The following is a 547,085-nucleotide window of genomic DNA, read 5'->3' as shown; positions in this document are numbered from 1 at the left end:
AGGAATTTGAGGTGAGGGACATTCTATGGCAGCCAGTCAAAGCCCAGGACCCCCGTGGGAGGAACAGTGGCTTCTTCATGTGGCTCATGTGGTTCCTCTTGGTTTAGAGACCTACGGCCTAAAGATGAATTGTCTGGGCCCCCGCTGCTCGTATGCACACCCAATGCTGAAAGTGCAAAGAGACAGAATAACACAACTAACAGCCTAATTCAGAAAAGGGAGGAGGGGGAGACACACAGTAGACAGTATCCATAGCAATCCTGAAACCCTGCTGGGCAGATACTGCCCCCTGCCCTAAAGTGAGACTAGTCCTTGAATAGCCTCAAATCTGCTCACTGTGGAGTTTGAGGATGGGGCAGTCAGGGCTTTACTCCACCCTCGGGAAGTTTTTCCTTTTGCAATTTATATCTCACAGTTCTGGAGGCCGGAAATTGTATTCCAGCCACAGATTGTATTAATCCTAGTTTTGGGCACTGCTAGTTTCTCAAAAATGTAGTTAACATCTTACCTAGTCTCTTTGCTTTCACTTGGTTTCATTGTATCTACTCACAGTACTTTTCAAGACATGCCTGTCTCTCAACTTAATTGCAGATCCTCTGAGCCTCTCAGTCTTTGATGGTAGAGTAACACCCTTAGTCTCTTTTCCCTGAACCTTTTAAGTTATCCAAGGTGACAATTTACTAAATATTATGCCATTCAATACATGGATGGCCATGCTTCGAGCCTTCAGAATCCATTTTCCCACTGCCTGCTTGATCAGCCACATATCTTGTTTTCTGTTGCAGCAGTGCCCCATTCCTGGTTACTATTCTCTGGACCAGTCAGGATCAGCTAAGTTATGCTACAGTAACAAATAGTTCCTGAAGCTCAATGGCTTAAAATAACAAAAGCCTAATTCTCAGTACATTGAGGGTTGGATGGAGACGTTGCTGTCTGTCATTATCATCCTCACCCCAGCACTCAGATCAACAAAGCAGCCACTCTCTGACAGTCACCATGGCAGAGGAAAAAGGGACTTTCTGTAAGGTCTTGCATTGGCACAGAAGTGACACACATCATTTCTGCTCATAACTGGTCATATGGACCGTCTGCTAAAGACTGCATGTTTGTGTTTCTCCAGGATTCGTATGTTGAAATCCTAATCCCAATATAATGATATTTGGAGGAGAGATCTTTGAGAGGTAATTAGGTAATGAGAGTGGAGCCCTCATAGTGGAATTAGTGTCCTTAGAAAAGAGACCCCAGGCAGGGCGCAGTGGCTCTTGCCTGTAATCCCAGCACTTTGGGATGCTGAGGCAGGTGGATCACTTGAGGTCAGCAGTTCAAGACCAGCCTGGCCAACACGGTGAAACCCCATCTCTACTAAAAAAAATACAAAAATTAGCCAGACATGGTGGTGCACACCTGTAATCCCAGCTACTTGGGAGGCTGAGGCAGGAGAATCACTTGAACCCAGGAGGCAGAGGTTGCAGTTAGCTGAGATCGTTCCACTGCACTCCAGCCTAGGTGAGCAAGACTGTCTCAAAAAAGAAAAAAAAAGAAAGAACAGAGACCCCAGAGTACTCCCAGAGTACTCCCTGGCCCCTTCCACCATGTGAGGTTATAGTAAGGAGATGGCCTTCTATGAACCAGAAAGTAGGGCTTTGCCTGACACCGGATCTGCCAGCTCCTTGATCTTGGACTTTCCGGCCTCCAGAACTGTGAGATACAAATTTTTGTTGTTCATAAGCCTCCCAGTTTCTGGTGATTATGTAATAGCAGCCTGAACAGACTAAGACACCATCCTGTCCACAGGGAGCCAGGAGTAGACCCATGATGTCCCCAAAAGGCAAGGAACTGAACTATTCAGGGACACATTAAGAGTTTCTCCAATACCCAATCTGACTTGAGAAGATTGAGAAAACTGGTGAAGGGTTTGGGATTGAAATAATAAGTAGACAGAAAACTAAATGAAGAGAAAAGACCATAAAAAGCTCCAAAGAAAACAAAAGGAAAGTCCGTTACAGTTGACTACTTGGCACAGTTGCAAATAGTGTTTTCATAATGGTAATAATGAATACTAAACACTGATCTTATAAGCTTTTCTGTATGGATCTGGTAGGGGAATTGGGCACTCATGTGTACACATGGCACAGGGGTGGGAGGGAAGTCCCTGTCTACATAATGGGAAGTCAATAGACACGGCTCCAAACTGAAAAACCGAGAAGCAGCGATGCAATCGTGCTGTGGTTGGTAGAATTCTAAGATGGCACCAGCATCCTGCCTGTGGTCTGTACTCACCTTTCTCCCAGTTAGTCAAACACTGAAGGGGTTTTGCAGATGTGATCAAGGTCCCAAATCAGTTGACTGGAAGATAGGGAGACGGTATCTGGGTGGGCCTGTACTAATCCTGTAAACCCTTTCAATCTGGGTCAAAGGTCAGAGACAGGGAGCTCAGAGAGAGTAGAAGCAAGACAGGGATTTGAAGTGAGGAAGAGTCCGTATTGCTGGCTTTAAAGACAAAGGGGCCACATGGCAAGGAACTCCAGCAGCCTCTGGTAGTTGACAGTGGCCCCCGGATGGCAGTCAACTGAAATGGAGACCTCAGCCCTGTAACCACAAAGAAGACTCTTACCACGTGGAGCTTGCACAAGGACCCAAGCTGCAGTGGACACAGCCTGGGCAATACCTTGATTTTAGCTTCTTGAGACCCTGAGCAGAAACCCAGCTGCACTTTGCCCAGGCTTCTGATCACAGAACCTCGAGATGCTAAACCGGTGCTGTCTCCAGCCACTAAGCTTGTGCTGTTTTGTTATGCAGCAGTGGAAAACGAATACCCATGCTGTTTGAGTCGTGGAAATAATTAGGTAAAAGAGGAAAAAGAGATAATTTCTAGGGATGGAAAGGGGAGGAAAGGAGGGAAGGACTGCTGTGTTTCCTAACAAACCTTATAGAATGACTTGACTCTTCAAGTGATATGCATGGTTAACTTAGATGTAAGGAAAAACAAAAATCAAAAGATGGGGTCAGAGACTACTAGCTGCCCAGTGAAATCTCTCCTCTCCACAGTTGCGACTCAGTTCACTTCCCGGACACCTTTTTGTTTGTTTGTTTGTTTTTTGACAGAGCCTCGCTCTGTTGCTCAGGCTGGAGTATAGTGGCACAATCTGCTCACTGCAGCCTCTGCCTCCTGGGTTCAAGCGATTCTCCTGCCTCAGTTTTCTGAGTAGCTAGGATTACAGGTGCATGCCACCATGCCCGGCTAATTTTTGTATTTTTAGTAGAGACGGGGTTTCACCGTGTTAGCCAGGTAATCCGCCTGCCTCAGCCTCCCAAAGTGCTGGGATTACAGGCGTGAGCCACAGCACCCGGCCTTCCCAGACACCTTGGTAGTTAGTTGTGAGCAGGTGACTAATTCTCAACATGGGAGTATGAGTGGAGGGGCTGCCTGTCACCTCTGCACTGGGGCTTTTAAGAGAGCAGGTCTCCATGCTGTAGCTTCCCTTCCCTGCCTGCCATTTGCATGCTTATGGCGACAGAGCTCTAGGGGATGATGGAGCCACCAAATAGAACGAGCCTGGGACGCAAAAGTCTTTTGGCCAAGAACATGCTCCCGAACCATCACTGTGTTTGAACCACAATATACGCTGGGGTCCACCTGTTACTGGGACTTAGCCTACCGTAATCAATGTGGAAAATGGGACAGGGAAGAAAAACAACAGGTGCCAGGTAGAGTGGGGCTGGACTTTTTTCTGGAGTGTGGCTCTCTAGGCTTCCTGGTGACAGCCAGGCTGTGAGATGCCCACTCTGGGCACCGTCCTCCCTTTCTCCCAGGGTAGCCATTGCCTGCAAGCCCTGCTTCTGCTCACAGAGCCCAGCCTGGAGCTGAGGGTGGTTTGGTTTATCCAGGATGTCTCATAGTGTCAGCGCTCAGTGCCCCCCAATTCAGAGGGCAGGCAATGTCCTCCTCAGCCCAGGAGTCATGTGTAAGTGCTCAAGCCCCCCACACACTCTCCTATCTGCTTTTGACCTGTCTCCTAATGTACTCATAATGTCACCAAGGAATCCTTCCATCCAAGGAGGGCTTTGACCCCAAAGCTTTTGCAGCCCTCAAGCCTGACCATTTCAGAATAGGGTTGTTGGATGAGGAACTTCTGAGAAAAACCTCATCTCAGTCACTGATGGTTTGGCGTTGTACAAAGAATGAGCCATTTTCTGTCGTATGACATGGGATCGGGGTAGAAAACTCTGTTTTCATGCCCTGTCTCCCATTAGTCCAGAGTGCAAAATAATTGATCAAGTTCTAAAGGACGAAAGCCAACTTCACATCTGGTGCACATTTACACGGGGAAAGATTAAAACCAGCAATGCTTCTGAATCCGAGCCATCGAAACACTGGAGAGGTATTTACAGTGTCTGCAACAAATGTACAAGGGAAGCATGTTAAAATGACGGACGATCCCTTCTAGGCTTGCCAGAGCAGATGGCTCCCACTCCTAAACATGAAAACTGACATGGGATCCCTGCCCTCCGTCGTGATCTGGGACGATCTCCAGCCTTGACGACAATTATCCATTCTACGTGTCCCCTTCCACTCTCACTCCTTGGTTGTCTGCCATTCGTAACTGGTGATCCTCTCCCCAGTTAGGTCTCAGGGTCAAATGCTGCGTTTTATCCCATTGACTCTGAGATTCCTGCCAAGCCTCTGATCAATGGCAATAAACCCCCACCCATCAGCGCTCACCAGGCACATTGACACACACAGGAACTCTACACAGAAGGTGCCGTTCATTCACATGTCCAGGTGAGAAAACTCAGCCTCCATCAGGCCAAGAGACTCCGAGAGCCACACGTAGCAAGATGCAGAGCCCAGGCTCTTGGCCTAGAGTCCTTTCACCTCACACTGGTGCCCCCACTGCCAGCCTACAGGAAGCTAGCCAGTTAACGCAGGGACTTACCAAATCAATTCAGGGAGAGCCAGGCTGGTTCATTCTGGGCTGTCATGGGAATCCATTCTAATGAGTGTTCTTATTAATGGGATTGGGAGGATTTATCATGAACAATGTAGGCTATGATTGCCTTGAATTCTGGGCTGTTTGCATCTAGAGCTGAAAGATGGCAAGGATTAGCCGTTCCGATACACATGAAGTTTTTCTTTTTGTTACTGCTAAAGTGAGTACCAGTCAGTAGCATCTAGGCACCATCAAATCACAGGAAGTGGAGCTGGAAATGAACTGCTAGGTCACTCATGGTCAGGTTGAGCTCAGCAATCAGCACACATGGTCTGTTGTTAACCTGGGGGCGGCAGGCAGTGAATCCTCAATCTATCATGTTCTTCATGTATTCAGTTAGTTTTATGGGCCCTGGGCTGTCTTTGTAGGACAGTATATTGAAGAGTCAGGAGCTCTTGCCCTGATTTTATAGTTCAACAAATTGATTTAAAATATTTTCAGAATATAGGTCTCAGTAGTTCTTTCTATCTGAGCCTCTTTGAACTGGAGCTTTCTGATTTGGTATGGGGTGTGAACTTGTTTCCTGTGTAGAGCAGAGAACTGCACCAAGAGGGATGTTAATATTCCAGGAATAAAAAAAAGACTGTTTTCCCCTCAATGAAAGAGAAAGGAGAAGAAGTTAAAAATCAGATTTAATCATATTACAGGAAACTTGAGAGCAGCCACAAGGCTGCCATTTCCAACCTGAAGTCACTTCCTGAAAGTCCAGAAATCATTCCCACTGGAAACCACTGACTGGGACCCTTTGAGGGGTCTGCATTGGGTCTGGTGGGTGGATACAAGGTAGATCCTTAAACAACTCCTCTCCAATGGGGTAAGAATGCCCATGGCTCTCAGCCAGCTCTGGGGTCAGTCACCAGCCATCTCCCCTTGGCGCCCGGTGCCTTGGATGAGCAGCCATTCAGGAAATAGGTGCCCAGTCAATGGGGGAATTCTCCAGCCACATCTGTGGTCTCCTTGAAGTCTCTCCTCAAAGACCTTTATCTGCCCAGGTGTCATTATGACGCGGTAATCCTGGACTGAGACAGCTCAGCTCAGGAACTGCAGCCTGGATTCCTGGGCCTGCTGACAGTGAGACATCCAGGGGAGCTGCCCATGAATGTAACCACCCCAGCGGTGTGCACACATCTCTACTACAGTGGCTCCACCGCGTGCCTGCAACACAGAGAGGACCGGCTGGCATGGGGGCTGCCCCTGATCTCAGGGAGACCTTCAGTGCAAGCAAGGAGGGACCAGGGATCCCCTGAGCTCATGGCCCTGCTGAGCTGAAGGAACCCCCTGCTTCAAGGCAGAGATTGTTCATACAGTGTTGTTGCAGTTTCTTAAAAAATGGCCAGTCCGGGCACGGTGCCTCACATCTGTAATCCCAGCACTATGGGAGGCTGAGGCAGGCAAAATCATTTGAGGTCAGGAGTTCGAGACCAGCCTGGCCAACATGGTGAAACCCCATCTCTACTAAAAGTACCAAAAAAAAAAAAAATTAGCTGAGCATAGTGGTGCACGCCTGTAATCCCAGCTACTCAGGAGGCTGAGGCAGGAGAATTGCTTGAACCCGGGAGATGGAGGTTGCAGTGAGCCAATGTTGCACCACTGCACTCCAGCCTGAGCCACAGAGTGAGACTCGGTCTAAAAAAAAAAACAAAATGGCCACACACTTATTTGATGCTCCTGCCATCGAGTCTGGGCCACTGGTGACTGCTTTGGCCTAGAAGGGCAGCCTTGTGACTTCCAAGGCTGGGTCATAAAAGGTGGGGCAGCTTCCTCCTGGCTCCCTGGGCACGGGCACTCACACATACCTCTGCTTGGGGCACTGAGCTTCATGTAAGAAGTCCAACTACTCAATCTGGTGGGTGTTTGGGGACGGGCCAGCTGAGCCCAGCTTTCCCTCCATCCCTGACACAGTGCCAGGCATGTGCATGGGGCAGCAGGTCCTTAGCTTTCCAGCCCTGGGTGTTCCAGCCCTGATCTGTTGGAATCATCCAGCCTTACAGACCTCCCAGCTGAGGCCTCAAATGGGAGGAGCAGAAACAGATCATCCCTGCTGGGCACTGTCCAAATTCTTGACCCACAGAAGCAATGGTTATTGCTTTAGGCCATTACGTTTGGGCTTGTTTGTTACACAGCAACAGTAACTGGAACAAACAACTTGGTTTATAGTTTCTTTTTTCTTTTTCTTTTTTTTTTTCTTGAGATGGAGTCTCCCTCTGTCACCCAGGCTGGAGTGCAGTGGCACGATCTTGGCTCACTGCAACCTCTGTCTCCTGGGTTCAAGCGATTCTCCTGCCTCAGCCTCCCGAGTAGCTGGGACTACAGGCACACGTCACCACACCCACCTACTTTTTTTTTGTATTTTTAGTAGAGACGAGATTTCACCATGTTGGCCAGGCTGGTCTCGATCCCCTGACCTCGTGATCCACCTGCCTCAGCCTCCCAAAGTGCTGGGATTACAGGCGTGAGCCACCGCGCCCAGCCTATAGTTTCTATAAACCAAGAAACTACTGGTCAAGTGCTCAAACACAAGAAAAGGATCCCTTTCAACCCTGGGGGGAGCAAATGTAGTCAACAGACAGGCTCCAAACTGAAAAACTGAGAAGCAGTGATGCAATCGTGCTGTGGCTGGCAGAATTCTAAGATGGCCCCAGGATCCTGCCTGTGGTCTGTACTCACCTTCTTTCTCCCAGTTAGTCAAATACTCGGTGTTTCTGTGAAGGGGTTTTGCAGATGTGATCAAGGTCCCAAATCAGTTGTGGGGGAACAACCGGTGCTGCTGGCCTTGGGTCTGACGTCTGCACTTGACGGGTGGGCTAAGGCATTTTCACGGGGATTTGACCTATACCACGTTTGACTTGGGGACCGACTTGAGACTTCCCAGTACTTGCGGCTGCCGGGTGGGTCCCCGCTGGTGAGCTATCTGCCTCCTCACAGCCAGCTTCCTCTGAAGGGAGGAGGGGTGCCCATCCCACACCACTCTTCCACCTGGCCACTGTCCACGTGGGGTCCTTGCGGCCCAGTCACCTCCTCAGGGAGATGACAGGGATGATGGCTGTCTCAGACCTGGCCCCTCTGACACAGTCTCCATAGACCCATGCTTCAGTACCTGCCTTATTGTATCATTATTTAAATGGAAAAGTACTTAAAAGCATAATAAGTTAAAAATTGCTGATAACCTTCATTTTCTTCAGGAAAGAACCATTTCTTCACTCTTTTCTGCCATCAACAGACTAGTTTTCTCTTTTTACACATTATGACGGCCACTGCTAATTGTTTACTGTTAGGCAGCTATTGCTGCATAACCAAATACCCCAAAACGTAGTGGCTTAAAGTAACAATAAACATTTACTACCATGTTTGCAGTTTCTGTGGATTTGGGAGTGGCTACAGTGGGGGATGCTGGCTTGGGGTCTCTCATGAGATTATAGTCATGACATTGACTGGGGCTGCTGTTGCCCCAGATTGGGGTTGGAGAATCTGCTTCCATGACAGTAACTCACACAGCTGGAAAGTTAGCACTGGCTGTTAGTGGGAAACCTCAGTTCCTTCCCACTTGGACTTTTCCACAGAGCTGCTTGAGCATCCTCATAACATGGCAGCTGGCTTTCCTGACCTAGAGCAAGTGATCAAGAGGGAACAGCTGTTCTTTTTATGGCCTAGCTTCAGACATCACAGAGCATCACTTTTACCCTATTTATTAGTTGGCTCTTCTGAGTTACTAAGTCTGGCCCAGATTCAAAGGGAGGGAAATTTGGCTCTGCCTTTTGAAGGGAGAAACTTCCAAACATTTGGAGACATCTTTCAAAACCACCACACCTGTCCAGTATCTGTTATTCCCTTCCTTCTGTAACTGTATTCTAAGCAGCAAGGTACCTGGCTAAAAAACATTTCCCAGCCTCCCTTGAAAGAATTGGAGGTTACTGAGATATAAACAGAAGTTGTTAGGTAAGGCTTGCCAAAAGCTTTTTAAGAATGGGAACAAGTAGCTAAAATGTACCCTTTGCCTCTTCCTGTTACTGGCTGTTTGGAATGCAAATGTGATAGCTGGTACTCCAGCAGCCATTTTGTGAATATGAGGCAACTCTGAGACTGGAAATCATATGCTAAAAATCAAAGGGAAAGTGGAATGAAGCCTGGGTCCCTGGTGACATCATGGAGCCTCCCATAACTTACTTGGACTGCCTAACACTGAACTTCTTTTATTGAGGGGGGTGGAGGACTGACATTTCTTGATATTTCTTGATATTTAAGCCAAGGTTACTACCAGATAAACACAGATCCTGGCCGAGCACGGTGGCTCACTCCTGTAATCTCAGCGCTTTGGGAGGCTGAGGTGGGTGGATCACCTGAGGTCAGGAGTTCGAGACCAGCCTGGCCAATATGGTGAAACCCCGTCTCTACTTAAAATACAAAAAATTAGCTGGGCGTGGTGGTGGGCACCTGTAATCTCAGCTACTTAGGAGGCTGAGGCAGGAGAATTGCTTGAACCTGGGAGGCGGAGGTTGCAGTGAGCTATCACACCATTGCACTCCAGCCTGGGCAACAAGAGCCAAACTCCGTCTCAAAAAAAAAAAAAAAAAAAAAAAAAGCAAAAAACCCACAGATCCTAAAAGATAAGCTCACCATAGTTCTTTTTTCACAACTGGCTTATATAGACTCCATCATGGTATTTCTAGGCCCTCTTCCTTCACCGTGGGTATATCTTCCCAAGGGCCTCTGAGCAGAGATAAGGGGGAAAAAAATACAAATCCCTGACTCGCCAACCTCCCTGGCAGCTGGGCGTGCCAGGAGACCACACTTGGGTCCGTGGGATCTAAGGGCCCAGCACGATATCTGTGATTTCCAAGAGACCCCGAACTGGGAGAGAGGAACCCTTGCTGCCTTCTGCTCTCCCTCCACCCACTGCCCGGGACCCAGAGCCTTGCCGGTGGCCCAGGAGCCCCCCACGGGCAGAGGAGCTTCTGCACCCACCCTGCTGCGTCCTCCGGCTACATAATAAGAGAGAATAAGGAGGTCCTCTCTTCCCGCAGCAGGGCTGCCCCTCGCACATACGGCCCTCTCCAGTGCCAAGTCTGGACCCAACGCAGCCCCTTGCGAGGATGCAGTGAGCAGAGCTCACCAGGGGGCCTTGGGAGCTCTGCTGGAGGGACCTGCAGAAACAAGGCTTGGGGAAGGACAACTGGATGCTCAGACAGGAGGACCACCTGGCAGTGACTGCTGTGGGCAGCCCCCTCTCCTGGCTCTCATCCTTTCTCTTGCAGATGCTGCAGCTGCCCCTCTCTGCTGGCTTTGCCCCTTTGGCTCTTAGCATCCCAGGGCTTCCTCTCCTAGCAGCCTCATGGCTCAGCTTCAGCACCCTCTGCTGACTCTCTGAATCTGCAGGGACAGACCCATTGGGGGAGATCTGGTGGGCAGCTGGTGGCTCTGCCATTGGTTCTCCCAGCAGGCCACCTTGCAACCCTGGTCAGCAGAGTGGGCTGCCCCGGGGAAGATCTCAGATCCAGTCTGTCAGGGGAGCACGGTGAGAAGCACGCAGCTGCAGCCAAGAAGCTTCTGGGGCCCCCAGGGGCTGCCCAAGGTGCGCTGTGCAGGGCAGAGGCTGGGCTGGAGTCCTGGCTGGACTGCCCCAAATGCCTGGCGCCCTCATCCTAAAGTGGGGAGCATCGTCCTGCCTCTCATGGGGCTGCCACATAAATATCTCCTCGGTGCTGAAGAGGGCTCTGCAAGGCACTTGATCCACAGGAGACGACCACCCGGGGCTGCAGCAGGGTGAGAGGGCAGTGCCCAGAATGCCAGGACTGTCCAGGACACATGCCTTCAAAGTCAGGGGATACAGCAGAGAGCCTAGCAGCTCCTGTTTTTCTCCTCAACATTCTGTTTCAAAAATTTTCAGCTGGTCGCAGTGGCTCACGCCTGTAATCCCAGCACTTTGGGAGGCCGAGGCAGGTGGATCACGAGGCCAGGAGTTCAAGACCAGCCTGGCCAACATGGTGAAACCCGGTCTCTACTAAAAATACCAAAATTAGCCGGGAGTGGTGGCACACGCCTGTAATCCCAGCTACTTAGGAGGCTGAGGCAGGAGAATCGCTTAAACCTGGGAGGTGGGGGTTGCAGTGAGCCAAGATCACACCACTGCACTCCAACCTGGGCAGCAGTGGGAGACTTTGTCTCAAAATAATAATAATAATAATAAATCAACCAGAAGCCAAAAGAGTAGTGCAAAGAACACGCTTTACTCTGATTCGCCGGCTCTTCAGTGATTGCCATGTTCACTGTATTTCTCTTTCCATCTCTCTGTCTATATCTCTATATTTTTTGAAATGATTTGAAAGTCAGCTGCTGACATCACAACACTTTGCCCTACACATTTGCAAAAAAGGAGGACTTGCTCTTGGATAGCCGCAGAGCCTGTATTGGACTGAAGAACTTTATTGTTAATCTATGAATATTGTATAATATGCAGACCATATTTACATTTTTGCAATGGACTCTTAATCTCTTTTCTATCCAAATAGCTCCTTTTTTTTTTTTTTTTTTTTTTTGAGATGGAGTCTTACTCTGTCACCCAGGCTGGAGTGCAGTGGCGTGATCTTGGCTCACTGCAACCTCCGCCTCCCAGGTTCAAGCAATTCTCCCACCTCAGTCTTCTGAGGAGCTGGGATTACAGGCGCCTGCCACCACGCCTGGCTGATTTTTGTACTTTTAGTAGAGACGGGGTTTCACCATGTTGACCAGGCTGCTCTCAAACTCCTGACCTCCAGTGATCTGCCTGCCTTGGCCTCCCAGAGTGTTGGGATTATAGGCGTGAGCCACTGAGCCTGGCTTAAATATTGCTTCTTTATCAACCAAACTGAGATCTCTGTCTTCAGAATGCTGCACTCTCACCCTGGTCATACCCCATGTTAGGGCTTTTCTGGAGCCTACCCACCTCTTCGGGGTGTGTTGGGAGAGTGCCGGTGAGGGTGGAGAAGGGAGCTGCAGGGACCAGAACATTTCATCCTCTCACTGCCACCGTTGTCTGTAAAGATACAGCTAAGCTCTGACAAAGGCACCGTTGGTTTTCCTGCCCTTTAAGAAGTTTGCTTCCAGGACCACAGACCTCCAGCCCCACTCTCAGCGACCCTAGGCCATGGGGCTGTTCTCAGGCTCACAGCCATCTGTAGCCCTGCCCCCACCCAGTCACCCTCCCATCCTTTCTTAGAGATAAGACAAAAAAAGAGTACCCCTCGTCTTCCCCCAGTGTGCTCTCCAGAAGGCAGGGGGTTATGTCTGGAAGAAATTGGTGATTACTAGGAAATCGTCTACATTTGTCCACCCATCATGACACCAAGCACTCAGGCTTCTCAGGCTCCTGTCTCATCCCCACAGATTGAATTTGGTCCCCACATCCCCAAATTTATGTGTTGAGGCCCCAACCCCCAGTGTGACGGTGGCCTTTGGGAGGTGATTAGGTCATGAGTGCGGAGTCTTCAGGATAGCATTAGTGACCTTTTTTTTTTTTGAGATGGAGTCTTGCTCTATCACCCAGGCTGGAGTGCAGTGGCACAATCATAGCTCAATGAAACCTCTACTTCCTGTGTTCAAGCAATTCTCCTGCCTCAGCCTCCCGAGTAGCTGGAATTGCAGACGCCCACCACCAGACCCGGCTAATTTTTGTGATTTTAGTAGAGTTGGGGTTTCGCCATGTTGGCCAGGCTGGTCTCGAACTCCTGACCTCAGGTGATCCACCTGCCTCAGCCTCCCAAAGTGCTGGGATTACAGGCATGAGTCACCGTGCCCAGCTGGATTCGTGACTTTTTAAGAAGAGAGGGAGGAGAGAGAAGAGAGAGAGAGAACATCTCCACCATGTGCGGTAACAGGAGGAAGACGGCCATCTCCATGCCAGGGAGAAAGCCCGCTGCTGGCGCCTGGATCTTGGACTTCCCAGCCCCAGAACAGTGAGAAATAAGCCACCCAGTCTGTGCTATTTTGTAATAGCCTCCTGAGCTGATAAGACACTCCATGATGCAGGAATTAGGCCCCCTGCACAGGAGGGAAACCTGCTGCAAGAGACACAGTGGGCCACACAAAGCCACGCCCGGGACCTATGTTGGAGCCTGTTGATCTGTTAGATCAGTTGACAGCCAGTTAAACAAACAGGGGTCTCCCATCATAAGAGGTTGGCAGGTGGGCCTTCCCAGGGCCAGGGAAGTGGCTCAGGGGTGCCCACAGGGACCCGGCTCCTCTACCATCCTTAAAGTGTTGGCTTTCTGCTCTAGAGACACTTGTCACTGCTCCAGGTCTGCAGCTGGAGTCAGAAGCCCGGGGAGGCTGGTAGAAGCCAGCAACCTGTGCCCTCCGTAAGAAGAAGCTGCTTTTCCAGAAGACTTCTGCTTCACTTTACTGGCCACAGGGTGCTTGTCCCCGCCAGCACTGGGGGAGATGGGGGAAGCAAGTTTCTGACCTGGCAGCTCTTGTAGGGGAGGTGGCACCGGAGAGTGGCTGGGCACATCCATTGGATCAGCCCATCCAGTGTGGGCCACCCCCGGGGTCTTATTACAGACCCTGAATTCTGACTCAGTTGCATAACTTGGGACAATTTGGGGAACTCATTCAAATTCCAAGTGCCCTTTAAGGTTTAATTGGATACGTAGCAAATGAGCATGCTCTGAGGTGTGGGTTTTTGCTTTCCCAGTAGTGGGGGAGCAGAGGATGAAATGTTTCTAATTCCACAACTCCCTTCTGCCTCTCTGAGATGTCCCAGGGTTTTCCTGGTGAGAATTGTTAGCCTGTGTGTCCGAGGGTTTTCAAGCTCACTGTAAGCTTGATCAAGGCAGCTCTGACCCCCAAAAGCTTCCTCGCAGGTGCGATGGGGGAGTCCCTGGGACCTAAAAGGAGGGCAAGCACCGGTCCTTCTCCCCACAGCCTGCAGCTGGCTCTGTCTTCCCCCACAAGCTGAATGGTTGTGCAGCAGGGGTGCAGGCAGGGGAGGGTGGGGCCCAGGCAAGGGCTCAGCTCCTCCTGGGCTGTGACACTGAGGTCCCGCCCACAGCTCTCCTGCTGGCCCGGCCCACCTGCAGCCTCTCCTTGGGGTCTTCCCCACACCTCCCTTTCTTGTTGAGGCTGCTGGGCCTTTCTCCTCCTGAGCTCTGGCTTCTGCACCTGCTGCATGTTGATCCTTCCCACAGCCCTGTTTCCTAGTCATAGTGTCACCTCCAGCTGGGCCAACCTTTCCCCTGGGGGCTGTGCTCCTGGCTCCTCAGAGGACACACCTCTACCCCAGTCCACTGGGTGCATCATGGACTCCTTTGACCTCCCTCTGGTTGGTTTTGGACTTCAGGGAGTCCCAGCAGGAGATCCCCGGGAGAAAGAAGGAGGGAGCCTCCCCCAGAGTCTCTGCAGGTGGGCTGTGTCCCTCAGGAGCAGGCGGTGGCTTTCAGGGCTCCTCTCCTCATGCTGTTTGCAGGTTTGCTGCACAGCCTTCCCACCCCAGGGTGACTCAGTGGTAATGGCCCCCTTCCCTGCTCTGATCTCTGGAGGGGATGGCCTTCAACACAGCTTTTCCTACACAGTTCCTGTCTCTGTCAAGGCCTCAGGAAAGGCCGCTGCCTGCGGGTGTGCGGAGGCCTTCGCATCTGTGACTGGCACGGCCCTAGCCCCTTCAGGTGAGCCAGAGGCAAGCACTAGTTAAGACTTTCTCCTGTAAGTCAGAGTAGCGACAACATTTGCATTTGGAATACAGTCGTGAAGTTAATTTAGTTTCATGAGCGCTGGCTGAATGCAGGCACTGAGGTGGAGCTTCTGGGCTAGGTACCAGGTGCCAAAATGCAGGTGCTCACAGCCGGGACACAGGACCATGCATGGAGAGAAGGCAGCAGGGCTCAGGAGGAGCTTCTGGGGAAGAGGAGGGGTGCACAGGGCTCGGTGGGCTAACAGGAGTTTGTGGATCCATAAAAGACACAAGGGAGTGGTATGTAATGGACACAGCCCCAGGACCAGTGAGGAAGGGGGAAGTGCTCCACAAGGAAGGGGAGGCCACTGACGGCAGGCACCCCAGGGACGCAGCGAGGGCGGAGGGCACTGTGCTTGCCGCCAAGGCAGCTGGATGCTGTGGCAAGGCCATTGAGGAGAGAGAGAAAGGACTGAGAAGCTCAGAAGGGAAAGGGGAAAGGGCCAGGGGAAACTCTGGGACCGCTGTGAGAAGCATGCCCCGAGGGGCCGGGACCTTCAAACCTCGGCTCTGCTGTGTGATACTGGGCTGGCTAGTGAACCTCTCTGAGCCTGTTTCCCCATTTGAAGAGTAAGAAAAACACCTGTTGTGAGCGAAGCATCAAATAATGCAATGCTGCAGCGTGGGCGCCGCACGCTTGGGGTTTGTGGTTTTCTTCCCTCTTCCAGCCTACACTGGTGACCTTGGAGTCCTCACCTCGCCATGGCCAGCCCCAGGCCATCCCCCCAGGCCCTTTGGGAACCAGGCAAGTTTCCCCCACCACCCACCCCACCCCTCACAATGTGTTCTGGATGATGCCCAGGGCCTCGGGGTCTGCCCCTGGCTGTGTCCTAGCAAAGGCATCAGGCGCGGCGCAGAGCCTCGAGGCAGCCGCGGTGCAGGGAGCAGGTGCTGGCAGCTGCCGTCAGCCCCACAATGTGGCTTTTGTCGGCCGGGGTAGCTGTGGAGCCCAGGAACAACCAATGTCGGGGAACAATTCCCAAGGCTCAGCCTGAGCGAGGCTGCAGCTCTCAACAAAGCCACCGAGAGCCGTTGGGCAGGCGCTTTTGTCATGCAAATACAGGCGGGGGACCGGCGCACTCCCCTGCATGCTAACCACTTTGTGATTCAGAGGAAGCCAGGGCCCTCCCGGGAAAGGCGGTGGCTCCTAGCTTCCCTGGGCCTGCCCTGCCTCTCCCATTGTCCTCTCCTGCACCCGGCTTGGTGAGCATCATGCTGGGCCTGGGACGCAGGCCCGGAGGCTCAGAACTCACAGTCTGACCAGGAAAGATGCAGAGGCTGGAGGACATCACCCCAAAGTGTGCAGCTGGCCTGGAAGAAGGAGACTGGGGAGCTGGGAGAGGGCTGAGCGAGGAGACCCCTCCGAGCAAGCCAAGCTCCCAAGTTCGGACCAGCCAGCCCGGCTGAGGACAGCATCTCATGGGGGAGAGCCTCAGGGGCAGAAGGACTGTGCATCCCAAGGCCCCAATGGGGTGGCCGGTGACTGGTTCCAGGAGAGCCTGGCTGGTGTGAGGAGGGCCAGTCTGCGGGCTCCTGGTGCACAAGGCTTGCATGCTTGAATGGGGCTTGGAGAACAGGTCAAGGGTCCAGGCCCTCTGGGCGGGGCAGGTGCCCCAGGGCTGGGCCTGTGTGCCCTTAGGAAAGGGCCTGACAGGGGCCTGGAGACTCAGGGTCCATCCCGACCCCACCCCACCAGCCCAGATGGCTATTTGGCATGTTGCTGAGTTTTTCTGAGCATCTGTGTGCTTATCTGTAAAACCAGCATCGGAATAAGCTCCATTTTAGGGCCACGGTGAGACGAAATAAAATAATCCAGATAAAATGTTGAGTTCAGTGTTCAGCATGTACTAGGCTCACAATGGATGATATCAACGGACAGCAATTTGCAAAAATTTCCAAACTTAGAAATGCAGATACTAATTTCCCAATAATGCTACTTCTAGGAGTTTATTCTACACATATTCCCACATGTGCAAAATGACATATGTTCAAGGTTATTTTTCACAGATTTGTGATGACCAGAGATTGGAAACAGCCCAACTGTCCATCTAGAGAGCCTGGTTAAATAGATGATGGTCTGTCCATCCATGTCACAGAGTAGTCTGCAAATGAAACAAGAACGGGGTGCCCTTTGTGCACTGACACAGGGATCTGACCTCACAAGGAGACACAAAGGAAGGACCCCTGCACAGCCAGTGCCTGTGGCCCAGAGTCGGTGTCCTATGAAAGGAATGGGGCCAGTATCTTGGGGACCCAGGCAGCCTGCTGGGCAGGGACAGAAGGTCCACTGGGCCCAGGGAAAAGGTTGGGGCAGCAGGAAGGGCAGTGTGCCCATTTCTCTCTCTCTCCTTTCTTCTCTCTCTCTCTCTCTCTCTCTCTCACACACACACACACACACACACACACACACACACACACACACAGAGAGAGACTTGGAGATAGAGACTTTCTCCTGCAAAAACAGACCATCTTGGGCAAGGTGGAGCACACAGCTCTGTAGGCTAGAATAACACAACCAGTCACCATAGCAACAACAGGGAGTTGTAATTTTCAGACTGTGAGCTGCGCCAGAACCCAGGGAGAGGATGCAGGCCACCAGCAGGGCTCCCTCCGGGCAGGTGTCTCTGTAACCCGGGGAATGGAGGCCTCAGCCACCTAACCTGTAAAAGTAGGATCTGATCCGCACACCGCTGCCCTGTGATGCCTTGGAGGAGAAATTGAGAAAGGCTAGGAGCTTTGAAGCAGGCTGAGGGCTCTCCAAAGCGTGAAGGCTGTTAGCCTCTCCCAGCACGCCCAGCGGGGATGCCTGGTCCCCTTCTCTGCTCCCGAATGCCCTCATTAGAGACGCCTGTGTGCAGCCCTGAATTTCTATCATAAAAGCATCTTTCAAATGAATAAATAATGACTAGAGAAAAGGAAGAAAGCAGATTGCATTTCATTGGGCAGGAAAGTTGCTTGGTCTCTCGGGGCTATTTGGCCAAGCTGCCCACAGGTGCCCACTGCGTGAACACAGGTGTGAGTCCCCACCAGATGCTGTTCATTGCTTTCTAAGTACCCTCGCCCCCACCTCCACCCCAACCCCAGCCCCATCCCAGCCCTTCCAGCTTGCAAAGTCATTCTATCATGGCTGTCTCTCCAAAAAAGAGCCATTTCCCAGGAAGGCACCACCCTGACCACTGGCCTTGTCCCGTGGCATGAAGCCAGCGTCACTCTGGACATTGCTGGCTGAGCTGGTTGGACTATGACTGTGGTGGCCAGCACCTCCCAGGCCTGACCCTGCAGAGAAAGGCCGAAGATGAACTCTGACCCCTGGGTGCAGCCACCCCAGCCAGCCCAGCCAGGCCCAGCGGGCAGCACCCCTCTGTCCCCATGGGCCTGGGATGCAGTGTCCCATTTTCCCTGGTGAGACTGGCCTTGTGGGCTATACAGGGGGCAGGAACTAGCAAGGCTATTCAGGGCCTCACCGAGGGGAAGGGCCACTGTCTCCATGGCTGCCAATTTCTGGCGACGTCCCCAGTGGTCTTCCTCCTGCAGGTTCTCAGGCGGTGCCCTCCCACTCCAGGCTGTGCCTGGCTGGGGGGTGGGGGTGCAGGCCAGGCTGGCTCCGGCTCCCACTCACACTAGTGCTACAGGGCTATGGTCCCATCCCTTAGCTGGGCTAGAAACGGAGAGGCGCTAGGCTTGGGGCTTGGGGAAGGGTCCATCTTCAATAGCTTAGTTCTCAAACTGTGTTCTGGGGTGGGCAGGGAGGGTGAGCCACACTCCACAGGCAATGGTGAGTGCTTGAAAACGCCTTTTACAAACTAGTGAAAACAAACACAGGAGTATGCTGAATAGCACACATCATCCCATGACGTTTGAAGGCAGAGCAACATCTCTTGCAGGCAGCTCTGCAGGGGGCCCTCTTGGGCCTTATCACTCTCAGTTGGTGGTAGACAAAAGTCTGAGACCCCCATCGCATGAATTTGTGTTCCTGTCACTTTTCACATGCATTCATGCTGGTGCATGATCTCTAATCTTTATAGGAGTCATTTTATCTCCTTTGGAGGGATTTGGGAGTGAGGAGTTGAGAGGCAAGGCTTTAAAGGAGCTTGAGGTCACCTCCCCTCACCCACTCCCAGGTGGAGTCAGCCCCTGAAGCCCCTCTTCCAGCCAGGTAGGCCTGGTTGTGGCTCGTGGCTCCGGGAAGGGAAGGCTGTGTGGGCGGGGTGGTTGTGTGGGCGGGGTGATTCCTCTTGGCTTGGCTCAGGGGCCCAGCGCTGTCCCAATCTTGTTTGGGGTGTGGTCTCTTTTATGCTGTATAATGACTCAAAAAAAAAAAAAAAAAAAAAGACCTTGTTCTTGAACAAACCAAGAATATCTGTCCCAGCATAATGACAGAAATATTGTGACAAATTAAGCATCTGTCATTGAGCTATCAGGCTCTATTTTAGGTTAAACCTGCTTAGAGATTACGCTCCTTTCAGCTCAGTGCTGCCTCCCACTGTGCCCTGTAGGCACTCTGAGGCTCTGGGGACAATTGTTGGGCCTCACCGGGCCCCAGTGGCTCCGTCTGAGATTCAAGGGGGTGGGCTTAGCCCCTGCTCAGACACTTGCGGCACATCCAGCCAGCCTAGGGAAATTTCATCTACTTCTCCACAGTCCCCATCCCCTCTTCGGCACCCCCATCTCCCACCTAGGTCCTAACGGCATGTGGCACTCAGCGAGCTCCAACTCTCGCTGGACAGTGGGAGTTGTAAAGGGAGCAAGGTGCCCCTGCTTGTCCCTGGCAGAGAGAGCCCAGGGACCCCACGAGGGGTCTAGAGGTCTAGAAACAGGCATGCACCATCTCCTTTCTGGGCCAGGGCCGGAGGGACACACACAAGGCAGCTGAGGGGGTCGAGGTCACCTTCAGGCCACTTGGGGATGGTCTGGAGCCTGTCCTGCTGTGTCCCTCAGCCCCCTCCGTGCCTGGAACTGGCCCTACCCCAGCAGCCCCCCATTCCTAGAGGAGACTCCAGTGACTCGATTTCTCCAAGGATCTCTGTATTTGCAGTGCTTAGTACTTTATCTCCCCCACCGGTCTCAACTTCACAGAAGAGACAACTGCCACAGAGAGGCGACCTGCGTGTGCTTCCCCAGCCACTTCTAACCTGCCGACCTCATGCCCTCTTCCCTAGCCTGCAGGTCCTCTGCCAGCCACACCTGGGGCCATGACGTCCCCTCTCAGGGAAGAGCCAGGGACTCCTGCTCTACAGAAGCTCACCCCTGGGTGGCTTGGACTCATAGCCAGGCCAGGGAGTGCGGAGTGGCCCCCCAGCCAGACGCCACATTGCATTTTGCAGAATGCGCCATTCCGCACGGCCCCCGCACACGCTGCTCCCTGGCCTGGAATACATCCTTGAGCATCCTTTTTCTGCTCTGGGAGCCTTCTCTGCCCACACACTCTCCTGGCAGCCTGGGCACTGTGCAGTTATTTAGGGCTGTTCCTGTTCGTTTGCCTCCTCGGCTTCCTACCAGACTGTGAGCTTCTTGGGGGCTGGTCTGGACTCAGGGGACCCAAGATGGGCCTCATGGTGTCCAGGGAGGGTGTGCAGACCTCCCTCTGTCCCACAGTTCCCACTGGTCCCCTCTATGCATACAGAAAGGTCCAGATGGCGGAGAATGTTCCAGGCCCAGAAGCATCTCTTCAATGATCCCTTCCTGAGTAGGGGTGTCCATAAGGTGCTGTCCCCTAAGTTCCCAGAGCCCCTCACGGCTGGGGCCTTTCTCCACGGGTCTGGGAAAATCAGTCTCAGCAACCAATTGCACCTAATTATTTACAGGACTGAAATGGGTTAGAAATCTTGCAAGATTCAGGCCCAGTAGAAAGGCCCTTTTGCATTTTTAAAAAATCTCAATGCAAATCCAATGCAAAAAAAAAATAAAAATATCTGAGGGTGTTTCTTAAATTAAGTTTGACACGTTACTGTGTCATTCAAAAAAAAAAATAACCAAAACAGGCCTTTCCTGGATTTGTTTCTTAAACATTTCTGTGAACGAGAAGCAATTTCCCTGCCAGCCCCTCACTCCAGATGGCCTAATCCCCTCGGGACCTGCTTCAGGCCCGATAACATCTCTTGGTGAGCTGGTCACAGTAAGGCCCTGCACTCACTTCTCGGCAGGGTCCCCAAGGGACCTCGCCACTGGGCAGCCGTGGCAGATGGGCTGTCCCTGCCTGCCCACACACAGCAGCCATCCCCACGAAGCAGGGGATGGTCCCTGCTGGCTGAAGGATGGCTGTTTTTCTCAGATCCAGGCCAAGTCACTCGGGCAAAAGGTCTGTTCCTTCCTACTGAATGCTCTGTTTGTAGCAATGCTAGGGCAACCCAAAGAGGACGGACTCTGTAGAGAGCCCATTGACACCACCCTTATCTGCCAAGGGAGGAGCTGAGGAGGGGCTTCCTGCCCAGCATCGCCAAGGGTGTTCCTGAGAGCCGGGCTGGACACCAGGGCCCTGCCCTTGCCCCACACAGGCTGCAGGGGAGCTGTGCAGGGCTGCACAAGTGTGCGTTCTCAAGGTGAACAAAGGCAGTGGGGGTGGGGAGGGGCAGGGAAGGGAGAGTCAATGCCATCCCTGGTCCAGATGGGAGAAGGTCCCAGCTCAGGAGAGCCCCCACCCCCACCCAGCTCTGGGAAACTCTGAGGCATCCCACACAGGGCCCTCCAGACGTGACTTCCCGGCTGCTGCCCACCAACTGTTCCCCACGGCTGCCCAGCTGCGCCTGCACGAGGCGCCCAGCCAGCCCAGCCAGCACCGAGGGGTCGATGTTTGGGGGCTTCAGGAGCCACATTTTTATACAGGCTGAAAATAGAGTTGGAGACTTTTAATTTTGCCGATTAAGGATGTTGTCATAAAAACAATCTCTAGGCACTATAATAATTTCATTTAAAAAGGATGTTTTAACATTTCAAAAAACTCATATTAAAAATAATAGAAACATTCAGCATTACAGACATGGGCAAAGCTGTCCTCTTTTTTCTCATTTCACCCAGGACCAGGGAGCTCTGTTAGGAATCCCAAGGCAGGCTGAGTTGGTCCAACCGGTGGCCTGGCGGTCCCAGGGTACCCCACAGGCCCTACTAGTTGGGGACTGACAGCCAGGCCTCCGCTGAAAGTTTCCTGTTCCCCAGACACAGCCTCCAGGGGTCCTGGGTGACCCCTGAAGAAGCCTGGCCAGCCCAGGTGTTTCCTGGAGAGCGCCTGGCCCCAGGCCCTGGAGGGGTTGGGCGGGGTGGATCCTCCCTCCGCGACCTGGCATCTCTGGCTTCCAGGGCTGGCACTGCTGGCCAGGACTGCCCCAGACACTCTGCGTGTGCTCAGAGCCAGCTGCCACACAAAGCCGCATTGTGGGCCTCCTCTTGGCTGGCAGACACGTGACAGCAGAGGGTGGGTGGTGGGCTGGGTGGGTGTGCCCCACTGCCTTCTTCCTGGTCAGGGCTCAGCATCCTCGCATCTGACCCCACATAGCAGGAGCCAGGCCAGGCAGGCTCTGGGGCCTGGGTGGGGGCATGAACAAACACCGAGTTGTAATCATAGTGCCCTGGAGGAGGGCTATCATCCAGGGGCCCCCAGCTGCACTCCTTCCAGGGGCGGCCAGCACCCAGGCCACAACTTCTCCCAGAGCTTGGTCCTTCTGTCTCTGCTCCAGCCCAGGGCCCCCACACTCTCCCTTTCTCTTGCAGTTGATGCATGGACGGCTCTGACTTAGAGCCTCAGCCCGGGCCAACTCGGCTGCAAGGAGAAAAGGGAGCTCCAGACCTCAGGGCCTCCAGCCACCTGGGGGTCTGCCTCCAGGAGCGCAGCTTTCACACAAACAAAACGAGCAAGACTGCTCTGCCCATGCCGCCCATGCCTTCCTGCAAGCCCCCAGTCCTGCTCAAGGCTCCCACAAACAAGGAAACAAATCAACAAGAAACACCCCAAATGGAGAAGAGAGAGCCCTCCCTGGCCCGAGTGTTGTTTGGAGCCTACCCTTGGGTTCCTCTCCTTTCCAAACCTCCCAACAGCACAGCCTGCACCCTGGGGTGACGGGGATGCCCGGGTGTGATGAGGCACCATCTGCACGGTGGAATATTATGCCATTCAAAAATACCAAGACTCCACACTAACATGAAAAGAATGCGGCTGGGTGCGGTGGCTCACGCCTGTAATCCCAGCACTTTGGGAGGCCGAGGCGGGTGGATCATGAGGTCAGGAGTTCAAGACCAGCCTGGCCAAGATGGTGAAACCCTGTCTTTACTAAAAATACAAAAAAAAAAAAAAATAGCTGGGAGCAGTGGCAGGCACCTGTAATCCCAGCTACTCGGGAGGTTGAGGCAGGAGAATCGCTTGAACTCAGAGGGCGGAAGTTGCAGTGAGCTGAGATCACGCCACTGTACTCCAGCCTGGGTGACAGAGTGAGACTTTGTCTCAAAAAAAAAAAAAAAAAGAAAAGAATGCATGCCCAGCCATTTCCCTGGGAGGCCCCATCTTGGTGAAGGGGGCACCACGCTCCTCCTGGCCCAGGCCAGGTGATGCGGTATTCCTTTAGAGTCCTCCCCCCCCTCCTTCCCTGCATTCCCCTGTCACCCCCTGCATGGAGGCCAGTGCCACCATCAGAGCTCCTATTCCGGGCCCTCCTCCAGTGGTGCCCTCCCCACAGACAAGGAGTCTGTGGGCCCAGGAGATCTGCCCACCCAGACCTGTGCCCCTTCTAGACCATGCAGCTGGCCCTGGGGCCTAGAATTCCCCCCAGACACCTCCACCTGGGCCTCATGGGTCTCCCCGGGTCTCTTCCTGATAGGGGTGCACAGCTGTGGGCCTTGCGCCAGAAGGGGCAGCTGTTTCCAGTGATAATCCCCATGTGGGCTGGGCTGGGCTCGGCTGGGCTGGGCTAGCGGGACTGTGGGATGGGCAAGGAGTGGGAGACGAGGGGAACCGGCGGGGCCTAGGCCACACTTCTGTGCAGAACGGATTCCAGGATCCTACACTTGAGGCTGGCCTTGCGGTCATTGTGAAGACTTAGCTGTCAAGGTAAACGGATAGAAGGTATCCCATCAGCAGTGCGGTAGCTGAACCCATCACTTTCCTACACCAGGACATTGTGACATTGCGCTATAATGAGGAATATGCATTTGGCCTTTGTGGTCTCCCCACCCTCTTTCCTGCCACATGGCTTCTAAAACTCTTGAATCTCCAAAGCCATAAGTGTCTTTTTGTGTGCTCATGGGAGGGACTGGTGGCTAGGGACTCCTGGGTAGAATCAGGAGCGGGGTTGGTTGCCAGGGGAACCAACCAATAATCAGAGGGTTGGGATTTCAGCTCCACTACCCGCCTTCAGAGAGGGGAGAAGAGCTGAAGGTCAACTTGATCACCAATGGCCAGTGATGTAATCAATCAGTCTATGTAATGGAGCTTCCATAAAAACCTGAAATGACAGGTTGGGAGAACCCTATGCTGAACACACAGAGGGGCTGGGAGGGTGGCACGTAGAGAGGCCCGGAAGCTCCCACCCCTTTCCACGCTGACCACCTGTGCATGTCTTCCATCTGGCAGTTTATCTGTATCTTTTACAAGATCCTTTAAAATAAACCGGTAAACGTAAGTAAAGTGTTTCCCTGAGTTCTGTGAGCCATTCTAGTAAATGACTGAACCCAGGGAGGGAGTCCCGGGAACCCCTGATTTACAGCCTGTTTGTCAGAAACACAAGTGACAACCTGGACCTGCAATCAGCATGTGACGGGGCGGGGCAGCTCTCTGGGACTGAGCCCAGCCCTTAACCTGTGGGGTCTGATGCTATCAAAGTAGATTGAGTCAGAATTGAGTTACACTGTAGGACACCTGTTTGGCATTTGTAGAGAACTGCATTGCTTGGTGTGGGAGAAGCAACCCACACTTCCAGAGACTGGAGTGGTGCACACAGGTACAGAAGACACATGGCTTGCCCTTCCTGCACAGGTGTGGAGCAGGTGGGCTTTGGGGTGCGCTCAGCCCTGCAGCCCTGAAAGGTGCCTTGATCTGGCCCCCGTATCACTGCCCGAGCTGGGGCTCAGCCCCTCACTTCCGCTAGTCCCAAACCCACTGCTTTCCCAAGCCTCTCCATGCTGAAGGAGCAGCTCTGACCAGACTCACCCAGGCCCTTTTGGCCCCTTTCCCCACGAGCTCAAGGCCTAGGACTTCCCTTGGTTGTCATCACCCATGTCCTTGCAACCCACCCCAGGGTTTTAAGGCTGACTTCCCACTAGCTCTGTCTTATCCCCGCATACCCTTCTCCCCACCCCTGGTGAGCTCAATGGGTGGCCGGCCCATTGGCTGTGACCCCCGTTTCCCCACTATTTGAGGCTCACCTTGATGTGCCCCCTCCTCCCTGCCAGTGATGTGGGGACCGTCCTGGCTGGCCACTACCAGCTGTTTGACTCTCTCCCCACTTGCTGAGAGGGGCTGAGGACCCTGTCCTGCTGATGAGACATAAACAAAAGTCGGCTGGGAATTCCTGGCTAAGGTTTCCTCTCTGATAAAAGAGACCCACAGGAAGAAATAGTCTAGCATGTTCCACTGGACTTTTGCCATTGTCAGGATATCACATCTTTTACCAGCCAAGGGTGAGGCCACACCCGGAGGAGGGCCACACTCAGGGAGACACCCTGGAGCCTGGCATAGGGTGCCCACTGCCACCCTGCCTCTGCACTTTCTGCTACAAGATCCTCAGTCCCTGTTGCTCCTCCAGCTTGAGCCTGGGTCTTTGTCACTTGCAGCCAAACAAACACCCTACACCTGGCACTGCCCTGCAGAGCCTCGTCTGATTCAGTCCCTGGCCTCCTCCCAGGACTCAATCCCTGCTGCCTTTGTGCTCTGGCCCCCTGAGGCAGAACACCACCCGCCAATGTGTACCTGAAAGGCAAAGGTCATCCCGCATCCAGGGCTGCGTCCTGCCCTCTCCTGCCCCTCCCGGCGTCCTGGTGGCAGGCCAGATGCCCGTCCAATAGAGTTCAGTTGAGTTTGTTGACACAATGCATTTTTTTTGTAAAACATCCACTGTGAACCTGCTCCTTTTGTTGTGCAATATCTTTAAAGTCCACATGGTATTAGATTTGTGAAGTAGGAAAACATTTCTCCCTCCCTAGAGATTAATTAACAGCTTCTATTACAGGTCTGCAGTCTCTAACTCACAGTTCCAAAATCTAAATATTCCTGAAAACCAAGACTTTTTCCATAAGTTTGTGGCAAACTCATTTGGTGGCAAAACCTGACCTGGTCAGATATAAGGATAGTTAAAGTCTTAGTGTGAATATTTGCATGTTTCACAGCAAAAATGTATGAATGTGCTTGGTCATGAGTTGCCACCCCGATCCTGTTAGCATGTTACTTAACATACATATGCAGTTTATTACTGGTCTAAAATCCAAATGTTCTGAATCAGAAAAGCATCCACCCCCAAGGGTTTCTAATAAAGAATCACGGAACTGTGTTAGATAGCAAGCGCTTTATAAATGTTCTTTATTTTCCTTTTTTTTTGCCTTGACTGCCAAGAAGGTCAAATTTAAATAATTAAGCTTATTCACAGCAACAAGGCTTTGTCTCAAGTTTCTTAATACAATTATCCTGTCTTTTTATAACTTGCCTTTAAAAAAATTATTTCCACAATATAGCTTTCTTGAATTGGTGTCTTTTATTTAATTCTGGTTTACAACATAATTTTTTTAAATGAAGATAAACTTACAGCAAATTTGTGACTCCAGAAGGCTTCTATGGACTATTGGGACAGATGGTCTGTAAGTGTCTCTGTCTGCCATCCCACCTCCTAGGGGGAAGGAGGGGTGGGGCTGGTCCTATCGTGGATCGATTCTCCCCGTGCATCGATTCTCCCTGTGCCTCACTGCATGTCCAGGGGAAACAAGGGACACTCCCCTGCCATCCCAGCAGCCACAGCCCTCGGAGGCTTCTCAGTGAACTCGTCCATCCCACATCCATCCTGCCACCATCCACATGCAACAACCCGCCTACTTCGGGTCAGTGCAGCAAATAACTGGCTTGTAAATTTGCATCATCAACAACCTCCCTAATTCTTCCATCAGATCCACCCTGCTAGGGAGACCCAAACATAGCATTTATAGAAGTCATACATTATGAGCTAATTTTTTCATACAAGACTATTTGTGTGGATATATTGACAACAGAGTATACATGTTTAGTGCTACAATAAAAAGAGTGACAAGTGCTAACTGATGGGGACTATGGGTGATTCTTTTGGGGGACTTGCCATTACATTCTAAATTTTCAATGATGGATAGGTATTACTTTTGCAGTAACAATCAGGAGTACAAGTTTGTGTTTAATTGCTTTGCAAATATTATCATAGAGCTGCTTCTTAGAGTATGGCAGCCTTTTTCTAAGAAACAGGCTTCCCTGGATCTCCCTAAGACAGTTTCACGGGACTGTGTCAGAAGTCTGAAAATGCAATCAGGCTGTACAATATTTATTTCAATTAAATTTCTTAGGCTATCTCTTTTATCAGGTAACATTTTAATTTTATGTATTTTTTTTTATAGACAGGGTCTCACTCTGCCACCCAGACTGGAGTACAGTGGTACAATCATAGCTCACTCTAACCTTGAACTCCTGGGCTCAAGTGATCCTCCCAAGTGATCCTCCCTGCTCAGCCTCCCAAAGTGCTGGGATTACAGGTATGAGTCATCATGCTCCACCAGGTAACATATTTAAAAAGCAACTTAGAGCTTTGTCTACATGCTGTCAAAGCAGTCCAATAATTCAATAATTCTGATTAAAATAAGCAGACTTTCACTTCCAGTTAAGACAGAGCACTGGCATCACACTAGCCTTCCTGCTGCAAACAAGTTGGAAACCAGACAAAATATATGAAAAAACTATTTGCAAATAACAGGCAGTGCAGGCACATGATCCCTCAGAGCAGCTAGGCAGAGAGCATGAGCCCTACAATCGACCTGGCTTCTTGCCTGCAGGCATTTCCCAGCCCTGGGACAGAGAGGGGATCCAGCAGAGAACAGTGGTCTTGCCGAGCTGAGGAAACTGCAACTGGAGTTTGAGGAGGCAGAAAAAGGGGCTCATAGGCCAGGCATGGTGGCTTCTGCCTGTAATCCCAGCACTCTGGGAGGCCAAGGTGGGTGAATCACTTGAGGTCAGCAGTTCAAGACCAGCCTGGCCAACATGGCGAAACCCCATCTCTACTAAAATTACAAAAATTAGCCAGGCATGGTGGTGAGTGCCTGTAGTCCCAGCTACTCGGGAGGCTGAGGCAGGAGAATTACTTGAACCCAGGAGGCAGAGGTTGCAGTGAGCTGAGATCATGCCAATTACACTCCAGCCTTGGCAACAGAGCTAGACTCCATCTCAAAAAAAAAAAAAAAGAAACAAAAAAGAAAAAGGGGTTCATGAATCTGCATGGGGTCACCCTGAGTCTCAGATGAACACAGATGTGTACCTATATAGGGCAAGAATCCATGGGGCTGGGCATACAACCACAATGCACAGGTATAGGCAGCTGTAGACATTGCAGTAACCAGAGCTCACACAGGTTGGGAGGCCCTCAAGTTCTGGCCAGCCAGAGGAGAGAGTCCTCACTGAACACCAAATTACAGTCATGCACTACATAACGATATTTTTGGCCAACGATGGATCACATATATGACAGGAGTCCCATAAGATTATAATGGGGCTAAAAAATTCCTCTCACCTAGTGACATCGTAGCCATGTGACATTATAATACAACACATTACCTTTCCTATGTTTAGATATGTCTAGATACACAAATATTTACCATTGTGTCACAGTTGCCTACAGTATTCAGCAGCACGTTGCACAGGTTTGTAGCCTAGGAGCAATAGGCTGTACCACATAACTTAGGTGTGTAGCAAGCTATACCATCTAGGTTTGCGTAAGCACACTCAACACTCTATGTTGTTTGCACAACACAATTGCCCAATAATGCATTTCTCAGAATGTATCCCCCTTCTATAGTGGCATGTGCCTGTAGTTCAATAGAGAACACAGAAAGAAATGACCCTAGATAAAGCCCTAACAAAGTTTTAAAACAAATCTTGAAAGTTTCAAGTTGATGCACAAAGGAATTAAGTGCCTATCGGAACAAAGTGCAACACTCTCTAAAGGAAGACAACAAAATCCAGATATTCAATAACGCAATTTTCTCAAGTCCAGCATTCCATAAAAATTATTAGACATGCAAAAGGCAGGAAAATGTAACCCAAAACAAACAAACAAAAAAAAGAATCAATAATAACAGACCAAGAAAAAGCAGAGGTGATAGAATTAGTAATCATGGACTTTAAAACAACTATTATAGATATATTCAAGGATTTTTTTAAAAAATGCAAACATAACAAGGGGAGACATTGAAATCACAAAAAGAAAAAAAAAGGAAACTCTAGAGCTGGAAAAATACCCTATCTGAAATGAAAAATTGACTAGATGGAGGTAGGCTCCTGATCTGGGCGAGAAGAAATAAGCACCTTTCATCTGCCTTTCCACTGAGTGAAATGATGCTTCCTGGACAGAAGGCAAGGGGCAGCCGCCTGAGAACTCTGAAAAAGCAATGGTAAGCTGACAGGGGAATGAGGCCAGAAGCCGGGGGGCCACCAAATTAGTGATGTATTTCCCATGTACTTTTCCTCCAGTATTACCCAGCCTGGACTCAAAGCCCCTTCCCCCAAAACCTGGGAGGGCACAATGGGTGTGGACAAAGAGCACTCCAAGAGAAGCCTTCTCTTTCTGCTAAAAGAGCAGGAAAGGGGAATCCTGAGAGTCAGAGAGTGAGAGGAATACCCTGGTTATTTTTCTGTCCTCTCCCTCCCAGCCTCAAGCAATCCCACAGCAGCAGGGGTGACAAGGGCAGTGGCTGTTGGAAGGGTGCCTAAAACTCTAATGGACAGGAATCCTTCTCTCTGACCAGAAGAGCCATGGTACCAGGAGTGTAAGACAAAGTGTCATTGTTTTTTCTCTCCCTGGATCCTCCCACAGATTGGCTCTGGATGCAGTCACAGTTGTGGGAAGCGTGTAGCAGAGTGAGAAACTAAAGCCTGGCCTTTCTGGCCACAGGTTGAGAAAGGGAGGCTCCAGAGGAGATAATGGAAAGAAAAGGTCTCAAGAGAGAAAGCCCATAGAATTGTGTATGAATTTCTAGGCTCACTTCTGAGCTGCGTCGGCATGGATCTGTTCCTCATAGCACACCACAGGCTTTGAGAATTGAGCTTACAGGTAGACCACAACCCCAGGTCCCAGACAAGCCCATGGAGAATGCACAGGCAGAGCAGAGTCACATAGTATTATTGCAAAGCCTTTGAAAACTGAATTGACATTGGAACCACAGCCCACAGGTGGTGGGTCAGAACCTGTAGCCCAAACCTAATCAGGTCAATTGTGTATTAAAACAAAAATGTCAACATTCTCTTTGGGATTTAAATAAGACACAGAGCCTTATAACATAATATCCAAAATGTCCAGGATACAACCCAAAATGCCTTGTATTTAAAGAACCAGAAAAATCTCAAACTAAAAGGAAAAAGACAATCAAAAGGCATCAACCCTAAAATGACACATGTTGGAATTTTTAAAGACTTAAAGCAGCTATTGTAGCCATGCTGCAATACCTAAAGGGAAACTTTTGAGATGAAAGGATTGAAAATCTTAGCAAAGAAATAGAAAATACAAACAAGAAACAAATGAAAATTTTAGAACGTAAAGCTGCAACAAGTGAAATTAAAAATTCCCTGGATGGACTCAATAACAGAATGGAGAGCAGAGGAAAAAGTCAGTAAAGTTGAAGCTAGAGCAATAGAAATTGAATAGCAGAAAGAAAGAAAATCAATGTACAGAGCATCAGGAACCTATGGAATAACATGAAATGATCTAATGTTTGTATTATTGAAACACAGAAGGAGAAGAGAAAGACTGTGGTACTGATATAATATGTGAAGAAATACCAGCTGAGGCCAGGTGTGGTGTCTCACGCCTGTAATCCCAGTACTTTAGGAGATCAATGCAGGTGGATCACGTGAAGTCAGGAGTTCAAAAGCAGCCTAGACAACATGGTGAAACCCCGTTTCTACTAAAAACACAAAAATTAGCCGAGTATGGTGGCTCATGCCTGTAATCCCAGCTACTCAGGAGGCTGATGCATGAGAATTGCTTGAACCAGGGAGGCAGAGGTTGCAGTGAGCTGAGATCACACCACTGCACTCCAGCCTGGGCAACAGAGAAAGACCCTGTCTCAAGAAAGAAAAGGAAAAGAAAAGAAAGGGAAAAAGAAAAAAGAAAGAGAGAGAGAGAGAGAAAGAGAGAGAAAGGAAGGAAGGAAGGAAGGAAGGAAAGAAGGAAAGAAGGAAGGGAAGGGAAAGGAAAGAAAGAAGGAAGGAAGAAAGAAAGGAAGGAAGGAAGGAAAGGAAGGAGGGAAGGGGAGGGGAGGGGAGGAAGGAAAGAAAGAAAAGAAAGACGGATGGAAGGAAGGAAGGAAGAAAGGAAGGAAAGACTACTGGCTGAGAATTTCCCGATTTGGTGAAAGACATGAACTTACACATTCAAGAAGCTCAGTGCATCCCAAACAAGATAAACTTAAACAAATTAATGAACAGACACAGGATAATCAACTGCTAAATACAACGACAAAGAAAAGAATCTTGAAAGCAGCCAAACAGAAATGAAACATTAAACAGGGGATCAAGTATTTGTATGATGATGGATTTCTCATCAGAAATTACAGAGGATAGAAGAAAGTGGCACAGCATTTAAAAAATACTGAAAAAAAAACCCAAAACTGTCTGCCCAGAGTTTTCTGTCCAGTGAAAATATTCCTTAGAAATGAAAATGGTATAAATATATTGTAAGATGAAGGAAAATTAAGAAAATTCATTGCCAGTAGATCTCCTTTAAGAAAAAAAAAATCTAAAGGAAGTTTTTTTTAGATAGGAGGAAAATGACACCAGAGGCAAACTTGAAACATTGGGAATTTAAGAAGAAAAACAGAAATGGCAAATATATGGGTAAATATAACACACTATCTTTATCCTCTTAAATTCATTAAAATATGTATGACCATTTAATGTCAAAGTATAACACTGATGTGATTTTCACTGGGGGTAGTATCACACATGTATCATATATGGCAACTATATGATAAAGGGAAAAGGGTAAAGTATGACAGTAAAATTTTTAAATTTCAGCCAGGTGTAGGGGCTCATGCCTGTAATCCCAGCACTTTGGGAGGCTGAGGCGGGTAGATCACTTGAGGTCAGGAGTTCGAGACCAGTCTGGCCAACATGGTGAAACTTTGTCTCTACTAAAAATACAAAAATTAGCCAGGAATGGTGGCACGCGCCTGTAGTCCCAGCTACTTGAAATGCAAATGCAGCAGAATCACTTGAACCCAGGAGGTGGAGGTTGCAGAGAGCTGCGATTGTGCCACTGCACTCCCGCCTGGGCCACAGAGTGAGACTCTGTCTCAAAAAAAAAAAAAGTTTTTAAAATTCCACCTAAAGTGGTAAAATACTAATTCTATGTAGATTACAAAAAAGATATATATATATATATATATATATATATATATATATAACAATGAATATTGTAATCCACAGTGCAATCACTTAAGAAAGTACAGAGATATCATTTAAAAATCTGAAGAATTAAATATAAATTAAATACTAAACATATTTAAATAATCCAAATAAAGGAAGGGAGGGGAAAATACCAGAATAAAAAAATCAAGGAACAAATAGAAAACCAACAAAGAAATTGTAGATCTAAACCCAAACTTCAAAAATTACATTAAATATAAGTGTTTAAACATACAAATTAAAGGAGAGAGATTATAAGAATGGAATTAGAAAACAAGAACCAATTGTATGCTGTCTATAAGAAACCCATTTAGAATATTATTATATGGATAAGATAAAGGTAAAAGGATGCAAAATGATATACCATACAAATAGGTTGGAGTGGGTATATAAATATTAGAAAAAGTAGACATCAGAGCAATGATATAAAGGTCTATTCACTAAGAACACATAAAAGTCCTAAATATGTATACAGCTAACAATGGAGCTTCAAAATAAATGAAGCAAAAGCTGACAAAACTGTAAGAAGAAATAGAAACACTCACAATTATAGTTTGAAACTTTAATACCTTTCTCTCAATTACCAATAGAAGAAGTAAACTGAAAATCAGTAAGGATTTGGAAGACCTGAACAACACCATCTACCAAAAGAATCCAGTTGACACTTTTAGAATACTCCATCTGACAATAGCAGAGCACAAATTTTTTCTTTTCAAGTACATGTGGAATATCTAACAAGATGGATTATATCTTGCATCATAAAATAACCTTAACTAATTTTTAAAAATTTAAATAATTCAAAGTATGTTCTCTGACAATAATGAAGTTAAACTAGAAATCAGTAACAGAAAAATAAGTGGGAAGTCAGCAAACACTTGTAAATTAACACATCGAAATAACTCGTTGGACAAGAAGTCTCAAGAGGAATTAGAAAATATTTTTGACTAAATGTAATTGAAAATATATCCAAATTTGAGGGTATAGCTAAAGCATTGGCTAGAAAATTTTTTTATCACTTAATGTTTTTATTAGAAAAAAAGAAATAATTCAAAATTATTAAATCTAAACTTCTACCTTAATCAAGTAAACAAAGGAAAGCATAATACACCCAAAACAAGAAGAAGGAAGGAAACAATAAAAATGAGAGAAGAAATCAGCGGAGGCAGAAAAATAATAGAGAAAATAAATGAAACAGAATAATTGTTCTTTGAAAAGATCAGTACAATTAGCTAACTTCTAGTCAGGCTGATGAAGAAAAAAGAAAAAAGATAAAAACTACCTATATCAGCAAAGAAGGGATATCACTACACACCATAAACATTAAACAGATAATAAGGGAGTTCCATGTACAAATTTATGTATGTACCTATATTTTAAATTTTAGATGAACCAACTCTTTTTTTTTTTTGAGATGGAGTCTCATTCTGTTGCCCAGCCTGGAGTGCAGTGGCATGCTCTCAGCTCACTGCAACCTCCACCTCCTGGGTTCAAGTGATTCTCCTGCCCCAGCCTCCTGAGTAGCTGGGACTACAGATGCCCGCCACCACGCCCGGCTAATTTTTGTATTTTTAGTAGAGACAGGTTTCACCACATTGGCCAGGCAGGTCTCGAACTCCTGACCTCATGATCTGCCCGCCTTAGCCTCCGAAAGTGCTGGGATTACAGGCATGAGCCACCACGCCTGGCTGAACCAACTCTTTAAAAGCTACAAACTACCAAAACCCACCCAGGGAGAAACAGACAACCTGAATGGTCCTATGTCATTTGAAGAAATTAAATTTGCAATTAAAATTGTTTTGGAACAGAAATTTCTAGGCTCATTGGTGAATTCCACCAAACACTTACAGAAGAAATAACACCAATTTGACACAATCTCTTCCAGAAAAATAAAATAGGAGGAAACACTTCTCTACTCAACTTATGAAGCCAACACTACTCTGATACTAAAACCAGGGAACAGTGCAGGAAAAGAAAACTACAAACCAATATCCTGCATGAACAGAGACACAAACAACCTCAACAAAATGTTCTCAAATAGAATCCAGAAATATATTTTTTAAAATACCTTATACCTAAATGGGGTTTATCCCATGAATGCAAGGCTGGTTCAATATTTGAAAATTAGTCAATATAATTCACAATGTTAGCATACTAAAGAAGAAAAGCCATATGATAATGTCAATTCATGCAGAAAGTATTGAAAAATTTCAACATCCATTCATGATTTAAAAAAAACTTTGCACAAACTAGGAATAGTGGGGAAAATCCTTAATATAATCAAGGACATCTATGATGGTAAATTACTGAATGCATCTCCCTAAAATCAGGAACAAGGCAAAGATGTCTGGTCTCATCACCCCTATTTAATATTGTATTGGAAGTATTGGCAAGTGCAATTAGGTGAGAAAAAGAAATAAAAGCACACCAATTTTATAAGAAAAATGAGCTGTTCCTATTCACTGGTAGCTGCCTATGAGGAAAATTCTAATGAATCTACACAAAAGATTTTGGAATTAATTGATGAGCCTTGCAGGGTTTCAGGATAAAAGGTCAACATGTAAAAGTCAATTGTATTTCTATTTACTAGCAATGTACATTTAGAAACCAAAATGTAATACAAATATCTCTTAAAGCTTCAGAAAGTATAATCAACCTCATTTACAATAAGAGAGATGAAATTTTAACTACACTGAGGTATCACAGTGAATATAGTGAACTATTAGAGAAATAAGATAGAGGGAAGAGCATGAGATATGCATAAAATATAACTATGGGTTTGTCCAAGAAAATGCTAACACTGCGGCTTGTGGGGAAACTGGATGATTGAGAGACTGGGAAGAAAGAAAGAATTCAGTGTACAAATTTCTTTTGTACATTTAGGATTTTGGATCACGTGAATGACTTTGAAACACATGAAAAAATAAATAAAATTGAACTCTTAAAAAATTGTTTAACCACAAATTTTTTAAAAATCACATATAGTTTCAAAAAATGAAACATTTATGATAAATATAACAAAACGTGGTTGAGATCTATATGCAGAAAACTACAAAATATTGACGAAAGAAATAAAAGAAGCCCTGAATAAATAAAGAAACATGCTTTGTTCATGGATTGGAAGACAATATATTTTATATGTCAGTTTTCTCCCAGATTGATCTCTAGACTCAACACAATTTCAATCAAAATCCCAACAATGGGGATGGTTAATGGGTACAAAAATAAAGTTAGAATGAATAAGATCTAGTATTTGATAGCACAACAGGGTGACTACAGTCAACAATAATTTATTGTACATTTAAAAATCAAAGTATAATTGGATTATTTACAGAACAAAGACATGATAAATACTTTAGATGATGGATACCTCATTTACTCTGTAATTATTATGCATTGTATGCCAGTATCAAAATATCTCATGTACCCCATACATATCTACACCTACCATGTACCCATAAAAATTAAACATTAAAAATTTTTAAAAATCAGCAATACTTATATACATAGACAATATAACTCTAAAATTTATATTGAAAGCAAAAGATGTTTGAATAGTTAAACAATTTTAGAAAAGAAGAATAAAGATCAAGGATTCACACTACCCAGTTTTAAGACTTACTATGTATTATAGCTACAACAATGAAGACAGTATGATATTGGTGAAGGGACAGAAACATAGGCCAATAAAATAGATTAGAGTCAGAAATAGACTCACATGAAAATGGCCAAATGATTTTTTCAAACATTTAAAAAATTTAGATATAATTCACACACCATAAAACTATTCTGAAGTGCACAGTTCAGTTGTTTTTAGTATATTCAGAAGTTACGCAAACATTCTCACTGCCCAGTTCCAGACCATTTCCATCATTCCTAAGATTAAAAAGTAACAACAACCTGTATTCATTACCAGTGACTCTCATTGTCCCTTCCTCTAGCCCTTGGAAACCACCAATTTGCTTTCTGTCTGTGGGGATTCACCTATTCTGAACATTTTGTATAAGTGGAATCATATAATATGTGGCTTTTTGTGTCTGGTTTCTTTCACTTAGCTAAATATTTTCAAGGCTCAGCCATGTTGTCATGTTTCAGTACTTCCTTTTATGGCTGCAGAATTTTTTGTTGTATGGGTATACCACATTGTGTTTATCCATTCATGAGTTGTTTCCACTTTTGGCTATTTGAATAATGCTACTAGGAACATTTGTGTACAAGTTTTTGTGTGGCCATACGTTTTTATTTCTCTTGGGACTATACCTAGGAGTGGAATTACTGGGTCATGTGGTAACTCTATATTTAACTGTTTAAAGAACTGCTAGCCTGTTTTCTAAAGCAGCTGTACCATTTTACATCCCCACTAGCAGTGTATGAAGGTGCTAATACCTCCACATCCTTGCTACCACTTGCTGTTATCTGTCTGAGATATTTGATTATAGCAACCCTGGTGGGTGTGAACTGTTATCTTATCATTTTGATTTGCATTTATCCTGATGGGTAATGACGTTGAGAATCTTTTCATGTTCTTATTGATCATTTGTATCTTTTCTTTGGAGAGATGTCTATTTGAATCCTTTGCTCATAATTTAGTTTTTTAAATTATTGTGCTGTAAGAGTTGTATATATATATATTATTTTCCTGGATATTTGACACTTGTCAAATATATTATTTACAAGTATTTTCTCCCATTCCATTGGGCTGTTTATTCTCTGTAATAGTGTCCTTTAAAACACATAGGTTTTAGGGCCAGGCATGGTGGCTCATGCCTGTAAACCCAGCACTTTGGGAGGCCGAGGTGGGCAGATCACCTGAGATTGGGAGTTCGAGACCAGCCTGACCAACATGAAGAAACCACATCTCTACTAAAAATACAAAATTAGCCAGGCATGATGGCACACGCCTATAGTCCCAGCTACCAGGGAGGCTGAGGCAGGAGAATTGCTTGAACCCGGGAGGCAGAGGTTGCAGTGAGCCAAGATCGTGCCATTGCACTCCAGCCTGGGCAACAGAGTGAAACTCTGTCTCAAAAATAAAATAAAATAAAATTAAAATAAAAAATAAAACACATAGGTTTTAAATTTTGATGCCAATTTATCTATTTTTCTTTTATGCTTTAGCTGTCATATCTAAGAAACCACTGCCTAATCCAAAATGATGGAGATTTATGCCTATGTTTTTTCTAAAATATTATAGTTTTAGCTCTTATGTTTAGGTTTTTGAAACATTTTTAGTTAATTTTTGTAAATAGTATGAGCTAAGGGTCCATCTTCATTCTTATGCTGTGTGGGTATCCAGTTGTCCCAGTACCACTTATTATAGAAACTATTACTTCTTCCATTGAATTGTCTTTGTCATGCTTGTTGAAAATCAATTGCCCATAAATATATGGGTTTACTTGTGGGCTCTCAATTCTATTACATTGATCTATATGTCTATTGCTATTTTACATCCACATAGTGTTGATTACCATGACTTTATAGTAAGTTTTGAAACTGGGAATTGCGAACCCCCAAATTTGTTCTTTATCAAGAATGCTTTGGCTATTTTGGGTTTCTTATGTTTTCCTACGAATTTTAGGATCAGCTTGTCAGTTTTGATGGTACACCAAAAAAAAAAGTTTATTGTACTGTACGTTAATTTTAAAAAATAATGTAAGTCTGAAAAAACACCAGATAGGCTTAACAGAAAATGTGATGTGACAAAAGGAAAGGCAGTAAAATGGAAGACAAGGTACTCGAACTATCCAAGCTAAAGCACAGAGAGGGAAATGACTGGAAAAAAATGAACTTGTTAAGGAGTGTAACATCTCTAAAGATGAACAATGTCAAGGGGTGTAACTTATCTCTAATTGCAGTCCTAGAAGGGGTCAAGGGCAGAGAAAATGTATGGAGAAACGATAACTGAAAATGTTCTGCATTTGATGAAAAATATAAACACACTATTCTAAAGAATGCATTGAAACCTAAGAAGAATTAATGCAAAAAGCATCATGGGCAATGTCATTATATTCAAATTGCTAAAAACCTGTGATAAAGAGAACATCTCAAAATCAGCCAGCAATAAAAGACACACTATGTCCCTCACCAAGGAAGAGGTACAGGTGGCAAATAGGCACATGAAAAAATACTCAACATCACATGTCGTCAGGGAAATGCAAATTACAACAACAGTGAGCTACCACTGCACACCTATCAGAATGGCCAAAATCCAGAACACTGACACCACCAATTGCTGATGAAGAGGGGGAGCAACAGGAACTCTCATTTATTGTTGGCGGGGAACTCTAAATGCTACAGCCATTTTGGAAGACAGTTTGTGGTTTCTCACAAAACTAAACATATTCTTAGCGTACAATACAGCAATGTGCTCCTTGGTATTTACCCAAAGGAATTGAAAACTTTAGTCCACTGGATGTTCATTTGTGTCTGAAATACCTGCATATGGATGTTTATAACAGCTTTATTCTTAGCAGCAATCATGATGCTCTTCAGTAGGTGAATGAATAAGTAAAACGTGGTACATCCCGACAATGAAATACTATTCAGTGATGAAAAGAAATGAGATATCAAGCCATGAAAAGACATGGAAGAAACTTAAATGCATATTACCAAGTGAAAGAAGCTGATGTGAAAGGCTACAGACTGTGACTCCAACTATATGATACTCTGGAAAAGCAAAACTATGGAAACAGTAAAAAGGTCAGCGGTTGTCAAGGGTTTCAGGGAGGGAGGGATAGGCAGGGCACAGAAGATTTTTTTAGGGCAGTGAAACTACTCTCTATGATACTATCATGGTGGATAAATACCATTATACATTTGTCTAAACCCAGAGAATTAATGACACCAAGAATAAAAACTAATGTAAACTGTGGACTCTGGGTGATAGTGATGTGTCAGTGTAGGTTATCAGTTGTAACATATGCACCGCTCTGGCAGGGGATGCGTATGCGGGGGGAGGTGATGTGTGTGTAAAGGCAGGCAGCATTTGTGAAATCTCTGTGCCTTTCACTCCATTTTGCTGTGACCCCAAAAAATAAAGTCTCTTTTTAAAAAAGGTACCTTACGTATAGGGAACAAAAATAATAATGACCATCAGAAACAATGCAGGGCAGGAGACAGTCAAATGGATATTTTTTAAGTGCTGTGGAAGACAACTTGTTAACTTTTCTCGTTCAAAAAAAAAAAAGTCTTCAGAAGCAATGGACTGTTTACAACAATAATAATATTAATATGCTGTGGAATTTATTAAATATGTGGACATAATATATCCGATAACAGTGGGATGGAAGGCTAACAATGGGAAGACAAAGGATGAAAGAAATGAAAGTATATCACTTTAAGGTTTTCCACCTTATGTAAGCAAGTATACTATTATTCGATTAGTTAATGACAGATCTTGTAAACTCTAAATCAACTAGTAAAAGAATAAAGATAATACATATAGCTAATTGGCCAATGGAGGAAATAAAAATGGAATATTGAAAAATACACAATTCAAAAAAACAGAAAGAGAAAAAGGAACAGATAGACAAAAAGTAGACAAGTAGCAAGATGGCAAATTTAAAGCCAACTATTTCAATATCTAAAAAAAGAAGAACTAAACTAAAAGCAGCAACGGCCATATTGAATTAAAAAAAAAAACTCCCAAATACATGTTATCTATAAGAAATATATTTTTAATCTAAATCCCAGGGAGATAAACAGTAAAAGGATAGAAAAAATATGTATAATGTAAACACTAATCATAGATAGTAAGAATTGCTTCATTTATATCAAATAAAATAGACTTCAGTAAAAGGAATACTGCTAGAAATAAGGAGGAGTATTCATATTAGTAAAAGTGTCCATTCATCCAAAGGTATAACCTTCTGCTATAGATTGAACTGTGTCCCCTACAAATTTATATGTTGAAGCCCTAACCCCTGTGGTGACTGTATTTGAAGGGCCTTTAGGAATTGATTAAAGTTAAATGAGGTTGTAAAAATGGGGCCCTGATCTGAAAGGATTAGCGTATTTGTAAGAAGAGGAAGAGAGAGGCTGGGCGCAGTGGCTCACACCTGTAATCCCAGCACTTTGGGAGGTGAGGGGGGGCGGATCACCTGAGATCAGGAGTTCAAAATCAGCCTGGCCAACATGGTGAAACCTTGTCTCTACTAAAAATAAAAAACTTAGCTGGGCATGGTGGTGCACACCTGCAGTCCCAACTACTCGGGAGGCTGAGGCACGAGAATTGCTTGATCCTGGGAGATGGAGGTTGCTGTGAGCTGAGATCACGCCATTGCATTCCAGCCTGGGCGATGGAGTGAGACATCATCTCAAAAAAAAAAAAAAAAGAAGAGGAAGAGAGAGGGACTCTTCTTGGTCTGTGTATGCATGCACTGAGGAGAGGCCACATGAGCACACAGTGAGAAGGCAGCTGTCTGCAAGCCAGGAAGAGAGCCCTCACCAGGACCCAACCATGCTGCCACCCTGATCTTGGACTTCCAGACTCCAGAACTGTGAGAATACATTTCTGTTATTTAAGCCACGCGGCCTATGGGATTTTGTTATGGCGGTTATGTTTAACCATGTTAAATGTGCATGCACATAATAAGAGAGCTTCAAAATATATAAGGCAAAAACAGCTAGAACTGAAAGGAGAAACAGACAAATCCACGATTACAGTGGAAGATTTCAACACCCAACAGACAGAAAATCAGCAAGGATTGAGAAGACTTGAACAACACCATCAACCAGCTTGACCGAATTGACATTTACACAATATTTCATCTCCCACTGCAGACGACACATTATTTCCATGCTGGATCATAAAACAAGTCTCAATACATTTTAAATGGCTGGAAATTATACCAAGAATATCCTCTGACCGCCGTGGAATCAAAGTAGAAATAAATCACATAAAGTTGTCTGGATATCCCCCAAATAGTTGGAAGTCAAACAGAATACTTCTAAAAATTCCACGGGTCAAAGCAGAAATAACAAGAAAAATTACAGTCTTTCGAATTGAATGGTAGTGAAAATACAACCTGTCGAAATCTCCAGATACAGCTAAACAGTGCTTGGAGGGAAACGTGTGGCTCGAAACACTTACATTAGGAGAAGGGTGGGTGGCAGCCAGGACCACAGCCGTGTGTGAATGATGCTTTGGAAGGGGCTCCAGGACAGCACATGAGGGGCAGCTGGCCAGGCAAGGGATCAGGCTCAGGGTCCTAAGCAAACAGAGCCAGAGAAATGTCTGTGCCTTTTGCACATGCACACACACACATGTGTGTGTGTGCATGCATGTGTGTGTGTGTGTTTGTGTGTGTGTTTTGGGTTTGGATAGAAGGTCACTGAGCACCAGAGAATTCCTTCAATTGCACTTTCTGCCTGAAAATGGAGAAATGCCTCCTAGTGTTCAGTGCCACCCAAATACCTGGAAAGCAGTTTGGTCAGTGGGGGTCGAGGAGGGTTAGACCTGGTGGGGGTTGGGCAGCTGAGACCTGAGGGTGCAAGTGTGGGGGCAGGGGGCTCAGGCACCCCACCCAGGAGTTTGTCTAAATTCCCACAGCCTGGAACTGACTCCCCCGGCATTCTCATTCTCTCTGGGTGGGGACAGGACGGAGCTGCTGTGTTCTGACCTCACAGTGAAATCTGAATAATTGATGCCCAGTCTAATGTTTCGCCCAATTGTCATAAAGCAAGAAACACAAGCCCAGTGTGTGGCAGATGAGGCCCTGGACAAAGGGCTGTTTTCATTGCCCCCTTTCCCGGCCTCAGGTCTGCGAGGCTCTCCTCCCCAGCACATGATCTGTGACAATCATCCTGTGTTCTCCTGCCCCTCCCCGGGGAGCCATGGGAGGGATTATCGGGAGGTGGCTCCCCCAGGGTAGGAGAGGGCTGCGCCCCCACCCCCGCATGTGTCATCTGGAGCGTGTGCCCGACCGTTGCTTGATACCCACTTGGCACAGCCTTCTCTCTGCCGAGGGCTGCCAGGAGAGCTGCTGTCAATACAGAGCTCTCACCCAAACAAACAGCGCAGATGGGTCCCCAGGGGCCTGCGAGTTCCCAGCTCCAGCTCCATGTGCTGGGGGGTGGGATATGAGGAGTGGGTGTTGGGGACAGCAGAGGGACTCCCTGAGCCCCAGGCAGATGGGATAGAGCCCAACCCTGTTTGGATTTCTGGCACTGTTGTCTGGGGGTAGGGCTCATTTGTCACACCCCGAGGGGAAAATACACAGTAAATGAACTTCAAACATACTCAGCTCCATGAGCAGGGGACAGGTGACAGACCTCATTTAACTTGGCACCCAAGGCCATGACAGCATGTCTGGGCCAGGACAGAGCAGCGGCACAGCGGTGTCAGTGCCAACCTGGTCACCATAGGCGCTACAGAAGCCGGGCCTACGGGCAGGATGTGGCTTGTGTTCCCTGCAAGTTTTCCCAAATCAGTCATATATGCAATCTCGGAAAATCACAGAAATCTTTGGTGAGCTCAAGTTTAACACTCCCACCCTCCCCAAGTTAATAGGACTCGGCCTTGGAGTGTGTTTCTAGGTTTGGGCAGGGAGAAAGGGGCTGAGCCTCTTCCTCATGAAGAGAAGATGGGGAAGAAGGTGAGATTTGGGGACCAGTGTGTGGGCTGTGTGGGCCACAGTCAGCAGCTTGCAGGCCCTTCTGGTTTGTCCATTGAGAAGACACTCTGAGAGCAGGGCAGGCAGCAAATGAAAGTGTGGGCCGTTGTTCAGAAAGCAGGAAGGGTGTTTTTCTCTGCTATTTAAAATCAGCCCTGGGCTCAGGGATCCCTGTGGGGCATGTGCAGACCTCCCAGGTGCCCAGGGCTCTGTCTCATCCGTGGAGTGTCTGTGCAGGACAGCCGGGGCCTGTGGCAGGGCAGGTGGCAGCCCAGAACACCTAACAGGGGGTGTGAAGGAAGCAGGGAAAGGAGCCTTGGTGGATGCTCCATTGCCCCATTGACTTCACTTACAAAACACACATTCAAGGATAAACTCATTAAGAATCCCAAGAGCGGAACCCCAGGGCACGGCCGAAGGGGTGGCATGCGTGGGAGCCTCCCCTGCCCGTGAGGCCTTCTTCCCATCCAGGACAAACTGGCCTCCTGCTGGGGCAGGGTGGAGTGGGGACCATGCCAGGGATGGGGCACCGTTGCAGGACTGGAGGTTTGGGACAAACCTTAGCCCCAGGCGGCCCAAGGCAGCCACAGTGCAGAGCAGAGGGGAGACAGCGAGGGCTGCTGAATGCAGGGTGGGAGTGGACACCAGGCGCTCCGCCCCACACCTTCCTCACAGCCCTCATGCCCACCCCACCCACTGGACAGAGACTGGTTCACAGCCTGTTCCTCCCCAGTAATTGTCCTCTGCCTCAGGGAAGGTCCCTCCTGAGACAATGCTGCCACCAGTGGGACAATGACCCGCCAATGTTGCTGGTGCAGAGGCCCAGCCCCTTCAGGGTGCGAGGGCATCGTGAGCCTGTCTCTCTCTGTACCCCGTCCTGCCCTCCTCACTGTATGGAGCATGGGTGGTGAACCAGGGGGACTCTAGCCAGGGGAAGGGGTCCGACCAGCTGACGCAACATCCTAGTGGGTAAGGGACCTGGAGCCGGAGGACGGGGCTGCTCTGAGCACCACTCAGAAGATGATGGAGAATGACAACCAATGAAATCAAAATGGGAAAGTCAGAAGTCCTCCCTGATCTCCGGCATTTGGGGAATTTGGGGGATGGAAGTGAGAGGTGGATCACACCAAGGACATGGCGCAAAGTTACTGCTAGGTGTAGTGGAGCTCTCAGCCTCCAGGGGTGTCCCAAGCTAGGTCAGGACCTCGGTAGGGAAGGGAAGGGACCCTGAGATCTGGGACGGGGAGTCTGGGGAGGTGCAAGTGAGGACCTAGAGCTTCGGATTCCTATGTACATGCAAGGCCTGTGGAAGTGACCACTCCCCCTTAGGCAATAGTGTCCCTTCCCCCAGCCAGCTTGAAGACTGCATAATGGCCTCAAGCTGGTGGTGTCTGACAAGACAGTGCTTCCTTCAGACGCACCTCCACCATCCCTCCAGGCAGCCAGACTGATGGGAAGGGTCAAACCCCAATGCAGCCCGACTGGAGAGGACTGGACCTGCTAAGGGAGTAGAAGCCTGGTTTTGATTTTTAAAAGAATTGGAGTGAAATACATGTAACATAAAAGTTGTTATTTCTGGGTGTAGAGCTCCCTGGCAGTAAGTACACTGGCAACCGTCACCACATCCATCTCCAGAACATTTTCATCTTCCCAAACTGAAACTCTTCCCCATTCATCACTAAGTCCTCACTGCCCCCTCCCCCCTAGTCCTGGCAGCCACCATTCTATTCTCTGTCTCTGTGGATTTGGCTACTCTGGGTTCCTTATGTAAGTGGATTCATACAAGATTTGTCCTTTTGCTACTGGCTTATCTCACTCAAAGTAATGTCCTCAAGGTTCATCCAAGTTGGGTCATGGACAGGGAAGGCTTTGATGCCAAAGAAGCTGCAGGCCCAGGCTGGACCAGGAAGACCAGTAGAGTGTGCCTGGGCCTGGGCCTGAGGATGCCGGAGCACAGGATGAGGGAGAGCCTGTCAGTGTGGGCACACCCACCCTGAGGCAGAATTTCACAGCCAGCCAGGACCCCAGGAGATCTCTGATGCGGAACTTCACGGCCTGGCCTGCACCCCAGGAGACCCCTGATGTGCAATGTCACAACCCAGCCAGGACCCCAGGAGATGGTGTTACCATGTGCTAGAGTGATTCTTGGAATGCCTGGGAGGGGACAGCTCAGGACCAAAGGCTCTGAGTAAGGCTGGAAAACCCAGGAGGTCTGATGGACCCCCATACACCAAAGTGACAAAGAGCACTGGTGAGGGGGTGGCACGTGGTTGAGAAGTCAGTGGTGCTGTCCTCTGAGGGTCAGGGCTGACAGTAGAGGTTTCTAGAGGACCTTAATAGCAACAGGGATGATGACAAAGTCTCGATGGCATAGAGAACAGATGGTGCTGCTTAACCTTCAGAAGCGAGGTGGATGCAATTATCTCAGCAGATGGCCACTCCAAGTAGCATCTGGGGCCCATTGTGCAGAGAGCCGCAGAGGTGGTTCCTCAAACCCAGAGTCCACAGAGGCAAGCTGGGTAGGCAGTTAACAAGGGCATGGCTTAATTGTGCGATAAACAGTACCCAGGATGGACGACCAGGAGGCTGAGGGCAGCCACCTCCCACCCCCAAATCACAATCCTTTGGCTGGTTTCTGGCCCCAAGCCAGTCCTCAGACCCAGAACCCAGACTGAAGGAGATACCAGATCTGTGAAGACTGACCTGCAAACCCTGGCAAGTGTGGGCAGTAATGACTCCTCCAGGCCTTCCCCAAGGGGCTCCTCAGCCATGGACTTGCATTTCCATGCACAGGGGAAAGGGAGACATCCAGAAATGTGTGGGACTCTGCTGGACGCAGGATCTGAGTTGACATTGATGAGTGGAGGTCCCAGTATCTCCATGGGCCCATGGTGGGGAGGAGCATGAGGGACCAGATCCCGAGTCTGGCTCACTGTGGTCAGGGGTCACCTCTCCACCACCTGCACATATGCTTAGGATGGAGATTCCCAGCAGTCAGCAGAACCCACATGGATTCCTTCACCTGTGGGGGAAGAGCCATCAGAGCAGGAGGGCCAAGTGGAAGCCTCTGGGTCTCCCCTCCCCTGGCCAGGATAGCAAATCAAAAATGGTATCACATGGCAGGGGGGAAGTGGCAGAGATTAATGCCACCCTCAAAAAGTTCAGTAGTTCAGGGGTGGTGGTCCCTGTCATATCCCCATTTAATTTACAAGCCTAGTTTCTACAAAAACCAGATACGTGGTATCAGTGGCAGTGGACCATCCAAACTGAAGCAAGTACTGCCCATTGCAGCTGAGGCATCAGAAGCAGTGTCTAGGGTAGAGCAGAAGAATGAAGCTCAGGGGCGTGGCATGAACCCATCCATCTGGGACTGTCGTCCTTTCCATTCCCATAAGAAGGGGACCAGGAGCAATTTGTATTCCTGTTGGGTGGACAACAACACACCGTTATCCAGGGGAGCCCAGACCATCTGGTCATTCTATGAATGGATGATTCATGTCTATTGGGTTCTACCCGCAGATGGCTTGTCCTCCAGGCTCACCACACAATGATGTGGTGGTTCTTTGGCAAGTCCAAAAAATAAAATAAAAATCACTCATGCCATGGTCACGGTGGGAGCCAGCTGAGGGGTGACGCGTCCAGCTGGCCTGCTCCCTAGAGTCAGGGGCAGGAGGCCAGCCCCAGGTTGGGGGAACCTGGCAAAGGAAGGGGTGCTGGAGAGTGTCACCATGCATGTCAGAGGACAGGGAACCCGGAGCGGGGTGGGGTTCGTGTCTGACATGGGAGCAGGGCAGGCACTGTTCCAGGCCTAGGAGATGGGATCACTTTAGGGAACAACTGGGCAGATGCTGGAGGGTCTCCAAGACAGGCTGGGGTAATGGAGCATTGTGCACAATAGCCTGGCAGAGCTCCCACAGCCCGTGTGGCCACTCTGCGATCCAATCAGAAATGGCCCCTCTCCTGTAGAATGAAGGGCAGGACTCTGGGTGGGACTCAACCTGCACAGCAGCACCCAGAGCCCGTGCCAAGTACCCAAGAGCTGACAGGCAACCGGGGCATGGCCTGGAGACTGCAGCTGACCGTGAGGCTTGCATTCCTCCAGCCCCTCTGCTGCCAGCCCAGCTTTGCGTCTTCTGCCTTATAAGTGTCCAGGCATGAGCCACTGTCCCTCTCCTCTACAGTTCCTCATGTGCTAACCGCAAGTGGAGCAAATGCTATGGATGGGCTGGCCGCACACCCTCAGACACACAGGTGGGCTCTCCTGCCCCGTACTCAATCCTCTCCTTCATTCTACTCTGTGAGCAGCTCAGGGCAGCAGAGCAGTCGGTTCCAACCAGGCCTCTGGGATCCTCCTTCTACCGTGGGGACTTATCCCGCCATTGCTCCTTCCAAAGGGGAATTCCAGAGCCAGATAGCAGGATAATAAAAATGCTTCCACTTTTTCCTTTGGGAACCAACCGAGAGCAGGGAAGGAGCCTGTGGCGCTGTGAACTGGCCAGTGGGCAGAAGCACAAGTCCATTCTCCCTGCATCTACATCCAGCCAATCACCACCCCTAGGCCTCATGGTCTCTGAGAAGTGACAGTAATGAGGCCGACAGGCTCCTCCACCTTCCCCAACAGATGCATCATCCCCTTCTCCAGCTGTTCTGGGAGCTCAGGAAATGCCCCTTCCTGTGGGGCCCCTGGCTGGAGCCCTGCCTGAAGAAAGGAGCAGTGCTTTTGCCTCTGGCCCACGAGGGTGCTCAGAAAGGGCCTCACATGCTCAAGGCTGGGTTAGGATCTGCTGGAGCCTCACAGACACCAGGAACCAAGGGACACCCAGCAGGGGTGAATGAGGGCAGCTCCCAAGCCCTTAACAGCTGCCCTGCAAGTAGAGGACTGCAGGCTCTCGCAACCCTTGACTGTGCCGCGCACCCAGGACACTATTCTGTTGTTTGTTTTCAAAGGAGATCTTACTGAGATTGTGAATAAAGATTATGAGAACAAATAGAGCCATGTTTCCTCAACATCAGCTGTTGCCCTTTCACGTGTTGGTGCGAAGTTTATTTGTCCAAAAGGTTTAGGAGGCTAAGCCATGCTTCTTTTTTCTTTTCTTTTCTTTTTTTTTTTTGAGAGAGTCTTGCTCTGTTGCCCAGGCTGGAGTGCAGTGGCACGATCTCGGCTCACTGCAAGCTCCGCCTCCTGGGTTCACGCCATTCTCCTGCCTCAGCCTCCTGAGTAGCTGGGACTACAGGCGCCTGCCACCACGCCCGGCTAATTTTTTGTATTTTTTTTTTTTTAGTAGAGATGGAGTTTCACCATGTTGGCCAGGATGGTCTCGATCTCCTGACCTTGTGATCCGCCCGCCTCGGCCTCCCAAAGTGCTGGGATTACGCGTGAGCCACCGCGCCCGGCCCATGCTGTTTTCTTGACTGTGCCCCAGAAACTTAAGACACACAGTAGGTCGCATCCAAGAGAGAACATCCGGGTCACCTGTGTGCCTAAGCAGCCCTAAGAACAGGGCTCTGTGCAGAAGGAGGAAGATGCCTGGGTGAGAGACACCGCATACATGCAAGGTTTCTGTCAAGAGGCTCCCCTGGCCTGGATGGCCCTGGGGGTGAAATTAGTGTCTTTAGGGAGAGTTGCAGAGCCTTTGAGGCTGCCCAAAGGACGGAAGTGCAGCCCATGGCTGTGGCGGGGGAGGGCAACACTTGTAACAGAGAACAGTGCCTCACTCAGGCCTGCCAATCCACACGTGGGTGGAGGGTCCTCTTTCCCTTTGAGACTGTAGGCTTCAGGGTCATGGGGTCCCCCTTCGCTCACCTCTCCTCTGAGGAGTGCATTGGTGCATATTTGAATCCCGTCAGGCCTGAGAGGCAGTTCCTGGCCCCACGGAAGCTCCGGATGGCAGCCTGGTCAACCGCATGGCATCTGGGGGATACGACTCATGTCCAAATCCCTGTTCCACTGCCTGCTGGCCTCATCCTCTGAGAGGATCGGGTCACTTCTGTAAATGGAAGTTTCCAGATTTATAAGATGGGAGTAAAATCACACCTACTGCCCCCAGGGTTTTGTGAAGATGAAGCCGGGTAACAAAGGTGAAGCTCTTGGCCTGGTATTGGCCACTGTGCAGGAGGCAGGAGACGCTGTTTGCGTGTCGTGGCCCAGGTCGGAGAGGGGCTGCAGTCTCCAATTCCAGCTAGAGTGTAGCAGGATGAGCCGTAGACAAAAGCCCTCAGACACCCGGTTAAGGAAGGATTTGGCTTTATTTGGCCGGGAACTTCGGCAGACTCACGTCTCAAGAAGGGCTTACAAATCTAAGGGGTTCCACGTGAAAGGGTCATGATAGATTGAGAGCACATCTGGTTAGAGTGGGGGCGGCGTTAATCTTTTAACCTCAGGCCTGGTCACCAGTGGCACCGGCTGGTCTTGCCACTGACTTCATTCCTGTTGTTTTTCAACTTTTACTTCCTCCTTCCCTTCAGAGACCGGAGACAGTAAAATAAATGGCCTCTCTCCTCAGGAGGACGTGGTCAGAAGTGGCTCAGGCCCAGGCAGGCCTCCGCAGAGGGCCTGGATTTTAAGGACCATCTGATGAAGCTCTCAACCTGTTCCCTGGAGCAGATGGAGCTCCCAGGGCTGCCGGCAGAAGGACACAATTCATCCAGCCTGGTTCTGAACCCAAAATAGCCATCCTGCTTAGGGCAGAGCAGCTTGCCCACTATCCTCCACGGGTGCAGGTTCCTTGGCCCAAGCTAAGCTCCATCTCCCACAGGAGGCTTGGAGCTCCTCCACCTGTGGGGGCAGGGCCACGGCGGGGGCCTTGGGGCTTCTTTGGAAACTACCAGGGTGAGGCAGGTGTCAAGGGCAAGGAGGTGGGAGGCCCCAGGAGCAGGATGCACAGGATCTGGGCCCGCCCACACCTGAGCCCGGCCACACCCACCTGGATCCTGTCCGGCTTCTACCAAAGGCCACTCCTTGCCTTGCATTGTGGTCTATTTTTTTCTTTTAATTGTCAATGACAGACCAGTCTTCTGCAGAGGCTTCCTGAAGGGCCTTTAAATTTCCAAGTCCAAACTCCTCAGCCTGGCAGCCAGACCTGCCTGGCCTCTGCCAAACTGTCACCTGCAGCCCCTGGAATGAAAAGCGTGAGTCTCCCTTTCCCCCTGCTCCATGCTGGCCAGGCTCTGTGTGGAAAGCCCACCTGCTCCTCCACCGCACAGCCCAGTGGGTTCAGAACTTCTGCTCATGCCAGGCTCCTGCAAACAGAATGGGAATCATTGACGCAACCCAAGCCTTTTGGGCCATGCCTCCCCCCCGGTGGAGTCCCCACCAGGGCCATATGCCATTTCGTCCTCCAATCTGGGCTTGGTGTTTTTATTAGCTCCATTTTACGATTGAGGTTTTCGAAGCCAAAGACAAAAAGGCTGGCTCTGGGACTGAAACCTTGGGCCACGCAGAGCCTTTCCGGTGGCCTAGGATCCCCTGAGGTGTCCATCATGTCCTTTTGTACCAGGCTGGCCCAGATTCCACTTGGGCCTCCTGACCAAGCTTTGCAAACAGGGATCAGCATGCCTGCATTCATCACTCACTGCCAGACACTGGGCTGGGGCTGGGGAGGCAGAGATGGGCAGCTGAGGTCCTCCACCCCTGTTGGGAGCTGAAGGCCTCCACGTGGCAGAGGCAGAACCACTGGGCAGAGAGCCAGGGCAAGGGGCTCCAGAGAAGACACCGTCACCTCCCGGCATGACAGAGACCACAGCCAGCACACAGTAGGCACCTTAATATCCACAGAGCAGATCAGCACCAGGGATGCATGCCCAGGCCTCAGCCCATGTGGCCCCAGAGAGTGAAGTGTCAAGCCCTGGTCTAGAACCTTCTTTCCTGCATCCCTTCCACGACCCCACAGCCTGAGCCTCAGCACCAGCTCTGCCCACGGGGATGTCTCAAACTCCGCCTGCTGGGTGCTTTCTGAGGTCACGTTTGGCCTCTACATCACTACAGTAAACATCAGCCTGAACCATGCTCCAGCCGTGGCTAAGTTGTAAGTCGATTTTATCTGCAGCCTGCTATCCCAAGGGCCTCTGGGTTCTTAAATCTGGCTGCATCAACTCCCAAGACTTAACTGGTCTTAGTGTCTTCTGAGGAGAAAGAAACTGCTTCCTGCCTCCCCACATTGGAACCCGGCCCCAAGAGGAGTCACTCAGTCAATATCCACCTTGGAGCTTCACACCACCATCATGTGGGGGCCCAGATATGGGAGAAGTCCCTGCGAGGTCGCAGCGCTTAGACTCATACTTGTGCTTTCCAGAGTCCCCCTGGCCGGTTCTGACTATGTGAATTCTGCTGTGCACAGGGGGATGCAACCACAAATGGCTTGTACTGCTGGAAGGATGGGAGCATTTCAAAGTAAAAATAAGAGCCATTGAGTTAAGTTGGCAGCTTCTGTGCCAGAGTACTCTGTTGGCCCTCAGCTCCATGCCTGCCCACCCTGCTCTCCTTAGTAGTCAAGGGGCTAGAAGCCTGAAAACTACATTTCCCAGGCTCCCTTGCAACTGGTTTCTGGTTAAGTGCTGCCAATGGGAAGTGGACGGGTGGGAGATAGGAGGAAGCCACTTTGCTCCTGGCTGTAGCTCCAATGGTGGCAGTGGGGTGATTGCTCCTGCAGTGACAATGGGAGTGGCCCCAGCAGCATTAGTAACAGAGGCAATGGGGATAAGAGGCTGGGCATCAGGGTGGCCCCTTCTCTGGGACACAGTTGGTGTCTGCAGAAGCTCAATACAGGCGCAGAGCAGGAGCAGCCTCAGATCTCTGTGTAACACCCTCTTGGCCCATTTGCTCCTCCAGCTTTTACAACATCTTTGTCATCGATTCCAGCACTAAATACCCTCTGCTTAAAATGCCTGGGATAGTTTCTGTTTTCCTGGCTAGAAGTTAACTGATTATAGAGTTGTTTGCCAATTAGATGTTTCCAGGTCTGGGCATTAAACCCCCTAGGCATTAAACTCCCCTGATTCTTCCAGAGGCCACCGTATCCTGGGCCCTTCCTCTTTCCTATCCCTCCTGGACTTGCACCCAAAGCCCTCCCCTCTCACCCCAGTTGGAATCACTTTCCCTTAGCCCACGCTTTACCCTTCTTGAAGCACAGACTCCTGCCATCCTGGGGGCCCTGGTCAGTGGGGAGGAACACACAATGCTTCAGGACCTTCTAGGACAGTTTCCCTGAGCCATTCTGGGCCTGAGGCCTCCATGTTTACACCTTTTCAGCTTCCTGTGGACCCCAGGGATCTCTTGGCTTCTACATGGAGGGAGCTGCTGTCATTCCAATCCTTTTCCCTAGGAGCTCGGGGCCCTAGCTTCTAGGGAACACTACTTCCATTCCCCTGCTCACTCTCTTTCTCTTTCCCCAGCTCACTCTTCTCCCTCACAGCTTATTTCTGATGATAATATCCAAAAAACAAGATCACGATGTGGTCCCGAAAGCTGCCACATCATCCTTACTAATGATAGCATTCTCTGGAAGATGACATTCACTGGGGTTCAGAGGACATATTGCTGAACCACCCCAAACAGTGATCTATTATTTCTCATGATTCTCTTGGCTACTATCATCCCATGGCATTGACTAGAGTCACATTTTTGGCTGTGCTCACTTGGCTACCAGTCTGTGTTGGAAGGTCCCCAAAGCCTTCCCTCACCTGCTTAGTGCCTTAGTGGTCCTCCACATCACCTTTCTATGTGGTTAGCTTGGGATTCCTCACAGCCTGGTGGCCCCAAGGCAATATGACTTCTTACATGGTGTAGAAACATGGGTTTGTGTGCCCTGCAGAGCTGAAGGAGAGGGCAGGACTTCAGGAAAATGGTGAAAAGGTTCAGGACTTCTCGAGAAACCATGACCCAGCATCAGGGCCCAGACTGCATTCTTTGGGGGCCCATCCAATGCATGTGCCCAGGACACTCTCTCTTAGCCCTCCCTTGACCACCATGGGCTCCTGTGCATGTTAACAATGCCTGATTGGGAACAGCAGTGCCTAGAAGGTGACCAGCAGTGCCAGGGTGATGTCCCCTGGAGGGGAGGAGTCTACAGATACAGCAGCAGCAGGAGCTGGCAAAGAATCTCTCCTTGACCAAACCAGTCAGCCTCTACTGAGCCCTCTTCTCCACTCAGCGTCACCTTTGGTCTATAAAAACTGCAGACTCTCAGCGCAAATGACTTTGTCCCTCTGCACCCCCCACCCATCACTAAGAGACTTATAAAAATACCAGCATAGCTGTTAACAGGCGTGTCCCTAGGATGATGCCCCAAGTCACCCTCAGGGGCCTGCCCGAGAGAGCGCAGTGCTGCCAGGAGAATTTACTGTTTGTCACAGCCACAACCTGGTGACAGGTGGATAGGCCCCTGAACCCTCTCGTTGAGCAGCCACTTCAGAAAGCTTGCAACTGTGAAGGCTTTCGCTGCCCCTTGAGAATGTAAATCTGCCACCACCCAGAACTGTCTCCACAAGGTCCTGGGAGCTGCCTCTGCAATGCGAACTTCCAGAGGCTCTCACTCTGGCTTTGCTCCCAGTCCCTGTGGGAGGCAACGGGGCTGACTTGGGTGGGCTTCTTGCTCTAACCTGCACCATTGTCATAAAGACACTAAAGGCTGGGCGTGGTGGCTCATGCCTGTAATCCCAGCACTTTGGGAGGCTGAGGCGGGCAGATCACGAGGTCAAGAGAAGAGATTTTTTTAGTATACAGGACACGCCTGTATACTAAAAAAAAAAAAAAAATTAGCTGGGCATGGTGGCAGGCGCCTGTAATCTCAGCTACCTGGGAGGCTGAGGCAGGAGAATTGCTTGAACCCGGGAGGTGGACGTTGCAATGAGCCAAGATCACGCCACTGCACTCCAGCCTGGGCCACAAAGTGAGACTCCATCTCAAAAAAAAAAAAAAGACACTAAAGACACAAGGAATTTGCTTCTCCTCCAGATGAGCACCAGTTATCATATCCAGGTGGCCTAGTCACTATCACACCCAGGTGGCCTAGTCTCATGGACCAAAGCTCCTTAACATCCCCAGTGTCTTCTTAGTACATGCACCTTTACCCCCTGCCTTCTGTTTCAGGGAAGTTGAGCTCAGTTCACCCTGGCCCCTCTTCTGGATTGCAGTCATTCTTACTCAATAAAGTCTGTCCTCACCCCTTTAATGAGTGCCCAGCTTCGCTGATCTTGGAGAGAGGCAAGAGGCCAGCACTGGCATCTCACCCTCATTCCTACCAGGGTGTGTCCCAGTGAGGCCTGGGCAACCCAGGCTGTGTTTAGATCCCCTAGTCTCTTCCATCTTTAAGGAGCCTCTCCAAGGATTAGTGACACATAAAGCAATGCCATTTTGTCCCCGGTGGTGGGACAAAACTTTTTCAAGACCTAACTCAGCTCCTCAGGACCTCCTCTGTCATGAAGCAGGCATTTGGTGACATTCTCCTGCTGCACTGGCATTGTTCCCCAGGTCTGCAACTGGCGGCATGTGTTGAGATTAGGGCCACAGGTGCAGCAGCTGGACTCAAACGCTACCCTTATCTGGGTGGACGGACTGCCGCTGTCTCCACAGGGGCCTTCAGCCTTAAGGTGCCAAGTGTTGAAGAGAGCAGAGGGCAGGGGGGTCAGTCAGACCAGACTGGAGCCAGGAACCACAGGGCCACCACCCTCAGGGACACAGAACATATCACTAAGGTATGGCCTTAAAGGACTTTGCCGGCACAAGCAGGATGAGACCATGTGAAGGGGAGGCTCCAGGGAGGGAGCTCCCGGTGTGGGTGTGTGCGTGTGTGCATGTGTGTGTGCCTGCATGTGTGTGTGTGCGTGTGCGCATGTGTGTATTTGTGCGTGTGTGTGTATTTGTATGTGCGTGTGTATTCGTGCATGTGTATTTGTGTATTTGTGCATGTGTGTATTTGTGTGTGTGTGTATTTGTGTTTGCAGTGCAGCTTCTGCATGGCAGGTGGGCTCCAAGACTCAGGGTTTGGGCGGGGCCTAGAAAAGAGATGTTCAGGCAGGCGGCAGCATGGGAGTGGGGCAGCTGGTCTGGCAGCCCCTGAGAGGGCAGCAGCGGACAGGAGGAGCCCTTGGGGCTGGGGCTTTGCTGGGAGGCACCTGGCTCCTGCCCCACTGATGGCTGGGGTTCACTTCCTGGCCCTGCCATGGAGGCTGGGCCCTAAGCATGCCTCTAGCCCCCAACTCAGTCTCCAACCCATGAGTGGCCCCAAGTCCCCAGAACTTTGCCTTCTGAGGAGAACTGGCAGATCTGAGACTGGGCTGCGGGTGGGAGCGGGCAGGCCTGATCAGAGCACCTTCTGGAAGGTGGGGAGTCAGAGCAGGGCTTCCGGTCAGTAGCCCCGGCCCTAGACGCCCTTGGGGGACCTGTGCATAAAGGATAAAGAATGGTGGACTCCAGCCTGAGCTGCAAACTCGTGACATGCACCTCTTCGGGCTGAGAGCAGCTCCTTTTCAGCCCTCCTGATTTCTGGAGCCACCTTTGCAGCGGCCTCTGCCCTGCCATCTGCCTTGGCACATCACTGTATTCACCTCACTGCCCAGTTCTGCTCTGACGCCTGAGGGAGCTGCTCGGAGCAGGTCCCAGTGTACCCTGAGATCCCTTCGGCAATATAGCAGTGTCCCACGACTGGAGGGGGAGGGGGCAGGGCGTGAGGGAGCATGCAAGGTCCCGGACAGGGACTCGCTGCTTCTCCAGCCCCAGCTCTGAACAAGTGGGGACCCCAGCGCAGGTGTGAGACTCAGTCAGGGCTGCTCAGAGAGTGGAACTAACCCACTCAATGACAAAGAAACGAGGCCCCACTGTCCCTAAACAAACGCCACTCGTCCTCTGGCAGAGGGGTATCTTTTGGGGATTTGAACATGATCCCACCCTTCTTTTTCTTGCCTTTAACACAAACCACACAACAGCTGCACCCGCCTTGCAGACAGCAGGATCTGGGTTGAGCCCTCAGGCCCAGCTGCAGCGACATTGCGTGTTTTTGTCTTTTTGTGGTTTCTCCCTGGGGTTAGGCAATGTTTCGTTTCTCAGCACAACGACCCACTGAGCAGGCCTCTCTCCGCGGTGTCAACAGTGTCATCAGTGGAGGGGGCTGGGGCGGGGCGGGGGGGGGGTTCTGCGCTGTGCCTGCCTCTGGACTCCTTCCCAGCAGATTAACTCATTAGGAAGCCCCAGTGTTCCCCAGAGGTGCTGGGTGGAGGGGGACGCTGGCCGAGGGGTGTTCTAGTGAGATTAGGATATAGCCAATGCCTAAGGCGGTGTGCACTGCTCTGGGATAGGGGCCACGTTTATCACCAGTCGCCCGGCACTGGCATCTCAACTAAGAAGGCCCCAGGCTCTGAACCAGCAGCCCCTCTGACAGCTGGGCCAGACTAAGCTGGGGCCCCATGATGTCCCGGCTTCCTGGAAGTCAGCCCCATCCCAGTTTCTCTTCTGTCTCACCCTCTGCGTCCCCAGCTGACCCCGTGGCCTCCTCTGAGGGCTACCCAGGGAGTCCCTGCAGGTGCCAGGTGTTTACCACATGTCGCCTCACTTCCAAGATGCAAGGGGTCACTAGAGGGCAACAGCAAGGCTGTAACGTGGGGCTGGAGCCCCAGCCTGGTGACTGCAAGACCACCCGGCTCTCTCCTTGCACCATCAAGGCACATCAAAGGGCTGCCTTCACACCTGTGTGCTCGGCCAACCCATGCAGACTCCTGCACCCGGGTGTCGATGCCCCCTCAGCCTAAAAAGAGACTCCTGACCCTGGGGCTTGGGGCCTTCCCAGGGACTCCCCAGAGCTTCTGCCTAGACAGGCCACCCCATGCCAGACTCCAGGTCCCTGATCCTCCTGCCCCCCCACCAGACCCTGCCCTGTTTGGTGGCAGCCACAAGAGCTCTCACTGTGGAGAACCCTCCAATATCCTAATATCCCGCCCACTCCTGAGTGCTGTTCGGCGGCTGCGGTCAAAGTCCATTTCGACAGCCCCGTTCACTCTCCTAGCCTAGCTCACAGCTTGGGTGGCCTGAGACCCTAAACAAGGTCGGCTGGGAAAATCTATTGCTTCCCTGATATCAGCAATGCCGCAGCAGGCAAGGCCTTTGCCTTCCTCACCCCTTGCTGGCGGCCCAGTGTCTAGAGCACCACACCAGGAGGGAGGCCCCCCGGAAGGCCCTCGAATAGCAGAGCTGAACGTGCACAGCTGCCTGCCCCAGACCTCTCTCTGTGGCAGAAAACGAGCTGCTGCCCTAAGCCTCTGGGGTGGGCCCCTGTCCCTTGTAGCCAGACATTTTTCTAGCTGCTGCCCCAATGGACCCTGCAGACCGGGGGCCCTAGGACCACCGAGTGCAGAGGTGGGGGCGGGTGCCCTCTGCCCCCTCCACTCCCTGGAGCCCAGCAGTCTGGGCAGTGGGGTTACCCCCTAAGGGATGCCACAGCCCACCAGCTCCCCACAGAGGCGGCGTCCTGAAGCCCCTCTGTCACCGTCTCTTAGTTGTCCTTTCTGGCTCAGAGCATGCACAGGGAAAGGCAGGAGGCAGGGACAGGTCTGCAGGTGAGAACCACTGGAATGGACTCTGCCTGGGGATTATTTGTGGCCAGTCCTGGTGAAGGTGCTTCCTGAAATGCCTTCTCTCTGTGCCCCTTTGATACTCCCTACTCCCCTATCTCCCACAGTGGGGCCTTTCCTCCCGGCAGCCCCCTCCCAGTGCTTAGTCCAGGGTGGGGAGATGGGGATCATGGGAGGTGCTGGGGAGGTACGGTTCATGTGAGGCCTGGGGACCTTTGTATGGGGTCCCTAAAGCTGCTCCACTCCTTCCCTAGGGTCCCCAAGCCCAGGACCTCACAGTCGCCCCTGCCCCCTGCCCCTCATCCCCCTCCTTCTCAAAGCCAAAAGGTTCTGCGTGCTGCTCTCCAGGGCTCCTCCTCTGGATCCTAAGCCCATAGCTGAGTTTAGGCCTCAGCCTGCTAAGTGCACGTTTCCTGAAGCCCACCCATAGCAGGAGACACAAGAAGGGGTGAGGGAGGGCTGCCGGGCAGCCTAGGTGCCACTCGGATGGCAGGGGTGTTGGGGCCGGTCCCCTGCCGCCCCCTGGAGCTGGCAGTCCATTTCAGAAGCAGAAACAGGAAGTCCTTCCTGACTGCCAAGCAGGGCAGGGCAGGTGCTCAGTGTGGCCCAGCTGCTCAGAGCAGGCTGGTGAGGCCCTGGCAGCAGGCACAGCAGGGCCCCGACAGCAGGATCCCCAGCCGAAGACACTCTCTGGGCCACAGGACAGGGAGCCGGCCACAGGATCAGCCCACAGTTCGTGGCTGGGAGCTGGGCATGGGAACGAGAAGAAAGACCAGCTCAGGAACCGGCAACCACAGTGGGTTTCGGTTCAACCAGCGTTTGCGGAACCCTGGCTTTGTGCCAGGCAGAACACTCAGCACTGGAAAGGCGCCAAGGGGAAGGTGGCGCAGGCCTGCCCATCTCAGTTTCTGCTCTGAGCAGACGGGTCACCCAGGAAAGGGCCACTGCAGAAACACGTGGAGATCAGACAAGACACAGTGGGGCTGGTCCCCGAAGAAGCAGTCCCCAGATGTTGGCTGGGTGGGGAGGGGAGTGTGGGGTTCGAATCAGCCAGGGAGGGAACAGGGCGAGAGCAGGACAGGCCGGGCCTGGCTAGCATGTGGCTGGCACACAGCTGAGGGCAAGACAGATGGCTGGGAGCAGGCACTGTGCTCAGTGGAACCTTTTCAGGACCCAGGCTGGGGAGAGACAAGCTGAGAGCAGAGGTTCGGGAAGATGGCAGGGTGGCGGCGGCAGCATTGCAGAGGTGGGATTGCCCTGGCTTTCAGGGGGGCATCACATCAGGGCCTTTGAGCTGAGCTGCAGAGTCTAAGTGGCATAGGGAATTTCCCAGCTCAAGTCAAGAGAGCTAGGACATAGTTAAAACCTGGAAAGGACGGGCAGGTAGAAGTCCAATTCCAGGTTCAGCCTCATTGGGTAAATGACGCATCGAAAACTATGCACGTGCTGTGGGATAAATTTCCAGAGTCTGCATGCTTAGGCCAGATTCTCTAGAGCAAGAGAGGGCCTGCCAAAAGGTCAGTGCATGATTCAGGTCTTTTGCAAGTCACCAATTCTAGCTGACTTTACACTGAAAGAGGAACTTGAGACAAGGAAGCCACGCTGGAGCTCCAGAGAGCCCTGGGGAGGGTGCAGCAGAATCACCTCAAACTCTCTCTGCGTTGGCTTGGAGCTCCTTCCTCTGCAGACAGATGCCCTGTGCTCCCAGACCCTGCCATGGGAAATGACTGTCCCAAATCCCCCCAAGTTTATGTCTCGGTAAAGTGAGCTAGGATCTCCTGGGGCCAGTTCTGCACTCCTGAGGAGGGGGCTTTGGTTGGTCAAGTGCACATCCCTGCGCTAATCCAGCGTAGCTGGGGCAAAGTCACCTCATCCGGATCAGAAAGATCAGACCCCAGGAAAGTGCTGAGAGGCGCTGAAGGTGTGGGGCTCATATACATGCACCCCAGAACCTGATTTACTATGCCCAGAGAAGATGGCATATGGCCGTGTGTTTGCCTTCCAGAATCTCAATGCAGCCTTGTTTGCATGTGATATGTGTGACATGGATGAACAGCAACAGATTTAGGGCCAGATAGGCTTCTTGATTTTTGTCGGATGTCTACAAGCCTGGCCTGTAGTGTGACCCCTTCAGGTGTTCAGCTTGGACAGTAAACAGTCATCAAGGGCTTGCCTGCCACACCAGGCTGTACCCTGAGGGTACAATGTAAAATAAGGTCCCTGTCCATAAAGGATTACCCAGGATCCAGGAGGAACTGGTGATAGGTCACTGTTATGTGCACTAGAAAGAGAGCTTAGATATTAACTTGCCCCTGGTTGTTTTTGCGTGTGTGTATGTGTGTGTGTGTGTGTGTCTGTGTGTGTGTGTATATTGAAGAACTTTTTTCCCCAAGCAAAATCCTACCTGAAACTCTTAACACGCCAGAGACATCCCCAAAGACAGGGGTGACTCCTCCCCTGGAGTAATTCCTGAACAAATCTTTGGAACCAGTTTGAAAGCTAAACGGGTCTTCACACCCCCAATGCTGGGTTTTTCCTCCTCCCCCAGGCTGCCTCGGCCTCCTTCCTCTCCACAGCACACCTCTTCTGAGTCCCAGGGTGAGCCTCTCTGGGATCCACAAAGACCGTGGGTGCCAGGAGGCAGAGTCTGGAAATCAGAAATGCCAGCTTTGGGCCATACATGGAGAGGCTGGGGATGAGCTGGTGAAGATGCCCCGTGGTGCTGACTCAGGGCTCCTGCAGCTCCCACCTCCAGACCCTCCTCTGCCTGGACTCCTGTGGGCTGCCCCTCAGACCACAGCCAGCCCATGATTCCCCACTGGACTGACCCACCTAAGTCCTCTTGCACCCCGTAGAGCATCGATGTGCCTACCTCATTTTACAGAGGAAATAACTTCCAGATAAGCCAAAGGAAGCCAAGGCAAACCGTGTCTACTCTGCCATATGTCACTTACATTACCTTATTAATCCCCACAATCACCTTTGTCTTTACACCTGAATAATCTGGAGTCTGAGCTCACTCATGTCCTCAAGCTCACACAACTGGTGTGGCCGAGCAGGAGTTTAGACCAGATCTCTGAGATTTCAAAGCCCTCACTCTGCAACAAAGGAGCATGGATTGCCAGTGGCAAGCGGAGGACACGGATCCCAGGCCCCATCTCCCATCCATGCATCTTTGACAAAACATGGTGAGTTCTCACCTTGTCCCTCCTGACTTAGAATCCTGAAAGGGACCCAGTGCCCATCAAACAACAGCTGGGAGGTTGGATCCCTGCCAGCCACAGGCGCTGCTGCTTGCAAAGCTCCATCTTTCAGCTCCACTGACTTACCCCAAAGGTGCATGCCTTTTACTGCTCCATACCCTGAAACGTGCTGTTCCTGCTGCCTTGAGTGCCCTCTCATCCGGGGTGGTCCACCCTGATTACCAAGGGGAAGCTGGGTGCTGCTATACACCAAGGCAGAAGGAAGGTCCAGAAGCCAGGGGGAGTCTCTGGGGTTCCTACAAGTACCTGCTGTCCGGTCATAAAGGTCAGTGAGGAAGTGCAGCAACAACCAAAGGCACAAATAAAGCCTCAATGATCCCATCATGTAAAGAGCCCCGACTAGCTGAGCTGCAGGCAGAAGGCGAAGGAGAGCTGCATTGGCTGGAGAGCACACAAAGTTGTAGATGCCAACAGGCCTCAGGACTACTTATAGGGGCTGGGCTTCATGGCTTATACCTATAATTCCAGTGCTTTGGGAGGCTGAGCTGGGAAGATCCCTTGAGGCCAGCAGTTCAAGACCAGCCTGGACAATCTAGTAAGACTCCGTCTACTAAAAATACAAAAAAATTAGCCAGGCATGGTGGTGCATGCCTGTAATCCCACCGACTCAGGAGGCTGAGGCATGAGAATCGCTTGAGGCCGGGAGGCGGAGCCCACAGTGAACCGATGCAGGTGCCACTGCACTCCAACCTGGGCAACAGAGTGGGACTCTGCCTAAAAAAAAGAAAAAGTACACAAATTGTAAGTGTACAACCCGACATAAAGCACACATCTGTGTAACAGCATCCAGGCCAAAAGCACATGGCCAGCACCCTAGAGCTCCCTCTGGGCCCCTCCAAGGCCTACCCTCCACCCCCTAGAGTGACCATCACCCTGACCCTAACCCCAGGTGGCAGTTCTGCCTATTTGAACTTTGTACGAATGGACGCATATTGTCTGTACTTTAGGGCCTGGCTTCTTTCTCTCAACTCTCTGTGTCTAAGAGTCATCTCTGTGGTTCTGTGTGATTGTGCATGGTTGATACTCGTAGTTATGAAGATTTCATGTACGAGGATAAAAGCAATTATTTGTCTATTCTACTGTTGATGAATATTTGGGTAGTTTTCAGTGTTTGTCTACTACAAAGTGCTGCTTTCATCTTTTTTTTTTCTTCTTTTTTTTTGAGACAGAGTCTCACTCTGTCACCCAGGCTAGAGTGCAGTGGCGCAATCTCGGCTCATCGCAATCTCGCTTATCACAACCTCTGCCTCCCAGGTTCAAGTGATTCTCCTGCCTCAGCCTCCTGAGTAGCTGGAACTGCAGGTACGCGCCACTAGCCCAGCTGATTTTTGTATTTTTTTTTAGTAGAGACGGGGTTTCACCGTATTGGCCAGGCTGGTCTCGAACTCCTGACCTCATGATCCACCCACCTCGGCCTCCCAAAGTGCTGGGATTACAGCCATGAGCCACTATGCCCGGCCTGCTTTGATCATTCTTAGGACCTATCTTTTGGTGAACACACACACACACACACACACACACACACACATATGTATTTCTGTTGGTTATATTCCTAGGGGTGGAATTGCTGGGTCATAGGCAAGCACATGTTCAGCTTTGGTCATGCACCTGTCTTCCAAAGTGATAACGCCAAGCCACTCTCCCCACTGCAGTCTGGTTTCTCTCCATCCTCAACTATGTTTGGGATTCAGTCTTTTACATTTTAGCCTTTCTAGTGGGTAGGTGGTGGCATTGCATTTTCTCCCTTCCCTCCCCTCCCCTCCCCTCTCTTTTCTCTTCTGTCTTCTCTTCCTCTTTCTTTCTTTCTCTTTCTTTCCTCTCTTTCTCTCTCTCTCTATCCCTCCCCTCCTCCTTCTTTCCCTCCCTCCCTTCTTTCTTCTTTTTTCTTTCCTTTCTTCTCTTTTCCTCTTTCTTTCCTTTCTCTTTTTCTTTCTTTTCATTATTTCTTCCATCCTTTCTTTTTCTTTCTTTTCTTCTTTATTTTCTTCTTTCTTTCTTCCTTGTTTCCCTCCTTCCCTTTCTTTCTTTCTTCTTTCTTTTTCTCTTTCTCCCTTCCTTCCTTTCTTTCTTTTTTCTTTCTTTCTCTCTCTCTTTCTCTCTTTCCCTCCCTCCCTCCCTTCTTCCTTCCTCCCTCCCTCCCTTCCTTCTTTTTCTTTCTTCTTTTCTTTCCCTTTCCTTTTCTCTTTATTTTTCTTTATTACAGCTGAGCTCTAACACCCATCTGAAGTGTACAATTCAATGAATTTTAGTATATGCAGAGTCATACAGCTATCACCACAATCAATTTTAGAGCATTTTCATCACCCCCAAAAGTAACCTTATAACCTTTAGCAATCACCTCCAACACCCCCTTCTCCCTATCCCTGGCAACCACTAATCTATTTTCTGTCTCCATAGATTTGCCTATTCTGGACTCTTCTTTTCTTTTCTTTTCATACAGGGTCTCACTCTGTCGCCTAGGTTGGAGTGCAGTGGCATGATCCCGACTCACTGCAACCTCTGCCTCCTAGGCTCAAGCAATCCTCCCACCTCCTGAGTAGCTGGGACAACAGGTGCACCCCACCACACCTGGCTTTTTTTTTTTTTTTTTGTATTTTTGGTAGAGATGAGGTTTTGCCATGTTGCCCAGGCAGGTCTCAAGCTCCTGAGCTCAAGCCATCCGCCTACCTCCGTCTCCCAAAGTGCTTGGATTACAGGTGTGAGACACAGCACCTGGCCTATTCTGGACATTTCATATATATGGAATTAGGTCATGTGTGGTCTTTGTGACTGGCTTCTTTTAACTAGCATGATGTTTTCAAGGTTCATTCATGTGGTGGCATGTCTGTCAGTACTTCATTCCTTTTAATGGTCAAATACCATTTTGTTGTACAGAAACATCACTTTTTGTTAATCCATTCATCAGTGGGTAGATATTTGGATTGTTTTCACTTTTTGGCTCCTGTGAACATTGCAGCCAATGAACATAGCAGCACATGACTAATGGTGCTATGAACATTCACGTCCAGGTTCTTGTGTGAACACACATTTTCATTCCTCTTGGAAACTCTACTTAGGAGTGGAATTGCTGAGTCAAATGGTAACTCTAGGTTAAACTTTTGAGAAACTACCAGATTGCTTTCCAAAGTGTCTGCGTCATTTAATATTCTCACTAGCAATGTATAAAGGTTCTGATTCCTCCACATTTCACCAACACTTATTTCCTTTTTTAAAAATTATAACCACTCTTTTGTGTGTGAGGTGATATCTCATTGTGGTTTTGACACACTGTAGTTTTGATAGGTGTTTCCTTGATGACCAATGAGGTTGAGCACCTTCTCATATGTTTGTTGGCCACTAGGACACGCTCTTTTGTGAAGGGCCCACTCAAGCTCTTTAACCAGTTTTTCTGTTGGATTATCTTCTCTCTTCTTGTTGATTTCTAGAAGCTCTTTATATATTCTGGACATAAGTCTTTTATCAAATATGTGTGTCACATATACATTCTCCCAGTTTGGTTTTTCTTTTTATTCTCTTAATAAATCTCTTGAAATTAGTTATTCATTTTAATATGGTCCACTTTATCCATTTTCTTCCTCTCCTCTTTCTCATTCTATTCTTCTTCCTCGTCTTTATCTTTATTGTCCTATTTGGAATCCCTTCAGTGACCTCAGAAGCCATCCACCCATAGTCCCTGTGGACATCAATTTTGCCATAAGGGTCAAGTATGGTGGCAACTTGCTGTCCCCAAGTCTTCTTTTTTTTTTTTTTTTTTTTTTTGACATGGAGTCTCACTCTGTTGCCTAGGCTGGAGTGCAGTGGTGCAATCTCGGCTCACTGCAATCTCTGCCTCCTGGGTTGACACCATTCTCCTGTCTCAGCCTCCCGAGTAGCTGGGACTATAGGCGCCCGCCACCACACCCGGCTAATTTTTGGATTTTTAATAGAGACGGGGTTTCACCATGTTAGCCAGGATGGTCTCGATCTCCTGACCTCATGATCCACCTGCCTTGGCCTCCCAAAGTGCTAGGATTACAGGCGTGAGCCACCATGCCCGGCCGCTGTCCCCAAGTCTTATCTTCAGTAGATGCTCCCTTCCAAGCAACCACAGGTGACAACTAAGTAATTGCAGTGCCACAGGTCACCAATGTCCTATTTTCCATGGGTAATGAGTTTATCTCTGCTTTCATATTCTCATACTCACACAGGTCAACAACCCAACCACAAAGACCCAGCTTGGAGGGTCTGTTTCCTGAAGCAGTACTGACTCAGCCTGGGAGACAGAAACCATGCTAGGTATTTCACATATTATGCAGAGAACCGATTACAAAGGTGTTGGAAGGATAAAGGAGTAGAAGGGAGGAGCAGGCCAGGGAACAAGAGGAAGAAGGGGAGGTACCCACAGATAAGAATCACTAGTACCCTTTGTCTTGGTCCATTCTGGCTGCTATAACAAAATATCATAAACTGAGTGGTCTATGAACAATAGGAATTTATTTCTCATAGTTTTAGAGGCTAGGAAGCCCAAAATCAAGGTACCAGCAGAATCAGTGTCTGGTGAGGGCTTCCTGGTTCACAGTCGGTGACTTCTTGCTGCGTGCTTACATAGTAGAAGGGACAAGGGGTCTCTCTTGGGCCTCTTGCATAAGGGCACTCATCCCCTTCATGAGGGCTTCACTCTCAGGGCCTAATCACCCCCAGCAAAGGCTTCACCTCCCAACACCATCACCACAGGAGTTAGGATTTCAATATATGAAACTGGGAGGGACACAAACACTCAACCCATTGCACCACTGGGCTAGAGCCCAGAGTCAGCACCTGCTGCTGCCCTGGTAGAGAAGCAGGGGCTGTGGGAGGAGCTGGCACTGCTGTTCTGTATCGAGGAGGATGCATCTTCTTTGCCAGAGCTGTGACTGCTGATAAAGGTGCCGCCTGTGCTCAGGCTTCTGGGGTCCCTAATCATCCAGCTCCTGCTGCTACAACTGCCATGCTGTGATACGGACATTCCTCTCTTCCTCCTGCCTTTGGAGCTCCTGCCACACCTCCTATGTTAGGTGCTACCACAGGGCCTAACCAGAAGCCAGTGGGTGAGGTGCCTGGCACATGCAGAAACCCCGGAGCCCCAGAGCAGAGCACAGACGGCGGGTGTGGGCAGCGACCCTGGCAGCCACCAGCACAGCCCCAACCAGGCTCCAGCCCCACTTGCCTGCTCTTGGCTCCTTGAAGCCCCGGGCTCCCCAGGGCAGCTGGCACGCCCTCCACACTTCTCCCCTGGGCTGAGTGCAGCTCACACTCTGGGTGTGGCACATAGGCCATTTCTGGAAGAGGCTTTCCTAAGCCCACAGGGGCTGCACTGTCTCCTGCTGCTGTTTTCTGCACATCTTCCTCACTAGAGGTGAGTTTCCTGAGGGCAGACAACAAACCTCACTTAGGCCCAGGCCATAAACACGGTGTATGTTTAGTGAATTTGTGAATTAAGAATGAAGGAATGTGGCTCACGCCTGTAATTCCAGCACTTTGGGAGGCTGAGGCGGGCAGATCACTTGAGGTCAGGAGTTCAAGACCAGCTTGGTCAACATGGTGAAACCCTGTCTGTATTTACAACACAAAAAATTAGCTGGGCTTGGTGGCAGGTGCCTGTAATCCCAGTTACTCAGGAGGCTGAGTGGGGAGAATCACTTGAACCCAGGAGGTGGAGGTTGCAGAGAGCATAGATTGCGCCACTGCACTCCAGCCTGGGTGGCAGCGTGAAAACTCACAGGCCTGCCGTTGGGAAAATTATAGAGTAGGTTGGGGGATTTTCTCTCTGGAGATCCCCTTTCCACACTCTCAATTTCTCTATTGCTTCAAGTTCCCGTCCTGACATCTGGCCACACCACACCGCCCTCCCTCAGGTCCTTCCTTCTGGCCCTGCACCTGGTGTCCAAGGGTGTGTAACTGGAACTATGTTGTCAATGGCCCAGACCCGAGCTTTGTGGCATAAAACACACAACTAGCTATTTATAGTCAGGGCTATTTATACAGAGTTTATGAAAAAATAGTTATGTGGTAGAACAAACTTGGAAAATTCAGGTTTAAGCAGATTAAACATGATCCTCTACTACAGAATTTCTCAGCTCCTGAAGACATTAAGGTGTCACTCCATAAAGGGGGCTCATTAGCTCAGTTCCCCAAACTTATGGAACCACAAACTCCTTCTTTTTAGGAACACCTAAGCAGAGTGTAGTAATTGATTAGTTATAACTTTAAATATATGTAATTGATCTATCTTTAAAGAGGTAACACATGCCCATAGAACAACACTCAATAGACAAAGTCAGGTACACAGAATAAAAAATGTGTCTTCCTTCCCGGCCAGCCACCCAGTCCCCCGCCCCAGAGGCAACCGCTGTCAGTAGCAGCATGCGTTTCTTCTCAGAAATGAGGCACAGCTTGTCACCCAAGATGGAGGCTTCCAGGAGGGCTGTGGATGCTTCTGGCTGCCCCTGCTCCTGGCTGCCCCTGCTCCTGGCTGCCCCTGCTCCTCCCATAGATGAGCCTGCTATGGTGGCCGCCACTGTTCTGCTCTGTCTAGCCTTGGGCCCACATTTATCCCTTTTTGTCCACTTTTTCAGAACCTGGAGGTGCTGCTGTTGCTCCTCACAGGTGGCTCCTGTGCCCCAGGCAACAAGCCAGAGGCACCAGTACCCTGGGCATGGCTCCCTTTCATTTACGACTCACTGTAGTTACTTTAGAGCCTTGGAGTGTTCTCTGGGATGAAAAAGATCAGGAATAGCTCTAGGCTGTGGCCTGGAGGAGCCTTGGGATCTCTTCATCCTTTGGAAGAAGGTGAGTTTCTTGGAAAATATTCCAGAAACGGCTCGAGCAGTTGTACCATGCTATTGTGCAAAAGAACGTCCAAAAACATCCTCACTTCTTCATGGCATGGACTTTCTCTGGAGTGGAGTGGGAGTGGTGCCAAGCACATGATGACAGAAGATCATAAAAACGGGAAATGGAATGGGTTTATTAGCTATTTGCTGCCGTGTAACCAGTTACTCCCAAGCCTTGCAGCTGAAATAACAAACTTTTATTATCTCATGAAGTTTCTGAGGGTCAGGAATTTGGGAGTTACTCAGCTCTGCAGTTCAGTCTCAGCATTGCATCGAGTTGCAGTCCAGACACACTGGCCAGGGCTGCAGGCATCTGAAGGCTTGACTGGGGCTGGAGGTCTGCTTCCAGCATTACCCAGGTGGCTGTTGACTAGAGGTCTCCATGGGCCATTGAGCATGCTCAAGACATGGTAGCTGGCTTCCTCCAGAGCAAGAGAGACAAGAGAGGGCAAGCAAGGAGGAAGCCACAGTGCCTTTCAGGACCTGGTCTCCAGAGTCACACTCAGTCACTTCTACCATGTTCTTTTTTTTTAAGTTGTTTTATTGAACTTTATTGTTTATAAATAAAATATCATAACACAGTTTGTGTAGTGTCACTGACACCAACTTCATAGTGAATTTTCTGCCTGAGATAATTCAATTTCAATGAAGGATCAGTGACACAGACATATTATGTATATATGATGTACATATGCATATATTCTCCACAAAATGTAATTTTCTGCATATAGTATGAAAGTGCTATAATGATTCATTTTGTTTAATGAACTCAAAATATAGCTAAATATATTATTGTGCATTAATTATAAGAATTAGTTTTCATGCTTTGCATAAGAAGTTTTTGGATTAGCATAATTTTATTATATATATTTTATTATACAATTTTAAAGTTAGTATGTTTGCTTAAAATATTTAATATATAACACTCATTGGCAAATGACAAAAGAAATCCCCCTGCAAAATAGCATTTTATTAAATGCTTTATTTATTTATTTATTTATTTTTTGAGACAGAGTCTTGCTGTGTCGCCCAGGCTGGAGTGCAGTGCCGTGATCTTGGCTCACTGCAACCTCTGTCTCCCAGGTTCAAGTGATTCTCCTGCCTCAGCCTCCTGAGTAGCTGGGACTATAGAAGCGAGCCACCATGACTGGCTAATTTTTGTATTTTTAGTAGAGACAAGGTTTCACCATGCTGGCCAGGCTGGTTTTGAACTCCTGACCTCATGATCTGCTCACCTTGGCCTCCCAAAGTGCTGGGATTACAGGCATGAGACACTGCATCCGGCCTAAATGCTTTATTATTTATTAAAACATTGGAGGATAAGTGCAGTGGCTCATGCCTGTAATCCCAGCACTTTGGAAGGCTGAGGTGGATAGCTTAAAGCCAGAAGTTTAAGACCATCCTGGGCAACATAGTGAGACCCCCCATCACCCCCCGCAAAAAAAAAGCCTGGGTGTTGTGGCTCACACCTGTAATTCCAGCACTTTGGGAGGTTGAGGCAGGCAGATCACCTGTCAGGAATTCGAGGCCAGCCTGGCTAACATGGCAAAACCCTGTCTCTACTAAAAATACAAAAATTAACCAGGTGTGGTGGTACATGCCTATAATCCCAGCTACTTGGGAGACTGAGGCACGAGAATCGCTTGAACCTGGGAGGTGGAGGTTTCAGTGAGCCGACATTGCACCATTGCACTCCAGCCTGGGCAACAAGAGTAAAACTCAGTGTAAAAAAAAAAAAAAGGAAAAAAAGAAAAATAAAAATTTTGGAATAGCTCTTCATAGGAAAGTTATCTCTTACTCTGAGTTCATAGTACTTGTGAGTCTAAAAATTTTTTGATTTTCCTGAAAAAGAAGAAAATAATTCTGGCTTAAGTTAGCATCTGGACTCTTCACAGATTTAGGTGGAAAAGCTAGAGGATTCACATTGAACATTGTATTTTGTAAGCCCCCAGCTTTGACCCTACCATGGTAGAGAGTTGCTAATGATTTCTCTTGGTGAAATCTAAGCTTTAACAACATTTCTAAGTCGCTGATGTATCTGAACCCATAAATATCTTTGGAGAAATGACAATGACAACATTTTGCATGATTTCTTTCATTCATTTGTGTATTAAAATAATTATCAAGCAGCTATTATATGCTAGGCAGAGCGCAAGGTACTGGGAATAAAAGAAATGACTATGACAAGATTACTGTCCTCCAGGAGCTGTGAGTTATTTGCAGATAGACACACGCTGTGCGAGAGAACAACCCCTAAACGTAAGTAACTATTTTTTCCACACTATCATTTCTCTACATACTATTCATTAGAAGTGAGTCACTAAGTACAGCCCACACTCATGGAGAGGAGATTTGATGGGAAGAATAGCAAAGCATTTGTGGACTATTTTAAAACCATCACAATGGGGATGGGGGACCAAACACGGGGCCAGCTAACAGCTGGTGGGTCCTGATCCATCACTAATAAGCTCTGTGATCCTAATTGATTAGCTAACTCCCCGGGCTCAGTCTCTCTCGTGCAGTCTGGAGATGATGCTACTATATCTGTCACAGGGCCAGTTGTTCAACACAGCAGGGAGGCAGATAGCAATTGAGTCAAGGGCGTGAGCTTTGGAATCAAATCCCTGCCCCCACCACTTCAAGTCTCTGAGCCTCAGTTTCCTCATCTGTATCATTACCTACATGCCAGGTTTGTGGAGAAATAACTTGAGGCAAGTATGTGTAGAGAATTGGTCTTGAGTGAGTCTAAACTGAGCCAGCCCAGAGACATCTATTTGCTGGAGAAGACAAGGGGTGTTGAGAAGGCATTTTGCATGTAACGCGACCAGTGGAAGAACATGCTGGAGGAGACCTTCGCCCCATCACCTGCAGGTTCTTGTGACCCCACAGGAAGCCAGCCTCCGCCTTCATCATTTTCCCCAGCTGGGCTGCCTTCTGGGAACATGACCAAAATTTTGGATCTGGGGGAAGAATTCAGCTGCTCCTAGGACTAAAAGCATTATCCCCAGACTGAAGCCAAAGGCACCCTTCACTATGATCTCTCACTGTTTGGAGATACATGCAAACAAATGTGGTCATATGGCCCTGCTCAAACCCTGGTGGCTTGGAACACTCTGGAAGCCACCTTTCGGAGTGCACATGGGGCACATGGAGACTGGAGTCCCAGCTTTGAGGAGAATGCTCAGCTCAGGACTGGGTGCTCCAGGCTCAGAATCAAACTTTTGTGAAGTCCAAAATCAGTTTTAACCCATGATTTCTGGGCACCTATCTCTGAGGATCTTCAAGTTTTTCTGGAAGGCGAGTAGCATGTCAGTGGCAGGATGTTCTATTAGGGGCTCTAATAAGTTCTAGCGATCCTGTTCCTCTGGGAGCCAGCTCTGGGTCTAGGGGCTTACTCTGAAGCAGGCTCTGTAATGCAGGGTGCTGCTGGAAACTGGAAATATGCAAGAAACTGCCTGCAAGGATGTGCAGTTGCACGCACAGCGACTTGGGCAAGTCCCCACTGGAGAGGCTCGACCCTCTGGTAACCCACGGGACCTGATTTTACCTTCCTATGGGGAGTGTTTGACAGAAGGGCTGCTTGTCCATTGCGCTGAGCAAGTCCTCCAAGGTCTGCAGGCCCCTTCCCAGGCAAGGCTGCATGCCTGAGACAAGGGAAAAGAACATGGAACAGCCAAAGACTTCCTCTCCGCCTTGAAATCATGCATTTTTGCTTTTTTTGTTTCTAAAACAGAATGGAGAGAAGCCCACGTCTCAAGACCCGAAGTGAGCCTAGGATTTGAGGTTGTCTGTCACCTCAGGGCCCAACCTCTGCCCCAAGGGGGCAATAAGAGGTTGGGACACTCCTCTCTCTCAGGACCCCAGAAGTCAAGTGTGGGTACAGGCAGCCCTTCTGCCATTGGCCCCAGGCTGGGTCAGTGACTCCAGTCTTGGGCATGGAGTAGTGCTAAGGGTTAGAGAGTCTCACCTTCATGCTGGACAGCACAGCTCACATCTAGGCGGCACTTGGCACACTAGTCTTTACATGAAAATTGGAGTGAGTCGTGGATGGTGCTGGCCTCTTGGCATCCCCTAAACTCTGTCTTGCCACTGGAATGTGCAGAGAAGAAGACCACTCTGGTTTTTTTTGTTTGTTTGTTTTTAATTATACTTTAAGTTCTAGGGTACATGTGCACAACATACAGGTTTGTTACGTATGCATACATGTGCCATGTTGGTGTGTTGCACCCATTAACTCGTCATTTACATTAGGTATATCTCCTAATGCTATCCCTCCCCCCCTCTCCTCACCCCACGACAGGCCCTGGTGTGTGATGTTCCCCTTCCTGTGTCCAAGTGTGGAGACCACTCTGTTATGTTAGATCCAAGAGTCGTCCTGAAGTAATCAGGGCTGGAAAGGAGGCAGCCTAAACAAAGATAGCTGTGTGTTCTGTGTGTCTTTTCTGCCTCTCTGTCTGTGACTGTCACACTGTGCCGTGACTGGACCATGAGGCTGCTGGCTTTCACGCAGGCTGCACATGGAGACAGCAGAAAGCACAGGCTGCCTCCCTCCCTGCCCCTCAACAGGGGGACCACCTTTGCCCTGGCAGGGACTGGAATCAGGCAGAAACCCGGACATGCAGAGGTGACTGGCCTCAGATCAGAGGGGGACCACAGCCCAAAGGCTACACAGAGGGGCAGGCTGTGAGCTGTGGGAACCGTCAGGCACCCGGGGTTCCCAGGCGGAGGACCATGTCCTTATGCTCATGAAGTGACCGACTGGAGGAGAATGCTTGGAAAAATATCCGCCCGACCATGGAGGGTTCAGGCTCTGGTGTTCCTCTGCATGGGTGTGAGTCCCAGCTCCACCACTCACCAGCTGCAGGGCTCAGGTGAGGGATCTCAAGTTCGCTGAGCCTCAGTTTCCTGAGACAGAGTAATGCCCAGCAGAGGGTAAGTGCTACCTAGGGTCTCATGTTGTCACTATTAGATGAGTCCTAGCGTCACCATTGTGATGCAGCCCATGGAATGAACATGAGGGATGAAAAAGGAGCATAGCGTCCCTTCAACTCCTTTATTTAAAAAATACACTTCTCGGATCACTTGAGGTCAGGAGTTCGAGACCAGCCTGGCCAACATGACAAAACCCCATCTCTACTAAAAATACAAAAATTAACCAGGTGTGGTGGCGGGCGCCTGTAATCCCAGCTACTCTGGAGGCTGAGGGAGGAGAATTGCTTGAACCCGGGAGGTGGAGCTTGCAGTGAGCCGAGAGGTGCAACTGCACTCCAGCCTGGGCAACAGAGCGAGACTCCATCTCAAAAAAATAAAAATAAAAATACATAAAAAATACACTTCTCTGCACGGAGCCGCAGTGGAGGGCACTTACTCAGAGGCCTGCAGGGGTGTGGTGGGTGAGTGAGGCCAGCTGTAGGGGCTAAACCTGGACCTGAGCCCACCCCTCCCACCAATGGCAGCCTGTGGGAATGCCAAATCATCAAGTTTTTCCTGGCAGGATAAAAAACTGGTTTTCTGCTATGTGAAATCCTCAAATGTTTAATTCAAAATCTGCAGGGGCTACCTGAGAGTGGCCCAGGGGAAGCCTGTGCCTGCCTGGCCTCTGAAGGTCAACCTGGAATGGCCTGGGGCAGGTAAAGTGTTCTTGAAGCTTTCTGCTGGGCACACCCTCTGAGTGTGCCCAGGCGCAGGCATGGTGAACAGTGCAGTGTTAGAGGCACAGGCAGGAGGCCCTCCAGAGAGGCACAGGCCAGGCTCTGGCGGCAGACAGCCTCCCATCCGCCCTCGCTGGCTGCAGGGAGGGGTGGAGGCTGTTGGGGCACAGAACGCTTTCTGCAGCCCCTCTCTCCTTATTTTACCCCAGGGACCTGCTCTTTGCCATCTTCCCCAGCAAAGCACACCTCCAGGAAACTCCCTGAGCCCAGCCCAATGAGATAAGTCCCCATCCCAGGGAGAGTTGTCCCTTAGCGGGAGCAAAAGGCTGTGGAGCCCAAGCACGAAGATTTTGTCATCATATCTCAAGCGTGGGCTGGCAGTTGGGTGTCAGGGGGTATGTGAGGTGACAGTCTCCCCCTAGTCCATGGATTTGAGTGTTATCATCGTCACCATCACCACCACCCTACCACAATAACGGCCCTCTGGCCCTGCAAAGCGCTGAGCTTCTGGTGGAAGGAGGGCATTCCTCCTTCTGCTGTCTCTATGGTCTTCTCTGGCCCTGGAGAATGTTCATGGACTCCAATGGCCTCTGAGGGCCTCTGCAGGGCCCACCTGCTCAGAGGCTCAGAGAGAGACCCCAGAGAGAGGCTGAGCCTATCCACACCAGCCCTGAGTTGACAGCATGGCATCTGCTGTGTGCCAGGCCTGGGCCAGGCTCTGCCCTTCCTCCCCCAGCCCCCAATTCCCATGCTGGGCTGGCCCTGCCTCCTGGAGGACTCGGTCCCCCGACTCTGCCTTGCTCTGCTTCTCCTCCCGCCTCTCAGGTTCCCTCTCCGCTGCTGATTTAGTCAGCCCAAAGCATTGTCATTAGACAAGTGGGTGTCCGTGGGACATGTGCAGCCACTGGGCTCCCAGTCTTCCTCTGTCAGCCCATTGGTGCCACCATTGGTCCCCTTGGCTATGGAAAGGCCCAAGGGGACATCTGACACAGACAAGGCAACTCCATGAAGGCTGCTATTCAGAGCAGACCCCGGCACAAGGCCCCATCCAGTTCAACTGGACCTGGGAAGGCTGTGTTCTCAAACTCAGAATGGCTTGTTTCAACTGTTAAATGCAGCTATGTGTTTAAAATTTGTATTTATCATTCACAAAGATCTAGATGAGCCGACCTCTTTTTTTAGTAGAGACAAGGTTTCGCCATGTTGGCCAGGCTGGTCTCAAACTCCTGACCTCAGGTGATCTGACCACTTCAGCCTCCCAAACTGCTGGAATTACAGGCATGAGCCACCGCACCCAGCCAACCTCATAGTTTCTTTCTCAGTGAAGTGGGGAGGGAAACCGAGGCTCTGGAGGGAGTCCAGGGGCCTGTGTTCACATTCTTATTTTCTCCATGCTTCACAGAAAGCAGCTCTGGGGTTCTCCAAAGTGCAGGGTTCTCAGCTGTAAAATGAGGGGATTTCACGGAAAGCATCTAACATTCCTCCAAGATCCAGGACTGCGCCACCATCCTGCCGACACTTTCCCTACAAAGCCTGGTTCATGACCTCTTGAGCGCTCAGCAGCACAGAGGTGCCTTCGCTGAACTGCAGGGGACGCAGCCCCCAACATGAGCAGGTGCCTTCAGAGGCCATCCCGAGATGAGGGAGCAAAAGGCAAGTGGTCGTGGAAGCCCTCATCAGTGATCCCTGGCCAGTCAGGGTATTGCGGCATCTGTGTGACAAGCACTGATCTGTCACGTGAAACATCACACACATCGATGAGAACACAGAGGGTAGATACGAAGGCAGCATTTGCTTCACTGGTGAAGGAAACGATGTTCAGAACAATTAAAGGACCACAGGCAGTCGGCGCTGTAGTGGGACCCTGACTCAGTTTCCAGGTTTCGGTGATACAAGCAGTCCCCCAAGGGCTTGGAGGGAACCGGCGACTGGAAGACAGTCTTTCCCTCCTTAGTCTGACCTAGCTCTTGTCCAAAAACCATGTTCTCTACCTTGCTCCCTCACTCTTCCCAAAGCGTATCATTCAGGAAGGGAGAGCACGTCAGGAACTATAAGCCCCTCACACTCTACTGAGAATAAACTCTCCACGCTGCGTTCAGCTGTGACTAGGCAGTGAGGTTGTACGGAAAGGAGAAGGATGCTGCTGAAGCAGGAATCGTCATCCAACAAGGGCCCGTGAGCAGTGCGCTGCAGTCCACAGATGGGCAGAGCCAGGAGGAGACACAGGACCAACTGCCCATCAATGTTCCTTGTCAGGGTGCAAGTAAATTTCATGCTGTTAGGGGCCAAACTGCATTCCCTCCAAATTCATATGCTGAAGTCATAACCCCTAGTATCTCAGAATTTGAATGTATTTGGAGATGGGGCCTTTGAAGAGGTAGTTAAGTTAAAATGAGATTATTAGAGTGGGGTCTTAATTCCATCTGAGTGGTATCTGTAGAAGAAAAAGAGGTTAGGACGCACAGAGAAACACCATGTGCAGACACAGGCAGAAGATGACCATCTGCAAGCCAAGGAGAGAGACCTCACTAGAAACCACTAGAAACCTGCCAGCATCTTGTTCACAGACTCCAGCCTCCAGAACTGTGAGAAAATACCTTTCTGTTGTTTAAGCTCCCCCTAGTCTGTGGTTTTTTTTATGGAAGCTCTAGTAAACTAATACATGCACCAGCAAAGTTTGTCACCTGATTATGCCAGCTACATAAGTCACTGGGTTTCCATTGTTGCCAGGGATGCCAGAGAGCTCAGAGCAAAATGATCAGTTAGGGTGACCCTATTGTCTGGAGCAAGTCCGTATGTTTTGGGGACATGATCCCTCCCCAGCACAACCAGCTGAGCAGCACCCAGCAATGAGGGGGCATGAAGAGGCTGCTGTGGGCTGGGCTCCTCTTCTCAATTGAGCACGGACTGTACAGTAACTCAGCACCCTTTTGGGTTATTTTATTGAGGCTGTGCTTCATTTTACTGACCTGAAGAGACATGTCTATCGACCCAGTACAGAGCTCTGGTCCCAGGCCACTTCCCACATGCCAATGCCTGGCTGACTTCATCTGTTACCCAAAGCAAAGAGGTTGAATCTGGAAGCCCCACATGGCACATTCTTGTACCCCCTGCTGCAGGAAGTCCCTGGGGATGGCCTGTATCTGCTCCACATTCCAAGCCAACACCATGGCCATCGGGCAGGACCAACCTCAAGCTCAAACATGGTGAGAAGCCACTGCCCCCAACCCATGTGGTGATTCCAAGGAGGCTGAGAAGGTTTTGGCATCTTTCCTCATCCTTCTGTACCCCATGGCACCATTCCCACATTCCAGCAGGTCTTCAGTCCTGTAGATGAAGTCTGGAATGCTCTCACTGAATAGAAAAGTCCTCAGGAAAATCCCACATTGCAGAGACGCATGTGGTCTGATGGCAAAGCTGAAGGAATAGCCTAGCACCCCCACCCATGTGCCTCTCACCGAGTGACAGGTAAAAGATACAAAGAAAACTTTTCAACTTGACCAAGACTCTCATCTCTTTCTGCATTGGAAGGGAACTTGCCATGGTGGGAATTGGGTGGGAGGTGACTTCTGAAGCCCAAGTACCAAAAGCATCGTCTTCACCTGCCCACCCACCCCAGCAGGGCATGGGCCAGTGACCTGGGCTTAGGCTCAGGCTCCAGGATGCTCCTGCATGGGGCTTAGACTCATTATGAGAGATGCGGTCAGGAAGAGATGGTTAGAATCTGTACACAGAAAGGGGAGTGTGTTGCCTCAGAAATTAACAGCAACAGCATCCTACCTGGCCCCTTCCAGTGACGTGGCCTCGAACATGGTGTCTGCTCCAAAGTTCCCTGGGTTCCTGGTCCTGATCCCAGCTTGGTTCTGCAGGCTGGCTGCCCAATACCCTCCTAAGAAAGGTCCTTTCTGCTGAGCCAGCCCAGTTGGTTTGTGATGCCTGCCTCCAGCTCTAGCTATTGGTCTGGTGCTCAGGAGGGGAGCTGGGGCTAGTCCCAGAGGGAGCCAGCATGGTCTTAAAAGGCTACCTTTGAGGCCTTTGCATTGTCTTCAAATGGTGAATAAGACTTGATCTTCCAGCAAGTGAGACAAAACCCTAGGGAGCCCCAGAGAGTTGCAAGGGAACCTGGGGGCTCAAGGTTCTCAAATCCACAGATCACCATCCCAAGTGTCAGGGTCCTAGCTGGCCCCTGGCTTGTGCTGGGCCTGCCCAGGAAGGAGAGGGATACGCACAGAAAGAGCTACAGGATCTGGCTAATGCTCACCAGCACAGACTTGGTGCTGAAGGGGCTGGGTCAAGGGCAACAGAAGAGTGAGCCAGAGAAGAGAGCTTTGTTGATAGGAGGGCATTCGACCATAGCACAAAATTTAACATCTAGGGAAGGGCCCTAGAATGATTCCAGTATGCTTTTGGAATGACTCTGGAAGCTTGGGCAAAAGCAATGGCCCACTTTCTAAAGAGAAAAGCAACAGAGAAGTCACGCTTGAACTTTCAAGGCTGACTGTGGAGGAAGGGATCAGGGACCAAAAGGCTCAGAGATGCAGCTGGAAGAATCGGTCTGCTCTAGGAGACTGGAAACCCCACCATCTGCCAGTGTTCCTTGGAAGGGCTGGAGGACACTTACCATGGTGACAAGGAGCTTGCTGGTGAGGGTAGCACCAGTATTGCTAAAAAGCTCAGTGGTAGCCATCCTCAACAAGCCAGGTCTGGTGGTCGGAGATGCTACCACGGAGCAGGGCTCTCCAGGAGCAGGAGGGATGCTAGAATCTTGACTAGCAAGGACCAGGCAGCAGCACTTCACTGCAGCACTTGCTTCTTCAAGGTGGGTATAATTACTGTAATAGAATGAGCCACAAGGTCAGAACAAAGAGAAAGGGGGTAAGTGTTCTAATTTTCAGAGATACATGGACTGAAGATGGCCAATAGGACAGGATGTCCCTAGAGGCAGAGTAGATGGGCAACTATCCAGAGTACTGCTCAATATACATAAATAAAAGGGTTAAGAATGGATTCACACTCAAATGTCCAACCGTGGATGAATGGGCAAACAAAATGTCCCATATTCATACCATGGAATATCAATCAGCCATAAATGGGAAGTTGCCTGACACATGCTACAACCCAGATGAAGCTGTTCTCAACATCATGCCAAGTGAAAGAAGCCAGGCACAGAAGGACACACATCGTAGGATTCCATTTGTATGAAATGTCCAGTATCTGGCAAATCCATACAAAGAGAAGTAGACTAAACACCACTGAATTACACACTCTAAAATGATGAATTTTATGTTATAAAAAGAAAAAACCAAGAGGAGTTCACAGAAAGTCGTGGTCCTTTGCCCATTTTCCAGTCTTGAACCTGTTTTTGGACCAAGAACCCATTGACATTGACTAAAGCAGGGCCTGGTTTCTGTTAGAAAGAACCCCGTAACACTATGGTGAGTATATACAGTAGCGAGGCCTCCAGTCTTTCTCCATAAAGACCCATGGCATTCTACTTGAGTAACCACCACACTCTGGAAAAAGTAACCAGGTTTTTGAGGGCAGTTGGCTATGGTCTGAGCCAATACTCATATCTGAAGTGCCATCATGCCTCTCCTGTTAGGACGGGGACTGTGGGAATCAGGTAACAAATGACCCAATCCGTCTCACAGTGTGTCCACTGGGCCCATGAAACCACCAGTGGTTATGTCCTGAATTAGTTTAATTAGTATGGACTTACTTGGCAGTTGGCAGAACCCACAAATTGCTTCTTTGACCTGTGGAGCCTATTGGAGAAGGCCAAGTGGAAGCCCCTGAATTTCCCCCGTCAGCCAAGACAGAGAGTAAATCAAAAATGATGGGGCCAGGCGCAGTGGCTCCCACCTGTAATCCCAGCACTTTGGGAGGTGGAAGCAGGAGGATTGCTTGAGGCCAGCAGTTCAAGACCAGCCTGGGCAACACAGACTCTATCTTTCAGGCCAGGCATGGTAGCTCACACCTGTAATCCCAGAACTTTGGGAGGCCAAGGTGGGCAGATCACTTGAGCTCAGGAGTTCGAGACCAGCCTAGGCAACATGGTAAGACCCTGTCTCTCCAAAAAGTACAAAAATTGCTGGGCACAGTGGCTCATGCCTATAATCCCAGCACTTTGGGAGGCCGAGACGGGCAGATCACCTTAGGTCGGGAATTCGACACCAGCCTGACCAAAATGGAGAAACCCCATCTCTACTAAAAATACAAAATTAGTCAGGCGTGGTGGCACATGCCCATAATCTCAGCTACTTGGGAGGCTGAGGCAGGAGAATCGCTTGAACCTGGGAGGCAGAGGTTGCAGTGAGCCAAGATCACACCATTGTATTCCAGCCTGGGCAACAAGAGCAAAACTCCGTCTCAAAAAAAGAAAGGAAAAAAAGTACAAAAATTATCTAGGTGTGATAGCACATACCTATAGTCCCAGCTAATTGGGAGTGCTGAGGCAGGAGAATCCCTTGAGCCTGGGAGGCCGAGGCTGCAGTGAGCCAAGATTGCACCACTGCACTCTGGCCTGGGTGACAAAGTAAGACCCTATCTCAAAAAAAAAAAAAAAAAATCAACAAAAAACAAAACAACAAAAAAAGAAAGACTCCATCTCTACAAAAATAAAGTAAAAAACTTTAAAAATTATATTATGCCCAGGGAAGGTGTAATGGAGGACTATCAGCTAGTTGGACCACCATCAAAGATTTTAAGAGTGCCAAGGTGGTGGTCCCCATCCTATCCCCATTTAATTCACTAGAATTTGAATCATTAGTATCTTCCCTGCAGAGACCGCATGGATTATGGTGGATGAGAGTGGACTACCATAAACTTTCCCATGCAGTAGCTCAGTTGCAGCTGCTGCGCCACATGGAGCTTCTTCATCGGAGCAGATGAACACAGACTTTGGTATGGGTATGTAGCTGTTGATCTGGTGAACGCCATCTGTTCCATACCCATCAGAAGGAGGGTCAGAAGCAGCTTGTATTCACGTGTGGTAGACAAAGCAAACATTCAGAGTTTTGCCCATGGGGTAGGTTGATTCTCCTGTCCTCTGATATAATATGGTCTTCAGGAAGGGAATGGGGCTCTATGAACTTTCCGCAGAGCAGCTCACTGGTCCATTGTGTTGGTGATACCATGGTAACTAGACCTGAAGGGCAGGAAGTGACAAGTTCTCTTGATACCACGGAAGATACGATCTCTTGAGGGTAGGAGATAAACCTAGAAGGATTCAGGGGCCTGTCCCATTTGTAGTGTTTCTAGGAGCCCAGGAGTCTAGGGAATGATGTATTACACTTGCAAATAAAGGGTGAGTTGTTCCACCTTGGACTTCTAGGTCTGAGAGGAAAAAAAGCAATGAGTAGTGGGGTTTTTCGGTTTTGGAGGCATAATACTCTGCATGTGGCAACTGGTCTACCCATTTTCCAGTTGACACAGAATGTTGCTAGTTTGGGCTAGTTTTGAGTGGCTCCCAGATCCAGAAGGGGTTCTGCAGGAGCCAGACTACAGAACAGGCAGCTTTGATTCTTGGGCTAGATGAACCACAGGCAGACTCCAGATCTCATCATCCAACTCTGGGCATTGCCATCTCTTCCTTCACCTCTAACTTCATGCCTCACACCTCATGGGCCTTTCCATGATCAGGTAACAGTGGAGGAAAAAGCCCGAGCTCAGTTCATGGATGGATCAACCCAGTATGTCAGGGCAAGACAAAGACAGACAGTACCTGCACCACAGCACCACGCAGGGTTGCTGCAGTAGTCACCATCTGCCGACGATGAACATCTTCCTAATGGGCAGAGCATTCTGTGGCGCACCTGGTCATTCACTTCATGTTTCCAAGGCCCAAGGTAAAAACATCCGTGGATTTATGGGCAGTGGGGAGTGGCTGGGCTTATGGTCAGGAGCCTGGGAGGAGACCAGAAGTTCAGGGACAGAAAGGCCCCAGGGAAGAGGTAGTGGATAGACGTATGAGGGTGCGCACGGGGTGTAAGGATGTTTGAATCCACCCGGGAGAGGCACTAAGTAATCAAATGGACAAGGTTACTTGGCCAGTAGATGCCAGTCCTCCTCTGCGTTTGCCACCCAAGTGTTAGTGCGATGGAGGACAGAGCCATGGCGGGCTGTGCATGTCTGAGCCTCGTTTTTTTTTTTTTTTTTTTTTAGACGGAGTCTCGCTGTGTCGCCCAGGCTGGAGTGCAGTGGTGTGATCTCGGCTCACTGCAAACTCCGCCTCTCAGGTTCACGCCATTCTCCTGCCTCAGCCTCCTGAGTGGCTGGGACTACAGATGCCCACCACCATGCCCGGCTAATTTTTTGCATTTTTAGTAGAGACGGGGTTTCACCCTGTTAGCCAGGATGGTCTCAATCTCCTGACCTTGTGATCCGCTCACCTCAGCCTCCCAAAGTACTGGGATTACAGGTGTGAGCCACCGCGCCTGGCTAAGCCTCGATTTTAACAGGGTCTTTTATTGTTATTACTTGATGCTCTTTGCCTCTAATAAAATGCTTATGCCAAAATAGTCTTTTGTCTGATATTAATGTAATGACATCCCCTTTCTTTGAACCCCTATGTTTTTTCCAACCTTTCACTTTCAACAGTCCTGTAACCTTGTGTTTTACAAGTCTCTCATAGCTGGCCAGGCGAGGTGGCTCATGCCTGTAATCCCAGCACTTTGGGAGGCCAAGGCAGGAGGATCATTTGAGGTCAAGAGTTCGAGACCAGCCTGGCCAACATGGTGAAACCCCATCTCTACTAAAAATACAAAAATTAGCCAGACGTGATTGGGAGCGCCTGTAATCCCAGCTGTGTGGGAGGCTGAGGTGGGAGAATCACTTGAACCCAGTAGGTAGAGGTTGCAGTGAGCCGAGATCACACCACTGCATTCCGGCCTGGGCTACAGAGTGACTCTGTCTAAAAAAAAAAAAAAGAAAAAAAAACTGTATAGCTGTAATTTTTAAAATCTAGTTTGAGCAACTTAGTCTTTTAGCTGGAATATTCAGTCCATATATATAAAGTAATTGTTTATATATTTGGATTTTAATCTAACCTGTAATTGTATACTTGCTTTGTTTCCTTATCTTTTCTCCCTTCTTTAAGTATACTTATTTTTTTCTTCTCCATACCCTTGCTCCAATCTTTTAATGAATACCCTAGAATTCCAAATATAAAATTAAGAATTAGAATAATGTATTAACATATACTATGAATTCTTAATATATAAGACTCTGAACTCAATACCTTTTTGCCCTCCACTCAGATAATAGAAGGGCCTTGGAACCCATGAGCTCCATGTAACTTGTGCTTGGAATATAAGTTTTCTTATCTAGATCTTTAATTCTGTTTTGGTTTTCTTAATTCCACTAGACATTATTAATACTGCTTGCTATAGTTTGAATACTTGTCCCCTCCAAAATTCATGTTAGAATTTAACCCCCAGTGTGGCAATATTGAGAGGTAGGGCCTTTAAGAGGTGCCTGGGTCATGCAGGTTCTGCTCTGATAAAAGAATTAGTCTATTCATGAATTAATGGGTTATCATGGGAGTGGGACTGGTGGCTTTATAAGAGGAAGAGAGACCTGAGCTAGTGCGCTTAGTCCCCTCCCCTTGTGATGCCCTGAGCTGCTTTGGGACTCTGCCACGGGTCCCCACCAGCAAGAAGGTCCTCGCCAGATGCGGCCCCCAACCTTGGACTTTTCAGCCTCCATAGCTGAAAAAAATAAATTACTTTTCTATATAAATTACCTAGTTTCAAGTATTCTGTTCTAAGCAATAGAAAACAGATTAAGACATTGCTTTATGAAATCAATGGTTGTTTTTATTCACCCTCTCAGTACTTCCTGTTCTTCACTCCTTCTTCCTCCTCAAACCTTCCTCTGAGACCACTTTCCTTCTCACTGAAATGCATCTTTCAGAAATCCCTTCAGGAAGAGTCAGCTGGTGATGAACTCCCTCAGTCTTTATACTGCCCCTATTCTTGAAAAAACTTTTCCCTGGGTAGAAAATTCAGCCCTATGAAACCTGCCTCCCACTTCCCTGTCTTCAGTCACCTTTGATTGAAGTACCTGGTGCAGGTGCCCCGACTGCTGCCTGAGGTGGCTGCCTGCTGCTTCACCCTTACCCCAAAGGTGTTGGCCTTCAGTGTGGGAAGGGCCTCCACCCTGACTCCCCACCTTGGGTGGCCCCTGAGCCTCAACTCTGTCCCTTAAGGCCAAAGAGCCTTCAAAGGCCCCAGTATTCTTATCCCTCTTAATGCATGCTTTCCCCAGAAGCTGGCCTGGCAGTTCTTCATTATCTTGCTGGTTCTTTGGCACTTTTAAGATAGTATATTTATAGCAAACGCTGGTGAGGCTATGGAGAAAAGGAAACTCTTATACACTATTCGTGGGAATGTAAACTAGTACAGCCACTATAGAGAACAGTACAGAGGTTCCTCAGAAACTACAAACAGCATTACCATATATCCAGCAATTCCACTACTGAGCATTTACCCAAAGGAAAGGAAATCAGAATATTGAAGGTACATCTGCACCCCCATATTTATTGCGGCACTATTCACGACAGCCAAGGTATCAAATCAACCTATCTGTCCAACAACAGATGAATGGATGAGGAAAATGTGATATATACACACAATGGAATACTATTCAGCCATAAAAAAGAAGCAAATCCTGTCATTCATGGCAACATGGATGGAACTGGAGGACATGATGTTAAGTAAAATAAGCCAGGCACAGGAAGTTAAACACCACATGCTCTCACTCATATGTGGAAGCTTAAAAAAGTTGATCTCATAGAAGTAAAAAGTGGAACAGAGCACACTGGAGGCTGGGAAGGGTAGGGGAAGGAGGGGCTAGGAAGAGATTTGTTAAAGGATTAAAAACTACATCTGGGCTGGGCTCAGTGGCTCACGCCTGTAATCCCAGCACTTTGGGAGGCCAAGGTGGGCAGATCACTCGAGGTCAGGAGTTTGAGACCAGCCTGGCCAATATGGTAAAACCTCCTCTCTACTTAAAATACAAAAATTAGCCAGCATGGTGGCATGCACCTGTAGTCCCAGCTACATGGGAGGCTGAGACAGGAGAATTGCTTGAACCTGGGCGGCAGAGATTGCTGTGAGCTGAGATTATGCCACTGCACACCAGCTTGGGCGGCGACAGAGTGAGACTCAGTCTCAAAAAAAAAAAAAAAAAAAAAAGCTACATCTGGATAGGAGGAATAAATTATAAATTCTAATGGCCTCTAGCACTGTAAGATGACCATCGTTAACAATAATATAATATATAGTTTCAAGTAGTTAGAAGGAAGATATTGAATGTTCCCAAGACAAAGAAATGATAAATGTTTGAGATGATGGGTATGCTAATTACCCTGATTTGATCACCATACATGTATTAAAACATCACTATGTATCCCCAAAATATTTAAAATTATTATACATCAATTAAAAGATAAATAAAATACAAAATTTTTAAAGAATATTTTAAATATGTTCTAACATTTCCAGTTGTTTCCAGCAGGCAGGTTTGTCTGAATTACCCAGCTCCTTTTCCCAGACTGGGGTCCAGATGATGTCACCTTGTATTTCCTGTTACTTTTCTCTGGACACATCTGGACACATGATTTAGTCCCTATCTCATGATGAACATTTTTGGATGCGGCCCTTTAAGGGCAGTTTTTCTGTTGCATCTTTTCTTCCAAAGTAACTCTTACTTAGCAGTCCAACAAGTAAGGCAGAAAGAAAAAATGAGCTCTCCCGGGTGAAGCAGGGGTGAGGGTCCAGAACTCTCTTTGCTCAGCCTACCTCTCCTACCCCTATCAGCCTTGAGCTCCTCCTGGAAACATTCCTGGGACTCGAAAATCATTACCCTAAGAACTTAGTAATTAGTTGATTAGTTGATTAGTAAATCAACATGAATTCACTATTGCCCATACCCTGAGGAAATCCGAAGGGCAGTGTTGAATGCGTCCATCCTGCTCTGCTCAGGGAAAAGAGTTGCTGAGTCTGAGGCAGGGGCTCTTCTTGCTTGGGGAAGAGGCCCTTGGTGCTGTGGGGCATACAGGAGTTCTCATGACTATGGCAACCACAGGGCGCCATGAACAGCTGTACAGGTTGCACACTACTCAAAGACTCCTTTGAGTCAGGGGGCAAGCAGGTTCTGAAATCTAGTGCATGCCCTGCACTAGATTAGGTTAGGTCTCTTTTTTTTTTTTTATCGCATGAATATTCCATAGAGGCAACAGTGGCCCTATGACCAGGATGAAATGTCATCATCACTCCACCCGCCTTTTTGAGCTCAGTCCCTATGCTTACTGCGCCTCTTTGTGACCCTGCAGACTCCACGGCAATTCTGACTTCAGGAAGGGGGGCTCTGGATTGGGGACCTAAGTATTCTAATCTGGAAGGAAACCTCTGCATGGAGCACAAGGGAACTCGTATCTGGCTTCTGTATTTTCATCCCTTATGCTGGGGGTTGGGGGTATGACTCATTCCCTCTGGACCAAGCGGGATTCCAGGAACTGATGATCTGGCCATGGGCCCTGAAACCACCAGGAGGCTCTTGGGAAATGCACCCAGCCTTCTTCAATCAAGCTGGTGTCTGCGTGGCCCTCCCGAGCTGGCTGGAATCCAGCCTTAACTTTCCCTCCACCCATCTCCCACTGCTCCAGTGACAATGCTCACAATGAAAGCCAGCCAACAGGGGACAAGGTTGCCAGCGGGGCTGAACAGCCCCCTCGGCCCCCTGGCCCGGCCCGTGGGGAGCTGGCAGCCGCGGTGACGGGAAAACACACATTGTTTGGGGGCGTTGCGGATACAGTACAGATTATTTTTAGCAAATTGTTCTGACTTAGTGAAAAACCTGAAAGATAGTGTTGATAATCATTCTTATTTTAGTGCCGCAGATGGCACTGCTATAATTACACCCTTGTTTCTGGGTGACTCTGCTGTTCCCATAAGAAGACACCTTGCCTGATGCAGAAATACATCATTGAAGGTTGTCTTCATTTTTTAATTTCGGGCTCAATCTTTTCCTTTTTACCCTTAAGTATTAACCACATTTGTTGAGAAAGAGTAAATTATTCACATGTCTCTCATGCTAATATTAGCCTGAAGATAACTGAAAGGTTTGGGGCCTCTTTGTTCTCTGATCCGAGTGTCAGGCGGGAATGACCCGCGGCTCTAGGCCTCCTCCTCAGAGGTGCTTCCCGGGCCCTGAGCCAAGTCAGGCTCTGTGCAATCTCATTTCATCCTGCACTTGCTTTCAAATCGGTGTTTTCCATTTGTAATTATGTACTTATCTGTGAAATACTTGGACCAACGCCTGTCCCGCTCCTGGGCCATAAGCTCCACAGAGAAGGGGCTGGAGTTTTTTTTGTTCATGACATGTCCCCAGTGCCTAGAACAGAGACATCTGTGAAACGTAAGAAGGAATGGGAAAGCCACCACTGCAGGTGGGCGTCTAAGGAACCTGCAGCCTCTAGCTCTCTTCCCGGTCCTCCCATCCTTGGGCTCATCACCACTGAAAGCCTTTGGCCGATACTTGGCCTATCTCTGTAACTTCAGTTTTCCCATCTGACGAACAGAATTAATAAAATATGCCCAACTTACAGCAAAGAGATAGCACGAGACTAATAAGGAACATGTAAGTGTGATAAGACTGAAAAGGGGAAACAGATAGGAGCCAACTATTCTATTCTTAAAATTAGAATTGAAGGCCATGTGCGGTGGCTCACACATATAATCTCATCCCACTTAGAGAGGCCGAAGTGGGCCGATTGCTTGATCTTGGGAGTTCGAGACCGGCCTGGGCAACATGGTGAAACCCCATCTTTACCAAAAATACAAAAATTAGCCATAAGTGATGGCACGTGCCTGTAGTCCCAGCTATTTAGGAGGCTAAGGTGGGAGGATCACTTGAGCCCAGGAGGTCAAGGGTGCAATGAGCTGTGATGGCACCACCGCACTCCAGCCCGGGTGACAGAGTGAGACCCTGTCTCAAAAATAAAATAAATAGATAACAATTTTAAAAAGTAATATATAGATATAGATATAGATAGATATAGATTGATTGGAGTGAGGGATACAGACAGAAGAACTGGAATTCCACTGAGAGCCTAAGTCCCTTGGGAGCAGGTGTTTCTTCAAGACCTTATCACAGCCGCAGCCTGAAGCTCAGAGTCTCTCACACAGTAGGTGCCCAGTTGATGAGCTGCGCTCAGTCAGCCTTCAAGATGACCCCCAGCATGACCCCCAGTGATCTCGCTTCCCAGCCTTCACAGCCTCACGTGGAATCCTCCCACACTGCATCTAGGACCCAGAGAATACAGCAGAAGTGATGACATGCCGCTTTCAAGGCTGGGTTCTGAAAGGCACCATGGCTTCTCTCTTGGTTATGTTCTCTGTCTGTGTTTCTCTGTCTCTCTGTTTCTATCTCTGTATGATCACTTGCTCCAGGAAAAGCCACCTCCTGAGCAGCCATTTGGAGATGCCCATGTGGAGAGGAACAGAGGCCTCCAGCCCACAGTCACATAAGTATGCATAAAAGCAGTTCCTCCACCCCAGTCCAGTCTTCAGAGACCACTGCCCCAGTCAACAGCTCAACTATAATCTCACACGTGTCCTCGACACTCAGAATAATGAGCTAAGCCGCTCCCAAATCTCTGACCTTCAGAAACTATGTGATATATACATGTGTGTTGTTTTAAGCTGTTAAGTTCTGGGGCCATTTGTTATGCAGCAATAGAAAACTAATACACCACCCACCCACATCTCTGCCTCCTGGCTCTGCTGAATTGGGGCTGGGGCTCAGCCTCCCCCTAAGCTGCCTCCAGCAGTCAAGCCCCTTCTCTGCCTCCCACCTCTCTGGTTCCCACTTCCTCCCTCCCTTGCAGACCACCCTTCTGCCCCTTCCTCAGCAAGGGCCACTGACAGGGGCCAGCACAGACCCCAGCGGAGGAAAGGGAAGGGCCACGAGAACCAGGATCTCACCTGGTCCTTGAACTCGGGGGACTCATGGCTCTGTCTCCTGGCATGAGATGGAACCTCGACCTTGCTCCCACCACATTGACTCAGCCTTGTTTCCTGAGAGGCAGAGGCCCTCACCCAGCCTCCTTTCCCCTCCATCCTTCCAATCCCACCACAAAGGAGCCATGCTATCCCTTGCTTTCTCCAAGCTGCCTAGAGACCATCACTCTCCTAGTCCCACCACAGTCTCTCCCATGCACCTCAGCACTGGGGGCTGGATTCTTCTGCGGGCCATTTCCCACCAACAAATGCAACTGCCACAGCTTGGCAGGAGTTCCTGCAGAAGAGAGAAAAGCCCCGCTGGCTTCTCACACCCAGGATGTCTGCCTCTAGTTGCCCACTGGATGGAAACGTCTTCCATTTCTTAAAGACTCAAACTCCCCAGAGTCTCCTGGTCCCCCTGATGCTGACTGCCCTCAGTCCTGCACCCGCATCCCATTCTCCAAAGAGCTCACAATGGCAGCCAGCAACTGGCAGGGCTGCCTCTTCCTTTCCTCATTAATTTTGTATTTTTAGAAAAGTGATGCACACATGTAGTATACAGTCCAAACAATTATGCAGCATTCTCTCCCTGGCGCTCTCATTCCAGAGTCCAGAGGCCACCACTTTTCTTCTTTAAATCTGCTTCTGAAAACATAAGGAAATATGGCTATTTTTATTTATTATATCTTGACATTATTTGCTGACTTTCTACCACAATAGTGGTGATTCGACACTTGCTTTCCACTGTATTCCCACTTTCCTCCCCCACCCATCATCCCAATATATCTTTAGATCATAATTTTGGGTTAATAATCAGTGTTTACATTACTAGGACTATCAAATTGTGTTAATTGCAGAGCCCAATAGTGTGCAATGAACTTGTTCCTTTCTCATTATCCACTCCTGCCGCCTGCCCCAGAGGAAAATGCTTCCTTCTATCATTCACTTAGTTGTCAATGTCCTTAAGGCTAACTCTCCCCCAAATACTTCCATATTTCTGCCAAACACCTATCAACAACTGCTTCAAACTCTAACACATCCCATAGGCTGGCAGTTCCGCCTTCCCTGGAGGCCTTCTTCCCAGGGCCCTCTGACTTCCTGTTCTGTTGCTACAAACTGCCACCTTGGGGTCTCTCTTGGTCTCCCCGTTGGGCTAGGTCCTGCTTCCTGCACCCCAGGTCCTCCTGTCTCTTGGTTTACTTGATTGTTTGGGTGGGACGCATCCTCCACTATCTCCTGAGGAAGGATACACAGAAGGCAAAGGTTTTAAAGATGTTGTATGCCTAGAAATGCAGTTATACTATTTTATACTTGAAAAATAATTTGGAAAGATATAGAAATTTAGGTGGAAAATGATTTTCCATCAAAGTTTCAAAGGCATTATTCTATTGTCACCTGTCTTCCAGTGCTGCCATCGTGAAGTCTAATGACATTTCATCCTTAAATCTTTGTGTGTATTGTTCTTCTCCCCTGCAACCTCCAGCTTGCGAGGCTTTCTCTTCATCCTGAATGCTTTCAGATTGTATGGTGACATGCCTTGGTGTAGAATTCTAAAATGGTGGTCCTTAACAGGCTCTTTCCGTTCAGAGGCTCCCATCCTTCACTTGGTAATTTTCTTGTATTATTTATTTGAAAATGTCTCCCCCTTGTATCTGGTCTCACCTTTTGTAACTCTAATTAGTGGAACCCCAAATCATCTGATTGACATGCTAGTTGTCTTTGGTGTCTTATTGTCAATCTTTTTGTCTTTTTTCTAGCAATTTTCTTGACTCCACCTTCTATCTTATTTATTAAATGTCCTCTTTCTTGTGCTTTGATGATCCCTTTCTCCTAGAATGCCAATCTTTTTTTTGTGTGTGTGTGTCTGTGGTCTTGCTCTGTTGCCCAGTTTGGAGTGCAGTGGCGTGATCTCAGCTCACTGCAACCTCCACCTCCTGGGTTCAAGTGATTCTCCTGTCTCAGCCTCCCGAGTAGCTGGACTACAGGCATGCGCCACCATGCCCAGCTAATTTTTGTATTTTAAGTAGAGACAGGGTTTCACCATGTTGGCCAGGCTGGTCTCGAACTCCTGACCTCTGGTGATCTGCCCGCCTCAGCCTCCCAAAGTGTTGGGATTACAGGTGTGAGCCACCACACCCAGCCTAGAATGCCATTCTTGTTTCCTGGATGCAATCTCCTCTATCAGCTCCCAAGAATGTGACTGACAGGGGCTTCATGTTGAGCTTTGCTCTGCCCCTTCCCTCTGCTTCCTCTGAGTGCCTCTTCCCTATGTGTTGCTGGTTGTGCTCCATGTTGGCTGCTTCACTCCTGTGTTCAGTGACCGTGGGCAGTTGGTTCATCTCCAAGGGCACAGCCCTGAAGAGCTCACTGAAGACTTCTTGCTGGCAGGGGATGGTTATAGACTGGTGGCTATAGCAGATTCTTTGTTGGGCAACCCTTACCTGCAAACATGTTTAGGTCTCCTCTCTAGGAACATATGTCCTGCCTGGTACTTGTAGGTCATGCTGCCAACTTCCTGGGAGTAGAGTCGGGAGGGGGTCTTGGGGATCTCCTCAGTGTAGGTGAAGTCTTTCTTCTTATACCTCGACCCCTTTTTAGTCCAGAACCCCACCCCTGCCTTCTGCTGTCCTTCAGCCCCTGAGCCTAGAGCCTCCTTTCTACAATTTCCCCAAAGAACAAACTTCCAGGCTTGTCTGAGGCATGCTGTGGAAGGAACCTGGGATCTCAATGGCTTCCCAGACAGAGTGCTGATCAAGCCCCCTGGTTTGGCCTCCACTGCCCCTGCCCCATGGCCTCTGTAGTGCCAGCTGTCTCCACTTGCCCAGGCTTCTGGGTGGGACCAAATGAATGGCCTTGATTATTAGCAGCATCGTCCCTCCTTGCCTTCACCTGTCCTTGGGTCCTAGCTTTGTCCCATCTGTTCCCCTCACTCACATCTCAGTCTACCTATCAAGAAAATGGGGATAACAGTGGTTCCCATCTCCTGGGATTGCTGTGAAGAAGAAATGAGCTCAGGGTGGTGTCATCATCACCAAGATGGAAATAACCTGGGCAGCCCCTCGGGCAAGCTCTGTCCCCAGTGTGTGTTCTGTTCTGCTCACACAGACCCAGAAAGAGGAGCCAGCCAGGTGACAGTATGAAACACACATGTTGAGTGTGCAGAGCCGGGAACTCTGTTCCTTGCACGTGCTCCAGGCCCTGCCAATGGTGCATGACCAGTCACCAGCCAAGCATGGCGCTGAGAACGTATGTGGCCTCCCTGAGGCTTTGCTCAGTCCCCTCCCTCCACACCCACAGAAAGAGGTGTGCACACATGCAAAATAGCAATAATAATAGTATGAGATGGCAGCTGAGACCTGTGCAGCTGATGACAGTTTGAAAGAAGGATGAGCAGGCTCTCTGCCATCTGCCCACCAACTTTTCAAGTTACTTTTACCCACCTTCAAAATTACATCTGCTTTTAGCAAGAATTACTGATGTGATAAAGATGGGAGTGTTCACCATGCAAGGGCAGGTAAGTTGCTCTGTGCCACTGGGGGTTTAACCCTTAAAAGGAGAGGGGTCTCCCTTCAGCTGCTGCAGGATCCTGGTAGAAGGGGGCACAGATGACATGAAAACCCAGGGAGCCATGCCTGCTGCTGGGATCCGGGCTCACCCACCTCGTGCCCCTACCCAAAACTGTCGGGACACGAAGCCTTGCCGGGAGCCTCGAATGCCCAGGGGCTTGGCCAGGCCACAGACTGTGCGGGGAATGTGTGCACACTGCCCACTTTATCCCATGGCTGTGCCCGCCATAGGTTATGCAGCAGCAGTGGGCACGCGCAATTCAGTTGAATTCAGGGAAGCCAGCAAGTGCTAGGGAATTTCGATGGATGACCTAAGCATGGTCAGGTGTCTATTTAGAAAAATATACACGGCCAGGCGCGGTGGCTCATGCCTGTAATCCCAGCACTTTGGGAGGCCGAGGTGGGTGGATCACAAGGTCAAGAGATCTAGACCATCCTGGGCAACATGGTGAAACCCCGTCTCTACTAAAAATACAAAAATTAGCTGGGTTTGGTGGCGCACGTGTGTAATCCCAGCTACTCATGAGGCTGAGAAAGGAGAATCGCTTGAACCCGGGAGGCAGAGGTTGCAGTGAGCTGAGATGGCACCACTGCACTCCAGCCTAGTGACAGAGCGAGACTCCGTCTCAAAAAAAAAAAAAAGAAAAGAAAAATATACACTTAGGAGGGCGAGGCAGGCAGATCACTTGAGGTCAGGAGTTCGAGACCAGCCTGGCCAACATGGTGAAACCCTGCCTGTCTCTACTAAATATACAAAAATTAGCTGGGTGTGGTGGCGCACACCTGTAGTTCCAGCTACTCAGGAGGCTGAGGCAGGAGAATCGCTTGAACCCGGGAGACGGAGGGTCCAGTGAGCAAAGATTGCACCGCTGCACTCCAGCCTGGGCAACAGAGCAAGACTCTGTATCCAAAAAAACAAAAACAAAAACAAAACAAAAAAACAAAAAAGCAAAACAAAAAAAAAAAACCACTTAATGTACATGATGTGGTAGAAGAAAAGCACTTATTAGTGAGAATTGCCGCCTCCTCCTAAGAAGAGTGTCCCCTACTGCAGGGTGCTTTGCTTCTTAATCAGGCTCAGGAGGGAGGGTCTGAGGCCATTGAGACCATGCCTGGAACAAGGAGGCAGACAGCCAGGCTGGTGACTACAGAGTGCCACGCACACACAGGGGGTGGAGCCAGCACCTCTGTGCTCCACCTATGAAGTGGCCGGCAGTCCTTCCCAGGAGGGTGTGAGCTGAGGTCTCCTGGGTACACCAGCCAGCCCACGGCACAGAGCCTGCCTGTTGGTCTCTACCCACAGGGGATCCCCTGCTGCTCCACCATCAGATTTGGGACACCACCCCCCCCCCGGCCCCACCAGAGGGCATCAGCTATGCCTAGGTAAGTGCTCATCTTAGGGACAAGTAAGAACATAATCAACTGCAGAAATGTCTGCAGGTCTGGCAGGCTCTGCCTCTGCTGCCCCATGCAGACTTCAGCCCAGGGCACCCTTCCTGGTGCTGCACTGGCTGTGTTGTGGATCTGCCTTTCCAGGGCTGGCCTTGTAGACCCTGACCCAAGGAGCAGCTGGGCTGGTCCCACTTCCAACCAGCAGCAGGCAAGGGTGGGACAGAGCCAGACTGCAGCCTCCCCAAGGCATGGCTTTGAGTGTTTTAAAAAACTTAAAATGGCCGGGCATGGTGGCTCACGCCTGTAATCCCAGCACTTTGTGACGCCAAGGTGGGTGGATCACCTGAGGTCAGGAGTTCAAAACCAGCCTGGCCAACTTGGTGAAACCCCATCTCTACAAAAAATTCAAAAATTAGCTGAGCATGGTGGCAGGCGCCTGTAATCCTGGCTACTCGGGAGGCTGAGGCAGGAAAATTGCTTGAACCCAGGAGGCAGAGGTTGCAGTGGAGATTGTACCATTGCACCCTAGCGTGGGTGACAGAGTGAGACTCCCTCTCAAAAAAAAACCCAAAAAAACAAAAGAACTAAAAATGTCCTTTATGCTTGGAGTCAAACATTCCAACAGAATAAAGGAGACAATAGGAATGCTACCACCCCAGACCCCAGGCCACTTACCTGACGGTCTCAGTCAGCTCAGGCTGCTATGACAAAGGACTATAGACTGGGTGGCTTATAAATAGCAGGCATTTATTTCTCATAGTTCAGGAGGCTGGAAGTCCCATATCAAGGTGCCAGTATGGTCAGGTCATGGGGAGGGCTCTCTTCAGGTTGCAGATGGCCACGTGGCAGGGAAAGAGGAAGAGAGCTTGGGGTCTCCATCCTCTTGACCTAAACTCCCAAGGGTTCCACCTCCTAATGCCATCGCACTGGGGCCGAAAATTTCTACATATGAATTTGGGGGGAGGAGTACACAAACATTCAGTTCATAGCACCAGAGAAAACACACTAACGTCCATATTTTATGCATCCTACCAGGAGTTTCTGTGTGCACACACACATACACTCATTCGAACAAATGAGATAAATCTATACACATACCCTCTAGCTTCCTCTTTTTCATGAAACAATATACTCTGAAGATTGCTGTGTTTCATAGACCTAAATATACCTCCTTCTTTTTTTTTTTTTTTTTTTTTAGACGGAGTTTCACTCTGAAGTTTCACTCGGAGTTATCCAGGCTGGAGTGCAGGGGCGTGATGTTGGCTCACTATAAACTCCGCCTTCCGGGTTCAAGTGATTCTCCTGCCTCAGCCTCCCAAGTAGCCAGGATTACAGGTGCCCGCCACCACACCTGGCTAGTTTTTGTATTTTTAGCACAGATGGGGTTTCACCATGTTGGTCAGGCTGGTCTCGAACTCCTGACTTCAAGTGATCCATCTGCCTCAGCCTCCCAAAGTGCTGGGATTACACCTTGAGAGCCACCACACATGGCCACCTCCCTCTTTTTTAATGACTGCATGGTAATGCAGACCTAGGGATGTGATGTAATTAATCTTGATAGTGCTTAAGTTGTTCCTATCCTTTTCCAATCACTACAATGCTTTGATGAGCCTCTGTATTACATGTCTTGACAAGACTCTGAAGTGGGCTTGCTGGGCCAGAGCACATATGTGTGTAGTTCTGGTAAATGTGACTACATTCCCCCATGGAGCATGTTCCTTCAGCTCACTTGAAAGGCGATTGTCAAAGTTTGGAACTTGCTGATCTGATAGCAGAAAGTAGGATTTCATTGATATTTCAGTTTGCGTTTCTGTTATTGTGATGACAGTCAGCATATTTTTGAATGTTTAGAGGCATTTTTCTTTTCTGGGAAGGATTTCTTCCCATTGCCCATTTTCCAATTCAGTTGTTGGATTTCTTTCTCTTTGATTTTTAGTGGCCCTTTGCCTGTGACATAAGTTGCATATATTATTATGCATATGATTCTGTTTTCACATAGACATAAGTATACCTTATTCTTTTTCATGACTGCAGGGTAAATTCCATCTTACAAATGTGCCATAATTTTTTTCTGTTTATCTTTTTTTTTTTTAACTTTAAGCAGGATGTTTTCTGCCATGCAGATATATTTTTTTTCTTATCGGGTAGAATAAATCAATTATGTTGTTTATGGCCACAGGGTTTTGCAAGATCATTAAAGAGTTCACCCCTTTGCAAGATTACAGGGGTGTGTGTGTGTGTGTGTGTGTGTGTGTGTGTGTGTGTGTGTGTGTTTGAGACAGAGTCTTGTTCTGTCACCCAGGCTGGACTGCAGTGGCACAATCTTGGCTCACTGCAGCCTCCACCTTCTGGGTTCAAGTGATCCTCCTGCCTCAGCCTCCTGAGTAGCTGGGACTACAAGCACGCCACCATGCCCAGCTGACTTTTGTGTTTTTAGTAGAGTCAGAATTTCATCATGTTTGTTGGGGTGATCTCAAACTTCTGACCTCAAATGATCTGACTGCCTTGGCCTCCCAAAGTGCTGGGATTACAGGCTTAAGCCACCGCAACTGGCCAACAGTTTTGTTTTGTTCGTTTTTTGTTTTTAATCATTTTCTTCCGGTATTTTTTTGGTTTCCATCTTTGATCCATCAGGCTCCTTCTGGAGGGAGTGGGCCAGCATAGCTCCATAAAGCCACATCCCCAGTATAGTAAAAGTCACCACCTGGAAGGCTGTCTGGCCGCCAGCTTTGCACCCCATGATCAGGCCACTATGCCTGAGTGGAATTGTCTCCTAAACACAGCCCCACTGAAAGGTGAAGCCAGCGGGACTTCCTGGGTCCACTGGGAAGTTGGAGAACTTTTCTGTCTTACAAGAGGATTGTAAAACGAACCAATCAGCACTCCGTAGCTAGGATTGTAAAACGCACCAATCAGTGCTCTGTAGCTAGCAAGGGATTGTAAAATGCACCAATCAGTGCTGTGTAAAAACTCACCGATCAGTGCTCTGTAGCTAGCAAGAGATTTGTAAAACACACCAATCAGCGCTCTGTGAAATGGACCAATCAGCAGGATTCTAAAAGTAACCAATCGCAGGGAGGATTGAGAAAAGGGCATTCTGATAGGACAGGAACAGGACATGGGCGGGGACAAATAAGAGAATAAAAGCTGCCTCCCCCCCAACCCTTCTCCACACGGAGCCAGCAGAGGCAACCTGCTGGGGTCCTCTTCCGTGGTGGGGAAGCTTTGTTCTTTTGCTCTTCACAATAGCTCTTACTGCTGCTCACCCTTTGGGTCCTTGTCTTCTTTGAGAGCTGTAACACCAGGAAGGTCTGGGGCTCCATTCTCAAAATCAGCAAGACCACAATCCCACTGGAAGGAACCAACTCCGGACCCACCACTCCCTCCTATTACAGGCCCACTGCAGGTGCTTTGCTGAGTCTAGTAGAGAATCCTGCCTGAGCCCCGGCCAAGAGTGGGAGCCAGCCAGGAGCGGGGGAGGGAAGGCAAGTGCGAGGGGGAATGGCCCGTGCAAAAAGATCCCCAGCAGGGCACAGCAGGCAACTGAGGACCAAGTCCAGCTGTGCCTACCGAGATCCACTGTGGAGACCATGATGCAGTACACAGAGCACATGGTCCCAGGCAAAACCGAGCAAAATAGAGGACTCCCTGTGCATACCCACCGGCGAGCTGCACCTCACACCGGAAGAGGGAGAGCTTGGCGACCTTTTGCGGCGTGCCAGCCCCTCAGGGAAGGCCGGGTTGTGTCACCTGTCGGGCTCAGGCTCCAGTTCTGACTTAAAAACTCTGATGCTCATGCCTGTAATCCCAGCAGTTTGGGAGGCAGAGGCCCACGGATCACGAGGTCAGGAGTTTGAGAGGCACCTAGCCAACAGGGTAAAACCCCGTCTCTACCAAAAATACAAAAATTAGCCGGGCGTGGCGGGCACCTGTAATCCCAGCTACTCCGGGAGGCTGAGGCAGGAGAATCGCTTGAAACCAGAAAGCGGAGGTTACAGTGAACCAAGATCACGCCACTGCACTCCAGCCTGGGGGAAAGAGTGAGACTCCATCTCAAACAACAACAACAAAAAACTCTGAGGCTGTTTTCTCATCTGTAGAATGGGGTGACACTACGGCAGCCCCTGACACTGTGAACCCTAACATCAGCAAGCACTTCTCAGTGGGTGTGTTAGAGGAAAGTGGTCCCGATCCAGACCCCAAGAGATGGTTCTTGGATTTTAGGCAAGAAAGAATTCAGGGCGAGTCCACAGAATAAAGTGAAAGTAAGTTTATTAGGAAAGTAAAGGGGTAAAAGAACGGCTACTCCATAGACAGAGCAGCCCCAAGGGCTGTGGGTTGCCCATTTTTATGGTTATTTCTTGATGATATGCTAAACAGGAGGTGGATTATTCATGCTTCCTCTTTTCAGACCATATAGGGTAACTTCCTGATGTTGCCATGGCATTTGTAAACTGTCATGGTGCTGGTGGGAGTGTAGCAGTGAGGACCACCAGAGGACACATCTTGTTGCCATTTTGGGTTTTAGCCAGCTTATTTACTGCAGCCTGTTTCATCAGCAAGGTCTTTATGACCTGTATCTTGTGCCGACCTCGTATCTCATCCTGTGACTTAGAATGCCTTAACCATCTGGGAATGCAGCCCAGTAGGTCTTAGCCTTATTTTACCGGCCCCTATTCGAAATGGAGTTGCTCTGGTTCAAATGCCTCGGACAGGTGCGGAGGGAGGGTGGTGAGTGGAGCCCACCCACCACCAAGTCACACGCACCCACATTCCTTCTGAATCGTATTTTCTAGGCATCTTACTAATATAATCCCCACAACAACGAGCTGCAGAAGGTTGTTTCTCTCACAGATTTCTGCATATTCTCTGTACTTGTAGAATTTGGGGGAACAAGTCAAGTTACACAAGCTAATCCCTGAAACGTGAGCCCCACGGCTCCTCAGCCCTCTCCCAGAGCCGGTGGCCTGCGTGCCAGGTCCCCGACAAATGCTGGCTCCATGGCAGCTGCGATGACTTCCCTCGAGAAGTGCCAGTCCGCAGGGCAATCTCGAGGTCCTCGTGCGGGTGACCAGCTGCGGCACGGCCAGCACGGCACAGGGAGGGAGGGGCTGTGCTGACCCTCAGGTGTCTCGCGGGGGCCCTTGGCGGTCCCAGCAGAGGGTTTGCCCGTGAGAAGGTCTGGAAGTGCTGCTTCTTACAGGGCTGCCTTCAATTATTTCAGCTGCTCCGAGGTATTTCAAAGTCAGACCAAATAAACATTTGTATCTAAAAAAGGCGAAACAGGGTCATTTGAAATGGAGAAGAAAGCCTTTCCCGTATCCGGAGGGTGTGGCCCGACATTCCGGAGCAGCGGCAAGGGTTCTCTCTGGTTCTGTGCCTGTGCCAGGGCACCTACCCCAGCCCCTGCTTCAGGAGGGAAGTTATTTTCTTTTAAATCAAATGTGTGGCGACCTAAGTTTCCTTTCCCTGATTTGCTCCGTGGTCACCCTGGGCCCCCTGCTGCTGTCAGGTCAACATCTTTAAAGGGCTCTCTGTGCTTTTCCTAAGAAGGGGACCACAACAGACTCGACAGGATCCACCGGTTGGGCCCAAGGCAGGAGGAAGGGCGGCGCCCCCAAACTCCCAGGACGCCTGCAGCACCCCCCACGCGCCGCTCTCCGCCTCTGGGGAGCATCCTGCCACCCCCCGACACACACACCCCGGCTACATCCCGCCTTCTCACGCTTGGTCAGGCGCTCTGGAGATGTCGGAGATCCAGGCTTTTCCTAAAGAGTCAGGATTGGAAGGCGGTGAGGGCATCAGGTTTTTTTTCTTCTCTTTTCTTCTAGCAATTACGCCCCCGTGGCTAAATTAAACTCCCATTGGCTAAATTAGGCTCGAAGAGAGGGGCACCTGCTGCTAAGCTGTGTATGTTGTCCCCTAGGACTCCCACCGTTTGCTGAGCTCCACATGACAACAGCAGACGACAGGCCGCACTGATCCCACCTGGCTTACAGGTGCTGTCACACAGGTACGCCTTCTTGTGAATCATCAGTCACCATTTGCCCCTCGCAGCAACCCTGTCTTGGAGGAAGGTCCTTGCCGACACCCGCCTCTCCCCACCCTTAGGCTCCCTTGCTCCTTCATTCAACCATTGTTTACATGTCGTTCAGGACTGCTGACTAAACACTTTCAAGCACAGTGGACCCTTGAACAACGCAGGTTCAAACTGTGCAGGTCCACCCACAGGGATGTTTTTCAATCAGAGTTATACCAAGTGTCCCTGCCTCTCCTGCCTCCCTTCCCACTTCCTCCATGTCTTCCTCTCTGCCACCCTGAGGCAGCAAGACCAGCCCCTCCTCCTCAGCCACTCAACATGAAGACAACGAGGATGAAGACTTCTATGATAATCCACTTCCACTTAGTAAATGCTTTCTCTTATGATATTCTTAATGACATTTTATTTTCCCAAGCTTAGTTTATTGTAAGAATACAGTATAAATACACATACAAAGTACGTGTTAACTGATTTTTTAATGTTACCAGTAAGGCTTCCAGTTAACAGTAGGCTATTTATTAGTTAAGTTTGGAGGGAGCCTGAAGTTATACAAGCTCTGACTGCGTGAGGGGTTGGCTCTCCAACCCTCACATTGTTCAAGGCTCAACTGCACCTCTCCTACCTATCTCCCCCACCCTCTGATGTAGTAGGATAAATATAAAAACACTTAGAAATCCTTGAAAACCAGGAAAAATGCCACCAACAGACTAGAACATTGGAGAATTTCTGGAAGATATAAAGCGGAGGAGATCAGATTCGTGGTGAAACGCAATAGAGCCAATGGCCTGCAGGTGGGAGACCATTTCAAGTCTGGAAATGGGGTAGGGTGGGGGCAGTGGAGAAGGAATGAGTCATGGAGCTTGGATACGGTAATCACACAAACGGCTACCCAGGTGGCTGAGGCAGTGTCCTGCCTGTCCCCAGGGTAAAGTCTGAGTGCAGCATTCAGACTGAAGACAAAGATGCACCGGGAGCCTCCAGAGCCAACACTGGCCCAAAGAGAGAAGCAGGGGCCCGCCCAGGTGACTGCCAGGCACTGTCAGCCACACTGACAGGGAGAGCGGCCCAGATGAGAGGCCCAGGAAGGCACTCTGCCTTTGCAACGTCCTGGCCTGTCTCCATGACCACAGGTGCCCAGTGGTGCCAGGGTTGCCAGACAGTGGTGGTTTAGTTGTGTGCAAGAACTACTCTGCACAGCAAGAATGATTGGTTGAGACTGACAGATCGCAAACACACTGCATTCAGGAACCCTTCACCCTCTCTTAGAAATGGCTGAGGGTCTCAGCGGGCTTTCATTCATATGAGTTTATCTATCAATATTTACGGTAGTAGAAGTTCAAGTGAAAAATAAATAAATATTCATTTATCTTAAAATAATAATGGCATGTTAACATAAATAACACTTATACATGCTGGGTGTGGTGGCTCACGCCTGTAATCCCAGCACTTTGGGAGGCCGAGGCGGGCGAGTCACCTGAGGTCGGGAGTTTGAGACCAGCCTGACCAACATGGTGAAACCCCATCTTTACCAAAAATACAAAAAATTAGCCAGGTGTGGTGGTGCGTGGCTGTAATCCCAGCTACTCAGGAGGCTGAGACAGGAGAACCGCTTGAACCCGGGAGGCAGAGGTTGCAGTGAGTTGAGATGGTGCCACTGCATTGCAGCCCGGGCAACAAGAGTGAAACTCTGTCTCAAAACAAAACAAACAAAACAAAAAAACTCCCCAATGTCTGGCTTAATAGCTGGATTTTCTTTTTTGTTGTTGTATTTTTTTATTTTTATGTATTTATGCATTTAATTTTTATGTATTCATATGTATTTAATTTTTTAAATTTATTTATTGAGACAGAGTCTCACTCTGACACCCAGGCTGCAATGCAGTGGCACAATCTTGGCTCACTGCAACCTCTGCCTCCCAGTTCAAGCAATCCTCCTGCCTCGGCCTCCCAAGTAGCTGGGATTACAGGAATGCACCACCACGCCTAGCTTTTTTTTTTTTTTTTTTTGTATTTTTAGTAGAGATGGCGTTTCACCATGTTGGCCAGGCTGGTCTCAAACTCCTGACCTCAAGTGGTCTGTCTGCCTCAGCCTCCCAAAGTGTTGAGATTACAGGCAGGAGCCGCCATGCCCAGCCAACAGCTGGATTTTCATACCTCCTTCTTTCAAGCTATAGTGATAACACACATCATGTAGACTCTGGAAAACTCCACTGAACACCCATTTGTATATGTGCTGCTGAAGTGAGCACCTGAACACCCATTAGGAAAAACAAGTCTTTTTTATTCCTATTAAATAGTTTTGGCTTTGCAGACACCCAGAAAGAGTCTTAAGAACCCTTAGGGGTCCATGGATCTCACTTTGAAAACCACTCTCTGGACGTTCATTTACAAATGGGATCAGACAATCAAAAATCCCCAGACATTTGAAGGAAACCAACAGCCTGCAGAAGAAGTAGACAGAACGCTGGAGAAAACAGGATAATAATGCAGGAATCAGAAGAAGACATTAAAATCAGCATAATTCATATCCTTTGAAAGGTTCAATAAAATATAACAACCAGTTAGATGGCAAGTGGGCACAGAGCAAATACACAAAAATCAATACTTTCCATAGATACCATTAAATAATCAATAGGAGAGGACATTTGCAATACCAACAACAATCATAAATAATCTAGGCATAGGCATAACCAAAATTCTGGAGAACCTACATGAAGAAAAATGTTTAATCGTATTAAAGGACATAAATTGAGAGATGTATTATGTTTCCCGTAGGAAGCTTCAATATTGTAAAAGTGGCAATTATTTGAGTTGCTCCGTGAACTGTCCTCTGCATTATACTAGGTTGAGTGGGATTTCTGTCAAGAGTATGCACCAAGAGTCATAACTAATATATCTTGTAGGTCAGCAGTCCCCAGCCTTTTTGGCACCAGGGACCAGTTTCATGGAAGACAATTTTTCCACAGACACAGGCTGAGCGGGGGATGGTTTCAGGGTGAACCTGTTCCACCTCAGATCATCAGGCATTAAGAGTCTTTTAAGGAATGTGCAACCTAGATCCCTCATACGCACAGTTCACAGTAGGGTTTGTGCTCCTATGAGAATCTAATGTCGCTGCTGGTCTGACAGGAGGCGGAGCTCAGGTGGTCATGCTCCCGCGCCTGCTACTCATCTTCTGCTATGTAGCCTGGTTCTTAACAAACCACAGACAGGGAATAGTCTGCAGCCCCGGGTTTGGGGACCACTGCTCTAGGTTGAAAGCCGCTCCAAATAAAATAAAGAGACAAGTGACTGATTACAAGATGTTTGCAAGATATATAATAGTCAAAAGGTTAATATACTTAATATATAACATTCCTGGAGTCATAACATTTTAAGACAAAGAACCTTAAAATACAGGCAGATAATAGAAGCTAAATGACAAGTATCTACATGCATGAAAACGAATCAACCTCTGAATTAGTTAGGGTAAAGCTCACCTGCTCTAACAAAGAGGCCTGATGATACAGAGGCTAGAAGAATAAACAGATTTGTTTCTGTATTAGGTTCTCCAGAGAACAGAACCAATAGGAGAAACACACACACACACACACATATATATATGATAAGTATGTGTATATTTATCTAATATATATTATAGATCTATATTAGACATTACATAGGCTATATATATACACAGACACACATGCACACACATTTATTTTAAGGAATTTTGAAGAATTTATTTTAGGGAACTGTTGTAAGGGATTCATTTTAAGGAATTGGCTTCTGCGGTTGTGGAGGCTTGGCAAATCCAAAATCTGCAGAGTAAGCCGGTAGGCTGGAGACCGATATTACAAGTTGGAGTTCACAAGCAGTTGGCCAGCAGAATTCCTCCTTGCTCAGAGCAGGTCAGTCTCTTTTCTCTTAAGGTCTTCAACTGATGGGATGAGATCTGCCCACATTGTGGAGAATAATCTGCTTTACTCAAAATCTTCTGATTTAAATGCTAATCTTATCTTAAAAAGTACTTTCACCGGTTGTGGTAGCTCAGGCCTGTAATCCCAGCACTTTGGGAAGCCAAGGTGGGCAGATCACTTCAGGTCAGGAGACCAGCCTGGCCAACATGGTGAAACCCCATCTCTACTAAAAATACAAAAATTAGCCAGGCATGGTGGCACATGCCTGTAATCCCAGCTACTTGGGAGGCTGAGGCACGAGAATCACTTGAACCTGGGAGGTGGAGGTTGCAGTGAGCCAAGATTGTGCCACCGCACTCCAGCCTGGGCAACAGAGTGAGACTGTCTCAATCAATCAATCAATTAATCAATACCTTCATAAAAACATCTAGAATAGTGTCTAATCAAATATCTGAGCGATGTAGCCAGATATTTAAGTTAACACATAAAATGTGCCATCCCTCTTTCTTTCTCAGGTTATGGATCTGAGCTGAGCAGCAGCTCTGCTCCTCCTGGTCCCCCCAAACCCCAGGACCCTTCTCTCCTGCTGCTCGCCTCCCCTTGGGCACTGCCACAGCCAGATTCTAGGCAGCTTGGAGGCCGAGGTACAGAAGAGGCTCCTATCACAGGCCTGCTCTTACTCTGTCACTGAGAACTTGGTCCTGTGGACAAGCCTAACTGTAAAGCAGGCTGGAATTGTAGTTGAGCTCAGCAGCTGCTGCCCAGCCACAGATCTGTTGGGTTGGAAGAAAAGGAACATGGATTGTTTTTTCCCTTTAGTGGAGGTGAGGTCTTGCTATGTTGCCCAGGTTGGCTTGAATTCCTGAGTTCAAGCGATCTTCCTACCTTAGCCTCCCAAAGTGCTAGGATTACAGGCATGAGCAAACCAAGAAGTCTCTACCCAACCTCCCTGTTAAAAAGGAAATGTAAACTAAATCCATGAACTACTTTCTTTTTTTTTGCTTATCAGATTGGCAAAAATTAAAAGTTTGTAATCAGTTGTATGTATCAGACAGGAGGGTTCTTAACCCATAGTAACAACTACAGAAAAAGATCTTATTTTGGAGGGCACTCCGAATCTTGAGGATGCAGGAGGAACAGGCTTGGAAAATGAGCAGGTGTCAAGAGGCCTCCCTAGGTCAATGGCAGAAGCAGGCTTGCTTGGACACTTTGGCCATGGGACATGATGCCACAGCTGGACAGAGTCATGGCCAGGCAATGCCACTAGCACCCCCATTGGACATTCTCTGCCTGTCCCAGGTCTGCAGATGCAGGGCCCTGGGGTTCTCTGCCCAAATGTCACCGTGCCCATTACCAGGGCCATCTGGGCCTGTTGAAGCTTCCCTCTTCCTCACTCTATGACCTGAAGGGGATGGAGGGTCCTTTTCTGGTGGGGTGGGGGTGGGGGTTGGGGAGGTGGAGGTCCAGTATGGAGCTTGAACCGGCAGGCTGGTGTAAGGTCCCCACTCTTTTGGAGGGTTTTACTAATGTCTCTAGGAATCTCAAACACACGGCCAGGCGCGGTGGCTCACGCTTGTAATCCCAGAACTTTGGGAGGCCGAGGCGGGTGGATCACAATGTGAGGAGTTCAAGACCAGCCTGGCCAACACAGTGAAACCCTATCTCTACTTAAAATACAAAAATCAGCTGGGCATAGTGGCAGGCCTGTAATCCCAGATATTTGGGAGGCTGAGGCAGGAGAACCGCTTGAACCCAGGAGGCGGAGGTTGCAGTGAGCTGAGATCGTGCCACTGCACTCCAGCCTGGGCGACAGAGCTAGACTCCATCTCAGAAAAAAAAAGAAAAAAGAAAAATCTCAATGCCACATAGCCAGTAGTTCCTCTTCTAGGAATCTTCCATTGGTTGCAGAAAAGAACATATTCTTAGTGTAAACAGTAATTCATGGAATAATACGCATATAAAAGTGGGAGGCCTCGTTGTTAACCTTATGAGCTCTGGAGTCAGGCTCAAATTCTGACTTCTGTACTTAGTAGCTGTGTGATCCTGGGCAGGCTACTTAACCTCTCTGTGCCTTAGGCGCCTCATCTGAAAAATGCGAGTAATAGTAATAAACTTTACTGAGGTTCGTGGTGATTAAATTAATATTTGCAAAGTGCTCAGAACTAGATCTTGGCATTTGATGAATACTGATTACCCATTAATTCTTTTTATGATATCCTGACCCCGTTTCTTCCATACAAAGCAGGTTAACATGCATCCGTGCATGTTGGTATGTGCCCAGAACTGTACACACGCACCCATTAACAATGGCTGCCTGGAAGTAGGGGTAAGAAGGAAGTGTGAGTATCCATGTCCCTTTGTGATAGATTTATTTGTGAATTACTGTAACTTCCTACATCAGGCACTGACACTTGTGGACAGGTGGGTAGGTAATAGGTAGTAGCTATACACAGGGGTGAACAAGGACCAAGCAGGCAAAGCCCCTGCCCTGGCACAGGGGACTCTTCCAGGTCTAACTCAGGCAGTGTAAGAACGCCCCAAGGGGCCTGGGATGCCCAGGAGCAGGGAAAGGGACTGAGGACCGGCGCTTCCCAGTGCCAGGCCACGGCACTCAGCATTAGCCACCCTGCTCCTGGAGGTTCTGGGGCCAGATGTCCCCCCAAGTACGCACGGTCATTCAGTGAACAAGTGCTCTCATCTGGAAGCGCACACGCCTCCGGCGGGCTGAACTGTGGAGAGGGTCCAGGCTCCACAGCGAACCGCCTCCCAGCAACCGGGCTCGCCCATCGGAGGCAGAGGTCTGGCAGGAAGGGCTGGGAAGGGCGGGGTCGGTGCGGCCTGACCCCTACACCCCTTAGGCCTGGAGGCGGATGTGCACTTCGCCCATTTCAACATTTCCTCCCCGGCTGGCCTCGGCCCAGGAAAGAGGCAGGGGTGCGGTTTCCCTCCGCCTCTCCCTCAGCCCTTCTCTCCCGCACCCCTCCTCCTCCTCCCACCGCTCCTTCCTCTCCTCCTTTCCCGCACCCCTCCTTTCTTTCTCGCTCATCTCTCTGCCCTCCTTGCCCCCTTCTTCTGCCCCTCCCCCTCCGCCTCCCCCTTCCCCTCCGCCTCCCCCTCCCCCTCCCCGGGTCCTCTCCCTCCCGTTCCCCCGCCTTGCCCTCCTCCTCCTCCTCGCGGCCCCCGCCCCGGAAACCTGGCTCGCCCCGGGAGGCTGAGGTGGGGCGCGCGGGGTGGTTCAGGGGCCCATCCTCTCCGCCTCCCGCGCGCCCCGCCCGACGGCTCGCACCTGCTTGGCGGCGGCCGCTGGATTCTCGGCCTCGGGCTGAGGAGGCAGGAGGGAAAGTGGGTCAGCGCGGGGCCGCGGCAGGGCTGCTGTTGTGCTTGGAAAGGGGCCCGGGGTGCCGGAGGCCTCTCCCAGGCGCGGCGGCAGGAGCGCCCGCGCGTGACACTCCAGGCACAAAGGGGCCGGGCCGCCGCCTGCACTGGGGCTCGGGCGTGCGGGGAGAGGCTGTCGGGCGCCGCACGCATGGACTGTGTTCCCCTTCCCGGCCACGGCTCGGGGCGGCGGGGGCCCGGGGCTCTCCTGTCCCCGAGCGATGTCCCCAAGGCCTAACACCGCGAGCCGGAGCTAGCAGGCGCCCACCACGCCCGCTCTTCGTTCGCCCCACCCGGGCTAGGTCTGGGCGGCTCCCTCCTCCGGACGCTGTCCCCGCCGCCCCGCCCTGCCCCCTGGTGTCAGCCACAGGCCTCAGCAGCCTGGCGTCCTCCTCCTGGGAGCATTTTTCTGACACCTCTGGGGGACCCGGTCCCCTGACCCCTACGCTCATGCGGTCTGCCCAGGTCTTGGGGGGGCGTTGGCTCTGTTTCCGGGAAACCTCCGAGGCTGATACCTGGCAGCAGCCCTGCGGAGGACTGCCCAGCCACTCACCTCCCGACCACCGTGCACCCCAGCAGCTCTGGGACGCCGGGCTCTGTGGGTGGGCTGGGTCGGGCTGCAGACATGGGTCACTGTCCTAGAGCAAGGACTGGCTGCGAGAGCAAGGAGGGGACCAGGCCTTTGAGATGTCAGTCCCCAAGCTCCCCTCTGCTGTCCCCTGCACAGGAGCAGAAGGGCATGGCCTGAGGGTCAGGGTGCCTCAGCTGGCTTCCTGCACTGCCGCACACCTTGTCCTGTGCCCCCCGCCCCCCGCGTGCTAGGACCTCACCGTCCTAACATGCCCAGAACTCTGGCTACTGCTGGAGCTGGGCCTCCTTCCTGGAGAGCCTATCCCCTGGGTCACCTGATGAATGTTTCACCCTGTTCCAGAAGCTTTCCAAATCTCTCGCCAGAATGCCTCTCCAGCCCTTGGCTCCTGTTGCACAATCTGCATCCTTCTGTGCCCACGCCTGGTGCAGGCCTCTTCTCAGGCTCTGGGAGGCTGGCCTCTGTGAACGCTGGGCTGAGCCAGCTTCTGACCCAGGAGGGGCCCAGGGCTGCAACATTCTCACCCTGCTCCAGGTTTGAGAAGGTATTTCCATGGGAAGCTTGTGTCAAATGCGTACCCTTCCTGTGTGTCCTCACGTGTGTGCAGCAGTAACTGCACAAGGCTATAGTCGGCACTGCTGAGCCTGGGGTAGCCCCTGAGCTTGTCTGAACCCAGCTGAGTGGAGCTCGATTGACAGGCAAGTGTTTGGTGTCCCCCTGGCTTGTAGAAGGGCCGATGTTAGCTCCTGAGACCACCATGTGTCTACTGCGAAAGGACAGCTGGACACCTGCAAGCCTCCTACAGATAGGGGAAGGAGGGAATGGGGAGAAGGGGAAAATCAGTAAAATACGACCTTTTCCAGCACCTGGGAGAGAAGGTGCTCTTGCACCAAGAGCCAGACACTGCTCTCCTGGGGGAGGGGGCCATCTTTCCCGGCTTCATCCCTCTCCCTGGCCTGGGAGGGAGGAGGAGACCCCCACTGGGCCATTCCAGGCAGGTGCTCAGCCAGTGGGCACCCTGGTCAAGCAAGCCTGGGTGCTCCAAGGTGAAAGGAACCTTAAACCCATTGGACTAGGACCCCAACCTTCTTACCACCCTCATCCAGGGACCCTTGTTTTGAAAACTTCTATATATTAAATAAATGGCAATTAAAACAGAAAAATCTGTGACTTTTTTTTTTTTTTTTTTTTTGAGACTGAGTCTCTCTTTGTTGCCCAGGCTGGAGTGCAGTGGCTCGATCTAGGCTCACTGCAAGCCCTGCCCCCCGGGTTCATGCCATTCTCCTGCCTCAGCCTCTGGAGTAGCTGGGACTACAGGTGCCCGCCACCACGCCCAGCTAATTTTTTGTATTTTTAGTAGAGACGGGGTTTCACCATGTTAGCCAGGATGGTCTCCATCTTCTGACCTCATGATCCATCTGCCTCGGCCTCCCAAAATGCTGAGATTACAGGCGTGAGCCACCGCGCTCGGCCCAGAAAAATCTCTTTTGAGTGTGACCCTCAGAAACTCAGCACCCTCAGGGAATTGGGCAGGGGTCGTGGAGGCCCCTCAGAGAAAGGGAGAACTGCTGGGGGTCCCCATCATACACATCCACGTTACACTTTCCTGCAGGACTGGAATTTTTTTTTTTTTTTAGACAGAGTTTCTCTCTCGTTGCCGAGGCTGGAGTGCAATGGCACGATTTTGGCTCATGGCAACCTCCACCTCCCAGGTTCAAGTGATTCTCCTGCCTCAGCCTCCCGAGTAGCTGGGTTTTCAGGCATTCGCCACCACACCGGCTAATTTTGTATTTTTAGTAGAGACAGGGTTTCTCCATGTTGGTCAGGCTGGTCTTGAACTCCTGACCTCAGGTGATCTGCCCGCTTTGGCCTCCCAAAATGCTGGGATTACAGGCGTGAGCCACCGCGCCTGGCCTAGGACTGGATTTGAGCTAAAGCAAGGAGTGCCAATTCCTGCCCTTGATGACACATGGGCCTCACCAAGCTCTGCCCACTAGCTCTAAGCCTCTAGGATTTCAGACAAATCCTCAAATATAAACACAGAGCCCTATGGATCCTCTCAAAAAAAGCAAGGCGGGGGCCCTGCCAGTTTGGTTATGAGAAAGATTTCATTAGCTTTGTTGTATTTGGCTTTTGTGTCAGGGGCCCAGTTATCACCTTCTGGAATCTCCCTTCCTCCTTGTAAACTCCAGCTGAGTTTTAAGGCTCAGAAGTTTTCAGGCAAAGCAACATTGGATATTAAGACCTGGAAGTTGGTTTTGTTCTTTTTTTGATCAACTAGCCCTTCTTTTATGTCTGTTCGTGGCCAGACGTAGTCTGCGGCTTCACGTAGTAACATCTGATTAAATGATGCACAGCCTATCCTGGGGCCATAGACAGATAATTGCAGGGCTTAATTTTTTCATTTGATGAATAATGAAAGCTTTGCTCATTTTGTATGTGTGGGAAAGAGACAACTTTAATATATTTGAACTTGCAAATGGCTTTTTAGTATTGCTGTCCTGACACACTATAACACAGCCCTGATTGGTTATCTACGAACCTTTCAAAACAGAACAGGCGTTTGGTGCCAAACAGGGCAGGGTGTGGAAAGGAGGGATTCCCTGCCTGTCCTTTTATGTAATGTAATGCACATACATGGCAGAACAAATATTTCTTCCCTAAACACTACATAAACAGTATATCCCACAAATGATCATCATTTGTCATGAACGGTCTCATCATATTCTAATGTCTTAGGGCTGCTACCAGGCTTTTCTCAAGCAACAGAAGAAATTATTCCTACTCGTATTGCTTCTTTTTTCCAACTTCCCTGCCTATGAGCATGGGGGGGAATAGAAAGGGCTTGGCCCAGGAGCCAGCGGGGAAGCTCTAGTTCAGCAATGAACTCTGCTGTGACTTGGCTGTGTTACATCACAGGACTCACTTTCCTTCTTTGGGTTTCGATTGCTTTATCTGTCAGTGGGCAGAAGAGTAATTCCTCTTCCCTTCCTCTCTCCCCTTCTCTCCCTCCCTTCCTTCCTTTCTTTCTCTTTATTTCTTCCTTTCTTTCTCTTCTTTCTTTTTCTCTCTTTCTTTCTTTTCTTTCTTTCCTTCTCCTTCCTTCCTTCCTCCCTCCCTCCCTGTCTTCCCTCCCTCCCTCCCTTTCTCTCTCTTTTTCTCTCTCCTTCTCTCCTTTCTCTCTCTCTTTCTCTCTTTCTTTCTTTCTACAAGATCTTGCTCTGTCACCCAGGCTGGAGTACAGCAGCGTGATCACGGCTCACTGCAGCCTCAACCTCCAGGGCTCAAGCGATCCTCCCACCTCAGCCACTCAAGTAGCTGGTACTACAGGCGTGAACCACCATGCCTGGCTAATTTTTTGTATTTTTAGTAGACACAGGGATTTGCCATGTTGGCCAGGCTGGTGTCGAATTCCTGGCCTCAAGTGATCTGCCTGCCTTGGCCTCCTGAAGTGTTGGGATTACAGGCATGAGCTACCACACCCAGCCTGTTTTATCTTTTCATTATGGAAATTTTCCCTCTCAAACAAAACCAAAGGCAGAGAGAGTTGTAAAATTAGCCCTCCCATACTCCTCACCAGCTTCAACAATTATCAGCAAATAATCAATCTTGTTTCGTGTGTGTGTATTTCCACTCACTTTACCCCTGGCTTTATTTTAAGCAAATCCCCAGACATCTGTAGTTTCATTTGTACATATTACAGAATTACATTTCTTATCTAGTGGCTTTGTCTAGTGGCTTGAAATAGCAATCATTTATTGGATCGTAATTCTGTGGGTCAACAATTTGGGCTGGGATCAGCAGGATGGTTCTTCTGTTGGTTTTGTCTGGGCTCTGCCATTTGGATGCAGTCAGCTGGTGACTTGGTTGGAGCTGGACAGTCTTTGATGGCCTCACTCACATGTTTGGGTAGTTAGCTAAGGTGCCTCAGTTCTCCAAGTGGCCTCTCCAGCAGGCTAGCTTCGGCAAGCTTTCATGGTGGCAGCTTTCCGAGAGAGGGCAAGCCCAAATGTGCAAGCACTTTTCAAGTCTCTGCCTGCATCATGTTTGCTAATATCCTATTAGCCAAAACAAGTCACATAACCAAGCCCAGCATTAATGTGGGAAGGAGAATCATAAGGGCATAGAAATGAGGAGTAATCCACTGGGGGCCATTACTGTAGCAATGTATCAAGAGAATATGCTTCTAAAATATAAAAACTCCCTCCCATACACCCTTTTTAAAAACATAACCACAATTCCATTATCACAGCATACTAAATTAACCATAAATCTTTAAATATTGACAATATCCACTTGGTGTTTACATTTCCCTAATTGACACATAAATGTTTCTGTTTTGTTATTTTTTATAGTTGTTTGAATCAGGGTTCAAATAAACCTACACACTGCATTTGGATATGTCCCTTAAGTCTCTTTAAATCTACAGATCCTCTGTTCTCTCTCTCTATTATTTTATTTTATTGTTTTTGAGACAGGGTCTCACTCTGTTGCCCAGGCTGGAGTGCAGTGGTGAGATTTAAGCTCATTGCAACCTCCACCTCCTGGATTCAAGCAGTGCTCTAGCCTCAGCCTCCTGAGTAGCTGGAACTACAGGCATGCACCACTATGTCAGGCTAATTTTTATTTTTTTTATTAGAGACAGGGTTTTGTCATGTTGGCTAGGCTGGTCTTGAACTCCTGACCTCAGGTGATCTGCCTACCTCAGCCTCCCAAAGTGCTGGGATTACAGGCGTGAACCACCTCACCCGGGCCTCTCTCTCTTTTGAATGTTATGGTACTTTATTGAAGAACCTAGGTTGTTTTTCCTGAAGAATGTCTCACATTCTGGATTATGTTGTTTGCACCCCCGTTTCTGTTTAACATGTTCTTCCATCTCTGCATTTCCTGATATATTTAGGGGATTAGATGTGGAGGACCCATCAGATTTCAGTGTAGGTTTTTGGAAATGTTTCATAGATGATGTTAGGCATTTCCACCAGCACACACATAATGTCTGGTTGTATCTCTTTTAGTGATGGTAGGATATACTATAGGGTTCGGGTGTTTTCAGCCTGACCCATCAGCTTTTTTTTTTTTTTTTTTTTTTTTTTTTTGAGATGGAATCTCACTGTGTCACCCAGGCTGGAATGCAATCGCATGATTTTGGCTCACTGCAACCTCCGCCTCCAGATTCATGTGATTCTCCTGCCTCAGCCTCCCAAGTAGCTGGGATTACAGGCACCTGCCACCATACCCAGCTAATTTTTGTATTTTTAGTAGAGATGGGGTTTCATCATGTTGGTCAGGCTGGTCTTGAACTCCTGACCTCAGGTGATCCACCCGCCTCAGCCTCCCAAAGTGCTGGGATTACAGGCTTGAGCCACCGCGCCCGGCCGACCCATCAGCTTTTTGTTGAGGGGTTTTAGCCCTTGATAATCATGACCTTCATCCGATATTCCAGTGGGGAATTCAATGTGGAATTTTCTAATTCTATCATTCCTCTGCATGGATTAGCTCATCCACAGTTTGGCTCTCCTGGGGTACTGTTTATATACAAAAGGCAAGAAAAGTCCCCATTCTTCCCCGTTATATACCAGTTTTCAGAAAATATTTTGACTTTCCAGCATTCTCCAAAAGTGATCAATTAAGATTGCTTCCTTTTGTTTCGTTTGAGCATTATGATGAAGCCATATTTGGTTTTGGTTTTCTTTTGTTTTCACATTTGAAATGTTTCTGAATACTTCAGGTTTTATTCTTTTTAATGTTCAAACTCTCCCATCTTTGGCCAATGAGGCTCTTCAAGCTGGCTCTTGAGTCCTTTTTACTCACTCTAAGGAGTCTTTCCAAGGCTCACGTTGTCCATTTCTTGCCCTGCACTGGGAGTTAGTTAGGCATTTCTCTGAGAGCATGGCTTCTTTCAGTGGAAAATGCAATTTAGAGACCACAGTCTGGGCACTGGGTGGGGTTGGAGGGTTGAGGAGAGTTATTTGTGACTAAATTAGTCATTGTTTCTATGTCTTGGAGAATTACAGCTTCAGAACTAACAGAATAATAATTTCAGGACAATAATATGAAAATTAGTACCAACAATGTGATTACTAAAGACAGTTTAAGATTTTTTGGTCTTTGCAGTTCTTTTTGCCCTTAGGATACATCTCACTAGGGATGAAGCACCCAATTACACAAAGCCTTGTGTTAAAGGGCCCTGGAAACCATTTTTCTCCGTGGGTTAAGCTACCAAGTAGATTCATACCTTTATGTCTGTCATGTTACTTTTGACCTTGAAATTGCTTTCTTTTTCCTTTTGGCTTAATTTTGTTTTATAGTTATGTAAAACATTTACATGATTTCAAAGTCCAATCTATAAGACAAAGTGTGATCAGAGGAACCTGGCTTCTATCCCAGGCCCCCACGCTTCCCTACTCCCCTTTTCTGTACCCTCCTTTTCTCACTTGAAACTGCATTGCAAGAGCACTTCCTTAGGCATCAGGAGCACTTCTTTCTTACGGACATCCAGTGGTCTGTTGTGGGGATCACCAGGGTGGGAAGAGGAGTGTCCACATTGTGCGTTGCTACCCACCATGGGTTTGAAATTGTTTTAATGGTGCTTAAAGTGTAAATGAAATAGAATAAAAGAGTAAGTATTGTTTGTGTGTAACCATTGTTTAGTTTTATATACCTGTGTATGTACTTTTTTTTTTTTTTTAACAGAGTTTTGCTCTGTCGCCCAGGCTGGAGTGCAGTGGCGTGATCTTGGCTCACTGCAACCTCTGCCTCCTGGGTTCAAGCGATTCTCCTGCCTCAGCCTCCTGAGTAGCTGGGATTACAGGCATGAGCCACCAGGCCCAGCTAATTTTGTATTTTTAGTAGAGATGGGGTTTCACCATGTTGGTCAGGCTGGTCTCAAACTCCTGACCTTAGATGATCCACCTGCCTCGGCCTCCCAAAGTGCTGGGATTATAGGCGTGAGCCACCATGCCCGGTGTATGTACTCTTTTACAGTGCATCTTGATGTGTTTTGTGCTGCTATAACATAATAATATCACAGGTGGGGTTACTTATTTATTTATTCATTGAGACAGAGTCTCGCTCTGTTGCCCAGGTTGGAATGCAATGGTGCAATCTCAGTTAACTGCAACCTCCGCCTCCTGGAGGTTCAAGCACTTCTCCTGCCTCAGCCTCCTGAGTAGCTGGGACAACAGGCATCTGCCACCAGGCCCAGCTAATTTTGTATTTTTAGTAGAGACAGGGTTTCACCATGTTGGTCAGGCTGGTCTCAAACTCCTGACCTCAGGTAATCTGCCTGCCTCAGCCTCCAGAAGTGCTGGGATTACAGGCATGAGCCACTGCACCCAGCCTGGTGGGGTAATTTGTAATGAACAAAAATTTATTGGCTCATGATTCTGGAGGCTGGGAAGTCCAAGATCAAAGGACTGACATCTGGTGAGGGCCTTCTTGCTGCATCACCCCCTAGAGGAAGGGCAAAGAAAGAGCCAGAATGAGAGCAAGGACTGAACTCCTCCTTTCTGTGGCATTTAATCCATTTATAAGAGCAAAGTCCTCATGACCTAATCACCCCTCAATGGTCCCACTTCTTAATACTGTTACAATGGCAATGAAATTTCAACATGAGTTTTGGAGGAGACATTCGAACCATAGCATAGTGCAATCTATTTGTTCGTCATCAAAAAAACTTGACAAACCCTGGATTAGTTAATTCTGAAGGTTCCTTTGGCACCAAGATTCTGTAATTCTGCCTGCTGTTTAGAGAATCATGCCCTAGGCTTCCTGGGACAAGCCCACCTTTTCCTTTGATAGATTTCTCAGGCATCAGCAGCTAACCTCTCCTGGCATTCACCTGTCTCTAAGGCAGGTGACAGTGGAAGTCAGAAGATCTAAACAGTGCCACTCTCTGCTGTGGTAGGTTCTCTGTGGTCTGGGGTTTGATCTTAGCATCTAGGTCTATATGCTTCCGGAAGCTCCCTCATCTTCTGCTGACTTGCAGGTGCTGCTGGAGATACTATCTGAGCATCCCCAAAGAGCCTTGGGAGCCATCCAGGTCCACACTCAGAAACCCACCCAGAGCTGGGGCAGTGACCTCCGTGTCCTATGGACCAGCTTGAGATATTTTCAAGATTCCCCAGGGTTACGCTGACTGGGCCAAATCCTTTGTAGAGGCTTAGTCTTTCCATGGGAATGGTTTGTACCTGGAGCCTACGAAACATGACACTGAGGGTTACCTGTTTCCACACCATTGCCTTTTTCTTTAATGATGTGTGCCCAGGACGCCCGGGGAATCGGGATTGGCTTGGTGTTGGGCTTTCCTGTGACTGGCTCAGGGTGGGCATGTGATGCAGTGAGCAGGAAGGGGAGTGTTACAGTGAGAGCTTTTCCAGGTGGTGAGGAAAAAGCACACTTTCCCTCCTGCTGGGGCCCTGTGCGGTGTGAAGTGCTGGGGGTGGGAGCAGCCCTCCGTGATTTATGAGGGAGAAACCCCAAACCCCAGACATGCTGAATAGGCCCGGCAGCCCGTGGGAGCATTCCTGAGCCTTGGCAAAGGGGCGTCCCTCAGAGTCATTATCACAGATACCACTGATGACCAGACATTCTGTGGCTTGCAGTCAGTGGCATCCTGTCAGAGAGGATCACGCTCTTCCTTTGAGGTCCACGGGAAGGGACCATGCTGGGGGTACCTTATAGGCCCCTCACTGTTTGGAGTTCTGGAGCTCCAAGAATCAAGGAATTTGGTTCTTGCCCTGCACAAATGTGAAGCGAGGATGCCCCCTTGGCATTGCCATGCCCATTGCAACGGGAATGAGAGAGGGCAGGGCAGGCTGCTCATTTTGTAATTGGCAAAGGGAGGGGGCTTTTTATAATAGAAACTAGGGCAGTTTTGACAGTCCCACGGACCCCCTTGCTTTGGTGTGAGCAGCCACACCCTGTTGTGATTTTATTGTCATCATACTGTCACTTGATCAGCTCCTTTAAGGCTTCGCTGACTTTTATTCTCTTAGATACTGTTGTTTGTGCAATAAGACTCTGAAGTCTTTGCAAGCAAGTTAAATTGAGATACACCAATTTCTTGCATGCAGTATAGGAATTATTCTCTAAAATGCAAATGTAGTATATTAGTTCTTAATGGCTAGGTGTGGATCCAAGTTTTGTGAGGTCTGGAGATTATACAGTCATAAGACTCCTTTAAGAATTAAAAATTTGGAAAATAAAAAATTAGGTATAAAAGCAAATATTTAGAATGAGAAAATAATAAACCTTACAAATTTTAAAGAGCTGAAAACCATCACAAACATCATAAAGTACAGAAATATAACATAACATCTTTTTATAGCTAACTGCCTGACATAATTATATAATACGTGTTTTCCTACATTTTTGGCTACAAATTCTTTAGTCATCCTTTATATGGCAGGTTTTTTTGGTCATATTTCCTATACAACACATAAAAGGGTAATTTAATCTTTTATCTGGCACAGGGGGCCAGAAGCTTCTTCTGTAAAGGACCAAAGCAAATATTTCAGGCTTTGGGGACCAAGCCTATGTATTAAGTACCCATATCCGCCATTGTAGCAGGAAAGTGGCCATAGACAATTTGTAAATGAATGAGCATGGCTGTGTTCCAACAAAACTGTATTTACAAAAACAAGTGACAGCCTCCAGGACGTAGTTCAATTGATAGTCTAGCATCAAAATAATAAATTTAATTAAAAGTTTAGAAAACTTTCAGCTTCACAATCCATTATTAGTAATATCATGTACATTTTTAAGACTCAAATTTGGGACCTTTTCTTTTCTTTTTTGAGACAGAGTCTCACTCTGTCACCCAGGCTGGAGTGCAGTGGCACTATCTCAGCTCACTGCAAGCTCCACCTTCTGGGTTTACGCCATTCTCCTGCCTCAGCCTCCCAAGTAGCTGGGACTACAGGTGCCTGCCACCACGCCCAGCTAATTTTTTGTATTTTTAGTAGAGACGGGGTTTCACCGTGTTAGCCCGGATGGTCTCAATCTCCTGACCTTGTGATCCGCCCTCCTCGGCCTCCCTAAGTGCTGGGATTACAGGTGTGAGCCACTGCACCTGGCTGGGACCTTTTCTAATATGTTTTTTTCTCTATATGAGCTGTAAGGTTTCCAGGCATTTTCAGGTTTTCTTGTACAGAGATTCATCTTAATTAAACACACTTTGAAGTGATAATGCCTCTTAATCCGTTTGTCACTGTTATCTGCATTTCACTGCTTTGGTGGCAGTTTTGCATGCTTTTAACTGGAGCCATCAGACATCAGGACCAGATGTATCTGAGACACTAAAACATAATGTGATAAGATGAAATGTATGAAGAACACAACTGCACACACAAATGCTTTTGCTGTGGTAGTGCTACAAGTTTATGCCCCACAAACAGAAATTCTGACAAACCCTACTTCTTTTGATTACCAGCAGCAGACCTGGCTTGGAGGGAGGGTGGCTGACAGGAGGCAGAAGTCATGGTGGACACTACCTTGTGTGACTGAGATCCTTGCTTACCTACTCCATCTGGCCCAAGGGCTCATGCAGGAAGGCTCAAGGCATCTGCTCTGAGCCTCACAGCCTTGGCCATCAACCCAGCCCTGAGCTCCCACTTGCCCTGACTGGCTGGGCAGCCCTTCCCCGCTGCCCACCTGGAAGGAGCCACCAGGGACACAATGCCAGCTCCCTGTCCTGCTCCTTCTCGTCCACTCAGAGGGGTGGAAAGAGGATCCTACAGCGGCAAGCCCCCCACAAATCACCAGTCAGGGGTTCAAGTCCCCACTTGTGAATATCACAGGGAGAGTGGCCCAGCAGACCCCTGAGTGGCATCGTCATCAAGGGTTGGAGGATCCCAGGTTAGCAGCAGTGGGAGGGAGACCAGCGAGTGCCAACAACCCAGCGTGAAGAGCACAACTCACTTGCTACACTGGCAAACCCTTGGATGAGCCCACAGTTCCTTCCAACAAGTCCGGTTTTCCCCAAACACCTTTCTGATGCATACTGTAGGATGATTTATCCTCCTTAGTGAACTTGACATAGACGACACCGTGTGATGGTTAACGTCAGGTGTCCATTTGGCTGGATTAAAGAATACCTAGAGAACTGGTTAAGCATTATTTTGGGGCATGCCTGTGAGGGTGTTTGCAGAGGAGATTGGCATGAGTTTGAGTGGACGAGGGGGGGAAGATCTGCCCTCGATGTGTGTGGGTGCCATCCAATTGGATGAAGGCCCGAATAGAACAAACAGAAAAGATAAATTGGTTGCTGTCTCTCCTAGAGCTGGAATACACTGTTCTCCTGCCCTTGGACATAAAAACTCAAGGCTTTCCTGACGTAGGACTCCAGGACTTACACCAGCAGCCCACCAAGGTTCTTAGGTCTTCAGATTTGCACTGAGCCACGCCACTAGCGTCCCAGGGTCTCCAGCATGTCGATGGTCTGTCATGGGACTTCTTAGCCTCCATAATTGTGTGAGCCAATTCCCCTAATACATTCTGTCTCTTTTTTCTACAGATCTACGTCTATATATCTATATTCCATTAGCCCTGTCTCTCTGGAGAACCCTGACTAGTACAGAGAGGATCACGAGTAAGCAAGCAGGGCACTGACCTTGGATGGGCCACTTGACCTCACAGGGGTCTGGTTTTCTGGAGACAAACAGTGAGTGCCCTCTCCGCTGTGTTAGGGTGACGCTGAGACAATAGGCAGGGAAGCCTACATCCCCCTTGGCCTTTGCCTCGGTTTGAATGGCACCATAGGGCCATTTCCATGTCCCTGCTTCCTGAATCTGAGTCCTCTCCATCCCTGCAAGGGATGCTCCATTCCCCAGACTCCAGCGAAAACCCACTGAGGCAGAAAAGCTCATTGCCCAGCAGATCCCTCGAGTCTGCTGATCTTCCATCTGTTTCGTGGGGAACAGGGGTGGAGGTGGGCAATGAAAGAGTATCCTTTCTCTCACCCATGCCCAGCCCATATTTTGGGGTCCCGAGCCAGAGGAAGGTGGGGTTGCATCCCCCTAAGGCCTGCGCCAGCATTCAGAACACAGGGTTCTCAGTGTGCAGCCTCAGTCTATGGCAGCCCCTGACAAATAGCAGGGCTTTCTGTCTGTGCAGCTGTCTGCCTTACAGAGAGCTGTTTTCTGCCACATCAAAGGCTGGGGAGAACCCGGGCATGTCAAAGGTTTGGGAGAACCCAGGCATGGCTGCTTTCTCTCCCTCCTTCTGTCCTGCCTAGCCACACAGTGATGGAGAGAACCTCGTGACAGAGCCTTGCCCAGGTGCACGTGGGGCGGAGTTCATCACAGCGCTGGCTGGTTTGTTGAAAAGGAGGCCCGGCGGCTGTTCACTGTCTTGACAAACAGCCAGAGAGGCAGGGGAACCCTACACTGTATACTTTTCTCAGTAATAAACCAAGCTATTCATGAATAATGTCCAGAGTGTGTCCTCAAAACAGCGTGGCCCTCATGGTGCTCAATGCCCTGTTAGACTCCAAGCAACCCGAGGACAGGGTTTTGTGTCTCTCTTGCTCACCTTTGCTTCTCCAATGCCCAGTGGGCCTTCAGGGCGCATTTGCTGAGTGACTCCACATTATTCCATATTCACGGTAGAATCTGTTGCATAAGGTCAGGATAAGTCCGCACAGTTACTTGCAACGTGGCTCTTTCAACTGTTAGCAGGTTCTGGACTCCAAAGCCTACATAATGTTATGTGAGGTTGAGAGGAAAATCATAAGCATACTTGCAACCTATAGGACTCAGGTAGTAAGCTTATCCTGGGGGTGGAAACCCCCACTGCCAAGAGTCCAGGTGACATCTCCACCCCAGGCCAGGACGTAGACCCTCCAGGCTACTTCCCCTCACCCATCCTAAGGAGAAGTCAGGCAAGGACCTTGCCAGGGGCCCAAGAATAAGGTTTTCCCCAAGCACTTTACAGTATATGGTATATGGGCATATCGTGGGCACTGGATGTGTGGAAGGCTGGAGAACCAAGCAGTCCCCACAGGTGGGCTGCTTATGCCCACATGAACAGGCAGATAGTGCCTGTTCCACCTGGAACAGGTGTCTTTTTCCAGGTTCTTTGAAAGCCACATGGTCATGTGGATGGATGGCCATCCTGAGAGGCAGATAGAAGACAAGACTCAGGCCAGCCAGTTGGGTGGCCCAGTTCTGCTGATCTCTGGATGGATGGGTAACCCTGGCAAGTTAGACAGTTGCACTGAGCCTATGTTTTCTCATCTGTAGAATGGGAATGATAGTGGCATCCATTTTGTAGCATGATTGCATGGATTAATATATGTAAAGTGCTTAAGTAGAGGCCAGCATGCGTTAAGCACATTTCAGTTATTATAATTAATACCTGGAAGGGAAGAGGCAACCCCCAGCCAGAAGTTCTGTGCTTCTCATGGACAGCAGCGGCCCCTGTCATGGCTCTGCTCATGGCTGTGGACCTGGAGCAACTGGGACAGACAGATGCGTGGGAAGAAAACACCTGCTCCCAGAATGACAGGGCCAATACCTGAACCTCAGGGCATCAGCTCTGACCCAAGGGTGAGCCCCAGAGGCAGTCAGCTCTTGGGGGCAGCAGGAGGAACCAAGAAAAGAGGCAGGCGTAGCTCATATCCAGCCTTCCAGAAGGTTCCACCGTGTAGGAGGAGTGGCTGAGGGGCCGTACTGTGGTGTCAGCCGCCGTTATTTCTAACAAATTCATGCTTCAGCAACCAAACAGAAAGTGCTCACAGCTCACTGCTGGGTGGATTTTGTTCTTGGTCGGATATGATAACCTGGCACCTAGGGGTTCCAAGAGCATGGGGGAGACAACCAAACCAGCCGCCAGCCTAGAACCTGTGTGTGTGAGGGAGGATCTGGGGCAGGGTGGAGAGGGTGAGAGGACAGCTAAAAGTAGGGGATAGCAGGGGGTGGAGGCGCGCAAGCTGGAGCAGGGACAGAGCAGGCAGGCAGGGGAAGGGGATTGGGCCCAGGAATGCTGTCCTGCCGCCATCCAGAGTCAGACCCATAGTCAGGACCCCTGCACCTCACCACACCCGGTTCCTGGACCCTCGGAGGCTCAACAGCACTGGTCCCAAAAGAGAAGGGGCCTGGGGCAGTCAGAACGTGAGAGAAGTGGCAGTGCTTGGTGCCCAGAAGAGCAGCCAGGTCTGAGGCCCGGGGTCCCGCTGGGTTCTGAAAAGTCCCAGTAATAGGACCCGGGGCAAGTCATCTAATCCCCGCGGCTCAGGGGTCAGGCGGCACAGCCAGCACCTCCTGTATGTGGAAGCCGAGGCCCAGGACAAGCACCCCGTGGAGCCCGACTCGCCAGGGCTGAGCCAGGGCTTCAGGGCCTTCTCCCGCCCTGCAAGCCTACTACTTCGCTGCCTGAAGTCAGCTCCCAGGCTCCTTCTTCCCCAGCAGGCCCTGGAGGGAAGGCTGTCCTGGAGAGGTACTGGCTCCTTCTTTCAACTTGCCGTGCTGACTTGCTGAGATTTGCCAGAAAGTGGCTGACGGTCCCCACCTGCTGGTGACGGCGTGGGTGGATGGGAGGCCCTCCGTGATTCAGGAGCACCAGCCGGCTCCTTGACAAGCTGGGCCATGGCCACCGCTACCTCCTCCTCTTCCTCCTCCTCTTTCTGAGCTCTGGTGGAGTCACTACTCTCTCCTCTTTGAATCTTTTTGATTCACTGATTACAACACACACACACACACACACACACACACATACACACACACTTGCTCTCTCTATCCCTAAAAAAGAAACCAATGGCAATTTCTGCTCAGTGTGCACTGCTGGTCAGTGACCAGCTCCTTACTGGAAAGAAAACTCCAAGAAGCCTGATCCTGTTTTGCTTCTGGGTGTTCCAGGATGAGCTGACACGTGGGAAGAGGTCTCAAGGGCAGGGTGCCCTGGCCCTGAGGACCAGCCACAGCGTGGAGGGGATGAGACTTGCTGCTGCACCCCGTCCTTGGAGTCTCTGCCAGGAAAGTGAGGGGCCATGGGGAGCTAATGATATTCCCTCCACATCGTTTCCCCCCCCAGGACACCCTCCCCACCAGAGGCTCCTTGCAGCCAGTTAGGAAAGTCCATCACAAGTTCAGTAACGTCTCCAGTTCGGGGACTCCTGGGTCCCTGACACAAGGACAAGAAGTTGAAACAAGGGTGTCACAGACACGGGTTTGGAGTCAATGGGTGGGGGATGAGGCTGTGAGAGGTCAAGAAAGGAGGAAGACCAGTGGGAAGACCAAGGTCTCCTGGAAGGCCCTGGCTAGAATTTGAGCTCAGTCCACACTCACAAGGCCACTCCCTCTCCCTCTTCCCTGAGCTCTGCCTCCCTTGCCTGTCTCCATTTTCCACCCCTTGATTTGGCCCCAGGGCTTATTCATGACCTTGACAAAGGGCAGTTTCTAGGGACAGGAGACTTCAGAAGCTCACACAAAGCAGTGGAGAAAAGAAGGACGGGAAGGCAGCAGGGCAGGGCAAGCGAGCAGGAAGGGGTGGAGGAGTGGGCCAACTTGGGAGGATGGCCTGGCTTCCAGAGAGCCTGGGCACCACTGCTGTTTTGTTTGAAACGTTGAAGACTTGGAGCAAGTTTGGAAGTGAGCGGAGGCCAGGCACAGTGGCTCATGCCTGTAATCCCAGCACTCTGGGAGGCCAAGGCAGGTGGATCACCAGAGGTCAGGAGTTCAAGACCAGCCTGTCCAACATAGTGAAACTCCATCTGTACTAAAAATACAAAAAAAAAAAAAAAAAAAAAAAAATTAGCCAGGCATGGAGGCACATGCCTGTAATCCCAGCTACTCGGGAGTCTGAGGCAGGATAATCGCTTGAACCAGGGAAGCAGAAACTTCAGTGAGCCGAGATCGTGCCACTGCACTTCAGCCTGGGTGACAGAGTGAGACTGTCAAAAAAAGAAAGAAAAAAGAAAGAAAGAAAGAAGAAAGAAAGAGGAAGGAAGGAGAGAAAGAAAGAAAGAAAGAAAGAGGAAGGAAGGAGAGAGAGAAAGAAAGAAAGAAAGAAAGGAAAAGAAAAGAAAAGAAAAGAAAAGAAAAGAAAAGAAAAGAAGGAGTCTCATGTGTCCATGTGAAGAGACCAGCAAACAGGCTTTGCGTGAGCAACAAGGCTGTTTATTTCACCTGGGTGCAGGGAGGCTGAGTCCGAAAAGAGAGTCAGCAAAGGGTGATGGGATTGTCACTAGTTCTTATAGGTTTTGGGATAGGCGGTGGAGTTAGGAGCAATGTTTTGTGAGCAAGGGGTGGATCTCACAAAGTAAATTCTCAAGGGTGGGGAGAATTACAAAGAAACTTCTTAAGGGTGGGGGAAATTACAAAGTACATTGATCAGTTAGGGTGCGCAGAAACAAATCACAATGGTGGAATGTCATCAGTTAAGGCTATTTCACTTCTTTTGTGGCTCTTCAGTTGCTTCAGGCCATCTGGATATGTATGTGCAGGTCACAAGGGATATGATGGCTTAGCTTGGGCTCAGAGGCCTGACAGAAATAAAGAAGGAAGGAAGGAAGGAAGGAAAGGAAGGAAGGAAGAAAGAAAGAAAGAAAGAAAGAAAGAAAGAAAGAAAGAAAGAAAGAAAGAAAGAAAGAAAGGAAGGAAGGAGAGAGGGAAGGAGAGAGGAAAAAGAAAGAAAGGAGAGAGGGAGGGAGAGAGGAAAAAGGAAGAAAGAAAAAGAAAGAAAGAAAGAGAAGGAAAGAGAGAAAGAAAGAAGAAAAGAAAGAGAAAAGAAAGAGAGAAAGAAAAAGAAAGAAAGAAAGAGAAAGAAAAGAAAAGAAAGAGTGGAGATATGTAACATGACTTGGTAACCCAACTGTGAGAGGAGGGTAATTGCAGGAGTGAAGTTCTTAGACATGGTGAGCTGAAGGGACAAGGCAGGGCTGGCCCCATGGAAGCAGAGGAGAAGGGATGCTGGCTGACAGCAAGATGGGGGAAGGAAGGCAAGTGCCCGATTCCTCTGTTTTCTCTGTAAACTGAGACAGGAGGCCCTCAGCTGGGGAACAGTGTGCTGGGTACTCAAAGACAGAAAAGTCCAACACACTTGACTAAGGAGGGGAAGGCGGAGTGTGGTAGGAATCCAGGCAATTCGAGGATGATTGGAGAAACCGATCAAGTCCATCGCCCTTGGTGGCTTGCATCCAAATTCATTAACTCACCCAACAAGCACTCAAGGATTGCCATCTACGAGGGAGGAGGAGGAGGGGGAGGTTAGGGATAGAAGAAGGAGAAGGGAAAGAGAGCTACATTGGTAGAGCCCGTACTGAGTGCAGGAGCCAAGCAAAGTTTGTCTCAATCAATCACAGCATCTCTGGGGCTTTGAGGCTGCCCACGACTCCCATTGACTTGGGGGAAGACAGACTTGGAGAGACCACAGAACTTGCCTGGCATCACACGACTAACCAGTAATGGAGCCAGCACATAAGCACAGGTCTGGTCCAGGTTCCCTGGTTTAACCTCTATGCCACCTGCTCCCAGCTGCTGTGCACAAAACAATCTACTTCTTGGTGTGTCGCTCCACAAACTCAGAATGCAAATTATCTTTGAAATTAATCATTCTGGTATTCACTGGCCTTAAAAATAGAAAGCCCCATATCTTCCCCTGGCAGTCCCCTCTTGCCTTGAATTCTCAAGAAATCAATCAATCAATCCAAAAAAATCCCTGGGGACTTGGTGCAAAGTTTTCTTGGTGTGGGAAGAGCAGGTTCCTGACATTGCTCCACGCTGCCACGTGGCGGCGCCATTGAGGCCTGGTCCAACAGAACCTGGAGATGTGTGTCTTTGCTGCTGGCCTGGCCCTCCCTGCAAGGGCACCGTGACCTCAGAGGGGAGCCCAGTCCCTCAGACCCAGCTGCTCCAGGTGTGTCCTCTGCTGTGATCCCCAGGCTTGGCCTTTTTCCCAGCGACCCTCTTAGAGTGACAGTGTCCAGGGCCCTCTGACCACATGTCTAAACATGTAAAAATCATAGTCAGGTGTGGTGGCTCACACCTGCAGTAATACCACCACTCGGCCAGGCGCAGAGGCTGACGCCAGTAATCCCAGCACTTTGGGAGGCCGAGGCGGGCGGATCACGAGGTCAGGAAATCGAGACCATCTTGGCTAACACGGTGAAACCCTGCCTCTACTAAAAATACAAAAAATTAGCCGGGCGTGGTGGCGGGCACCTGTAGTCCCAGCTACTCGGGAGGCTGAGGCAGGAGAATGGTGTGAACCCGGGAAGCAGAGCTTGCAGTGAGCCAAGATTGCGCCACTGCACTCCAGCCTGGGGGACAGAGGGAGACTCTGTCTCAAAAAAAAAAAAAAAAAAAAAAGAAAAAAAGAAAGGTAATCCCACCACTCTGGGAGGCTGAAGAGGGCGGATCACTTGAAGTCAGGAGTTCTAGACCAGTCTGGCCAACATGAGGAGACCCCATCTCTACCAAAAAAAAAAAAAAAAAAAGTAAAGGTCATAAATCAAACTAATATGTATAAAGTTACAGTTTTTATATGATTGAAACGTGGCAAAATATCATAGATGGCTGAATTTAATTATTGTTCATGTCTGGGTGTGATGTTGATGGGTTGGTGTTGTTTGCATGAATAATAAAGTCATACTTCATAAACTGTTATTTATTCTGTAAAATTTATTTTTCCTGCCTTTGCTTTAGCAAAATCACTGATTATGTTGAGATAATGAGATTTTCATAGATTTATGTTCAAATGATAGGAAAGCCAAGTTACACCTTTCCTGAATCAACAAAATAGTTGTTATATATATATTTAAATATATTTAAATTCAATTTAGAGAAACTTTGCTCTGATGAGGTGGTAGCAACTGGAATCATTACTCGAATTCTTTTCTTTTCTTTTCTTTTTTTTCCAGAAAAAAAAAAAAATGCCCAGCCCAGCCTGGAGTGCAGTGGCATGACCCTGGTTCACTGCAACCTCTGCCTACCAAGTTCAAATGATTCTCCCAGCCTCCTGAGTAGCTGGGATTACAGGTGTGTGCCACCACACCTGGCTGGCTAATTTTTGTATTTTTAGTAGGAACAGGGTTTCACCATATTGGCCAGGCTGCTCTCGAACTCCTGGCCTCAAGTGTGATCCTCCCGCCTCAGCCTCCCAAAGTGCTGGGATTACAGATGTGAGCCACTGTGCCCGGCCTCATTACTCAAATTCTTAAAGCAATACTTAGGTTTGAAAATTAATCCCAAATTGTACATAATATGATCAAATAGTGCAATGGGTCACATATGATAAAGTTTCATTCATGTGGAAAACATTACAAAATATCTTAAAACTTAATGAAATACAAAATTTCATAATGAAAATTTTCATCATCTTTGTAGGTGGTGGTTTTCATGCAATCTCACTGTCCTTTTAAGCAATATCTAGATCAACAGCCAAGTACACGGTAGGAAACCTATATTACACACACCTGTTGAGGAGGAGAGGTCTGCAGGTCCTGGGATGGATCCCAATGCTCCTATTCATTTTGCCTGCTGACTTGCTTATGCAGGGAATGGAGTTTCCGTGTGTCTGTTCAATTTTTTTATTGTGATGTTATCTTCAGTGATTATATATATAATTTATATATATAATATATATATTATATATAATTTATATATTATATATATAATTTATATATATAATATATATAATATATATTATATATATAATTTATATATATAATATATATAATATATATAATATATATAATTTTTATATATATAATATATATAATATATATAATTTATATATATATAATATATATATATATATAATTTTTTTTTCCTGTGAGAATTTTTCTTTCTTTTTTTTTTTGAGCTGGAGTCTTCGCTCTGTCGCCCAGGCTGGAGTGCAGTGGCACAATCTCGGCTCACTGCAAGCTCCACCTCCCAGGTTCACACCATTCTCCTGCCTCAGCCTCCTGAGTAGCTGGGACTACAGGCGCCTGCCACCACGCCCGGCTAATTTTTTTGTATTTTTTAGTTGAGACAGGGTTTCACCGTGTTAGCCAGGATGGTCTCGATCTCCTGACGTCGTGATCCACCCGCCTCATCCTCCCAAAGTGCTGGGATTACAGGCGTGAGACACCACGACCAGCCTTCTGTGAGAATTTTTCTATTTGCCTCTGTCATGCACTGCAAAGATATCTCCTGCCTGGGACCTAATGGATGTTAATCATGGAGATTTCCACAATTCGACAGGTGTAAATTCAGACTCCAAACCCATATGTGGCAAGCGGGATTCTAGCATGGCCCCAAGAGTCCTGCCCCTGGTATGAACTCCCTATAGAATTCCTTCCTCTTTAGTGTGTGCAGAATCAGTGACTATGATAGGATGTCACTCCTGTGATTGTCACAAGTCAGTTGACATTGAATTAATCAAGAGGGAGACTATCCAGGTTATCCTGGGTGGGCCTGGCCCAACCAGAGGAGCCTTTGAAAGAAGGTGAAGCTTCATGGAGACGTGGCCCAGAAGACAGCAGACTGTCGTGTTGCAGACTGCTTGTGGGTCTGATATGGTTTGGATCTGTGTTCCCACCCAAATCTCATGTGGAATTGTAATCCCCAGTGTTGGAGGTGGGGCCTGGTGGGAAGTGATTGGATCATGGGGGCAGTTTCTCATGGTTTGACACCATCCCTTTGTTGCTGTCTTCATGATAGTGGGTCCTCACCAGATCTAGTTGTTTAAAAGTGGATAGCACCTCCCCTCTCACCTCTTTTGCTCCTGCTCCAGCCATGTAAGACGACGTATCTGCTTCCCCTTCACCTTCTGCCCTGATTGTAAGTTTCCTGAGGCCTCCCCAAAGCCGAGCAGATGCCAGCATCATGCTTCCTGTACAGCCTGCAGTACCATGAGCCAATTAAACCCCTTTTCTTTATAAATGACCCAGCCTCCGGTATTTCTTTATAGCAGTCCCAGAGTAGATGCACACAGAGTCCATGTCGCGAGGACCAAGCATGGTCTCCAGAAGCTGAGACAAGTCCCAGGGTGGCCTACAGCCAGCAACAAAGTGGGGACCCGAGTCTTGGAACTGCAAGATAGAACTGAATCTTGCAACTTACAAACTGGGCAACCTGAATGAGCTTAGAGAGAACATGGAGCTCCAAATAAATGAACGGAAACTTGATTACAGCCTGGTGAGACCCTAAGCAGAGAGTTTTTTTTTTTTTTTTTTTACTGTGGAGTTTCGCTCTTATTGCCCAGGCTGGAGTACAATGGTGTGATCTTGGCTCACCACAACCTCCACCTCCTGGGTTCAAGCGATTCTCCTGCCTCAGCCTCCCAAGTAGCTGGAATTACAGGTGCATGCCACCACACCCTGCTAATTTTGTATTTTTAGTAGAGATGGGGTTTCTTCATGTTGTTCAGGCTGGTCTCGAACTCCCGACCTCAGGTGATCCACCCACCTCAGCCTCCCAAAGTGCTGGGATTACAGGCGTGAGCCACCGTGCCCAGCTGAGAGTCTTTTTAAGCTGTGCTTGGACTCCTGACCCACAGAAACTCTGAGATAATAAATTCGTCTGGCCTATGTCACCAAATTGTGGTGATTCACTGTGCTGCAATAGAAAACTGTACAGTGTGGGGCATAGGCTGGGCTTTGTTGCTTTCCCCTAGTCCTCAGGTGGAGACTTACTTCCTGGCCATCTCTCTGTGACAGTGGAGGGAGTTTCCACCACCCCGTTCCCTGAGGCTGCAGCCTCCAACCAGGGACTTCAGCGAGGACCCGCAGCCTTGTGAGGGCCTCAGCCACATCCCCTCGTCCAAGCCCCACTCTCAGTTGCAGTGCCTTTCCCTCACCACAGTCTTGGAGCTCCAGCACCCACCTTTCCAGCCTTGGAGGGTCTCCCTCCTGCCTCTGCCCTTCCAGCCCCGACACAGATCAGCTCAGTCCTGAGTACAGGCACTTAGAGTGTGGTGGCCACAATGGGGGCTTCCAAGTGTCCGCTTGGCCTTGCGCTGATCTGTGCTGGTCTCCCGCTCCCATCATCCCGGATCCTGGCGAGCAGGTCCCAGAGTGTTGGATGGGTGGATGGAGGGATGGATCCCATCTGTCAACCGCTGAAAAATCTTCCCTAGGCCATTTTTCCTGAGGGAAAGCAGATGGAAGAGGGAAGTCCTCTGATCTGAAGAAGTCCTGGTCTACCCCACTCCCAAATGGCCTGGGATGGGGCCTCATACCTGCCCGACGCCCTTCCTCTGAGTTCCCTGTGCTGAGGCCCCTTGGTTCCAGGGCCACAGTCTGGAGGTGTCTGCAATGGCAGCATCTGGGGCTCCAGCTTAGTCTGTACCGGCCCTCACCTGAGCCTCCTCCTGACCACGTGCTGGTAACGGTGGCTCCACTGGGTCATGTTGGGCCCAACGAATCATCCAGCCATGCAGAAAAGGAAGGGAAGCGGAGGAAGGGGACTGCCTCCAGACACTGCCCCAGCTTTTTGGGGCTCCTAGGCCAAGGGACCCAGGTTCAAATCACAGCTCATTAGTCTCTCAGAGTGCATTTCAAGGAGGATCTGAGTGTTGAGGCCTGGACTTTCTACACTTTGGAAGACCTTCTTTGAGGAAGCTGACTCTTTACAAAAGTGGCCATGACAATATTTATCCTTCTAGAACCTTGCCTAATCCCGTGAAGAAGTAAGAATTCCCTCCCCCTGTGTCTGGGGGAGACTTTGTGACTGCGGATTTGCCGGGTGACTCCTGAGGCTCAGTCAAAAATGATGACACTGCTTCCCATTGGCTTGGTTTTTTTAACTGGGACACTTGAACTTGAAGCCAGCCACCATGCTGTGAGGAAGCCCAGGCAACACAGAGAAGCCATGTGTGGGTGTCCTGGTTGACAGTCAAGTTCGGGTCCCAGCCAGCAGCCAGCAGCCAGCACCAACTTACTGATAGATAGGTCGGGAAGAGGCCTCCAGTTGGTCCCACCCCTGCCTTAGCATTTTTCACTTAAGACCCCAGACACACAGGAGCAAAGACAACCTGTAGCTGCCATGCTCACAGAAAACAGGGAGAGATAATAATCTATTATTATTGCTTTTTTAAAATTAAACTTTTTTATTTTGAGATAATTGTAGATTCAAATGCAGATATTAGTAGTAATACAGAGATTTTCATGTACCCTTCACCAGTTTCCCCCAATAATCACATCTTGCAAAACTGTAGTACAACATCACAATCAAGATATTGACATAGATTCATCAAGGCACAGCTATTTCCATCCCCATAAGGATCCCTTTTAATAGCCGCTCCATCTCCCTTTCCTCCCACCCTTTCCCTAACCCTGGCAACCACTAATCTGCTCTCCATTTTTATAATTTTATCATTTCAAAGATGTTACATAAATGGATTTAGACAGTATGTACCCGTTTGGAATTGACTTTTTTCACTCAGCATAATTCTCTTGAAATTTCATCCAAGTTGTTGTGTGTGTGTGAATGGTTTGTTCTTTTCATGACTGAGTATCCATAACATGGATGCTCCATAGTTTGTTTAGGCTTTCACTTATTGAAGAATATCTGGGCTGTTTCTACTTTGGGTCTATTACAAATAAAGCTGTTATGAACACTCATGCACAGGGCTGTGTGTAAAAATAAATTTTCATTTCTCCGAGATAAATGCCCAAGAGTGCAATTGCTGGGTCATATGGTAGCTGCATGTTTGGTTTTATAGGTAACTGCCAAACCGCATCCCAGAATGGCTGTGCCACTTTATATTCCCGCAGCAATAGATGAGTGATCCATTTTTCTATACATCTTCACCAGCATTTTTAAAATGTTGAATTGTGGTAAAATATATATAACATAAAATTTACCATCTTAGCCATTTATAAATGTACAGCTCAGTCATGTTAAGTACATTCACATTATTGTGCAGCCAGTTTCCAGAACTCTTTCCAAGTTGCATATCTGAAATTCTGTATCCATTAAACAACAACTCCTCATTCCCTCCTGCCCCCAGCCCCTGGCAACCGTCATTCTACTTCCTGTTGCTATGGATTTGACTACTCGAGGTACCTCATATAATTGGAATCTTACAGTGTTGTCCTGTTGTGACTGGCTAATTTCACTTATAGCATAATGTCTTCAAGATTCATTCCTCTTGTAGCATGTGTCAGAATTTTCTTCCTTTATTCCATCATATGGACATAGCACATTTTGTTTGTCCATTCATCTTGGACACTTGAGTTTCTTCCTCATTTTGGCTATTGTGAATAATACTGCTATGAGCATTGGTATACAAATAGTTCTTCAAAAAAAAAAAAATATATATATATATATATATATTTTAGACTGAGTTTCACTCTTGTCGCCCAGGCTGGAGTGCAACGGCACCATCTCAGCTCACTGCAACCTCCGCCTCCCGGGTTCAAGCAATTCTTCTGCCTTAGCCTCCCAAGTAGCTGGGATTACAGGTGCCCACCAGCATGCGCAGCTAATCATTGTAGTTTTAGTAGAGATGGGGTTTCACCATGTTGGCCAGGCTGGTCTTGAGCCCCTGACCTCAGGTGATCCACCCACCTTGGGGCCTCCCAAAGTGCTGGGATTACAGGTGTGAGCCACTGCGCCCAGCCCAAACAGGTATATTTTTACTTCTTCTTTTCCAATTTGGACATCTTTTCTTTTTCTTGTCTAATTTATCTGGCTAAGATTTCTAGTATTATGTTCAATAGAAATCCTGTTCCTGATCTTAGTGCAAAAGCTTTTAGTCTTTCACCATTGAGTATTATGTTTGCCTATGAGTATTTCATATATGCTTTTTTAAAAAATTTAATCTAATTTTATTTTTTTTGAGAGAGTCTTACTGTATCACCCAGGCTGGAGTGCAGTGGCATGATCTTGACTCACTGCAACCTCCACCTCCTGGGTTCAGGTGAGTCTCGTGTTTTATCCTACCAAGTAGCTGGGATTACAGGCGTGTGCTACCACGCCTGGCTAATTTTTGTATTTTTAGTAGAGACAGGGTTTTGCCATATTGGCCAGGCTGGTCTCGAACTCCTGGCCTCAAGTGATCCACCTGCCTCAGCCTCCCAGAGTGCTGGGATTACAGGCATGATATATATATATATGGCTTTTATTATGTTGAGGTAGTTCCCTTATATTCCTACTTTGTTGAGTGTTTTTCTCATGAAAGGGTGCTGACTTTTGTCAAATTCAACAAAAATTGAGATGTTTTCTGGATCAATTGCAATAATCCTGTGGTTATTTCCTTCATTCTATTGATGTGATGTAAAATGAAAAAACATTGATTGATTTTTATATATTGAACTATCTTTGCATTCCAGGAATAAATCCCACTTGAACAAGATGTATAATTCTTTTAATATGCTGTTGAATTCTGTTGACTAGTATTTTGTTAAGGATTTTAGCATTAGTATTCATTGGAGATATTGATCTGTTGTTTTCTTTCCTTTTAGTGTCTCTGTCTGGTTTTGGTATCAAAGTAATACCACTTAGAATGAGTTAAAGTGTGTTTCTTCCTTTTTAATTTATTGGGGAGTATGTGCGGAGGATTGGTGTTAATTCATTACTTAAATTCTTGGTAGAATACATCTGGTCCAGGGCTCTTTTTTTGTTAGAAGCTTTTTTGTTATTAATTCATTCTCCTTGATGGATATAGGTTTGTTCAGCTTTTCTATTTCTTCATGAATCAGTCTTGCAGATCATGTGTTTCTAGGAATTTACCCATTTCATCTAGGTTATCCAATTTGTTGAGAGTCGTTCATAGTATTCTCTTACAATCCTTTTTTATTTCTGCAAAATCAGTTTTAATGTACCCTCTGTCATTTCTGATTTTAGTTATTTAAGTCTTCTCTTTTTTTCTTATGCAATCCAGCTAAATATTTGCTGATTTTGTTGATCTTTTCCAATAACCAACTTTAGTTTCATTGATTTTCTCTATTGTTTTTCTATTCTCTATTTATCTCTTCACTAATCTTTATTATTTCCTTCCTTCTACTACCTTTGAGTTTAGTTTGTTTTTCCTCTCCTAGTTCCTTAAGGTATAAGTTAGATTGTTGATTTGAGATCTTTCTTCTTTTCTACTCTAAGCATTTACAGCTATAATTTTTCCTCTTACCACTGCTTTTGCTGCACCCACAGTTTTGACATGTCATGTTTTGTTTTTATTTTTCTCAAGATATTTTCTAATTTCAGTTGTGGTTTCTTCTTTGACCCATTGGTTATTTAAAGTGTGTTATTTATTTCTCACATACAAATTTCCACATTTGTGTTTTTTTCAGTTTTCCTTCTGCTATTGATCTCTAGTTTCATTCAATTGTGATCAGAAAAGTTAAGTTGTATGATTTCAAACTTTTAAAATTTATTAAGACTTGTTTTGTGTCCTAATATATGATCTACCCTAGAGAATGTTCCATGTGCACTAGAGAAAAATGTGTATTCTGCTCTTGTTAGGTGTAGTGTTCTATATATATCTGTCAGATCAATTGGTCTATACTGTTGTTCAAGTCCTCTGTTTTCTCAATGATTTTATATGCAGTTGTTCTATTCATGTATTAGTCTGTTCTTGCATTGCTATAAAGAAATACCTGGAATTGGATAATTTATATATGAAAGAGGTTTAATTGGCTCATGGTTCTGCAGGCTGTACAGGAAGTATGACAGCTTCTGGGGAGGCCTCAGGAAACTTTCACTCATGGTGGAAGATGAAGAAGAAGCAGGCACATCTTACATGGCTGGAACAGGGGAAAGAAAAGAGTGGGGAGGTGCTACACACTTTTAAACAACCAGATCTCATGAGAACTCTATCATGAGATAGCACTAGGGTGATGATGTTAAACCATGAGAAGTCACCTTCATGATCCAATCACTTCCCACCAGGCCCCACCCACAACACTGAGAATTGCAATTCAACATGAAATTTGGGTGGGGACACAGATCCAAACCATACCAATCCATAAGTGAAAAATAGTACTAAAATATCCAACTATTATTGTAGAGCTGTCTATTTCTCCCTTCAATTCATCAATATTTCCTTCATAGATTTAGGAGATCTGATATTTGGTGCATATATGTTCATAATTGTTACATCTTCTTGAAGAATTGATCTTTTTATCATTATACAATGTCCTTAGACCTTAAACTATAAATATCCCATAAGAGACTCTAGAAAATATCCTTCTAGACATTGGCCTAGGCAAAGACTTTATTACTAAGTCCTCAAAAGCAAATACAACAAAAACAAAAATTGACAATTGGGACCTAGTTAAACTAAAAATCTTCTGCACATCAAAATAAACTGTCAACAGAGTAAATAGACAACCTACAGAATGAGAGAAAGTATTTACAAACTATGTACCCAACAAAGGACTGATATCCAGAATCTGCAAGAGAGTTAAACAAATTAACAAAAATAAATAAATAGCACCATTTAAAAGTGGGCAAAAAACATGAAAGACAGTTTCAAAAAAAGACAGAGAAGCATCTGAGAAACATATGGAAAAAATGCTCAACATCACTAATTATGAGAGAGATGCAAGTCAAAACCACAGTGAGATATCATCCCATACCAGTCAGAATGGCTATTATTAAAAAGTCAAAAAATAACAGATGTTGGTGAGATACTGGAGAAAAGTGTATGCTTATACACTGTTGATGGAAATGCAAATTAGTTCAGCACCTGTGGAAAGCAGTTTGTAGATTTCCTAAAGAACTAAAAGTAGAATTACCATTCAACCCAGCAATCCCATTACCCAGGTATATATCCAAAGGAAAATAAATCATTCTACCAAAAAGACACCCGCACTCATATGTTTATCACAGTACTATTTATTCACAATAGCAAAGACATGGAATTAATCCAGGTGCCCATCAATAGTGGATTGAATAAAGAAAATGTGGTACATATACATCACGGAATACTATGCAGCCATAAAAAATAACAAAATTATGCCCTTTGCAGCAACATGGATGCAGCTGGAGGCCATTAATCTAAGCAAATTAACGTAGAAGCAGAAAACCAAATACCTCATGTTCTCACTTGTAAGTGGGAACTAAACATTGGGTACACATGGACACAAAGATAGGAACGATAAACACTGGGGATTCCAAAACGGGGAGAGAGAGGGAAGGAGACGGGAAAGGGTTGAAAAACTACCTGTTGAGTACTATGTTCACCACTTAAGTGATGAAATCATTAGAAGCCCAAACCTAGATTAGAGCATCACGCAATATACTGATGTAACAAACCTGTACATGTTCCTCAACCCCAAAATTTTAAAAAAAATGTAAAAATCTGTCCTTGTGTACAATATGATCAGTGATGTGTGCAGGTGCAGGTAAACGTACATCTTTCATGCCTATAGTATTCGCATATGACTTTATACAAATGTTTGGATCTGCGTTGCAAGTGGAATAAACCCCTTCAAAAATTTTTTTTAGTTGGTTGCTGCAGTTTCTTAACTGGTTTCTAGAGTTCTCACAAAGCTATTTTTGTGCAGTGTTGTTATTTATTCAGTGTTTCCTTGGGGGATCCTGGAGCTTCCTAAACTGCCATCCCGCTTGTCATTAGTTTTTATTTTAAATATTCTGATAGCTGTATAGTGCTATCTCAAAGTGGATTTAATTTGCATTTCTCAAATGGTTACTGATGTTGAATGATGTTTTTATATGCTTATCTGCCATCCCTTTGCTCTCTTTCAGTGAATTGTCTGTTCATGTCTTTTGCCCATTATCTAATTGGATTTTTGCTTGGTTTTGCTTTATACTGTCAAATATAATATTTCTTTATGTATTCTAAATACAATTTTTTGGGTCAAATACATATTAGCAAAGATTTACTCCAAGTCTATAAATTGCCTTTTTATCTGAACTGTGTATTTTGTCAAACAAAAGTTTTTTCTTTTCATGAGGTCTAATTTTTCAGTTTTTCCTTTTGTCAATTGTGTTTTTGGTTTAAAATCTGTAACTCTATCCATAGCCCTAGCCCATAATCCATTTTGAGATAATTTTTTAACGAATTGTGAGGTTTAGGTTAAGGTGTTTCTTTGTTTTATCTTTGTTTGATTTTGACAGACATGGTCTCACTCTGTTACCCTGGCTGGAGTTCAGTGGTGCAATCATAGCTCACTGCAACCTCAACCTCCTGGGCTCAAGGGATCCTCCTGCCTCAGCCTCCCAAGTAGCTAGGACTACAGGTATGCACCAACATGCCTGGCTAACTTTTATTTTTATTTTTTGTAGAGATGAAGTCTTGCTATATTGCCTAGGCTGGTCTGGAACTCCTGGCCTCAAGTGAGCCTCCTGCCCTGGCCTCTCAGAGGACTGGGATTATAGGCATAAGCCACCATGCCCAGGCAACACTATTTGTTGAAAAGGCTTTCCTTCCATTGAGTTACTTTTGCACCTTTAAAAATATCAGCTAGGCATATTTGTGTAGGTCTACTTCCGGGTTCTCTAGTATTTTCCACTTATCTATGTGTCTATTCCTCCAACAATACCACACTCTCTTGATTGCCTTAGCTATGTGATATTCATTGTTTTATACGTGTGTGTGATTGTATGTGTGTGTGTATTAAGAGGCAGGGTCTTGCTCTGTTTTCCAGGCTGTAGTGCAGTGATGGGATCATAGCTCACTGCAGCCTCAAACTTCTGGGCTCAAGAAAACCTCCCACCTCAGCCTTTCGGGTAGCTAGGACTACAGGCATGTACCACCAGTAATTTTATATATATAAAATTTTGTAGAGACAAGGTCTCACTATATTGCCCAGGCTGGTCTTATACTCCTGGCCTCAAGCGATCCTCCCATCTCGGCCTCCCAAAGCACTAGGATTACTGGCATGATCCACAACATTTGGCAGGCCTGTGTTTTTTCATATAACTTTTCGAATAAATTTGTCTATGTCTACAAAAAAAAATTTTTTGGAATTTTTGTAGAAATTGCATTAAACTTGGTTGGTGCAAATGTAATTGCAGTTTTGCCATTACTTTTATTTTTTATTTTTTTTTAATTTTTTAGTATTTATTGATCATTCTTGGGTGTTTCTCGGAGAGGGGGATTTGGCAGGGTCATAGGACAATAGCGGAGGGAAGGTCAGCAGATAAACATGTGAACAAGGGTCTCTGGTTTTCCTAGGCAGAGGACCCTGTCGCCTTCCGCAGTGTTTGTGTCCCTGGGAACTTGCGATTAGGGAGTGGTGATGACTCTTAACCAGCATGCTACCTTCAAGCATCTGTTTAACAAAGCGCATCTTGCACCGGCCTTAATCCATTTAACCCTTCGTGGACACAGCACATGTTTCAGAGAGCACGAGGTTGGGGGTAAGGTTATAGATTAACAGCATCCCAAGGCAGTAGAATTTTTCTTAGTACAGAACAAAATGGAGTCTCCTATGTCTACTTCTTTCTACACAGACACAGTAACAATCTGATCTCTCTTTCTTTTCCCCACATTTCCCCCTTTTCTATTCGACAAAACCGCCATCGTCATCATGGCCCGTTCTCAATGAGCTGTTGGGTACACCTCCCAGACGGGGTGGCGGCTGGGCAGAGGGGCTCCTCACTTCCCAGAAGGGGCGGCCAGGCAGAGGCGCCCCCCATCTCCCGGATGGGGCGGCTGGCCGGGCGGGGGCTGCCCCCCACCTCCCGGACAGGTGGCTGCCGGGCGGAGACGCTCCTCACTTCCCAGACAGGGCGGCTGCCGGGCAGAGGGGCTCCTCACTTCTCAGACGGGGCGGCCGGTCAGAGACGCTCCTCACCTCCCAGACGGGGTGGCGGCGGGGCAGAGACACTCCTCAGTTCCCAGACGGGGTCGCGGCGGGGCAGAGGCGCTCTTCACATCTCAGACAGGGCGGCGGGGCAGAGGCGCTCCCCACATCCCAGACGATGGGCGGCCAGGCAGAGACGCTCCTCACTTCCTAGACGGGATGACGGCCGGGAAGAGGTGCTCCTCACTTCCCAGACTGGGCGGCCGGGCAGAGGGGCTCCTCACATCCCAGACTATGGGCGGCCAGGCAGAGACGCTCCTCACTTCCTAGAGGGGGTGGTTGCTGGGCAGAGGCTGCAATCTCGGCACTTTGGGAGGCCAAGGCAGGCGGCTGGGAGGTGGAGGTTGTAGCGAGCCGAGATCACGCCACTGCACTCCAGCCTGGGCAACACTGAGCACTGAGTGAGCGAGACTCCGTCTGCAATCCCGGCACCTCGGGAGGCCGAGGCTGGCAGATCACTCACGTCAGGAGCTGGAGACAAGCCCGGCCAACACAGCGAAACCCCGTCTCCACCAAAAAATACGAAAACCAGTCAGGAATGGCGGCGCGCGCCTGCAATCCCAGGCACTCGGCAGGCTGAGGTAGGAGAATCAGGCAGGGAGGTTGCAGTGAGTCGAGATGGCGGCAGTACAGTCCAGCCTCGGCTCGGCATCAGAGGGAGACCGTGCAGAGGGAGACGGAGACAAGAGGGAGGGGGAGGGGGAGGGAGAGGAGGAGGGAGAGCTTGCCATTACTTTTAATGGTAAAAATCGCAATTATGTTTGCACCAACCTAATAGATCAACCTAATAGATCAATAGTTCATCTTTACTATGTTGAGTCCTCCAATCCATAAACATGATGTCTCTTTACTGACTTAGGGCTCCTTTGATTTATTTCATCAGCATTTTATAAATTTCAGCCTAGAGATTCTGCATGTATTTTGTTAAATTCATACACATGTATTTCACTTTTGTTGTAAATGGTATTGTGCTTCTCATTTCGGTTTCTACATGTTAGCATATAGAAATGGGATTGGTTTTTGTGTTTTGATCTTGTATCCTGAAAACCAGCTGAACTCACTTCTTAGTTCTGGGAGTTTTTTTTTAATTACCTGAGATTTTACGTAGACAATCACGTCATTTGCAAATAGGAGTGGTTTTTATTTCTTTCCTTTCCCTATGAATGCATTGTACTGCATTTTCTTGCCTATTGCCTTACTGAAGCAGCTAGAGCTTCCAGTACCATACTGAATAAGAGTGGTGAGAACAGCTTACATGCCTTCTTCCCAATCTTGGGGGGAAAGCATTCAGTTTATCACCATTAAGTATGATGTTAGCTGTAGGGTTTTTGTAGATTATATTGATTGATTTCAAATGTCGAATCAGGCTTGCAACTCTGGATTAAATCCCACTTGGTGATGGTATATAATTCTTTTTATACTTTGTTGGAGTTAATTTTCTAAGATTTTTGCATCTAAGCTCATGAGAGATATTGGTCTATGGTCTTTGATATTGTTTGGCTCTGTGTCCCTACCCAAATCTCATGTTGAATTGTAATCCCCAGTGTTAAAAGAAGGGCCTGGTGGGAGGTGATTAAATCATAAGGGTGGTTTCTAATGGTTTAACACCATATCCCTAGTGCTGTCTCATGATAGAGTTCTCATGAGATCTGATTGTTTGAAAGTGTATAGCATTTCCCCCTTCACTTGCTCTCTCTTCTGCTGGCCATGTGAAGATAAGCCTTTTTCCACTTCACCTTCCACCATGATTATAAGTTTTCTAAGGCTTCCCCAGAAGTAGAAGCCTGTACAGCCCACAGAACTGTGAGCCAATTAAACATCTTTTCTTTATAATTTACAAAGTCTCAGGTTTGTCTTTATATCATGTGAAAGCGGATTAATACAATCTTCTTTCTTTGTATTGTCTTTGTCTAGCTTTGCCATCAGGTAATTCTGGCATGGTGGCTCATTTCTGTAATCCCAGAACTTTGGGAGGCCAAGGCTAAGGAATGCTTGAGGGCAGGAGTTTGAGATCAGCCTGGGCAACACAGTGAGGCTCCATCTCTACCAAATATATATATTCTCACTCTCTAACATATATATATATACACATGTATGTGTGTGTGTGTGTGTGTATATGTATATGTGTATGCATGTATATATATATAGAGAGAGAGAGAGAGTAAAATTTCTGTATTTGTGTTAATTATTTTTAAATGTTTGGTAAGATACTCCAATAAGACTGTTGGACCTAGAGATTTCTTTTCTGAGTGTTTTTGAATTACAAATTCAATTTATTTAATGGTTATAGTTCTATTCAGATTATCTATTCCATCATAGTGAGTGTGGTGTTTGTGAATTTCAAGGAATTAGTCTATCTTTTCTAAGTTGTTGAATTTGTGAACACGAAGTTGTTTATAATATTTCCTTATTACCATTTTAATGGGCCAAGTATGTGTAGCAATATTTTCTTATTTATTTATTTAGCTGAAAAAAGTGTGCATGATATAGTGATATTTTCTATTTCATTCCTGTTATTGGTGATTTGTGTCTTCATTCTTTTTATATTTATTGGTTTTGCTAGAGGTTTATCAATTCTATGGATTTTTTAAGAACAGGTTTTTTGTTTTATTGATTTCATTTTTTGTTTTCAATTAATGGATTTCTGCACTTGTTAGTTTCTTTCTTCGGCTTGCTTTGGTTTTATCTTGCTATTTTCTCTGTACATTTTTGAAACAAGATCTCAGAGTATTATATTGAAAGTTTTTCTATTTTCTACTGTAAGCATTTAGTGGTTTAAATTTCCTTCTCAACATTGCTTTATCTGCAGTCCATAAATCTTATATGTTGTGTTTTTATTTTTATTAAGTTCCATGTATTTCTTCCTTTGAGACTTCCTTTGATTCATAGATTACTTAAATGTTTGTTGTTTAATTCCCAAGTGTTTAGAAATTTTCTTGTTATGTTACTGTAATTTTTAGTCTATTTCAATTATAGTCAGAGAACACACTTTGCATTATTTCAATTTTTAAAAATTTGTTGTTCTGATGCAGTGGTTCATGCCTGTCATTGCAGCACTTTGGGAGGCAGAGGTAGGAGGATTGCTCAAGGCCAGGAGTTCGAGATCAGTCTGGACGGTATAGCAAGACCTGTCTCTATATAACAATTTTAAAAATTAGCCAGACATGGTAGTACACACCTAAAGTCCTAACTATTCGGGAGGCTGAGGTGGGAAGAATGCTTGGGTCTGGGAGTTTGAGGTTACAGTTCAGCCTGGACAACAGAGGGACTCTGTCTCAAAAAAATTTTTTTTGTTGATATCTGTTTTGTGGCCCAGGATACAGTCACTCCTGTTGAATGTTTCATAGGTGCTTGAGAAAAAATTATATTGTACTGTTTTGGGGTAGAGTGTTCTATATTTGTTCATTAGATCCTGTTGGCAAATCATTTTGTTCAGATCTTCTGTATTCTTGCTTAGTTTCTGTACAGTAGTTCTTTTGGTTGCTGACAGGGAGGTGTTAAAGTCTCTAGCTACAACTATAGACTTGCCTATTTCTTTCTTTCTTTTTTTTTTTTTTTCAAGATGGAGTCTTGCTCTGTCACCCAGGCTGGAGTGCAGTGGCGTGATCTCAGCTCACTGCAACCTCTGCTTCCCAGGTTCAAGGAATTCTTCTGTCTCAGCCTCCCAAGTAGCTGGAATTACAGGTGCCAGCCACCACACCCAACTAAGTTTTGTATTTTTAGTAGAGACAGGGTTTCACCATGTTGGCCAGGCTAGTCTCTAACTCCTGACCTTGTGATTTGCCCACCTCAGCCTCCCAAAGTGCTGGGATTACAGGTGTGAGCCACCACTCTCAGCCTACTTGCCTATTTCTTTATTTTCTCTCTGTTAATCAGATTGGGTAAATTCTATTGATCTGTCCTAAAGTTCTGATTCTATCCTCTGTTGTGTCCACTTCACTATTTAGTCCATCCAGTGAATTTTTATTTCTTTTGTTGTATTTTTCAGTTCTATAATTAGTTCTTTTTTAATAACTTCTATTACTTTGCTTAGATTTTCCTTTTTTCATTTATTTCAAGAGAATTTGTAGTTAATCATTGAATCACTTTTATGATTGTTTTTAAAGTTTTGTCAAATTGACCAGGCGTGGTGGCTCATACCTGTAATCCCAGCACTTTGGGAGGCAGAGGCAGGCAGATCACTAGAAGTCAGGAGTTTGAGATCAGTCTGGCCAACATGGCGAAACCCCATCTCTACTAAAAATATGAAAAAATTTAGCCAGGCATGGTGGTTCATGCCTGTAATCCCAGCTACTGGGGAGGCTGAGGCAGAAGAATCATTTGAATCCAGGAAGTGGAGGTTGCAGTGAGCCAAGATTGTGCCACCGCACTCCAGCCTGGGTGACAGAGTGAGACTCTGTCTCAAAAGAACTAAAACAAAATAAGATAAAATAATTGTTTTATTAAATAATTCCAACATCTGATTCATCTCACTGTGGGTATCAGTTTGTCGCTTTTCTCATTTAAGTTGCAATTTTTCTGGTTGTTGATATGACAGATGACTTTCTATTGTGGCCTGGAATTTTGAGTCTTAGATTAGGAAATTCCAGGTCTTATTTAAACTTTTTATTTTAGTAGGCAACTACCCTGTTTAGGTTTAGCAATGCAGGTGTGACCTACTTTTGTGGGCTGTGGTTGCAATAACATCTAATTTTCAGAGACTTTGCTGTGCTTTTTTAGACTGCTTGATTTTTCTCATGAGCCTGGGGCTCCTACTGGTCCCTGCAGGTACTGATTGAGGGAGCAGAAGGAATTTCCTCAGACATGCTCCCTGGTGCTTCCTAGGTGAAGGAAGTGTGTCTCCAGCCACAGAGGGGAAGAGTGCTTCCTAGGCTAGGTACTTGTTGCAGTGAGGGCACTTCCTCCTTGATAATGCCACCCATTGCCTGGTATATTTATCTCAGCATCAGTCTCAAGGGAGGGAAGAGAGTCACAGTCTTGCAGAGACAAAGAAGTTTCCCAGGCTGGGTGCTTGTTACGGTGGGATCCTCTTTGCTGACCCCCGTGACCCACAGGCTGCATGGTTTCTGCGCTGAGGAATGGAATCTCAGACCTGACAGGGCAGGAGAGCGCGTCCTCTGGCAGCAGAGGGTCTGCTGGGCTTGTGATGGATCTCCCCGGCCAGTTCTGCTGGGCTCGCCTGGTGTTGTCAGTGGGACTCCAGCTCCCACTATGGGAGAAATGAGCCAACCCTGGCCACCTAATCCTGGTGGCAGGAAACACTAGGCCTGGGTCATTGTTTTATACCTGGGAAGGAGTTGTAAGGTGCCCACCTCTATGCTGTTTATCCAGTCCTGTGGCCCAACCAGTTTGCCTTCATCTTACAGCCTTTCCAAGTGCTCGTTTGGTTGTCTCTTGTGTTATTTCCAGGGTGTATCTAGTTGGGAGAAGCAAGAGGAAACAAGTTTAAACTATCTTATCTAGACAGGAAATCCAGCTCTGATTATTATTGTTTGAAGCCACTAAATTAGGGGGCAATTCGTTACACAGCCAGAGTAACTGGAACACTCTTTAATAAAAAATATCAAAATATCCTACTTTTGTAAATACATGAAACAAAACCGTGCAAGAATGTTGCTAGAGCCATTTCCAGGGTGGAAAGTTCCTGGGCAGGTGAAGGTCCCTGAGAGGAAACTCCGTCGGCTTCTTGATGGACCTGCACTGTCTGCGGCTTGTGTTTGAACAGCAGCAGTGAGCCATTCTGCCTGGGCCTTTGTGGGGACTCAGAGGTAAAATATAGAAAGCCCAGCACGTGGGTGGTGCTTGGCAAATTACTTCCTTCTCTTTTGCTCTATGCAGTTTTTAAGTTTCTCAGTTACATCTGTAATTAAGTATTTTTTATCCACAGAGTACATTTTTACTACTCTCAAGTAATTCCCTATTTTCATTAAGTCCCAAATTAAGCTGAGATCAATATCCCTGAGTGTGAAGGATCAGGGTCATTTGCAGTCCATGTGGCATGTTCCTAGTGCACATTATATCCTATGGGGGTGGCCTCTTGTGAAGTTTTTCTCATATTTGGTCAAGCAAACCCCCATGAGGATCATTTTTTGGAGCCTCGATTGACAGTATATAAGAAAAAAATTGCAGAATGGTGAGATAACAAGTGAGGTGCTTTTCTCAGTGCCTGGAAGCCTGGCGGTGAGCAGTCCAGGACACAGACAGGGGCTCTGTAACACCTCCAGGGCCAGGCTCCACAGCTCTGCACCTCACCCTGTCTGGAAAATGGTTTTCATTCTCCTGCTTGAAAATAGGCTCCTCCTGTGGCACTGGATTGAGTCTGAGCTCCAGGCAGGAAAGGAAGACGGAGAGGGAAGTAACAAGGAGGATGAAGGCCACCTCACCAGGAGTGTAGGAGAGTCCCCCAGCGGGACACATCCTCCCACACCTCCCTGAAAGGGAAATGGGCACATGTTTCTCCAAACAGAAGCTCCCAGGGCGGGGAGTGGGGGAGGAAGGCTGGGAAGGTCACTGTGCTTGTGCTACTGACTCTGACAGTATCCTGTAGGGCGTAACGACTCAGCCAGTCCTGAATCCTCCTGGCCAAGGTATCATCCAGCTTCTTGCTACTCAAAAGTGTGGTTTGAGGACCACAGCATAACATCCCCTAGGAGTTCACTAGAAACTGGGTGTTAACAAGATCCCCAGGAGACTCACATGCACATTACAGATAGGAGTGCACTGGCCTGCTGCGCCACTTTGTCTTCTAAAAGACGTGATGAGGTCATGCAGTGCCAGGCTCCACACAGATTGCAGATTGGAAGCACTCTGTTCTGGCTGCCTCAGTCTCCTGGAGTCTACACTGGTTCTGATTATGGCCACCTGAATCTGCCTTGTTGGAGCAGTAGGAGGCAGACGTTAGTTAGAGGATATTGATACAGACAGTAGGGTATAGATGGTGCAGTATAGGCAGTGGGATATAGATATGCAGGTAGTAGATGCAGACATTAGGATGCAGGTAGTAGCTGTGGACAGTAGAGTGTAGGTACTTGGATATAGGGGCCAGGCAACATGGCTCACGCCTGTAATCCCTGCACTTTGGGAAGCCTAGGCAGGCGGATCATGAGGTCAGGAGTTCAAGACCAGTGAACTCCGTGAAACCCCGTCTGTACTAAAAATACAAAAATTATCTGGGCATGGTTGTGCACGCCTGTAGTCCCAGCTACTCAGGAGGCTGAGGCAGGAGAATTGCTTGAACCCGGGAGGTGGGGGTTGCAATGAGCTGAGATCATGCCACTGCACTCCAGCCTGGGCAACAGAGCAAGACTCTGTCTCAAAAAAAAAAAAAAAAAGATGTTAGATATAGGTAGCAACCTAATAACACCATATCTACTATCCCTACTGTAGACAATAGGGTATAGACATTAGGACACAGGGAGTAGGTACAGGCAGTAGATTGTAGATATTAAGATACAGGTAGTAGATACAGATGGTAGAGTATAGACATTAGGATACAGGTATCCTAATTAGTATTAGTATACAGGTAGTATACTAACACTGTATCTACTAACACTATCCCTGCTATAGACAATAGGGTATAGACATTAGCACACAGGTAGTAGGTATAGACAGTAGAGTGTAGACATTAGCACACAGGTAGTAGGTATAGACAGTAGAGTGTAGACATTAGCACACAGGTAGTAGGTGTAGACGGTAGGGTGTAGACATTAGGATGCAAGCAGTTAGTATAGACGTAGAGCATAGACATTAGGACACAGGTAGTAGGCATAGAAAGTATACACATTAACGCAGGTCATAGGTGTAGACAGTAAGGTGTTTGTTGATGGTGGGCCATGGGCAGACAAAGTGTAGACAGTATAGTACAGAGAGTAGCTGTAGACAGTAGGGTGTCACTGTGGGGTGGTTATGAAGGCCCACAGGGATGGGGTGAATACGGAGAACACAGCATGCCAAATCTCTGCTATTTTACCCTCGTCACATTTTAAATTCAGGATTATAAATTAAATTATTAATAATTCAGTAACAAAACAAATGGTGCTTCTCTGCACACTGTTGTATGTATTTGCCTTCTTTCCCTTTTATGTAACCTGCTGAATAAGCTGGGTGTGTTGTATAGTGCGTTGCATAGCTGGTTCATTGTCCAGAGCTATATTGGCCAAGACCATAACCAAAGCCTGCTTTCTGGATTAGTATCAATGCCGGAGTGGAAGATCTGTGGGCCTTACTGATTAATATAAAGATTTCAGTGGCCGGGTGTGGTGGCTCACACCTGTAATCCTAGCACTTTGGGAGGTCAAGGCGGGTGGAACACCTGAGGTCAGGAGTTCGAGACCAGCCTGGCCAACACGGCGAAACCCGGTTTCTAGTAAAAATACAAAAATTAGCCAGGCGTGGTGTCACACGCCTGTAATCCCAGCTACTAGGGAGGCTGAGGCAGGAGAATCACTTGAGCCTGGGGGACGGAGATTGCAGTGCGCTGAGATCACACCACTGCACTCCAGCCTGGGCGAAAGGGCGAAATTCTGTCTCAAAAAAAAAGAAAAAGAGATTTTCAGAACCCAGATCTTCTTCCTCTTGCTCCTCAAAGTCACCCCCACTTAGGCCCTGATGCTTTGAGTGAGGGGCCCATTTCAGGAACTGGAACTCACAATCCTTGTGCTGGCTGCAACCCAGGGTCCTGTTGGAGCAAGAAGAGCCCAGGACAGGTGGGAGCCAACCCTGTCCAGTGTTGACATCATCCAGAGATGACATCATATGATACGGTATGGTATGGCATGGCATGATATGGCATGATACGGTATGATATGATATGACACAGTATGATGATATGACACAATACGACGATATGACAATGATTAAACCTTGGTGCCAAGACCTACAGCCTCCTCAGTGAGCTTTTCCAAGCCTCTCAGCAGAGAGGGCGGTACCCCACCAGCTCCTCCAGGCCTGGTGGTGCCAGTCAGGCATGGGAGGCAGGGCTCGCTGGCTGGGGGCCAGGATGGACCTTGCCTCCAATCCCAGGGTGACTCCCGGTTGCTGTGGAGGGGAGATTAAGAGGTCACTTTGGTGGCCCACCAGAAAATGACCACACTTCGGTCACTCCTTGGGACACCCAAGTGGCAGCTCTGCTCTTAGCCACCTACGGTGGGGTTTCTTTTCACTCTTCCTCTCTCGGTTTTATGCTTTCAAAAATTTGATGACATTTCTGGAGTTCTGAGTTTTGGAGTTTCATGGGATTTACAGCCATGCATGAGTTCTTGGATGCATTAAACAAAATGAGTCTGTTGGGGTCGTTTCTTCTCTAAAATGCTCATCTCAAGAAATCTTCCAGGATTTTATTTTCACATCTAATGAAGAACAATGGGCAATGTTTCAACAATCAGATTTTCAAAAGAGTTCACTCAAATTATGCTGCGTCTTTCAAATGAGCTCTTCCACTCTCTTCTTTTGGGGAGAACACAATTACTAGATTCTGTCAGAGTTAAAAGTGGGTATTTTGTGGTTTCCATACAACGAGTGTGGTTTTATTATTATTTTTAACTATGCAAGCCTCAAGAAAAATCAGAAGCAGGGAGAGATGACTGAGCCACGACTGGTCACTGCAAGCGTCACGAGGCAGCAAGAAGACCCTATGCTTCCTGACTCCGTGGGGCCTTTAGCTTCCACTTCCTTCACTGGCTCTAGAGAGACCCCTCAGAGACAAGGACCACCTTTCAGACCCCTCTGTCCATTTTACAGCACTAACGGTGTGCAGGCCTATGACAGGGGCCCATGGTGGTGGAGTATGAGGCTTGGTTACCATTTGTCAAAACAATATCGAGTGCATGTATGCACGGCATCAAATTCACCCTGTCCTGGCGACCACCACAGCCCCCAGCCCCTATGAGTACACACAGGTAGCTTCTCCCTGAAGCAAGTGAAGCTCAAACTTGATGTGCAACCCCAGCCCTGCCAAGGCTTTGCACCTAATTACGCATTTGTAAGTTTGTGTTCATTTTCTTCAAGAGGGTCACCCAATTGCACAGGATTCATGCCTGGCTAAACCTGGATCTGCTTTTAGTGTGCACCCAGAAGGCCCAGAAGCACAGGGAAAGAGGTGGCGATAAGCAGCAGTCCCTGCCAGGAGCCAATCAGTTACAGACCTGGATGGCACTGAAACTGACCCTGGGACCCCATGTGCCCTGGCTCTCAGCCTCAGTGTGGGCAGGAGAAAGGGGATGAGCCCACTGATCAAGCACTGTGACAAATGATCCTTGCAGCACTCCCAGACATGGGTGAGAAAGTGAGAGAAGAGTGGGAGGGGGTGGCCTAGAATGGCTCAGCAACAGCAAACCAGACCCTAAAATCCTGCCCGGGACTTTCCCACTGCACCAGGTGTCCACCTAAGTGGCAGCCCAGGGTCCTGGCAGGAGGCCTGGGAGGAAGACCTGGCATGGCAGCTGTCCTTATTTCCTTGTTCCCTGCAAGAGAAGGAGGAGTGCACTGCATTCACAGTCCTTCCCACACACCATGGTGTTGGAGAGCAAAGGACACAGCAGCCTCAGATGAGGGCCACTATTAGCATGAAAATTTATATGACATGGTATGACATGACGTGATGAGATGAGAGATGAGATCATATGATACAGTATGGTATGACATGGTATGGCATGGCATGATGTGGCATGATATGGTCTGATATGATATGACAGTATGATGATATGATACAATATGATGATATGACATGATATATGACATAATATGATGTGACATGATGTGATATGACATGATATGATATGACATGGTGATATGACATGATATATAATATGGTATGATATGTTCTGACATGATATGATATGACACAATATGATATGATGTGATATGACATGATATGATGATATGATACTCTTGAACATAGAGTGTTTGGATGATCGCAAAGTCAGGCCCACGAGGCCCCTTCTCGAGGGATTCACCTCAGGTGTTAATTGGCCCCACAAACAGATCTGGAATTGAGTGGGAGAAGAGGGGTGTGCTTGCCCTCCCGCCTAGCACTGGCTCTTCTGTTGGATGTTGTTATGGGCTGAATGGCATCCCCTCCTGAAGTTCTTTGTTGAAATCCTAACTCCCATACCTCAGAACGTGACCTTATTTGGACATTGGGTCTTCACAGAGGCCCTCAAATTAAGACGAGGTCACTGGGGTAGGCCCTCATCCAGCATGACAGATGTCCACTTAAGAAGAGGAAATTTGGACGAAACACACTGGGAGAACACCTCGTGCAGATGAAGCCAAGGAATACCAAAGATCGCCAGCGAAACACCAGCAGCGGGGGAGAGGCCTGGGGCAGATTCTCCCTCACGGCCCAAGAGGCACCAACCCTGCTGACACTGCCTCATACCTCCCACCTCTGGAACTGAGACAGAGGAAATGTCTGTCCTTTAAGTCCCCCAGTCTGTGGTCCTTTGTTAAGGCATTCCCAGGAGACCACCTCAAATGGGACTAAAGTGTGCCTGGGCAGGGACTCACCACTGGGGCTAGGCCTGCATGGCCTCAGGCTTGCTGAATCCAGCCTCACCTGCCCACACCAGCATCTTCCCAGGGGCGGGCTCTAGGGTACCGGACCAGATCACCTTAGGGTGCCTCCTTTCTTCATAGGGTGCCTCCTTTCTCCTGATATGTGTTGAACACCTCCACTGGTCCCAGCCCTGTGCTGGGAATTGCAGGTGCGAGGCCCATCCCTTCTCGGGGTCAGGGAGAGAGGGCTTTGTTTGGGCATGGGTGCTGGGCATGGCCTGGAGGAGAAGGGAGGACAGGCGCAGCTGTGACCAGAGGCTGACTGGAACCCCAGCAGCCCTAAGGGGGCCCAAGGCCGCTGAGCCCTGGCTTTCCCACCCACAGGGTGGAGGCAAGCCCTAGCGGGCACAGATTTTGTGCTTGGTGTCAGGAACAGGCCTGCAGGGGTGGACAAGAGACAAGTCCCTGAAAACACTTGGCCTGCTAGAGACCCCCAGGCGCAGTGCCCCCCATCCAGGGCATGTTCTTTCATCCTTTTGCTCTCCTTTTCAGAAGAAGTACTTACCATCAGTGCTAAGCTAAGCGTCTGCTGCTTTCAGAGCCCAGTGGGGTGGCTTGGTTCCCAGGCATGTTTTCCATATAAAACTGAAATTTCTTATCCATTTTCCCCCGAGCCTTTTAAAAGCTCAGCTACAACATCAAATGGCACACGTATAATTATTTCGTACACAAAAGAGGTCCTACCAAAGCTGGGGTGACCCGCAGCCCGGCCTCCACTCCCTGGGCCAGTGCTTAACCAGCACTTGAGGTGATCCCTGGGTAGGGGCCGGGCCAGTCCAGGTGCAGAGCCAGAGGAGGGTGGTGAGGCCTGCAGGGGACATGCTTCCCTCAGCTCCCCTCTCTTCTGAGAGATGGGAAAGTGGGTTGGGGGAGGCTGGGGTCCAGGGAGGCAAGGCCCACACCATGGAGGGGCCATTGGAGGCAGCTAGGCCAGGCCAGGGTGCCCCTCACCCACCCACCCAGCTTGCGCTTCCAGGAAAACGTGGTTCAGAGCACCATCTTTCCACCCTTGGGTTCACTTGCCTGCTTACTGTTGGGCCAGCAACAGGTTCTGAGCACCTCTTGTGCCATGGGCTGGGCCAAAGTCACCCAGAGCTGATACCTCCCGCATGGCGCCACTGTGAGTGCCTCCAAGAACTCAGGCTGGCAGAGTGGGAAGCAGGCAGCTTGAGGAGCCGGAGGTGTAGGGGAAATGACTCTCGGGAGACTGCAGAGCTAGAGGGACACACGCCATACAGCTAAGGGGCCAGGGAACCTCCTCCAGGGTGTATGGGATGAATCATGTACCCCAGCATTTATATGCCGAAACCCTAACCCTGAGGGCGTCAGAAGGAAACTGTATTTGACAACAGTCTTTAAAGAAATAACTAAGTTTATGAGGTCTTTGGCATGGACCCTAATCTAATCTGACTGGTGTCTTTATAAGAAGAGGAAATTTAGTTTAGCCGGGCATGATGGCTCACACCTGTGGTCCCAGTGTCTCAGGAGGCTGAGGCAGGAGGATCACTTGAGCCCAGAAGCTGGAGTCTGCAGTGAGCCATGATTGGGCCACTGCACTCCAGCCTGGGTGACGAGACCCTGTCTCTAAAAGAAAAAAGAAAAAAAGAGGAAATTTGGACACAGATGTGCACAGAGAGACAGCCATGTGAGGACATAGGGAGAGGATGGCCAATTCTAAGCCAAGGAGAGAGGCCTCAGGAGAAACCAGCCCTGCCCACACCTCAGTCTCAGACCTCCAGTCTCCAGGACTGTGAGGCAATGACTTCCAATGTTGAAGACCCCCAGCCTGTGGTCCTTAGTCACAGCAGCCCAAGCTGATGACACGGACATCGGGAAGGTTGTCATATGCCTGGCGGAGGCCAGGGAAGGGACTGGCAGAAGCAGAGGAGTGAGTGTTAGCCTTACCCCCTCCCACCTCTGCAGGTACCCTTCATCTGCTGGGCAGACACAGGCAGGTTGCGGGAGGCTGGGGTCCATGGAGCCAAAGTCCACACCATGGAGGTGTGGCACCTCTTGATGCCAAATGAACCAATAATCCCCTAAGTAGTGATACCCTCTCCTCACTCTGGGCATGGTAACTATGCCTTTGAGCCCTTAGGAGCCAGCGACATGAATCAGGACCACCCTGGTCACTCTACCCTTGACAATTCATGGAGATCTCTAGGGAAAATGCATTTTTAATATTTGCAGATGTTTGTTTGTAGTATGTGGTTACAATTACCAAGTTGGATGCCTTCATCTAAACATGAGCCCCCAGAACCTCACACTGAAACGCAGTTTGCCTCCAATTTTTGCTCTGGGAGAGACATGCTCCTCTCGGGACAGGTCTGCATGCTCTTGAGAATGAACCCTGGCAGCTTCATGGTACACTAAGCTGCACTCCGGGGCTTGGGCAGAGCTTGGTGGTCCTCAGGCAGCCCCCTGGGAGGTGTGTTGGTGGGAGCCCCTCCCATGCACACACCTTCTTTGGTTCTGGGGTGCAGTAGCAAGATCAGGGGTCTAGTCTCACAGAAGAGAAATAATATGCACGTGACACACTGTCCACTGAGGCTTGGCAAGAGTGGTCCCTAGTCTCTGGGCCTACCCTGGCCCTGGAAGTAGGGAGGGTAGAAAGCAGTGACCCAGGGTGAGAGACACCAGATGTGACCTAGAGTAGCCGGGGTCTGGAGGAAGATAGAGGGCAAAGGGAAGGGACTGTGAGCTGTATTGCAGGAGGACAGGTCTCTGGCTGGCCTTGGCCAACCTAGCTCTTCCCCATCTGCTCATGGATCTTAAAATCACTGTGGAGTGTACTGAGGTTGCAACTGCCTGAGATAAGGAGGAGCTGCCCAGAACCGCCTGGGCAATGTTCTCGTCCCTCCTAGAACAGGATGTCCCAAATTGCTTGTGCTTAGTGATCCTAGTCACCCGTAGGGCATAAAACCCATTTGGGGTCTCTCAACTGTGGTGCGACTTGGGGCACACAATGATGAGACTCCATCTGCCCTGTGCAGCCTTCCTGAGCCTTAGAGGACTGGCTCACCATGAATTCTAGCAATAAATTCCATCTTTTCCAAATATCAGACACTCAACTAATAAATGTGAAAAATGTTAGAATGAAGCAGACTGTGTCTGTGGATGACTGTGCCCAAATTTGTCAAAATCAAGGCAGCCAGTCTGCTAGCCTCAAACCTTGATCATTGCAGCAATACCCTAAGCCTTAAATTAGGAAGCATTCTGCGGTTTACAAGGGACTCCCCCACATATTAGGACCTCTGACCAAAACAGTGGGCCATGTGGGGCTTTTGCAGCTATGGGGAAGGGAAGTCAACATGCCCAAAGCCCCACAGCTCTGCATAGCTGAGCCCAGGTCCCCTCCCAGCACAGAGCAGACTCTCAGAGAAGGTCCACCTGTCTCACGTCCTGTGACACAGTGGCAGGTGGGCAGCCAGATGGGCCACAGAGATGAGAAGTCATCCCCAACTCCGACACCGCAGGGCAGCCTCGGCCGCTCTCCCCGTACAGGTGCTCCCCCACTCTGTTCAGGGGCTCAGCTCTGGCCTGGCCCTGCATGCTCACTTTTTTTTTTTTTTTTTTTTTTGAGACGGAGTCTCGCTCTGTCGCCCAGGCCGGACTGTGGACTGCAGTGGCGCAATCTCGGCTCACTGCAAGCTCCGCCTCCCGGGTTCACGCCATTCTCCTGCCTCAGCCTCCCGAGTAGCTGGGACTACAGGCGCCCGCCACCGCGCCCGGCTAATTTTTTGTATTTTTAGTAGAGACGGGGTTTCACCTTGTTAGCCAGAATGGTCTCGATCTCCTGACCTCATGATCCACCCGCCTCGGCCTCCCAAAGTGCTGGGATTACAGGCGTGAGCCACCGCGCCCGGCCGCATGCTCACTTTTAATCCTGATTTGGGATGCTCCAAAATGCAGACCGCTAAGCCTGGGGGATGGAGCGAGAATAATCACGTTTGGGCTTAATGTGAAGTGAATTCTTTCCACTCTTTGGGGTCTGGAGATTTCTAATGGCACATTTAATGACATGAGCTCCCTCAGTCTGTTTTTGCAGAAAGTTTCGAGGCCATCCACTTTTAGAAGCATCCTGACCCCGACCCAGAGAAGAGCCCTCCTGCCGAGCTCTCCAGCCTGGGCTTTCTCTGGGTGCTGCTACCATGAGACTCTTCTCTTCCTTGGCCTCAAACCATCGAAGACATTTTGTTCCCTGACAAACCAATTTACACGTTTTTAAGGGGAAAACTACAGGGCAACATGAAGAGGGAGATGGCAGGAGAGACAGACACAGACAGGCAGAGAAAGAAAACAATAGATAGAGAAATATAGATAAATAGATATAGATAAATAAAAATAAATAAAAAACAATAGATAAAGAAAACAAGATAGAGAGAAAGATACAGATGGGAAGAGATTGAAGCACAGGTATCTGTTGGCAAAAATGATGCCCTTAGTGAAAATCAGTGGCTCCTGCTACTAGCCAGACATGCTGAATATGACCACTACACAGCCCGAGCCACCTCATCTGACCCATGGCAGTCGGAGCTGGTCCATTAGAGTTCTTTATCTGCGGTCCCCAGGTGGCCTCAATGTCTTTCCAACACAGAGCGGCAGGCAACCACGACTGTGTATTTGACAGGTAGCTCTCTCAGAGCAGTCATTTTATTCTTCCTGGTAAGTGTTCACATGCATGTCCTCCTGGCAGAAGGTGAGCTCCTTGCTGGCCGGAATTGTGTCTTTCTTTTCTTTCTTTCTTTCTTTCTCTCTTTTTCTTTTCTTTCTTTCTTTTTCTTTCTCTCTCTCTCTTTCTTCTTTGTTTGTTTCTTTCTTTCTCTCTCTCTCTCTTTCTCTCTCTCTCTGTCTCTCTCCTTCCTTCCTTCCTTCTTTCTTTCTTTCTTTCACGGAGTCTCGCTCTGTCACCCAGGCTGGAGTGCAGTGGCATGATCTCGACTCACTGCAAGCTCCACCTCCCGGGTTCATGCCATTCTCCTGCCTCAGCCTCCCGCGTAGCTGGGACTACAGGCGCCCGCCACCACGCCCGGCTAATTTTTTGTATTTTTAGTAGAGACGGGGTTTCACCTTGTTAGCCAGGACGGTCTCGATCTCCTGACCTCATGATCCACCCGCCTCGGCCTCCCAAAGTGCTGGGATTACAGGCGTGAGCCACCGCGCCTGGCCCGGAATCAGGTCTTTCAAACTGAAACTGAGCTGGTAATTTCTGGAGCAGATGACATCGGTCATTAGGGCTTATTGTTTCTGAATCAACCCCTCCTGCCTCCACCCCAAGTTCAGCGCCTCTACCCACAGTTTCCTGGGGCTGAGAGGTGAAAAGTTCCCCAGGAAACCCTGCCTTTCTTTGTCAGTAATTCAGGGAAACAGAGGGCAGGGAGAAAGCTTCCAGGTGAGTTGGTGAAAAGGCCCCAGTGACCCCAGGGAGACTGGGATGGGGTTGGGGGAAGAGTCAGGTCGGGGAAGGGAGGGAAACTCCCAGCTCCATCCCAAGCTAGAGTGATATGGTTGGAGCCAACCTAGAGAGCAGCCAGATAGAAGCAGGTTGGTTCCAAGAAGAAAATGGAATGCATGTGTCACCAATTTGACAATATTCAGAGTTATGTTACAGGTCTGGAATAGAGTTTAGAGATAAGTTAATAATAAAAACAAAACTAATTAAATGAAGGAAAACTCAGCAAGTATCAACTTCAGGCAAAATTAAAAGGTGAAGGGAAACTATACAAACGCTATATGAACTATAAGTAAATTATTCCATAGTAAAGAGAACACCAAATATTAATTTACTCCAGAACTATGACATCACCCCATGAAGACTGCAGGAAAGGAAGTGTGGTTGGTGGGAGTGGTGAGGGCTACAATATCTATATATTTACCTTCCTTAATAAAAAGTCAATTATAAAGTCTACAATTGAAAAACTAAGAAATAATATTAAATGTATGTTATTTAGAATCTGGAGGTAAATACCAAAAAAACAGATAAGTGAATTGAAAATGATTATCTCAATGAACAGGAGATGAAGGGGGAAAAGGTAAGGCAGAGGTTAAGTTTTATTGTGGGTCGTATAACTGTTCAGCACATGTGTATCATTTTGCTAAACGTTAAAACTAGAATTGGCCGAGTGAGGTGGCTCGTACTGCAATCCCAGCACTTTGGGCAGCCAAGGCAGGAGGATCACTTGAGCCCAGGAGTTCGAGACTGGGCTGGGCAAAATAGAGAGAGCATGTCTTTAATTTTTAATTTGTATTTTTTCTAAAAATAAAATATACATAAAATAAACATTTTTAAAACTGGAATTAAAACATAGATTTACTATATATCCATCTATACTTTTCTCAACGTTCAAATAAACACACCATAGGTTAGAAGATAAATTGATTGACTGATAGATGTAATCTTTTTGTAAACATGTGTAATACGTTTTTATTATACATGTTCATGGGTGCAGTGGTTCACGCCTGTAATCCCAGCACTTTGGGAGGCTGAGGCGGGTGGATCACCTGAGGTCAGGAGTTCGAGACCAGCATGGTGAAACCCCGTCTCTACTAAAAATAGAAAAACCAGCCAGGTGTGGTGGCACACACCTGTAGTCCCATCTAGTCGGGAGGCTGAGGCAGGAGAATCACTTGAACCGGGAGGCGGAGGCTGTAGCGAGCTGAGATTGAGCCACTGCACTCCACCCTGGGCAACAGAGCGAGACTCCATCTCAAAAAAGAAAAAAGATATCAATACAGATAGATGTAACATCTATATATATATATATATGTTTTGTTTTACAAAAATATTACATCATACTATATACACTTTCTATACCTATCTGCATCTTGCTTCTCGGTTTCCATAAAAATATATTATGGAAATCCTTCCACGTCAACTGGCATAGAACCAACTGTTTTAAATGGTTATATATTATTCCATGGTGTGCATGCACCACAATTTATTCTACTATTTTTCCTTTGAAGGGCACTGACTTTGTTTCCAGTTTTGTGGGGATTTTTTTGCCACTATAAACAATCATTGAAAATACTGAGAGTAATGTTGTCAGTATGGCATACAGTTTACAGATAAGTTAACATCCTTGAAAGTATATTTTTACATATCACAGTTTTAATTTTTAAGGAATGAATTCCCAGGATAGGAATTGCTAGTAAGAGTATGTATACTTTAATAGCTCTTGTGAGATTGATTTCTTAAAAATATTCCAGCAATGAATGAAAATATATATTTTGTCGGCCAGGCGTGGTGGCTTACGCCTGTAACCCCAGCATTTTGGGAGGCCGAGGCGGGCGGATCACAAGGCCAAGAGATCGAGACCATCCTGCCAACATGGTGAAACCCCGTCTCTACTAAAAATACAAAAATTAGCTGGGGTGGTGGTGCGTGGCTGTAGTCCCAGCTACTCGGGAGGCTGAGGCAGGAGAATCACTTGAACCTGGGAGGCAGAGGTTGCAGTGAGCCGAGATCGTGCCACTGTAACTCCAGCCTGGGCAACAGAGTGAGACTCCATCTCAAAAAAAAAAAAAAAAAAAGAAGAAGAAAAGAAAGAAAAGAAAAGAAAATATATTTTTTGTCAAGATCTCCTTTTATGTTCTTCAGTAAAATTTTATTGTTTTCTTCCTATAGACTTTACACACTTCTTTCTAGGCTTGTTACTAAGTGTTTTACTGTTTCTTTTGCAATATGATGGGAACTATTTTCTAATTGACTATGCTTGAGGACAGAAAACCTGTTATTTTATTCCTGTCGACCTAGTATCTGGCAATCTTACTGAATCCTCTTCTTAATTTGAATAGTTTGCTTGCTAGTTTTCCTGGCTTTTTATGGGCAGATATATATTTTTTTCTATTCCTTCTCAATGTTCATACTACTTCTCTCTTTTTCTTTCTTTCTTTCTTTCTTTTTTTTTTTTTTTTTTTTTTTTTTGAGATGGAGTTTCACTCTTGTTGCCGCCCAGGCTGGAGTGCAATGGCACAATCTTGACTCACCACAACCTCCGCCTCCCAGGTTCAAGCAATTCTCCTGCCTCAGCCTCCCGAGTAGCTGGGATTACAGGTATGTGCCACCACGCCCGGCTAATTTTGTATTTTTTAGTAGAGACGGGGTTTCTCCATGTTGGTTAGGCTGGTCTCAAACTCCTGACCTCAGGTGATCCGCCCACCTCAGCCTCCCAAAGTGCTGGGATTACAGGCGTAAGCCACTGCGCCTGGCCTCTTTTTCTTGTCTTACTATATTTCTGCATTGGTTAGAACCTCCAGGAAAATGTTGAATAAAACTATGGAGACAGCAGGCTTTATTCTGTCCTTGATCTTTATGAAACTGTTTCTAATATTTCACCAATTATCATGGATGCCTGCAGGATGCCTCTAGGAGGTATCTGCCATCAAGTTACAGAAGTTTCCTTGTATTCTTAGGTTGCTGAGAGTTTTTGTTTGTTTCTATTTTAATAAGGAATTGTTTCTAAATGTCAAATATTTTGGGGTTTTGTTTGTTTTTGGTTTAGACTTCTTTTTCTTGTGTGGTTTTTTTTTTTTTTTTTTTTTTTTTGGCTCTACTGAGATGGACCATATGGTTTTGGCAGCTATTGAGATGATCACAGGGCATTTCTTCATTAATCTGTTAATATGCTTAATTACATGAATGGATTTTCCAGTGTTGAGTCATCCTTGCGTTCCTGAGAATAAGGTATGCCTGTTGCCTGTGCTGGTCATGTGGTCTTGTTCTTTTAGAACTGCACTAGATTCAACTTGTTCCCATATTCTTTTTTTTTTTTTCTTTTTCAGATGGAGTCTCACTTTGTCACCCAGGTTGGAGGGCAGTTGCATGATCTCTGCTCACTGCAACCTCTGCCTCCCAAGTTTAAGCAATTCTCCTGCCTCAGCCTCTGGAGCAGCTGGGATTACAGGCTGGTCTCGAGCTCCTGACCTCAAGTGATCCCCCTGCCTTGGCCTCCCAAAGTGCTGGGATTTCAGGGGTGAGCCACTGTGCCCAGCCGTTACTGTATTCTTTCTAAGTTTTGTGTCTGTTTTCACCAGTGAACTGGTCTAAGGTGACCTCTCCTGATCTGGCTTTGGTGTTAGGATTGTACTAGCTTCATAAGACAAGTTTGGAGCATTTCCATACTTTTGCAATGCTCTGAAACTCAAAGAAATGATAGAACTGGTGAGCCCAACAGATCCAGGACAGGTGCCAGGAGGCCCAGAGATAGGAGGCACAGGTTAGCCAAGTAACGTTACACACACATGCCATGGCCAGCATCTCAGTACTGCTGAGGACAAGAGAACGCTGTGCTGCCCAAGGAGCATGGCAGGGGAGAAGGGCAAAGGATGCCACGGCAGGGAGGCGGGCAAAGGCAGCATCTTAGAGGCAGGTGAGGATCTGAGTCAGTCCTGAGCTCTGAGGGGCTTTGAGCAGGAACATTACCTGACCAGATCTGCATTTTTTAAAGTTACCCTTTTTTGCATAGGTGTAGACAGCTGTCTGGGAGACCACAGTACAGAGGTGGCTAGGACATGGAGTCCCAGAGCATGAAGGCTTCCTGTCTTGCTGATGGGGTAGCCATCACTGAGACAGGAAACCTAGAGGAAGACCAGGGCAAGAAGTGGACCAGAGAGTGGTGGGGAAGTGCTGCATTTGAGGCGGGTTCTTCGATGGGGAGCCAGCTTGGAAGCCCAGTACGAGGTGCAGAGAGCCCCGGATGGGTGGTCAGGGCAGGAGGGTGCCCATGGTAACGGAGCTGACAGGGAGGGGGAGGTCACCCAGGGTCCAGTGAGAGGAAAGGAGGGCTTGCACAGAGCCTCAAGGAATGTAACAATTCCAGTTAGACGCAAGATGTCAGACCACGCAGGGTGCTGAGGATTTGCCTGAGGACAAGGAGGCAAACTGGGACGGCCTGAGGATGAGGCATCGGCTGCATCCAATCCTCTGCGAGGCCTCAGAAAATTAGGACTGGAAAAAGCCATTATGTTTAGCAACACAGAAGGCGTGGCCCCTCCCCCAAGCCCACCCCATCCACAGCCTTCTCCATGTCACCTCAGGTGACCCCATCTTTCGGGCAGTCCCGGCCCAAAGCCTTGCAGCTTCCTGATGTCTGTCCTCCTCACACATCCCACATCTGACCCTCCTGCACATCCTCTTGACTCCACCCTCCAACACTCTCAAGAGTCAGACCTCCACCCATCACTCCTCTGGCCCCACCCTGTTCCAGGTTGTCAAGGTTCCCACTGCAGCCCTGGACCCGCTGGCTAGTGCACCTTAAGAACCACGGTGGTCCCTTCAAACTGCACATCAGATCATAATCAGAAACGAACCCCAAGGTGCTTAGAATGGCTCCCAGGTCCTGCACTATTGCCTCTGCAGCTGCCCTCATCCCTGCATCCCCTCTCCCAGCCGCCTGTGCCTTCTTGGTCTTCCTTGAATATGTCAGCCAGGCTCCAGAGTCAAGGCCTTTGGCTGCTGCCTCTGCCTGGAAATCCTCCTCCCACATCCCTGCCCAGTGGGCTCCTTCACCAGCCACCTGCTCCCAGTCTCTGTTCAAAAGCCATCTTCTCAGAGACCTTTCCTTTTTCTTTTTTTTTTTTTTTGAGACGGAGTCTCACTCTGTCACCCAGGCTGGAGTGCAGTGGCACGATCTCGGCTCACTGCAAGCTCCGCCTCCCGGGTTTACGCCATTCTCCTGCCTCAGCTTCCCGAGTAGCTGGGACTACAGGTGCCCGCCACCACGCCTGGCTAATTTTTTGTTTTTTAGTACAGACGGGGTTTCACCGTGTTAGCCAGGATGGTCCTCAGAGACCTTTCCTATTTAAAATTGCCACCGCCCCCAGCCCGGCCTTTCTCTCTGCTTTCTTTCCCTGCCTGGCTCTTACACCCTCTGGCATGCTATATAGTTTATTGCTCGAGGCATCTGCCTCCCCATGATAAGGTCAGTTCCAGGAAGGCAGGGACTCTCCCCTGCTGTTCCCAGATGTATCCCTAGCACTTGATGTATACAATATGTGGCCCATAGTACCAGCTCAAAATATATCAGTTGAATTCACTTCAGGGGTGTGAGAGATAGAGGGGAACAGAGGGCCGGCCCCGCACCATAAGAGATGTGTTGGTTGTAAGCCAGACCCCAAGAGGTGGAGGTCATGCCTCCACCCTCCAAACTTCCACAGCCGACAGGCCTCCCAGAGGAGGTGGTGGGTCCTGGCCTCACAGCTATGAGGGCTCCACAGCCTTCTATTATTTTATTTTCAGCTTGCTGGTCCTTAGATAAAAATCTATCTAAGACGATGGGAATACATGGCCTGTTCTCTCTGAGCTCCAGTCTGTTCCCTTGCATGTGGGAGGTGACATGCATGTGCCTGTAAGAGACAGAGGAGGGTCGGCAGCAAGGGTGGTACACTTCAGGCCAGGCTTGTGCTGCAAAGACCCATGACCCCATCTGCCTTTAAGAGGGGCAAGACAGGCACCCCTGAAATCAGAAATGACACAGAGAGCCCCACACACAGAGCAGCACAGAACAGACGGGCCACCGGCCACAGGATCTTCAGAAGAAGGCTTGCTGTGTCGCTGCCAGATTAACGGGGCGAAAATGCGCACTGGCAGCTCCAAGGAGAGAGCTGAGACCCACAGCCTGGGCCTGGATGCAAATTCTTCTCTGAGACTCAGGCGGTTGGCCAGGTGGGCACCGGGCCTCTGGGATCTGGATGCCACCCTCCAAGGGGCCTCAGATGCCAGCAGCAAGGGGCTGTCTGCCCTCGCAATGCGCCTTTCCAGACGCCCAAATCCTTCCCATTTGACCACCCTTTGCAGCCACCACTTTCTCAAAGTAGATTTACTTTCAATCTCCATTTGCTAAATCTCTTCCCTCTAAACCTTTTGGGGATGGAGGGATTAAGCCTGATTACAGATGTTGGGGGTGGTAGCAGGAGTCGGGCAGGAGGGGCCACCAAAAGCCAGCACATGCTCCTCCTAGGCTGAACCAGCCTCCGGCCGGCCTCGCCCCAGGATCTCGGCCCCCTCGCCCAGTGCGTGGGGCTGCCGCCGAGTGTGGGGCTGCCGCCGAGTGTGTGGCTCCGCTCCTGCCCACCCAGGGAGGGCAGCCCCTGTGCCACTGGCCTGGCCACCCGAGGGAGTCAGCAGGGTGGCTCACAGGCTCACTGAGAGAGATGAGCTCCTTCAAGCGGGGCTCGCTCAAGAGCTCCACATCAGGGTCGCAGAAGGTGAGTGAGCTTTGCCAGTGGCCTGCGGGCAGCTGGGCGGAAGGGCAGAGGGACACTGGTCTCCAGCTCTGTCATCTCAGAGTGCTGGCCCAGCGGGTCCTGTCCTCCCAAACTGTGCTGGGTGGGCATGGGGCATGGGGTGTTCAGAGCTCTCACGTCAGGGTCCCTTCTCAGAAGGTGCCCTATGTTTCCTGCCACGGTGTCCAACGCCTGTGGTCTCAGTTGCTCCCACCTTCGAGTGGCTGTGGCAAACCCGGGAGGCGTCTGAGTGGCACAAATCCTTTCACCATTCCAGAGTCAGCAGTTGCGGAGTTTTGCATCTCTTGCTTTCCCCACGAGGGTGGTGCCCCTTAGTTCTCTCTGCTGGACTCAAGCTCACCCTCTGTTCTGCATCAGATGTTTGTGTGGGCCATGGGGACCCAGGGATGACTCAGGCTTGGGCCTCGCCCTTAGGGGATGGGGTCTGGCAGAGGAAAGCAGGCAGCAGCATCTAACAGGAGGGAGGGCCAGAGGGGCCCTAAGTGAGAACCTGGGAGGGCAAGAGGCTCCCAGGACTAGGCACCAGCTGTGGGGAACGGCCTCTCCCAGGAACCCCAGACAGGACCTCCCACAGCACATGCTGATTTGAATCTTAGGTGTGCTTTTCCTAGGTGACTCTGAGCCAGCCTGGGAACTGAGCACCCAGGGCTGCCTTAAAGGACCACTTGAGCCCAAGGAGACTGGGCAGGCCACCACCTCACCCTAACTCCCTGACTGCCCCTCGCATGCAGTGGGAGGCAAGCCCAGACCACACCGGAAGCCTCTGGACACCACTTGCATGCCCTGAGGGCTCAGTGGGGATCTCTGCTTCTTCCAGGGGGCTGCCCATTGTGCACAGAAGGGTGGGGGGAGGCAGCAAGGGAGCTGGCAGAGCGGCAGTAGGTGCAGCCCTTGTGTGGGCTGGGGAGGATACAGCCCCCCAGCTGGCACTTACTGAGCACCCACGACATGCCCACCAGTACCCCAGAGCTGGGAACGGAGCCGCTGAAGCAGTGTGAGCCAGGTGACCACACTCAGAGAGGTTATTTATCTGGGCTAAAAACAGAGCCCTAGGCGGGAACTGCTTCCCATCCATACCCAGCTCACCAGGCTGCAGTCTCCCCGTCCATAAAATGGGGCAGAAGCAGATGTTGAACCAGGTGTTTGCAAGTCTCTGACATCTCATGAACCTGAAAATGCAAATAGAAAAAATAAAAGGCTCTTTAAAAAATAATAACAATAAAGAGTTAAAGCTCGCCTCCATTCCAAAATGGGAAAGATCCATCCTTGGGGCTCAGTGGGGGACAGGCGCATATATCTGCTTTTGTGCGCATGTGTGAGAGTCAGCATTATTTTTAGAGACAGCACATACCCATGTTCTTGTGTAAGTTCACATTCGCAAATGCACTGCTGCATTTGGCAGAAACAAGAGACATGCCACTGGCCGTGCAGCCCGGGCCAGGTGGCTCCACGTGACCTCCTCCTCCCCAGCACAAAGCTGGCCCACACTGTTCTTGCTGATAAGCTCTGAAAAGGAACAGGCTTTTGTTGTTCTTGAATTTGATGTCACCTGTTCACCTGTGCCCAGTGTACTGCTGTATGTTTGGTGCCTTGAAATTGCAATGGGTAGGGTCTGGGAGCAGGGAATTCAGCAAAAGGGGAGGAGGGGAGAATCACTTCGATTTTGGTCCAGACTGAAAAACAGCACCTCCTTTATACCCGCACACGCACAGCCATTCCTACAGGACCTCACACTGCATTACTTCAAGCCCAAGGACGAAGGTGACCTCCTCCCCCTATCTGAGGTGATCCCATGCTGTGGTGGGGTCAAAGGTGTTTGAACCAGAGCGACTCCATTTGAGTGAGGGCTGGGGAAATGGGGCTGGGACTTGCTGGGCTGCATTCTCAGAAAGTTAGGCATTCCTCGTCTCTAGATGTTTACAGTTATGGCAACAAATTAATAATGTTTACTAAACAGACCCAGACTTGGGAGTGTCCAGATATCTGGATATCTGGAGAACAAAGGGATTCCTAATTTTGCTTTAAAGATGATAATATTGATTCCTGCAAAATATAATAATTAAGAAAATAAATCCTTTATCACAAACCCTTGTAGCAGAACACATCTCTCCGTATATATGAGTATCACACCTAGGGTGGACGTGTTCCTCCTTTTACTTTTGGGAACGTCCTACTCTGTCTATGGAGTAGCTGTTCTGCTGTTCTTTCACTACTTTACTCTTTTTTTTTTTTTTTTTTTTGAGATGGAGTCTCACTCTGTCGCCCAGGCTGGAGTGCAGTGGCGCGATCTCAGTTCACTGCAACCTCCACCTCCCGGGTTCAAGCGATTCTCCTGCCTCAGCCTCCCAAGTAGTTGGGACTACAGGCACCTGCCACCACACCCGGATAATTTTTTGTATTTTTAGTAGAGACAGCATTTCACTGTGTTAGCCAGGATGGTCTCAATCTCCTGACCTCGTGATCTGCCCGCTCCGGCCTCCTAAAGTGCTGGGATTACAGGCGTGAGCCACCGAGCCCAGCCTACTTTACTCTCTTAATAAACTTGCTTTTACTTTGCACTGTGGACTCACCCTGAAATCTTTCTTGCACGAGATCCAAGCACCCTTTCTTGGGGTCTGGATCTGGACCCCTGTCCTGTAACAGTGGTGCATGCCAAACTCCTACAAAAACTTGTAGGAGTTAAGAACCTTGATGGCACAGTTTGCCCTAAGGCCTATTTATAAAAGCCCTCACTTAAGAAGTAAAATTATTGGTGGAAGAATGAAAGACAATACCTCTGGCTTTAAGGAAGCCATTCTTAAAGAAGTACTAGGAAACAGCCGTGAAATCACATGAGCATACAGTGGGCTGTTTTCATTCTATCTCGTTGCACACTAGGCCCTTCATTGACGCAGCAGCTCAGTGTCGGTTCCCGGTTTCCTAATCGAAAGCAGCACCCCTCTGCACCGTGTTTGTTGAAACACACCAGCTGCCCTGTGGGAAAAACAAACACAAACTGCACTATGTACGAGTCTTCCAGGGTCATCTCGCCTGGCCCTCTATTTGTACAAGGCAGATCTGACCCTTTGTCCTTGGCTGGCCAGCTCTTCCCAGCTCTGAAGCTCTTCCCTTGGTCTTAGACCAACTGGGGTGCACAGCGTGGAATCCTGAGGCAGTGAGCAAATCCCTGGGGACACTGGGGACCCTTGAGCTCCATCCCTCAGCAGCCTGCTGCTTGGAGGCCCCACTGGCCAAAACAGTCCCTCTTCCAGGAAAGACCTCCAAGTACTCATGCAGGAGAAGAAAAATGAGATTCTGCCTTGCACTTTTATCCCTGTCTACATTTTTTTTGTTGTTGCTAAAAGACACATAAAGTCAAGAGTCAAAGTTCAAGATCCTAAATACGATTAATAATAGGATAGCCCAGCAATTGTACCCATCTGCCTTAGACAAATTCTAGCACATGTGTACAAGGAAATGTGCAAAAATGCTCACATTCACATTCATGCTGTAGAAGACCAGAAACAACAAACAGTTCATTCAAAACAGTATAGGTAAGCTTTTGTTTATTCACATAATGAAATACTACACAGCACTTAAAACAAATGAACCAAGCCACCTGTATCAACATGGATAAACCTCAGAACATACTGCTGGATTAAAAAATAAGCCACTAGCCAGGCGTGGTGGCTCACACTTGTAATCCCAGCACTTTGGGAGGCCAAAGCGGGCAGATTGCTTGAGTCCAGGAGTTTGAGACGAGTCTGGGCAACATGGTGAAGCCCCATCTCTATGAAAAATACAAAAAATTAACCAGGTGTGGTGGAGTGCACCTGTAGTCCCAGGTATTAGGAGGCTGAGGTGGGAGGACTACTTGAGCCCAAGGAGGTCAAGGATGCAGCGAGCTGCACTCTAGCCTGGGCAACAGAGTGAGACCCTATCTCAAAAAAAAAAAAATAAATGTAAGTACACTATTTATAGAAAAATCTAAAACAAGGGAAATCCAAAATAAATACATACATCTCTTCAAAGTGGAGATGGTTAGCTGTATCTATAATGTTGACAAAAATAGTCAAACTCTGTGAAACATTTAAAGACATTTATTCTGAGCCAAATATGAATGATCATGGCCCAAGGCACAGTCTCAAGAGGTCCCGAGAACATGCGCCCAGGCACTGGGTTAGAGCTTGGCTTTATACATTATAGGGAGACGTAAAAGATCAGTCAATACATGTGAGGTATACACTGGTTCGGCCTGGAAATGGGGACATATTGTGGGGAGGGTGGCCCACAGGTCACATAGGTGGATACAAAGGTTTTCTGGTTGGCAATTGGTTGAAAGAGTTATTATCAAAAACCTGGAATCAATAGAAAGAAGTGTCTGGGTTAAGATAAGGAGTTGTGAAGTTCAAAGTTCTTATTATGTAGATGATGTCTCTTAGGTGGCCACCCTTAGAGACAATAGATGGCAAATGTTTCCTGTTCAGGTCTTTAAAAGGTGCTAGACTCTCAGCTAATCTCTTCAGCAGTGGGAGGGCCTAGAAGGGGAAAGCTCTATTATGTTAATAGAACTCTTTACAGCTGCAAATTTTCCCCCACAAAAGATGGCGGGCCATTTCAAAATATGGCAAAGAAACATATTCTGGGGTAAAATATTTTGATTTCCTTTTTTTTTTTTTTTTTTTTTTTTTTGACAGAGGTCTCGCTCTGTCACCCAGCCTGGAGTGCAGTGGTACAATCTCGACTCACTACAACCTCCGCCTCCCAGGTTCAACTGATTCTTGTGCCTCAGCCTCCAGAGTAGCTGGGATTACAGGTGCCCACCACCATGCCTGGCTAATTTTTGTATTTTTAGTAGAGACGGGGTTTCACCATGTTGGCCAGGCTGGTCTTCAACTCCTGATCTCAAGTGATCCACCTGCCTTGGCCTCCCAAAGCGCTGGGATTACAGGTGTGAGCCACTGCACCTGGCCGATTTCCTTCTTTATCTGTCATGTGATGTTATGCCATAGTCAGGTTGGAAAGTAAGTCACATTATATACAGTTAAATGAAACCCAACTGATGAGATTTTATGGTCTGTAAGGCATGACTCCCCAGTCCCTTAGATAGGAATTTGGGCAAGAGAGAAAAAAGGTCAGAGTTTAGTCCTCAGTAATGTTCATTCTCTCTCTCTCTCCCCCTCCCTTTCTCCCTTCTTCCTTCCCTCCTTTTAAGAGAGAAAAATATATATAAGTACACATGTAAAGTCACAACATCTGTAAAACAGAATTGTGGGTCTTCACTTGTCTGTTATATCAGTCTTGTCTATGATTTTGAAATTTAATTTTGAATTAAATGTTTTCACAATTTAAACATGTTTTGATACTTCGCAAGCGAGCCACAGGAAGAGTGAGGGTGAAGCTGAGGAGCACAGCCTCAACGGTTTGTGCCTGCCTAAGGCACAAACAGGTGATAGAGTGGAGCTAAGAAGAACTTCTGCAAACTCCCCTTGGTTATCTGAGCTTCCTTGTCTAACCATGTGTGGTTGGAGCTGCAGGCAGGAGCCTCCTTCACCAAGCTCCCCCACTGCAGTCTCCCACTCTTCAGAGCAACTGAGTAGCAGGCACGCCCCCGGCTCAGGGGACAGCAGCTCTCACCTCTCCCTGGGCCCGAAGCACTAGGACCACGCTTGGCTCCCTTTGAGGCTACAGCACCTCCATTTCCCAGAGAGTGTTGCTGGAACCCAGGGAAGTTTCATGTACGCTCACATAGGCTGTGTTTGGAATCTGCTTGGATGCAGAATTCCACATGGAAATTTGTAACCACCCAAGGGGTTCACCTTGCCTGCTGCTTAAACAGAGCCAATTCATGGAGACAGGGGAATTGCAAAGAGAAAGAATAATTCACACGGATTATTACTCAAATCAATCTCCCTGAGCATTCGGGGAGCAGAGCTTTTATGGATAACTTGGTGGGTGGGGGGAAGCCAGTGAGCCAGGAGTACTGATTGGTCAAGGATGAAATCACAGGGAGTCAGACCTGTCATCCTGTTTTCAGTCAGTTCCTGGGTGGGGGTCACAAGATCAGATGAGCCAGTGTATTGATCTGGGTGGTACCAGCAGATCCATCAAGTGCAGGTTCTGCAAAATATCTCAAGCACTGCTCTTAGGAGCAGTTTAGGGAGGGTCAGAATCTTGTAGCCTCCAGCTGCCTGACTCCTAAACCGTAATTTCTAATCTTGTGGCTAATGTTAGTCCTACAAAGGCAGTCTAGTCCCCCGGCAAGAAGGAGGTCGGCTTTGGGAAAGGGCTGTTATAGTCTTTGTTTAAACTATAAATTATAAACTAAGTTTATCCGAAAGTTAGTTCAGCCTGCGCCCAGGAATGATCAAGGACAGCTTAGAGGTTAGAAGCAAGATGGAGTTGATTAAGTTAGATCTCTTTCACTGTCTTAGTCATAATTTTGCAAAGGCAGTTTCAGATTCAAAACAATTCCTGTCTCACAGAAGGAGGAGACCCAGAAAACCTCCTCTGTTCCCCAGTCCTCATCAGAGGCCTTGAATGTAACACACCCCATGCCACCCTCACCCATCTCTCTATGGCTTCACATCATACAAAGAATAAAACCCAAAATCTGTCTGTGACAAAGGGCTCATTGCTGTCTTGCTAAATTTTTCAATCCATTGAAGACCTGTACTTTCATACAAGGCAATAAAAATGAATTGCCAAAAAATGAAATTTTAAAATGACATGCAAAATCCAAGCCCTAAGTTTTCTTTAATTGTTAAATTCCGTAGACAGACATTGATTCTTTCAAACTGCTAAAATTAGGTCTAAATGTAGGCTGTCGTTTCTGAACCCTCTGGGTATGGCCAGTAGCCAACAGTTTGCAGCCCATGCTTGGAACACACTTTGAGTACTGGGGTCCAAGAGACTCCACACATCCCATTCAATCCTCTCCCCAGTCCTGGGAAGCAGGACTCTGGTCCTCTCTCCAGCTGAGAAAGAATCTCAACGGTGGAAGCCTTGTCCAAGGGACCTTGTGAACCAAAAAGTATCTGAGACAAGTCTCAATCAGTTTGAGACTTGTCGATGTTTTCAATAACATGCCCGTGACACAGGCTCAGGAGCTCCTGACAACATGTGGCTCACACTGTTGTTGGCTCAGCCTGGAAAAGCAGAAAATCTTGAAGGGCGGGGAGGGGAGGCTTCCAGATGATAAGTGGATTCACAGATTTTCTGACTGGCGATTGGTTGAAAGAGTTCATCTAAAGACCTGGAATCTGGCCAGACACGGTGGCTCACACCTGTAGTCCCAGAACTTTGGGAGGCTGAGGTGGGTGGATTGCCTGAGGTTAGGATTTCGAGACAGCCTGGCCAACATGGTGAAACCCTGTCTCTACTAAAAATGCAAAAATTAGCTAGGCATGGTGGCAGGTTCCTGTAATCCCCACTACTCAAGAGGGTGAGACAAGAGAATTGCTTGAACCTGGGAGGCGGAGGTTGCAGTGAGCCAAGATCACACCACTGTACTACAGCCTAGGCGGCAAAGTGAGACTCCATCTAAAAAATAAAGACCTGAAATCCATAGAAAGGAGTGTCTGGGTTAAAATAAGAGTTGGGAGACCAAGGTTCTTATTATGCAGATGAAGCCTCCAGGTGGACAGCTTCAGAGAGAATAGATTGTAAATGTTTCTTATCAGACATAAAAAGGTGCCAGACTCTTAGTTAATTCTTTCCTGTATCAGGGAAAAGACCTGGAAAGGGAAAGGGATTCTCTACAGAATGTAGATTTTCCCCACAACAGACAGCTGTAAAGGACCATTCCAAAATATGTCAAAGAAATATATTTTAGGGTAAAATACTTTGAGTTCTTTCAGGGCCTGCTATCTGTCATGATGCTATACTAGAGTCAGCCTGGAATTTAGTGTCTTATTGCTACAAAGGCCTTGAGATCTCTGTTTTAGGCTGGGTGCAGTGGCTCATGCCTGTAATCCCAACACTTTAGGAGGCTGAGGCAAGAGGATCACTTGAGCCTAGGAGTTCAAGACCAGCCTGGGCAACATAGTGAGACCCTGTCTCTACAAGAAAATTTTAAAATTACCAGATGTGGTGGTGTGTGCCTGTGGTCCCAGCTACTTGGGAGGCTGAGGTGGGAGGATCACTTAATCTTGGTAGGTCAAGGCTGCAGCGAGCCATGATCGCACCACAACACTGTAGTCTGGGTAACAGAGCCAGACCCTGTCTCACACACACGTAGTCTCTGTTTTAATGTCAATGCTGGTCAGTTGTGCCTAAATTCCAAAAGAAGGAGGGTATGCTGAGGCATGTCCAAATCCCCTGCTTCCCGTCATGGCCTGAACTAGTTTTTCAGGTTAACTTTGGAATGTCCTTGGCTGAAAGGAGGGGTCCATTCAGATGGTTGGGGGTGCTTAGAATTTTGTTTTTAGTTCACAGCCTCAGTCAGGGGTCCACTTTGTCCAAGGCCCTGCAGTGGGCCACTTCCACAGGAGCATCTTCCAGGGCAGCAGTGCCCAGGGCTGCTGAAGACACCTTTTGAACCCAGTCCTGGGAGAACTCCTGAAGCGGAGACATGCCTGATTCACCAGCCTCCAAGCTGGGCAGGTGGTCCCACATCTGTGCCCATAGAGGGTTGGGGGGCACTTCAGACCCAGGCACTAATCCATGCCCATGCCTGAGCAGAGTTCTGCAGGCAACTGCCCTTGAGGGATGGGGCCCAGGGCCTGAGTGATGGGTTCAAGGACCCTTGAGTTGGGGTAGGGTGTGCTATAGAGGACCCCAAGCTTGAGAGCAGGCCAGCTGGCCAGTAAGTACTCCATTCAGCCATGTGACAGCAGGTCTTCCTAGGGACAACATGTCCAGCCCCCTCTCTAGAGCTTGCTGGAGTCACCGCCACCTACCAGGGAGGTCCAAGTCCAGTACCTCGTTCTCTTGGATTCCTTGTTCTTCTGTATCCTCTACTTTTAGCGGGATGGCAAAAAGGGCACTTGCCTGGTTCCTGCACACTGAGGGGCAAAGGCCTCAGCCAAGGCCAGGAGGTGGGAGGACAGGGAATGGGCCAGGACCAGGGTCATTTGCCAAATGGACATTGATCCCTGGAGAGCCAGAGAAGACAGTGTGAGGGAGATGTGAGGTCAGAGGTGAGGGAGACAGTCCCAGCAGGGCTGGAGGAGGATGTGGGACAGGGAGGGAACCAGTGATGTCTAAGAAGGTGTACGGAGTTTATGGTACACTGGGTCCAGCCAGGGCCAAGAAGCACCACTGGGCTGGATGGGGCTGGCAGCTGCCCCACACCAAACCCTGGCCAGAGCACCCCATGCCCACTGAATTGCCAGCACAGCCTGGAGACCTTCTGTAGGGTAGCTGCTCAGCAAGGGGGCCTGTGCCAAGGAGCTGTGTGGCCCTGGGCAGGCCACCCTCCAGGCTATGAGAGACAAGGGGATACCCTTGGCAGGAGTGGGTGCTGGGCAGAAGGCAGCCCTGTGAACTCCAGGGAGGACTCTGGCCAGGAGGGTATAAAACACTTGGCCGCTTTGTTTAGTTGGCCTGAGAGTGAGGGAGAGGGGTCTTAGACTTGAGTAAAAATCTCCGACCAGTTGGGAGTGACGGTAAACAACTGAGGTATTACCCTGCTTCAACCCTCACCAGAGTGTTAGAGTCTTGCCAATGCACCACAATGTCGCAGTCTCTCATTGTGAGGTATCGCCTGGAGTTTTTTGTCTCAGGATCAACAGGATTAAGGAGCCTGACATAAAGGGTGAGGTTGGAGGGAAAGTTTAACAAGCAAAAGAAGAAAGCTCTCAGCCACAGAGAGGGGGCCGAATGGGTTGCTGTTTTTGCAGTTGAATGCAAACGCTTTTACAAGAAACCAATGTGGGCTGGGCATCTTATTTGCATAGGGTGTGAATTTCGGGTAGCTTCACCCTGTCCTCCTAATGCGCATGTGGACTCTTGGCTTGAGATACTCCATATTGCTTTGTTCCCCTTACTGCGCATGTGTCAGGGGATGAAATTTTCCATGGCAGGCATGTCTGGGCAAGTCACCTGTGTAGACTTTCTTACCTGTGTAGCTGTGGGCATGTCTTAGGCAACTCCCCTGTGCAAGTTCCCATATCTGTGCCTGCTGGCTGTTCTTTTGTTCGAAAGTATTCAACCGCCAAGTGCAGTGGCTCATGCCTATAATCCCAGCACTTTGGGAGGCTGAGGCGGGTGGATCACGAGGTCAGGAGTTTGAGACCAGCCCGGCCAACATGGTGAAACCCCATCTCTGCTAAAAATACAAAAATTTTCTGGGCGTGGTGCGCATGCCTATAATCCCACCTACTTGGGAGGCTGAAGCCGAAGAATCACTTGAATCCGGGAGGCAGAGATTGCAGTGAGCTGAGATCGCACTACTGCACGCCAGCCTGGGTGACAGAGCAAGACTCCATCTCAAAAAAAAAAAAAAAAAAAAAGGAAAAGAAAAAATTCAACTGAGGAGCCACCCTAACTGCCTGCCTGACCAGTTTCTTCTTTTCTCCTCTTAAGGGGTCCCTCTATAGCCTAACACCAAATGCACCTGGGAACGCCAGCCTGAGGGCATGCCCAGCTCCAAACCAAAGGGATCACAGAGTCCTCCGTTAGAGATCCACAATGCACATCAGCAAACTAAAGGCTCTGATAAGTCCTGCAGGAAAGAAACCTCCTTTTAACCCAGAGTCACCTATAGAAGAAACCCTTTCCATGCAAAATACATCACCATTTCAGGAGCCCAGGCTAGGCTGAGGACACTTAAGAACACTTAGGGCTGCGGGCAACACAAGATTAGGAGTTAGCTCCTAAGGATGAAATGGAGAATGGGCTTTACCCCTTACTTCCTGCACAGCTAGAGGATGGGCTCCTCCTTCTGCCGCCCAGGCCTGGGGATGCAGCAAGCACAGGATATTTAAGAAAGAAAGACAGAAAAGAAAAGAATTTGCTGCCCAAAGTCACTACCAAATCGTCAATGCTCGCCAACAGAATATCTTCAAGTTTCAGAATTGAAGAAATTGGCAGAATGTCAAGATGGAAGAGGGATTTTAAAGATGCACGGCCTGGCGCCGTGGCTCACGCCTGTAATCCCAGCACTTTGGGAGGCCAAGGCGGGCGGATCACAAGGTCAGGAGATCGAGACCATCCTGGCTAACACGGTGAAACCCCGTCTCTACTAAAAATACAAAAAATTAGCCAGGCGCGGTGGCGGGTGCTTGTAGTCCCAGCTACTCGGGAGGCTGAGGCAGGAGAATGGCGTGAACCCGGGAGGCGGAGCTTGCAGTGAGCCAAGATCGCGCCACTGCAGTCCAGCCTGGGCGAAAGACTCCGTCTCAAAAAAAAAAAAAAAAAGAGAGAGAGAGATGCACATGACGAGCTATAGCAGCCATGCACCCCAAGGACCCAGGCAGCTCCCAGTTTATCCTCAAAGGCTCAGGGGGCCAGCCTTTGGTTCCTATGCATGCTGCATTAAACAGAGCCCTTTGTAGTTGCTGAAATACTTGAAAAACTTGGTTTCTTAAGCACGGCCAGAGAACACACACACCCGCCCCCCTCAGCTAAGCCAGGATGTTGTTTTCTTGCAGCAGTAGCTACCGGTGGCTCCTCAGAGACCAGGGTAAACTCTCAGGGGTCCTGAAAGCCACCTTCTCCTGCCTGCCCCCACCCTAAAGCCAATAGAGTCTCCCTCTGGCCATTCACGGATTTTGCTTCTTGCCTGGCCTCCCCAGCCCTCAGTTCCCTTCCACGTAGATCTGGGACATTGGCTATTAGGCTACTTGAGTGTTTTCCACTTTAGAAAGGTTGGTCACGGCATCTCACATGAACCAGCCACTCTCAGACCTGCGAGGTCACTCTTCCACTCTTCCACTGCAGCTTGGAGGGACACGGGTGGGTTGCACTCTTGCCGTGTGTGCTGTGCAGGGCATCTGCAGGTTGCCCAGGACTGCGGGGAGGGGAGGAGGAGACCTGGTGCCCACCCTGGCTGCCTGGCTCCCAGCATGCCTAGGGAACCATCAGACCACCCAGCTGTCTAACAGACGGCAGAACTGAGGCTACCCTGGGGTGGTGTCTGTGTGCTGGCAAAAATCAGCCAGCCACCTCCTTCTCCCCACAGGTTTCTGTGCAGATTACACACATTTGCTAGGGGGTAAGGTGACTAGCATCCCTTACAGCACCAAGGCCAGGAGAGTTCTTATCTGCACAGATGACAGGCTGCTGAAATAGACAGGTGCATGCCACTCACTAGCTGCTTTTCTGTCTCTTCATTCTTCGTGGTGAGGCATGGGAGTTTTTGATGAAGAGTTTACCTTTCCTCCTTTCACGGAACAAAGCCACTCCTCCACTGAGGGAGGCCTTGAAGCTCCATTGAAATTCACATCATCATAGAGGAGAATTCTTTGCTAGTGCATAATGTTGACAGTTGGACTTTGATTTACATAATCAGGATGGAGCGTTCTCTCCTACACAACGCAGGGTGCAGCTGCGCCCGAGCCAGGCCACCAGAAGGCTCCCAGCCCCCAACCCCCTTTGGAGCTGGAGGGTGTGAGCGCAACCTCATTGCACACCCCCAGCTCATTAACACATTTCCCAAGATCAAGGAGCCGGGTCCTGCTGTCCTCGCACCTACCATTCAGATCCATTTCATTTGAGAATCTTTGACTCAGAAAAGTTGTCTCTTGGTTTTGTCCCTTTGTTAGACCCTTGGGGTCAGCCTGGACTGCCCCATTCCCCACAAGGACACATTGTTATGGAAATCTTGGGGAAGGCTGAGAACACAGTAGACAAACTGCACAATCTCTGTGCCTCCCTGTTGTCCCTCCTTGACCTCTCTCTTCGCAGCCTCTGCTGACATTTTTTGTTTTGTTTTTTTGTTTGTTTTGTTTTGTATTTTAATTGGTCCCAGCAATGCCACAGGCACACCAGCCCCAGGCGAGATTTCAGTACTCAGCAGATCAGAAGCCGTAAACCGAAGCCACCATGATTGGCAGGCTGTTCAGCAGCCGCCCACCTCCCTGGGGACCTGGACCCCTGGCCCCCTTTAAAGCAGCTCCATCCCCAGGGTTATCTCAGCTACTAAGAAAAGTTATAGGTTTTTTTCCACATCAGTCTATTTGTGTCCTTGGAAATGCTCCCCCAAATGAACACAGGTAAATGTCTAGAGAAGACGCAAGTTACCCCGAGTGGTACCATCCAGCTGCACTTTGCCATACACAGGCCTCGCTCGCACCTCGATTCCCCGCCTGGGGACTGCAGGAGCAGCTAATCTGAGAGCAATCGGGAGTGATGAACAAGAGCCACTGGGAATCCTTAGTCCAAACCCCAGTTCAGATGTGTAGCCACAGGACAGCTGCTCCACCTCTCTGGGCCTGAGTTTCCATATCTGTGAAGTGTGATGACGTTGCACTTGCCTCTTCACTAGAAAATTCTTTGCTTTCTACATATTTCATGCCATTAAAGAAATACCCTTGTAAAAAGTCACAGATTTAATTTAATTTTAGAACCCCGACTGAAAAGTGAGCACAATCTTATTATCAGCTAGTAAAATGTTTATGGAAATTCAGAACGGTTCTTTGTTATTTTTCTCTGCAAGCCCACTGAGGTGCTTTAATAAAGATAAACGTGTGCGCATAGCACAGTTGTGTGCCAGGCAGTGTTCTTGGAGCTGGGGATCCAGTGATGACTGTGAAAAGACCAAATGACAACGAATCTAGTTTAAAGGCCTCAACTGGCTTTATTTGCAATTCTAGAATCAGGCAATACTTTATTCCATAAAAAAAGATAAGTTAATTCCAATGAGCTGAGCAAAGGAGATTGGCTTCATAGGCAGAAAAAGGGCTGAAGAAAACAGAAACAAGGAACAAACATTGAATTGGTCATTTTTTTTTTTTTTGAGACAGAATTTCGCTTTTGTTACCCAGCTGGAGTGCAATAACATGATCTCAGCTCACTGCAACCTCTGCCTCCTGGGTTCAAGCGATTCTCCTGCCTCAGTCTCCCAAGTAGCTGGGATTACAGGCATGTGCTACCACGCCCAGCTAATTTTTTGTATTTTTAGTAGAGATGGGGTTTCTGCATGTTGGTCAGGCTGGTCTCGAACTCCTGACCTCAGGTGATTAGCCTGCCTCTGCCTCCCAAAGTGCTGGGAATACAGGCGTGAGCCACCGCACCCGGCCTTGAATTGGTCATTTCAAAGTTACTTTCCTTGTAATGCAGGGACCGGGAGACTAAAAAATAGAAAACTCATGGATTGGTTAATATCAGGTTATTTCAAGTTAAGGATTAAAGCAAGGGGAACTTCATTATCATGCTGACTGAAGACTGAAATTGGCGTGTTTGGTAAATTAGGCTGTTATCTCTCTTTCCTGATTTCCCAGAAGGCCAGGTAACAACTTAGTTTCCATTTGGTGATGTGGAACTTTAACATGGGTGACTCCATTTTGATTTCTAGTCTGGTCTGTTGGGGCCTAGAGCAGGAACTTAGTCCAAGAGCAATGGCCTCTTTTAATTTTTATTTAATAATTCCCCCCTTTTGTCAGGCTGTCACCTAGGTGAGAGAGTGACCAGAACTATTAGCACTCCTCTCAGTTTCTGTGTTTCCAGTCTCAGCGTGTCACTCACAGGTTATGGTATCCTCATGATAATGCATTTCTTTGAGTTTTTGTCATTCCAGCTGAAAAGGGATCATTTGACATTTGGTGGATGGCTGCGTGCAAACATTTAAAACTTTTTTGAGAGGATACAGTGCACCAAGGAGACTACTATTGTGACGATAAGGAGTTTAATACTGAGTATGGAGTATGCTCCTTAGCCAGGGTCCTCATAAACCAAGTGTGTCCTACCTGTGGCCCAGGACAGCTTTGAATGAGGCCCACATTCAAAGCCTGGGCCAAATCAAAATCGTAAACTTTCTTAAAACATTATGAGATGTTTTTTGCGTTTTTGTTTTTGTTTTTTTTTTGTATCTGCTATCGTTAGCATTAGTGTATTTTACATGTGGTGCAAGACAATTCTTCTTCTTCCAATGTGGCCCAGGTAAGCCAAAAGACTAGACAACCCTATAACCAAACCAACTAAAATCAAATAGATCAAAAAATGAGCCTGTGAGTCCTCTACACATTTTGAGTGGCTGTGTATTGATTTTTTGCAGCCGTGTCTCTACGCTACCTGATGTATTCATCTATGTACAACGAGAAATGTCAGCAACTGCACAGCTTCCTCCCTGTTCCGTTGTTACATAGCAATTCTAACATCTAGCTTCCCAGGAGTAGGTTAAATTAAAAAAGAGAGTGCTACCTCTGGAAAAGAGACCACAAATACAATTTGAAAAAACAGTTGTGTTACGGATGTTGCTGAAGTTACCCACTAGGTGGACTAGAGGATTTGTTAGGTCCTGTAACTATTTAGGTTTGATATGACAGGTTCAACATTCCATCCAGTTACCCACAGAAGATACGGATTGTGAAATTCTAACTGCAGCATTATCCTGCCAAGTGAAAGAGGCAGGCATAAGTAAAAAAAAATTAAAAGGGGTAAGAGTCATTATGACATGGAGTCTTCTTCTGCCATCTTGGAGAAGGCTGTCCACAGCTTTAAGTCAGCATCTTGTTGTCCTGGCTTCCAGTTTGAACGTCTCTGACTGTGGCATTGCACGTTCTAGGGAACTCTGTGTGGCTCACACATCAAGGGCATGAGACGTTCCCTTGAGATTTATATCAAGTTGTCCAGCTTCACCTTATAGGACTTCAGAAACAGAGCAGTTTTTGGTTTTAGTCGGAGAGTTGTAAGATATTGGAGAAAATTAGAAGAAGTTAGAATCTAGTCCAGTCTACAGACAGATAATAAAAACTCAAAAACAAGGCCGGGGCTGGGTGCGGTGGCTCACGCCTGTAATCTCAGCACTTTGGGAGGCTGAGGCAGGCAGATTACCTGAGGTCGGGAGCTCGAGATCAGCCTGACCAACATGAAGAAACCCCATCTCTCCTAAAAATACAAAAATTAGCCCGGTGTGGTGGAAGTCACCTGTAATCCCAGCTCCTCGGGAGGCTGAGGCAGGAGAATTGCTTGAACCCAGGAGGCGGAGGTTGCAGTGAGCCGAGATCATGCCACTGCACTCCAGCCTGGGCAACAAGAGCGAAACTATGTCTCAAAAAAAAAAAAAAAAAAAATCTCAAAAACAATGAAAAGGGCCACAGTTTTATAATAGGTGTATTATAGCTTTCTTCTAAAATGTGATTTTTGTCTTATAGTCACCCCCATTTATACCAAAGATCAACAGAGTAAAACTAATTTGTTTGCAAAATAAATTTAGTCTCATTGACCTTATTTACATAATTAATTATATAATTGCAGCAAGAGTAACCACATAGGCTCCTTTTAAATTTGCATTGTTGCATATTTTGACAAAGAATCTCAGATTGGACTTTTATTTGTTCATTTATTTTGAGACAGAGTCTTGCTGTCTCACCCATGCTGAAGTACAATGGTGCGGTCATGGCTCATTGCAGCCTTGACCTCCCCAGCTCAAGTGATCCTCCCACCTTAGCCTCCCAAATAACTGGGACTACAGGCATGTGCCACCACACTGGCTAATTTTTGTATTTTTTTTGTAGAGACGGGTTTTGCCATGTTGCCCAGGCTGGTCTTGAACTGGGTTCAAGTGATTGGCTCATCTCGGCCTCCCAGAGTGCTGGGATTACAGGTGTGAACCACTGTACCTGGCCTCAGATGGGACTTTGAAAAACCTGGATACTAGGAAGCAGAACCAAGGCAGACATCAGACTTTGCCTGCAGTGTCCAATATATTGAGATTCCTGCACCTGCGATGACTTTTTACTCACTGTAAGGCTCGGAACTCTTGAAGCCTAACATTCCATACGTATTCTCAAATATGACATTCCAGTCAAAGCCTTGGTAGTATAACCAATGTTTCTAATTGTATCCTGTTATAAAGAGAGCAAATTATTATTGAAGTTATGCAAATAACCATATTACCATAAAAATAAGAATACTCACAAATAGCTTCTGAATTTAGGAAGTATCAGGTAAGAAGGAAAAGCAAACGTTCTAATTTTTGTTTACAAAAGTATGCTTCACAAAATTGCTGTAAGCTATAGATAGCTTAAAAGGGAAAAAAAAAAAACTTACTTTCCTTAAAACTGGAAGACAGGCTGGGCACAATGACTCATGCCTGTAATCCCAGCATTTTGGGAGGCCGAGGTGGGTGGATCACTTGAGGTCAGGAGTACAAGACCAGCCTGGCCAAGATGGTGAAACCCCATCTCTACTAAAAATACAAAAATTAGCCAGGTTTGGTGACACGTCTGCAGTCCTAGCTACTCAGGAGGCGGAGGTAGGAGAATCGCTTGGAGGCAGAGGTTACAGTGAGCCAAGATAGCACCACTGCACTCCAGCACCACTCTACTCCAGCGTGGGCAGCAGAGGGAGACTTTGTCTCAAAAAAACAAAACAAAACAAAACACAACAAAACAAAACTGGAAAACAAAACATTAAATGAACCAACAATGCTTCAAATTAAAAAGCTGTAAAAACTCGTAATTCTTCTTCATCAGTTCATTCAGCTTCATGTAATTAATTCTTGCTCTGTTTGATCTCAGCAGTTTCACAAACCCATCAGTTTCTTCAGTTGAACTTTAGACTTTCTTACTCAGTCCAATAGTATCTCAAAGTTATCGGAAGCCTATACTTGTTAGACTTCTTTCCATTCTTTCTATAAACCTCCTTGAAGACACAATACTTTAGAATTATAGTTGCCTGCAAAAAGCTTTCAGAAAGGCATCAGAATAAAGCAATTAACTGCAGACAACCAGACTTAAGGTGGCAATGGTTAAAAGCCTTTGAGAGTCCATTATAGAAAGGATGCAATTGACAGGAAAATTTGGTTATTTCTGCAAAGTACAACATTTTAACATAATAACTGACATTATGACTTGATAACACATCAGATTTCTAGAAATCTCATACAATTGTGGCACACCTTAGTAATGTATACAAATATAACTCAAAGAAAATTTAACACCATTTCTTATTTGACAATGTTTTCCACATAATTTAACATATCAAATAAGTCTAATTGGTTTAATATTTCTCTTTTGAACTTCCAGGGGCCCTTCTGGAGTGTCCAAAAGTTAGTTTGAGGTCAAAAATTAATTTTGAATTTGATTTTGGGAAGTTTGTCAAAAATAAAAGTTCAAAAGACTTGATCAAAAATAAGATTACAAGTCACTGTGAAATAATAGTCATTCATTTAGCCAGAGTGATAATTAAAAGACTTCAAAAGAAAATACAGGAAGTAACATAATTGTCAAAAACCTCAACTCTTTAATAGAGATGAGTGTCTGTTTTCCTAAGTAATCAATGACCTAATAAAGAAAACATGAAACATAGGAAATTATTTTGATTAAACAGAATCATTGTTTTCTAGGCCAATTACCTACAAGATCTCACAATAATTTACTAAGAGCAGATGAATACTTTAAAACAAAAACCTTGTTGTTTTAACACAATAAATCAAATTTCAGTTTTGCATCAGTGTACTTTTTTGATATTAAACATTAATTTTTAGAAAAACCTATACAAAGGTAAGGTTTGTTATGTAAACTTCAAGCCAATGTCTTCCCCATTGTAAAAGTTCCTAATGATTTAGATGCAGAGAGGGAGACACCCTTAAAAATAGAATTTCTTTTACAAAGAATTTCAAAAAAAGACAGCTAAGTGCCAAGAAATTGTGTTTTGGAAATCATTTAGTTGATACATACTCTTTTCTACTTTTTAAAAATTTTCATTTATTTATTGATTTGTAGATCAAGATGAAGTCCCACTAAATTGCCTGGGCTGGTCTTGAACCCCTGGGCTCAAGAGATCCTCCTGCCTCAGACTCCCAGAGTGCTGGGATTACAAGTGTGAGCCACTCTACCCAGTCTGGTCTTTTCAACTTAACCTGTTTCTTAATTAGACAACTGGCTTCAGGGCACTGGCCTTGAATAAATAGGGCAAAGAAGGTATTTTCTATTCCTGGATTCATTAATAGAACTCAATTTGATATCCCTCACAACCAATTTTAACCAACTTGATCACACACAAAATTTCTTTCATAAGATTTTACTTCCACAAATCTTCTACAACTTGCTTAAACCTTGTTGTCCTAAATTTCTTTCTTCATATTACAATAACCAATCATTCTACCTAAAGACAAAAATATACTTTTTTCCCCTGTCATTATGACCACACAAAATTCTCTCTCATACAAAAAAAATTACTTTCTCTTTTCAACATTTTTCTATCAAAAATACACACTTATATTTATAGATTTTTTTGCACCACTTTCTCCTACTTACTGGTTTCTGTCTGCCTTGCTTCTATTTTCTTCCTTAGTCCATATTTTGAGACATCTTCTAAATAACCTCCAAGTTAGATGAAATTAGTCTTTTCTTTAACAAAGGTATATCCTCATGTCCTTCTACAATTTTCTCACCAAAAACACATCTTACTTTTTTAATACACTTTGTGTACAGAATTACCTATATTAATTAAAAATTTTAATATGTAATAATCTTAATTTCTAGTGAAAGCCTAGGAAATAAATTTTGAACTGTCACATACTAACATTTTATAAACATGCATGTTATAATTTATAAAAATATGTGATTCCTCATAGAACAATTTTTTATGTTTACTAACAGACCCAAACATATTTAGCTTCACCATACCATATAAAAACAAGATTAGAGGCCAGGTATGGTGGCTCATGCCTGTAATCCCAGCACTTTGGGAGGCTGAGGGGGGCGGATCGCTTGAGGCTAGGAGTTCCAGGCTAGCCCGGCCAACATGGTGAAACCCCGTCTCTACTAAAAATACAAAAAAAAAAAAAAATTAGCTGGATGCAGTGGTACGCACCTGTTATCCAAGCTACTTGGCAAGCTGAGGCAGGAGAATCACTTGAACCCAGGAGTTGGAGGTTGCAGTGAGCTGAGATGGCACCACCACACTCCAGCCTGGGCAACAGAGCAAGACTCTGTCTCAAAAAACAAACAAACAAACAAACAAAGATTATAAAATGTCTTATTCTGTTTAGTGTTGCTATAAAGGAATATATGAGGCTGAGTAATTTATAAAGAAAAGAGGTTTGTTTGGTGCACAGTTCTGCAGACTGTATGAAAAGCATAATGCCAGCATCTGCTTCTGGTGAGGGCTTCAGCCTGCTTCCATTCATGGAGGAAGGTAAAGGTTATCCAGTATGTGCAGATCACATGGAAGAGAAGAAGCAAGAAGGATGGAGAAGGTACCAGACTCTTTCTAACAACCAACTCGTGAGGGAACTCTCACAGGAGCTAATTAAGCAAGAACTCACTCATTACCACTGGGGCGGGGGAAAGGCATTCATGAGGGGTCCCACCCCAGACCCAAACACCTCCCATTAGGCCCCACTTCCAACACTGATAATCACATTTCTTTTCTTTTCTATTATTTAATTTTTTTTTTTTAGACGGATTCTCTCTCTGTCGCCCAGGCTGCAGTGCAGTGGCACGATCTCGGCTCACTGCAAGCTCCGCCTCCTGGGTTCAAGTGATTCTCATGCCTCAGCCTCCCAAGTAGCTGGGTCTACAGGCTCCTGCCACCATGCCCGGCTAATTTTTTTTTTTTTTTTTGTATTTTTAGTAGAGACAGAGTTTCACCATATTGGTCAGGCTGGTCTCAAACTCCTGTCCTCAGGTGATCCACCCACCACGGCCTCCCAGAGTGCTAGGATTACAGGCATGAGCCACCGTGCCCAGCCAAGAATCAAATTTCAACATGAGGTTTAGAGGGCCAAATATCCAAACTGTAGCACAAAGCATATATACTTTAAACTTATGTTCAGCAATTAATGTTTCAGTGTTTTAACTTAGAAATGCCTTAAACGTTTCGTGAATATCTATTAATCATAACATGACTTTAAGATTAAGTTACTGAAAAAGATTTTAAAATTATGAGAATGCTATTTATATATTTGTATCCCATTTACATCCACATAATTTACTCATTCTTAACAATTATGCTTACATTGCTGGTTACACAAAGTTAGCCATCATCTCAATGATTTTCCTGCTAACCATTTTACAGCACGCAAGTGATAGACAGTTGCCACCTAAGCAAGAATGCTAAAGTTCAATACATTAGTATTTTGCTGATCAGAAGACACAGCTGTTTTTATTAAACCAACAATATTAAACTAGTCTTACTTACCAAAGATTTACCCAAGTCACACGAACAAAAAGGCATTGAGGTTAGTTTCTTTTTTCTGATAAAATATTTAAGTGCTAACTTTTTCTTTAAGCCAATTCATTATGACTCTTTCTTATATTTTGGTAGAGACACATCACATATACATAACACATATAGACATACAGACACACAGACAGAGGCAGATCTTATAGTTTTAATAAGATTATTCATTTGTAGGTTTTCAAATAGTTTCTCTCCCCTGTTTAGACTATTAATGTCCTGATTACCTGTTCTATTGGCCTAAACAGTTGTTATCTAGGCAACACCAAATTTGTACATCCAAAGGCAGGACTCTTAAAAAGGTAGAAAAGAGTGGAAAGAGGTAGAAAATTTACATGTCAAAGGCACAGAACCTACATCTCTAATTTCTAAAAATCTGAGTACTGTGCCTTCTGATATGCCTGCCTTTTTCATGGGACAAGAGTTATGGCCCCAGAAGCTGCAAATATTCTCAAAAGTGGCAAAGTCTTACTAAAGATAATTCAGAATGACAATGGCTGTTATATGGAATGTTCCAGGTGAACACAAAACTGGTTATGTAAGAAGTGCACTTGAGTCTCAAGTGCCATTTGCCATTATTTGCCAAGACAAAAAAGGTCATAGGTAAAGGCCTAGTTCAGGCAAAATGGCCAGCCAAAGCACCTTATACAAAGGTAAGTCATTTTTTTTTTAAATGTAAACTTCAAGCCAATTTATTCCCCATTGTAAAAGTTCCTAATTATTTACATATAGAAAGGGAAGCGCCCTTAAAAATAGATTTTCTTCATAGATATAAATTTCTTTTACAAAGAATTTTTTTTAAAAGTCAGCTAAGTGCCAAGAAGTTGTGTTTTGGAAATCATTTAGTTGATACATAGTCTTTTCTTTTTTAAATTTTCATTTATTTATTTATTTAGTTGTAAATAGAGATGAGGTCCCACTATGTCACCCAGGCTGCTCTTGAACTTCTGGGCTCAAGTGATCCTCCTGCCTCGGACTCCCAAAGTGCTGGGATTACAGGTGTGAGCCACTACACTCAGCCTGGTCTTTTCAACTCAAAAAACCTGTTTGTTAATTAGACAACTGACTTCGCGACACAGCCCTTGAATAAATAGGGCAAAGAAGGCATTTTCTATTCCTGGGCTCATTCCTAGAACTCAATTTGATATCCCTCACAATTGAATTTTTCTTTTTTATTCCAAGAGAGAGGTTGTCCCGTAAGAGTGGGGTTTAAAGTAGAAATAGGGGCTCTGGTGTCTACTCAGACTGGATAACTGGAGGAAGCTTATCAGAGCTTCCCTTGGAGGCCCATCAGTCTTGGTGGTTAATACGAAGATTGTCAGAGGGCTGGCAGGCTCTTTTTATGAGCTTCCCTCAAAATCTTTGTGAGGGCGGCCCCCTTTCCAGTGCCCTGGTTGTTTGCACCAATGACAACAATTTTCTGGAAACCATTGTTTCAGGGACCCAAAGGCCACCCTAGGTTGTTGGTTGCCATGGAGCTGAGGCTCTTCAAGAATGGCTTTCAATGGTCATTTTTCAGGCTTTGCTTGGCCCATAAGTTAGGGCTTGTGAGGTAATATCATTCTGCCTCTTTCTTCCATGTTTGGGCTTCCCCAGTTCCCACACACATGCGGGTTAGTTGGTAGAGATCAGATAACCCAGGGTCACAAGTTCTAGTTGAGATCCCAAATTCTTCAGAAAACTTCCGTAGGTTTTTTCTAGGTTTAGGAAAATTTTAAACTATGGCTCTGAGCTCTATTTTTATCCAGGGAATATAAGTCACTTGAGTATTATTTCCTGGAGTTTGGGGTGGTTTTCTCTTATAAGAAAACTGCTTAACTGTTTTCTTCTGAGAATATAGGCAATTCCGACAGAAAGTTAATAGATTGTGAATATTTAGGCAAAATAGGATAGAGAGGAGCAGTAGGGGTCATGTCAGTTTTACTGTCCTTGGTATGGGTGATGCCTTGCACTTTTAGCTTTTTATTAGCTCTTCACAGTGAATTTTTTAAAAAGCAATTTTAGAATCTTGTTGTCTCTTTGAGACTTCTGAATGCCTGTTAGAATAATAATCCCATTCTCCCTGCCTAATTCAAGGGGCTTGAGACTCAAGTGCACTTCTTAGATAACCAGTTTTGTGTTCACCTGGAACATTCCATATAACAGCCATTGTCATTCTGAATTATCTTTAGTAAGACTTTGCCACTTTTAAGAATATCTGCAGCTTCTGGGGCCATAATTCTTGTCCATGAAAAAGGCAGGCATATCAGAAGGCAGAGTACTAAGATCTTTAGAAATTAGAGATCCCATGTTTATGTTGGCTCTTGGGTATCTCAGAGCCACGATGACTTTTGCTCTGAGACCTCACCATTGAGAAGAGAAGAAATAAAGAGGATCCCTCCAGTAATAACCACTTACTGCCACTGTTATCAGTTACCTTAGAAATGACAGTTTTGTTGCCACAGTGACTCCTCAGTCACTGCAAACCGAAAGGTGGTGTGCCCTGCCACAGCACAAATTAACCTTGGTACTCCAAATGCCAAAAATATCAGAGAGCACTAATGCAAAAGAGAGCAGAACTTCTCAGGACTCCATGAGGAAGACAGGGACCTCCCCAAAAGGTAGAGCGAGCAGGGCCTTCCCTGTGCTCCTGCAGGGGTCTCAGGGTTGTCAGATCTCTCTCTTTCAGGTTCCTTCCTTGGTTGCCAGATCTGTCAAAAGAAGAAATTACAGCAAACTTAGTTTAAATACCTCAGTTGGCTTTATTTGCAATTCTAGAATTGGGCAATACTTTATTCCATAAAAAAGAATTAGTGTTCCAATGAGCTGAGCAGAGGAGGTTGGCTTTATAGGCAAAAAAAAAAAAAAGGGTGGGGGCGGCTGAGGAAAGCAGAAACAAACAGCAAAAAGCAGATTGGTCTTTTCAAAGTGACTTTCCTTATGAGACAAGGACAGGGAGATGGAACTTCGTTCGGGTTAAGGATTAAAACAGAGGGAACTTTATTATCATGCTGATTGAAGACTGAAGGTGGCCCATTTGGTGAATTAGGGCCTTGGCCCCCACAATGGCAACATTGTCTGTTTCAGTAGCAGCCTAACCCAATCTGTGATGATGGCAGATCAGTTACCTCGTAGAGGGTGGGAACTGGATTTACCACACATGGCATTCCATGTGCTTGAAAGAGATGCTTGTTTGAACAATAAAGTGCTACAAATGCCTTCCGATTATAAATGGTGCTGTGACATCCACCTTGTGGTGGAAGACAAGAGTCCCCATGCTCAAACAGCAAGCACGGCAGGGGCTGGTGTGGGAGAGACAGGCACATGGAAACACAGAGCTAATGTCTCCGCCTCCAGACACCTCCTGCTGCCTTGGTGACCCCATGGAGCCTGGATCCGATGCTCTCCCCATTCCTACCACCCATCCAGAGGAGGCGCTGCAACCTCCTCCCACCCCCTCCTCCCACTCTCCCAGAGATAAGAAGGAGATGGCCAACATGACCATGGCCACGCCTTCCTCGGAGTTCTACACACACAGACCAAAACGCCTATACACGTTCAGGGATTTGTTGACAGATTTGTTTTTACTGAACTAAAATTACACAATTCTCATCACTATGCAACTTTATTACTGCTCCACTTACTTTTTCAAGGGTGTCTTTGTCCATTTTGTATTACTGTAAAGGAATACCTGAGGCTGGGTAATTTATAAAGAAATCTCACAGTTCTGCAGGCTGTATAGGAAGCATGGAGCCAGCGTCTGCTTCCTGTGAGGGCTTCAGGCTGCCTCCACTCATGGTGGAAGAGGAAGAGGAGCCGGTGTGTGCAGAGATCATGTGGCGAGAGAGGAAGTAAAGGAGAGAGGTGCCAGGCTCTTCTTCACAATACGCTGTTGTAGAAACCAACAGAGTGAGAGTTCACTCATTACTGCAAGGATGACGGCACCAAGATACTCCTGAGGGACCTGCCCCCATGACGCAAACACCTCCCACTAGGCCCCACCTCCAACACTGGAGATAAAATTACAGCATGAGATTTGGAGGGGAAAATAGCCACACTATAGCAATGGGTATCCCTACAAACTTAGTAGATTTAGATCTAATTCTATCTTGCATTTCTAATTATTTCATCCATATGCATGTACTTGGGTAGGATGGATCATTCTCTTTTTTTAATTTAAAAATTTTATTTATTTTTAATTTTTTTAATTGACAAGTAAAAATTGTATGCATTTATCATGTTCAACATGATGATGTTTAGAAATATTTTAATAAGGTGTTTATTTTATTTGGCCTTCTCCTTTCTTCCTAGGAAGCCCATATTGGCTATGGTGGTGTGTAACCTTCCATAATTCTCTGCTTGAGTGCACATGTAGTAATGTGTATGGATACAGAATGTGTGCACATATCTAGGGTTTTCGTCAGTGTTTACTTCTAAAGATGGCATCATAGGGAAGGAAAAATAATTTTCTCCTTCACCCTTCATGAGTTCTTACCGGGACTTCTTGTAACAAAAGACAGATAACAAGAGAAACAAACAAAAGTTTAATCATATGTATCCTTCCTGTATATATGGGGGATAACCAGGGAGTTGAGCCAATCTCTTTTTTTTTTCCTTTTGAGATGGAGTTTCACTCTTGTTGCCCAGGCTGGAGTACGATCTTGGCTCACTGCAACCTCCGCTGCCTCCCAGATTCAAGTGATTCTCCTGCCTCAGCCTCCCAAGTAGCTGGGATTACAGGCATGGGCCACCACACCCAGCTAATTTTTTGTATTTTTAGTAGAGATGGGGTTTCTCCATGTTGGTCAGGCTGGTCTCAAACTCCCGACCACAGGTGATCTGCCCACCTTGGCCTCCCAAAGTGCTGGGATTACAGGTATGAGCCACCTTGCCCAGCCGAGTCAGTCTCTTTAGTAGATCTCAAAGAGTGGTCTTAGACTTCAGGTTTAAATACCAACTTTTTCTGAAACCAAGAAGGATGGGTGTGGGGAAAGACTTGGTTAAAATGAGATGGCCCAGGAAAATCACTGGAAAACCAGAGGTTAGGTTTGTTACACAGATTGAAGTTGGTGCCTTCTGCCTTGACTGAGTCTCTGGTGATTTAGTCACTCTTCTTTTCCTGGTGCAGAGAGGCAGACACCTTTACAAATGGAGATTTCCTTTATAGATTTAAATTTCCCTTGCAAAAGGGTAACTTCTATGGTGTTTTTCAAAGCTTTCCCTGTGCCTGCAGTTTCTTGAAATAGCCAGCTCAAAATAAACCTTATGCCAAAGAGGCATATGTGGGATGGCATGTTCTGGTCTCCTATAGTCATATTTTGGGTTGGCATGTCCTGAACCCCATTAGCATCATAACTAATATGCTTCTCTGCATTTTAGAACATAGATGATTAAGATTCTTAGAAGCAGTCCAATCCCTTCATTTGAGGAAACTGAAATCCAGAAAGGGGTGACCTGCTGAACTTGGCTAAGCCCAGCCCAACCTGAGCCTGTCCCATTCCCCTTCCTTCTCAACACTCCAGCCACACGGGCCTCCGGCGGCTTCCATCCACCCGTCCAGAGAGGGGGCCTTTGCATGGACTGCCAGGGCATCCTCTTCCCAGAGGGCCGCTTACTTGCTCAATTACTTGGGTCACCTCTGTCTTAAAGAGCTACTCCCATGGACTTCCCTTCCCTTTTTCTCCCCTCCCAGCCCTTATCACTGCCCTATATGATTATCTACTTGTTTATGCATCCCCAGGCCCACTTGAGGAAAAGCTCCAGAGGGCAGGCTCTGTCTCTATGTCCTAGCCCCACAAATACTTTCCATCTGCCATCTCGAGAGCCAAGGGGATCTTGTCTGGAGAAGCTCTAGGCTGGATGGGGCCTCTCCATTGTCTATTGTGTCCTTTTCCTTCAGTTTCCCACCCCCTCCCAATTTTTTTTTTGTTTTGTTTTTGAGACAGTCTCGCTCTGTCACCTAGGCTGGAGTGTCGTGGTACAATCTTGGCTCACTGTAACCTCCGCCTCCCAGGTTCAAGCACTTCTCCTGCCTCAGCCTTCTGACTAGCTGGGACTACAGCCATGTGCCATGGGCTAATTTTTTGTAGAGACGGGGTTTCACCATGTTGGCCAAGCTGGTCTTGAACTCCTGACCTCAAGTGATCTGCCTGCCTTACCCTCCCAAAGTGTTGACTACAGGTGTGCACCATTGGCTAATTTTTTTTACTTTTGGTAGAGACGGAGTTTCACCATGTGGATCATGCTGTTCTCCAACTCCTGACCTCAAGTGATCCACCTACCTCAGCCTCCCAAAGTACTGGGACTACAGGAACACACCACTGGCTAATTTTTTGTATTTTTAGTAGAGACAGGTTTTTGCCACTTTGGCCAGGCTGGGTCTTGAACTCCTGACCTCAAGTGATCCGCCCACCTCAGCCTCCCAAAGTGCTAGGATTACAGGTGTGAGCCACCACGCTCGGCCACTGCAGTTTCCTTATTGCAGCCTGACTCCCAGGGTCAGTGTCTCTAAATTCCTCAGGGGTCACAGAGACTGTCTGAAGAGGATTCATGACAAAATGAGTGAAATGCATCTGCAATCCAGTTTTACTGTATTAGTCTGTTCTCACGCTGCTAATAAAGACATCCCTGAGACTAGGTAATTTTAAAAAGAAAGACATTTAATGGACTTACATTTCCACATGGCTGGGGAGGCCTCATAATCATGGCAGAAGGCGAAGGAGAAGCAAAGCTGTCTTACATAGCAGCAGGCAAGAGAGAGTGCAGGGGAACTGCCCTTTATAAAACCATCAGGTCTCGTGAGATGTATTCACTACCACGGGAACAGCGCAGGAAAAACCCGCCCACATGATTCAATTACCTCCCACTGGGTTCCTCCCATGACACATGGGGATTATGGGAGCTACAATTTAAGATGAGATTTGGGTGGGGACACAGCTGAACCATATCACTGGCGCCCTGTCGGGAACTAGTGATGCTCAAAGTAAAGATGCCAGAGGTCTTCACCCAGAAGGAGAGTCCAGAACCCACCACAGTGTGGCTTCCTTTCCTTGTGTCTTACATGCCCTCACGTCCTCTGAAGCAAATATACTTTTTCATATGCGTTATCACAGCGACAAACAAAAGAGACATCAGGCAGTGGTAATCGGAGCCCTGATTTCACTGGGTAGCCAGTGGCTACTCTGTTGCAGGACTAGGGCTCCTTGGGTAGTAACTGAAAGAAATAGATTATGTCCAGCCATGTGTGGACTGCAGCTGGGGCTGGAGCCCTGAATCAGGAGCCGAGCACTTGAGCTTTCAGGGTGCAGGGCCTGTGGGAAACGGGCCATGGACCTCCTCGGGGGGATGGAGGCCCCTCAGTCGGGAGGTGCAAGAAAGAGGAGCTGCTTTTGGGGTCACAGAGGGGCCAGGGGAGGCAGAGCTTGTGCCCAACCTTGGGGTCAACCCGGCTGCCAATAGGCCCATGCAAACCCAAGACAGTGGGCCATCAGGAAGGCACTGTGGAGGGGTAATCCGCGTAATGGCCCAGAACACGGCGTAACAGCTGGCTGTGGCTAATGCTCCTCAATATCTGCTTTTATGTGATTAATGGCTGTGGATAAAACCTTGATCCCAGGAAAGCAGGCCCAGCGGCTAAGCCTAGCCAAGAGCACCACTTTGGTTATGCTGGGAGCCCGAGTCATTTTGGCGATTTTCATTTTAACCAAGCTGTCATTTTAGTATGTGAGGAAAAAAAATAAAAGTGGTAGGAACTACACTCACAGAGAGCCCAGAGAGGGGGCAGCAGGGGGGTGGGGGCGAGCCTGGTGCTGGAAGTGTGAAAACAGCTGGGGGCCCAAGTGCCCTGACTCCCCTGGCCACCCACTCACTGCTTCCACCCACTCTCACTTCCCTTGGGTTCACACTATCTCCCCGGACCCCTCTCTGACCCCTCCAGTCTAACCAGTGATCAGAGAATGTTTCTGCCACTACAGCAGTCCCCCCTTCATCCACAGGGGATGCCTGAAAGGGTAGCTGGTACTGAACCTGATGGCTGTCAATCAGAACACATCGCTGTCCATGTCTTCCACCCACAAATGTAATGCCTTTTCCATCTTAACTAAGCTCTTATCGCACATGGTGGCCGAAACTTTGGCAGTTTGAAGTGCGACAGCAAAACTTGCACACATTTTTTTTTCCTTCTTCATAATTTCACACATAGAAGATTCGTTCTTACTGTAGATCTTAGCAAACTAAGCATATGCTTTTTTCCCTTCAGTTGAGGACTTTCACCTTTTCACTGAAAGGAAGCACTGCGCTCGTCTCTTTGGCATATCTGAATTGCCAGCATCACTACTTTTGCGCGTTGGGGCTGTGATTAAGTAGCACAAGGCTGACCTGAACACAAGCACTGTGCTGCCGCAACAGTCGCTCTAAGTGGCTGATGGTTGGTGTAAACAACACAGATAGGCTGGATGAAGGGAGGATTCATGCCCAAGACAGGGCAGAGTAGCATGCAATTTAAAACCTATGAATTGTCCGTTTCTGGAGTTTTCTATTTGACCCTGGATAACACCCCAGAAAGTGAAACTGCAGATAAGAAGGACTACTGATTTGCACATCTTTTTTCTGTGCCTGTTTGTAACCGTTGCCCAACGGATTCTCCTTGCCCTCTGCCTAGACAGAGCCAATTTATCAAGACAGGGGAATTGCAATGGAGAGAGTTTAATTCACGCAGAGCTGGCCGTACGGGAGATGGGAGTTTTATTATTACTCAAATCAGTCTCCCTGAACATTCGGAGACTAGGGTCTTTTAAGGATAATTTGGCAGGTAGCGGGCCCGGGAGTGCGGAGCATTGATTGGTTGGACTGGAGATGAAATCATAGAGGGGCAAAGCTGTCCTCCCACACTGCAGTTCCTGGGTGGGGGCCACAAGACCAGATGAACCTGATTACCACCAGTCTGGGTGGCATCAGCTGGTGCATCAGAATGCAGGGTCTACAAAATATCTCAAGCACTCATCTTAGGTTTTACAACAGTGGTGTTATTTCCAGAAGCAATTTGAGGAGGTTTGGAATCTTGCAGCCTCTGGCTTCATGACTCCTGAACCTTATTTCTAATCTTGTAGCTAATTTGTTAGTCCTACGAAGGCAGATTGGTCCCTAGGGAAGAAGAGGATTTGTTTTCGAAAAGGGCTGTTATCATCTTTGTTTCAAAGTTAAACTATAAACTAAGTTCCTCCCAAAGTTAGTTCAGCCTACACCCAGGAATGAACAAGGACAGTTTGGAGGTTAGAAGCAAGATGGAGTCGGTTAGGTCAGGTCTCTTTCACTGTCATCACTTCCTCAGTTACAAATTTTGCAAAGGTGGTTTTATGATCTCTTTTGCTTCTCATTTTGACCCTGTAAATAGCAGGGTGGGGTGCACAAAGGTCAGATGCCAGGTAAGACACTGGGCAGGTCCTGGAGGTCCCAATGCACCCGGCATTAACCCTTCAGTTGCTGGGCCATGAAGATGTGTCCAGGAGTTTCAGGGGAGCCACACCACCCAGGCAGCTCTGAGCAGTGGCTACTTCCCGATCTGTATGGAACACCCTGATGTCTTTGTCCTGGAAGAGCATCCCTGCTGAAGACCAGCCCTGCCCAGGACATGGAGGAAGTGGATGCTTTGGTTCCAAATCACAGATGGGAAAACTAAGGCTCAGAGAGCATGTGGAGTCTGCAGAATGTCCCTGACAGAGTCAGCCACTGGTTGAATTTCACATATTCTCTCTTCTCTGCCAAGGTGGCCTACCGGAACCCATGGCCATTGGTCCACAGTGGGCTTTCACTCACTGTCCAGTGTTCTGTAATACCTGGGCAAGGAGGGAACCACACACGGGTGTCAGATGCCCCCAAAGTGACCACAGACAGCTGACACGAACATCTGGGCTATGTTTAGCATATACTACGGTTGTATGCCAGGATTCTCCGTAATACACACAGCCTTTACTCCTTTCTATCCCTCTGCTCCCATTTATAAGACCATTCTAAGCAATGGTATTATGTTGAACCACTTAAAATGGCCATCTTTGTAGGTCAAAATAGTCAGATAGCAGCAATTTCATGTATTTTTCAGAAAGTTGACAAACTACAGCTGAGTATCAGGTCGGCACTGGAGGCGGCCAGGTGGGGGCAGCAGAGAGCTGAGTGGGCAGAAACCGGGGCTCATAGGCGGTGAGGTTCTGTCAACGGAGCTGCAAGAGAAGTAACCCTGCAGGGTCCCACCAAATGACCCAAAGTGGAAAGGGCCAGGCGGCCCGGGTCCCTTACTGGACAGATCTGCGCAGTAAGCACAAGTCAGCACTGTTGCTGTGGCACTGGCACCATCAGTACTTGACCTAGGATCACCTGCCATGTCTAGTCCTGCCAACCTTCAAGACCGAGCTTCCAGGACAAGGGACCTGCCCAGCTCCAGCTCCTCCTGACCACAGTCCACAGTGGAGAAATGACACAGCACTTGTCCAAAAACAGCGCTACACGAAGCTCCAAAGGCTGATCCACATGCCATTCTCTGTGACTGAGCCTTTGACTCGTGAGCCTCCAGCAGGCTTCCTTTCCCCTCCTGCAAGCTCCCGAGGAGGCTGCCACCGGAATGGCATGTGGCCATCAGCACTGGCTGGAAGCGCAGATGATGCACTCTCAACCAGTGCAGTGATGCAGCCACCTCTGACTGGAAGCCGGAGCGGGGGGGCTTTCATCTGAATTAGCTACAAAATTTGCTGAGTTCTATGCAAAATAAAAATGCTGGCCCTCTGTTCAAAAATTGTAAAGAATTTCAAGATGGCAACAGCAAAGTATAAAACCAAATGCAGGTTTCTGATGGCAGGGCCCCATGAGCCTGCACAGGTCGCCCACCCAAGGGGCCAGCCCTGGCATTTGTCTTGAGTGGAGAGCCTGTCTGGAGTGGTATGGGGTGTGTTGGGGCTGCCTCTGCATGTCTGCCTATGCCCGTCAGTGATGCGGTGGCTTCATGGCTCTGGAAGCAGAGAATCCCTGGCACATCCCCATCCAGCACCGTCTCCCCCAGTTGTGAGCAGGAAGGGGGTTGTGGCACCTGAAATAAGAATGCAAAGAGCTCCCGAGGCTTGGGGGTGGTGTTGGGCACCCTCCTGGCGATATGGGGTGTGCACCTGTGCAGCCGGCCAGGTGACCAGCATCCCTTATGGTTCATGAGTCAGGAGCAGGGCTCAGAGAGAAGAATTCAGAACAAAGACAGACGATGCAGCCCACAAGCGAAAGAGACGGGCAGGCTAGAAAATGTGGGAGGGGTCAGAGCTCCACGGCAGCCGGTGGGCACAGCCCAGGACAGGGGGATGGCGTTCTCACCCCACAGTCATTAACTATTGAACATTGATTGATAGTGATTGTTGAATACTGTAAATATTGCTCCTGGGTGCCAGTGGGTTGGTTGCCCCCAGAGACAGTCACCAATCCTGAGCTCATGGGAATAGGGGAGCCCTTACCCTGTGTGCTGTGGTTAACGCACTGGTCAGCAGAGCGGGGAGGGGAGGCACAGGTCAAAGTCTGCAGATAATAAAGATCCAGTCCAGATAATAAAGATCTGGTTTCAGCCCTGGCTCTGCCTTGGACCAGCTCTGCTATGTCAGCCAAGTTACCACCTCTCTGAGTCGAGGGAAAGAATGCCAGCGCTTTCTCCTGGACTCCAGGCACAGACCCCACGAGCTACAGGGACCTCCACTTCCAGGCCCCTTGGCATCGCTTTAACACTTAAACCCCACTGGTTCGCGTCCTTGTTTCTCATCCTCTGGGAGCCGAGCGCCTGCCTCATTTCTGGGGCTCCCTGGCTGCCCTCGTTTCACAGTCACTGCTGGTTCCTGTGAGATCTAGATGCTCACCCTCCACCCCTTCCACCCAGCGCCTCTTGAAGCTCTGGTAGCTCTGCCTTCTCGCCACCCTGTCCCACCCAAGTATGGAACTGAGCTCTTTGTGACTCCACAAAACAAGACTTAGCTGAGGAAGCTGTGTGAGGTCAAGTTGTAGTGAAGGTTTGAGAACGACAGTGGAACCCAAACGGAATGTTAGCCTCACCACCTCCCTGTCCTGGGCTGCCCTCAGCTGCCACAGGGCCACCTTCCCACTTTCACCACATTTTTCTCTTGTGGAATTTTGAATTCTCTTGTGTTATTTGGCTTTGTTTTGAATTCCCCTGTCTGAGCCTTTCTCCTCAGAATTCTGCCTTCTGCGGAAACTCAGCGGTTAAGATGCTTTTCTGGTAAACTAAAGGCCACCTGCCCCTGGGGACTGGTAGGCCTTTGGCCACTCTGAATTGCACCCAGATGGCAGCTACCCACAAGAGGCCCCAAGTAGCAGAGAATGAGAAACATACACAAACTGACTGGGCATCCTTGGAGATGCCACGAGATAAGCTTTGCAATGGCCTCTTCTCCACAGTCAAGGTCAGGAATCACCTAGAAACCCAGAAGGAATGAGAAATCTCAAGACTTCAGCCTGGGGCCTTCACAAACCAGCTTCATGGGGTAAATTGCTTAACACCTTGATTTCTCCAGCTGAGAAATGGGGATACTAGCACCCTTTCCATTAACTTCTACAGTTATGAATATCATAAGGCAAATGCATTTCTGTTTGTTTGTTTGTTTGTTTGTTTGTTTTGAGACAGGATCTCACTCTGTCGTCTAGGCCGGAATGCAGTGGCACGATCTCAGCTCACTGCAACCTCCACCTCCCGGGTTCAAGCGATTCTTGTGCCTCAGCCTCCTGAGTAGCTAGAATTGCAGGCGTTCGCCACCACACCTGGCTAACTCTTGTATTTCCTTTAGTAGAGACGGGGTTTCACCATGTTGGCCAGGCTGGTCTCGAACTCCTAACTTCAAGTGATCTGTCTGCCTTGGCCTCCCAAAGTGCTGGGATTACAGGCTTGAGCCACTGCGCCTGGCCGGCAAATGCATTTCTAAAGTGCTTTGAAAAGCAAGCCATTTCTCAAATGCCTAATAAAAAAAATCTTCTGGCAACTCACCCAGCCTACACTGCCAGCATCAGCTCCATCCTCCCAGCTTCTGGCCACCACCTCCTAGGACACTGGACCCACTCTAAGAGACCATAGGTACTTCTAACCCTGCCAAGGATGGGAGAGTTGTGAAAGGAAGAGGAGTGGGGAGGAGAAGGGAACATCTACCAAACTGGGTTCTGTGTGCACATGCATTGATCACAGGAGGTATCCATAAGAGAGAGCCACACATCCCCACGGGAGTTTCGCAGTGGCTTCCTGCAGTTGTTGGATGCAGTCTTCTATGAATGCTCTTTGGTCAGTTTTGTTAACTGCATTCTTCAAATCTGTATCCTTCTTGAATTTGTTATCTGTTTTATTATCAATTACTGTGAAAGATGTGTTTAAATTTCTTATTATGATTTCTTATTGTGATTATGCCAATTTTTACTCTGTTTATTTTGTTTTGTTTGTTTGTTTCTTTCTTTTTGTTTGTTTTTTGAGACGAAGTTCCACTCTGTCCCCCAGGCTGGAGTGCAGCGGTGTGATCTTGGCTCACTGCAATCTCTGCCTCCCGGGTTCAAGTGATTCTCCTGCCTCAGCCTCCCGAGTAGCTGGGATTACGGGTGCCCGCCACCATGCCCGGCTATTTTTTTGTATTTTTAGTAGAGATAGGGTTTCACCATGTTGGCCAGGCTACTCTCGAACTCCTCACCTCAAGTGATCCACCTGCATCAGCCTGCCAAAGTGCTGGGATTACAAGCGTCAGCCACTGCACCCAGCCATACTCTGTGTGATTTTAATTTGTATTATTAGGTGCTGTTTTTTAGTTATATTATTAGGTGCATACACATTTTAATTTTAATTTTTTAATAATTTTTTTTTTTTTTTTTTTTTTTTTTTGAGACGGAGTCTCGCTCTGTCGCCCAGGCTGGAGTGCAGTGGCGGGATCTCGGCTCACTGCAAGCTCCGCCTCCCGGGTTCACGCCATTCTCCTGCCTCAGCCTCCCAAGTAGCTGGGACTACAGGCGCCCGCCACTACGCCCGGCTAATTTTTTGTATTTTTAGTAGAGACGAGGTTTCACCGTTTTAGCCGGGATGGTCTCGATCTCCTGACCTCGTGATCCGCCCGCCTCGGCCTCCCAAAGTGCTGGGATTACAGGCGTAAGCCACTGCGCCCGGCCGCATGTATTCTTTTAATGGCTAGAATTTCTTTTTCAGAGTAGTTTTAGGTTTGCAGAAAATTGAGCATGTAGTACAGAGAGCTCCCATGTACTTCCTGTCTCCCCCTCACAGCTGTCCCAGTTAGCAACATCTTGCACGGTGTATATTTGTTCTAACTGATGCGCCAATATTGACACATTACTATTAACTGAAGCCCAGAGTTTACATTGTAATTTACTCTTTGTGTTGTACATTCTGAGTTTTTTTGTTTTTTGTTTTGTTTTGTTTTTTGAGACACAGTCTCGCTCTGTCACCCAGGCTGGAGTACAGTGACACGTTCTTGGTTCACTGCAACCTCCTCCGCCTCCCAGGTTCAAGCAATTCTCCTACCTCAGTCTCCCAAGTAGCTGGGATTACAGGCATGCGCCACCACACCCAGCAAATTTTTTGTATTTTTGAAAGAGACGGGGTTTCACCATGTTGGCCAGGCTGGTCTCGAACTCCTAACCTCAGGTGATCCGCCCACCTCGGCCTCCCAAAGTGTTGGGATTACAGGCATAAGCCACTGCGCCCAGCCCATTCTTAGTTTTGACAAAACTTAATGTCAGGTATCCACCCACCATTACCATATCATACAGAATAGTTTCACTGCCCTAAAAATCCCCTGTACTCCAACTGTTCATCCCGCCCTGTCTTCCCCCAAAACCCTGACATTCACTGATCTTTTTAATGTCTCTATAATTTCGCCCTTTCCAGAATTGGAATCATACAGTATGTAGCCTTCTCAGATTGACTTTTTTTTTTTTTTTTTTTTGAGACAGAGTCTTAACTCTGTCATCCAGGCTGGAGTACGATGGTGCGATCTTGGGTCACTGCAACCTCCGCCTCCCGGGTTCCATCTATTATCCTGCCTCAGCCTCCCAAGTAGCTGGGATTACAGGTGTGCACCACCACGCCTGACTAATTTTTGAATTTTTAGTAGAGAGAAGATTTCACCATGTCAGCCAATCTGGTCTTGAACTCCTGGCCTCATGCGATCTGCCTGACTTCGCCTCCCAAAGTGGTGGGATTATAGGCATGAGCCACTGTGCCTGGCCTCAGATTGATTTCTTTGACTAAGCAATATCATTTAAGGTCCTGCAAATCTTGGGGCCTGATGGCTTATTTATTTATTTATTTATTTATAGACGGAGTCTCACTCTGTCATCCCTGCTAGAGCACGATGGCGCGATCTCGGCTCACTGCAACCTCTGCCTTCCAGGTTCAAGTGATTCTCCTGCTTCAGCCTCCCAAGTAGCTGGGATTGCAGGTGTGCACCACCACGCCCAGCTAACTTTTGTATTTTTTAGTAGAGATGAGGTTTTACCATGTGGGCCAGGCTAGTCTCAAACTCCTAACCTCAGACGACATGCCCACTTTGGCCTCCCAAAGTACTGGGTACCACACCCAGCCCCGATGGCTTATTTCTTTTTAGCACTGAATAATGCTCCATTGTCTGGAGGTACTGCATGTACCCATTGAAGGACATCTTGCTTGCTTCACATTTTTAGCAATTATGATGAATAAAGCTGTCATAGACATTTGTGTGCAGGTTTTGGTGTGGACATACATTTTGAATTTGTTTGAGTAAATGCCTAGGAGCCCATTTTCTGGATCATAAGATAAGACTATGTTTAGTTTTATAAGAAACTGCCAGACTGTCTTACAAAGTGGCACTCCAACCAGCAATGAATCAGTTTCTGCTGCTCTGCATTCTCCTAGCATTTGAAATTGTCAGTTTTTTGGGTTTTAGCCATTCAAATAGATGCGTAGTAGTATCCCATGGTTCCTTATATTCCCAATAACAAATGATGTTACAATTCCCACTATTCCTGATAAAAAATGATATTGAGCATATTTTGATATGCTTATTTACCATCTGTATATCTTCTTCGGTGAGGTGTCCAAATCTTTTGCCCATATTTTTAATTGGGCTATTTGTTTTCTTATTGTTGAGCTTTAGGAGTTCAACATATATTTTGGATACAAGTCCTTTATCAAATGTGTGTTTTGCAAATATTTTCTCCTAGTCTCTGTTTTTTAAATGTACATAGCCATGTCTTTTACAGAGCAGAAGTTTTTCATTTTAGTAAAGTTTATCAATTTTTTTCTTCCCTAAGCCATTCTTTTGACATTGCATCTGAAAAGTCATCGCCAAACTCTAGGTCTCCTGGATTTTCTCCTATGATATCTTCTAGATGTTTTATAATTTTATGTTTTACATTTAGGCCTGTGAGCCACTTTAATTTTTGTGAACGGTGTAAGGTCAGTGTCTAGATTCATTTATTTCCATGTGGATCTCAGTTGTCCCAGCATCATTTGTTGAAAAGACCGTCCTTTCTCCATTGGATTGCCTTTGCTCCTTTGTCAAAGATCACTTTATTGCATTAGTGCAGGCCTATTTCTGGGCTGTCTGCTCTGTTGCATTAAATTTTTGTGAGTGTGTATTATTTCACCAATACCACACTGTCTTAATTATTATAGCTTTATAGTAAATCTTGAGGTTGGGTAAGGTCAGTCCTCTGAGTTTGTTCTTCTTCAGTATTATGTTGCTTATTTGGGGTCTTTTACCTTTCTGTATAAACCTTTGAATGAGTTTGTCAGTATCCCCCCTGACCCAAATAACTTACTTGCTGGGGTTTTGACTGGGGTTCATTGCATCTATAGATCAAGTTGGGAAGAGCTGACATCTTAACAATATTGAGTTTTCCTATCTATGAACATGAAATATCTCTTCATTTATTTATAACTTATTTGATTTATTTCATCACAGTTTTATAGTTTTCCTCATGTTTATCTTGGACATATTTTGTTAAATTTATTACTAAGTACTCTATTGTTTGGTACTAGTGTAAAAGATATGTTTTTATTTGAAATTCCAGTTGTTCATATCTGATATATAGGAAAACAACTGACTTAAATCTATTAACCTTGTATCCAACAAACTTGCTGTTATCACTTATTAGTTCCAAGAGTTTTTTGGTTGATTCTTTGGAATTTTCTAGATAAACCATCAAGTCATCTGTGAGCAAAGACAGTTTTATTCCTTCCTTTCCAATTTTGCATAACTTTTATTTCTTTTTCTTATCTTATTGCATTAGCTGTAATTTTCAGTATGATGTTGAAAAGGAGTAGTAGGAGGGGACATTCTTACCTTATTCCTTATTTTAGTGGGAAAGCTTCTAGTTTCTCACCATTAAGTATGGTGTTAGCTGTAGGTTTTGTTGTAGTTGTTCTTTATCAAGTTGTGGAAGTAACCGTCTATTCTTAGTTTGCTGAGAGTTTTTATTATATACAGGTATTGGATTTTCTCAAATGCTCTTCTACATCTATTGATATGATCATGTGATTTTTCTTCATCCTGTGGATGTGATGAATTACAATGATCGATTTTTAGACATTGAATCAGCCTTGCATATCTGGGATAAATCTAATTTGGTCATGGTGTATAACTATATGTATTGTTCTTTATACATTTCATACACTAGTTTGATTTACTAATATTTTGTTGAGGAATTTTTGCATTTATGTTCATGAGAAATATTGGCTATAGTTTCTTTTTTTTCTTATAATGTCTTGGTTTGGTTTTGATATTAGGGAAATGCTGGCCTCATATAATGTTAGGAACTATTCCTTCTGCTTCCATTTTGTGGAAAAGATGGTGGAGAATTGGTATATTTTCTTCCTCAGACGTATGGTATAATTCACCAGTGAAACATCTAGGCCTGGTGCTTTCTGTAGGGGCAGCTTATTAGTTATTGACTTAATTTTTAATAGATATTGCCTATTCAGGCGACCTATTTCTCATTGTATGAGTTTTGAAAGATTGTGTGTTTCAAGGAATTTGTTCATTTCATCTAAGCTATTAAATTTGTGGACACAAATTTGTTCATGTTATTCCTTTATTATCCTTTTAATGTCCATTGGATCAGCAGTGATGGCCTTTCTTTGATTTCTCATATCAGTGACTGCATCTGATCTCTTTGGTTAACTTGACTAGAGATTCACCAATTTTATTGATCTTTTCAAAGAATCAGCTTTAGTTTTCTCTACTGATTTCCTGTTTTTAATTTCATTGATTTCTGCATTGATTTTTATTTCTTTTTCCTGCTTATATTAGTTTTAATTTGTTCTTCTTTCTACTTTTCTAAGGTGAAAACTTAGATTACCGGTTTTAGAGCTTTCTTTTTTTTTTTTTTTTTTTTTGAGATGGAGTCTTGCTCTGCGCCCAGGTCAGAGTGTAGTGGCACATCTTGGTTCACTGCAACATCTGCCTCCTGGGTCAAAGCAATTCTCTGCCTTGGCCTCCCAAGTAGCTGGGATTACAGGCACCCACCACCATGCCTGGCTAAATTTTGTGTTTTTAGTAGAGATGGGGTTTCACCATCTTGGCCAGGCTGGTCTTGAACTTCTGACCTCGTGATCTGCCCACCTTGACCTCCCAAAGTGCTGGGATTACAGGCGTGAGCCCCTGCACCAAGGAGATCTTTCTTTTTTTCTAATACATACATTCAATACTACAAATTTCTCTCTAAGCACTGCTTTCACTGCATTCCCACACATTTTGGTAAATTGTGTTTTCATTTTCATTTAGTTCAAAATGTTTTAAAATTTTTCTTTGACTCCTGTTATTTAGAAGGGTATTGTTTACTCTCCAACTATTTAAGGATTTCCCAGATATCTTTCAGTAATTTTTTTTTTTTTGGTCTAATTCCATTGTGGTCTGAGAGCATACTTCACGTGATTTTTATTCTTTAATTTTGCTGGGGTGTGTTTTGTCTCAGAATGTTGTCTTTCTTGGTGAATGTTTCATGTGGGTTTGAGAAGAATGTGTATTCTGCTGTAGTTGGATGAATTATACTGTAAATGTCAATTAGATTAAGTTAATAGATAGTACTGTTAAATGCAACTATATCCTTACTAATTTTCCCTGTGTTGGATCCATAAATTACTGATAGATGTGTTTTGGAGTCTCCTACTACAACAGTGGATTTTTATATTTCTCCTTGCAGTTCTGTAAGTTTTTGCCTTTTGCAAACTGACATCATTGTTAGACACATACACATCAAAAATTCTTACATCTTCTTGGAGAACTGACCCCTTTATTATTATTATGTAATGTCCTATTTATCCCAATAAGTTCCATTTTTCTGCTTTACCTGGAATTAATATAGCTACTCCAGCTTTCTTTTGACTAATTATAGCATGGTATATCTTTCCCTATATTTTAACTTTTAATTTGCTATATCTTTATATTTAAAGTGGACATTATAAATGGGAGCTAAACAATGGGTAAAAAAAAGAAAAAAGAAAAAAATGTAAAATAAAGTGAACAACATAGTTGGGTCTTATTTTTATTATCCACTCTTGACAGACTCTGTTTTTTAGTTGGTGTATTTAGGCCATTTACATTTATAGTAATTATTAATATAGTCAGATTAATATCTATCATATTTGTAACCATTTTCTATGTATTACATTTGTCTTTTCTTCCCTTCTTTTTCTGCCTTCTCTAGTTTCAATTGAGCATTTTATAAAATTCCACGTTCTCTCTTCTCTTACCATATTAATTATCTTTTTAGTGGTTGCTCTAGAGTTTGCAGTATACATTTAAAACTAACCTAAACCCACTTTCAATTAACACTATATCACTTCATGAGTAGTGCAAGTAGTTTATGGCAGAGTATTTCCAATTTTACACTCCTGTTCCTTATAACATCATTGTCATTTATTTTCCTTATATATGTTATAATCGCCAAATACATTGTTGTTATTATTTTTGTACAAACAGTTATCTGTTAGATAAATTAAGAAAAAATAAAAGGTTTTACTTTACCTTTATTTATTTCTTCTCTAACACTCTTCATTTATGTAGATTTGAGTTTCTGACCCATATCTTTTCCTTCTCTTGAATAACTTCTTTTAGCATTTTTCACAAAGTAGATGTACTGGTGACAAATTTCCTCAATTCTGTTTGTCTGAAAATATCTTTATCTCTTTTTCACATCTGAAGGATAATTTCTCTGGATACAGAATCTAGGTTGTTGGTTTGTTTCTTTTAACACTTGAAATATTTCTTCTCATTTTCTTCTTGCCTTAATGGTTTCTGACAAGAATGCTGATATAGGTTTTACCCTTGTTCCTCTATAGATAAGTTTATTTATTTATTTATTTATTTATTTATTTTTGAGATGGAGTTTCACTCTTGTTGCCCAGGCTGGAGTGCGATGGTGCGATTTTGGCTCACCACAACCTCTGCCTCCTGGGTTCAAGCAATTCTCCTGCCTCAGCCTCCCGAGTAGCTGGGATTACAGGCATGCACCACCATGCCCAGCTAATTTTTTGTATTTTTAGTAGAGACGGGTTTTCTCCATGTTGGTCAGGCTGGTCTCGAACTCCTGACCTCAGGTGATCTGCCCACCTCGGCCTCCCAAAGTGCTGGGATTACAGGCATGAACCACTGCGCCTGGCCAGTAAGTTATTTTTTAATCTGTCATGCAACGGACTGAATGCTTGTGTCCCTTCCCCATCAAATTCATGTGTTGAAACCCTAATCCCAATGTGATGGTAATTATAGGTGAGATCTTTGGGGAGTGATTGGGTCATGAAGACAGAACCTTCATGAATGGGATTCATGCCCTTATCAGAAAAGACCGGAGATCCAGCTAGCTTGCTTTCCACTATGTGAGGATACAATGAGAAGCTGGCAATCAGTCTTCTCAGCTTCTTGGCCTTTTGGGTAAGATCAAGTGAGAAGTTGGCAATCTTCAACCCAGAAGAGAGTTCTAACCCAACCATGGGGCACCCTGATCTTGGACCTTCAGCCTGAGAACTGTGAGAAATAAATTTCTGTTGCCACTCGTTCTACAATATTCTCTTATAGCAGCCCAAACTGACTAAGCCATCTTGTTTTTTTTTTCCGAAATTTTCTCTTTGTCTTTGGTTTTCTATAGTTTGAACACGATAGGTCCACATATTTTGGTATTTATCATGCTTAATGTTTTTCAACATTTCTGGTTCAGTGGTTTGGTGTCTGCCCTTAATTTTGGAAAATTCTCAGACAGTTACTACAAATATGTCTCCTGCTCCTTTCCCTCTTTCTTCTCCCTCTGGTATTTATATTACATGTACGATACAGCTTTTTATTTATTTATTTTTATTATATAGTTTTTGAGACAGGGTCTGGCTCTGTCACCCAGGCTGGAGTGCAGTGGTGCAATCTCAGCTCATTGCAACCTCTGCCTCCTGGGTTCAAGGGATTCTCATGCCTCAGCTGCCCGAGTAGTGAGATTACAGGCATGCACCACACCTAGCTAATTTTTTGTATTTTTAGTAGAGATGGGGTTTCACCACGTTGGCCAGGCTGGTCTTGAACTCCTGACCTCAAGTGATCCTCCCACCTCGGCCTCCCAAAGTGCTGGGATTACAGGCGTGAGCCACTGCGCCCAGCCTGATACAGCTTTTTTAACTGTTCCACAATCTTTGGATACTATGTTCCTTCTCTTAATTCTTATTTTAATTTGCATTCCAGTTTTGGAAGTTTCTATTTGCATCTTCAAACTCATTAATTATTTTCTTGGTAATGTCTAGCCTCTTGATCAATGGCATTTTTATTGCTGTAGGTGTTTTTGATCTTTAGTTTTTCCTTTTGATTATGTCTTAGAGTTTCTCTTTGATAATATTACACAGCTGCTCTTGCATGCTGTCCACTTTGTTCATTAGAGCCCTTAGTGTGTGTGTGTGTGTGTGTGTGTGTGTGTGTGTATTTTTTTTTTTTTCTTTGAGACAGAATCTCACTCTGTTGTCCAGGCTGGAGTGCAGTGAAGTGATCTCGGCTCACTGCAACCTCCACCTACCGGGTTCAAGCAAGTCTCCTGCCTCAGCCTCCCAGATAGCTGGGACTACAGGCTTGCACCTCCATGCTCAGCTATTTTTTTTTTCCTGAGACAGAGTTTCGATCTTGTTGCCCAGGCTGGAGTGCAGTGGCACGATCTCGGGTCTCTGCAACCTCTGCCTCCTGGGTTCAAGCAATTCTCCTGCCTCAGCATCCTGAGTAGCTGGGATTACAGGCTCGTGCCACCATGCCCAGCTAATTTTTGTATTTTTAGTAGAGATGTGGTTTCGCCATGTTGGCCAGGCTGGTCTCGAACTCCTGACCTTAGGTGATCCACCCACCTTGGCCTCCCAAAGTGCTGGTATTACAGGCATGAGCCACCATGCCCGGCCTAATTTTTGTATTTTTAGTAGAGATGGGGTTTTGCCATGTTGGCCAGGCTGCTCTTGAACTCCTGACCTCAGATGATCCACCCACCTCGGCCTCCCAAAGTGTTGGGATTACAGGCGTAAACCACCGCACCCAGCCAGAACCCTTAGTATATTAATTGTAGTTATTTAAAATTCCCAGCCTGGTGATTCCAAACTCTCTGCTGTATCTGAGTCTAGTTCCCTTGCTTGCTTTCTCTCTTCACACTGCCTTTTCTTGCGTTTTGGCATACCTTGTAATTATTTTATTGAAAGCCAGACATGATGCATTGCATAAGAAGAAGTGAGGTAAATAGGCCTTTAATGTGAGGGTTTATGTTTATCTGGCCAGGGATTACACTGTTTACCGTAGGTGTGGGTGTTTCTGGCTTCACTTTCCTCCAGCATCTTTTTTTTCTCTCTCTCTGTTATCTTTGGGTTCCCTAGGAAATTCTTAAATAGTCTAAGCCTTGCAGTTTTTCAGCTGTGACCCTCTGGAATTATACAGAAGCCTCTGGTGATGCCGGTAAGGTGTGGGAGTAGGGAAGCACTTTATTTATTTATTTATTTATTTATTTATTTATTTCAGATGGAGTTTTGCTCTCGTTGGCCAGGCTGGAGTGCAGTGGCATGATCTTGGTTCACTGCAGCCTCTGCCTCCTGGGTTCAAGTGATTCTCCTGCCTCCCAAATAGCTGGGATCACAGGCTCATGCCACCACACCCAGCTAATTCTTGTATTTTTAGTAGAGATGGGGTTTCGCCGTGTTGGCCAGACGGCTCTCAAACTCCTAGCCTCAGGTGATCCACCTGCCTCAGCCTCCCAAAGTGCTGGGACTGCAGGCATGAGCCACGGCGCCGGGCACTTTAGAATGCTGTAATTAGACTTCAGCCTGTGTTCTTGGGCTGTGACTTCTACAAGTGCTTCTCAGCAGCTTTTCCCCAACTTATGTGAGACAGGAGGGCTGGAGAGAGCTGGAGTGTGGTATTTCCCTTCCAACACTGGGAAGACTAGAGGGGGCTGCAGTTTGGTATTTTTCCTCCCCCACATTGGTTAGGCTCTGCTATGGCTTCAATGTTTGTGTCCCTGCCAAAATTATTGAAATGCAACCCCAAATGTGACAGTATTAAGAACTGGGGCATTAGGGAGATGATTAGATCAAGAGGCAGAGTCCTCAGGGATGAGATTAGTGCCCTCATAAAAGAGGCCCCGGAGAGCTATCTCGCTCCTTCCACCATGTGAGGACATAGCTGAAAGGTGTGTCTATGAAGACACAAGCTCTTACCAGGCCCCAAATCTGCCTACACTTTGATTTTGGACTTCCCAGCCTCCAGAACTGTGAGAAATAAATGTTTGTTGTTTATAAGCCAGGCAGCTTATGACATTTTTTGTTTTAGCCGCTTGAATGGACTAAGACAGGCTCTGATAATGTAGTTTCCCTTGATGGCAAGCAGAAGAGGGCTCTGGGTGTGTCTCAACAGGGTTACTTTTCTCCATCCCCTGCTGGAAACAGGAAGGGATTTTTCTGTGGTATTCACTGTGAGAATCTGCTGGAGTGCTTGGAGGTAAAACTCACAAAAGTGTGAGGGGTACCCTAAGATTGGCCATCTCTGGAACCTTTACCATCTAAGCTAGTCCACAGTCAGCCTCCAGAAATTCATCAATTACAGCTTCAGTCCTACCCATTTCTGGCTCTAGCATTTTCTCCGATTCTAGAAGCTATAATTCTATTTCCCTTTCTCTTCATTTTTCAGGGTGTCAGTTTGCCCCTGTGACCTCAACTGTCTGATTGATCTAAACAGCTTTTTCGTGCTGTGAGAATGAAAGTGATGGCTTTTTACACATACAAGCCGAAACCAGAAGTTTTTTTTCATTTATTTAATTCCAAATCTGTTTTATTTTACTTTTTACTTATCTATTATTATTATTTTTTAGACAGAGTCTTGCTCTGTTGCCCAGGCTGGAATGCAGTGGCGCGATCTTGGCTCACTGACATGGTCGCCTCCTGGGTTCAGACGATTCTTCTGCCTCAGCCTCCTGAGTAGCTGGGATGACAGGCACCCGCCACCATGCTCGACTAATGTTTTTTGTATTTTTAGTAGAGACAGGATGTCACCATTTTGGCCAGGCTGGTCTTGAACTCCTAACCTCAGGTGATCCGCCTGCCTTGGCCTCCCAAAGTGCTGGGATTACAGGCATGAGCCACAATGCCCAGCCTCAGATCTATTTTAACTCCTGCAAGATATTATTGCTATTCTGTTATACAATTGGTATCCATTTAGATGTACACACATATTTACTATTTTCTTTGTTCTTTACTCTTTTTTGTGCTATGCTTTTATTTGTGATATTTTTACTTCTGTCTGAAGAAAGCTCTTTGTTAAGTCTATTACAAATTAACTCTGTTAGTTTGTCTAAAAATGTCTCCATTTTTCTTTTGTTGTGGAAGAATATTTTTTCTGGACATAAAATTCTAGGTTGGCAATTATTTCCTTTTAGCACTCTGAATATATAATTTTGTTACCTTCTGCCCTTCTTTGCTTCTGTTGAGAGGTCAGCTGCCTTTTTAGTAGCAGTCTGCTGTATAGAAGATAATCTTTTTCTTTTGCAATGTCTTAAAATTGTACCTTTGTCTTTGGTTTTCAACAATTTCACTATCGTTTGACTAGATGTGTATTTCTTTGTGTTTATTATGCTTGGAGTTCATTGGGATTCCTAAATTGTGGATTAACATCTTTCAGCAAGATATGGAATCAACCTAAATGCCCATCAATAATAGACTGGATAAAACATGTGGTACATATACACCATGGAATACTAGGCAGCCATAAAAAAGAACAAGATCATGTCCTTTGCAGGGACATGGATGAAGCTGGAGGGCATTATACTTAGCAAATTAACACAGGAACAGAAAACCAAATACCACATGTCCTCACTTATAAATGGGAGCTAAATGATGAGAACACTTGGACACATAGAGGGGAACAACACACACTGGGGCCTTTTGGAGGATGGACAGTGGGAGGAGAGAAAAGATCAGAAAAAAATAAGGGTACTAGTGAGAGGTGAAGCCAGCTGGGCTTCTGTGTCCAGTGGGGACTTGGAGAACTTTTCTGTCTAGCTAGAGGATTGTAAATGCACCAATCAGCATTCTGTAAAAATGGACCAATCAGCACTCTGTAAAATGGACCAATCAGCACTCTGTAAAATGGACCAATCAGCACTCTGTAAAATGGACCAATCTGCAGGACATGGGCAGGGCCAAATAAGGGAATAAAAGCTGCCCACCCGTTAGCCAGCAAAGTCAATTTGCTCGGTACCCTTCCAGCGTGTGGGAGCGTCGTTGTTTTGCTGTTCACATCTTCACAATAAATCTTGCTGTTGCTAACTGTGGGTCCTTGCCACCTTTAAGAGCTGTAACACTCACCGGGAAGGTCCGCATGCTTCATTCTTAAAGGCGGTGGGACCAGAAATCCACCGGAATGAACTAACTATGGGCACAGTAGTCTTAAAACGTGGGTGATGGAGGGCAAAAAACTAGTTGATAAAATAATTTGTACAGTAAAGTGCTATGACACAAGTTTACTTGTGTAACAAACCTGCAGTTGTATGGGGGAACCTAAAGTTAAAAAAAAACATTTTAGGAGTACAAAGAAAAATGTTTTTTGACAGTTTGGAAAATTCTCAGTCACTGTCTTTAAGATATTGTTTGACCCATTTTTATCTCTATACCTTAGAGATTTTGAAAAAAAAAAAACTGTCAGAGCTGGGTATTGAATTCTGTATGCATAGGTGACCCTTTGGAGAACCCCGTTGGTTGTGACAGTCCATGGTGGCCCTGGCTCTTTCCAAGTCTTTCCCAGTCAGGGGCTCAGAGGCAGCACTCTTCCTGGAGAGTTAGGGAGGAGCAGGCAGAATCAGGGGTCCTGTCCTGTGGAGCCCTCCCTTTCTTGTTGATTTGGCTGGGAGATTCACTCCTGTGAGTTACCATTCACCAGCTGGAGAAGGTGGGCCGTGGTGAGTTTTGAAGGGGGTGATTCAGGCAGAAGACACAGTGAGAGGTGATCTTAGCTACCTAAAGCCAAGACAGCAGCCCTGGACAGGGGTTCTACTGTCAGGAACCTGCTCCAGCCTTCTGAATGGGACTTCAGGAAGCAGATTGCTCCAACACGGAACACTTACCGGCACCTCAGATGGTTAAGCTTGTGTTAATCGAGTTTTTCCCAAGTCCTCTGTTGTGATACTTTCGTTATGTGAAATATTAAGAGGTATTTCAGAAGAAAAAAGATCCTATGGGCAAATGAGTTTGAGGAATGCTGGGTTACAAGAAAGAAAAGGGGGTTCTTTGTGGCAGGACTTCTCAGAATTTTAATATCCTAATATGCATTGTGAATCTCCAAGAGGAAAATACAGGAAGCAGAGTTGCCCAAATTTAGTTCACGTGGAATCTTTTTTGTTGAGAATGCCTGAGCTCTAAGAGGCCGAGTTTAGAGAATATCACCTTTGGGCAGACGCAGTACTCTAAGAGCTATCTCTGAATCAGGAACCCCTCAAAGTGGACACCACGCCTTTTCATCTCAGCCAATTAAAAAAAAAGTTTAATTGGCCCCTTGGGAGGAAGGAGCTGGGCACCATGAGATGGAGAAACCTCTGCTAAGCAAAGTTTCCCAGGACTGGGGAGCATTTGGGACTAATTGTTAGCAATCCTTAACTAGGGTGTTATTTGCTCAAGAACCCAGACTGGAGTGCAGTGGCACGATCTCGGCTCACCACAACCTCCACCTCCCAGGTTCAAGCAAGTCTCCTGCTTCAGCCTCCTGAGTAGCTGGGATTACAGGCATGCACCACCATGCACGGCTAATTTTGTATTTTTAGTAGTGATGGGGTTTCTCTATGTTGGTCAGGCTGATCTCAAACTCCCAACCTCAGGTGATCCACCCACCTCGGCCTCCTAAAGGGATTACAGGCATGAGCCACAGCTCCCAGCCACTCAATTTCTGAATCAACTCGGGAAGAAGGAATGAGCTTTAAAAAGTAGAATGCCACATCCCTTCTTCTATTGCCACACTTTCCAGCACTTGTCCTACCCAAGCTCTGTATGCTCACACTCTCTACCTTTCTGTTAGCAGCCTTGCCTTGGCCTGTGTTTCAGACTTTTCCAAAGATTTTTTCAAAAGATAAAAATGCGAAGTCTTTGTGCTTATTTAAACAAAAGTTTCGGGTAACAATACTCTATTCCCAGAACAAAAGTTTCACTGCGATTTACTAGGTACAGCCAAATTTTTTTGGGGGGGTGGGTGCTTTGTTTTGCTTTATGGGTTATTGTAACCAATGGGGTAAAATTCAGATTTTAGAAGCGATAAAGCATTACTTAAGGACATGACACTAACAGGAGATCAACTTGAAGACTGTTACGAGCTCTCCCGTTCTAAGAGGGCATGAGGACACAGGAGATAGAAATAACGCCCTGGGCGCCAGGTGTTGAAGAGGGGTGCCATGCGTTGAGCTCTTCTAAACACTGAGACGTCTTCCCGTGTGGACTGTGAGGAGCCACAGCTGCCTACATGGGGCTCAGGAGCATCATTTTGTCCCCAAAGATCCTGTTTTCATGCAGTCTGCTGCTATCAACAAAAGAAGCTTGAAGTCAGATTGAGGCAAAATCATCTCTTGCCATTATTCCTGCCCACATTTCTTCTCAGGAACACAGACATCTTGAAGGAAGAAAAGGTCGAATCAACTTCCATATAATTGGACCCACATTTTGGGAATTTTGCCATCACTCCAGAGTGAAGACTTCAGAAGTGTTAGCCATGGTGTTGGGATTTGAAAGTCCTCCATTAGGTCCCAGCAAAGGGCAGAACGTTACACTCAGACTCTCAGGGATGCCAGCACAGTGACACACTGGGGCTTCTTACGTGCAGTTAGTGGAGTTGCGGATTAATGAGATGTTAGGAGTTTGATGAGAAGGAAAGCCAGCTCAGATAATGCTCTCTGCTAGGAATTTCCGGAAGCTCCAGCTGCAACCTTTACTCATGGCAGGATCCAGGACCAACCAGGTTTACAGCTACAAAGCTGTAACACAATGGATTATCTCCACTACAGAGTCACTGGTTTTATTTTCATTGTAGAGAGTATTCTGAAGATTAAAACAAAGAAACAAAAAACCATTAAATGCTTGGCAGGTTTTTAACCGTGTGTTTGTTATTCTAGCACATATCATCTGCCAGCACTGCAACACAACCCACTGAGGAGCAGAAAAAGCAGAAGGGAGGGAGGGAAGGGGGGGGAGAGAGAGAGAGAGAAAGAGAAAGAAAGAAGAAAGAAAAGAAAAAGTGAGAGAGAGAGAAAGAAAACAGAAAGGAGAAAAAAATGAAAAGAAGGTTCTTAGAATCAGACAGGAAGTAACTGTCCAATTTCGATCCTCCCACTGATAACTCCATGGCCGGTCCTCACAGGCCTGTGCCCTCCAATGGAGGATGGGGAGCAATAGAGGGGCCTCAGGAGGTCTCACTTCCTGAATCCTGAGCCGTAGGGTGCAGAAGAGTGGTGCAAAAAGACTGCTGCCAACGTTCACCTGTTGACGAGGCTGGGCGGCCTACGGAGAACGGCCAGCATATTTTGGCCAACTTGGATCTTAAGGCTCACCAGGAAGACCCTCTGCCTTCCAGACAAAGAGAGGAGTTTCCAAGACCCACGTTCCAAATATCCGACGACCTTATTTTCCTCCAAGTGGGGAAACCTACTTTATTTTTTTCGTCAGTCAGTGGAGAAATGGAAGCAGAGTTTACGGTAATCAAAAGTATTGATAGACCTCTATGTCTTTGCCTAATCTAGTTATCCATTTGTTTATTTTTGTAATTATCTTTTACAACGACACCAAAGATTTTAAATTATTCTCTAGCCTTCTTAATTCATAGAGACATTGTTCAATGAAATATAAATTTAATTTACAAATGAAGATTTTTTTAACCTACCACTTTTATTTCTTTATTTCAGAGATTCTGCCAACTGAGAATCAGTAGTACTAAGCTAGTAGTAGTAGTGCTAACTTATTTTAAATATATGTAAAGAATTCAACAGTATGCAAAGTGGAAGCCCACCTCTGCAGCCAATGCCAGGAGCAATATAATTTTTTGAACCAATATAAGCCTTACTTCAAATAAGACTTTGAAAAGGAAGGTTTTTGGATCAGAGCTTTCAGATCAGGATTCACAAAACTTTTGCTTGGCCAGTGCTGGCCTGAGCCCTTGGACTCCCATCCTGCCCCACACCTGCCCTCTGTCCCCAGCATTATTGTCCTCTTTCTTTGCCCATCGCCCGTCTCCAGCCTGGGAACCAAGCTCCAGCTCACAGGATGTTTCCCTGATGCCCTACTGTCTGTCATCTCCAACTCTAAAGTGCCCCCTTTCCTCAAGTCTGCTGCCAGGACTCCCATCCAAACTATATGCTCAGTTTGAAGCCCCATTACTCCTGGTTTTTTTTTTTTTTTTTAGACAGAGTCTCACTCTGTTGCCCAGGCTGGAGTGCAGTGGCATGATCTTGGGTCACTGCAACCTTTGCCTCCCAGGTTCAAGAGATTCTCCTGCCTCAGCCTCCATAATAGCTGGGATTACAGGCACCCACCACCACGCCCAGCTAATTTTTTGTATTTTTAGTAGAAATGGGGTTTCATCGTGTTGTGGCCAGGTTGATCTCGAACTCCAGACCTCAGGTGATCCACCTGCCTCGGCCTCCCAAAGTACTGGGATTACAGGCGTGAGCCACTGCACCTGGCCTCTTCTTTCTATTTTTTCTTTTTTCTTTTCTCTTCTTTTCTTTTTCTTTTATCTTTTTTTTTTTTTTTTTTTTTTTTTTTTGAGGCAGAGTCTCACTCTGTTGCCCAGGCTGGAGTGCAGTGGCGTGATCTCGGGTCACTGCAACCTCTGCTTCCCAGGTTCAAGTGATTCTCCAGCTTCGGCCTCCATAATAGCTGGGATTACAGGCGTGAGCCACCTCACGTGGCCCATTACTCCCCTTTCTTTTGAAAGCTCCCTCTCCCTTTATGCTTTCCTCTTGCGTGTCAAAGCTGATTGCAGTGCTTCCTATAGTCTGCCTTGTATTTCAAATGTGTTTATATGAGCACTGGCTCCCCTACTAGCATGCAAATCCTCAAAAGTCATTTCTGAGTCATTCCCATATCTCCACACAGCACCAGCAGTGTCTGGAGCATGGGAGAGGTGATCTCAATGATAAATTCAATTAAATAGACTGTGGATATCAAGGAAGCAAGAAGCCAGGGCAAGTAGGTAAAGTCAAAAGACAAGTGACAAGCTGGAAAAAAATACTTTCCACTTCATTACAGTCAAAATTTCACCATATTTGGTATGTAGGAACAAGCTTTAAAAATAAAGAAAAAAGGCTGGGCACGGTGGCTCATGCCTATAATCCCAGTACTTTGGGAGGCCAAGGCAGATGGATCACCTGAGGTCGGGAGTTCGAGACCAGCCAGACTAACACAGAGAAACGCTGTCTCCACTAAAATATACAAAATTAGCTGAGCATGGTGGCACATGCCTGTAATCCCAGCTACTTGGCAGGCTGAGGCCGGAGAATCACTTGAACCCGGGATGCAGAGGTTGCAGTGAGCTGAGATCGTGCCGTTGCACTCCAGCCTGGGCAACAAGAGCAAAACTCCATCTCAAATAAAATAAAATAAAGAAAAAGAGTCTCTAGAAAAATGAGCAAGAGATGTGGAAAGTTCACAGACACAGAAATACAGATGGCCCTTACACATGAAAAGATGCCAACCTTACTCATAGTAAGATAAATGCAAATTAAAACTACATTGACCTAACAGACGTCTAAGAGTATACTACACCCAACAACAAAATACACATTCTTATCATGTGCACATGGACCATTCTCTAGGACAGACCATATGCTAGGCCATAAAACAAGCCTTCATAAGTGTAAAAGGATTTTTAAAGCCATGCAAAGTATGTTCTCCAACCACAGTGGAATTAAATTAGAAATCAATAATAGAAAAAAAAATTGGACAGGCGTGGTGGCTCACGCCTGTAAACCCAACAATTTGGGAGGCCGAGGTTGGTGGATCACCTGAGGTCAGGAGTTCGAGACCAGCCTGGCCAATATGGTGAAACCCCATCTCTACTAAAAATACAAAAATTAGCTAGGCATGGGGTCACACACCTATAATCCCAGCTACTTGAGAGGCTGAGGCAGGAGAATCACTTGAACCCTGGAGGCAGAGGTTGCAGTGAGCTGAGATCATGCCACTGCACTCCAGCCTGGGCAACAGAGCAAGACTCAGTCTCAAAAAAAAAAAAGAAAAGAAAAGAAATTTACAAATTCAAAAGTAAGTGGACATTAAATTACATACTTCTAAGTAACCAGTGGGCTAAAAAAGTCACAAGAAAAGTTATAAAATATCTTAAGATGAACAAATATGAAAAACTATATTGGATGCAGCTAAAATAGTGCTCAGAGGGAAATTTATAGCTGTAAACACCCGTATTAAGAATGAAAGATCTCAAATAAATAACCTAACCTTCAACTTTAGAAAATAGAAAAAGACAAGCAAACTAAATCCAAATCAAGCAGAAGGAAGAAAATAAGACTAGCGTGGAAATAATAAAATAAAGCGTAGAAAAACAATAGAAGAAATTAATGAAACCAAAAGTTGATTCCCTGGAAAGGTCAACAAAATTGAAAAACCTTTAGCTAGACTGGCCATCTAAACAACAGAGAAGACTCAAATTGCTAAAATCAGGAATGAAAAAGGGGCATCACTAATGATTTTCTAGACATATTAATACAAAGGATCATAAGGGAATACCATGAATAACTGGATGCCAACAGATTTTAAAACCTGGATGAAATGGACAAATTCCTGCAAAGACAAATTACTGAAACTGACTCAAGGAGAAACAGAAAAATCTGAACAGACCTATAAAAAGTAAAGACATTGGAGTAGTAATATTTAAACTTCCCATAAAGAAAACCACAGGCCCAGATGGCTTCACTGGTAAATTCTACCAAACTTGTAAAGAAGAATGAAGACCAATCTTTCACAAACTCTTACAGAAAATATAAGTGGCGGGGAGTCATTGCCCAACTCATTTTATGAGGCCAGTTTTACCCAGATATCAAAACCAGACAACAATATCCAAAAAAATGAAGACAACTATATTGCAAAACTATATTGAGAAACCGTTTCTTAATAAGATTGGCAAAATTCTAAAAGTGTAACAACGTATTTTGTTGGTGAGGCTGTGGGAAAACAAGGACTCATAAAATCCCACTGGAAATGCAAAATGCTACAATCTCTATGAAGGGAAGTTTTGCAATATAAGCAAATTTCATATTTATACCCTTAATCCCAGCAATCTCACTTCTCGGAATCTAGCCTAAAGATTACAGACAAATGCAAAAGGACATGTGGCAAGACTTTTTGTTGCTGTGCTATTTGTAGAGACCAAGAGCCACTCAAGTGCCCATTGACACGGGTCTGGTGAAATCAACTCTCATGCATCCACTCAGGGATTCGGGCCACACAGCTGTCAAAAGAAATGAGAGGCAGCCATGTCACCTCCAAGAAAAGTGGAGAAGAGAAGTGCCAAAGGCAAAGCAGAGAAAAGTGTGTAAAGTCCTCTACCATCTTTGTGAGAAAGAGGCGGAGAGAAACAATACATATATATTTATACTTAAAAAGTGAAAGGATAAAACAATAATTTTTTTTTAAGTTTACTTGTGGCGGCCAGGCGTGGTGGCTCACACCTGTAATCCCAGCACCTTGGGCAGCCGAGGCGGGTGGATCACCTGAGGTCAGGAGTTTGAGACCAGCCTGACCAACATGGTGAAACTGTCTCTACTAAAAATACAAAATTAGCCAGGCATGGTGGCACGTACCTGTAGTCCCAGCTATTTGCAAGGCTAAGGCAGGAGAATCCCTTGAACCCAGGAGACAGAGGTTGCAGTGAGCTGAGATTGCACCACTGCACTCCAGCCTGGGCAACAAGAGCAAAACTCCATCTCAAAAAAAAAAAAAAGAAAAGAAAAAGGTTTACTTGTGGGGAAAGAAGAATGAGGGAGAAAGACAGATGCCACAGCCAGACTACTCTGAAAGAATCTTGTTTGCAGATTGGACTTTGCCAAAATGCAAACGTTTCACTTAATTATAAAACAGACTTATATTTAAAAACTAATTCCTAAAACAATGCATGGAAATCCAATGGAAAATTCAATGAGTGAATCTTACTGGAAATCTGCCTTTAGTGTTAGTGCTATTGTTATTTGCTCAGACAGCTCACTAGACACATAATAATTCTCAGACATTGCCAGCGTCTCCCCACAGTCCTCGGATACTGTGTTCCCCGAACTCGCTGTGTATCAAGTGTGTAGAATAACCACACAGAGAATAATAACTTTAAGTTCTTGAAAAAACCTAATAGGACATATGCAAGGTGAAAAAGAACAACAAAACAGTCTTTTAAACTGCTTCCAGTACTGTTAGCAATATGGGTGTGTTACTTGAAACTATATTCAGGATAAAGCAAAAGAGAAAGCTTTTAATGTCATTAGGAATAGGGCTTTTAGCATAAGCAAAAAGAGACACAAACATGAAATCAAGGAAGTTAAGTAAAATCCCTCTGTTTCTAAATTTGAATTGAAAATTATCATGATGCATTTTCTTTACAGATGCACGCGCGCGCGCGCGCACACACACACACACACACACACACACACACACACACAGAGACACACAGCTTCATAGTTCCGCCTGCTGAAAAGGCTCAGAAACAATTCAGTTCAGAAGCAGATCCTAGTTTCTGAATACTGTTTCTCACTCAAAGGAACCAGGGCTCCTTGGAGAAGTGCCTGAGCCTAGATCTGCGGCAAGAAATGTACAAGATGATCCCAAACATCTTTGCATTCCAGATAGCAAAGAGGCTCTCAGAGATTCCTGGGGTGGCGTCAGAAGGATTCAGGAGGCTTTGTGAAACTGGGACCATGTGAACAATAGTAAGAAAAATAACTGCTGTGGATTTAAATGCATCAAATATGTTCAAATCCATGAATTTATACTGACACTCTGAAGAAAAGGAATGCATTAGTCACATTGGAATGAGGCCAAGGAAGCAACCAATTCCACTGGAGATGGAAACCTTTTTCTTGCCTTTCCTCTGCAAGCTGTGCCTCAGAGTGACCAAATCTGCCCAGGGAAAGTTTCTATTTATGGATGAATTCCAGCTAACAAATAAAGAAGAGTCGACCTAATTAGAAGATCACCATTTTGCAGCTGGGCATGGTGGCTCACACCTGTAATCCCAGCACTTTGGGAGGCCAGGGTGGGCGGATCACAAGGTCAGGAGATTGAGACCATCCTGGCCAACACGGTGAAACCCAGTCTCTATTAAAAATACAAAAAAATTGGCCGGGCGTGGTGGCAGGCACCTGTAGTCCCAGCTACTCGGGAGGCTGAGGCAGGAGAATGGTGTGAACCTGGGAGGCGGAGCTTGCAGTGAGCCGAGATGGCGCCACTGCACTCCAGCCTGGGCAACAGAGCAAGACTCCGTCTCAAAAAAAAAAAAAAAAAAAAAAAAAGGAAGATCACCATTTTGCAAGTCCTAGGGATATCATGGCCCTAGACAGTCATCACCAAAGTCCGCCGGCATTGCAAAAGAGATGTCTCCTAACAGAAGGACACACTACCACCAAAAAGTCTTATTGCAAAAGTCCACCTTGAATCTGAACAGGTTTCGAGACTAACTATTGGTCAGGAAGTGCAGGGAACAAAGGAGCATGAGAAACAATATTGCTGGCTCATCTCAGAGTCCAACCAGGACCCTTGGGCCTCCACCTGGGGTGTCCCCTGCTAGCCTGGGGATCTCCCATGACCTCATCAGGGCCCCACACAGGTGAGCATACAGGTCACTGTCCCCACACTCTCACCAACTGTGACCGCCAGCCGGCCTCTTATTCCCTCTGAGGAATGTGTCCTCATGGCTCCCCCATGAGGAGAAGGACTGCACCCCCGCAGCTGGGTGAGGAGTGAGTGGTCAGTATCCACCCTTCACGGTGGTGTTCTTGTGTCCTCAGACGGCTCCACAGACACATAATGATTCTCAGACCTTACAGCGTCTCTCCACAGTCCTCACACACTGTGTCCATGCACCAGGTCATCCAAGTGACTTCATGGGGGAGGATGCCTCTGGAGAGTGGACAGTCTGGTGAGAACCCCTTTTCCCCACAGCTGCAGCTCAACACCGCCCAACAGAAATACAAGGTGAGCCATAGCTGTGAGCCACAGAGCAGAGGCAATTTTAAATTTTCTTTTTTTTTTCTTTTTCTTTCTTTCTCTCTTTTTTTTTTTTTTTGGATACAGAGTCTCACTCTGTCACCCAGGCTGGAGTGCAGTGGTGTGATCTCAGCTCACTGCAACTTCCGCCTCCAGGGTTCAAGTGATTCTCCTGCCTCAGCCTCCCGAGTAGCTGGGATTACAGGCACCCACCACCATGGCCGGTTATTTTTTATATTTTTAGTAGAGATGAGGTTTCACCATGTTGGCCAGGCTGGTCTCGAACTCCTGACCTCAGGTGATCCACCTGCCTCAGCCTCCCAAAGTGCTGGAATTGCAGGCGTGAGCTGGGCCAATTTAAAATTTTCTAGTAGTCAGTTTTGAAAAGTAAATAGAAGCAGGTGAAAAAAATTAATAACATTCTATTCAACCCAACATGTTCTAAATATTTCAATGTGCAATCGATTATTATCACAAGTCTTGGCAATCCCGTGTATATTTTACATTCGGAGCATATCTCAATTCTGACTGGCTCTGTTTCCAGCACTCCATAGCCACGCGTGGCCTGTGGCCACTGTGTGAGACATCTCAGCTCCCAGTTGCAGGCCACACTGCATGGACCCTGGGGAGGAGGGGTGTTCTCTTGGGGAAGGATGGGGCTCCCATTGTTTCCATCTTATCTGAACCTGAAAAAGAGCTTATTTGTCTAGTGAAGGGCCCACTGCCTGGAGAGCCACTGACTGGCAGCCGGTCGGGCTGGCCATTGGTGCTGACCACAGAGCCTCCACACCTCCCAGCCATGGCAGTGCCGGCCATCAGCTCACTTCCCCATGTGGTCTTTCCCCACTGCTCCCAGACTGATTTCAGATGCCCCGGATTGCCCTGACTGTGCCTTCAGAATTCCGGCCACGTAGCACCCTCCCTCAGCCCCCGGAAGGGTTCCCGCTGAAGCCGTGACTCTCTCAGGCCTCAGGAGCCAACACCAGTTCAAGAAAGAAGACTCGGGAGCCAGGCCAGGGAGGCTGCTGCGGTCATTGTGCGCCCAGGGGCTGTGCGCGCTCCAGCAAAGCACGTGGGAGCCACTCACCAGACCCTTTGCACGCCCACTCTGCGGTGACAGACCCTGAGAGAAACGAATGAAAGCAAAGACAGACCCAGAAAATGGCCTGGCACATGTGCTTCCGTCAGAAGTTCAGAGATTCCCTGAGCCCCAGGCTGTCTGCCAGGCATTGGGTGGGGGAGTGAGCCCAGCCTCCAGCTTCAGGACTCTACATATGGGCAGAACTTGACAACCTGGGCACTCCCACTCCACCCCACCTGCTCTCTGGGCAAGCCACCCTCTCACATGACTCAGAGTCCTCATCTGTAAAATGGGAACACCCCTAATTGCCCTTACGTCCAATCTGTCTGCTCCTCTGTGAGAAGCGGGAGGCGGACAATGCCCAAGAGCCTCAGATGCTGGGGAAGACCCAGCCCCTCTGCAGAGAGGGATAGTTCAGGGTTTGGGTTTTTTCTTTCCTCCTGGGCTGAGAAAGCTCATGGAAAGCTGGAATAACCACGCATACTGTTACAGCAAATCCAACAGAGCTCCCACCGTGGTGGTTTTCAGGTGACTGTGGATGCCAAGCAGGCAAGCTCCTGGTGAAGGGGGGAGAGCAGGGATTAGAAGCACTCAGAAGGGGCTGAGAGTCATGTGGGGCTCACACTGCATTTGCAGCTGGGTTCACCCTGACCTCAGGCCCAACTTAGATGAGGAAGGATTAGCAGTAATTAGTGCCATGTGCCGCCTTCTCCCAGCTCCCCGGGGCACGAACACTGCCCAGCTGATGAGGGGATTCTGAAAGAACCATTATGTCCAATTGTCTCAATTATGCAAACCCTGCTGACATTTCCAGCCAGGGAAGGGCGGCTGGGTGGGAGGGGGCCATGGCGGGGCCACTTCAAAGGAAAAGCTCTAGCTCCCCTACCTCTCTCACATCCTAAGGCTGCCTTTGTGGGATTCCACACAGAACAGCCTGGAAGCTTGGGGCCCTGGCTTCCTTTTCTGGCCTGGGAGTCAGGTCATGGGGCCATCGCTTCACAGCAATCATGAGGGCCCAGGCCCAAGTGCTCACATGCTCCTCATGGGGACTGCTCCTCTTAAAGGGTGGGCCCTCCTCACCCAGCTCCCTGCCCTGGCCAAGGAGGAGGCTGAAAGAGCCTGAGCTGTGCCCTCTCCATTCCACTGCTGTGGCAGGTAAGCTCAGATGCGGGTAAGCACAGGTGAAGGGAGGTCAGGTGCAGGTATCCTCAGGTGTGGGTAAACTCAAGCGTGGACAAACTCAGGTGCAGATAACCACAGATGCAGTTAAGCTCAGGTGTTGGTAACCTCAGGTGCAGGTAGGCTCAGGTGCAAGTAAGAGCAGGTGCAGGCAAGCTCAGGTGTGCTTTCTGGGGCCTGTTACTCATCTCCTCTTGAGGCTGGCTGGACAGGACCCTATGGAGCAGCTGGTGAACCTGTGTTCAGCCTGGGTTCCAAGAGGCTGTCTCAGCAGAAGGGACCCACCAGGTTGATTCACAGAGGGGATAAGTACTCTGTCAGCTGGTCTCAAAGAGGCTGAAACCCTCTGAGCTTCCCTCAGGGCCAGCTTCTAAATCCAGGTGCCAGGGATCTGCTCAGGAGCCCCGGCTCCAGGCCTCAACCTCTTGCCTGTCATTCCTTAGCATCTTACTTTGCTTCAGGGAAAAGGTGCACCTTCCTTAGAACCCCAGAAAATGCTGAAGTTCTAGGAGAGACAGGGTTTATACTTGTAAGCCTTTATCAGCTGATATTTCACCTGTGAAAGCCTTGGGGAAGAGATTGGTTACACGGAACAGGATCAGGAGGGGAGATTACTGCTCCCTCTCACTGCTGGGAGCAGTGCAAACTGGTTTCTGGAAGGCAGTTCAACAACATGCAGCAAAGCCCTGCAAGTCCACACCTAGGAACCCATCCTGAGGAGCGAATCCTGAAGGGATGCCAACATTGACACAGCTTTGTGTGCTACCGGGAAGCACAGCAAACAACCCAAACGCCCAGAAGCAGAGGGCTGGACACATCAATCATGGTCTGTCCATAGGATGAAACATCACGCAGTCACTTTTAAAATGACAGAGAAAAAGGCATAATAACCGTACAGAATTATTGTGTTTTTCATTACACACACATGCACCTGTCTAATCTATTCACGGAAAAAGCCTAGAAATACAAGGAAATATCAGTTGTTTTAGGATGGAGGCCTTATGGGTGGTGTTTATTTATTCTTTTGTACATTTCTACATTTTTTGTCTTCTTTAATCATTTTCTATCACAAATTAATTTTCCTTTTTTTCCCAGAAAATATATCTTTTGTACTTTTTATTAGTACATCATAGTTGTGCATATTGTGGGGGTACATGTGATTTTTTGGTGCATGTATACAATGTGTATGTTTTTTTAAACCTTAGCAAAAATTAGCAAAAGTAGTGGGGGAGGTAGGGAGGAATGAAAATATTTGCAGGGCCAGGCGCGATGGCTCATGGCTGTAATCCCAGCACTTCGGGAGGCTGAGGCAGGCAGATCACGAGGTCAAGAGATAGAGACCATCCTAGCCAACATGGTGAAACCCTGTCTCTACTAAAAATACAAAAATTAGCTGGGCATGGTAGTGCGCGCCTGTAGTCCCAGCTACTCGAGAGGCTGAGGCAGGAGAGGTTGAACCCAGGAGGTGGAGGTTGCAGTGAGCCGAGACTGCGCCACTGCACTCCAGCCTGGGCGACAGAGTGAGACTCCATCAAAAAAAAAAAAAGAAGGAAAGAAAGAAAGAAGAAAGAAACAAAGAAAGAATATTTGCATAAATTGTGTTTGCGTTGACAAGGGATAGGAACTGAGAATGGGGAAGGAAGATGAGACACATTTTCTCTGTCTGAATCAGATATTTAGGGAGGAATTAAGAACGGAGCCCTGCCTCTCTATGAGTGCACTTGATGAATACGGGACTGATTCTGGGAAAGACTGCCTTTGGTCAGGTTCTCAAAACACCATTGTTTTGAACTATCCAGCAGCAGTTTTAATTCATGGCATTTGCAATTATATTTATAGCATAAATTGTCTATTCTCTGCAGTGTATTTTTTAGCCCTCCTCCCCCAGAAAATGTAATTGGAAATATCAACTCATGTTGAATGTGTTTGCTGTACCTGTTTATGTTTTATTGATTATTTTCTGGGAGAAGTTTGGAGTTGTGTTTGGTTTGGCTCTGTGCAACCTCATTTATTTGCTCTGTAAAGCTGATAAGCACAAGAAGTGAAATGACACTCAGGCATTTTAAGATGCGAGTCATCTTCATTCTGAACTAAGTGAAAACAAAACAGATTTTCTATCAACCTAAAATCCTCCTACTGGGGGCAGTAGATGTTTTTAGAAAATTGGCTTTGGCTTTGATTGACAATGTTTGGAAGATGTCCTATAATTTGAGAGTGTATGTGTGTGTGTCTGGGTGTGTGTGTGTAAATGCTGGACCTGGGAAGATGGAAGCCCTCAGCCAGGAGAATAAGAGGACACAATACCCCCAAGCCTTCCATGACCTAGAGATTAAGGGGATTTAACGTCTTAAAACCTCCATTAAGTAGACAGTAGCAAGAGACATGTTGCCCTCAGTGATATGCAAAGGCATATCTGATGGGTCAGTATCTGCCATCCTCCTCTTTTGCAAGCTCTGAGGTTAGACTCAGCCATGGGTGAAGGAATTACAGCATCCATTGGGAGCAGGCAGAGTCCAGGAAAGAGATTTTTCTGTTACCTCAGATGCCCATCGCGCCAGGAGCAATTTTCCCAGCCTCTTGTAGAAAGCACATATTAGTATCTATCTCACTGCTTTTCAGAAACTGTATCTTCAATTGCTAAGTGGGGAAAAATGCATTTACAATGCTAGAGCTGACTTTAAGAAAACAAGTTAACATCAGGCCACAGCACTCCCCTCCCCCGCTGCTGAGACCTTGTCGCTGTGCACCTTGTCCCCTCCCTCACGGCTTCTGGCTCCCGCTCCCCCAATCCCTGGCCCCCTGTCTGCCCCTGCCATTAAAGTGGCAAGCACAGGTATCCTCCTCCCTCATCACAACTTATCCATCCTGTGTCTGCTCCCCCAGGGTGGGTAATGCCTGAAATGCCTTAAGGTAGGGGTAACGCTCATGGCAGGTGGCCCTGGCTCTCCTGGAGACAGGGCACAGGAATGGGCAAATTCTTCAGGCTTGGTGAGGTGGAAAGCTTGCTCCTCGGGAATCATGGCCACAGTGCCCTTTTTTGTTTGTTAATCATTAAAAAGCATACTACATGAATATATAAAGTTGGAAAACCCCACAGAAGAGCCAAGTGAAGTCCTGCTTACACACTCCTCCTGATCCCTACTCTCCCGTGCTGTGGACCATGCTTAGTGTTTGACGTGTATTATTATTATTTTTGTGTGTGTGTGACAGAGTCTTGCTCTGTTGCTCAGGCTGGAGTGCAATGGCATGATCTCGGCTCACCGCAACCTCCGCCTCCCAGATTCAAGCGATTCTCCTGCCAACTAGCTGGGATTACAGGTGCCCGCCACCACGCCCAGCTAATTTTGTATTTTTAGTAGAGACAAGGCTTCACCATGTTGATCAAGCTGGTCTCAAACTCCTGACCTCAGGTGATCCGCCCACCTCAGCCTCCCAAAATGCTGGGCTGGGATTACAGGCGTGAGCCACCACGCCCGGCCTGATGTGTATTATTCTAGACCTCTGCTGCCTAATAGAAATAGCACACGCGCCACAGACATAATTTCAAACTGTGTAGTAGCCACTTAAAAAGGAAAAGTAAAAACAAATAAGTGAAATTAACTTTAATTCTATAATTCATTTAACACAATATATCTAAAATATGATTGTTTCAACATGTAGTCAATACCAAACACATACTAATGAGGTATTTTATGTCTTTCTTTATTGTTCTAAGTCTTTGAAATCCTGCCACACACCTCGTTTTCAGCTCTCATGTCACAGTGAACATTAGCGTGCCATCTCACACTCACAGCATGTCTCCATTCACCCTGGCCACATCTCAGGTGCGCAACAGCCCCAGGTAGCCAGGGTCTACCATGCGGGACAGCTCTGCTCTTGAATATCGGGAAGTTTGTTCCTGTAGAGCTGGATCACATCGGAAATATTTTACTACGCTTTTTTTTTCAATTCATAATGGAGACGTTTACACTTTAGAGTTCTGTGTTAGTCTTGTTCATGGTTGCATAGTCCATGATTTGGTACGTCGTTAATTGGTTTAATCAGTCCCCCAGGTAGACTAACAAAAAAGTGGAGGTTTCCAATTTTTCACTTAGCTTAAAATACACTGCAACAAGCATCCATACATTGCCTATTTACATGCAAAAGTATTTCCAGGTGATCGATCCATGGAAGTGAAAGTGCTGGGTCAAAGACAGGCATGCACCCTTTGCTCTGAGAGGCAAGCCAGTACTCAGCCAAGCCGGCCACCAATTTGCCTTGGGGTTTGGACGTTGTTCCCTTAGAGGTAAAAGCAAAGAGTTGGGCTGGATACCCTCCATAGTTCCTAAATGCTCAGTTCCATGGCCCAAAGGGTGGTGATTCCTGCCAATGCCTTTGGTGGACGTAGTCTTGGGTGGGTGGGTGGGTGACAGCTACCTGCTCCCACTGGAGGGCAGGCCTGGATTGGGCAGATAAGCAAATCAACCACACACACCTTGTCTAGATAAGCAGAAAACACTCAGAAAAGACCCCAATTGTTTTATTTGTAAAATTGCTCTTTGGCTAATTTTCATGAATGTGGATCATTCATTAAACGTTATCATAGAAAAAGAGCAGAGCAACAAAGGGGCCCGGCAGTCTGATTCCCGTGCTGGCAGCCTCCACCGTCACGCTGAGCTGTGGTGAATGCCTAGGGTTTCACCCGCCTACCCCTCACTCCTGCTGGCGTGCACCCTTTCCCCACCCTGGTGGCCCCAGCAAACATCACAGTCCCTGAGGGCCAGGAGGCTTGGGTCCCCAGATGCCCACACCTGACAGGCCTAGTGCCTGAGCACTCTGGTGAGGGACTTCCCTGGACCATGGGAGCACTGCCAGAGGAGGCTCGAGGGCAGGGACCTGGATGGGTAGCAAAGGACAGAGAACATCGGGAAAGGAGAGGGTACTACCTGTGGGAACCAGGCAGGCACAAGAGGCTGGCCCTGAGCCTCTGCGCATCTCTCCTGCAGACACTGGCTGCACCTGCCTAGCCTCTGAAACCCAGACCAGGCACTCAGGCAATGAGGGGAGCTCCTTAACACAACACCTTCCCAACTGCTGTGCTTTTCGGAGTGAGCTGGCCAGGTGATGTTGGCCAAAGCAGGAAGGGGAGCTGTTGAGGTGCCCCAAGATCCTTGCTGGAATCCTCAGGTTCCCAGACAATCAGGGTAGACCCGGTGATGGGAGAAGGAGATGGGGACACACATGGATCCGAAGCTACAAGATTCTGCTTCTCTCTCCTGTTTTTGTTTATTCTTTTAAGATGTTTTATTGCTAAATAAAGCATTTTAAAAAGTGTATAAGATGTCTGCACATAGTTTAGAGAATGATAAAGCAGATCCTTGTGTTTTACCATGGGGCCCTTTCCCACTGCACTCCTTCCCTCCCAGAGGCAGCACTGCCTGACTTCTGCCTGGCTCGTTCCTGCCTTTGCTCTTTCTTTCTCTCTTTTTCCCTCCCTTCCTCCCTCCCTTCCTTCCTTCTTCCCTTCCCTTCGTTTCTTCTTTTTCTTTCCTTCCTTCCTTCTTTCTTTTCTTTTCTTTTCTTTTCTATTTTTATTTTTATTTTTTTGAGACAGAGTTTTGCTCTTGTCACCTAGGCTGAAGTGCAGTGGTGCTATCTCGGCTCACTGCAACCTTCACCTCCCATGTTCAAGCGATTCTCCTACCTCAGCCTCCCAAATAGTTGGGATTACAGGCAACTGCCACCACGCCTGGCTAATTTTTTTGTATTTTTAGTAGCGATGGGGTTTCACCACGTTGGCCAGGCTGGTCTCGAACTCCTGACCTCCAGAGATCCACCCACCTTGGCCTCCCAAAGTGCTGGGATTACAGGTGTGAGCCACTGCGCCTGGCCCCTGGCTTTTCTTTATGTTTCATTTAGTTTAGTTTTGAGGTTTACATATTTTTTATATTTATTTATTTATTTATTTTCAAATGGAGTCTCACTCTGTCGCCCAGGCTGGAGTGCAGTGGTGTGATCTCAGCTCACCGCAACCTCTGCCTCCTGGGTTCAAGCTATTCTCCTGCCTCAGCCTCCCGAGTAGCTGGGATTACAGGCGCCTGTCACCATGCCTGGCTAATTTTTGTATTTTTAGTAGAGACGAGGTTTCACCATGTTGGCCAGGCTGGTCTCGAACTCCTGACCTCAGGTGATCCACCCGCCTCGGCCTCCCAAAGTGCTGGGATTACAGACATGAGCCACCATGCCCAGCCATATTTTTAAATAATTTATTGAGATGAAATTTGTATCACATAAAATGGACCATTTTCAAGTGACCAATTCAGTGGTATTTAGTACAGTCATGAGGTCATGCAACTACCTTGTCTCTCTGTCCTTACTTCCAACACTACAAAGTAAAACCCCCTACCCATTAAGCAGTTCCTCCCCATTTCCTCTCCCTGTGGCCTTGCCCCTGGAAACCACTAGTTTGTGCTTTGTCTGTATGGATTTATCTATTCTGGATGTTTCATCTAAATGGAATCATACATATGTCACCTTTTATGCCTGGCTTCTATCAGTTAGCATCACGTTTCCAAGGTTCACCCATGTGGCATGCTTCAGAACTTCGTTCATTTATGTGGCTAAATAATATTCTTTTGTTTGTATAACATATACCACAATTTGTTTATCCATCTATCCACTGATGGACATGTGAGCTATGGCCACCATTTGGCTGTTATGAATAGTGCTGCAATGCTACATGTTTATTTGAGTCTCTGTTTTCATTTCTCTTGGGTATATACCTAGCAGTAAAATTGCTGGGTCATATGGTAATTCTACATTTAACTGAGGAACTGCCAAATCATTTTCCAAAGTGACTGTACCATTTTACACTTTCACCAGCAATGTCTGAAGGTTCCAATTCCTCCACATCCTTGCAAACACTGGTTACTATTTTTTTATTTTGGGATGTTTTTAATTATAATCATCCTAGTAGGAATGAAGTGGCACCTCATCATGGTTTTGATTTGCTTTTCCCTAATGTCTAAAGATGTTGGGTATCTTTTCATGTGTTTGTTGGCCATTTGTATATCTTCATTGGAGAATTGTCTATTCAAGTCCTTTGCCCAGTTTTTAATCGGGTTGTCTTTTTGTTGTTGAGTTGGAAGAGTTCTTTTATATATTCTGGATATTAGACCCTTGTCATATTTTGATTTGCAAATATCGTATTCCATTCTATAGGTTGTGGGTTTTTTTCCTTTCTTAATAATGTCCTTTGATGAATTTGATGAACAGTTTTTCATTTTAATGAAGTTCAACTTACCTGCTTTTTCTTTTCTTGTTCATGCTTATGGTATCATATCTATAAATCCATCGATCATGAAGATAATGAAAATTCACACATATATTTTCTTTTAAGAGTTTTATGGTTTTAGGTCTTACAATTTAGTCTGATCCATTTTGAGTTAATATTTATAGCTAGTGTGAAGTAGGGGTCCAAATTCATTCTTTTGCATGTGGATATCCAATTTTCCAAGCACTATTAGTTGACAAGACTGTCTTTTCCCCCATTGAATGGTCTTAGCACCTTTGCTAAAAATCACTTGGACATAGATATATGGACTTATTTCTGAAATCTCAATCTTACTCCACTGGCCTGCATGTCTGTCCTTATGCTAGTACCATACTTCTTTGATTACTGACGCTTTGAAATTCTGAAATCAGAAAATATGAGTCCTCTAACTTTGTTCTTTTTTTCAAGATTGCTTTGTCGGCCATGTGCGGGGATCATGTTTGTAATCCCAGCACTTTGGGAGGCTGAGGCGGGCAGATCACTTGAGGTCAGGAGTCGGAGGCCAGCCTGGCCAACATGGTGAAACCCTATCTCTACTAAAAATAAAAAAAATTAGCCAGGCATAGTGGCACATGTCTGTAGTCCCAGCTACTCCAGAGGCTGAGGCACAAGAATCACTTGAACCTGGGAGGCAGAGGCTGCAGTGAGCCGAGATCATGCCACTGCACTCCAGCCTGGGCAACAGAGCAAGACTCCATCTCAAAATAAAAAAACAAAAAAAAAAACCAGATTGCTCTGTCCATTTAGCCCATTGCAATTCATGAATACAGGATGTCTTTCCATTTATTTATTTATGCCTTCTTTAATTTCTTTCAGCGAGGTCTTGTCACTTTCAGTGTACAAGGCCTTCACCTCTTTGGTTAAATTTATTTCTAGATACTTTCTGATTTTTGATGTTATTATAAATTGAATTGTTTTTGCTGTACAGAAATACATCCAATTTTTGTATGGTGATCTTTCACCCTCCACTTCTGCTATATTAGTTTATTAGCTCTAGTAGCTTTTTTGTGGATTCTTTGGGAGCTTTTTTAATCTTTTTTTTTTTTTTTTTTTTTTTTTTGAGACAAAGTCTCACTCTGTCGCCCAGGCTGGAGTGCAGTGTCATAATCTCAGCTTAGTGCAACCTCTGCCTCCCAGGTTAAAGCAATTCTCCTGCCTCAGCCTCCTGAGTAGCTGGGACTACAGGTGTGTGTCACCACACCCAGCTAATTTTTTTATTTTTAGTAAAGACAGGGTTTCACCATGTTGGCCAGGCTGGTCTCGAACTCCTGACCTCAGGTGATCCACCCGCCTCAGCCTCCCAAAGTGCTGGGATTACAGGCATGAACCACTGTGCCCGGCCCCTTATTGTTTTATTTTGAACTTCATCTGTATTTCTAAATAATGCATTGTTGAGCTTCACCTGCTTTTGAACTTTATACAAATGGAATCACACTGTGTGTATCTTTGATGACTCATTTCTTTTCTTCTGTGCTGTGTTTGGAGAGTCACCCATATGGTAGCTGCAGTTTGTCTGTTCTCGCTGCTGTGTGATATTCCTGCGGGACTATACGGCAATGTACTTGTACATGCTACCGCGGCTGGGCATCTAGACGGCTCTGTGTTGAGTGCTTATGAACAGTGCGGTCTCCTGGAAGATACATACATGCACAAGTATATTTCCAGTAAACCTCAGTGTGGAAGTGCTGGGCTGTGGAGGATATGCCTGCTCCACTTCCTGAGACAACGAGAAATCGTTTTCTGTCCTCCTGAAAGGGGAAGGCTCAAAAGCAAATGCCCATTTTGGAGAAAACATTTTGAATCTGCCAAAGGAGACCCTGAGTAATGAGGGACAGGGCTGGGGGTCCAGGTCCGGCTGCCTGGCCGCGTGGTCGGCCTGGGCTGGTGGCTCCACTGTGACCCTCCATCTCCTCTTTTGGTGCCACTCGCCTCCCAGAGCCCCTACCAAAACCCTAACTCATCCACAGCCCCAGTTTCTTCGTTCGTAAAACCAGGAGAGCTGGTGGTCTCTGCAGACTTACAACGCACCGACACCACACCTTTATTCTGTGGGACCGTCACGGTGGTCACCACAGTTAAGAAATGAGACCCTGCACTCTGCCTTGCCCCTGCTGTTCCCACTCCCAAGAGCATTTTCCCCAGAGCTCCTGCCTGGACCAATCCTCTCATCCTTCAGGGCTAAGCCAGTGTCCCACCCCACCCCACCCCACCCCTCAAGAGCCTCCTCAGTCCAGAGAGAAAAACTTTCTCCCTCATCCCGGCCCCTCCTAGACCACTTTATGGGGGCTTGGGCCCACCTGGGAGCTCCGAAGGGCTGAGTCCCCTTGACATATCTGGAGCCAGCAGAGCCCACCTCGTAAGAGGGCTTTGCAAGCTAACAGTTGAGCCACATGCATGCTGGGCTTTTTGTGTGACATTCAAAGTGGTCCAGGTTACAAAGGCCCCACTGAACTTTTGAAGAAGGTGTTTTTTGTTTTGTTTTGTTTTGTTTTCCCATAATCCTCCCAAGTTTTACAAGCTGAGTTGTGAGATGTGTGGGAACGTTCATCTATAAATATATGAGCAGCCCAGACACTGACCATGAGTCACTGGTCACCACAGACCACACTGGGTCAGGACAGCCCCAGAGGAACACAGCGCACATGTGAACCTCTTTGGGGGGTTCTCCCGCCCTCACCACCAAGTGCCACTCCTTATTCTTCTCTGTAGGACCACTCCCACCCGGTCAGCCTCCCAGGAACAACCCCTGCTGCTCCCAAGCCCAGCCCTTCAGGAGTGCCCCTCCGTGCCCTTCCCTGCCCTTCGGATCTGCCCCATCCTGGGTCTCCATCCCTCAGAGCCGACTGCAGCTAACTGGCCAACCTGCTAAACAGGTGGTGCTGAGATCTGAGAGGCGCTTACTGACTTAACATGTGCACGCTGGTCCCCAGCAGCCCCAGAAGTCCATTTAACATGGATAGTGACATCGTCCACAAAGGGCAGAGTGGGCAAATACTTGCAAAAGCCTTGGAAAAACACAAACCAAGATTTACGTCCAGCACTGTTAGGGCTGTGAGTTCTGGAGTGAAGCATCTCTGTCTCATTGTGTCCGATCTCCAGCACAGCAGGCGAGGCCCGGGTTTCACTCTCAGCTCTGCCATCCCACTGGCCTGCTGCTTCCTCGGCCATGGATGAGGGAATTGCAGACAATGTCATCAGTCCACCCAACCTACCCAACAGATCCCAGGCATTGAAACAGAAGCAGAACTATTACCCTCGTTGCACTTTTTTTTATCAGCTAATGCTTAAGAAACTTCAAAACTGTTTACTGAATACAATCGCTGCTAGACATTGGGCTTGAAGTTTTACACACTTAATCACACTTAATCCTTACAGAAACCATGAGAAATCAGCCTCATTACTCCATGTCATAGACAAGCTAATCAAGACTCAGGAAAGTTAAGTAAGTTGGCCAAGGTCATAAAGATAAGAAATGGTGGATCTGGGAGCTGACTCAGGTACGTCTAAAGCCCAAGTTCTCCTTCCACCACACTGTTTACTGTATTTTTTTTAAAAAAAGAGCCACTTTCAAAGCTTAAACTCGAAGAAATGGCCTTAATAGTAAAGCTTTCCAGCACCATTCAGACTTGTTGGGAAGATTTTTTCCAGGGTGCAGTTTCTTTTTTTTTTTTCTTTTTTGTTTTTGAGATGGAGTCTCACTCTGTTGCCCAGGCTAGAGTGCAGTGGCACAATCTGAGGTCACCGTAACCTCTGCCTCCCAGGTTCAGGTGATTCTCCTGCCTCAGCCTCCCGAGTAGCTGGGATTACAGGTGCCCACCACCACACCTGGCTAATTTTTGTATTTTTAGTAAAGATGGCATTTCACCATGTTGGCCAGGCTGGTCTTGAATCCCTGACCTCGTGACCGGCCTGCCTCGGCTTCCCAAAGTGCTAGGAGTACAGGCATGAGCCACCACGCCCAGCCCCAGGATGCAGTTTCATATGGAAAATACCACATGGAATCATTTCTAGAAAGCAAGAATCCCGGGGACAGCCACACCGGAGAACACCATGCAGCTGGTTGAAGGGTGAGGAAGCTGTCTGTGTAATGGCTCAAAAAGACTCCCATAAATGTTGCTAAAGTTTCCTTTTAAAAAGTCCTTTACGAGAGCATGTGTGCTGAGAACCAGGAAGAAATAGCTGAAGGGAACGCACCAGTGTTCATGGGGGTTACTGCTAGGGGCTAGGGTTGCAGAGGAAAAAAAGATAATCACTTTTTTGTTTCAATATTTCCGTATACTTTTAATTTGTTCCATTGAGCACATACTAGTTTAGGGTTTTTTCATTTGTTTTAAATTTTAAGCAAAGAAAAACCAAACACACACACACCGTAGTCACTTCCCACCCCCACACGGTGCTCCCGGCCAACCCAGGATCCTCTGCCCCAGGTGACATCAGTTCCCTGTGCGCCACATGGCACAGTTATCCCCTTACTCACAAGGGCAGGCAGAAGTGCCTTCCGCGGTGTTCTGGGGCCCAAAAGCTTATGCACTTTGGGGACACCATGTTGAGGAAAATGATACTAACCTATTACAAGTCTAAAGCAAGCTCCAGGCCTTGGAGAGGTCATCCAAGTGTCGGCCCTGGAGCTGACGCTTCCTCAATCATAGGGTGAACCGTCCCAGGGTAGCTGGGCCTGGACCCGTCTCATCAATTACAAACTCTCCCGAGCCAGTGACCCTGGGCCTCCTCGAGTTACAGAGCAAACGGTGCCGCTCAGGCCTGTCTCGGCCCCCCATCCACCGCTGCCCGGGAATGTGCTATTGCACACAGGCCTCCCCAGTGTTCTCCAGCAGTGTTGTGGGCCAGCACTAAGGTCAGCAGGCCATGGTCACCAATGACCTGTCATAGGCATCAAGCCAAATCCTACTGGACTCTGTAGGGAAGAAACAACGTATACTTCATAGATACTTACCAAGATAGCCTCCCGGATTTTGAACCAAGTGGGAAAAGTTAACAACCAAAAAAACATAACTATATATAAACCCTCCCGGGCAATGTTGGCCCACCATTGCCAACCCTCAGAAACCCACCCAGTGGGGGACACGCTGGCCACATGGTCAGAGAATTACGAACTACCTAGAAATGACCACTCCTGTTGCACAATAATGCAACACCAGAAGGCAAACAGCAGCAGCCTGTCTTCAGTTTCCACACTGTATTCATCACGAATTTTCTGTATTGATTTTTGTTTTTTAAAAATATGGCATTAAATGTTACTTATCCTAATTACTGGATTTCTGATACCCCCATTTGAGTGCCTCACTTGCCTCACCCTAAATCTAGAACTGCCCATCAGCCAAGAAAGTGCTGGGAGCCCCACTGCCTCACAGAGGCGCCAGCAGCTTCCACGCAATTCTGCCACCAGACTTCTGGTAGGCAAACACTGATCTCCCGCTCGGGGGGGCCAAATGTCAATACCCGCAGCAGGGCTTATCGCATCGCCCCGGTACAAAGGCCTCCTCTGACGCATCCCCCCAGCAGAAAGAACGTTCAGGTGTTTGATACCATGGTTGGGAACGTTCCCACAGGTAGCAGGAAGACGAATACCGCCGCTTCAGTCAATCTCATACGACGGCCCCCAAATCCCAAAAAGGCTTAGTATGAAATGCCCATCCTAGTCCGTGAGTGTGGCATGTCCGCAGTTTGTTCCTTCAGATGTTTCCTACGTTTCTTCCTTCCGGTGGGTTCTTGGCCTTGCTCACTTCAGCAGTGAAGCCGCAGACTTTTGCAGCAAGTGTTACAGCTCTTAAAGGTGGCGCATCCAGAGTTGCTCGTCTTTCCAGGTGTGTTCGTGGGCTTGCTGACTTCAGGAGTGAAGCCACATACCGTACAGTCAGTGTTACAGCTCTTAAAGGTGGTGCCAACCCAGACACTTTCTGCTTGCAGCAATAACATTTATTGCCAAGGGAGAAAGAACAAAAAGAAGAAAGCTTCCACAACCAATAAGGAGACCCGAGCGGATTGCCAGGGCTGGCGCTGGTGACCAGCTTTTATTCCCTTATTTGGCCCCACCCACATCCTGCTGATTGGTCCATTTTACAGAGAGCAGATTAGTCCATTTTAAAGAGTGCTGATTGGTCCGTTTTTACAGCGTGCTGATTGGTGCGTTACAAACCTTTAGCTAGACACAGAGTGCTGATTGGTGCATTTACAATCCTTTAGCTAGACAGAAAAGTTCCCCAAGTCCCCACCCGACCCAGAAGCCCAGTCGGCTGCACCTCTCACAAGGACTAGAGTGAAGCGCAGATAGCTGCATTTCTTAAAAAGTTGTTTTAATTGTGGTAAAATACACATAACATAAAATTTACCATCTTACCAGTTTTTAAATGTACAGATTGTGTTAAGTACATTCACATTGTTGTGCGACCAATCCCCAGAACTCTTTTCATCTTAGAAAATGGAAAAACTACCCATTCCTCCCTCCCACCAGCTCCTGGCGGCCACCATTCCATTTCCTGTCTCTATCAGTTTGACTGCTCTTGGTACCGCACATCACACAGCAATTGTCCTTTTGTGACTGACTTATTTCACTTATCGCCATGTCCTCAAAGTCCATCCCTGTTGTGGTATGTTCTGAATGCCCTTCCTGCTGAATCATATTTCATTGTGTGGATAGATCACATTTTGTTTATCCACTCATCTGTCGATGAAAACCTGGCTTACTCCTACCTCTTGGCTATTGTGAATAATGCTGCTATGAACACAAGTGTAAAAGTCCCTATTGAGGCCGGGCATGGTGGCTCACTCCTGCAATCCCAGCACTTTGGGAGGCTGAGGCAGGCAGATCATGAGGTCAGGAGATTGAGACCATCCTGGCTAACATGGTGAAACCCCGTCTCTACTAAAAATACACAAAAAAATTAGCGGGGCGTGGTGATGGGGGCCTGTAGTCCTAGCTACAGGACTACATGGAGGCTGAGGCAGGAGAATGGCGTGAACCCGGGAGGCGGAGCTTGCTGTGAGCCAAGATTGCACCACTGCACTCCAGCCTGGGGCACAGAGCAAGACTCCGTCTCAAAAAAAAAAAAAAAAAAAAAAAAAAAAAAATCCCTATTGAGACCTGCTTAACTGCTGGATCATAGGATAATCCTGTGTTTCATTTTCGAGGAACTGCCATACTGGTTTCCACAGTGGCTGTACTCTTTTACATTCCTGCCAGCAATGAACAAGTTTTCCGATTTCTCCACATCCTCACCAGCACTTGTTATTTCCTGTTTTTTCAGAGTATCCATCCTAATGGGCATGAGATAGTATCTCATTGTGGTTTTAATTTTTAGTTCCCTAGTTAAGATGAGTGATGTTGAGTATCTTTTCATGTTTGTTGGCCATTCATACATCTTCCTTGGAGAAATGTGTAAAGTCCTTTTTTAAATCAGTTTGTTCATTTGTTTGCTGTTATTGGGTTGTAAGGTATTGTAAATATTAATATATTTTAAATATTAATTGCTTATCAGATATATGATTTGCAAATATTTCTCCACATTGCATAGGTTGTCAGATATATACACTTTTAACAACCTCCCTTAGACCAGGGGAGAAATGCTTTGAAGAACCTGGCACAGGATCTGTGGGCCCCTTTCTAGAAGCAAGTTTCTGGGCCAGGTTCCACCTAGGAGCAGGGCCCAAGGGGAGGAGACAGGGAGGAGTGCTGGCTCCACTCAGACCCTGGAGCCCCTGCTGGGAGAGGTGGGGATGCTGACCTAGGCACCCACAGGCACCCAGAAGCCAGGGCCTCCCCCATTTACAGGGCACATCATGTCCCTGGTCACCACCCCTCGAAAGAGCATGATGCCAAAAAGCCCGGGCTGTGCCTGGGTCCCCTCTGCGATGGGGCAGGGGGCTGCACACATCTGCAAGGCGCAGCTTGTGTTAGAAGCACCTGCCTGGCTTATCTCCATGTGACTCTGTAAATGGGGAGCAGTGGAGTCTGATACCAGCAGGTGCTCCAGGCATCCAGTCTGATGCCTCGCAGGAGCTCCCTGCTCTGCTAGCTCCACCTGAGGGGCTAGAGGCCAACCTTGCCGCTCCCCCTCTCCTCCCGTCCCTTCCTCCCAGCCTGGTCTGATGCCCCATGGTTCTCCCCACAGCCCCCAGGTGTTCCCCAGTGGTCCCACCCTTTTCTTCAGGTCCAGCAGATGCCTTAGCTGGAGTTATCTGCTTATGACAGCCCTTGTTTATGACCACTGTGAAGGTAGTTCTCTGAAGGGTGAGAGAATTAGATAATCCAACACCCAGCCCAGTTTTCCTTTGCTTTTCTCCTCGGAACGGTCAGAGATCAGTGATCGTACAAGTTAGTCCCACAGGTCTTCCTTCCAGGACATCCTACACCCATCAGTCTGGGCCTGGGGTCTTTCTCTAAGCGTGAGGCCTGTGGCTGCGGGTCCAGGGTATCTTTTCTGCCAGTGGTAAAAAATGAGAAGCAAATATCAAAAGATTCAAAAGCCTGACCCTGGCTGCTGTCTGTGTCCAGCCAGGATAATTCGGGGTCTGCATTGCAGCTCTTCTGTTTTTGTTTGGTTTTGTTCTCCTAATTGACTATTTGCACTAACCAGGTCAGGGCTAACTAGTAACACCCTACATTCTGCACAAAAAATCAGCAACCCCATGACCTGTGATGAGGGTGGCCTGGCAGGAGGCAAAAGCGACAAGCGTTCCTGGTATCTGACCAGCACCACCTTGAATTAGGACATCAACACATGCGATTGGACTATAAATCATGTAATGACAACTGCAATGACAACTCTAAAAACAATTGGGCGTGTGCTCACATTTTCACAGTAAAGCCCCGACAATGTTGACAAAATCCACTGTTTGAATTCTGATACGACTTTCTTCCATTTTGTGATCTTTTTATTGCTCTTAATTACAACGGTTAGCATTAGAGACATACCCTATGATTCCATTATTTGCAATTGCAGCTTAAATATGCATATGTCCTAAATGATGGAATGATAACCAGCAGTGCCATTGGAAAATGAAAATATTAGTGATGCTGCAGAAATGCCAAGGATGTAACCATGAGGCTGGACTCTTGGAACTGGCCATAGCTGGGGAGACCTTGGACTGAGGCACCCTGGTATTGGCTGGGTGACCCTGGGCACATTCTCCTTTTTCTCTTTTTTAAAATAAGCTATGTTGGTCTTTAGAAAATTAAAAACACAACACGGACAATGAAGAAATTAAAGAAAAAGTCTGTATCCCCTCCCACAAACACAAAATGAACAAGTTAATGAATTTGCTTCCTTTTTTCCTAGCCATATTTTGTATTCACTTTAAAAAGAAAAAATGTTGGCTGGGCACGGCAGCTCATACCTGTAATCCCAGCACTTTGGGAGGCTGAGGCAGGTGGATCACCTGAGGTCAGGAGTTCGAGACCAGCCTGGTCAACATGGTGAAACACCCATCTCTACTAAAAAATACCAAAAAAAAAAAAAAAAAATTAGCCAGGCGTGGTGGCGGGCGCCTGTAGTTCCAGCTATGCAGGAGGCTGAGGCGGGGAATCACTTGAACCCAGGAGGTGGAGTTTGCAGTGAGCCAAGATCGCGCCACTGCACTCCAGCCTAGGCGACAGAGTGAGACTCTGTCTCAAAAAAAAAAAAAAAGAAAAGAAAAAAGAAAGAAAGAGAGAAAAAATGTCTTACTGATAGCACTATTCACAATAGCCAAAAGTGGAAACAACCCAAATTCATCAACTGATGAATTCATGTAATGGAATATTACAGAGGCATAGAAAAGAGTAAAGTCCTGATCTGCGCTACCTGGATGACCCTTGAAAACATGACGCCGAGCAAAAGGAGCCAGACACAAAAGGCCACACGTTGAATGATTCCATTCATATAGAGTGCCCAGAATAGGCAAATCCATAGAGACAGAAAGTGGATTTGTGGTTGCCAGGAGCTGGGCAGGGTCAGGGAGGAATGAGGAGTGACTGCTAATGGGTACCGGCTTTTTTTAGGAGTGATCAAAGTGCTCTGGAATTAGGTAGTGGTGATGGTTTCACAGTCTTGGAACTATATGTAAAACACTGAACTGCAGACTTTAATAGGTGAATTTTAGGGTATGTGGATTATATCTCGATTTTTAAAAAAGAAAGTACAAAGAAAAATATCACTGTCTTTAAAGATCCAGCTCTGTTTCCTGGACTCTAGTCTAGAGGAGGATCTCTCAGTGTCCCCAGAGGAGAGCCCCTGGGAGAGAAGAAGGCTAGAAACCCGGAGGAAAGGGAACCCTGGCCCAGGAGAGGGGTCGGCTGTGACGACCTCCAGCATTTCCTGCAAGCCAGCCCTGTCACCTTCCTGCGGATAGTGATGATGAAGCAGAGGACAATAGGTTTCAAAGGTCTTCCAAGCATGGTGTCACTAGGCTCTCACACCAGCCTGTGGGGCAGATGTGAGGGGTATCATTGTCCTCATTTTGCAGGTGACGTTCCACAAGATGGGACTGAGGTGACCCTCAGCTGGGCCCTCCTACCTGTGCTCTCTGCAGCTAGGGGCAGGAGGCTGCATCTGACCTGAGAGTATCCCTGAGAAGCCAGAGCAGGACTCTCAGCTGAACCACCCAGAAATGGCCAGTTGGACCCAGGCCAGGACCTCCAGTGGCAGTGGAGCGAGGGGGTGGGAGGGTGGAGCAGGAAGGAGTGGTTGTGGCTTTTAATCCTTTCTGCATATAAGGCTGGGCGGCTTGTGCTTTGGCTGGCAGGCTTGTTTGATTCTCCTGCATGGAGAGTTTCAGGCATGCAGGTGCCACCCCAGGTGGGGCCCACAGGTGCCCCTAGGAGCCGGGCAAAGGCAGGTCCCAGGGAGCTGTCAGGGCACATGTGGGAACCCGCCGCCACCTGCAGCTGTGCCAGGACACCAGCCAGCGTTCCCACATCCTGAGGGCTTTCAAGAGAAGCCATAAGTATAATCTCCCTCTTGGTTAATAATGGCAGCTAAATGTAGTTTTCACAAAAGGTTCCAACCAAGCCCATATGTGGGCCACATGTAGCTGTGGGAATGAGAGTTTGAGTCGTCTGCTCTAAATATATACACAAAACAAGCAGTTTCTTCTGGATAAACTGGTCCACACATCATTCATTTCATTGCGGGGTTTGCTTGTTAATTTTGGCCCAAGACATAGGGCTTTGAGTAAACAGAGCCTCGCCCGGCAGTACACCAGCTCTTACATTCAGAAGCCACTTCCCCGAGCCATGTCCTCCCAGACCAAAGTCACACTGTGTCTTTGCAGCCTTCCTCCTTGTCTCCGTCCAGCCTTCTCAAGGTATCCCCCTGCACCTTCCTGTACCCCTCCTTGTGGGTCGCCCCCACCTGTGTGTGTAAACACCTTCTAGAAGGTCACATTGTTAAAGCCCCCCATGACCCTTCATTCCACTCCAGCTCCCACCATTTCTGGGCTCCCCTTCAGGGGAAGACTTCTCCTCGGGGTTGACACTTGCTGTCTACACTTCCTCGGCCCCCTCACTCTAAAACTACGTAAATGCCCAGAGAATAACATGACAACGTGCACCTGAGCAACCCCCACCCAGATGGTACAAAGGTTTCCTTGGCCATGTTTGTAGCAGATATTTCTTTCTTTAAAAAATAAATAAGTACAGAGCTGGCAGAACATTTCCCATTGCCCTTCAGCCCACTCCTCTTGGACTTTCTTCCCGCAGCCTCCCCGTGGCCCTTCATGGACACATGGTCCTGGCTACAGATGAAAAATCGCTGGGTCCTCAGCAGGGCAGTCATATTTGATAATGACCAGGATTGCATTTAAATCTAGTACCTCCCAGATACTGTACAGATAAGATCCCAGCTAAGGCTCAAAACCACTCAAAGCCATTTCCATTTCAGAGATGAGAAAATCACAGCTCAGAGGGGTTGGGGGCGTGGTGGCAGTGCCAGCAGTCCGCCTCCAGTATGACCTCCACTGTCCCTTCACTCAGCCGGGGTAGACAGACTTCCCAGCTGGGACAAGCACTCTTAAAATCTCAGTGGGATTTCCATCTCCAGTGCCAGTGCTCCTATCATCCGGCACAGAGGCATTCAAAATAACCATTTCTGATGGACTGGAATATTTTGCACAAGTGGGCAGTATCTCACCTAATGGGGGTGGGGAGGTTATGAAGGGTTTGTGAACAAACCACAGGAAGCCCTGCTTTCTCCTTTCACAAGGACAGGTGGCACCTGCAGGGTCTCCCCTGCAGTGGCGTTATCGTTGCACTGAAACTTGCATGACCAATCTGTAAGGAGTCAGGGTGGGTTCAGCCATTTGTTATGACCTTGGCATTGTTCAGCCCCAGAGCCTGGCAGGAGGGGAAGGAGGAAAGTTTGACTGAGGGGCCTCCACCCATTGCCTTTCACCTGCACACTGCCTCTGAGCAGATTCAGGAGACCAAGCTCCTCCCCAGGTGAGCCATGCCTCTCCTGGGGTGACCTGGCTTACTTCATGTGTGCCCTGCTGGCAAATGCTCTGCTGCTGTAGGTGGCATTAGCAAGGGCTGAGCAGGTGGCACTGCTCCACCGGGAGGTTGAGTAAATCACTGAGTCATTAGGAGATGTTGAGCTCTCGCCAGGCCCTCCTGGAGGCACAGGGGATACAGCAGAGAACTGAAGGGGGCTGCTGCCTCTGTGGCTTTGGTGCGAGGTTGGGGAGGAGGGGACAGGCAGGAGGTGGGGGAGAAGGTTTATGGAGAACAGAGCGCAGGGGTTGGGGTAGATGGGGAGTCAGGGAGCCCTGGTGAAGAGGCCACATTAGAGCAGAGACTGGAACAAAGGGAGGGCAGGATTTGTTCATCTTGCTTCCCAAGAAAGAGGCTGCAGGCAAAGTGACTCTTACTCCTCTTGTTTATCCTCGTAGGTTCTAGAAGATTTCTGAGGACTCAGCAGTAACTTGCAGTGCTGGACTGAGGCTATTTCCTTATATCAACTTTTTGAAAACTCATGGTTAATACCTAAGTAAAGCACTTCCACCTTCCCCCCCTCCCCCCCTGAGAAAGTACGTTAGTCACATGCTAGCGTTTTTATTAGGAAAAGACGGATTTCCAGTGAAGCAGAGGGAAGTGGATTGAGCCTGGCTCGGGCCATGGCGCCAGTTGCACTTGCCCTGGTGCCGAGCCACAGCAAGGGCTGGCACTCGGCACCATGAAAAGCCCTCCTTTTCGGAATCTGGGGGACAAAATGCAAGACCGATGCCCCAGAGTCATCACAGATGACCTTCATTGGCACGATAAGGGGGGGGACAGGGGGCCCTGCCTTGAAGGAGGCATCTAAACACCCCTTGTGATGGAACAGACTTAGCCACAAAAGCCAGCGAGGGGCACGTTGTTGCTCCCTCATCCGCCGGTGGCATTAAGTCCTGTAGGGCAGGCTGCGTTTCCCCCTTTCACGATGAGGGGCCTGAGCCTAAGCGCTCGGAGCCTGGGCTTTAGTTTCTGATTCCCCACGCTGTGCTGGCACAGGTTTCCTGGACAGCGCCCCAGCGCGGGTTTCTTATCCTAGGGCGGTGAGAGGGGCTGCCAGGGAAAGTGTGGGAAAGGACGAGGGGCGGGACTATGAGAGGGAGCGGGGCTGGGGGCGGGGCCTGGAGGACCGGGCTGAGAGGGCGGGACCGTGAGAGGTAACAGGGGGCGGGGTGAGGGGGCGGGGTCGAGGACGATGGGGGCGGACTTGGGGGCGGGGCCTGGGGGCTAGGGAAGGACAGTGCCAGATCTTGTGTCCAGCCTCTGGAATCTTCCCTCAGTTCTTCCTTGTCTTTTCGTGGCCTTGACGTTTTTGAGGAACGCAGGTGGGTTATTTCGTAGGATGGCCCTCAGTTCGGGCTGTCTGATGATCCTTCCTCCAGATCAGGTTCAGATGATGTACTTTGGGCACTTTTGTTCCTCTTGGTGCGTTTTATCCAGAGCCTCATAATAAATATTTGTTCCATGACAGGCGATGTGCACTTTGTTTTAGGTGGTTCTCCCCAGAATTCTCCACTGTCAAGTTACTAATTTCTCCTTTGTAATTAATAAGTATCCATGGGAAATACTTTGAGATTATGTAAATACGTTGTTACTCTTCAGACTTTTACCCACTACTTTTAGCATTCATCAGAGATTCTTGATGGTTGCCAAATGGTGATTGTCGGATTCCATCATTCCTTCCACATTTAATAGGGACTTTCCACTGGAAGAAAGAGCTTTCTCCCTCCCCTGTGCGTTTATTTACATATGTATTTATATCAGTGTGGACCCATGGGTCTTTATTTAAGTCTAAAGGTTATAATTCTTCATTGTAGTCATTTATTTTCATGCTGAAGGGACCCCAGAGAAAGCCACTGGGAGCCCCTTCAAGCAGCCACTGTGTTCTTTTGGCATGTTCCCATGTCAAAAGTAAAGTTTCTCACTTGCTGGTACAGTAAGGTGTTCCAGGCTCTTCTTATACTTCCCCGCCCCAGCCCTGGATTCCTTTTAGTGGAGAATGGTATTTGGAAACCAGTATTGGAGCATGAGTATGCTCATTGCTATTGAAGTGTTATTGTGAAGCCCATTAAGGGAGCCAGGGAATGTATGAGTGTGTAAGCATACAGGCATGCATGCATATGTGCATATGTATGTAGGCATATGGCCCCAAGGTCCCTGCCTGCTGATATGCATGCTTTGTGTAACCCCCTCCCTTGAGTGTGGGATGGACTGAGTGACTCAATGCTAATGAATGGGCTACGGCAAAAGCCATGGGCTGTCACTTTGGACACCAGGTTATAAAGAGACCTGGCTTCTGTTTTGCATGCACTCTTTTGCTTGCGCACTCAGAGGGTGGTCAGCTGCCCCTTCGTGAGCTGCCCTGGAGAGCGGTTTCCCTGGCAAGGAGTTAAGGGAGGCCTGGGCCAACAACCACATGAGTGAGCCTGGAAACGGATCCTTCCAGGTTTCCTTCCTTCCCTTAAGACCACAGCCCCCACCCATAGCTCAGTCAAATCCTTGTGAGAAACCAGAGTCAGAAGCACCCAGCTAAGCCACATTCAACTCCTGGTCCATAGAAACTGGGAGATAATAATTGTTTGTTATTCTAAGCCACTAAGTTTTGGGGCAATTTGTTTTGTTACTCCATAGTTAATTAATGCAATATGTTATATCTCTATATATGTGTATATGTATAGACAGGGACCACACATACATTTATATCTGTTTTTATACCTGTCTCTATATATTACAAACCATGAGTTCACACTGATAACTTTAATTTTAGCTCAGTGCTACAAGGTTCATTGTGACCTTCCCCACTTTCCATATTTGTAACTCCTTTCTCCAGCAGTGAGAAACCCAGCTCCAATCATCTGCAATGTATTAATTTATTTGTTCAGTCCTAGAGGACACAAAAACAGCTTCAGAATTGCTATCCTATGTTCCAGAAAAAGTAACCTACTCATGGGAGTTCAATCTTTGTTTAGAGTTCTTGTCTTTAGTTGTCATATAGTCCAAATACTGCAACCCCTATGTTATAAAAAACAAGGGCTTCCCAGCTTCTCTGGGAAGTAAGGCATGAGATGCAAAGGGGAAAAGCACAGTTTCTTTCCAGGCAGCAGGTGCTGGGCTTCGCTGTCTTGCGCTGGAGAAGTGCGAAACAGACGGGAAAAGTGCAAAACAGAAGGGCAGGGCGGGGCTTCAGAGGCTCCCGCTCCATGCTTTCTTTCTCCCCTGAGCCCACACTGCCTGCCTCCCTTGCATTAGCACAAAAGCACCAACCTCTGAGGCCAGCGATGTTGTTTTTAAACAGTCATTAAATTATTTACAGAGAAAAGTGTACGGTGTTGCTTTTTGAAGGCTACTGAGGAAGGTTTGAATTTTCATCATTTCTATTATTCAAAAAGCCAAGTAACAAGCCGACTTGGATCTTCCCAGAAAGGCTGAGTTTGGGGGGTACTTGCACGCCCTAGTCCGCACAGCTGGGACTAGGGCTGGGGCTCTCCTAGAGTAACAAATGGGGCATCGGCATGACCTCTCTGCGGAGGGCCTCTCTGACATGCAGTTGTCACTGCAGACCTCTGCAGAGGTGACCTCCCCAGAGACAAGGGACCTCCCAGAGCAGCACTGCTGCTTAGGTAAATGGGGACAGCCAGGAGGCCAGCTCCAAGCCTCACCCCGCAGATACCTCAGTCCCATCCTGGTCACAGGCACATGGGGCACTCCTCATGGCAGTTGTGGGAAAGTGGCCAAGGACACAAGGCTCCCGCCGGCCATGGTTTCTCTAAGATCTGACTCAGGATTGTCACATGCTAAGCGTTCTACTTCCCCATGCCTGCAAGCACCCCACAAGCTCCCCACAGACATACACACTACACAGGTCATAGTCATGCACACGCCACACTACACAGGTCATAGTCATGCACACAACACACTACACTGCACACATACCACACACATAACACCACACACACATCACAAACACACACCACACATGCGTGCGCACACACCCACTCACATACAGACTCATCACACACACACACATGCATCACGACACACTCTGCACTCGTACAACACACATCCATCAGACACATACACAAACATAGCACACACACACACACATCATACATCCACAAATAGCACAAATACGCACTGAGCCAGGCCTCATGGAGATCCAGCGAAGGGTGCTGGCTCTCTCCCTGCCTCCCACGAGCCCTTCCAGGGATCCCCGAGGCCCCTGCCCCACAGCCTGCCTGCACCTCCCTCCCACCTGCAGGAAGGGCTCTCCCCAGCTCTCTCTGCCAACTGACTCCACAAACCCTGGGAAGCAGACCCAATGGGGCCCTTCAGATGCAGGCCGGTTCACTTCCCAGTGCCCAGCCTCTGTGTGAGATGTCCCTGGTGACAGAACAAGAGGCCATGTGGGATAAAGCCAGCAGAAATCGCTGAGCATCCAGCACCAGCAGGGCCTCCACAGGGGATTTCCCTCCCACCTCCTTCTGCTCCAGGTGGCCTCCCTGAGCCACACCCCTAACGTGCCATTTCCAGATGGTAAACAACACTTGCACTGCAGTTTATCTCCTTGGAAATCCCCACAGCTCCCACCCCAGAACCGTGCACAAAAAATATCTTCAACAGGTGGATATGGATGAATTAAGGTGCAAAATGAGAACCATTAAATACATACTTGCAAGCCATTTCTCTTAAAAGGTACTAGAGCTAAGATCCTTAAAGACTTGCATCCACCATTATTGCAGATGACTATTCAGATGTTGTGGGCAGACATATTGTTTTATAAAGGTATAAGAATGGACTCTGATGATGGCTTGGGAATGTATTGGTCCAATATCCACTTCTCTCTCTCTTCCAGGGTCAGAAATCTTGGATAGAGAAAACCTTTTGCAAACGGGAATGTATCTTTGTAATTCCTAGCATGAAAGACTCTAACAGGTAAATTGAAATCCACGATTAAGACATTATCCAAACCAGTGCTTGTCTGCCACTATTCTCATGTTTGTAAGAGGCAGAAAGAGGAGTCCAGAAGGGTGGCCAGAATCCATTCCCCATGGGAGTCACTAACAAGGGAGTCACTGGGGCTCCTTGTTACTCCATTAACATGCAAATGGCTTCAGAAAAGAGTTTGTGTCCACCACCCACCCTAATGCGAACTCTCATAGCCAACTGGGCCCACATCATTCCTCTTAGTCTCAGCAAGATCAAGGAGTTGAGGGCTTTCAACAGGTTTCCAGGATATTTTCCAGGCCTCTTCAATAGAGTTTCATAATGTATTTAGATGAAAAGGAATTTCCATCACAGGAAAGATCTGAGCGGTTGAATGAACTAGCTATAACTTTATTAAAGGATTTGGCTTGTACACAAAACATCCAACAATTTTATTCACCTACATTAAAATGCATCTGTTATAAGCTGAACAGAGGCCTTGTAAAGTCATGTAAGTAGAGATTAATTTAACTAAAATGTCTCATCTCTAAGGGCAAAAGCTATGAGGCTGAGTCTGGGGGAAGGGGAACAATTTATCCATACATTCGTCCAATATGAAATTCATGCAGGTAGAATAATGACACAGAAGTACACACTCTTCAAGATCACCTGCTTCAAATTTGTTTCACACATGCAATCACAGTCCCTCCACATCCCCAAGCTGCCCCTTGCCCCACACCACCCTGCAGATTCTCCTCCCTGCTTAAACCCCAGTGATTGCCCCCCGAGGTAAGAAATGCCATTATGAAACAATGCCAACGGTCACAAAAGTCTCCCCTTTGTTGCATCTACATGTCCCTTCTTATTTCAATGGCACATAGGCCATCCTGGGAACTCTCTGTGCCAGCACTGCAGTCCTCCATGAAGCCAGATGCCCAGGCAATAGAGGGCAAAAAGTGCTTCTGGGCTCACATACAAGCCTCCTTGATGCACTCCATGCAGTCCCCAGCATGGATTAAAAAAAAAAAAAAACTAGAATGAAAAAACCAACCGTTTAAACCCTTGGAAATGATCCCAAAGACAAACAGCAAGTAAAGGAATATCTTTAGAGAAAGCCAGCAAAAATTCAGTAAGAAAGGCTAGAGTCTGTGGGATTTGAACCAAGAGTTTCCTCCCTCCCTCTGCCCAGCTCAGCAAGATAGAGACTCTACTCCAGAGTGCTGCAGCCAAGAACACAGAGCTCCCTCTCCACCAGCTCCCAGTCAGGGGGCTTTCTTCCTGGGAGGAGCAGGATTTCAGCATTTCTCATCCTGTCCCTTACCACCTGTTGCTGAGGCTAAGTCCTGAATGAATGCAGTTGAGAGATAGAGGCTCCCTTCTTCCACCCGTGCCCCACTCATGTAAGCAGCAACCACAGAAAGTGAGAGTGGTTATAATGGATTCAGACAAAACATACTTTAAAGCAAGAAAATGTAACTAGAGATATTAAGAACATTTTATAATGATAAATGGGACAATCGATCAGGAAGTTACAACAAATATAAACATATATGTACCTAAAACAGCACCAAAATGCATGAAGCAAAACTGACATAAACAAAGGGAGAAGTAGACAATTCAACATGACAGTTGGAGACTTCAATACCCCACTTTCAATAATGCATAGATCACCTAAACAGAAGACCAACAAGGGAATAGAAAGCTTGAACAACATCATAAACCAATTAGGCTTAACAGATAACTATAGAGCACACCACCCAGTAACAATAGAAAACACATTCTTCTCAAGTGCATATGGAACATTCTCCAGCATAGACCATGTGTTAGTCCATTAAAAAGCCTCAAAATATCTAAAAGGATAGAAATAATACAAACTGTCCTCCAACCACAATGTAATAAAATTAGAAATAAGAAACCAATAGGAGGAAAAAAATTGGAAACTCATAAATATGTGAAAATTAATACACTACCAGATAACCACTAGGTTAAAGAAAATGTCAGAAGGTTAATTAGAAAATACTTTTAGGTAAATGGAAATGAAGACATAACAAACCAAAACTTAGGGGATGCAGGTAAAGTAGTACGGACAGGGAAATTTATACCTGTAAATACCTATATTAAGAAAGATATTTAATAAGTAACATAACTTTCTACCTTAAGACACTGGAAAAAGAAGAGTAAACTAAACCTAAAGCAAGTAGAGGGAAGGAGATAATGATTAAAGTGGAATTAATGGAAAAGAGAATAGAAAAGTAGAGAAATTCAATGAAATTAAAAGCTCTTCTTTAAAAACCTCAACAAAATTCACATATCTTTAGCTAGAGTCATAAAAGAAGAGAAAGATAAGACTCAAATGACTAGACTCAGAAATGAAAGAGGGGACATTACTACCAACCTTATAGAAATGAGTATGAAAGAATACTATGACTTATATGCAAACAAATTAGATAACTTAGATGAAATGGGAAAATTCTGAGAAATATACAATCTGCCAAAACTGACTCAAGAAAAAATGTACAATCTGAACAGATCTATAAGGAGTAAAGAGATAGGATTAGTAATAAAAAAACTGTCCAAAGAAAAGCCCAGGCCCACATGGCTTTTTCGATGAATTCTAAAAAACATTTAAGGAAGAGTTAATACCAATTCTTCACAAACTCTTCAAGAAAATAGCAGAGAAGGGAACATTTCCCAACTCATTTAATGAGGCCAGTACTACCCAGATACCAAACTAGACAAAGATATCACAAGATAGAAAACTATAGATCAATATCTATTATGAACATGGGTGCAGAAATTCTGAACAAAATACTATCAAACCAAATCCAGCAACATATAAAAATAATGATACACCATGACCAAGCAGGGTTTATCCCAGGAATGTAAAGTTGGTTTACATTAGAAAAATAAATAATGTAATATAGCATATCAATATAGTAGAAACAAAAATCACATGATCTTTTCAATAGGCACAGCAAAAGACTTGGATAAAACTCAACACTCTTTATAAAAAATCACTCGGAAAACCAGGAATAGAAGGGAACTTCCTCAACCCGATAAAGAACAGCTATAAAGAATCCACAGTTAACATCAGACTTAATGGTGAAAGATTGCTTTCCTCCTAAGATTAGGAACAAGATAAGGATGTCCTCTCTCGCTACTTCTATTCAACATTTTAATGGAAGTACAGGCCAAAGCAATTAGGTAAGAGAAATAAAGAAAGAAAAAATATTGAGATTGGAAAGAGAGAAGTAAAACTCTCTATTTGCAGATGACATAATCTTATACATAGAAAAATCCTAAGGAATCCACCAAAAAATATTAGAACTAATAAATGAGTTCAGCAAGATTGTGGCATATAAGATCAATACACAAAAATCAAATGTATTTCTATACACTTGCAATGAACTATATGGAAATGAAACTGGCAACATAATTTATCTATAATTGCATCAAAAAGAATAATAGGAGGACTCACATTTTCTGATTTCAAAACTTAATACAAAGCTACAGTAATAAAAGGACAACGATACTGGCATAGGATAGACATATAGACAAATGGAACAGAATTGACAGTCCAGAAATAAACCCATACACCTATGGCAAATTGATTTTTGGCAAGGGTGAAAAGTACTTTCAATGGCGAAATAGTAGTCGTCTCTTCAGCAAATGGTACTGGAATAACTGGATAGCCACATGCAAAAGAATAGTCTTGGACCCTTACCTCATGCTATCTATAAAAGTTAAAATGGACCAAACACCTAAATGTCAAAGCTAAAACTATAAAACTCTTAGAAGAAAATGTAAGGGTAAATCATGACCTGGGATTTGGCAAATGATTCTGAGATATTACACCAAAAACATGGACAACAAAAACAACAAAAAAATTGTCTTTACCAAAATTAAACACTGTGCTTCAAGGGACGCTATCAAGAAAGTGGAAAGACAACCCACAGAATGGGAGAAAATATTTGTGAATTATGTCTCTGATAAGGGACTTGTATCCAGAATACGGAAAGAGATCCAATAATTAAAAAAAAATAAATAACCCAAGTTTTTTAAATGGGCAAAGGAAATGAATAGACATCTTTCCAAAGAAGATACACAAATAGTCAATAAGCACATGAAAAATGCTCAATGTCCTTATTCTTCAGGGAAATGCAAATCAAAACCATGATGATAAACTGCTTCACACTCAGAAGGAAGACTAGAATGAAAATGTAAGATAGTGTGTGGGAGAGGATATGGAGAAATCAGAACCCTCAGACACTGCTGGTGGAAATGTACCATGATACAGCCACCTTGGAGAACAGTTTGGTGGTTCTTCAGAAGATTAAACATAGAGTAACCGTATGACCCAGCAATCCCATGCCTAGTGTATACCCAAGAAAAATGAAAACATTCATCCACTCAAAAACTTGTTACATAAATATTCATAGCAGCATTATTCATAACAGCTGAAGAGTGCGAATAGCCCAAATGTCCATTAAATGATAAATAGATAAACAAAATGTTCATCCATTCATACGAGAATATTATTAAGCCATAAAAGGGAGTGAAGTACCAACACATGCTACAATATGGATGAACCTTGAAAACATGCTAAGAAGCTGATCTCCAAAGACCAGATATTACAGGACTGCATTCATATGAAGTGTCTAGAACATGGAAATCCACAGAGATAAAAAGTAGACTTGAGGTTGCTTATGGCTTGGGGAGTGGTGCACAGGTAGATAGATGGTGGTGAGAAGGAAGATAACTTAAAATATGCCATGCCAAGTTTCTTTTTGAGGTGATGAAAATGTTCGAAAATTAACTGTGATGATGGTTGCACATATCTGTCAATACTAAAAACCATTTAATCTCTCTCTCTCTCTCTCTCTCTCTCTCTCTCTATATATATATATATATATATATATATATATATATATATGTTTTTTTTTTTTTTTTGAGACGGAGTCTCACTCTGTCAACCACGCTGGAGTGCAGTGCCACGATCCCGGCTCATTGCAACCTCTGCCTCCGGGGTTCAAACGATTCTCCTGCCTCAGCCTCCCAAGTAGCTGGAATTACAGACGTGTGCCACCACACTCAGCTAATTTTTGTGTTTATGGTGGAGACGGGGTTTCACAATATTGACCAGGCTGGTCTCGGACTCCTGACCTCAAGTGATCCACATGCCACGGCCTCTCAAAGTGTTGGGATTACAGGCGTGAGCCACTGCTCCTGGCCTGAATCACATACTTGAAATGGGTTGATTATGTATTACATGAATTATATCTCAATAAAAGGAAAAAAGAGAGAGAGAAAGAGGGAGGGAGTGAGGGAGGGAAGATGGAAGGCCATCAGAAGGAGGGTGGGAGGGAGAGAATGGGGAAGCGAGGAGGGAAAAGAAAAAGGAAAACAAAAGGAAAGACAAGGCAGGGAGGAAGCCCCAAGGCTGGCCCCATGGGAGCACAGAAAGCCTTCTGGCAAGGGCCCTGCACATGTGCATTACACACGTGCACGCATTCGCACATCTAGCCCAGTAAAGACATCCTCTCTAGTCCTCAAGCCAACTCCATCCCCAGCTCTCCCACCCCATTTGCTAGGGTGCACGGCTGCCCACACAGGCTCCTGCTGGGTCCAGGAACAGACCTCCCTCCATGCCTTCCCTGGATTCCATCTCCACCAAGGCATCACTCCAGGCTACTGCAGTTCTTCCTAACAAACTTTTCAAGTTTTTGGTGGGTCCAGTCCACTCAAAACAGTGGCAGCCAAAAATGATGGAGTAACAGATGAAATCCTAGGCACACTAGGAAAAGAAGCTGGCACAAAGCCAGGGAACATGTTCAGAGAAGACTAGAAAGCCAGAGTTCAGGGAGGGCGTGAGAGGTTGGCTGGGTTTTGGGAGAGATGCTGTAGAGCTAGAAGATCCCTGATGCTGGGGCGGGTTATGGCCCAATGGGCCATCTGTCCAAGGCAGAAAAAGACATATTGGTCACTTTTGAAATAGCCTTTTAGCATTACTTGAGTGGAGAAATGTTTTACTAAGGAACAGAACAATTCAACAATATGGAAAAATTTGGCTGACACCTAAGTAAGTAATTTTAGAACTTTGGGAGGCCAAGGCAGGCGGATTGCTTGAGCCCAGGAGTTCGAGACCAGCCTGGGTAACATGGCAAAATGCTGTCTCTACTAAAAATATAAAAACTAGCTGAGCATGGTAGTGTGTGCCTGTGGTCCCAGTTACTAGGGAGGCTGAGGTGAGAGGATCACCTGAGCTTGGGGGAGGTCTGGGCTGCAGTGAGCTATGATAGCGCCACTACACTCCAACCTGAATGACAAGAGAAAGAAAAATCTGGAAGGTCAACTCTATGTTCGGAGGGCATGTCTATACTTTGTCACAGAATGTTTAGTACTTGATGTTTATACTGATGTTATCAAGACATCAAAAAGTTGAAATATTTTCCGAAAGAGCAACCATCCAATGTGTCTAAAATCGACTGGCATATAAAGAGATGTGCACTGATTATCTGGAAAAGGCCATCAGATGGGGCATTTCTGTCCCTAATAACGCTGGCTTACTGAAGTGTTAGTAGGCTCCTGTTTGGGCCCAACTCACCTGTTGAGGTTAATTCATTTTTGCTAATGAAGGGGAAAGGGGGAGATTGTTGTAGAAAGACCCTGCTTTGCCTTTGTTTTCAGGTGTTGCTGTGGCCAGTTCACCAACCAGCATATCCCCCCTCTGCCAAGTGCAACACCCAGCAAAAATGAAGAGGAAAGCAAACAGGTGGAGACTCAGCCTGAGAAATGGTCTGTTGCCAAGCACACCCAGAGCTACCCAACAGATTCCTATGGAGTTCTTGAATTCCAGGGTGGCGGATATTCCAATAAAGCCATGGTGAGAAAGGCATTCAGACATGGTGCCACTAGGATCACAGCTTTCATTGGCGGCCAGTCTCCCAGCCCCAAACTGCAGATACCTGGTCTTCTTCATGGCTGTGGCTCAATCTTCCTAGATATTTCATTGAAAAACCAAGAGATATATCTGTGCACATGGCTTTTAGCCATGAGGCTTGGAAACTGGACACCACTGTAAAGAACATCTAGTGTCCCGTAAATCCATACCAAAGCTCTGAATCCACAAACCAGGCTCTGGCCCAACCCTGCAAACACACTCCATTGCTCCATCTTCAGTAAAGGAAGACAAATTCATTTTTCTAATAACTGTGGACCTGCAGCCCCCTTAGATGTGTTGAGAGTCTTTGGAAATATTTTCCTCTGAGGTCTGTCCACAGCTTCCCTGGGCCTGCGCTCAGCTGGCCCGAGAAGGACCAAGGTCCCTCACATTTGCATGTAAACAGGGAGTGCCCTCTGCCCTTCCAGTGAGCCCTGCCAGCGTGGGGGAGGCTTCAGCTCTGTGATCCGTTCCAGCTCACTCTGAATTACACTCCTACATGCCCAGTCACAGACTTTTTGCAATTTCATTTTATTTCACTGGCCCAACATCATTGTTAAAATAAAATTTAGCTGTGTTCCAAATGCTGCAATATACAGTCTTCTGAAATGGCACCCTACATATTAGCCCAGACACAAAGAAGCAGTTTATAGGAGACAAGGCATCTGAGCATTATTAGCCTCCTCCTCACTTTGAAGAGGTCAAGTTCATGGGTGGGCCCATGATCGCCTGACCCATTTACTCAACAACATCCTCATCCAACTTCTTGGGCCACTGTTCTAGCTAAGCCAGCTTTGGAACCTATTCCTCCAACATTAGGATTGCCAGATAAAATACAGGACACCCAGTTATATTTGAACTTCAGACATACATTGGATAAATTTTCAGTACAAGTATGTCCCAAATATTGCATGATTTATTGCATTTAATAAAAATGTTGTACTGAAACATTTTTCATTGTTCCTCTAAAATTCAAATTTAACTGGGTGTCTTGGTCTGTTTGGCTGCTATAACAAATTGCCTTAGGCTGGGGAATTTATAAACAACAGAAATTTATTGCTCACATTTCTAGAGTCTGGGAGGCCCAAGATCAAGGTGCCAGCAGATTTGGTGCCTGGCGAGGGCCCATCCTCTGCTTCATAGATAGCACCTTCTTGCTGTGTCCTCACATGGCAGAAGCAGAGAACAAGCTCTCTGAGTCCTCTTTTTTTTTTTTTTTTTTTTTTTTTGAGTTGGAGTTTCGATCTTGTTGCCCAGGCTGGAATGCAATGGCTCAATCTTGGCTCACTGCAACCTCCGCCTCCCAGGTTCAAGTGATCCTCCTGCCTCAGCTTCTGAAGTAGCTGAGATTACAGGTATGCGCTACCACACCTGGCTAATTTTGTATTTTTTTTAGTAGAGACGGGGTTTCAACATGTTGGTCAGGCTGGTCTCGAACTCCTGACCTCAAGTGATCCACCTGCCTCGGCTTCCCAAAGTGCTGGGATTACAGGCATGAGCCACCACGCCCAGCCCTGAGTCCTCTTTTATAAGGACACTAGTCCCACTCACGAGGGATCCATGCTCATGACGTAATCACCTTCTAACATCCCACCTCTTAACACTATTGCATTGGGAATCAGGTTTCCACGTGAATTTTAGGGGAATACAAACATTCAGACCATGGTACCAGGCATCTTTTATTTGTATTTGCTAAACCTGACAATCCTCTCCAAAGTTCCCTTCAGTCACTTGGCCACAGACTCACACAGAGGGCTCCAGGGCCCTGAGGAAGAGACAAGCCAGGCAGTTCTTGCTTGGACATGAGCAATAGCCTCACTCCCCTTTGACACGAGAAGCAAAACCAAGAACAGAGGCTGAGTGCCACACACTCTTTCACAGTATATCCGTGTATCCTATGACACCAAGCCAGACTCACTGCTCCATCTCATGGTGAAAGATTGGCAGCTGGAACTCCCCAAGCTCTTAATATCTGTGCATGGAGGCCTCCAGAACTTTGAGATGCAGCCCAAGCTGAAACAAGTCTTTGGGAAAGGCCTGATCAAGGCTGCTATGACCACCGGGGCCTGGATCTTCACCGGGGGTGTCAGCACAGGTAAGAGCAGGCCCTTTCCCTCCCGATAATCAATGTACCACCCAGAACTCACTGTGGTCCCCAAAGAGCTTCCTAATAACTAAGGACAACAAAACATATTGCATCCTGATCCTATTTATGACTAAAGTGAAGTCTTTATTCCCTAGCTTGTGTTTTTTACTTTGATATGACTCTTAAAAAAAAACAGCAAATATAGTAATGATTGTCATAATGGTCAACATCTCTGGGTCACCCATGACATGCAATATTCCTTGAACTGAGCCCTGTACAAGCATCATCTTCATTAGACCTCTCGACAATCCTTTTCCTGTTATAGGACAGGAAACTGAGGCACAAAGACATTAAGGAACATACCAGGCAGTATGGCTCTCAATTTTCACTGAAGGCAGCCAAGGAATGCCAAAAAGACTCCAGTTATTTCCAGCTTTAGGCCTTAGACATCTGTAAAGGAAATCCCTACACAGTTGCTTTGGTTTCTGTTTTTGTTTTCCCGTTTCTAGAGTTAATGCAAGATTGCTCGTTATCATGAGCTCAGACTTTCAGTGTACTTTGTTTTAATGATAAAGATGAGTGTGTCTCACCCCTGATCTGTAGGGAATGTAGGGACTCAGGGCAAGTGTCCCTAAATTTCATGAATGATGGTGTGCTGGGAAGTAAAAGAGCCTAAAATATGACCAATGGCTGCTCACAGGTGTTATCAGCCACGTAGGGGATGCCTTGAAAGACCACTCCTCCAAGTCCAGAGGCCGGGTTTGTGCTATAGGAATTGCTCCATGGGGCATCGTGGAGAATAAGGAAGACCTGGTTGGAAAGGATGTAAGTGTTTTCTCTGCAAATGTTGGCAGTTTTTTAAAATTAATGATTGATTTTGAGGTAACCGTTGATTCAGATGCAGTTGTAAGAATAATAAGAGAGCTCCCTTGCAGCCTTTCCCATTCCTCCAATGGTAACATCTTGCAAAACCATAATGCAAGATCACAACCCGGATACTGTCATTGATAAGGTCAAGGTGCAGAATGTTTCCATCAACACGAGGATCCCTCCTGTTGCCCTTTCATATACATATACCTCACTCCTTCCTACCCCCACCTCTTCCTTAACCCCTGGAAACAACTAATCTGCACCACCCCGCATTTCAAGAAGGTTCTGTAAATGGAATCATACAGTAATGTAACCTTTGGGGATTGGCTTTTTTTTCACTCCACATAGTTCTCTGAACACGCGTCCAGGTTGCCATATGTATTGGTCTTCATTCCTTTTTACTGCTGGCTGACATCCCATGATATGGAGGCACCAGTTTCTTTAACCATTTGTCTGTTGAGGAACAGTTTGGCTGTTACAAGTAAAGTAGCCATAAACATTCCAGTGCAGGATTTGAGGTTAACATAGGTTTTCATTTCTCTGTGATAAATGCCAGGGGTGCAATTGCTAGGTTGTCATTATCTAAAACAATTAACTTTCTTTCTATTTTAATGTAACAATTGGCAAAAATAAAACCTTCAAAAGGCAGGGTAGAGATGTGAGAATAAGTTTTAGTGCAGTCACTCCACACATATGTATTGTGCTTGCTTCCCTTGTTGGTCTTAACATCCAAGTCCTGCAGGTCTGATTTGCGCTGTGCACTTTGTCAGGTAACAAGAGTGTACCAGACCATGTCCAACCCTCTAAGTAAGCTCTCTGTGCTCAACAACTCCCACACCCACTTCATCCTGGCTGACAATGGCACCCTGGGCAAGTATGGCGCCGAGGTGAAGCTGCGAAGGCTGCTGGAAAAGCACATCTCCCTGCAGAAGATCAACACAAGTAAGTGCTGGCAAAGGCACGCAGTCCTCCTGGGCTGATGCCATCACAGTGGAAACAAGGCTGAGAAGGAGATTGATTGCCCAAGGGGATTAGAAGATTAACCTTGCTTCTTGTTAGGTCAACAGAAAATGACTCACCTAGATGTCTTACCTTAGCCACCTACCAAATCACATTCACTGGGCTACATGGGGATGCTTTGCCCCAGGTTCACAAGTTAGCACGAAATAACCCTCAGTGCTCGCCATGGTGATGGCCTTGCCCACCCTGTTGCCCAGTGGTTCTTGTTCCCTGTAATTAGTTGTTATTTTTTAAGTGTTTTAACAGGAAAACAATTTCTCAAAGATTTAGTAGGATTCTTTCTATTTGCTGATAAGTATTATGTGATTATTAAATATCTCTGTAATGCTGGGCCTTTCATGTAGACTAAGATGGCCAGGTGGGGACATATCTGGAGAGGGCTGCAGGAGCCATCTGCTCCTGAAGGGGCATCATCCTTGCTGGTCCTGAGGGGGAGCTGTCACTGTCAGACGAAAGCTGAGGTCGAACTAGAGAGAAAGACGCAAACCTCAACCAGAAGAAACAATGATAACAACTGGTTAGAATTACAATAACTGGTATAATCTCTTGGAGCATGTTTATACTCCAGTAATTCTTAACGTCAAACAATTGTTAAATGATCTGAAAGAGCAGTTTGTTTTTCCCATTACTGGCAAGATTTTTGTGGGAGACCATCTAGTCCTGGCGAATGGTCATTGGGAATCATCATGTATGGGACTGTGATGCTGCAGAGTGGGTAGAATGGGGATGGCCTACTAGGAAAAGTTGTAGATTTCCGAGAATCAGATCTCGAAGAATACATTGGTCGATGACTGAATGTTTTTTGTTCTCACATCTCTAATTTTTCTGGACTTGTAAGTTTTTACAACACCCCATTTCACCTGGCCATGTGACTTGTGGGCTTCCCTTTGTCATCCTTCGCCTAGGGCTCTGAGCAGGGCAGGGACAGCAAAGGGGTGCTCAGTTGTCACTTCCCACAGCACGGAGCTTCGAGGACTCCAGCCTAAGCCAAGAAGAACCTGTTCTACTCTGTTGCTCGAAAAGAAGGTGATTTGGCCACCATATTCCTAAAGATTGAAAATATCAATCCTTGCTTGGGTTGGAAATCTCAAAGGCGGAGTCCAGGATATCTTAGTTCATTTTTCCAATATCTCCTGGTCAGGGCTTTGCACAAAGCAGACCCTCAATGCATGTCTGCTGAAATGAACTTAGCTGTAATTACTCTGGTGGACACAGCAGAGTTATTCAACATATGTAAGAGTCCCTGACTGTAGAAACACCTCATGGAAGCAAATTAGAAACTCTGAAATGGCTCATTTGAAATTCTCCAATCTTCTCTTAACCAATGCTGGCAGATTTTTATCTGAAGCCCTTCAGAGCTGAGACCAACGATACTTCCACTTGCCTTTAGTTAATATCGATCAACTAATTCCCATCACAACTAATGGACAGCTGGTGAAATAGGCTCAGAGTGTGATCTGTCATGGCCAGTGTGGCATAAAATTAGGAAGTAGGCAAATGTGCCTCCACTCCCATTTCCTTCCCATTCCAGAATCCCAACTTCCTGGAATCTTCCTGCCACCTCTTGCTTCCCAGAGCCATGCCTGCAGGTTCTGCCACCAAAAGTTAGTTGGTACCCACTGTGTTCTTGAAGAGTCCTATTAACTGATAGAGACAGAGGGAGGACTCTGGGAACAGGTCATTAACTGATGGGCCACTAGTGGTCCAAGTGGCTGCGTCCAAGATCTGCACTTTATTCCAGCCACTGAAGACAGAAACGTCAACAAGAACAGTGTACCTCATTTGTATGCTACTTAACGTTTACAAAATTATTTGCTAGCCAAACACATATTCTGATATTTTTACAACTGCAGGAGTTAAAGGAAGCACTGTGATTGTTCACCTTTTACAAATGGCTGTCTAAGGCTCTTGGTGATTTGGTGATTGGCCCAGTGTCATAAGGGAGAAGCCAGGAATTGAACTGCAATTTCCCTGGCTGGTCCAGATCCCCTTTCATCATCTTATTCTTCAGGGACAGCCATCAGGGTGGGAATTTCAGACCATAGGCTAGGACAGCCAGGGGGATATTTTTCCAGCCAGGAATACCTTCCAATATTTCTCAGTGGTCACCTTGAAGTAGCCCCAACATCAGGTGGGTGGGTTATTCAGGAGTTTAACCATATGTGAGTCAGAAAGTTTCAGACTTTGAGGTCCTGGTTTTCCCAATGAGGCCATAATATGTGACAGAATGCAAGAATGATAACTGGGCTGGGCACAGTGGCTTACACCTGTAATCCTAGCACTTTGGGAGGCCAAGGCAGGTGGATCACTTGAGCCCAGGTGTTTGAGACCAGCCTGGGCAACATGGCAAGACTTCATCTCTACCAAAAATTAGCCAGGTGTGGTGGCATGTGCCCATAGTCCCAGCTACTCAGGAGGCTGAGGTGGGAGGATTGCCTGAGCTGAGAGGGAGGTTGAGGCTGCAGTGAGCCATGATCATGCCACTGCACTCCAGCTTGGGGGACAGAGTGTGATTCTGTCTCAAAAAAGAAAAAAGAAAAGAAAAGAAAAAGAAAATTGTTATCACATGCCTGAATTCCTTCCAGCCAGATAGAACATCCCCCAAGTCGTAATGTTTTTACTCTTCCCCATACTTCAGGAGTTAAAACGACTGGGTGGACAGTGCAGGGCACAGGTGGTATGGGCGAATGTGGTTTGTGTTGCAGGACTGGGGCAGGGCGTGCCCCTCGTGGGTCTCGTGGTGGAGGGGGGCCCTAACGTGGTGTCCATCGTCTTGGAATACCTGCAAGAAGAGCCTCCCATCCCTGTGGTGATTTGTGATGGCAGCGGACGTGCCTCGGACATCCTGTCCTTTGCGCACAAGTACTGTGAAGAAGGCGGGTAGGATTTCTGACGCGCGAGGAAGGGCGGGTTCGTAACTCCCTCTTTGTCGGGCCAAGGAGAAAATCTAAAGTGGTCTGCTTAGACATTCCAAACGTGTTTAAATCAGGAAGATTTGCTAGATCTCCTCTCCCATTTCCTCAGGTCAGCATCCAGGGGAACCATCAGAGGCAGGGTGTTCCTGATGGAATTCTCTCTCCCTCATTTCCAACTTCATTTGCCCTTAGAAAGTTTGCAACAAAGCTGGAATTTAGGACAAGTGAGAATACGATGTTTGACTATGGTTACTTTTTGTCTCCTGTGTCAGGATATCCTCCCACAGCAAAGTCTCAAATCAAAGACAGAGATATGTCTGACTCATTCATATATAGATTTAACTTGCCTTGTTTTGTTCTCTTGCATTTTCTTTGAACAGAATAATAAATGAGTCCCTCAGGGAGCAGCTTCTAGTTACCATTCAGAAAACATTTAATTATAATAAGGCACAATCACATCAGCTGTTTGCAATTATAATGGAGTGCATGAAGAAGAAAGAACTCGTAAGTGTCTTGAATTTATTTCCAAACAAGCTCTGTGGAGAGAATTATGTTTCCTTTTCTAATTCCGCCCATGTGTGCATGACAGGGTTATTCATATTTTAGTCCGGCCTTTTCTGAGAGACAGTACAAATGCATACCAAATTGGTGGCTGTGTCCACATGACAGAAGCTGAACGAGCCCACACAGGGGAGGGCCCCTGGTGCTTTCAAACTTTAGCAAGTGGGGCATGACACCACACAACACCCTCTGAGGCTCATAATATTACTCAGATTGATAGTCTTGGGGAAAAGGGCCACATACCACCCTGTCAGGCATGTTTACAAAGTTCTGTTATTTTATTTCCCACTCCTTCCCTCTTCCGTTCCATTTACAAGGAATAGGTACTCTTGTCGTGCACATAAGATGGCCTCTTCAAAATTCTAATTCCTACAAATATCTCCTGTCTGATTAGATACGACTTTGCATCTCCGATGGCGACTGAGATTTCGGAGTGTAGCTCCCTCCTCTCGAGGGTGCCAGAAGGGATGGGGAAAATAATAAAGTCAGTATGCAGGCAGGCACCCCACGGCAATGCCATAACTTCTGGAAATCAGCCGGGCACAGTGGCTCACACCTGTAATCCCAGCACTTTGGGGGGCTGAGACAGGCAGATCACCTGAGGTCAGGAGTTTGAGACCGGCCTGGCCAACATGGTGAAACCCCATCTCTACTAAAAATACCAAAACAATTAGCCAGGCATGGTGGCGTGCACCTGTAATCCCAGCCACTTGGGAGGCTGAGATAGGAGAATCGCTTGAACCTGGGAGGTGGAGTTTGCAGTGACCCAAGATAGCGCCATTGCACTCCAGCCTGGGCGACAAGAGCGAAACTCCATCTCAAAAAAAAAACAAAAAGAAAAAAGAAAAAGAAAAGAAAAAAAAGAAATCAACAGCACTTGCTTTGAAACTGTTTAGTGCTCAGGATCATTTTATTACGTGTCAGTCTCTGTGGTCATTTTGTAACAACACCCCATATCTCCTTCTTGTTTTCAACTTGGCTTTAATTCAGTCTTTTCACATTTTCAGGTCACTGTGTTCAGAATGGGTTCTGAGGGCCAGCAGGACATCGAGATGGCAATTTTAACTGCCCTGCTGAAAGGTGAGCTCTCAGGAAATGGTGACTCCTGTCCCTCTGATGTTGGCCTAGCCGGCAATCCTTCCCTCCCGGCCTCCCATGGACTATGTCTGCTGGTGCTAGACCCTGAGCCAGCCAGGCCACTTGAGCAGTCTCAGCATGAAGCCACGGCAGAATGACAAGGCTCGCTGTTTCTGTGGGGCAGAGGTCTGTGGGTGCTCCTGGACCATCATGGGCTGAGGTCAGAACCGTTTCTATTTGTAACTGGTTCATTGAGGGCTTCAGCTCCTAGAGTGTAAACATCAGATGGGTTCCTTTGCAATCACTGCATTCCGCAGTGTTCTGTCCAATTTCCCCGTCTTGGTTCTAATGACAGGCTTCAGGCCAGCGTTCATGGCCGGGCGGGGAGGGTCTGCTCTGGGATGCACACTTCCTCCCTGCCTCTCAGTTAGCCTGGTGCCATGAGGGGGCAGGGAGGACAGAGAGAGGGGAAGGGTCACTGTCAGGCTGGCTGCCTGGCAGTCCCAGGGTTCCAGCCTTCCTGGAGATCATCTCCAGGGTCCCTGAGTCACTGGGTTCCTGTTCTGTCCCTCCCAAGGAGACCATGCACAGCTGGCATGGGAAGAGGCTGCCTCCACCTTCCTCCAGGGAAGCTCTTTCAGCTCGGAGCCTTTGTGGTCATTCAGGGCAAGAGCAAAGCCAGCAATGCTTAGTTCTAGGCCAGCAGCCCAAGGGAAGCCTGTGCTCACCACCCAGCACCTGCCAAACCCTGGCGGTCCAGGCGTGGAGTGAAAAATCATTCCGGTTTCTTGCCTTTCCAGGAACAAACGTATCTGCTCCAGATCAGCTGAGCTTGGCACTGGCTTGGAACCGCGTGGACATAGCACGAAGCCAGATCTTTGTCTTTGGGCCCCACTGGCCGGTGAAACTGTTTTTTTTCGATTCATATCATTGATCTTGACTTTGTACAAGTGACCTATTAGTATGTTCTCCCTTGTGACATGGAATTCAGGAAATTATGTGGGGTTTCTGATGATATGATATGTAATCTATTAGGCTCATTAGAAGATGTCACTGTTTAACTTCAAAGAACCAACAAGAAGTAATTCCACATTCAAACCAGTACTCCTGAAGAAATTAATCACCAAATATTTTATCGTTGCTGATGAAAGTGGGTTTTTACCTTTTTAAAGAAAAAGAAGAAGAAATAAAATAGCTTATTAAAATTTAATGCAATGCTTCCATCCAGGGCAATGATTTTTCAAACTATGTTCCATGAAACCCTGGAGGCCTAGAGAACTCTGTGTGTGTGTGTGTTTATGTGTGTGTGTCTATGTGTGTGTCTGTATGTGTGTATAGGGTGTCTGTGTGCATGTGATATGTGGTGTGCCTGTATGTGGTATGATTTTGTGTAGGTGAGTAATGTGTGTGGCCATGGGTGGTATAGTGTGTATGTGGGTGTCATTGGGAGGGTATTGTGTGTGTGTGATATGGGATGAGCAGTGTGTGTGGAGTGTTGAGGAGTACTAATGTGTGTGTGTGACATGGGGATGAGCGTGTGTGTGTGTGAACACACATAAGTCTGCATGATAAAGGACTCCAAGCCTCCTACTTCTTCTTCAGTCAAAGCAGCTTCTTTGATCCATTTTATAGATTAGGAGTCAGGATAAATTTGTGTTTGCAAAAAGGGCTCTGCTGCTTATGAAAGGTAGTAGGAATATCTAGAGAGTTTATGTTGGTTTTAAAAACCACATTTCTTGGCCAGATGTGGTGGCTCACACCTGTAATTCCAGCACTTTGGGAGGCCGATTTGGGAGGATTGCTTGAGGCCAGGAGTTCAAGACCAACCTGGTCAACATAGTGAGACACCATCTCTACAAAAAATAAAAAAAATTAGCCAGGCATGGGAGTGCATGCCTATAGTCCCAGCTACTTTGGAGGCTGAGGCAGGAGGATTGCTTGAGCCTAGGAATCTGAGGTTACAGTTAGCTGTGACTGCACCACTACACTACAGCCTGGGTGAGAGAATGAGATCCCATCTCTAAAACATAAAACAAAAAACAATGCAAAACCATTTCTCAAAACATCCCTGGCATATTGCTGCACAAATGCATTTTACTTAACTGCCTCTGTGTTTAGGTCTCCCAAAGCATTTAATTGCCTCCCAAAGCATTTAACTGCCTCTGTGTTTAGGTCTCCTGGAAGTTGCTTCCACACATTGCCATAACACGTTTTATCACTCTTTATTGATTGATCATGTGTAGACGGATCCATCAATTCTCCACTTGGTAATAGAAGGAGGTGGATTGCTCACTCTGCTTCCACTGCCCCTGTTCCTCCTGGATTTGATAGTTGCCTGTTTAATTCTATTTTTTCTTTTTTTGAAATGGAGTCTCACTCTGTTGCCCAGGCTAGAGTGCAGTGGTGTTATCTCAGCTCACTACAGCCTCTGCATCCCGGATTCAAGCGATTCTCCTGCCTCAGCCTCCCAAGTAGCTGGGACTACAGGCACCCACCACACCCAGCTAAATTTTTTTTGCATTTTTAGTGGACACAGGGTTTCACCATGTCGGCCAGGCTGGTCTCAAACTCCTGACCTCAAGTGACCCACCCGCCTTGGCCTCCCAAAGTGCTGGGATTACAGGCATGAGTCACTGCACCCAGCCCTGCTTAATTCTTATATTGGTCACCTTTATGACGGTAAAGAGTACGTGGAACCACCTACTTGTTCTGTCCGCTTCAGACTCCCATTTTGTTAAATGAGGAAATTCACTCCATACTCCTCCTTCCTCTCCTGACAAGTTTCATCTTCCTAATTCAATCAGCCCCACTTTTACAAGGTGCTTGACATGATGAACATGTACATATCCTTCTTTAATCATTGAGGTCCTGCTTACATCTTACTCTTTAATCATCATTCAGTTTTTGTACTTAGTCTCTATGTTGATTCTAAAAAAATGGAGAAACCAGCAGCTTTGACATTGTTGTGATTACATGGAGATTGTTCACTGCTGAACCGCAAAGTAGGATTGAAGTCAAGGAGAAGGGAAGGTAGTCCTGGGTCATTTATCTGGCTCACACAAAGGAAAATATGACAGGCATCAAGGTTTCCATCATTCACCAACTATTTAAAATTAGGTGACACTTTAATTTCCTTCATATTTGGACCATGACTTATTTGAATAGATATTTGCTTTTCTCCACATTTCTAATTGATTCTCTTTTTTTCTTCCAAACATTTGCCTTGATGTCATTGCTGTATCTATTCTTTTTTTTTTTTAAGTATTTTTATTGTATCTTTAGTTTGGTTCCAAACAAATAGATGTAAAGTTTGGTACCTGCCTATGTACACTTGCCACTGCTAATGTTGAGGCTTATACTAGTCCGTTTTCACACTGCTATAAAGAATAGCAGTCTTCTGAGACTGTGTAATTTGTAAAGGAGGTTTAATTGACTCACATCTCCAAATGGCTGGGGAGACCCCAGGACACTTACAATCATGGCGGAGGACAAAGGAGAAGCAAAGGCACATCTTACACGGCAGCCCATGAGAGAGAGAAAAGAGCACAAGGGGCTGCCAAACATTTTTAAAACCATCAATTCTCATAAGAACTCTTTCACTATCATGAGAACAGCGTGGGGGAAACTGCCCTCATGATCCAATCACTTCACATCAGGCCCCACTCTTGACACCTGGGGATTACAACTGGAGATGAGATTTGGGTGGGACACAGAGCCAAACCATATCAAGGCTCTTGTCAGCAACGTGGATATATCAAGCATGGCTGCAGCAAAGGCTACCCTGTGGGGAGCTAGGGCAAAATTATTGCACTCTTTCCAAGATGAAGCCATACAGATATTACCTTAAAAATGCCATTTTGTACTTTTATTTGCATATACATAGTTTATATTTAATATATACTTTGTACTTTAAGTTCAGGGGTACAAGTGCAGGTTTGTTATGTAGGTAAACTTGTGTCATGGGGGTTTGTTGTACAGATTATTTCACCACCCAGTTATTAAGCCTAGTACCTGCTAGTTGTTTTTCCTGACCCTCTCCCTCCTCCCACTCTCCTCCCTCCAAAAGGCCCCAGTGTCTGTTATTCCCCTCTATGTGTCCATGTGTTCTCATCATTTAGCTCCCACTTATGAGAATATGCAGCATTTGGTTTTCTGTTTCTGCCTTAGTTTGCTAAGGATAATGGCCTCCATCTCCATCCATGTCCCTGCGAAGGACATAATCTTGTTCTTTTTTATGGCTGCAGCCATATCTATTCTCTTAATTGTTACTGTCCCATTTCTTCTTGAAGAATCTTTCAAAGCCCCATGAGTTCCTACCCCCATCTTCCCTGGATGCTCTCAATGCCTACTGTACAGTTGTCTACATCAGACATCCCTTCGTTGCACTCTGAGACTGGCCATTGCCTCCTAGACCCCATGTCTTCCTCCCTTTCAGATTCCTTTTTCATTTTGCTGGAGTACATCTTCAAGTAACTTTTACATAAAAGCATGTGGGAGAATTACTGTCTGAGTCTGTGTTGTGTTTCTGTAACAGAATACCACAGATGGGGTAACTGATAAAGAAAGGAGATTTATTTCTTACAGTTCTAGAAACTGGAAAGTCCAAGATCAAGGGGCTGGTATCTTGTCAGGGCCTTCTTGCTACATCATCCCATGGTGGGAGGTGAAAGGGTAAGAGAGCGAGAGACAGCGAGAGAGGGCTGAACTCTTAAAACAAATCTCTCAAGATCATGAACCCTCTCCCTCTATAAAAGCATTAATCCATTCATGAGAGCAGAATTTCATAACCTAAACAATTTTAAAGGTCCCATCTCTCAGCACTGTTGCACTGGGGATTCAGTTTCCAACACAAGAACTTTGGGGGACACTTTCAAACCACAGCAATTATCATTCTGTGTCTTTACATGTCTGAAAAAAGTCTGCCTCACATGAGGCTCAAGATTGTCCTATGATTTTCATTCAATTATAGATGAACCATTGTTTTCTCTCTGCTCTTTGCTTTTTCAGTGCTTGAAAATTTCACAAGGATGTATCTTCTATTTCAAGCAAATGAAAATAGAAGTGTATAGAGAATACAAACTCAAGCAGCCATATCTTCACACATGTAGACATTTAATTCTTCTGGCTTTCAAAGGTCCCTTTATGCTGAAGACCTGAATCAGCTCTGTGAAATTTTCTTCTATCTCTTCTTTGAGTATTTCTTTCTTTATTATCTCTTTCCCTTCATCTGGATTTTCTATTAGTCAAGCAACTGCTGGTCCCCTTCTCCCAGACTGACCGTCCATTTTCGGTTTTTTATTTCTCTATCATTTTGCTGTATGTTTTTGGAAATCTCAACTTTTTCTTTAGCTTTTATACAATTTTTAAAGGTTTAGGCACTCATGCTTTTTATATTTAAGAAAGTGTTTTTGTTCCTTAACAATTTTATTTTCTTATTAGCCTATTTTCATCTCACAGATGCAATATCTAAGGATATGAATTAGATTTTTTGAAGTTATCTTCTGTTCCCTAGATTATCTCTATTTTCTCCCTGGTCAGCTGTTCTTTTTGTTCATTTTGGGTTTTTCTGTTATGCTGTTGATTTTCTCAAATGCTCTAGATCCTTGGCTGTCCATCACACTACAGAATGAGGGATAGAACTGCTTAATTGGTATGGAAACCCATTTTGCCAACAGGTTTTTCTCCTCCCTGGGAGGACTGCCCAGGAATTCCCTGCTTAGGAAGGAGAGTATCGCCTGAACCTCCTGCTTTGCTGAGTGCCGACTGGAGAGGGCTGATGGGCTCTGGGCCTCCCTATTCTTTAGCAGACATCCTCCCAGTTTTTACTGGGAGTGAAGCCCAGGAATGCAGTTGCTTGCTCTGCACCCACCACAGTGGCAGCCTGGAGACCGGGAGGGGATGTGTGGCCTCCTGCTCTGTAGACCATCTTCCGGTCACCATGCCTTCTGCCCACCACATGCCCTCTTCTTTGTATCTTGGAAAATCTGGTCTCACCTCAAGAGCAACCTCCACATTACACATTTTGGGCTTTGGCTTCCTCTCCATAGTTTTAACTGGTCCTTCAATGCTTCCAGAAATTTGTTAAAAACTCTCTGGCCCGCCTCTTCTCCCTGAAATAGATTTTTCTTTTTCATACTCCTCTGCTGTCATTTAAATAGTATCTGGGGAGGGAGGGAAGACAGGAAACACATGCTCAGGCTGTAACCTGGAGCCAAAAGTCCTTCTCTGTCTCCCTACAGTGGGATATAAGGTCTCCAAAATCTTCTTTTAATAGTTGAAGCACTCAAGAAAGGATGTGCCTGTGAATCTATAGTCTATCTAGAATTCTTCATATAGTAGAAAACTTGTGGTAGGGAGGACATAAGAATTCCAACACAGTAAATCAATCTTAGGTCTGATTTGCTATATATTACTAGACAAAATTCTTCTATCTATATTTTCTGTTATTGAATGCAAAAAATAAAAGCTGCATGAGAGTATGATGTGGTTATCAGAAGCTAGGATGTGAGGGATTGGGAGATTTTGGTTTAAAAGTACAAAGTCTCAGTTAAGAAGAATAAATTCTGGAGACCTATTGTACAACATAGTGACTATAATTAATAATAATGTATAGTGCACTTGAAAATTGCTAAAAGAGTAGATTTTAAATGTTCTCATCACAAAAATGATAAGTATGTGAGGTGATGGATATGTTAATTAGCTTCATCGTTCCACAATGTATACATATATTTAAGCATCATGTATACCATAAATATATACAATTTGTCATTTGCTAATTAAAATAATTAATTAAAGTAAAAGCTTTGCAAAAAAAATTCTTCTTAAAACATGCTTTTAAACATAACGAAGAGGCCAGGCACAGTGGCTCACTCCTGTAATTCCAGCACTTTGGAAGGCTGAGGCGGGTGGATCACCTGAGGTCAGGAGTTTGAGACAAGCCTGGCCAACATGGTGAAACCCCGTCTCTACTAAAAATACAAAAATTACCCGGGTGTGATGTTGCATGCCTGTAATCCCAGCTACTTAGGAGGCTGAGGCAGGAGAATTGCTTGAACCTGGGAGCCGGAGGTTGCAGTGAGCTGAGATCATGCCACTGCACTCCAGCCTGGGTGACAGAACAAAACTCCGTCTCAAAAAACAAACAAATAAACAAACAAACAAAAAACATAATGAAGAGAGAGAAAAAGAGAGACGTTTGATATATACAGGTAACAAAAGGCAATTTATTTATTTATATTGAATCATAAAAACTTTGGACTAACAATTTTTGAAGGAAAATCATCACCAACATTCATCTCAAGAGCTTTTTTATCTTGCAAAATGGACACTCTATGCCCATCAAACAATAATTCCCCATCCTGCCCTCTCCTGTGACTGGCAACCACCATTCTACTTTCTGTTGCCATGAATATGACTACTGTTAGTACCTCCTATAAGTGGAGTCATGTAATATTTGTCCTTTTGTGACTGGCTTATTTCACTCAGAACAATGTCTCAAGGTTCATCCGTGTTGTAGCATTTGTCAGAATTTCCTTCCTTTTAAGGCTGAATAATATTCCATTATATGGATAGACCACATTTTGCTTATCCAAGCATCCATCAGTGGACACTTGGGTTGCTCCCATGTTTTAGAATAATGCTGCTATGAATGTAGGTGTACAAATACTTCTTTGAGACTTGCTTTCAGTTCTTTTGGGTATGCCAAGAAGTGAAACCATTGATCACACGGTAATCCTATTTTTAATTTTTTGAAGAATCACCAAACTCCTCCCACAGCAGTTGCACCATTTTACATTTCCACCCACAGTGCACAGGGTTCCAGTTTGTCCTCATTTTCACAAACATTTGTCATTTTCTGTTGTTTAGATAATAGCCATCTTGGCTGGGCACAGTGGCTTACATGCCTGTAATCCCAGCACTTTGGGAGGCCAAGGCAGGTGGATCACCTGAGGTCAGGAATTGGAGACCAGCCTGGCCAACATGGCGAAACCCCGTCTCTACTAAAAATACAGAAAAAAAAAAAAAAATGAGCCGGGAGTGGTGGCACACATCTGTAGTCCCAGCTACTGAGGAGGCTGAGGTAGGAGAATCACTTGAACCTGGGAGGCGGAGGTTGCAGTGAGCCAACATCGTGCCACTGCACTCCAGCCTGGGCAACAAGAGCAAAACTCCATCTCAAATAAAAGGAAAAAAAAAGATAATAGCCATCTTAATGGGTGTGAGATAATATCTCAGATGGTTTTGATTTGTATTTCCCTAATGATTAGTGATATTGAGCGTTTTTGTGTGTGTTTATTGGCCATTTGTGTATCTGCTTTGTAGAAATGTCTATTCAAGTCTCTTGCCTATTTTTGAATCAGGTTGGGTTTTCTTGTTGTTGAATTTTAGGAGTTCTCTATATATTCTGGCTATGAACCCCTTATCATATACATGATGTACAAATATATTCTCCTATTCTGTGGCTACCTTTACTCTGTTAATGGTATTTTTTGCTGCACAAAACTTTTAAATTTTCATAAAGTCCATCGGATTTGTTATTAATAATTTTTCCGTTTGTGCCTGTGCCTTTGGTGTCATATTCAAGAATTGAATTCCCAAATCCAATATAGTGATATTTTTGCCCTATGTTTTCTTCTAAGCATTTTAGTTTAATTAATTAATTAGTTTTTGAGATTGAGTTTCACTCTTGTCACCCAGGCTGGAGTGCAACGGCACGATCTCAGCTCACTGCAACCTCTTCCTCCTGGGTTCAAGGAATTCTCCTGCCTCAGCCTCCTAAGTAGCTGGGATTACAGGCACCCACCACCATGTCCAGCTAATTATTGTATTTTTAGTAGAGATGGGATTTTACCATGTTGGCCAGGCTGGTCTCAAATTCCTGGCCTCAGGTGATCCATCTGCCTCGGCCTCCCAACGTGCTGGGATTACAGACGTGAACTACCGTGCCCAGCAGCATTTTATATTAGTAGTTTTCGATTTTATGTTCAGGTATTTGATTCATTTTGAGTTAATATTTGTATATGGTGTAAGGTAAGGGTCCAACTCCAGTCTTTTGCATGTGGATATCCAGTTTTCCCAGCACCATTTGTTGGATGCGGTGTCACTCTGTCACTCAGGACCATAACGGTTTTATCTGCATGAGGAGTCAGCCAAGACACTTTTTCATCCATATTTGTATGTTGACCAGGAACTATATAAATGCACACCTCCCCTGACATAAGCTCTGCCTCAGCCCTACTTAAGGGTTTTAAGCAGGAGAGTTACTTGCTTCCATTTTTATATTTAAAGGTCACTCTGGAGTTACTGTGGAAAATGCACTGGGTGGGTGCCATGGCAGGTGTGCAGAGTCCTATTAATAGGCCTTTGAAATAATTCAGGCCTTGGACTAGAGCAGAGGCAAAGAAGAAGGCAAGAATCAGAATTAAGCAAAATTTAGCATTAAACATGGCTGCACATAGGGGTAGATGAATCATTGAGGGCACTGGAGGGACTGAGATGTCACAATGCTCCCCAGTTCTCTGGTTTGCACAACTTGCAAGCTGTGGTAACATTTCCCTGAGATAAGGGACCCTGGAAGAGGACTGGGTCGGAGGGTAGGTCCTGAGAGTGGTTTGGGACATAAGGAGCTGCATGTCTTTGAGACATGCAAGCAGGATGCTGAGCAGGCAACAGGAGCTCTGGGGAGAGAGGTGGGCCGCAGCCAGAAAGGAGAAGTTGTATGCCAATCAGTGGTGACTGGTGGTGTGGGGGTCAATGAGGTCGTCAAGGAAGAGAGTAGAGTGGAAAGGTAGAAGGCTGAGGACAGAGCCCAGAGGAACCTTGACATTTAAAGCTGCACTGAGAAGTAGTGGCCAGACAGGGAAGAGGAAAGCTGGGAGCTTGTGATGCCCAAGAAGCCAAGGGAAGAGACTCTAGGAGGAAGCAGGCAGTGGAGTCAGATGTGCTGAGAACCCAGCATGAAATGCCCATGAGGCAGGCACCAGCACAGTTCTCAGCAACTAAACCCACAGCCCAGGACAGATGGAAGAAGCAGCAGGGTGCGTGCAGGAGAGATAGGAAGAGAGGAAATGGAGGCTCCTCAGGTAGGCAATCCACCAGGAGCGTTTGGTAAGAGGAGCGGGTGGGTCTGGCAAGAGAGGACGCCAGCTGGAGGGTCCGGTTGTTTAGGTGCTGGCTCTGTGTCTGCACCAGGACACACTCCCACATTCTCCACCAGACCAGGAGACAAGGCCACGGGGCCAGGCCTACTTCTGCTGTCCCTCCTGTTCTCTGGAGTAGAGCACACACTCCCCTTGATGAATGAGTCTGTCACCGCATTGCATGCATTTCAGTGACATGCGGAGAGCTTCTTTACCCGCCGATAAGCTCCAGTTTACGTTTACATCCAGGCAGGCATCCTCAGTTCTATCCATTGTCTTGTACCCCCTTCACAATCACTTTTTCCCATCATTAAACAACTATGGACACATGTCTTTGGTGCCTTTGAACTCTCCTTTCAGCATCCTTTCCTCCATGCAAAAGCACACATGGATCAAAATGTCAGCCACTTTAAGTATGCAAAGTCGCTGCATCAAGTCAAGTGTGTGTTTGTGCACACGAGTAACAGTGGTTCCCAGTATCAGAGCCTTCTTCAGACAGCCAGGCCTGCGACGACTGAGTATGTAGGTGTATGGGATGGAGTCCGTGTGCACCTGTACATATGTGTGGGCATATGTGTGCACTGTGTGGGTGTGCACATGTACATTGTGTGCATGTGTGGTGTGCATGTGTGCACATACAGAGGTGGGAGGGTCAATGAGCTGGTCTGGGGACAAGAAAGAGCCTTAGTACCATTTCCCAACTCTGATTGCTGTGGACTGCAGCCCCTGGGAAGCCTGGCACCCCCGACGGACAGCAAAGCCACGGAGAAGGAGAAGAAGCCACCCATGGCCACCACCAAGGGAGGAAGAGGAAAAGGGAAAGGCAAGAAGAAAGGGAAAGTGAAAGAGGAAGTGGAGGAAGAAACTGACCCCCGGAAGATAGAGCTGCTGAACTGGGTATGTGGAAGGTCACAGAGATCACGAGCTTGGCATCACCCTTCCCCAGGGGAAGGGATGGTTCTTGTCCTTGCTTCAGTCCCACCCAGGGCCCTGATCCCAGGAGGGACGGGTAAAGGCTTGACTGGGTAGTGTCAGCATTTCAAACTACAACAGCACATTCGCTGCAATGAGCCTGTCGGTTGTCCAAAACACCAAACGTTCCTGCTTTGGGGGGAATGATGCCACCCACAGAGGGGCCCTGAGTCATCCTGTTCAGCAATGGTTCTGTACCTGGCAGACATGCCAATGCTTGATGCATGAATATACAGCAGACAAATCAGTTGTCACCAAATAAATGCAATTCATGAAAAAGCCCTTTTTTGACAGACAGAGCCCATGATTGGGTGTGTGGGGTAACAGCAGTTTAGGTGGGGAGGCTGGAGCCACACATCGCATGGCAGTTCTTGGTCTTGCTGCCACCAGGACACAGGCAAGACAGGGGACCAGGCCTCTGTGGTGACGTGTGCCTGCCCTTATCACAGTCACTCACCCACACGGCACCCTGGTCATGCTGCCTGCCCATGCAGCTCCTCCTGGCACAACTTCTCAGTCAAGGAAACAAATGGTGGAGACTGGGCAGGCCAATGCCAGGAGGGCTGAGATTTTGAATCCTCTTCAATCTATTTTTAAAAGGAAACAATAATTTACAGACATGGATGGAACATGTAGAGGCCAAACTGAGAAGAAAGGAGAGGGGAGATGGGGAGTGTTTACCCAAGATAAAGAGCAAAGAGTACCATGCTGGAGTGCTCTGGAATCTGGCGTTCGGAATACCCTTTCCTCTGTGTTTCCAGTCGCCCCCCTCCCCTGTGTCTCTGAGAGGCCACTCACAGGCTCCCGGCCCTTGGTCCCTGCAGGTGAATGCTTTGGAGCAAGCGATGCTAGATGCTTTAGTCTTAGATCGTGTCGACTTTGTGAAGCTCCTGATTGAAAACGGAGTGAACATGCAACACTTTCTGACCATTCCGAGGCTGGAGGAGCTTTATAACACAGTGAGTGCTCTAGAAAAAGGGAAGGAAGCGGGAGGCAGCCACCTAAATGTGTTTGTCACTGGTGCATATTGTGCATAAATGTGCTCATCTGACCTCCTTCAGCTGGGAGGTCCGTACTTAATGGCAGGCGGCTACTTCTCACCTGCTGCTGGCCACAGCCTGTGTTCATATTCTCACCACCTCCTGCCATGCCTCGCCAGTCACTCCTTTCTCAGGCAGTATTAACTCTTGTCCCGCATTTAAGGGTGGTGTGTGAGTACTTGTTGCTACAAAGAGGGAATCTAGCTCCCCAAGCCATTAGCAGAGTGAAATGTCACCAAGGGTGAGAAGTCAATTGTTCCTTGGGACCCTCACATTTGATGAGGCTTTGGGGTAAAACATAGAGCTAAGTTTCACACCCAGGAGCTCTGCTGGAAGGGTTTGAATGAAATTCCCTTGGCTTATATTATTACAATATAAGTTTTGAGAATTTACATTTCCTTCCCTATTGTAAGATTTTAAGTAGCAGAAATGATCCTCAGCAGCTGCTTGCTAAAACTTGGTGAATTTTTTTTTGTTTGTTCTGAGACAGAGTCTCTCTTGTTGCCCAGGCTGGGGTGCAGTGACATGATCTCAGCTCACTGCAGCCTCAACCTCCTAGGCTCAAGCCATCCTCCGATCCCAGCCTCCTGAGTATCTGGGACTACAGGTGCACACCACCACACCCAGCTAATTTTTAAAAATTTTGTAGAGACAGGGTTTCGACATGTTGCCCAGGTTGGTCTCAAACTCCTAGCCTCAAGTGATCCACCTCCCTTGGCCTCCCAAAGTGCTGGGATAATAGGCTCAAATATACTAATTTGAGCCACTGATTCTGGCCAACTTGATGAATTATTAACACTATATTGTGCACCTTAAGATACTCTTTTAAAAAAATGCAACAGAAAGTATTTCACAACTTTTGAAATGTGTTGGATACTTTCTAACCATGACCAGCTCTGTTTTGTAAAAGAAAAAGGCTGGTGTGGGTTACACTCCAGCTCTCACAATTCATTAATTATATAGAGTAGGGCAGGATTTTGCTCGAAGAGTTCAAGAAAAAAACTTATTTATTTATTTATTTATTTATTCATTCTTAGACGAGGTCTCACTTTATCACCTAGGCTGGAGTATAGTGGTGCAATCTTAGCTCACTGCAGCTGCCTCCCCGGTTCAAGTGATCCTCCAACCTCAGCCTCCCTAGTAGCTAGGATTACAGGTGCCCACCACCACGCCCAGCTAATTTTTGTATTTTTAGTAGAGATGGGGTTTCACCATGTTGGCCAGGCTGGCCTCAAACTACTGACCTCAAGTGATCTGCCTGCCTTGGCCTCCCAAAGTGCTGGGACTACAGGCGTGAGCCACCGCGCCTGGCCAAGAAAAACATATTTAACACACATGAATGCTTCTCTTTCAGAGACTGGGTCCACCAAACACACTTCATCTGCTGGTGAGGGATGTGAAAAAGGTCAGTCTACTGTTTTACAATTCTTACCTGTTGGCATCTTTCACAAAATCATTTCTTAAGAGCAAGTTTTAAATTTTCAAAATGTATTATTATTCCAGGCACAGGAGATAATGAATTCCTTCTTTCGTAAAGAGTCTATTTAAAACTAAGAAAGCAAAGGATAATCTTTTTTAAGTTGCATGTTCATCCAAATCCATGATAGGGACACTGTCAGTGACAGCCGGATTATAGGTTGACGCCAGCGCCAGGCCAGGGCGGCCACTGGGTGGGGTTGGGGAAGGGGGTGGCCTGGCTGCTGACCTGAGCCCCGCTGTCTGTCCATGCAGCCTCTCGTTCTGTCCCTCCTTTGAGATCTCTCACCCACTGCCTGTGGCTCTTTCCAGAAGCACCGGCAGGAGGTTCCTCAAGTCATTCTGTGTCCTGTTGATTGCAGCTGCTGTTCTTGGCCCTTTCTGCCACCTTGTTATCAAGGGATAGATGCTTTCCCCAGCCTGAATATTGTTTAATCCCCCACCCACCCACCTGTTACATGAACTCCCAAGTGGGGGCCAGGACAGCCACTTACCCCCTAGACGTGTGATGAAGTCCACACTGCGAACGCATTCTCACAGGGCCTGAGACCAGACTTCTTTTACAGAGCAACCTTCCGCCTGATTACCACATCAGCCTCATAGACATCGGGCTCGTGCTGGAGTACCTCATGGGAGGAGCCTACCGCTGCAACTACACTCGGAAAAACTTTCGGACCCTTTACAACAACTTGTTTGGACCAAAGAGGGTAGAACTCAGTGCCTGTGTAGTGTTCTGTGGTTCGCGAGTACCATGTGGTTCCTCGCTTGCTTTTCAACAACTTGGCCGGTTCAGAGCCAAGCCCTTCGCCCTGTCCCCAGCACAGCTGTCCTGCCTCCTACAGTGCTCTCAGGCCAGAGCCACGGCATTCTCCAGCTCCCCTGAGCACGGGCCGCCCCGCCCATCCATTGCATTTGCCCTCCTTTTCTATCCACAGCAGACTTCCTCCTGGGCTCCGGGGCTACTGTCTGCCTGCTCCAGCCTATTCTACTATCCCACCACTGTACCTGCCATAATCTTCCAAAGCAAGGGACATGCCTGCATTCCCTGCTTCAAGCCTCCCAGAGCTCCTCACTGCCTGGAGAATCGTATCCAAACTCATTATCACAGCAGCCAAGGCCCTCCACCAGCTGGCCCTCACCCACATGGGAGACCACATACCTGCACCAAAATCAAATCCTGTGATCAAATCAAAGACGTGTACCTGCCACGTCTTTCCCCACTATCAGTGCCTTTCCCACCCTTATCAAAAGTCCAACTCAAATGTCTGATCTTTCATGATGCCCTCCTCTCACACCCACCTTACAGCCCCACAGCTCTCTACATGTCTATTAGGGAACTTCTCGGTTTCTACCTGGAATAAGGGCCACGCGTCTGCTGAGCTTTCTTCTCAATTAACTTCTGCTGACAGAAGAAGAGTTTCTATATTAAAGCACTTCTTTTCCTTGGATATTATCATTAATTGTTAATGATACAAAGTGCTTTTTAATCCATTCGTATGTCCACTATCAACAATACTGCTAATGTACTACTAACATTAGTTATCTAAGTAAATTGATTTTTTTTCTTCCTCTTTCACCATGCAGCCTAAAGCTCTTAAACTTCTGGGAATGGAAGTAAGTAGAACTTGTTTTCAACAGTTTTATAATATCCTGGTCAAATATACATAGCCCTTTTAAGTTCTGTATTTGCGAATATACGATACTACTCACCAAAATTTACCTAGATGTCTTAGTCAAATTATATAAAAGGACCATATATACATTTTCTTTAATGGGGATAAAAGCTGCACAATCCATTTCTAGAACTAACAAAACCACAGTTTCAAAAGCAAAGATTAAGCAAACAAAAAAACTAGAGAGGAACACCACTTACGTATGCAAAAACCATAAGTAAAAAACCAAAAATAACACCAAAAAGAATTCAATAGACTATTTTCATAGTCCTAAATCAAAGTAGAGTCCTCCAAGAATGCAAATACAATGCAGTGTTAGTCTTTAATATATTGCATCATATCTATGACCATCTCTCAGCAGGTGCTAATGAAGAATTTGAAACACATGTAAAACATATGCCTTACTTTGTTAAAAAATATATAGTTTTCTCAAAATAGAATGATAAAATACTTTCTTGGAATGATTAAAATACACGTATATCTTAGAGCAAGGGAAACGTATGATGAGCAGTGCATCCCTGAAGTCATGTCCATGAGAATCAAGAACAAGACAAGCATGCCCAATATCATTGGCGTCATCTACTGTTTTATAATTCTTACCTATTGGCATCTTTCACTAGTCCCCAAAAGTGTTCTGGAAATTGAACCACAAGGAAAAATAAATGCTAAAAAAAGAATACCCAAGAAAGGGAGAAATTATTATCAGCAAAAAAATTTGGGGGGAGTTAGAAAATCCAGGAAAATCAACTAAAGTTCCCTCACAATAGGACAAAAGTACCAGAAATTACCTTTACTAGCAACCGTAAGAACAATGTCCCAGACCTAAAAATATTTAAATGAATGGAAGAAATGCCATATTGTGGAATATTAGGATTGACTCTTGGAAACATTCTTTTTAAATAAATTTATGAGCTAAACAGCATCCCGATTCTTCATGGATTCAGTGTAGACGGCTTTCATTCTGTGTTGACAATTAAGACTGTCCTTTAACACGGTGCTCCTGGAAGGGTTATGAGCTTTCTGTGATCTCCTGTTCTCTCAAACTCTCCAGGTCAGGGTTTATTTATTCCATGAAGGTTTGGTGGACTCACCTGTAAAATTTCCGGGTCCAGTCCTATTTCTTAGAAGTGTGCATTTCATAATACTACTTCATAATAGCCATTATAAATATAAGTACATTTCAGGCTTTTTATTTTCTAGAGTCAACTTTGGTCATTTATAGTTTCCTAAAATGACTTATTTCATCTAGACTTTCAAGTTCCCTGGAATAAACTTTTACATAGTATTCTAGTTTTTTTCAGTCTCCTCAGTATCTTCAGTTGTGTCTCATTTCTTGTGCCAATTTTTTTTTTTTTTTTTTTTTTGAGTAGGAGTCTCACTCTGTCACCCAGGCTGGAGTGCAATGGTGCAATCTCGGCTCACTGCAACCTTAGCCTCCCAGGTTCAAGCAATTCTCCTGTCTCAGCCTCCCAAGTAGCTGGGACTGCAGGTGCATGCCACCATACCAGGCTAATTTTTGCATTTTTAGTAGAGATGGGGCTTCACCATATTGGTCAGGCTGGTCTCAAACTTCTGATCTCAGATTCTCAGGTGATCCACCCATCTTGGCCTCCCAAAGTGCTGGAATTACAGGCACGAGCCACCACGCCCAGCCTCTTGTGCCATTTTTAAACAAAATTTATATCTCCTATTTTCTTAAACTTTCTTTCCTACATATTTTACTGGTATTTTTGCTTTATCAAGCAACTTCCTTTTTCTGTTTCTATTTTATTAATGTCTGCTTTTATTTGTATTTGTTTCTTCCATATACTTTCCCTACTGTTATTGCATTGTTCGTGCTAACTCAGTTTGAAAGGAAAATTCACTCATTTTCCATCTTCACTGTATTCCTATAAATGCATTAAAGGTATAAATTGTTCTGAGCATTGTTTCATGGTATTCCACAGGTTTGGATAAGTAGAACCTTCATTGTCGTTTTTTCTAAGGCATTTATTATTTCCTTTTCAATCCAAGAGTTATTTAGAAGTGTATTTCAAATTTCCCAGATACAGACTTTTGTTGTTGTCATACTACTGTTATTGATTTCAAAGTTTATTCCTTGTATAGAAATATCCTGTAATTTTTTTTCAAATTCATTGCTAAGTAAGGTGTGTTACTTACTCAACTATGGTAATATGTCAATTTTTCCTTACACTCCCAGTTCAGATCCTTTGTTATTTTATTGGTTTTTTTCCCTTTTCCTCATTGATTTGTGACAGGCCTTTGCATTTTAGGAAAATTAACTCTTTGTTTCTCATATTCTCTCTCTGGCAGTTTTTAAAGAGAATTTACATGCAATTAATATTTTAATAATATTAGATGTTATTGAAAGGTAGGCTTAAAAGGACTTCTGTTTTATAACATTTCATTAGTCATTAGTTAATTTTTATTTTATCTTATATATTCTTGAAAATCTATGTTTATCTAAACATTTCTACGATGTTCATTTTTAACCTGTGTAGATGAACCTTTCCCATATCACTGCGACTGTAGCTTCACTGTGACAAAATTAGAAAATTAGAACAAAGATATTTAAATTGGAGTCAAGATACTATATTTTCCATTAAAATGTTATCACAGCTCATTATGATATTATAAAAATTGGGTCAGTCGTGGCCGGGCGTGGTGGCTCATGGCTACAATCCCAGCACTTTGGGAGGCCGAGGCGGGAGGACCACGAGGTCAGGAGATCGAGACCATCCTGGCTAACACGGTGAAACCCCGTCTCTACTAAACATACAAAAAATTAGCCGGGCGTGGTGGCGGGCACCTGTAGTCCCAGCTACTCCAGAGGTGAGGCAGGAGAATGGCATGAACCCGGGAGGCAGAGCTTGCAGTGAGCCGAGATGGTGCCACTGCACTCCAGCCTGGGCGACACAGTGAGACTCCGTCTCAAAAACAAAACAAAACAAAACAAATTGGGTCAGTAGTGAACAACCTGAGATAGGAATTGGAGAGCCAGGATACCTCCTATAACTCCCCATGCTCCAGACCACTCCAACTCTGTGAATGTGGCTGAGTTATTCAGACTGAGCCACAGCTTCCTAATCTGAGGGAATGGAAGGAATTCACAACCTCTCAGAGTCCTTGTAAGAATAAAAGAAGATAACTGATGGGAACGCTGTTTGCAAAAGAACAAACATCTGTTTCTGTTATTCCATTGAATACTAAAGTATTAGCCTGGAGTAGTCTGAGACCCACATATTTCATGCCAATTTTCCCAATCACGATCTGCCTTTCTTATGAATCCTGATCCATTCACAGAACAGTTCTCATAACCCCTTTAGGAAATGGGAAAGATTGGCCTTCCTTTTTGCACCATATGGGGAAAAGGACAGTGCTCACTAAAAGAGGAATGTTTGCTTTCTTAAAACACTGGAGGGAAACCTAAAACATTTTCTCTAGCCCCTTTTGCATGTTTCCTGTTAATTTCTGGTTCAGCTACGTCTGGCAAACGAGTGTTATTTTTGCTACATTTGAAGACCTCCCTGAGGAAATAAACTGTAGACCTTCCCTCTTCCATGATGTTATTTGTGTTTAGTTTTGGGGGAGGTTTTGCTTGTTTGTTTTAGTTTTGCAGCGTCGCCTCAGTTAAAGGCTTCTAAGTAAAACTGCTGACCCAGGGGTGCAAGTTATCCAAACAGTATGCCTTCTCAGTTCATTTGGTTTTAGATAGTTTACTTATCATAATAAACGTGTGCATCTTTTCAAAAGAATTCATATGCGGAGTGGAAATGTAAGATGTACTTCAGAAGTCTCTTTATTACCTCTGACAGAAAGGGTTCCCTTTCTCCAGGAGTTCTGGAACTCTTTGTTGCATACTTTTATGGCAAAACCATGAAATCCATGTTTCTCCCCTCAGGATGATGAGCCTCCAGCTAAAGGGAAGAAAAAGAAAAAGAAGAAAAAGGAGGAAGAGATCGACATTGATGTGGACGACCCTGCCGTGAGTCGGTTCCAGTATCCCTTCCACGAGCTGATGGTGTGGGCAGTGCTGATGAAACGCCAGAAAATGGCAGTGTTCCTCTGGCAGCGAGGGGAAGAGAGCATGGCCAAGGCCCTGGTGGCCTGCAAGCTCTACAAGGCCATGGCCCACGAGTCCTCCGAGAGTGATCTGGTGGATGACATCTCCCAGGACTTGGATAACAATTCCAAGTTAGTGTCTAGCGGGGATTTAAAGGCCAGGAGAGATGACCATCCTGAGTACTTGTCTCTGCAGGGAGGGGTGGCCAATGTACTTCTCACTTAAGGACAATGGTGGTTAAAGCTTGTTCACAAATCACTTCGTCTGTCATGTCAGCATTTTTCTTTCTGTCTCTCAGAGGTGTTTTTGGACTGTCGTTGTTTTTGTGTACTGCCTTCTCTTTGCATCAAAATTGAAACACAATTTTTTTCCTTTCCTTGAAACACAATTTTAATGCAAAGATGGTGAAATTAATTTCCATAGGGAAACACACACTAACAAGGAATACAACATTAATGAGCCTGTGCCCTGGACTGTGACCTGGACTGTGACCTTCACAGGTGTTTCTGATTTTGCTCCATGCTTAGGTGGGACAGGATGGCTAGAGGGGGCTGGAGTTGGGCGTGCTTCCCCTGGGTCAGTCAGGCTCTGATCAAACCAGCAGGTGAGGCTCTGGTAAAATTGGTTCTCCTGGCCGGGCACGGTGGCTCATGCCTGTAATCCCAGCACTTTGGGAGGCCGAGGTGGGCGGATCACAAGGTCAGGAGATCGAGACCATCCTGGCTAACATGGTGAAACCCCGTCTCTACTAAAATATATTTTAGCCCGGCGTAGTGGCGGGCGCCTGTAGTCCCAGCTACTCGGGAGGCTGAGGCAGGAGAAAGGCGTGGACCCAGGAAGTGGAGCTTGCAGTGAGCCGAGATTGCCCCACTGCACTCCAGCCTGGGTGATAGAGTGAGACTCCATCTCAAAAAAAAAAAAAGTTGAAGGAACTTGGAACGTTTATGGTTATTGCCAAATATTTGAATCTGGATCATGTGGGGAAGGCAGTAAACTTTATGCTCAAAATTCAGCTTGTGCCACCTTCTCCATGCCCCCCAACTTCTATCACTGTCCCCATCAGTCATTAGACGCCCTCTGGCCTGGGCCCTATGACAACTATGCCTCATCCCTGTCATAGCACTGAGAATGTTGGCTTCTCTGTAATCACTGTGATGGTGAAGTGTTACACGGGCAGAGAAAGGCATACATCCGAAATGTCCAGCTGGTGACAGTCCACAGGTGGGACATGCCGGCACCACCAGCACCCAGATCAACTAAGAACCTAGCCGGCACCCACCAGCCCTCCTGTGACTCCTTTCAGTGTCCACCTCCCGCCACCACCACCACCAGCAGCCCCGCTACTGTGGCCTCCAACTCCACAGGTGCTGCATTTGAAGTCACTTTTGCTGTCTTTTCTATCTGCCTCCCTGATCTGTGCACAACTTGAGGGAAGGGACTTTGTCTTCTCGTCTCTATGTCCCTGGGGTCTGAGGGGCAGATGTGGTCTCAACCTACAGCTCCATTTGCAGCAGTAGCAGTCAGCCCACCTCCTGACTGAGCTCCCAGCCACTGTCCCTGGCCTTCCCCCTTTGGGGACACATCCCTGGAGCTTCTTGCTTGCAGAGAACCTCAGAGCCCCTCCAGTGAAGGATACTGTGTCCCGTGGCTCCATAAGTCCTTGGTGGATATGCCTGTCTAAGAAACAGCTTGCGGCCACTGTGGCTTCACCCTGGTCCCTTCTCTTTCCCCCCAGAGACTTCGGCCAGCTTGCTTTGGAGTTATTAGACCAGTCCTATAAGCATGACGAGCAGATCGCTATGAAACTCCTGACCTACGAGCTGAAAAACTGGAGCAACTCGACCTGCCTCAAACTGGCCGTGGCAGCCAAACACCGGGACTTCATTGCTCACACCTGCAGCCAGATGCTGCTGACCGATATGTGGATGGGAAGACTGCGGATGCGGAAGAACCCCGGCCTGAAGGTGCGTGCAACGTGCTGCGAGGCGGGCCAGGGTGACAGTGACAAGTGACTCTCTGCCAGGCTGAACTGAGCACTTTCTGTGGCTTATTTCATTTATTCCTTCTAGCAACCCCCTGAGGGAGACGCCATGACAATCATTGTCTTATAGATGAGGAATCTGAAGCTTTGAGATGAAGTGACATGCCTAGGATCTTAGCTGGTCAGCATGGGATCAGAACCTACACTCAGGTGCTCTAACTCCAGAGCCCCACCTGACCAGCCCACCAGGCTGCACAAACCCCTGCCACAGTCAGAGTCTCCTAATGGAGCCCCCCATAACTCAGTATGCACACGCACCCTGGTTGGGTCGTCTACCCACCATTAAAGGAGGGACTGGAACTCTGTTTCTAGATTCCCTTATAACTCTGAAATTGTGTATTATTTTAACTAGTGATGTTTTCATGACATGGGAGAAAATTACAAGAAAATAGGAAGCTACGAAAGGGTTTGAAAAAGATATAGTGGGGGAAAAATTATATTGCAATCAAACCCTAGCTCTTGGGTTTACTGCTGTTAACTACTAGGTTATCTTGAGAAGAGATTCTAATCTGCAGATAACCTAGCAATCTAATGGCAGTATTATATCTATTTTAGAGCTCTCCATGAGGATAAAGAAAAGACTATACGAGTTACACTGTGTAGTATGGTTCTGGCAAATAGAGGGCACTTTGTTTCTTAGAAATGTGAATGTTATGCTTAACTGTCTAATTCTATATAATATGCTAAGCTGATGTTATACATAACTTAGGATATTAATAAACAGTTTTCAGAATTCCAAGAATAAAGAGCTCTTTAAGGTTTTCAGGAAACTAAAGTAGATCGCCTACATGGGGATGAACATCAAATTGGCATCAGACTTTTCATCAACAACACTGAAACCCAGAAGGCAGCACTGGAGTAAGGCCTTCACGGTTCTGAAGGGAAGGCATTTGGAGCCTGGAATATTTTCTACCCAGGCCAACTATTCAAAAAGCATGAGAAAAGAATATCTGTTTAAGACAGGCAAAGACTCAAACTATACACCTTCAACCTCCCATGCAGAAGAATTAGTTTAGCAGGTAGTCCAAGCAAAAAAAAAAAAAAAAAAAGGGGAAGCATGTTTTCTATCTATGAGCCTGGGCATCCGGGCATCCTTTTGTTGTCTAGGCCGAGCCCATGTTAGTCCTTCTTTTCTGAGTCACATTAGCCTTGCAACTCTTAGTTCACATAATCTCATTTATATCAAAGTTATTTCTATATAAAATACTTTTGGCCTACTTCACTAGAGGTATTATATTTTATTTATATTATTCTATTTTAATTTAAAGATTTGCCTTCCTCGAAATTTCATGTAAGGACTTTTATTTTATTTTATTTTATTTTATTTTTGAGACAGGGTCTTGCTCTGTCACCCAGGCTGGAGTGCAGTGGCGCGATCTCGCCTCACTGCAAGCTCCGCCTCCTGGGTTCAAGTGATTCTTGTGCCTCAGCCTCCCAAGTAGCTGGTATTACAGACGTGCACCACCATGCCCAGTTAATTTTTGTATTTTAGTAGAGATGGGGTTTCACCATGTTGGCCAGGCTGGTCTCAAACTCCTGGCCTCATATGAGCCACCAACCTTGGCCTCCCAAAAGTGCTGGGATTACAGGTGTGAGCTACCATGCCAGCCAAGACTTTTCTTTTTAAAGTTAGGATCACCAACAGTGCTGTTTGCCATTCATCTAAAAAATTTAGTGTATGTTCTTAAATTGTTTTACTGCCTGCAATTCTACTAATTTACCAAGCACATGTCACAGAACGTCAGACCAGGGATAACATTCCAGGGCTCCTAGGTTATTGAATAATGTTGAAGGTCATAATTTAAAAATTTTAACTATGCTGGGACATTTTTCTAGAATTGCCACAGCTTAAAAAATCAATTTATGTTCCGTAGGTTATCATGGGGATTCTTCTACCCCCCACCATCTTGTTTTTGGAATTTCGCACATATGATGATTTCTCGTATCAAACATCCAAGGAAAATGAGGATGGCAAAGAAAAAGAAGAGGAAAATACGGTCAGTGACACACTTGACCCTAAGCATATCAGTGTAATCTTGTTTTCAAAATTGTTGAGATTTCTTGTACCACAGATTGAGAAATCTCACTGGTTAAAGGTATTTTTGGAATTGTGTTTTTCTAATGGTGCCTGTGTGCCGGAGTGCCTTGCATTTCCCATTTAGCCACCTGCCTGTCATGTGCTGTGCTCTGTTTTCCAGGATGCAAATGCAGATGCTGGCTCAAGAAAGGGGGATGAGGAGAACGAGCACAAAAAACAGAGAAGTATTCCCATCGGAACAAAGATCTGTGAATTCTATAACGCGCCCATTGTCAAGTTCTGGTTTTACACAGTGAGGCCTCCTCCTGAACATTTGACATTCAGTATATTTTGAATGCTTTGATATGTTGGAATCAAGAAAAACTTCAAGGGCTTAAAAAAGTATCTAAAAATTCACTGAATTAAAATGAATTATGAGAACAAAACTGGGACTAATTGAGATCTCTGGCTAACATTGGATCTCGATATCCTGTCACATATTGATATATGGCCATCCTAGTCCCAAATACACCATCTCATAAGGCAAAATAGTCACATGCTATTTGCTTAAGATGAATTCTTCTGATGCCTTTAGCAATACAAACTTAAGGAACTATAATTTTATTTTTAAATGAACAGAGATGACTAGTGATTTAAAGAGCAAATTCACAGATTCCATTTTTCATGAAATTGGTGGGGTCATTACAAGGGCATGGCTAAATCCAGATGGTAAACTCTTGGAATAGGGAAACAAATCAAGGCGTCTCATTCTGAAGTGCTCACCAAACTGACCCGCTTGGCTGGCAAGCCATCCTCCAGCCCTCTCTGAGGCCCTGGGTCTACACAGCTCCCAGAGTGTGGCTCTCTACTAACAAGAACAGGAGAGGAGGCAGGAGGGCAGATCAGAGCGCCTCTGGGGGAAATGGCCGAGCTGCAGGCGGTCCCAGTGGGGGTGGCCAGGCACACTGTGGCTTGTGCAACCACGTCAGTCGGGAGGAGAGAGACTTCTCATGAAATCCCAAGCATCAAGCCACAGCCCCCGCCAGGCAGGCCTCGGTGCTGTGGTTGCACTGGTGATGAGGTGAGAGCAGGGTATGGGACATGAGGAGCTGGGTCCCTGGCCGTGGTCTGGGCGATGAATGAGGGTGGGCTGGGGGCAGAGCAAAGCTCTGTGTGGGGGCCCACCTCAAGGGTCAGCTGAGGGCCTGGACACCCAACCTTGTGGCAGCCAAGATTGATGATACAGTCGAAGTCACTGCTGCCCATCGATTCTGGTTAGAACCATCTGAGGGCCTGGGGTGCACCCAGCCTGCAGGAGAGCCCAGCCATAGAGGCTGCTGCCGGAGATGGGGCCAGGAAGCCATCGAGGCCTCTCAGCCTTGGGTCTCACCCCAGACCCTCTGGATCGGGTGGAGGGTGGAGTCATCACACATTGTGCAGCTTCGCAGGGATTAGGATGCAGCCCAAAGTCTGAGAACATGGCTCTAATCTTTCTTCAAAGAGTGGATAGTGGATCTTGGGGTGGGGCCTGCCTCTCTCCTGGTAAAGCTTATAGGCTTGGGAGGCAGGATCTTGAAAAAAAAGAAAAAAAAACCAAACTGCCCAGTTACAAATACTCAGTTTTTAGCACCCCTCCCCCAAGCCTTCCACAGGGGCCTGTGCCAGTGAGGGACCCAGAAGCTTAAGTTTCCTTGGCATCATGGTGAATCACTGGGGACAGGTGATCTACTTCAGACGTCCTCCCCCAACCCCTTAACTCCCCGCTTTTGCCTCACCCACTGCCACCTCCAGCTCTGCCTCTTTCCCTGCCACAGAGATAGGGGCCCTGCTGTGGCCACAGCAAATCCTGGACATGCCACCAGTAACTGAGGGGACTCTAGGGTCAGCTCGCATATCTGGGTGGGCAACTCATCCACATGTCCTCTCATCTAACTTCCCAGTTGTGGAAAGAATCAGGAAGGAAATTTCTGAGGCAGGGAGGAGTAAGTAACATTTTCCAGTTTCCAGGAATGTAGAAGACACTCCAGCAAACTATTAAAAGTTTCCCGTTATCATAATGTTTGCAACTTCATAGTTTCCCCATGAGGATGACAGCACCAACCAATATGTCTCCATGTAGAAAATGAAAAGTCAGGGCCCATATCGTGCTGAAGTATAAAATGCCTCCCGTCCTGCCTCCAGGTCTTCTGTCTGCACTGGTGAGGTGCAGTGAAGGTTTCCTCTCAATGAGTCAGTCCAGTTGGAAACAAAGATTCTTTTAGATGTGTCAACCTGAAAGAAAACAGCGTTTCAAAATTTGATTGCTATGTGATTCCCCCAAACACGGCTAACAGCTTGTCTTTCTTTCAGATATCATACTTGGGCTACCTGCTGCTGTTTAACTACGTCATCCTGGTGCGGATGGATGGCTGGCCGTCCCTCCAGGAGTGGATCGTCATCTCCTACATCGTGAGCCTGGCGTTAGAGAAGATACGAGAGGTGGCTACTCCAAAGGCCTCCCCCAGCCCACTAACCGCTGACTGCAAATGCAGATATGGCTCCTTACTGAAAAAACGTTTCATGCAAATTATGCATGTTGGGCCAGGCGTGGTGGCTCATGCCTGTAATCCCAGCACTCTGGGAGGCTGAGGCGGATGGATCACTTGAGGTCAGGAATTTGAAACCAGCCTGGCCAACAGGGTGAATGAAACACTGCCTCTACTAAAAATAAAAAAAATTAGCCAGTCGTGGTGGTGCACGCCTGTAATGCCAGCTACTAGGGAGGCTGAGGTGTGAGGATCACTTGAGATAGCAGTAATTCGAAACCAGCCTGGCCAACATGGTGAAACCCCGTCTCAACTAAAAATACAAAAATTAGCCGGTCGTGTGGCAGTTGCCTGTAATTTCGGCTACTCAGGAGGCTGAGGTGGAAGGATCACTTGAACCCTGGAGGCAGAGGTTGCAATGAGCCGAGATCGCGCCACTGCACTCCAGCCTGAGTGACAGAGTGAGAGTCCATCTCGAAAACAAAAACAAAAAAACAAATTACACATGCTGTGGGACTTTTTTTGGAGGTATCACAATCCCAAGTTTATTCCATTTCTTTATTTAAGATGTATACATCTTGAATGAACTTGAACTTGCAAATCAAAACACAAGGCAAAATAAAGATATTTAATAATGAAAACAGGTTTGAATGCATAGGAAAGCATCAGCAAATGCTGCCAGCGACCTGAGATAAACCAATTACCGCAACTGGGCACAAATTTTGGCTTAGTTATTTGGGATCAGAGGGAGAAAGAGAGATACAAGAGACACTTGCACAGTGTGGTCCAAAGCCCAAAGTTACAGGAAAAATGCCATCTCTTTTATCTCTGGACTCTTGTGCAGGAGATTTATGAAGGGAGGGCTCCCAGTCAGGAGGAAAAGGAGCTAAGTGAGGTGTGGCTTCAGGTGGACCCTGTCCTTGGCCTAATCCTGTAGGGGGCTCTGAGTGGACTGGACACTGTGGAGTCTGTCTCACCTTTGGGCCCCACCTCAATTTGTCATTGGTACCCACCAGAGACATGGCTCCAAGCATCTAAGAGCAAGCCTCCCAGAAGGGGGCAGGTGTGGGCCTAACAGCAGCACCTGCAGCAGATGGGGTGGGCAAGCCCACCTGGGGAAAAGCTCCAGGGGATATGGGAGGGGCCTAGAGCGTTTGCTGCAAACAGAGGGAACAGGATTTTCAACTCAGTATTGCAAAAGAACAGATACCATCTCACATATGACTCGTTATCCCAGAGAGCTCGAGTGAAAATGTAACTCCCAGTAAGCAATCTCTGCAGACAGCAGAGGAAAGATAGGCCGGATACTTCCCTTTCCAATATCATTCAGAAGTTTTAATTCACTAAATTTGCTTATAAAGAGAAAGCATGTATCCAAGCAAAAAAGCAACTTGAGCTGAAAAAGCCCACAGCATCATTTCATATCCTTTCTCCAACTGATATACAACCAATACTATTATTTTGCAGTAATTGTTGACCCTTTCACTGAACTGAAAAACATTATTAACCTAGTCCAGATAGAGGGAATCTGATGGCATCGGTCTAATTAGAGCCTGAAAAACCAAAAGAGCACTGAATCCAAAATTATACTTGCCACCTTCTACTACTGTTCCTTTTCTAGCTGGGCCTCATTCAAATTCTGCAGGTGCTGCAACTGGTATTTCCTGAGCGGCCTGCTTTACCATCGCTGTGCCGTCCTGGCCTTGCTGAGGGTCCACCATACACCGAGACACTGTTCTTTATTCCAGAAACCTGCCCCCAGTTATAGGAGAGAGAGGGTGGCCATCGGCTAGTGTGCATGGGTTGTTAAACTAGTGAATCCCTTCTGTGTGGGCTGACAGATAGCCACTGCCCCATCCTACCACAGAGATCCCCAAGACCTCTGCAACTGAAGGGGTACCACCTGGCATGGCAACCCTCCATCCCAGTGTGGTACCACAGACAGCTGTGCCATTGGGAAGGCTCTGCGCACGCCTGTGCATGCTGCTTGCTAAATATCTTCCATTTTACTCTGTGGAAGTCTCCCCTTAAGCAGCAGTGATTTTGAAAGGATAATATCTCAAGTAGGGGAAAACCTGGTCTAACTTTCCCCTAATTTCTCATGTCTAAGTTGCAAAGGAATTTTGCCAAATCAAAACATTTCCTAGTGGTATTCTGCCATCTCCACTGGGTGGACTGCCCCTCTGTGGGGCCACGTGGGGCTCATCTATGCTCTAGAGTTTTCATCCTGTGTGACTCTGGAATGTGGAGTAACAGGCACGTGTCCAGATAATTAAAAAAGAAATCAAAATGCAGCTGCTTTAATTACAGCCAGAAGGACATAATTTAGAAGGCATTTCCTGAGTTTGTAAAACCCTGAATCTAAGAATAGGGAGGATTCCGTGGAATTTCCCTTTCTAGATATCTCTCCCTGCCTGAGAAGAAGAGTGTTTAAACGTTTTGAGTAGGAAAGGGGCCAGATGACCTGGAATGTTCCATCAGTCTTATTGTTCCAAGATTCTAAGACAAGACTTCTAATACGGCATCTCAGTTTATTGTTCTTTGGGGTTTGTTTTCAGATCCTCATGTCAGAACCAGGCAAACTCAGCCAGAAAATCAAAGTTTGGCTTCAGGAGTACTGGAACATCACAGATCTCGTGGCCATTTCCACATTCATGATTGGAGCAATTCTTCGCCTACAGAACCAGCCCTACATGGGCTATGGCCGGGTGATCTACTGTGTGGATATCATCTTCTGGTACATCCGTGTCCTGGACATCTTTGGTGTCAACAAGTATCTGGGGCCATACGTGATGATGATTGGAAAGATGGTTAGTAGTGGCATCCTGTGGGTATCCAGAGAGACTTTGGCTGTAGTTAGGACATAAGAACAGGCCTTGGGCATGGCTTCCTTCAATTTCATTTGGTTTTTCTTTTGCAGTTGGCTTTTTAAAGGAAATATTCTTTGCTTTAAGATACACAGTTCTCCTACATGTTGATAACTTAATAAAATCCAATAGAAAAACATGAGTTGAGGGCCTACTGTGTATATATACATAACATATATACATATATAGTGTATATACATTCACTGTATATATGTGTGTATACATACACACGTACACATGTATATCTCTCTCAATATATATCAGGTACTCAATATATACTGTCTCCCTTCTTCCATACCATATCTCAACTGTAGGGTGACTAATTACGTTTGTTTTTTATTCCTTCTGATTTATTATTAATGAGTCTATTTTGACAGCAATATAAAAGAAAATAGCCTCGTTTTTTTGTAAGAGCTTACTTCACTTTCCCAGGACATAAGAGAACATCAATTTTTGATGCAATAGGAATTCAGTAGCAAAATAGATGTCTCAAAATATTTACTTCTTGATGGCTGGAAACATATTTTCAGCATTCTTTAGTACAGGGACATGGATTTGATGTTCTATGAGACTACATCCACTTCAGAATGTATATATATATGGCCAAAAAAAAAAAAAAAAAAAACCCCGCCTGATTTATAACCTCCTAACATGTGGTAGAAGCCGGAGACAAAGGGAGCCCAGGGCCAATCCCCAACCTGTACTCCAGATGATCTTCAGCTCATTTACTCTGGCCTGGAGTGAACACAGGAAGTCCATGTGATTAGACCATGATGACTTATACTCCAGAACAGGCCAGAGAATATGAAACTGAAAATGAACCAGCAGGTCATCCTTACATTACCTAAAAGAGCTTCAGTGTTAGGACTGGTACAAGAAGAAAGCAAGCCTCCTACATTTAGGAAGGACTCTTTATAGGGCAAGTGGTTTTGAGCTAAGGGAAGTATGCTTTAGTAAATTCCAGCAAGGGCCTCCATCTTCAGGGATGTTCAAAATTAGGAATTATACCAGTTTAGTATCCACAGTAACCAGGGCATTGCTCAGCACTTGTGTAGTGAATGAATAAATGTTGGTCTATACTCTCAATTCATTATCGTTTTATTTCCTTAGGTATCTGCTCCTCTTCCTCCTTAGCATCCCTTACAAACTCCCATCTTTTCTTCTAATTCTTCCCTTTCTCCATTTGCAGTTGTAGTTACTAAGGGACATGTGTTTATGGGCAACAACAGAGAAGAAGCAAGAAGGATGAAGAGCAGATGAAGATAGCAATGTTCTAGAAGACATTCTAGGCATAAAGCATTGCATGGAGTAGGAAAAAGCCTTCCCAGGGATGGGAAGAAAGGAAGGGAAAGAGGCTTTCTTCGTCCTAATTAAGCACTCGTGAAGTGCTTAATTGGAGACAGCAATATAATGAGCCAGGGTGAACTTGGCCCACAAGCCAAGACAGTGAGAGACAAATGTTCTCCTTACTCAGATGATCGACATGCTGTACTTTGTGGTCATCATGCTGGTCGTGCTCATGAGTTTCGGAGTAGCCCGTCAAGCCATTCTGCATCCAGAGGAGAAGCCCTCTTGGAAACTGGCCCGAAACATCTTCTACATGCCCTACTGGATGATCTATGGAGAGGTGTTTGCAGACCAGATAGACCGTAAGAGTAGAATTCATAGTAAGATTCTCTTCCCTGCTTCTGAGGCAGATGATCAGTTCCAAATTAATGGAAGAACATGTATTAATTTGGAAATAAAAAATATTTGTCACTCCACCATAGGCATCAAATTATTTTACAAAGAAATAAGAACAAATTATGGAACATGGATTTTCAGACATCAGTCATTTCTTTTATTCTAAAAATAATTCACTAGAATTCCCTTGAGCTGGACCTGATGGACATCGTGTCACATGAATGCAGTTCTAATGCCAATAGCCTAGTTTTTCTTCAACCCAGTATCTCCCCACCCCAGGATAAGGCTGATAGTGTTTTCCAGTAGAATGAACTAGTGAACAGAGCAGAGTAACTGATACTTCCCACCATCCTCTTCTTAAAGCCATCAGAGCCCATTTTCCACATAGCTACCCATTTCATACCCATTTCATCTTCACTACTAGAGTGCTATTTTGTATTATCAAAAATAATCTGGATGTTAGTAGAGGAAATGGGCTATGATCCTGCACAGATTTCTGGGGAATGTAGGCCCAGCTCCTCTGCAGGCTGAGCTGGTGTCTTCTGGATTGAAGGAATGTAAAGCTCAAATGTTCTTGTACACTATTTACCAGGACAGTTGAATAAATGTTCCACCAGTGAAGGAGGCACTTTTAGTCCCATTTCCATTTCAGGACCAACATTTTCATTTGCATGTTGTGATTTATCATAAAGCATCAGCTATAATAGCATGTCTGCTGCTTCCAGAGCTCTGCTATTTGGGAATAGAAAGTTTTTATCATCTTCCTCTCATATGGAATGTAGGGCTGTCAGTGTATATCTACTGCCTCTAGGTTAGACAATAACCAGCTCATGCAGTAGCTTCTTTCTAACTTTTATAATGTCATTCTGACCATATCATTATTGCAAGTATCACAAAGTCAACTATTGAAGTGTGTTAGTAGCTTGGTAAGCCAGAACATAAAAATCTAATTTGATTTCAAAAGAATATTAGTTTAGGTAGATATACATACACGTTAAAAGTTCCTGAATTCCAGGCATAAACTGTAGTATTTTTATTGTTGAGCTCTTTTTTTTTTAAATTAAATTGGGTTATGAGAGAAGGTAAAGAGGTAAACTTTAGGCTGTGCTATTCTCAGTAACATAATTAAATGTAGGTTTTTGATTCTTGATCTATTAACTAATAATTTTGTAGTTATTTGTGCTTATGAGGTGTTTGTGTTGGAATATAGGGAGCGCGTGATTGGTTAACCTGATCATCTGCCAGTAACATCATGTCTTTTTCACAGTATTTTTAACTAGTGAGCTTTTGCTCTCGCTTATGACACAGGGTAAAATAAATATCCATGATATATATTTTCTAGAATGATTAATGTATGTAATTCTTCTAAACAGATCACTGTTTCTAAGTGTGAATCAATATTTCCCAAGCTTAAAATATTTGCATTTCTTCACAGCAAAACAGTTATGTTGTTAAACCACTTGTTTTACTTTTCTCTCAACCATCATCTTATTTTCTTTCCTCCCCTCCTGTCAAAACAAAACAAAACAAAAATCCTGCTTTCCAATCGTCATGTAGTCTACGCCATGGAAATTAATCGTAAGTTTACATGGAATTGATTATTCTAGTCTATGGAATGTGTTTTTCAATTACCTTTTCCTTAGCTGATTACTAGTAGTCTTAAACTGTTTTCAAATACTTCTCTTGTTTTTTGGTGCCAGTACTTTTTAAGCTGTCAGTAAAAAGTAAAGAGAACCACAAATTCACTGTTGGGATCACCCTATTTTTTTAGGGGAGAAATAGACCCCCTATGATAAAAAGTTGCATTTCAAATGAGCAGAGGGAGAAAAGATTATTTTTCAAACATGGCACCAAAACAGTTGATTAAACAATTTGGGAAGTAGAGGAAATCCCTAACCCATACAACATAACAAAAATATTTTCAAATTTAATGTATCAGTGAAACCAAGAAAACAACCAGAAGACAACATAAGCTGATGTTAAATAATTAGAAGCCACAATGACTTTCAAATGGATAACGATAAAGGGAAAAAACATAAAGATACATTTGTCTGCTTAAAAATGAAGACTTTTATATTTGAAAGCCACAATAAAGAAATGGGAAAATGTTTAGAAATATGACAAATAATGACTATCTCTGAGCGCAGATATGAGTTTCTGACTTTTTTCTTTGTGTGAGTTGTTTTTTTTTTGAGACAACTGGGAGTCTCGCTCAGTCACCCAGGCTGGAGTACAGTGGCTCGATCTCGGCTCACTGCAAGCTCTGCCTCCCGGGTTCACGCCATTCTCCTGCCTCAGACTCCCGAGTAGCTGGGGCTACAGAGTTTATTTTTTCCCATGGAAAAAATATTGCTTATGAAATAAGAAAGAATCATATTAAAAAAGAAATAGGTATTGAAAAACATATGTAAGAGATATTTATCCTTTTCATTATATGTAAAAAGCAAAGACAAAACTATTTTTTTCTTTCAGCTCCTTGTGGTGAGAACCTATATGATGAGGAGGGCAAGCGGCTTCCTCCCTGTATCCCCGGCGCCTGGCTCACTCCAGCACTCATGGCGTGCTATCTACTGGTCGCCAACATCCTGCTGGTGAACCTGCTGATTGCTGTGTTCAAGTACGTGTCACAGCCGATGACCACATGCTTATTATTTATTACTGTACAGATTTTCCATTTAATCTCAGAACGCTCCCAAGATACCAATATATTTGCAGATAATTTCATTAGGGTTTTTAAGTAGATCCAATTTTTGCAGTCTCTTTGTTCAAACTTAATCAGTCTTAATGTATTCATAAATCAAGAGTTGACACTTAAATACATTTAAATTTAATCTTGGTTAGTATTTTAACACTTTAGCATGTATTTTAATCTAATGAAAATATTTTCTTAGATGAAAGTCTCCTGGGGTACAGAATATTTGATTAAGTCATGCTTTTTATTCATCAGCAGAGGTGGAAAAGGCAATATGAGTTTCATAAGCTGTTACAATTACTGTAATACTAGTAAAGCATTTTTTTCTGATCATTTATAGAATACAAGATAAAATGGCCTAAGAAAAAAATGGCTTAAAGGGTTAAATCGAGTTTCTTATAAAACCTGCCTATTTGGCATGTTGTGTTGAGTATGTTGACCATGCTCAATAAATATTGAAAAAAATGATTTTAGCTTCTAAGATGAAAAATATAGAGGGAAAAATCCTTCACAGAAATATGCAATCTTAGAATTGAACAGGGCATTGGAGAAAACCTGGTCCAAACTTCTGGCTTGAGAGATGAGAAAACTAAGGTCAGGGAAGGTAACTGGTTTTCCTAAGGTCCCAGTATTGGTAGACAATGAAATCATGCACTTACTGCTTCCTGTTGGAAGCTAAAATAAGACAAAGATTGTACCTACCCCATGTCCAAAATAACGAACCTTCAATCAAATAAGTTCAATAACTAATTAATTCAGTTGAAAAAAAAGTAGTCATCTACTTGTTAGACAGAATTGAAAGTTTAAACATGTGAAAGCATTTAGTTAAATGGCTTATACCGCTACACATAGGAAATTAAATTTCCTGAGTATATGAGTAGATTGTGGTGTGGTTTTTCAAGAAAGCAGTACATAGCAATTTATTACACTTAGCTATTTATGAATACAATGTCCTTAAGCACAGATAATCCACATTGATGGATAAACCAAAAGATTGGATAATCAAGGAATCAGTACTAAAGGGCACTAAAAGGCCATCTCATTGAGTATTTTCACTTAAATGTGAGTAACTTTGACTGCTCTGGGAAATCACTATAAAAAGTAATATAACTAACTGTAAAAATGTCTTCTTTTTAAAGCAATACCTTCTTTGAAGTAAAATCAATATCCAACCAGGTGTGGAAGTTCCAGCGATATCAGCTGATTATGACATTTCATGACAGGCCAGTCCTGCCCCCACCGATGATCATTTTAAGCCACATCTACATCATCATTATGCGTCTCAGCGGCCGCTGCAGGAAAAAGAGAGAAGGGGACCAAGAGGAACGGGATCGTGGATTGAGTATGTGCAGGGCTCTTCATTTCTAAGTTGGGCTGATTTCAAAATAGTGTTCAAATTGGACATCCTCACAGAAATCTCACTCAACTACTTGCTCGTGTGAAAAGCACCACACTCAGTCCAACTGCTGTTCTTTTCAAAAGGCTTCTCATTTTGTACCCATTTTATTCTAGTTTCGTTAATTTGTTAGTAATTAATATTAGGAAAGCCAGCTCATAGAGACCAGAAGTTGAGCTAATTCTCTAAAATAACTCTACTCTGTAAATTTCTATATAAATTCAATGCTCCTTTCAAAACGTCTTAATTTGTTGCATCTAAAGAAAATGAGAAAATAATGCTATACGTTTGACTCTATTCATAAAAATAAGTGCAAAAAGTTTTCCAGGAAATATTACTTGGCTTTACTTTCCCAGTAAATGTAATTTTGTTTTTTATGTTTAAAAGCGGGCCGTTTGGCTCCAACTGATAGAGGGTTGGGGCGTATGACAACCCCTTTTTAGATAAAAATCAATTGGAGTAGTGGCGAACTGCCTTAGGAGTGGCGGAGAAGAGAGCTTAATTAAAGTGGGGCTGTGAAATTCTCATTGACGCCACGAAACTGATTCTTCTTGTTTTTCACGTGGCCGACACTTCTCCCTTCACACAGAGCTCTTCCTTAGCGACGAGGAGCTAAAGAGGCTGCATGAGTTCGAGGAGCAGTGCGTGCAGGAGCACTTCCGGGAGAAGGAGGATGAGCAGCAGTCGTCCAGCGACGAGCGCATCCGGGTCACTTCTGAAAGGTACGTGTAGCGTCCCCACCGCGGGCCCGTGAGCCAAGGGTTTGCTGACTCGGGCGCCCCACTCTATGGGGGATGCCAGAGTTCATTTAAACATGCACTCCGAGTTCTCCTGTTTTATTTAAACTTTAGGTTTTAACGTGGTTCCCACGAAATAGTGAGAAAGTTACTAGGTAATAACTGTGCATTGGATATAGAAGGGAATGACATTTATTTATCCTGGGCCGAAAGAAAACCTAACAGTTGACTACCTTCACCCCCTACCCCAAAGTGGGGGTGTTTCCGCAAGGTTAATGGAAGCTACAGAAAGCCATCCTTCTCCCAGCTCTTGTTCCTAACTTCCCTTTGCGAGCATGGTCCTCCCCAGGGGACTGCCCTCCTCATCCGGCCTAGCTGCTTGCTGCACCTTGGCAACACCTTTCCCAGCCTCACAGGGCAGAGGAAAAGGCTCCCTCCTGGGGCTCCCCTGAGAGTGGGAACTGGGAGGGGTGGGGTGCAGGGTGGGGGGTGAGGTGTCTGGCCCCATGAGGGTGGGATCCGCTAAACTAGGGCAGGGTGTGTCTTTCAGACACCTTCACATCCGCAGTACCCAGCAAGGTCAGCCTAATCTCCGCGGTGATGCTTAATAAATGCAGAGTGAATGAATGCAGGATGTGTGAACCAGTGAATGAGTAAATGAAGTCAGGTCGCGAGGTACAGAAATGGTGACATTTTCCAAACTTCGTAGTATTGCTCTACCCTAAGCTAGGAAAGAGCAACTGGCAAAGGGTAGACAGGAGCAATGGACCTTCACTGTCTGCACTTTTTATCACGTAAGTTTTGAGAGCCTTTATCATTTACTAAAAGCATTTTCAGCCTGCTAAAGATCTTGGTGACTGATAACACGCTGTTCCAAAGGGTTTCACTAACAACGTGGCCAGAAGGATGAGCTCAGAGGAGCCATGCCTAGCTCTGCTTTCTATCCTTGAGTACACAGAATTAAAGTTTCCTAACAGACACATTGAGAGCCATAAAAACAGGGTGGGACTTCAAAAAGATATTGCAGCTGACAGTTCCCAAACAATTACAACAGAATTCACAGATGCACCTTAGGTCTCCCTGGTGCATGTTGAGGCCAGTGAACTCTGCCCCAGCCCACAGGAGGGGAGATGGCAACTGTGGGTCCCTGGCCTCGGTTCCCTCCTAGACCCAGTCACCTTGTGACCCAACCAAATCCAACCAGCTAAACTCTAGGGTTACCTGCACCACCTTTCTTCCTTACCAAGGTGAATTTTTAATAAAACTTTGAAATGTTTCTTTGATGCTTTAACAGTAATTGCTAAACTTTCAAGGTATAAAAATTATTTCTTCATGAGAAAGTTAAGGTACCCCATGTAATCCAATTTCCACTTTTTAGTTAGACATTAACTTGAACGTAATTTTAACCAGTCATTTACAATGGAGATTGTGTTTTGTTTTGCTCTGCCTCCCCCTCTCCCTTCCCCGGCATTCCTTGGATTTTTACCATTCTTGGACCAAAGCTGCAAGAGTGTGGTTATCAGGTCACTACCAAATTGCATTTTTCTCTGGGGGCTCTGTGCACACGTAATAGGGATGAAAGTGTGTAGGGCAGAGAAAACATGCTGCTTCCTGTTTCCCTCGGCTGAGATCCCAGGAGCGATGGGAGCACATTCTTGCCCCTCCATTTCCCTTGGCCTTGTCAGGCTGACTCACAGGTGAATGCCCAAGACAGAAAGAGGAGAAGGCTTGAGGAGAAGGGAGTTTTCCTTCCCTCTTAGCCAAGCCAGCTGAGAAGCAAGGGATAAGGTGGGAGGATGGAAATAAAAGTAGCTATTTGGGCACCTGTGACTACTTTAAAAATCACACTTGAAGTACTCAAGCATTTCTGCCATTTCTTTAATATTCTTTCTATATAAAATTAGTTTTATTTTCTGCATCACCATTTCCCATTTGATGATTTTCCTGCTCTTCTCTCGGTCGTGTCTTCGCCAGCACTATTCAGTCTGTAGGGTCTGGTTAGGAGCATGTCAGCCCCTGCCTTGTCTCCCTGTTGTCTTGGTAGCTTTCAGAGCTGAGCTACCAATTCTCATGACTCAGTTTTACAGGCGTGTTCACACAGGATGGGTACCCATTAATCATTCTCCTCCACGCAGGGTGCTTTTAGTGCTTCTGTGCAGAAACCAAATTCATGGTTCTCTCCTAATGTTTGGAAATTTACCTATAAAATGCTAACAATTTAACCATTTATTTTTTCTCAAAAAGTTCCAACATTTTGTAAGATCCAACATTCAGTCCTGCAATGAGATTTGCAATACGATTCAGCATTGATTGACACAACACTGGGTCAGTCCTACCAACCACGCCCACTTAGATGTCATAGGGGCCCTGCTCTCAGGGTTCTCCTCCCAAACTTGCACTCCAGTCTCTGTGAATGGCATCGCCATTAAGCTCAGTTAGCAAACTGGCAAATCATTGTGGCACCTCCCTCTTCTTCACTAACAATCATCAAGTTCTGTTTACTTCCCCTCGTGAATACATCCTGATCCACTTATTTTTTTCATCCCTACCCCAACGCACCTAGTACAGGCTTCCATCATTTTCCACTTCCATTCCTGTAGCTGCCCCTACCTGAGCTCTCCATATTTGTTTCTGCTGTTTCAATCCATGTTGCACTGTCAGCTCTCATGGGGTCCTGTTCCCTCCTGCACTGGCTTTCCTGAAAAACCCTCTGTGGCCCCCACTGTCCTCAGGCCTGCAAGGCCCTGCCCTCTCTCTGGCTTTGCCATGCACTATCTTCTCCTTCATGCTCTGTATTCCATTTCTCTTTCATTTCCTCAAAGCACTGCTTCCTTCCTGCCACAGGGGCTCTGCATGGGCTGTGCCCTCTGTCTGATGCACCTCACCCTCCTTCCCTGCTCCTCTTCCTTGGATCTCTGCCCAAATGCCAATTCCTTATGGAAAACTTCACCACCTCACACCTTAGACTAGGTCAGGACCCTCAGGCCTTAAGCTGCATGAAGGCAGGGCCATGTCTGGGTTTGGTCCACCATGATATACCTAGAGCCTGCACATATCCACATAGTAGGAGCCAGACTTTTGTTTCTGTTTTTGTTTTTGTTTTTGTTTTTGAGACAAGGTCTCGCTCTGTGCCCAGTGCAGTGGCACAATCAGGTCTCACCACAGCCTCAACCTCCTGGACTCAAGCGAGCCTTCTGCATCAGCCTCTGAAGTAGCTGGGAATACATGTATGTGCCACCACGCCCAGCTAATTTTTTTTATTTTTTATTTTAGTAGAGAGGAAGTCTCACTGTGTTGCCCAGGCAGGTCTCAAACTCCTGGCCTCAGCAATCCTGCCTCAGCCTCGAGATTTTTTTGAACGAATGGATGACTTAAAAGCTTTTCTCCTGATTCGAATATAAATTTCTATCCCATCCTTAATGAGTTCCCTCATGGAATATCAAAAAGGAAACCAGCTATGCTCCCTCCAGGTTCAAGACACTGGTTTTACTATAAGGAAGTAGGAGCAGACTCAAGAGCCAAAGGATTGTGCCACAGGAAGGATAACAAGTGTTGGTGTTGGCACCATCTTTTTGCTCAAAGGGATAACATCAAAGAGCCATGAGGGCTGGTGGGATAAGAACATTTTATAAACAACTCCTTTTTTATTATTATTTGTAGAAACAGGGTCTCACTATGTTGCCCAGGCTGATCTCAAACTCCTGGGCTCAAGCTATCCTCCTGCCTCAGCCTTCCAAAATGCTGGGATTACAGGCATGGGCCACCATGTCTGGTCAACTTCTGGCAGCATGGCCAAAGTAGACCTCGTCAACCCATGTGTTCTGTCCTCATTGCTCCAGGAGAATATTTGGCAACATGAGTCCTTATCATTGGGAGATTTGAGGCTATCTGTGTCTTCTGCACATCCACTACGGAGCACACTGTTCTCTTTGTGGTTCAGCATCCCTTATCACAGGTTCACAGGTTCAAGAGCAATTGGGCTAGAAAGAATCTTTCCTGACAAAATTTTGTCAGAGACCCAACTTCCTTTTCTCAATGAGAATTATGTTATCCAGTGTGTTTTCCTTTTTTCCATGGCTTCAAGGAAGCTTAACACCAAACTTAATATTAAATTATCAAATATATTACTATAGGATTTTGAAATATGTGGGGTACGTTGCCTCTTCTCTGCTTTTTTTATATCGTCTACCTCCATTTACATACATTTTATTAATGTCTGACATTTCACAATATGCAGGATATAACTCATAAATTATACATTTTAAGTGTAGTTGGCCTTGTGCTTAAGAAGCTATGGGTCTTAGATGAGCTAAACCTATAATAGCATTTTCTGATTCCCCCAAAACTTTCTGGATTAAGTGGTTTCTTGTCAGATTTGTGGATATGGATTAAAGTGTTTTGTCTTTTTTTTTTTTTTTTTTAATTCTAGAGACAGGGTACTGCTTTGTTGCCCAGGCTGGAGTACAGTGGGATGATCATAGCTCACTACAGCCTCCAGTTCCTGGGCTCAAGTGAGTCTACTGCCTCAGCTTCCTGAGTAGCTGAGGCTACAGGCGTGCACCACCACACCCAGCTAATTTTTGCATATTTTGTAGATACAGGATCTCACTATGTTGCCCAGGCTGGTCTGGAACTCCTGGCCTCAAGCGGTCCTCCCGCCTTAGCCTCCCAAAGTGCTGGGATTACAGGCATGAGACATCATGCCCCATCCTGGATTGCCTGCAGGCTTGATGGGAAATCAGCAATTTGTGGCTTTGAAATCTTTTTATTTGGCATCCTCTTCCCATGTGACCAGAAAGAGAAATGGCTGGTAATGGAGACCTACCTAGAAGAAACAAGATAGTAACTAGAGGAACTGAAAGAGAGATCAGTCTTAGGAAGGAGGTGGGGGATTCTTTGCATGTAGAGAAGGTTGTAGAACGGCAAATGCGCAGTGATGGGGAAGACATTTGGGGATGATCCTGTCTGAATACCTTAATCTTCTAAATTCATAGGGTTCAAGGTTGCTTGGATAATAGGAAGGAGATGGCTTAAATGTTGAAATTTTGATGTGCCAGTGGATGACACCCTTGTTCCTGATCTGACTTTGAAAGCCAATTCAGAGACAGATGCAGACTTCAGGAGGATAGAGAAAAAAAAATCAGTTTTATTAGTAATAAAAGTTGTACTGGAGGGTGTGGCTTCGTTCTTGCCTACTACTCACCCAGAATTAGGAATACCCACTTAGCCACAGGCAGCACCAGCCACCACAGGCCTCGCTTCCCACAGGCAGAGTTTAGCCTGCGCGCTAAGCCTACCAGAAGACCAAGACAGAGAGACAAGCATGCAGTATCCTGGTCCCCAATCTCCAACCAAATGAGCCGTCCTCCTCCAAAATAAATAAAGGCCTGGAATGAGGTCAGAGCATTACTAATGAAAAGTCCACATACATAGAAAGAAAAACTAGGCATGGGCAAAGTGTACCTCTCCAACAATCAACATCACTGACTTAAAGCCAGTAGGAAGGATTCAAGTCAAGTGAGTTCACTTTTAGGGGGAATATGGCAGGAAAGGAGATAACCAGGATTGCTTGGCAGGAATAACAAAGATGCAAGTTAAATTAGATAACATGGCTTTGTACTGGGCCAGGTCAGTGTGGTTCCCATGACCTTCATCGGTGACACCGTACAGCCGAAAGGCAGGGATACAGAAAGACAACTGTACATACGGCATGGATGCTGAAGGAGGCCATGCGCCCAAAAACCAGTCTGTGGAGAGACCTCAAAGATGCTAGTGTTTGCAAATGGCAGCATAAACATACGACATTGCCTCCAGGCACCAAATATCCTTGCTTAGTCCTGGAGTCCTGGTAGCAATAGGTTGGGGGTTAGGGATTGGCACTAACGTGTTGCAAGTAAGGGAGAAAGAACATAGGTTATTAATGAGGGCTTCACTTCGTGGCCAACCACAGAATCTGGCCTGAATAGAAAACAGAACATAACCAGAAAAGGCTAATGATTAGATGACTTGAATTCTATAAACCCAGGAAGTCTGGGGTATGTTTAAATGAGGCAGCATACAGCTAGAATCCCAGAAAGCTTAATGTTCTTTTAGTAACTATTCAGTATACTGTTTATTACAGAGAATGAAAAAGCCAGAAGAAAGACATGAGTCTTGGCCGGGAGCAGTGGCTCACACCTGTAATCCTAGCACTTTGGGAGGCCGAGGTGGGCGGATCACTTGAGGTCAGGAGTTCAAGACCAACCTGGTCAACATGGTGCAACCCCTTTTCTACTAAAAATGCAAAAATTAGCCAGGTGTGGCAGCGAAAGGCCTGTAATCCCAGCACTTTGGGAGGCCAAGGTGGATCACTTGAGGTCAGGCGTTCAAGACCAACCTGGTCAACATGGTGAAACCCCGTTTCTACTAAAAATACAAAAATTAGCCAGGCATGGTGGCGAAAGCCTGTAATCCCAGCACTTTGGGAGGCCGAGGTGGGCAGATCACTTGAGGTCAGGAGTTCAAGACCAACCTGACCAATATGGTGAAATCCTGTCTCTACTAAAAATACAAAAATTAGCTGGGAGTGGTGGTAAGCATCTGTAATCCCAGCCACTCGGGAGGCTGAGGCAGGAGAATCTCTTGAACCCGAGAGGCGAAGGTTGCACTGAGCCGAGATAGTGCCACTGATTGCACTCCAGCCTGCGTGACAGAGACTCCCTCTCAAAAACAAACAAAAAAAAGAAAGACGTGAGTCTTGTTCTTTTATGATTAGTCTTCATTTAGTCTTTCACACATAAAAACTCTGTAAGTAAGCACAACAAGGTTCTATCCTGGTGTTCTTCCTATAACTACTAAATGTAAAAGGCAGCCCTGTATGAAGAAGTGGATGGAAATTAAAATAGCTGGATGTAAAATTTAGAGTGGATAAGACAACTTTATGATCAGTAGTTCTGGAATTAAATTATAGGGTAGGAATAGTTTTAGAACTCAAGTATAGAATACCATGGGATCTTGAAACAGGGGTTTCTTCAAGTATGAACTGGACCTAGCTCCACTAACATCATGTCTTTATGTTAACATTTAACTCTATCATTAAGGAAATGTTCCCATATAATTTATGAGATTCCTTGCAGGTGAAGGGCAACTGTTTCCCATGAAAAGATAACTGCATATAAAACAAGTTTTAGGCTGGGCACAGTGGCTCACGCCTGTAATCTCAGCACTTTGGGAGGCCAAGGTGGGCTGATTGCTTGGGGCCAGGAGTTCGAGATCAGCTTGGCCAACATGGCAAAACTCCATCTCTACTAAAATTACAAAATTAGCCGGGTGTAGTGGCACATGCCAGTAATCCCAGCTACTGAGGCACGAGAATCACTTGAACCGGAGAGGCGGAGTTTGCAGTGAGCCAAGATTGCACCCCTGCACTCCAGCCTGGGCAACAGAGTGAGACTCTGTCTCAAAAATTTAAAAAGGCCAGGTGTGGTGGTTCATCCCTGTAATCCAGCACTTTGGGTGCTGAGGCAGGTGGATCACCTGAGGTCAGGAGTTAGAGAGCAGCCTGACCAACATGGTGAAACCCCGTCTCTACTAAATACAAAAAATTAGCTGGGCATGGTGGCGCATGCCTGTAATCCCAGCTACTTGGGAGGCTGAGGCAGGAGAATTGTTTGAACCCAGGAGGCATAGGTTGCAGTGAACCGAGACTGCACCATTGCACTCCAGCCTGGGCAACAAAAGTGAAAGTCTGTCTCAAAAATAAAATGAAAAATAAAATAAATTTAAAATTTAAAAGGCCAAGTGTGGTGGCTCACGCCTGTAATCCCAGCACTTTGGGAGGCCGAGGCGGGCAGATCACCTGAGGTCAGGGGTTCGAGACCAGCCTGACCAACATGGTGAAACCCCATCTGTACTAAAAATTCAAAAATTGCCAGGCGTGGTGGCACATGCCTGAAATCCCAGCTGTTTGGGAGGCTGAGGCAGGAGAGTTGCTTGAACTCGAGAGGCAGAGGTTGCAGTGAGCCGAGGTCGCACCACTGCACTCCAGCCTGGGCGATAGAGCGAAACTCCATCTCAAAAATAAAATAAAATAATAAATAAATAAACAAATAAATAAAATTAAATAAAACAGGTTTTAACAACTGGCTTACTACAGAACTCCAGATGTTTCAGTCCTTCCTAGGAAAGACACACAGGGACTCTTACCACAAGGACATGAGTTTGGACCTTATGTTTAATAGACAAGAGTCTATGCAAAGTCCAATAAAGTTATGCCATACATAGGTATTCTCTTGGAAGTTAATGCAAAAGTTCCACAAATTCAGGTATTGCCATACCTATTATTTGAATGAAACAGAACACATTATGTACAACCCCTTAACAAAAAGTATGTTTTCATTTAACCACCTTCAGGCTTAGTGGCATCATGTTCAAAATCAAATATCCTTAATAATAGATATACCCCAATATAGAGAAGATTTGCAATGATATTCACACAGCCATGTCCTTTGACACTTGTGTAGCATTTACAGTTCACAGAGCACACAGTTTCATTTAATTCATTTAATTTAGTTGCTGTCATGCTGCAACTGTTGTTAATGTTTGATAAATCACTCCCCAGGGACAGAAGTACAATAAAGAGGGGCTGGTGGAGTAGCTTCATCCCGAATGCCAATGTGGATGGGCACATCTCAAAGGGAACACTGACACTGGCCATATGTTAATCAGAAACAGCTTTTGTTTTTTCTCAAAACCAAATTAAACAAAAAGAGTCATGACATGTAATATCAGTTGTTAATCTGGTACAATCTTTTACTCTATTTTATTTATGTATTTTGAGACAGAGTCTTGCTCTGTCGCTCAGGCTGGAGTGCAGTGGCGTGATCTCGGCTCACTGCAACCTCCGCCTCCCGGGTTCAAGCAACCTTTGTCCTGCCTCAGCCTCCCGAGTAGCTGGGACTACAGACGCACGCCACCATGTCCGGCTAATTTTTGTAGTTTTAGTAGAGACGGGGGTTTCACCATGTTGGTCAGGCTGGTCTCGAACTCCTGACCTCAGGTGATCTGCCCACCTTGGCCTCCCAAAGTGCTAGGATTACAGGCGTGAACCACCACAACCGGCCGACTTTCTTAATTTAAAAAACAAGTTTTTTTTTTGTGTGTGTGTGTGTGTGTGTGTGTGTACGCCAGGTTTTGAGACTGATTAGGGCATTCAGGTGTATCCTTTTAACAGAAAAGCCCAAAGATTTAATCTGTGAGTCAAAAGATGAATATGGGCGTGGAGGATCACAGCTATTATTAATCATGACTGATTAAGCACATGCGGTTCTGGGCTCCTCGTGACTTTAGTAGCAGTACACATGATGCAGTTAAGGACAGAGCAAATATTGTAATAAATCAAGTGCAGCTTAAATTTCTATTCAAAGTCAGGAGAATGATTAATTGGGGCCCAGACAGTTTATAGATTTCATTTGTTTATAGTTTCCTTTGATACAAAAGGATGGAGAGTGGCCCTCAGGAATTGCTCTTAGGCCTGCCAGTTAAGAAATCATGTATTTGGTGGTTAGAAAAATGGCCTCATTAATGACCTTTTCAAAAGTATTCATAAGTGGAATTTTTTTCTGTGAAGTCAGTGCTACCATAATGTGAAAAATAAAAACCTAGTGGAGCTATTTATAGCATCTACAAGTAAATCCAAACCCAGAAATAGTTACAGAAGCCACAAACTTCAATTAGAGGGAAAGGAAGATAATCAACCTGATCAGAAATCAGTGTCACCATGTGTAAGAAAGCACACTTTGCATCACAAAAGTACCACTATTCAAAGAAATCATTTATTAGTGCTGAATACTTGTTATACTAAAAACATAGTTATAAGTTATTTCACTATGTGATTTGAAATATTTGAGGGTATTGGCATATTTTGTAAAGTGAATATTATTTTGAAAAATTTCGCAAACCCTATAATAAATAACACAGCCATGATAATCTAATTAAATCATGCCTAAAGCCAGGATAGTAACGTACGTTTACATGCAATGGCTGAGGTCCCTGACATCACCAAGACAGCTTTCATTTATCTAGTTCTTCCACAAACATCAGAGGTAGCTGAAAGCTCTAGGACAGGTTTTCTCACAGCTGGGGTCATCAAATGCCTTGGCATTTGGGGTTCTCAAGTTCTAAGATTATTTTATTTTTTAATTTTGATGATGACGGCATGTTTGCAAAGGGTCCTTGAGGAAATGTGGGGATGAAGAACAAGATGAGACAGGATGGGAAGATGAGGGCAGATTCTCAAGAGCTTTGAATGTATATGAGTAACAGAAATCTCTATAGGGTGTTAAGATTAAGGGCTGCCATGGATGGAAGGAAAGAGTTAAAGCTACATTTTCATAGCACTTTACATAGTATGAGGAAGTGTCAATGTCCAAATTGTAGAATAGGGTTGCCAATGGAGATTATAAGGTTTTCCTTTAATACACTCTTTGGTTTGTTCATTGCATTCAACACTGCAATGAAATTGTGTTTTTATCTTAAGTGTGATGGGAAGCTGCTATTGTTTTAAAGCAAAGATTGACGTGCTTGTGTTTCTGTGCTATCTTTTTGGAGTGAGAAGACATTGGAGGCAAAGAGGCTGTTCCTTATAACTAACATTTTTTGCTTTATCAGCTTGGGGTACAACATGAGGTCATATATCTTTTTTCTTTTTCTCTTCTTTTCTTTTTTTTTTTTTTAAGACGGAGTCTCGCTCTGTCACCCAGGCTGGAGGGCAATGGCATGATCTCGGCTCACTGCAGCCTCCGCCTCCCAGGTTCAAGCAATTCTCCTGCCTCAGCCCCCAAGTGGCTGGGATTACAGGCGCATGCCACCGTGCCCAGCTAATTTATTATTTTTATTTTTTAGTAGAGATGGGGTTTTGCCACGTTGTTCAGACTGGTCTGGAACTCCTGACCTCAGGTGATCCACCTGCCTCTGCCTCCCAAATGCTGGGATTACAGGCGTGAGCCACCGTGCCCAGCCAAGGTTATATATCTTTTAATATTAAATGAAATTATTCTTTGACCTCATCTCATCTGCTTATAATCTCATCTGTTTATTCCAAGAGTACCTTTTTCCCTTTCTATTGTCCCATAGCCCCACCCCCACCCCCTGCCTCAAGTCAGGTGCAGGAAATCCAGTGGTCTGGTGAAGTCCCTACCCACTGCATCAAAATTCAAGAGGGTGAAGTCAATCGTTGCTCTTTGCTTTGATTTGAGCCCCAGCTTTCTGGTTGGAGGATAGAAAACGGAAACTCTGAGGAACTGGAGATATCAGGGAGATAGTGAGAGGGGGAACTTGGAAAAGTAATGCCATAAAGTTATGAACTCCAGAGCTCACCTGCAGACTGTGTCTGTCAGGGGTGGAGGAGTCTGCTCCTTATTCACATACCAAAGGCATTGAATGGGGTGACATGAACAAAAGCAGGTAGAGTAAGGAACTCTGGAATTCTGCCCCACCATAAAAGCAACAACAAAGTTGGCAAAAACTGTCAGAGTCTATATCTTGTGGCACTCTGGAAATTAAGCAATGGCTTATTAAGCAACCTAGGGCATTCTTATTTAAACAAAATGGCTGGATCTTGATAAGAAAAGTGAGCTTTGTGACATTTTAACTTAGCCCTGTCCTATCCTCTGCTCTCCAGTTGAGTAGTCACCTTGAAAACAACAACCTGCATTCCTAGTACCAGTAGGAGCAGAAAGAATCTCATATGCAAAGAATTATAATTACTTGTTTTGTAATTACAGGGCAGCTCCTTGAAAGCCTAGCTGAAAGGTTCGTCTGTATTTCACCTGAGTTGGAACAGGCCCAGTACTAAAGCTTCTAGTTAGAAGGGGTGGAGGAAGGGTTGTCAAAAACATTTACAGGCAAAGGGTTTAGTGCTTGCTCCCTGAGGTGACGGATGACAGCTGGGGCAAACAATAGACTAACCAAAAAACTAGGGAGAAAAACTGATGTCCATAAGAGCTTTGAAAAGCTCTAACACATTCCTGGGAATTTAGAAAGCTATGTGCATGCATAGGGCTGTGTGTATACTCAGGAAGACCTGAGAAGGCTATAAGCTCATTTCTGGCTGACTTGATCTTGAGGCTCTGTGCAAGCAGGAAGTGAAAGCTAAAGCAAAGATGTAAACTGCCTGAGTGTTGAAGATGTGCCCCTATATACACATACAGCTTCTCAGAAAAGACTAGAAGATTTTGTTGTTTTTGTTCCACACATTTAAGGAAATCTCTAAGTATTAACTGACCACTAAGCTAATAAAATACAAACTTCAGTGGCCACACAACATAAAGAATATAGACTTTACAATATTATTTCAGAAAAATCACTAAGCAAACAACAACTACAAAAATCACTAAACAAACAACAAACAACAACTACACTAAACAAACAACAACTACACTAAGCAATAACAACAAGCCTGAGAGGGGAGAGAATCTGATTTCTAGAATTGCCACATTATAATACTCAACATGTCCACTTTTAAATAAAAATGACAAAACATGCAAAGAAATAAGAAACTATGGTCCACACACAGGAAAAAGGACAATCTTAAAAACCATCCCTTAGGAATCCTGGATATTAGATGTTTTAGCAAAGAGTTTAACTCAACTATTTTAGCTATTTTAAATATATTTAAAGACCTAAAGGAAATCATCTCTAAAGAACTAAAGGAAAGTATGAGAAGGATTTTTCACCAAATAAGGGACTATCAATAAAGAGGTGGAAATTATATCAAGTAGTAGACGAGGTCTCAAAAAAAAAGAGGTAGAAATTATATATATTTTTAAAAAAATAGGTCAGGCACAGTGACTCATGCCTGTAATCCCAGAGCTTTGGGAGACCAAGGAGGGAGGATTGCTTGAAGCCAGGAGTTCAAGACCAGCCTGGGCAACAGAGCAAGACACCATCTACATAAAATCATTTTTAAAACTGGACAGGCATGGTGGTGCATATCATGGCAACTGGCAGAGCATGGTGGTGCCGGTAGTCCTAGCTACTTGGGAGGCTGAGGTGGGAGGATTGCTTGAGCCCAGGAATTCAAGGCTGCAGTGAGCTGTGATCTTGCCACTGCATTCCAGCCTGGACAATAGAGCAAGACAGTGTCAAAAAAAAAAAAGAAAAAAAAAAAGAAAAAGAAAGAAATGAAGGAAGGGAAGGAAATTCTGACATTGGAAAGTACAATAACTGAAATGAAAAATTCACTCTAGAGGCCCAATAGCACATTTGAGCAGGTAGATTAAAGAATCAGCAAACTGGAAGATAAATCAGTTAAAAATTACCCAGTCTAAGGAACAGGGGGAGGAAATGAAGAGAAATTGAACAGTCTGAAACCTGTAGAACACCATCCAGCAGAACAACATAGGCATCATGAGAGTTATAGAAAGAGAGAAGGGAAACTGGCAGAAACAATATTTAAAGAAATAATGGCCAAAATTTTACAAATTTAATGAAAGATACGAATCTACATATCCAAGAAGCTCAATGAACTCCAAGTAGGATAAACTCAAGGAGATCCATACCAATTAACGTTATAGTCAAACTGTTAAAAGCCAAAGGAAAAGAATCTTGAAAGCAGCAAGAGAGAAGCAACTCATCACATGGAAAGGATGCTTAATTAGATTAAAAAAGCTGACCTCTCATCAGAAGCCAGGAAGACCAGAAGACCTTGGGATGACATAGTCAATGTGCTGAAAGCAAAACAATGTCCACTAAAAATTATATATGCAGCAAAACTATCCTTTAAAAATGAAGGATAAATTAAGATATTCCCAGATAACCAAGAACTGAGAGAATTCATTACTAGCAAACCTACTATGAGGGATACTAAAGATAGTTTTTCAGGCAGAAATGAAAAGACATAAGACAATAACCTAAGATCCACATGAAGAAATAAAGAGGACCAGTAAATTTAACTACATAGGTAAATATAAAAGGCATTATAAATGTATTTTTTGTTTGTAACTACTTTTTATTTTCTACATGATTTACAAGACAACCACATAAAGCAATCATTACAAATCTATGTTGATGGGTACACAATGTACAAAGTTGTAACTTGTGATAATAACAGAATAACATGGGGGGAGGATGGAGCTTTATAAGAGTAAACTTTGTGTATATTATTGAAAATAATTGGTGTTAGGCCAGATGCAAGGGCTCACACCTCTAATCCCAGCACTTTGGGAGGCGAAGGCAGGTGGATCACCTGAGGTCGAGAGTTCAAGACCAGCCTGGCCAACATAGTGAAACCCCATCTCTATTGAAAATACAAAAATTAGCCTGTGTGGTGGCACATGCCTGTAATCCCAGCTACTCAGGAGGCTGAGGCACGAGAATCACTTGAACCTAGGAGGCAGAGGTTGCAGTGAGCTGAGATCTTGCCACTGCTCTTCAGCCTGGGCAACAGAGTGACACTCCATCTCAAAAAAAAAAAAAAAAGTAATTGGCATTAAATTAAAGTAGACTGTTATAAATTAAGATGTTACTGATAATCCCCAGGGCAAGCACTAAGAAAATAACTGAAAAACATATGATAAAAGAAAGAACAAGAGCCAGGTGTGGTAGTGCATGCCTGTAGTCCCAGCCACTCAAGAGGTTAAGGCAGGAAGATCACTTAAGCCCAGGGGTTCAAGGCCAGCCTAGGAAACATAGCAGGGCCCCATATCTTAAAAAAGAAAAGAAATACTAAGTGAATTAAAATGATACACTAGAAAATACCTATTTAACACAGAAGAAAGCAGTAATGATGGAGTTGAGGGACAAAAAAAAAGACATAACATATAGAAAATAAATAGCAGTATGGCAGAGGTAAGTTCTTCCTTACCAGTAATTATATTAAATGTAAATAGATAAAGCTCTCTAAGACAGAGACTAGCACAATGAATATTTAAAATATGGTGTAATTACATGCTATCTGCAGAGACTCACTTCAGATTCAAAGATTTTTAAAGTTTTAAAGTAAAAGGATGGATAAAGACATTTCATGCAAACAGTAATAAAAAAATAGTTGGAGTGGCTACACCTATCAGGTAAAATAGACTCTAAGACAAATATTGTTACTAGAGACAAAGAAGGACATGATAGACATGATATAATGATTAAAAAGGTAACTATATCAAAAAGATATAACAATTATAAACATATATGCACCCAATAGCAGAGCCTCATAAGATATGAAGCAAAAACTGACAGAATTGAAGGGAGAAGCAGATAGTTCTCAAATAATAGTTGTAGGCTCTAATATTCAACTTTCACTAATATTAGAACTAGACAGAAGTTCATTAAGAAAATAGAAGCCTTAGCCAATACTATATGCCAACTCAAGGTAACAGACATCAGTAGAACACTCAATGACAGCAAAATATATATTCATTTTATAAGCATATGGAACATTTTCCAAGATACATCATCTGTTAGGCCATAAAACAAGTCTCAATAAGTTTTAAAAAGATTTAAGTTAAACAAAGTGTATTCTCAGGCCACAACAAAATAAAATGATAAATTAATAACAAATGAAAATTTGGAAAATTTACAAATATGTGACAATTAAACAATACACTCTTAAATAATCAATAGATCAAAGAAGAAATCACAAGAGAAATTAGAAAATACTTCAAGGCGAACAAAATGAAAACACAATATACCAAAATTTATGGGATACAGTAAAAGCAGTATTCAGAAGGATATTTATAACTATAAAGACCCACATGTAAAAAGAAGAAAGATCTCAAAGACAGTAAGAACTGAAGTAATGACCAGACTGCTACCAAGGTCCCAGACTGACTACTGGGCTGCACGCACATAGGTCAGATCTCAATAGCACTACAAAGACTTTGAAAACTGAACTGGCATTGGAATCACAGTCCACAGAAAGCATGTCAGAACTTGCAGCCTGAAACTAACCAGGTTGATCACCTGCTAAAACAAAACAAATCAACATTCTCCATGAAAATTAAACAAGATTCAGAGTCATGTGGTATAATATTCAAAATGTCAGGCTACAATCCAAAATCATTTGGAGTATGCAGAATATAGAAAATCTCAACTCACCTGGGGAAAAAAGACAATCAGTAAATGTCAATGTCAAGATAACACAGATGTTGAAATTATCTGACAAAGGCTTTAAAGCAGCTATTAGGAAAATGCTTTAACAAAATTGCAAAGGCTCTGGAAACTAATAGAAAACTAGAAAGTCTCAGAGAAAGAATAGAAGATATTAAGAAAATTCAAAGAAAATTTTACCAAAAAATAAAGTAAGTGCAATGAAAAATTCATTGGATAGGCTCAATAGCAAAACAGGGATTACAGAGGAGAGAGTAAACTTGAAGATATTACAACAGAAAATTACTCAATTTGAACAAGAGAGTAAATGGGCTAAAGAAAAAGCCCAAAGCCTCAGAGAAGTGTGGGGCAATAACAAAAGGTATAACATTTGTATTATAAGAGTCCCAGAAGAGAAAGAGCATGATGCAGAGAAACTACTTGAAGAAATCACTGAAAACCTCCCAAGTTTGATCAAAGACGTAAACCCACAGATTAAATAAATGTAGAGAATGCTAAATAGGACTAACTCAAATGAATCCATATCAAATGAAGGGCCACAAACTAAAGACAGAGGGAAAAAAATTGACAGCAAAGAAAAAAATTGACCAGAGAAAAATGATACATTACTTACTGGAGAACAGTGATTTGAATGATGGCAGATTTCTCATCAGAAACCTTGGAGGTCAGAAGGAAGTAGCACTATGTTTTTAATTTTAAATTTTATTTATTTTTTGAGCCGAGGTCTCCTGTGTTGCCCAGACTGAACTCAAACACCTGGGCTCAAGCAACCCTCCCACCACAACCTCCCGAGTAGCTGGGATTACAGGCACAGGTCACCATGGCCTGCATTATGTTTTTAAAGTGCTGAAAGAAAAAAATGATCAACCCAGAATTACATACTCAACAAAAACATTCTTCAAAAATGAAAGTGAAAAAAAAAATCAGACAAAGAATTCATTGCTAGCAGACCAATTCTAAAAGAATAACTATAGGAAATTCTTCAGACAGAAGGAAATGATACCAGAATTGAACTTGGAACATCAAAAATGAAAGAAGAGCATCAGAAATAATAAATATGTTGATAAACATAAAGATGAGTCTTCTCTTTCTGAGTTCTTTAAAGTATATTTGACAGTCAAAAGCAAAAATTGCCATACTGTCTGATGGCATTTTCAATATATGTGGATACAATATATGACAACTGCAGCACAAAGGGCTATGGGAAAGGGACCTGTATGGTAGTAATGTTCCTACATTCAAATTGAAGTGGTAAAATACTGATGCTATGTATACTGTGAAATGTTGCTATCTATTTGTAATCCCTAAAACAACCACTGTAAAATGTATAGTAAATGCTGTGGTCACTTCCCACCTCATTTCCTGAGGCCATCATCACCATGATACCAAAACCAGACAAAGACAATTGAAAAAAGAAAACTACAGACCAATATTCCTCATGAACATAGACACAAAAATTCACAACAAAATACTAGCAAATTGAGTCTAGCCACGATCAGGTAGTTTATCCCAGGAATAAAAGGCTAGGTCAATATTTGAAAACAATCAATGTAATCCACCATATTAATGATTTAAAGGAAAAAACCCTATATGTTTCTAGCAATTGGTGCAGAAAAAGCATTTGATGAAATTCAACATCATGATGATAAAAATACATTTTATAAAAGTCTCTCAGCAAACTAAGAACAGAAGAGAACCTCCTTAATCTGACAAATGGCATTTACATAAAATCTATAGCTAACATGGTGAAAGACAGACTGCTTTCTCCCTAAAACTGGGAACAAGGAAGGATGGCCACTCTCACCACTTCAACAGTGTACTGGAAGTCTTAGGCCATGCAATAAGGCAAGGAAAAAAAGTCTTCTGTCTTGGAGAGAAATACATAAATACATAAAACCATTCCTATTTATAGATGATTATCTATGTAGAAAATCACATAAAATCTTTAAAAAACAAAATGAAACAAATGAAAACGTCCTAGAATTAATAAGTGAATTTAACAAGGCTACAGAGTACAAAGTCAACAAAAATTAATCTTATTTCTATATACCATCAGTGTGTAATTGAACATTGGAATTTTTAAAATAATACCATTCTCACAGAGCTCCAACAAAAATGAAATACTTAGGTATAAATCTCGTAAAATACGTATGGGATCTATATGCAGAAAACTACAAAGTGCTGATGAAAGAAATCAAAGATCACTTAAATAAATGGGAGGATATACCATATTCATGTATTGGAAGACTCAACGTGGCACAGATGTCAGTTCTCCCCAAGTTTATCTGTAGATTTAACACAATACCAATCAAAATCCCAGCAGGATATTTTGTAGATATAGGTCAACTGTTGTTGTTGTTGTTGTTGTTGTTGTTGTTGTTGTTGTTGTTGCTGCGCTGCTGTTGTTATAGACGAAGTCTCCCTATGTTTCCCAGGCTGGTCTCAAACTCCTGAGCTCAAGCAATCCTCCTACCTCAGTCTCCCGAAGCACTGGGATTGTAGGCATGAGCCACTGTGCCCAGCTATGTCAACTTATTTTGAAAATTAAATGGAAAGGCCAAGGAACTAGACTATGTAAAACAATTTTGAAAAAGAAGAATAACATTAGAGGAATCACACTATCCAGTTTTAAGGCTTACTGTGAAGCTACAGTAATGAAGACAGTGTGGTCTTGGTGAAGGGTCCAACACATACATAAATGGAACAGAATAAAGAGTCCGGGAGTAGATCTACCCAAATAGAGATAATTGATTTCTTTCCCCAAAGGTGCAAAACTAATTCAACGACGAATGGATCATCTTTTCAACTAATGGTGTTAGGACAGTTTGACATTCTTATGCAAAAAATGATCTCAACACATACAAAAATTAACTAAAAATGGATCATAGATCTAAACATAAAACACAAAACTATAAAATGTTTGGAAGAAAACATAAGAGAAAATCTTCACAACTTGGGAATAGACAAAGGATTCTTCAATGCAACACCAAAAGCATAATCATGTCAATCATATATCTGACAAAAGACTTTTATACAAAATATCTAAAGAACTCTAAAACCCATAATATGGAAAAAATGGCCCAATAAAAAAATGAGCTAAGGATTAGACTAGACACACCAGAGAGGACATAAGGTTGTTAAATATGTACATAAAAAGATGCTCAACATCATTAGCTATCAGTGAAATGAAAATTAAAACCAGAATGAGATATATCTACACACCGAATACAAGAGCTAAAAATAAAAAAAATTAAAAATAACAATAGCCAAGAAGGATGCTGAGCAACTGGAATTTGCATACACTGCTAGTAGGAATAAAAAATTGTACAGCCACTCTGAAAAATGGTTGGGCAGTTGCTTATAAAGTTAAACATACATTTACCCTATGAATCAGCAATCTCGGCTATTTAACTCCTAGGTATTTATCCTACAGAAATGAAAACATGTTCACACAAAACCTGTACATGAATGTTTATAGCAGCTCTTTTCATACTTGCCAAATAATGGAAACAACCCAAATGTCCTTCAACAGGTGCTGTGGCACATCCATATTAGAAATATATCTTTGCCAGGCTTGGTGGCTCATGCCTGTAATCCCAGCACTTTGGGAGGCTAAGGCAGGTGGATCACCTGAGGTCAGGAGTTCGAGGCCAGCCTGGCCAACATGGCAAAACCCCGTCTCTACTAAAAATACAAAAATTAGTCAGGCATGGTGGCGGGCGCCTGTGATCCCAGCTACTTGGGAGGCTGAGGCAGGAGAATCGCTTGAACCTGGGAGACAGAGGTTGCAGTGAGCGGAAATTGCGCCACTGTACTCTAGTCTGGGCAACAGAGCAAGACTCCGTCTCAAAAAAAAAAGAAAAGAAAAGAAAAGAAATCTTTAAGAGAGCATCAACCTTAATTAAAGGGAAAGCCAAGTGAATTACTTGGATCTGGAATGCTTCTGTATTCTGTAATGTGCTGAAAAATATTTTTCACTCTGTGCTGAAAGGAAAGCTGGATTAAGACTTAGAAAGCTACACAAATAACTTCTTTGCTGATTAATCATATCTCACTATGAGCTCTATCATGCATGATGGATTCTCTTGTGTTTTTATGCCATTCAATGTGTAAATAGATGTGGGGCTCTTGTCAAATTGATTCCTAGATAGCCTTTCTCTGTCTGAAATGGAAACCACTCTTTGTGTGGGTGTCAAGGTTTGTGAAACATGTTTTAAATAATTATGGGAAGTCACCAACCATGGTTAACAAAGGAGATAGATCCTCATTTATTTGTCCTTTATGTTAATCATTTCAGATGTAAGTGAACTTAAACTCATTTTTATCTTTCTTCTTTCATACGTACTATAAAACTCAATGCAACTTCCCATCGTTTGGCATAGCTGTTTAAAATTTGCTGTATCCACGTTGTAGCTGTTCACAAGCTCCAAACAAGCAACTGACAATTTCTCTGAACCCAGGGCACATCATTAAGCATTGTTTCTTCCACAGCTTCAATGAAGGGAGCAGCAGTAGGGATGGGAGATTTGAGACACCAAAAAAGGAGCTTGGTAACTGATTCAATGCAGAGGGGAGGGGAGAGGAGAGAAGTGAGGGGAGGGAGTTAGTATAAGGGAGACCAAAGAATCCAATGACTTTGAGGTTTGTTTTTCATATATGAGTGGCTGAGAGTGCTGTTATCTGAATTAGGTAATAAAGGGGAAAATAGGTAAAACTATAAAAGATTTGAAAGGAAAGATATTCATCTTCATTTCACCAGTGTATTTATTTAGAAAAGTTTGCACAGCGGCAATATCTCTTACTGTATGTTTGTAAAGGAACTCAAGTTTGACTAGGGCAATGTGGGGTTTTTTTTGATACAAAAGGAATAATCAGGGTAATAGAACTGAACGGAGTAGGGAGCCTTTATTTATTTATTTATTTATTTATTTATTTATTTTTTGAGATGGAGTCTCGCTCTGTCATCCAGGCTGGAGTGCAGTGGTGCGATCTCGGCTCACTGCAACCTCCGCCTCCTGGGTGCAAGCAATTCTCGTGCCTCAGCCTCCCAAGTAGCTGGGATTACCGGCACACACCACTGTGCCCAGCTAAGTTTTGTGTTTTCAGTAGAGACAGGGTTTCACCATATTGGCCAGGCTGGTCTTGAACTCCTGGCCTCAGGTGATCCACCCGCCTTGGCCTCCCAAAGTGCTGGGATTACAGGTGTGAGCCACTGCGTGCGGCCAGGAGCCATTATTTTTAATGAAGAACACCAAGTCTTACTCAGAAGTAATGGAAAGTTAATAGTGAAAAATTCTTCTGTTGGTCTCTGAAATGCAAGAGGAGAGAGAACCCTTAGAACCTACAGTGCCTGTGATACAGAGGCTTTAAAAAAAGGAAGCCAGGACTTCTCATGCATGGTGAATTTGGTCCTCCCTGGTGGCAAACGTCCAGGAAGCCAGACCCTTCCTGCTCAAATGATGTGGTTTCCTATAGTACATATAAATAGTTCTCACCCCAAGAAAAGAGTTAAGAATAGAAGCCAAGGAACCACACATACAAACACAGACACATCAGAGCACAGTTGTCAATGTGGTCAACAGAAGAGTGGCATTAGCAAAAAAAAAACTCTGGGAGGTGGGGCAAGGTAGCCACAGAAGCAGCAGGGTGGGGGTGGAGTTCAGGAGATGCAGTCAAGCACAGAGCTGACTTAGCGATGCAAACAGTGGCAGGCAATCTGCTCAGAAGACAAAAGAGCGGGGTGGCTGACCACCGTGAAATGGATGGATAAGAGGAGAGCCAGCAGTACGAGTGAGGACATGTATAAGGATGTGCAGAGAAGGTAGCAAAGACCTTCGTAGGTCATACAGACTGCAATGCAAGCCAAGTCTCCCTATGTTTTTAAGAAAGCTGGGAGAAAATAAAAGAATAATGGAATCAGACCTAAGTGTTTGCCATCACACAGGGATGAACCAGCCAGAACACAGTAGCCAGGACTCCTAGCTCCATCCTGGGGACAAATTCAACTTTTAGAAAGCAATCCTCAATCCTGGGCATACCTTGCCTCTTAGAGTTAAATTCCTATTGAAATAATTCATACTGTATGTAGTAAAATATAAAACAAAGTCTGTACCAGTGGATTTTAGGCCAGGCAACATTATGGTTTCATAGGCTGTTGCCCGATCTTCTAAGAACTGAAAAAAAAAAAACTAATAGCAGGCATTTATAATCTCCCATGCTCTTTTTTGTGTGTAACCTTAAGGAAATACTAATTATTAAATATAAAGAATAATTTAAAGTTTTTGGTATTCTTCAGACAATTAAATCACCTACTATCCTTTAAGCAAACTATCTGATAATCTGAACTTAATTATTAACAGTTTATTTTCTGAATCCCTTGAACCTCAATAAGGATTTTAATTTTATTTATTTTGTTATAACCATTCACTGCTGACAGCCATAGTCAAAGCTCTAAAAACTAAGCACTAGTAGCTTCTGTTATTACTACAGGCAGCATGATGTACCAGCTAAGAGACAGGCACCGGAGTGAGTGCTGGAGCTAGGCTGCGTGTGCTCAAATTCCTGCTCCACTGCTTCCTACCTTTGGGGAAATTACTTATACGCTCCATGACTTAATTTCCTCACCTGTAAAATGGAGATGATAATAATAGACCTACTTCCAAGGACTGTTCTGAAGATTAAATAAGCCTAGGATTGAACCTCAGTAAGTACCTGTTAGTGAGAACATTATGCTCTTAGAACAATGACTGAGCAGTAAGTACTATATGCATTAACTATTTATTTCCATTATTTTCTGGTGGCTCCTCATGGTAATTCGAGTAGTCATGTTAGGGGATTGTGAAGCTTGTAAATATACTCAAACAGTTCCATATGTATTAAAATTCTGAAAAATCACATAGCAATGACATTATCTTTTGATTTTTAATATCCACTTAATCTCAGTTTAATAAATCTATCCCTTTATATTCACCAGAGTTGAAAATATGTCAATGAGGTTGGAAGAAATCAATGAAAGAGAAACTTTTATGAAAACTTCCCTGCAGACTGTTGACCTTCGACTTGCTCAGCTAGAAGAATTATCTAACAGAATGGTGAATGCTCTTGAAAATCTTGCGGGAATCGACAGGTCTGACCTGATCCAGGCACGGTCCCGGGCTTCTTCTGAATGTGAGGCAACGTATCTTCTCCGGCAAAGCAGCATCAATAGCGCTGATGGCTACAGCTTGTATCGATATCATTTTAACGGAGAAGAGTTATTATTTGAGGATACATCTCTCTCCACGTCACCAGGGACAGGAGTCAGGAAAAAAACCTGTTCCTTCCGTATAAAGGAAGAGAAGGACGTGAAAACGCACCTAGTCCCAGAATGTCAGAACAGTCTTCACCTTTCACTGGGCACAAGCACATCAGCAACCCCAGATGGCAGTCACCTTGCAGTAGATGACTTAAAGAACGCTGAAGAGTCAAAATTAGGTCCAGATATTGGGATTTCAAAGGAAGATGATGAAAGACAGACAGACTCTAAAAAAGAAGAAACTATTTCCCCAAGTTTAAATAAAACAGATGTGATACATGGACAGGACAAATCAGATGTTCAAAACACTCAGCTAACAGTGGAAACGACAAATATAGAAGGCACTATTTCCTATCCCCTGGAAGAAACCAAAATTACACGCTATTTCCCCGATGAAACGATCAATGCTTGTAAAACAATGAAGTCCAGAAGCTTCGTCTATTCCCGGGGAAGAAAGCTGGTCGGTGGGGTTAACCAGGATGTAGAGTACAGTTCAATCACGGACCAGCAATTGACGACGGAATGGCAATGCCAAGTTCAAAAGATCACGCGCTCTCATAGCACAGATATTCCTTACATTGTGTCGGAAGCTGCAGTGCAAGCTGAGCATAAAGAGCAGTTTGCAGATATGCAAGATGAACACCATGTCGCTGAAGCAATTCCTCGAATCCCTCGCTTGTCCCTAACCATTACTGACAGAAATGGGATGGAAAACTTACTGTCTGTGAAGCCAGATCAAACTTTGGGATTCCCATCTCTCAGGTCAAAAAGTTTACATGGACATCCTAGGAATGTGAAATCCATTCAGGGAAAGTTAGACAGATCTGGACATGCCAGTAGTGTAAGCAGCTTAGTAATTGTGTCTGGAATGACAGCAGAAGAAAAAAAGGTTAAGAAAGAGAAAGCTTCCACAGAAACTGAATGCTAGTCTGTTTTGTTTCTTTAATTTTTTTTTTTAACAGTCAGAACCACTAATGGGTGTCATCTTGGCCATCTAAACATCATCAATTTCTAAAAACATTTTCCTTAAAAAATTTTGGAAATTCAGACTTGATTTACAATTTAATGCACTAAAAGTAGTATTTTGTTAGCATATGTTAGTAGGCTTAGTTTTTTCAGTTGCAGTAGTATCAAATGAAAGTGATGATACTGTAACGAAGATAAATTGGCTAATCAGTATACAAGATTATACAATCTCTTTATTACTGAGGGCCACCAAATAGCCTAGGAAGTGCCCTCGAGCACTGAAGTCACCATTAGGTCACTTAAGAAGTAAGCAACTAGCTGGGCACAGTGGCTCATGCCTGTAATCCTAGCACTTTGGGAGGCCAAGGCAGAAAGATAGCTTGAGTCCAGGAGTTTGAGACCAGCCTGGGCAACATAGTGATACCCCATCTCTTAAAAAAAAAAAAAAAAGTAAGCAACTGTGTAAGAAAGAGAAACTAAAGAGAAAGCAAACATGAAAAAAGGGAGGGGTGGAAAGAAGAAAAATAAAATTGTGAGGCACAATAAGTGGGAAGGAGCCACAAATATGTTTTTATGGGGTCTTTGTTTTCTGTTTTAATGTTTTATTTTAAACTACACAATGGGAAAAAAAGTACACAATTATATCAAACATCATACTCTAATAATTTAGGGTGACCTAGAGTTTTGTTAATGTGCAAAAATAAAGTATCCAATATGCATTTTCTTCTTGTCATAGAGTCCTTAATAGCAAATACAAATTAGTTGTACCTGTCTATGCAATGCTTTGTACAAAGCTGTAGCTAAAACCTAAAGGATATATGTTCACAAGTCACAGAGACTGCTCTTAGCTGAGAATACCAGGTGTTGTGCTTCACCTCAAAGTTCAAACAAATACCCACAAGAGTAATAGGACCCCCATGCGAGGCTTCCAAGAGGGGCCTCTGTCTAGGAACCCTGAAGGCCACCCCACCATCACCACTCTTAACTATACAAAAAGAAACAGAGGTGGCAGAAAGGGGTCTTCTCCGGCTAGAGCAGAAGTTAGAGTTAGACTCTAGCCCCTCACCATCCCCCAAGAGAACCTCAGGGTACTCAGATCTCAGGAGGTCTCTGATGCACAGAGAGAGGGCCAGCCTCGAGTTACTGGCAGCTGATACATCATGAAGCAAAGTGCCTCATACCCAGAAAGGATCACTGGGTAGAGTAACCAGGAATTGGTGGTGGTAGGGTTGGGAGATGTGTCAGACAGAAATGGGTGATGATCACAAAAAATGAGACCGCCATCCCCATTCTCATCTGAGGTGTAGATTGTAGCACTGCCAGAAACTGGCAAAGGAGTACAGAAAGAGACAGAAAGACAGAAACACACAGAGGGAGACCCAGAAACAGATAGAGGAAGATTGTAGCCTGTTCTACAACAGAGGCTCATTGCAGTTATGCCAAAGGTAGTGATCAGAGGTGACAATACCAAAATGTGATTTTGCATCTTTTTCCTCAAAATACGACTGAGATTGTAATAGTCAGATTAGAACTCTTGAACTGGGCTGAATTTATCAAAAAAGACTGATATACCATTGCCTGGGTTGTGGGGTAGGGCTTTAATATTTCAAAAGTGATAACATTTATTTAACATAAACTATTACTTATTTGCATATTGCTATATTAAGACTATTTAATCTATCCTGCCACATGTGTTTATTTGACTCAATACTTAACCTATTACATTTTATCTCACTCCTAAGTCTTTCCTTTGAGTGTCAAAAAACTTTCGGCCTTTTACCATATCCTAGAAAAGAGATTTCTCAGAATAAGCTGGGGAATCTATAACACCTCAGCAGAGCTGGTCTGCAGAAGATAAAGCCTGTCTTTGGAATTCTCCCCATATCTTCATTACACAGTCTCCCTTTACCAAGGTCCATCCCACCGTGCCTCAGGTGTGGGACTCAAGTTCCATTTCCTTAAGTCTCACTAAGATCTGTGACTCCTGTCTTATGCCAAGGTGTCAGCTGATGTAGGATTTTCTAAGCATGTTTGTCTTACGGATCCAAATGGATGAATTCTAACAGTGTGATTTCAGAACCTGTGACTGGGCTGACTATTCTTGAGACCTTTCTTGTATACCTTAAATCATACCATATAGTTGATTAGTACTTTACCAACCCAGCACAACTCAAATATTGACAGTGTTCTATGTAGGACACAATGCCAGACCGCTTGGTATTACATTATTAATGATTACATTATTATTCCCAATGTCATTACAATTTTGTCTAAATATGGACAACCAAATATTGAGAACTAATACCCAATCTAATCAAATCTAGCAGTATTTAATACATTAAAATAAGAATACTGCATATGGTCAAATCATTTAATATAGAACTATCAGTAAATGAATAAGAATTACATTTCTGTGCTATGTAAAACATAGTAACATAAGAAGGCTTTTATTATTTTATCCCCAAAACTCTGGCATACTCATAAATGAGTTCTAATATATTATTTGGTATAAATTAAGCTTGTTTTGGACTTTGATCAATGGCAATCAAGACTTGAACTATCAAAGGACCTCATAATATGTGGCTCTCTCCTTTAAGGCTGTTTGACTGCTTACATTCTGAATACATATATATGCTTCATCATCATGAGGTTCCTATAGTCTTCCATAGTTTAGGTTTTAAAATCTAAAAATCAAACTGTCAATGTTGTCATATAGTTATTCAACACCAAAAATGCATTTTTGCTAAATATATATTAGAAATAAAGTGAAATGAAATCATCTTACTACCTCCTACACACAAAAAAAGACTTTTAAAGGTTTTATCTTAAGATAAAAATGCAGAAAATCACACAAAATAAATAACTGACTTAATTAATTATTGTAAGCTGAATATCCTTGTAACCACCACTCAGATTAATAGAGTTTTCCAGCTACTCCAAAAGTCTCAGAAGTCCCTATCTCAACCACCTCTGTTCCCTGAAAAGTAACTATATTTTTATAGTAATCCTTTCCTTGCTGTTCCAGTTACTATCACTGTATTATTAATACAAGTGACTCCAAAACTGGGTGGCTTAAAATACCCATTTGATTATGCTCATGGATTCCGTGGGTCAGAAATTCAGACAGGCGCAGCAGGAATGCCCCTGATTTGCAGTGTTTGCCGATTTCCATGGTGTAAGTACTCCTACCATGGCCAACTTCAAGCTACGGCATCACTGAATATGGAGTTAGGAAGACATACTGACAATTGGTTCTTGCAAGCCAGTACAGGCTGGCTATAGCACACTACTGTCTACTCCATGATATTTGGGGCCTCAGCTGGGAAGACTCACTGTCTAGAGGGAATTCAACAGCTGGAGGCTGGGATTATCTAGATATGTCTTTATTCACATGTCTGAAAATGGATAATGGCTCTCAACTGGGATCTCAATCTCAGTATAGAGCACATACACATGCCTCTCCAAGCAGCCTGGGCTTCCTCACAGCATGGCAGCCGCAGAGAAACTGGATTTCCTATATGATGGTTCAGGGCTCCAGACGTGAGTGTCCCATTGAGCAAGGAGGAAATATCCCTTTTTATGGCCAATCCTCAGAAGTCTTGCAGAGTCACTAAGGCCAGCTCGGATTCGAGGGTAGGGGTCATATAGAGGGGAATGTTTAAAAAATTTGCAGATATGTTTTTTGTTTTTTTTTTGAGACGGAGTCTCGTTTTGTCGCCCAGGCTGGAGTGCTGTGGCGCGATCTCCGCTGGCTGCAAGCTCCGCCTTCCGGGTTCACACCATTCTCCTGCCTCAGCCTCCCGAGTAGCTGGGACTACAGGCGCCCGCCACTGCGCCTGGCTAATTTTTTGTATTTTTAGTGGAGACGGGGTTTCATTTCACCGTGGTCTCGATCTCCTGACCTCGTGATCCACCCGCCTCGGCCTCCCAAAGTGCTGGGATTAGAGGCGTGAGCCACCGCGCCCGGCCTGCAGATATGTTTTAAAATCACTATACTTGTATTTCATTATAGTTGTATCACTTGAATGTTCCTTAGCACTATAGTTTAGCCTTACTCTTTTTTATTTGAAGGTCTTTTAAATCTCTTTTAATCTGGTATTACCTTTCTCTCTTTCTCTTCCTTAACAATTTCTTTGTTGAAGAACATGGGCCACTTGTCTTGCAAAGTTTCCCACAGTCTAAACTTTACTTATTGAACGCTCATAGGCAGTTTGACATATTCTGCTGTTTCTGCAGGTTGGCAAGAGGAGTCAGAGGCTTATTCAGGCTTAGGTCTGATCCCTTTGGCAAGACTCCTTAGATGGTGTAGCTTCTTTCTAAGACACAAGGAGGCACATGTGTCTACTTGTCTCTCTTTTTGTGATGTCAGCAACTGTTGATACTCAATGCCTAGATCACTTAATTTATAGAGGGTTGAAAATTGTAATACTCAAATTCTATTATTTATAAAGAGATTATTCTTTTCACCTACTACTTGATTACACAGTGGTATAGTTCATACTACACAGCAGAAATAATGACTGATTGATTTTTCCCAGTTGCCAGTTTTAAAAATAATGAATTGGTTCTCTACCATCCTCCAAAGGATGAAGGTGGTCTACAGGCCAGGCAGAGAGCCCTCACCAGAACCTTTACCTTGCTGGTATCTTGGTCTTACACTTCCCAGCCTCTGGAACTGTGAGAAAGAAATTTCTGTTCTTTAAGCCAGAGTCTGTGTACTTTGTTATAGCAGCATGAGCACACTAATACAACTAGACATCTGGAAAATGTGACATTTCAGTCAATAACAAATCTGGAAATCAGAGTTTTTCCAGGTGACTGATAGTTTAGTTTATTTAAACACCATTATGACTTCATGGATTTAAATATATGTGATGTATTTTAATCCATTGTAATTTTTTGGTTTTTGGGTTTTTCTTTTTTTTTTTTTTGAGCCACAGTCTCACTCTGTTGCCCAGGCTGGAGTGCAATGTCGTGATCTCAGCTCACTCCAACCTCTGCCTCCCAGGTTCGAGTGATTCTCTTGTCTCGGCCTCCAAAGTAGCTGGGATTACAGGCATGTGCCACCACGCCTGGCTAAATTTTTGTATTTTTAGTAGAGACGGGGTTTCTCCATTTTGGCCAGGCTGGTCTCGAACTCCTGACCTCAGATGATCCACCCACCTCGGCCTCCCAAAGTGCTGGGATTACAGGCTTGAGCGCTCGGCCATAATTATTATTCTCTCACATTTTCTTTCCATGAGTACCTTAAATATGTTACTCCATTTTCTTCTGGCATAATGCATTGCTGCCAAAACGTCTGGTAATATCTAATTTCCTTTCATCTGAAAGTCACTTGCTTTTTTTGTCTAAATATCCAAAGAAATTTTCATTGTTGTTTCTTCAAGGCCCAGTAGGTTTAGAAGAATGTGTCTTAGTGCTGGTAAGCCCAGATCAATGTTCTCAGGTGCAATGTGTTCTTTCAATATGCAGTTTCAAATATTTTCTTTTAATTTCAGGTAAGTTTTCTTAAACTACAGTTTGTAGTATTTGTTCTGTTTCCTTATCTCCTCCCTCTTTTTGTTTCCCCCAGGAACTCCTATTATCTATTTGTTAGTTCTCCTTTGCCTGTTTTCAATATCTAGACTTTCTTTCTAATCTGTTTAACTTCCTTCATTGATTTTTGATTTTTTAGAATTTTTCTCCTTTTCATCTTCTCTTAAAGAATAATCAATTGTGTTTATTCATCCTTGGGTTTCTTTTATTCTTAATTTCAGATTCTGATTTCTGATTCTATTTTGAATTTATTCATTTCATTTTGAATGTTTCTAGTTCTGATTTACATAGTTCTTTTCATGTTTCATATCATTTTCTTAGTATCTTTTGGCTCATTGTGAAATAGTGGATGTTAGTTTTTATCTGTTTTGTGGGCATCCTTTCTGGTATGCTTTTATTGTGGATATGAGTGCTATTCTGTTCTTATTGTCTTTCATTACAATAATTTTCTATGTGATTTGACTTCCATACTTTCATGTGATTATTTTTATGTGAAATTGGTTTTCTTGAACTTTTTGAAGGAGGCAGTTTTAAGGATAGTTTTTCTTTTTTCTTTTTTTTTTTTTCTTTTTTTTTTTTTTGTGGTGGAGTCTTGCTCTGTCGCCCAGGCTGGAGTGCAGTGGCACTATCTCGGCTCACTGTAAGCTCCGCCTCCCGGGTTCACGCCATTCTCCTGCCTCAGCCTCCCGAGTAGCTGGGACTACAGGCGCCCACCACCATGCCTGGCTAATTTTTTGTATTTTTAGTAGAGATGGGGATTCACCGTGTTAGCCAGGATGGTCTTGATCTCCTGACTTCGTGATCAGCCTGCCTCGGCCTCCCAAAGTGCTGGGATTACAGGCGTGAGCCACCGTGCCCAGCCTAGTTTTTCTAACTTCATAGAGAACTTCCGTTTTTACTGCTTAGTGTTGTGGGTTTCGTTCTTTTTTATTTGAAAAGTTGGCTTACTTTTGGAGATTTCCTAGTTTTCCATTTTTACCTAGAACTTCTTTTTCCTTTCTCTCTATTGTCTCTATTTAGCTCAATTTTGTTTCCATGCCCAACAGTTTGCCAGCAGTGTAGGTCTCTTTCCTGCAAGGAAGCCTAGTAGATTAGTTTCAAGAGTTCCTGCAGCTACATTACTCCAGCCCCTCCAGACTTTACCAGGAGGCTCGTGCATTCTCACGTTTTTAGAGAAGGCAAATACCCTTTCCTGTTTCTGCTGCTGTTCTCAACTTGACTGGCTGGACCTTCCAGGGAACACTTTGCAGCTATTTTGGGGTTCTCCAGATGCCTCATTGATTCTCTATGCTGATACCACAAGGGTCTTATTACTTATTATTGCCATATTATTGCTATTGGTTTGTTCCCACGCATTTATATTTTTGAGATCAAGGGGATACCATTTCATTTGGATTTGTTATAGATGTTGTCCTTGGGTTTTGGTTTTGCCATATAGTTGCTTTGTCTGTTTTTATGCAGAGATTGAAAAAGTATGCTGCTGTTGTCATCTTTCCACAATTCTCCCTCAAGAAACAGATGTCTTAAATTACTTAGTAGTCATCTTAAAAGACCACATACTCAAGCCATGGCCTCGTTTTGCAAACATTATGTATAACCACTTCTAACTACTTCCCCTGCTACCACCATCACCTTCTCTTATCTGGACTGTTATAACAGGCCCCAACTGGTCTTCCAAAGGCCACCCTGCTGCACACTACAGCAGTCAAAATGATTATTTTAAAACACAAGTCAGATCATAGCACTCTTACCTCAAAACCTTATAAAATCTTCTCAATTTTTGGGGCCTCTGTGATCTGGCCTGTGTTTCCCTCTGCCCTCCTCCCTGACTGCATTAGGCTGCTTTAGCCACACTGGCCTCAAACACCCCTCGAAGGCGCTCACCTCAAGGCATTTGCACAGCTAATCTTCTCTGTCCCAAATGCTTTTCCTCCTCATGTGTACTTGGCCTTTTCCCTTACTCCTTTTGTCTCTGCTCAAATGTCCTATACTCAGAAAGTCCTTCCCTGACCATATCCAACTCCCCACTGAAAAATGGAACCACCTTTCTCTCACTATGTTTTATTTTTCTTCACAGCACTCATTACCACCTGACATGCTATATATTAATTTTTTATCTTTCTACCGAGAATGAAAATGCCATGAAAGTAGAAACTTTGTCTTAGTGTCCGGAATAGTGCTTGGCACAATGTTAGTACTCAATACAAATTCATGAGTTCACTGAATGAGTGCTGAATGAATATATAAAGTTCCTAGCACCTGATCAGTATTCAAGAAATGTTAGCTTTATTTTTTCTTGATAGGGAAAAGGAAGTGATCTTTAGAGAATGCTACCATTCCCAATGATAGAAGATCCAATAATGGAAACAGAGGTGTAGTCAGAAAAATGGGTGATGGGAGGCCGAGTCCAGCAGTTCACCTGAGGTAAGGAGTTTGAGACCAGCCTGGCCAACATGGTGAAACCCCGTCTCTACTAAAAAAACGCAAAAATTAGCCAGGCGTGGTGGTGGACACCTGTAATCGCAGCTACTTGGGAGGCTGAGGCAGGAGACTCACTTGAACCCGGGAGGCGGAGGTTGCAATGAGCCGTGATTGCGCCACTGCAGTCCAGCCTGGGTGACAGAGCAAGACTCCGCCTCAAAAAAACCAAAACAAAACAAACAACAAACAAAAACAGAAAAATGGGTGAAGCAGGACAAAACAGTGACATTAGAGCCAAAAGCAGGGGGTAGGCAATAACACCAAACATACAGCGTAGTCAAGGGCATCAGGGTCTGAGAAGAGGTTATAAAACTAGTTCTACGGACTGAATTGTGTTCCTCCAAAATGCTAATGTTGAAACCCTAACCCCTGGTATGGCTACATTTGGAGATTTTAGGAGGTAATTAAAGTTAAATAAGGTAGTAAGAGTGGGGCTCTAATCTGATAGGATTAGCGTCCTTACAAGAAGAGACATCAAGAGATCCCAGAGAGCATGTTATATACCCTCCCCGCACTGTGTGAGGACATGGTGAGATGGCAGCCATCTGCAAATCCGGCAGAGAGCCCTCACCTGTCTGCCTGCCACAAGTTAGGCAGATCCCTACCTTGCCAACACCTGGATCTTGGACTTCCTATACTCCAGAATTGTGAGAAATTAATGTCTGCTCTTTAAGCCATCAACCTGTGGTATTTTGTTATGGCAGCCTGAGCAGACTAATACAACCAGATATCTGGGAAATGCCATAAAATTTAGTGTTAAGACAATAATAAATCTGGAAATAGAGTTTTTCCACTTTTCAGTTGTATGGTCACATATTAGAATTGCAGATCCTAAGAAAACCTGTACAGAAAAACCCAAATCACAGAGTCATTTAAGTGTAAAGAAAAAGCCAATTATTGCTTAAAGAGTATTTGTAGAAAATATCCGTTGAATATAGAGGAATAACAGCATATTCATAAAAATTTTTTAAAAAGTGTGCACGACAGTGATTTTAACACTTCTAATCCAATGGAACTAACATTTTAAAGTACAATTATGGCCAGGCACGGTGCCTCATGCCCATAGTCCCGGCTACTTGAGAGGCTAAGGCACGTGGATCACTTGAGCCCAGGAGGTGGAGGCAGCAGTGAGCCCTGATCATGCCACTGCACTTCAGCCCAGGTGATGGTGTGAGACCCTGACTCTAAAAAATACAATTATGGTTACGGTTCTTGGGCAGAGTGGAATTCAAACAGGTTAACCTGAAAGATCAGTAGGGTTCTAAATCCAGGATAAATTATTTTCAGAAAAAGAATAACTTTTTGAATCTTTATTTAAATTGTTAAATGTTCCTGTGAGTAACACTCATCAGCGTGATTGTGACTGGTATGGCTGCATGGAAGCTTCCCTGTGGCATTAATCATAAAATGCTGGATTGGGGTTTGATTCTTCAAGGTATAAGAAGGACCTAGTCTCAAGTAATAGATTCACCAAAATGTAACACCACTAGCCCCCTCCCACCAAAATCTGCTCCAGTCAGAATTACCGTAAGAGCTCAGAAGTGACCTGTGCTTGGCGGCACCGGCCCACTTTCCCAGTGCCGGTTCCTCGCATCCTGGGCGCAGACGGGGTGACCGCCTGACCCCTGGACCCGAGTCACCTTTCCCTGCCCTGAGCTCCTCCTTGAGAGCTTCAAAACAATGCTCGCCCAGGCCGGAGGGCGAAGTCGGCCCATGTGTAAGTCAAGGGAACTGTCCCAGGACTGCAGCCCGGCCAGAAGACGCCCCGCGCCGCCGTCCCAGGCAGCCACCGCTGCCGCCGTGGCCCCCGCAGGCCGCCGTAGGCCCCCGCGGGCCGCCTGACCCCTGCGGGCCGCCGTAGAAGGACCCTCCAGAGGCCGCGCTCTTGAGATGGCCGTCGGGCTCCGCTCCCCGCGGCGCCCCGGCTGAGGGCCCGCCAGCGGGCACCTGGCGCCACCGCTGCGTTCCGGCACTAGCACGGGACACGGTCAGGGAGCGGCGGGCCGCGGCCTTGCGCGCGCCGTCTCTCGGGGCGGGGCACCGGGCCCCTTCCGGGGATGGGCCCCGGCGCCCGCGTCGGCCTGGCTGTGCCCGGCCCCTCCCCGCTCGGGCGGGCGCTGCGCCGTATCCCCGCCCGTCAGTCCGCCCGGCTCGGCTGGCCGCAGAAAGGGCCTGGGCGGCCGCACTGAGAGCTTTACGCCCGGAGGCGTCGGCGCTGCCACTGGCCCGCGACGGGAACGGGGCGAAAAGGCGGCGGCACCATGTTCTCCCTCAAGCCGCCCAAACCCACCTTCAGGTCCTACCTCCTGCCACCGCCCCAGGTAAACAACCCCTCCCCGCGAGCGCCCGACTCTCCTCTGCGCTTCCGTGGAGCCTCCAGGCCGACCCCCGGGAACTGGAGGACCCCAGGAGGCTGCGCGCGTCTCCCTGCCCACAGCAGCGCGGCTGCCTGATTCCCGGCGCCGCGAAATGCGCCTTCTCGGGAGCCCCCACTGGCTCGGCGAAAACTTGTAAAACTCTTCTGCAGCCATTCTCTGCCCGAAGTTCTGTCGTCCGTAGTTTTGCGGAGTGTTGAGGCCCAGGGGAGCCTTGGGAGCTGGGGTTTTCTTTAGTTTCCAACCCATCGACCCTCCCTCGTATGACCGCCAGCATGATTGCAGCGCTTGGGGTCACTGGTCGAGGCGGTTACCCGTCTGTCATAAATGTGAACACCTGGAAGCGACACTGGCAGTTTAAACATTTTTTATTATTAGGCTTCCAAGTCGATAATGAGCAGATCTTAAAAACAGCTCAGTTAATATGCGAAAGAATTTAAATGGGGGGCTGTGTGTCTTTCGCATGTGTCATCACTTAGAAAACAACATTTGCTGTAGCATTTTACGGAGGGTGGGGGGATTGAGATTTTGATTTATTTTGCTAATGTATTTCAGACTGACGATAAGATCAATTCGGAACCGAAGATTAAAAAACTGGAGCCAGTCCTTTTGCCAGGTAAACATTAGTTAGGATTCTAACAGATACTTTAGCAACGTATTTTGGTTTAAGATTATTCTGCCGACTAGTATCATGTGGTTAACTTCCCTTCTCTCATTAAACTTTCTCCAGTTAAAAGTCTAGTGACTGAGAGGAGAAAAAGGAACTGTCAAGAATGTCATTACCTCATTTCCTTTTTTGTCTCCCGAATTTCTTTTTGAAAAGATGTATATGTTTAATTGCTTGGGTAGTAAAAGTACTCTTTGCTGACGTGTTTGCCACTTATTGCATTAATGATTAATCATTTTAATGCATTTTGATAGTATAAAAAGACGCCTTTATTATGTGTGTGTCTCTATACCAATAACAGAGCTTAGTGAACTTTGAATTACTTGCTTGGCAATTGTTTTTTGAAGTTGTCAGCTGTATTTGCAAATTTGCTTGTTTCAGTTTAGAACCAGGCTTTTCCCAGCAGAGACACTTAATTGACATTTGGGGCCAGATAATTCATAGTTGGACGGGCAGGCTGTCCTGTGTATAGCAACAAAGATGGCCTCCACCCACTAGATGCCAGTAGTAGTACCCTTATCCCCCACCACCTAGTTGCGACCTAGTTGCCACACCAAAATGCCACCAGTCATTGCCAATTTTTTTTTGTCCCCTACCTCTGGGGGACAAAAATCTCACAGTTGAGAATCACTGCTTTAGAACAAAATTTGCTATAGGTGACCTTAGAGATGGAAGTAGGGATTGGTGGTAGAAAGGGGTTTGTTTTAGAGCATACAGAATATTGGTATGGTATTTTGAATTGTATAACAATTGTATAATAATTAGGAAAAGTCAGTTGTTTAATGCGATTATTAGGGGAAGTAGCCAGATACTTAGGAAAGCCTGTTTTAAACCTGAAATCGGCCGGGCACGGTGGCTCATGCCTGTAATCCCAGCACTTTGGGAGGCCGAGGCGGGTGGATCACGTGGTCAAGAGACCGAGACCATCCTGGCTAACACGGTGAAACCCCATCTCTACTAAAAATACAAAAAAAAATTAGCCAGGCATGGTGGCGGGCGCCTGTAGTCCCAGCTACTCGGGAGGCTGAGGCAGGAGAATGGCATGAACTCGGGAGGCGGAGCTTGCAGTGAGCCGAGATCCTGCCACTGCAGTCCAGCCTGGGCGGCAGAGTGAGACACCGTCTCAAAAAAAAAAAAAACCTGAAATCAAATACTAGTTTGTGTGGCTACTATCAGCATTGCAAAATCTGACTCATTACTTAAAGCCAAATCGGTAAAATAATTAGAATTTTGTAGGTAAAAATTGAACAAATGTGGAAACTTTAAAATTTTAAATATTATATAGGGACAAAATATTAAAAACACCAAACTTTGGTTCCATATGAAAGTTTAAAAAGTGTTTTTTAAACTTTACTATGGGAGTCATAAATATTTTCCCTTGATTTTGTTAGTGCTTTTCACTCAACAGTGTGTACTAATTAATCATTTGTACTTTTCCTCAGAGTGAACAGTAGAATTACTAAGTAACCCTTGCTCCCTGTGTGCTCTGTTTTAGTCTTAGTCACTCTGAGCATTTAAAATGCAGGGACGAGGAAACAGTACTCATCTTGAATGAGTGCCTATGAGCTATTGAACTTTGACTTCGTTTACTCTGAACAGGCCTGGTTCTTAGGCTTTGATTCCTCCACTCTGCATACTATGATTTCACACTCAGAAACAACATGGTCTTAGCTGTAAATGTCAGTGCTTGCTTTTTAATTTTTTAAAATTTTTTTTAAATTTTTTTTTTTTTTTTTTTGAGACAGAGTCTCACTCTTACTTGGGCTGGAGTGCAGTGGCGTGATCTCGGCTCACTGCAACCTCTGCCTCCCAGGTTCAAGCGATTCTCCTGCCTCTGTCTCCCAAGTAGCTGGGATTACAGGAGCCCACCACCACACCTGGCTAATTTTTCGTATTTTTAGTAGAAATGGGGTTTCTCCATGTTGGCCAGGCTGGTCTTGAACTCCTGCCCTCAGGTGATCCGCCCGCCTTGGCCTCCCAAAGTGCTGGGATTACAGGCGTGAGCCACTGCGCCTGGCCACTTTTTTAAAATTAGCTTTTAAATTTAAGATATGTGCTAAGAAAAGGTGTTACTAAGTATGCATAAACTTGAAGAACTTTCTCACTGAGGGTTATCAATTCTATAAAATGGCTAAAAGTCAGAGTTTTCTGGGGAAGTTGTAAACCAAGTTTCTGACTGTGCTTTTCTTGTCCCAGAAATGGCAGCTAAATTCCGTATTATTTTTAGAGAAATTCTAAAAGAGCTGTAACACTAAGTCTGAACCTTTTAGTTGCCCATTAAGGAATTCTCTGACCTGTGTTAATTTTTATTGCATTGGCGGCCAAATCATAGCTGAAATCTGTACATGCATACATGACGGCTCTATCACCCAGCATTCTGTTTGTACCTGACTTATCCTTACCCAACATTTAGCCGGTCCTGAATTAGGATGTCTTTTGCCCCCTTCCTCTCCCCTTCTGTTCTTACCCTCTCATTCTGGCCTTCCTGCACCCATCCTGGCTGTGTTCTGTCTGGCTGCCCTGTTGTGGTCTCTGTTTCCTGCTTTACCTCGCCTGTCACATCTCTCACTGCTACCATTTGCTCTTTGTTGGCCTGTAGCCTACTGCTCTACCCATGAAATCTGGAAGACAAGTGGAAAGTTACCGAACTATTGGTGATCTAAAGACCTAGACTAGGCTAGAGCTTTTACTAAGAGGGAGTGAATAATATAGTTCTTGCCTTTGTGACTATCAGAATCAATAGAAAACCTGGCCACATCACCTGTGGCTATATACAGGGATGCAGAAGTTATTGTTCAACATGGACACCGGGAGGGGAACATCACACACCGGGGCCTGTCGGGGGTGTTGGGGGTGGGGGATGAGGGAAGGGAGAGCATTAGGACAAATACCTAATGCGTGCGGGGCTTGAAATTCCCGGCGTCATCCCTAGATGACGGGGTTGATGGGTGCAGCAAACCAGCATGGCACGTATATACCTATGTAACAAACCTGCACATTCTGCACATGTATCCCAGAACTTAAAAAAAAAAATAAAAAAAAAAAGAATTAATTGTTAGAGATATGGTATTGCATGCTTTGCTTTGGCATAATGCCTTGGGTCCAAGGGTATCCTACTTCAGTTGCCCAAAGTTTGAACTTCTAATTCAATAAGCAGATGAAAATTAGAACACAAAATGAGTTGTTTATTTGTGTGCTGTCACCATGTGCACTGTTGGAACTTAAGCCTAATTTCAAAATGATCCTCATCTTTTATTAAGTAAAGAAAACAGAAGAAAATGACTAGTAATTTAATTTAGATTGTGGTTTATGTTAGTAATTTTCAGCTTTCCTGATACATGAAACTCTGAGATGGGTATTGTGCCTACTTCAACTTTGTGGTCTTGATGTCTCACAAAGTGCCAGGAATGTGGTAGACACTGAGATGTTTACTGAGGGACTGAACGAAAGGACCTCTCAGACCACCTGGCTTAAACTGTTACCTTACCCAGGCACACACACAGACTAACTTTCAGATTTAGGAGTAAAGGGAAGACTGTGTTATTTTATGCCAGACATTTCAAGAGATTTATGTCGGAGCCTGGAATTGAAATAGAGTACTCTGTCAAAGTAGTCAGCTTTTGTGTAGGCTTTCTCTTTATCTTCCTCTCATTATGTGAATTTCATTCTTTCAGTGATTATATTGTATATGTGTAAAATCACTCCAATACTTGAAAACTGAGTTTGACTTTTAAAGTGTGTGTGTGTATATATGTTTGTGTTCCAGTATATATTTGTTAAGAGCATGTAATGCCAGACTCTGTCCTGTTTAGCTGCTGGACTGGTGGATCGGTTCGGTGAGGATGTGAGTATCTCCTGGGTGCCAGGTCTGTCCTGGATAGCGAGAATGCTGGAGGTGTCATGTGCCTGTATCGCAGAAAGGCGTGGGGTGAGCCCTAAGCTGCCTGTTGACAAGGTAGAAGACTGTGACCTGGATCACTGGTACCCAGATTCCAGCCAGGGCCTGGTATCAGATTTGGATGAAGTTTTTACCAGCCCTTGGTCAAAGTGAGAAAATTAAGAAAAGTGCAGTTTTCTTTAATAAAGATAAATTTATTTGATTTAAAAGATTGTCTTTTATTCTGAGATTATGTTCTTCTAACTTACTTGGAATAGATACTTTTTTTGTTAAATGTTGGTGATAATAGCTGTAGCTTTAAAAAAGTTTTTAAGTTAACAAAATTAAAAAGTTAAAAACTCTTTATTGGTCCTTTAAATTAGTTTTGCACTATACCTGGTTTGGAATCTAAACTAGAACCTACTAGATGAGATTATTATAATACTATAGATACAATTTTGTGAGCACTCACACAGAGAACATTAATTATTTTGTCTGCCTAGGAGTACTGCCATTTTTTTGTTTGTGTTTTGAGACAGGGTCTCGCTCTGTCACCCAGTTTGGACTGTAGTGGTGTGATCACGGCTTACTGCAGCTTCAACCTCCTGGGCTCGAGTGATCCTCACAGCTCAGCCTCCCAAGTAGCTAGGACTACAGACGTGCGCCACCACACCTGGCTAATTTTTGTATTTTTTGTGGAGATGGGGTCCAACTATATTGCCCAGGCTGGTTTCGAACTCCTGGGCTCAAGCAATTGGCTCACCTTGGCCTCCCAAAGTGTTGGGATTATAGCCGTGAGCCACCACACCCAGCCCCCTTCCACCATCCTCTGAAAAATGCATCCTCCCTCTTTTGACAAATTATCCTTTCCTGACTAACTCCACCCAACCTTGGGTTCCAGTGTGGCCAGCAAGGTTAATAACCCACCCTGGACTGCAAGCATGAACACAGGTCTGCCTCTGGATGTTGTTAGGTTGGTACTAAGGGAAGAGGTCCTCTTTGGTAATGCTGCAAGTGGCCACAGTTCCAGAAGAATCTGTTGAAAAGAGTGAAGAACCCCAAGGAAGTGCACTAATGTGTGTTGAAGTCCCTGGGTTTCATTGTCCTTGCAGGCCAGGTGACACAAAAGCCTTGTATTCTTCTTTTTGCTAAGCTATTACCAGGCATGTTTCTGAACATACTTTGAACGAGGATCCTTAACTAATATAGCTTGCAGATTAATCATCATAACAGTCTTGTCAGCTAGGATACCAGTTTATCTCCATTTGACAGATGTGAAAACTATAGTTTGCTGAGGTTAAGTAACTTGCCCAGTGTCACACAGCTAGCAAGGCAGAGCCAGAGTTCTCTGTCCAGCTCCCAGGCTGTGCCACTAACTGCTAAGTAGCACGGCCCACCTGGCTGCACTGGTGACACTAGGGTACAGATTTATGCTTTGGAACTGTTGGGGAGTAGATTGGATGTCAGCCTAGAGGGAGTTCTCTAGTGAAGTAAAAAGAGCTCTGTCCTTGTCTTTGCCCTTTTCACAACAGTGACAGATTTTGACCCAGCGTGCAGAAGAACTTTCAGAGAATTTCAGCTGCCAGAAAATGGAATGTCTTAGGGAGGTAGTGGACTTCCTGTTGCTGGCTGTGCCGAAGCACAGTCTGGTGAAATGCCAGCAGCTTTGTATTGAGGATGTAAGATTTGCAGTGAGTGGGGCTTGATGGCCTTTGCTCTCTTCTCACCCCAGGGCATGCTCTTTTTTAAGGGAGAAGAGTTGAAATGCCAAGACTAACGATAATGAATTTGTTCTGCAGGTATTGAGTGTGTGCTTGATGCAGTTTGGCAGAAGGGTAAAATGCTGAGGAGATGGGATCCTGTTCTTAGACAGTTTCAGTTCACTGGAGAGATGCTTCAGTAGAGGAGAGAAAAAGTAGTAAGAGCTCAGAGGAAGGTCACCTAAGCCAGATTTGGAGTAGGGCAGGGGTGTCAAGAAAGATCTCTGGAAACAAATGCTTGTGCTCTGAATCTTGAGTGCCCGTTGAGCCTGGGCCCCTGTGCTGAGGCTGTGCGTCAGCTCAGTTCTTTCCCTGTTCGCATCTACAGTGCTCACAGCACTTTCATTCTTGAGATTAACTATTAGATAATGAATGCAGTGATTGTCAGAGTCTTTTGTAATCGGATCAGAAAAGCATACAACCATGGGCCATCTGGGAAATGAAAATAGCCATTGTTGTATAGATGTCTTGTTTATTTTTTACAAGCTCACTGGCCCGTACTGTTCTTGTTTTCTGTCTCACCATACGTCTTATTTCCTCAGTTGGGTTGTTAATTCCTTAAAGGCAAAGACTTTATCTTTCAAGTGTTTTATGTAATTCCTTTTTGTAGGTAGGCTTCATAAATGATTGTAGACTGATTTTTGTAGTATTTTAATTTGTGAATGCATTGTTTTTGAAAGACCAAAGGACTTGTAACACACCCTCAGAACAGTGAACAGTGTAACTGTACTATCTTAGCATTAGCTTTATACCTTACCCGTAGAGCCTTAGGAATGTTTGGAGCTGTCCATTCCTTAGGCTTTTGCTGCAGTACCTTAGGCCAGCATTTTCTTACCCCTCCAAACTCCTCACTATCGTTGTCAACACCGTTCATGAACCTCCATAAATAAAATCCTACTTAAGCAGGATAAAATCCAAATTCTTTAACCTTGTAATTTGCTAACACTGTACCTCACTGACTTCATTTCTCAGTATTTCCCAATATTGATATTTGCTTCAATCATGCCGCTTCCTTGGTCTCTTCCAGATGCCTTATTCCTTATTTAGGACCTTGTTACTGTTATTATCACACATTCTCTACTATCTCAATGCTCTTCTTCCTTCAAGATTTCATTCTACAATTTTTCCTGAGATCGGCACTATACCCTTCCTCCTGCCCCATCCTATCCTGAGTGCTACTCACTGGACTTGGTACTTGCTTTTTTACATTGTGTGTTAGTACCAGCATTAAAGATTTGTGTTTATCTTCCACATAGTTTCAATTTCCTGTGATAACTTTTGAGCCACTTTAATTCCTGAATTTACCTAAAGCTAGGGTGACCAGCTTGTCCCAGTTTGCTTGAGACTGTCCTGGTTTTAGTGCTAAAAATACCACATCCCAGGGAAACCCCTCTGTCCCAGACAAACTGGGGCAGTCACCCTACTGTTAAAAGCCCAAGTTAAGTTATGCTTTTGGCCTCTACACATCCCACAGGTTAATTAGCCACGTGTGCCGTGAGACTTTGCCTTAAACTGTGTTCCAACCTAAAATGTATGGGAAACATTATTTCTGTCCATCAAACGTGATGAATTTCTAAATGTATAAGGTGTTAGGAAAGATAATACAACATGGTTTTGAGGTCCTCAGGGAGTTAAAAACTTTCCTAGCCATATCATTTGGAGGTTTATTAACTGTAATTGCATTTCCCTTCTTATTTATATTTACAGATGAAAGGGTCTTGAGAAAATAAACTTGGATTTCTTGATTTCCTCCCAGGTGTTAGTAGAAACCTTTGGCTCATCATCCTCTAATTTAGAAGGTTTTTGCTTACCGCACACTGAAGCTAATTTCCTGCTTTTTCTGGCTTCATGAGGCTTCCTTGTGGCATCCTGGGAAGTGCTTGGTGCTGTAAATGGTCCCACCGTGGCTGATGGCATAGCACAGAGCTGGGAGAGAGGAGTCTGGTGGGTTCTCACAAGCAGGCCAGCCAGCCGTCTCTAGCACACCACCCTTTTACTGCATAAAAAGCACAGGCGTATAGTCTCCCTGAAAACTTCAGAACCTCTAGAGCTTTGAAGCTTTTATTCGGAGTTTTCTCTTCAAGGTCACTTAATTTAACATGTGAACAAGAGCAGTCTCAGTACCTTCTTTTTATATATCCTATCTGGGAAGAGGCCACTTTGTGTCTTCTTTTTCTTCCCTGTGTATAAGCTAGTTTTCTGGCCCACAGTGTTTCAGTGCATGGCAGGAGCTTATGACAGCTCCTCTTCAGCATTCCTTTTTTTTAAAATTATGAACAAATGACTTACGTGAGCAGACAGCTGTGCTACATGATCCAAATATTTTAAAGACTGGTTCTGCATGAACAAAATTTAGCATTATCAAATAAAACTCATGTCACTAACTCGACACTTAATTATTGTAATAGGAAGACCCAATTGTAGCATATCCTCAGAAGTGCCCTTCTTTTCTTTCTTCTTCCCCTGTATCCCTCTGTACTTCTGTTCTTTGCTCTCTTCCAAGGGCTCATTTCCATTCTGTAAGAAAAGGCTGTGTGGCGCTTAAAAGACCCTGGCCCAGAGAGTCCTTCTTTCACTTTTTTTTTCTTTTTTCTTTTTTTTGGCTGTTGTTAATGTTGTGTCTCTTGTTTATTTTCTTCTTTAGTAGTTTTATTTTGGAATGAATTTGAATTTGTAAGAGTTGTACAAAAGAGGATAGAGTTAATGTGAACTCTTCAGCCAGCTTCCGCTAATGTTAATAGCTTATGTAACCTTGGTGAATTTAGCTCAACTGAGAAACCAACAATACTATTAGCTAAACTGCAGGTTTTATTCGTATTTCCCTAGTTTTTCCACAAATGTTCTTTACCTGTTTCAGGTTCACATCCAGGATACTACATAGCATTTAGTTGTCGTGTCTCCTTATTCTCAATGTCTCAGTCTGTGACAGCTTTTTCATCTCATCTTTCAAGACCTTGACGTGTTTTTTTCTATTGAATTTGATTTTCTTTTTTTTCTTTTTCTTTTCTTTTTTTTTTTGAGATGGAGTCTTGTTCTGTCACCCAGGCTGGAGTGCAGTGGCGTGATCTCCGCTCACCGCAACCTCCAGCTCCCGAGTTTGAGCGATTCTCCTGCCTCAGCCTGTTGAGTAGCTGGGAGTACAGGTGCGCACCACCAGGCCCAGCTAATTTTTTGTGTTTTTAGTAGAGACGGGGTTTTACCATGTTGGCCAGGCTGGTTTCGAACTCCTGACCTCAAGTGATCTGCCTGCCTCAGCCTCCCAAAGTGCTAAGATTACAGGCATGAGAATGAGATTTTTATTTTGCCTCAAATAATACATATTAAAGCTCTTTAAACATAGAAATATACTACTACAAAAGGAAAAATTTTATAATTACTAGATTTCTGTTCTAACAAACCACCCCCTAGAAACATCATCAAATTGACTTAAAAATGTAGACGTAATTTCAGACTTAGAGAAAAGTTGCAAATAACAGAAGAATCTGTGGATACCCTTTCCTTAGATTCCCCAATAAAACCTTGACGCTTTGGAAGATTATTATTCAGGTAGTGTCTTGTAGTATGCCTCTTGGTTTGGATTTGTCCGATGTTTTCTTTTGATTAAGCAGAGGTTATGGATTTTGGGAAAGACCCACAGAGGTGGTATCCTTTGCCCTTGTGTCATGTGAGCAGGCACAAGACATCAACATGATTGGTTATTGGTGAGGTTAACCTCGATCACTTCAGGTTAAAGTGATATCTGTCAGGTTTCTCCTCTAGAAAGTGACTGTTTTTCCTTTTCTGTACTGTTTGTTAGAAACAAATCACTAAGTGCAGCCCACATTCAAGGGATTGGGAATTAAGCTCCACTTCCTGGAGAGAGGAGAATCACGAATTTATGGGCATACCTTAAAACTACCACAGTAATTAGTCAATACTTTTGGGAAGATAGCTTTGTGCTTATACAAATAACCTGTTTCTCCTTAAAGTTTGGCTCTCTGAATTTAGCATTCATCAATGCATGTTGCACACAGCAGTCATTCAGTCTATGACATTGAGTCCATGATAGTTTCTTGATCTTTACTGTAATGTTCTAATCATGATTTTGTTTCCTTATTCCTCCTACATTTATTAATTGGAATTCTTCTGTGAGGAAGATTTGTCTCTTCTCCGCCATTTATTTATTTATTATTCAGTCATCTGTTGACAACAGTATGGATTCACAGATACTTTTTAATTTACTTTCTAATCCGGCATTTTTGTTATTTCTTTTGTTGCTCAGATTGTTCCAGCTTTGGCCATTGAGAGTTATTTCATCTTGGCTCTTGTATCCTTTGGAAATGCCGTCCCCCCGCTTTTCTTCACCCCCACTTCCATATTTTCTGGTATTCTGGCATTACCAGAGGCTACAGACTCATCTTCTGTTTCCCCTGCCCCAGCCTTGGAATCAGCCATTTCTCTAAAGAGCCCTAGTTCTTTTTATTGGAAAATGGTATTTTAAAAGCAAGAGCTGGGTACTGAGTGTGTATGTTGTTGCTGGAGCGTCACTGCTTTTAGCACTTTCAGAGGGCAGAGCTAGAAAACATACACACATGTACCAACCCAGGTGTACACACATCTGTTACTGCATGTCTATTTGTATGTTTATTAAGGCAAGCATAAGTTCATTCTGCTATCTCAAACTCTTAATCTAGCCCCTCGGGGTTCATTTCCAAATTCTTGCTTTTGCTTTTTGTTGATGGAGTATGGGCAGTACAGCAGTTAAACCTGGTTTCCATATTTACTTTCTGCTGAGTGCTGTAGCTCATTGGTGAGAAAGGGATCTTTTGACTTGACTTGCATGGACACATTCTAGTAGGAAGGTTGTCTGTCCTCATCACTCCTGTGAGTGGTCCTCTAGAGCTCTTTGAAATGGCTACAACATTGCAGATCAAAAACACCTGCTTTTCAGGTGCTTCACTTCTCACCTTTCAGATGGGACATGCCCAGTTGTGTCTTCTAAACCTTGTTTCAGATAATTTTAAGAGTTGTCGCTTCAGTAACTATCTCTAACACAGGGATCAGCAAACCTTTTCTGTGAAGTGCAGTAAATATTTTAGGCTTTGCGGACCATAAGGTATTTGTTTCAAGTACTCAGCTCTGTCTTTGTCCTGTGAAAGCAGCCATAGATGGCACATGAACAAATGAGTATGGCTATGTCTTACTAAAATTTCATTTACAAAAACAAGGTTTTGTATTTGGCCCGTGGGCCATGGTTTACCATCCGTTGGACCCATTAAGTATATTCTCCTCCTCTTCTTTGTCTCATTCTCACTGCGTTCATAGGCTTGATACGTTAACATTCGTGCATCAGTAAAAGAATCTGGCTTCTAGAGAAGAAGGGCTGTCCATGGGCGTTTGACTCCTAAATACAGTTTGTTTATGGTACTAGTGTGGCCACAAGGCTCTGCCACACAAGCTCTGTCTCTTCCTTCCTGTTATTACTTCTGCTTCCCTTCTCAGGAACCTGAAATCATATGGTAGTTTGTTTGTTTAAGTGATTTTTTTTTTTGAGATGGAGTCTAGCTCTGTTGCCCAGTCTGGAGTGCACTGCAACCTCCACCTCCTGGGTTCAAGCAGTTCTCCTGCCTCAGCCTCCCAAGTAGCTGGGGCTACAGGTGCGCACCACCACGCCTGGCGCACCACCACGCCTGGCTAAATTTTTTTTTTTTTTAATAGAGATGGGTTTCACCATGTTGGCTCAGGTGGTCTCAAACTGACTTCAGGTGATCCACCCGCCTCAGCCAAAGTGTTGGGATTATAGATGTGAGCCACCACGCCCAGCCTTTAAGTGAATTTTTATTTGAGTATAACATGCATAACAAGTTTGTGTGGATCATAAGTCTTAGAAGTGGATGAATTTTTGTAGCAAGGTTTGAAGAGTCTGTTTTTAGATGAGTTTGCTAAGGTGGCACAGTATGTGATGATTCCGTGTAAAGAAGTCATTGTTACAGGGCTGTGTCCTCTATCTGAACTGGCATGGTTAGTTTAGTTGTTTAAATTGAGGGCCTGCTTACAATTCATATCTAAGATTTACTGGAGAGGAGAAAGGGTTGAGTATTCAGTGGCCCAGAATCTGATATGGGAATTGGTGAGGTTTATGTTCAAGGAGCCAAAGAAGATTTAAATTTTATGTATTTGAATTACTCAGTGCGTCTATATATATATATATTTGGTCATCTTAAATTTTTTTTCTCGTTAGAATTCAGTTAAGGCCAATATTTGAACTTTAATAAGTTTTGGTACTTGCTACACTGCAGTACATTTAATTGTATGTAATTATAGGGAAAGACTATGGGAATTGAAGTCAGAACACTTGGTTATAAGTGCGAAGTCCACTACTTCTTTTTAAGATCTTAGGAAAGTGATTTAACCTCTTTGGGTGCAAATCCTTTATCTGTGTATTAAGGAAACCATCTGCCTTCCTCACCTTACAGGTTGTTGAAAGAATCAGACAGGACAGATGTCCTATTTATAGCTCTTTAATGCATATGTAGGCAAGCAGTGGCAGTTCTGTGACTCTTCTCTAACTTACATATCATTTACCCAAACAGCCCTTATCTTCCAGCCAGCTTGGCTGCTTAGCCATATTGAATTACTAGTTTCTCTTATCTAGAACAACTTCTGCCCAACTCATGGTGGACAGAACCAAGTGTCATGAAGTGATTTTATTCATTCTTGCATTCAGCACTCTTTTCACAGGCACCTACCCTGTGCCAGACACTGTTCTAGGCACTAACATTTCAGCAGTGAATAAAGTCAGTCCATCTTCTACCCTCATGGAGCATATAATCCTGAGGGTAATGCAGGCATTAATTTAAAAATATATAAATATAATTGTAGCTATCATGAGTGCTGGAAATACAATGCTTCGATATGTGAATGTAAACTAGATAGGAAGATTTTTTTAAAGAGGCATTCCCTAGACAGTGGTTGGACTAAGGTAGAAGAAAAGAATATTCCATGAAATGGGAAGAAGCATGGTCCCATGAGGGATTAATAGGCCACCACTGTGGGCAGAGCAGTGAGGGTGAGGAAGGCTGGTAGCTGGCTGGGTATGCAGGGCTCCCAGCCATGAGAGGGAGGCTTGTCTTCAAAGTGGAAGTTAACTCAAGCTGTTGGCACTGTGAATTTGACATGAGCAGATTTTAGGTAAATGTTAAGGGGCAGTTACTAAAACTAGCCTTGTACATTTTTAAGAACTTCGAATAAAAGTTATTGCAGCTCAAATTTGTTATAACCTATTTGTTAAAGAGAGGATTGTTTTGAGACTATAGTTCCATTCTTCATGAATTGGTAGGAGTTTGGAGTTTGTCAGCAAACATTCTATCGGGCTAAAGGTTTTTATAATGAAAGAAATAGGCAAAGTGGATCAGTACACTCACTTTTCTACCATTGACCCTGGAGACAGATGGCTTAAAATGTTCTGCGTCTAGTTGACTTTTAGATCTTGAAATTAAGGTTTAATGATGACCAAGCTTTAAATAAATTGTAGAAAAGTATTCTTTCAAAAGTACATTATAACTTTTATATTGGTTTCTTATATTTATTTCTTTTAATCTTTTCTTTTAACTCAAACTACGTTTTAAGGTTTTGTTGCCTACTAAGTTATAATCTGAGTGCAGAAGGAAACTTGATTTGGCTTTATGGAATACATTTTACATTCAGTGAAGCTGAGCTCTGTTTCTCATTCCTTACAAAAGGAATCAAAGGCATTGGTTTGAGAGATCAAGTCATGTGTTAATAAAACACAAATATTCCATCAAGTAATACTCTGAAGGAGCAGGTGTAGTTTATTTCTTCTCCAGAAAGTCTTCCAGCAGATAAATAATGAGAGGTAGTATGGCATAGGAAAAAAGTACACTGAAGTCAGCCTTTCTGGTTCAACCAGCTCAGACCCCTGAGCTATTTTTGCCTCAGTTTTACGCCTTGGAGAACAATGCCTTGTCATTACTATTCACTTTATGACCATACAGTGCCTGGCACCTGGTGGGCAATTGGTGAATGTTTTCACTATCCTCATCCTTGCCCTCATGAAACACTCCTTCTAGGTCCCACAAAGACCGTTGGTATTTTATGACAAAGTACCTTACAAATATTTTTCTTTTTTTAAAGGAGAAATTGTCGTAAATGAAGTCAATTTTGTGAGAAAATGCATTGCAACAGACACAAGCCAGTACGATTTGTGGGGAAAGCTGATATGCAGTAACTTCAAAATCTCCTTTATTACAGATGACCCAATGCCATTACAGGTGTGTTTTATTAGTACACTGTTTCATTCTATCAGGCTTTCAACTCTAAGTGGTACATATTATTATATAAAACATAGGTATGGAAAAGTTATAGTAGAAGTATTAGGTAATGCAATGTTTGGGATAAATTATATTAAGATTTAAAGTAAAGTTTAAGAAGAATGTTGGAACTTGCTAGAGGAGTATTAGTGAGAGGATTGTAAGTCACCTTGCTTTATTTATCCTCTGTGATCGTTCATTATATGTCCTTTTCATTAAGGAAGTTATTCCCTCTGTTGCAGATCTTTTAACCTGCTTATAAAAATGACATAAAGAGAAAAGGTTGTTTGCTAAATGATTTTATAAATGCCACACATTTTAGTGATTTCATAGGTTTTTTTGTTGTTGGGTTTTTGATTTTTTTGTTTTGAGCCTGGATCTCGCTCTGTCTTGTCTCCCAGGCTGGAGTGCAGTGGCATGATGTCGGCTCACTGCAACCTCTGTCTGCTTCCTGGGCTCAAGCTATCCTGCCACCTCAGCCTCCTGAGTAGCTGGGACTACAGGTGCATGCCACCACTCCCGGCTAACTGTTGTATTTTTTTGTAGAGATGGGGTTTTGTTATGATGCCCGGATTGGTCTTGAACTTCTGAGCCCAAGCAATCTGCCTGCCTCCCCCTCCCAAAGTGCCAGAGTACAGGCCACTGCACCCAGCTACCTTTTTTTTTTTTTTTTAAACTAATTAGTGTTATTTTCCTAAAAAGTTAAATTCTAATTTCTAGGAAGAGTGAAGAATAGTATCGATTTAAAAATTTTCAGTAGCCCTCTTGCTATTTTATGTTCTTACTGGAAAGTAATAGTTCCATGTAATTTTGGTTTTTAGAAGTTCAGGCATTCATTTGATTAACTTAAAAACCCTGGACTTTTCTGTCAGCCATTTTGTATTTTGTTTTATAAAGTATTATACACACTTACCCCTAGATCTTTCTTTATAGTAATTGTTCTTTAATGAAATATTGGTATATGAACTGTAAACTTTTAAATTTAAGGATCTAATAGTTTAGTGTAAGTATATTTCATGTAGTCACTCACTAATTTACCATAATTATTATACTGTACAAATATTTATTGTACTGTATATTTGTGTGTTCATTACAGTCTTATGTAGGTATATTTAGACTAAATTTAAGGCACTTAAAGATACCCACTGTGTAGGGACAGTAGCTTATTTGGATATAGGCTTGTGTGTTTCTCTTTGTTTTTAGCTTCATAATGATCATTGGCCCCAGACTTCACTGTAAATGAGAAGCAGATACCTGGAACAGCTTAAATCCAGTACCACTATTAGGAAAAAGTAAACCAGTGCCCTACTGACAGCAGATTGATAGTGTTAACTACGTCCTTAGTTTGAACATGCAAAACCTTTTCTAATGGTTTTTATTTCTAGTAGACTTTGTGCTTTAAAAAGATAGTTATTTTGCACTTTAAAATCTTCAGTGTGAAAATCAAACATGATTTTACCCACTTAAAATCTGATGACCTAAGAGCCCTTTTTTCTTTAATATGTTGTGGCCAGCTTATCCAGATCTAGACATGCAAATGCTTGCTGGTAAGGTGATTGATGATATTCCCTATCTTAGGTATTATAATAAGATTGTTGTGTACATTTTAACCTAATTTCTATCTGTCAACATTGGAATGGCCCTAGCTACCTAGACAAAAGCTTTTTGTGCTTTTTAGAGATAACTGTCACAGTTTATCATCACAGTTTAAGGCTTATACTACCATTGTGAGATTATTGGGAAAAGAATTAATATGAACATAATTTTTTATTCCAGAAATTCCATTACAGAAACCTTCTTCTTGGTGAACACGATGTCCCTTTAACATGTATTGAGCAAATTGTCACAGGTACGTAGTATTCCGTACATACTCTAAAAGTCAATTCCACTCTGGAAGTATTATTTGAAAAGTCATACCTCTCAAAATACTTGGATTGGCGTTTTATTTCTGTAAGTTTACTTTTGCCGTTTTTTTGAGTCCCGGGAACATAAAGAGGGATATGTTAATAAATTATTTTAAAAGGAAGATATAAAATGTATAACTTTTCATAGTTTCTAGGTTTTTTGTCCTCTTTTTAATTAAAATTAATCATTAAATGTGTCTAGATGGTGGTTTTATGCAAATAATCATTTAAAATATCTTCCAAAGCAAAGTTAAAACCAACCCCCAAGTTCTAGGAATTACAAGTATGAAACATTCTAGACAAGCAGAGCTCAAATGTTGGGTGACCTTCCAATTATTTTCACTAAGAATTTGTATTAAAGGGTGAGTAACAAATAACTGTTACGCATTTTATTTTCTCTATTTTTTTTTCTTTTTTAGTAAACGACCACAAGAGGAAGCAGAAAGTCCTAGGCCCCAACCAGAAACTGAAATTTAATCCAACAGAGTTAATTATTTATTGTAAAGATTTCAGAATTGTCAGATTTCGCTTTGATGAATCAGGTCCCGAAAGTGCTAAAAAGGTAATACTGTTAAGGTTTATCAAGTTCTGGGTTCTGTACTGTGTTTACTGATTTCAATTCCGTATGGCAGTTTTCATTTCTCAATTGCTCAGATGTTTTTTAGGGGAAGTTATCAGACATCTTCTTAAGTAAAGTCAAAGCCAAGAATATTAATAGAACTATTTTCTTGGATTGGTTTATGGCTGTTTTAAAGTGTTCTATATAACTTTTTATCAGCTTCTCAAATATTAAAGACTCTTACGTGGAAATTAGCATTTTTTTACATAAAGATCATTACTTGTCAGTTTCTTGGTTAAAAGGTTGAAAAGTTGGTGATATACTGTAATTAAGGTTTGGTTAGGCTTTTAATTCAGTACTGCAGAACTTTACCAACAAACTGTAAGCTAGACTTATGTTACATAAGATTTAGGTAAATATATAATTACGGGAAAGGCCTAGTAATTATTAGTGGTTTAAAGAAATATTATGAATTGAGTGACACTCAACAGGGGCAACACAAAGCTAGTAACTTTTTAACTGCCTTATTTTTCCACGGCCTTCCAGATAATGACTTATTACCCTACTTGTAAGAGTCAAGGGCATGTTTTCCATGTTTTGCTTTGCCAGAGGAGTGAAGCTGGTAGACCTAATATGGCCCCCGTTCCAGTCTGTGCTGCAGCAAATGCAGAGTCACAGACTTTCCAGTAGGAAGCTTGCGCGTGTGTATGGGAATAGGGCAACAGTATCTTAGTATAATAGGACGTGGCTTTCTCTCAGAATGGAGGCAGTCTTTGCACCACCAAGCAATGAGTGCCTTTGTTTTCCATGGTTAGTCAACTGACTGCAGTAAATCTTCTGTTGATACCAAAACAAGGCTGGCAAAAATACTGTAAGGCAGCTGTCTTCATATACTTTGGTGAAGAGGTGGTAGATTTGTTTTTAGATTGAGAACCAACAGTTTCTTCACAGGAAGGCAAGCAGGAGATGAATATATGAAAATACATCTGAAAATATGTGACTGTCTAGCAGAGTAGAGTGGTTGTAGGCTCCTCTATGGGTAAAAGTTTTCAAATGGTCTGTATAACCATCTCTCAGCAAGCTGCATTATTGAAAATTCAACTAGATAACTCTTAAAGCCTCTTTCACCTGTTCGATTGTGCTGTTTGTGATTTTGGCATTTTACTAATTTAAAGTGCCTATTATATAGAAGGACTTTAGAATTCATGATGTATTAGACTGTACATAAAATATTTCAGACAGGTTAATTCCTCAAGCTTATTTATATTTGTAATTTAATTGATCAAAGCATCAAAGACCTGCTTATGAAAACCTTAAGATGTGTAGCATCTCAAGATTAGGGACATCACAGAACTTGCTAGATTGAGTTAGGACAGCATATTCCTAAGGAAGAAATTGATGCAATTGACCGGATCTCTTTCGGAAAGTTCAATTCTCCCTCTTTTACTGTATTTTTCAGTTTACACTATTTTAATGAGTGGAAATAATAATTATTTGGCCTAGTTCTTGAACCATCTGTAGTACTTGTTGGTCATTTTTCATGTTGAGGCAGTGTGCTAAATTTTGCAAGTAGAAAGAAGGGTAAGATGCAGTTTCTTGCCCTAGAGAACTTAAATCTAGTGAAGAAGATAAAGCATGAACAAATGAAAAGTAATGGTACAAAGTGGCAGCATAAAATCAACTACACAAATAGTTGATTTCCAGATGAACAGAGCATAATAAGTGCTGTGGAAATTCAGAATATCCCCTATGTGTTGTGCTGCTGGTTCATGAAGAGGGCCTTACTAAACCGTCTGCACAAAACAAGCCAGTCCCTCATATGCCCTTTCCTAAGACCAAGTTTCAGACAAAAATCTTTTCCCCAGTATCCTAAAATATAAAAAGCATGTGAGTCTCTGTCTTTTGTATAGCCACGGGGGTTGCAGGGCAGGGGAGGGTGCAGGAAAAAAAAATAGATGCAATGAGAATATAAATAGTTTTTTTGGGATTTACGCATTTCAAACAGGGTTAAGTTGTATATGGCTACCAAAGCTTGACGGCTTTGTGAGTTAAAAACAAAAATTATGGCATATTCTTTTATTTCAAGTGAAAAGTTTTCATCTAAAATTCGGTAGCAGTTAGGAAATTATGGCTCATTTTTACCTCCTGGAAGCTTGGAATACTGTTTTCTCTGGAAAATGCTTTGCTATTTTATCAGTTGCTTTAAAATGATGAAATGCATGTTTGGAGTTCTCTGGTGGGTAAACCGTTGATTCATTTTGAAATACCTAAGCCATTTATGTTTTTGTTTTGAAAAATGAAATTCAAGAATACTAAATTGGTTCACATTTTGTTAAATGTTCTGAACCCTTCTGGTTGTCTTGTTGGTGTTGTTTCAATTGTATTATGACAAAATTAGATTGCTTTGGGCACTTGTACTCATTAATATTCATCCTCATTATCCTCGAGCTGTCACAGGAAAATAGTGATATTTGGGAAAGGTCTGTATAAAGAAAGAAGGAATTTGATGGTGCAGAATTGGACATCTAACCTCATAGCAACTTAGAACCACCATTTTCTTTTGCAGAACCTTTGCTCAAAACTGAAGGGCAAAATAATAAAGGTTGTTTTTAATGATTTATCTATATATCTGTCTGTGTAGATAAAGATAAATATATAGATACACATGAGTGACAAGTGAAATACATGCCTTTTGTCTCCACTTTGTTCTCTGATTAGTGGGTTGTGAATCACTTCTTCAGGAATACTTTATAGAAGTGAATTCCATTCATCTGATTAAGGAACAAGTTGGCCTTTTCATGAACTGTCATTTTTGACTTGAATCTGGTACTGTTTTTTGGTGGCTTTCAGGCCACAGAAATAAACCACTTTTGTTTGCAAATGAGATAGAACTTAATGAGGTTTGAGTGTTTCCTGGATTTGAGTTTCTTCAGTACTGCACCCCAGGTGATCTTAGGAAAGAAACCATCCACTGTGGGTACTTCTGGCTTCTGTCCAGAGAAGATTATCAGCTTTGGTCCAAAAATTGATTTAAAAGTAGTTTACTTCTTTTTCTCCAATAAAATATTTGCCATAATTTAATGTCTTTAATACCAACATTTTCTTCATTTCCTGTGGTAGCCAGGACAAATGAAGTATTTCAGATCTTTCAAAAACTCTTAGGATGAAAGGTAGGAATTTGGACTTAGGTTTTTAAAATAGTGTGTATGTAAAAGTGCAAAGAATGGGGCCCTGGCTTTCTCTTCTCGGAGTGTTCCACAGTAACAACATGAAGACAATCCAGGTACACAAGTTTGTATGTGCCTTAGTCTGTGTGTCCAAAGAGGCCTCTTACTTAGGTCATATGAACATAAGTTATACACTTGAAATTCACTACTGAAAAACAATGTATTTAGTTCGAGTTCTGCCACCCCAAAAAAATCAACGAGTAATTCAACTGACTTGCAGTTTTACAATATTTTTATAGACTTCTTTCAGCGTAGATGCTTTTGGACATACTCATTTGTTTCCTAACCTGATGTGATATTGTGCTATTTTTAAGGGGCTTTTAAAAAATACGCTGTGTTGGGTTTTGCCTTGAAAATAGGCTTTATTTCTTTTTTGCCTCATGGCCACAAAAAAAGGATGTCCATGATCAATGATCTGTGAATTTCTTTTCTGTAAACAGAAAGAGCATGTAACTGCTTTCTAATTGTTTTGGAGAATGTGATAGACATTAGTATTATTATTATTGGCTTGGAGCATTTTCCTTAATATGTTGGTAACTACTTTTGTCAGTGAATATTAGTGTAGCCACTGTTGGACACAGAGCACCGTCAGAAAGCTACTGAAGTGGTGCTGCAAAGTGCAGACATCTTCAGATCTTTACTCAAGTCTGTGCAGAGAGGTCTTTCTTGGTCTCCTTCTCTACTTTTTAGCCTGTCTCCCTCTTCTCACTGTAACACTTCATATTCCCCTTCCCTGCTCTATTATTTTTCTCTTTTAGCATTCATAGTTATCTAACTTTCTGTATTTTTTCTCTTTATCTTGTTTAGTGTCTGTCTTCCCACTAGAATGTAAGCTTCATGAGGACAGGGATTAGTGTCTGTTTTGTTCACTGCATCTCTAGGGCTTACAACATTGTAGGTACTCAGTAAATATTTGTTAAATCAATGTGAAATGTGTCATTTATCCTTAAGGAATTGACCTTCATGGTAGAAGTGTAACAGAACCACCTATATCCTACTTTTCATCCACATCATAACTATTATGTGAATACCTTGGAAGTAAAGCAAAATAAGCACTTAACTAAAGAGACGCTTTATATTGAAACTGTTGTTCTGGGTTTCTGGAATTAGTACTCTGAAATTGGCTCCCTCTAGGAAGGCTTGTGAAGAGAGTAGTGTTGAACAGACATGACAGTTTCCAAGAAAGCATAGTTGGCTAAGAGGAGTAGGATTTTCCAAGCAAAGAGTGTGACAGTGGAGATGGCTGGGGCTAAGTCAGGCAGAATGTGTTCAAACCTGTTTTTCTCTGACCTGAGATTGCGGAGGGAATATTGGGAAGGTATAGTTACCTGGTGAGGAGAGCCAGTTTTGTGAAGAATCAAGAATGAGGAGATTTAATTTGTTATGCAGATGTCTGGGAACCACAGCAGATTATCAGGAGAGCAAAATTGTTAGTCAGAATTACATCGTTAGAAGGTAATCCTTAAGTTTTGTAGATTTCTAGAATGTAAGGAAGCTCTCAGAGGTGCCATAAGGTGAGTATGGCCTAAGGATGTGGCTATGGCAGTGTAGCAAAATGGACAACTATGAAAAATGTCTAGAGAAAAGTGCAACATAGCTTATCAACGGTGCCCAAACAAATAGGAAGGATGAGAACTTTTTCAAGCTACAGATTTCAGTAGTTTTGCTGCTAGAAATGCTTTAAGGAAAACTGTTAAAAAGATTAGGAATGGGAATATAGATAACCGGCTCCTAAATTTTGCAAGTGGGACCGTCATAGAAAGCTCTCCTATAGGTATTGAGAAATCGAGATACCACGTAAGTTTCAAGAAGCAGTTTTTTTTTTCTTTTTGGTCAAAACTAATGACAAATTCTGTCCCCTTGTTTGTATATTTTAACTTAGTGAGACAGGAAACATTTATTCTATAGAAGACTTTTAAAATGTAGTTTAAACAAGTTGACACATGCTTACTGGTTAATGAAATGTGCATCAACCCACTCCAAACACCACTAATTTGACATGAACTAACAATTAACTTTTCTTACTCACTGTCAAAAGTATATCATTCTGCCTTAACTTAACGCTTTACCTTCTAAATAAAATTTAATCTTTTAAATAAGTTTTTCTGCTATGTTTTCCTTGCATATGTCTTAAATTTCTTCTTTCGTCTTTGCTCACTGAAGAGCATTTTCTCCCACATTCTAGTGACTACCAGGGTTTGTAAGCCTAGAGCACCATCCTTCATTCTATCTAGCAGCAGTTGAGAATAATAACAGCCATATTTCTATATATGGAGCTCCTCCAAAGGCCTAGCCTGCATTAAGCTTGTTAATTCTTACCACAGCCTAGGTATTACTTTTGTTTTACAAGTGAGCAAACTGAGGCTAGAAAAGAGGAAATGACTTCACACATGTTATGTAGCAAGTACTTGACAGAGCTAGGATTCAAGCCCCCTGATCTGTTTGATTCTAAAGCCCGCACGTTTTCCACCACAGGGCACACAGTCCCAAACCATTTTACTTAAACACAGTTTGTGTGTGTGTGTGTGTGTGTGTGTGTGTGTGTGTGTGTGTGTTGTTTTTTTGATGTACCTCTTTGAGCCACCCATGCATTTTTGGAGTTTCTTGCTAATTTTAATTTTTTGTAATTATGTTTCTCTATTTAGATGTTTAAATCCATGAGGCGTAAACTTTAAAGTTTCATGCCTTATATTAATCCTTTATAGTCCACCAAAAATGAAACTTTTTTCTTCCTTTTTTGGAGTGGACATGTAGTCACTGCCTTTTTGGAGAATGCTTCTTTAGTTTGAAGCTTTCTTTATTGGACTAAAATTACTTTCCAATTAAAATTTAACTCAGCAAATATTTACTGAATACTTGCCATGTGCTAGCTAAAGATAAACAATGTCTTGAGGGCATGAAAGTGAATGAGATACCTGGCCTTAAGGAGCTCTTTTATATTCTAGGTCAACAGAAAAACATGTAAATAGTATCTATAATCACTGCCCCAAGATGATGCTCCCAGTGCCCAAGGCCTTATTGTACATTTCATTTAACTAAGTGTGTTAAAATCAAATTCTAAATGTAGAATTTTTCCTAGGTATGCCTTGCAATAGCTCATTATTCCCAGCCAACAGACCTCCAGCTACTCTTTGCATTTGAATATGTTGGGAAAAAATACCACAATTCAGGTAAATATGAAAATATTAAATATTGTGACTAATTTTACATGTGTAAATTTTACTCTTATGTTTACCGGAAGCCTCCAAGTACATGAGCTTTAATGATTGTAGAATTACTAGCTTCATACCTTAGAGAAGTAAGCACTACATGCTAAAAGAGCCAATAGTTTGTCAGATTATTTCTTGACAAGTTACCAGGAAGAACCTTTAATGCTATGAATATGGGCTTATAAGTTATGTCAGATATTTAATCTCCAGTCACTGGCTTGTATTTTATGATGAAGAATATATAACCCACCCTTTTTAATTGATAGCTTGAGTTAAAGTAATCTTATCTTTTAAGAAAACTGGCAGAAAACTAAAAGATATATTAAAAGCATAATCTTTTCTGGCAAGGTGTGATTTCATGCAAAAGCTAAAGTGATTAAAAACTTTTTGTGGACTTCATTAAGATTCTCAGAATACTGAGTTTCTATTTCTGAGTAATACTGATGAAAGGAAGATGAGCATTTTTCCAAGGACAAGTATATTCTAGACAGCTTTTGTGAAAGTAAATAGTTTTGTCTATATATCTGACAGTCATGACATGACCAGGGAAGATTCCAGATGATCATGCAATTCTGTACATTCTGTTTCGTACAAATGTAATTTTAATAAACAATTTTTAAAAATATCTTGATAGAGAAAAACAAAGAGCCGTGTCTCCTGTTAGCCCCATTGTCAGTTAGTGACTGCAAGTCAGTTAACTGAGCGAAGCCTGTGTTCTTTTATTTAAGCAAGAAAAATAAATCAGCTGTGTATTTATAATGAAAAATCCATTCACCCAGCATGCTCTGGGCCATACAAATTATTAATTGTACTGAAATTTTATATTTTGTTACCACGAAACATGGTAGTAATTTAAATAACTGGCATAATAAAAGTATATTCCAGCAACACTATATTGTAAATACATTAAAATGTATCAGTGTACGGTATCTGAAGATGCATGTGTATAAGTAAATTTTCCTTAGTTTAAAAGATAACTACCTTTCTGTTAAGCACTGAGAGGACCAAAAAAAAAAAAAAAAGAAAATACAGTAGAGATAATATATGAAAATAATGCTTTGCAGAGCAGCTTTTATCATACAGTATTATATTTATAGAAATTGTATAACAAAAGTATTTGTAACTTAATTTTTCTTATCGATATATACATAATTGTAACTGAGGCTTAAGCAATACAGTTATTTTTTGAAGTTTATTAATATTAAGTAAATTCACTTACTGTCTAAAAATAAAGTATACAGATCCTGCACTATTAGGTAAACACTCCTTGGGATCATCGTCAAGCTACAGAACAGTGATCAAGGTTATCTTCAATAAGATCCTCACCCAGAGTTGCAAGGGTTGTAGGAGTGAGTCTTTGATTCCTGCTCAACTGTTTATGATACAGACCAGTTCTTCATGCTGCTGTTTTTCCAATAGAAATGATTCATTTCAGTTTACAGATCCATAACTTCTACAGTAATGTAGTGACTTGGGCTCAGCAAAGACAGTAAACTTCATTATACAGTTGGTAACCTGATGCCTGCTTCAGTTACTTTCCACATTTTTCTTCATTCATACCTTGTGGGCATCTCTGGTTTACAGTACTTTAGTTTATCCACCCATAGGTCTTCTACTACTGGAATTTTAAAATCTACATCATTCAGTTCCACTATTTCTTCTTATATAGCTTATTGATAAAATTTGATGATTAATACTGAAAATATTCAGGGATGCTTTTTTATATTACATCCTTCAGACTCCTCCTTTGACAAGTACCTCATAAACATAACACTGGCCATAGTTTTGTTAAGATTCCTCGTAGGGTAACATCCTTTAATATCCTTCCATGCTGTTACAGAAGCATAAATACTGCATCTTTAAGATCAAAAGGAGCCTGAAATTTCCACACACTGCAGTCAGAATTCATTAATTTGTGAGTGAAAGATGCCCACTCATCCACTCTTGAACTTCTGGATGACACCTTGATTCATTGGCTGGATTAAAGAAGTCCTTTTTGCAGGCAGGTAGGTGACAAAGCTGTTTCCACAAATAAGATCCAAAGTTGGAGGAGCTCCCCTGCAGTTATCTGAGAAAATGATATTTTAGCTGGCCTTAGTCACTCAGGTTTTCATTCATATTCAGTATCACATGAGGAAAAGCCATCTCTGAAAGGTCCTGCAGTCATCCCAACACTTCTGTGAATATCCTGGAGTAAAGTAAGATGTGTAGCACCCAGGCTTTGGAACATCGCTTTGCACAAACACCCCAGGAGATATTACTAGCACAAACAAGAACAATGATTCTGTTTTTTCTCTTTTAACTTTAAAGAAACCATGAGGACTCTGTTTTCATCAGTCAGATTATTATTGGGCAAATAACGTCAAAAAAGTACAGATTCATCTTTCTTATAGAATTGATAAGATGTCAGATTATGCTTCTGGACCAAAAATATTGAAAGTTTCATGAAGTTATCTGCAGCCTAGTGTCAGCAACTGCTTCATGACAGACATCCTGCTTACAGATGCTGTGATGTAATCTGAAGTTGTAATGAAATTTCACATCAGAAGTTGTACATTTTCAGTGACATTTAATTTTATCCTTTTTATTAACATAGATCTTGTTATTAGATTTTCCTTAAAATGCCTATTTGAAAAACACAAGGTACACAATCCATTTGAAACAGTATAGGAATTTTTAAACTTTGTTGCTTAAGATTCTCAGAATAGCTATAAATGATTGTTGAATATTGGTGGTTCCAGCCAGCTGTATACATCAGGATTACTGGAGGAACCTTTAGAAATGCAGCCATGTTGGCTCCAGCACAGGTCAGAATCTCCCAGTTAAGAACCACTTTGTTGACTCATGCTTTTGAACTGATTAATACTCACAGTCCTCTTTTTACCTTATTCCTTTGTGACTTCTAATTTCTGCAGTATCATCAGAGTGGTGGGCTTTCTTTTCATATATTGATGACTTGTATTTTCTGTTGCTTGAAGCCATTCTAGATATCAATTGGCCAATTCAGTGGAAATTATCTAAAATAACCCCAACAGTATAGGATTAGACTTTTGTACTGTCACAGAAGATAGCCAAGGTCAGGAGCATATAATATCTATTTCACGCTTAGTCTGCTGTGGAGGCATGTCATAAAACCTCAGTCAGGTAGCGGTCAGCGGAGCCAGGTCTCCCTGAGATGACCCACCTTTCACTGTGTTGGTCCAGCCCCTCATAGCGATCCACTCATAGAGCAGGCCACTGGTATCAGGTCTTTTGAACTTTGGAAAGCATTCAAATTTCTGGACTATAAAACCAGATTGAGTATACATTACACATTCTGTAATGAGCTCTAACTGAAGATGATATAGAACATATAAAAGACCTAGTCCCAGTTGTTTAGAAAAGTACAGGATTTGAACGAGAGAAATGGCAAAAATAACAAACGATAGAGGATCTCACTTTATGCTTAGAAAATATAGATGTTCTCATTTTACGTTTAGAAAAATTTGTGTAAGTTAGATCTTGAAACAAAATTTGGCCAGAGAAACAATCTCATAAACAATAGCACATTCTTAGCCTAGCTTATTAAAGTCTGCAACCCAAAACACTAAAAAGTATTCAGTGCTGCTGGACTCAGTCACCAAACTGTTTTACATAACTGTTAAAATTTTGAGTGTGTTTTTTATAATTCTTTTTTGGTGGTGGTGGTTTTATTGTTTGGCTAGGACTGCTGGTTCAGTGTTGAATAGCAGTAATATTAGCAGGCATAATTTCACTTCCCGCTTTTAATGAAGATGCTCTTAGCTATGTCTTTTTGATAAACACCCTCTATCCAGTTAAGGAAATTCCCTTTTATTCCAAACTTGCTAACGTTGTTGGGTTTTTTTTTTTAAGTCATAAACAGGTATCTATCATATGTTTTTCTGCACTTACAGAGCTAGTCATTCATATAGCCTTTTTCGTGTTTAATGTAGTCATATGATGAATTACTTAGATTTTCTAATATTGAATAGCTTTCTTTGTTTTGGTGCACTGGAACACTGTATAGATTGGGCTTTGCCAAAAATTCCATATGCAGGTTTTGTGTTCTGGAGAGATCATAACTCCTAAGTCTTCCTTCTCACAGACACGCTTTTTAGTTGTGTTACTCCAGAGAAGGCCCTGAGATGGAGTGGGACTCTAGGATGTGGGCTTAGAATGAGCATTTTACTATCTATCTATCTATCTATCTGTCTGTCTATCTATCTATCTGTCTATTTATTTTTGAGACAGAGTCTCGCTGTGTCGCTCAGGCTGGAGTGCACTGGTACGATCTCGGCTCACTGCAAGCTCTGCCTGCCAGGTTCACACCATCTCCTGCCTCACCCTCCCAAGTAGCTGGGACTACAGGCACGTGCCGCCACACCCGGCTTATTTTTTTTTTTTTAGTATTTTTAATAGAGACAGGGTTTCACCGTGTTAGCCAAGATGGTCTCGATCTCCTGACCTTGTGATCCGCCCACCTCGGCCTCCCAAAGTGTTGGGATTACAGGCATGAGCCACCGCGCCCAGCAACATTTTACTTTTTAATGAGCTTTGTTAAAATCAGAATCACTGGATAATTCTGATACCACTTAAGAGGAGTCCAAATTCCTAACATAGCCCCTCCGTAATCTAGAGCAGCACCGTCCAGTGATGGAAGTAGGGCAGCCACTAGAGCCACTAGCCACATGTGGCTGTTAAGTACTTGAAATGTGGCTAGTGCAACTGATGGACTGAATTTTTAATTTTATTTAATTTTCATTTCAGTTTAAATTTAAATGGGCTTGTGTGGCTAGAAGTTACGTTTTTGGGAAACATACTAGAGTCTAGGCCCTATTTGATTTCCCGCCTCTCTTCCACCACCTGTTGAATCCCTATGCTCTAGCTGTATTTAGTTACTTGATATTATACAGTTATACCATCTTTTTAAAGTTCTTCTCTGTCTAGCATGCCTACCTCCTCCTCACCAGCTACCTGGCAACTTTTGACTTGTTCCTTAGAACTCTCTTTAGTTGTGGTCAAGTCATGAAGCTTTTCCTGCCCCGGCCTCTCTCTGCAGCGAGAGTTAGGGGACTTCTCTTTTGCATCTTCATTGCACTCAGACATCTGGTACTCTGTGATTATCACACTTATTAATGCTCTCAAGATAGAGATAAAATCTTATTCATCTTTTTGCTCTCAGGCATTAGCACATGGGGAGTTCTCAGAAAATACCTGTCTTATACCAGGAATTAATGAATAATCAGTAGGAATGAGCATGACATGTTCATGGGACGTTGGAGGGTAGTGCATGGCTGCAGAGGAGAATGGGAAATGAAGGTCAGATAAGTTACGTGAGGGATCTCTAAGGCCAAGAGAAGCCATTTAGGTTTGATTTGGTTGGAAAATGAGCTTATTGAAAGTTTAAGGCAAGGGACTAGCATCATGAACACATCTTTTTAGGGAAGTGTGTCTTGTGGTAAGCTGCTGGCTGGTTTAAATGCAGCAGAATATTCCATTGGGGATGCCAGCTGGGAGACTTGCCACAGTTGCAGCCTGCAGCAGAAAGACCCTGGGCCAGAATGGGTTGTGCCATCTGTCACCAGATATTGCCAAGGTAGATCTGGCTGACTTTGTGGGACAGCTTGTTTCTCAATAATCACTTTGCAGGCACTCTTGAGGCTGTGAGCATGCTCCCAGAAGATAGCATTACTTCTCTCTCAGAGCAGGCTCCTTTCTAAGGAAATGCAAGTCTAGGCCTGCCCTGCTGTAATCTTCATGTGGAAACAGCACTCTAGCAAAGAACAAGGAACCTGATGAGCTTTTCAAAGGAAAATCGAGTAGATACAGGAAACCAAGAATTTTCTAATGAGCAGATAGAAAAGAGCAGGTAGGTGAGAAGTTGGTATTAGAAAAATTAAAGATTTGAAGGGCTTGAGGACAGAGATGATTGTTGGATGTTTCATTTTTCCAGGCAAAATATGTGGAGCAAATAATCAAATGACATGGACTTACCCCACAATTAGGGACGGAGATGAGGAAGGGTTAGGAATAGTTTCTGTTAGAATGGTAGGGATGGAAGACAATTGAAAATTAAAGAGAAAATAAATGGAGAGGAAATCTAGGCAGCAGCCATTCTTCATTCTGGGGGAAGGTGGTCAGGAAAAGGAAGGAAGAAAAATGTATAGCATAGTAGCTAGAGTGGTCCGGCGTGATCAAAGTGTTTTCAATATCATGTTGACTGACCTGTTTACGTTTGAAGGCAGAGAAGATAGAGCCAGTAGAAGGAGAGAAAAATCAAAGCTGTTTTACGGAGTTGTGAAAGAGCTGGATAAGGACAAGACTAAATGAGTTATTTTTAGGCCAGGCGTGGTGGCTCATGCCTGTAATCCCAGCACTTTGGGAGGCCAAGGCAGGTGGGGCACCTGAGGTCAGGAGTTCAAGAGCAGCCTAGCCAACATGGTGAAACCCTGTCTCTATTAAAAATACAAAAATTAGCTGGACATGGTGCATGGTGGCAGGTGCCTGTAATCCCAGCTACTCAAGAGGCTGAGGCAGGAGAATAGCTTGAACCCGGGGGGCGGAGGTTGCAGTCAGCCGAGATCATGCCAGTGCATTCCAGCCTGGGCGACAGAACGAGACTCCGTCAAAAAAAAAAAAAGGAGTTATTTTTAAATGGAAAGGGCAAGACAGTTCTCGGAGAGACTTGGAAGGTGAAGCAGGTTAGAGACAGCACATCAGAGTATGCATGTGACAGGAGGCTCAGAGAAGAGGGAATGCTGGGGAAAATGTGACTGTTAAAATTCATAATGTTGCTTTTTCCTACAGCAAACAAAATTAATGGAATTCCCTCAGGAGATGGAGGAGGAGGAGGAGGAGGAGGTAATGGAGCTGGTGGTGGCAGCAGCCAGAAAACTCCACTCTTTGAAACTTACTCGGATTGGGACAGAGAAATCAAGAGGACAGGTGCTTCCGGGTGGAGAGTTTGTTCTATTAACGAGGGTTACATGATATCCACTTGGTAAGTACAATTTTAGCAATGTTATATATGGCTGGAAGTCACTTCCCTATGAATAATCATCAAACTCTGTTGTCATTGATGACTTTCAAGTTGTGGTTAATGGAATATTTGTTTTTAATAATGTTTTAATAAATATTTTATTTTAAAGATCAAGGCTTATTAATATAAATTACGGTATCCCTTAAAAGAAGTTGATAGTAATTCCTTACTGTCATCAGTAGTCAGTGTTTATTGCATTATATCTTGTAACTGGTGTTTTACAGTTGGTTTGTTCATATCAGGATCTAAAGTCTTCACATTGAATTTGCTTAATATGTCTCTTAGGCCTTTTAATCTACAACAGTCTCCTCCCACCTCTTTTTTACCTACTATTTGTTGACAAACCAGGTCATTTGTTCCCTAGAATTTTCCACATTGTAGATATTGCTTGTTTTATCCCCAGGGTGTCCCGTAATGTGTTCCTCTGTCTCTAATATTTCCTTTAAAATGTTAGCAACAGAGGCTTAATCGGATTCAGGTTCAGTACTTTTGGCAAGAATGTTTCATTAGGTGGTTCTGTGTTCTCCTGTGGAGTCACATCCCATCTCAGGCTGGCTGGGCTGTGTCTCTCTCATTGTAATCCTGACGACCAGTGGGCTTAGAGGGTGTCAACCTGATCCACCCAGTAAAAGTTCCCCTCTTATATCATGGTTTGAGCTCCCAAAAATAGTTTTGCACTGGGAGGGAGGATCATTGCTCAGATCGTTATTTCACTAAGGATTGCTATTGTTCACCTTCTAATTCTATCATCTTTCTGCTTTTATCGAACTTTTCTCTCACCAGCTCTTTAGTGCCCTGTAACACAGTTCGTACAAGAAAAGCAATATAAATATCTACATTTTCTCCTTTACTTAACATTTTTCCAAATAGTGAGCTGGTTCCCTAGGGGATCTTCTAGAAGTGACTAGGAATTTGTTTTTTTAATTTGTTTAATGTCATTTAGTTATTATGAATTTTTTGGAATGCCTTATTTTAAGGTCATTGAAGTCCTCATTAGTTCACGCACATAAGCAGCTTTTTAGAAAAAGGAAGAAAAGCACTACTGTGTTATTACTGGTTAATCCAGTACCAGGAACTTCTAGTACAGTTCTAGAAAGGTGCTTTGCAGCATGTAGCTTGTATCTTTTGCTTCCCCTGGAATTTAAGCTTCAAGGCCAGCACACTCTGGTATATGTGCTGAGAAACATGTGATGGGGCTGCCCAGCCACGTCGGGGAAAGAAGGAAGATGTCTTGAGGTGCAGTGAGCTTGCCCACTAGTAATTATTGTCTGATCAGTGTCCTAGAGTCTGACTGTGCCTTTTAGGCATGGGGAAAGGTAGAAGAGGGACTTAAGAAGAGAGCTAAAGCTCCTGGTAGATTTGTGGGGTTTTCTTTTGTTTGCCTGGTGTCCTTAACCATAGCCTGTCAAGAGAACAAAGGTGGATATATTTTTCAGTGAACACATACATGTTTAATAGTCATTCTGGAAAATATTTCTAATACCTTCTTTGGAATTTTCTCATGCTATAAATTTAGATTTTTAAGAATTGGTCATATCGCACCAATTTTAGACTAAGAGGTGTAGGATCGTCACTGCCCCCCCATGGTGCCCACCATGTGGCTACTAAGTGGGGTGCACATTAAATGCGGACAACTTGCTTAATTATTTATAGGGTCTGCAGGAGCACACTATTCCTGCTTTTAGCACAGCACTCATATAATTTTTTTTTTCCCCTCCAGCCTTCCAGAATACATTGTAGTGCCAAGTTCTTTAGCAGACCAAGATCTAAAGATCTTTTCCCATTCTTTTGTTGGGAGAAGGATGCCAGTAAGTGATTTCTGTTGGATTTTATGAATGCTGACGTCCATTGTTTCTACACAGTGAAGTAAGGATTCTACCTCTCCCCTAGCTCTGGTGCTGGAGCCACTCTAACGGCAGTGCTCTTGTGCGAATGGCCCTCATCAAAGACGTGCTGCAGCAGAGGAAGATTGACCAGAGGTAATTGAGAAATGGTCATTGTCACTTTAGATAGTTTTACTTGTTGTGTAACTACAGTGAGTTCCCTACTAATTGAAAATAACAAAATGCATAGTCTTACTAATTAGTTAGCACCATGTTTTATATAAGAATTGCCATTTTGAAAAGAATGTGATAATATTAAAATTAACTGACATTGGAGTTACACTAAATATAATTTAATTATTTGGTTTGTAAGACACTTGTGGATCTTACATTGCTGACATCTTGCTATAGCATTTCCTATAACATACTTTCAAAGTGCAGTGATATCCAGTTGAGACACTTCAGGATAAATCAAACTTTTCTTGTAGTTTGATGTGTCTTATTTAGGTCTACACATTTGCAATAGCTAGAACAGTGGTTTTAATTAGCCACCACAGACGAGTCTGGCATCATCTGCTGTGGTCATTAGTAACCTCCACGTCATTAAAGTAGGAGGCCTTTCTCAGTTGTGCTCATAGCAGTGAGCAATACTATTGATCACTCTCTCCTTAAACCCGCCTGGGCCCTCAGCCTCTGCTCCTCTCCACTCTCCTGAAGCTCCTCTTCCTCACTGGCACTCCGTGCCTTCTGCAGACCCATCCTCTTCTCTCCAGACATTACACAGATTCTAAGGCCGCTTCCTCATGTTCTGTATTCTTTTCCTAAAGAAGTTTCCCCAAGAATGTGGCTTTAGTGACCAACACATTTATATCTTCAGTCTACCTTGACTTCTACATGGAGGTCTCAAAGACCCCTTAAACTCATTATGTCCAAAACCAAACTCAAGGATATGGCCTCCATGCCCTCCCCCAGCCTGCTCTCAGAAACCGGGGGGTCATCCTGGATGCCTTCCTCTTTCTTTCCCTTCCCCATCACCAATCCCTCCTCAGGTTTTCTCACTTCACTTTTCAGACACCTTGCAAACCCATGTGCTTCCACAAACCCAGCTCCACCTCTGCCTGTGTGTTATAAGTGCTATCATTTCCTCCTTCCATGTCTCCTCCACCCCTGGGCTCCAGCCCCCTGGACTTTCCCTGGTGTTTTCAACCTCCTGACATTGTCCAGCGCTCTTCCCTTCTGGACTGCCTTCTTTGCACTCATCTGGGAACACTCTCCACGCTTACCCACTTGGCACTCCTTGTTTCTTTTTTTTTGAGACAGAGTCTCACTCTGTCACCCATGCTGGAGTGCAGTGGTACGATCTCGGCTCCCGGGTTCAAGTGATTATCATGCCTCAGCCTCCTGAGTAGCTGGGATTACAGGCACCCACCACCACATCCAGCTGATTTTTGTATTTTTAATAGAGACAAGATTTCACCATGTCGGCCAGGCTGGTCTCGAACTCCTGACCTCAGGTGATCCACCCGCCTCGGCCTACCGAAGTGCTGGGATTACAGGCGTGAGCCACTGCACCCGGCTCACTCATTCTTTATATCTCAATTCAAACATCATTTCCTCAAGATAAGCCTTCTCTCCCCTCTAAAGTTTGATCAGACCTCAAAAGTCTATGTTCTTAGAGCTCCTGAGTTTTTAACATTTATTTCAGTTTTTAATTATATATGTGTGTGTTACAGTTTGATTACCGCCTGTCGTTTTTACTCCATGAGATGAGGGACTATGTCTGTTTTGCACACCGTTATATATTTAGCACCCAGGAAGCATATATGATATTTATTCAATACTTGTTGAATAAATGAGGAGTAAATGAACAGATCTTATAAAACAGGCTTATGGAGCCTCAGAAATTGTGTATCACAGTCCTTTTTGGTACAGCCAGAGTGTAGGGTTTTTCCACTGTACCGTAACTGACAGAGCCATATTCACTGAAGCAAATAACCATCAAGTGACCCTCAAATGACCTTCAGTTTTCTGGAAAGGAAGGTGACTATAGTTCACACGAGTCCGTATTCTCTGTGGATTTTGATTTACCTGAACTCCATTTGGAATTAACTGTCTGCTGTGTCATACTCCAAGCCTTGTTTTCATTAGCATACATGCTGATGAAGTGCACAGTTAGGAATTTTGCTGTTAAAGGGACAATTGTAGCATTGTTGGGTGAGAGTTAGTTATAAAACCTTATAATCAGTGGCAGTTTCAGTGATTTATTAAGCTGAAAATTACTTTAATGCCTTTTGTGTTTTCAGCTATCCTATTCTTCATAAGTAGAACAGATCCTCTTTTTTGTCCAACCTCGTCTCCTAACCTTTTTCCCTCAGGTGTGTCATCTAGCCCCACTGGCCTTCTTTAGGTTTCTCAGCAGCCATGCTTGTTACCTGCCACAGGGCCCTTGCACTAGCTGCCCTCTGCCTAGAACATTTTCACCCCAGATCTTTACATTGCTTCTCTATTCATTTAGGTTTCGGCTTCAGTACCATCTTCACAGAGCAGCTGTTTTTCACCATGTGACCTAAAGTAGCCTGTAATCTCATGATTACATCATCCATGGCATTCACCACAGCCCATTTATCTTATCATCTACCCCACCCCACGAAGAATGTCAACCCCCCACTTGCTTGGGCAACACCAGTAGTAAAATTGGAATGATACAGGGAAGGTTAGCATAGCCCTTGCACAAAGATGACATGCAGGTTCATGACACATTACATATTTTAATGAAATGGGAGCATATTCTTGTTATTTAATTTTTAAAAATCAGTTTATCAAGCAAATGTACAGCGCCATTTTATTTTTCATGCCTACATTAAATTCCATACACATAAAGGTGCATAGAGGAAACCTAGAAAGATTGCACCAAAATTTTAGAATTCTGAGTGATTTTGTTTTTCTTATCTTTTCTAGGTGTTTTTAAACATTCCACACTAATTTATATTACTTTTTCTATTCAGGAAAAAAAAAAACAACAGCAGGGTTTTGTTTTGTTTTTTTAAAGTGGTGTGGAAGTTACCCATTGAATATAGATGGGAATCCCAGTCCTGGCTGTTTCCTTTGAAAAGATCTAGAGACCCCATGGCACATATTTATAGTAGCCCATTCTCTCCTAAGAATAGAGGAAGGGTGGGAGGAATTTTGGTGAATGTCTGTACTTGCAGTTTATCCTACAGCAAATCGTTAAGACTGTGGGAATAGGTGCTTTGCATTCTCTAGAGCTGGAGAATGTGCATCTGGTTTGCCATCCTTCTGTCTACATCATGTGGAAAGATGTGGGAGTGTAGGGTCTCCTTAATCTAAATGCAGTGCTGCCCCGCCCCCCCCTTGGCAGTGTTTCTGTTTCCCAGGCAAGTGTTCCAATGGATGTGCTTTATTTTCTCCCATCAGAAATAAGGGAATGAGCCCGGGCGCGGTGGCTCACGCCTGTAATCCCAGCACTTTGGGAGGCCAAGGGGGGTGAATCACAAGGTCAGGAGTTTGAGACCAGCCTGGCCAACATGGTGAAACCCCGCCTCTACTAAAAATACAGAAATTTAGCCAGGTGTGGTGGCGGGTGCCTGTAATCCCAACTACTCGGGAGGGTGAGGCAGGAGAATCGCTTGAACCCGGGAGGGGGAGGTTGCAGTGAGCCGAGATGGTGCCACTGCACTCCAGCCTGGGCGACAGTATGAGACTCCGTCTCAAAAAGAAAAAGAAGGAAATGATCTAATTTGTTCTGTGCACTGCACGTGGGGGTGGCAGTGAGGTGAATGGCAGCATTCTGCAGTAGTCAAAGCCAGATGGGTGGGAGAAGTTGGGTGCTAAGAGGGAAACAAAGTTTACCTGTCTTCTCCTTGATTTCACTCTCAGTTTTATGAGAATACAGAAAAATCATGCAGAGAAACCTGATGGAATAGTCTCTAAAACTAAAAAATAAGATAAGCAATGGTTCTGTCTTAAAAAAAAAAAAGTAAACTCCATGAAGGCAGAGACCTTACCTGTCTCATTCCTCTCTCTATCCCCTGGTCTATAGTAAGGGTTAAATAAATATATGCTGAAATGAATGAGTAATGACTAAAGTATTTTTGTCTTTATTAGGATTTGTAATGCAATAACTAAAAGTCACCCACAGAGAAGTGATGTTTACAAATCAGATTTGGATAAGACCTTGCCTAATATTCAAGAAGTACAGGCAGCATTTGTAAAACTGAAGCAGCTATGCGTTAATGGTAATTTCATTCTTATTTCATATATATAATGAACACAGGATACAGAGTTGCATGAGATGTCAGGAAAAGTGATGTTCTTAAAAATGTAGAAATAGATATATTTAAGGAGTCTATGGAACTATTTGTACAAATTATATATTATTGTATGAGAACTTCAGAACCTCCTAAGGAATTAAGTTTAAACTACTTTTTGTTTTAGAGGGGGAAAAATGAGTGTATTAAATTTCCTTCAGATGATGAAAGGTATAGGAGAATACTTTTATAAAAGCATTTGCTGAGTAGAACACTGTATTACCTTACAGACAAACTTATTAAGATTGTAATACATACAGTTATACTTTGAGATAGGTGACTTGACATGGGTATCAAACAGCTGTGTTATATCTGTAGCATCAGAATTCTGATATATCTGAGCAAACGTACCAGGTGGCTTTCATGTGTCCTGCGGGATGAGTCACATGAAAGCATCTTTGGTGTAATGTGGGTCCTCCTCAAGAGATCCTCTAAGTCACCAGGGAGTCAGCAAAGGCAGCCTTGCAGCAGATCTTGAGCAATGAGTAAGCACTTCCCTGGGGGAGGGCCTTGCAGGGGCGGGGCAGGGGCAAGTTGTTGAAAAAACTAGTGTCCTGAATGATTATGTGCACTCTGGGCAGGGCAGTGAGGATGCCTGTCCTCATGCAGTGGCTAGCCCTCGGCCACGTGAGCCATGCACAGAGGCACCACTGGCAGCAGGGGTGGGGCAGGGAAGCAGGAGGGCAAGGCTTGCAGTGAGAAAGCCAAGGGCTAGGGCCTGGGCAGCTGACCTCACAGGTCAGGAGGGCCAGGATCAAGGCATAGGCTGAGCAGGGACGGCTGGAATTCTTAGCTGTTGGGAGTCAGAGTTGGTTGGACTCCAAGATTTCCCTGAAAGAGCGAGAGAGAAGATGATGGAGCCCCAGGGGAATGCTTTGTTTTGCTTTGTTACAGAATTGTAATGTCTTCTTAAATGCTTATTCCATGTTATTAAAGTGAAAATGCATGATATTTACTTAAAGCTAACTTTTAAATATTAGAAACTGATGTATCTCTTTACTCTGATAGGGATCGTATAAAATAAAAAGTAAAAATGTGTATGTATATAATTTATTACAGAGCCTTTTGAAGAAACTGAAGAGAAATGGTTATCTTCACTGGAAAATACTCGATGGTTAGAATATGTAAGGTTTGTACTTCTTTACTTTCTTTTCCTTTAACTTTTTATTTTGAGATAACTACAGACTCACTGGAGGTACAAAAATAGCACAGAGGGCCATGTACTTACTCTTCATCCAACTTCCCCCAATAGTAACATCTCGTAACTAGAGTACAGCATCCAAACCAGGAAGCTGACACTGGGACACTGGATAGCTCTTACTCACCAGTTCATACATGCTGTCGTCTGTGTGCATGCCCTTAACACAGCTGTGCGATTTTATCACGTGTGTAGGTTCACGTAACCACCACCACAGGGAGATACAGACCTGTTCCATGACAAGGCTCCCCTGTGCTAGCCTTCTTATAGGTGCACCCTCATCGCCATCTGTGTCTGTTGACTACCACTAATCTCTTCTCAATCTCTATAGTTTTGTCATAAGTCAACCCCTTCCTTTTCATAAAGGGTTTATGAATTTCCCTGATGAAAAAGTACAAAATGAGGCCAGGCGTGGTGGCTCATGCCTGTAATCCCAGCACTTTGGGAGGCCAAGGCGGGTGGCTCACCTGAGGTCAGGAGTTCAAGACCAGCCTGGCCAACATGGTGAAACCTTGTCTCTGCTAAAAATACAAAAATTAGCCAAGCATGGTGGCACGCACCTGTAGTCCCAGCTACTCAGGAGGCTGAGGCAGGAGAATCACTTGAACCTGGGAGGCAGAGGTTGCATTGAGTCAAGATCACGCCACTGCACTGCAGCCTGGGTGATAGAGCAAGTCTCCATCTCAAAAAAAAAAATTTACAAAGTGGGGCCGGTTGTGGTAGCTCATGCCAGTAATTCCAAAGCTCTGGGGAGGAAGATCACTTGAGGCCAGTAGTTCACAACCAGCCTGAGCAACACAGTGAGACCCCATCTCCACAAAAAAGTTGGAAACTAGCCAGGCATGGTGGCATGTGCCTGCTGTCCTAGGGAGCCTGAGGCAGGAGGATCACTTGAGGCCAGGAGTTCACAACCAGCCGAGGAACATAGTGAGATGCCCATCTCCACAAAAAAATTTTAAAACTAGGCAGGCATGGTGGCTCGTGCCTGTGGTCCTAGCTGCTCAGGAGGTGGAGGCAGGAGGATCACTTGAGGCCAGGAGTTCAGGGTTACAATGAGCTGTGATATGCCACTGCACTCTAGTGTGGGTGACAAAATGAGAGCCTGTCTCTTAAAAAGAAAACAAAAATTACAAAATATACTCCTTTGAGAAATCGTATAAGTAACTAAAGAAACTTTACGGTAATGCGAAAGCTATGTGCATTCAGTAGAAAGCAGTCAATCCTCTCTTGTGATGCTGAGTAGCAGCAGGGAGCCACAGCTGCCAGTCAGCCACACAGTCTCAGTTTAGGGTATTTTCAGCTTACAGTGGGTTATCATGGGTCATGAGTTATGGGAATATCATGATCAGAGAGCATCTGTAAAGTGAGAAATTAGATTTGCTTGATTTCAAGTACTTTATGTATTTGTAGTGGAAATTTGATTTTTAACACTGCTTTTCCTTTTCTCTCTTCAGGGCATTCCTTAAGCATTCAGCAGAACTTGTATACATGCTAGAAAGCAAACATCTCTCTGTAGTCCTACAAGGTAACTAAAGTAACTCCTGAAAGCACCATGACCACCATACCAGCCAGCCTTGGTTTACTGCTTGTCCCCATTCAAGTAAATCACATCAGTTTTAGCTATTTCTTATTTACTACAGTACCATCAAATACATTACAGATTTTGCACATCATTTGAGTAAAACAGTGGCACAGGCTGGGCGCAGTGGCTGAAGCCTGTAATCCCAGACTTTGGGAGGTCGAGGCGGGCGGATCACTTGAGGTCAGAAGTTTGAGATCAGCCTGGCCAACGTGGTGAAACCTTGTCTCTACTAAAAATACAAAAATTAGTCAGGAGTGGTGGTGTGCGCCTGTAGTCTCAGCTACTCGGGAGGCCGAGGCAGGAGTATCACTTGAACCTAGGAGGCGGAGGTTGCAGTGAGCAGAGATCGCACCACTGCACTCCAGCCTGGGCAACACAGCAAGACTCAAAAAAAAAATAAATAAAAACCAGTGGCACAAGGACTGCAAATAGAAGAATAGAAAGTAGTCCAGTTTTTACCCTTTATTAAATTATCCTTCCTATTTTATGGGAAGGGTGGGTCCCATCCCCTAATGGATTAATACTTAGTGTTAATTTTGACAGGGCATTCTCTCTCTGTAATTTTGCTGTCTAATTTGTACAAATTTGTTTTAGTTTAAATACCTTCTGGCTCATGCTAGATTATGACTCTAAGGAAGCAGTTTGAGATGAAGAAATTTAGACTGAACTGCTGAATAGCTAGTAATGTAATATTTGGTAGGAATAAACGGTGATGTAAAAATCTTTCAGTTAAGCAAAGGATAATTACATATTAAATAACTTACAGCTAATAGAATTTGTAAGTTTGCAGATAAAGTTCAATAGACTAAAAACTACCTTCGTATAATACAGTAGTAGGTCCTTTGTACCCATGGCTTCCCCATCTGTGGTCAACCAACCCAGGACTGAAAATATTGGCGGGGGAAAGCTTTGGCCGTAATGAACATGAACAGACTTTTTTTTTGTTGTCATTATTCTCTAAACAGTATAGTATAACAACTGTTTACATAGCATTTACATTGTATTAGGTGTTATAAGTAATCTAGAGGTAACTTAAAGTGTACAGGAGGATGTGCATAGGTTATATGCAAATATTAACATCATTTTATATCCAGGACTTAAGCATTTGTGGATCTTGGTATCCAAAGGAGGCCCTGGAATGAGTTCCCCATGGATACTGAGGGAAGACTATATACTCATGTTGCATAGTATATGAATACAAAATGTTGCTTAAGCTTGCAGAAGTACTTTTTTTTTTTTTGAGATGGAGTTTCGCTCCTGTCACCTAGGCTGGAGTGCAGTGGAACGATCTCAGCTCACTGCAACCTCCACCTCCTGGGTTCAAGCGATTCTCCTGCTTCAGCCTCCCAAGTAGCTGGGATTACAAGCATGCACCACCACGCCCGGCTAATTTTTGTATTTTTACTAGAGATGGGGTTTCACCTTGTTGGCCAGGCTGCTCTCGAACTCCTGCCCTCAGGTGGTCTGCCCACCTCAGCCTCCCAAAGTGCTAGGATTATAGGCGTGAGCCACCGTGCCTGGCCAGGCTTGCAGAAGTACATTTAACAACTGCCAAACTTGATTGACTTTAACAAGGCAAAAATCTTTAAGACTCTTAGAAAAAAATCAAATAGTAATGTGTCATATAAAGTAATCCTGAACTGATACAGTCAGAGTGTGTGTTTAACTCACAAATGCATGCAGAGCCTAATAATCACAATTTCTCTCATCCAGTGGGTGTTCTCATCGTATTGGAGAACCCTACTCATCCTCCATTTCTCCATGCATTTGTAATAGAAAAGGCCTCAGAAGTAGCACTGAACCTTCATTTTACTAGCATTTTTATATACGTTTATTTTTAAACAGTTTGTTAAAAATTTACATACTATGGAATTCACCCATTTTTAATTTGTAATTCAGTAAATTTTAGTAAATATACAGAGTCTAGTTTTGGAAATTTTTCATCACCCCAAAAGTCCCAGCTCCAGGCAGCCACTAATCTTTCTGTCTCTAGATTTTCCCTTTCTGGGCATTTCATATAAATGGAATCATACAATATGTGGCCTTTTGCCGCTGGCTTCTTTCATTCAACATACATGTTTTTGAGGTTCATTCATGTAGTGTGTATCAGCAATCTTTTCCTTTTTATTTCTGAATTGTATTCCACTGTTTGTAAATGCATTTTGCTTACCCATTTACCTGTTGATGGACATTTGGGTTGTTTCCACTTTGTGGCTGTTATGAATTATGCTGCTTCATTTATTTAGATCTTTCATTTTATCAGCAGTGTTTTATTATGTAAGTCTTATATTTATTTTGTTAAATCTCTTAAGTATTTTATTTTTATGTCACTGTGAATATAATTGTTAATTTCATTTTCAGGTTTACTATGTACTCAGATTGTTGTGTACAGAATTTCTGTAACCTTACTGACCTCATTTATTAATTCTAGTAGTTATTTTGTGGATTCCGTAGGAGTTTTTACATACAGGATCATATTGTCTTCAAAGACAGTTTTTACCTTTTTCTTTCTGATCTGAATGCCTTTTATTTTCTTTTTCTTGCCTAATTGCTCTGGCTAGATTCTCCAGTTCAATGAGATGGAGAAGTGTAGAGAACAGACATCCTTATCATCTTCCTGATCTTAGGGAGAGAGTATCCAGTCTTTCACCAGTGAAATGGGAATAACATTAATTGTAGGTTTTTGTGGATGTCTCTGATCAGTTTAAATATGTTTACTTTTATTCCTAATCAGGAATGAAGGTAGAATTGTATCAGATGCTTTTTCCGCATCTAATGAGATAATCGTGTTGGTTTTGTCCTTTATTACTGTGGTACGTTACTACAATTGACAGATGTTAAACCAACTTTGCATTCCTGGATAATTTGGTTTACTCATATTTTTATTGATTTTTACATCTGTAATCATAAGGGATATTGGTCAATAGTTGTCTTCTGATTTCCCTGGCTGACTTTGATAGCGTGGCAATTCTGGCCTTATTGGAAAGGACAACAACTATAAAAGACAGGAGGGAATCGTTTGCCACAGCTTCAGTTGGTAGTGAACAGTCCCACTCTCCCCATTCACTTCTCAGTATTGCCATGTGGCCTGTCAGTAGAAAGATTACCTTATACTTAATACCTTGACAAAAGAGCAGTAGAATGGAGTCTAGACGGATTTTCTACCACAAACCATTCGAATGTAAAAAGTATGAGTGATGAGCTTCTATTATCTGGCAAATATCCATGTATAAAAGACCATCTCCTATTAAATGCTAATTTAGTTTATCTACAAGTCTGTAATATTTTAGAGTTGCTGGAATCCAGTAAAATTTCCTTATACAGATTTGGAAGGCAGCCTAGGTGTGCAGAATACTAAATTATCTAGTTTACCTTTCCTTCCCTTTCTCTCTCAGCATTTTTCTATGTTGTAATCATTTTCTTTCCATTTTATTAACAGAGGAGGAAGGAAGAGACTTGAGCTGTTGTGTAGCTTCTCTTGTTCAAGTGATGCTGGATCCCTATTTTAGGACAATTACTGGATTTCAGAGTCTGATACAGAAGGAGTGGGTCATGGCAGGATATCAGTTTCTAGACAGATGCAACCATCTAAAGAGATCAGAGAAAGAGGTAACAAAATCTTGATGCCTTTTTATCAGTCTTTAAGGATACACAAAATAAAATTTGTGTCATTAAAAGATGAAGGGGCTTTTAAAAAATACTGTATTTAGTACAACTTAATTTCCTTAGTCCAAAGCTAACTAATGGATTAGAGTTCAAATTGATGTACTTATTATAAAGATTATCGTAACTATGAAGGTGAAATTTTTAAAAGTTGTCTATTGAATTTGTCTAAGTGGAAAACTACTGAAAAAATTCTGAATAAAATACTGAAAAACAGATAACAAGCACATTGGCTATTTTGAAAAATCACTTTTGGAATATCATATTTTCTTAAAATGGGATACATAGGTTAAGATGAAAAGTTTGAGAGGGCCACCTTTGCAACAGCTGTGGAGTTAGTGGCTGCCTCGGATCTCTAGTTAGGCTGCGGAAGGCCTTACAAATATCTTACCGGCCAGGCAGGTCAGTCAGATCAGTTTTTAGAAGGTTGTTTCAGAGAGCGCCATTTGACTTGTGGTGTCTCATAAAAAATAGTGGTCACCCGCTACTGCACTTGGGGACACACCACGTGACCTAGGCTCATCCCAAAGTGTTTTCTGAAATATGGGGATGTTTTCTGGATGCTGAGCCTACAGGATCAACCAAACATTAGAGAAGTTTGGTTGATGGTTTTGTTTTGTTATATAATCTAAAGAATTGTTTCTAAGACATGCTTAAACACATATTTTGCTCTTCCCCCTTCATATAGTGGCAACCCGCTCAACTGTGTGCTTTGCTGTTTCAACTTGTTACATGTACTGGGCAAATAAGGGTTGTGATGTTTATCACGGTTGAATGTTACTTCTTGGGTTTGATAGATGTGTATAGCTCAGCTTAGAAGGCAAGTGTTTTAGGCTTCGATGTTTTCTCATTCATCTCTTCTTTAACATCAGCAGTACATTTTGAAGTAAATGTGAACGGCTGAAGGATAACATTAAATGATCCCATTGTCTCTTTGTATTTGCCAGTCTCCTTTATTTTTGCTATTCTTGGATGCCACCTGGCAGCTGTTAGAACAATATCCTGCAGCTTTTGAGTTCTCCGAAACCTACCTGGCAGTGTTGTATGACAGCACCCGGATCTCACTGTTTGGCACCTTCCTGTTCAACTCCCCTCACCAGCGAGTGAAGCAAAGCACGGTAAGCAACCCTGTGGCTGTGGCTACGTTTTCCCTGTTTTTACAACTTTATCGAGGCATAATTGAAGTATAATTCACTGCCTATTTAAAATCTTATGATTTAAAATTCTTACTGCCATTTTCAGCTGAAATTTCTGAATGGATTATTTTGAAGACACAAAAATCTAGGAAATTATTTTTATGAATGAACATTTTTTGTTTTACTCTAATGTAAATGTTTTGTAGTAAACCCCTTTAAAGATGTAAATTACTTTAACCACCTTAAATGTCATGCTTTTGTATTTATATTTCACATTTGGGCTATTGGGTAGTAAAAAACAAAAGCCCTGTTACACGACATTTATTTCCTAGGTCAGTAGGATAAAAAGTTGTACAAAACAAGATTATTTTCCTTCACGAGTTTGAAGTTTCTGGTCACAATTCATTGATGTAGAGGATTTATGACTAAGCAGGGTCTCAAGCCAAACTTGAAACCATTCTGAACCAAAGTGCCATTTCACCCACCTCGAACCAACAACAGAAGCTGACAAATGCCGTGGAGACCATTGAGAGAAACAGAAAGGGGCAGCTCTTGTGGACCTTCAGGAAGCCTTTCTAGGAAGAGGATTGCCCTCATAGTGAGCTCCGGGGTCTTCAGCCTCAGCCGTAAGGCCCTGGGCTAGGCAGTGTGACCTAGGGAGCGGGAAACCTGAGTTCTGGCCCTGGTCTGGGAAAAGTGCTAGGCCCATGTTCCACTCAGGCTTCAGCCTGAGAGTCCAGGTTGCTAACCTGTAAAATGGATCTGTCAAACTAACACTTATGCCTTTAGTCTCATTGTATGAGGTGAAACATTTTGTAAACTGTGAATCATTATGCAAATTTTCCTAAAGACATATGAATTATTCTGGATTTGTTGGTATAAAAGACAAAACACACTGGTCAGTTAAGGAGCTGATTTTATTTAGGCTATTGCAGGAGGGAGAACTTAATTAATGGGCATCCCAAAGAAAAGGACAAGGCCTGGGATTTTATAGTCAGAAGACAGGGGAATCAGGAGGGAGGGCAGTCTCAGTCCACAGGAGCCAGTTCTCAGGACACAAAAGGCAGGAGAGATTGTCCAGCATTGCCACTTTTGGGGAACCCAGGGCTCAAAGAAACTCAACACCGTCAGCCTGTCTCTACAAAAAATACAAAAATTAGCCAGACATGGTGGTGCGCACCTGTGGTCCCAGCTACTGGGGAGGCTGAGGTGGGAGGATGGCTTAAGCCCAGGAGGCAGAGATTGCAGTGAGCTGAGACTGTGCCACTGCACTCCAGCCTGGGTGATAGAGCCAGAGTCTGTCCCCTGCCCACCCCACCAGGAAAGTTTGACCTTTCCAGATACTGTGCTGAGAACCAGTGATACAGGCTTAGAGGCTCCTGAGGCATGGAACGCTCATTTGTTCCTAAAATACATGCTCTCCCAGTTGCTTGTTTTTATTTTTCGTCACCATAATCATTCTTGGGGCCCCTCTCTGCCTCGAGCTAGGCTTTCCCCCTGGCCTTGTTTGCCTCCTTCAGCTCTTCCCCATTGTCTCCCGTCACTACCCCGTGCGCACACAGTGTGAGCCTGCAAAAGGTGCGTGAGGCGAGGACAAAGACTTTGGGGTCTGGGGACTGGGCAGTGCATGGGTGGGTATCTGCGTGGAGGACTCCCAGCCCCCAGACACCACTGCCTCTGCTGCTTGGCTGATGCTGTGTGTGCGGACAGACTTCTCACCAGGAATGAACATTACTGAATTGTATTGAGGGAGCTGTAAAAAATACTTTCTACAAGTATTTCCTCTGCTTTCCCTGTTCATGTTCTAGTGCTCTTTTTAATTTGGCTCTTTCAAAAGCCTTTTCTGACAAATACTAACATGAATCCCCCTCTCCCTTCCTCCCTAGCAGGAACTGGTCATTGTCTAAGGGTCGTGATTCTTAACCGTTCTCAGCCCCTTCCACACAGGCAAAAGCCCAAAGCATTTCTTCCTTTTTTTTCCATTCTGAGGCCACCTTAGGTGCTAGTGGCCAGGTAGTGTTTATAGAAAATCTGGTCTCTCTTGGGATAAATATTTTTAATTTTTACCTTTTAAAAAAGAGAACATCTTTTTTTTTTTTTTTAAGACAGTTTGGCTCTGTCACCCAGGCTGGAGTACAGTGGTACAATATCAGCTCACTGCAACCTCTGCCTCCTGGGTCCAAGCACTGCTCTCGCCTCAACCACCTGAGTAGCTAGGACTGCAGGCGCATGCCACCACGCCTAGCTAATTTTTGTATTTTTTTGTAGAGTCAGGGTTTCGCCATGTTGCCCAGTCTGGTCTTGAACTCCTGGACTCAAGCAATCCGCCCACCTCAGCTTCCCAAAGTACTGGGATTACAGGCGTGAGCCACCGTGCTTGGCCAAGAGGACATTTTCTATATACTTACTGAAGGGCCATTAAAACACGTTTGGGTTCATGTTTTACTAGATTTCAGCTCTTAACAGTGTTTGAAGCAAATGGATTGTTTTTAATCCATGTACATGATGAAATGTCAAGTAACTAAAATTTTTTTTTTTTTTTTTTTGAGACAGAGTCTTGCTCTATCACCCAGGCTGGAGCACAGTGGCATGATCTCGGCTCACTGCAACCTCTGCCTTCCAGGTTCAGGTGATTCTCCTGCCACAGCCTCCCGAGTAGCTGGGACTACAGGTGCACACCACCATGCCTGGCTAATTTTTGTATTTTTAGTAGAGACGGGGTTTCACCATATTGGCCAGGCTGGTCTTGAACTCCTGACCTCGTGATCCGCCTGCCTTCGGCCTCCCAAAGTGCTGGGATTACAGGCATGAGTCACCACTGCGCCTGGCCAAAACTGTTAAGAGTATGTGTATTTGGTGCTTAATGAATTTTTACTTATTTGAAATAGAAAATTTTGTAAAACTTTACAAAATGCCCTGTGCTGTTACACAGCTTAGCCATTTCTTGATGATTCAAGCCGCCACTGTGCCAGGGAATGCCACCTGGCTGTGATGTAGTCATGGCCTCCTGACTGCTATATTCTTGTCCTAATAACATTCATTGTTTGCCTTTTTAATAATTTCCAAATAAATTCTTGGGGGTTTTTTTTTGGTAGAAAATTTGGAGAGTACTGAAAGGTACAGAACAAAGAATCAGACATTTCCCATCATCCAGCGACTTTGTGTCTGGAGTTATTTCCTCCAGCGAACTGTTGTGTATACACTGCTGTGGTAGCCTGCTGCCATCAATCAGCTGAGATGAGAGTCCTTTCTCCACATTGCTAAATGTGACTGTGCTTCATAGAAATGGTCTGGGCTGCCTTCCAGAGGAGCTCCATGTCTTCCTCACAATGCGGTGGTTGGCTGTCACCCTGTAGCCTTGTGTTGCCTCAGTTTACTGTGGTGGGAAGCCAGATAACTAGGCTGCACCCGCCCAGAGTCCGGGCTAGAGGTGGACTCCTGTGAAGGAGGGGTCTCCTGTGTACATGGTCTCCATGGTTTTAGCCACATGCTAGGACCACAGGGAGTTGATCCCTTCCTTCCTACCCTGAGTCTGTGGTCTGTGATTTGAGATCACTGGCTCAGTGAAGTGTAGCTCCCCACTTACGAAGTAAGTTATAAAATTGGTGGCAGTGATTTCCATCCAAAGATTTTGTTAATCCACTTACCAACAGGTAACTACTTAAATGTACTGACCGTGTGCTCATAAAAGTAAAATACTGTAATTATAGAAATAAATTCAACATGTTTAAGACTTTCTAGTATCATGTTAGTGAAACTTCTCTTAATAACATTCTTATTGCCCAAAGGGCACGGCTTCCTTGGGGTCCTAAGGCAGAGGGCACCTGAAAAGCACACTCCTTGTTCATGGGGACTGTGGGGCCCTCTGAGCTCAAAGGCCAGGAGCGTCTCCTCTCTTGAAGTGAAAGTGCCACTCTGGTGGGTTTTGAGGGCTGCAGTACAGAACATTTAACCTGTGTAATGATGAGTGGCTCATCTGAAAAAAGGCATTCATGAGAGAATCTTTAGTTTTGCAAATATTTATTTATTTATTTTGCAGGAATTTGCTATAAGCAAAAACATCCAATTGGGTGATGAGAAGGGCTTAAAATTCCCCTCTGTTTGGGACTGGTCTCTCCAGTTTACAGCAAAGGATCGCACCCTTTTCCATAACCCCTTCTACATTGGAAAGAGCACACCTTGTATACAGAATGGCTCCGTGAAGTCTTTTAAACGGACAAAGGTAAATCACAGCTAACAAAACGTGATGTTGGCTCACACGTAACCAAACACCTCTTTTTCAGAACAGAGAGCGTTAAAAGTAAAGGCACTTCCAAGAGTAACACTGCTAATGCGGGTTTCTGAGGGGTCATTCCCTTTTTAACTCAAATGACTGTATCCCAGCTTTCTTCCTGGTGTCTGAGGCCCACAAAGTCTCAGTACCTGAGAGTGGGCAGATTGCAGCTTTGAGCCTGCAAGCCTGATTTACTAAAGCCCCATTTATCCATTTCTTGATGATTCAAGCCGCCACTGTGGCAGGGAATGCCGCCTGGCTGTGATGTAGTCATGGCCTCCTGACTGCTATATTCTTGTCCTAATAACATTCATTGTTTGCCTTTTTAATAATTCCCAAATAAATTCTTGGGATTTTTTTTGGTAGAAAATTTGCAGACTACTGAAAGGTACAGAACAAAGAATCAGACATTTGGCCTCCTGACTGCCTCTGTTCAGTTTGCCATTGTTCTTGATAGAATCGGCCAGGTCTAGTGTTTTTTCTAGCCCGTCTTAGAACTTATCCTTAAGCAAATTAGTGGATAGGAGGTACTCTCATCCCGCCCCCATTCAGGCTGATAGTAACAGCCTAGGTAGAGTCAACACATAAAAAAGTGTAATTCCAGGGGAGGAGGATTAGAATAAGGACACAAAGGAAGGGAGGAAAATGTTCTTTGAGGCTGAAATTCCATTAATTTTTCATAGTATTGAGTTTATATTTGCCATTGCATCCTTCAATCTTTCTAAAAAGGGAATCCCCGGAACATAATAAAATCTCTTCTGTATAGAAAAGCTACAGCTCCACACTAAGAGGAATGCCGTCTGCCTTAAAGAATGGAATCATCAGTGACCAAGAATTACTTCCAAGGAGAAATTCATTGATATTAAAACCAAAGCCAGATCCAGCTCAGCAAACCGACAGCCAGAACAGTGATACGGAGCAGTATTTTAGAGAATGGTTTTCCAAACCCGCCAACCTGCACGGTGTTATTCTGCCACGTGTCTCTGGAACACACATAAAACTGTGGAAACTGTGCTACTTCCGCTGGGTTCCCGAGGCCCAGATCAGCCTGGGTGGCTCCATCACAGCCTTTCACAAGCTCTCCCTCCTGGCTGATGAAGTCGACGTACTGAGCAGGATGCTGCGGCAACAGCGCAGTGGCCCCCTGGAGGCCTGCTATGGGGAGCTGGGCCAGAGCAGGATGTACTTCAACGCCAGCGGCCCTCACCACACCGACACCTCGGGGACACCGGAGTTTCTCTCCTCCTCATTTCCATTTTCTCCTGTAGGGAATCTGTGCAGACGAAGCATTTTAGGAACACCATTAAGCAAATTTTTAAGTGGGGCCAAAATATGGTTGTCTACTGAGACATTAGCAAATGAAGACTAAAATAGGGTGTTTTCTGAACATTTTGAGGGAAGCTGTCAACTTTTTTCCTCTGAATTAACATTGCTAACCTAGGCGTTTGAATCTCTAATAACTTTATATGTAAGAATAATAGTTGGAATTTGCACTAATATTTAAAAACATGTTGAATCATGCTTCTTTCACACTTATTTTAAGAGAGATGTAAATTTTGTTCCTGTCCTCTTTCTGTCATTACAGGTCTGGCTCTTGTAACCGTGATCAAACTGTTCATGTTGTCTGCTACATTTTTGTCTCCATCCATTTTTCCTACCACCTCCTGAAGGCTATCTGATAGTCAGTCACATTAGCAGCCCCAGGCAGCAGACAACAGGAAAGTTAGGAAATTTGTGTTTCGTGTCATTTTTAGGAGCATCTGATAAAACCTCCAGCAGGTTTTAGGAAGTATTCATGTATTTTTCTGGTTACTTTCTGTCGTCTCTAATTGAACTCACCTGATGAAGGTTCAGTGTTCTGGGGCCAGAATTTATGATTTTAGATCACCTTCTTTGGAACCTTAGATCACTGTGTTTTGAAATCATGAGTTTGCTTTTAACTTCATAGGGTCAACTTTAAAATGATATGCACTGTTAATTTTAAAGCATTTGCTGCAGATAATTAAACTTAGAAGTGCCTTTGACTTTAGGATACAAATATTACAGAAGAAAATATAATTTCACTTTTTAAAATTGGGGTGGGAAAATCCCATTGCATATTTGAAATAGGCTTTTCATACTAAGCTTCATAGCCAGGAGTCCCCAGAGTCTTGTTCCTCTGAAAGCCACTGGGGAGTGGCCTCTGGGGTGCTGATTCCACAGAGGTGTATGCTGTAGACAGGAGAGTGCCATCTATGCCAAAACTCGCCCTCAAAAACAAACAAGGCTTGCTGGGAGGCGTGCTGGGCTTGGCCATCAGTATTTCCAGTGTGGTAAACTATTGCTGGCACTTCCCCCTGGAAATAACTAATGAGGTTACGAGTTGGGCACCTGCACAGATGTCCTTCTCTCATAGTTCCTAATGCTTAGGAATAGAGGAGAAATAAAAAAATGGATTCTCTCAAAACACTGCCATTTGAATAGCGACAGAAGTGCTCCCCCAGCCCCCAACTTTGGACAGCAAAGTTGAGGAGAATGAGCAGACACAGTTGTTTGCTTGATCTGAATCTCTCTAAAGTAAAGTATTTCCAAACTGTGTGACAAGAGCCTACCTACCACTGTAGCGGTCAAAGCTGAAGCTTCTTACAGCAGTGAAACGGGGCACCACCTCCCCCACACTCCTCATTCCCCGCTTAAAACATGGATACTTTCAAATTTGACTGTTTCTTAAACTGCCATCCTAAGATATGGAAAATTTTTATAGTAAAGTGTCTAGTTAGCTTATTTCCTTTTCTAAAACAAGTGTTTTCAAGATAACTGTATTTTACCTTTATATGTACTGAATAGCTGTTTCTTTTTGAATTATTTGCCTTTTAAAATTTGATAATGTCTCTGGATATAACAGGACAGGAGTTCTTAAAAAATATCTTAAGAAATTCACTTTATGGGTAAACCCAAGGTTTTTGCCAACTTGTTGCCTAGAAAATAAGGGCTAGTTTCAGTTTATACAAATAGAATTATTAAACATTTTACAGTCCTTGATTAGAAACCAGACCCAATCTCCTTATAACACCACAGCGTATCCTGCCATTGACAGTGTAATCACAATTCTCCCTTTTTCATTTAGCTGCTTTTTTATTATTACTAAATGTTTTGGATTGAGCATTTTTCCCTCTGTAATTTTCTTCCTTCACGTTTATTTTAACTCTTGTAGTATTTTATTGTTGTTAATTTACAAGTTTAAAAATATTAGGTACTATTAATAATGGTTAAAAATAGAAAAATGCATATTTTTGTATGATAATCAAATGTAAAATACTTTTATTTTTGCTGGACAGTTGTTATATCATGATTATTGTGCTACAGTTTATTGTGCATAATATGAAAAACAACTATGACAGCCTTCAGTCGGGCCAGGGTGAAGCTGCTTATACCACCTCTGCCGTCAGAGGGACATGTGGTGACAGCAGTGGTGTGGCTGCACAGGGCGCACTAGAGAGAGCTCAGCACCCCTGCTGCCCGCCAGCAGAGCCCGTGCTGAGGGAATGCCGCACAGATGCTGATGCACTGGGTGAAATTTCTAGTATTGAACGTAAAGGTGTACAGTGTCTTGCTGTTATTTTATGATGGAAACTGATTTTGAAACCAAAAATAGCTAACTAACTTTATTTAAGGAAAGGATATTAATTTGTACTAACAGAGGGTGAAAGCTGTTCACATTTGTCAACAAAATCTGCTTGCTGCAGTAGTAACCTCAAGTGGTTAAAACTTGATTTCCCGAGAAAACTAAAACCTTTGTGCCTAAAATTGATGACTTGAGTTCAAGTGGGATGAGCAAGAAGATGTGTTATCTTGTTGTTCAACAGTATTGAATGTGAAGGAAATTTTGATGGCTTAATAAAATTCCACAGCGACTGTTTGTTGTTGTCAGTATGAAATCATCTACTGGAACACAGTGATTGATAGAAGAGGTGAAGGCATCTTCTCCTACCCATACTTCTGTGTCATCCATGGGATGTTTCTGCTTGCCCTCTAAAGCCAGGTAGTGATCAGTAACTTTTTTTAACAGCAATTCGGAAGTGGCTAAAGTTAAAGCCATGTGGATATTGATAGATCATGCCCTAACTGGTCCTTCCATTCAATAAATAAATATAAAAACTGGGGAGTAATATTCCCCCAAGAAGGCTTCAAAGAAGTCAAGAGACAGACTGGGGTTCCAGTCCCTGACTCCCGGGCCTGGCGCATGGATAAATCACCTTTCTACCACACCCCCTTGCCCAGCCTGAGACCCTCCCACAATGGTGATGAGCAGCCGATTTGACTGTACTGTCAACAGAGAAAATACCCCTATCTAGTTATTAGGGATGGTCCCAGGGAGATGGACAATGAAGGACAACTGCCTCTGATAAAGACTTCATTCCTTTCATGATCCGGGCCCAATCAGTAGAACAAGCATTTACATGTTATAAATCAACACAACTTCATGAGAATGTTTTGATTCCTAAAGAAATTGGAATTTCAACTGTTTCAGCCCTTCTTAGATAATCATAAAAGTTTAACAGCTAAATGTGTATAGGGCAGTAAAGAAAAACTTAATTCAAGAATCTCGGTTTCCCATATAATTAATTACTTGAAGGAAACACTGGTTATGCTAGTTTTTAAATTTTTTTTTTTTTGAGACAGAGTCTCGCTCTGTCTCCCAGGCTGGAGTGCAGTGGTGCAATCTCGGCTCACTGCAAGCTCCACCTCCCGGGTTCACGCCATCCTCCTGCCTCAGCCTCCTGAGTAGCTGGGACCACAGGCGTGTGCCACCAAGCCCACCCAATTTTTTGTATTTTTAGTAGAGATGGGTTTCACCATGTTGGCCAGGATGGTCTCGATCTCTTGACCTCATGATGCGCCTGCCTCGCTCAGCCTCCCAAAGTGCTGGGATTACAGGCATGAGCCACTGTGCCCAGCCACTACTTTTTTATAAAAAAAACCTAAAGATGAATCATCACTTGTTTTTGAGTTTTCCAGCTTTTTGCACATCTAATCATATAGATGCATCCAGCTCCAATAATGGTCAACAAAATTTTTCTCTTTTAAAAAAGTTCATTATGAGCTGGGTACAGTGGCTCAATGCCTGTAATCCCCAGCACTTTGGGAGGCCAAGGTGAGTAGGTCAGTTGAGGTCAGAAGTTCCAGACCAACCTGGCCAACCAACATGGTGAAACCCCGTCTCTACTAAAAATACAAAATTTAGCCAGGCGTGGTGGCGCACACCTGTAGTCCCAGCTACTGGGGACCCTGAGGCAGGAGAATCACTTGAACCTAGCAGGCGGAGGTTGCAGTGAGCCGAGATCACACCACTGCACTCCAGCCTGGGTGACAGAGCGAGACTCTGTCTCAAAAAAAAAAAAAAAAAAAAAAGTTTATTACCCACTGTGTGGAATCAATGAGTGTATTCAAGCAAACACTGTTTTGTGATATGCAGACACTGTAAAATGACAAGTCAAACTATCAGGTTTATAATGCACGATAACAAAATTAAATAAAACATGTTTTATACTCTTGAAAATCTTACATTAATGTATGACCAAATATCCCCAATTCCATACCTTTTAGCTAAGGCTTTGGCTCTTAGCTCCAACTGCAACCACATGGCAGACTTCTACTTCAGCCCCCAGCTTCTGCAGTTCAGCCAGCCAGATCATCTGCTTATGTGAAAGACGATCATTGGGGCCTTTAACTTCCACCAGCTGGAAAAGAAATTTTTAAAAGTTGTTATTAGTATCTTACTGAATGAAAAGCCATTCAAGTAAGTTGTAGTTGTCACTGACAACTATTTAAATGGCTCTTCTGCTCTCTCACTGTATTTGTAAGTGTAACACAAATATACGGATGGTCCTTCACTTACAATGGTTCACCTTAGGATTTTTTGACTTAAAAATGGTGCAAAAGTGATATACATTCAACAGAAACCATACTCTGAGTGTTGATCTTTTCCCAGTATGATACTCCATGCTGGGCAGCAGCAGTGAGCCACAGCTCCCAGTCAGCCACATGATCATGAGGATAACCAGTACTCTACGGTTTGCAGTGAACTACATGATCTGCCCAACTGTAGGCTAATGCACACATTCTGAGCACATTTAAGGTAGGCTAAGCTAAGCTATGAGGTTTGGTGGGATAAATATGTTAAATGCATTTTCAACTTAACAATATTTTCAGTTGATGTGTAGGATTTATCAGGACATAAGGCCATCATAAGTTGAGAAGCGTCTGTATGTAGCTAAGAAATTTATTCAGAAATTCTTCTATTCTGTAGAAACTAGACAGTTCTTCACAGAGGATGAGTAAACTGATTCTTAGTATAGCAAATGAAAAATTGTTTTAAAGCATGCACTGGATTTTACTTCCTTGCTTAAAACCCTCCGATTACTCTGTTACATTTTCAATTAAATCTAACCTTCTTGCCATGACCAGTCTCTTCCCTACCCCAAGGCCCTCACTTCCACTTGCTACTTGCTGTTCCCGCTGCCTGGGACATTTCTCCCTGTTCTTGACATGCCTGACTTCTTACCTTTCAATGCTCAGCTTAAACTGATCTGGAGAGGTCACAGCTCTAAGTATATCCTCCCTATGCACTTCTTTCATGGCATTCATAAGATAAAAATATATACTACATGTCATCTTCATGAAGGCAAGAATTGTGTGTTTTGTTCACTACACATCACTAGACTTGAAGACACAGCAATAAAAACTATAGGTAAAATATAGAAAAAAATTGTTTAAATACAGCATTTAGCAGCCTAAGGGACATTTAATTAGAGTCCCCAAAGGAACGAGAAAAAAAAATACTTAAAGAAAAAATGGCCAAAAATTTTCCAAATTTGATGAAAACAGTAAACCCAAAGATTGAAGAAAATCAATGAATCCCAGGCACACAAATGTAACGGCACCCTAGGAAATATCACAACTGTATAATCAGGGGATATAGTCAAAGCAGCCAGAATTTTTAAAGCCAGAGGAAAAAAAAAGATTCTCTGATTGGAAACCATGCTAGTTAGAAGACAGTAGACTAATATTTTTAAAGTATTGAAAAATAACTGTCAACATAAAATTCATTGCACGGAGAAAATATCTTTCAAAAACAAAGGTGAAATAAAGGCTAAGACATACAAAACCTAAATACAGCCATCCCTCAGTATCCATGGGGGACTGATTCAAGGACCCCCTCTGTTACCAAAATCCATGGATGCTCAAGTCCCTGATATAAAATGGCATCGCATCTGCATATTCTAGCACATCTTCTCATATACTTTAAATCATCTCTACTTATAATACCTAATATAAATGCTATGAAAATAGTTGTTATGCTGTATTTTTATTTGATTTGTTTATTGTTGTAGTTACTTTTTATTGTTTTTCTTTTTTCCAAATACTTTCAGTCCATGGTTGCATCTACAGAAGCAGAAACCATGGATACAGAGGGCTAACTACTGTAATTCATTACTAGCAGAACTTCTAGACATGGAAATTTTTTCTTTTTCTTTTTTTCTTTTTTTTTGAGACAAGGTCTCACTCTGTTGCCCAGGCTGGTATACAGTGGTATGATCTCAGCACACTGCAGCCTTGACCTCCCAGCCTCAAGCAGTTCTCTCACCTCAGCCTCCCAAGCAGCTGGGACTACAAGTGCACACCACCACACCCAGCTAATTTGTTTATCGTTTTGTAGAGATGAGGTCTCACTGTGTTTGCCCAAGCTGGTCTCCAACTCCTGAGCCCAAGCAATCCGCCCACCTCAGCCTCCCAAAGTGCTGGAATTACAGGCGTGAAAGGAAATTCTTCAAGCAGGAGAATGAGACTACACAGAAACCTGGATCTACACAAAAGAATAGCAAGCACTGGAAATGCTATGTACATGAGTAAATACAGACTCATTAATCAACTGTAGAAAGCAAAAATAATATGTTATAGAACATATAACACGTAGAAGTAAAATATATGAAAACACCACAAAGGCTGGAAGGGAAGATATATATTATTGAAAGGTTCTTTTTACTCTAAAGTGTGTATCACCTGAAGGTGGATAAGTTTAAGATATATAATATACTAACGCAACCACTTCAACACAATGAACAGTTACAGCTAACAAGCCAGCAAAGCTATCAAATGCAATCTTTAAAAATAAGACAGGGCCAGGCACTGTGGCTCATGCCTGCAATCCCAACACTAAGAGACCACGGCAGGTGAACTGCTTGAGCCTGGGGATTTGAGATCAGCCTGGGCAACATGGTGGAACCCCATCTCTAAAAAATACAAAAACCACAAAAATTAGCCAGGCATGGTGGCGTGCACCTGTGGTTCCAGCTACTCAGGAAAAAGACAAGGGACAAAAGAGTTCTGAGACAAAGAGAAAATAAGTATCAGGATTTAAAGCTAAGGATATCAATAATCAAATTAAATGTAAATGTTCCAAACACCCCATTAAAAGACAGAGGTTAAGTTGGATTCAAAAGTAAGACCCAACTATATGATGCCTACAGGAAATCCACATTAAAAATAAGATAAAACAGGTCAAAAGTAAAAGAATGGAAAAATGTATCATGTTAACATTAAAAAAAAGAAGGCTGAAGTGGCTACATGTTGACAATATCGGACAAAGTTGATTTCAGAGCAAAGATTACCAGGTGTAAAGGGGGGGTCACTGCATAATGATAAAAGGGTAGACTCATGAAGAGGACATGACAGTCCTAAAAGTCTATGCGTCTTATAACAGACCTTCAAAATACATGAAGCAAATAGTGATAGAAACGCAAGAAGAAATACACAAATTGGCTGGGCACGGTATACTCTCAGCATTTTGGGAGGCCAACGTGGAGCCCAGGAGTTTGAGACCAGCCTGGGCAACATGGTGGAACCCCATCTCTACAAAAAATAAAAAAAATCAGCTGGGCATGATGGTGCATGCCTATAGTTCGGGCTACTCAACAGGCTGAGGCAGAAGAATTGCTTGAGCCTGGGAGATCAAGGCTGCAGCGATCCAGGATCGCACTGCCACTACACTCCAGCCTAGGTGATAGTGAGAGTCTGTCTCAAAAAACAAAAACAAAAAAAAAAAGAAAAGAAATACCACAATTATAATCAGAGATATCAATATTCTCTCAATAATTTATAGAACAAGTAAATAAGAAATCAGTAAGGACACAGACAACTTAAACAACACTATCAACCAACTTGACCTAATTGACATTTAAAAATACTGCCCACAACAAATGCTAAACACACATTCTTTTCAAGTACAAACAGAATATTCACCAGGGAATACCATATTCTGGACCATAAAACAAGTCTCAACAAATTTAGTGGGATTCAAATCATACAAAATATGTCCTCTGAATACAATGGAGTTAAATTACAAATCAATAGCAGAAAGATACCTGAAAATCTCTCAAGTGTTTGGAAATGTAAATGACTCACTTCTAAATAAGCCAAGGATCAAAGAAGAGTCAAAAGGGAAATCAGAAAGTATTGTGAACTGAATGAAAATGAAAACAACTACTAAATTTGTGAGGTTCAGATAAAGCAGCACTGAGAAGGAAATTTGGAGCACTACCTAACTCTATTAGAAAAGAAGTTCTCAAAGCAATCACCATAGCTTCCACCTTGAGAAACTAGGAAATAAAAAAACAAATGAAACCAAAAGCTGATTCTTCGAGAAAATCAGTAAATTGATAAACCTCCTGCCAGACTCATTAGGGAAAAAAGAGAAAAGACACAAATTACCAATATCAAGAATAAGAGCATGACAGAGATAAAGATTCTACAGATATTAAAATACAGTAAGAAATACATGGCCGTGTGCGGTGGCTCACACCTGTAATCCCAGCACTTTGGGAGGCCAAGGTGGGCAGATCTGAAGCCAGGAGTTCAAGACCAGCCTGGCCAACATGGCAAAACCTCATCTCTACTAAAAATACAAAAAAAAAAAAAAATTATCCAGGCATGGTGGTGCACAGCTGTAATCCCAGCTACTAGGGAGGCTGAGGCACGAGAATCACTTGAACCCAGGAGGCGGAAGTTGCAGTGAGCTAACTCACGCTACTACACTCCAGTCTGGGCGACAGAGCGAGACTCCATCTCAAAAAAAAAAAAAAAGAAAAGAAACAAATATAAACAACTTTAAGACAATACTTAAATGAAATGGACAAATTCCTTGAAAGACACAAACTAGCAAAGCGCAATCAAGAAGAAACAGATAATATGAACAGCCTTATGTTGTTTAAAAATAAATTTAATTTATAGCTTTAAATTTTCCTCCCCCCAAAATCTCCAGGCCCATACTGCTTCACTGGGGAATTCTATCAAATGTTTAGGGAATAATACTAATTCTACACCAACTATTCCATCCCACTCTGATGCTGGTATGACTCTGAAACCAAAACCCAACAAAGAGATAATAAGAAAAGAAAAGTACAGCTCAATATCCTTCATGAACATATATGCAAAAATTCTTAATATTTTACAAAATCAACTCCCATTTTTGCTGATCAAAATAATGCTGTTAAGATACCAATTCCTCTCAGATTGGTCTACAGATTCAAAGGAATTCCAATTAAAATCTCAGCTGGCTTTTTTTTTTTTTTTTTTTTTGAGATGGAGTCTCGCTCTGTTGCCCAGGCTGGAGTGCAGTGGCGCAATCTCGGCTCACTGCAAGCTCCACCTCCTGAGTTCAAGCGATTCTCCTGCCTCAGCCTCCCAAGTAGCTGGGACTACAGGCGCCCGCCACCACACCCGGCTAATTTTTTGTATTTTTAGTAGAGACGGGGTTTCACCATGTTAGCCAGGATGGTCTCAATCTCCTGACCTCGTGATCCGCCCACCTCTGTCTCCCAAAGTGCTGGGATTACAGGTGTGAGCCACCGTACCCGGCCTCAGCTGGCTTTTTTTTTTCTTGGAAACTTAAAATTTGATGTTATAATTCAAATAAAAATGCAAAAGAGCCAGAACAACTTTGAAAAACAAGTCATTATAGGACTTACACTACCTGACTCCAAGATGTATCTAAAGCTACAATAATCAAGAAATACAGACAAACAGATCAATGGAACCGAAGAGTATATAGAAACAGACCCACATATATATGGGTTACTGATTTTTGACAAAGATACAGAGGGAATTCAGTGGAGGAAGCATGGTCTTCTTGACACATGGAGCTGGAACAAGTGGATATCCACACACCACAAATGAATTCCAGTGCATGCCCCACACTGTATACAAATGGCGTCTCAAATGATCATAAAACTGAATGTAAAACCTAAAACTATAACACTTCTAGAAGAAAACAAAGGAGAAACTCTTTGTGACCTTGGATTAGGCAAGTATTTCTGACATGTGACACCAAAAGCATGATCCACTAGAGAACAAATAAGTTGGATTTTGTCAAACTTTGAAACCTCTGCTCTTCAAAAGACACTATTAAGAAAATGAAAAGACAAGCCATAGACTGGGATGAAATGTCACTGATAAAGGACTTGTATCCAGGATATATAATTTTTTAATCTCAAAACTCAATAATGAGAAAACAAATCACCAGTGATGGGCAGCAGGGCTGGGCTAGTGGACAGCGTTCAAGGAAGTGTTCACTCTCTGAGCTTTTTAAAAAATTTTTTGTGGGTACATAGTAGATGTATATATTTATGGGGTACATGAGATGTTTTGATACAGGCATGCAATGTGAACTAAGCACATCAAGGGGAATGGGGTATCTGTCCCCTCAAGCATTTATCCTTTGAGTTACAAACCATTATACTCTTTAAGTCATTTTAAAATGTACAATTATCGGTAAGCTTCTAAAATAGCTCCTGGTGTCCACACCCGTTGTGACCCCCTCCCTTTGAGTGTCAGCTGGACTAGAGACTCGTTCCTAACCACAGAATACAGCAGGAGTGATGGAACATCATGTCCACATCAAGTCATAAGAGATGGAGCTCTGTCTTGCTCACACTCTGGGGCTCCTCTCACCCGCCTGCTCTGATGAAGCCAGTCGCAGGGGACAGGCCCACAGGAACCCAGGCCCTCGGCCCAAAAGCTCTCAAGGAATTCAATCTTGCCAACAGCCACTCAAGAAATGCCTACTTGTGGCCTCTGATTCAGTTGCTAATAAGGTTACCAACAGGACTTTCCATTCTGCCTCAACTGACCTTAAAGTGACGGCTCTGGGAGTTCCACACCACCAGGTCGGGGAGGCCCCCTCGACAGTGTCGAAAGTCAGCAGCCAGGTGCCTGCACACACCACTGAGCACAGGGCCCCCCAGGCAGGAGACAAGATCCTGAACACAAAACACAGGACAGTTAGCCACTTCCCTCGTGACAGAGAATGGAAATAGGCTCCAGGGATCACGAGACGGAGAAAAGCTCAGTGTATATGTAATTCAGTGCACATGGACCCCAGGCCCACCATGCGCTGTTCTGCTGCTTGTACCAGAGCTGCAGAGCCATGGCTGGAATCCCACTGGCAAGTGGTGGGAGACTGGTCCTCCTGTGGTCAGTTTCCAGGCTTCTGCCAGCGTGGCCATGCTGGGGAGCGCTGAGGAAGAGGGATGTGGAGGATGCACTCAGGAACGCGACAGCATGGCCTCATAGAGGGCAGCAGTTGAAGGAACACAGAAGGTATCCTCCCTGCCTCAGCCACAGGGCAAGCAAAAGAAAGCTGTCAACTCAGGGGTGGCAAAGGCACAGCTGGGGCTTTTCTAACACCCTAGTATGTTTCCATCACTAACAGTGGCATTGGGGCCAGGGGGATAGGGTATTCTCATATATATAATTTATATAATATTAATATATATATTATTATATATTTTATACATTATATTATATATGATATCTTATATATTATATATTTTATATATTATATGATATATATTATATTATATATTTTATATATTATATATGATATATATTATATATTTTATATATTATATATGATATATATTATATATTTTATATATATTATATATGATATATATTTTATATATTATATTATATATGATATAATATATTATATATTTTATATATTATATTATATATGATATAATATATTATATATTTTATATATTATATTATATATGATATAATATATTATATATTTTATATATATTATATATGATATAATATATATTTTATATATATTATATGATATATTATATATTTCATATATTATATTATATATTGTATATTGTATAATATATAATATATATTATATATGTAATATGTAATATATAATATATAATATAATAAATATAATAAAGATATAATATATATTTTATATATGATATATACTATATATCATATATATGCACACACATACATGTATTTACATATACACACATGTGTATTTTGATAAAGTTGCTGAAAAGACAGCACTGGGGCGGTGTTAACTTTCTGAGCAAATCCTGCCATGCAGGTGAACCATTACCTGAGCTTGCTGAAGAGACGTGAAGCGATCCCAGCTGACAAGGGAAGCCACTCTGCCTTCCTGCTCATGCCACGTGGCTGCCACCCAGGCCCGCAGGCTCTCCTCGGGGGCATCATGAATCAGCTGCAGCCTGGCCTCAAGGGCTGGGCGTCTGCTTGTGAAGAAGCTGTCTGTGCACAAGTCCAGGGGGAATGCCTGTGTCACAGGGAAAGCAAGCTGTCATACTGTGCCTGCAGAGAGCCGTGTTCACCAGAGGACTAGTCAGTACATACAAAACTTGGAAACCGGCCAACCGATACATTCTTTCTCTCAAAAGATAAGTAAAAGTTAATTGATATAAAAGCAATTTATTAAACTTGTTTTTTAGAGTAATAATTTGCAAAAACAGCTTTTCGCTTAGCTGGGTGGACCTCTGAACAGGCAGATGTGCCCATGTCTGTGAGCTCCTTGGCACAGTGCCTGCGACACGGCAGGTGCTCGGGAGGGCTGATGCTGATGGTACTTTATACGAAAGGTCTAAATGTAAGGTGGAGGCTAAATTAAAGTTTAAAACTTCACATACTTACATCTTAAATTCTATTACTCAGATTTTTAAAATAAGTTATCATCTTGACCTGTGGATGACCCAAAGGACCGTAACAGAGATGGTTTCTGCTGGCTGTGGACACACGGTGCCCAGGTGGGCGTGAGCCACGGATGTGTGCAGAAGGACCTACTCGTGGGGCAGGGGCACTGGAGTACCTGACAGGCGTTTCTGAAGACATCCGGAATCCCATCCATGAAGATGATGTCCCACAGGAGGAGGCCATACAGGGTGCTGAAGGTGGACCCTTCGCCATGAATCCCTAAGACAAGGTCACACACACACACACACACACACACACACACACAAAATCTGTTTTATCTGTTTCTTCCAAAACACCACCATAACCTACTGCACACTCAATTTCAAGAAAATAATAGAAATATTTTAGATTCAGAAGCAAATGCTGTTTTCACGCCATTCCCAGTTTATTTTATACAGTATGTTGTTTATATACAGAGCCTTAAGGGCAAAAATCTTAGTAATCATAGAAAAATTCAAATGAACATTTCAAAGCCACAAAGCAGTGGTTCTCAAACTTTAGTGAATAACCTAAGAAACATGTTTAAAAGAAAAATAGGCAGATACCCTCCTCAGGTTCCCAAGGCTGGGACTTAGCAGGGCTGGGCTGGCACAGAATCCCCATGCAGGCCCTGATGCCGGAGGTCCCTGGGCCACCCCTGAAGAAATGCTTCCCTAAGGGGACCTCCCGGAGGCCGGCAGCAGCCACCTCCGTTCTTGGCCTCAGCAGGTGCTGCTCTGATGCACCTCATCCCCCTGGGTACTACACTGCCCTAGCCCAGTGCTTCCGATAGTCAAGGCTTTTACAGAGACATCTGGCCTTAAAGATCACCCACTTCAGTGCCCCTCCTCACGTCACACAAATGTTTTACTGACTGGGAGATGACCTGAGAGACAGAAGTCAGGTGCTGAGGTCACAGAGTCAGAGGCAGGGTCTGGTGTGGGATGAGGGGGTCAGCCTTGGCACAACACACAGACCTGTGTCCCTGAGCAAGCCCCAGCTCATCCAGCTGCCCTCCAAGTCCGTACTTCTCTGCACATCAGCCCTCCCGACAGAGGAGGAGGCCACATGGATGCCTCTCCCCACAAGACCACTGGCCAGAGGAGGTGCTGACCACCAGACCCCCATCCTGACATGCCAGTACTGGCAGCAAAGCTCCTCTGGCTGGTCCCACCTGACATTTACAGGCCCCAACCCATCTGCGTGGTACCACAGTGAGTGGGATCAGGGGTGCTGTGAGAGCAGAGGGCAGGAAGCCACAGCCCGTCATGCCTGCCTGGGTCACCTCTGTCCTGCACTTCTGAGGCTGTGCTGCTCTCTGTCCTGTCTTCCTGTCAGTTCTAGCCCCTCATCCCTGCAGCCCGTCTCAGGGATTCAAAAGGACAGCGGTTCACTCAGGACTCCTGGCTGTTGCCAAGTCTTCCAGGAGGACTTTTCTTCCTAGAACACTTCATGCTCTTTCCCAGCCAGGAGTGGAGCTAGGACCTGATTTCCAGTCAGTGTTCCGTCCTGGTGAATACACTGACGATCAGGCAGGAATATAAAGGCCAGATCATTTCTGAACTCCTTTGTTTGTTTTGTTTTGAGACAGGGTCTCACTCTGTCACCCAGACTGGAGTGCAGTGGCACAATCTTGGCTCACTGCAGCCTTGACCTCCTGGGGTCAAGAGATCCTCCCACCTCCGTCTTCAGAGTTCAAGTGATCCTCCTGTCTCAGCCTCCCCAAGTGCTGGGATTACAAGTGTAAGCTACCGTGCCTGGTTCGTTCCTTAACTCCTAAGTGGTCCATGCTGTGCATTTGTGTTATAAGTGAAATCATTTTTGGTGCAGTACTTCAGAAATCACCTCCCAGAAGAGGTTGAGATCGCTCTGACACAAAATTCCCTGTGGCATAAAGCCTGGCAGCCAGAGTTCAGCCCAGTTTCACGGCATCGATTTTAATCAGGGAAAAATAGTTTCTACTCTGGGAAAGGAATCGTGTGTTTTTCAGGCTCATGGCTCAACTGAAAGCATTTCAGCGCTCCCACGTCCCAGCCTGCTTCCTCCTCCAGCGAGTGTCCAGTTTCCACGTCTCTCGGGGCCTTGAATGTGCATTCTATTCTTCTATTTCTAACCATTTCAGGCCTACTGTATCTCTCTGTCTTCACTGGCATTTGCACGTCTTCCCCAATAACATCACCCTTCCCTGTAAGTAATAAAGATATTATGTAGATGAATCTCAACACTCATCAGAAAGAACCTGGGCTTTGTAAACTCCTATCTTGTGGTTGTCTTTCTATAGTACTTGTTAATCTTCCGAACACTCGGGGAATACTGAAATCATGTCCTGATTTTCACACATCTGAAAATATCAGTGTTTTTAACACTGGTAACCCTGCAGCCCGGGCACAGGGAGAGTCCTGCCAGGCCCAAGGGCGGAAGGCTCAGTGGCTGTTCCCGAAAGCGACTAGCATGGGCCGCAGGGCCCCTGAGAGGATATCTGGGGCCAGCTTCTAAAATCCCAGGGAAGGGGCAGGAGAGAACAGAAGGAACACTGAATGGAAGTGGGTGTCCGTGGGGTTGAGCACACTGTCCCCCTGACTTCTGTACAAAGGCTTGTGCAGTACCTTCCATAACTTTTATAAGTTTTTATAAAAGAAAAAAGATCAGAGCCAGGCCCTGTGGGACAACTACCCCTGACCTACTCCTTATCATTGATAAGGGGAAGAATAGGAAGACATCCCCCAGCCCACAGCATCTTCCACTGTGAGCAGAGGACAGAGAGAGGACAGCAGCCCACTGCTGACAGCCCATCCAGTGCTGCTGCTCGTCCACCCGGGGCTGGGTGCCACAAGAGAAAGCCTGCTCAGTTACCCTGGTCAAAACCGCTGCGTCTGTAATGGGCCAGTGCCAGCTCCTCCACAGAGCACAGGACCGTGGTGGGGTCAGCGGCCTCCCCGGCCTCCATCACAAACACAGACTTGCACATCCCACGCTGTGGGCACAGCCTGCCTGTGATGGTCACCTGAAACAGCAGCAGAATAACATCTATTAGCCTCAGGTCAGCAAAAGTCCCTGAAAACCTGCCTGTAGCATCGTGAGGATTGACCTCCCTTACCACAAAGTCAGTCACTTAGTAGAGCACACAGCGTGGGGCTCACACACGCAGAACTGCGGGGATGTGACAGTTCGCTGGTCCGGCCCTGGGAGAGCCTCAACCACCAGAACTGCTCTACAGGTCCCCAGTGAGTAAATGAAACCGGGGCAGATGCTGAGAGGCCCCATTCAGGAGATCTGTCACTCAACCCAGGGTGTGACCACACCAAGCAACCCAGTCTCCTCAGGGAGGAGGGCGTTAGGGGGAGACTGGGAGCAATGGCCACACAGCCGTCCAAAACGAGTTTTAGATTATTCCGAGTCTAAAAGAAAACACACACTCAAAACAGCTCTTAGGATGCTTCTGGTCCAAAAAAACCAGGTACACGCGCCTAAGTCCAAAGCACCCACAGGCTCTTTCCTCACGTGTTTCACATCTTGCACAGCCATTTCTGGGAGCTGCTGGAAGAGGTGCTTGAACTTTTTACAGCTCGGAGACTCTCGCAGGCGCACGGCTCGCTGATACAGTGAAAGGCGGTGTCCCGTTCTGACTTCCGGATCCGCCAGCCCCTCTGTGATGCACTTGATAGTCTGGCAGAGAGCATGGTCACACATCAGGCTCCTAAAAAAACCCATGGCGGCTTCCATGCATTTAGTTTGACAGAAAAGCCCACTGTTTATTATTGAATTTTGCTGATTAGCAAATGAGCAAACAGCACTTCTAGAGATTTAGGCTGTTTCCTTAGATCTTATTCTGAGGATTTCAATGCATCTGGCAACCAGAGCCTTCACAGTCAACGTGCTGGAGCGTGACCGGGCTGTAATCCAGGTGGACAGTGGATCCCAGCAGCTGCCCCTCACAAAGGGTGTGAACCTCAGGGGTACCTGACTTTACAGGAAAACTTAGCTCAGTGGTTCTCAGGACATCACCTAGGCAGCTTTGTAGGAAAACATGTGTCCCACCCCGGATCCACACAATGAGAACCTCCAGAGCAGGAGCCCACGCATGGGGGCCACATCAAAGCGCCAGGTCAATCTCATATGCAGTCAAGAACCATGGAGCTGCTTCAGATTCCTTATTTACAGGGACAGGAGCCAAAGGTTTGGAGGAATTACAAGTATTTCCCAAGGCGATTCAGAGTCAGACAAATAAACAAACACAGAAAGCCACAAGGAGATACCACTTCACACTAGGATGGCTATAATCAGAAACATGGAAAATAAGCATTGACAAGGAGGTAGAGAAACCAGAAACCTCACGCATTGCTGGTGGGAATGTGACACTGGTGTAAACACTGTGAAAAACAGTTCAGCCACTCCTCAAAAAGCTCAACACAGAATCACCACAGGACCCAGCAGTTCCACTCTCAGGTATTCCCAAAAGAATTGAAACCAGGGACTGAAACAGAGGTTCATGCAGCATTCTTCAAAATGGCCGAAAAGGTGGAAGGAACCCAGTGTCCATCAACCAATGAGTGGCTAGAAAAATGTGGTATCAGATGCTACAGTGGAAGTGTGTTCAGCCTGGAGAAGGAACGGAGTCCTGACATGTGCCACGATGCGGGTGAAGCTCAGAAACATGATGCTGAGCAAAATACACCAGACATAAAACCACAAATATCGTAGGATTCCACTTCAATGAAATGAATGAAATGAACAGGCACATTTACAGACACAAAAAGTAGATGAGACGTCGTCGCCAGGGCTTGGGGAAGGGAAAGCGGGGCGTAGTTGCCTAATGGCTGCAGTGTTTCTGTTTGGAGTGGTAAGTGGAGAGGCAATGGTCACACAACACTATGAGTACCATGAATGCCACTGAACTGTACACCTAAAAATGGCTAAAATGCTGTATTTTAGGGATGTTAAATTTATTTTACCACAATAGAAACATAAAAAGTGAAAGAAAAAATAAAAACCAAGAAATTGAAAATCAGTGAAGGCTCAGGCCATCCAGAGTTGAGTGGCTGAAGGAAATGAAGATGGGAGAATGAGACTCTGAAGGGCACCCTGTTCGCTGGCAGAAGACGGTGCCGGGCAGCGGCAGCCTGGCCTCGGAGAGGGAGGGCCCAGCTGGCTCCACCTCTGCCCTGGCCAGGCCGGGGCTGGCTGCAGAGCACTTTGCAGGAATTAGCACTCAGCTAGGCGATCCCTTCCCTGGAGACTGAGGTAAAGATCAAAGAACACTAATGAAATAACAAGAGCTATGGCCAGTAAGACCTCTGGAAACAGAGGTTAGGAGGAACTAGGCTTAGCTCAAATCTCAAAAATAAGCTCAGTGGCTTGTCTACCCCCTAGCAGAACTGTGAACAGAGGGGAAATCTGTACTCTCTTGAACTTTTATTTCATTGAAAGAAAGGCGACAGAAACACAAGCTTTCTCCTTCTGTATTTGGTTCTAGGCTACCAGATGCTTTCTCTTGCTATTTCAGCCTCAGTAAACACCGAGTGGTAAGGAAGCCCCACACCCTCCTCCATGAGAGGAAATAGCTTTACTGGCTCTTTCCCTGATACGTGAGGTAACAAGGCACTTTTTCAGTTTACGGCAATAAAAACAAGATGTCATATTTCCTAACCAGTGGTCGTTTTTTTCCACCCCTACATCACCCTGATTCACTTAATGGGCCACTGAAAAAATCAAAAGCTCCCAGAGGCACAGTCCCCTCCATTCAACTCAAATGCAGGGCTGGAATAGAGACAGGGAGGGGCCTGCTGGCGGCCACACAAAGAACCACTGTTGCTGCCTAGCCCACAGGCACAGGCTCTGCGGCCTCACCCGCCTGGCTGTGGTGGCCACAGAATCCCTGTGCTTCCAAGTGCCCCTAGATCGCCACCACAGGGAGCACTGGTGCCTGCTCAAGGTCAAACAACGCTTCCAAATGGCAGAGCAAAACACCTCACAGAAGTACAGAGTCACGCATAAAGGACCTGCAATAAGATAGGGAAAGGAACGCTTTCTCGCCAATCTTTCTACCTAGAGACCCTGTGCTACAAATCAACAAAGTCACCATTTCCAAAACAAACACCTTCCTTGAAGGCACTTGCTGACTTGCTGACGGCTGAGTCATCTGACTCTCCCTTTCCCTTAATTCCTAGATCCTGATTCCTAAATGCCAGCACAGAGTCCACAGTAAGCCCATCTCGCCAATCAGCAAAGAGAAGACAAAAGCTTCCAGTCTCTATGCTCATGCTGTGCTGGCATCCCTGGTATTCTTTTGGGGTTGGAAGAACACAGACAAAAGAAGAATGTTAACAAAAGAAATACATGTTCTAATTACATGTAAATTTTAAGGCATTAAGTTTGCCATATTTTAAAAGTTGATTCTAAAATGAAAAGGTGTTTCAGATATGTTTTGTTACTGAGTACCGGTTCCAGGCGCTTCAAGTGCTGGTGTAAATTAAGGGCCAGTCGATCCCACCATCGGCCTCTGCTGTCAGGACAATAAATTCTCTGAGACAAAAGGCTTTCAAGTTCTCTGACGGCTTCCTATTGCAACAATAACAAAGAAACCTCATTAGATTCACAAAAAATCCAGCTGCAATGATATTTACAAGCCCATAGGATTGGTAAAGCCTATTTATAATGCGTATCTTTCCATTCTACAATGAGGCCAAGGACCCCGAACTGACAGGACAGGGACTTTGAGGTGCCTTCTGGAGTGGGCATGAGTTCCCTAAGGCATCCTCACTCTTCACCCGGTCCCTGCCAGCTGGCACTGGGGTACAGACATCTGTGAGTGCTGCAGAGTGTTATCTGCAAACCAGTCAACCAGTGCAGAGTCGCACAGGGTCAAGTTCCAGGCAGCTGAGCACTGGTCACAGTTGGCAAACCCACATACTTCTGGGAACACAGCAGGTCACAGGACCAACTGCAAGAGGGATTTGGGGTGGGCAGGAAAGTAATGAGGGGTGTCCTCATACAAACACCCTACCTCAACAGGAACATTCTCTGGTCTAGATTATGTACAGACTGTTCGGTCATTCTGTTTGTTAATCTTCTGTGGCTCATGGATGTCTTTGTAATATGGAATGATTTACCCCAGAAAAATGCATAAATCCCCATACACATGCAAGTTTGAGATTCACAGATTTCCCCAAAGCCCACCCATCACTCCCCTGGGATTCACAGACCCCAGGCCAAGAAACCAGCTTAGCACATCCTCTTTGTAAGATCCCATTTTCTTTTCTTCTTGTTTTGTATATATATATTTTTGACCATGCCTGGTCTGGAGATAACATTTTCAATATAGAAATATCAAACACAACAAAAGTGAAATCTAGCAATTTCACAAAGTTTAGGATACGACAAATTTCTGATTTGTGATTATAAATTGTCTCCAGACAATCCATGACAGCTGACAGGGAAGCAAAAGGAAGCAAAAGGTCCCTCAGAGATTTCTGGGGACCTGCCAAGTCTCACAAGGAGTTCTGAAAGAGACTCAGGCTCAGGCTGCAGACCTGTGGGGCACCCTCCAGGATGGTGGCCGCCACCCCCAGGCCATCCTGGGACACAGATTCATCAACACACAGGCAAACAGAACAGCTGTCCATCTTCACCTATCTTCTCTCTACTAATCCAAGAGACAGCGGGCTGCCTACATTAACTATGCCCTCGTTGGCCAGGCACAGTGGCTCACACCTGTAATCCCAACACTTTAGGCCCCCACTGTCAAAGCATCAGAGGCCAAGGTGGGCAAATCACTTGAGCCCAGGAGTTCGAGATCAGCCTGAGCAACATGGTGAAATCTCACCTCTACTAAAAATACAAAAATTAGCTAGGCATGGTGGCGCACGCCTGTAGTCCCAGCTACTCAGGAGGCTGAGGTGAGAGGATGACTTGAGCCCGGGAGGCAGAGGCTGCAGTAAGCTGAACCCTGCCACTGCACCCCAGCCTAGGTGATGGAGTGAGACCCTGTCTCAAAAAGACAAAACAAAACAAATATGCCTCCATTATATTACTGTGTGCTAACCAAATAAGCAGGAAATGCTGAGAGCCCGACAGCTGTCCCTTCACATGTTTAACGCCATCACATCAGTAATGGTGGGGGGCAGGGACCTGTGCTCTAACCTCATACATGTGAAGTCTCTGCAGTATTTCCACAAACCGAGACAAAATCCTTGTATAAATCCACCCAACAGTGAAACACCGCAGGAAGAGTGGTAAATCTTCGTGGCATCTAAAATGAAGACATATACCAGTAGTTTAATAATTTGGTTAATTTATTATAAGACAATAATAACAAGTGACAAAGCAGACTGAATTCCTATCTTTTAAAAAGGTATATTCTAAATACTTTCAGTTGTGTACAATTTTCTACACCACAAACCTACATTCTCACAGCCAGCTACCACGTCCTAGGTCACTCAGACAGTGGAGTAAGATGAGAACTCATCATTCTAAACCAAGGTCAGCAAACTCCGGCCCACAGCCAAACCCAGGGTCTGCCACCTGATTTTCTATGTCCTGCAAACTAAGAATGGTTTTTATGTTTTTAAATTGTTAATAAATAAAGAGAATAATACACTTTGGTATGCGAAAATTGTATGAAACTGAAATTTCAATGTCCACAAATGAAGTTAACTGGAACACAGCCAGGCTCATTCATTTGCATACGTACTTCTTGTGGCTGCTTTTGCACTAAAACAGCAGAGTAAAGTTGGTGCCACAGAAACCATATGGCCTGCAAAGCCTAAAATATTCACTATGTGACCTTTTACAGAAGTTTATCAACCTCTGTTTATAGTAATCTAACTTCTTGTGATTTTTAAGTCAATATTATTTCTCTATAAATATACAGCTGACCCCTGGACAACATGGGTTTAAACTGCACACGTCCACTTATATGTGGATTTTCTTCTGCTTCTGCCACCCCTGAGACAGCAAGACCAAGCCCTCCTCTCTCTCCTCGTCCTCAGCCTATTTGCTGTAAAGACAACAAGGATGAAGACCTTCATGATGATCCACTTCCACTTAACGAACAGTAAATATGTTTTCTCTTCCTTATGATTTTCTTTTTTTTTTTTTTTTTCCCCGAGACAGAGTCTCGCTCTGTCACCCAGGCTGGAGTACAGTGGTGCGATCTCAGCTCATTACAACCTCTGTCTCCCAGGTTCATGTGATTCTCCTGCCTCAGCCTTCCGAGGCTGGGATTACAGACACTCGTCACAACACCCACCTAATTTTTGTATTTTTAGTAGAGACGAGGTTTCACCATGTTGGCCAGGCTAGTCTCGAACTCCTGACCTCAAGTGATCCACTCACCTCTGCCTCCCAAAGTGCTGGGATTACAGGCATGAGCCACCACGCCCAGCCCCTTATGATTTTTTTTTTTTTTTTTTTTTTGAGACGGAGTTTTGCTCGTGGCCCAGGCTGGAGTGCAATGGCGTGATCTCAGCTCACCACAACCTCCACCTCCTGGGTTCAAGTGATTCTCCTGCCTCAGCCTCCCGAGTAGCTGGGATTACAGGCAGGCACCACCAGGCCTGGCTAATTTTGTATTTTTAGTAGAGACGAGGTTTCTCCATGTTGGTCAGGCTGGTCTCAGACTCCCGACCTCAGGTGATCTGCCAGCCTCGGCCTCCCAAAGTGCCGGGATTACAGGCGTGAGCCACCGTACCAGCCCCCTTATGATTTTCCTTAATAACATATTCTTTTCCCTAGCTTACTTTATTGTAAGAATACAGCATATAATGCATATAACATATCCAATGTGTGTTAATTGACTATGTAATCGGTAGGGCTTCCAGTCAACAGTAAGCTATTAATTAAGTAGTGGGGAAGTCAGATGTTACACACAGATTCTTGACTGTCTGAGGGGTCGGTACCCCAACCCCTGCATCATTCAAGGGTCAACTGTATATCCTAAATGATTTTTTCAAAGTGGCATCTGAAAATACTAATTTTTCTCATCACTATGTAACAACAAAGGAAAAAATGTCTTAATAAATATTGAAGATGTTTACCATTTTCAACAAAATAAAAGATCATGTGCTGTGTACCTGGAAAGTTCGCTTGAGCTGTCTTTTGCAGAGTTTTTAACACCTACTTGAATTTCCCTCAGAGGAACCCACCTACCATGCTTCCCACATCCGTCCTGCTGCTGGCTTCCCTCACGTTTCAGTTCAGCTCACCAGTACTCAGGGAGGCCAACACTCCTACAGTTGGCATGCGACAAGTCAAGTATGGGGTTGGCATGTGTGTTGCCCAGGGATCTGAGTTATATCAAATTCACTTTAAACCTTCAGACATTTCCTTCTATTTCACACAGCACTTTCATTCTAGGCAAAGCACGCACAAAATTCAATTCCACAGCTGGTTTAACCACAGAGAAAAAGGAGTATATTCTTCATGAAGAAAATTACTGTAAGTGTTGGGAACAACTTGGTCAATGTATAAATTTTGGCAGGTACCTAGAAAAACTCTCACCTCAGAGAAGGGTGGTTTTTCAGTCTGTTCCAATCCCTTTTTGCACACTGAGCGAGCTCCTTAGCTTCTTCCCAGTTCCCATTGGCCATTGCGGAAGAAATGTCACTCAGCATGTGCGTGGCTGCTGCATATCTGGAGGAAAATGCCATCCAAGTTCCAAATAAGAATGAGCATTCCCATAGAATGACCACATCCTAGCCACTAGATCTCACTCTGAAAGGTAAAAGTGTGTTTTTTAAAATATGAGGGCCACTTAAATTTTATTCTAATAATAATTTATCTTAACCAAATCACTGGAGTGGCCCAGAACTGATAAGAAAGCCCAACTAGAAAGATAAAAACATTTATGCTGTATTATCACATAACATGTTCCATTCTATAAATGTGATATGGATCAGCTCATCATTCCTGATTTTGGCACTCATCCATTCATTCATCCATTCACTCATTCAACAATATGACAGCAAACATGTAAGTGACATCAGAATTATAGTCAGATGTAGATCTGATAATTTAATCATTTACAATCAGAGCTAGCCAGAGGGATGCTGCCCAAGCTAAGAAGATTACCTGGAATATTTCAAAATAACTAAGGGATGCTCTTTGGGAGATGGCAACGCTGAAATGTTACAACACAACTTAGCTTAAGAAAGACAATTTTTCATCGCTCCTTTAGCTACCAAAAAACAAAGACATTTGACCAACAAATTCTGTTAACACTTTGAGTACATGTTCATTGTATTTTGGTCTCACATCTAAAAGAAAAGCATGAAGTACATAATATCATTATGTACAAACACTGTAAAGTAAGAGTAAAGAAATTGCCTCCAAATGTAAAAGTTTGCTCACAAATTCTTAGATCTCATTCTTTTATAATATGCTGCTCATTCAGTTCCATGGCTTCAAACATTGTCCATATGCCAGTGACTCTCAAAATGTTGACTTTTTCCAGGCCAGACCCATTCCCTGAGCTCCTGACCGCAAGTCCAATGCCACACACAACAGCTTCAACCAAACGGCTGAAGAGCACCCCACACACTGACGCCTCCAGCACCAACACCTCTCCCAATCCCCTTCACTGGATGGCGCCCCACCCCAAGGCAAAACACCAGAGCCATCCTTGATCCACTCCTCACCTTCTCGCCCACATCAGAATCAAGTCTTGTCTTTACTGCTTCCAAACTGCCTCATACACATTCACTTCTCTCCACTGCCGCTACCAACAACCCAGTCCTGTCCACCCCCACATCTTAGCCAGGGGTCTCCTGAGTTCCTCCAACTCAGCAAGCTCTTTCCTGCCTCAGGGCCTGTGCACATGCTATCTCGCGGCCGGGACGCAGGCACCCAGACCCTGACACAGCTACCTCATTCTCATCCTCAAGTCCCACTTCAAATGTCACCTCTCCAGGGCCACTCTGTCTATAAAGAACTTATCCAGCCTGTCCCTCAATTATCACAGCACTTCTCACACACTTTAAATAGTGGTTAATTTCTATCTCCCCAGGAAACATAGCCCCATGATGGCTGAGGCCCTCTCTTGTTCACTGCTACAACCCCTAACCAAGTCACATAAAAGGTACTCAACACTCATTTGTACTGAATGAATAAGAAACATTTTAAAAGGATAAATTATCTCAAGTACAGAGGTAGACAACAAGGGTTTCCTGGCCAGGTATCACATTACCAGATATTGAATACTATTACCTTTCCAGAAGTCAATTAAATCCAGTTTCATTTACATCTTAAGGCTCTCTGCTTAACCAAGGGAGTTCTCATTATTTTTATTATTTACAGCACACTTACTTTCTAGAAAGAATATGAGATGCCTTTTGAACTTGTCAACCATGGTTTTGTCATAGAACTTGGGTATAACAGTAAGAATGACAATTAAAATAATAATGAACATGTAGTAGGCATTCCCCATAGCCCAGGCTTTAAGCACTTCCCATGCACCCCACACATGTCTGTAAGAATATACTATTATTCTCCCCATTTGACAGATGAGGAAACTGAGGCACAGGGTGGGTTCACAGTTCATTGGTATAGAAACTGGAACTTGGCTTCAGAGTATACATTCTCACAAGCCAGAAAAGCGTAAAGCCAGTAAAAACAAAAAAGGTAAAAAAGATATGAGACAACTGAAAACAGGGTAAGAATAAACAGTCTTATTAGAGATTTTAACTAAAAAAGTTATTCCCATTGAACACAAATAAGATACTGAGCTTCCTGACAGCTAAGGTAAAATGGGCCAAAATCAGATTATACTGACACTGCTGTGATTCAAAAATTTCAATAACTTACTTCTTAAAGCACCTGGCTTTCCTAGAAACACAGGACTTTCCTAAAAGCAAATATCACAATCAATTTTGGTTAAATTTGAGTCAGAAATCCAAATCAAGAATCAAAAGTGACATTTTAGGAAATCCAAATTAATTTTTCTTACCAAAGGTGTTTTTTTTAAGGAAATCCAAATTTTTTTTCCTAAGACCTACACTATTCTTTCTTATCAAAACCTGCTTTTTAATACTGTAATCCCATTATTTGTTTGGCATCTATTATTATTTTTAATTAACATAAAATTGCACATATTTATGTGGCACAGTGTGATATTTCAATGCATGTATACAATGTATAATGATCAAATTAGGGTAATTAGCATATCCAGCACCTCAAACTTTTTTGAAAATGTTTTAGAGATGGGGTCTCATTATGTTGCCCAGGCTAGTCCCGAATTTCTGGACTCAAGTGACCCTCCTGCCCCAGCCTCCCGAGTAGTTAGAAATATAGGCATGTGTTGCCATACCAGGCATCACCTCAAACATTTATCATTTCTTTGTGTGGGGAATATTCTAAATCCATTCTTCTATTTAAAAATATATAATAAACTGTTGTTAATTATAGTCATCCTACACTGCTACAGAACAACAGAACTTATTCCTTCTACCTAGCTGCACTTTTGTATCTGTTAACCAACCTTTCCCTATCCCCCTTCCCCTCCCAGCCTCTGGTAACCACTATTCTACTCTCTACTTCTGTGAGATCCACTTTTTTACCTCCCACATATGAGTGAGAACATGCAGTATTTGTCTTTCTGTGCCTGGCTTATTTCACATAACATAATGTCCTCTGAGCTCAGCCATGTTGCCACCATGGAGAATTTCATTCTTTTTTATGGCTGAACAGTACTCCATTGTGTATATGTACCACATTTTCTTTATCCATTCATCCACTGATGGACACTTAGGTTGACTCCCTATCTTGGCTATTGTGAATAGACTGCAATAGACATGGGAGTACAAATATCTCTTCAATATACCTATTTCTTTTCCTTTGGATATTACCCAGTAGTGGGATTGCTGGATCACATGGTAGTTCTACTTTTAGTTCAAAATCTACTTTTATTGGACAAACCAAATTTTCACTAAATCCGTGTGCCAATATAAATTAGTGAAAATTTCTAATTTATCATCTGTATATCTAATTATCATATGTATGATATACAATATACAAGTTATTAATAGCTTTACCTAAAGTGTTACTAATAAGAAAATATTCACATTCAGTCTTGTTCATGCCAACAACATATTCCTAAGTCAAGTTTGTTAATATGTCTGTGTCAAAAAAAATACAGGCCGAGGGCGGTGGTTCACGCCTATAATCCCAGCACTTTGGGAGGCCAAGGTGGGCGGATTGCTTGAGTCCGGGAGTTGAGACCAGCCTGGGCAACATGGTGAAACCCCATCTCTACCAAAAAAATACAAAAATTAGCTGAGTGTGGTGGCATGTGCCTGTGGTCCCAGCTACTTGGGAGGCTGAGGTGGGAGGATCACTTGGGCCCAGGAGGTTGAGGCTACAGTGAGCGGTGATCATGCCACCGCACTCCAGCCTGGGCGAAATCCTGTCTCAAATTAAGACAAACAAACAAACAAAAAATACTCCCTTCCAAAGGTACTTGGAAACATAAACCAGAGAAGTTTTTGTAGTTCTAACTCAAAATTCCTTGGATTTTGGCAACCATAATCTCAGCACACTTCTACATTTTCCCTATAGTCATAGAAATGTATACAAGTGGGGCAAAAAAAGATTAAAAACTGTTTTGGCTGTGGACTTAATGTTTCTACTTTGGCTGGAAAAAAATAACAAAACCTTTTACTAAATTGTGAAATACACATATAGACATTATAGTGAGCTAACATCATCTTACCTGATAAGATCATCTCTGTCTTGGAAGATGTGGGTTTTCCGATTGATGGTGTAACTAGGAAACTCCATTCGGCCGAGGTTGACCAACAGGACTGTTGAAAGCTGTCCCTGACCTCCACAAGCGGCGTCTTCATCTTCCATTGAGTCGGTCAACGAAAACAGTAGCAAGATGCGGGAAAACACAGCCCTGGGGCCTTTACAGATTCGTACTGACTGTCCAGCCAAGGCTTTGGCTCTGAAAAATGTACAATGTAGAAATAACTTTTAGCTTTTTAAGCATTTGGATGTCAGATTTTACAAATTATTTTCATCTAAAATAAAGAGAAATGACATTCACTATTTTAAACACTGGAGCATTACTTAACTGCTCTGGGGCTGAGAGCTCACCCAGGGATACACAGGAGTAAATGAATGTACATCTCCAAATGGTTCCACACATGGTTTGGCTCCATACAAGTGCTTCCTTCCTCGGCTGCACAGTAGGTTGGGGTTTACCCTGGTCATGAGTGCTTCAAATACCAGGAAAACTTTCAGAAAAGTATTGCCTAGTCAACATGAAGCAATTCTCAATTTTTTATTCTAGTGATGATTTAGATTAAATAATGGTATTTCTTTAAAATGTCATTATCAAAGGCTCCAGGTAAAACATCAGATTTTGTGTACCAAGACGTGGTGCAAATGTATATGCCAAAGTTTGGTGCTGTTCTCTAGCGCAGCAGTCAACGCTTTTGGCACCAAGGAGTGGTTTCATGGAAGAGAATTTTTCCATGGACTGGGGTTGAGGGAGGTGTTTCGGGATGAAACTGTTCCACTTCATATCATCAGGCAATAGATTCTCATAAGGAATACGCAACCTAGATCCCTCGCATGCGCAGTTCACAATAGGGTTCACACTCCTATGAGAATCTAATGCCACTGCTGATCTGACAGGAGGCAAAGCTCAGGCGGTCATGCTCTCTGGCACACTGCTCACCTTCTGCTGTGTGGCCCAGTTCCTAACAGGCAATGGACAGTTATCGGTCTATGGCCTGGGGGTTGCAGACCCCTTCTCTAGTGTACAGAATGGTCCAGCAGCATCTCTATTCTAGGATAACATTGGAGTGAATTCAGTTCAACTCTGGATGTCTGCAAGGTGGGCTTGGAGGTCTAAATTAAATCCAGGACCATGTGGGCCCTCTGACTCTAGCAGCTTAGACACCATCAATAGCAGGGTTTTTCAGCTTCAGCACTATTGACATTTAGGCTAGGTAATTCTTTGTTGTCAGGGGCTGTCCTGTAAATTATAGGATGCTCAGCAGTGCCCTGTCCCTGGCCTCTAGTCACTAGATGCCATTAGCTTCACCACCTCCAGTACTGACAACCAAAAATGTCTCCAGATGATGCCAGATGCCCCCAGTTGAGAACCACTTGGCTAGTGAAAGATGTCACACCCTTCTGGTGCAGAAGCTATTAAACCAAAAGCAGCACTGCATCCCAGAGGGTGTGGGAGAGATGAGTGCCACCATCATGGAGTTGAAGGGGAAGGGGTGGGATTCCTATCACACCACCACTGAACTGAGAGCCACTCATCTACAGACTGCCCCAAAGTACCCATTTCATCCACCTCCACGCAGAGTCCCGGGGATGCCCCAGTGGACACAGCCTCCAGTCTGCAAAAGGAAGCATTAAACACAGAAAACTAAGCAGTGACTCCTGCAAGGATTAAGAAAGCATAAATAATGTGCCTTTTTCTGTAATAATGTGGCTGTTTCTGTTTCTTTATCATAACAGCAGAGTAAAAGCACCAGGCGCTGCCCTAGCGTGGGGCTGGCAGGGACTCTGAAATTCCACTGCTGGGCTTTACCATCAGAATGAAGAAATAAAGGACAACCTTAAAGGACAGTGGTTTTCACTAGAACTAAAACAGCCTTGAGGATTCTATTTTCCTACAAGTCCAAAGTTAGAGATAAAATATGTTCATCTTATTTACTTTATCTGTTCTATGCTAAGTGCATATACCAAGAAAGGGCTGCTATTTTTTTTTTTTTTTTTGAGATGGAGTCTCACTCTGTCACCCAGGCTGGTGTGCAGTGGCGCGATCTCAGCTCACTGCAACCTCTACCTCCCAGGTTCAGGCAATTCTCCTGACTCAGCCTCCCAAGTAGCTGGGATTACAGGCACCTGCCACCACACCAGGCTAATTTTTGTATTTTTAGTAGAGACAGGGTTTTACCATATTGGCCAGGCTGGTCTCGAACTCCTGATCTTGTGATCCACCTGCCTCAGCCTCCCAAAGTGCTGGGATTACAGGTGTGAGCCACTGTGCCCAGCCAGAGGGTGGCTAAATTTAATGTTTACTTGCTTATAAAATGTTACATATAAGGTTAACATCAAATACTTAAGAAATACAATTAGATAAAGAAAGGACTTAGAAGACATTTAACATACCACACAGATGAGGATTCTATACTTCTCAAGTCAATTAATTACAAGTATGTAATTTATTGAAGTACTTTTTAAAAATCTATAACACGAGCTTTTTTCAAGTGTTGGTATTTATATTTTTCTTAATGTCTGCCTTATTACACCTATGTTTCATTAAAGATTAGTATTTATAGCACCTCCCCAACAAGGATGGGCTCATAACAACTGAAATATACAAAACAAATATATAAAATAAATAACAACATCATGTTAAAGTGTTTTCAAAAGCATCCTCTCATTTCATCCTCGACTCCACAGTAGTGAATTCCCAGGCTAGAGTTGATATAGTTTGATTATATAAATAACATGGGCAAAAGAAATCAATTCTAAAAGTTTTTGTAATTTTCAACTGAAACAGGTCAAGGGCTTCTCAAGGACAAAAGAAGCCACTCACAGTTTTTGGTAAATTGTTACGTTTAAACTCAGGAAAACTTGCACATTAAGACTGCCTGATTATACTTTGTTTAGTAAACAAAAACTAAAATAAAAATTTGACTAAATAGTTTACCTTAAAATCCCATAAGAATCACTTAAAACTGTATTTTTCTCGGAAAATAAAATACTACAATTTACCAAAGGCCTATTGCCTTCCGATTTTTCTTGGTCCTGGAAATTAGTACGGTATTACGACAAAAATTTTGAATAATAACCCAAGAAAGAATCCAGGCTATTGCAATTAAGGCTTTTCCAGCCTTCTCAATCTAACTACAACTGAAATAAACAATTACAGTTCAATCAAGTATACAATCTACTGTAAGTTAATATGTGCTATCAACATTTTAAATGTTTTTACTGTAACAATAGCCAACAAAACCTTTTTAAAATCACTGCACCAATTCCAGGCTTATTCTTGCCCCAAGTGCAGACTGAACGCTGTTTGGCCAATTTGAGAAAGGCGTCCACCAGCTGCTGTTTCTGTCCATTGGGATTCACCAAGTGGAAGGTCTTGGCTAGGGATTTTAGTTCAGGAGCAGAAAGGAGTTCAAGCACTTCAGAGAGTTCTTGCAACTCAGATTCTGAAATGGTTAAAAAAAAAAGTTTTTTTAAATTTTACTATTTTCTAGCTTTATTTACCTTAGTTAGATGAAAATAAAATGAAATGCTACTAAGAAAATTTTAATTAGTTGGCCAAACCAATCATTAAATGTGGAATTATTAACATGGTATTATTAACGTATTAATAACACTATTATTATATCTCTTAAAAGTTATCAAATAATAGAATTTCTCACTAAAATCTAAAGGAAAACATAACTAAAATAAAGACACACATGGATAGCCATTATGGTTTGGGCATCTCAACACCTGCTTGGAATATATACTCCCTGCCTTTCTCGTCACAAAACCCCTACAAAATGGGACCTCTCAAACCAGGTCAGAGAGAACTGATCATCAGCCCTCTTCTTCCCACAAGCCTCTCCTGCTCACTCGGCATTCGTGAGCCTGTTCGGCTACTGTGGGCCCCGACACCAACCTTGGCCTAGGAATTCGGCTCAGTCAGACCTCGCTGGTCTTTGCCTTCAAGGCTTCACAAGTTTAGGGCAGTGCCTTCTTCCTCCATTCAGCAAATATTTATTGGGTGTACACTGTCGGCCTGGTAATGTTCTAAGGCCCCGGGCATGCTACAGTGAAAGAAATCCCATCCATAGGAGCTAGCCTCCCAGCGTAACAATTAAATGAATAGGCAAATTTATCAGGTGGTAATAACCGCTCTAAAGAAAAACACAACTCAGGAGGCAAACTGAAGCTGGCAGGAGGCTGGCTGTATTTCACACAGTAGTCAGGCAAACCTTTGACAAGGTAACACCACGCAGCGGGGAAGGAAAGGAGAACTATGCCGTGTGGCCACGTGGTGGAAACTGACCTGGGTGGAGGGGAAAGTCAGTCCAAGGCTCTGAGACAGGAATGCACTCATCCTGGTGAAGAACACTGAGGGCTGGGTGGCCGTGGCAGAAAGCGAGAGGGACAGCCAGAGCCAGGCCCCATGGGGCTGGAGCATGGATGGGACTTGCACTTGACTGAGTGCCACGGTGAGCCACTAGGATCCTGGTTTTGTTGCTCATTTGAAGGTAAGTCAAGGCTCACCTGCAGCAGTCACCTGGCATGCCTGTCAGACATATGAATTTACGGAAGCTGCACCACATTTTCCAAGTCAGGTGGGGACTGAGTATCAAGTTCCCAGGTGACCCTGCTGGCACTGATGTGTGGGAAGCGCTGCTCTGCAGAGGGTCCTGTGTCCCACCACTAACCATTCACAACCAAGCGCCTTCACTGAGCTTTTATGCCTCTCCCGCAACTTTCCCCATCCCACGCCATCCAGCCCCACCCTAACACACTTCCTGCTCACTTCGCTTCATCCCCACTTACTGCTCCCCACAATAAACTCTGCCCCAAAGAAACCAGCTGGCTGATTCGCTTATTTTGGTCTAAAATGTCAGCAACTTGAACCCAAGGCTCACATTTCCCTTTCCTAATACAGTACAATTTTGTACCCAATACATAGGTAGGTACTTAACGAATGCTACTGACAAGACAACGAAGGGTATCACTGCAGAAGATAGACTCTCCTTAGTGTTCACATAGGCTTAAAGCAATTCAACAATGCTTAAGGCAATCAACATAATCGAAGAACTGTATGTGTGTGCAAGGGGGGCAGATGAAGTTTTTAGAGGCAATATGGGTTTCAAACAACCAGCTTTATTCTATCATAAAGAAGAGGACTCTGAGTAAGATGAGTCAAGCTCTTGCTGGAAGGAGAGCGCCAAGAAGGGATGTATCCATTTTTTTTGAGACAGAGTTTCACTCTGGTTGCCCAGGCTGAAATGCAATGGTGCAATCTCAGCTCACCGCAACCTCAGCCTCCCGGGTTCAAGTGATTCTCCTGCCTCAGCCTCCCAAATAGCTGGGATTACAGGCATGCGCCACCACACCTAATTTTGTATTTTTAGTAGAGATGGGGTTTCTCCATGTTGGTCAGGCTGGTCTCGAACCCCCAACCTCAGGTGATCCACCTGCCTCGGCCTCCCAAAGTGCTGGGATTACAGGCATGAGCCACCGTGCCCGGCCGGGATGTATTTCTTCTGTGGCACACACCCATGTCTATGCCCAGGTGACTTTCATTCTAAACCTGCCACAGTCAAGAAAACAGCAGCAGACCATCTCTCATTATTCTAGTATTCTTAACTCAGGCTAAGAATGGCTTTAGCATCACATGAGTAATTTGTTGTCCTAAGATTAAAAATTCAATTAAAAAACAGTAAGTTACCAGGCACCACCCCGGGGAGGGCACCATAATAATACTGCCATCATTCTGCAGAAGCTCAGTTCTTCAGATCATATTTTCATTTCACATCTCCTTCTACTAGTCATACCTGTCTGTAGAAAGCCTGCATTCGTCAATTCTTCAATCACAGGTGTTAAGTCTAAGGCAATCTCTTCATACTCTAATTTGGTCATCTTAATCCAGCTTAATTTACGTTGAAAGAGCCTTACATATAACTTCTGACCAGTAGCTGCAATAAAGTTAAGAAAAATGTTGAAAATCACTGCATTTACCTTTTAAACCTAAGGTGAATAAATGTACGATTTAGAAATACACATATGCTTACTGTATGTATAAGGCCTTCATTTTATGGAATAAACCATTTTGAAAGTACATTTAAAAATTTGGTAACAATTATTGGTCATTTTAAAACTTCTAAGATCAAGTTCCCCATTTTCTAGACATCAACATTTCTACTCCCTCAGAAAAGCCCTACCCAGAATTCTTATTTTGTTCTCTGCTCTTAGCTTAATATGCATTATTCTGATTTGATCGAAAATAATCTGAAATAATTTTCCAAAAAAAATGTCTAGCTTCAGTAGGGCAGTCATCTCTAACCCAGCAATCTTGACCAAGCTTCTTAATTAACCTGTTTGGTCTCAATCTCCCTATTACCCAGATTATCTTTAAATTTCGGCCAACTCTAAAATGGCTTAATTGTATTTTGAAAATTTCCAACATTTATTTTCCTTTCTTCTTTAAAAAGGCAAAATTGACCTGTCATGATGGTTCATGCTGGTGTTGTTTTTTTTGGTTGTTTTTTTGTTTTGTTTTTGTTTTGTTTTTTTTGAGATGGAGTTTTGCTCTTGTTGCCCAGGCTGGAGTGCAATGGTGCAGTCTCGGCTCACTGAAAGCTCTGCCTCCTGGGTTCATGCCATTCTCCTGCCTCAGCCTCCAGAGCAGCTGGGATTACAGGCGCCCACCACCATGCCCGGCTAATTTTTGTATTTTTAGTAGAGACGGGGTTTCACCATGTTGGTCAGGCTAGTCTGGAACTCATGACCTCAGGCCATCTGCCCACCTGGGCCTCCCAAAGTGCTGGGATTACAGGCCTGAGCCACCATGCCCAGCCTATGGCTTATGCTTGTAATCCCAGTGCTTTGGGAGGCTGAGGCAGGAGGATCGCTTGGGACCAAGAGTTCAAGGTCACAGTGAGCTATGATTACACCACTGCACTCCAGCCTGGGCAACAGACAGAAACCTTGTCTCTAAAAGAACTTAAAATTAAAAAAAAAAAAAGGCAAAAACAATTAGCAGTAATTATTTCTACACACCAACAGATTGTACATGATTCTCCATGGAGTGCAAGACACATGCATATGCAGAACTTGCACTAGGAAAACTGTTCCTATTTCTCAATTACATGGAATTACAGAGCCACCAATCTCTGAAATACTCCAGGAATGCAATCAGCACCCAACCAAAGATCTGTGACTAGTTTGGATAGAAAAGCCAATGTGCTATTATGTCCATCTTCTGGTGAGAACAGCAAAAGTAGAGATGGAAGTGGATACTACACACAGCTGTGCCCAGAGAAGTATCGCTCACATGTTAAAAAGTAACCCAAGGAATACCATAATTTCACTGTGCGAATTTAAAATAGAAATCCTTCCCTTGAACATCAATAGTAATGTTCAGGATTTTTCTCTTTTTTATCTACTGAGGAGTCACACATGGCCGCATTTTACTAAACGACAGTGTGACTACCATGTTTTTTCCTGCCCTCAGGGACATGGTTCCACAGAGTCATCATGGCCCTCTGAATAACACCGTAAAGACACAAGGGTGGCTTTTACTACAAACCTGCACTGCTGGCTTGGAGCCACCCCTGGCTGCCAAGGACTTCAGGCATAGACTAGTATTTTTAATGTACCAATTTCAGCTTGAAAGTTTCCATTTCCTCCACACCCTGTCTTTAAAAGGCACAGTCCATAAATCTAAAATGTTGTTGGGAGAAAGAAAATATGCCTCAGGTTGGTTTGTTTTCTTCCTGTATTGTATTTTATTCTACTTTCATCTTTGAGGAACAACAAAACAACCTAATGGAAAGCCTGATTACACGCTCAAAATGCAAAGTATGCTTTTCTAAGTCACATTATATTGTTTTTTAATCTGGAAAAGGTTGTTTCATAACTATCAAATGTACCTATAAAAGAAAAACAGCTGCTTCCAATGTAACCAAAGTTCAGCAGGAGTAAACATCACCCGGGACAAAATCTTGTCTCTTTTCCATGCATCCCTCTCAATAAAACCTTCGACTATGCTCCAACTCCCATGAACACTCCCACAGGGTGCTCACAACACCACAGTGACTCCTTGCGGTCACTAGATTACTGCCCATCACATCATGCCCCAATCAGAGCAGCAAAAGGGGAATGAAAACTTGAAAACAAACACGTGCGTAAGATACCTGATAACTGATAAAATTTAGTTACAATTCCCTTCTCCTGCTCATCAAAGAGCAACATATCATCTTCATTCTCAAGTACGGTTTTCAGCACCACAAGGAAACTCCGAAGGTAGTAAGGATGACCGGTTGTTTGACCAGGACCATTGCAGCTTGACCCCTGCTCCAAAGGAATGCTGTGAGGGATATCATTGTTTAAGCAACTGTCATCCTGCAGAGGAGCCTCTTGGATGTTACTCCATGCAGAAGCATCATCTGCAGAACTATGAGATTTTGCCTCTGAATCTGACAGCTGTATTTTAGCTTCTGAAGCAACAGTCATTTTTACTTCTTCACAATGACATGCCTCACGTTTTTCAACCACTTCTTTGATACACTCTTGCTTTACAAGACTGTCTTCTGAAGTAGACTTTAATGTATTCCTAAGAGTGAAATCTGGTGAGAATAACATGATCGCATTATCTGAGAATCCAGGGGTGAGGGCTGATTTCTCACATTCCCGGGTAGCCTTTTGGCTTTCGGCTTCCATTATTTTACTTCCTCTTACCATATGTTCAGGAATGCACTCTTCCTTTAGAGAATCACATTTAAACACGTTTTCTTTTTGAGAACTGTTCTCCAAAATTTGATCCTCGTCCTCAATTTCTGAAGAGTTATCAATCAGGCTCTTAACAACTGTGGATTTGGAACTCTGTGGACTAGAACCGGCAAATTCTTCATCCTTATCTATTGATTTTTTAGCCTTTACGTATTTTCTGGACAATTTAGATGCTAGGCTTCCCAAACAAATGACTTTCACACTACGATTTCTCAGCTCATCTTGATTTTTGCACACCACATCATTACTTTTAAAGTAGGGACTGATCTTCTGCTTTACTTCCCTTTTTGCTGAATCACTTTGGCCAGGGGTTAAATTTGTCTTTGGTGGTGGTGACTTCTTAGGTGTTACATCTTCTAAGGTAACACTGGTTAAATCTACCATAGACACATTTGAATTTATTAAGCCAACCTGCCCTGGATCCACTTGAACGAAGTCATTGTTAGCACACATTTCATCAAGGTGCCGGTTTAAGTCATATCTAGGCACCATTTTACTGCAAACGGGGCAGGCAAGTTTAGCAGGTGGTGCATTGTTAAAACACGAAATAATAGAATTAGATGCTTTTTTCTTATTCTTGCTGATTGATAAGCTTCTACGAGGCCTTTTTTTGTCAGGAGGTTTCCCTTCTGACATCATGAGTATTAGAAAAACTGGATGTTCTGAGCAATAAAACACAGGATATTTAAGGTGAAAGATAGCAATGGTTTACTTTTACTTTCTTGACTTGAAATCACCAAAAGTGGGATTCTATATGACCTCATGTTATTCGTCTCGACAATTTCTTCTTCCTACAAGAAGAAACACATATAAATTAAAAACATTTTTATGAATTCAGCAAGGGGAAAAGCGAACTCTGAAACGTTTAAGAGCAAGGTCTCCTGTAACGAGGAGACAACCCTGAGCGTGAGACAGAAGACCAAGCCCCTCCGACAAGCTCTGTACGCGATCTTAGTGTCCCTTACTATAAAATGACAGAGCTGGGCTTGTAAGGGTAATTTCTAGGACATCTTTAAGACCTAAAACTATCCGTTTCTAAAAAGGGACAATTTGACCACTTCAGACCCTTTACAAGACCACTGTATGAGTAACTTTTTCTGAGTGAGATGGAGACGATCAGCGCGTGGCCCAGGGCGATGCCCGCACCATAGGCCGGCGCAGATGAAACGCCCCAGCCGCGGGCAGCTGCGCCCGCGCCGGCTGCCACCACCGCGGCTTCTGCTGCGGAGCCGAGGCCCCGGCCAGCACGGCGGACGCTGCTGGGTCAAGGCCGCGCACCTGGGACGCGCACCTGGGGCCACGCGACTGAGCCCGAGCCACTCTCCCTGCTCCCTAGGGCCTGGCTGCCCTCGCGTCCTCCTTCCCTCGGTGCCCTGTCACCCAAGATCCCCGCGCGGCCACCTCGCACCTCCCACCTGGCTCCGCGCGCCGGCGCTTCCAGGCATTCCCAGCCGATCCCCGCGTCTCGCTTCCACAGGCTTGGCAAGTGGAGGCTCGAGTGATCGATCTCCTTTCCTTTCCACGTTAAAGGCTCCCATACCGTAGGTGCCCAAGGCAGGCTGAGCCCTGGGAGCGGAAACCCGGGCACCTCCTTCCTTTCCCACCCGCAGAGGCAGGCGCCTGTGCGCCCCTGCACGCCCCCGCACGCCTTCTCTGCGACTGTGCACTCTGAGACTCCTCTCCGCAGTCGGTGAGAAGGGCAAGCAAGCTAAACGTGTTTGTTGGGGGAGCATTCAGTGTCAAAGCGAGCAAACAGCCTCCTGCGGGGAAGACAGGCGACTTCTGCAACCAACACGCGGAGCTCTACTTAAGCTGACTCCTGCGAATAAGCGAGAGGGAGTTTCAGTTGGAAAACCACTGAGCTGGGTTTTCCAAAAGATAGTACTAATCACCGGTTATCTGATACCCTTGAAATAATAACATCAAGAACCAAGAAATAAAATGTGGCGACTAGGAAGTGATGCGTCTTGAGTATTTATGACTTCTGTTTTTAATGTAATTTATTTGTAAAGCTATATGATTTATTTAACTTTCAATAATGGCTGTGTTTAACAGCTGAATTTTTTTTTTTTTTTTTTTTTTTTTTTGAGATGGAGTCTCGCTCTGTCACCCAGGCTGGAGTGCAGGGGCGCGATCTCAGCTTACTCCAAGCTCCACCTCCAGGGTTCACTCCATTCTCCTGCCTCAGCCTCCTGAGTAGCTGGGACTACAGGCACCCGCCACCACACCCAGCTAATTTTTTGTATTTTTCGTAGAGATGGGTTTTCGCCGTGTTAGCCAGGATGATCTCGATCTCCTGACCTCGTGATCCGCCCGCCTCAGCCTCCCAAAGTGCTGGGATTATAGGCGTGAGCCACCATGCCCAGCCTAACACCTGAAAGTTTAACAATCAGCCCTGAAGCACTGACACCAGCGTGTTCCAGCCCACCATGAATGACCTAGAATGCAAGCTTCTTAACATCAGGCGGTTGTGCTTGTTGCCTTTACTATAAAATCGCTGCTGCCTGCAGCAGTGGCTAGCGTTGTGTAATTATTGATAAATATACACTGAATGAGTGCATAAATGAGCAAACTAAAGAGAATAAGGACATAAATAGGGAGTTCATTAACAAGAATGTATTGACTGCCTACCTCATTCCAGGTAACATTTTAGATGCTGAAAATATGTGGCAGTGAACAATGAGGAATGGGAGGAAATTCTTCATGGGAGGGAGGGGAACTCCTCATGAAGGATACATTCTGGTGGAAGGAGATAGAGAAATATAAAAAGTAAACTATGTGGTGAAATTGAAGACAAGTAAAGCCAGAAACATCTTAGGGTTGAGGTTACAATTTGAAAGAGTGGTAAGGGAAGTCCTCACTGAAAAGATGACATTTGAAGATTGACATTGGCCTGAAGGAGGTAACAGTGTGGACTGAGAGAAGGCCATGGTAGGCCAGGAAACAGCAACAGCACATGTAAAAGCCGTCAGGCAGAAGATTATCTAGCAGGCTCTAAGAACCCCAAGGAGGCAGAAGAAAACAAAGCCAGGGAGGCAGCAGAGAGCCAGACCATGGAGGGCAAGTGTTAGCAAATTTGTTCCGTAAAGGGCCAGGGAGTAAATGTTTGAGGCTTTTGGGACCATGTGGCCTCCATCATAACTAGGCAACACAGCTATTTTAGTGTGAAAGCAGCTATAGACAATATGTAACATATGAGTGTGGTTTTGTTCCAATAAAACTTTATTTACAAAAATAGCTGGCTAACTTGCCATCCAGCTACTGTTTGCCAGCACCTGATGTATGACCCTGCAGGTCATTGTATGGATTTGAGCATTGACTTTGAGTGAGATGGGAGGAGGGGAGACAAAGATTTTGAGCATAAGCTCTAAAAGGACCCCTTTCCCTGTTGCATTCAGAATAGAGCTTGGGGCTGGTCGTGGTGGCTCACGCCTGTAATACCAGCACTCTGGGAGGCCGAGGCGGGTGGATCACAAGTTCAAGAGATCAAAACCATTCTGGCCAACATGGTGAAACCCCGTCTCTACTAAAAGTATAAAAATTAGCCAGGCGTGGTGGCGGGTGCCTGTAGTCCCAGCTTCTCGGGAGGCTGAGGCAGGAGAATGGTGTGAACCCAGGAGGCGGAGGTTGCAGTGAGCCGAGATCGCACCACTGCACTCTAGCCTGGGTGACAGAGCGAGACTCCGTCTCAAAAAAAAAAAAAGCTACACAGAGAATTACCATCTGACCCAGCAACCACTCCGAGGTGTAAAACCAAGAGAATTAAAAGCAGGTACTCAAACAAATACATGTGCACAGCACGATTAACAGTCAAAAGGTGGAAACAGCCTGAATGGCCATCAATGGATGAACAGATAAAGCATGGTACATTCCCGCAATGGAATACCATACAACCATAAGAAAGAAATGAAGCACAAGCAAATGCTACAGTCTTGAAAACATGATGCTAAATGCAAGAAGTCAGAAATGAAAGGCTGCGTATTGTAAGGCTCCATTTATATCAAATATGCAAAATAGGCAAATCCACAAAGATAGGACACAGACTGGGGATTGTTGGGGCTGGGGCTAGTGAGTAAAGGGTAGCAACTGCTTCATGGATATGGGACTTTATTGTGGGCTGATAGAACTAAAGTGTTAATATAGACTTCGTAAAATTATCCAAATATCCATTTGGATTGTAGGGACTTTTTTTTCTTTTATTTACATGTAATACGTTAAAGATTTATTCTGACAAATCACATTGAAAAAATGGACAGCAATTTTTATTCTACTGAAGAGAAAAAGTAAACTTCATACTTCTCTCTGCTCCCCTTGGCCCCAAATGCTTATTCTAAATGGCTAAGAGGGCTTTTTGTTTGTTTGTTTATTAAGACATGGAAAAAAAAAAAAAACACCAGAACTAGGAAGCGACAGGCTCACTGCCTCCTGACCCTGATGCCAGAGATGTATCCAGGTCTGTTCCAATGCCCATCATCAGCACCCACCTTCCAGCCATGGCCAGGTATTACGCTACTACTGTTTCTTACTATTTTAACTTACCTTACACTTAAAAAAAAATCCTAACCGTGTCCTTTCACCTCATTCTAGGTAATGATACCTGTAAAATCGCCGGGCGCGGTGGCTCACGCCCGTAATCGCAGCACTTTGGGAGGCTGAGGTAGGAGGATCACCTGAGGTCAGGAGTTCGAGACCAGCCTGGCCAACACGGTGAAACCCCATGTCTTCTAAAAGTACAAAAATTAGTCAGGCATGGTGCCATGCACCTCTAATCTCAGCTACTCAGGAGGCTGAGGCAGAATCATTTGAACCCAGGAGGTGGAGGCTGCAGTGAGCTGAGATCACACCATTGCACTCCAGCCTGGGTGACAGAGTAAGACTCCTTCTCAAAAAAAAAAGAAAGATAGGGAAGATTTGTTAGTAGTCTGTGAGTTCCACAGTTATGTCAAGCACATTAAAAATTCCTTAAATTCCTAATTACCTTTTCCTGTCTTTTTTCAAGAGGATTTAACTTCATCAGAATTTTTCTTTACATTTAAAACACCTGCATCTTCAGTTGCCTCATCATCCAGCAAAGTGAAGGTCACTCTTTTCAAGCTTTCTTTACATTGTTTACTGTCTTCACTTTCTTCCAGGTCATCATCTTCCTCCCTACACTACCAAAACTCTTATAAAAAGAAATATACTGCTTTCCATTAGAAAAACAAAAGGAAACATATTTTCCCTTAATAAAGTTCTTCTTTTATATGCCTAATGCAACCAAATACTCAGAAGTTCCAAAATCATTCAGGTATTACGGAAGAGAAGGTATCATTTAAGTGACATGCTATGTAAGAAACAGAACAAAAGTGTCCAATATATAGAAAATAAATTATTCATCAATTGATAATACAAACCATCAATCTCACAAAAATAACAGGATTTTTGGGGTACAAAACCAAATCAAGGTTCCTGGCAAGAAATGTTTGATTGCTACTGCCAGTAATATTTTTCTTCATTAAATGATCTCTAATGTCCCTTTAAATCCACAGACTTTCCTCTGGCTATCTTGAGAATATCTGATAGGAGAGAATCTAACTTCTTAAAACAAACATATGTGAAAACCACAAGTACCAATACATGATTGGACAATTCCAGCTCACAATGTAAAGGATGGTTCAAATACTCACATTTCAGAAATGCTTAGTTCTTCTGCTGCTTCTTCAGCAATTTCATCCACTTGTTTGAACCCAGATCATCATCATGATCACTTGCTATGTCTTCATCACTTTCAACTGGATCAAAAAAATCTTTGTACTTCACATTTCTGGAACTTTTACCCGACTGAAATAAAAAGATTTTTTAAACTATTAATTAGGAATAGAAAAATACATCATTACCATTCTGAAATGGCAAGTCATAGACTGAGAATATATTTTCAAATCACAAAAGACTTGTGTTCAAAATATACAAATGACTCTTAAAATTCAACAATAAGAAATTAAGCAACGCAATTATAAAATGAGCAAAAACCAGTTGATCTTTGACAAAGTTGCAAAAGCAGCTCAATAGAGGAAGGATAGCCTTTTCAGTAAATGGTGATGGTGCAACTGGACATCCATAGGCCAAAAAATTGAACCTCAGCCTGAACCTCACATTTTTACAAAAATTAACTAAAAAATGGATTATATACTTAAATGCAAAACTGAAACTACCAAACTTCAGAAAACATAGGAGAAAATCTTTGCATCTAGGGTTAATAGCTCTCTTATTTTAGACCAAAAGCATTAACCACTGAAGGGAAAATGGCAAGTTGGACTCTATCAAAATTAAAAGTGTTTGCTCTGTGCAAGACCATGAACAGGAATAAACATAATTACAGACCACTAAAAATATTTGCAAGCCAATATTCACAAAAGAACTCATGTATAGAACATATAACAAACTCTAAAACCTCAGCAGATAAACAAATAATCCAATCAGAAAATGGGAAAAAGACATAAAGAGATATTTCACTGAAGAGGATATTCAGATGGCAGGTAACCATGTGAAAAGATGCTCCACATCATTAGCCTTTAGGTAAATGCATTAAAGTGACAATGAAGTATCATTACCTATCACAATAAAAAATAGTAACAATAAAATGCTGGCAAGGATGTGGAGAAACTGGATCACCCATACATTATTGATGAGTTTGGCAATTCCCTACAAAGATAAAATGTTCTGTACCTTGACTGCATCAAATTAAATATCAAGTTGTGATATTGTACCATAGTTTTACAAGTGTTACCACTGGGGGAAACCCAATAAAGGCTACAGAGGATCTCACTGTACCATTTCCTACAACTTCATGTGAATCTACAAAATTTTATCTCAAAAATAAAAATTTGATTTTTAAAGTGGGCAAAATATCTGAAGAGACACTTCATCAAAAAAGATATACAGGCTGGGCGCGGTGGCTAACGCCTGTAATCCCAGCACTTTGGGAGGCTGAGGCGGGCGGATCACGAGGTCAGGAGATAGAGACCATCCTGGCTAAGACGGTGAAACCCCGTCTCTACCAAAAATACAAAAAAAATTTAGCCGGGCGTGGCGGCAGGCGCCTGTAGTCCCAGCTACTCCAGAGGCTGAGGCAGGAGAATGGTGTGAACCCGGGAGGTGGCGCTTGGAGTGAGCCGAGACCGCCCCACTGCACTCCAGCCTGGGCCACAGAGCGAGACTCCGTCTCACCAAAAAAAAAAAAAAAAAAAAAAGATATACAGACGACAAATCAGTATATAAAAATTTGCTAAATATCTTTTTTTTGGGAAATTCAAATTAAATCAACAATGAGATACCACCACACACCTATCAAAATTGCTAAAATCCAAAATCAAGGAAATTACAATTGCTATTAATAGTTAAATCCGTGGGGTGCTGGAAACTCTCATGTATTGCTTATGGGAAAGCAAAATAGTACAACCACTTAGGACAGCAGTTTGGCAGCTTCTTACAAGGTAAGACATAGTCTCATCACATGATCCAACAATAGGGTGTTCCTAGGCATTTGCATACTGATTTGAAAACTTACGTGCTCACAAAACCTGTACACAAATGTTTATAGCAGCCATCCATATTCATATTCACCCAAAACGAAGCAAATAAGATTTTTTCAATAAGTGAATGCGTAAACAAACTGCAGTACATTTCTACAATGGAATACTAGTCATTAACAAAAAGCATCATGCAAAACATGGATGAATCTCAAATGCATATTTCTAGGTGAAAATAAGGAAGTTTGAAAAACCTGCATACATAAATTGGAATGATTGATTCCATTTATATGATAATCTGGAAAAGGCAAACTGTAAAGATCATTGTTTGCCAGGGATTTGGAGGAGAAAAGAAAGATAAAGGCTGGGTGTGGTGGCTCACGCCTGTAATCCCAGCACTTTGGGAGGCTGAGGCGGGTGAGTTGTCTGAGGTCGGGAATTCAAGACCAGCCCTGCCAATGTGGCGAAACCCCATCTCCACTAGAAAAAAAAAATTAGCCGAGCATGGTGGCACACAGCTGTAGTCCCAGATACTTGGGAGGCTGAGGCAGGAGAATCGCTTGAACCCAGGGGGCAGAGGTTGTCAAGAGCCGAGATGGCACCACTGCCCTCCAGCCTGGGCGACAGAGCAAGACTCCATCCGCCCTGGGTAACATGGTGAAACCTGGTCTCTCTCTCTTTTGTGTGTTCGGATGTGGGGGGGGGGGGGGGGGCAGAGTTTTGCTCTTGTTGCCCAGGCTGGAGTGCAGTGGCGTGGTCTTGGCTCGCCGCAGCCTCCGCCTCCCGGGTTTGGGTGGTTCTCCTGCCTCAGCCTCCCGAGTGGCTGGGATTGCAGGCACGAGCCATCATGCCCGGCTAATTTTTTTTTTTTTTGGTAGAGATGGGTTTTCCCCATGTTGGTCAGGCTGGTTTCAAACTCCCGACCTCAAGTGATCTGCTCACCTCGGCCTCCCGGGGTGCTGGGAATGCAGGCGTGAGCCACCGCGCCCGGCGTAATTTATTAATCAGAAAGGAATAGATCGGCCTGGCATGGAGGCTCAGGCTTGTGATCCCAGGACTTTGGACGACAGAGCGCGGTGATCACTGGAGCCTAGGAGCTCCAGACCGGCCTGGGCAACATGGTGAAACCTTTCTTTCTTTTTTTTTTTTTTTCCTTTTTTGAGGCGGAGTTTTGCTCTTGTTGCCCAGGCAGGGTGCAGTGGCGTGGCCTGGGCTCCCCGTGGCCTCCGCCTCCCAGATTTGGGTCGTTCTCCTGCCTCAGCCTCCCAAGCGGCTGGGATTGCAGGCATAAGCCACCATGCCCAGCTAATTTTCTTTTTTCTTTTGTAGAGACGGGGTTTCTCCATGTTGGTCAGGCTAGTCCCAAACTCCTGACCTTAGGTGATCCGCCCGCCTCAGCCTCTAGGGGTGCTGGGATTGCAGGCTTGAGCCACCATGCCCAGCTAATTTTGTACTTTTTTTTTTTTTTTTTTTTTTTTTTTTTTGGTAGAGATGGGTTTTCTCCATGTTGGTCAGGCTGGTCTCAGACTCCCAACCTCATGTGATGTGCCCGCCTCCGCGTCCCCGGGTGCTGGAATTGCAGGCGTGAGCCACCACTCCAGGCCCAATTTATTAGTCAGAAAGGAATAGATCGGCCTGGCGTGGTGGCTCACGCTTGTGATCCCAGGACTTTGGACGGCCCAGCGCGGCGGATCACTGGAGTCTAGGAGTTCCAGACGGGCCTAGGCAACATGGTGAAACCCGGTCGCTTTTGTTGTTGTTGAGGTGGAGTTTTGCTCTTGTTGCCCAGACTCGAATGCAGTGGCGCGGTCTTGGCTCGCCACGGCATCCACCTCCCGGGTTTAGGTGGTTCTCCTTCCTCAGCCTCCTGAGTGGCTGGGATTGCAGGCGTGAGCCACCATGCCCAGCTATTTTGTATTTGTTTTTGTTGTTGTTTTTGGTACAGACGGGGTTTTTCCATGTTGGTCAGGAGGGTTTCTAACCCCCGACCTCAGGTGATCCGCCAGCCTCGGCCTCCCCGGGTGTTGGGATTGCAGGCCTGAGCCACCATGCCCGGCTAATTCTGTAATTTTTTTTTTAGTAGAGATGGGGTTTCTCCATGTTGGTCGGGCTGGTCTCCAGCTCCTCACCTCAGGTGATCCGCCCGCCTGGGCGTCCCAAGTGCTGGGACTGCAGGCCTGAGCCACTGCGCCTGGCCCCAAACAGGGTCTCTTAAGGGAAAAACAAAACAAAAACCACAAAGATTAGCCGGGTGTGGTGGGCCCCGCGGGTAGTCCCAGCTACTCTGAAGGCTGATGTAGAAGGATTGCTTGAGCCCGGGGTCGAGGTGGCAGTGAGCTATAATGGAGCTGCTGCACTCCAGACTGGGCGACAGAGCGGGACTCTGTGGCAGGAAAAGGGAAAGGAAAAAAAGAAACTAAATAAGAGGCTGCTACTTTTCCAAAAGAAATTTATTATTGACTACCAATAAAAAAAATACACTGTAGCTTTGTTACAATATACAAATAGCTAAACTTTATATAGCCATGACCCTCTTCTGGCACTGCTCTAAGCCTTTTCCTGCTCTGAAATAGCTACTGTTGTTACCTCCATTGCAGAGAAAATGGATGCCAGAGGTTGTTGTGGAAGGACCCACGGAAACTGACTATGAAATTGACTTGTTGTAAGTTTCAGACTTAAAGGTTCTTCCTGCTCTGCTCCTTACATTGCCACATTTTAGTTAAGGTACCTCTTACAATACTTGTCCTCTCTGTATTTGGAGGAACTTCTCTTGCAATTTGAAGGGGTTTTTTTGTTGTTGTTGTTGTTTTTGCACTAAGCATTTGGTCATAAGATCATCTGCGTTTTATGTCAGTTTAAGTACCTCTTTAGACATTATTCATTTAGGAATCTAAATAGGAGCTAGCATTGTGTGTAAAAGGAAAGAACAGCTGTTTACAACCATTTTTGTTTCATAATACAAATATAAATCAATATGTTAATGGTGATGCAGGCTGGGAGGGGAGGGAAAATATGCAGAGAGAAAAGCCCCATCTCTGCTTGGAGTTCAGCACTGGGTCTCTATTCCTCTCCATCTTCCTTGTCAAGGCTGTCACAGTGACAGAAGCACACAGGGCTGCCTTTTAGTGACACCTGCTGGGACAGACCTGGCAGAATGGATTGCAGATTTGCATATTTCCTGGCTGCCTCTGCTAGCCTGAGTCAGCAGCCCACTCCAATTCATGCTGAGCTTGGACGGCTCAGGTTTGAAAAATTCCCCCGTCCCTTGGAGCAACCGCTTGCCAGCCTCCTCATCATTCCTAAAGGAGAATGACATACATGCCAGCATGACAGAGGTCCAGAAATTTATAGAAGCTTCATTGTGAGCCTATATCCTTAACAGGGGCTCAAAATGCCAACACCGAATGAAGAGAGAGGTTTTGCAGTAAAGCAGGAAGTCATTAAAATAATGAATCACCAGGCTGGGTTTTGAGCTCCTTTCCCACTAATTTAATGGAAAGATTTATTGTCTTTACAATGTACAATGCCCATCATCAGTTGAAAATAGAAGCCAAAAATGCATTTAACGCCGGGTGCAGTGGCTCACGCCTGTAATCTCAGCTCTCTGGGAGGCTGAGGTGGGTGGATCACCTGAGGTCGGGAGTTCGAGACCAGCCTGGCCAGTATGGTGAAACCACATCTCTACTAAAAATACAAAAATTAGCTGGGCATGGTGGCACGCACCTGTAATCCCAGCTACTGGGGAGGCTGAAATAAGTTCATAAATTGAGCAGCTGTGAGGTAATTGGCCCAATTGCTACGTTACTTTCACCGCTTGAGGCTGAACAGTGCACAGGAGAGTGCAGGTTTACAGGTCTCTGAATAGTGCCGTCCAAAAATGGTGAACAACCACCCTGAAAAACAGCTTGGTGTTTTTTTGTTGTTGTTGTTGTTGTTTTCACAAATTAGAAACGTGCTTAGCTGTTTACCCACTAACTGCACTCATGGCCACTTCCCCTAGAGAAATAAAAGTTGATATTCATGCAAAAACTTGTGCATGAGTTTTCACAGAAGCTTTATTTTTAACAACCAAACTGTAAACAACCCAAATGTCCTTCAGCAGGTGGATGGCTAAACAAACCATGGTACAGCCATACAATGGACTAGTACTTAGTAATAAAAAAGCAATGAACTGTTGAATGATTTGCAATGACCTCAAAGGAATTAAACTTTAAAAATTCAATCTCAGGACGGGTGCGGTGGCTCATGCCTGTAATCCCAGCACTTTGGGAGGCTGAGGTGGGCAGATCATGAGGTCTGGAGTTCGAGACCATCCTGGCCAACACGGTGAAACCCTGTCTCTACTAAAAATACAAAAAATGAGCCGGGCATGGTGGCACGCGCCTGTAGTTCCAGCTACTTGGGAGGCTGAGGCAGGAGAATTGCTTGAACCTGGGAGGTGGAGGTTGCAGTGAGCCAAGATCGCGCCACTGCACTCCTTCCAGGCGACAGAGTGAGACTCCGTCTCAAAAATAAATAAATAAATAAATAAATAAATAAATAAATAATGCAATGTCAAAAGGTTGTACAATATATAATTTCATTATAAAAGGTTTTCAACATGACAAAATTCTAGAAATAGGGAACAGATCAGCAGTAGCCAGGGACTTAGAGAAGTGGGGTGAGTGTGATTATAAAGGGATATCATGAGGTCCTTTCTTCGGATGACAGCATAATGCTATATCTTGATTATGTTATTGGTTATATGTATCTACACCAGTGATAAATTTCTTAGAAGTATACACATATACACAAAGAATAAAAAAGAGTGCAGAAAAACACTTCTGAATCCAAGTGAGGTCTGTAGTAAAGTTAATTGTAATGTGGTTTTGCTAATGTAGAGTTGGGTCCTTTATAGCTGCAGTTCTGCATCTGCAGAGTCAACCAGCTGATTGAAAATACTCAAAAACAAAACCAATAAAGATAACAATACAACAATAAAAATACAAATTGCAAAAAACAGTGCGGAATAGCAACTATTTCTGTAGCACTTACATTGTATTATGTATTATAAGTAATCTAAGAATGATTTAAAGCAGTGGTCCCCAACATCTTTGGCACCAGGGAATGGTTTCCTGGGAAACGATTTTTCCACAGATGGGGTAAGGGCTGCGGGGGTGGTTTTGGTATGAAACTGTCCCACTTCAGATCATCAGGCATTAGACTCTCATAAGGAGCATGCAACTAGATCCCTTACATGCACAGTTCACAGTAGAGTTTGCACTCCTACAAGAATCTAATGCTGCTGCTGATCTGACAGGAGGTGGAGCTCAGGTGGTCATGCAAGCAATAGGGAGGGGCTTTACATACAGATTTATTACATGTATTATAAATACAGATTACATTTATTATAAATACAAATATATTTACAGAGCACACTACTCATCTCTTGCTGTGCAGCCTGATTCCCAAAAGGCCACAGACCAATAGTGGTCAACAGCCCCAGGAGCTGGGGGCTCCCGATTTAAAGGATGTGCATAGGTTATATGCAAATACTAAACCATTTTATGTCAGGGACTTGAACATCCATGGATTTTGGTGTCTATGGGGGTGCTTGTACAAAACCCCAGTGGCTACTGAGGGATGACTATGCTATGATTACATAAGAGGTTTTCATTATAGGAAGTGAGTTGAAGGGTACACAGGGACTCTTATCTACTATTTTGTAACTATTAATATTTTTAAATCTATAATTACTTCTAAAAAAGAAAAAAGCCGGGCGCAGTGGCTCAGCCTGTAATCCCAGCACTTTGGGAGGCTGAGGCGGGTGGATCACAAGGTCAGGAGATCGAGACCATCCTGGCTAACACAGTAAAACCGCGTCTCTACTAAAAACACAAAAAATTAGCCGGGTGTGGTCGTGGGCGCCTGTAGTCCCAGCTACTCAGGAGGCTGAGGCAGGAGAATGGCGTGAACCCGGGAGGCAGAGCTTGCAGTGGGCCGAGATCGCACCACTGCACTCCAGCCTGGGCGACAGAGCGAGACTCTGTCTCAAAAAAAAAAAAAAAAAGAAAATAAAAAGAAAAAACCCTGATGGACAACCTATCTGCTAGGTTGGTTAATTGTAAAGGGGAACATCACATTAATAAATTGGTTAATTGTCACTGGAGTATCAATGGTATATGACATCCTGGGTAGCCTGCAGATGAAATCCTAATAACCACATCCCATAGGCCTTTACAGCATGTAGTGCAGTAAGCCTTGTCAAAGGCAGTGACAATGCAGGACTGAGTTCCTAAGGTTTGGATGCCAGCAAGTTCTTTCTCAGATTAAGTAGTTTTGATGTATAAGCTTGTATTTGTCCTTCAAAACATTCTTATCTTGAGAAGTCTGCTGTACCAGTTCTCATCACAACTTGGAAAACATGTGCTTGGTGTGGGTAAGAGAAGTTTTCCTTTCATGTTTATTGGAGTTGCTCTGCACAAAAACTATTAATTGTGTAGGTTTTTGGCATTTAGAAAGGAGCAGGAGATTGCCCACTTCACTGGGCTTCACTGGTTGATATTTCTTCCTTTTGCCTCACTCTAACTTCCTTCAGAGACTTGATATACACTTTTGTAGTAATGGTAATGCATTAGTGAAAATAATTTGGAAATCATTGACAGCCATTTGTCCTAACTACATTGTTTTTGGATCTATTCAAAAGATAACATAAAACCGCCCAAATCTTTCCACATAGTCCTTTGAAGGTTTTACTCTTAGAAACCTATCTTAATAAAGTATCTATACTTGTCTGTGTAACAACATGAAGAGTATTGTCCACCTGGACATGGGTCCCCAGAGTGCTCATGCAGCAGACCCTCTCAGAACTCCATCCATTTCTCCCACTGCCTTTGGAATACCCTTTGACATAATGCTGATTTCTGATCCAGCAAACAGCCCCAGTGAGTTTCCTGAAACACTGAATTATTGCCAGGTGGCTTGAGCAAATAATTCTGCAAGGCAGGGTTATCCCCTTCTAAAAGAGGTTACCTACACAATGACTTAAGCTGTTTGACAGTCAGAGATGACTTTGAGGAAACAAATCTGGAATGCTGGTGATATATTAATAGTCTGGATATTTCTCCCCACCCAAATCTCACGTTGAATTGTAATCCCCAGTGCTGGCGGGAGGTGTTTGGATCCTGGGTGACTTGGTGCGGTCTTCATGATAATGAGTTCTCAGAAGACCTGGTTATTTAATAGTGGCACCTCCCCACAACCATATCTTTCTTGATCCTGCTTTCAGCCTGTGAGATGCACCTTTCACCATGATTGTAAGCTTCCTGAGGCCTCTCTAGAAGCCAAGCAGATGCAAGCACCATGCCTCCTGTAAAGCTTGCAGAACCATAAGCCAATTAAACCTCTTTTCTTTATAAATTACCCAGTCTCAGGTATTGCTTTATAGCAATGCAGGAATGGCCTAACACAACACAACACAAACTGGAAGAGGTGGTTTACAAAGCATGAGGGGAAACAAAGTTGTATTTCCCATAGTTACTCCAGGCTGAGGTGGTTGGAGCTTTCTTTCTCTAGATGGCAGGCCTAGTAGGGCTGGAAGGCAAATAAAAAATTCAATACATAGACATATATATATAGAAACATACTGGAAGGTAAAAATTAACTGCCATGCCATCATCTACTTTGCTTCTGTGAAAAATAGGCCTGGGACAATAGCATCATAACAAGATACCTCTGAGAGAAAGAAAATGGTCCCCAACTGGTTTGGTTTATTTTGATATTTTCCCTGAGGTTAAAGCCATGTATATGCTTTCTAAAATCAGTGGAAGAGGGGGTTTTGGAAAAATGGTAGCTTAAAACCCAAGCACTGGCTGGGCGCGGTGGCTCAAGTCTGTAATCCCAGCACTTTGAGAGGCCAAGGCAGGTGGATCACAAGGTCAGGAGATCGAGACCATCCTGGCTAACACGGTGAAACCCCATCTCTACTAAAAATACAAAAAATTAGCCGGGCATGGTGGCGGGCGCCTGTAGTCCCAGCTACTCGGGAGGCTGAGGCAGGAGAATGGCGTGAACCCAGGAGGCGGAGCTTGCAGTGAGCCGAGATCATGCTACTGCACTCCAGCCTGGGTGACAGAGCGAAACTCTGTCTCAAAAACAAAACAAAACAAAACAAAACAAAACAAAACGCCAAGCACTGACTCCAATCTACCTGCCTTTCCAGAGACAAATGGCTCCTGGGCCTTACAGATAGTTGGATGTCGGGTTCCAGGAAGGCTTTGGATTCTGTGAGCATCCAGGACAGAGAAAAAGCACCAGATACCAGCGTGAGAGCTCTTGAGTGAAAAGCTGAAAGCTTGGCCCCATAGATCTCGTGGCCTCTGCCAGAGTAATCAGCTTTCACAAGGGCCTTTTATCTCCCTGGCTCCCATGAGTACAAGGAGAAAATGAATGGCTGAGCTTGATCTTCACTGTGTTTGAGCCTGAAAAGACTAGTAGGGACTGAGAACCGAAAATCTTCCTTCAACTGCCTCATCTCCATTCCATTAGCCTGGCTGCTTTTATACCATATTCCCATTGTGTTGGTGGGACAGGGGAGAGAAAAAATGCCTTCACTTCAACATGACTGCTGACACCTAGGGAAATCAAACAACTCAATCTGGACTTCAGTGAAATTATATTTAACAAAAACACATAAAGAAGCCCAGAAGCTGCTAAAAGATTAACAGTCAGGATTAATGGAATTCATGCAAACTGATACAGAATTACTAGAGGCAATGGATACCAATTTGATTTAGAAGTAAAAGCATTAAGAATCAGTCACCATCAAAATCTATTATAATCTTAACTCATTTTATGATATTTTTGCTTTAACTAAAACCTTGCCCTGCTTTGAAGTAATTGTTTCCTTTACAGCCTTTCTCAAGTGATGGCTGCATTCTTTTCCACTCCTCACACTATCTGCTGGTGTATTTCTTGTTTTTCATTGCCATTTACAGAACATTATCTGTCCTAGACCAGATTTTCTTCTGCTTCTTCAGAAGTCCCCAGTCTTGAATCATAGCATTATACTATACCATCCCAGACCCTTATTATTGCTAGTATCTACCAGCCCCTATTATCAATGTTCTCCACACCCTTATTCTCTAAACATTTTATCTCTGTGAGAACTGCTATTTTCTTCAAGTTTTTCTTTTACAAAATTTGGTTACTTTAGGATCCACAAAGATGACCCTTGAACATGCACTTCCTAGACTCCTCTCCTCTAATAATTGTGTTTTCCACCTTATCTCAGCCACTCATATTCAAGGTATTTATTCATTACCAATAGCAACAAACTGTTCCCTACTTTCAACTTTAAGCATTCCACTTCTTTTTATAATTTGCCCTAAGTCCATCATTTTTTGACCTCTTCAGACAATAATCCATTAATCCTACTGCTTTTTCATTATCCCTCGACATCCTCATAGCCTCAATTTCTTCCTTATTCAACTTAAATTCCATAGCCAATATTATCTCTCACCTTGAATCTCACTTCTCTCTGACTTTATAGTATTCCTCTAGCAATTCACTATTTAAAATTTATGCCCAAACTCAAATGCCTTTAAATATTATAAATATACAATTATTATTCTTAAGTGAGCCCTAAATGCTGACCAGCCTTCAAATTATTTTTCTATCCAGCCAATCCTTCATTCTCCTGAATGACTATTTCATAACGCCATCCAACATGCACACTCTCAGCTGAGAACACCTTGCTAGGTATTTCATTAAGATACTAGAAGCAATCAGAAAAGAACTTTCACATATTCCCACCACCATGTTTACTGACTACCCACACCTGAGGTTGTGTACTCTGACTTCTCCTCAACTTTGGGAGAACTGCCTAAGATTCTAGCAAAGGTCATCTGTTTTACTTGTGCACTCATCCCATCTTGCCTAGTTACTTGGATCCAACACTTCCCCCTTCTTCCTCTCCTCTATCTCTTATTTTGCCTTTGTTGGAATTATCCAGTTGGTATACAAACAATTACTGTTAATTCTACCTTAAAATAAAACAATCAATGAAAACAAAACCTCTAAATGCGATTTTATTCTCCAGTTAAGAGCTCATTTCTATGGTTACATTTTATAGAAAAAATATCTTGGGTATAGTTGCCATCTCCAATAATTTTCTACTTTCTTTATGAACTCACTGTATTAAAACTGCTGTTTTCAAGGTCATGTAATCATCAAATAGCTCAATCTTACAATAGATACTACTTTTTACTTCTTGCTGTAGACTGAATATTTGTATTCCCCTGACATTTACATATTGAAACTTAATCCTCAATATTATGGCATTTAGAGATGGGGCCTTTGAGAGTTGAATAGGTCATAAGGATGAAGCTCTCACTAATAATATTAGTTCCCTTATAAAAGAGTTCCCAGCGAGCGCCATTCCCTGCTTTCATCAAGTGAGGACACAACCAAAAGATGGCCATTGGCGAACCAGGAAATAGGCTCTCACCAGACACTGAATCTGTTGATACCTTAATCTTAGTCTTCTCAGCCTCCAAAACTGTGAGAAATAAATTTCTGTTGTTTATAAGACATTTCATGTATGGTGTTTATTGTAGCAGTACCAAGACAGAAATTGGTACCAATAAGTGGAGGTGTTCCTGTAACAAATACTTAAAACTGTGGAAGGGGCTTTGGAACTGGGTCATGGGTAGAGATTGGGAGAGTTTTAAGGTGCATGCTAGAAGAAGCCTACATTGCTGTGAATGGATTTTTAAAGGCTATTCCAGTGAAGACTAAGAAAAAAACTAGAAGAGTCATAGAGAAAGCTTGCATCTTCTTAGAGAGTATCTAGGTACTCATGAACAGAATATTGGTAGAAATACAGACAATAAAGGCCATTCTGATGAGGCCTCAGTCCGAAATTAGGAACATGCTGTTGGGGACTGGAGGAAAAGCTACCCTTGTTATAAAGTGGCAAAGACCTTAGCTAAACTGTGCTTGTGTTCTAGTGTGTTTTGAGAAAGACAGAACTGTGAGTGATAAAATTGTATACTGAGCTGAAACGATTTCTAAGGGAAGTGTTAGTGGAGTGGCTTAATTCTTCCTGACTGCTTATAGTAGAATGCAAGAAGAAAATGCAATTAGTTCCTTTATAAAATGGGCTTAGGCTGGACGCAGTGGCTCACACCTGTAATCCCAACATTTCCGGAGGCCAAGGTGGGTGGATCACCTGAGGTCAGAAGTTTGAGACCAGCCTGGCCAACATGGTGAAACCCTGTCTCTACTAAAAATACAAAATTGGCCGGGCGTGGTGGTGCATGACTGTAATCCCAGCTGCCCTGAAGGCTGAGGCAGGAGAATCACTTAGAACCTGGGAGGCAGAGTTTGCAGTGAGCCAAGATAGTGCCACTGCACTCCAGCCTGAGCGACAGAGGGAGACTGTCTAAAAAAAAAAAAAAAAAAAAAAAAGAGGCTGTGAACCTATGAAATCAAAACAAGTTTAAGTGTTTCCAAAATACCATGGTGAGTCAGTCATAGGACAGACAGTTCCCTTCCAAAAGGGAGAAATGGGAAAGAAGAAATGATGACAGGTTCTGAGCATGTCCAAAATCCAATAGGGAAAATTCCAATAAACCTTTTTGCCTAGCTGCTGTCCTCCAGGCCCACTGGGGTGGGAGTCCCGCATTTTGGACCTACTGAGGTGGTGATCCTGCCTCTGCAGCCTTGCTGGGTAGGAGTTGAGCTCAGAAGGCTCTTGGAGGGTTTGTCCTAAGGGCTCTGGGCAGCCCTGCCACCACAGTGGCTCTCTGCCTGGGCCCATAGCTCTCCAAGGTCCTGAAGGTGCTGGTGGCCTCTCTGAAATAGTGATTTCCTTGGAGCCCTTACACTCTGGGCCTGTGGTGGGAGTGGCAGCCCTGATGACCTCTGAATTATGTGAGAGGGAAGAATCATTTTTCTCTTGTCTTGAAGTACCTTGCTTCTGTGGAGATGGCTGATTAGGTCTGTGGTATGTATTCATACTAATGGTCTTATCGAATGGCTACTTGGCTACACATTTAATGTTCTCTTCCAAACAAACTTTCTCATTTTGGGGAAGATAATTGGCTGAGAATTTTCTAAACCTTAAAGTTATGGTTTCTTTTTGCTTAACAATTTTATCTTCAGATAATTTCTTTATGATAAAAACCCACAAAAACTGGATGTAGACAGAAAACTGGATATAAATAGAATATGCCTCAAAATAATAAAAGCCATATATGACAGAGGTCCACAGCTAGTATTTTACTGAATGGCAAAAAACTGAAAGCCTCTCCTCTAAGATCTGGAACATGACTAGGATGCCCACTCTCACCACCGTTATACAACATACTACTGCAAGTCCTAGCTAGAGCAATCAGACAAGAGATGGAAATTAAGGACATCTAAATTGGAAAGAAAGAAGTCACATTATGCTTGTTTGTGGATGATATGCTCTTATATATGGAAAAACGTAGACTCACCAAAAACCTATTAGAACTGGTAAACAAATTCAGTAATATTTCGTGGTACAAAATCAGCATACAAAAATCAGTAGCATTTCTATATACCAACAGTGAACAATCTGAGAAAGAAATTTAAAAGAATAATTCCACTTACAACAGCCATAAAAATGTTAAACACCTAGGAATTAACCAAATAAGTCAAAGATATCTACAGTGAAAATGTGTCTGGAATTGGTGGGTTCTTGGTCTCACTGACTTCAAGAATGAAGCCGTGGACCCTCGCAGTGAGTGTTACAGCTCTTAAGGTGGCGTGTCTGGAGTCTGTCCCTTCTGATGTTCAGATGTGTTCGGAGTTTCTTCCTTCTGGTGGGTTCGTGGTCTCGCTGGCTCAGGAGTGAAGCTGCAGACCTTTGCGGTGAGTGTTACAGCTCTTAAGGTAGCGCGTCTGGAGTTGTTCGTTCCTCCCCGTGGGCTCGTGGTCTCGCTGGGCTCAGGAATGAAGCTGCAGATCTTCATGGTGAGTGTTACAGCTCATAAAAGCAGCGTGGACCCAAACAGTGAGCAGTAGCAAGATTTATTGCGAAGAGCGAAAGAACAAAGCTTCCACAGTGTGGAAGGGGACCCGAGAGGGTTGCCAATGCTGGCTCGGGCAGCCTGCTTTTATTCTCTTATCTGGCCCCACCCGCATCCTGCTGATTGGTAGAGCGAGTGGCCTGTTTTGTCAGGGCGCTGATTGGTGCATTTACAATCCCTGAGCTAGATACAAAGGTTCTCCACGTCCCCATCAGATTAGATACAGAGTTTCCACACACGGGTTCTCCAAGGCCCCACCAGAGCAGCTAGATACAGAGTGTCGATTGGTGCACTCACAAACCTTGAGCTAAACATAGGGTGCTGATTGGTGTGTTTACAAACCTTGAGCTAGATACAGAGTGCCGATTAGTGTATTTACAATCCTTGAGCTAGAAATAAAGGTTCTCCACGTCCTCACCAGAGCAGCTAGATAGTGTCGATTGGTGCACTCACAAACCTTGAGCTAAACACAGGGTGCTGATTGGTGTATTTACAATCCCTGAGCTAGATATAAAGACTCTCCACGTGCCCACCAGACTCAGGAGCCCAGCTGGCTTCACCTAGTGGATCCCGCACCGGGGCTGCAGGTGGAGCTGCCTGCCAGTCCTGCGCCGTGCGCTCGCATTCCTCAGCCCTTGGGTGGTCGATGGGACTGGGAGCCGTGGAGCAGGGGGTGGTGCTCGTCGGGGAGGCTCGGGCCGCACAGGAGCCCATGGAGTGGGTGGGAGGCTCAGGCATGGGGGGCTGCAGGTCCCGAGCCCTGCCCCGTGGGAAGGCAGCCAAGGCCTGAAGAGAAATCGAGCGCAGCGCCGGTGGGCCAGCACTGCTGGGGGACTCAGTACACCCTCCGCAGCCACTGGCCAGGGTGCTAAGTCCCCCACTGCCCGGGGCCAGCAGGGCTGGCTGGCTGCTCCGAGTGCGGGGCCCACCAAGCCCATGCCCACCCGGAACTCCAGCTGGCCCACAAGTGCCGCACACAGCCCCGGTTCCCGCTCGTGCCTCTCCCTCCACACCTCCCTGCAAGCTGAGGGAGTGGGCTCCGGCCTTGGCCACCCCAGAAAGGGGCTCCCACAGTGCAGTGGGGGACTGAAGGGCTCCTCAAATGCCACCAAAGTGGGAGCCTAGGCAGGGGAGGTGCCGAGAGCAAGCAAGGGCTCTGAGGACTGCCAGCACGCTGTCACCTCTCAAAAACTATAAAATACTGATGAAAGAAATTGAAGAGGACAACAAAAAATGGAAATATATTCCTTGTTAATAGACTGGCAGAATCCATATTGTTAAAATATCAGTACTACCCAAAGCAATCTAGAAATTCAGTGCAATTCCTATCAAAGTACCAATGACATCCTTCACATAAATGGGAAAAAAGTCTTAAAATTTATATGGAACCACAAAAGACTCAAAACAGCCAGTTATTTCAGCAAAAAGAACAACAGTGGGCGAGAGTTAGCGGCCTCCGGTGCGGGATGCCCGCGGAGCCTGGTGGAGCTGGCCTGCGGCTCCTGGGACCCGCTCTCCAGGCCACAGACGTGGCCCAGGGGCCCAGCCCACTAGGCAGGCCTCGCCCAGACACGATTGCCCTGCCCAAGAGGGGAAAGCGACTCAAGTCGCTCCTCTGCTCCAGCCGAGTGACTGTGGAGGATTACGCCAACTCGGATCTGGCGGTCGTGAGGTCTGGATGAGTCAAGAAAGCCGCAGCCAATGCTGTTCAGCAGGAAGTAAAATCTCTTTGAAGCTTGGAAGCCTCTCAGGTTCCTGCAGAGGAAGCTCATTCTGGGGCTCGTGAGCCCTGTGACATCATCGACAGCAGTGATGAGACTGATGCCCAGGAGGAAAGCATCCATGAGAGAACTGTCTCCAGAAAAATGAAAAGCAAGAGGCACAAAGAAGAACTGGACGGGGCTGGAGGAAAAGAGTATCCCATGGATATTTGGCTATTGCTGACCTCCTATATCCGTTGTGAGGACATTGTGGTCTGATCTCTGTACCATATGTATGAGCCATTTGCTGCTGGAATCTCCAAGAATCCAGCCATTCCAGAAAGCACCCCCAGCACATTAAAGAATTCCAAATGCTTACTTTTCTGGTGCAGAAAGATTATTGGGAACAGACAGGAACCAATGCGGGAATTCAACTTCAAGTTCAAAAAACAGTCCGCTAGGTTAAAGAGCAAGTGTACAGGAGGATTGCAGCTTCCCATCCAGTACGAAGATGTTCATACCAATGGAGACCAGGACTGCTGCCTACTGCAGGTCACCACCCTCAATTTCATCTTTATTCCGATTGTCATGGGAATGATATTTACTCTGTTTACTGTCAATGCGAGCACGGACACGCGGCATCATCGAGTGAGACTGGTGTTCCAAGATTCCCCTGTTCATGGTGGTCAGAAACTGTGCAGTGAACAGGGTGTGCAAGTCATGCTGGACCCAGTGCACAGCGTTTGGCTTTTTGACTGGTGGCTTCCTCAGTACCCATTCTCCCTGACAGCATAGTTACTGCTTCCCATCCCTTGGGGCCAGCCCCAAGTCTAAGTCCATTAGTAATCAGATTCCAGTTTGGACAGGGTGGGTGGATTGTGTATCTGGTTAGTAATGTACATGCTCTTCAGGTTCTAGGGCTCCTGTTAGGGGAGGAAGAAATGTTGAATCAAGAGGAAAAAGAACTACTATGATTTATAAACATATTTTAATGTAAAAATTTGCATTTAAAAGGAGTGGCCCTGTTTTCTGTGTTAAAACCCCATTTGGTGCTATTGAGTTTGTTCTTTATTCTTTTATCCCAGTGAAAATTGTTGATCTTGCTCTAGGGAAAAATTAAACTCTTTGAATCTCCAAACAAGAGAGAAAAAAAAAAAAAAAAACAACAACAGTGGAGGAATCACATTACCTGACTTCAAAGAGCTACAGTAACCAAAACAGCACGGTACCGGCATAAGAACAGACACAGACCAATGGAACAGAATAGAGAACCCAGAAACAAATGTAAACACCTACAGTGAACTCATTTTTGACAAAAGTGCCAAGATCACACACTGGGGAAAAGACAATTTCTTCAATAAATGGTGCTAGGAAAAGTGGCTATCTGTATGTAGAAGAATAAAACTAGACCCCTATCTCCTGCCATATATAAAAATCAAATTAAAATCAATTAAAGACCTTAATACATCAAACTATGCAACTCCTACTAGAAAACATTAGGGGAACTATCCAGGACATTGGTCTGGGCAAATATTTCTTGAGTAATACCCCACAAGTACAGATAACCAAAATAAAATGGAAAAAATGGGATCACATCAAGTTAAAAAGCTTCTGTACAACAAAGGAAACAAATGACAAAGTGAAGAGACAACACATAGAATGGGAGAAAATATTTGCAAACTACATATATGACAAGGGATTAATGACCAGAACATGTAACAAGCTCTAATAACTCTATAGGAAAAAATCTAATAAACTGATTAAAAATGGGCAAAATTTTTATTTGAATAAGCATTTTTCAAAAAAAGACATACAAATCACCAACAGGCATGTGAAAAGGTGCTCAACATTACTGATCATCAGAGAAATGTAAATGAAAACTACAATGAGATATTATCTCACCCCAGTTAAAATGGCTTTTACTCAAAAGACAAGCATTAACAAATGCTGGAGAGGATGTGGAGAAAAAGGAACCCCCATACACTATTGGTGGGAATGTAAATTATACAACCACTATGGAGAACAGTTTGGAGGTTCCTCAGAAAAATTAACAATAGCGCTATCATATGATCCAGCAATTCTACTTTTAGGTATATACCTAAAAGAAATCAGTATATCTAAGAGATATATTTGCTCCCATGTTTGTTACAGCACTGTTCATAATAGCTAAGATTTGGAAGCAACCTAAGGGTCCATCAATAGAAAAATGAATAAAGAAAATGTGGTACTTATCACAATGGAGTACTATTCAGCCATAAAAAAGAATGAGATCCTGTTATTTGCAAAAACGTGGATGGAACTGGAGGTCATTATGTTAAATGAAATAAGCCAGGTGATATGGTTTGGCTCTGTATCCCCACCCAAATCTTATGTCAAATTGTAATCCTCATGTGTTGAGAGATGGACCTGGTGGGAGGTGACTGGATCATGGCAGCAGATTTCCTCCATGCTGTTCTTGTGATAGTGAGTGAGTTCTCATGAAATTTGATAGTTTAAAAGAGTAGGACTTTCCCCCTCATTCTCTTTCTCTCCTGCCGCCATGTAAGACGTTCCTTTCTTCCCCTTCATTTTCCACCATGATTGTAAGTTTCCAGTCACCTGCCCAGCCATGTGGAACTGTGAGTCAATTAAACCTCTTTTCTTTATAAACTACCCAGTCTCAGGTAGTTCTTTACAGTAGTGTGAAAATGGACTAATATCCCAGACACAGTAAGACAAACTTCACATTCTCACTTATTTGTAAGATCTACAAATCAAAACAGTGAACTAATAGAGACAGAGAGCAGAAAGATGGTTATCAGAGGCTGGCAAGTGTAGTGAGAGGGTGAAGGGTATGTAGGGATGGCTAATGAGTAACAAAACAAATAGAAAGAATGTAGAAGACTGGTCATTTACTTTTACTTGGTTACTGAAGACATTGGTCTATTTTCCAGAACTCCTCTCAAGTTATTTTAGCCAGTTTCAGTTTTTTTTTTTTTTTTTTAATACATCTGTGGGTGGTGTGGACTGGGAGCATCCTGGTCTTCCATGTTGCTGATGTCACTTTTCTCAAGTCAACAGTTTTAAATACAATCCATAAACTGATGACTCTCAACTTCTAATCTCCAAGGAAGTCTTATCCCTGAATCTCATAGTTGTATCCAATTGCCCTTCTGTCATCTCATTTTAAACTTAACTCATAATCTGCTTCATTGTCTCAAATTTATTCCTGCCACCTTCTTTCCCATCTTACTAAATGGTAACTTCATTGTTTTATTTGCTCAAACAAAAACTTTGGAATCCTCATGAGTTTTCATGCAAAGCCTCAGCAAGTCCATTAGCTGTTTATTAGAAATATATCCTTTACCTGACTTTTTTTTTTTAAATCATGTTCATTGCCACAACTCAGATGCAAAATTATTATCATCTCCAATTTGGATCATCACAATAGTCTCTTGTCTTTTATTATCTTTCTCCGTTCCTTGCCACTCTCAGAAGAGTCAGAGTAATACTTGTAAAATGTAAATCATATCAAGTTACTTTAGCGTTATTGAGAATCTAGAGCAGTACAGTCCAACCAAACTTTCTGTGCTGATGTACACTGTGACAGTTTGAAATGTGGAAAGTGTGACTGAGGAACAAAATGTTATTGTATTTAAGTTTAAATAATTTTATTTTAATGTTACATAGTCATATGTAGCTACTTGCTATCTTATTGAATAGCACCACTACAGATGGACAAATATCAAATCCCAGGGACTGGTAAATATGGAAAATGTTGAAATGGTACACAGAGCTGAACTGGAGCCATCAATGCATATACTTCACTGAACAGACAAACCAGAAGTGTTTTAAACATGCCTCTCTACAAACTTTTATCAGACACTCAATCTTCTAGCACCTTGATCTTGGACTTCCCAGCCTTCATAACTGTGAGAAATAAATTTCTGCTGTTTATAAGTTTTCTGGTTTATGATGTTTTGTTATAACAGTCAGAATGTAATAAAACAAGGGGTAAATTCTGCCCGCATTATTCCACCTTGGCCAGAAGCAGGCATCCTCAGTTTCTTTAAATTGATGCTTTGTAAATTTCTATCTAGTTTTTAAGATGTTTATAGAAAAGAGGATTAGTAAAAATCACTTTAGGCTTCCGCAACTACTTGTATTCTATTCCTGATATTGTATTTTCTTTTCTGACTAGCTATCATTATGTGCTATTAATTGTAACTGGCAAATTATTTTTATTAATAACTTTAAGTCTAAAATGTTGGTATATTCCTCTAGAATGACATATTATTTTCTGATAAACTCTTATTGATACCATCATGTTTCTTACCAGTTTAATCTGGGTGAGTGATGAGGGCCAGCTTTCTGGTCCACAGGTGCCATCTAGCTGTGTCCACACATGGTGGAAGGGGCAAGGCAGCTCTCTGGGGCCTCTTTTTAAAAAGCATTAGTCCTGAGGGCTCTTTTCTCATAACCTAATCACCTCTCAAAGGCCCCACCTCCCAATGCCATCACATTCATATGTTAATTATGTTTCAACGTATAAATTTTGGGAGACACAAACGTTCGGACAATAGGACCCTCTCACCTTAAACAAGAAAATAAGCAGACAAAAATATAAAATAATGGTTTCAGACACTGGATCTCAGGCACTGTATTAGTTTGCTGGGGCTGCCATAACAAGGTAACACAAACTGGGTGCCTTAAACATCATAAATATATTATCTCACAGGTGCAGATATTAGAAGTCTGAAATCTAGATCTTGGCAGTGTTGATGTCACATGTGAGGGAAGTATTTGTTCTAAATCTCTCTCCTTGGCTTTTAGATGGTTGTCTTCTTCTCCTATGTCTATTCAAATACCCTTTCTTCTATGTGTGTCTGTATATCCAAATTTTTCTTTTTTATAAGGACATCAGTCATAATGCATTAGAGCCTGCCCTCATTGTATCTTGATTAACTTTGTAAAGATTGATCTCTAAATAAGATTACATTCTGGGGTACTGGGAGTTAGAACAACAAACTTTTTTGAGCAGACAAAATCTATCCTGTAACAGGCACTGAATAACTATGATTCCCTGAGAGACAAGAAACAAATGCAATAATCCCTATCATTTTCCTCTTTTACTGCTTGAGTTCCCAAGCTACGGTGCAGGCAAGGGGAACCCAAGTGTAGGATGGCAGACTACCAGATTTGAGGATATGGAATTTAGTCTCAGGAGACTAAGGGGACTATAACTCATGTGGGAGAGTGTCAGAAAGGAGACAGCTGCACAGAAAGATAAAGCCAGAGATTCCAGAGGGTTCCCATCAAGTATTCATCTGAGGATATATGTACAAGAAAACTACCTGTATTCGAGGGTTGCCAAGACCACCCTCAGGTTTAATCATTGCTACAAGAACTCACAGAACTCAGAAAAGCTGTTATGCTCATAGTTAAAATTTGTCACAGTGAAAGGATATAGAGTAAAATCAACCATGGGAAAAAGCACCTAGGAGAGCGTCCAGAAGAAACCGGGTACACATTTGTCTTCCCTCATTGGAGTCATGTGGACAGCACTTCATTTTACCACCAACGGTGTGTGCAACACACATAAAGTATTGCCAGACAGTGAAGCTCACTGAGCCTTGATGTCTTGTTTTTTTTTATCCAAGGCTGGTCATATAAGCTTATCTGGTCTTTGTTTCCAGCTCCTCAAGAGGCCAAGCTGATACCAGTTGGCCCAATGCCCCACCATAAGTCACATCATCAGCATAAACTTTCTGGTGCAGTCCTATATCCTCAGGTAATAAACATGTACCAGGCAAAGAAATACAACAGGAAGCTATCTCAAGGATTTAGAGGTTACCTTCCAGGAGCCAGGCAAGGGACAATTCTTTCTTTGGAATGTGCAGTGTGTGTACAGCCCAGCCCTGCTGAATTAATCCTTTATTGCATAGTACTCAACATTAGTAAAAGAACAATACAAAAGGATTAGAAAAAACAGCACCTGGGACACACACAGGGCTGGTAGTAAAGACTGGTACCACAAATAAGACTTGTAAATGTTATAATTCATTGGGGCATTGATTAGGGTATTAATTAGCCTCACACCAAATATTGCTTTGGTCTTCCCTGACAGATTTTGAGAGCAAGAACCAAAATAATCAAATTGGTTTCAAGAAACCTAACTATATTCCAGAACAACCATCAGGAATATTTTAATATTATAAAAATATCCAGCACTCTGGTACTGGTACAAAAACAGACACATAGGCCAATGGAACAGAATAGAGAACGCAGAAATAAAGTTACACACCTACAACCAACTGATCTTTGACAAAGTCAGCAAAAATAAGCAATGGGAAAAGGACTCTGTATTCAATAAATGATGCTAGGACAACTAACTAGCCATACGCAGAGGAATGAAACTGGACCCCTACCTATCACCATATACAAAAGTTAACTCAAGATGGATTAAAGATGTAAATGTGAGACCTCAAACTATACAAATATTAGAAGAAAATCTAGGAAATACCTTTCTTAATATTGGCCTTGGCAAACAATTTATGGCTAAGTTCTAAAAAGCAATAGCAACAAAAACAAAAATTGACAAATGGAAACTAATTACACTAAATAAGTTCTTCACAGCAAGAGAAACTATCAAGGGTATAAACAGATAATTTACAGAATGGGAGAAAATATTCATAAACTGTGCATTTGGCGAAGGCCTTATATCTAGAATCTATAAGGAACTGAAATCAACAAGCAAAAAAACAACCTCATTAAAAAGTGGGCAAAGGATATGAACAATCACTTCTCAAAAGAAGACATACAAGTGGCCAAGAAACATGAAAAAATGCCCATCATCACCAATCACCAGAAAAATGCAAATCAAAACCATCTCACACCAAGTCAGAATGGCTTTTGTTAGAAAGCTTAAAGACAGCAGTGGCTAACAAGGCTGTTTAGAAAGGGGAATACTTATTCACCACTGGTGGAATGTAAATTACTCCAGCCACTGTGGAGAACAGTTTGGAGATTTCTCAGAGAACTAAGAGTGGAACTACTGTTTGATCTAGCAACTATATTATGGGTTTATACCCTAAGGAAAGTAAGTCATTCTACTAAAAGGACACATGAACCTGTATGTTCATCGCAGTGCTATTTGCAATAGCAAAGACATGGAATCACCCCAGGTGCACATCAACTCTGGATTGGATAAAGAAAATGTGGTACCTCTATGCCAGGGAATACTATACAGCCATAAAAAGAATAAAATCTGCAGCAACATGGATGCAGCTGGAGGCCATTATCCTAAACTAATTCAGAAACTTGAAGCCTAATATTGCATGTTCTTACTTATAAGTGTGAGGTAAATACTGAGTACCCATGGACGTAAAGATAAGAATAATAGACACTATGAAATACAAGTGGGGGAAAGAAAGGAGGGAGCAAGGGCTGTAAAACTACCTATTGGGCACTCTGTGAACTACCAGGGAGATGGATTCATTCGTATTTCCAACCTCAGCATCATGCAATATACCTCTGTAATAAACCTCTACATGTACCCACTAAACCTGTAATAAAAGTTGAAAATATATATCTAGCAATGCTATGGTCTGAATGTTTGTATCTCCCCTCAAATTCATGCATCTATACCTAATCTCCAATGTGATAAAATTAGGAGGCATGGACATTGGGAGGTGACTAGGTCAGGAGGGTGGAGCCCTCATGAATGGAATTAGTGCTCTTATAAGGGGATAAAGAGACCACTGCACAACAACAATGCAATGGCTATCTGTGAATCAGGAAGCAGGCCCTCACCAGACTTGAAGTCTGCTTTTCCCTTGATCTTGGAGCTCTCAGCCTCTACAACTATTAAATTTCTCTTCTTCAAGCTACTCAATTTTGGCATTTTGTTACAGCAGCCAGAATGAACTAAGACAAGCACCAAACAAGGTTAAAATCACAGTATCTGGTATCCAAAAAAGTTTACCAGGAGTGCAAAGAAGCAGGCAAATGAAACCCATAATAAGAGGAAGAGTCAACCAATCAAATGTTACCCATAACTGAAACAGATGTTAAAATTAGAAGGGCATAAAACAGTTACTATAAGTATAGTTCATATGTTTAAGAAGTCATGTAAGGACATAGGACATATAAAAATGGCCTAGATTTTTTTCTAGATAAAAATAAAAATGTCTGAGATGAAAACTGCACTGGGTGTCATTAATGGCAGATTGGACATGGCAGAAGTAAAGATTAGTGAGTCACAAGATAGAGGAATACAGACTGTTCAAAATGAATCACAAAGAAAAAACTTTTTAAATTAAACGCATGATTAAGATGTGGGTTAACTTCGGCTAGGCGCTGTGGCTCATACCTGTAATCCCAGCACTTTGGGAGGCTGAGGTGGACGGATCACGAGGTCAGGAGATTGAGACTATCCTGGCTAACACGGTGAAACCCGGTCTCTAATAAAAAATACGAAAAATTAGCCGGGCATGGTGGCGGGCCCCTGCAGTCCCAACTACTCCAGAGGCTGAGGCAGGAGAATGGTGTGAACCCAGGAGGCGGAGCTTGCAGTGAGCCGAAATCGCGCCACTGGACTCCGGCCTGGGCTACGGAGCAAGACCCCGTCTCAAAAAAAAAAAAAAAAAAAAAAAAAAAAAAAGATGTGGGTTAATTTCAAGTAGTATAATATATGTGTGATTAGACCCCACAATGAAGATAACAGGAGAGTCAGAAACAGAATTGAAGAAATAATGGTTATTTTTTTCCTAAATTTTCTGAAAAATAAAATATCGACATACAAGAAAATTAATGAACTGCAAGCACAAGAAACGTTAAGAAACTATACCAGGAACATCATAATCAATTTTCTACAAACTAGTGAACATAAAATATCTTCAAAAAAGTCAGAGAAGAAAACACATGGAGAACAAAAATTTTTATAAACAGGGAACAAAAATAATGATGGCAGCAAATCTGTTGTGAGAAACAAGTGAAAGACTGTGGAAGAATATCGTTAAAGATTGGAAAGGGGAGGGGCGCAGTGGTTCACCCCTGTAATGCCAGTACTTTGGGAGGCCGAGGCGGGCGGATCACAAGGTCAGGAGATCGAGACCATCCTGGCTAACAAGGTGAAACCCCGTCTCTACTAAAAGTACAAAAAAATTAGCCGGAGGTGGTGGCAGGCCCATGTAGTCCCAGCTACTCGGGAGGCTGAGGCAGAAGAATGGCCTGAACCCGGGAGACAGAGCTTGCAGTGAGCCGAGATGGCACCGCTGCACTCCAGCCTGGGCGACAGAGCGAGACTCCATCTCAAAAAATAAATAAATAACTAATAAAAGATTAGGAAGGGAAAATATGACCTGTGAACCCAGCATTCTTTTTGTTTTGTTTTGTTTTGTTTTGTTTTGAGACGGAGTCTCGCTCTGTCGCCCAGGCTGGAGTGCAGTGGCACCATCTCGGCTCACTGCAACCTCTGCCTCCGGGGTTCACGCCATTCTTCTGCCTCAGCCTCCCGAGTAGGTGGGACTACAGGCGCCCACCACCACGCCCAGCTAATTTTTTTGTATTTTCAGTAGAGACTCAGTTTCACCGTGTTAGCCAGGATGGTCTCGATCTCCTGACCTCGGTATCCGCCCGCCTGGGCCTCCCAAAGTGCTCAGATTACAGGCATGAGCCACCGCGCCCGGCCTGAACCCAGTATTCTTAATCATACTTATGGGTTGAATTGCATCCCCCAAAACACATATGCTTGAGCCCTAACCCCCGGTATCTGTAAATGTGACCTCATTTGCCTACAGGATTATTGTATATGTAAGTAGCTAAGAAGAGAACATGCTGGGGTAGGATGGGTCCTACTCCAGGGTTTCTGGTGTTCTAATAGGAAAGGAAGATGCCATGTGAAGACATGCACAGAGGGTGGACAACAGAGAGACACAGGGAGAATGCCAGGTACAACAAAAGCAAAGGTTGGCATTGTGCAAGCAAAGGAATGCCAAAAAATGGCCAGCCTACCAGCACAAGCTATAGAGAGGTAAGGAAAGGTTATCCTTCAGGTTTCAGAGGAAGCATGTCTCTGCCAACACCTTAATTCCACCCTCTAGCCTTCGGAATTGTGAGATAATAAATTTCTGGTAGAATTTCTTAATTCTCAGGGAACCTCAATGTTTTCTCTTAAGGCCTTCAATTGATTGGATAAAGCTCACCCACTGTATTAATCTGTTTTGTGTTGCTATAAAGGTATACCTGAGGCTGGGCAACTTATAAGGAAAGAAAGTTTATTTGGCTCATGGTTCTGCAGGTCGTACAAGAAGCATGGTGCCAGCATCTGCTTCTGGTGAGGCCTTAGGAAACTTTTACTCATGGTGGTGGAAAGCTAAGGGGGAGCAGGTGTGTCATGGTGAGAGAGGGAGCAAGAGGGAGAGGAGGAGGTGCTGGGCTCTTTTTAACACTCAGATCTCATGGTAACTGATGGGGAGGGCACCAAGCCATTCACAAGGGATCTGTCCCCATGACTCAAACACCTCCCACCAGGCCCTACTTCCAACACTGGGCATCAAATTTCAGCATGAGATTTGGAGGGGACAAATATACAAATGATGTCACCCATATTATGGAGAGTAATAGGCTTTACTAAAAGCCTACTGATTTCAATGTTTATCATTGCTAAACAGTGCCTTCACAACATCAATACTGCTGGCTGACTAAACTGGGTATCATCGCTTACCCAGAATGACACATAAAATTAACCATTTCAATTCACCCCTTGCAAATATGTATTCATACAAATTTCCTTAAGCCATACTTAATCTCCAAATAAAGACAATAACAAGGTCATAGTTCTGCCTAACATGACACAACTATGCTGTGTGTAAACAAAAACTAACCCTTTCCCCAGAAGAGGATGATAGGTGCTTAATGACATTCACTCTTCTTGATATCCTATAAATTAAATGCTATGATGTAAAGTTAACAATATTAAATACTGTGATGTGAAATGGATACATATTATGTTAGATGATAAGATGATAAAAGAGGGAAGAAAGAAAGATATATATATATGGAGAGAGAGAGAGAAGAGAGGGAGGGAGACATATAGATATATGTGATATATATCACAAACATATATATAACATTACTATATACAATACACATAATATATATCACAAACATATATAATACAATAAAAAATACTCAGTCATTATTCACATTTCTGTAAGTGGTCATATGATTATACCTGGTATTTATAGCCACCTTCTTCCACTACTCAATCTTTATTTCTGGTGCCCTCAGCCAGACCATTGGTTGATTAGAGTTCTTTGCCTAGTGGAATAACCCAGACATTTATTCCAGAAGGTAGTGGGCCTAGTCCTGTCTGAATTAGGTTGTCATAGTTATCCATTGAATTTATCACAGTGCGTGTTAGTAGTAGAAGTCACCCAAAGGGATCTCCTGTTTTGCAGAATACTCTTTCTTACCTCATTTGTGGAGTAACAGTCTAATTTCCCCTTGGTAATTAGTGTCAATCATCACAGTCAGTATGTTAATTGCCTTCCTTACCCATTGATTCTGAAACATGAGGATCTCAAACTATCTGGGTGGCAGTCTAAATGTTCACACTAATAGAGTCATTGTTGTGTTTCCCGGCAGAAACACTGCGTAAAGGGAATGTAAATCCACATCCACAGTAAGTGTGTGTTCCAGTTAGAACAAAAAACTGACGCTGCCATGATGGGAGTGGGGCCATGTAATCAAACTTCCTCTAGGAAGCTAGATGTTTAACCAAGATATGGTGCCATATCAGGGACTCAGTGTTGGTTCCTACTGCTGGCCGATTTGGCAGTTAGTTGTTGCTGCAGTCATGCTGGCCTTGGTGAGTGAAAGTCCATGTTTCTGAGCCCATGCATAGTCTTCATTCCTGCCACTGTGGTTATTTGGTTCATGAGACCAGTGGGCAATGACAGGAATGGCTGGGGAAAGGGGCCAGCTAGAATCATAGAACAGATCACACTGTCCACTTAATTGTTGTAATTCTCCTCTTCTAAGGTCACTGTTTGATGAGCATTCACATGAGACACAAATATATTCGTGCTCTTTACCCACTCAGAAATGTCTATCCACATATCTCTTCCACAGACCTTGTAACCAGTTTTCAAATTGTATTTCTTTCAAAGTACCTGACCAACCAGCCAAACCACTTGCCATAGCCTGTGACTCAGTCTGGCCATTTCTCCTTCCAAGTACAATGAATAGCCAGGTTTACTTCTTGACCATGGCTACTGGGAGGATTTGTGTTCACCACTGTCCTTTAGGAATGTTCCAGAATGGGACTGTAGTGCTATGACTGCCTATTACAAAGAACCCCCTAGGGCCAGGTAGATGTTTTCTCCTTCTCTGCCAACCAATCACAGACAAGTCTCCATGAGGCTGTAGAGGCAGGATGAGAGAGAGAAGATAATATAGCCAAAATGGAGCCCATGGGCATTTGGGCCACTTACTCATATAAATTACTTGCATTTTCAGAGTCTGCTCAGACCCAGTTTTGTACAAAACATTTCCATTTGATGACGGAGTTCTGCTGTGCACACCCAACTCTGTGGCCTGGTGGGTCAGACAACACTGAGTTTATAATGGACACCTTAGATTGCACGGTAAGTTGATACCCCATGGTTAAATGTTTAGTCTCTACTAAGACCCAGTAGCAAGCCAAAAGCTGCTTCTTTAAGGACAGTAATTATCCACAGAGGATGGTAGGACTTGACTCCAGAATCCTACGGGTCTGTGTTATAATTTACTTTCAGTAGCCTGCCAAAGGCTGAAAAAGCATCCTTATCTGCCACAGCCACTTCAATACCACTGACTCGGTTGGATCACCTGGCTCGAGTAGCAGAGCAGCTTGCACAGCAGCCTGGAACTGTTGCTGAACCTTTTCTTCTTCTGGGCCCCACTCAAAACTAGCAGCTTTTAAGTTCACCTCATTAAATGTGCCAGAGTGGCACAATCAAATGAAGAATACGTTGCTTCCAAATTACAAAGAGGCCAATTAGACATTGTGCCTTTCCCTTTGATTGTAGGAGGGGCCAGATGCAATAAGTTATTATTCATCTTAGAAGAATTATCTTGACATGCCCCCAATACAACTGGAACCCAAGTTTACTGAGGCCAAAAGCCCCTGAGTTTTTTTTTTAATTTGTTTCCAACCGTTTGGCACACAAATGTGTTACCAATAAGTATAGATTAGTTGCTACTTTTTGCGAACTAGGACCAATCAGCATAATGTTATCAATGATTAACAGACCAACATAAAATCTTGTAGAACATCAAGGTCCCTATAAATTATTTATGACATAAAGCTGGAGAGTTGTTGTACCTTGAGGTAGGACAGAGAAAGTGTATTGCAAACATTTTCTGGTAGTCTTTAATCTTAGATATGAAGGAGAAAAAGGCATTTTCCAGACAAATGGCTGCATGTCATAAACCAGGGTATATTTTAATCTATTCAAACAATGAAACCACAACCGGTATAGCAGCTGCAAGCGGAGTTACCAGCTTGTTAATGTTAAGATAACCCACTGTTATTCTCAAAGATACATGTTTCCAGCACAGGCCAAGTAAGTAAGTTGAATGGGGATGTGGTGGGTCTCACCATTTCTACACCTTTTTTTTTTTTTTTTTTTTTTGAGACGGAGTCTTGCTCTGTCGCAGTGCAGTGGCGCGATCTCGGCTCACTGCAAGCTCCACCTCCTGGGTTCAGGCCATTCTCCTGCCTCAGCCTTCCGAGTAGCTGGGACTACAGGCACCTGCCACTACACCCGGCTAATTTTTTTAACTTTCAGTAGAGACGGGGTTTCACTGTGTTAGCCAGGATGGTCTCGATCTCCTGACCTTGTGATCCGCCTGCCTCGGCCTCTCAAAGTGCTGGGATTACAGGCGTGAGCCACCGCACCCAGCCCCATGAAAGACTGTTTTTAAAATCTGTTTTAGGTTTACAGAAAAATTAAGAGAAAGGTACAAAGATTTTCCACATATCTCCTACCCACCTATACATGATTAGCCTCCTTCATTATCAACCTTTGCTACAAGAGTGGTGCATTTGTTACAATTGATAAGCCTACATCGATACATCATTATTACCCAAAGTCCATAGTTTACACTAAGGTTCAATCTTGTATTATACATTCTATGGGTTTGGACAAATGTATGATAACATGTATCCATCACTACACAGTATTTTCAATGTCCTAAAAATCTTCTGTGCTCTGCCTATTCATCCAATTACTGGTATTTTCACTGTCCTCATAGTTTTACCTTTTAGAGACTGTCGTATAGTTAGACTCATAGAGTATGTAGCTTATCAATTATTTCTTTCATGGATCATGCCTTTGGTGTTGCATCTAGAAAGCCATCAGCATACTCAAGGTCATCTATGTTTTCTCTTGTATTATACTCTATGAGTTTTATAGTTTTGTGGTTTACAGTTAGGTCTATGGTCCATTTTGGGTTAATTTCCATGCAGGGTTAAGGTCTGTGCCCAGATTCAATTTTTTTTTTTTTTTCAAAAGGATGCTTGTTTGTTGAAAAGACTACCGTTTCTCCATTGTGTTGTCTTTGCCCGTTTGTCAATGATCAGTTGCCTGTATTTATGTGTGTCTGTTTTGGGGCTCTCTATTCTGTTTCATTGATCTATTCCTCTATTCTGTCACCAATACCACACTAATCACTGTAGCTTTATGGTAAGTCTTGAAGTAGGGTAGTGTCAATCCTGCAACACCGACCGCACTTTTCAGGTTTTTGACGGCAGCAGTGATCTTTGCAATCCCTCCAGGTATATGGTACGGTTTTGTTTTACTATGTTCCTAGGTAGAGGCAGTTACAGTGGTTTCTACTTGGCCTTTCCTATGATAATAGCCCTCGCTCCAGAGGTTAGGGAACCAATTTGTAGATTTGACCTGCTGCTATTTCTACTCCAATTATGCTTCTTGGAACTGGGAAAATAACCACAAGATGGATTTAGGCACACCCTGGGCCCACTGTGAGATAGACTTCAGCTAAAACTCTATTGATCATTGACCCTCATAGGCCCTTCCTGTAACTGATAGACCACAGTGATGTTTTGAGCCTTTTGACATTAATGTCAGTTGAGAGTCAGTGTTTAATTGTCTCCAAACATCTGATTATCTCTTTTTTCCCAAGTGCAGTTACTCTAGTTAAAGGCTGTTGGGGCTGGGCGCAGTGGCTCATGCCTGTAATCCCAGCACTTTGAGAGGCCGAGGCAGGTGGATCATGAGATCAGGAGTTCGAGACCAGCCTGACTAACATGATGAAACCCTGTCTCTACTAAAAACACAAAAGTTAGCTGGGTGTGGTGGCACACATCTGTAATCACAGCTATCCAGGAGGCTGAGGCAGGAGAATCGCTTGAACCTGGGAGGCGGAGGTTGCTGTGAGCCAAGATCGCGCCACTGAATTCCAGCCTGGGCAACACAGTAAGAGTATGGCTCAAAAAATAAATAAATAAAATTAAAAAATAAAGGCTGTTGGTTCCTTTAAGGGAGGACTGCAAGAAAGATTAACAATATATATATTTTTCAATGTACCAGGATCCCTCCCCCAGGAAACGAGACTCCCCTTCATTCAAGGGAGTATAGGTCTGTAAACTGGCTCTGATCTAAGATTTGACTGACAGCCACATATATAAGTAAAAAAACTTATGCCTGGTTTACAGATGGTTCTGCACAATATGGAAAAACCACCAAAAGTGAACATCTGCAGCACTGTCGAGCTTTTCTAAGATATATCTCTGACAAACTCTGTGGAAGGGAAATCTACTCAGTGGGCAGAACGTTAGACAAGGCACTTGGCTGTGCACTTTTCTTGGAGGGAGAAAAGGCCAGCTGTGAAATTATATGCAATTCCTGGGTTGTGACCAATAGTTCAGCTGGAGGACCAGGGACTTGGAAGGAATATGATGGAAGACTGGTGACAAAGACATTTGGGAATGACATGTGGGGACAGATCTCTCTGAGTGGGAAAAAAATAATGTGAAGATATGTGTATCTTATGTGAATGCTCATCAAAGGATAAACAATTGAGGAGAATTTTAATAATCAAGAGGACAGGATGACCCATTCTGTGGATACCACTCAGCTCCTTTCCCCAGCCACCCCTGTCATTGTCCACTGGCTTCATTTAAAAAGTGGCCATGGTGGCAGGGATGGAGGTTATGCATGGGCTCAGTAACATGAACGTAATCACCAAGGCTGACCTGCCTGTGGCCAGCACTGAGTGTCCAATCTACCCACAGCAAAGACCAACACTGAGTCCTTAATATGGCACCATTTCCCAAGGTGATCAGCCAGCTACCTAGTGGTAGATTACATTGAACGACTTCCATAATGGAAGGGGCAGCATTTTGTTCTTAGTGGAACAGATAGTTACTATGGACATGGATTCAACTTCCCTACATGCAATACTTCTGCTGCCAACTAGCATCTGTGGACTTACAGAATGCATTATTCACCATCATAGTATTCCACACAGTATTGCTTCTGATCAAGTAGCTCATTCAATGGTCAAAGAAGTGTGGTAATGGGCTCATGCTCATGAAATTCAATGGTCTTACCATGTCTCCCACCATCCCGAAGCCTGGTCTGGTAGAATGGTGGAATGGACATTCAGAGACTCAGTTATAGTGGCAGCTATGTGGCAACAGCTTGGAGGGCTAGGAAAAACATTTCCAGAAGACTATATATGCTCTGAATTTGTGACCAATATATAGTGCTGTTTCTCCAATATTCAGAATTTACAATTTCAGAAATCAAGGGGTGGGAAAGGGAAAGGTATCCTTCAGTATTACACCTAGTGTTCCACTAGCAAAAATTTTTCTCACTATTCCAGTGAATTTATGTCCTGCTGGCCTAGAGGTCTTAGTTGGATATGAAGAAATGCTTCCAACAGGAGACACAATAATGATTTGAAGTAAAATTTAAGACTGCCACCCCATCACCTTGGGTTTCTCATACCTCTCCATTAATAGGCAAAAAGAGAGTTATGTTATTGGCTGGGGCAGTTGGTCCCAACTTCCAAGTGGAAACTGGACTGCTACCCCACAGTGGAGGTATGGAAGCATTATGTTCATAATACAGAGGATCCCTTAGGGCATTTCTTGGTAGTGCCATCCCTGTGATTAAGATAAATGGAAAACTGCAGCAAGCTAATCCAGGCAGTAATACTAACAGCTCAGATGATACAGGAATGAAAGTTTGGGTCGGTCTACTAGGTAAGGATCTAATAAAAAGCTGAGGTGCTCACTGAAGGCAAAGGGAATATAGAATGGGTGTAGAAGACGGGAGTTATAAGCACCTGCTAGGACCACATGGTGAGTACAGAGACCAAGGCTGTAACTGTCATGAGTATGTCCTTCTTATATTTTCTAAATATGTTGTGTTCATATATGTCTATATTAAGCAAATATCTTTGTTTTTCCCCTCTCTTAGTCCCTTATTATGTATAATAACATGTGTTGACTTTACTTCATAGTCTTTAAGTATTATTGATTTTACATAGTAGTATTTATGTTATACAATGTCAGGAGAAGAGTAAACATTACTCATGGACTTCACCTCTTCCTGGGAAGGGATTAGTGCATTTATGGCTGTAAACAGGGTAGTTATATGATGTTGGGCAGAAATATGACCTTGTCATTGTCTTTGTTTGGAGATTAAGTATGGTTTAATGAGAAACACATGGGTACAAAGTTGACAAAGGGTAGACTTGTGATGGTTAATTTTATTTGTCCACTTGGCTGGGCTAAGAGACCCTTAGCTGGTAAAACATTATTTCTGAGTGTTTCTGTGAGGCTGTATCTGAAAGACATTAGCATCTAAATCAGTGGACTGAGTAAAGATGATGGCCCTCACCAGTAAAGGTTGGCATCCTCCAATCTGCACCTGGGACTACAGGCGCCCGCCACCACACCCGGCTAATTAGAAAAAATCATGGAGGAAAGGCAGGGTTTTTTTTTTGTTTGTTTGTCTCTGCCAGATCTGGGATCTCTATTTTCTCCTGTTCTCAGGCATCAGTGTTTTAGATTCTGGGACCTTCAGACATGGACCTAGACTTACACTGTCAGTCACCCAGTTCTCAGATCTTTGGATTCATACTGGGGCTTACACCATTAGCACCCCTAGTTCTCAGAACTTTGGGTTTGGACTGGAATTGCACTACATGCTTTCCTAAGTCTTCAGCTTGAAAACAGTAGACTGTGGGACTTCTCAGTGTCCATCACCACCTGAGCTAATTCCTCATAATAACTTTGTTCTAGATATCTACATATATCCTGTTGGTTCTGTTTCTCCAGACGACATTGACTAATATATGGCTTATGATAGCTCTATGAGCTTTGGTGTCAGTTGAGCCTAAGTAGAAAACCCACTTCACATAAGCACTGTAGGCTGATTGGCTAAAAGTATTACTTGTTAGCCCAGTAACACCTTAGTGGAATTGCAGAAAAGGTAACAAGATTTTCACATACACAAAAATAGGCATACTATACATAACTAAATATAGCTTCAGTTATACCCCCAAGAGACTTCAAAAAATTTAAAATTTATATGCCTCTTCCAATTATTGTAAGCTAACAAATAATTATAGTTTGATTAAGCTGATAAATACATCAAATACTTGCTAAATCTGAATTTAGGAAAAAACAAGGTTTACCTATGAATTAATATAATGGCCTGATTTACTTGGTTAAAAATATAAAAGGCAAAAGAATGCTAACAGAATGTTGACATTTTAAAAAGCAATTTTTAAAGTTTTAATATTTGGCTTATAAACATGGGAAAATAGTTTGGGTACTTTTAATAATCAAGGTAAGGTAAAGGTAAGACTTGTAGAGTGGGTGAATCTCGAACTTGGCAAACCTTCTCTCCAGAAAGCAATGGTAACGTTTGGTTAAAATGTAGAAACAACCTTTTTTTTTTTTTTTTTTTTTTTTGAGACAGAGTCTCGCTCTGTCGCCCAGGCTGGAGTGCAGTGGCACAATCTCGGCTCACTGCAAGCTCCGCCTCCCGGGTTCACGACATTCTCCTGCTTCAGCCTCCTGAGTAGCTGGGACTACAGGCACCCGCCACCACGCCTGGCTAATTTTTTGTATTTTTAGTAGAGATGGAGTTTCACCGTGTTAGCCAGGATGGTGTCAATCTCCCGACCTCGTGATCCACCCACCTCGGCCTCCCAAAGTGCTGGGATTACAAGTGTGAGCCACCAGGCCTGGCCCCAAACAACCATTTAAGCACTTCGGAGATTAACCAAAACAACAAGTTGAGACACATTTTCTTAAGAAATTCTAAAATCTCAGTTAGGGCACTTGGATTTGTTGGCATTCTAGCCTGGAGCTATTCCCAGTACCCTCCTCCTTGCCCCCGTGTGGCAGGCATTAAGGAATGGCAGCTCCACTGCCATAAGGATCTGACTTTATTTAAAGCAGAACACAGAAAGTTTCATGCCAGGGGCATTGCCAAAAACAGGAGTGATCTTAGTGGCAAAAAGTCAGGGAAAGCCAACACCATAGCCAGCCTGAGATAACAATACTGGTTGGGGAAGTAACAGACTGGCATCTCAGTCAGAAATTTAGAAGGCCAATCCAGGAAATGAGACAGCCAGAGTTAGATTTAATAAGATACTACTTATCTGTGATGGTCTGGAGGGCTGTGCCCATATACAATGTTGCACACATGCCCAGGAGACACCACAGAGGGCTCTAGCAAAGGGACTCATTCCTGGCTGGATCTGAGGCCTTACTAACATAGAAAGTAAAAGCTAGGACAGATGTGTAAACTGCCTAAATATTGAATGTGTTTTTGTTTTTTTGTTTGTTTGAGACAGAGTCTCGCTCTGTCGCCCAGGCTGGAGTGCAGTGGTGCCATCTCGGCTCACTGCAAGCTCCGCCTCCCAGGTTCACGCCATTCTCCTGCCTCAGCCTCCCGAGTAGCTGGGACTACAGGTGCCCACCACCACGCCCGGCTAATTTTTTATATTTTTAGTAGAGATGGGGTTTCACCGTGTTAGCCAGGATGATCTCGATCACCTGACCTCGTGATCCGCCCGCCTTGGACTCCCAAAGTGCTGGGATTACAGGCATGAGCCACTGCGCATGGCCCAATATTGAATGTGTTTTCTATGCCACACACGGATCCGTTGGCAGATGGTGGAAGCCTTACTAGCTCACAGAATTTCAGTACTGCCTCTAACCAGTCATTGACCATTAAGGTATGCTGACCTGGGGCAACTCCTAATAAGCCAGGCATGAAAATGAAAATATGATGAGGGAGAAAAAAATAGCAAAGGCACAAGCAGCCACACACTCTGGAGGAATTAGAATTAGCTCAGGCAAGTCATTGAACAAACAATAACTACTTCTGAGAGAAATAGAATTCAGGGTTGATATAATATCTTACAGAAAATGTCCAGTTTTCAACAACAAAAACATGAGACATGCAAAGAAACTACAAAGTGTGATCTAGACACACACATACACAATAATAGCAGTCCACAGAAAATTGTAAAGGGGACCCAGATGTTGGATTTGACATACACAAACTTCAAAGCAACTAGTATAATTATGTTCAAAGAAGTGGCAGAAGACATTTTTGAAGAAGTAAAGAGTGATGAAACAACTCATCAAATAGAGAATATAAATACAGAAATAAAAATTTTTGAAAGGACCAAGTAGAAATTCTAGCATGGAAAATTACAGTAACAGAAATAAAAATTCACTGGAAAGGGTTCAAACACATTTTATTTTGCAGAAAGAAGAATCAGGAAACTTGAAAAGAAATGAATAGAAATTATTCATCCTAAAGATCTGAAAGAAAAAAGTAGAAGAAATAGGGACTATCTTAGAGACTTGTGGGAAGACAAGAATGTGTATATATCTTTTTCTTTTTTTACTCCCTGAATATGAGCATTTACATGAATAGATTTCCCAATGTTTAAATTTGCTTTTATGCCCAGAATGAATACTTCTTGGTTGATATATTTTTATCACATATATGTTGCATATGTTTTATTCATAATTAGACTATAGTTGTTAATGTTTTAATTACAGTATTTGAATCTAAGTTTATGAGTGACATTAGCCTTTTTATTCCAGTCTTGTAATGTCCTTAGCAGGTTAAGCTGTTATTCTACAATGAATTTGGAAATGTTTACTCATTTCTTCTCTGTGCAAGTATTTGCATAAAACTGACATTATTTTTTATCTTAAAATAATTTTTAGAATTCATCATACAGCCATCTGAGACTGGAGATTTTAGAGAAGGAGAAGCAAAACTTTTATTGATACAATCACTTTCTTTAGGAACTAGAGTAAAATTTATTTTTCTTATTTCTTTTCACGTCATTTCCAGTAGTTTATATTTTTCTAGGAATGTAACAAATTTATTTACTTTTGAAATTTAACAGTATAAAATTCTTCACAATATAATCTTATCTTTTTGGTGTTTGCATCAACTGTAATGATACCAGCCATTTCATATATGATACTATTTGGGTATTTTCTACTTTTTTTGGGAAAAGAATTATCAGTGGTTTGCGGCCAGGCGCAGTGGCTCACACCTGTAATCCCAGCACTTTGGGAGGCAGAGGTGGGCAGATCACCTTAGGTTGAGAGTTTGAGACCAGCCTGACCAACATGGAGAAACCCCGTCTCTACTAAAAATACAAAATTAGCCGGGCATGGTGGCGCATGCCTGTAATCCCAGCTACTCTGGAGGCTGAGGCAGGAGAATGGCTTGAACCCGGGAGGCAGAGCTTGCAATGAGCCGAGACCGTGCCACTGCAGTCCAGCCTGGGTAACAGAGCAAGACTCCATCTCAAAAAAAAAAAAAAAAAAAAAAACTAAAAAGGAAGCACCAGCCGGGTGCAGTGGCTGACACCTGTAATCCCAGCACTTTGGGAGGCCAAGGTGGGTGGATCACAAGGTCAGGAGATCGAGACCATCTTGGCTAACACAGTGAAACCCCGTCTCTACTAAACATACAAAAAATTAGCCAGGTGTGGTGGTGGGCACCTGTAGTCCCAGTTACTTGGGAGGCTGAGGCAGGAGAATGGCGTGAACCCGGGGTGCAGAGCTTGCAGTGAGCCAAGATCGCGCCACTGCACTCCAGCCTGTGCAACAGAGCGAGAGTCTGTCTCAAAAAAAAAAAAAAAAAAAAAAAAAAAAAAAAAAAAAAAAAAAAGATGTTACCTTAGTTTCCATAGGAGATTTTAACTTCTTTGGACATTGTTTAAAGCTATAATTACTGTCTAGCTTATCAAGTCACTTACATATGTCTCAGGGCTACCTTGAAAGAACTGAAGATTTTCCTTATTTTCGTGCTCGAGGCAACCCACAGGCCCCTAAGAGGAGTCCAAGCTCCATCTTATATACTAGGATCATTGTGTAGCAAAAAGTGAGCTCAGAAAACATACTAGAATTCCTAATATCAAAGAAATAATATCAAAGGAAGAAACACAATAAATATCCCATTTCATATTTGTTAGTGCCTTAGGAGGGGCAGCCCATTGGCATTGTTGGGGAAGCTAAGCGTACAAGGTAAAGTAATCTCCAGTGCAGGAGGTGAAGTCATCTCCAATGGTGAAGTATTGGTCTGGGGCAATGTTCTCTGAAGTTAAGTCATCTCCAGCAGTGAATTCCTGGACTAGGCAGACCACTGTCATCTGGGATGTGAGACTGGGATATCCTTCCCAAGTGGATAGCCACTAGGGTTGGTATGAATCATGTTTTTGTTCCTCTATTGTATTATAACAAGGCTGAGCCACTTGAGGAATTTGAAGGCAATGTTGTGCCTGGGAATTTGACTTGCAAATATTCTTAAGGTCAAGGGGCTTTGTGGGTGCACAGCTAGCTAAGGTAATGTCTGCATCTAACATGCTGCTGTAACTGTACCAAAGTGCTGGAACTTGACTGGCACAATTAACACTATAATTAATAGCGTCTAAATCTGAATCTCCCAATAGTCCAAGGTTTTTCTCAGATGGGTGATAAGAAACATTTTACTACAAATAGGTTTTAAATCACACAGCCTGATTTGCGTGTATGTTGTTAATAAGGTGTCAGGTTTTTTTGCCAATTAAAATCTTGAGGCTGAGGTTGGATATCCATCATTAGATTGTAGGTGGGTCCTCCAATTTAGCCACTTAGTATGAACTCTTTTCTCCAGTTTTTGGTTTGTTGGTGATAGGCAAGTGGATGAGGTTTGGGGCTGTATTAACAATACTTGATGGCTTGTGGACCACAGGATTTGCTATGTCTATTTGAAACAATGGCTTACTTGGAGGGTTTGGACTACCAGATTGCAATGAAAACACCCAAATCAATAGTAATAAAACCAATTGTCAACATAATAGTGTGTAGCAACACTTGATGCTTTTGTTATCTAATGATGATTATTTTTCTAGTGTATATTATTACCAGGGCAGGTATATGCAAACCTACCCTCAAAGGCTGAGGGAGCTGAAAGGCCAAAGAGGCTGACAAATCCGTATTCTTAGAAAGAAACGTTTAATATGAACAGAAGCTATGTTTCAGGCGGCCACTAGAGGGTGAATCCTTGCACTCGCCCTCTAGAAAGTATTCTTTATATAGCAAGCCTTCTTTGGGTAAAACATTTGCAGCTGGTTATGTCTGAGACCCCTTAGTGAAACTGGTGACTACTGGGGAAGTTAGATAAGCATCTTTATGAAGGGTTAGCTATGCTGCAGGGATTGTTTCTTTATGAGGGGTTAGCTATGTTGCAGGCATTGTTTTTATATGACGAGTTATCTATGTTGAAGGCATTGTTGCTACATGATGAGTTAGCTATGTTGCAGGCATTGTTTCTATTCGAGGAGTTAGCTATGTCGCAGGCATTGTTTATGAGGGGTTAGCTATGCTGCAGGCATTGTTTCTATATGAGGAATTAGCTATGCTGCAGGCACTGTTTCTTTATGAGGGGTTAGCTATGCTGCAGGCATTGTTTCTATATGTGGAGTTAGCTATGCTGCAGGCATTGTTTCTTGACCTTGCTGCTGGAATGCCTTGGTATGCTGGAGTGAAACATCAGTCCTTATGGCAGTTTTGCTTCAAGATGGCATTACTCTTGCCATGCAACAGGCTGTTTTCCTACAATAATTTTGGAATATAGTGTTTATTCTCTCAATATCTGAATGTGAGTTTAAGTTACAAATTGTAGTTTTCTATCTTTCATTCTGCCATTTTTCGGGCTGGCTTTTGGGCAATAATTTTAATTTCTGAGTGTAATCAGAGGACGAGCTCAGATAAATTATCCATCCCTTATAAAATGAAAATTGAGGAAAATTTGGGGGGTAAGTTTAGGTTGAAGTGAGTTCCATATCAGATGAACAGGTGCCTGTCTTGTGAAACAATCTGATTAGCAAAAGTACCTAAGAGAGTTGTATCCTCAATCTGGGATCCGTTTGAATCTCCCTTTAAATATAGATAATGGTGATGAGAAGATTTTTTAAAGTTGCTATAAGCCAGTTCTGCATCTTTAACTTAAGAGAGATTAAGGTCTGGGACAAGATAGAGGCCACTTAGGAATTCATTTATTATTTTGTAACTTAAGTAGGAGTCATTTGAAGAGCCCACAAGACTTCCCAATTAATCCAGCTTCCTGGGGGCCTATTGGGAAAATATAATTTCATTGAATGTTGTTTCTAAGAGACCACCATTGTATTTGAGAGTAAAATGTATACCTTGGAGCTATAAACTGTTTCTGTCCTTCCAAAATTCATGTGTTGCAATCCTAACCCCAAATGTGATGGTACTGGGAGGCAGGATCTTTAATAGATGATTAGGCCATGAGAGCAGAGCCATCACAAATGGAATTAATGTGCTTATAAAAGAGTCCCCAGAGAGCAAGCTTGACCCTTGTGCCATATGAGGACTCAAAAATATAGTACCACCTATGGATGGGAAAATTAACCCTCACTGGACACAAACTTGGTGGCACCTTGATTTTGGACTTCCCAGCCTTCAGAAGGTGAAAAATACATTTCTTTTGTTCATAAACTATTCAGGCTATTGTATTTTGTTAGAGAATCCCCCAAAGACTAAGACAAAATATTGGTTCCAAGAAGTTAGGGTGTTGCTGTAATAAATAATGGAAATGTGGTAGCAGCTTTGAAACTAGGTAATGACTAGGAGCTGGAATAGTTTTCAGGTGCACGCTAACAAGCACTTATGTTTCCACAAGTGGCTTTAAATGATTAATTCCAGTGAGGGCTCAGAAGGAGAGGAGGAGAGCTGCAGAGAAAGGGTAAATCTTCTTTGAGAATGCCAAGATGGCCATAAACCCAATGTTCATAGAAATATGGATGATAAAAGCCATTCTGATGAGGTTTCAGACAGAAATGAGAAACATGTCATTGTAATTGGAAACTGGAAGAAAGACAATTCTCATTATAAAGTGACAAAAAATTGGATGAACTGTGTTCATATTCTAGTGTTTGATGGAAGGTAGAATTTTTGAGAAAATGAATGGATATTTTACAAAGGAAATTTCTAAGTCAAGTGTTGAAGGTGGAGCTTGGCTTTTCTTGAAGGCTTATAGTAAAATTCAAGAAGAGAGAAATGGCCTAAATGTTATTGTTAATCAAAAGGGAAGCAGATCTTAAAATTTTTGATTCTCAGCCTATCCACATTGAAAAAAAATAAGAAAGCTGTCCAGGTGTTGTGGTTCACACCTGTAATTCCAGCATTTTTGGAGGCCAAAGTGGGAGGATCATTTGAGGCCAGGAGTTCAAGATCGGCCTGGTCACCAGAGTAAGACTCTGTCTCTACAAAAAATTTTAAAATAATTTAAAAATTTAGTCAAGTGTGGCAGCACACATCTGTAGTCCCAGATATTTGGGAGGCTAAGGCAGGAGGAATAGTTGAGCCCAGGGGTTTAAGACTGCAGTGAGCTATGATTGCACCATTGCACCCTAGCCTGGGCAACAGAGCAAGACCCTACCTAGAAGAAGAAGGAGAAGGAGAAGGATTCATCCTCCTTTTAGGGAGAGAACAAGGGCATGGTCAAGTGACCATTTGATAAGGAGACTGGTATGGATTGGGAATCTAACACAAGCCAAGTGCTATTTCTCAAAACAATGACAGAATGACCAGGAAGGAATTTTGGAGATTATGGAATCTGTCTCTCTCATTACAGGCTTATGCAAGGACCTGGAGGGAAGAATGATTTCAAAGCTCTGCTCCCTGAATTTGAGCAAAATTGTCCTTGGCCACACCGGCTGTGGCTCCAGTGTGCCCAGGTGCAGCACAGGACATGGTGGTCTGCCCTCCACACAGCACAGATGATAAACCTTGGCAGGGTACATGTGGTGCCATCTCCAAAGAAGTACAAAATGCATAAACCATGGGGGTATGGCTACCCCCACATAGATTTTGAAGAATGAAGCCAGGCAGAGCCTCAGGCTCAAGACTCAAGCAGTGGGCTATCGTAAGGTTGGAGCCAACACAGAGAGTTGCCACTAGGGTTATGCCTAGCAAAACCATGGGGCCCCTCCTCCAAAATTCATATGTTGAAATACTAATTCCCAATGTTATAGTATTAGGAGGTAGAGTCTCTGGGAGGTGATTAGGCAGAACTCTCATGAATGGTATTAATGCCCTAATAAAACAGACTCCAGAGAGCCAGCTCACCCTTCTGTCATATAAGGACTCATCAGAAAGGCACCATCTATGCATCAATAAATGGGCCCTCAGCAGGTATCAAATCTACTGGCACCTAAATCTTGGACTCTCCAGTCCCTGGAACTGTGAGAAGTAAACATCTATTCTTTATAAAGTACTCAGTCTTTACTTTTTGTTATGGCAGCCTGAATGGAGTAAGATACCTCTCTTTCCAGAGAAAGCTGGATTTAGTTAAGATCTTTCCTGCAAAGATTGTGTGTGATGAGGAAGCTTTTTTCCACACAGTAGTCTGGAAGGGCCTATTGTATCCCTTTGGAGGTGAAGTCAAACTGAGGCTGAGAAATTTTTGAAATAGATACTGAACAATACATATTAGCCACTTCCATAATAGGAAAATCTTTATTGGTTGCTGATTGAATAGAATCAGAAATTTAAATGCATAGGGTGATGGGCCCCCCACCAGGTTACTTAAGGGTGTAGGTCTTCTGCTTGGCCCCTGAGGGCCAACTGGTGAGCCAAGGCAATGGTTTCCAGCTGAGGAACAGGTGTTCCTGGGAACCCAAACATCCTGGAGTGTACAGGTAACCTACCAAGAAAAAATAATCTCATTGCATGCAGTAGGCAATGACCCAAAAAATTAGCTTAAAAGCAGCTTAGAAATGTGTGGCAGGGCAGGTCTCTGGAGTTTTCCTGTTGCTGCCCAGGAATGTCCTGTATGTAAGTCCTAAAAGCCTCATGTACTCATCAAGCTGGACTTGTCCAAGTTATTATTTGGTCACTTAGCCCCTTCCCAGGGTGTGGGGACATTCTTCTAAATAGTCCTGTTTTTTTTCTCATAACAAAATAATATTGGGTATTGAATATGGGAGCCTTAACAAATGGGACCATAGCATTTTAGCTGTAGTAGTCTACCATGAGGCAATCTTCATTCTTCCCAGGTCTAAGAATTGGCAAAATTGGGCTGTTAAATGGAGAAGCAATGGGAATGATCATTCCTTTACTAATTTTCTTTTATATAAGATATTTTAATCCTTGAAAAGGTTGTTTTTAGTTATATTAAACTTTATAAACTATTTTAACCTGGGGCACATGGGGTCCTGTTTTATCAATCCAATTCGTAAATGCCAAATAATTAAATTTAATTTGTTATTCATTGTGTTGGAACATAATTTAGAACAATGGGTATTATGATTGGGAAATTTAGGAAAAGATATAAAGTGAAACATACCTATTTTTCTCTACTTTATATTTAGCTACTCTCATAAAATGATTAGGGCATCTTGTTTAAATCTAGTGGGATCCCCAGGTGTAACTCTAATTTGAGCTCCAGTATTAAAGCCATGAAGTTCTGTCAATTGCTATATTTAAGCCAATACTAACGTTAATCCAGGAACTATGTTGTAGAGGTATGAAAGCCAATCAGTGCACTTTTATCTCTGTTATATAAATTATTTTAGTAAATTTTGGATTTCCAATTGGGTTAAATTACAAAACTTTGTTTCTTCATCATCATCATCAATGCATTTTTCTAGGAGTATTAGTAGCATTTCTTCTCCTTATATAAATACTTTTTCTTTCTTTTTTTTTTTTTTTTTGTTATGGGCTTCTAGCCACCTAAAGACATGGTTTTGGGGTGGAGCCAAGATGGCCCAATAGGAACAGCTCCAGTCTACAGCTCCCAGCATGAGCAACACAGAAGATGGGTGATTTCTGCATTTCCAACTGAGGTACCAGGTTCATCTCACTGGGGAGTGTTGGAAAGTGGGCACAGGACAGTGGGTACAGCGCACCGAGCATGAGCCGAAGCCGGGTGAGGCATCGTCTCACCCGGGAAGCGCAAGGGGTCAGGGAATTCCCTTTCCTAGTCAAAGAAAGGGGTGACAGATGGCACCTGGGAAATCGGGTCACTCCCACCCTAATACTGCGCTTTTCCAACAGTCTTAGCAAACAGCACACCAGGAGATTATATCCCGTGCCTGGCTTGGAGGGTCCTATGCCCACAGAGCCTCGCTCATTGCTAGCACAGCAGTCTGAGATCAAACTGCAAGGCAGCAGTGAGGCTGGGGGAGGGACGCCTGCCATTGCTGAGGCTTGAGTAGGTAAACAAAGCGGCCAGAAAGCTTGAACTGGGTAGAGCCCACTGCAGCTCAAGGAGGCCTGCCTTCCTCTGTAGACTCCACCTCTGGGGGCAGGGCATAGCCAAACAAAACGCAGCAGAAACCTCTGCAGACTTAAATGCCCCTGTCTGACAGCTTTGAAGAGAGTAGTGGTTCTCCCAGCACGCAGCTGGAGATCTGAGAACGGACAGACTGCCTCCTCAAGTGGGTCCCTGACCCCCGAGTGGCCTAACTGGGAGGCATACCCCAGTAAGGGCAAACTGACATCTCACACAGCCGGGTACTCCTCTGAGACAAAACTTCCAGAGGAATGATCAGGCAGCAACATTTGCTGTTCATCAATATCTGCTGTTCTGCAGCCTCCGCGACTGATACCCAGGCAAACAGGGTCTGGAGTAGACCTCCAGCAAACTCCTACAGACCTGCAGCTGAGGGTCCTGACTGTTAGAAGGAAAACTAACAAACAGAAAGGACATCCACACCAAAACCCCAACTGTACATCACCATCATCAAAGACCAAAGGTAGATAAAACCACAAAGATGGGAAAAAAACAGAGCAGAAAAACTGGAAACTCTAAAAATCAGAGTGCCTCTCCTCCTCCAAAGGAACGTAGCTCCTCACCAGCAACAGAACAAAGCTGGATGGAGAATGACTTTGACGAGCTGAGAGAAGAAGGTTTCAGATGATCAAACTACTCCGAGCTAAAGGAGGAAGTTCGAACCAACGGCAAAGAAGTTAAAAACCTTGAAAAAAAATTAGACAAATGCCTAACTAGAATAACCAATGCAAAGAAGTCCTTAAGGGACCTGATGGAGGTGAAAACCACAGCATGAGAACTACGTGACGAATGCACAAGCCTCAGGAGCCGATTCGATCAACTGGAAGTAAGGGTATCAGTGATGGAAGATCAAATGAATGAAATGAAGTGAGAAGAGAAGTTTAGAGAAAAAACAAGGAAAAGAAATGAACAAAGCCTCCAAGAAATATGGGACTATTTAAAAAGACCAAATCTATGTCTGATTACTGTATCTGAAAGTGATGGGGAGAATGGAACTAAGTTGGAAAACACTCTACAGGATATTATCCAGGAGAACTTCCCCAATCTAGCAAGGCAGGCCAACATTCAGATTCAGGAAATACACAGAACGCCACAAAGATAATCCTCTAGAAGAGCAACTCCAAGACACATAATTGTCAGATTCACCAAAGTTGAAATGAAGGAAAAAATATTAAGGGCAGCCAGAGAGAAAGGTTGGGTTACCCACAAAGGGAAGCCCATCAGACTAACAGCTGATCTGTCGGCAGAAACCTTACAAGCCAGAAGACAGTGGGGGCCAATATTCAACATTCTTGAAGAAAAGAATTTTTAACCCAGAATTTCATATCCAGCTAAACTAAGCTTCATAAGTGAAGCAGGAATAAAATACTTTACAGACAAGCAAATGCTGAGAGATTTTGTCACCACCAGGCCTGCCCTAAAAGAGCTCCCGAAGGAAGCACTAAACATGGAAAGGAACAACCAGTACCAGCCATTGCAAAAACATGCCAGATTGTAAAGACCATTGAGGCTAGGAAGAAACTGCATCAACTAATGAGCAAAATAACCAGCTAACATCATAATGACAGGATCAAATTCACACATAACAATATTAACCTTAAATGTAAATGGGCTAAATGCTCCAATTAAAAGACACAGACTGGCAAATTGGATAAAGAGCCAAGACCTATCAGTGTGCTGTATTCAGGAAACCCATCTCACGTGCAGAGACACACATAGGCTCAAAATAAAGGGATGGAGGAAGATCTACCAAGCAAATGGAAAACAAAAAAAGGCAGGGGTTGCAATCCTAGTCTCAGATAAAACAGACTTTAAGCCAACAAAGATCAAAAGAGACAAAGAAGGCCATTACATAATGGTAAAGGGATCAATTCAACAAGAAGAGCTAACTATCCTAAATATATATGCACCCAATACAGGAGCACCCAGATTCATAAAGCAAGTCCTCAGAGACCTACAAAGAGACTTAGACTCCCACACAATAATAATGGGAGACTTTAACACCCCACTGTCAACATTAGACAGATCAATGAGACAGAAAGTTAACAAGGATATCCAGGAATTGAACTCAGCTCTGCACCAAGCAGACCTAATAGACATCTACAGAACTCTCCACCCCAAATCAACAGAATATACATTCTTTTCAGCACCACACCACACCTATTCCAAAATTGACCACATAGTTGGAAGTAAAGCACTCCTCAGCAAATGTAAAAGAACAGAAATTATAGCAAACTGTCTCTCAGACCACAGTGCAATCAAACTAGAACACAGGATTAAGAAACTCAATCAAAACTGCTCAACTATATGCAAACTGAACAACCTGCTCCTGAATGACTACTGGGTACATAACGAAATGAAGGCAGAAATAAAGATGTTCTTTGAAACCAATGAGAACAAAGACACAAAAACCAGAATCTCTGGGACACATTCAAAGCAGTGTGTAGAGGGAAATTGATGGCACTAAATGCCCACAAGAGAAAGCAGGAAAGATCTAAAATTGACACCCTAACATCACAATTAAAAGAACTAGAGAAGCAAGAGCAAACACATTCAAAAGCTAGCAGAAGGCAAGAAATAACTAACATCAGAGCAGAACTGAAGGAAATAGAGACACAAAAAACCCTTCAAAAAATCAATGAATCCAGGAGCTGGTTTTTTGAAAAGATCAACAAAATTGATAGACTGCTAGCAAGACTAATAAAGAAGAAAAGAGAGAAGAATCAAATAGACGCAATAAAAAATGATAAAGGGGATATCACCAACAATCCCACAGAAATACAAACTACCATCAGAGAATACTATAAACACCTCTATGCAAATAAACTAGAAAATCTAGAAGAAATGGATAAATTCCTTGACACATACACCCTCCCAAGACTAAACCAGGAAGAAGTTGAACCTCTGAATAGACCAATAACAGGCTCTGAAATTGAGGCAATAATTAATAGCTTACCAACCAAAAAAAGTCCAGGACCAGATGGATTCACAGCCTAATTCTACCAGAGGTACAAAGAGGAGCTGGTACCATTCCTTCTGAAACTATTCCAATCACCAGAAAAAGAGGGAATCCTCCCTAACTCATTTTATGAGGCCAGCATCATCCTGATACCAGAGCCTGGCAGAGACACAACAAAAAAAGAGAATTTTAGACCAATATCCCTGATGAACATTGATGCAAAAATCCTCAATAAAATACTGGCAACCCGAATCCAGCAGCACATCAAAAAGCTTATCCACCATGATCAAGTGGGCTTCATCCCTGGCATGCAAGGCTGGTTCAACATACACAAATCAATAAATGTAATCCAGCATATAAACAGAATCAACGACAAAAACAATATGATTATCTCAATAGATGCAGAAAAGGCCTTTGACAAAATTTAACAACACTTCATGCTAAAAACTCTCAATAAATTAGGTATTGATGGGACGTATCTAAAAATAATAAGAGCTATCTATGACAAACCCACAGCCAATATCATACTGAATGGGCAAAAACTGGAAGCATTCCCTTTGAAAACTGGCACAAGACAGGGATGCCCTCTCTCACCATGCCTATTCAACATAGTGTTGGAAGTTCTGGCCAGGGAAATCAGGCAGGAGAAGGAAATAAAGGGCATTCAATTAGGAAAAGAGGAAGTCAAATTGTTCCTGTTTGCAGATGACATGATTGTATATCCAGAAAACCCCATCATCTCAGGCCAGAATCTCTTAAGCTGACAGGCAACTTCAGCAAAGTCTCAGGATACAAAATCAATGTGCAAAAATCACAAGCATTCTTATACACCAATAACAGACAAACACAGAGCCAAATCATGAGTGAACTCCCATTCAGAATTGCTTCAAAGAGAATAAAATACCTAGGAATCCAACTTACAAGGGATGTGAAGGACCTCTTCAAGGAGAACTACAAACCACTGCTCAAGGAAATAAAAGAGGATACAAACAATTGGAAGAACATTCCATGCTCATGGGTAGGAAGAATCAATATCGTGAAAATGGCCATACTGCCCAAGGTAATTTACAGATTCAATGCCATCCCCATCAAGCTACCAATGACTTTCTTCACAGAATTGGAAAAAAACTACTTTAAAATTCATATGGAATCAAAAAAGAGCCCTCATTGCCAAGTCAATCCTAAGCCAAAAGAACAAAGCTGGAGGCATCACGCTACCTGACTTCAAACTATACTACAAGGCTACAGTAACCAAAACAGCATGGTACTGGTACCAAAACAGAGATATAGACCAATGGAACAGAACAGAGCCCTCAGAAATAATGCCACATATCTACTACTATCTGATATTTCACAAACCTGATGAAAACAAGAAATGGGGAAAGGATTCCCTATTTAAGAAATGGTGCTGGGAAAACTGGCTAGCCATATGTAGAAAGCTGAAACTGGATCCCTTCCTTACACCTTATACAAAAATTAATTCAAGATGGACTGAAGACTTAAATGTTAGACCTAACACCATAAAAACCCTAGAAGAAAATCTAGGCAATACCATTCAGGACATAGGCATGGGCAAGGACTTCATGTCTAAAACACCAAAAGCAATGGCAACAAAAGACAAAATTGACAAATGGGATCTAATTAAACTAAACAGCTTCTGCACAGCAAAAGAAACTACCATCAGAGTGAACAGGTAACCTACAGAATGGGAGAAAATTTTTGCAATCTACTCATCTGACAAAGGTCTAATATCCAGAATCTACAATGAACTCCAACAAATTTATAAGAAAAAAAAAACCCCATCAAAAAGTGGGCAAAGGATATGAACAGACACTTCTCAAAAGAAGACATTTATGCAGCCAAAAGACACATGAAAAAATGCTCATCATCACTGGCCATCAGAGAAATGCAAATCAAAACCACAATGAGACACCATCTCACACCAGTTAGAATGGCGATCATTAAAAGGTCAGGAAACAACAGGTGCTGGAGAGGATGTGGAGAAATAGGAACACTTTTACACTGTGGGTGGGACTGTAAACTAGTTCAACCATTGTGGAAGACAGTGTGGCGATTCCTCAGGGATCTAGAACTAGAAATACCATTTGATCCAGCCATCCCATTACTGGGTATATACTCAAAGGATTATAAAACATGCTGCTATAAAGACACATGCAGCACTATTCACAACAGCAAAGACTTGGAACCAACCCAAATGTCCAACAATGATAGACTGGATTAAGAAAATGTGGCACATACACACCATGGAATACTATGCAGCCATAAAAAATGATGAGTTCATGTCCTTTGTAGGGACGTGGATGAAGCTGGAAACCATCATTCTCAGCAAACTATTGCAAGGACCAAAAAACAACCACTGCATGTTCTCACTCACAGGTGGGAATTGAACAATGAGAACACATGGACACAGGAAGGGGAACATCACACACCCGGGCCTGTTGTGGGGTGGGGGAGGGGTGAGGGATAGCATTAGGAGATATGCCTAACATTAAATGATGAATTAATGGGTGTAGCACACCAACATGGCACACGTATACACATATGTAACAAACCTGCACATTGTGCACATGTACCCTAAAACTTAAAGTATAATAAAAAAATAAAAATACAAAAATTAAAAAATATATATATATTCTTGAGCTTTGATCTCTGTGATAAGTTACTTATAAGTAGTTTAATCCTTTCGGGTCTTGCTTTTAAGCTTTGTTGGTGGGATGATAGCAACAATTCGTCTGTCGCTAATTTTTCACCAATACTGGGTAACATCATTCTTAGTACTTTAATCGTTGCCCTGTAAATTGTGAGGTTTTGGGAGCAGGCTCCAACTCCCTGCTGTGTGAGCTCTGGGGACTATTCCTTCTCATCCCTTTGGGCGGTCTGTTCCTCAACCTCACAGCTGTGAATGCCATATTAGGCTCTGCAGGTCTCCGCAGTCCTCTCTGTGCAGCTCTCTCCGCTCTGGTACTCTGTATACAGACTCTGTATGTCTTGGCCTCCCTGGATTTCCAGTTCTGTCTCCTCTCTACTAAGGGGGTGTGCCAGGATCTGCCTGGCATTCTCCTTCCTGTGTCACAGTCTGGAAACTTTCTACAGGAAATCCATTGGGAAATTTTTAGAACTTGCCTTTTTCTTTTTAATTTTTCATTTAAAAATTTTTTAATTTTTGTGGGTACATAGTAGAGTATATGAAATATTTTGATTCAGGCATACAATGTGTAGTAATCATATCAGGGTAAATGGGTTATCCATCACCTCAAGCATTTATCCTTTCCTGTGTTACAAACAATCCAATTATAATTTAGTTACTTTAAAATGTACAATAAGTTATTGTTGCCTATACTCACCTGTTGTGGTATCATACTTGATATTATTCCTTCTATCTAACTATATTTTTGTACCATTACACATCATCCCTTAGAACTGTCTTTGTTTCCCATGACTCACGGAACACTGTATTTTGTTGCCTGATATTCAATGGCTTTGGGACCATTTCATTTCATTATTTCATTTCATTTCTTTCGTTTCTTTCATTTCATTTATTTCATTTCAGACAGGATCTCACTCTGTCACCCAGGCTGGAGTGCAGTGGCACAATCTCAGCTCACATTTCATTTCTTCATTTTGTTTCATTTCTTTCATTTCATTTCTTCATTTCATTTCATTTCATTTATTTCATTTCATTTCATATGACAGGATCTCACTCTGTCACCCAGGCTGCAGTGCAGTGGCACAATCTCAGCTCACATTTCATTTCATTTTATTTCATTTCATTATTTCATTTCATTTCATTTCATTTCATTTCATTTCATATGACAGGATCTCACTCTGTCACCCAGGCTGGAGTGCAGTGGCACAATCTCAGCTCACATTTTATTTCATCATTTCATTCATTTCATTTCATTTCATTTCATTTCTTTCGACAGGATCTCACTCTGTCACCCAGCCTGGAGTGCAGTGGCACAATCTCAGTTCAGATTTCATCATTTCATTTCATTTCATGTCATTTATTTCATTTCATATGACAGGATCTCACTCAGGATCTCACTGTGTCACCCAGGCTGGAGTGCAGTGGCACAATCTCAGCTCACATTTCATCATTTCATTTCTTCATTTCATTTCATTTCATTTATTTTATTTCATATGACAGGATCTCTCTCTGTCATCCAGGCTGGAGTGCAGTGGCACAATCTCAGCTCACATTTCATTTCATCATTTCATTCATTTCATTTCATTTCACTTATTTCATCATTTCATTTCATTTTTCATTTCAATTCATTTCTTTCGACAGGATCTCACTCTGTCACCCAGCCTGGAGTGCAGTGGGACAATCTCAGCTCACATTTCATTTCATCATTTCATTTCTTCATTTCATTTCATTTCATTTCATATGACAGGATCTCTCTCTGTCATCCAGGCTGGAGTGCAGTGGCACAATCTCAGCTCACATTTCATCATTTCATTCATTTCATTTCATTTCATTTCACTTATTTCATCATTTCATTTCATTTTTCATTTCATTTCATTTCTTTCGACAGGATCTCACTCTGTCACCCAGCCTGGAGTGCAGTGGGACAATCTCAGTTCACATTTCATTTCTTCATTTCATTCATTTCATTTCTTTCGACAGGATCTCACTCTGTCACCCAGCCTGGAGTGCAGTGGCACAATCTCAGTTCACATTTCATTTCTTCATTTCATTTATTTCATTTCATTATTTCATTTCATTTCATATGACAGGATCTCACTCAGGATCTCACTCTGTCACTCAGGCTGGAGTGCAGTGGCACAATCTCAGCTCACATTTTATTTCATTTCATCATTTCATTTATTTCATTTCATTTCATTATTTCATATGACAGGATCTCTGTCACCCAGGCTGGAGTGCAGTGGCACAATCTCAGCTCATATTTCATTTCATCATTTCATTTCATTTCATATGACAGGATCTCACTCTGTCACCCAGGCTGGAGTGCAGTGGCACAATCTCAGCTCATATTTCATTTCATCATTTCATTTCTTCATTTCATGTCATTTCATTTATTTCATTTCATTTCATTTCATATTTCATTTCATTTCACAGACAGGATCTCACTCTGTCACCTAGGCTGGAGTGCAGTGGCACAATCTCAGCTCACATTTTATTTCATCATTTCATTCATTTCATTTCGTTTTACTTATTTCATTTCTTTCGACAGGATCTCACTCTGTCACCTAGGCTGGAGTGCAGTGGCACAATCTCAGCTCACATTTTATTTCATCATTTCATTCATTTCATTTCATTTCATTTCATTTCACTTATTTCATTTCTTTCGACAGGATCTCACTCTGTCACCCAGCCTGGAGTGCAGTGGCACAATCTCAGTTCAGATTTCATTTCACCATTTCATTTCATTTCATTTATTTCATTTCATTTCATATGACAAGATCTCACTCAGGATCTCACTCTGTCACCCAGGCTGGAGTGCAGTGGCACAATCTCAAGCTCACATTTCATCATTTCATGTCATTTCATTTATTTCATTTCATATGACAGGATCTCACTGTGTCACCCAGGCTGCAGTGCAGTGGCACAATCTCAGCTCACATTTCATTTCATCATTTCATTTCTTCATTTATTTCATTTCATTTCATATGACAGGATCTCTCTCTGTCACCCAGGCTGGAGTGCAGTGGCACAATCTCAGCTCACATTTCATCATTTCATTCATTTCATTTCACTTATTTCACCATTTCATTTCATTTTTCATTTCATTTCATTTCTTTTGACAGGATCTCACTCTGTCACCCAGCCTGGAGTGCAGTGGGACAATCTCAGTTCACATTTCATTTCATCATTTCATTTCTTCATTTCATTTCATTTCTTTCAACAGGATCTCACTCTGTCACCCAGCCTGGAGTGCAGTGGCACAATCTCAGTTCACATTTCATTTCTTCATTTCATTTCATCATTTCATATGACAGGATCTCACTCAGGATCTCACTCTGTCACCCAGGCTGGAGTGCAGTGGCACAATCTCAGCTCACATTTTATTTCATTTCATCATTTCATTTATTTCATTTATTTCATTTCATTTCATTTCATTTCATTTCATTATTTCGTATGACAGGATCTCTCTCTGTCACCCAGGCTGGAGTGCAGTGGCACAATCTCAGCTCATATTTCATTTCATCATTTCTTCATTTCATTTCATTTCATATGACAGGATCTCACTCTGTCACCCAGGCTGGAGTGCAGTGGCACAATCTCAGCTCACATTTCATTTCATCATTTCATTTCATTATTTCATTTCACTTCATTTCATTTCATTTCATTTTTTATGACAGGATCTCACTCTGTCACCCAGGCTGGAGTGCAGTGGCACAATCTCAGCTCACTGCAACCTCCACCTCCCAAGTAGCTGGGACTTCAGGTGTGCACCACCACATCTGGCTAATTGTTTTTCTATTTTTCATAGAGATAGGGTTTCGTCATGTTGCCCAGGCTGGTTTTGAACTCCTGAGTTCAAGCAATCTGCCCACCTCAGCTTCTCAAAGTGCTGGGATAACAGGCGTGAGCCACCATGCCGGACCTGTTTAATGTATTTTATATGGTGTTTTAGTTATTCCTAGGATAGGAAGGCCCCTGTTACTCCAATCTGGCTGGTAGTTCTCATTCATTTTTTAAAACTTGTGAGTTTGGTTCATTTGTTTAAAAAATGGTGTCGATTGTGTGTTCTTTCTTCCTCACCCCTGCTATTTCCTCTGTATTTGCAGTTTTAGTATCACGCACGTTACACAAAATGCCAAACGTGATTCAGTGGATGATTTAAGGGAGAAGGACAAAAAAACACTTACTTAGTACTTGTCATCAAAAACTCAGAATTGACTTTTTTTTCTTCTCAACAGAGGAGTCATATGGGTAAGGCTTCATATTGGAACATAAAACTATTGCTGCCAAATGAGTCATTAACATTATTTAGTTTGAGCAGATTATTGCAAATGTTGCCTTGAAAAACGAAGTGCCAATAAATTGTAGCAGCATTAAAACAAACAAAGACAAATAGAATGTTGAAATAATTTTTTCACATCACACCTTCTGTTGCCATTCCCCAACTTCCTTTCTGCCTCACCCCAAGAGTAAACTCCTTCTGAAGACAGGGCAAGGCAGTGCTTTCCTCCCGAGTTCATAGCTACTTTCTAAATAAAACACATGCTGAATGGGTTCAAGCAATGTTGGGGTAGACACCGACTCTGTCCCTTCAATGCCTAGTCTGCCACCTGCACCATACCCAGTGGCATACAGCTAATAAAAGAAAAAGCAACAGTAACATCAGTTTTTAATCTCAATATCCCCTAAATTTAGTAATTCATAAACAATCCATGTTTTAGACATTTTTACCACATAGAAATAAAATTTAAAGTTAAAAATCACAGGAATGTTTATGCCTTTATACATGCTCTATCAAAGTTCTAGAAATGAAATAAAAACACGACTATTAGAAATTCCAAATTCAGAAAACATACTGTGAAAATAAAGTCTTCTCCCTGGAAGCTCTTCGATTTTTGTCTGGAATACCAACTACAATTAACACCAAGAAAAGCAAAAAACAATTTAATTATCTACTATATGCAAATCTCTGACAATAACAGCCACAAAACATACCCGTAAAAGAACACAAATACATTTTAATATTTCAGCAGGGCAGCGTATAAACCACATGGGAAAAAACGCTTTTTTTTTCCATCTAAGTGGGAATGTTTTAGGACACAAAACATCTATGATTAATTTTTTAAAAAACATGATTAATTTAAAAAGACACACACACACAATCAGACTGCCATTTTCCAAATGAAGGCAAACATGCCTCCTGATAAAAACTTAAATGCTGTTCCATGCTGTTTTAGACATCTTTCAAACGTGCTGCTACGCTGACATAATAGTAAGGAAGCCACAAGGCCCAACGCAGGAAGTGAAACCCAAACTCAGGTGGATAAATGAGCCCCACCCCCAAAGCCAGCTTCTGGCGGGGAGGGTGTGAGGCTCTCTGGTGCACACGGTGCAGGGTAATGCAGCATGCCTCCAAGGACTTCCTATAGAAAGTGGGGCTCCAAAGGGTTGCCCCTCAGTGACTGTGAATAAGAAGAACACCACAGAAAGCTGCCCTTCCCAGCCTCAGCACTGACAGGGAGACAGAGGCTTGCTCCTGAGAATTCATAACTACAACAGGAGTTGGCAAATTATGGCCCATGGGCTGAATCAGGCCCATCATTTGTTTCTGTAAATGAAGTTTTATGGGAACACAGCCACACCCACTCATTTATAATATGTCCAGGGCTACTTTTGCAGTTGCAACAGAGACTATATGGCCCAAAGCTGAAAATACCATTGTGTCCTTTACAGAAAGTGTTTACCAACCCCCACCCTAGAAAAAGGACAAAATGAAGATATTTTGAAACAATCAGAATTAACCAATGAAAGAATTTCACTAAAGTAAATTGAAAAAGATATGATAAAGGAGAAGGAAATGATTTTATAAGATCTGAGACATAGCAAACGATGGTAAGAAACGATAGTAAGCAAAGATGTGCAATATTTGGCTAACTCCAGAAAAAAACCACAGTCCATATAAAACAACCAAAACAACAACAATAATGTCTATGGCAGAGGGGAATAGGTTAGAACCCAAACACTGGGTAACAAGGGGTCACTGATTGGGAGGAGGGGAAAATACTAATTAACTTTAGGTTTTTAAGTACCTATGTTAAAATAACCAGAGAAACAACGAAAAGAAACAAAATTCTCCTGAGAATTGACAAAGAGGGGCTATATTTCAAACCTTTTTATGAGGCTAGACCACTTCGACACCTGTGCTAGCAATCTGCCCCTGACACGGTTCACAGTGATCCCTGCTTCCAAATATGCATGCTCCTGTACACAGGCACACTCCATTTGACTGTGCCTCGCTTTACTGTACCTCGCAGATACTGTTTTTTACAAACCGAAGGTCTGCGGCAACCCTGCACTGACCAACTCTAACGGCGCCACTTTTCCACCAGCATGTGCTGACTTACTGTCTCTATGTCACATTTTGATAATTCTTGCAATATTTTAAACTTTTTCATTATTTTATCTGTTATGATGATCTGTGATCAGTAATGTTTGATGTTACTGTTGTACTTGTTTTGAGGCACCACAAACCACACCCATAGAAGATGGTGAACTTAAATGATAAATGTGGTGTATGTTCTGATTGTTCCGCCAACCAGCTGTTCTCCCATCTCTCTCCCTCTCCTCAGACCTCCCTATTGTGTACCTGAGACATAACTTATTGAAATTAGGCCACTTAATAACCCTGCAGTAGCCTCTAAGAGTTCAAGTGAAAGGAAGAGTTGCATATTTCTCACTTTAAGTCAAAAGCTAGAAATGATTAAGATTAGTGACGAAGGCACACTGAAAGCCAAGACAGGCTGAAAGCTAGGCCTCTTGCACCAGTTACCCAAGAAAAAGTTCTTGAAGCACAATTAAGTGCAACTCTAGTAAACACACAAATGATAAGAATGCAAAACAGTCTTATGGCTGATATACAGAATGTTTGACTGGCATAGACAGAAGATCAAAACTGATACAACATTCCCTTAAGCCAAAGCCTAATCCAGAGCAAGGCTCTAACTCTCTTCAATTCCACGAAGGCTAAGAGAGGTGAGACAGCTGCAGAAGGAAAGTCTGAAGGTAGCAAAGATTGGTTCCTGAGGTGTAAATAAAGACGCCGTCTTCATAACATAAAAGTGTGAGGGAAAGTAGCAAGTGCTGATGTAGAAGCTGCAGCAAGTTACCCAGAAGATCTAGCCAAGATCAGTGATGAAGGTGGCTACGCTAAACAACAGGCTTTCAACGTAGATGGAACAACCGTCTATTGGAAGAAGATGCCAGCTAGGACTTTCATAGCTAGAGAGAAGTCAATGTTTGCCTTCAAAGCTTCAAATATTTTGTTAGGGGCTAATGCAGCTGATGACTATATTAGTTGAATTCGTTGAAGTCAATGCTCATTGACCATTCTGAAAATCTTAGGGCCCTTAAGAATTATGCTAACTCCACTCTGACTGTGCTCCAGAAATAGAACAAAACCTGGAAGTCAGCACATTTGTTTACAGCATGGTTCACTGAATATTTTAAGCCCACTATTGAGGCCTACTGCTCAGAAAAAAAGATTTCTTACAAAATATTACTGCTCATTGACAATGTACCTGGTCACCCAAAAGCTCTGATGAACATGTACAAAGAAATTAAAGTTGTTTTCATGCCTGCTAACACATCATCTTTTCTGCAGCCACATGGATCAAGGAGTAATTTCAACTTCAAATCTTGTTATTTAAGAAATACACTTCAGTCTCTACTAAAAAATACAAAAAATTAGCCAGGCATGGTGGCGGACACCTGTAGTCCCAGCTACTTGGGAGGCTGAGGCAGGAGAATGGCGTGAACCCAGGAGGTGGAGCTTGCAGTGAGCAGAGATCACGCCACTGCACTCCAGCCTGGGCTACAGAGCAAGACTGTCTCAAAAAAAGAAAAAAAAAAAAACAAAGAAATACATTTCATAAGGCTACAGCTGCCATAGATAGTGATTCTTCTAATGGATGTGGACAAGCTAAATTGAAAACCTTCTGGAAAGCCAGCACCATTATAAATGCCATTAAGAACATTTGTGATTCATGGGAGGAGGTGAAAATATCAACATTAACAGGGATGTGGAAGTGGATTCCAACCCTCATGGATGACCTTGAGAGGTTCAAGACGAGAGGAAGAAGTGACCTCAGATGTGGTGGAAACAGCAAAAGAACTAGAATTAGAAGTGGAGCCTGAAGATGTGACTTAATAGACTATAGTATACACATACTTTTATATCCACTGGGAAACCAAGAAATTTGTGTGACTTACTTGTGAAGACACTTGCTTTATTGTGTTGGTTTAGAACCAAGCCTGCATACCTCCAAGTATGCCTACAGCTCCCTCTCCCTGAGTGTGGGCTGGACTTAATGACCTGCTTCTGATGAGCAGAATAGGGCAAGAACGATGGAGTGTGGTCACTTCTGTGATTCAGTTACACAGGACCGGGGCTCTGTTTCCTCCACTCTCTCTTGCTGGTGCTCCCTCCTGCGCCTCCCTTGCTCTCGCTGACAGTCAGTTGCCACGCTGTGAGACGCTCTATGGACACGTGGCAAAGGGCTGAGTGAGGGGAGGCTCTGCCAACAGCTCATAAGGGACTGAGGCCTCAGCCCAAAGGTCCACAAGGGACTGAATCCTTGCTCGGACAGCCTCAAGACAACTGCAGCCTGCTGAGATTCTGAGCTGGAGGATGGAGCTATGCTGCATCCAGAGTCCTGACCCAGAGAAACTATGAAATGATACATGTGTGTGAGACAGAACATTACACGAGACTATCTCACTCATGAATAGGATCTCCCAAAAATCTAAACAAAACAATCACAAACACAAGCCAGATACATATCCTGACCAAACTGGATTTATCCAAACAATGCAAGTTTGTTTAATATGAGAAAACCAATTAATCCAACTGACTATACCAATCCATTAGAAAACATTGGCCAGGTGTGGTGGCTCATGCCTGTAATCCCAGCACTTTGGGAGGCCGAGGCGGGCGGATCACAAGGTCAGGAGTTCAAGACCAGCCTGACCAATATGGTGAAACCCCATCTCTACTAAAAATACAAAAAAAAAAAAAAAAAAATTAGCCGGGCATGGTGGCAGTCGCCTGTTGTCCCAGCTACTCGGGAGGCTGAGGTAGAAGAATCTCTTGAACCCGGGAAGCAGAGGTTGCAGTGAGCCGAGACTGTGCCACTGCACTCCCGCCTGGGCGACAGAGTGAGACTCTGTCTCAAAAAAAAAAAAAAAAAAAAAAAAAACAGAAAACATCTATGAAAGAACATTTCAAAAATACATAGAAAGAGTGTTGAACACTCCACTGATGAACAGAAACAGAAGGAAACATGCCTAATCTAATCAAGGGCTTCTACTCAAACCCCACTGGAAGCCTGGAAACGCTCCTTCTGTGCCTGCTCCAGTCTGGATCAAGGCAGGAGCCTCTGCCCACTCCTACCCAGAATCACATCACAACCCCAGCCCGCACCATGAGCTCCCATTCTCCCACACAAATGGGAAAAATAAAAGAGAGGTATGCTAGACAGAAAGGAACAGAATTCATTTAGAGACTATGGCACTCTATAAAGAAGATATAAGAAATCTTCAGATACACTAGAATGAAGAGACTCAAGTAGGTCACCAAACATAAAGTCAGTATATAAACATCCAATATTTCTATATATCAGTGGCAATCTTTTTTTTTTTCTTTTTTTTTTCTTTGTGACAGAGTATTGCTCTGTCGCCCAGGCTGGAGTGCGGTGGTGTGATCTCGGCTCACTGCAACCTCCGCCTCCCAAGTTTGAGTGATTCTCCTGCCTCAGCCTCCCGAGTAGCTGGGATTACAGGCACGTATCACCACGCCTGGCTTATTTTTAGTAGAGACGGGGTTCCCCATGTTGGCCAGGCTGGTCTCAAACTCGTGACATCAGGTGATCCACCCATCTTGGGCTCCCAAAGTGCTGGGATTACAGGTGTGAGCCACTGCACCGGGCCAGCAGCAATAAATTTTTTAAAAGTATTTACAATAGCAAGGAAGAAACACATCTAACGAGTGATACACAAACAAAAATTGTAATACTTTCGTATACATGATGTATTTTCAAAATTAAAAAAAAAAAATTGGCCAGGCATGGTGGCTCACACCTATAATCCCAGCACTTTGGGAGGCCAAGGTGGGCGGATCACCTGAGGTCAGGATTTCGAGACCAGCCTGGTCAACATGGTGAAACCCTGTCTCTACTAAAAATACAAAAAAGTTAGCCAGGTGTGGTGGCGGGCGCCTATAATCCCAGCTACTCGGGAGGCTGAAGCAGGAGAATGACTTGAACCCAGGAGGTGGAGGTTGCAGTGAGCTGAGATTGCGCCATTGCACTCCAGCCTGGGCAACAAGAGCAAAACTCCATCTTAAATTTTTTAAAAAAAAATTTAAAGATTATGCAAAAATATCTTAGAAGTCTAACTGCTTCCTGCATACCACAGTACTATTAATCCTGAGAAACGTTTTAGTGCAGATCCTTGCCTGTGCTAAGAACCACACAGCACCGTTAGCCACAACTGCCTCAGGCTCAGTGACCCTGTGACACAGAAAAAGCACCCTTACCTTCCCATCAGCTGTCACAGCAGAGGGTCTGTTCCCCTCCGATTAACTGCATGGGTCTGAGAGTTGTGAGGGCTTCACAGGGAGAGGGAATTTTGACTTTTGCACCTTCAATGCCCCCGAGCTGGCCCCTATGATCATGTCCCCAACCATAAATTGTTCCACTGCCACCAGCAGACAGATTCCAATCATCTGGTCGCCTACAACACACATCAAGTGAGCATTTGCCATGGGAAAGAACAATGCACACAGCCTCTCGCGTTCAAGATCGACATTACTGCTTGTTTCTAATATAATAACCTGTTCATTCACTGCACAACTTGTTCATCTTGCTCTCTTTTAAAAATGTCTTGGCTCTCAGGCAGAACATCCCATGTTTTCGCTGTCTGCCATTAATTCACGAATTTTCTTAGCCACTTAAACAAAATTATTATGATGTTACAAATCAAACACTCATCTCAAACAAAATAAATAAATACTAAGGAAAGACAGAAGGAATCCCTGCCTGAAAATATGAGGGAAGAGCAACATTGCAATGTTATGGTTCCTGGGCAAAACCAATAATGACTGCATCAAGTCTAACATATTAAAAATGTCTAGACAGTCTCATTCTATCTGTAGTTCACTAAAAATAAACTTTAACTGAAATTCACAGTGTCAGTTCACTCATTTTCACCTATGTGTTATTTTCTTTCTTTTTCTCTATGGTGCGATCTCGGCTCACTGCAAGCTCCGCCTCCCGGGTTCAAGCAATTCTCCTGCCTCAGCCTCCTGAGTGGCTGGGATTACAAGCGCCCGCCACTACGCCAAGCTAATTTTTGTATTTTTAGTAGAGACGGGGTTTCACCATGTTGGTCAGGCTGGTCTCAAACCCCTGACCTCGTGATCCACCCGCCTCGGCCTCCCAAAGTGCTGGGATTACAGGCGTGAGCCACCGCGCCTGGCCCTACCTATGTGTTATTTTCTTTGATATTCCTTGGCAAGGAAAATTTTTCTGTGTCTCATAATATTGGCATCTTGTTACACTATAGCTAAACAATGTTTTTGCATCCCAAAAGTGATTCCAAAATATCATGCAATACCTCATCAAGAAACAGACGGGGCAATGGTGTTCTTTTGTCAAGGGCCACAGCAATGCGGGAGGCCATGCAGTACCTCCGGAACCAGGCCCACTTGTGCGTCTCGGCACAGCAAGGCAGAGTGTCCAGCTCCAGGTCACAAGCAAGAGCTACCAGTACCTGCAGGCACCAAAAATGACAAACTCAGGGACACTCAGAAATGCAGTGAACAGGCCGAGGTTTCTGTGGCTCCTTCCGCAGGACCTCCTATTCCAGGATGACGGCCATGGGCACAGCAAGGATACGGCCACCATCAGTGATGTGGCGATCTCTGACAGTTCCTAGCCACGTGCCACACAACTGCTGCAACACTTGTTGCCTGCATCAAGTGACAAGAACACCTGTGCATCTCAAGGCATGCTAACGGTTACAGGCTTATGGTTTAAGGGTTTAGATTACACGATCATTTCTTGAGATTTTTTCATATTTGACTTCAGCAACCTACAGCTGCCCTCAGAGGCCTAAAACACACAAACAGACTGCACATGACAACTCTCAGTGGCTCTTTCAGTCAAATAGCTCTATTGTCACTTTAAAAAAGAAGTGAAACATTACCTTAAAGAATGGGCTGTGGAGCAGCTGTTTGCCACCCCTCACAATAGGATCTTCATATTCAAACTGCCTTTGCAAAGCTTCTGGAAGACCTTTCACCAAAGCAGCAAGAGCACTACCTGTAAAACTCTAAGAAACAACAGAACAGTATTCTATCGTGGGAATCCAGAGTACAGGAGAGGCTGACCATTTGTCTCTAAGGTCAAATGTTTTATTATGTTGGTACCATTTCTTCTAAAAAAAAAAAAAAAGCTTATCAAAATTCTCAAGTAGGAAAAAAGCTAAAAGAACATAAACACTAAAATAAAAAAGAGGAGTTTAAAGACTCATCTCAGAATGTTTGGTCTTGATTTCAGTACATCCGCTTCCAGAGAAATAGCCCCTCTCTGGCCCACAAACGCTGCCTGTCTCCTCCCATGTGTAGGATCAAAAGGGACTACTTTAGTCAGCAAAATAAAGGGGAGGCCAATCAGTTAGCCTCATTGTCCAAGTCCAATCAACACAATCCTATGTTCATGGCAGTCGAGACAGATTTTCACAAAATCAAAGTCCAACTTGAACTCAGTATGCACTGCAACATACAAAAAGTCTGGATGTGACAAAGCCTTCCTTATTCTTTTTCTTTTGAGACGGAGTCTCGCTCTGTCACCAGGCTGGAGTGTAGTGGTGCCATCTCGGCTCACTCCGAACTCCACCTCCCAGGTTCAAGCAATTCTCCTGCCTCAATTTCCCGAGTACCTGGGACTACAGGCGCCTGCCACCACGCCCATCTAATTTTTTGTATTTTTAGTAGAGTTGGGGTTTCACTGTGTTAGTGAGGATGGTCTTGATCTCCTAACCTCGTGATCCGCCCGCCTCGGCCTCCCAAAGTGCTGGGATTACAGGCGTGAGCCACCACACCCGGTCCGAGGCCTCCTTTTTCTTATGTGAAATTCCCCAACTCTTCTCAATGATTTAGAGGTTTAGACTACGAAAGCAACATTTTATTCCCCAAAGGTCACAAATCTAGAAATTGTACTAGAATGCTCCATACCAAAGCTCTTGCTTCCCCATCATTTTCTCCAAGCAGCCTATTTATGTTAATTGATTGCCCAAATTCAGTTGTAAGCAGCTTCCTCAATTTCTGAAGGGCCCACATTCTGTGACTGGTGGCTGAAATGAGCAGAAAGAAGTATCAGAAGTCTGATGGTTTCTTCCAAGTAGGAAGACAGATGTAACTGTAATGGTGGCATTTACCTAGGCCACTCAGCTGTGCACAAGCTGCCAGCAAGGCCACAAGGCAAGGGACGACACTTCTGTTAGAGGCAAGGTTGAGTCGGAAGTCTAACAGACACGTCACCAAGTCCGTGGATGGACAAGAGAGGACGCAGCAGTCAGAGAGGAGTTCTTTAGGGCCTGTGAATGAGCACTGTAAACACCCCTGTGTTTCACAAGCTAGGGACCAACCCATAAGAAGCCAACAAACAAGGGTGGCTCCACCCAGCCCCACCCACCAGAAGGCAACAGCTGGTGTGCCCACGCATGCCACTGCGAGTCGGTGAGCCTTGCTCTTCACACTCACACTTCCACTGTAAACCAAAAGCCTAAGAATGACACCAGCAACAACTCCTTCCACACCAGGTGAGGAGGAGTGTGAGCCTGATAGTTGGACGGCTGGGACAGTTCTCTGTGTTCTGTTCCACGCCTCAACGGGGCCTGTGGGAGCATTCACCGCAACACAGCAGAAGGCAGGCCGTCAGGCACTACATGGAAATGTGCACATGTCCATGTTACTCCAGAAACAATCCACAGCCAGTCATCTAACTTTGATTGCCATAAGCCCCTCCCTTACCAGCAGCTGGCATGATGGGATAGATGGTGAAGCACCAGCCCCAGCCGTTCACAGGCCCGTCGCTGATGAACTTCCATTTTAACTCATCCCCCGGGATACGTAGCTAGCTGGACCAGTCGGACCACCCTCGGTCTGGGGGAGGAAAGTGAATCTCGGGGTTAGCTTCACTCCATCATCCAATCAACACAAACTTCCTTAGACACAAAGCAGAATGATTTCCATCATGCATGAAGAGCAAGTTCCTCCAATCCAAGCTCTCCCAAGCTGAAGTGCACAGTGACACATCACTCTTGGGATTCACATTTTAATACATACCATTCTTCAGCAAACACGCATTCAGCCCCTGTACCAGGTACCTAGGAAACTGGGGCAGGCGGGCAGACACTGCCCTGGCAGAAGCCATCGCCCAGTGGGGAAATGACCCCACCAGCCAGGATACAGTGAGTGGGCCTCCAGGTCTCCAGCACACACCAGGCCAGGGGCCATGGGGATGTTTCCCGGGAATGCTCTGATACAACCAGGTGGCCAGGCAGCAGAAGGAAGAACCCTAGCTCTCCCATCAAAAGGCCCATGTGTGTGGTTCAGCACAGCCCAGAGGAGGCCGCCCTCGAGGGAGCAGAGGGCCTGGCTGCTGTGGACAGGAGCGGTGGTGTACTACAGCATCTCAGAAGGCCAAGAGAACCCCTCCAGATTTCTGCTTCAGAATGACCATCTGGCAGCAGCCCAGGGATGGCCCATAAGCACTTTCTGCTGGATGCAGAAATACGGTCACATCCAACAACACTACTGAAAACTACACTGGCAAACATCTGTCAAAGCACCAGAAAAACCCACGCCCACTGGGACCACACCACTTCATGCAAAGCTTTACTTAACTAAGTAACGCTGTGTGAATAAAGTTTTCCTGGGACACAGCCACGCCCATTCACTGGCATCCTGTCTGCATGTTATGACAGAGGCTGCATTACCTGGCCCTTTACAGGAAACACTCGAGATGAAGGATAAAGAGGTCTTAAAAGGTGCATACACACACCCCTGCACTGCCAATTCTAAAATACTTGGTAAAAGAGCATTTCACAAGCCCCCAAAGACGTCCTGATGTGTCCCCGCTGGCCTCATGGAGCCCAGCAGCAGAGACAAGCCGGACACGTGGCTGCCTCCACCTACACACAGAAATCACTCCACACATGGCCATGCCCTCACTGCAGCCAGTAAGAAACAAACCCCTTGAAGAAGCTCTGTATTATGCCAACCATGACCTCGCACGAGCCCTGGCACCCCACACGTCACCAGCACCTTCTGCAACTGTCTGGTGAGGCAGGGCCCATCCGACAGGGATGTGGTACATACATCACAGATAACTACTGTATTTAAAAGTATGGGAAAGAGGCAAGCAAACCTACTGTGTTTCACAGCTACATAGCATACTGTCCCTTCCTCAAGACTTCGATGAGAATATGGTAGCAGCATTCTGTCCTATAAATGTGAAGGGTTGTGTCTATGGAGACACAGGTGGGCAGATCATGCCCTGCTCAACCTCCTGTTCTTACCTGACCGCATGGAGACAATCCTGGCTCAACCTCCTGTCCTTACCTGACCACACGGAGACGATCCTGTTGACGCCATCCATGATTGTGAGAGGGTCGTGGTGCCACTCTGAGGAGCACTGCCGGTCAAATTCCACCCTGAGTCCTTCTGCACCTGGAGGACAGGCGAGCACAAAACATAGCAACCACTCCAGATCAGCACCCAAAGTAGAAACAGTGCACCAAGGAGTTAACAGTGAGATTAAAACCACATTTAACAGCTAATGAATAGCAGAAAGTCAGAAAGAACTGGCCTCAAAGGCAAGCATCTCAAGACTGACCACCCTTTCCCCAGCTCATCCCCACTGAAGATTATGTCTGTGGACTGGAAGGCCAGAAAACACTTCCACTTGGCCAATTTGTTTTGTGCAGTCACTCCCGGGCAGACTTTCCTACTGCAACTCCACTCCCCTGATCAAGCTTTACAGCGAACATCACACTGACCAGGGGCTGTGGGAATGCCCAGTGTGCAGCCAAGTCAGATGGCAGCTGTGGGTCACCTGGGGAGTGAGCGGCATTGGAGGTGAGGAGCACCTCAACTTCTGGCGTGTCCAGAGAACTGGAGAACCGCTTGGTGTGGAGAACCCGCACATCTGGTGTGAGAGGTGTGCGAGCAGAGGCACAAGAGTTTTCCTTCAGGCTGGAAGATCTAGCAGAGGATGGCACTGAGAGGCCGGGAAAGAGGCAGGGGAGGAAGGAGGGAAGAAGGAGGGACGTGGGGCAGGGGCTCAGGTCCTCTCTTACGGTTACAGGGTTGACAGGCTTGGACTGGTTTTAAGATACTATCTCTGCATGCTCTGTTGGGAGCTGATTCTGGGGGGGCCGCAGGAGGTGGGGAGTGGAAGCAGGAACACAGGGAGGCAGCTAGTATGTGGTTGCTAGGATGATAAACTGGGTGAGACCCCGCGGTGCTCTAGCCCAGAATGTCTAGAGTGAGGGAAAAATGGTTGAATTTGGAATATATTTTAAAAGCAGAGAAAACAGGATTTGCTGGTGGACTGGATATAAAGCGAGAGAGAAACAGAAGAGAAAAAGGGTCACAAGATTTTCATCTAGGCAAATGCTGACTAGAAATACCTTTTGTTCTTTAAATTTCTATCATGAAGTAATAGCTTAAAGTTTAAAAATGCTTTTCTGAGCCAGATGTAGTGGTACACGCCTGTAATCCCAGCACTTTGGGAGGCCTAGGCAGGAGCTCGCTTGAGCTCAGGAGTTCAAGACAGGCCCGGACAACATGGTGAAATCCTTTCTCTATATAAAATTTTAAAAATTAGCTGGGCACGGCCTATAGTCCCAGTTACTCAGGAGGCTAAGGAAGGGGAATCGCTTGAGCCCAGAGGTTGGGGCTGTACTGAGCCAAGATCGTGCCACTGTACTCCAACCTAGGTGACAAAGTGACAAAGCTTTTCTGAATCTCACCTCATTCTAAAAGTTCAAGAAAAATGATTTCACATAAAAATGAGCAAGATACAAGTATAAGACCAAATACAATAAAAAGTTATTGTTAGAAAAAGGGAATAGGCTGGGCACGGTGGCTCACACCTGTAATTCTCAACACTTTGGGAGGCCCAGCTGGGAGGATCGCTTGAGCCCAGGAGTTTGAGACAAGACTGGGCAACATAGAGAGACTCGTCTCCACAAAAAATAAAAATAAGTTAGCCAAGCGTGGTGGCACAAGCCTGTAGTCCCAGCTTCTCAGAAGGCTGATGGGGAAGGATGGCTTGAGCCTGGGAGGTCGAGGCTGCAGTGAGTCAGAATCATGCCACTGCACTGCAGCCTGGGTGACAGAGCAAGACTGTGTCTCCAAAACAAAGTGAGAATAAGGAACAAAATAACATCCCTATAGGCAATAAAAGCAGGCCAGAAAGATATGCCCCCAAAACATGTCAACCCTATAATCTATCATCTCAAAAGAAATTGAGTGAAATTAGAAAAATGATACAAGACGTGAAAGAACCACATAAATCAGACTTAGGAAAATGAAGAAACTAAATAAAGCTGAAGACAGAATTACAATGAAAACAAAACTACATTCCAATGGAGACTAAAACAGAGTGTAAAATCAAATAAACACAGTAGATGCTACCTTAAGACAAATAGGAAAAAAAGAGGAAGTTTTTAAAAAATAAACAGAGGTAAAAAGTACTTGAAAGAGAAAGTAACCAACACTAACTCTAAAAGGCATGAGGTATGCAACGCATGGAGAGTTACCAAGCGTCCCTAGAAAAGACTGCTAAGCAATGCTACAGAACAAACACTGCAGACTGCAATTCAAGAGAACATCCTGCAAAACAGACTTGGGATGACAGACTAAAAGAGCACCCCTTACCCGAGAACATCACAGAGAACAGGCACACGAACGCACATTCTAGTGAAATCACCGAAAAAACACACGCAGCTTCTAACCGAGAACATCACCGAGAACGGCCACATGAACATACATTCTAGTGAAAGCAACAAAACAACACATGCAGCTCCTAACTGAGAGCATCACCAAGAACGGCCACACGAACGTATATTCTAGTAAAACTACCGAAAAAACACACGTGGCTCCTAACCAAGAACACCACCGAGAACGGCCACACGAATGCACATTCTAGTAAAACTACCGAAAAAACACACGTGGCTTCCAACCCAGAACATTACCGAGAACGGCCACACGAACATACATTCTAGTGAAATTACTGAAAAAACACACTCGGCTTCTAACTGAGAACATCACCGAGAATGGTCACACCAATGTATATTCTAGTAAAATTACCGAAAAAACACACCTGACTTCTAACCGAGAACATCACCGAGAACGGCTACACAATCGTATATTCTAGTAAAATTACCAAAAAAACACACGCGGCTTCTAACCGAGAACATCACTGAGAATGGCCACACCAATGTATATTCTAGTAAAATTACAAAAAAAACACACATGGCTTCTAACCAAGAACATCACCGAGAATGGCCACACCGACGTATATTCTAGTAAAATTACAAAAAAAAAAAAACACACACGGCTTCTAACCGAGAACATCACCGAGAACGGCCACACCAACGTATATTCTAGTAAAATTACTCAAAAAACACACATTACTTCTAACCGAGAACATCACTGAGAATGGCCACACCAACGTATATTCTAGCAAAATTACTGAAAAAACACACGTGACTTCTAAGGGGGAAAGATGCTAACATTATCACACTTTCACAGAGGAAAAAGACATGATCCAAGGCTTTAATACCCAGAAAAACTACCTTTCAAATTCAAAGGACAAAAACTCTCATGGACAAGTCTGATCTCAGGGGCTAATGAGGAATTCACTAGAGTGCACTTCAGACCCCATGAGGACCAGTCAGTAAAACTAAGACTCGAAGACTGAAAGAAAGTATAGTATGTAACAGCTATTGTGCTCTTGTAGATGCAGTATAATTATTTTAATAAATTTGAAAAAATTAGGGCATATTCTAAGATTTTTAAGAATTTCAGTAATTATACTGATGTTGGCAGTATTGAAATTATATCCTAAGTCTGTCATGTATGCAATGTGGTTATGTTAAAGCAAATGAAAAATCATGAGATATTTTATCAAACACTCTTGGAACCAGGATTTGATATGGAAGAAAGGAGAGGCAGATGTAACAGAAGCACAGACCTTGTACTTTTGAATTTGAGTAGAAGGAATCAGCATATTAGCCAGGTGAGGTGGCATGTGCCTGTACTCCTAGCTACTCAGGAGGCTGAGGCAGGAGGATCACTTGAGCCCAGGAATTCGAGGCCACAGTGAGCTATAATTGCACTACTGCACTCCAGCCTGGGTGACAGAGCAAGATCCTGTCTCTAAACGAGTAAATACATAAATAAAATATAAAACAAAAGGAAAAAAATTTTAAGTATCAGTATGAACTCAAAAGAATCCAGGGTAGACCCCAGGTGAAGAGTGGCAACCTACAAAAAACTGAGGACACCTTCTGTAGACTGCCTGGATGCTACCGAAGAACACCGGAATCACTTTGGGAGCCACACTGAAGAGGCTGCCACTGTCTAGAAACGGATAATCTTAGCTTCAACAAAGATAATCACAATACAGTAAAACAATCACATATGTTTCAATCCATGAGCTCATAGTAATATTAAAAATAAACAGGTCACCTTCAAGAAATGATAGAAAACCAATTCATTCTCTGGTAAACAGAAGGAAGACTCAAGCTTTTATCTTGTCTTTCTCAGTGCTGTTTGCCTGGGCAACCAACTGTAGGATGAGGGGAAATGTCTCTTTACAAGAAAGTATTCCAGCTAATAAATAAGCAAGAAATGATTCCACTAGAATAGCACCATTTGTAGCCCCTCATGGGCCAACGGCCTCGGGTGCTAATAAGCCTCAGGGACTGCTGATGTCACAAAGGAAAGACAGGCAGGCAGGAGGTGCCTGCTGAGGCTGAGTCACAACCACTAAGGAGCTGGCAAAAGGGGCGGAACTTATGGGCCTCCGAATCGGGCAGCACCTTGCAGAAGGACGGGCCTGAGGAACACACTGAACAGCAGCACACGTGTCCAGTCAGCAGATCCAGGCTGCAGTGAAGCCTGCCAGATCAAAGGCCGGGGCCTCAACAATTTTCTTCTTAATAATTTTTCTTGAGTTGTTAAAAAGAAAAGGAAAAGAAAAAGAAAAGAAAGATACACACATGGGTAAAAGAAGCTGCCCAGAAATGCAAGTCAGTGATGGCTCAACATCAGGAGAGCATCACTCAGAGGGACGTCAGGGGACACGCTGAGGGCTTCCAGAATCTGCCACAGGTTATGTCTAGACCTGGGTCATGATGACTAGGGCATCTGTCTGATTATCATGAAGCTAAACATTTACTTTGTGTGACTTTCTGTGTCATGATTTATTGTGCAAAAGAAGTTTGTTGGAAAAGGGGAGAAAAATGATTCTAAAGCAAGTCTGTAACTTTTTTTTATAAAATGGAGACGGTTGTTTCTACTGAAGCAATTACAGAATCACATCATTCTGAAGGTGGGAAAGGCTGCAGCTCCCCCCTGGGGCCAGCCCCCGTACCTGGTATCTTCACTGTGCCACTGGTGGAGGTGTCGTCGGTGTAAGGGTGGCTACTCTCCACCACCACAGGCTGAGAAGAGAGGCGGCCGCTCTGCAAGTCTTGTGGCCACATCCTCCAACTCGGTGACACAGAGCTCCAACAGCATATCTGCCACCTGGGGAGGAAGCAATGACATGAATGAGGGGGCCAACAGCCCCACACCTGGTCACCTGCATGCCACCTCTGCCCGTCCTGCTCAGGAGCTCCACAAGGACAGCGTGGCAGAGTGGAGGGCTTGGAGTTTGAGAAACTGAGTTCAAATCAGGGCTTGGCTTCCTTGCACATAAAACAGAGACAGCACAGAGCTTGTAAGATGCTGTGAAGCTTAGAGATGATCTATATTAAAAAGTCGTTGGGGCCAGACGCTGTGGCTCACGCCTGTAATCCCAGCACTGTGGGAGGCCGAGGCAGGCGGATCACCTGAGGTCAGGAGTTCAAGATCAGCCTGACCAGCATGGAGAAACCCCATCTCTACTAAAAATACAAAATTAGCCGGGCATGGTGGCGCATGCCTGTAATCCCAGCTACTTAGGAGACTGAGGCAGGAGAATCGCTTGAACCTGGGAGGCAGAGATTGTGGTGAGCCTGAGATTGCACTATTGCACCCCAGCCTGGGTGACCCAAGCGAAACTGCGTCTCAAAAAAAAAAAAAAAAAAAAGTCATTGGGTGGAGCACAGTGGCTCACACCTGTAATACAAGCACTTTGGGAGGCTGAGGCAGGCAGATCACTTAAGGTCAGGAGTTCAAGACCAGCCTGGCCAATATGGGGAAACCCTGTCTCTACTAAAAATACAAATGATTAGCTGGGCTTGGTGGCCTGCACCTGTAGTCCCAGCTACTCAGGAGGCTGAGGCAGGAGAACTGCTTGAACTCAGGAGGTGAAGGTTGCAGTGAGCTGAGATCGTGCCACTGCGCTCCAGCCTGAGCGACAGAGAGATATTCTGTCTCAAAAAGAAAAGAAAAAAAAGTAGTTGGAAGGCTCCCAACACACACAACACTTAATATGTGCCAGGTGATAAAATGAAACACCGTGGTGACAATAGCTTCATTTTACACCAAGACAAAATTACTTCCTAGTGAGTAAAGTTGGCCTCGGAAACAAAAACATCAAGGGAAGGAGCACCCAGTACGTGAAAATGACCACAATCTTAGAAGGCAAGGGAGCCCAGTGGGAGGGGCGGGAATCAGGAACCATCAAGCTGCCCAGGCCAGACAGAGACAGGGAGAGTCTGTGACAGGAGGGACCACCAACCCCAACACAGCTGCCCCTCTTGACCCAGTACACTAGTGGTCAGACCCATACCACATTCTCAACAATCCACAGTGTTCTTATTTTATTTTAAAAATTATTGGTGATTCACATCTTTTACAATTCAAGTTAAGAGTGATTATAAGCTGTTATTTTTAAAAATAAATGAGAGAATACATCATAATAGCAATAATCTATTAACTCCAAAATTTTCAATCCAGAAAAAATAAAATTCTTCTAATGCCCATTCTATACTTTTTAGAAATAGATTATTCTTTTTTCAATTTTTCCTCACATTTAGGTAAGAAATAGCTTTGCTTAGTAAATATATTATATATTAATAACTAATATCATTGTCATATAGGCATGATTTTAAATCTAAATTTGTCTCTCTTTTTGAGTCGCAAATATCAGGTCAGGGCAAGACACAGAAATAGCCATCTTGCCAATCTGGCAAGGGCAGTATGAAAACGGCCATATCCTTATTCCTGTCTCTCCTGGAACCTGGTTGAGTTACTGAAAGCAGATGTTGGCATCATCAAGCGCCCATATGCAGAGTCGACCAGGGGCTCTGGCCTTCAGAAGGTTGCTCTGCCAAGCGCATCATCTGCAGAAGGGTCATGACGGAGCTGGGGCTCAGAGCACTCAGGGTTCCAACCCATCTCTTCCACCTACCAGAAAAGTGAGTGTCCTCAAGCCAGTAATAACCTCTCAGCCTCAGTGTCCTCATCCATATATAAAGGTAACCCCTCCTATCTGTACTGAGAATGCAGGGATGTGCATGGCAAATGCTCAGCATTATTATAAATCGAAGTTCTGATTCATACCCTTCCCTCTCACAAATGCAATAAACTTATGAAAAATAATAATAGTGCTTAAGGCAATTCACCTCGATTTCATCTCTCAGAATTACACCAAGTAACTCGTCTCAAAAAAGTAGAAAAAAGGAAGCCTACAGCTTTTTAGTTCTTCATGAATAGCAGATGAAGAAATAACAAGCCCCTAAAATATCCACCAAATAAATCTTTGCTGTGCTTTCAAGACTGCTCAACTCTACTTAAGTACTTTATCGTTTTGGTGATCATGTAAGTTACTAAAATTTCTGACTATCAGAGCTTTAACGTTTCAGAATTGCAGATAAAGGACTATGAACTTGCATTTAATGATTTTTTTTAAAAAATCTAATTCTACTTATAAACTTTAGAAGTTCTTTTAAAGACAATATTCTTCTAACTAAAGCCAAAAATCCTAACAGGCACAGAAACTGCCTAAACTGAGTGACAGAGTAAGACTTTCCTCCACACCAAGTAGCCACCCAGAGAAATGGATGAAGTGTCTGCAGCCAGGAAGGACATCTCATGCCCAGCCACTTTGTCTTTAACTTTGTAGTCTGAGGGCACTGTGCCTGTGAGGATATATAGGTCTTCCCCACTGCCACACTGTGGGGTCAAAGCCTGGTCCATTAGGCTGTTGAGATTCACGTACCACCATTCCTGGAAGGACTGAGTCATCGGGCTGAATTTGTGAGAATAAACGCGGCCACCTGGAGATCACTGCCAAGGGAGAAAGGGTACAGCTGTCCTCTTTGGTAATCAGAATCAAGGTAATCTGTATTCAAGGCTTGCTTACATCCCAGGCTGTTCTCAGAGGTGATGGCCTCTGCCTCATTAATCACCTCCTCAAGGTTGCTGTTGGGGTCATCGATCTGCGGCTCCACCTGCCATTTGGTAATTTCACAATACAAAGCGAAAAAAGAATGCCTCTTTACCTCTTCAGTTTTGGTCATGGTTTCTGCAAAGATGCTTGCAGCTCCCGGGTCATCCGTCACTGTGATAAATGGCCCAGCGGAGGCTGAGAGGGCCGATGGAGTCACTGCAGAGGGGGTCACCACGTCCTCAGAGGAAACAATCTAGTCGAACAGTGCACAGTAGGGGAAGTTTAAGTGGAAAAACTCAAAAACATAACACGTTTCCTACTCAAGTCCCAAATGCTTTATTTAAAACTACTTGGGCTGTTTGGAATGTTCCAGATTTTACAGAGGTAACATGGTGCCTACCCGACATAGCCACTACCACCCCCAGTCGGGCCTAGGACAATTGTGCAAAGTCGAGTACATTCATATTTTCAAGAAAAACTATTAATATTCACAGCAGGTCACATGAACCAGACTAAAATGAGTTCACGTATCTTCAAGTTGGTTCTTTCCCCCAAAGTAAGTTACTAAAGTTCAGAACTTTAAGGTTTCAGAATTGCAGATAAAGGACTGTGAACTTATATATATATATATATATTTTTTTTTTTTTTTTTTTTTTGACAGAGTCTTGCTCTGTCACCCAGGCTGAAGCGCAGTGGCGCGATCTCGGCTCACTGCCAGCTCTGCTTTCCCGGGTTCATGCTATTCTCCTGCCTCAGCCTCCCGAGTAGCTGGGACCACAGACGCCCACCACCAGCCTGGCTAATTTTTTGTATTTTTAGTAGAGACGGGGTTTCACCATGTTAGCCAGGATGGTCTGGATCTCCTGACCTCGTGATCCGCCCGCCTCGGCCTCCCAAAGTGCTGGGATTAAAGGCGTGAGCCACCGCGCTCGGCCATGATTTTTTTAAAAAAGAAATCTAATTGCACGTAAGCACTTTAAAAGCTCCTTCACCGAGAATATTCTTCTAAGTAAATCCAAAAATCAAAGCGGGAGGCACAGAAACAGCCTAAACTAAATGACAGGATGAGACTTTCCTAGGCACAAAGTAGCCACCTTTTCCTTTCTGATGTAACACTGCTTTACGATTCGCTTTTACCTCTCTCTTTTCTTGCCACGGATTTGGACTCAGTCTGTCTTCGATATCAACAGCCAGCATGCATTCTTCTCCATTCATGGGACTAGCCATCGCAAATGCGTCCGAAGCAGCCGCAGAGGGGCACTCCACCGGGGCGATCATGGCGGCCGGCATCAGGGCCCCCACTACGGCATCTCTGTCAGGACACAAAGCCAGGCCTGTGGTGAGCTGCCCCTTCTCCACTGCACCACAGGAAGTGGTGAGGCAGGACTAGCACGCACTGAGGCGTTTCCTCATTTTTACTGAATACATGTAGAAGAGTTTTGGAAAACTACCAAACATTATTACCATGTATCCTTTGGCTAATAGCTAAAATGTTTACTCTGGATCCTATTTATTTGAAAAACCAGAGTAATGACAGGTGAAAAACTGCCAAACATAAAAACCAGACCAGAATGAGACTCTGGCTCTCCCTGAGAAAGAAATCCTCTTGGGCTGCTGTGAGAGCCTGAGGGCTGGATAATTGACCAGCAGGCAATTTTGTGTTTACTGAAAGCCACATACTGAGCAGCAAGGACTCAATAGCCTCTACTGAATGTTTTTGTTCTGAAACTAATTTTCCTATGTAAGGACACCTGTCAGGTCCACATGTGTGATACATTAGCAGATGGGCAACTTATCTAGGCTGTGGGAAAGCAGCAGAAAAATACTGCAAAATGCTGCATTGGCAAAACAGCCTTCTCAAAGTGAGTGAAGGGGACGCTAAGTCGTCTTAGACATCACTATAAATTAGTATCACCTAATTCTTTTCTTCCCCCAAATATTAATGGTTAGAGTCTACTGGTCAAAAAGAATAGTGAAAATGTTCAAGTTAGTTTTCTAATTCATATTTCAATGCCTATTAAAACATGCACAAAGATATCAATCACCATCAAAGAACACGTGACTTACAACACACAGCATTTAAAGACAACAATACAACATTCTTGGAGACATCTGATCAATGAAAAAAAAATCACAAAAACCTGAAGCTCACATAATTGCAGAATTTCAAAAATTAGCACAGAAACCTACCTGGCATACATGATTTGCAATGCTGTAAGAATATGCGATAAGGCCTGCTGTTTGGCCAGGTTTCCATCCAATGACAAGAGAATCTTGGCAAGAGAAGGGTGATATGGCTTAGAATTACTTGCACCACTTATTTTATTACTGGCAGCAGAAGAATTGACATCTGAAGGCACGCCTATAACAGGAAAATAAAATTTGCATTTTGTTTTTAAGATCACAGTTTGCTCTATTTCTATAATATCTGACCTTATAGGTTAGTTCCAAAACACACTGCAATCTGCATTTTGCTATTTCACAGGGCACATATTAGGCTCATTAACAGGCCTTCAGAATAAGAAAACCACTTATCCATACTTCGATAAAGAAGCTATTTTCAGCAAAGTTTAACTGTAACTGCAAAAAGATGTAGGTGCTTTTATAAAATGCACTTACAACCGTTTATGTTATATACATATAAGCTATGAAAATGCTGCAATAACTACCTGTATTTTCTTACCCTGGTAAGGCAAGATGAAAAAAGAATACAAAACAACAAAGAGAGAAGATGTTCACCAATAAAGTCCCATCAGGCTCACTTCCCTGCGAACTCCCAGGTCTCAGTAGAGGGAGGGAGCCAGGTGGAGCTGGGACATGTGTCTATGTCAACTCATCCAAACTGATACACAGATTTAATGCAATTCCTACCAGAATTCCAGCAAGAGTTTTTGTCAAGAGACAAGATTATTCTAAAATGTATATGGAAAGGCAAAGGAGCAAGAATAGAAATAGAAAAATAAGAAGGAGGAACGAGTCTACCCAATTTCAAAAGTTGTTGTAATACCATAATCAAAACTGTGTGGTACTGGCATAAGAATCAAAGGAATAAACAGAGAACGCAGAAATAGAACCACACAAATATGCCTCACTGACTGTTGACAAATGGGCAAAAGCAACTCAGTGGAGGCAGGACAGCCTTTCAGCACGTGGTGGTGGAGCAACTGGACGTCTGTGGGCAAAAAACCCAAACTTCAGCCTAAGTCTACACCTTATGCAAAATTAAATCCAAATGGATCATGACTTAAGTAGAAAATACAAAACTATAAATCTTTTAGAAAAGAATAGGAGACAGTCTTTAGGATCTAGCACTAGGCAAAAGTATAGACTTGACACCAAAAGTATGATCTATAAAAGAAAAAACTGATGAATTAGACTTCATCAAAATTAAGCATTTTTTTAATGAAAGGAAATGAAAAGACAAGCTACAGACCAGGAGAAAACATTTGCATAACACATGTCTGCCAAAGGACTAGAAACATCTAGAATATATAATGAACTCTCTAAACTCAACAGAAAAAAAAAGCCAATTAGAAAAGGGCATGAAGACATATTTTACCAAAGAGGAGATATGGACAGTAAATAAGCACATGAAAAGATGGTTAACATAATTAGCCATAAGGAAAATATTAAAACCACAATGAGATACAATGACCTATCTATCAGTATGGCTACATTTTAAAAAGATAGTGAGGATATGGGAAAAACTGGATCATCCTCCACTGCTAATGAGAATATAAAATGGCACAGCGATTCTGGAAAACAGTTGAGCAGTTTCTTGTCAAACTAAACATAATTACCACGTGACCAGCAATCACACTCTTGGGCATTTATGTCAAGGAAATAAGAATTTATTTTCACAAAAAGTGAATTTTCACATTCACCTGTGTATGAATGACATGGCAGTTTTATTTGTAACAGCCAAAACCTAGAAATAATCCAGATGTCCTTCGATGATTGAGTATTCGATGGAATACTGAACATACTACGTAATATGTAACAACTTGGATGAATTGCCAGAGGATTAGGCTGAGTGGAAAAAGCCAAACTCAAAAGTTATACCATAATGTGACATGAAAAGAGCTATATGTTAAGAAGATACTGAGTAATTTGAACCAGAAAGGAGAAGAGGAGAGTCAAGCCTTATCTTCATCTACCCCAGAAAAGACAGCACAGGAAGGCGAAGCTACTCGCCCCAGTTCTTACAGCCAGTAACTAACACAGCCAGAAAGTCACATTCCAGTTTTTCATAAAAGCAGATGCTGCTGGAGCCTAAATGTCCCCTCCTGAGAGATAAGGGGAAAAAACAAAATATTTGTATGACAAGATGAGGTTCACTTTAAAAAAAAATTGTATTTATTTCTACATGCTAGCAAGGAGCAATGTGAATATTCCCATACAGTAGAAGAAATGATATTTTTAGAGACCATTTAATAATCTGAAATTCTTAGAGATAATCTAACAGAAGATATACAAGACCTATACAACACTGGGACTAGAAAACATTGCTGAGAGAAACTAAACACCTAACAAATAAAGAGAAACACTATGTTCATGGGTTAGAAGACTGAATACTGTGAATCCATCCTTTCACATTGACTTACAGAGTTAATGCAATCCATATCAAATTCCCAAGCAAGCGGTTTTATAAAAACTGACAAGCTCATTTTAAGTCATATGGAAATGCAAAGGGCCTGCAACAGCCAAAATATATTTGAAAAAGAACAAAGCTAAAAAACTGTTGCAACCTGAGTTCAAGCCTTTTATAAAGCTGTAGTAATCAAGACAATGTGGCATTGCCAACAAAATACACGAATAAATCAATGAAACATACTGGGAGTCCAGAAATAGATCCGTACATCTACAGACAACTGATTTCTGACAAAGGCAAAAGGCAATTCATTAGGAAAAGCATAGTTTTTCAACAAATACAACTGAAACAACTGGACAATCATGCCCAAAAAAGCCTTTCAATCTGAACCTCCCACCATATATAAAATTTAATCAACTGGTCATAGATACACATATCTAAAACTATAAAACTTCTATAACAGAACATAGAAGGAGAATCTTTATAATCTTGAGGCAAAGGTTTTGTAGACACAACATCAAAAGTACACTCTACAAAAGAATAAAATGAATAAACTAGGCTTCATCAAAATTAAAAACTTCTAATCTTTAAGATTCACCTGTGAAGAGAATAAAATGACAAGCCACATTGCCAGAAAATATTAGCAAATTCTATATTAGGCAAAGGACTTGTAACCCAGAATATATAAGGAATTCTCAAACTCAGTAAGAAAACAATCAACCTATTTAAATATAGGAAAAGACTTGAACAGACATTCACCAAAAAAGGTATCTGATTTGTAAATAAGCAAGATGCTTGAGATCATTAGTTATTAGGGAAATGCAGATTAAAACCACAACGAGATACCACTATACATCTGTCAATATAACTAAAATTAAAGACTGAACGTATCAAGGGTTGACAAAAATGTGGAGGATCTGGACCTCTGGAACATCCACTTTGCAAAACAGTATGTAGTGATCTTAAGAAGCTAGACATACACCTACCATATGATCCAACCACTCCTCTCTTAGAAGTTTACCCAAGAGAATTTCAAGTGGATGTCCATACACAAACTTGTACGGAAATGTCCATTAGCAATTTCACTTGTATAGTCAAAAACTGGAAACAGCCCAAACATTCATCAACAGAAAAATGGATAAACAAATTGCATTTGTTTATCTTAAGATACTATTCAACAATTTAAAAGAATAAACTATTGATACATGCAACATAAGTGAATCCCAAAATTATTATGCTGAGTGGAAAAAGTAAGATTTTTAAAAAGAGTATATGCTGTATGAGTCCATTTATAGTAAGCTGTAAAACATGCAAACTGGCCTGCCACAGTGGCTCCTGCCTATGATCCCAGCACTTTGGGAGGCCGAGGTGGGAGGATCACTTGAGCTCAGGAGTTCCAGACCAACCTGAGCAACATGGCAAAACCATGTCTCCACCAAACAAACAAAAATTAGCCAGGCATGGTGACATGTGCCTGTAGTCCCAGCTATTTGGGAGGCTAAGGTGGGAGGATCACTTGAGCCCAGGAGGTGGAAGCTGCAGTGAGCCGAGATCATGCCACTGCACTCCAGCCTGGGCGACAGAGTGAGACCCGGTCTACAAAAAAAAAGAAAACAAACAAATAAACAAAACACCCAACAAAACAACAACAACAACAAAAAAGAAAACATGCAAACTGATCTCTAGTGACAGAAATTAAATTGGTGCATACGGCAGGAAGGAGGGAGTTAAAAGCAAAAGGGAGGGGTACAGAGGGCCAGAGAGGAACGCTGGGGTAGTGTATGAGTTCATTATCTTTGATTGTGCTGATGCTTTCATGGATCATACATATTCCAAAGTCGATCAAAATGCATACTTTAAATAGGTGCAGTTTATTATATGTCAATTATAACTGAATAAAGCTGTTAAAAAATACAAAAGAGCCCAGTACAGTGCCTGTATCTCTCAGGCAGTTATTAGGAGTCCTGTTCACACACAAGTACAGCGCTGTGAGTTTACCTGATCATAAACACAAGAATCAGCAACATACTTTCTTCTAAAACTTTCATTCCAGCATGTATAAATCGCATGAGAGCACACCATAATTCTTCTGTGTCTTTAGATTCATAATGTAGTTAACACGGCACTACAACCTCTAATGTGTTGGCACAATTAAATAAATATAAGGTTGCTGTAACCTACTGGAAAATCTCAGAGAAGATGCAAATCTGTGTTACCTAAATAGGAAGCACCTAAAGGGTCCCTTGCAGTCTGGAAGAGGACGGGCTCGTGGACAGAGGGCGTGGCCACATCCATAGTTGTCCACGCCACACTGTGGGACGACCCGCAAGCCACACACATGATCTTCTGGCCTTCTAAGCCTTGCACGAGCATGGGCTTCCTGTTAACCGTGGTCGTGCCATTGCCCTGCTGGCCGTGGTCATTGTCACCCCAAGCATACACCTGTTTATGAGGGGAAAAATGCTTATAATTTTTCAACATTTCAGGACATTTTCTTTAATGTAATTTTTACTTCAAAATGCTTAACGTGTATGCCATGGTAGTTGAAAGAATTGAGTTCTGAAAAGTAAAAACAAACCATTTCACAATCTTACAAAATGGCATCAGTGTACTACAATTCTGAAGAAAATCTAACCATGAAAATGCTTGCCAATAACCATAAAAAGAGTATTTTCTTAATATTAATCCAATTAATTCTGTTTTGTTGCAAGACACACAGAAGGTCTTCTCTTCAAAAAAGTGCAATAATTTTTTCCCTTTTACTTTGCAAAGAAAAATGACCAAAAATAATATGCTCATTTTTCAAGTAAGTTGCTCCTTGGCCTTATAGAATTATAAAGTATAATTCATTTTGACTAAAAAAACAGTAATGGTAATTTTGTTTTCATAAATAAAATTTTAAATTGAATATCCACAGGCCGGTCATAGCGTATGCTTCTCCAAGCAGAAGAGAGTGTAACACTTGTCAGGCACCAGCTCTGTCTCTAAAATGAGGCATGGATCCCTCCTGCCAGTTAGCAATTCTCTAAAGCAAAGTCTTGCTAATACCTTGCAGTAGGAGCATCTTCAAGAATAACAATCTTTTGGCCGGGCACGGTGGCTCACTCCTGTAATCCCAGCACTTTGGGAGGCCGAGGCGGGTGGATCACGAGGTCAGGAGATCGAGACCACGGTGAAACCCTGTCTCTACTAAAAATACAAAAAATTAGCTGGTAGCGATGGCAGGCACCTGTAGTCCCAGCTACTCGGGAGGCTGAAGCAGGAGAATGGCGTGAACCCAGGAGGCGGAGCTTGCAGTGAGCCGAGATCGCGCCACTGCACTCCAGCCTGGGCGACAAAGCGAGACTCTGTCTCAAAAAAAAAATAATAATAAAAAGAATAACAATCTTTCCACACACTTTTCACGTGGACTTCAGAGTGGGAACGCCTCTTTTCTGAGGACCCCGCCCCCAACCCCTGCTGCTGAGTAGGCAGATGCACCAGCGGGCAAAAGGGACGGGTCCCGCCCCCATGGTTCTTCAAGCAGTAAGACTCGGCTGATTTCATCAACAGCTGCGATTTCAACAGGACGAGGGCCGTGTCGTGACCCCCAAGTCCCCCAAGTCAGGATGGCACGCCACCCCCAGGCCACCTGCAGCCTTACCTGCCCTGAGTCCATGACCGCCAGGCAATGCTGGGCCCCGACAGCCACATGCACGATCTTCTTCCCTCTCAGCCCTTCCACCACCTGCGGCTTCCGAACGTGCACGTCAGAGCGGTGGCCCAACCTGAAGTAATCCCCCTTTCCCCTGAGAGGAGGCCCGTGGTGGAGTGTTACAATACGGTTATGGTCTTACCATGCGATACAAGAAGACACTCATTGTCTCACATCTTTCACAGCCAGCTCAATGACATCACACACAGCACCCAAGGTCTTCGAACTTGTATTCAAAATCATACACCATTAATTCAAATTAACTTATTAAGTCAGCTGGGAAAAACCTTAATACCTTAATACATGTTCTACAATATTTAAGTTACTGTTGTAGGTTTTCATATAGACTGAAAATAAGACACACTACTGCAAACACCTATCCAAAGTCCTATCTAGTATACATCTTTCTTAAAGTGCCAATGTTGGCCAGTCGCGGTGGTTCACGCCTGTAATCCCAGCACTTTGGGAGGCTGAGGTGGGTGGATCACGAGGTCAGGAGATTGAGACCATCCTGGCTAACACGGTGAAACCCCATCTCTACTAAAAATACAAAAAAATTAGCCGGGCATGGTGGCAGACACCTGTAGTCCCAGCTACTCGGGAGGCTGAGGCAGGAGAATGGTGTGAACCCCGGAGGCGGAGCTTGCAATGAGCTGAGATTGTGCCACTGCATTCCAGCCTGGGCGATAGAGCGAGACTCCATCTCAAATAAATAAATAAATAAATAGTGCCAATGTTATGACCAGAGGCAGCAAGGCCTGACACAGCATCCAAGGCCAGTCTGGGCACCTGCTCTTTTGCACATTAATATAATAAGCTTTAACAAGAAATACATGTTAACTTTCTCAGGATCAAAGGATTCAGAAGGCTATTTTGCTCTCATTTTATCCTTAGGCTTCAGCAGAAGAAACACTTCCTATAAATCTCGCCCAAACAGGAAAGGTAAGTGGCCTAAAATTTTTCTAGTATTTTCAAAATGACCCAGTTACAATAGGAAATTTCTTCTTGTACTATTGTCACTAATCCCGACTCAATATCCTTTAAAGGACAAAGATGCATGCATAAGTAAAAATATGACAGGTCACAATCACGCCGGGGTGGTCCTGGGGCGAGGCCCAAGTTCCCTGCACGCACCGGCACAAGCACGCACACTGTGATGGGGAGGACGTTTACGTACCATGTCCACACCACTCCAGACTTGGTGAGCGCCAGTAGGAACTGAGCTCCACACTCAATCTGGCACACCCCCTGTCCATTTAGTCTCTCAATGTTCTGGGGAATGTTGCAGCCTTCACTTCCGCCCCGGCCCAATTTTCCAAAGTCACCATCACCCCAGGAAAATACCAAACCTAGGTTTAAAAATAGGGAAGGGAAGGGAAGGGAGAGAAGAAAGGAAAGATAAAGAAAGCCCAACCTCCTTCCAAAATGTCATGAGAATCTTGAGCACATATGGTCCTTGGCATGACCACATGACCTGCAGAGCCCCTGTTATAGAACTCATTTTTATATTTTCCTTAGTATAACAGTTAATGTAATATGTCATTTTTGTTAATAGTGTCTTTTTGTCATTTTACTTTTTAAAAGATTGTATTGAAATATACATACAGGAAAGTGCATCTATCATAAGTGTGCAAATTGATGAATTCTAAAATCTTTATTGTACCTGTTTAGCACCTAGATTGACACTGAACATAACTAACAACCAGAAATCTCCGTGTACTCCCTTCCTGTAACTACCCCTGCGCCCGACCAAATCACTCTCTTCTAACAGCATAACTTTGTGTGACTAGCTTTTTTAATGTAAAAGAATGAAATCTACAGCATGTATTCATTTGCATCTGGCTTCTGCCACCCAACATTATATTTGTGGGATTCATTTGTACAGTTGCATATTAGTTTGCAGATCCCTCACTCTCGTTTCTATATGGTATTATATTGCATAAACGTACCACACTTTATCTAACTACTGTTAAATATTTGTGCATCTTCTACTTGGGGGCGATTTCAAATAGTGCTGCTATGAACATTCTTGTAAATGTCTTTTGGTGAACATATGCAACACATATATGCGTTGTTGTTGGTTCCCAGGAGGGGCATTCCTGGGTCATAAACAATGCATGTGTTCAGGTTTAGTATGGTATAATGCCAAACAGGTTTCCAAAGTGTTTGTGCCACTTTACATACCCGCCATTATTGAAAAAGAGTTCTGTTTGCTCCACATTTTCACCAATACTTGATATTTTGTTTTTTTTTCTTTTAAACCGTACTAGTGGGTGTGCAGTGATATTGCAATGTGGTTTTAATTTGCATCTTCCTTGTGACAAATTAACCTTGATTACTGTAAGCCACTTGGAAATGTGATTTAAATTCATATAAAGATATAGTAGCAAAACACATAGTAAGTTACTTTCATATCCAGAAAGTTTAGATAGAATGATTTCTATGTAAGCTTTTACTGTGTAGTCTGAGTCCATGAATATTGATTACAAAAAACACATCTGTAGGTGAGTTACAATACCTCACTTATAATTCAAAATTCATGTTGTGTTAGCTCAATATTTTTCAAATAATTTTTGCATGCAATTTTCACCTTCTTTCTGAGTAGTTTCAGGTATTTTGTATGGTTCCAGCAGTCAGTTAGGTTGCCATTGTTTGGAAGCACACATCCACGTATCTGCACCATGATGATATGACACGCCCATACCCCCCATTTCACATTTTGTCAGAAGTGCATAGTTATCACTAACTTTGCCAGTAGAAATGTACTCCCAATTTCCCACAGACTTATCTTGAATAATCTCTCCACTGAAGCATAACAGGTTTTGAATTCTGTTAGAATAGTTGTTTTTACTATCTTTTAATTTTATACAAATTTCAAAGTTACGTAATACTTTTATTTAAAAAGTGAAACAAAGCTTTTCCTCTCCCTTACCCACATGTTAGCCCAGCAGAGGGGGAAAGCATTGGCCCCAGGCCAAAATCATAAACGCTTTCAATTAACTAATAATAATTGCTGGCATGTTGCCATTAAATATCCTTGTCTCATTATCCCTGGTTGCTTCATCAGACCCATAGGTCACTGAAGCCCACTTTTGAGACAAAGACTATTTCTCCCCCAAAAGTCAAGGGAAATATAAAAAGTGAAATTAGTGATTAAGCATAGAAGTCAATTAATACAATCATTTTGTCTTAATTATTTAAAGTCCAGTTTTTTTCCTCCAGCAAACCTGAAAATACACTATCCTCCAGCTATCAGAATTATATTGAGATCTACTCACATTTATGATGATGTTCAGAGATTCATCATTGGGAAGGAAAATGCACACGCTGCGGCGGTCTTGCATGACTCTGTTGTGGAAATTCAATTTGTTCATTGTGTTTTGGGCTCTCTGGGTGGTCAGGGCTGGGCTCTGGGTCCTTGGCAATTCCTCAGGTTCCCAGCACTCCAAAGCCAAGCTCACCTCCTCATCACACGCCCTGCAGGAGAAGCATCAGGGTGTCCGACTACGTGGGTTTCATAGCTGTGGAAAAGCCAAAGGGGAGACTCCTGAAGAAAGGCGGTGAAGACTGTGAAGAGCGGGTCAGGAAGATGAGCACAGCACTGCTACTCCTGTGGGCACAGGGACAGCATGTCTCCAGCCAGCGCCACCTTGTTTAATACATGGGAACTCACTGAAATTCATTCTGTATTTTGCCCACAAAGTTTTAAAGCTTTCATCCACAGTCAGGAATTAAACTTATACCAATGAGAGCCTCACACATTCAAGGATGTACTAAGCACTACAGGCCTCACAGAAACAGAGATCCCATCTTGGAGTTTTCAGTCCCACATGGGAGATAAAGGGTTTTGAACATGAAATGACAAAAACAACAGCAAGAAGAAAATTCTCGTCCTTTTTCATTACTATCAAACTCAAATAAATGTCTTGGCTCTTACATTACATTCATTCTTCAACCATTGTGGTCTGGCTTCCACTTCCTTCACTTCACCAACATGGCTCTGCCAAAGGAAGCCTGTGATCTCTAGGCCATCACTTTAATTGATCTCTCTACAACATTTATCCTGGTCGTTAAGCCCTCCTTACAACATTCTTCTCTCTTTGTTTTTATGGCTCTGTCTCTCCTGCTTCTTTAACCTGATAATGCATACTTGATTTTTCCATTTATTATTTCATCAACCAATTAATACACAGATAAAACAAGACTGTGTATATCAAACCATGTTTGTATAGAAAAAATGGATTTTGGATGCCTCTCATATGTAATTAGTTCTATTAAACATATTAATTGTATTGTTTAATTTATCAGGTTTTTGACACAGAGAATTTTGTTTGCAAGTAATAAAAATTTTATCTCCAATTTTCAATAATTACACCCATTATTTCTGTTTTATGTCTCATTGCATTGGTGAGATCTTGCAGAATAATTTTAGAACAGTAGTGGGTATTTTCTACTTTTAATGGGTGTGTCTAGTATTTCATATATTGTTGCTTATAGAACACTATTCAACCAAGACATGTCAAGACTAGTTGTCTCTCAAACCATTAGTATTTATATTATTCCTTTCCAGCTACATTTGTGGGATGTAAAAGACCATTTCCAGGAATATGGAACTGTTTTACTAGGTGGAGGGTATATATAACCATACAATAGTCACAGAAACTACATTAATACTCACATAAATCAAAGCATAAATGACATAGAATCTTGGCAGATTTGCTTAAGGTTAAATGTATAACTCTTATCAGCAGGAGGTGAAAGAATATATTCTTAGATACTTGGCACATTTAGAAAATATAATCTAATATTCTTTTTAAAGAACAGGCCGGGCACGGTGGCTCACGCCTGTAATCCCAGCACTTTGGGAGGCCAAGGCGGGCGGATCACGAGGTCAGGAGATCCAGACCATCCTGGATAACACAGTGAAACCCCGTCTCTACCAAAAATACAAAAAATTATCTGGGCATGGTGGCGGGCGCCTGTAGTCCCAGCTACTCGGGAGGCTGAGGCAGGAGAATGGCGTGAACCCAGGAGGTGGAGCTTGCAGTGAGCCGAGATCACGCCACTGCACTCCGGCCTGGGCAAAAGAGCGAGACTCCGTCTCAAACAAACAAACAAACAAATAAATAAATAAATAAAACCTCATCTACAAGGGAATTACTTGAAATTAAAACAAATGGTAATCATATATATGGTACTTCATTATTAGGAAGGTGGCTAAAAGCCCATTTAGACATATTCTGCTTTTCTTAAAGAATAATAATAGTTTCATGTTAGGTTATAGCCAGCACAGCACCTCGTGGGGTCATCAGAGGCCTGTGCTATCATTCTCACTAGGATGGATGGTTAACCCATGTGTTCTAGGACCACAAACTATGCCCCAATCTACTCATCCATCTAGAAAAAAAGGCATGCTTTTAGTTCAACAATTCCAAAGCATCAGTTGGAGGACCAGTGTTGGCTGCATCAGAATCACCTGGGTGTTTGTAATAAATACAGAATCCTGAGCAGGTATTCTGGCATTTCTATTCTTACAGAATCTCCAGGGTCAGGGCCAGGTATTTCTGATGTGTAGCAACAGATGGAAACCACCACTTCAGTTAGCAGAAGGAAGGCACTGAGCAGAGGGTTGAATATAATACATTGGAAAAATATCTTAAAGATAAAGAATTGGGAAAAAGTAATATATGTGAATATCACATCATCATTATAATAGGAAAAAACAAGGTCCTCAACATTGTCAAAGGTATAAATTCCTAAAACAGGTCCAATTCGTGTTCTCAAAACATTTTCCTGAAAAATGTTACTAGGTGGTATAGGGATAAATAGGTTTGCAAAGTACTGTACCCTCTATATATCTTGTCTCAGAAATTCAGAAAGTGTTAAAGACTCTGAGAAGTCCTGAAGGCAACTTCTTATATTTAATGCAGTGTATCTCAAACTCACTTGAGCACACAATACTTTTTTCCCCCGAGGCATATCTATTAAGGTCCTATAGAACAATATTCTTAGGCATACCATTTAGAGATACAATTCTAAAATGATTTTATCAAATATTATATTTCATGGCAAAGTTTTTCCCTGTATATTGATATATTCCAACACTTAGTCTTCCTTTTTGCAATATAAATCTTTTCAAGAGGAAATTATAAGCATTGATTAAATGCATCTTAAATTCAAAACCTTAAATAATATTCATCCCAGTATAATTCTTCTTATTGAAATCTATACTTCAAATTGAGTTAGTCCTATAATTTTTCACTTCTAATTAAACCAATTAAAGCAGGGTATGTCTACTGACCTACTTTCCAGAATTTAAAAAATAAACTAGGAAAAAATATCTTCTGAGCTGTGGGATGTTTCCAGAGCTTCATTAAAATAACTTGAAATTTTCATTTGGGTACAATTTTTGTTTATTTTATGGTTCAAATATGCAGCACAAAAGATGACTGGAAGAGGATTATTGAATCAAATTTAATAAAAGCAGAGTCTATATGAGGCAGTGCTGCTTCATTGCTGCTTTTTCTGCTTTGAGGATGGCAAACTAGAAAAGCCCTTAGATTAAGTTTTTACTTTACCTAAGACAGCATTAAAGCTGATTAAAAGGTTCCACTGAAATGGCAAAATGGCCATATCTCTAATAAGCGCCAGTTTAAAACTTAATCTTAAATTGGGCAGTCCTGGGGAAAAGAATTAGATTAAATTTATACCAATTTGAATTCTAGAAGTCAGTCTCATAGCAGCCATTGGCTACTTATACTGTGTGCTAAACTAAATCTCAACTCAGTCCCAGGAGGACACATTTCCTACTACAGGGCAACCCTTTTCCACCCAGTGATCTTAGGATTGATTATCTATGAAGGGTAGACCATGTGGTAGTAACATATTTTCCAGGGAACAAAATAAATCAGAATTAATAGTGATCAAACCCCACCCAGCCTCTTTATTAATACCCAACTTACAAAAACATATTTTAAGCTGTACAATTCCTCCACTGGAAATTTAAGCGCACATTATTATGAGTTCCTTATTTCCTGATAAGTCCCAATGGTTACAAAATTACTCAGTTTCTTTGAAGAATCAGGAAGCCACCACCCATGGGCATTCAATGCTGATTGTCATTTTTAACAAATTGTGGGAAATAAGCTTTAAAACTGGGTCACTACCCCTAAAAGTATGCAGTTTAGTTATAATATATCAATACTGATTTGTTAGTTGTGACAAATATACCATAATCATGTAAGATGTTAGCAACAGGGGAAACTGGGTGCCTGTGTGGTACACAGAAACTCTCTATACCACCTTTGCAACTATTTTCTAAATCTAAAACTATGCTAAAATTTTTTTAAATTTAAAAATTAAAAGTAGGTCACCAGAAATTTCCTACCCACGTAATATAGTCTATTTTGAATGTAGGCAAAAGAGGATTCTCAATTCTAGGACTGTCTCTCTAAAAAAGTAAAAAGCTGGCAATTTGATAAGATTACTGCAAGAGAAGCATGACTAAGTAGGCATATATCAACAGTCAATATGGTACCTTTATTACCTAAGAAAAACAAGGCAAAAATTTATCTTGGAAAACTGGATTGCAGAGAACCCTATCTTCTAATTTAATCATCACACACTTATATAGCTCATGTTACACACACAGTACGGTAATATTTATTTGCTGAAAAGCAGAATACGAAAGCATTAGATACTCCCCCTCCACCTATGAGTTCACCATCTAGTTAAGTACACGTCACTGCCAAGAAGCTTAAAATGAATAGTATTGTCCCCGATTTCTAAGAGCACACATACGCTGACGGGCAACTCTCATGCCAACCTCAAAGGAAGGTAGAATGGATAACAGCGTTAAGTATACAAATACTGTGCTGTGAACACTGTAGCTAAGACCATTCTGGAATAAACACTGTATCATCTTTAATGTATAGTATCCTATCCCAAAAGTGATATCAAAATGTCTTTAGTAAAATGAGTTCTGTTCTTCTTCATTCTTTCATTCAGCACCTACTGTCTGCCAAGTGCTGCTGTATATGCTGAGCACACTAACAGCACTAACAAAAATACCCTGCTCTAATAGAAACAGACAATAAGCATATGACGTAGATGGTGTTATGTACTATGAAGAGAAATAAGCCCAGAGTAGATGAGAGTTGATGGAGTTGTGTCTTAATTTGCCTTATTTTACATATATTTAATGTATTAATAAAATCGTGCTGACATCCTATGTGGAAAGGTTTACTGAAAATTTGAGAGACAGAGAGAGAATGGCTGATCTGTAGAACATGGGTACTGTCTAAAAGAACCTTCACTGATTCTTTCAAACTTTTCCAGAGATAAACTTAGACTCATTTTGAAAGTTGCTTTATTACCAAAAAATTGCCACTCCATGAAAAGTTCAGCACTTGATGCCAATAGGTGTGACAACAAAAAAGCAACTTCGGCATCACATATATGGTCAGGAAAACCATCAGAAACTAAGAGATTTTTTTTTTTTTTTTTTGGTGACAGAGTCTTGCTCTGTCACCCAGGCTGGAGTACAGTGTTGCAATCTGGGCTCACTGCAACCTCCGCCTCCCCGGTTCAAGTGATTATCCTGCCTCAGCCTACCGAGTAGATGGGATTACAGGCGTGCACCACCACACCCCAAAATGAGGTTTCACCATGTTGGCCAGGCTGGTCTCAAACTCCTGACCTCAGGTGATCCACCTACCTCTGTTGCAGGAAGTCAGGGACCCCGAACGGAGGGACCGGCTGAAGCCATGGCAGAAGAACATAAATTGTGAAGATTTCATGGAGATTTATTAGTTCCCCAAATTAATACTTTTATAATTTCTTACGCCTGTCTTTACTGCAGTCTCTGAACATAAATTGTGAAGATTTCATGGACACTTATCACTTCCTCAATCAATACCCTTGTGATTTCCTATGCCTGTCTTTACTTTAATCTCTTAATCCCGTCATCTTCGTAAGCTGAGGAGGATGTATGTCACCTCAGGACCCTGTGATGATTGTGTTAACTGCACAAATTGTTTGTAGAGCATGTGTGTTTGAACAATATGAAATCTGGGCACCTTGAAAAAACAACAGGATAACAGCAATGTTCAGGGAACAAGAGAGATAACCTTAAACTCTGACTACCAGTGAGCCAGGCAGAACAGAGCCATATTTCTCTTCTTTCAAAAGCAAATGGGAGACATATCATTGAGTTCTTTTTCTCAGCAAGGAACATCCCTGAGAAAGAGAATGCGTCCCTGAGGGGAGGCCTCTGAAATGGCCACTTTGGGGACGGCTGTCTTTTACAGTCACAGCAGAGGGAAGAAATAAGCCCCGGTCTCCCATAGCGCTCCCAGTCTTATTAGGATGAGGAAATTCCTGCCTAATAAATTTTGGTCAGACCAGTTGTCTGCTCTCAAACCCTGTTTCCTGATAAGATGTTATCAATGACAACGCGTGTCTGAAACTTCATTAGCAATTTTAATTTCGCCCCAGTCCTGTGGTCCTGTGATCTCGCCCTGCCTCCACTTGCCTTGTGATATTTTATTACCTTGTGAAGCATGTGATCTCTGTGACCCACACCCTATTCGTACACTCCCTCCCCTTTTGAAAATTGCTAATAAAAACTTGCCGGTTTTACGGATCAGGGGGCATCACGGAACCTGCCCACATGTGATGTCTCCTCCGGACACCCAGCTTTAAAATTTCTCTTTTGTACTCTTTCCCTTTATTTCTCAGACTGGCCGACACTTGGGGAAAATAGAAAAGAACCCATGTGAAATATCGGGGGTGAATTTTGCCCGATACACCTCAGCCTCCCAAAGTGCTAGGATTACAGGCGTGAGCCTTCGCGCCCGGCCAATAACTCTTTTTTTTTTTAAACATTGAAACAACATAAATATGGAAATGAACTACTCACATATGTTATTATATTGCCCATATCCTTCTGCAGCTTGCCTTTTTTACCCAAAGTTTTCTTCATGAGATTTACCCATGTTAATTCTTTTTAATCTAGTATGTTCATGTTTAATTGCTGTATAATATTCCACCACATGGATATGAGTTTAATTATCCAATCTCTTGTTGGTTAACTTACATTCTGCATCATCTTGTATTACTGCAAACACTACTGTGATAAACAGTTATTCCAAATTTCTTTGTACACATGTATTTTTTTGCTCAGGTATGTGCATCTTCAACTTCATTAGAGATTATAAAATTGCGCTCCACTTTACCTAGCTGAGTTTCCACTGGCCCATATCTCTGCCAGCAATTCTGTCAGACTTATATTTTTGCCACTCTGAAGATGACAGAATAGTCATTTTAACTTTCAATTTATCCATGAGTTTCTGGTTCAAGTATCTTTTCCCACGTTTACTGACCATTCCAATTTCTTCCTCTGTAAAGTAACTCTTCACATCCTATGCCCATTTTGTCTTAAGTTTTCCTTTTCATTATTAGGCTATTTTTCATATACTGGATACTAATCATTACAAAAAGTTTCCCTACAACAAGATCACAAAGACAGTTAGGTAAATTTTCTTTGAAATTTTTTCCAGTTTTCCTTTTCATATTTTAGTCTTACAATGTCAGAAAAAAAGACCTAACACTCAAATGTCAAAAAAAACCTAACTGAATAAAAAAGTGGTACATCCACACTACAAAGTACTAATTTAAAAAAAGATGAAGAACATTTCTATAAACAGATATGAAGTCATCTCTGAGAGAAGTTTAAAAAGGTGCAAAATGGGCCGGTGCAGTGGCTCACACCTGTAATTCCCAGCACTTTGAAAACATTCTGAGAGGCTGAGGCAGGTGGATCGCCTGAACCCAAGAGCTCGATATCAGCCTGGGCAGCATGGCAAAACTCAGTCACTACCAAAAATACAAAAAAAATAGCTGGGTGTGGTGGCACACACCTGTGGTTCCAGCTACCCTGGAGGCTGAGGTGGGAAGACAGCTTGAGTCTAGGAGGCAGAGGTTTCAGTGAGCCAAGATCACCCCACTGTACTCCAGCCTCAGTGACAGAGTGAGACCCCACCCCAGGTCAAAAAACAAATAAAGTGCACAATGGTATATGCTATCTTTTATCTAAGGGAGGGAGAAAATATTCCTGTCTCAGTCTCCTGAGTGGCTGGGACTGCAGGCTGAGCCACCATGCCCGGCTAATTTTGTATTTTGTATTTTTTTTTTTTTTTTTTTTTGGTGGAGATGGGGCTTCTCCATGTTCATGGGGCTGGTCTCAAACTCCCGACCTCAGGTTATCTGCCTGCCTCGGCCTCTCATGGTGCTGGGATGGGAACAGGAATTAAAAGAAATTAAAAAATGTGTAAACAAAAACTCAGTTGTATGTAAAAAAACCCAATTCCCCCTGAGAAAGAGAGGAGCTGGAGTCCTTCAATAAAAACTACTACCTCCTGTTTTTCTATGGCAGTGAGCCTTATCTCTCCTCCCTTCCCGGGCATTATAAAAACCCTAATTCCCTAACTGTACAACTGCAAGGTCACTAAACTAACTCAAGTTACAAAATATATTTTTCCTAAAAAAGGAAAAAATAATATAATGCATGATTCAACTGAACAATTATCTTTGTTTCTCACTTCTATCATATGCTTCATCCTGCACAGATCTACCCCCACCCCATAAAATGCTTAAAATGTAAGTCTTGTTCAGAACTCAGTGCTTTAAATGTTAATCCGACTGGGCCAATGCACGTAAATAATTAATTAATAACCTCCTAAACCCCATCAGTCTCTCTAATTCCTTAAAAATCCTGCTACAGGATTGTAAGCATGAGCCACCGGGGTGCTGGGATTGCAGGTGTGAGCCACCGCACCCAGCCCAATTTATTAATCAGAAAAGAATAGATTGGCCTGGTGTGGTGGCTCACGCTTGTGATCCCAAGAATTTGGACAGCCGAGCGTGTTGGATCCCTTGAGCCTAGGAGTTCCAGACCAGCCTGGGCAACATGGTGAAACCGGGTCACTTTTTTTGTTTGTTTTTTGTTTTTGTTTTTGTTTTTTGAGGCGGAGTTCTGCTCTTGTTGCCCAGGCTGGAGTGCAGTGGTGTGGACTCAGCTCGCCGGGCCTCTGCCTCCCGGGTTTGGGTGGTTCTCCTGCCACAGCCTCCCTAGTGGCTGGGATTGCAGGCGTGAGCCATCATGCTCGGCTCTTTTTTTATTTTTTTGGTGGAGATGGGGTTTCTCCATGTTGGTCAGGCTAGTCTCAAACTCCTAATCTCAGGTTATCTGCCCGCCTCGGCCTCCAGGGGTGCTGGGATTTCAGGCATGAGTCACCACGCAAGGCCCAATTTATTAATCATAAAGCAACTGATCGGCCTGGCATGGTGGCTTATGATTCTGATCCCAGGATTTGTATGGCTGAGCGTGGGGGATCGCTTGAGCCTAGGAGTTCCAGGCTGGCCTGGGCAACATGATGAAACTTGGTTTCTCTTTTTTTTTTTTTTTTTTTGAGACAGAATTTCGCTCTTGCTGACTGGCTGGAGTGCAGTGGCGTGGTCTCGGCTGCCTGTGGCCTCCGCCTCCAGGTTTGGTTGGTTCTCCTGCCTCAGCTTCCCAAGTGGCTGGGATTGCAGGTGTGAGCCACTATGCTCGGCTTTTTTTTTTTTTTTTTTTTTTTTTTTTTTTGGTAGAGACGGGGTTTCTTCATGTTTGTCAGGCTGATCTCAAACTCCCGACCGCAGGCGATCCGCCCGCCTCGGCCTCCCTGGGTGCTGGGATTGCAGGCTTGAGTCACCATTCCTGGCCCAATTTATTAATTAGAAAGGAATAGATTGGCCTGGAGTGGTGGCTCATGCTTGTGACCCCAGGAATTTGGACGGCCGAGCGCGGCAGATCGCTTGAGCCTAGGAGTTCCAGACCAGCCTGGGCAACACGGTGAAACCTGGTCACTTTTTTTTTTTGTATTTTTTTTTTGAGGTGGAGTTACGCTCTTGTTGCCCAGGCTGGAGTGCAGTGGCGTGGACTCAGCTCACTGGGCCTCCGCCTCCCCGGTTTGGGTGGTTCTCCTGCCTCAGCCTCCCGAGTGGCTGGAATTGCAGGTGTGAACCACCATGCCTGCTAACTTTGTATTTTTTTTTTTTTTTTTTTTTTAGTATAGACGAGTATTCGCCACATTGGTCAGGCTGGTCTCAAACTCCCGACTGCAGGTTATCCACCCGCCTCAGCCTCTCGGGGTGGTGCGATTCCAGGCATGAGCCACTGTGACCGGCCCAATTTATTAATCAGAAAGGAATAGATTGGCCTGGCGTGGTGGCTCACGCTGGTGATCCCAGCTGGGACTTTGGACGGCCGAGCACTGAGGATCGCTTGAGCCTAGGAGTTCCAGACCGGCCTGGGCAACGTGGTGAAACCGGTCTTTTTTTTTTTTTTTTTTTTGAGGCAGAGTTTCGCTCTTGTTGCCCAGGCTGGAGTGCAGTGGCCCGGTCTCGGCTCCCCGCAGCCTCTACCTCCCGGGTTTGGGTGGTTCTCCTGCCTTAGCCTCCAGAGTGGCTGGGATTGCAGGCGTGAGCCACCATGCCAAGTTAGTTTTTTATTTTTTTATTTTTTTGGTAGAGACTGGGTTTCTCCATGTTACTCGGGCTGGTCTCCCGCTCCTCACCTCAGGTGATCTGCCGGACTCCACCTTCTGGGGTGCTGGGATTGCAGGCGTGAGTTACTGCGCCTGACCCCGACACCAGGTCTCTTAACAAAAAAACAAAACAAAAACCATAAAGATTAGCCTGACCTGGTGGGCCCGGCGGGCAGTCCCAGCTACTCTGAAGGCTAATGTAGGAGGATTGCTTGAGCCAGGGGGTGAAGGTGGCAGTGAGCCATGTTGGCGCTGCTGCAGTCCAGACTGGGCGACAGAGCGGGACAGTGTCTCAGGAAAAGGGAAAGGAAAAAAAAATAAAGAAAAAGAAAGTGTATAAAATTGCTAAATCAGGGAACAGCTTAAGAGTATATTATTGAGAGAAATAGAGGCAAAGGTGAGCAGACACCAATGTTCACTTAGTGGAACTGCAGGTATCTCTAGACAGGAGGCGGCTACTTTTCCAAAAGAAATCTACTACTGACTTAAAAAAAAAAAAAAGGTGGTTTGTTACAATATACAAATAGCTAAACTTTATATAGCCACCACCCTCTTCTAGCACTGCTCTAAGCCTTTTCCTGCTCTGAAAGAGCTACTGTTACCTCCATTGTAGAAAAAACAGATGCCAGAGGTTGTTGTGGAAGGACCACGGAAACTATGAAATTTACTTGTAAGTTTCGGACTTAAAGGTTCTTCCTGCTCTGCTCCATACACTGCAACATTTTAGTTAACATACCTCTTAAAATACTGGTCCTTTCTGTATTTGGAGAGACTCATATTGCAGTTTGAAGTTTTTTCTGGCACTAAGCATTTGGTCATAAGCTCATTTGTGTTTTATGACAGGTTTAAGTACCTCTTCAGACATTGTTCAGTTAGGAATGTAAATATGAGCAAACAGGTATCTGAAATAGATAACCTAGAAAAAAATCACTTATGAGAAAGTCAAGAAAATGTAAACTCTGAATTTGTGGCTATTTTCAGAATGTATTTTTTGGTATTTAATGGCATTATGAGTATATTCATTTTTTAAAATTCCTTGTCTTCTACAGATACATATAAGGTAATTTAAAAAATGATATGATATATAGGTTTTACTTCAAAATAATTCAGAGGAAGAAGGAATGTATATAAATGAAGTGGGAATACAAATGGAACAAAACAGGATGTGGCCAGGTGGCCTCTCCTTGGGCAGAGGAGGTGAGGCTCACCTCACAAAGATCTTTGGAGAGAGGGAGGCGGGGATCTGAGCACAGTGGGAGCCCCCCTCTTCCAGCCTGCCCACCCCGCCTGAGGGCTCCACTCACCACCATGCTTGCCTGCAGCCCCAAGCTCCTGGGGGGCTGGGGCTCCTGGACCGGGCTCATCAGCAGGGTTCTGGGCAGTGGCCAGGAATTTTCTGTGCCCATTGTTGTAGTTGCTATAAGCCGCAACACCATCTGCTGCAGCTCCAGCAGCTTCACCTGGAGGGAGGGGTGCTCAGCTGCCATGCCGCTGCCTGCGCCCACCCTCACACCCACCCCCACCCCCACAGAGATGTTGCACACCCTACCTTCATCTCCTCCCTGAGCTCCAGCCTGATGGTGTCCTCCTACCAGTGCCGCATCTTTGGCACGGCCCCCTGGTTCTGATAAAAGGTGATGGATTTTCCTGCGGGAGGACAGGGCTCAGACGCTGGGGCCCCTCCGACGGTCCTGCAGCTCCCCCTGCCGTGCCCTGGCCTCCCACTCACTGATGGCATCTATCTCGCCAGTGGTGGATGAAGCAAAGTTCTTTTTTCTTCACCAGCTCACTCAGGTCTGCCTTCTCCTCCAGTTGGTCCATAAAGCTGCTCTGGAGCCAAAATATTGCAGTCACATCTCGGCAGCGACCTGCCCTCAGGTGGCATTTTCAAGTCATGGAGAAGGCGGAGGTGAGTCCTGGCATGGGCCAGCTTCTCCGTGACTTCCTGCAGGGCCCAGTGGGTCTCCCCACTCACAGACTCGCCCCCAGGCCCTGGGGCTCCAGGGCCTCTGGCTGCCTCTGGCTCCTTCTGGGCCGAGGCCACCGGGTGAGCCAGGCGCTGGCAGCACACCCTCTGCTCTTTCACCTGCTCTTGTAACTGTGCCTGCTTCTCCTGGGCACTAGCTCCAGCGGACTTGAAAAATGCCACCTGAGGGCAAGACGCGAGCATTCTTGTAGGGGCATACACGGAGCAAACGGGGCAGAGAGGTGGAGTGCAGGCCCTTCCCTTGGGGCCTCAGAGAGTACACGTTTGTCACAGGTGAAATGGTGTCTGACCACTGGCTCCCAGAAGGGGTGAGGGTCCAGAGAAATCAGAAGGCAGGGAAACGAAGAGCATAAAGGGGTCTTGGAGGGACCACAGAGAAAGGTGGCAAAATGGGTGCAGGGGGGAGTCAGGCTCACCATGGCCTCCCTGCTCTCCAGGTCCTCTGGGACACTCGGCATGGGCCGAGGTGCCTCCTCCCCGTCACTGTCCAGATGTTCTCCTCCGTGTCCTGTGGGGGGTGGCCAGAGGGGTCTTCAGACAACCCAACAAGGGAGGTACTGTGGGCCCACCTCTACCTCCACCCTCACTGTGTAACCCTGAGCCAGCCCCTCCCCAGAGAGGAATGAGCTGTTGTTCTTTATTTTTACTTTTAAGAATCAAGATCTTGCTATTCCGCCCAGGCACACTCCCACTACTGGTCGATGTGGGAGTTCTGACCTGCTCCCTTTCTGACCTTGGCCAGTTCAGCCACCCTTAGGCAACTTGGTGACCCCCCGCTCACAGGAGGTCACCACACTGATGCCGAACTTAGTGCAGGCACCCGGTCGGCATAATGACCAGCTGTTCTAAAGGTCTCTTCCAACTCCTCAATCCTATGCTGCTAGCAGTCCCCCCTTCCTCCTGGGGCTCTCTCCTCTTCCTCTGAGCAGTCTCCCGTACCTTCCCCAGGGAGAGCCATGAGGCTCAGCTGGGCCGTTAGCTGCTGGTTCTGCTGGCTGGCCGCTTCCAGGTGCTCCTAAGGGGCCAGGACAGAGTGAGAAGGGATGGAGTTTGCCAGGTCGTCCCCCTCACAGCCCCATCCTTGGCAGCTCCCTCCCCTGGGTCTCCTGCAACTTTTGGCAGGCCATCTCGGCCACTGCTTTGCCCCAAACTTCCTGCTGCTGCAGCTGTTTCATTAGCTGGGTCTGTTGCAGGCACTGCCTGTACAGCGCCTCCTTCTCACAGGTCAGCTGCTGATAGGCGGCCACCTGCTGCTGATAGGTGGCCACGTACTGCTGCAGGTGACCCAGGTAATGGTCTGGCTGCTGCTGCAGACTCTGAGCCTCTTGGCTCTTCAGCTCCACCTGCAGGAAGACCCTGGGTGTGAGGGCATGTGGTGGCTGGCTTCCAGATTCTGGGCCCATTAACAGGGTAGCAACAGCACTGTGGGGCTCTGTCGCCTGCCCAGGCCCCTGTCCCCTTACTCCAGGCCTAAGTGACTGCCTCCCTTTCCTAGAACCCCATGCCTCCTTCCCCAGCCTCAAATCTCATACCCTCTTCTCATTTAATCCTCAGCACCTCTGTAAGGAAAATGCTAACTTCCCTTTGAAGTTAAAGAAACAGAGACTTAGAGATGCAAAGTACTTGAATGGTGACCAGTGGAACCGAGGCTGGAATCCAGTTTTAATCTAAGGAGACTTTTTGTTTTGTTTTCCGACAAGAGTGTCACTCTGTGGCCCAGGCTGGAGTGCAGTGGTGCAATCTCAGCTCACTGCAACCTCCACCTCCTGGGCTCAAGCGATTCTCCTGCCTCAGCCTCCAGAGTAGGTGGAATTACAGGCATGCGCCACAATGCCCTGCTAATTTTTATTTTTTATTTTTGTAATTTTAGTAGACATGAGGTTTTACCATGTTGGCCAGGCTGATCTCAAACTCACGACCTCAAGTGATTCTCCTGCCTCAGCCTCCCAAAGTGCTGGGATTACAGGTGTGAGCCACTGCAGCTGGCATAAGGAGCCTGTTATAGCACTGTCTCTTCCCCTGTGATTGGGGGCTCCATGCCTCTAGCTGGGATGATGATGTCCAGACCTGAGAGGAGCCCAGGGCTACCCACCTCTAAAAGTCAGAGGGCAGGAAGCAAGAAACAGTCACAGTACTGCCCTGGATGGTGCTGGGGTCACCAGCCCCCAGGCTGGAGCTGCCTCTGGCTTGGTACCTCCCCTCCCCAGAGGCTGCTGCCTGCCTCCCAGCCCTTTTTGGATGGGGTGGAGGTTTCCGTGTCCTTCACCTCACCAAGCTTCTCCTGTAGCTCCTTTACTTGCTGCTCCAACTGCAGTGCGCTCTTGTTCTCATTGTTCTGGACAGAGAGAAGCAATCAGCAGCCACCCACTGCAGCTGGAGACCCCAGAACTTGGTGTCTGCCTCCCATGGCACTGGGAAGGCTGGAGGCCGGTTAGAAAAATCATCCCCTCTCTCCCACAGCCACCTGGCTCACAGGTGCCTTTAGAAGTAACCTTTCACATGAGGGCTACACTGCCCCATTTTAGAGGTGGGGAAACAAAGGCCCAGAGGGCTTGGGAGGGCAGGCTCCCCAGGAGGGGCAACGCACCAGCTCCTTGAAGATGCTCTGTGGCTCGGCCAGCTGCTGAAGCCTCTTATGCTGCTCCTAAAACCTCTCCTCCTGCTTCCGAAGCCTCTCTTCCTGCTCTCGAATCCTCTCGTCTTGTCCCCAGTTCAGGAGACTTATGCGCTGATTGTTTTTGACCTGGACCTGGAGCTCTCCTGCCACTCTATCTAGTTCCTTCCTCAGGTGCTGCGGCTCCACCTCAGAGGGCACTGCTGGGGGCTCTGGAGGCAGGGGTTCAGCTGAGAAAGGAAGCAGACAATAAGGGCTTCTGGATTCTCAAACAAAACAAAACAAAACAAAAACCGTCCTCTTGGTACACAGCTCCTCTCAGGCTCCCCAAACTTGGCCTCACTGCTAATGATTCCTCACAGCCGGATGGTAGCCAGTCTTCAAAGCCACTTTCAGATAGAGAGAACTGTGGGTGGCTGACAATGGGCCCCCTTTGCTGATAAGGACCCTGAGGCTCATGGAGATGACAAGACTTGCCGTCTCCTAGCACAGACCTCTTTCCCTCTGCCTCCCTCTCCCTTCCATCCACCCACCTCCCTGGGGCATTCGAAGCCACCCTCACAGCCCTCTGATGCCAGTCCTGCTCCCAGGTCACGCCAGCCCCATCTTACCCATCTGGTTTTTGAGTTTGGACAAGCTCCTCTCCAGCCCCTCTACCCGATGTGTATAATGCTCCTTCTCTGTCTTCAGTGTGTAAACCTGCCCAAAGCACAGGGGGAAAGGGCCCTGGAGAGAGGGGCTGGAGGCTGGACAGGCTGCCCTCTCCCTCTCTGCCCCCACCTCCACAAAGCCCAGACCCATGACCACCTCTGGCTCTACTATTCCCATTTTACAGATGCCCAGAAAGATCCAGTGACCTATCTAATGTGGGGGGGCTGAAGGGTCAGATCTCACCTCCTGCGACATTTTTCTCATCCTCTGCTGCCACCGGGCCCTCTCTCCTTTTATTTGTTGAGCATAGTTATCTCTCTGTAATTGGACTTGTTGAAACGACTCCTTCAACTGCAAGAATGGGCACAGAAGTTAGGAAGGGCTGTCACTGGTCCTCACCTGCTCCTGGCCACCTGGGGTCATCTTCCTTCCACATCCCTCCCTCTGCAAAACCTCACCTGTGTTAGCTATGCCTTCAGCCGTGCCTTCTCCTGTAGGGACTGCTCTAACTCCCACTCCGTATGTGCTCTGCTGCGGCTCGAGAACTGGATGGCGAAGAGTGAGAAGTTCCAATCTGGGGAGGCCGGGACATTCCACACAGTACCCCTTAAAAGGGCCAGGGCTAGGCTCAATATACAACTCGGTCAGTAAAGATCAAGGCATTTCCAAGCCCATGGTCTGGTTTTTAAAAGAACTCAGAAAAGTTGGAAGGGACAGGGAAAGAGATCGAATTTACAGCTGGCTAACAGAGGCCCAGAGAGATCAGATAATATTGCTATGGTTATTACTGTTATTATTACCACTGTTTGAACCTTTATGGAGTGCTTCAACGAGTTCCATGCTAGCAATCCCATTTAATCCTCGCCACCATAGGAGACAGTTACTATGATGACCTCTATTGTGTAGATGAAAAAACATGGAGTATTTGAGGTTAAGTGCTTGCCTAAGATCACTTAGGCAGAGCTGGGATTTGAACACCCAGGTCTATCTGATTCTCTAAACCCATTTTTCTTGCTGGGGGTGGGGGCACAGATAGGAAGGGGAAAATTAATCTTTTGTTCACTTTTTGAAATGATGATACATTCGCATAGTCCCAAACTCAGAAAGTACAGAAGGGAAGTATCTCCCAGCCACCCTGTTGCTCTCTCCTGAATTTTTTATGAACACTTGCAGACATGTTTTATGTATATTATCATAGTATGTACACAAACATGCACACACACACACATTTCCTCTCTCTACAGAAATGGTAACATACTAAAGGTACTCTTCTGTACCTTCACAGTACAAGTACCCAATACCCCACCTAGGACTTGGCCGAGACCACAGCCAGGTAAGGGCAGGGCAGGCACTTGGCCTCCAATCTCTGTGTCCAGTGCTCACTCCCCAAAGTGCCCCCCAACTCACCCACAGCAGCTGACTCAGCCCCACGCTGCCTCTAACAACCATACAAAAAAGCAGCGAGAAATGGCCATGCTGCCTTCTGGGCAGGACACTCCAACCTGCAGAAGGGACCTTTAGGCTCGCTCCTCCATCTGTGAAACTGGGCACCCAGGGGACAGGGCAAGTGGTTGAACTCACACTGATCTCCTTCTCCTCTGTGGTGGTGACAGCAGAGAGAGCCCGCTCTAACTCTCCTATACACTGCAATGAATATTGCAGGCAGCCCGCCAGATCCTTGGACTCTTCAGTAATGAGAGAGTTGAGATGGGCCCAAACGACTCCCCGTGAAGACCCGTCAAAGTGCCAGGTTGAAGGATGACAGGGTGCCCAGATTCCTACCTTCAAAGTATCTGAGAGAACATTTCGTGTCATATAGGTCCGTATTTAGTTACTTTTTCTGTATGTTCAACCTCTGGATTTGAACCTTTGGGAGAAAAACCAAGCAAGTGCTGAAAGAGAAGGAAAGAAACACTCTCCCCGGAGGACAGGAGGAAGCTTCACGCCCTCCACTCACCTCTAGCTCCCTTTTGGCTTTTTGTTTCTCGTTTGCTTTTCCTATAGGAAGAGGAAGACAGAGCTCTTACCAGGGAGACGCAGAGACGGCACAGCAAGAGACATGCCCCCAGAATGCCACCAATGCCCCAGGACAGGCCCACCCATGGGACCAGGTTATCAGGGACCCTGTGGGGATGGGGTGGAATCTGAGGGGTGAGCCTCCTTCCCCAGGCTGGGAGTGGGCGAGATGAGACTGAGGCCTCTATGTCTGAGTGCCCCCCAAACCCAGCAGTCGTGTCGCGAGCAAATAAAGAAATCACGTTACTTCTTCCAGCTGATGTTCCACTTGTTTCTTCTGTTGTTTCTGTGGGAAGAGTCAAATTAAGGTGATGGAGGGTGGCCCCCTCAACTCTATTCCCCAGACAGGAAGCGGTAGGCAGGGGTCAGGAATGGATTTTAAAGGCAAAGTTCTCAGACCCAATGGGAACATGAACTGGTAAACTCTCTTCAAGCTCCCAAGGACAGAGGATTTGGGTCTTTGTTGGTTTTTGCCCACAGCCACAGAACTCAAAGTCTGAATCAGGACTCTCTTGAGAGGACAGTAACATAAACCCCTAGAGATGGAGTTTCAGAAAGGCCCCTCCTTCTGGCAGCTTGTGATTTAGAAAAGTGGGTTCACTCAATAAACGTGTACTGAGCATGTATGGGCCAGGTATGATTCTTCACAGCAGATATAGGATGGAAAAGGACAGACAGGAGCCCTTGGCCCTGGGTTTCTATTCTAGGGGGCCTTTAAATCTCGGACTCTCAGAGCTAACAGAGACCTTTGATACTCACTACCTCCTCTGGAAACACAAGACCAAAAAGGAGAGGTGGCTTGTCCAGAATCAAAGAGCAAATTAGGAACTGAGTCACAGCAGAAATACAGGGCCCCTGACAACCAGTCAGGCTAGTAATTCCCCGAGAGGCAACAACCCCAGGGCGTGTGTAGCAAGGACTCGAGCAGGGGTGTCTGGAGAGGAGAGAGTCGGCAAAGAGGGCAGCAAAAGCAGAGCCATGCTGCATGCTCTGGGGTCCCTCCAGGTGAGGCCTGGGCACCCCAGCTCCCTATTTGTCCTTGGCACCAGGGGCCCCCAGCACTTTCTTCAGGGCCCTAAGGGGAAACTGGAGCCCAGGATTGGCAGCGTGGACTCAGGGGACCCCACTGGACTCTTACCAAAGATTTGATGGTGTTCTTCAGTTGACTGATTTTTACGGACCTTGGGTTCAGGACTACTGCTGGCTCTTGGCACGGGCTCTGAGGCGCATGCAGAGAGGAGGAGGTGGAGGAGGAGTCGGGGGAGAGGTAGAGAAAACGATCATCAGGGCTGGGGTGTGTGGGCTGTCTCAGCTGGCAGAGGGGCACCCAGTCCCCACTGTGTGAGGAGGATGGAGGGCTGGCCTGCAGGGTCACTGCACCTCCGCCCAGAGCCTCCTACCTCCAGATCCTTCAGGGTAGCAGATGATGTAGGGCCCTCCCCGTGGATACCTGTTGCTGACTACAAGAGATGAGAGTGCACATGGAGATGTTCTGTCCCCCTCGGTGTCTGAGCCCTCTGACTTCCTTTCTTCCCCATCAACTGGCAACATTTTCTTTTCTGCCTATCTTGGACCCTTTGTCCCATAACTCTGTGCCAACTTCTCTCATGGTTCTTTTCTCCACATCATCCCACCCTGGGGCCCTTTCAGTGACTCCTGATGGCAAGTGACTGTTCTCATTGTCCTGGCTTTCCCTTGAGACTGGGGATGAGGAAAATCAAACAGCAATGCTGGGTGTCCTGGGTGTTTACGGCAGGCCATGTACTAGGGATTAACATAAAAACAACAAAAACAAATCTCATTTAAACTTCACAAATGGAAGTCAAACAATACCATCTCTGTTATACAGATGTAAAAAGAGAGGCCCAAAGAGCTCAAGCAACTTGCCGTAAATCATATCCCTACCAGGCGGAGAGGCAGGATGCAAACCCAGAATTCCATTTTTTTTTTTTTTTTTTTTTTTTTGAGACGGAGTCTCGCTCTTTCCCAGGCTAGAGTGCAGTGGCACAATCTTGGCTTACTGCAAGCTCCACCTCCTGGGTTCACGCCATTCTCCTGCCTCAGCCTCCTGAGTAGCTGGGACTACAGGCGCCCACCACCATGCCTGGCAAATTTCTTTGTATTTTTTAGTAGAGACGGGGTTTCACCATGTTAGCCAGGATGGTCTCAATCTCCTGACCTTGTGATCCACCTGCCTTGGTCTCCCAAAGTGCTAGGATTACAGGCGTGAGCCAGCACACCTGGCCAAACCCAGAATTCTTAACCATCACCCAACAGTCCATCCGTGATCTCAACAATTACCTTCTATTGCCCCTTGGGCCCCCTGTCCCCAGAAGCCTGGCCAGCCAAGACTCACATCCCCAGGTGACTGGCAACCACCAGAAGTGGCTGTCTCAGGGATACTGCCATTTGTTTTCCTGTTCCTCTTGGCTCCTTCTGGAACTCTAGGGCTGTTTTTCTGCCAATATTCTTTTAACTGTGGGAAAGAAGAGCAGTAATACTCATAAGAACTGTCAGCCCCTACAGCCACATCCTCCTTTACAGTTTTTACAAAATACTCTTATACACCATCTGATTTAACGACACCAACAACTGTACAAGGTGTTGTCACAATCATTTAGTGACTGAGAGGGATTGATATCATGGCTAGAAAAAAGAAAAAAAAAGAAAAAGGCGATACTGGGACTTTGAAACTCAGTCTTCTGACTCCAAGCTCTGGGGTTTTGCCAAGAATCAGCAGCTGCCAGGGACCAAAACCAGAGGCAGAGGTAGAAAAGTAAACATTAAGTAGGCAGGAACTGTATGCCATGTGGTTTAGAGTCATACATCCTCACACGTCTGTTAGTGTGAAGAAGTGCACCAGTACCTCTCAAACTTTTATATCAATGTGTCCTCATGGCAGAAGGCAGGCTTTTTGTTAAATCTGGGAATTTATCAGAAAGATGACAAACCAAGCCTCATTTCAGAGAGAAGTCTGGTATACTCTTAGAAGCCTATGTGACTGTCATCCCTAAGTACATTCATGTTTTTTCTCTTGATCTCAAGAGAATCAAGGGAAACTGATGCTTCAGAAAGATGTCCCACATTTATTCTGTGGCACTCAAAGTACCCAAGGTTGAGATAATATGAGGAAGATTCAAGCTGTCAAGTTCAGTTTCCCAAGATCTATTCCACAGAAGATGAGCAAATCTCACTTCAGAGACCACTGACTGAAGGGCAGTCTGGTCCCAGAACCATGGAGAATTAGAATATGAGGTGGAGAACTGAGAAAAAAGTTAAAATCTCTCTGGAAAGTAGAAGCCTGGGAGAAAACCAAACCAAACCAATTCTCCCATTGCCACCCAGAGACACTGTTAACGTTTTGAGCTCATGGGGGAAGTGTAGGCTTTTCCCACTGTCAGTGTCTATGTTAAGGGAGTAAGGCAGCCTGAAACCTCTTGCTCCTAGGTCCCATAATCTCCATTCCCTTTGCAGCTGGAAATTTGTGCTGTGACCAGAGGAATCAGAAATGGGGTGACAACGCTTAGGGGACTGGGTCATAAGATCAAAGGCTGGTCTTGCAGTAATGACAGTTCCCAGGTGGATTGTGACATCACTACATTCCACCCTTCTGGTCATGGGGAGGGACATCAGCACGATGTCTGAGTTGCTGCTCCATGATGGGGGAGGGAAACACAGGGTTGGGACCCAGCTCCTTGGAGACGCCAGCGCAAAGAGCCCAGGGAGGTCGACCTTGAGGCAGCAGGAGGGGAGGGCAGAGTCTGCAGCAGGGAGCCTCAGGAGTCACCAGCCCAAAGTCACCCAGGGATGACTGGCGAGGGCGGGGCCTGGGGCTGGGGGACCAAGGTCCTTGGAGATGTGAGCCCAAAGAGCCCAGGGAGGTTGAGTTTGGGGCGGTAGGAGGTGAGGGCCCAGTAATGGAGTGGGAATCCCCAAGAGTCACCCACCCAAAGTCACCATGGGGTGATTGGAGAGGGCAGGGACTGGGCTGCTTGCTGAAGGGGCAGGGCTGACTGACAAGACTTTGGTGGGTGGAGCCCAGAGGCAGTCCGGTGTGCCTCAGGAGTGGTATGGACTCTGGCAGCGGTCTTGTCATCAGAGGGGATCTGTGGCTGGGTTGGGGGGTGATGACCTGGAATTTTTACCTTTGTATTGGCTACAGCCAATTTGCTCTGTCGAGTTTCTTCTGCTATTGTGGGGTGGGTAGGGAGGCAGGGTTGGGGCCACGTCAGCGAAATCCCAGTGAGCACTATCAATGCATCCAGTCACCTACCAGGCAGCCGTGTGACTGAGCCAGAGGAGGCGTAACCAGGGCTCCAGTAGAATGCAGAATAGGGGCGTGGCCTTAATGCTCCAAGCCCATTGGTCAATGACAAAGATGAAAGGGAAAGGGGGCGTGGCTGGGCCCCAGTGTGTCCAGAGGGACCTGTGGCTCACAAGGAAAGCTGCCCAGGCAACCGCTGTCCCCGCCCACTCTGTGAGAGGGGAGGGGCCAGCTTTTGCTTTAAAATTTAAAAAAAAGTGTGTATACTTTATACATACATATATATATATATATACATATACATATACATATATGTGTGTTTCTGTGTATGTGTATCTATGTGTTCCTCCAGAGCTGTCTTCATTACCCAGCTTCTATGCAAGGTCTATGATTTTGGCCTATATTTTTCATCTTCAAATCCATTAAAAAAATTACCAGTATTACCTTAACTGAGACACAGATCCTATAAAAATGGAAAATCCATAGCATGCTTGATGATTAATGAAGAAGACTATATTATCCAACATTCCAATAAGATAAAATAATCACAGTGATTCTCTTTTTTGGAAAAATGTTTATCTTATTCTCCTACGTTACTGTTAAGATTTTTTTTCTTAAACAAGAAACATGTCTAATATCTGTAAAAACACAAAGCTTTTGGGGCGGATGCAGTGGCTCACGCCTGTAATCGCAGCACTTTGGGAGCCCAAGGCGGGTGGATCACCTGAGGTCAGGAGTTTGAGACCAGCCTGGCCAACATGGTGAAACCCCATCTCTACTAAAAGTACAAAAACTAGCCAGGCGTGGTGGTGGGTGCCTGTAATCCCAGCTATTCGGGAGGCTGAGGCAGGAGAATCACTTGAACCCAGGAGATGGAGGTTGCAGTGAGCCAAACTCATGCCACTGCACTCCAGCCTGGGTGACAGAGTGAGACTCCATCTCAAAAGAAATAAAATAAAATACAAAGTAAATTTTAAAAGCTTTCAATTTAATAAGCACTCAAAGCTCTTTACCAATTTAAAACAAATACAAGGTCCATTTTTCTAGAATCACTTGGCTTCTCTAAGCCTTGCAAATGAAACTGAATTTCTCACTTGATACTTGGCTATGACTTACAATCATGAAAACCAAGAATTGTGTTATGTCACTGTGTACTGCTTGTTACCTGAATTTCACACGAGGCTGGGATCAAGGGTTGAATCTTTCATGATTTGCTCCATAACCTGTGTGCTTCTTATGCCAGACCAAACTAAGCTTTTGTTTAGAGTGCTACAGTTTACAGTTAGTAGACAAGAGTGGTTCTCAGTAATGTAGTCTCTGGACTAGCAGCAGCAGCAGCAGCAGCAGCAGCACCTGAGAACTTTCTGTAAGTGCAAATTCTCAGGCCCTACCCTGGACGTGGTGAATCAGAATCTCTGGAGTAGGACTCAGCAATCTGTGCCGCAGTAATCCCTCCAGGTGCTCAGGAACCTCTGCCATACAGCAGGTAGAAAAATGTGTTTCTTCTGTAGGTCCAAAGCCAGGGATACTATATATTCTATCTCGATATGAAACAATGACATGCAATTAAAACACTTAACTCTCCTTCCTACTCCCACCCTCCATCCAATGTGTTTTATTTTTATGAGTTCAATAAGAAAACAAGTGGCAGTCAGAAGTTTAGTCTAAAAAACATATTTACAAGTATTAGTTCTCATCCAGCCTGACTTCATACAAAACCATTTACATCCTCTTACAGCTAAAATTTTAAAAAAGTATCTTCACAATATAAGTCTCAGGCACAGTAGGAGTTCTATAATAAAACACCAAGTAGATTGGAATGTCCAAACTTACTAGAGAAGAAAAGTGGAATCATTGGCTATATTTTCAAATTGCATTCCAAGGAAATTTAAGTTCTGAATTTTTTTCACCTTCATACTTCCAAGTTAATAGAATTCAACCAGAACACTCCATTCCTTCAAAGCCTCTAGCCAGGCAAAGTTTTACTGTATTACTTCTTGCTTTCAATGGATATAAAGCAGCGTCCTGGTAGGCACATTTTGTGTGCCTGCAAAGATGCAGAACTAAACAGTTCTGTCTGTTCCATATTAACACAAAAGTCCTATAAACCTTGGATGGTGAGTGTAATACTTCAGCACTAGCACCAAAGCCTCAAATATGAAAAGATACCAAGAACATCACTAGCAAAGAAAATTAAACTCTCAGCCAGGAGCAGTAGTACACATCTGTAATCCTAGTACTTTGACAAGCCAAGGTGGGAGGATTACTTGACGTCAGGAGTTCAAGACAAGCCTGGGAAGCATAGCGAATTCACATCTCTACAAAAAATTTTAAAAAACAGCTGGGCATGGTGGCACACACCTGTAGTCCTAGCTAGTCAGCAGGCTGAGGTGGGAAAACTGCTTCTGCCCAGGAGTTCGAGGCTGCAGTAGCTATGATTATGGCACTGCACTCCAGCCTGGGTGACATAGCGAGACCTAGATAATTACATTCTCTCCTGCTCCTGTTTACACAAAAATCACTAAGTTAAAAAGCTTTCAAATTTGGCAGGATAAAAATGAAGTGAAATGTGACTTTGGAGTTTGGAGGGAGAAGGAAGAAAGGAAGGAAGGAGGGAGGGAAGGAGGGAGGGAAGGAGGGAGGGAGTGAAGGGGAAAAGGAAAAAGAAAAGAAGGAAGGAAAGAAAGAAAGAAAAGGAAAAAAGGAAGGAAAGAAAGGAAAGAAAAAAGAAAGGAAAGGAAAAAAAGGAAAGGGAAGGGTAGGAAGAAAGAATAGAAAAAATAAAATGAAATGACAAATTACTTACTAGGAGAAAGTTTTTGTAACCTCAGTGACAAATAAAAAGTTTGTATCCTTAGCCTATAAAGAAATGTTTAAAATTACTCAGAAACAAAAAACAAATGATTTTCAACAAAAAATGGGCAATAGAGAAACAGGCACTACTCACAAAAATAAAAATGGCCAATAGGTATATAAAAAAGATTCAAAAGCACTAGAAATCAAGGAAATGTCATGAAAACAATGACATTTTCTGTATAAAGGCACAACGATGACAAATGGAAGGGGGAACCTGGAGCTCTGTCCCTGTTGGTGGGAGTATAAACTTAGCCACTTTTCCTGGAGGATAATTTGAAAATTTCTATTAAAGACCCTAAAAATTATTACCCTCCAGAAATTCTACTTCTATGAATTCAGTCCAAAAATGCTTGCTCGAGTCCATTAAAATGTGTATATAAGAAAATTCACCTCTGGGGTGCCAATGATTAACTTAATATACATCCAGCTATTAAAAATGATGATGCCAGGATATATTTACTGCCACAGAAATATGCCCAAAATATAGTTAGTGACAAAAGATTATCTATTATGATTCTACTTTTCAAAATGTTTACATGTATAAAAAGATATAAAAAGCAACACACCGGCTGGGCGCGGTGGCTCACGCCTGTAATCCCAGCACTTTGGCAGGCCGAAGGGGGCGGATCACGAGGTCAGGTGATCCAGACCGTCCTGGCTGACACGGTGAAACCCCGTCTCTACTAAAAATACAAAAAAAATTAGCTGGGTGTGGTGGCGGGTGCCTGTAGTCCCAGCTACTCAGTAGGCTGAGGCAGGTGAATGGCGTCAACCCGGGAGGCAGAGCTTCCAGTGAGCTGAGATTGTGCCACTGCACTCCAGCCTGGGCAATAAAGCGAGACTCCATCTCCAAAAAAAAAAAAGCAACAAACTGGAATGTTTTGAGTGGCAAATTAAAGATTTTTCTTAATATTTGTCATCCAACTTATTTTTAAAAGAATGTGATTTCCTTTGTAATCAGGGAGAAGTGTTATTTTCATTTATTTATGTTTAAATCTCTTTTTCTTATTTTTTCTCCCGTATGTATCCCATGTAGGCTAGAATCCCTTCCTCTTCAGGGAAACCAGCCTATTTTTGGGAAGTGCACTACGTAAAGCTGCCCCATCTTCATTTATTTTAAGAGATCTGGAGACATTTTTATTTCAAATTGTTTTATTGTTCTCAGAATATTTTTTTTAATATATGAAATTGAGGAAAAGACAAAGGAAAGGCTGACTCCCTACCCTACTGGGGCTACTCTTCCAATTTTTGCTGCTATTGGTTATGTATTAATATTCACTGGGTATAAAAAGATGGGCAGCCCCTTAGATCCTTTGTTCTTATCTCTTTCTCATAATCCTACTTCATTCCTCCATTCACTTATTTTTAAAAGGGTCATGTGTACAAGTACATAGTTCAGAAAATTTTTAAATATAACCATAAAAGTGTGCAGTAAAATCCCATTCACAGTCTTATACTCCTTCCACAGCCAAACACTTTTAATTGGTTTCTTATGTATCTTTTCAGAATTTATCTTTGCAAATACACATGTATATTCTTATTCTACTCTTCTCTACAACACAAAAAGTAGCATACCACACATATGATACCATTCCTTTTTCCTCTGGAGAAAAACACACACAATATATCCGGGTTCTCCTAGACGTGTACAGAGTCTTTCTCATTCTTCTTTTCATCTGCACAGTATGCATCATTTGGATGTACCACAGTTTACTTAACCAGTTCCCTGTTGGCGGACACTGAAATCATCCCTATCATACTATTTATAGGCAATAATGCCAAGCATAGCCACCTACACACACCAAGTTCATTTCTGAATCTGCCTTTGATGAAGCTTCTGTTTGAATCACCACAAGGTCACAAGGCTGAAAAGTTAGTCCCTGTTTTAGTTTTCATTATGTACAGCAGTATGTAGCAAAAGACTCCCTCGGGCAAAGCAAACATACTCTTTGGGGATTTACTTCCTAACAGTAAATGGATAAACAGAACACCAAGGAGAACCATAAAAATTAAAAATATTAGCTGAGTGTGGACCTATAGTCCTACGTACTTAGAATCATTTGAGCCTAGGAGTTTGAGGCTGTAGTGAGCTATGACTGTGCTACTGCATTCCAGCCTGGGCAACAGGGTGAGACTCCATCTCTAAAAATAAAATTTAAAAATAAATAAAGGCCAGGTGTGGTGGTTTATACCTATAATCCCAGCACTATGGGAGGGCTAGGTGGGAGAGTCACTTGGGGCCAAGAGTTCGAGACCAGTCCGGGCAACATAACGAGACTCCATCGCTACAAAAAAATTTTAAAATTAGCCCAGTGTAGTGATGCACACCTGTAGTCCCAGCTACTCTGGAGGTTGAGACAGAAGGATTGGTTGAGCCCAGGAGCTCGAGGCTGCAGTGAGCTATGATCACACTATTGCCCTCTAGCCTGGGCAACAGAGCAAGACCCTGTCTCAAATGAATGAATGAATGAATGAATGAATGAATGAATGGAATAATGGCCCATGCTCAGCAAGACACATTACTGACTTTTTAATGTGAGGGGGGGAGAAGAGGAAATAAGCCAACTAACATTTCCATAGCTGTAAAAATGAGAACTAGCCCAACAGTGTGAATGGACTGATGCCACAGAACTATACACTATTAAGTTAAAATGGTCAATTTTATGTTTTCTTTATTTATCTTACATATAACCACAAGTTTATTTTATTTTTGTCTTAAATTTTTTTAAAAAAGAGATAGGGTCTCATTAAGTTGCCTAGGCTGGTCTTCAACTCCTAAGCTCAAGCTATCCTCCTGCTTTCACCTCCCAAAGTGCTGGGATTAGAGGTGTGAGCCACCACTCCTGGCCATTGCCACAACATTAAAGAAAGAGACAGAGAACAGACCACATTCTTGACTATTAGGTAATGCAACTTTATTTCAACAAAGGAGAGTAAAGGCAATAAAATCCCACACACCTGGAAAGTTTTAAACCAGCTCACAAACAATCCTAGATGGAAGGAAAATTTTAAAAGGAGACCTGAAACAGTCTGTAACAATAACGGAAACATTACATGTCAGAACTAATGGGCTATTGCTAACACTACATCGAAAGGAAAGTTCATAGCCTTAAATGATTCAATAATGACACAAGAAAGAAACAAAGAAAATGAAGTTACAAAACAATAAAAAGCTGGGGTACAGAACTAGGGATAAAAAGCCGTTTCTCTTTCCCAATAAATAAAGACAGGGCAGTGTCTTTCCTATACCCAGCCAGTATATGATATATAATTTCATAAATGTTAACTATAAAGAATTGGACCTATAGTGGAGAGCTAACTTAACTAATAAACACATTAGCTGAATGTGATGAAGAATTCAAAGGAACTGTCAGCTGTCATCTTATTGCAGTGCTTTTAAAATTAAATGTGTCTGTCTCTTACTGTTAATGTTTTCATTATGTTTTCTATTTTACACTAATATCAATTAATCTTCCTCAAATTTATAGATGTATTCTCAGTCAACATCCCAATAGGTAAACTAAAGTTGATTTTAGAAATTACATGCAAATGAAAAAGGGCAAACATAAATTCTTGAAAAAAGATATTAATGGTAGGCCAAAACATTGCATATATTGAAAATATATATTAAAAGTAAAGACTATTAATTGAGATAGTGTGGCACAGAGATAAGTAGGCCAACACAACCAAATAGAGCCTAGAAAGAGACATGTCCATTGATGTGACAGAGGTGACACTGCAGAGCAGGGGAGAGAAGACACACTTTGACTCCGTGATATGGGGAAACTGATTATCTGTATTTATTTTTAAAATAAAAAACAGAACTAAACATAGCACCACACACAAATATAATTTTAGTCTCCATGCCTACTTTCCAACAAACAGCACCAAAATTAACATCTGAAATATATTGCAGTGTTTTAAAAATTAAATGTGTCTATCTCTTGCTGTTAATGTTTTCATTGAGTATGTTTTCTATTTTATACTTAAACATTAGTTGTTTCACATTTGTGGATTGATCTTTCCTCTAAGGGCTTCAAGGTACCTGGAATTTTTTTTTTAACACATTTTATTGTTTTAGTAATTCACTGAATCAAGAACGTAGGATTTTCATTTCTTGCAGTATGGTGGGCAAGCTACCTGGACAACCCTATCCCTCTGAAAGCAACTAAAAATACTGTATATAAAATTTGAAACAAACAAACAAACAAAAAAAAACCTTAAAAACATCTATAAAGTAGCACCAAATTCTTTTTTTTTTTTTAGATGGATTCTTCTCTGTTGCCCAGGCTGGAGTGCAGTGGCACAATGTCGGCTCACTGCAACCTCTACCTCCTGGGTTCAAGCAATTCTTCTGCCTCGGCCTCCGGAGTAGCTGAGATTACAGGCGCGTGCCACCACGCCTGGCTAATTTTTGTATTTTTAGTAGAGACGGGGTTTCACCATGTTGGACAGGCTGGTCTTGAACTCCTGACCTTTTGATCTGCCCGCCTCGGCCTCCGAAAGTGCTGGGATTACAGGTGTGAGCCACTGCACCTGGCCTATACATCTTTTTTTAACAGTGTATAACTCTAATTTATCACAGTTGACTTTCAAGTAATGATATACAAATTCATATATATGAACCTCATGTATATTAGAACTTTGTATCATAGCCTTATTTATATAATGTACATAATGATATGCAAATTCCTAAGAACCTCACACCAGAATAATCTAGCATTCTCCTTCTACCCTTCCTAATATTGTCATACATTTTATGTCTACATATGTTATAAAGCTCACAATTCGTTGTTATTTCTGCTTTAAACAGCTATGTTTGGCTGGGCATAGTGGCTCATGCTTGTCATCTCAGCACTCTGTGAGGCCAAGGCAGGAGGATTACTTGAGACCAGGAGTTCAAGATCAGCCTGGGCAACATAATGAGACCTTATCTCTATTAAAAATTAAAAAAAAATTAGCTGGGCATGGTGGCACATGTCTGTTGTCACAGCTGCTTGGGAGGCTGAGGTGGAAAGATTGCTTGAGCCTGGGAGATTGAGACTGCAGTGAGCTGTAATCCTGCCACTGTACGTCAGTGTGGGTGACACAGTGAGACCCTGTGTCTCAAAAAGAAAAACAACAGCAGCTTATGTTTAAAATAGGTTCAAAAATTAAGGAAAACAATTCATTATATTTATTCACATATTTACTTTTTTATTCTTTGTTTTTTTGTATAGATTTAATTTTCTTCTCATCATTTTTTTCTGCCTGAATAATTTCCTTCAATATTTTTGTAGTGCAATTCTGCTGGTGATGAATTTTCTCAATTTTTGTATGTAAGAATGCAGCCCGCCATGCTCGAGACCCCCTCTCCCCTCGGTGGGCTCCGACGCCGCCCGAGCCTCCCAAACAGGCGCGGCCCCCTGCTCCGCAGCGCCAGGTCCCATTGACCGCCCAAGGGCCAAGGAGTGCAGGCGCATGGTGCCGGACTGGCGGGCAGCTCCACCCACAGCCCTGGCGTGGGATCCACTAGGTGAAGCCAGGTGGGCTCCTGAGTCAGGTGTGGACTTGGAGAACTTTTATGTCTAGCCAGAGGATTGTATATGCACCAGTCAGCACTCTGTGTCTAGCTTGGGGTTCGTGGATGCACCAATCAGCAGTCTGTATCTAGCTAATCTGGTGGGGACTTGGAGAACTTTTATGTCTAGCTAAAGGATTGTAAATGCACCAATCAGCACTCTGTGTCTAGCTCAAGGTTTGCAAATGCACCAATCAGCACTCTGTCTAGCTAATCTAGTGGGGACTTGGAGAACTTTTATGTCTAGCTAAAGGATTGTAAATGGACCAGTCAGCACTCTGTGTCTAGCTTGGGGTTTGTGGATGTATCAATCAGCACTCTGTATCTAGCTAATCTGGTGGGGACTTGGAGAACTTGTGTGGCTAAAGGGTTTTAAATGCACCAATTTGTTTAGTGACCTTGTAGTTGCACAGTTAGGGAATTAGAGTTTTATAATGCCTGGGAAGGGAGAAGAGATAAGGCTCACTAGCCATAGAAAAACAGGCAGTTTCTTTTAAAGGACTCCAGCTCTTTCTCATTCTCAGGGGGAAATGGTTTTTTTTTTTTTTTTTTTTTTTTTAACATACAACTGTTTTTGCTTACACATTTTTAAATGTCTTTTAATTCCTGTTCCAATCCCAGCACCCAGAGAGGCTGAGGCAGGCACATAACTTGAGGTCAGGAGATTGAGACCAGCCTGACTAACATGGAGAAACCCCATCTCCACCAAAAAAAAAAAAAAAAAAAAAAAAAAGCAAAATTAGCTGAGCATGCCTGCAGTCCCACCCACTCGGGAGGCTGAGGCAGGAGAACCACCCAAACCCAGGAGGCAGATGCCCAGGTGAGCCAAGACCTCACCACTGCACTCCAGCTTGGTCAACAAGAGTGAAACTCTGTCAAAAAAAATAAATAAATAAATAATAAAAACATAAATAAAATAAAAAGAGTAATCTTAGTTCTCAGGAGATCTGGTTGTTAAAAAGAATCTGGCACCTCCCTCCTCTCTCTTTCTGTCTCTCTCACCATGTGATGTCTACTCCCCTTCACCTTCTGCCATGAGTGGAAGCAGCCTGAAGCCCTCACCAGAAGCAGATGCTGGCACCATGCTTCTTCTATAGCCTGCAGAACCGTTAGCCAAATAAACCTCTTTTCTTTATAAATTATCCTGCCTCAGGTATTCCTTTATAACAAAGCAAAACAGGCTAACACAGGCATTACTGGTGGGATAGGCACAGATTGATAGCCAGGTGTGGTGGCTCATGCCTGTAATCCCAGCACTTTGGGAGGCCAAGTTGGGGGGATCACTTGAGGTCAGGAGTTCAAGACCAGCCTGGCCAACATGAGGAAACCTCATCTCTATGAAAAATACAAAAATTAGCCAGGTGTGGTGGCACATGCCTGTAATCCCCAGCTACTTGGGAGGCTGAGGCAGGAGAATCACTTGAACCTGAGAGGCGGAAGTTGCAGTGAACCGATCACACCACTGCACTCCAGCCTGGGTGACAGAGCAAGACTCTGTCTCAAAAAAAAAAAAAAAAAAAGGCTTATCTAGATGTAGATTCACCTCTTGCTCCCCTCTAGTTTTCTATAAAATCACCCCAATCTGGCTCCCATCTCAATTTGTTATTTACGAGTCACTGATAACTCCATCTTACCAAATCCAAAGAAATGTCTATTTTATTATTATTATTATTATTATTATTATTATTATTATTATACTTTAAGTTTTAGGGTACATGTGCACAACGTGCAGGTTGGTTACATATGTATACATGTGCCATGTTGGTGTGCTGCACCCATTAACTCGTCATTTAGCATTAGTTATATCTCCTAATGCTATCCCTCCCCCCTCCCCCCATCCCACAACAGGCCCCAGTGTGTGATGTTCCCCTTCCTGTGTCCATGTGTTCTCATTGTTCAATTCCCACCTATGAGTGAGAACATGCAGTGGTTGGTTTTTTGTCCTTGCGATAGTTTGCTCAGAATGATGGTTTCCAGCTTCATCCACGTCCCTACAAAGGACATGAACTCATCACTTTTTATGGCTGCATAGTATTCCATAGTGTATATGAGCCACATTTTCTTAATCCAGTCTATCATTGTTGGACATTTGGGTTGGTTCCAAGTCTTTGCTGTTGTGAATAGTGCTGCAATAAACATATGTGTGCATGTGTCTTTATAGCAGCATGATTTGTAATCCTTTGGGTATATACCCAGTAATGGGATGGCTGGATCAAATGGTATTTCTAGTTCTAGATCCCTGAGGAATTGCCACACTGACTTCCACAATGGTTGAACTAGTTTACGTTATGGTACCACCAACAGTGTAAAAGTGTTCCTATTTCTCCACATCCTCTCCAGCACCTGTTGTTTCCTGACTTTTTAATGATTGCCATTCTAACTGGTGTGAGATGGTATCTCATTGTGGTTTTGATTTGCATTTCTCTGATGGCCAGTGATAGTGAGCATTTTTTCATGTGTTTTTTGGCTGCATAAATGTCTTCTTTTGAGAAGTGTCTGTTCATATCCTTTGCCCAATTTTGATGGGGTTGTTTTTTTCTTGTAAATTTGTTGGAGTTCATTGTAGATTCTGGATATTAGCCCTTTGTCAGATGAGTAGGTTGCAAAAATTTTCTCCCATTCTGTAGGTTGCCTGTTCACACTGAAGGTGGTTTCCTTTGCTGTGCAGAAGCTCTTTAGCGTAATTAGATCCCATTTGTCAATTTTGGCTTTTGTTGCCATTGCTTTTGGTGTTTTAGACATGAAGTCCTTGCCCATGCCTATGTCCTGAATGGTATTGCCTAGGTTTTCTTCTAGGGTTTTTATGGTTTTAGATCTAATATTTAAGTCTTTAATCCATCCTGAATTAATTTTTGTATAAGGTGTAAGGAAGGGATCCAGTTTCAGCTTTCTACATATGGCTAGCCAATCTTCCCAGCACCATTTATTAAATAGGGAATTGTTTCCCCATTTCTTATTTTTGTCAGATTCGTCAAAGATCAGATAGTTGTAGATATGCAGCATCATTTCTGAGGGCTCTGTTCTGTTCCATTGGTCTATATCTCTGTTTTGGTACCAGTACCAAAACAGAGTTACTGTAGCCTTGTAGTATAGTTTGAAGTCAGGTAGTGTGATGCCTCCAGCTTTGTTCTTTTGGCTTAGGATTGACTTGGCAATGAGGGCTCTTTTTTGGTTCCATATGAACTTTAAAGTAGTTTTTTCCAATTCTGTGAAGAAAGTCATTGGTAGCTTGGTGGGGATGGCATTGAATCTATAAATTACCTTGGGTAGTATGGCCATTTTCACAATATTGATTCTTCCTACCCATGAGCATGGAATGTTCTTCCAATTGTTTGTATCCTCTTTTATTTCATTGAGCAGTGGTTTGTAGTTCTCCTTGAAGAGGTCCTTCACATCCCTTGTAAGTTGGATTCCCAGATATTTTATTCTCTTTGAAGCAATTGTGAATGGGAGTTCACTCATGATTTGGCTCTCTGTTTGTCTGTTATTGGTGTATAAGAATGCTTTGTGATTTTTGCACATTGATTTTGTATCCTGAGACTTTGCTGAAGTTGCTTATCAGCTTAAGGAGATTTTGGGCTGAGACAGTGGGGTTTTCTAGATATACAATCATGTTATCTGCAAACAGGGACAATTTGACTTCCTCTTTTCCTAATTGAATGCTCTTTATTTCTTTCTCCTGCCTGATTGCCCCGGCCAGAACTCCCAACACTATGTAGAATAGGAGTGGTAAGAGAGGGCATCCCTGTCTTGTGCCAGTTTTTGAAGGGAATGCTTCCAGTTTTTGCCCATTCAGTATGATATTGGCTGTGGGTTTGTCATAAATAGCTCTTATTATTTTGAGATACGTCCCATCAATACCTAATTTATTGAGAGTTTTTAGCATGAACGGCTGCTGAATTTTGTCAAAGGCCTTTTCTGCATCTATTGAGATAATCATGTTGTTTTTGTCTTTGGTTCTGTTTATATACTGGATTACGCTTATTGATTTGTGTATGTTGAACCAGCCTTGCATGCCAGGGATGAAGCCCACTTGATCATGGTGGATAAGCTTTTTGATGTGCTAATGGATTCGGTTTGCCAGTATTTTATCGAGGATTTTTGCATCGATGTTCATCAGGGATATTAGTCTAAAATTCTCTTTTTTGCGTGTGTCTCTGCCAGGCTTTGGTATCAGGATGATGCTGGCCTCATAAAATGAGTTAGGAAGGATTCCCTCTTTTTCTATTGATTGGAATAGTTTCAGAAGGAATGGTACCAGCTTCTCCTTGTACCTCTGGTAGAAATTAGCTGTGAATCCGTCTGGTCCTGGACTTTTTTTGTTTGGTAGCCTATTAATTATTGCCTCAATTTCAGAGCCTGGTATTGGTCTATTCAGAGATTCAGCTTCTTCCTGGTTTAGTCTTGGGAGGGTGTATGTGTCCAGGAATTTATCCATTTCTTCTAGATTTTCTGGTTTATTTGTGTAGAGGTGTTTATAGTATTCTCTGATGGTAGTTTGTATTTCTGTGGGATTGGTGGTGATATCCCCTTTATCATTTTTTATTGCGTCTATTTGATTCTTCTCTCTTTTCTTCTTTATTAGTCTTGCTAGCAGTCTATCAATTTTGTTGATCTTTTCAAAAAACCAGCTCCTGGATTCATTGATTTTTTGAAGGGTTTTTGGTGTCTCTATCTCCTTCAGTTCTGCTCTGATCTTAGTTACTATTTCTTGCCTTCTGCTAGCTTTTCAATGTGTTTGCTCTTGCTTCTCTAGTTCTTTTAATTGTGATGTTAGGGTGTCAATTTTGGATCTTTCCTGCTTTCTCTTGTGGGCATTTAGTGCTATAAATTTCTCTCTACACACTGCTTTAAATGTGTCCCAGAGATTCTGGTATGTTGTGTCTTTATTCTCACTGGTTTCAAAGAACACCTTTATTTCTGCCTTCATTTCATTATGTACCCCATAGTCATTCAGAAGCAGGTTGTTCGGTTTCCATGTAGTTGAGCGGTTTTGAGTGAGTTTCTTAATCCTGAGTTCTAGTTTGATTGCACTGTGGTCTGAGAGACAGTTTGCTATAATTTCTGTTCTGTTACATTTGCTGAGGAGTGCTTTACTTCCAATTATGTGTTCAATTTTGGAATAAGTGTGATGTGCTGAGAAGAATGTATATTCTGTTGATTTTGGGGTGGAGAGTTCTGTAGATGTCTATTAGGTCTGCTTGGTGCAGAGCTGAGTTCAGTTCCTGGATATCCTAGTTAACTTTCTGTCTCATTGATCTGTCTAATGTTGACAGTGGGGTGTTAAAGTCTCCCATTATTATTGTGTGGGAGTCTAAGTCTCTTTGTAGGTCTCTAAGGACTTGCTTTATGAATCTGGGTGCTCCTGTATTGGGTGCATATATATTTAGGATAGTTAGCTCTTCTTGTTGAATTGATCCCTTTACCATTATGTAATGGCCTTCTTTGTCTCTTTTGATCTTTGTTGGTTTAAAGTCTATTTTATCAGAGACGAGGATTGCAACCCCTACCTTTTTTTGTTTTCCATTTGCTTGGTAGATCTTCCTCCATCCCTTTATTTGGAGCCTATGTGTGTCTCTGCATGTGAGATGTATTTCCTGAATACAGCACACTGAGTCTTGACTCTTTATCCAATTTGCCAGTCTGTGTCTTTTAATTGGAGCATTTAGCCCATTTACATTTAAAGTTAATATTGTTATGTGTGAATCTGATACTGTCATTATGATGTTAGCTGGTTATTTTGCTCGTTAGTTGATGCAGTTTCTTCCTAGCATCAATGGTCTTTTCAATTTGGCATGTTTTTGCAGTGACTGTACCAGTTGTTCCTTTCCACATTTAGTGCTTCCTTCAGGAGCTCTTGTAGGGCAGGTCTGGTGGTGGCAAAATCTCTCAGCATTTGCTTGTCTGTAAAGGATTTTATTTCTCCTTCACTTATGAAGATTAGTTTCACAGGATATGAAATTCTGGGTTGAAAATTCTTTTCTTCAAGAATGGTGAATATTGGCCCCCACTCTCTTCTGGCTTGTAGAGTTTCTGCTGAGAGATCAGCTGTTAGTCTGATGGGCTTCCCTTTGTGGGTAACCTGACTTTTCTCTCTGGATGCCCTTAACATTTTTTCCTTCATTTCAACTTTGGTGAATCTGACAATTATGTGTCTTGGAGTAGCTCTTCTCAAGGAGTATCTTTGTGGTGTTCTCTGTATTTCCTGAATTTGAATGCTGGCCTGCCTTGCTAGGTTGGGGAAGTTCTCCTGGATAATATCCTGCAGAGTGTTTTCCAACTTGGTTTCATTCTCCCCCTCACTTTCAGGTACACCAATCAGACGTGGATTTGGTCTTTTCACATAGTCCCATATTTCTTGGAGGCTTTGTTTGTTTCTTTTTATTCTTTTTTCTCTAAGCTTCTCTTCTCCCTTCATTTCATTCATTTGATCTTCAATCACTGATACCCTTTCTTCCAGTTGATCGAATCAGCTACTGAAGCTTCTGTATTCGTCACGCAGTTCTTGTGCCATGGTTTTCACCTCCATCAGGTCATTTAAGGACTTCTCTGCACTGGTTATTCTAGTTAGCTATTCGTCTAATCTTTTTTCAAGGTTTTTAACTTCTTTGCAATGGGTTCAAACTTCCTCCTTTAGCTCAGAAAAGTTTGATCATCTGAAGCCTTCTTATTTCAACTCGTCAAAGTCATTCTCCATCCAGCTTTGTTCCATTGCTCGTGAGGAGCTGCGTTCCTTTGGAGGAGGAGAGGTGCTCTGATTTTTAGAATTTTCAGTTTTTCTGCTCTGTTTTTTCTCTATCTTTGTGGTTTTATCTACCTTTGGTCTTTGATGATGGTGACATACAGATGGGGTTTTGGTGTGGATGTCCTTTCTGCTCAGTTTTTCTGCTCTGTTTTTTCTCTATCTTTGTGGTTTTATCTACCTTTGGTCTTTGATGATGGTGACATACAGATGGGGTTTTGGTGTGGATGTCCTTTCTGCTTGTTAGTTTTCCTTCTAACAGTCAGGACCCTCAGCTGCAGGTCTGTTGGAGTTTGCTGGAGGTCCACTCCAGACCCTGTTTGCCTGGGTATCAGCAGCGGAGGCTGCAGAACAGCAAATATTGCTGAACAGCAAATGTTGCTGCCTGATCATTCCTCTGGAAGTTGCGTCTCAGAGGGGTACCTAGCTGTGTGAGGTGTCAGTCTGCTCCTACTGGGGGGGTGCCTCCCAGTTTGGCTACTCGGAGGTCAGGGACCCACTTGAGGAGGCAGTCTGTCCGTTCTCAGATCTCAAACTCCATGCTGGGAGAACCACTACTCTCTTTAAAGCTGTCAGGGACATTTAAGTCTGCAGAGGTTTCTGCTGCCTTTTGTTCGGCTATGCCCTGCCCCCGGAGGTGGAGTCTACAGAGGCAGGCAGGCCTCCTTGAGCTGCAGTGGGATCCACCCAGTTCGAGCTTCCCGGCCGCTTTGTTTACCTACTCAAGCCTCACCAATGGCAGGCGCCCCTCCCCTAGCCTCGCTGCTGTCTTGCAGTTTGATCTCAGACTGCTGTGCTAGCAATGAGCGAGGCTCCGTGGGCATGGGACCCTCTGAGCCATGCATGGGATATAATCTCCTGGTGTGCCATTTGCTAAGACCATTGGAAAAGCACAGTATTAGGGTGGGAGTGACCTGATTTTCCAGGTGCCATCTGTCACAGCTTTGCTTGGCTAGGAAAGGGAATTCCCTGACCCC

At 44.4% G+C, this 547,085-nt stretch overlaps 4 protein-coding genes, 5 long non-coding RNA genes, 1 other non-coding gene and 5 pseudogenes across 31 annotated transcripts, besides 34 other annotated features; 6 read left to right on the top strand and 9 right to left on the bottom strand.

Moving 5' to 3' along the window:
• Positions 9,493-10,253: an enhancer, noted in NCBI's record as "H3K4me1 hESC enhancer chr15:31604403-31605163 (GRCh37/hg19 assembly coordinates)". NCBI's record gives its function as "activates a minimal SCP1, AML or CMV promoter by ChIP-STARR-seq in primed H9 embryonic stem cells {active_cell/tissue: H9 hESC(primed)}" and the evidence as "EXISTENCE:reporter gene assay evidence [ECO:0000049][PMID:30033119]".
• Positions 14,448-18,866: an enhancer, noted in NCBI's record as "VISTA enhancer hs2231". NCBI's record gives its function as "enhancer in: neural tube[10/11] | hindbrain (rhombencephalon)[10/11] | midbrain (mesencephalon)[10/11] | forebrain[10/11]" and the evidence as "EXISTENCE:transgenic organism evidence [ECO:0001131][PMID:17130149]".
• Positions 15,095-15,680: an enhancer, noted in NCBI's record as "OCT4-NANOG-H3K27ac-H3K4me1 hESC enhancer chr15:31598976-31599561 (GRCh37/hg19 assembly coordinates)". NCBI's record gives its function as "activates a minimal SCP1, AML or CMV promoter by ChIP-STARR-seq in primed H9 embryonic stem cells {active_cell/tissue: H9 hESC(primed)}" and the evidence as "EXISTENCE:reporter gene assay evidence [ECO:0000049][PMID:30033119]".
• Positions 18,961-19,263: an enhancer, noted in NCBI's record as "KLF13-III DHS fragment used in reporter constructs". NCBI's record gives its function as "activates the KLF13 promoter by reporter assays in K562 erythroleukemia cells {active_cell/tissue: K562}" and the evidence as "EXISTENCE:reporter gene assay evidence [ECO:0000049][PMID:23985037]".
• Positions 19,500-20,182: an enhancer, noted in NCBI's record as "H3K4me1 hESC enhancer chr15:31594474-31595156 (GRCh37/hg19 assembly coordinates)". NCBI's record gives its function as "activates a minimal SCP1, AML or CMV promoter by ChIP-STARR-seq in naive H9 embryonic stem cells {active_cell/tissue: H9 hESC(naive)}" and the evidence as "EXISTENCE:reporter gene assay evidence [ECO:0000049][PMID:30033119]".
• Positions 23,345-23,660: an enhancer, noted in NCBI's record as "KLF13-II DHS fragment used in reporter constructs". NCBI's record gives its function as "activates the minP minimal promoter by reporter assays in K562 erythroleukemia cells {active_cell/tissue: K562}" and the evidence as "EXISTENCE:reporter gene assay evidence [ECO:0000049][PMID:23985037]".
• Positions 42,957-43,457: an enhancer, noted in NCBI's record as "H3K4me1 hESC enhancer chr15:31571199-31571699 (GRCh37/hg19 assembly coordinates)". NCBI's record gives its function as "activates a minimal SCP1, AML or CMV promoter by ChIP-STARR-seq in primed H9 embryonic stem cells {active_cell/tissue: H9 hESC(primed)}" and the evidence as "EXISTENCE:reporter gene assay evidence [ECO:0000049][PMID:30033119]".
• Positions 43,458-43,958: an enhancer, noted in NCBI's record as "H3K4me1 hESC enhancer chr15:31570698-31571198 (GRCh37/hg19 assembly coordinates)". NCBI's record gives its function as "activates a minimal SCP1, AML or CMV promoter by ChIP-STARR-seq in primed H9 embryonic stem cells {active_cell/tissue: H9 hESC(primed)}" and the evidence as "EXISTENCE:reporter gene assay evidence [ECO:0000049][PMID:30033119]".
• Positions 65,960-66,532: an enhancer, noted in NCBI's record as "H3K27ac-H3K4me1 hESC enhancer chr15:31548124-31548696 (GRCh37/hg19 assembly coordinates)". NCBI's record gives its function as "activates a minimal SCP1, AML or CMV promoter by ChIP-STARR-seq in naive H9 embryonic stem cells {active_cell/tissue: H9 hESC(naive)}" and the evidence as "EXISTENCE:reporter gene assay evidence [ECO:0000049][PMID:30033119]".
• Positions 85,653-85,947: a silencer, noted in NCBI's record as "tiled region #5138; HepG2 Repressive DNase unmatched - State 4:PromP". NCBI's record gives its function as "weakly represses a minimal TATA promoter and a strong SV40 promoter by Sharpr-MPRA in HepG2 cells {active_cell/tissue: HepG2}" and the evidence as "EXISTENCE:reporter gene assay evidence [ECO:0000049][PMID:27701403]".
• Positions 85,653-85,947: an enhancer, noted in NCBI's record as "tiled region #5138; K562 Activating DNase matched - State 8:EnhW". NCBI's record gives its function as "activates a minimal TATA promoter and a strong SV40 promoter by Sharpr-MPRA in K562 cells {active_cell/tissue: K562}" and the evidence as "EXISTENCE:reporter gene assay evidence [ECO:0000049][PMID:27701403]".
• On the top strand, positions 91,591-99,686 carry LINC03034 (long intergenic non-protein coding RNA 3034). The gene is made up of 4 exons (NR_171016.1): positions 91,591-91,746; positions 93,102-93,181; positions 98,741-98,982; positions 99,117-99,686. It is a non-coding gene; the product is annotated as a long intergenic non-protein coding RNA 3034 (long non-coding RNA).
• Positions 96,147-96,719: an enhancer, noted in NCBI's record as "H3K27ac-H3K4me1 hESC enhancer chr15:31517937-31518509 (GRCh37/hg19 assembly coordinates)". NCBI's record gives its function as "activates a minimal SCP1, AML or CMV promoter by ChIP-STARR-seq in naive H9 embryonic stem cells {active_cell/tissue: H9 hESC(naive)}" and the evidence as "EXISTENCE:reporter gene assay evidence [ECO:0000049][PMID:30033119]".
• Positions 97,446-106,432, bottom strand: LINC02352 (long intergenic non-protein coding RNA 2352). Its single transcript, NR_135834.1, has 2 exons — positions 106,416-106,432; positions 97,446-98,458 (listed from the first exon to the last, which is right to left on the bottom strand). It is a non-coding gene; the product is annotated as a long intergenic non-protein coding RNA 2352 (long non-coding RNA).
• On the bottom strand, positions 102,927-106,139 carry LOC124903454 (uncharacterized). Of its 2 annotated transcripts, none has more exons than XR_007064556.1 (2): positions 105,324-106,139; positions 102,927-103,164 (listed from the first exon to the last, which is right to left on the bottom strand). It is a non-coding gene; the product is annotated as an uncharacterized LOC124903454 (long non-coding RNA). The 2 variants fall into 2 exon arrangements; XR_007064557.1 differs by lacking the exon at positions 105,324-106,139 and adding an exon at positions 103,810-104,755.
• On the top strand, positions 161,293-321,388 carry TRPM1 (transient receptor potential cation channel subfamily M member 1). Of its 4 annotated transcripts, NM_001252024.2 has the most exons (28): positions 220,728-220,796; positions 241,015-241,100; positions 245,469-245,548; positions 252,227-252,422; positions 254,361-254,574; positions 255,266-255,390; positions 256,206-256,377; positions 259,161-259,335; positions 259,751-259,874; positions 260,939-261,011; positions 261,809-261,909; positions 271,871-272,044; positions 272,944-273,078; positions 274,514-274,564; positions 275,202-275,342; positions 276,220-276,249; positions 280,210-280,502; positions 282,107-282,335; positions 284,287-284,409; positions 284,611-284,742; positions 286,779-286,907; positions 289,513-289,764; positions 291,296-291,470; positions 293,062-293,082; positions 293,977-294,121; positions 295,336-295,538; positions 296,182-296,314; positions 319,383-321,388. In NM_001252024.2, the coding sequence occupies exons 2-28, from the start codon at positions 241,098-241,100 to the stop codon at positions 320,629-320,631; spliced, it is 4,878 nt and encodes a 1,625-aa protein (NP_001238953.1). In that variant the 5' UTR covers positions 220,728-220,796; positions 241,015-241,097; the 3' UTR covers positions 320,632-321,388. The 4 variants fall into 4 exon arrangements, with proteins under 4 accessions (NP_001238949.1, NP_001238953.1, NP_002411.3 ...); NM_001252020.2 differs by lacking the exons at positions 220,728-220,796; positions 241,015-241,100 and adding an exon at positions 161,293-161,547; NM_002420.6 differs by lacking the exon at positions 241,015-241,100.
• Positions 162,864-163,510: an enhancer, noted in NCBI's record as "H3K27ac-H3K4me1 hESC enhancer chr15:31451146-31451792 (GRCh37/hg19 assembly coordinates)". NCBI's record gives its function as "activates a minimal SCP1, AML or CMV promoter by ChIP-STARR-seq in naive H9 embryonic stem cells {active_cell/tissue: H9 hESC(naive)}" and the evidence as "EXISTENCE:reporter gene assay evidence [ECO:0000049][PMID:30033119]".
• Positions 170,676-171,309: an enhancer, noted in NCBI's record as "NANOG-H3K27ac-H3K4me1 hESC enhancer chr15:31443347-31443980 (GRCh37/hg19 assembly coordinates)". NCBI's record gives its function as "activates a minimal SCP1, AML or CMV promoter by ChIP-STARR-seq in naive and primed H9 embryonic stem cells {active_cell/tissue: H9 hESC(naive and primed)}" and the evidence as "EXISTENCE:reporter gene assay evidence [ECO:0000049][PMID:30033119]".
• Positions 170,676-172,243: a biological region, named in NCBI's record as "MED14-independent group 3 enhancer GRCh37_chr15:31442413-31443612".
• Positions 171,044-172,243: an enhancer, noted in NCBI's record as "MED14-independent group 3 enhancer chr15:31442413-31443612 (GRCh37/hg19 assembly coordinates)". NCBI's record gives its function as "activates an origin of replication core promoter dependent on BRD2, BRD4, P300/CBP and CDK7 cofactors, and independent of MED14, by STARR-seq in HCT116 cells {active_cell/tissue: HCT116}" and the evidence as "EXISTENCE:reporter gene assay evidence [ECO:0000049][PMID:35650434]".
• Positions 171,310-171,943: an enhancer, noted in NCBI's record as "NANOG-H3K27ac-H3K4me1 hESC enhancer chr15:31442713-31443346 (GRCh37/hg19 assembly coordinates)". NCBI's record gives its function as "activates a minimal SCP1, AML or CMV promoter by ChIP-STARR-seq in primed H9 embryonic stem cells {active_cell/tissue: H9 hESC(primed)}" and the evidence as "EXISTENCE:reporter gene assay evidence [ECO:0000049][PMID:30033119]".
• Positions 173,846-174,479: an enhancer, noted in NCBI's record as "NANOG-H3K27ac-H3K4me1 hESC enhancer chr15:31440177-31440810 (GRCh37/hg19 assembly coordinates)". NCBI's record gives its function as "activates a minimal SCP1, AML or CMV promoter by ChIP-STARR-seq in naive H9 embryonic stem cells {active_cell/tissue: H9 hESC(naive)}" and the evidence as "EXISTENCE:reporter gene assay evidence [ECO:0000049][PMID:30033119]".
• Positions 243,283-243,813: an enhancer, noted in NCBI's record as "H3K27ac-H3K4me1 hESC enhancer chr15:31370843-31371373 (GRCh37/hg19 assembly coordinates)". NCBI's record gives its function as "activates a minimal SCP1, AML or CMV promoter by ChIP-STARR-seq in primed H9 embryonic stem cells {active_cell/tissue: H9 hESC(primed)}" and the evidence as "EXISTENCE:reporter gene assay evidence [ECO:0000049][PMID:30033119]".
• Positions 243,814-244,345: an enhancer, noted in NCBI's record as "H3K27ac-H3K4me1 hESC enhancer chr15:31370311-31370842 (GRCh37/hg19 assembly coordinates)". NCBI's record gives its function as "activates a minimal SCP1, AML or CMV promoter by ChIP-STARR-seq in primed H9 embryonic stem cells {active_cell/tissue: H9 hESC(primed)}" and the evidence as "EXISTENCE:reporter gene assay evidence [ECO:0000049][PMID:30033119]".
• Positions 244,877-245,408: an enhancer, noted in NCBI's record as "H3K4me1 hESC enhancer chr15:31369248-31369779 (GRCh37/hg19 assembly coordinates)". NCBI's record gives its function as "activates a minimal SCP1, AML or CMV promoter by ChIP-STARR-seq in naive H9 embryonic stem cells {active_cell/tissue: H9 hESC(naive)}" and the evidence as "EXISTENCE:reporter gene assay evidence [ECO:0000049][PMID:30033119]".
• MIR211 (microRNA 211) lies at positions 257,312-257,421 on the top strand. The gene has a single exon (NR_029624.1). It is a non-coding gene; the product is annotated as a microRNA 211 (primary transcript).
• TRPM1-AS1 (TRPM1 antisense RNA 1) lies at positions 285,035-296,265 on the bottom strand. Of its 3 annotated transcripts, XR_932056.2 has the most exons (5): positions 295,342-295,581; positions 286,797-286,883; positions 286,531-286,700; positions 285,615-286,000; positions 285,035-285,294 (listed from the first exon to the last, which is right to left on the bottom strand). It is a non-coding gene; the product is annotated as a TRPM1 antisense RNA 1 (long non-coding RNA). The 3 variants fall into 3 exon arrangements; XR_932055.2 differs by lacking the exons at positions 285,035-285,294; positions 285,615-286,000 and adding an exon at positions 296,135-296,265 and having other exon boundaries at positions 286,196-286,700; positions 295,342-295,488; XR_007064555.1 differs by lacking the exons at positions 285,035-285,294; positions 286,797-286,883 and having other exon boundaries at positions 285,306-286,000; positions 295,342-295,429.
• Positions 295,373-296,572: an enhancer, noted in NCBI's record as "BRD4-independent group 4 enhancer chr15:31318084-31319283 (GRCh37/hg19 assembly coordinates)". NCBI's record gives its function as "activates an origin of replication core promoter dependent on BRD2, P300/CBP, MED14 and CDK7 cofactors, and independent of BRD4, by STARR-seq in HCT116 cells {active_cell/tissue: HCT116}" and the evidence as "EXISTENCE:reporter gene assay evidence [ECO:0000049][PMID:35650434]".
• Positions 297,753-298,047: an enhancer, noted in NCBI's record as "tiled region #8183; K562 Activating non-DNase unmatched - State 22:ReprW". NCBI's record gives its function as "activates a minimal TATA promoter and a strong SV40 promoter by Sharpr-MPRA in K562 cells {active_cell/tissue: K562}" and the evidence as "EXISTENCE:reporter gene assay evidence [ECO:0000049][PMID:27701403]".
• Positions 330,206-330,727: an enhancer, noted in NCBI's record as "H3K27ac hESC enhancer chr15:31283929-31284450 (GRCh37/hg19 assembly coordinates)". NCBI's record gives its function as "activates a minimal SCP1, AML or CMV promoter by ChIP-STARR-seq in primed H9 embryonic stem cells {active_cell/tissue: H9 hESC(primed)}" and the evidence as "EXISTENCE:reporter gene assay evidence [ECO:0000049][PMID:30033119]".
• Positions 330,728-331,250: an enhancer, noted in NCBI's record as "H3K27ac hESC enhancer chr15:31283406-31283928 (GRCh37/hg19 assembly coordinates)". NCBI's record gives its function as "activates a minimal SCP1, AML or CMV promoter by ChIP-STARR-seq in naive H9 embryonic stem cells {active_cell/tissue: H9 hESC(naive)}" and the evidence as "EXISTENCE:reporter gene assay evidence [ECO:0000049][PMID:30033119]".
• MTMR10 (myotubularin related protein 10) lies at positions 330,825-403,737 on the top strand. Of its 7 annotated transcripts, NM_017762.3 has the most exons (16): positions 330,825-331,006; positions 331,616-331,676; positions 345,498-345,634; positions 347,450-347,522; positions 347,997-348,139; positions 354,443-354,533; positions 361,380-361,572; positions 363,332-363,419; positions 363,502-363,590; positions 367,560-367,690; positions 368,822-368,891; positions 370,415-370,485; positions 373,982-374,151; positions 375,153-375,323; positions 379,381-379,563; positions 380,381-383,512. In NM_017762.3, exons 1-16 carry the CDS (start codon positions 330,947-330,949, stop codon positions 380,981-380,983), a joined length of 2,334 nt encoding a protein of 777 aa, NP_060232.2. In that variant the 5' UTR covers positions 330,825-330,946; the 3' UTR covers positions 380,984-383,512. The 7 variants fall into 7 exon arrangements, with proteins under 7 accessions (NP_060232.2, XP_011520039.1, XP_047288727.1 ...); XM_011521737.4 differs by lacking the exons at positions 379,381-379,563; positions 380,381-383,512 and adding an exon at positions 402,530-403,737; XM_047432771.1 differs by lacking the exons at positions 379,381-379,563; positions 380,381-383,512 and adding an exon at positions 393,643-395,898.
• On the top strand, positions 366,103-366,205 carry RNU6-466P (RNA, U6 small nuclear 466, pseudogene; annotated as a pseudogene).
• Positions 367,925-368,451: an enhancer, noted in NCBI's record as "H3K27ac-H3K4me1 hESC enhancer chr15:31246205-31246731 (GRCh37/hg19 assembly coordinates)". NCBI's record gives its function as "activates a minimal SCP1, AML or CMV promoter by ChIP-STARR-seq in naive H9 embryonic stem cells {active_cell/tissue: H9 hESC(naive)}" and the evidence as "EXISTENCE:reporter gene assay evidence [ECO:0000049][PMID:30033119]".
• On the bottom strand, positions 379,345-418,601 carry FAN1 (FANCD2 and FANCI associated nuclease 1). 9 transcript variants are annotated; one of them, XM_011521370.3, is made up of 15 exons: positions 418,429-418,538; positions 417,863-417,941; positions 414,195-414,335; positions 411,638-411,839; positions 408,362-408,595; positions 404,158-404,289; positions 401,800-401,908; positions 400,099-400,218; positions 397,162-397,326; positions 396,514-396,664; positions 393,797-393,900; positions 393,056-393,250; positions 391,782-391,910; positions 385,194-385,334; positions 379,345-380,887 (listed from the first exon to the last, which is right to left on the bottom strand). In XM_011521370.3, the coding sequence occupies exons 2-14, from the start codon at positions 417,912-417,914 to the stop codon at positions 385,197-385,199; spliced, it is 1,872 nt and encodes a 623-aa protein (XP_011519672.1). In that variant the 5' UTR covers positions 417,915-417,941; positions 418,429-418,538; the 3' UTR covers positions 379,345-380,887; positions 385,194-385,196. The 9 variants fall into 9 exon arrangements, with proteins under 9 accessions (XP_011519672.1, NP_055782.3, XP_024305642.1 ...); NM_014967.5 differs by having other exon boundaries at positions 416,556-417,941; positions 418,442-418,538; XM_024449874.2 differs by lacking the exons at positions 417,863-417,941; positions 418,429-418,538 and adding exons at positions 415,949-416,082; positions 416,556-416,644.
• Positions 394,281-394,781: an enhancer, noted in NCBI's record as "H3K4me1 hESC enhancer chr15:31219875-31220375 (GRCh37/hg19 assembly coordinates)". NCBI's record gives its function as "activates a minimal SCP1, AML or CMV promoter by ChIP-STARR-seq in naive H9 embryonic stem cells {active_cell/tissue: H9 hESC(naive)}" and the evidence as "EXISTENCE:reporter gene assay evidence [ECO:0000049][PMID:30033119]".
• Positions 398,133-399,073: an enhancer, noted in NCBI's record as "H3K27ac-H3K4me1 hESC enhancer chr15:31215583-31216523 (GRCh37/hg19 assembly coordinates)". NCBI's record gives its function as "activates a minimal SCP1, AML or CMV promoter by ChIP-STARR-seq in primed H9 embryonic stem cells {active_cell/tissue: H9 hESC(primed)}" and the evidence as "EXISTENCE:reporter gene assay evidence [ECO:0000049][PMID:30033119]".
• Positions 399,074-400,015: an enhancer, noted in NCBI's record as "OCT4-NANOG-H3K27ac-H3K4me1 hESC enhancer chr15:31214641-31215582 (GRCh37/hg19 assembly coordinates)". NCBI's record gives its function as "activates a minimal SCP1, AML or CMV promoter by ChIP-STARR-seq in naive H9 embryonic stem cells {active_cell/tissue: H9 hESC(naive)}" and the evidence as "EXISTENCE:reporter gene assay evidence [ECO:0000049][PMID:30033119]".
• Positions 404,822-405,321: an enhancer, noted in NCBI's record as "H3K4me1 hESC enhancer chr15:31209335-31209834 (GRCh37/hg19 assembly coordinates)". NCBI's record gives its function as "activates a minimal SCP1, AML or CMV promoter by ChIP-STARR-seq in primed H9 embryonic stem cells {active_cell/tissue: H9 hESC(primed)}" and the evidence as "EXISTENCE:reporter gene assay evidence [ECO:0000049][PMID:30033119]".
• Positions 412,280-412,779: an enhancer, noted in NCBI's record as "H3K4me1 hESC enhancer chr15:31201877-31202376 (GRCh37/hg19 assembly coordinates)". NCBI's record gives its function as "activates a minimal SCP1, AML or CMV promoter by ChIP-STARR-seq in primed H9 embryonic stem cells {active_cell/tissue: H9 hESC(primed)}" and the evidence as "EXISTENCE:reporter gene assay evidence [ECO:0000049][PMID:30033119]".
• Positions 417,959-418,956: an enhancer, noted in NCBI's record as "H3K27ac-H3K4me1 hESC enhancer chr15:31195700-31196697 (GRCh37/hg19 assembly coordinates)". NCBI's record gives its function as "activates a minimal SCP1, AML or CMV promoter by ChIP-STARR-seq in naive H9 embryonic stem cells {active_cell/tissue: H9 hESC(naive)}" and the evidence as "EXISTENCE:reporter gene assay evidence [ECO:0000049][PMID:30033119]".
• Positions 436,360-436,560: a silencer, noted in NCBI's record as "peak2285 fragment used in MPRA reporter construct". NCBI's record gives its function as "represses an SCP1 promoter by STARR-seq MPRAs in K562 erythroleukemia cells {active_cell/tissue: K562}" and the evidence as "EXISTENCE:reporter gene assay evidence [ECO:0000049][PMID:32103011]".
• TMEM183AP3 (TMEM183A pseudogene 3) lies at positions 439,132-440,534 on the top strand (annotated as a pseudogene).
• Positions 482,361-482,561: a silencer, noted in NCBI's record as "peak2284 fragment used in MPRA reporter construct". NCBI's record gives its function as "represses an SCP1 promoter by STARR-seq MPRAs in K562 erythroleukemia cells {active_cell/tissue: K562}" and the evidence as "EXISTENCE:reporter gene assay evidence [ECO:0000049][PMID:32103011]".
• HERC2P10 (HERC2 pseudogene 10) lies at positions 494,670-504,417 on the bottom strand (annotated as a pseudogene). The gene is made up of 5 exons (NR_072991.1): positions 504,352-504,417; positions 499,735-499,906; positions 498,682-498,856; positions 497,657-497,797; positions 494,670-494,753 (listed from the first exon to the last, which is right to left on the bottom strand). The product of NR_072991.1 is annotated as an HERC2 pseudogene 10 (transcript).
• LOC100629121 (endonuclease domain containing 1 pseudogene) lies at positions 497,244-497,612 on the bottom strand (annotated as a pseudogene).
• An 869-nt stretch (positions 504,418-505,286) lies between the features above and the next one.
• LOC124903453 (uncharacterized) lies at positions 505,287-509,195 on the bottom strand. Its single transcript, XR_007064554.1, has 4 exons — positions 509,108-509,195; positions 507,007-507,178; positions 505,779-505,923; positions 505,287-505,324 (listed from the first exon to the last, which is right to left on the bottom strand). It is a non-coding gene; the product is annotated as an uncharacterized LOC124903453 (long non-coding RNA).
• Positions 509,196-519,689: 10,494 nt separating this feature from the next.
• On the bottom strand, positions 519,690-524,017 carry LOC101930434 (putative golgin subfamily A member 8I). Its single transcript, XM_017022809.1, has 8 exons — positions 523,993-524,017; positions 523,672-523,740; positions 522,345-522,420; positions 521,822-521,913; positions 521,148-521,248; positions 520,968-521,065; positions 520,723-520,878; positions 519,690-520,334 (listed from the first exon to the last, which is right to left on the bottom strand). Exons 3-8 carry the CDS (start codon positions 522,361-522,363, stop codon positions 520,291-520,293), a joined length of 510 nt encoding a protein of 169 aa, XP_016878298.1. The 5' UTR covers positions 522,364-522,420; positions 523,672-523,740; positions 523,993-524,017; the 3' UTR covers positions 519,690-520,290.
• Positions 522,057-522,293, bottom strand: RN7SL82P (RNA, 7SL, cytoplasmic 82, pseudogene; annotated as a pseudogene).
• Positions 524,018-547,085: the final 23,068 nt, after the last annotated feature.

The sequence above is a fragment of the Homo sapiens genome, chromosome 15 (genome assembly GCF_000001405.40).
Source record: "Homo sapiens chromosome 15, GRCh38.p14 Primary Assembly".
Taxonomy (NCBI): domain Eukaryota; kingdom Metazoa; phylum Chordata; class Mammalia; order Primates; family Hominidae; genus Homo; species Homo sapiens.
This window is presented reverse-complemented; position numbering and strand designations above follow the sequence as displayed.

What these genes read in the sequence shown, in the direction of transcription:
- MTMR10 (NM_017762.3), top strand. Translation starts at nt 330,947, where the DNA reads ATGTTCTCCCTCAAGCCGCCCAAACCCACCTTCAGGTCCTACCTCCTG. An exon ending in TATTGAGCAAATTGTCACAG is followed by an intron (nt 347,523 to 347,996) that starts GTACGTAGTATT and finishes TTTCTTTTTTAG; the next exon opens with TAAACGACCACAAGAGGAAG. An exon ending in GTCCCGAAAGTGCTAAAAAG is followed by an intron (nt 348,140 to 354,442) that starts GTAATACTGTTA and finishes AATTTTTCCTAG; the next exon opens with GTATGCCTTGCAATAGCTCA.
- FAN1 (NM_014967.5), bottom strand. Translation starts at nt 417,789, where the DNA reads ATGATGTCAGAAGGGAAACCTCCTGACAAAAAAAGGCCTCGTAGAAGC. An exon ending in ACTTGAAGCGCCTGGAACCG is followed by an intron (nt 397,327 to 400,098) that starts GTACTCAGTAAC and finishes GCTCTCTGCCAG; the next exon opens with ACTATCAAGTGCATCACAGA. An exon ending in TCTTCAGAAACGCCTGTCAG is followed by an intron (nt 393,251 to 393,796) that starts GTACTCCAGTGC and finishes CCTGTGACACAG; the next exon opens with GCATTCCCCCTGGACTTGTG.
- LOC101930434 (XM_017022809.1), bottom strand. An exon ending in TGGCGAGATAGATGCCATCA is followed by an intron (nt 521,066 to 521,147) that starts GTGAGTGGGAGG and finishes GTCCTCCCGCAG; the next exon opens with GAAAATCCATCACCTTTTAT. An exon ending in AGCTCAGGGAGGAGATGAAG is followed by an intron (nt 520,879 to 520,967) that starts GTAGGGTGTGCA and finishes CCCTCCCTCCAG; the next exon opens with GTGAAGCTGCTGGAGCTGCA.
- TRPM1 (NM_001252020.2), top strand. Translation starts at nt 161,494, where the DNA reads ATGAGCTCCTTCAAGCGGGGCTCGCTCAAGAGCTCCACATCAGGGTCG. An exon ending in GCATGAAGAAGAAAGAACTC is followed by an intron (nt 259,875 to 260,938) that starts GTAAGTGTCTTG and finishes TCACATTTTCAG; the next exon opens with GTCACTGTGTTCAGAATGGG. An exon ending in TGGTGAGGGATGTGAAAAAG is followed by an intron (nt 274,565 to 275,201) that starts GTCAGTCTACTG and finishes CTTCTTTTACAG; the next exon opens with AGCAACCTTCCGCCTGATTA.